General features: G+C 44.4%; 2 protein-coding genes across 6 annotated transcripts; one reads left to right on the top strand and one right to left on the bottom strand.

Annotated features, from left to right (window-relative positions):
• Positions 1-18,702: 18,702 nt before the first annotated feature.
• On the top strand, positions 18,703-103,492 carry tgfbr1b (transforming growth factor, beta receptor 1 b). 4 transcript variants are annotated; one of them, XM_068032218.1, is made up of 10 exons: positions 18,791-18,856; positions 41,486-41,536; positions 63,978-64,223; positions 68,058-68,300; positions 73,314-73,544; positions 78,165-78,332; positions 78,713-78,869; positions 95,160-95,284; positions 95,725-95,855; positions 99,502-103,492. In XM_068032218.1, the coding sequence occupies exons 3-10, from the start codon at positions 64,088-64,090 to the stop codon at positions 99,625-99,627; spliced, it is 1,317 nt and encodes a 438-aa protein (XP_067888319.1). In that variant the 5' UTR covers positions 18,791-18,856; positions 41,486-41,536; positions 63,978-64,087; the 3' UTR covers positions 99,628-103,492. The 4 variants fall into 4 exon arrangements, with proteins under 4 accessions (XP_067888317.1, XP_067888319.1, XP_067888320.1 ...); XM_068032216.1 differs by lacking the exon at positions 41,486-41,536 and having other exon boundaries at positions 18,703-18,856; XM_068032219.1 differs by lacking the exons at positions 18,791-18,856; positions 41,486-41,536 and adding an exon at positions 26,213-26,232.
• A 57,694-nt stretch (positions 103,493-161,186) lies between these two features.
• LOC137370090 (collagen alpha-1(XV) chain-like) lies at positions 161,187-465,572 on the bottom strand. 2 transcript variants are annotated; one of them, XM_068032220.1, is made up of 42 exons: positions 465,237-465,572; positions 465,024-465,103; positions 373,148-373,695; positions 353,776-353,850; positions 353,583-353,681; positions 325,619-325,790; positions 316,576-316,679; positions 308,144-308,170; positions 283,603-283,764; positions 283,125-283,151; positions 279,366-279,428; positions 272,340-272,411; positions 269,543-269,605; positions 267,526-267,675; positions 262,535-262,597; positions 261,113-261,157; positions 259,508-259,642; positions 251,826-251,903; positions 250,536-250,571; positions 242,621-242,683; positions 231,294-231,329; positions 229,347-229,421; positions 212,080-212,115; positions 208,546-208,599; positions 201,945-202,019; positions 201,789-201,824; positions 198,055-198,108; positions 197,910-197,969; positions 197,029-197,106; positions 196,837-196,878; positions 195,238-195,280; positions 189,184-189,273; positions 187,060-187,088; positions 185,804-185,932; positions 180,891-181,026; positions 180,593-180,657; positions 179,268-179,396; positions 179,125-179,184; positions 178,977-179,018; positions 177,819-178,016; positions 166,901-167,013; positions 161,187-163,059 (listed from the first exon to the last, which is right to left on the bottom strand). In XM_068032220.1, the coding sequence occupies exons 1-42, from the start codon at positions 465,245-465,247 to the stop codon at positions 162,843-162,845; spliced, it is 3,870 nt and encodes a 1,289-aa protein (XP_067888321.1). In that variant the 5' UTR covers positions 465,248-465,572; the 3' UTR covers positions 161,187-162,842. The 2 variants fall into 2 exon arrangements, with proteins under 2 accessions (XP_067888321.1, XP_067888322.1); XM_068032221.1 differs by lacking the exon at positions 212,080-212,115.
• Between the last annotated feature and the right edge of the window lie 111,144 nt (positions 465,573-576,716).

Here is a 576,716-nt window from a genome sequence, read left to right on the forward strand (position 1 = left end):
ACGCAATTTTTCTTTTAGAGATACAGCACTGAAACAGGCCCTTCGGCCCACCGAGTCTGTGCCGACCAACAACCACCCATTTATACTAACCCTACAGTAATCCCATATTCCCTATCACCTCCCGACACTAGGGGCAATTTATAATGGCCAATTTACCTATCACCTGCAAGTCTTTTGGATGTGGGAGGGAACCGGAGCACCCGGCGGAAACCCACACAGACACAGGGAGAACTTGCAAACTTACTTGTCACTTATCAGCCCAAGCCTGGATATTGTCCAGGTCTTGCTGCATTTCTACACAGACTGCTTCAGTATTTGAGGAGTCGCGAATGGTGCTGAACATTGTGCAATCATCAGCGAACATCCCCACTTCTGACCTTATGATTGAAGGAAGGTCATTGATGAAGCAGCTGAAGATGGTTGGGCCTAGGACACTACCCTGAGGAACTCCTGCAGTGATGGCCTGGAGCTCAGATGATTGACCTCCAACAACCACAGCCATCTTCCTTTGCACTAGGTCTGACTCCAACCAGCAGAGAGTTTTCCCCCTGATTCCCATTGACCTTAGTTTTGCTAGGGCTCCTTGATGCCATACTCGGTCAAATGCTGCCTTGATGTCAAGGGCAGTCACTCTCACCTCACCTCTTGAGTTCAGCTCTTTTGTCCATGTTTGAACCAAGGCTGTAACGAGGTCAGGAGCTGTGGCCCTGGTGGAACCCAAACTGAGCATCATTGTGCAGGTTATTGCTAAGCAAGTGCTGCTTGATGGCAGTGTTGATAACATCTTCCATCACTTTACTGATGATTGAGAGTAGACTGATGGGGCGGTGATTGGCTGAGTTGGACTTGTCCTGCTTTTTGTGTACAGGACACACCTGGCGAATTTTCCACATTGCCGGGTAGATGTCAGTTTTGTAGCTATACTGGAACAGCTTGGCTAGGGGTGCGGCAAGTTCTGGAGCACAGGTCTTCAGCACTATTGTCGGAATATTGTCAGGACCCATAGCCGTTGCAATATCCAGTGCCTTCTGTCGTTTCTTGATATCATGCGGAATGAATTGAATTGGCTGAAGACTGGCATCTGTAATGCTGGGGACTTCAGGAGGGGGCCGAGATGGATCATCAACTTGGCACTTCTGGCTGAAGATTGTTGCAAATGCTTCAGCCTTATCTTTTGCACTGATGTGCTGGGCTCCCCCATCATTCAGGATGGGGATATTTGTGGAGCCACCTCCTCCAGTTAGTTGTTTAATTGTCCACCACCATTCACGACTGGATGTGGCAGGACTGCAGCGCTTAGATCTGATCCATTGGTTATGCGATCGCTTAGCTCTGTCTATTGCATGCTGCTTATGCAGTTTGGCATGCAAATAGTCCTGGGTTGTAGCTTCACCAGGTTGACACAGCATTTTGAGGTATTCCTGCTGCTGCTCCTGGCATGCCCTCCTGCACTCTTCATTGAACCAGGGTTGGTCTCCTGGCTTGATAGTAATGGTAGAGTGGGGGATATGCCGGGCCATGAGGTTACAGATTGTGGTTGAGTACAATTCTGCTGCTGCTGATGGTCCACAGCACCTCATGGATGCCCAGTTTTGCATTACTAGATCTGTTCGAAATCTATCCCATTTAGCATGGTGATAGTGCCACACAACACGATGGATGGTATCCTCAATGTGAAGGCGGGATTTCGTCTCCGCAAGGACTTTGCGGTGGTCACTCCTACCAATACAGTCATGGACAGAAGCATCTGCGGCAGGCAGATTGGTGAGGAAAAGGTCAAGTATGTTTTTCCCTCTTGTTGGTTCCCCCACCACCTGTCGCAGAGCCAGTCTAGCAGTTATGTCCTTTAGTACTCTTCCAGCTCGGTCAGTTATGGTGCTACCGAGCCACTCTTGTCAATGGACATTGAAGTCCCCCACCCAGAGTACATTCTGTGCCCTTGCCACCCTCAGTGCTTCCTCCAAGTGGTGTTCAACATGGAGGAGTACTGACTCATCAGCTGAGGGAGGGTGGTAGGTGGTAATCAGTAGGAGGTTACCTTGCCCATGTTTGATCTGATGCCATGAGACTTCATGGGGTCCGGAGTCAATGTTGAGGACTCCCAGGGCAACTCCCGCCCTACTGTAGACCACTGTGCTGCCACCTCTGCTGGGTCTGTCCTGCCGGTGGGACAGGACATACCCAGGGATAGTGATTGCAGTGTCTGCGACATTGTCTGTAAGGTATGATTCCGTGAGTATGACTATGTCAGGCTGTTGCTTGACTAGTCTGTGGGACAGCTCTCCCAACTTTGGCACAAGCTCCCAGATGTTATGTAAGGAAGATTTCGCAGGGTGGACAGGGCTGGGTTTGCTGTTGTCATTTCCGGTGCCTAGGTCGATGCTGGGTGGTCCATCCGGTTTCATTCCTTTTTATTGACTTTGTAGTGGTTAGGTACAACTGATGTGGCTTGCTAGGCCATTTCAGAGGACATGTAAGAGTGAACCACATTGTTGTGGGTCTGGAGTCACATGTAGGCCAGACCAGGTAAGGACAGCAGATTTCCTTTCCTAAAGAACATTAGTGAACCAGATGGGTTTTACAACAATCGACAATGGTTTCATGATCATCATTAGACTAGCTTTTAATTCCAGATTTATTAATTAAATTCAAATTCCACCTTCTGCTGTGGTGGGATTCGAACCCATGTTTCCAGATCAATACCCTGGGTCTCTGGGTTACTAGTCCAGTGATAATACCACTACGCCACCGCCTCTCCTGATAGATGCTTGAAAGCCAGCACAGATACGATAGGCCAAAGGGCCTGTTTCTGTGCTGTATAACTCTATGACTCTAGGAGCAGGAGTAGACTGTACTGCTCCTTGAGCCTGCTCCGCCGTTCATTACCATCATGGTTGATCTTCTGCCTCAACTCCACTTCCTCACATGCTCCTGTTTCCCAAAAGATCAAAGGGTTGTGAGTCTTTGGAATTGTCTATCCCAAAGGGTTGTGGATGCTCCATCTTTGAGTATAATAAAGATATATTTGAAGGATTGTATCAAAGAGGTGACTAATGCTCTTTTTCAATGTGCCAATCATTTCATCTACTTACCTGTAGACAAGGACAGCCAGGAAGCCAGATCTGCAGCCTTCGGCACCATTGCTGGGTTCCCTAGAGTGCAAGGGGTGATGGACTGCACTCATCTGGCTATTAGAGCTCCCTGGGACCAGCCTGCTGTCTTTGTCAATTGCAAAGGCTTCCACTCTTTAAACATACAACTGGTTTGCGACCACAGCAGAAGCATAATACAGGTTTGCGCACGTTTCCCAGGGAGCTGTCACTACTCATACATTTTGAGGAACTCACAGCCGGCAAGAAGTTTTGACGAACTAGCCGAAGTAGACAGTTGGATCCTGGGTGACCAGGGTTTACCCCTTTGTACATGGTTGATGACACCAGTGCGGCATCCCCAAAGCTCAGCAGAAGCACACACATCCACCAGAGTCATCACCGAGCACACCACTGGCATGCTGAAAATGCACTTCCCCTGCCTTGACCGGTCTGGAGGGACTCTTCAGTACTTGCCACAGAGGGTTTCACGAATAATCGTTGTCTGTCATGCCTTGCACAACCTGGCAATTAGACGTGGCTTTCTGCAGGCAGAGGAACACCAGTCCTGCTCAGCTAAGGATGACTGTGAAGAGGGTAAGGAGGACAACGATGCCATTATAGATATGAAGTCCATGGAGAGATATGCAAGGGACATCATGGAGAACCTCATATTTTCATGTTTCAGCCAATAATATGCCACTTCATCAAGGAACATTGGTAGGAGGAAAAAAAATCCCTAAATATGTTCACATATTTTCCATCTTATTCATTGCTGTAATCAAAAAGGGCTCTTCGGACAACAGCACACGAACCTGCAGTGGAGATGTGCCTAATGGCCTGTCTGCTATCATCTTCATTAAAAGAGACCTGTGTCTCCATTGGAAAAAATGTCCTGCATCAAGGCATTAACCAGCACAAATAGGAAGCTACGACTTGGCTGCACATTAACGTAACCAGCAGATGAAATCTTCTCTCGGCTACGACGGAAGCGAAAACACATCATTGCAAGGAAAGTAAGGGTGTGACCGCAGAAACACAAATGCAAAGCATGTTGGCAGTGAAAAAAGTGAATAATCATCAAATGACAAACAGCGATCATTGAAGGCTGAAGGCTCAAATAGCAATGATAAAAGAACACTGGAAATTTTCTGAAATGCTTTACAAGCATCAATGCATTCCTGTCATAGGCCTCCAATGAACATTTCCCTTTTCAACTGAAACAAAACAAATGATTTACAAGAGTGCACAAAATATTAAAGTAAATAAAGATGTATTTAAATTTCTGGAATATGTGCACAATATTTACAGCACCCATCCCACCTTCGTGCTCAAAAACATTTCTTTTTACATTTTCTTCCACTACGTCTAGGTGCTATCCTGGCATTAGCAGCTGAGGTGGAGGCAGTCTGCTCAGTGCACTGCCCCGGTGCTGTGGATGACCATGGCAGGCATCCTCTGGAGGAACAGGGCCTTGAGGGTGCCATCCTACTGGGTGTCTGCAGCACTGGTGCGTACCTCCTGTGTGCTTGCCTGCTGGAAGGGGGCCAATGTCAGGTGGGAGAAGGAGATGCAGCTTACCCTGGGGGCGTCCTGAGAGGATGGACCCAGGGCAGTTGGCAAGCGCTCCTTCTGCATCTGTGTGCACGATGGCACCTGCCTGTCTCCATAAGGATGAGGAGCACCTGGAGGGAGGTTCAGGTTCTTCGTTACCCTCTTGCATTAGACCCCACTGCATAGAGTCCATAGCTACAGCGATGGAGTGCAGGTCAGATCGCATTAAGCTTGTGTGGTCAACCAGACTTGCTATAGAGCTCGCCAAACTCTTGACTGAGGAAGCCACACGCTCATATGCCAGGGACATGGCAGACATCATGGCTTGCCTGAACTCTTGCATGGCACACGAAAAACCACGCATGACCTCAGGCATCTCCAACATATTTTCCACATGGCTTTGCTGAAAATCCGGCAGACTTCTCATAGCAACAAAGAGAGATTATCATGAGTGTGAGGCTGAGCAGAAGCCTGGTCCCCAGCAGTCCTCCAATTGCCAGGGAACCCGGTTAGCACATGCTCCCTCAGCTGCTGGGACGTGTCTGTGTCGTGCACACCAGCTTGTGACCCAGATTCTAATCTTAAACCCCCCCCTCCACCTCCCCATAGACCGTGTGGATGTACCTGCGCTGGATGAGGTAGAAGTGGCAGGTGACGGTGCACCCTCTGGGGCACTGACTTCATCTTCCTCCCCAGAGGATTCTTGGGTCTTGCGGCGTTCAGACCGACCAGTGAGGACACCTGCAGTGGAGACACAAACAGCAGCACATTAAGCATGAGCTGAGCATGAGTTTGCACACTTTCCTTTGTTGTGCACATATGACTGCAAGACTGAAGATAACAGTTTATCCATACACCTCGAGGATCCTGCCTTGCCATCTGCGACAGCACTGACTCTCTCCTCTCTCGCAATTTCTGCAGCCTCCTCCTCAGCTAGTGTCAAGACTCTGATGTCTAGGACACCTCCAGCTGGTTGTGGGTGCGTTTATCCTGCAGGAGACAGTGCAGATTTAATGACATAGAAACATAACAAATAGGAGCAAGAATAGGCCATTCGGCTCTTCGAGCCTGCTCCGCCATTCAAAGAACAAAGAACAGTACAGCACAGGAACAGGCCATTCGGCCCTCCAAGCCTGCGCCAATCTGGATGCCTGCCTAAACTAAAACCTTCTGCACTTCCGGGGACCGTATCCCTCTATTCCCATCCTATTCATGTATTTGTCAAGATGCCTCTTAAACGTCGTTATCGTACCTGCTTCCACCACCTCCCCCGGCAGCAAGTTCCAGGCACTCACCACCCTCTGTGTAAAGAACTTGCCTCGCACATCCCCTGTAAACTTTGCCCCTCGCACCTTAAACCTATGTCCCCTAGTAACTGACTCTTCCACCCTGGAAAAAAGCTTCTGACTATCCACTCTGTCCATGCCGCTCATAACTTTGTAAACCTCTATCATGTCGCCCCTCCACCTCCGTCGTTCCAGTGAAAACAATCCGAGTTTATCCAACCTCTCCTCATAGCTAATGCCCTCCAGACCAGGCAACATCCTGGTAACATCCACAGTGACCTGTGGACCTGTACGCCCAGATCTCTCTGCCTGTCAATACTCCTAAGAGTTTTGCCATTTACTGTATACTTTCCACCTGCATTAGACCTTCCAAAATGCATTACCTCACATTTGTCCGGATTAAACTCCATCTGCCATTTCTCCGCCCAAGTCTCCAACCGATCTATATCCTGCTGTATCCTCTGACAATCCTCATCACTATCCGCAACTCCACCAACCTTTGTGTCGTCCGCAAACTTACTAATCAGACCAGCTACATTTTCCTCCAAATCATTTATATATACTACAAACAGCAAAGGTCCCAGCACTGATCCCTGTGGAACATCACTAGTCACAGCCCTCCATTCAGAAAAGCACCCTTCCACTGATACCCTCTGTCTTCTATGACCAAGCCAGTTCTGTATCCATCTTGCCAGCTCACTTCTGATCCCGAAAAGACTTCACCTTTTGTACCAGTCTGCCATGAGGGACCTTGTCAAAGGCTTTGCTGAAGTCCATATAGACAACATTCACTGCCCTTCCTTCATCAATCATCTTCGTCACTTCCTCAAAAAACTCAATCAAGTTAGTGAGACACGACCTCCCCTTCACAAAACCATGCTGCCTCTCGCTAATAAGTGCGTTTGTTTCTAAATGGGAGTAAATCCTGACCCGAAGAATCCTCTCTAATAATTTCCCTACCACTGACGTAAGGCTCACCGGCCTATAATTTCCTGGATTATCCTTGCTCCCCTTCTTAAACAAAGGAACAACATTGGCTATTCTCCAGTTCTCTGGGACCTCACCTGTAGCCAATAAGGACACAAAGATTTCTGGCAAGGCCCCAGCAATTTCTTCCCTTGCCTTCCTCAGTATTCTTGGGTAGATCCCATCAGGCCCTGGGGACTTATCTACCTTAATGCTTTGCAAAACGCCCAACACCTCCTCCTTTTTGATAACGACATGCCTGAGACTATCTACACTCCCTTCCCTAGACTCATCATCCACCAAGTCCTTCTCTTTGGTGAATACTGATGCAAAGTACTCATTTAGTACCTCGCCCATTTCCTCTGGCTCCACACTTAGATTTCCTCCTCTGTCCTTGAGTGGGCCAACCCTTTCCCTGGTTACCCTCTTGCTCTTTATATACGTTTAAAAAGCCTTGGGATTTTCCTTAATCCTGTTTGCCAATGACTTTTCATGACCCCTTTTAGCCCTCCTGACTCCTTGCTCAAGTTCCTTCCTACTGTCTTTATAATCCTCAAGGACTTCGTCTGTTCCCAGCCTTCCAGCCCTTACGAATGCTTCCTTTTTCTTTTTGACATTCATTATGATCATGGCTGATCGTCCAACTCAGTAACCTGTTCCCACTTTTGCCCCATACCCTTTGATCCCTTTAGACCCAAGAGTTGTACCTAACTCCTTGAAAACATACAATGTTTGGCCTCAACTGCTTTCTGTGGTAGCGAATTTCACAGGCTCACCACTCTCTGGGTGAAGAAATTTCTCCTCATGTCAAAAGATGAATCACAACCATTGTAAACATGCATCGACATCACTCATTCAGGCCTGGCTTTCACACGACACATCCAAGCACATCAACAATGTGTTATGACCAGGTGAGAAAGGTGTCTAGGGGTCTCTTTCAACCTTCACCTGGTCTTATTGTAAAAGGATTTAATTTTTTAAACACACTGTGTTTTGAGCTCCCCCTTGGTGAATCCTTGTTCACCGCTTTCCAATTATAAGGCACAGAAATGAGCACTACCAGGCTTTCTTAGGTTTAAAGAAGAAAAGTGAAATTTGTTAAAACTTAAACTCTAATTCGGTTAACGCCTACGGATACAAGCCACGCTCCATGCTAGCATGCATACGTGATACGCACATGAAAATAGAGACAGAAAAGAGAAGAAAAAATAGTGAGGTTTGAGGCAATATCAGAAGTTTCTTGCTACTGTGCTTCGAGCTCATTGTAGTCTTTTTGTAAGTAGTTCTGGCTTGTAGGTAATTCTTGCTTTTCATGGGGGCCCAGTATTCTTCTTGAACCTTGTTCACTGTAGGATAAAGGCCTGCTCGGGTCTGCAATTGAAACCCGACCCGAGCCCGACAGAGCCACATCCGACCTGAGCCCGGCCCGGCCGGAGTCCTTTGATTTTTTCCCGCGCCCGACCACCGGAACGAAGTTCATTATATTAAAGAGGTTGTGCTCTACCTTGGATGGAATCGCTCACTGCCGACTAGTGAGGAGTCCGGATGCACGTTTCCCACCTTAACGTCCTGGCTGTCACTGTGTCAGACCTGGCCCAAGCCAACCCGTACCCGAATGCTGGACCCAGAAGAGCGACCTGACCCGAAACATCATCGGGCCCGGTCGGGTTCGGGTTGGGTAGCCATGCTGTACTGTAGGAGACTTTTCTCTCTTGGGGTTCCTGTGTCTTCAATGGATTCCAAAGCTGGTGAGAAAGAGATGAGCAGACAGGAGAGAAGCAGCAGCAAGCCAGCCATGAGAGGTCTTATCCAGTCCAGGAGCAATCAGCTTTCTGAGTTCAAATTCTCTATGGCAAGTTCAAATTCAAAAAATTCCAACAGCCAGTTAGTCATGTGACTAAACTGGTCTGACCATGTCTGTTTGGGTATTGGTATTTGAGACTGGTTCCTTTGTTCCAACATTGTCTGCTAGTATGCAAAAAATGTCTTTCTGGCAAAGGGTCAGGCATTTCCTTGTGATCGGCCCTCTTTTCTTCCCAGCAACAATTTTAAATTTTAATGTTCATGTGGCAAAATAATGTGTGCCTCATTCTTGGCAGGTGGGGGCCTGCATGACACTGCCACACCCAGGGGAATGAAATGCGATTTGAAAAGAAACGGCGCATTTCATTAAAAGGTTTGAGAGAAATATGATACAGAAAGAAAAACCATGCATTTCTCTCATTCATTCAGCAATCTTAAAGCCTATTAAAATTGTCTTCTGGGTGCAGGTACTGCTTTAATTTCCCCTTTTTGGCATCGCAGTAACCATGTAGTTCTTTGGGGAAGCTTTTCTTCAGTTTGCCCATTGCCATGACTGCCTAGGGTTTTGTTCCTGTTGAGGTCATTGTTTCCAGGAGAGGGAGTAGTGGGTGGGTCTATCCTGAACTACCTAAATCATGCAAAGACTTTTGACTTCAAGGGATGGGTGGTTTCCTTTTTCTCTGACTGTGGGGGAGGATTCTTTGTTAATCCCTCCTTTGTTCTCTGGGACTCCTACCTGCAGGTATTTGTGCAGACTTAACAGCACTCTTCTGTAGCACTTCGACTAGATGAAGCATCACCCTCACGGTTTCTGTGCCCCCTAGAGGTCTTCCTTTATCTCTGCAGTTTCCTGTAAATGCTGTTAACAACTCTGGTGGGGTGCTTCTAGAGTCTGTATTTACATAGGAAGATGTGGGGTCTAGCTTTTTACATTTTTCAGGGTTGGCTGACCGGACAGTAGGGGTTTTTATCCGGGATTCCTCCCGGAATTCCTTTATCCTGCCCTCTCGGTCACTTTTTCCCCTTCTCTTTCTAAACTTTTGCCAGCCATGTGCCTGCCTGCCCCCTTTTGTTCTCGGTGGGGGTCCCTTACAGTTCACCAGCCCTCGGCTGGAGGGTCCTCCACCCTTAGGGGTGCAGGTTTCACGATAAGTTGGGGTTTCCCCTTAACCTGGCACATGTGACAACTCCTGCAGTACTTCACCACATCTTTGTGGAGTTCTGGCCAGTCAAATTGCTGTCTTACGTGGGCTTTGGTCATTCGTATACTGATATGTACAGACACTGTCGTCTCATGGGCCCTTAATATTTCTCCCCGGTGCCTCTGTGGCACCACTAACCGATGAACTGCTGTCCACTCCTTGCCCTCATGTCTGTGAGGAGAACTAAATTTCCTCATCAGTACCTCATTCTTTAAATAGTAGCAATCAGGGACTCCCTCTGCTTCACTTTCAGACTGGACAGCCTGTGCTAACTCTCGCAATACTGGGTCAGCTCGCTGAGCCTCACCTAGGGAAAACCCATTTCATTCATTCCCCTTGGGTCTCCTAACTTTCCAAAGAAAGTCTCGGACAGACAGACCTCAAGGTTATTTGCCTGCAGTGCCAATGCAGTCTCCTCTGGAGGAGTTGCTTTGATCATAGCCTGATCCCCTACACGTACAGGGACACTGCAGGGGACCGTCTCCTACCACTGCCCTGTCTCTCTGATCTTCTGCGGTCTTTCTTTCACTACTTGATGGGCTACCACCTTCAACCCCGCTAGATCATTACCTAGGAGCAGGTCAGCCCCATCTACAGGCAAACCAGGAACAATCCCTATGGTCACCGCTCCTGAAACTAGGTTGCACCCAGTGTACAGGTACAGGGGTACACTGCCCTCCAATACCATTCACCACCAGGTGTTTACTGCACTCTCTGGGGGAAAGGTCAGTCCTTTTCCCAGTAAAAGGGATCTAGTGGCCCCTGTGTCCCTGAGAATCACTATGGGCTTGCTTGCCCCACTCGAGGGATATGGGGTTACTTTCCCTTAAAATACAAAACCCCGATAACCTTCAGGAATCCTATTAAATTTTCCTGCACTGGCCATAGTAAACTTCCTGGGTTGCACTCTTACTGCAGTTAAAGCCACAGCTTGTTCTGTACTTTCCATCAGGCCCTTGTCTTCACTGAGCGGTTGTGCCCTGATTAACCTTACCTGTTTCCCTTTAGTTTCCAGCAGTCAGCTTTTAAATACCCTGCCTTATTACAATGGAAACACACAGGTCTCCAGGTCTCACTCTTGCTCACAGCACCTTCCTAACAAAGTAGGTAATTTCATGTTTCCCACATTTGTCACCTTCTTGCCCACTCACATAATCTGCCTATACCACTTTGCAGCATCTTTCCGTCCTCCTCACAGCTTACTTTTCGACGTAGCCTTTTATCATCAGCAAACTTGGATGTATTTCACTTGGTCCACTCATCTAAATTACTGATATAGAGTCACAGAGAGATAGAGCACCCAAACAGGTCCTTCGGCCCACCGAGTCCAGGCCGACCATCAACCACCCATTTATACTAATCCTACATTAATCCCATTTTCCCTCTCACATCCCCACCTTCCCTCAATTCTCCTACCACCTACTTACACTAGGGGCAATTTTTTTTTTTTACAATGGCCAATTTACCTATTAACCCGCAAGTCTTTGGCATGTGGGAGGAAGCTGGAGCACCCGGAGGAAACCCACACGGTCACAGGGAGAACTTGCAAACTCCACACAGGCAGTACCCAAATAGTTGAGGCCCAAGCACCTGTCTTTATGGCAGCCCACTAGTTACAGCCTGCCAAATCAAAAATTACCCATTTATTCCTGTTCTCTGTTAACCAATCTTCAATCCAACAACCCTAATCTTGTGCAACAACCTCCTGTGTGGCACTGCATCCCCCAACCTTGCTTGTTACTAGTTTAAAGCCTGATCTACCAACCTTTGTTATTTAATTCACCAGGATACTAGTCCCAGCTCAGCTTAATTGGAGGCCGTGCCAATGGAATAGCTCTCTCTTTCCCCATGACTGCAGCCAGAGTCCCAAGAATTGAAACCCTTACCTCCCACACCACTCTTTCAGCCATGCATTTAACCCTGTAATCTGTCTGTTCCTATGCCAATTTATGTGTGGTTTAGATAGTATTCCAGACATTATCATCTTTGAGCTTCTATTTACTAATTTGGACACTAATCCTTAAACTGCCTGAGCTGAACATTATTCCTGGTTCTACCTATGTTGTCAGTTCCTATGGGATCCACAACAACTTGATCCTTCCCCCCTGCTCCATGTTCTTCTCCAGCTGTGAGGACATCACAGCCTTTGGAACTCCCAGTCGCACCTGCAAAGAACAATATCTAGCCCTGGACTATACCATGCCCTTACCACTACTATGTTTGTTTTTGCTCAACCCACCCCACCAGAATGGTCTCCTATACCAGTCTGCCATGGTCAATTTGTTCACTCTCCCTGCAGCCCTTGTTCTCATCCATCCAGATGGCAAGTTTTTTTCCCCCCAAAATATACTTTATTCATAAAAATTTTCAAAAATACATTACAGAACAGTTCCAATTTCACATTTCGGAAAGAACAATAGAGATCAGATTCCTTCGATACAGAACATGAGGTGATTCACAACTCTTGCCCTTCCATTTTACATAAAACATACATTTGCATTAGACAGCAAAAACATTTTTGGTGCATACAGCCAGAGAGGTTTACACAGGTTCCAGCCCCCACTTGGTTCGCTATGGCAGGCGGTCCTTACACAGTGGCCTTTCTCCTTTGCGGCAGCAGCCCCAAACTTTAGTGCATCCCTCAGCACGTAGTCCTAGACCTCGGAATGTGCCAGTCTGTAACACTCGGTCATGGACAACTCTTTGCTCTGGAAGACCAGTAGGTTTCGGGCACACCAAAGAGCATCTTTCACTGAGTTGATGTTCCTCCAGCAACAATTGATGTTTATCTCAGTGTGTGTCCCTGGGAGCAGTCCGTAAGGCACAGACTCCTGTGTTACAGAGCTGCTTGGAATGAACCTCGACAAAAAACACCATCTCTTTCCACACCTGCTTTGCAAAGACACATTTCAGAAGGAGGTGGGCAACAGTCTCTTCCCCACCACAGCCACCTCAAGGGCAGCGTGCGGAGGGGACAAGACTCCGGGCGTGCAGGAAGGATCTGACGGGGAGGGCCCTTCTCACCACCAGCCAAGCTATGTCTTGGTGCTTGTTTGAAAGTTCTGGTGATGAAGCATTCTGACTAATGACTTTGGCAGCCTGCTCAGGGAACCATCTGACAGGATCCACCACCTCCTTATCCTGAAGGGCCTGGAGGACATTCCGTGCTGATCACTGCCTGATGGATTGGTGGTCAAAAGTGTTTTTCCGCAGAAACTTTTCAACGAAGCATAGGTGGTACGGCACGGTCCAACTGGATGGAGCGTTCTGTGGCAATGTGACCAGACCCATCCTTCACAACACCGGGGACAGATAGAACCTCAGCACGTAGTGACACTTGGTGTTTGCGTACTGGGGCTCTATGCACAGCTTGATGCAGCCGCACATGAAGGTGGTCATCAGGATGAGGGCAACGTTGGGTATATTTTTTCTGCCCTTATCCAGATGTTTGAATATCGTGTCCCTCCAGACCCAGTCCATTTTGCATCTCCAGATAAAGCAGAAAATGGCTCGGGTGACAGCCATGGCGCAGGAGTGGGGTATGGGCCAGACCTGCTCCACTTACAGCAACAACGTGAGCGCCTCGCACCTATGACCAGGTTCTTACCCACAATGGAGAGCGAGAAGGCTGCTCCCACAGGCTCAGTTTATGGTGTACCCTGGCTACTCGTTCCTCCCAGGTTTTGGTGCACGCCCCAGCCCTTCCGAACCATATCTCCAGCACCTTCGGGTAGTCTGACCTGACAGTGAAGGGACAAAGAATCGGTTGGCCCAGTTCCCAAAGAACATGGCCTCACTCTTGCCATGGCTAACTTTGGTTCCCGAGGCCAGTGCGAACTGGTCGCAAGTACCTTGAACCTACTGGACAGGGGCAAAGGTTGAGGCTTCTCTACCATTGCATGAGATCCCCTTACCTGCCTATTTTGTAGTCACATCCTCCTGTTCTTGATCATTAACCAAATCTAAACCACTATGTAACCTAAGTGGTGCTACTACCTCTCGAGTCAAAATTTCCAGGTAACTCTCCCCTTCCCCGATACATTGCAATATCTGACCTCAGAATGCAGCTCAACAATTCTGACCTGAGGTTCATTGAGTTGTAGGCACTTACTGCAGAGGTTGTTGCCTGGAATCACATTGGTCTCCACAAACTCCTGCAGATAAGGCACTGCCATCTCCATCTAACTGTGTTTTATTTATTTAATTAATTAAAGCTTTTAAGTAGCTAATTTATTTGGTTTATTTTTAGTTTCATTTAAAAAAACTAATTGGTCTGAATTAAATTATTAATTTAATAACGTATTGGCAAATCAAATTATAGGTTCCGAGCTCAAACCTTAGAGAGCAAAAAAAATGTATTACTCATGAAACAATCATCAACTTGCTATCATGTGACATCAGCAAATCCCAACGTTGTTTACCCTACCCCAATGGATGCTACCGGAAAAAAAAAAATCACAGTTTAAATTATTCTAGTTCTTTACTTTAGATCCTTACCTCAACACTTATCTTAGTTCCCTCGGGTTTTGCTGCTCTTTCCTCATGGTGCTGCTTCTGACGTTACTATGGTGTCACTTTCTGGCTTTTTCCTGCTTCTGATTTGGTCTCTGCTTTGTTGCACTCCATGCCCGCCTGGTTCACATTCTGCTTTCAAATGCTCTGCTCTCCTGATATGCTTTGCTTCACTGTCACCTGGTGCAGTCTCTATTCTCTTATCCAGGTCATTAATGCGGTGAAAGGTTGAGGCCCTGAGAGTAACACTTGTACATCACACCCTTTATCCTCACTCTCTTGTCTCTACCTTCCAACCAATTACCAACCCAACTGGAATGACCACGTCTAATTCTGTGTGCTCTTATTTTTGCTAATCATCTTGTGTGTCTTCTGGAAGTCCATTTCGTTTTAATTCATTCATGGGGATGTGGGAGTCGCTGGCTAGGACAGCATTTATTGCCCATCCCTAATTGCCCTTGAGAAAGTGGTTGTGAGCTGCCTTCTTGAACCACTGCAGTCCATGTGGAGTAGGTACACCCACAGTGCTTGAATGTCAAGGGAGTTCCAGGATTTTGACCCAGTGACAGTGAAGGAACGGCGATATAGTTCCAGGTCAGGATGGGGTATGGCCTGGAGGGTAGCTTGCTGGTGGTGGTGTTCCCATGTGTCCGCTGCCCTTGTCCTTCTAGGTGGTAGAGGTCGCGGGTTTGGAAGGTGCTGTCTAAGGAGCCTTGGTGCGTTGCTGCAGTGCATCTTGAAGATGGTACACACTGCTGCCACTGTGTATCGGTGGTGCAGGAAGGAGTGAATGTTTGTGGATGGGGTGCCAATCAAGCAGGCTGCTTTGTCCTGGATGGTGTTGAGCTTCCGGAGTGTTGTTGGAGCTGCACCCATCCAAGCAAGTGGAGAGTATTCCATCACACTCCTGATGTGCCTTGTAGATAGTGGACAGGCTTTGGGGAGTCAGGAGGTGTGTTACTTGCCACAGGATTCTTAGCCTCTGACCTGCTCTTGTAGTCACGGTATTTATATGACGACTCCAGTTCAGCTTCTGGTCGGTGGTAACCCCCAGGATGTTGATAGTGGGGGATGCAGCGATTGTAATGCCATTGAATGTCAAGGGGAGATGGTTAGATTCTCTCTTGTTGGTGATGGTCACTACCTAGCACTTGTGTGGCAGGAACGTTACTTGCTACTTATCAGCCCAAGCCTGGATATTGTCCAGGTCTTGCTGCATTTCTACACGGACTGCTTCAGTGTCTGAGGAGTCATGAATGGTGCTGAACATTGTGCAATCATCAGCAAACATCCCCACTTCCGACCTTATGATTGAAGGAAGGTCATTGATGAAGCAGCTGAAGATGGTTGGGCCTAGGACACTACCCTGAGGAACTCCTGCAGTGATGTCCTGGAGCTGAGATGTTTGACCTCCAACAACAACAACAACAACCATCTTTCTTTGCGCTAAGTAAGACTCCAACCAAAGGAGAATTTTCCCCCTAAATTCTCATTGACTCCAGTTTTGCTAGGGCTTCTTGATGCCATATAGATAACATCCATAGACACTCACTCATCTACCTTATTGCTATCCTCAAAAAATGAGATTACTCTAATATGACTTGCCCTTAATAAAGCCTGCTAGCTCTCTCCAATGAGCTCTTTTTGTTCCAGTGCTCAGTCATTCTATCCTCAACAACAGATTCTATTAGCTTCCCCACAGCTGATGTTAAACTGACAGGCTATAGTTTCTTGGTTTCTCTCTCCCACTCTTCTTACAAAAATGGAGTGACATTAGCCACCTTCCAATCCTACAGCACAATTCCCAAATCAAGAGGGGATTGAAAAGTTGTGACTAACAATTCTGCAATTCCTTCACCTACTTCTTTCAATACTATCAGGAGCTGATGATTTACCTACATTAAGCCCCATTGTTTTCGCCATTACCATTTTGTTATTCATATTGAATCCAGTAAGTTCCTCCCCTTGATTTATTTTTTGTTTCTCTTCCATCGTGCATATTTAGTCCTCTTCCTCGACTGTGAAAATGGATAAAAAGCACTTGTTTAATAAATCTGCCATTACCTGGATTGTATAATACTTTGTCAATTGGATGTACTGCAGCTGCAGTGCAATGGTGATTCAAAAGGTAGATATAGAAATAATTCGCAGCTCTAAATAAACCAGTGTAAATAACTCATAATATTAAGAGAATTCAGCACTGATCAGGAATCACGTACCACAAAAGGAGGCCATTAAGCCTATGCCAGCTCTTTGAAAAATCTATTCAATTAGTCCTACTTCCCTGCTTCTTCCCCATAGTCCTGCAAATTTCTCTGATCAAGCATATCATAGTCATAGAGAGATAAAGCACTGAAACAGGCCTTCGGCCCACTGAGTCTGTGCCGACCAACAACCACCCATTTATACTAATTCTACATTAATCTCATATTCCCTACCACATTCTCACCACCTACCTACACTAGGAACAATTTACAATGGCCAATTTACCTATCAACCTGCAAGTCTTTGGCTGTGGGAGGAAACCGGAGCACCCGGCAAAAACCCACAGTCACAGGAAGAACTTGCAAACTCCGCACAGGCAGTACCCAGAACCGAACCCGGGTCACTGGAGCTGTGAGGCTGCAGTGCTAACCATTGCGCCACTGTGCCACCCCTAGTATTCAATTTAGGGAAGCAAGGTAATTTGAGGCATCAGGGGTGGTCGTCTCTGCCCCAGGCTCAGGTAAGGGTCCCATGCTAAGGGTTACGAGCCATGGCCAACGATGGTAACAGCAAATTTTCGTTGGTGATGGCAGAAGAGCTGGAACTCAAGGGACAATGGCTGCTTGCAGGTGGAGGATCCTTTGGAAAGGGGACTTGTGTTTCCTTTAAAGCACACGAGGATGACAACGGGAAACCACCTCATGCACTCACCCACCCCCCGCGCCCTGCCCCGCCCCTAAGTCATATTGCTCATTTTTCATGGAAGTTGAAAAATGTGAGGCTCTTATGAACAACTGAAGAGCTAAGCGCAGGACCATGAGGCATGGAGAAATGAGCAGAGGTCCTGTCCTTGGGCAGATCACCACTACTACTATATTCAATTGCCTTTTGATAGTTATTATGGAATCTCATTCCATCACCCTTTCTGGCAATGCATTCCAGATCATAAACACTCATTGTGTTAAAAAAGAATTCTTATCCCCACAGTGGTTCTTATGAAAACTATTTTAAATCTGCGTCCTGTGGTTACTGGGCCACCTACGAGTGAAAACAGTTTCTCCTACTTAGACTATCTAAATCCTTTCTAATCTTGAACACCTTAATTATATTTCCCTTTAATCTTCCCTCCTGCAATGGGAACAATTCAGCTTCTCTAGTCTCAACATATACTTGAAGTCCCTCAACCTGGTACAATTCTAGTAAATCACATCTGTACCGTCTCCGAAGCCTTGTCATCCTTTATAAAATGTGGTGCCCAGAACTAGACATAGTATGGCAGCTGAGGGCTCACCAGTGATTTTGAAAGAGTTAGCATAAGTTGCTTGCTTTTCTACTCCATTTATATACCGTAATTTTTGATGAAAATAACTAGGCTGTGTTTACCTGGGTGGATACAAACACTGGTGTGGTGGGGCCACAGTCTCTCATAATGGAAACAGAAAATGCTAGTAAAACTCAGCATGTCAGGCAGCATCTGTGGAGAGAAAAAAAGTTAAAGTTTCAGGTCATTGACCTTTCATCAGAACTGAGGGTTAAAATTTAGAGATATAACAGGTTTTAAACAAGTCGAAAGGCAGGGAAAAGGGGAGGGGTTGGAAAGAACAAAAGGGGTGATAATGCAAAGCAGAAGGAGATGGTCTTTCATTGGCTCCTTGAAGACGTACATACCACTTCGCAAACACAACAGGGGAATGGCGAGCCAAAAAGGCTGAGCCAATCAAACCGTGCCTATCACAGAAGGCGGCAGACCCGCACTGACAACCTATCAGCACAGAGTGTTGACATGACGATAAAACACAACCAATAAAAAGGCATATTTCTTCGGTTTACCCCCACTTTCAATTATTATCCAATAAAAAATGAGAAACATATAGCGTGCCGTATTGCATACTGTGATCTCCTCCAATGAGAAAGCAAAGAGGTTTGCTGTCGGTCGGAGGGCGAGTGGGAAAGAGCGCATTGTGATTGGACCCAAAGTGACCAATGAGCTGTTATAGCGCCGGCTAGGAGCCAATCAGAGAGTACGTATTATAGTTACGGAGAAGTGGAGGAGGCGTTGCTGAATCAGCCAATAGGATTACTTGTGTTATTTGGATGTAGCGGTGGCTGGGTTTGCTCGGAGTGGAAAGTAGCGGGTGTTGGGGACGGTGTGTATTTGTGGCGATGGTTAGAGCTGGAGCCTCTCACAGTGCGGCGCTCGGCTGCCTGCTGCTCCTGATCAGCGCCTCCCGAGTGCTGGGTGAGTGATGGACGGGGAGGGTGGGTGATATATGGGATGGCGGGGGGCGGCAGGGGGGAAGGTTGCTGCTGCGGCTCGTCTGGCTGCTTCCAAACATGGCGAGGGACCGCGGCAAGGAGAGAGGGGTGGGGGAAGGTATTGTTCAGGAGAGGGCCGGGGAGTGAAGGTGAGCCCGACTTTGATGTTCCCTTTATTGTTGGAGCTAGAATGTGAGTGAGTCCCTGTGTTACCCGCCCTCCCCCCGTAGGAGAGTAAGTAGGTATGGAGGGCCCCATCTCATTGACCCTGAGGTGAGCAGCACCCGGCCCGGCCGGCGGGAGGAGGTCAGTGGGTTTTAACGCCCGGATGTGGTTGCTATGGTAAATCTCAGGGCTCGCAGAGCTGACCACCCGCTCCAACAAAGAGCAGCAAGGCCGGGGGCTTCGCCGCTCCTCGTCCCAACTTTGATCGGACAGGCAGGGGAAAGTTTAATGCTTCCTTTCTCCTCAGAAATAAACATCGATTCCTCCCCCTCGCTCTACAGCTGTTACTCCGCTCGCCGTTGAGCCTGGATGGTCTTGAGTTGGGGTGGGGAAAGAGCTAGTTTAGACTAATTGCGTTTTTTTTATCCTCGCTAATTTGACTCAGAGTTTGGGGGGGGGGGGGGGAAAGACAGCAGAGAAGATAAGTTGGGTATATCTGCATTGTGGGCTAAAAATCCTTTCAGTAGTTACACATGTGCCTGTTACTTTGGGTAAACAACTTGACAACTGTCTGTGGTGTAGGACGTAAGCTGTATGTTGACATCTTTCGAAATGTGCTTGGCTTGAGATGTTTAATTCGATTATGATGAGAATTTTGGCCTGAAGTTACTTTGAAAAGGGCGACTGGTTTTATTTTAAATTGATCACCTTCTTCGACTGTTTACAGAGCAGTTTGTCGTAACTAGATCTGTTTCTGTAGCAAAACTTTTCCTTGGTGTGCAACAAAATAATAGAACAACTTGCATTGATGTGTTACTAATGTTAAGAGATGTCCCATGGTGCTTTATCAATAGATATGATGTCTAAGCAAATTGTAAAGTACTTTTGAAGTGGTTGGACATGATAAACACTATGCAAGTTTTTAAAAAAATATTTCTACTCTGGTTGATTTTGTATTGACCTAAGTCAAGTTCCAGTAGTTTGGTATCAGTGAACCAGTTGCCAGTGTTTACAGTTGTTATATCTGGCTTCTTGGCTGCAGGTAGTTTCTGAAACTCAAGGGGATAAGCTAGATCTACAAATCTGCTGTTAGTCTCCAGAAGCAAGAATTAGTCGTTTGGATGCTGGATTGCAAGAATCTGTTTTTTTTTAAAAGCCGATATAAAAGCTTCTGAGGGCGATTAAGTATCATTAACAGCTAAAAAGACTTGGAATATTTGGATTCCACCCTGGAATTGACATTCCCGGAAGTAAAATTTCATATTTAAAAAAAAAAGCTGGCAATACATGTGATATTAATATTCAGCTTAGTGGAATGTAAGCATTCACTTAGTTATGCAAATAGCAGACTAAGGGTTAAACCCCTCTCCTCCAGTGTAGTCATTCTGTTCCTGTAAAAACTATACAGCCAATATGGAAGTTTGTTTCGAGGTTGATTGCAAATCATCTTCCACCAACCCAGGAATAACACCCGTTAGAGATGCATGGCTAATGCATGCTAAAGTTGAGTTGATGCTAATGAATGTAAACTTGTCATACTTCAAGGAGTTTACTTTACATTTCCACTAGTTTAAACCAGTAGTCCATTGTCCACTGGAGTTTTGGACTTCATTGAGTTTGTGACTTTGGTCGTTGGTGTCAAACTGCTCTGCTAACAGTCTGAGAAGGTGGATCAGTTTAAAAGAAATCCGTCACCCTTTTCAGCTTAACTTCAGTTTTTTGAGTGTCTGTTTTCCTTGAAAGTACAGATTTGTGTGATACTTGTATAGAATGCACTGAGACATGCTGCAGGCAAGTGTTAGATTCACAAAGTGGCTTTATGGCTGTTAAACCAGTTATGTAATGTATTTTATGTGTTGTGTCTGCACTAACGTTGTGATGTTTAGTGTTAAATGATTGGTAAGATCATGCACTATATGAGGTGGATGTTTGGACATTGTGGTGATGCTGGAGTGGATATGTTGTGTCTCGCCCGAGGCACAATCCGTCCAAGCTCAGCTGTTGCACGAACCTTGTGTAGGAAGAAAGACATTGTTTGGAGGTATGGAAAAAAAAAAGTGTGCACTTTGAAAGAAGCTAGCTTGAATTGTAGGTGAAACAGTTTGAGGAGTATAGAGCAGTTAGCTCTCAAAATATAAGAAATCTGAAAGGAAGACTTGTATAAGAGACATCTGAACTAAAAGTAGTAGTCTTGTTGGGAAATGGACATAAAAACTAGCAAGAGGTAGCAGGTGGGGTGTGGTGCAAATGCGGCTTCTGCTAGTTTTTGTGCTTGAACAGACAGTGCTGCTCTTATCCTTCAGTGCCATTAATCATTTGTGGTACACATCTGAAGCAATCTTTTTCCATTCCCAGTAATACTGGGAAGTCCTGTGCAACAATGGGCGTCTTGGCTGTCTGATGAAAATTGTTTGCATATGATAGAAAATAACTGGATGTTTACTGAAATGCTGATAGTCGCATTTCTTGGGTGCTATTGGTGTAATAAACTGTAGACTGTCAAGGGAGTTGGGGGAACCTTGATTTGGTCACAATTTATTTACTGACACAGTGCTAATGCAATAGTTCTGTGTGTTCAGTGTAAACATTGTTAACAATGATATGGAGACACAGCTAGATTAGCCATTCAGTTGTATTGCCGTATAACATCTGGTGCTGATTTTGAATACATCTTAGAATTGTGGAGTGAACGTCTTGCATGAAATATCTTTGGGCAATCTTGATCATTTTCCTTTTAAGGCATGAATCCAGAGCGCAGAACTGTCTACCATTTGGAATAAATCATCGGTTTGATAAGAACATTAGCACAGCTAGTCTGGAAAAATCAGTTTGCACTGCTGAATGGGTGCTTGTAAGAGTCATTTTGTTAGGGCAGAGTGAAAGGGGTTTTACTTGTTGCTTTGTTGATCTGGGAATATTTGGGTGATAAAGGTGAAAAAGTGTTAGATTTCTCACTTATTATGTCTCATCACAAAATGCTCTCTTTATTTCTGTTTCTCTCCCCCACTGCACCCCGCAGCACAAAATATTGAAGGTAAAGCCCGAGCAAGTAGATGTGTTTATGTGAAGTATGATATGGGAGTTTGGCTATTTTATTAGGTGATTTGGTTAATGGGTCTCTCTCCTCAGCCATTATTACACTCCTTCAAATCTACTGTCATCACTCCTCAAAAAAAGAGCCTTTTGAGTCCTCCGTCCATGCAAACTGCCATCTCCTCTCCAACTTCATTCAGTACTGGGTGAGCAGAAATTGCTTCCAACTAAATATTGAGAAGACTGAAGCCATTATCTTTGGTCCTAGCCACAGACTCCATACCTCTCCCTGGCAACTATCTGAGGTTTAACCAGACAGTTCGCAATCTTGGTGTTGTATTTGACTGCAAGATGAGATTCCAACTATATATCTGTCTGTGCCATTACTACGATAGCCTATTTCCACCTCCGCAACATTGAACAAATGCACTGCTGCTTCAACTCCCCTGCTGCTGAAACCCACATTCATGCTTTCATTACCTCTAGACTTGACTATTCCAATGCACAGCTGGCTGGTTTCCCATCCTCCACTCCCCATAAACTTAAACTCATCCAAACTCTGCTGCCTGTACCCTAACTCGTACCGAGACCTCCAATTCTGGCCTCTTACACGTCTCCGATGTTAATCAGTCCACCATTGGCACCTGTGCTTTCCGCTGCCAAGACCCTAATCTCTGGAATTCTGTCTCTGTCTCTCTACCACTTTCCTCCTTTATGACACTCCTTAAAGCGTACCTCTTTCTCCAAGCTTTTGGTTGTCTGCGCCTGCCCTCATTATGTGAATCAGTGTCAGATTTTGTTTAGCAGTCCTGGAACACTTAGTGGTGTGTTTTACTATGGTAAAGACACTATATAAATGCAAGTTGTTTTAAGTCTCAGATACTGTTGTGGATTTGTCTGGGATGCATAAGATGTAACCCATTAGTCATGTCACTGGAGTGATAGTGGTGGTCGGGCTCTAGTCTCAATTCTGCATTAAGGAGATAAGGTTTTGTTTCTGCTTTTAAAAAGGGGGGAATTTGAGCAAGCAATGTCACCCAGACTTTTCTTCCCCTTTTTATTTTGTCTCCTATCAGCAGTATTTTAGTTTCAGTACTTGATTCTGTGCTGTAGAAATATGAAGACAAATCTTGGTCTCTTGTTAATATAAAAATTGCATTTTCAGTGGAAAATGTTCATCCAAGCACTAGTTATTTGAATTGGCTGGACCGAGCAGCATTATAACTTGGTTCTGTACAATATATCAAATTTTTGTATTGAATTAATATTAACATACTATATATTAATTTTCTGCACAGAGATTGTCAAGTTGTTTGGATAAAGGATGTCTCGCTCTACAGAGCAGTGCTGAACTGTAAAAGAATAGCACTTTGAGTTTTATTAAAAACATTTCTTTACATTATGCGTGCAACCTTGCTTTTTTGGATACAGTTTCACAGTCCTTTGCAGACCAGAAATTCCGAAGTCAAAGTGCATGTTTAAGAGAGAGAGATCGAGAGAGAGAATTAGATACTCTTCAGTGGCCTGTGCTCCCATAGACTTGCAAAGGTTATTTTTCCAAACCATTACTGTGACATCAAAAACTGTGTAGCTATGTGTCCTATTATGGTGCTCTAATAATCTGCCCTTATTTAATTGTTGTTTTTCTTCTACGGAGCTTAAAATGAAAGTTTTATATTTGTGATTAGATCACTTTGTCTGGTGGAGTTGAGTTTAATGATAAAAGCCACTTCAAAGAATGAACTTCCATTTATATATTGGCTTTCACACCCGTCAGGACAACCCAAACCACTTCACAGCCAGTTAGTTTTGAATTGCCATGGCTGTTACGTAGGCAGGTGTTGCAGCTAATTTGTGCGTGGCATGGTCTCACAAACAGAATGGTATAAACAACCAACTAATTTTTCTGGTAGTATTGCATGAAGGTGGAATGTTACCTAGGACACTGGGTGAACTCCCTGCTCCCCTTCAAGAAAAAGCACAGAGGCTATTTTACACCTGAATCTGGAGGTGGGGTAGGGGGGGCCTCGGGTCAATGCTCTGTCCAAACAGTGCCTCCAACAATGCTGCACGCACTTAGTAAAGTATAAGCCTAACCTTATATCCTCAAATCATGAAGTGCGGCATGAACCCACAACCTTCTGTACATCAGTGATTTTTTTAAAGATGTTAAAGTATCCTTCTCGTTGGTGAATACTGATGTAAAGTACTCATTTAGTACCTCGCCCATTTCCTCTGGCTCCACACTTAGATTCCCTCCTCTGTCCTTGAGTGGGCCAGCCCTTTCCCTGGTTACCCTCTTGCTCTTTATATACGTATAAAAAGCCTTGGGATTCTCCTTAATCCTGTTTGCCAATGACTTTTCATGACCCCTTTTAGCCCTCCTGACTCCTTGCTTAAGTTCCTTCCTACTTTCTTTATATTCCTCAAGTCTGTTCCCAGCCTTCTAGCCCTTATGAATGCTTCCTTTTTCTTTTTGACTAGGCTCACAATATCCCTCGTTATCCAAGGTTCCCGAAACTTGCCAAACTTATCCTTCTTCCTCACAGGAACATGCCGGTCCTGGATTCTAATCAACTGACGTTTGAAAGACTCCCACATGTCAGATGTTGATTTACCCTCAAACAGCCGCCCCCAATCTAAATTCTTCAGTTCCTGCCTAATATTGTTATAATTAGCCTTCCCCCAACTTAGCATCTTCACCCGAGGACTACTCTTATCCTTATCCACAAGTACCTTAAAACTTACGGAATTATGGTCACTGTTCCCGAAATGCTCCCCTACTGAAACTTCGACCACTTGGCCGGGCTCATTCCCCAATACCAGGTCCAGTACGGCCCCTTCCCTGGTTGCACTATCTACATATTGTTTCAAGAAGCTCTCCTGGATGCTCCTTACAAATTCTGCCCCATCCAAGCCCCTAGTACTAAGTGAGTCCCAGTCGATATAGGGGAAGTTAAAATCACCCACCACTACAACCCTGTTACATTACATCTTTCCAAAGGTTTACCAGGATGTTGCCTGGTCTGGAAGGCATTAGCTATGAGGAGAGGTTGGATAAACTCGGATTGTTTTCACTGGAACGACGGAGGTGGAGGGGTGACATGATAGAGGTTTACAAAGTTATGAGTGGCATGGAGAGAGTGGATAGTCAGAAGCTTTTTCCTAGGGTGGAAGAGTCAGTTACTAGGGGATATAGCTTTAAGGTGCAAGGGGCAAAGTTTAGAGGGGATGTGCGAGGCAAGTTCTTTACACAGAGGGTGGTGAGTGCCTGGAACTTGCTGCCAGGGGAGGTGGTGGAAGCAGGTACCATAGCGACGTTTAAGAGACATCTTGTCAAATACATGAATAGGATGGGAATAGAGGGATATGGTCCCCGGCAGTGCAGAAGGTTTTAGTTTAGACAGGCATCAAGATCGGCGCAGGCTTGGATGGCCGAATGGCCTGTTCCTGTGCTGTACTGTTCTTTGTTCTTTGTACCCATATAAGGGTAGTTTAATAGTGTTATATTTCTATGTTGGAAGTTGACTGAAGCTCTTTCTGAAACCTCCAAACACAAGCTCAGCTGTAATCAGGTGTAACAGTAAACTTTGGTCTGCTACTGCCTAGAGAACTGGGTGAGGCTGCAGGTGTGAGGGACTACAGCTGGAATCTCCTGAGCTTTACTTTTTTTTAAAGCCATTGTTGTCTTTTTTTGTCTGAGCTTAGAGTTAAGTTGAGGTATTCAACTTGCAGCACAGATTTTATTTGTGGCTGAGTAGGGTGATGAATTTCAGTTGAAGAGTATGCTTAATGAGAGAGGAAGATTCATAGGATATTTTATAAATTTGAAATCCGAAGTTGCTGACTTGAGCATTTCAATGAATTTCTGATGAACTCAAGTGAGTAAGACTGAATTTTTGCTCTATGTTTTTCAGCTTCTAGAATCATATGTAAAGAGGACAACAGTGGTTGCGAAATGCAGAAATGACGCACACACTGATTCATTTAAAAGCTGTCATAAATATTGGTTGTAAATATTCACATGCAAGTTCGTAAACAGCTATTGCGTCTTTAAAAAAATTCTTACTCCAGACATCCCTTTAGTTGCGCAAAATCAACTGTGTGGTACTTCTGCGAAATTGAACCTGAAGCAAGTGGTGAAAAGCAGAACTTTTTTTGGTTAGTCTAATTACAGCTTTAAATTTTATTTCAATTATTAATGTTTGGGTAAAGATCCAGAGATGCTTAACCTATCCTCAATCACTGTGGTACAAGAATCTGCATAGCAAGTGGTCAGATCAGTAAACTGGAGGATGTTGTGCTAAATCTGTACACTATTCTGGGTAATCCTTGTCCACAAGATAGAAGGGAGACATGGGAAGGAAGAATGAGAAGGGGCAATATAAACAAAATAGTTTGTAGTTACTTTCAAATGGGAATTGGCTAAAATACTTCAAAATATTGAAGGCTATGGGAAAACAGCATGAGAGTGGGTCTAATTGGATAGCTTTCAAATAACAGGCACAATAGGCTGTATGGCCCCTCTCTGGATGATTTTTGATTTTAAATCCCAAATCTGAGACTCATCCTGCCATTAGAGGGCAAAAGTCTGCAGGGAAAGCAGTTTGATGACAGTAAATAGTGAGCACTACCGTATTTTCCAGCATCCCTTTTCACATCCAGTTCACAAACGTACAAAGGTGATAGTCAAGGAAAGACTATCCAGTTCAACAGGCTTGTCCTGTACAGTCTTGGACCAATTGAGTATCATAATCTACAGTGACCCCCATCAACCAGGTAACCTGGGGAAATCAAAAAAAGGAATCTGGAAAAAAAACTTGACTATTTCAGGAGAAAAACCTAGTAAATTTCTCTTTGTCTCCTTAAAGCATTGAGAGAGTTTCGCAAGACTGCCGTGACCATGAGACACAAATCCATCTCTGTTTTGTACACTGCGATATCAGCCACACTCATCTAGCTCCCTCTTGAACACCTAGTTAATTCACACTCACTACATCAGCCAGCCTCCTGTTCCAAAGGTCTTTAATTCTCTGCGAAAGGAAAGCCCGACCCTAACATCCAACCTAGCTTGATGTTTACATCCTATGGTTTCCCCAAGGCTTCCTAATTCAGATAGTTCAAATGGATACAATCTAGTTGCTCCATCATTGTAAAAAAAAAAATCTCAATCACATATCCCAGCGTTTGTCTGGAGTAAAAAGATACACTTCTAAGCCTATTGTAACTAATCTGGGCAACCTTAGAATATGAATCAAATATATTTTCATTCTGTAGTAAGATGTGCTGGAATTATTCATTTAAGTCTGACTGCTTTGTTGCATCACTTTGATTTACATTGTACTGAGATTTGGTTTCACTCTAGTTTGTCCAAGCAAGTAGAGGGTGGCCGTGTTTATTGCCCGCACAACTTAATTTCAGACATTTTAATGTACAATTCTTTGTTTAGAATCATCTGAATTGGAATGTCGCACTGGATGCTGTTGTTAGTTATTCAGTGGATAATATTTTGCACGTCTGTGCAGCTAAAAGTAAACTTTAAAAAAAAAATACAAATTTCTGAGCTCATCTAGTGCTGAAAATCTTAAAAATAATTATGTACAATCGTCAGTAGTGTTGCCAATGTAATCTTACCAGTCTTTAAAAACTGAAGTAAATATACTGCTAAAACTCAAGCTACTGTAAAATGTTTAAAAGTTTAAAGCAGTGTTTTGGTAAAGAAACAGTGCATTGTCTTCCTGATAATTCTGTTTTGTTTATGTTCTGTTTAATGATGTGATTATTTAAGAATTACACTGAACGAAGTAAAATAAGATCATTCAACATCACAAATCAAAATAATTAAAATTTTAATTTTAATCTGTTTTCCAAATGTCGATACCGCACACTGTATTTTGTGGCCTTCAGACATTTTTAATAGTGTTCATCTTTGCTTCTGAAGCTAGAGTTATTCAATGCTTCATTAATTATTGATACCTCTAAACAGCCACAAGGATCTGTTTCTTTCCCCTGTACCCCAAACATGCTGCCCCATGGTGACACGGATTCAGCTTCCACCTGTACACTGACAGCCATCTCTACCTCTCCACTGCCTCTCTCGCTGTCTCGTCTTGGGTGAACCACGGTTTCCTCCAGCTAAACAGTGGGAGAACTGAAGCAGTCATATTTTGTCTCTGCCATAAACTCTAACTATACCAACAATTCCCTTCTCTCTGCCACTGCTTCAGGTTGCATCACTTTGTAACCACAATGTCTTTGACGTTGCTGAGTTTACAGCCCTATGGCCTCTCTGTCACTTACTTCCACTAGTTTGTCTGCCTTTGCTTCAGCCCATCTACTGCTGAAACTCTCATCCATGCCATTGTGACCTCCAGCCGCAACTATTCCCATGTTACCCTGGCTGGCCTTCCATTCTCAAACTTCAGCTCATCCAAAACTCTGCTGTCTGTATTCTATCTCACACTGTCCTATCCACCATCACCTTGTCCTCAGTGACCTACTCAGGCTCTCAGTTCCCTCAGTGCCTCATTTAAAATTCTCATCCTTGTATTTTAAATTCCTTGTTATCTCTGTAGAATCCTTCAGTGTTATAATTCACCCTCCCCAATTACTCCATTTCTGATTCTGCCCTCTTGTGCATCCCTTCGCTTCGCTATTGATAGCTATGTCTTTGGCTGCCTAGGTCTCATACTCAGGAGTTCCTGCCATAAACCCCTCTACCTTTCCACTTCACTCTCCTCCATGCAACTGGGGGTACTTTTCTATGTTAAAGGTGCATCTGTAAGTGAAATCTGTTGTGCTGTCTCCCTGCTAGAGCAATTCAAATCTAATTCCACTTCCCTGCTCTCTCCATATAGCCCAATATCTTCCTTTGCATCACATGTTTAGTTCAATAAAAGGATGCACCCAGGTCTACCTCCTCACCACTGTCCTTGATTGTCTCTGTTGTTAAACTCCAGAAAGCATCTTATGGAAGGATAATGCTGGAGCCTATGTTTATTCCGTTTCACATTTATTGTACAGAGTAATAGGATTACAAACATGTAGCTCCTCACTCAAACCCTTCACCAGTCTCAGTAAGTGTCTGTTTATAAGTGCTCAAGTAAGACCCCATTTAACACCCTCCACCTGCATATACCCATTATTTAAGAAGGGAGGGAGAGAGAAAACGGGGAACTATAGACCTGTTAGCCTTACATCAGTAGTAGGGAAAATATCAGAATCTATTCTAAAGGATGTGATGAATGAATAAATGGTTAATTGGATATAGTCAATATGGATTTATGAATAGGAAGTCATCTTTGACGAACCTGTTGGAGTTTTCTGAGGATGTTACTAACAGAATTGATAAAGGGGAGTCAGTGGACGTAGTATCCTTGGATTTTCAGAGGCTTTTGATGAAGTCCCCTACAGGAAGTTGGTTAGCAAAATTAAAGCACTTGGGATAGGAGGTAATATACTGGCATGGATTAAGGATAGGTTAACAGGCAGAAAAAAATGATTAGAAATAAATGGGTAATTCTTGCATTGGCAGGCTGTGACTAGTGGGGTACCACAAGGATCAGTACTTGGGCCCCAGCTGTTCACAATATATATCAATGATTTGGATGTGGGGACCAAATGTAATATTTCCAAGTTTGCGGATGACACAAAACTAGCGTGGGTTTGTGTGTTGTGAGGAAGATGCAAAGAGGCTTGTAGGGGATTTGGACAGGCTGAATGAGTGGACAAGAACAATGCAGATGGAATATAATGTGGAAAAATGTGAGGTTATCCACTTTGGTACGAGGAATAGATGTGCAGAGTAATCTTTTATCATTTAAGAAATAGAAAGTATAGATGTACAAAGGGACCTGGGTGTCCTCGTCAATAAGTTACTGAAAGCTAACATGCAGGTGCAGCAAGCAATTAGGAAGGCTAATGGTATGTTAGCCTTTATCACAAGTGGATTTGAGTACAGAAGTAGCAAAGCCTTGTTTCAATTGTATAGAACCTTGGTTAGACCACACATGGAGTGCTATGTGCAGTTCTTGGTCCCCTTACCTTGGGAAGGATATTGTTGCCATAGAGGGAGTGCAAGAAATGTTCATCAGACTTGTTCCGGGACTGTCCTATGAAGAGAGATTGGAGAAACTGGGTCTGTATTCTCTAGACTTTTGAAGACTGTGGTGATCTCATTGAAACCTACAAAAAAAGGGATAGACAGGGTAGATGCAGGTAAGATGTTTCCCCTGGTTGGGGAGTCTAGAACCAGGGGACACAATTTCAAAATAAGGGGGAAGCCACTTAGGACTGAGATGAGGAGAAATTTCTTTACCCAGAGGGTTGTGAATCTTTGGAATTCTCCACCCCAGAGGGCTGAGGAAGCTCAGTCATTGAGTATGTTTAAAGCAGAGATTGACAGATTTCTAAATGCCAATGACATCCTGGGTTATAGGGATAATGTGGGAAAAAGGCATTGAATGGATGATCAGCCATGATTATATTTAAGGCGGAGCAGGCTCGATGGGCTGAATGGCCTACTCCTGTTCCTATGTTCCCATAATCAAACAATTGATTACTATTAACAGATTCTCTCTATTTTATAATACAATGTGGATTACCAAGCTCAAACAACATTTCAAAATAAATTCCATATGTACAAATTAAAATGCTCAAACATTTCAAAATAAATCAAAAATTCCATATTGGGTGCAAAAGTATTACATTGTGAGACGTCTCTCCTCTACCACCCCTAACAATTTCTTTGTACTCTCATTTCTTTTTGTGAAACAATCGGATAGCTGATGACTTGCATCTACCCATTTAAATTTGGAGATTTCCTTTTTCTTCCAGCATTTGTTTCAATCCAGCAAGATCAATACGTAGTCTTCTGTCACTCACAATGTTTGTAGAGTGTACATTGTCCCACAAAGAACGATTATTCACATAACATTCAATGGGTAACCTGTCTTCAGTGTGTCCCTTGTTCAGAATTTCAACCAAAATATTAGAACCCCATATGCACTGCCTCCATAAGACAGTGTTTTGCTTTTCACGACCTGTTTTATTTTCTTAGCCTCCCAAGTTAAAGGACTACATTTCCCATTTTCACCCATCAGAAATATTATGAAATCAGCTGCACTCGAATACCATCAGTATGATTAGCATGTGAAGCCTCACTAAAAGTTATTAGCTTCATGTTCTTTGGGCCACTTAAGGATGAGAACTCCAGTACACATTTCTCCAGATTTAGCTTTTTTTAATGTTTTATTTGCCCTTAAAACATACTCAGCGTTCGGCTGTTTCATCATTGTGCTTAACTCCAGCACATCAAATCTAGCATCAGGCCTAGTTTGAGAGCACAACCAGTTTAATTGACCCACCAGGTTTCGCAATTGCTCAGTCTCTGCTTTAGATATGCCATCATCTTTGTGATGACCTAACACGATTAACCGGGATGGGAGTTATACTCTCTGAATAGGATTGTTGCTTTAAAGTTATTCCAAACTTGGTCTGCTTAATATCTAAACCAATATATTTAAAGGCCCCACAAGCCTGACTCCCAATCTTAAATTCTGCCCTAATCTTATTAATACCCTATATCTTAAAATCCGCAGTACCACCCCATTAGAAATCATCAACGTGTATCATGAAGATGCCTGAAAGTTTCCCTTTAATACCAATAACAGAATCTGCTTTTAGTTGAACACAACCAATTTTCAACAAAACAGATCTCTGAGAAATATCACACTCAGGAAGCTGTAGACCGTAAGGCCATAGACACGTTTGCTTAGTTTCCATAGTTTTCCTTCTGCATCTGCTGCTTCTATGGGTGGTTTCAGGAACGCTTCTCTCTGAAAAGTATCACCTTGCAGTAATGCGGCTTTTATGTCAGTGCTTCTACTCTTCCATGAATGTGGATTTTCAAGATTATTCTTCCAGCTGTGGGAGTGTTCACTCTAACATCGGTATCACCCATTCACTCTTCAAAACCCGTCACAGCTAGTCTCGCTTTAGCCTTAGAAGTTCTATCGGGAAGGACTTTTTCAGTACGAATCCATCTATGTGAGGAGGCTGTCCCCTATCTGATACCTCAATAAACATCAAACTCTCCAATTCCTTATGTTTTACTTCTCTTAATAGTTTATCGTCAAATTTATTGGCAGCCACTAAAACTTCACGGTCATGAGGACTTCTGCGTCTTGTTCTATTCGGAGACTGCTATCTAGCCTTCATTTCATTGTGGAGTCTGCTCAGACAGTGGCCTTGATTAGCACTTTGTCTTTTGGGACTGCTGCTGGAAGACCTCCCTCGCACATTATTGGAGGCTTTTTCTCCAGTACGTGATCGCTTCCTTATGCAAGTCACTTCCAGACCTACTATTAGAACGTGCACTGTGCTTTCTTTCCCTCCATTCTTTCACCCCATTCTGCCAGTCTATAGAGCTTGCTTCTTGGCCATCATCTTGAACATTCAACCAATATTTAAACTTGCCTGTAGATTTTCCTGCACGTCTCACAATTGATCCTTCCATCTATTAGACCCCTTAGGAATATATATCACCCGAGTACCTACTTGGGGCAATTGTCCTGTGGATGCAATAGCTCTTTCTTGAGTGTCGTGATCCCTCACATTACTATGCAATCCTTGATCTAGCTCATTTTGTTCCTCAGGATGTTCGTCACAAAATACTTGAGTATTTGATGTACAAGGTGCACCATTTCCCTCTACCAACTGCTCAGGTTCTGAGATTTTATAATCAACCCTGATCAGTTGTGAGGAATGAAGCTTAACAGTTTGCTTTCCATGCTTGATAACTACTGTCTTACCATCACGACCAATTACCTTACCAGGGCCCTTCCATTCCCTATGATCCTCTCTTTTATAATACACCAAATCTCCTGAATTAAATTCTGCCTCAGATAGCCTTATACAATGCCTCAGAGACTTCAGCCTTGATGACAGCCCATCTGCCTGCATGTAAAGCATTCAAATGTGCAGAAAAAGTTGAACAAATTGTAGTACCTTCTATAGCAGGAGGACTGTTGTACAGTGCAGAATGCAATTTGGGATTCCACCCATAGACCAGTTGATAGGAACTATATCCTCCAAACATCTGAAGCAAATTCTTTGCATGAACCACCCATGCCAGGGCAGTTGTCAACTTGCAGTTTGGCTGGTCAGCTAAGATTTATGCAGCATTTCATCAATCACTATGTGATTCTCTTACAGAGCCCTTTGCTGAAAGGAGTTTCAGCTGCAGTAATCATAACCATAATGTTCATATTTTCACACATGTCTCTGAACTTGTCATTGGCAATTTCCCCTCCATTATCATTCAGAAACTCAGCTGGTGCCCCAAGTTCAGTCCCTATCCATTTCTCTGTAATTTGGTCTATAATCACCCTTTTGTTCTTGCTGTTTGTTATTGTAGAAAGACTAAATCTGGTTGCTAGGTCTATAAAATGTCTAATGAAAATATCCTTGTCTTTGTCCCACACCTTTAAATCAATGGCAACTGCCTTGTTAATGTCACGTGCCAGTGGAAGACTGACAATAGGACGTGATGATGTCCTTTGTTTTTTTTTACAGTTTTCACACTTTTCATTAATCTCTAGAATCCTCATACTCTTCATCAATTACACCTGCATCCTTTAGCAGGGTTTTTGATCTCTGACAAGAAGGGTGAGCAAATTGTCTCTGTACCTTTAAGACAATTTGTTTTTATCTCTCTGATTCTTAACATCTGATGCTATTAATACTGTTCTAACACTCTGACTAGAAACATCAGGTTTTGTTAAGGGTATACAATAATGCCCTGACTGGGTAAACTGCAATTTCACTGAGTTTCCAAAAACAATTGCTGTATCATGCTCCATATCAAGTTTCATTTGTGCCTTTTTCACAACAGTAAAGATATTTCACTGGCTTACTCCTGCAATTTTACATGGAATTACTCTCTTCGGTGACTTCAATGTGTTGTCATCACCAAACCTAAAACTATTATACTCCTTAACCTTGCATTGGTCCTCACTAAGTGAATCCAGGTAACACTGTAACCAGTCAGTTCCACATATTGTTGACGTACAAGCACTATCCAATACAGCATAGTTGAACGAATCCGCAACTAACACATTCATCACAGTACTAAAACTCCTTGTGACTAGTACAATTTGTTCAGATTCATCAGTATTTTCCTCATCTGCCTCAGAATTCTCTGCGTCGTGCGTTATTCCGAGGACTCTGCTTCTCCGCTTAGGGCAGTTCATTGCATAATGATATTTTGAGTCACATCTGAAGCACCTATTAACTGCTCGTTGAGCATTCCTGGGATTCATTCACCTATGATCGCTGTTCCAATACTATCTTCCATTGTAATAGTCAGACCTGCTAAAGGTGCTTTCATCTTCATTCCTCCTGTCTTTAACCCTTCCACCCCTTATGCCTGCTTCCAGTATCTGGACCATTTCAAAATCCGGTAAACATTGAATTCTCCATTCTTTGTGTCACCGCAGAATGCCCTGTTTGTTTTACTGGGGCTGCAGGAAATGACTGTTTCCCCAGGAATTTCTTTGAGGCAGCAGACATTTGATCCAACAGGGAGTCTTTGTCCAAGAACCGAACCCCAGTTAGAGCAGGAGCCTGTCCATATGTGACACCTTAGCACAATCTAGCAATTTAAATCCTAGCACTGAACAAGGGATCTCCAAATTGAATTTCTTCAATCTTCTGTACAGTCTGTTAAATTCCACGATCTATATATATATTGAATAATCATTTGTTTTCCAAAATCTATCGAAGTCTGACCATGCCTCATATGCATTCGATAAGTCATCTTTCTTGTAAATTTCATCCAAGAATTCTAACAGAAGATCCAAATCTTCAGCTGTATCCAACTGATGCAAATCCAGTTCACAAAACACTTTACTTCTGATGTCACTTCCTACCAAAAGTGAAAACACCAAGGCCATATCTTGTTTGCTCTTTGGTAGAGATGTAACCCGTGTCCACATATCCACTTCATTTTTCCACTGGTCATATGGTTCAGACTCAGAATGTCGGAGGGTAATCATACACTGACAATTCACACTTGCTTTCTGCCATATTTTCCACAATAGCCAGTGAGATTTTAGTTTTGTGTTTAAAAAAAAAGAGATCCCAGTTTCCAACCTTCAGCTTTAGGCAACCATCCTGTGCTACCATGATAAACTCCAGAAAGCTTGTTATGGAAGGAAAATGCAAGAGCCTAGGTTTACTCAGTTTCACATTTATTGTACAGAGTAAAAAGGATTACAAACATGTAGCTCCTCACTCAAACCTTTCAGCAGTCTCCATAAGTGTTGTCTTATAAGTGCTCAAGTAAGACCCCATTTAACACCCTCCACATGCATATAATTAAACAATTGATGCACAATTAACATGTTTTGTCAGATTATTTGTCAATATCCAACCTTGAGTGAGTCAAAATTTCTTCTCTCCGTTCTTGAGTTGTGGGTAGTATTGTCAAGGCAGCGTTTATTGCCCATCCAGTGGTCGCTGAGCACATCAAGAACCCACCACAGCATGTGGGCCTGGAGTCACGTGTAGGCCAGATCAGATAGGGGTGGAAGGTACCCTTGCCCGAAGGACACTGCTGAACTTTTTTAACAATCTAAACCATGAGTTACTAGATATGAAAAATTTGCCATGGTGAGATTTGAACTCATGACCCTTGGGTTGCTATTCAGTACGATAACCACTGCACTACCATACCCAGCTTCTTCCAGATCAACAGTGGGGAGACCAAAATGAGCATCTTCAGTTCCTGATGTGAGTTGTGCTTCCTTGTCTCGATTCCTCTCCCCAACCACTACCTGGGTTCAGCCAGACAGTTTGGGGAAAAAACCAACCCTTCTGACCATAAGCTTAATTTCAGACCATACATTCATTCCATTACTTCCACCTTCGTCCCTTTTTCAGCCACTTCATTTCTGAAAACTGTTGTGACTTATTCTTCTTATGTGCCTTTGTCACCTCCAGACTTGAGTAGTCCAACACCATCCTTGCCAACTGACCACCTTCCACACTCGATAAACTCCAACAACTTGACCACAAAAATGCTACATGCCATCCTTCTCTAAACTAAGACTTGTTTACCCATTACCACTAGCTTTGCTGACCACCAGTAAATTTAAAAAGTATTTTTAATGCTTTCTATCTGTACAGTTGCCTCCAGCCCCATTTACCCGCACCCCCTGCCGAACACTCATTCCTCTGATTGTTCTTATGTGCATCTTCCTCTCTTTGCCCCACCATTAGTAGCAAAGTCATTAAGTTGCCTAGATCCTAGTCTCTGGAATTGCTTTTCTTTCTCGTCCATCTTTGACCATGCCTTTGATCAGCCACCTTTGGAATGCTCTTTATGTTAATTGAGCTGGTTAAGTACATGTTATCTCTGTCCTGTAGCAAAGCATTCTATAGTTTAATAACTTGAGCACATTAAGCTACTGCTTCAGTATAATATTGAATCGTCAAAGGTGGCAACTTTGAGATGATGTTAAACTGAGGTCTGCTTGTTCAGGTGGACATAGATTCCATGCCACTTTTTGTAAGGGGGAGAAAAAGCAGGCATTTCTTCAGCCAGCACCATTGTTACAACCGAGGCGGTAGGAATGCACTATTAATTCTCCACAGGTTACAACATATTCTTTAAAGTTTTCCCCACTTGTGGCAACAGTCAAATATACTATTTTCCCCCCAAAATAGAACACACTAACCAGGTTTCTTTACTGAACAACAAAATTAACAGTTTATTATAGAACAAGTATTAACTAATAATGAAGTAAACCAATATCACAGAGATCAAATTTATAAATATCCAACAGTAAATTTTAAAAAGTCCCTTTTACCTTAGTTCCTACACACACACATATATATATTCCGATTAACCAAAAAAAGTAAAAGGATTTTTAGATCAAACTCTATTACAGACAAAAAAAACCACACTCTGGCAGATCACTTGCTTACCCCTAAAAAAAGGTAGCAGATGAGACACACTGCACCAACTGGTGCACAGTTCAACCTCCGAGTGCACGCAAGCAGGATTTTTAGAATCTTTCAGAATTAGCTCTTTTGAGGCTGCTTTGAAGAGTAATTTAGCAGGCCTTCTTGAAATACAGGAAACAAGACAAATTGACACACAACTTCTCAGTCTTTTAGGAAATTGTGAAAAAACAAGCTGGGTTATGATCTTATTTTAACAAAACAGTCACTTTCATAACACCGCCAAAACTGATTAACTGGTCATTTTGCATGGAATTAATAGCACAGAAACAGACCATTCCACATAACTGGTTTATGCCAGTGTTTATGCTCCACATGAGCCTTCTCTCACTGTAAATCATCCAACCCTATCAGCATTTACTTATCTACCTTTCCTTTAAATGTGCCTCTGCTATTTGCCTCAATTACTCTGTGATAAGTTTCATATTCTAACCACTGGGTAAACAGCATGGAGTCTCATTACTGTTTGTAGAACTTTGTATACAAATTGGCTGATATGTGACCTAGAACAATGGCCGCACTTCAGAATAATCTTGGCTGTGAAGTGTTTTGCAGCATCCGAGAATGTGATGTGCTATATAAGTCAAGTATTTTTAATCAGTGTTTATGTACCAGTGTTGCTTAAACTAAATAACCATGAAATCTACAAAAGCTATCAGCCCTCCATTTAGTTATGAGGTGGTAGCATCAGGGTAATAGTGTATTTATTCCTGCAGCTTCAAGAAACATGCTGTTCTACTGTTTCGAATTTACTTTCAGGTATTCTCTTCTCTGCTGCTCTGCTAAGTTATGCTTGGATATGTTTTGGTGGCCATTAGATGGTGTCCTAGCATCTCAAAGTAGTCTTGGCCTTAAACAATGAATATCATCTGTTAGTTTGTCTGGGAAGGAGGAAGGAAGAGAACATCACAGGTGAGCCCACACCTGTTCATCTCCCATACACTTACCAGCCGAATTCACTGTATAACAAGAAATAGAGAAATTTTGTTTCCTTCTGTAGTCCTGGAGTACAGCAGCCAATTGTAGTACACGCTGGCTCAAATCCGATTACAGCAAAATCCGTAATTTCAACTTTGTATCCGTCTGGGGTGCGTAGCTCAGTGAGACACTGAGTAGTGCATTACCTGAGACATTGTGGTCAGTGCACTTCAGTTTTAATTGGGACTGTTGAGTGCCATTAGTTACTGGATCCACTGGATTTTGCTGAAAGTGTGGTTGGTCACTAAATTGCAAACTCAAAGTTCATCAGGCTCATCCATAGCTTCCCACTTGACTGCCTTAAAGGCACCCAAGTTGCAGTTTTACCTGAACTGCATGCAGTCTCTCTGGAGTTCGACAAACCAGTATAGAAAAATAGTGCGCATGTTGCTGATGCAAAGTGCATATTTTAGCAGTTGTTTCTAAACATTGCTTTCTGCTGATCTCCAGCAGTTACCTTCTTCTTTGAAATATTGTTCTTTGAATGAAGAACTGTCATGTAATGCATTTTTTAGTTTTATTTATCTTGAAGATAAGATTTGCTTCACAAGTTATTTCTATTTTAAGCTGTATAGTGACTCTGAACATTGGCCTGCTCTCTGCTAATACCAGCTACTTAATGATAATACTGAAGTCCTAATGTCCTTTAGGGAAGGAAATCTGTAGCCCTTAGCCTGGTCTGGCCTACATGTGACTCCAGACCCACAGCAATGTGATTGACTCTTAACTGCCCTCTGACTCCGTTCAAGGGCAGTTTGGGATGGGCAAAAAATGCTGGCCTTGCCAGCGATGCTCACATCCCACGCACAAATAATAAAAAAAAAAGTCCATCCTGAGGCTGCATCCCTTCCAAGTTTCTATCTTCTCTCTGTTTGCCTTTCTTTCTGAAGCCAGTGTACAAAGTGTAGATGTGCTGCATTTGATTTCCAGTGTTCACATTGTTGGCCAGACGCTCATTACATTTTTACCCATCAACTTCATTATATTTGTCAGCCATGGCATAGTTGGTAGCAATCTCACCTCTGAGTCAGAAGTTTGAGAGTTCAAGTACCACTCCAGAGACTTGAGCACAAAGTCTAGCCAGACACTCTAGAGCAGTACTGAGGGAGCGCTGCACTACTGGAGGTGTGATCTTTCAGATGAGACATTAAATTGAGGTCCCGTCTTTCCCCCTGGGGTGGGTGTAAAAGATCCCAAGGCACTATTTTGAAGAAGAGCAGGGGAGTTCTCCTGGTGTCCTGGCAAATATTTATTCCTCAATCAACATGACTATAAGATTATCCGGCTGTTTTTGGATGGCTGCCTGTGGGACCTAGCTGTTAGAAAATACTCTTTGTTTCCAACATTGCAATAGTGAGTACACGTCAAAAGTACTTCATTGACTAAAGCATTTTGGAACATCCTGGGGTCACGGAAGAGACAATATAAATGCAAGTCTTCTACTAATTGGGAGACTAAGATTACAGTTACTCATTATTATGTGATTTAGAGATTGTATTGTTGAGCCACAGTTGATTGAATATGTCTTATGGACTTAGTGGTTCTTAGAAAGGCAAGCTTATTCCTAGTCATGTATCCTGTACGTATACGTTTTTCAGTTTAACTTTTCAAGTCTTAACTGAAAATACTCACATTTTGGTCTGATACAGATCAATTATTTATGTTTTCTTGTCTGCTCCTTCCATAACTGTGCATTGAAAGAATGTTAATTTTATTTTTTTTAAGTTGATGAGACTGCTGCTCCAGGCCTGAACATCCTTAGATAGAAACTTGGCAGGGATGCAGTCTTGGGATGGACTTTTCTCTGTCAATTGCTTGTTCAACTTCATTCTTCCTGTGCTCTTTGTCCTACCCATTCCATTTTCAACAACATTGAAATGTTTTTAAATTACCATTATTCAAAATGGATTTTTTTTAACCAACCCTTGGTGAAAATAAAAATGTTTTAGGATATCACTTAGTGCAAAATCCTGTGCACTGTTCTTGTGCTATAAATTTATTATCCTGTTAAATTAAGATTGTTGAGATCTGTTACAAAATTCTTGAGTAGACCCCAAACACATTTTTAGTTTTGACTTTTTCATGTGGAATGCTTGATGCTTACTGACACCTAGTTTCATATAGCATTTCTCAGTCTTGGGTGAGTGTTGAGGCATTAGCAACCATCTTGAAATTTTGCTTGTTTGCTCTATTCCGAGGAGTGGAGCACCTGGTTTCTGCTTCTGAGACTTGTCCATCATGGCTTTCTAAAACTATATCTGGATGTGCTTCAATTTTTCTTCCTCCCCCATCATTTTAAGGGGGCTTAGACAAATGAAAATGCATCTTGTTGCACCTCATTTAAACTTAACAGATAATAGATGGATTTCTTTGGGAGATTATGTTTACAGGTAGATTTTTAATTGTCCACTTTACAACACTTAAGGGGATGAATCCATTTTTAGCAAAAACTGCACAGTTTGGAGAGTGGGTTTTTTGAAAATACAATTTTTTTGTTTTGGTTGAATCTTCATTGGTTTGAAAGAGGAATTTAGCCCTCTACATTTGCAAACATAATCCACTATTGTTTGTTTTCAATAAGGATAATCAGTCATTTAGCAAGGAACTTCCAGCATCTGCAGTATTTTGCTTTTATATCAGTCATCCAGCGATTAAGTGATTATTTAAATAAATTTCAAGCCATTCTGATGAATTTTGATTTTATATATAGATTTTACTTAAATTTGAACAATATTTTCAACTGATTCTCGAGTTCTGCCACAGTTGATATAAACACTACAGTAAACTTTTTAATTATTACTAATGTAGCTGAACATTGTTATGTTGCTTGAACACACTGCACCCAAGCATTCTGAAGATTGGTTCAGTTTTAAATGCTGGGAGCTGTGCTCATTATATCGAGGACCTTTTTTGAAATGTGTTGCTATATACTTTAGAATGAGTAGGTTCCACAGGCGGTTTAACATGGGGAAAGTATTTTGGAATAATAGCATGTGGAATAGCTTGTCGAGGGAAGTAGGGAATATGTAATAAATTATTTTCTCCACTGCTCTTGAAGGACAAAAGGGAATTTGAAGTCTGCCCTTTGATTTGGTGGCATTGGCCATTTCTAGTCTAGTACTGTCAAATGTTCATGGGGAATATGGGGGAAGTGATGTGTGTTTGTGTGTTTAGTGATGCATCATGGGTAGCCACCTCCTGAAATTTGCTTGATTCTGTTGGATAATTGGAGGGATTGCTGAAGATATTCTTGAAATTAGCTACGGTTTTATCTGCCCCCCCAATCACCAGCCCCCCATCCCCCCAGACTTCTGTTACTAATGGTTGGGGAAGGCCTGTTGGAGGTTGTACCACCCAATGGAGAGATTGAATGCTGATTGACGTTTCTCACCAGTTTGCTTGATTTGTTTAGGGAGAAAAACTGGCTTACAATTTTGAGCTTCCTTGTATTTCATTAAACCTGGTAAGTAACATGTTTGCCCCATCCCTCCACCTTCCTGCCTCTTGTTTGTGTCTATCTGTCTATATCTATTTAAAAGTATTAACAAATTTTACAAACTAAGTATATAGTAAGAGATTTTGTTTAATTTGCAGTTTTGGAAATGTTCCAAATTTAAAAATGGGTGTGCAGAATGCCATCCAAACATTCAAGTTATTACCAAATACTGTTTTCAAGGCAAGCATTTTTTTTGAATGGTGCAGTATTTAAAATTCTGTTTTTGCATGCTTGGCACTATTTATATTTGCTACAAACACGCATACAAAGAACAGCCCTGAAGGGAATAAGGCTACTGCTGTCTAGTAACTCTTACTATTTTTCTGTTGAAAAAATATTGAAATATATTTGAGACATAGTCATTACGGCACAGAAGGAGGTTATTCGGTGCATCGAGTCCCTGCTGACTCTCTGTAGAGCAAAGCAGTCAGTCCCTTTCCCCCGCTGTGTCTCTGTAGCCCAGCATAAAGGCCTGCTACCCGACCCGAACCCGACGGGACCCGACGACATGTGTCGGGTTGCACTTCCAGGTCCGGCATTCGGGCTCAGGCCAGGTTGGACATGCTCTATCACAGATAAGTGGTTCCATTGTTAATTTAATTTTTGGACCAGAAAGGTAGTTTTGCAACAGTTATTTTTTTTACATTTGTGTAGATCAGCAACAAAGTGAAAAACGGAAGGTAAGTTAACCATTGGTCGGGCGCTGGAAAAGATGGAAGGACTCTGGCCGGGTCAGGCTCGGGTCAGATGTGGTTCTGTCGGGCTCGGGTCGGGTTTTACTTTTGCAGACCCGAGCAGGCCTTTAGCCCAGCAAGTTTATTTTCCTCACGTGCCCATCCAGTTTCCTTTTGAAATCATTGTCTCCACTTCCACCATCCTGTCGGTAGCAAGTTCCACTTGCCACTCACTGCATAAAGACGTTCTTCCTCACATCCCCCCCCTGCATTTGATAAAGTACCACATGAAAGGCAGGGTCAGTGTTCAATTGGGTAAAAAATTGGCTTAAGGACAGAAAACAGAGAGTTGTGGTAAATGGCTGTATTTCAGACTGGAGGATGGTAGACCGTGGTGTTCCCCAAGGGTCAGTGCTAGGACCACATCTTGGTTTTTTTTGCTATATATAAATGACTTGGATCTTTGAATACAGAGCAGGATTTCAAAATTTGTCGATGACACCAATCTTGGCGGTTTGGGAAACAGTGAGGATGATATCAACTGCCTGCAACAGGACATAGATAAGCTAGCAGCATGGGTAGACAGGTGGCAGATGCTGACAAGTGTGAGGTGATGCATTTTGGCAGAAGCAATAGGGAAGAGACCTAATGGCACCATTCTAAAAAGTGTGGAGGAACAGAGGGACCTGGGGGGTGCATGTGCATCGATCTTTGAAGGTGGCAAGATATATTGAGAGAGTAGCTGGAAAAGCATATGGGATTCATAACTAGAGGCATTGAGTACAAAAGCAGGAAAGTTACACTGAACCTTTTTATAAAGCTCTGGTTCTGTCCCCATAATGAGAGTATTGCATCCAGTTCTGGTCACCACACTTCAGCAAGGATGTGAGGGTCTTTGAGATTGCAAAGGAGATTTACCAGAATGGTTCCAGGGGTGGAAGATTTTAGTTATAAGGTTAAGTTGGAAAAACTGGATTTGCTGTTCTTGGAGCAAAGGAGATTGAGGGGAGATTTGATAGAGGTGTACAAGATTATGACGAGCTTAGACAAGGAAAAACTGTTCCCGTTAACTAATGGTGCAAGTACTAGAGGACACAGATTGAAGGTAAGAGATGCAGGGGAATATGAGGAGGAATTGTTTTGACCCAGCAGGTGAAAATTTACTGGAACTCGGGTTCCACAAGGGTGGTGGAAGCAGAGACAATCAATGATTTCAAAAGGAAATTGGATGGCCACTTGAGGGAAATAAACTGGCAGGTTACGGGGATTGAGCGGGGGAGTGACACTGACTGGATAGCTCCATGGAGAGCCGACTTGGACTTGATGGTCCGAATGTCATCCTCCTGTGTTGTAAATGACTCTATGCATCTCTTGCCCATAACCTTAAATCTGTGACCCATCCTTGTACCATCAGTTAATGGGAACAGCTTTTCTTTATCTATCTTATCTAAACGTGTCATAATCTTGTATACCTCTTTTGTTCCAAGGAAAATAATCCCAGTGTTAAGATCCTGTAGTTTTTTTTTTCCCAGGAAGTATGCGGTGTGCCTTTAAGGCTGTAAATGGATCAGTAGTGCTTTAAGAACCAGCAAGCCTCAGAAATTACTAAAGATGCATTCTGGTTGCCATTGGATACCACTATACAGAGTGGAAGAACCAGCCAGCTTCAAATGTACATTCTGGTTGCCCTTGGATACAGTCACTCAGCGACTGAGGTTCGAGATATACGATGCTTCAATTAACTTTTGAATTGGTTTTTTAGTTGAAACAGACTGTTCTAACACACAGACAGCTGTTCTGCCAGCATATACTGAAGGAAAAGAGAGCTCTCCCTCAGTTTATTTAAACCCTATTTGTTATACTCTCAGAATTCTGATTAATTTCTTAAAATAACCAATTACTGTAACTACTGAACTGTAATTGCTGAATTCATCGCTGGAAGAGGAGCTTCACTTCAGCTGGAACTAGACTACTGCCTGCCCTACTGTTGAAGAAACTTTTTTCCCCATCTGTGAGGACTTCAAGTGACCTGGGACTATTCCACATTGGAAGATTCCACTTCGGCAGGAGCGCAATCTGCAAGGACACTACTTTTTCTATTTTTAATGTTGTTTATATCTTGGTATTTTAAGAATTTAGTTTTTCTAATTAAACAGATAATATGTTGATCTAAAGACACCTGGTTTAGTTCGTCTCATTCGGGGGTTAATAGATGGTACAATTTGACTGGGTCTTTCTTTAATTTGGAAAGTTTAAAGTCATACGTTGGGCGATCTGTGGAGTAGCAGGACTGCTTTGACAGTGCATTGCTGCCACCGCAATCAGAATCATATATTTTGATTGAGGGCTTTGACTTGAGCGGTCAGTCATAACACCAGCTTCTCCAACCCAACCTTGTAGTCAATTAGTCAAGCACTATCTGCCTTTTACAAATCTGTGCTGGCTCTCTTTAATTAACTTAAATCTTTCCAAGTACCTGTTTTTTTTCCCCCCCCGATTGTTTCTAAAACCTTATCTGCCACTGATGTTAAATTGACTGGCCTGTTGTTACGAGGAATGTCCTTCCACCCTTGCTTGAACAAGGATGTCGCATTTACCACTCTCTAATCCTCTGGCATCTAGGGAAGATTGGAAGATTATATCATGCCCTTGCACTATCTGCACCCCGACTTCCTTTAGCAACCTGGGATGCAAGTCTTCCGGGCCAAGCGACTTATCCACTTTAAGCGTAGCCAGCCTTTCTAGTTCCTTTTGGCCTCCTTGTCTTGGGAGACCATGAGTAAGCGCCTAGAGGTGGTCAGTGGTTTGTGGAGCAGCGCCTGGAGTGGCTAAAAAGGCCAATTCTAGAGTGACAGACTGTTCCACAGGCGCTGCAGGTAAAGTTGGTTGTCGGGGCTGTTAAACAGTTGGATGCCTCCTTACACTGCTGTCTCTTTTCTTGCCAACAGCTAAGTCTCTTCGACTCACCTCGCTTCAGCCCCGCCTTTGTAGCTGTCCGCCAGCTCTGGCGATCACTGGTAACTGGCTCCCACAACTTGTGCTCAGTGTCGCAAGACTTCATGTCACGTTTGCAGACTTCTTTAAAGCGGAGACATGGACGGCCGGTGGGTCTGATACCAGTGACAAGCTTGCTATACAATACGTCCTTGGGGATCCTGCCATATTTCATGCAGCTCACATGGCCAAGCCATCTCAAGCGCCACTGGCTCAGGAGGGCATACATGCTGGGGATGTTGGCTGCCTCGAGGACTTCTGCGTTCGAGATCTGGTCCTGATGCCAAGGATTCTCCGGAGACAGCGAAGATGGAATGCGTTGAGACGTCACTCTTGGCTAACATACGTTGTCCAGGCCTCGCTGCCGTAGAGCAAGGTATTGAGGGCACAGGCTTGAAACACTCAGACCTTTGTGTTCTGTGTCAGTGTGCCATTTTCCCACACCCTCTTGACCAGTCTGGACATAGCAGCAGACGCCTTTCCCATGCGCTTGTTGATTTCTGCATCGAGAGACAGATTGCTGGTAATGGCTGAGCCCAGGTAGGTGAACTCTTGAACCACTTCCAGAGTGTGGTCACCGATATTGATGGATGGAGCATTTCTGACATCCTTTCCCATGATTGTTTTCTTGAAACTGATGGTTAGGCCATACTAGTTGCAGTCAGCGCAAGCCTGTCGACGAGTCTCTGCGGACACTCTTCCGTGTGGAATGATAAAGCGGCATCGTCAGCAAAGAACAATTCCCTGATGAGGACTTGCCTATCAATTTTCACCCCATCCATTACCTCTACCATCTCTGCTTCTGCTGATATTTTGTCAGCATCTTCTTAGTAAACATCGATACAAAATACTCTAAGTATTCTAGGCTTGCTCTGTGCCTCTAAGCATATATCACCACCTTTGTCCCTAATAGGACCCACTTACTATTTACATGTTGCTATATATTTAAGCTGCAACAGACTATATTACAAAGTAGAGAGAATCTAGCAAAACCCAAAACAAGTTGCTGGTACAAATTTAAAACTGTTCATTATAAACTGCTTTTGTATTTTAAGTTGGATTGTGTGAGCTGACAACCAGTGTTATAAATGTTGCTAAATCTGAAGTCTCTAACTCTGTGGTAGCGTTGTGGGTTCTCTTTTACCTTTTTCTTTTGCCTCCATTTCTCTTCTTTGTATATCTGTTCATTTCTTAACTTGGGGAACCTAACTAACTGGGAGTGGAATTAAGGTGAGGTTAATTTGGTGAAATCAGTTACAGGCTCCAGTTAAATAACACTTGTCTGTAGTTGAACCTCAGCATTAGGACTGATATGGACCCAGAAGTTGCTTATATGGTGTGCTTACATCAGCTGACATGTTAATACAGAGTTGTATATATCAGGCATATCTGCAGTGTCAGAGATGGCAAGAAGCCTAAGAGACAGTGGAAGGTTACAGGTGCCGAATTTTCAGTGTATTCTGTATAATTGAATATAAACAAGTCATAAAATATTAGCCCAGAACTTATTGGAGTGCATTTTGCGGCTTGACCCATTTTAGATTTTTCCCTTGCCGTTCAGCATAAAAAAAACGTGCTGCACATTGCTCAAAGTGTGAGCTTAAAACAGTGAGGCCAGCTATTAAACTCCAGAAAGCTGGTTGTGGAAGAATAATGCTGGAGCCTATCTTTACTCAATTTAATATTTATTGTACAAAGTAAGCGGATTACAAACATGTAGATCCTCACTCAAACCTCCAACAGTCTCGGTAAGTGTCTCCTTATAAGTGCTCAAGTAAGACCCCAGTTAACACCCTCCACCTGCATATAATTAAGCAGTTGACACACGGTTAACACCAGCAAGGCATCTGGGAAAGAATGCTGACCCCATTGATCTCAAACCAATTAGATTTAAGGGTAGAGAAAGAAAAGTGTCAAATTTGGTGTCGGAAAAGAAAGGTTCGAGAGAAAAAGAGATAGAAGAAAGTTAAATACTTCCACACTAAAAACAGCATGCTCGTTAAACTCACTATTATTTTCCCACCAAATTCTGGCCTATTAAAATAATTGCATTAGAAATTTACTTTTTCAGTTCTGGCTTCTTGTATCATCCAAAATAAATTCAGGCTTGGGTTTTGACCAGTGATTATAGATGGAAATTTTAATTTTTTTTTAAGGCAAAGGGTCACTTCTGGTTAATTTGCTGATGCCCTCTGCAAAATGCTGCTGTTACTAAATTCTGCTCGTTTTGATGCATTGATCATACATTGGACCGTGGCAGGACCGTATCTCCAACACAGAAGTCCTCGAGGCGGCCAACATCCCCAGCTTATACACCTTACTGAGTCAGTGGCGCTTGAGATGACTTGGCCATGTGAGCCGCATGGAAGAAGGCAGGATCCCCAAGGACACATTGTACAGCGAGCTCGCCATTGGTATCAGACCCATCGGCCGTCCATGTCTCTGCTTTAAAGACGTCTGTAAACGTGACATGAAGTCCTGTGGCATTGATCACAAGTCATGGGAGTCAGTTGCCAGCGATCGCCAGAGCTGGCGGGCAGCCATAAAGGCGGGCTAAAGTGTGGCGAGTCGAAGAGACTTAGCAGTTGGCAGGAAAAAAGACAGAAGCGCAAGGGGAGAGCCAACTGTGAAACAGCCCTGACAACCAATTTTATCTGCAGCACCTGTGGAAGAGTCTGTCACTCTAGTATTGGCTTTTATAGCCACTCCAGGCACTGCTCCACAAACCACTGACCACCTGCAGGCGCTTACCCATTGTCTGCCGAGACAAGGAGGCCAAAGAAGAAGATGTATGATCCAGGAAATGCTCATCCTCCCTGATGTTCCACAGTGACTCAGCTGGAGATACTTCATACACATCTGGTGCCCAAAGATACATGAAGTGTCCTGAATTTCCTTCATGGCGCAGGAATTGCAAGCGACAGGTCTCAGCCACCCATGCATAATCTAAGACAAAATTTCTATTCCCTCTTTTAGAATCTGGTTAATGACTTGTATAAACTATTAGTTTTAATTAATGCCTCTGGATCTGCTCTGTGCTAATACTCTTAATACTAATTCCCTTACTGTTGTACATACCCTGATTGCAATTTTATTAATTAGTTTAACTAGTTAAGCGATGAATTTAATACTGAATTTTATAGTTTCCCGGTCCTAAACCACTGCCCTAGTTTTCAAGAGAACCTAATACTCACCAACCAATCACCTTCCTACTGTCCTCTGATGTCCGATCTCGCTTTTTGGAAATACACCAATCAGGTCCGCACTGTTCACTCGCTTTCTCTCTTATTCCCCATCGCTGCTCATGTTTTTGATCAGGGCCATGCTATTGCCTGGCACACTCGCGCTCTTTTTTTCATCCTCTGCCGCCGCTGCTGGTAACCACTCCCTTGAAGCACTGCAGTCCATGTGGACTGTCAGATTTTTAAAGCACATGTTTGGCATCATCTAATTGCTACTTCCTAATTTATTTCATGTTCTTTAACTCAACAAACTTGATGCTCTACACGGAAAAATCTGGCTAATCATAGTTTCTCACCTTTTAAAAAATAAGGTAACAGGAATTGAAGGGAAATCTTAAAGTACTGACTTAAAGCAAGATCTGTTATTGCTGTATTGTCTATAATGTCAGCAAGTTTAAAAAAAATTCATTCATGGGATGTGGACATCGCTGGCTAGGACAGCATTTATTGCCCATCCCTAATTGCCCTTGAGAAGGTGTTGAACCACTGCAGTCCATGTGGGGTAAGTACACCCACAGTGCTGATAGGAAGGGAGTTCCAGGATTTTGATCCAGAGACCGTGAAGGATTGGCGATATACTTCCAAGTCAGGATGATGTGTGGCTTGGAGGGGACCTTGCAGGTGGCGGTGTTCCCATTGCAACTGGTGGCCTTGTCCTTCTAGGTGGTAGAGGTCATGGATTTGGAAGGTGCTGTCGAAGAAGCTTTGGTGCGTTGCTGCAGTGCATCTTAAAGATGGTACCCACGGCTGCCATTGTGCGTCGGTGGTGGATGGGGTGACAGTCAAGTGAGCTGCTTTATCCTCTATCGTACCGAGCTTCTGGACCGTTGTTGGAGCTGCACACATCCAGGCAAGTGGCAAATATTACATCACACTCCTGACTTGTGCCTTGTAGTTGGTGGACAGGCTTTGGGGAGTCAGGAAATGAGTTATTCGCCTCAGGATTCCTAGCCTCTGACCTGCTCTTGTAGCCACTGTATTTATGTGGCTGGTCCAGTTCAGTTTCTGGTCAATGGTAACCCCGAGGATGTTGATAGTGGGGGATTCAGCGAATGTAATGCCATTGAATGTCATGGGGAGATGATTAGATTCTCTCTCGTTTGAGATGGTCATTGCCTGGCGGCACCTGGTGTGGTACAAATGTTACTTGCCACTTAGCCCAAGCCTGGATATTGTCCAGATTGTGTTGCATTTCTACACGGACTTCTTCAGTATCTGAGGAGTCGCGAATGGTGCTGAATGTTGTGCAATCAGCGAGCATCCCCACTTCTGACCTTATGATTTGAAGGAAGGCCATTGATGAAGCAGCTAAAGATGGTTGGACCTAGGACACTACCCTGAGGACCTCTTGTAATGTTGTTCTGGAGCTGAGGTGATTGACCTCCAACAACCACAACCATCTTCCTTTGCGCTAGGTTTGACTCCAACCTGCAGTTTTGCTAGGGTTCCTTGATGCCGTTCTCGGTCAAATGTTGTCTTGATGTCAAGGGCAGTCACTCTCACCTCACCTTTTGAGTTCAGCTCTTTTGTCCATGTTTGAACCAAGGCTGTAATGAGGTCAGGAGCTGAGTGGCTGTGGTGGAACCCAAACTGAATGTCACTGAGTAGGTTATTCTTAAGCAAGTGCCGCTTGATAGCACTGTCAATGACACCTTCCATCACTTTGTTGATGATTGAGAGTAGATTGATAGGGTGGTAATTGGCCGGGTTGGATTTGTCCTGCGTTGTGTACAGGATATACTTGGACAATTTTCTGCATTGCCGGGTAGATGCCAGTGTTGTAGCTGTACTGGAACAGCTTGGCTAGAGGTGTGGCAAGTTCTGGAGCACTGGTCTTCAGTACCATTGCCGGAATGTTGTCAGGACCCATAGACTTTGCAGTATCCAGTGCCTTCAGTCATTTCTTAATATCACGCCGAGTGAATTGAATTAGCTGAAGTCAGGAATTTGTGATGCTGGGGACTACAGGAGGAAGCCGAGATGGATCATCCACTCGGCAGTTCTGGCTGAAGATTGTTGCAAATGCTTCAGCTTTATCTTTTGCACTGATGTGCTGGGCTCCCCCATCATTGAGGATGGGGATATTTGTGGAGCCACCTGTTTAATTGTCTACCACCATTCATGACTGGACTGCAGAGCTTAGGTCTGATCCGTTGGTTGTGGGGTCCCTTAGTTCTGTCTATTGCATGCTGCTTATACTGTTTGAGACATAAGTAGTCCTGGGTTGTAGCTTCACCAGGTTGGCACCTCATTTTTAGGTATGCTTGGAGCTGCTCCTGGCATGCCCTCCTGCACTTTTCTTTGAACCAGGGTTGATCCTCTGGCTCGATGGTAATGTTAGAGTGCGGGATATGCTGGGCCACGAGGTTACAGATTGCTGTTGTGTACAATTATGCTGCTGTATGTGTTTTGTATAAGTTAATGTGTTTTGAAATGTTATGTATGGCGCACTTTTGTTTAAAGTAGTCTTGATAGCAAAGAGTGCATTTGAATGGCAAACATTTGATCGCACAAAAGTATCACCCATTTTTACGTGCAGTTGAAACACAGAAAGCAGCGTAGTAAGCATGCTGTCAGCCTCTTATACATCCTTTGCTTCCTTCACGCCATTGCTGGTGGTTATGTCTTCAATTGCCTCGCTGCCCACTCGAATTCCCACTCTAAGCCCCTCTGCCTATCAACATTGCTTTTTGTAAGATCCTCCTTAAAACCCACCTCTTTGATGAAACTTTAGTCAGTACTACTCTCCTCTTTGACTTGATATCCATTTTTTTCCTTCCTGCACAGTGGCGCAGTGGTTAGCACCGCAGCCTCACAGCTCCAGTGACCCGGGTTCGCTTCTGGGTACTGCCTGTGCGGAGTTTGCAAGTTCTCCCTGTGACCGTGTGGGTTTCCGCCGGGTGCTCCGGTTTCCTCCCACAGCCAAAGACTTGCAGGTTGGTAGGTAAATTGGCCGTTGTAAATTGCCCCTAGTGTAGGTAGGTGGTAGGAGAATGGTGGGGATGTGTTAGGGAATATGGGATTAATGTAGGATTAGTATAAATGGATGGTTGTTGGTCAGCAAAAAAAAAGGGGGCGGCGCAGTGGCTAGCACCGCCGCCTCATAGCTCCAGCGATCCGGGTTCGCTTCTGGGTGCTGCCTGTGCGGAGTTTGCAAGTTCTCCCTGTGACCGCGTGGGTTTCCTCCTAGTGCTCCAGTTTCCTCCCACATGCCAAAGACTTGAGGGTTGATAGGTAAATAGGCCATTGCAAAAAATTGCCCCTAGTGTAGGTAGGTGGCAGGAGAATTGAGGGAAGGTGGGGATGTGAGAGGGAAAAATGGGATTAATATAGGATTAGTATAAATAGGTGGTTGATGGTCGGCACGGACCCGGTGGGCGGAAGGGCCTGTTTTGGTGCTGTATCTCTCTATGAATCTATGCCATGGGATGCTTTTCTATCTGATGGTACTGTATAAATGTAAGATGCCTTTTTCTGTGGGAGCAAAATTTCGAAAGCTATTATTTTAAAACTCTGCAGATAAGTACTTCGCATTAGTAGTTCCTAGTAACTTCATTAAATTAAAATATAGTTTAGATATTACTTGCATTAGGAGTCCAAACGTGATTCAGTAACTAGTTCACTTGTAAAGTGCAGGCAAATAAAATTCAAATGGTTGATTACACCATGTCTATAGAATTGACTCCTGAAATTCCAGTTTCTATTTTTCATAAATACAAATGCATGGAATAAGACTAGATTTGTACCCTATCACCTTCCAGGAGTACAAGTTGAGTTTTATTTTGAAAGCAGCCTAACACAGTCAGAAAATATACTCATCTTGATTTTCTATTCCTAAAAAAAATCTTAAGAATTCAACTGTGTGACATGAGGCTTCAGTATACAACAAAGATTTGTACGCTAACCCAACATGTCAAATCAAGAATCAAACTCTTAAAGGTCAAGAAATTTGGCATGTAAATCGAGTTGCTTTTTTTTCCCTAACACAAAGCAACATAGGAAAAGCCCTGAAAAGATGGATACAGAATTCTCAAAACTGATCCCTTTGTAATCTCCTGCCCTCTAGGGGGGAAAAAAATAGTAATATGTAAATCTAGGCAATACTTAATATTTCCTTGTAGAGCATTTTAATTTGTTAACAACTCACTAGATTCAGTGATCCAGTGGAAATTATGCTGAGCTGGAAAAACAGATCAATGGAGCTGGAAAGCCTGCTGAATTTAAAATGCAATTATTTGCACAAATCGCTTCTCCTGTGTGGGTTGTTTCTCAGTCCGATAAAATATTAAGTGGTTGCACCTTACTAGATAACCTTGGAAACATGAACACCATGGAGGCCTTATAGATCCTTTATTAACCTTCCACTGTAAAATATATACCATTCAGAGTGTATAAAATCTGTCTGAAGTTTTACCATGTTTAAAACCCATGCAGATCTGATCACTAAGTATGGTAAAGCAGCACCCACCACAAGTTGCTGGAAGCTATGTCATCCAAGTGACAAGTCTGCCCTTCTCCTTGTGCCTTAACTGAGACTGAACAGGGTGCCAATGCTATATCCTGTGGGCAAGTGTCCTTCGAAAGAGGAAGCTCGGTTTACCATTCTCCCCGATGCAGAAGTTACCTTCAGGTTGCTGTCGGCCACAAACCAATGTGAGCTGTCTGTCCCATGACTTTTAGAGCTGCCATCCCAATAAACTTTGGGAAAAGGCTCTGCCTCTTTTGCAGGCACGTGTTTGTGTTTAGGCAAAATAGAGATTTGCAAGTCCTATTGCATACTTGTATTGGTGTAATCCCTCATGTGAGTGTGCTAGGACCAGGTCTTTATGATAATGTGCAAAGTGTCTGCAGCTTACATCATTTGATAGCTCAGTCGAAGTATTTACATTATTGGGGCAAAGATGTCGTTTTAAGATGATGTATAGTTGTGTATTTCTTTGACAATATCCAATTTTTTTGTATTTCCTGTTTGGGTGTTGTAATTTTGGGGAAAAGAAATACAAAACAACCTAATGTTGGGGTGTGGAGCAGAAGGAAATACAAGAATGCTTTTTACTTCTCTAACTACATGTTTGGTATTCATACAAAACAATTTTATCTTTGGATGAATGCTAATTTTAGAGTAAATAGGGTGTAAAAGCCTGAACTGATTCTGACGTGAACTGAGATATTCTCCAGGGAGAATCTTTGTTCTGAATCAAGATTCAGGCTGCAGTTGCACAATAATTATAGTGTTGGTACTTTTCATTAGCACAGATTCACTAAAGAGATTCTTTAATTTGAAGGTAATATTTGGTAATCACACATGCTACGTTCTTTTTCAGCTAATTCTTCATTTGCCTCCCAAGCATTTTCCATAGGCTACCCCAGCCATAGATTTTTGTATCAGCTCTTCATGTCGAATTTATTGAAAGCTTTCTGGAGGTCTAGGTTATACCATCATGGTGGTTCTCCAATGCCCACTTCCTCAGAAAAGTAAAGCGGGTTGGGCAGGCTCATATTCCCTTTTGAAACCAATTTGGCACTTACTAAGTTATTTTCTTATAGAACCTCTCAGCTTTGTTCCTAATGGTCAGCTCCATTATTTTGTCAGTTACTGATGTAAGACTAACGGGTCTGGAATTAATATTGGTTTCTTTAATTACAATTTATTGACTCCCTTAAAGTAACTGTTTTGTAAACACATTGCAGATTTAATTCCTAATCCAGAATCTTTCCCTGAGGAATGATTGGTCTTGAGCTATTTAAACCTGTTAAGGATGTTAATGATTTTGCTATCATGTACCTTTAAGTTTAGTTCTAGGAAGTCCTATAATCGGTGGCAAGTTCCTAGTTTTTTTCTGAAGTGAATACTTCCATGAAGTAATGATTTAGTATGTTAACTATTTTTAGTTCATCCTCTGCTTCAGCCCCATTTCCATCCTTAAGGGATCTAAATTCTTAAAACTGTTTGCTGTTAAAATACTGAAATTTTTGACATGTTTAGCTTCTGCAGCCATGCTCCTATCTAGTTTCCTCTTTACCTTAGAGGTTCCTGTACGCCGTGATTTATTTAATTTTTATACAGTTTATTTTTCATGGTCTCTTTTTGTACTTTGATTCTATTCAGAGTCGCAGTTCTTTAAACTGTTTTTATTAACCCCATGTGTATTGTTCTCTTGAACACTCAGTGGTATAATCTTTTTCTTCATTTGTTCCCAATTGAAGTTATTTTGATTGCTATCCAGACAACGGCTAGGGTATTCTGGTTCTTCGCTTGTATGTCCACACTTTTCTGCTCATTTACTTTAATGAATAGAATCTGAAAATTCTGGCCAATATCCTAAGCTTGGTTGCCTTAAAGTTGGCTCTTTAAGCTTGTATGCTTGGGTATTGGTTTACACTATTGATTTATCGCCGATAATATACTCCTGTTGGAGAAAGGAATAACTCAGGAAATTAAGTCCATCAGACTCACCTTGGTTGTGGGTAACCTTCTTAGAGTTCATAACATGATGTTAAATTCATGAACACTTACAAGGTAGCAGAGTGATCATTTAGTCATTGCTAAATTTGCAGCACAAGAATGGGGTCTGGCAGGACCAAGAGACTATAGACCAGATAGTCTTGGTCATATCCACAGCTTTTTTAAGGTCCATTATTTAAGGAGAGAGAGAGAGAAACCACAAAATTAGACTTGTTAGACAGTTGCGGGAAATATATTGGAATCTATAAGGACAGAGTGACTGAACGTTTGGAGAAATTTGAGTTGATTAGAGAGAACCAACATAGATATGTAAAGGGTCTAACAAACTGAATTGAATTTTTTGAGGGAGTGACTAAAGTAATAGACAGGTATCTAGTCTATGGATGTAATTTATATGGACTTCCAAAAGGCAGTTGAATAAGGTTCCACATATAACAGACTGTTAGCTGAAATAAAAGCTCATGGAATTGAAGGCAAACTATTAACCTGGTGATGAGATTTCAACGCAGGTAATTGTGAAGTCGTCATTTTGTCTCAAAAGGATAGATCCAAGTTTATATAAATGGAGCCTTGGTGAGACCACACCTGGAGTATTGTGTTCAGTTTTGGTCTCCTTACTTAAGGAAAGATATACTTGCCATAGAGGGAGTGCAACAAATGTTCACCAAACTAATTCCTGGGATTGTCTTATGAGGATAGATTAAATAGACTGGGCCTTTATTCTCTGGATTTTAGAAGAATGAAAGGTGACCTCATTCAAACATACACCATTCTTACAGAGCTTGACAGAGTAGATGCAGGAAGGATGTTTCCCCTGGCTGGGGAGTCTAGAACCAGGGATCACAGTCTCAGAATAAGGGGCAGGCCATTTAGGACTGAGTTGAGGTAGAATTTCTTCACTCGGAGGGTGGTGAATCTTTGGAATTCTCTGTCCCAGACAGCTGTGGAGGCTCAGTCATTGAGTAGGTTCAAGACTGAGATTGATAGATTTCTACATATCAATGGATACAGAGATAGTGCAGGAAAATGGTGTTGAAGTAGCGGGTCAGCCGTGATCGCGTTGAATGGCGAAGTGGGCTCGAAGGGCTGAATGGCCTACTCCTGCTCCTATTTCTTATGGTCTTACGTTCCATGCTGGGACAGTGAAAATTCAAACAGATTTAGGAAATCATATATACAGATCATTAAAATGTAGTGCCCAAGTGCAAAAAAAATCACAATGACAAATAGAATGTTAGACTTTATATCTAGAGAGGTAGAATATAATGGGCAGGAAGTTTTGTTACACAAAGCTGTAGTTGGACCACATCTGGAGAACTGAGCACAGCTGGCACCACACCTTAGAAAGGATGTGTTGGCCCTAGAAGGAGTGTGGTGCAGGTTCCCCAGAATGTTACTAGGGTTCCAAGGGTTAAATTATGAGGAATGATTACATAAACTAGGCTTGTATTCCCTGGAATATAGAAGATTAAAGGGGTAACTTGCTTGAGATTTTTTTTAGAATTTTGAAAAGAATTGATAGGGTGGTTAGAGATAAACTTTTTCTGCTGGTGAAGGATTTTAGGACAAGGGGACATGACCTTAAGATCAAAGCCAGGCCATTCAAGAGAGAATTTTTATTTATTTATTTAGAGATAGCACTGAAACCGGCCCTTTGGCCCACCGAGTCTGTGCCGACCAACAACCACCCATTTATACTAATCCTACATTAATCCCATATTCCCTACCACATCCCCACCTTTCCTCAATTCTCCTACCAACTACCTACACTAGGGGCAATTTACAATGGCCAATTTACTTATCAACCTTCAAGTCTTTGGCTGTGGGGGGGAAACTGGAGCACCTGGTGGAAACCCACGCGGTCATGGAGAACTTGCAAACTCCGCACAGGCAGTACCCAGACCTGAACCCGGGTCGCTGGAGCTGTGAGGCTGCGGTGCTAACGACTGCGCCACTGTGCTGCCCCTAATGAGGAAATTAGGAAACACTTTTTCACACTGGCAGAAGTGTTGAATTCTGACCCACAAAAAGCTGTAGATGTTGGCTCGGTTTTAAATTTGAGATCGATAGATTTTTGCAAGTCAAAAATTTTGAGGGATATGGAGCCAAGGATGGAGGAGCAGGCTCGGGCGGCTGAATGGCCTACTCCTGTTCCTATGTTTGTAACCAAGCTCTGCTGCTTCATGTTTTAAGCAATATTTGCCTGCTCCTGTCTTTTGGAATACCTTGTGGTGAGACACGTTATGGTCTTTTTGAGGAAGCTTGGAAAAATGCCCCAATGCACCAGCTTCAGGCTTACATGGGAATTGAATGTCTGCCACAAATCCTTCCACGGACACTTTTATTGAATCAGACCAGAATAGTGACCCACAACCATCTTGTTTGGAAAACTGCAAGAGCAGGTCAGAGACTGGGTGTTCTGCGGCAAGTAACTCTCACCTCCTGTCTCCCCAATGCCTGTACGCCATCTTCAAGGCACAAGTCAGGAGTGTGATGGAATACACTCTACTTGCCTGGATGGGTGCAGTTCCAACGACACACAAGAAGCTCGACACCATCCAGGACAAAGCAGCCCACTTGAATGGCACCCCATCTACCACCTTCAGCTTTCACATCCTTCACTACCGACACACAGTGGCAACACTGTGCACCATATACAAGATGAACTGCAGTGATTCACCAAGGCTTCTTCAACAGCAGCCTCCAAACCTGCAGTCCCTACAACCTAGAAGCACAGGGCAGTAGATGCATGGGAACACCACCACCTGCATGTTCCCAGTCAAGCCACACACCATCCTGACTTGGAACTATATTGCCGTTCCTTCACTGTCGCTAGGTCAAAATCCTGGAACTCCCTTCCTAACAGCTCTGTTGGTGTACCTACACCCCAAGGATTGCAGCGGTTCAAGAAGGCAGCTCACCATCATCTCCAGGGCAATTAGGGATGGGCAATAAATGCTGTCCTAGCCAGCGACACCCACATCCCCTGAATGAATGAAGAAAAATTATGCTTCTGTGAGAATAAATGAATCCCTGGCGTTCAGATGAAGTACAGTTGACTTTATCACTGAGACTAGGGTTGCCCTTTGATTTTATCTTGAGTTTCTGTGTAGACGAGTTTCTTTGACCTCCTAAGAATACTGTTTGAAGAAACAGAGGTTCATTAAGACAGTTCTGATGAAAGGTCATTGACCGTAAACATTAACTCTTGTTTCTCTCTCTGCAGATGCTGCCTGACCTGCTGAATATTTTTAGTATTTAGATTTCCAGCATCCGCATTATTTTGTTTTTGTATTTAAATTCTGTAGTTTTCTATAAAACCAGTTCCTTGCGCCCTGTGGGTAATAAATATATTTTTGATAATCCAGCTCTAGGGTTTTACAGAGTGGTTATGAAATTACTTGACATTGTGATGATTTTTAGAAAGGAATACTTTTTTCAAGAAATGTTATTGGATATTTGACCCAGGTGCTGCCATGTTTATAGTTGACTTAAAGAAAGTTATTTTAGAACATTAAAAGCTACTGATTTTAATTAATCGTACCTTTTATCAAATGTTACTTTGCCTCTTGAGTGCCCTGGAATCCCATCAAATATATTTTAACTGTAGATTTTGTCTGCCCCATCCCCACTACTCCCAACAATTTACTGGGTATACTAATTTTTGTCCTAGTAATATGTAGAGAATACAGATGAGAGCATGTGTGTACTATGCACCCTGTCACCCTGACCCAGTCTGGAAAGAGAGCAAGATATCTGTGTATTGCAGTTACAGTTAGTACAGGTATTAGCTTTTGCTGGGGAAGTAACTATTTGAGAGATGTGGAGGGGATGATTTATGTGGGCAGCGTCTTGAAATCAGTTAGATGAAAAAATGTCTTAACTTTTGGATTGACTGGTGGTCCAGGGAAGTAGGTTCCTCAGACTGACCTATTTAGAATTGCAGCTTTATTCCCTTTGACACTGAAACAGATGCTACTATTGCAGTAATAACTCTTAGTAGCTTTAATGCTGTGATGACCAAAGGACTGAAGATAAATAGCAATTCTTTGCTTTTGTTTTCTTTTTTTGTTTTTCAAATTTAATTTGTCTGTTATATAATGTAACTTTGTAACTTTATCTTAACCATTTATTTGGTGGGTGGAGGCTGTTCGGCTGTTTCTCCCCCTCCTTCCTATTATACATTTTGACAGTGGGAGCAACTTCCAAACAGAGTTGGAAGTTCAATTTCTGTAATCTACTCCAGTCTCTCAACCTTCCAAGATACTTTTGCTCCTCTAATTCTGGGCTCTTGTGCCTCCTTGATTTTAATTGCTGCACCGTTGGTGGCCACACCTTCAGTTTCCTAGGCCCTAAGCTCTGTAATACTCTCCCTATGCCTCTCTAACTGGCTTTCATCTTTTAAGACACTCCTTAAAACCTACCTCTTTGACCAAGCTTTTGGTCATTTGACTAAATATCTCCTTTTGTGGCTCAGTGTCCTACTTTGTTTTATAACGCTCTTGTAAAGCGCCTTGAGACATTTTATTACATAAAAGGTGTTATATTAATATAAGTTGTTGCTTTTCCATTCCAAATGTTGATCACACTGTGAAGGATTACTCTATGATATCAGTCTTAAATTTACCTTTTCCTAGTTTGAATTTGTGTCCCTTCACCCTCCTCTTCTAATTTAAAGTAATATCTTGTATTTGTCCCCATTCCCTTAGCTATATTGTGTCTCGGGCACCTCCTTTCTAGGTTGAGAAGTCCCAGTTTCTTCAGCTTTTCCTTTTAACTCCGTTCTCTTGACACCAGGGAACAACTTTGCATTTCTTCTTTGCGATGCATCTAGTGTTTGAATGTCTCCTTTGCTGCTTGGGAACCAGCACTCAATGCTGTTCTCCTGACCTATATCGCTTACTGAAAATTGGAGGGTGTTCTATTTTCCCCATGAATGGAGGATCATGCACTATATAGGAAACAATTACTGTGGTGGTAAGATAGTTCTATGTGTAAGCTTTTTTTTTACTTTAATACCATAAAAATATAATTAAATGTCAATTGTAAACTTAAATGTTATACTTAAAACTAATGAAATTGGAAAATTTTAAATTGAATAGGCATTTATAGAACTTTATTGCAAAATACAAATAGCTTATTTAAAAGGATTTGAATGGGAGGCTTAGCAGTTTACTTTATCTTGTTGCATCAGGGGTTGCAATCTGTGAGGCTGTAATCTGCTTACAGTTTTATGGAGCTACAGTTTGCTTGTTCTGCCTGTGGAGCTGATATCTAGTGTGGTTGTGTCAGAGTGAAGTGTGTCTTGTAGTGTTAGGGTGGAGTGTTTTAGTCTCTCAGCTACTTTGTCCCTCTGGCATGCCTGGAGTTATAGTGCCTTTAGTTCAGGGGTACATTACGTACTGTCGTGTGTTCAGTGGTTTATATGACTGGGTATTGTTATGCACAGGTGGAAAGAAGTGAGGGTGGTTCCCACTGTTCACCTTCCAACTGACCGCAATTATATTTTTGTTCAAAATGGTGCGTTAGCCCTGAGTATCTTTAGGGTCAAATAAACAGACAAATGACAGGTTTTCTCATAGATTTAAAAAAAAACTATGTTTACACAATTCCCAAAATGGTCACAACCTCACCCACACATTCACTCCCACACTCACATACACAAAAATAGAGAGAAAAGGGTAGGATGTGGTTTAAAGTCCAAAGTGAGGTAAGTGTTTGTGGTTTACAGTAAACCTGTTGAATCTTCTTGGGAAAGTCTTTTTAAAAGGTGCAGGCCTGGGTGTTTGTAGTCTTGAAGTTGTTGAGGTGTTGTAGAGTTCTCGTGGTTAAAATTCAGCACAAAGATGGTGGTGTGGATTTTGCTACCTTCAAGATGGAGAGTCTTAAAGTCACTTTTGACATCTGCTGTAGTGGCTGTTCAGTTCTTGTTCAACAGCGTGTTCTTGCTTGGCTGGGTCTCTTGCACAGCCTTTGGCTGGACTGGTTTTCTCAGGTGTTGGCTTGATCTGCCCTCTCCCTCCAGAGGGCTACCTTTTTAAGGTAAAAATCCATCACATTGGAGTTTCTGTTAGAGATTCCTGGCCCCCCTCCTGTTGTGACCACACAATGGACCAGGATATGATAACCATGGCAGATTGATGCCTGAATGGGTGCCATTCTCTTAACACAATAATACTTCTCAGCGATTCATTTTGGTTTGGGCTGTGAGTCTCTAGAATCCTTTGTTAAATTCATTCACGTCATTAAGAGTCATTAATATGCAATAGTACTCCTTTAAGCTTCAAAGGGGTTCTCCCAGAGCTATTTCAGATGAGGATAATGAGTTCCATCTTTGCAGACAAGTTTGTTGATTTCCAGTACAGGAGGGGTCACGTGACCACTACTCCACTTTGACTGTGATACAAGTGTCCATGTTCATTTGGTTTTGTTTAACAGTTGACTTTTTAAATTCATAATTCTTCCGTTTCATTGTTTATTTCATCATGGCTCCTTCCGTGCTTAACTGTGTGCAGAATTTATGCTAGTCTCATGTGATTTAGACCAGGTCTGCAATGTATATTAGTGACTGCTGCAGAATCTACAGGATGACGGGTCTTGCTTGGGGGATGAGATGGCAAACTATGGGGCGAGACAGTTTATGTGCATTTCTTTAAAAAAAAAATAGAATGCTACATGCATGATTATAAGGTGGCAGATTGAAAGTGGGTGTGAACTGGGGAGAAAGAGTGAGTGAGGTAAAACTAAAGTCTTCTAAAGGATGGATAAGTCTGAAGAAAAATGTAAATAAACTTGAGACAGAGAAAGTCAAATGTTGATGAGTTATTTAATTTCGAGAGCTGAAAACTTGTAAGAAAATAGCAAAATTTTTGGAAGTAACATTTTGAGTGATTTGTTCATTAGAATTTGCTGATGAATATTCATGGTTAGTTATGGTTCTGTTTTCCTTATATGTAATGTGGATGCTGGAAGTGTGATGCCAGAGGAACAAGAGTTGCACACAGATGTGCAGTATTTGTATTTTATCCAATATAGGTAAGATATATAATATGGTGCTGTCAGGAAATGTTTGACAGATCCAAAAAGTAAGTTGCTTCCAAAGTTAATGTGTATTTTTATCAGATCTTAAACGGTTGAATGTTTTTTTTTACCCATTCATGGGATGTGGGCATCACTGGCTAGGACAGCATTTATTGCCCATCCCTAATTGCCCTCAAGAAGTGAAGGAACAGCGATTTATAGTTCCAAGTCAGGATGGGGTGTGGCTTGGTTGGGAACTTGCAAGTGGTGGTGTTCCCATGCAACTCCTGCCCTTGTTCTTCTAGGTGGTAGAGGCCGCGGGTCTGGAAGGTGCTGTCTAAGGATCCTTGGTGCGTTGCTGCAACGCATCTTGTTGATGGTACACACTACTGCCCCTGTGTGTTGGTGGTGGAGGGAGTGAATGTTTGAAGATGGGGTGCCGATCAAGTGGACAGCTTTGTCCTGGACGGTGTTGAGCTTCTTGAGTGTTGTTGGAGCTGCACCCATCCAGGTAAGTGAAGAGTGTTCCATCACACTCCTGACCTGTGCCTTGTAGATGGTGGACAGGCTTTGGAGAGTCAGGAGGTGAGTTAAACACCGCAGGGTTCCTATCCTCTGACCTGCTCTTGTAGCCATGGGATTTATATGGCTACTCCAGTTCAGTTTCTGGTCAATGGTAACCCCGAGGGTGTTGATGGTGGGGCATTCAGCGATCATAATGCCATTGACTGGCAAGGGGAGATGGTTAGATTCTCTCTTGTTTGAGATGGTCATTCCGTGATTCTTGTGTGGCGTGAATGTTACTTGCCACTTATCAGCCCAGGTCTGGATACTGTCCAGGTTTTTCTGCATTTCTACACGGACTGCTTCAGTATCTGAGGGGTCATAAATGGTGCTGAACATTGTGCAATCATCAGTGACCATCCCCACTTCTGACCTTATGATTGAAGGAAAGTCATTGATGAAGCAGCTGAAGATGGCTGGGGCCTAGGACACTACCCTGAGGAACTCCTGCAGTGATGTCCTGGGACTGAGATGATTGACCCCCAACAACCACAGCCTTTGCTGTAGGTATGACTCCAACCAGTGGAGAGTTCCCCTGATGCCCATTGACTCCAGTTTTGCTGGGGCTCCTTGATGCCATACTCAGTCAAATGCTGCCTTGATTTCAAGGGCAGTCAGTCTCGCCTCACCTCTTGAGTTCAGCTCTTTTGTTCATGTTTGCACCAAGGCTGTTATGAGGTCAGGGGCTGAGTGGCCCTAGCGGAACCCAAACTGAGCGTCACTGAACAGGTTATTGCGAAGCAAGTGCCGCTTGATAGCACTGTCGACAACCCCTTCCATCACTTTACTGATCGAGAGTAGACTGATGGGGCGGTAATTGGCTGGGTTGGATTTGTTGTAAGTGCGCTGGTGTGAAATTCATCTGTGAACTAATTCAGTTACATGAAATTTGGTTTGCTGTCCAAGGTATTGTCAGTTTGCCATGGCAAATTGACATGACACTGACATATAAACAACCTTTTCACTAGATTAGCTTGATTAGCATTGATGATTTAGATAGTTCTAAATGTGTACTTTAATCCATGTTTATCTCTTTGTTGCAGATTCATGTTTGGTATTTGCAGCATAATTCTAAGGATTAGAATTTGTTCATGTATTTTGCTGTTCCAAGTTTGACAAAATTCCTTTGTATTGGTCTGTCTGAAAGTGCTAGATTAATTTCAGCCAATGAAAGCTGATGCTCATCTCCTTCAATTTCAGCTTGTATAAGTCCTTACGTATGCCAGGAAGTAATTTTAACAGTGCCCTTGTGTGTGGATGGCTTGAGGGAACATCTTCCTCTAAACCAGTAATCTGTAATATCCAATATTCTGCAACCCAAATTTGAATGATTTATAGTGTTGAATTGTCCCAGTAGTACATTGTCAAAGTCTCGCTGTCAAATTGTCTCTAACAGTTATTGTGAATAACGAACTACTTTTATGTACTGTAATTGTTTTCTCTCGTAGGTTTGAAGTGTTTCTGCTCCCACTGTGTTCCAAATAACTACACCTGTGAGACAGATGGGCTCTGCGTGACCACTGTCAGTCGCACTGAAGATCGAATAGTGCACAACAAAATGTGCATTTCAAATGCTGACCTGATACCTCCAGATAGGCCGTTTCTTTGTGCTCCATCTGCAAATGATGCTATATCAAGTCGTTGTTGTAATTCAGATTTATGCAACCATTTTGATCTTCCTGTGCCAACCAGAGGTAAGATTCTGGGTGGATGTTTTCATGGGTTCCTGAGGAAACATGGAATTGGAGGCTAGACTGAATTTTTATTTTTAAGGAAAAGTTCAGAGTTACTGATTTTACGTAGGATATACAGGGTTCTGTTGAAAAATTATCGACTTGAAACATTAACTGTTTTTCTCTTCACAGCTGCTGCCTGACCTGAGTATTTACAGCGTTTTCTGTTTTATTTCAGATTTCTGGTATCTGCAGGATGTTACTTTTGTACAGAAACAGGCCATATGACCCAACCAGTCCATGCCGGATTTTATCCTCCATTTGAGCCTCCTCCTCCTGCCTTTCCACATCTAACTATATCAAAATAACCCTATTTCCTTCTCTCTCATTTACTTATCTAGCCTTCCCTTAAATGCATCTATATTATTTGCTTCAACCACTCCCTGTGCTAACTAGTTCCACATTCTCACAATCCTCCTGGGTAAAGAAGTTTCTTCTGAATTCCCTATTTGAATTCTTGGTGACTATCTTATGTTGATGGTCTCTAGTTTTGCTCTTTTCCACAAGTGGAAATATTCTATCTATATCTACTTCAACAGAATCTTTCACAATGTTAAAGCCCTCTATTAGTCACCCCTCAGCCATCTCTTTTTAAGAGAAAAGGTACCCACCCTGTTCATTCTCTCCTGATAGGTATACCCTACATTTCTGGTATCCTCCTTATAAATCTTTTTTGCACCCTCTCCAGTGCCTCTTTTTTTTTAATGATAGGTTGACCAAGTTGTACACACTGCTCTAGATGTGGCCTGACCAAGGCGATACAAGTTTAGCATAACTTTACTTTTCAATAAACCGTAATGCTTAGTTTGCTTTTTTCATGGCCTTATTTATCTTTGTTGCCAATATAATGATTTGTATATTTGCTCAACTACCCCTTTTAGGTTATTATATCTTAAGTAATATCCTTATTATTCTTGCCAAAATGCAATGGCTCAGTTAGCCACTGAAATAAGAGCAAAATATTGCAGATGCTGGAACTCTGAAATGAGAACAGAAAGTGCTGGAAATACTCAGCAGGTCTGGCAGCATCTGTGTAGAGAAAAACAGAGTTAACATTTCAGGTCTGCGACCCTTCATCAGAACTGGCAAAAGTTACAAATGTAACAGTCTTTGAGCAAGTGAAAGGGAGGGGGGGGTGGGTGGGGGGAAGAAGAACAAAAAGGAAGGACTGTGATAGGATGGAAGGGGGAGAGATTTATTGACCGGTGTCATGGAACAGAATGCAAATGGAGTGCTAAATAGTTGTAGTGAAAGACAAAGCACGAGTCCAGAGAGAGTGCCAATGGCAGAATAATGAGCATCTCTGTACAAAAGCAAAATCAAAAAAAAATTTTTTTTAAAAAAAGGGACTCGTGGTCTGAAATTATTGAACTCAATATTGAGTCCAGAGGCTGTAGAGTGCCTAATCAGAAGATCAGGTGCTGTTCCTCGAGCTTGCATTGATGTTCAAGGGAACACTGCAGCAGGCCGCAGACAGAAATGTGGGCATAGCAACAAGGTGAGGAATTAAAATGGTAAGCAACCAGAAGCTCAGGATCGTGCTTGCGGACCGAGCGGAGGTGTTCTGCAAAGCGGTCACCCAACCTGCGTTTGGTCTTCCCAGTGTAGAGGAAACCGCATTGTGAGCAGTGAATACAGTATACTAAATTGAAAGAAGTTCAAGTAAATGGCTGCTTTACCTGGAAGGAGTATTTGGGGCCATGTATGGTGAGGAGAGCGGAGGTAAAAGGGTTGGTATTACACTTCCTGCGCTTGCATTGCAAGGTGCTGTGGGAAAGGGAAGAGCTGTCAGGGGTGATGGGGGAGTGGAGGGAACAGTCCCTTTGGAATGCTGACAAAGGGAGAGGAAGATGTGTTTGGTGGTGGCATTACACTGGAAAAGGCAGAGGATAATCCTTTGGATGTGGAGGCTGGTGGGGTGGAAAGTGAGGACGAGAGGAACCCTATCACTGTTCTGGGAGGGAGGGGAAGGGGTGAGGGCAGAAGTGCGGGAAATGGGTCAGACACGGTCGAGGGCACTGTCAGCCACAGTGCGGGGGAATCCTCGGTTGAGGAAACATATCAGAGGCGCTGTTGTGGAAGGTTGCATCAGAGACGGAGAAACTGGGAGAATGGAATGGAATTCTTACAGGAGGCAGGGTGTAAGGAAGTGCAGTCAAGGTAGCCGTGGGAGTTGGTGGGCTTGTAATAAATACTAGTGGACAGCCTATCCCCAGAGATGGAGTCCATAGAGAAGTCGAGGAAGGGAAGTGTCAGATGGACCATGTGAAGGTGAGAGAAGGGTGGAAATTGGTAGCAAAGTTGAAGTTTTCCAGTTCGGGGCGAGAGCAGGAAGCAGCACTGATACAATCATCAATGTACCGGAAAAAGAGCTGGGGAAGGGAGCCTATGTAGGATTAGAACAAGGAATGTTCGACCTATCCCACATAGAGACAGGCATGACAGGCATAGCTGTAACCCATGTGGGTACGCAGAGCAACACCTTTTATTTTGAGGACGTTGGGTGGAGTTGTGAAGGTGGTGGTAGATGGGGACTGGTTGGGCCTCTGTTCAATGAAGAAGCGGAGAGCCCTCAGACCATCCTGGTGGGGGATGGAGGTGTAGAGAGATTGGATGTCCATAGTGAAGACGAGACAGGGCCAGGAAACTGGAAACTGTCAAAATGATGTAGGGCGTCAGAAGAGTCACAGATGTAGGTGGGAAGAGACTGGACAAGGGGAGAAAAAGTAGAATCAAGATACGAGGAAATAAGTACAGGGTGGCAGGAACAGGCTGAAACGATTGGTCTACTGTGACAGTCCTGTTTGTGGATTTTAGGAAGGAGATAGAAGCGGGCTGTTTGGGGTTGCGGGATTATGAGCTGGGAAGCTATAGTTTCTGGACCCGTGCTTTGTCTTTCGCTACAACTATTTAGCACTCCATTTGCATTCTGTTCCATGGCACCTGTCATTTAATCTCTTCCCCCTTCCATCCTCGCACAGTCCTTCCTCATTTTTCTTCTTTCTCTTTTCCACCCCCCTGCCAACCATCACTTGCTCAAACTGTTGCATTTGTAACTTTTGCCAGTTCTGATGAAGGGTCGCAGACCTGAAACGTTAACTCTGCCTCTCTCTACACAGATGCTGCCAGATCTGCTGAGTATTTCTGGCACTTTCTGTTCTCAGCTCAGTTATCCGTGTTGAAATTCATTTCCCAATTATTTGCCCATTCCACAGGTTTGTTAATATCACCCTGTAATTTGTTGCAGTCCTCCTCAGTATTGACTATCCTACCACCACCTGCCCCCCCACCCCCCACTGCTGCAAAAAGATTTGGTGTCATCTGCAAATTTAGAAATTGTGTTTTTGATCCAGTGGCTTCATGTATGGAAGTGTAGGAAATACAACTTTTTCAGCAGCTGCAGATGTGACTTCTGGAAAAAATAAAGCTAATCAAGGACAAGATTAATCCATTACAATGTATGAAACCCTCTTCTTCCCTGTAAGATACAGTGGTGACCCATTCATTGCTTGTATAAGTTAGTTTGATGTACGTTGTACCATACCTCTGAGAGCTATAGCTAGGGGTCCGCTTTTTTAAAGCAATTTTTCAGAGTTCTCGTTGGCCCCCCCATCATTGAGAAGTTGCAGTCTAGCAAAATGTTATTCACTATGGCACGTAATGCAGAATCATGTTCTGTGTTTAGCCAAAGGAATGTACTTGGGTATAATAAACAAATGATTTCTATAAATTGCAAAAATCTAGCACAGTTCTTGCTGTTTAACTTTGCAATTCTATTTGTGCTTTTGTTCCTAGTGACTCCAGCAGAGCCTCCTTGGTTAAATTTGGGGCCCGTGGAATTAGCAGCAGTCATCGCTGGACCTGTTTGTGTGGTTTGCATTTTACTGATGGTGACCTTCTATTTTTTTCATAATCGCACGGTCATTCATCACCGTGTTCCCCATGAAGAAGATCCCTCCTTAGATCATCCTTTCATTTCTGAGGGTACCACTCTCAAAGATCTAATTTATGACATGACCACCTCAGGATCTGGTTCAGGTAAGGCTGCACTTTTATATTACGAATAAAAGGTGGGGGTGATTGGTACTGCAAAAGCCAGAAATCCAAACTGGATGAAAATGCTGGAAAAACACAGCATTGCATTATCCTTCATTAGAACTGAAAAGTTGACCTGCCATTTGTCTTTCACTGCATTTGTCTTTCACTGGCTAGTTACTGACTGTTCTGTGCATTTCCAGAATTACCTGTTCCCCCCGCCCCGCACCACCCACCCCCGCCAAGTTTGCTATTGTATATTTACATGTGAAATGCGTTGAAGCTGCATTGTTTTTATACTTCAGTCCTGCAATTTTGGCAATCTTTTTACCTCAGTGTTGTTTTTGAAATAGTAAGTCCTGCCATGTATTTGAGGTGAAATATTTAATGCATTAGCTCCTTGTCAGCAGCACAACTAGTGACAATGGGAACAAAATAGTTGGACTGATGGCACAGGGCAGTACCTGGCATTCATGGCTTTATCAGCTTAATTTTCTTTTCTGGCACTCACTCAAAAGTTCACTAAACTGAGTTGGTCCCACAAGCAAGTAATACTGGCTTGGGATCTCAGTGTTAGCAAGGCACAGCAGAAACTGCTTCAAACCTGAACCCGAGAGGATAACGGAGGTCGACAACAATAACCCTATGCATTTATATGCTGCCTCTTGTGTAGAAAGGTTGCTATAGCAGTTTGGCAACAGGCGTCAACGTCCAAAACAACAACACACTGCGTCACTTGGCAGCTTCACGTGCAGCACTTGTGGCAGAACCTGCCTCTCGAGGATTGACCTTCACAACCATCAGAAAGGTTGCAGCAAAAAAAGACACCCCACTTAAATGGATTGTTTGCTGCATGTCCAACATCTTTCGTAGATGGAAGGATGCCAACCAACCAATGTAGAAAAATGCTCAGAGGCATTTACGATGCAAAAGAAGAGATATTAGGAGGGGTGATCAAAAGCTTGAATTCAAAGAGGTGGGTTTGAAGTGGGTCTGAAGAGGTGGAGAGGCAAATGGGATTAGGGAGAGAATTTCATAGAGTAGGACCTTGGCAGCAGATGGCATAACCACTAACATGAAGTGAGTGGCGGAATGCACAAAAGTCTACATTGAAAGAAATAATGAAAGTGGTAGAGCTGGAGGAGGTTGGAAGGGTAGGGGGTTGGTTGGTGGTGAAGCTATGGAAGGATACAAGCTCAGAGATGAGAATTTTAAGGTTAAAGCATCAGAGCCAACTTAGGCTAGCAATGGCATGCGATAGGTGATGGAGAGTTTGTTCTGGAAGGATACAGGCCGCAGACATTTGAATGAGCTGATGTTTACGAAAGGTGGAGCACTGGCCAGAAAAGCGTTGGTGTAGTAGAGTTGGAAAACAACAAATCGTGGATGTGAGTTTCATTAATAGGTGGGCTGAAGTAGGGCAGTGGGAGGTGTTTACAAAGCTGAATATTGGCAGTCTTTGTAATTGTGAGGACGTGGGCATGGAAGCTCACTGCGGGGCTGAACAAGACAGGTTGTAAACAGTCTGGTTCAGGCTGAACCAATGACGAGGAAGGGAAATGGAATCGTTGAATAAGAATCATAGAATGGTTACAGCATGGAAGGAGGCCATTTGGCTCATATAGTTTTTGCTGGCTCTCTAAAGGAGAAATTCACTTAGTGCCACTCCATTGCCTTCTCCCAATAGCCCTGCACAATCTTCCTTTACAGATGATAATCCAACTCGCTGTGGGATGTCTCGATTGAAACTGCCTCCACCATGTTTTCAGGCAGTGCATTTCAGATCGTTGCCACTCGCTGCGTGAAAATGTTTTTCTTCATGTCACCGTTGTTTCTTTTGCCAATTACTTTAATTAAATCTGTGCCCTCTGGTTCTTGATCCTTCCACCAATGGGAGCAGTTTTTCCCTCTCGACGCTGTCCAGACCCTTCATGATTTTGAATACCTCTATCAAATCTCCTCTCAACCTCTTCTCCAAGGAAAACAGTCCCAACTTCTCCAATCTATCTACATAACTGAAGTTTCTCATCCCTGGAACCATTCTTGTGAACCTTTTCTGCACCCTCTCTAATGCCTTCACATCCTTCCTAAAGTGTAGTGCCCAGAACTGGACACAATTTGAGGCTGAATCAGTGTTTAGTTTAACTTCCTTGCTTTTGTACTTATGCTCCTATTGTTAAAGCCTAGGATGCTGTGTGCTTTATTAACCACGCTCACAACTTGTCCTGCCACATTTAATGATTTATGCACATATACACTAGGTCCCTCTGCTCTTGCACCCCCTTTAGAATTGTACCTTTTAGTTTATATTGTCTCTTCGTGTTCTTCCTACCAAAATTAATCATTTCACACTTCTCTGTGTTAAGTTTCATCTGCCACTTGTCCACCCATTCCGGCAACCTGTCTGTCCTTTTTGAAGTTCTACACTATCCTCCTCACAGTTCGCAATACTTCCAAGTTTTATATCATCTGTAAATGTTGAAATTGTGCCCTGTAACACCAAGGTCTAGGTAATTAATATATATCAGGAAAAGCAGGGGACCTAACAGCGACCCCTGGGGAATTTCAAAATAAACCATCCTCCAATCCGAAAAACAACCATTAACCACTACACACTCTTTCCTGTCACTTGGTCAATTTGGTATTCATGTTGCGACTGTCCCTTTTATTCCATGAGCTCCAACTTTGCCGACAAGTCTGTTATGTGGCACTTTATCAAATGCCTTCTGAAAGTCCACATACACCACATCAACAGCATTGCCTTCACCAACCCCCACTATTACCTCATCAAAAAAACTCAAGGAATTTAGTTAAACACGACCTGCCCTCAACAACTCCGTGCTGGCTTTCCTTAATTAACCCGCATTTGTCCAATTGACTATTATTTAATTTTATCCGGAATTATCGTTTCTCGAGGCTTGCCCACCATTGAGGTTAAACTGGCTGCCTCATAATTGCTGAGCTTATCTTTACACCCTTTTTTAAACATGGCTGTTACATTTGCAATTCTCCAGTCCTCTGGTACCACCCTCGAGTCCAAAGAAGATTGGAAAATTAAGGCCAGTGCGTCTACAATTTCCATTGTTGCTTCCCTCCGTATCCTTGGATGCATCTCATCTGGTCTTAGTGCCTTATCTATTTTAAGTACAGACGGCCTATCCAATACCTCCATCTTATCAATTTTAAACCCTTATAATGTCTGAATTAACTCTTCTTTCACCATTGCCTGGGTTGCTGCATCTTGTTAAAGACAGTTGCAAAGCATTCATTTAATACCTCAACCATGTCTATGCCTCCATGCATAAAACCCCTTTTTGGTCTCTAATCGACCCCACTTCTCTCTTTACCACCCTTTTACTATTTATATGCCTATAGAAAACTTTTGGATTCCCTTTTATGTTAGCTGCCAGTCTCTTCTCGTACTCTGTCTTTGCTTCTCTTATTTGTTTTTTCAATTCCTTTCTGAACGCTCTATATTCAGCCTGGTTCTCAGTTGTATTATACACCTGACATCTGTCATAAGCACACTTTTTCTTCTTAATCTCTATTTGTTTCGCCATCCAGGGAGCTCTCGATTTGTTTGTCCTACCTTTCCCCTGCGTGAGAATATACCTTGACTGTGCCTGAACTATCTCTTTGACGGCAGCCCATTGTTCAGTTGCTGTTTTTCCTGCCAACCTTTGATTCCAATTTATCTGGGTCAGATCCATTCTTACCCCATTGAAGGTAGCTTTCCACCAGTTAATTATCCTTACTCTAGTTCGTTCCTTGTCCTTTTTCCAAAGCCAAGAGATAAAGTTTGGAGCAGGTACTGAAGGTGATGGCTTCAGTCTTCCCTTTCTTTAGCTGGAGGAATTGTGGTTCATCCAAGACTGGACACTGGATGAGCAGTCTGACAGCACAGGTATTAATGTGGTAGATACACATGTGTAACATGTACAAGATATGCATGTACAAGTGTACATGTGTAAACTTGATCCCACATATAAAAGTTTAAGTTATGAGTTTAAAACTCATTAGCACATTGTCCATCTCTCAGCTCAGTTTGTTCTGAATTTTTACTTTTCTTTTTTCAATGACTGGAGCTCTGCTTGCATTTGATTTTTTGGGATTCTTCAGCCTATTGTGGTCCTGCAAGATCTGGTGATGGATGGCTAAACCACTTAGAAATGTCCAGGGTGTCGCACCTTAGATTCGAGGAAATGAAAATGGGAACCATGGCTAGAGTTGGGTTGAGAATGATCAGGGAGGCCTTGAAGGTTTTGGTGGGATAAGGGCATCAAAGCTTCTCTTGAAGTAGTGCTTGAGCAAGGTGACAATTGCCGAAGTTATAATGGCGAATGGAAGGGCAAGGCTAAGGAGTTGGGAATTTGAAAGTGAAGTTGTTAGTAGCAACTTGGAGGTTTATTCCCCCATGGTTGGATGCACAAGAAGGGATTTGGAGATTTGATGTTGAAGAATATAACAGTGGTCAGAGATGAATAAGACTAGGGGAGTAAATAGGCCAAGAAGAAGGTGAGATCAAGGGGTGGCCACAATTATAGGAGAGCACCGATACTTTTGTCACCTCAGTGTTGAAGGAATTGGCATCTGTTGTTTGAAGTGAAAATTCCCATTCATTTTAACAGGGCAAGGAACCATCTTTGTGGGAGGTGAACATTTTCAAAAACTAGTACAACTAATAATTCACTAATGTTCTAAATACTGCATGTAACTTGAGCTTTTAAGTATTTTTAAATTAAATATACATCAGCCTTCTGTATCTGTGCATTGTAGTTTGATGAGCTACAGCATTTGTTTAACTTTTTAAGTTAATGCTGAAACTCTTACGTAGTTAACATTGATCCTATTGCATCAAAGTTGGTTGAACTGTAAGGAATAAGAGAGAGATGTGTTAGTAATCCAATGTTCGTTAGTAAGCTAGTTTGAAAAAACAGATTAAATATCAGGATGGAAACATTGTTCAGCCTATTGTGTTGCCTAATTACTAACTGATTATTCCTCTCAATATTTCAGGACTGCCTTTACTTGTGCAAAGAACAATTGCAAGAACAATTGTACTGCAAGAAAGTATAGGTAAAGGCCGGTTTGGAGAAGTCTGGCGAGGGAAGTGGCGAGGTGAAGAAGTTGCAGTAAAGATTTTCTCTTCTCGTGAAGAAAGGTCATGGTTTCGTGAAGCAGAAATTTACCAGACTGTGATGTTGCGCCATGAAAATATTCTTGGGTTTATTGCAGCAGATAACAAAGGTGAAAAACTATTTTCATTTGCTGTGCTGATACTGAGTTACTAAGTATAGTGCCCATAATTGTTTTGTAGTTGTGGTTTGCTCCTCCATGTAAGATTAAAATCAGTAATTTGAGAGTGCGTGTATTTTAACTTGATAAACGTATCGGAGTAAGGGGTAAAGAAAATCCTAGCTATCTCTTGGATAATGCTATGTAACTTACTAAAGAGGGGGCACTGCTGAAACCTGCATTTCCTATGTCTCTACATCTGCTAAATTGAAGTAAGTGAATCCAGTGCTAATTATTTCTACTCTTGCCTTTGCCTTAGTTGAGAGAAAGAGGATGGTCAAGCAGTGCTGTAGAGTAATGAGAGAGCCAGCACATAGTACATAACAGGGGCGTTTTCAGTTCTAAATACAGTGCAAGTAACAGACTAACAGTTTCAGGCAGGAGAGGCTGATGGTCCATCTCGCCCACCTATCCACAGTATTCCCTTGGTGAGTTTCTAATAACCCTGAGTCCTATTTGTTGACTGGAGCCAGTCTAATTCTTTGAAACCCATTAAGGTTTCTTCTTTCACTAACTGACAGTAGTTTGTTCCACATACTCACCATCCTTATAATAAAATAAGTTCCTCCTGCAGTTTCCATTTTCCTTTGTTGTCCAGGAGAGTCAATTATCCTTTATGTATCATTCCCTTAAATTCTGAGATGATTCATGTAGCCCTTCTCTGTACCCCCTCCAATAACCATTTGAAATGAGGAGACCTAAACTAGACACAGTATGCTAGATGTCATCTCAGTAGGGTCAAGTACAGTTTTAAAGCGACCCCTCCGGATTTATGTTGTACCTCTTGCAACACATCCCAACATTCTGTGATGTTCCGTTACAGCAGGAGCTGGCTGAAAATAGGGATTGAATCAAGAGCAATTGAATGGCTGACCAATTTTTCTTTATATCATTGAATGTTACAGCACAGAAGGTGACCATTGGCCCATTGTGTCTGATGGGGCTCTTTGAGTGAGCTGTCCCACTCCCCTGCTCCTTTCTCATGGCCCTGAAAATTTTCCCACTAGAAGTTTTTATTCAGTTCCATTATGTAAGTTAGTTATTATTGAAACTGCTTTCTCCGGGCAATACATTCCAGATCATAACATCATGCAGAAAATGTTTTCCCCTCCAGTTCTTTTGTCTTAAATCTATGTCCACTGGTTACCAACCTTTTTGTAATTGTAAGCAGTTTCTCCTTATTTACTCTAGAAAACCCTTCATGATTTTGAATACTTATCAAATCTCTCATTCTCTGCTCTAAGAAGAACATCCCAATTTCTCTAGTCTCTCCAAGTTGCTGAATTCTTTCACCCTGGTACTACTCTAGTGCAAATCTCCTGTGTCCTCTCTAAGCCCTTGACCTGCTTAAAGTGTGGTGCCCAGAATTAGCCACGATAGTCCAGCTGGGACCTTACCAATGTGCTATTATGGTTTAGCATTGCTGTTGTATTCTATGCCTCTTTGTAAAACCAAGGAACCCGTATGCCTTCTCAACTTATCCTGCCATCTTCAAAGATTTGTGTATGTGCACTGCAAATCTCTCTGCTCCTGCACCCCTTTTAAAAGTGTACCATTTTATTTTATATTGCCTGTCCTCATTGTTCCTACCAAAATGAATATATTAGTTTTATTCAGTTTCTCAGGCTCTGGTCAGGTCTGTACATTGAAATTCATTATACGCAGTAATTTCTCCTGTTAAGGATAACATAACAATTTGACCTAATTTATCATTGGAAATGTAAGATGAGTGTTCAAACTCTTCCCCCTTTCAGTCCAAAAACCTCAAACTGTTAATTTGTGAAGCATTCTGAATCTAGGAATTCTGATGAGGAAATCATGTTTAACCAATTTATTGGACTTCTTTGAAGAAGTAACATATGCTGTGGATAAAGGGGAACCAGTAGATTTCCAGAAAGCATTTGATAAGATGCCACATCAAAAGTTATTGTGGAAAATAAAAGCTCATGGTGTAGGGGGTAACATATATTGGCACGGATAGAAGATTGGCTGGCTGACAGGCAACAGAGAGTAGGCATAAATGGGTAATTTTCTGGTTGGCAAGATGTAACAAGTGGTGTCCACAGTGATCAGTGCTGGGGCCTCAACTTTTTAGAATGTATATAAATGACTTGGATGAAGGGACCAAAGGTATGGTTGCTAAATTTGCTGATGACACAAAGGTAGATAGGAAAGTAAGTTGTGAAGAGGACATGAGGCTGCAAAGGGATATAGATAGGTTAAGTGAGTGGGCAAAGACCTGACAAATGGAGTATAATGTGAGAAAATGTGAAATTGTCCATTTTGGCTGGAAGAATGAAAAAAAGAAGCATATTATCTAAATGGTGAGAGATTGCAGAGCTCTGAGATGCAGAGGGATCTGGGTGTCTTAGTGCATGAATCGCAAAGGTTAGTATGCAGGTTCAGCAAGTAATTAGGAAAGCTAATAGAATGTTATCGTTTATCGCGAGGGGAATTGAATACAAAAGTAGGGAGCTTATGCTTCAGTTATACAGGGCATTGGTGAGACCACATCTGGGGTACTGTGTACAGTACTGGTCTCCTTATTTAAGGAAGGATGTAAAAGTGGTTCAGAGAAGGTTTACTAGACTAATACCCTGAATGGGCAGGTTGTCTTATGAGGAAAGGTTGGACAGGCTGGGCTTGTATCTGCTGGAGTTTAGAAGAGTAAGAGGCGACTTGATTGAAACATATAAGATCCTGAGGAACCTTATGGATGTGGAAATGATGTTTTCCCTTTGTGAGAGAATCTAGAACTAGGGGTCACTAGTTAAAAATAAGGGATCGCCCGTTTAAGACAGATGAGGAGAAATTTTTTTTCTCTGAGGGTCGTGAGTCTTTGGAACTCCCTTCCTCAAAAGGCAGTGGAAGCAGAGTCTTTGAATATTTTTAAGGCAGAGGTAGATAGATTCTTGATGAGCAAGGGGGGGGGGGGGGAGTGGGTGGAAAGATTATCAGGGGTAGGTGGGCATGTGGAGTTGAGGTTACAATCAGATCAGCCATGAACTTATTGAATGGCAGAGCAGGCTCGATGGGCCAAGTGGCCTAGTCCTAATTCATATGTTCATATGTATGAAACGTTACAGTATATATGAGCTTGGACAGGAATATGGGTATCTTAAAGCCTTGTATGTTTGACCTATAGTAGTGAATCCTCGTGTGGATTTAACCACAAAAACAACTTGTACTTATATTGAGCCTTTAACATAATAAAACGTCCAAAAGCAATTCACAGGAGCATTATAAAACAAAATATGACACCGAGCGACATGAGGTATTAAGGTCAGATGACCAAAAGCTTGGTCAAAGAGATATAGGTTTGAAGGATTATCTTAAAGGAGGAAAGCTCATTTGAGAAGTGGAGAGGTATAGGGAGGGAATTCTAGAGCATAGGGCCTAGGCAAATGAAAGCACAGCCACCATTGGTGGAACGATTAAAATCAGGGATGCTCTGGAGGCCAGACTTAAATTAGCCCAGATATCTGAGGGTTGTGGGGCTGGAGGGGATTACAGAGATAGGGAGGAGTGAGGCCTTGGAGGGATTGGAAAACAAGGATGAGAATTTTAAAATCAAGATTGCTCGACCTGGAGTCAGTGTCGGTCAGCGAGCACAGGGGTGATAGATGATTGGAACTTTGTGCGAGTGACATGAGTAGCAGAGTTTGGTTGACCTCAAGTTTACGGAGGGTAGACTGTGGGAGACCAGTCAGGAAGGAGAGCATTGGAATAGTCAAGCCTAGAAGTAACAAAGGTATGAATGAGGGTTTCGGCAGCAAATGAGCTTAGACAGGCAATGTTATGCAGGTGAAAAAGGCAGTCTTAGTGATGGTATCAATATGTGGTCGGAAGCTCATCTTGGGGTCAAGTATGATAACAAGGTTACAAACAGACTGGTTTAATCTCAGTTGCTAGGGAGAAGGATGGAGTTTGGAGCAGGCCTCGTTCTTTCCAATATTGCACAGTGGCGCAGTGGTTAGCACCGCAGCCTCACAGCTCCAGGGACCCGGGTTCGATTCCGGGTACTGCCTGTGTGGAGTTTGCAAGTTCTCCCTGTGTCTGCGTGGGTTTTCTCCGGGTGCTCCGGTTTCCTCCCACAAGCCAAAAGACTTGCAGGTTGATAGGTAAATTGGCCATTATAAATTGTCACTAGTATAGGTAGGTGGTAGGGAAATATAGGGACAGGTGGGGATGTTTGGTAGGAATATGGGATTAATGTAGGATTAGTAAAAATGGGTGGTTGATGGTCGGCACAGACTCGGTGGGCCGAAGGGCCTGTTTCAGTGCTGTATCTCTAATCTAATCTAATCTTAATTGGAGGAAGTTTCTACTCAACCAGTACTGGATATCGCATAAGCAGTCTGACCTTTTCTGGAAGAATAAGCTAAACTTCTTTCTTTACCTGCGCTTGACTTTATGAAATGTTTTTGTCCTAAATAAACCACAATTTAAGTGCTTATTTTGCACATCCAGTCAGGTGCTAAAATTAAATTATGCCTGTTCACACAGGAACGCAATTACCTTGGTGTTGCTTGTTTAGAATTATTAACTAACATTTTCTCCTCCTGTCTTCAGACAATGGGACCTGGACACAGCTGTGGCTGGTATCCGATTATCATGAACATGGCTCCCTGTTTGACTATTTGAACAGGTACACCATTACTGTGGAAGGAATGATTAAACTGGCACTTTCCACAGCCAGTGGACTTGCACACTTGCATATGGAGATTGTTGGTACACAAGGTAAGGATGTGAACTTGCATTTGTTACAAACTTTCCGCTTTACACAATAGGATCAGGATTTCCAAGATCAAATAGTCCCTTCTGTTTTAAAAGAACATGTAGAAAAAATGAGCAGGTGCTTCTTAAAAGGACATCAATAGTTATTTTGTGTATTTGAAATATTACTAGAATTGCCAGTGTTGAATAATAGGCTTAAATCCATAATGCATGGAAAGTTGCTTTTGTAAATATGCATGACTGGTGCAGGAGTCCTCTGGTGGTATAGTAATATTTTGTGAATGTTTAATTAGCGTCTGTGTAGAACCAGTCCAATTCCCAGAAGAAGGTGTTTTTTTCAAACTCTGTTTGCGTTCTAATGTGAAAACCACTCCTTTCCACAGGAAAACCTGCCATTGCTCACAGAGATCTGAAATCAAAAAACATTCTAGTAAAGAAGAATGGAACTTGCTGCATTGCAGATTTAGGATTGGCAGTAAGGCACGATTCAGCCACAGATACGATTGATATTGCTCCAAATCACAGAGTGGGAACAAAAAGGTAAAGCATGTATAAATGCATGCGCCTACATTCTGTAAGCTTGGATTTGTGAAATAACTATAAGCATTACACTGAATGTCCCAGGTTTGTAGTGTATTTGAGGGACAACCTATGAGTGTGTTTTTTCCCCTGAAGAGTGCTATTTTTCTCCCCGTGTTCTGCCTCACCAGTTAAATAACTGTGCAAATATGATTTTAAAAAATTCTAATGTATCTCCTGTGGGATTGCCCGCAGGTAGGTGGGGACTTATGTGTGCGGTCTGTTTACTGCAGTCTTTTATGCTTCACTCACTGCCTTTGCCCCACCATCGGTGGTTACGCCTTCGGCCTTTTAGGCTCCAAGCTCTGGAATTCCTTTACTAAACATCTCCACCTCTCTCTTCCTTTAAGACACTCATTAAAACCTACCTCTTTAACCAAGCTTTTAGTTGCACCTCCCAATATTTCTTCCTTTGGTTCAGTGTCGGTCTTTGTCTGACTACGCTCCTATGAAGCGCCTTGGGTTGTTTTCCTATGTTAAAGGTGCACATTGGGGGGGTGGGGAGAAGAGAGGGAGACAGTGAGTTTAAAAACAGCGCAGGAACTCCGGGAGCAGCAGAGCACATCGGGGGGAGAGGGAGGGAGTTTAAAAACAACGCAGGAACTCGAGGTGTGGCATCACAGGAAAGTCGTATGTTGTTTGGCTAGTGAGTATTTTGATAATTTGCTCACTTATCTTTCAAAACTGAGGTAATTTATCAGTAATTGTAAGGTTTTATTAGTATTAGCGAAGTTTACTAGTGGTAATAAAGCTTATTGGGAGTAGTAGGGTGATAAGGTAAAAAATAAACTAATTTATCACATAATAAAAATGGAAGGACAGGTGATGTGTTGCGACTGTATGATGTGGGAACTCCCTGGATGCCAGTGTGATCCAGGGCAAACACGTCTGCAGTACGTGCCTGCGGCTGCAAGAACTCTGGCTCAGAGTTTGAGCTGGAGGTCGAGCTGCAGACACTGCGACACATCAGGGAGGGGGAAAGTTACCTGGGCACTTTGTACCAGGAGGTGGTCAAGCCCCTTAGGGTAGGGTCTTCTGATTTGGTCCATGATCAGGGACAGGAGGGTGTGACTGCGAGTGAGGCAGTTATGGGGACCCAGAACGTAGAAGTGGAGGGACTTCAGCCTTTGCAATTGTCTAACAGGTTCGAGGTTCTTTCAGCCTGTAAGGATGAAAGTGGGGGCTGCAAGGTGAATGAGTAAACTGACCATGGCACAGAAGCCATTCAAGTGCAAGGGGGTGGGGGGGGTGGTGTTAATAGGAATGTAGTGGTAGTAGGAGATAGCATTGTTGGGGGATAAACACAGTTCTCTGCAGCCGAGAGCGAGAGTCCAGACGGCTGTGTTGCCTGCCCGGTGCCAGGGTTTGGGACATCTGCTCTGGGCTGGAGAAGAACTTTCAGTGGGAGGTTAGGATCCAGTGATCATGGTCCACATAGATGCCAATGACATAGGTAGAACTAGGAAAGAGGTTTTGCTGAGGGAGTATGAGCGGCTAGGGTCTAGATAAAAAGCAGAACCTCAAAGGTAATAATCTCTGGATTATTACCTGAGCCATGAGCAAATTGGCATAGGGTAAATAAGATGAGAGAGTTAAACTCTCAAAGATTGGTGTGCAAGAAATGGGTTTCGATTTGTGGGGCACTGGCACCAGTACTGGAGAAATTGGGAGCTGTACTGTTGGGTCGTTCTTCACCTGAACTGTGCTGGGACCAGTGTTCAGGTGGGTCCTATAACTAGGGCGATAGAGAGGGCTTTAAACTAAATAGTGAGGGCGAGGGATCAGGATTGAGAAGGTGTGATAAAATAGAGAAGGCAAGGCAAGAGAGCTTGGCAGCAATAAGGGAAATGATGATTGGAGTGTGACAGGAAGGGACAGAGTGTACAAAGCTAAGTGCACTAGCAAAGGTTACAAAAACTACTGGATAAAGGCTATGTATCTGAATGCACTTAGCATTCGTAACAAAGCAGATGAATTGACAGCGCAAATAGTAATAAATACGTATGATCTGATAGCCATTACAGAGACATGGCTGCAAGATGACATGGATTGGGACCTGAATATTCAAGCATACATGGCATTTAGAAAGGACTGGAAGCTAGGAAAAGTTGAAAGCTCTGTTAATTAAGGATGACATAGGTACAATAGAGAGAGATGACCTTCGTTCTGGAGGTCAAGATGTAGAATCAGTTTGGGTAGAGATGCGAAATAGTAAAGGTAAGTCAGTTGTGGGAGTGGTTTATAGGCCCCCTAACAGTAACCACACTGTCGGATGGGGTATCTAGGATGAAATAATGGGGGCTTGTGAGAAAGGTATGACGATAATCATGGGTGGTTTTAATCTACATGTAGATTGTACAAATCAGATTGACAAAGGTAGCCTGGATGATGAGTTCATTGAGTATATTCGGGACAGTTTCTTGGAGCAACACGTTCTAGAGCTAACCAGTGAGCAGGCTATACTAGATCTGCTACTGCACAATGAGACATGATTAATTAATTACCTCATAGTAAAGGTGCTCCTAGGTAGCCCCTAGATCGAATTTCATATTCAGTTTGAGGGAGAGAAGGGCGAATCTAAGACTAGTGTTAAACTTAAATAAGAGCAATTATAAGGGCATGAAGGCAGAGCTGACCAAAGTAAACTGAGAAATTAGGTTAAGGGATAGGTCAGTAGAGATGCAGTGGCAGACATGTAAGGAGATATTTCCAAATGTTTAGGAAAAAATACATTCCAGTGAGAAAGAAAGACTCTAAAGGAAGGATGCTTCATCTGTGGCTAACTAAGGAAGTTAAAGATGATATCAAATTGAAAGAAACAGCATATAATTCTGCAAAGATGAGTGGCAGGGCAGAATATAAAGAACAGCAAAGATTGACGAAAGGTTAATGAGGGAGAAATTGGAGTACGAGAGAAAGCTAGCTAGAAATATCAAACCAGATCGTTAAGAGTTTCTACAGGTATTTAAAAAGGAAAAGAGTAAATAAAGTGAGCATTGGTCCTCCAGAGAGAGAGTCAGGGGAGTTCATAAAAATTAAGGAGATGGCGGATGAATTGAACAGATATTTTGCATCTGTCTTCGCTGTAGAGGATACAAATAAAATCCCAGGAATAATTGTGAATCAGACGTTGAAAGGGAGGGGGGAACTTAAAACAATTACCATCACCAGGGAAAGGGTACTGGCCAAATTATTAGAACTAAAAGCTGATAAGTCCCCAGGTCCTAGTGGACTTCATCCTAGAGCCTTAAAAGAAGTGGCTGCTGAAATAGTAGATGCATTGGTTTTAATTTTTCCAAAGTTCCCTAGATTCGGGAAAGGTCCCACCAGATTGGAAAATAGCGAATGTGACTTCTCTGTTCAAGAAAGGTGGGAGACTGAAAGCAGGAAACTACAGGCCAGTTAGCTTAATATCTGTCACAGGGAAAATGCTGGAATCTATTATTAAGCAGGTTATAGTGGGGCATTTAGAAAATCTCAGTGCAATCAGGCAGAGTCAACATGGTTTAAAAAAAGGGAAATCAAGCTTGACTAATTTATTGGAATTCTTTGAGGAAATAACAAATAACATGGAAACCTGTGGATGTACTATACTTAGATTTCCAGAATGCATTTGACAAGGTGCCACATCAAAGGTTACTAAGCAAAGTAAGAGCTCATGGCATTGGGGGTAACATATTAACATGAATAGAGGATTGTTTAGCTAACAGGAAACAGACAGAAGGCATAAATGGATCATTTTTGGGTTGGCAAGATGACTAGTGGAGTGCCACAGGGATCAGTGCTGGGTCCTCAACTATTTATATCAATGACTTGGATGAAGGGATGATGGTTGCTAAATTTGCTGATGACACAAAGATAGGTAAGAAAGTAAGTTGTGAAGAGGACATAAGGAGTCTGCAAAGGGATATAGATGGGTTAAGTGAGTGGGCAGAAATCTGGCAATTGGAGTATGATGTGGGAAAGTGAACTTATCCACTTCGGCAGGAAGAATACTAAAGCAGCATATTATTTAAATGGAGAGAGATTGCAGAACTCTGAAGTACAAAGGGATCTGGGTGTCCTGGTACATGAATCACAAAAGATTGGTATGCAGATACAGCAAGTGATTAGGAAGGCAAATGGAATGTTGTCGTTTATTGCAAAGGGAATAGAATATAAAAGTAGAGATGTTTTGCCATAGTTTTATAGGGTATTGGTGAGACCACATCTGGAGTACTGTGTACAGTTTTGGGTCCCCTTATTTAAGAAAGGGTATACGTGCATTAGAGGCAGTTCACTTGACTGATACCTGGGATGGGGGGGGTGGCATTATCTTCTGAAGAAAGGTTGGACAGGTTGGGTCTCTATCTATTGGAGTTTAGAAGAATGAGAGGTGATATTATTGAAAATATAAGTTCCTGAGAGGACTTGACAGGGTGGATGCTGAAAGAATGTTTCCTCTTGTGAGAGATACTAGAATTAGGGGACACAGTTTAACAATAAGAGGGTCGCCCATTTAAGACCGAGATGAGGAGAAATTTTTCTCAGATGGTTGAGAGTCTTTGGAACTCTGTTCCCCATAGAGTGTTGGAGACAATCTTTGAATAGTTTTAAGGCAAAGGTAGATAAATTCTTGATAAACAAGGGAGTCAAAAGGTATCTGGGGTAGGCAGGAAAGTGGAGTTGAGGCCACAGTCCAATCAGCCATGATCATAAATGGCGGAGCAGGCTCGAAGGGGCCAAATGGCCTACTCCTGCTCCTAATTCGTATGTCCGTATATAAATGTAAGTTGTTAACCCACTTCAGTCTAAAGGTAACGGTAACCGTCACTATAATACATCAGATTTACAGAGGCAAACTAATCTGGGATGAGATGAAATAATTCCATGTGCTAATGATGGATACAGGCTTCCTTTCTGTATTTATCTCTGTTCTGTATCTTCCCCTTTCAACGTTCTTTTTTTTATTAAAACGTCATTTTACTCCGCTCTTCCTGTGGAATCCTATCCTATGATGCACCTCTTTGTTCCTGCTTGGAATGTATTTTATCCACTTCTTAATTGAATATTTCCCACTGCTGATCTGATCTGTTCTGATTTGCTTTTCTGCTAACCTGTTAATCTGGATTCAATCCCTTTTCATTCTTGACAAACAAGGGAGTCGAAAGATATCTGGGGTAAGCGGGAAAGTGGAGTTGAGGTTAGCTATTTTCTCATCCAACTCGCGTATCTTCGATCTTTTTTTTTAATGTGAATTAATTAAGTTATGGTCTCTGTTTCCCAAGTCTTCTCTAGCATTCAGGTCACTTATTTGTCCTGTCCGTTAACCAACATCACATCGAATACTCTTAAGGACAGGATCAATTGTGCATTTGTGTTGGGTGGCACAGTGGCGCAGTGGTTAGCACCGCAGCCTCACAGCTCCAGGGACCTGGGTTCAATTCTGGGTACTGCCTGTGCGGAGTTTGCAAGTTCTCCCAGTGACCGCGTGGGTTTTCGCCGCCGGGTGCTCCGGTTTCCTCCCACAGCCAAAGACTTGCGGGTTGATAGGTAAATTGGCCATTGTAAATTGCCCCTAGTGTAGGTAGGTGGTAGGGAATACGGGATTATTGCAGGGTTAGTATAAATGGGTGGTTGTTGGTCAGCATAGACTCAGTGGGCCGAAGGGCCTCTTTCAGTGCTGTATCTCTAAATAAAAAATAAATAAATTTCTCCCTGTCTGGCCTAGCTCCAGTAGCTGGAAGTAATGAAATTGCTACATTTGAAATCCTGTTTTATGATCAGACTTCCTTTACATCCTGCTCTTTCCTATGTAGTTGGTTCTAACATGAGTCACAAATTCAAATATTGTCCTCCCTTTTTCCAAATCATAACATAAGAAATAGGAACAGGAGTGGGTCATTTGGTCCCTGAGCTTACTCTGCCATTCAGAAAGATCATGGCTGATATAATCGTGGCCTCAGCTCCACTTTTCTGCCTGCCCCCTCCCCCCAACCCTCGACTCCCCTGTAAATCAAAAATCTGTTGAACACGGCCCTGAATGTATTCAATGACCCAGCTTCTACTGCTCTCTGGGGTAGAGAATTCCAAAGATAAACAACCCTCTGAGAGAAGAAATTCCTCCTCATCTCTCTCTTAAATGGGAGACCCCTTATTCTGAAACTGTGCCCCCTAGCTCTAGGTTCCCCCATGAGGGAAAACATCCTCTCAGCAGCTACCTTGACAAGCCCCACACAATTGTTATGGCCACGTGAGGGGAGGGTCACAGTCCTGCCCTTTCACTTATTTGACCCTTACGTAACAGGGTTTATTCCTTTTAAAAATAGGGGTTGTGCTTACCACCTCCATGAGTGTTTTACCTTTTACCTTCACTGTGATCATGAAAGAACCAATCAAACAGGTTTTCTTGAGTTTAAACAAGAGGTTATTATACTTAATGATCTAACCCCGATTTAAAAATAATTTAAAAAGCTACACATTCACACGAGAATCACACAGACGCACAAATAAATTAGAGGGGAGCAATAGATTTGGTGGTTGAATTAGAGTCCAGAATAAATGGAACTTAAATACACAGTCTGTGGAGTGGATCATTTGGTAGTCTTCTGACTGAAGCTGCATTCTTGAAGTCCTTGGCTGGTTAAAGTGCACTTAGTGGTCGGCCCGCTTTGCTCAGGGTTTTCTTGAAGGCAGAATTGTAGTTGGCTCTCTTTTTTTTCCCTGGTATCTGGCTGTAGCAATCTGTAGGCTTGGAAGGTCCACAGTCACAAGACAGTTTTCAACTTGATGTCCTCTAGGGAGGGAGAGAGGGAAGCACGCAGGCTTCTGCTGCTGCACACACCGAGTTACTGCTTGTCTCTTTGTCAAAGGGAAAACAAAAACCAGCTTCCCCCAAGATGGACAGATGGTCACATGGCTGCTTCAGGTTTTCTGGAACCTTCTAATGAAACTCAAGCTTAGGAATTGGCTCCACAGGCCCCAGGATGCCAATTTACACTTGGAGGGGGTTCTCTTTCAAAGTCAGTGTGTTTGGATTGCCTTGACAGCCATGCTAATGAAGCCATTTTAGGTAATTCAATTACTTGGAGCAAGCCATTGCTCTGGGTCTGTGCTGCTCAAGCCTCTGACTCTGGGTAGATCCTTTGAATATGTCAAGGTATTTCAGGTGCAAATTGCGGTGGCCATCTTGGCTACTAGTTTTTTTTTTAAGCTACCTGCAAATTTTTCCATGAAAAGTCTAATATAAGTTTTCAACCGATGAATTTAATATTTCTCATTTGCCACATAGGATTTTCTTGACACAATCTTGCATGTTTCATTCTCCTAAACTCCAATGAGTATAGGCCCAACCTGCTCAATCTTTCCTCGTAAAATAATGCCTTGATCCCAGGAATCTACCGAGTGAACCTTCTCCGAGTTGCCTCCAATCCAAGTATATCCCTCCTTAAATAAGGAGGCCAAAACTGTATGCAGTACTCTAGGTGTGATCTCACCAGTGCCCTGTACATTGTAGCAAGACTTCCCTACTTTTGTGCTCCATCCCCCATGCAATAAAGGCCAACTTTCCATTTGCCTCCCTAATTACTTGCTGTACCTGCATGCTAACCTTTCGTAATTCATGTGCAAGGACACCCAGATGCTTCTGTACCTCAGCATTCTGAAGTCTTTCTCTATTTAAATAATATTTTACTTTTCTATTCCTCCTACCAAAGTGGATAACCTCACATTTTCCCACGTTATAATCCAAATGTTTGCCCACTCATTTAACCTATCTCTATCTCTTTGCAGACTCTGTGTCTTTCTCACAACTTGCTTTCCTACCTATCTTTGTACTGTCAGCAAATTTGCCTACAATACACTCCGAGCCGTCATCCAAGTCATTAATATAGAATGCAAATAGTTGTGAATCGTTGAGGCCCCAGCACTGATCCCTGTGGCACCCCACTAGTTATAGTTTACCAACCTGAAAATAACCCATTTATTCCGACTCTGTTTCCTGTTAGCCAGTCCTCTATCCATGCTAAGGAGGTGGTGGTGTAGTGGTAATGTCGCTAGACTAGTAACCCAGAGCCCTAGGCTATTGCTCTAGGGACATGGGTTCGAATCCCACCATGGCAGATGGTGGAATTTGAATTCAATTAATAACTCTGGAATTAAAAAGCTAGCCTAGTGGTGATCATGAAACCACTGTCAATTGGTTCACTAATGTCATTTAGGGAAGGAAATCTTCCAGCATTACCTGGTCTGGCCTACACGTGACTCCAGACCCACAGCAATGTGGTTGACTTTTAAATGCCCTCTGAAATGGTCCACCAAGGAACTCAGTTGTACCAAACCACTACAAAGTCTAAGAGAAGGAATGAAACCTTGACGGACCACCCAGCATCAATCTAGGCACTGGAAACTACAATGGCAAACCCAGCCCTGTCGACTATGCAAAATCCTCTTTACTAACATCTGGCGGCACTTGCTCAGCAACACCCTGCTCACTGACACTCAGTTTGAGTTCCGCCAGGGCCACTCGGCTTCTGACCTCATTACAGCCTTTCTCCAAACATGGCCAAAAGAAGTGAGAGTGACTGCCCTTGACATCAAGGCAGCATTTGACCGAGAGTGGCATCAAGGAGCCCTAGCAAAACTGGTGTCAGTGGGAATCGGGGAAAACTCTCCACTGGTTGGAGTCTCACCTAGCGCAAAGGAAGATGGTTGTGGTTGTTGGAGGTCAATCATCTCAGTCCCAGAACATCACTGCAGGAGTTCCTCAGGGTAGTGTCCTAGGCCCCAATCATCTTCAGCTGCTTCATTCATGACCGTCCTTCCATCATAAGGTCAGAAGTGAGGATGTTCGTTGATGATTGCACAACACAGATACTGAAGCAGCCCGTGTCCAGATGTAGCAAGACCTGGACAATATCCAGGCTTGGGCTGATAAGTGGCAAGTAACATTCGCGCCACGCAAGTGCCAGGCAGTGACAAACTCAAACAAGAGAGAATCTAACCATCTCCCCTTGACATTCAATGCCATTACCATCCTGAATCCACCACTGTTAAATCCCCCACTATCAATATCCTGGGGTCACCATTGACCAGAAACTGAACTGGACCAGCTACATAAATTCTGTGGGGACAAGAGCAGGTCAGAGACTGGGAATTCTTCGGGTAACTCATCTCCTGTCTCCACAATGCCTGTCCGCCATCTACAATTCAGGAGTGTGATGGAATACCATCCGCTTGCCTGGATGGGTATAGCTCTAGCAACACTCAAGAAGCCCAACACTATCCAGGACAAAGCAGCCTGCTTGATAGGCACCACATTCATCTTCTTCAACATTCATTCCCTTCACCACACACAGTGGCAGCAGTGTGTCCATCTACAAGATGCACTGCAGCAACTCAGCAAGGCTCCTTCGACAGCACCGTTCAAACCTACGACCTCTGCCACCTATAAGGACAAAAGCAGCAGATGCATGGGAACAACACAACCTGCAAGTTCCCCTCCAAGCCACATGAAATCCTGACTTGGAATTATATTGCCATTGCTTCACTGTTGCTGGGTCATGATCCTGGAACTCCCTTCCTAACAGCACTATTGGTATACCTGCACCCCAAGGACTGCAGCAGTTCAAGAAGGCAGCTTACCACCACCTTCTCGAGGACAATTAGGGATGGACAATAAATGCTGGCCTAGCCAGAGACGCCCACATCCCCTGAATGAATAAAAAAAAACCATTATTACCCACGACACCATGAGCTCTTATCTTGTGCAATAACCTTTTATGTAGCACTTATCGAATGCCTTTTGGAAATCCAAATACATTACCTCACTGGTTCCCCTTTATCCACCCTGCCTCAAAGAACTCTAATAAATTTGGCAAGCACGATTTCCCTTTCATAAAACAATATTGACTCTGCTTGATATGATTTTTTTTTATGTCTTGCAGAGATAGTGGGTTATTAATAATAACCCACTATCTCTGCAGCCTCCTCTTTTTAAGACCCTAAGGTGCAGGCCATCAGGTCCAGGGGACTTGTTAGCCTTTAGTCCCATTAGTTTTCCTAGAACCTTTTCTCTAGTACTTGTTCCAAGTTCCTCCCACCCTTTTGCCCCTTGATGTTGTACTATTCTTGGGATGCTTTTAGTGTCTTCTACCATGAAGACAGATGAAAAATGCTTGTTTAAAGTCTTGGCATTTCCTTGCTCCCCATTATTAATTCCCCAGGCTCATGCTCTGGGGGACCAATGTTTACTTTAGCTACTCTCTTCCTTTTTATATACTTGTAGAAGCTCTCACTTTCTGGTTTTGTATTTCTTGCTAGTTTATACTTGCATTCCAATTTCTCCCTCTCTTTTTAAGTATCCTTTGCTGGTTTCTAAACTTTTCCCAATCTTCTGCCTTACCACTAACCTTCACAGCATTTTACACCTTGTCTTTCAATTTGATATAATTCTTAACTTCCTTAGTTAGCCATGGATGGTTCAACCTTCTCATAGAGTCTTTCTTTCTCAATGGAATATATCTTTGTTGAGAGAACTGAAATGTCGTCTTAAATGTCTGCCACTACTTATCTGAGCATCTTTTTAACCTATTTCCCAGTCTGTTTTAACCAACTCTGTCTATGATTCATACTTTTTGTAATTGCCTTATTTAAGTTTAAGATACTAGCTTCAGACCCAATTTTCTTACCCTCAAACTAAATGTAAAATTCATTCTGTTATCACTTTTTCCGAGAGATCATTAATTAATACTGTCTCATTTCAGATTACCAGGTCTGTTCCCTGGTTGGTTCCACAATGTGTTCTAAGAAACTGACCCGAATAGATTCTATTAACTCGTCCTCAAGGCTACTTTTGCCAATTTGATTTGTCTAATCTATATGGAGATTAAAATCGCCTGTGATTATTGCAGTACCTTTCTTACAAGCCCCCATTTATTTCTTGATGTATTCTCTATCCTACAGTGTAGCTTCTGATAGGAGACCTATAAACTACTCCCACCAGTGACTTTGCCTTTGCTATTTCTTATCTAGCCAAACTGATCTCACATCTTCACCTTCTGAGCGACAATTATTTCTCACTGGTGTACTGCTCTCATCCTTTATTAACAGAGTTATCCCACCTCCTTTTCCCTTCTTCCTATTCTTTCAAGATGTCAAACACCCTTGAATAGTCAGTTCTCAGCCTTGGACACCTTGCAGCCACACCTCTGTAATGGCTATTAGATTATACCCATTTATTTCTATTTCTGCCATCAATTCATCTATCTTGTTATGAATGCTGCATGCATTAAGATAAAGAGCCTTTAAATCTATCTTTTTACCTGACCTGACACTATTTGCTGATGCACTGTTAAGTTTATATGCTCTGTCCCTTCATGACACTCTAGTTACCATTACCTATATCACCCCTATGCTATTGCCTTGTCCTTTCTCTTAAATTTTCTAAATTTCCCCTCCACAAGAACCCTCCGCCCCACTATTTGGTTTTAAAGCCCTCTCTAGAGCCCTAGTTATTCAACTCACCAGGACATTGGGCCCTGCGCGGTTTAGGTGCTACATGTCCCAGTGGAACAGCTCCCTCATTCTCAGTACTGGTGCCAGTGCCCCTTGAATTGAAACATATTATTCCCACACTAATCGTTGAGCCACACGTTCAGCTCTCTGGTCTTGTTTACTCTCTGCTAATTTGCTCATGGCTCAGGTAATAATGCAGAGATTATTACCTTTGTGGTTATGCTTTTGGATTTAGCCCCAAATTGCTCATGCTCCCTTAGCTGAACACCTCAGTCCTACGTAGATCGTTGATACCCACGTGAACCATGAAAATTAGATCCTACCCCTTCAACTCTAAGTTCATCTCCTCGGGGCTGAAGATGTCCTGAGCCCTGACACCGGGGCAACACAACCTTTGGGACTCATGATCTCTGCTGCAGAGAACAGTATCTATCCCTCTAACTACACTGACCCCTACTACTACATTTCCTTTTTACTCCCCCCATCTTGAATGTGTCAGTTTGTTCATCCTTCCTGCAGTCCCTGCTCTTGTCCACAGAGGCTGCAAGAACTTCGAATCTATTGGACAAGTGCAAGGACTAAGATTCCTCAAGAATTACCTTCTGGATCCTCATTTATGCCTCATTCGTAGTCACACCCTCCTGTCCCTGACCACAGACCAAATCTGAAGTACTTAACCCAAGGGGTGTGATTGCCTCCTAGAACAAAGTGTCAGGTAACTTTCCCCCTCGCTGATGCATCGCAATGTCCAAATCTCAGACTCTGGCTTATCAACTCTGAGCTGAAGTTCCTCAAGCTGCAGACTCTTAATGCAGATGTAGTTTATCTGGATCATACTGGTGTTGACCAGCTCTTGCATGTTAAGCTGCAACACATAACCTGCCTTGCCATTTCTATTTTATTTTACTAATTAGAGTTTCAAGTTTTAAAATATCACTCGATCAATATTTGTAATGATGTTAAGTAGTATAACTAGTTAAACTACAAATTTAATACAGTACTTGTACCTCCCCAGTCCTAGCTTAAACTACTGCCCTAGTTTAGTCAAAAATAACCCATAAAACTCATCAATCGCTAACTGCTCACCTAATTAATGCATGCAAAGCTCAGCTCTCAGGTCTTGCTGTCTCTTACTACCTCTCTCAGACGGCTGCTATTTTTTTTTAATAAAAGGTCTGAACAGCATCTCCTCCCTCACTTTGCCAGTGACTCAGCTGTATAGGGGGAGGTACAAGGAAGACTGGAACAACAACAGCAATAGGTGATTTGATAGGGGAATAGATAGGCGTTTCTGCAGTCACAGACATGAATCCAGGATGGTGTGTTGCCTCCCTGGTGCCAGGGTATTGATTAAGGAGAGCATTGCAGTGCTGGACAAAGAGAATGTCCCAGAGGGTTCAAGGACAGTATCTATTTGGCTAGAGTTAAGGAACAATAAAGGTGCAGTTATATTGGTGTTGTCTGTGGGCCACCAACTAGTGGGAAGGATGTAGAGAAACAAATTCGCAAGGAAATTAGAGAGATGCGAAAATTATAGGGTAGTTATAATGGGGGACTTTAATTATCCAAATATAGACTGGGAGAGTAGTAATGTAAAGGGCAGTGAGGGGCAAGAGTTCCTAGAGTGTGTTCAAGAAAACTTTCTGAGCAGTATATTCCCAGTCCAATGAGAGGAGGCACTGCTAGACCTGGTTCTTGAGAATGAGATGGGCCAAGTGGATCTGGTGTCAGTAGGAGAACATTTAGGAGACAGTGATCATTGTATCATAATATTTAGGCTGACTATGCAAAAAGACAAAGACCAATCAAGAGTAAGAATAATTAACTGGTGAAAAGTCAACTTCAATGGGGTAAGAATGGATCTGGAACGAATAAATTAGAGAAAAGGTTAGCAGGAAAAATAATAGATGAATAATGGGCTACCTTCAAAGAAGAGGTATTTTGGGCACACTCAAGGTATATTACCTCAAAAGGCAAAGGTAGTGTAAATAAAGCCAGAGCTCTCTGGATGATAAAAGAAATAGAAATTAAGATAAAGAAGAAAAAGTGTGCTTATGACTGATGTTAGGTAGAAAATGCTATTGAGAACCAGGCTGAATATAGAAGTTTCAGAGGGGAAGTAAAAAGCAAATAAGAGAGCAAAGAGAGTAAGAAAAGAGACTGGCAGCCAACATAAAAGGGAATCCCAAAGGCTTCTATATACATATAAATAATAAAAGGGTGGTAAAAGGAGGAGTGGGGCTGATTAGGGACCAAAAGGAGGATTTACGCATGGAGGCAAAGGGCATAGCTGAAGTATGAAATTAATACTTTACATCTGTCTTTACCAAGGAAGAAGGTGCAACCCAGGCAATGGTGAAAGAAGAGGTAATTCAGACACTAGAAGGGTTTAAAATTGATGAGGAGGTGTTGGATAAGCTGTCTGTACTTGAAGTGGATAAGGCACCAGGACCGAATGAGATGCATCCAAGGATACTGAGGGAAGTGAGAGTGCAAATTGCGAAGGCACTGGCCATAATTTTTCAATCTTTCTTTGACTTGGGTGTGATGCCAGAGGACTGGAGAATTGCAAACATTACACCCTTGTCCATAAAAAGGTGTAAAGATAAGCCCAGCAACTACAGGCCAGTAAGTTTAACTTCGGTGGTGGGGAAACTTCTAGAAAGAAGAATTCGGGACAAAATAAATAGTCATATGGACTAATGCGTATTAATTAAGTAAGCCAGCATGAATTTCTTAAGAGAAAATCATGTTTAGCTAATTTTCTGGAGTTTTTTGAAGGGGTTAACAGAGAGGGTGGATGAGGGCAATGCACTTGATGCGGTGTACATGGCTTCCAAAAGGTGTTTGATACAGTGCCACACAACAGACTTGTGAGCACAATTACAGCTCATGGAATAAAAGGGACAGTGGCAACGTGGATACAGAATTGGCTGACTGACAGGAAACAGAGTTGTGGTTAATGGAAGTTTTTTGAGCTGGAGGAAGGTTTGTAATGGAGTTCCCCAGGAGTCAATCTTGGGACCCTTGCTTTTCCTGATATATATTAATGATCTAGACCTTGGTGTACAGGGCACAATTTCACAATTTGGGGATGATACGAAACTTGGAAGCATTGTGAACTGTGAGAAGGATAGTGTAGAACTTCAAAAGGACATCGAGAAGTTGGTGGAATGGGCAGACAGGTAGCAGATGAAGTTCATGCGGAGAAATGTGAAGTGATTCATTTTGGTAGGAAGAACATGGAGAGAAAATATAGAATAAAGGGTACAATTTTAAAGGGGGTGCAGGAGCAGAGGGACCTAGGTGTATAGGTGCATAAGTCATTGAAGGTGGCAGGACAGGTTGAGAAAGCGGTTAATAAAACATACAGTATCCTGGGCTTTATTAATAGCGGCATAGAATACAAGAGCAAGGAGGTTATGTTTAACTTGTATAAGACACTAGTTTGGCCTCAGCTTGAGTAGTGTCCAGTTCTGGGTGCTAGACTTTAGGGACGATGTGAAGGCATTGCTAAGAGTGCAGAAAAGATTCACGAGAATAATTCCAGGGATGAGGGGCTTCAGTTATGAAGATAGATTGGAGAAGTTGGGACTGTTTTCCTTGGAGAAGAGAAGGCTGAGAGGTGATTTGATAGTAGTATTCAAAATCATGAGGGGTTTGGACAGAGCAGATAGGGAGACACTGTTCCCACCCATGAAAGGATTGAGAACGAGAGGGCACAGATTTAAAGTAATGGGTAAGAGAAGCAAATGCAACATGAAAAACTTTTTCATATAGCGAGTGGTTAAAGTCTACAATGCACTGCCTGAGAGTGTGGTGGAGGCAGGTTCAATTGAAGCATTCAAAAGGGAATTAATTGTTAAATGAAAAGGAAGAATGTGCCAGGTTACGGGGAGAAGGCGGGGGAATAGCACTAAGTGAATTGCTCATTCGGAGATCCAGTGCAGACATGATGAGTCGAATGATGTCCTTCTGTGCTGTAACAATTCTGTGACTGTGAATTCCCTCACTCACCAAATTCACAAGATAAATACTCTAGAACCTGTACTCCTACATACTCCGTGTGTTAGCAAAAGCCTCCTGTATTTATACTAGTAAGAGTTCCAAAGGCCTGAGACGCCCCCCTTGCTGACCAGGTAACCAGTTCTAACTAGCCCCCTAATTAACTAACTGCGCAGCTGCCACTAGCAGGCAGCTTGTTTGCCACTGACTACAAGATGAGGTTAAAGTTAAGTTAAATGCTAAATGCCAAACTTGACAAGATTTTAGAAAGAGATCGACCCTTAAAACACTTGGAATTCGTTCACTCACCAAATTCCCCAGGTAAGTACTCTGTAGAAGCTGTCGAGCTGGCCTCCGTGCTACTTACTCCAAATCTTCTCTGCTCATTCTGTTGTCTCCCAGATGTCAGAGCAAGAGAAATAACAGACCATTTGGGCCTCCTGGTCATAGCTGCAAAAAATTATATCTATTCCTTTAATATCATTCCCTGTAACTATCTATTGCTTTTCTCAGCACCATCACCAGCCCCCCACCTTTATCATTATGCTTATCTGCACAAAGATGTGATCCACCCACCCAACAAATTTTGTAGTACATCGTATACAGTAGCCACATTGAATTCCACAAGAATTCCATCAAGAGTGAAGTGAAAATCAACTGCTTGGCTTTGTTTTAAAAGTTGATCTACATTTAAGATAGATTTACATTACTGCTTTACTGTAGCATTCAAGTTTTTTTTCTTTTTTTCTTTAGATACATGGCTCCAGAAGTCCTTGATGATTCCATAAACATGAAGCACTTTGAGTCTTTTAAAAGGGCAGATATCTATGCTATGGGCTTGGTATTCTGGGAAATTGCACGGAGATGTTCAGTGGGTGGTAAGTAAAACATTGCAGATGTTTTCTTGAAAATACTGCTCCAAGTTAGGTTGTGAAATGAGATCTGGGGGAGAGTAGAGAGAGCTTTACTCTGCATCTCACCAAGTCCAGTCGCTGACACTGGGTAACTGAAATAAGATGTTCCATTTCCAGACATTAACATTTCTCACCTTGAGCAAAATGTAGAATCTTGTAATGGAAAACTATATGGGCTTGACATTCTGTTTTTCTGGTGCATGATGAATAATTATGATGTGCCTTTGGCAAGACTGAGAATTGAAAAGTTTAGGCCAGACTCAAGTATGCATGTAATGTCCTAGTTTTCCCTATTAGTCATTTCCTTATATTTTAATAGTTTCTGACTTGTATAATGTGAACATAAAGTACATCTTTTTTGAAATAACATAGTCCAATAAATTGCATTTGAACTGATGGTTTAGGTATTCATGAAGACTATCAGTTGCCTTACTATGACCTAGTACCGTCGGACCCTTCAATTGAGGAAATGAGGAAAGTGGTGTGTGAGCAGAAGCTAAGGCCAAACATTCCTAACCGGTGGCAAAGTTGTGAGGTAATACTTGTGAACTTCAGTGATTATATTTAAACTCTTATTCATGTACTTGCCTGGATCAAACATTCGATTAGTACAAGATCTCCTAATTTGATGCATTTTCCCTCTTTTGTCCAACCTCCATAGGAAAGGGTAGGGAAATTTACCCAAGGGTTAAAGATATTTTCATAGTTCTGTTGTCATTTGCTCAGACTTTTCCCTCCATCACTCACAAAAAAACCTAGTTCTGAACTTCAACCTTGTTCTTTTTCTCCTGTCACTGGCACTAGACTTTTGGTTTAATTTTTTTTTAAACTATGAATCTAGTTTCAGAAAGTTATAGTAGTAATCTTGTCTATGTTTAGTTTACCATCCAAAAGTTTTAATCTTCAGCACTATAATTTGAAAACCCTTAGGAATGCTGCCGTCTATATTTTAAGGAAGCTATTAAATACTGAACTAAAGACTAAATATGTTGGATCCTCATTCACTGGCTTCATCGTCGGGTTGCCTCATTCTGAAATCCAAGCATGTGTTGTTGCTTCAACTTATCTTCTGCCTTGTACCTAAAATGTGTCTCCTTTTCGTCTGCTTCCAGCTTGCGCAATTCAGTCTCCTGTTTGAGCTTCTCCTTCTCATGCCAACTGTGGCTCTTTGTTGTCAGTCTAGCCAATTCTATTTTTCTTTATTTTTTTGTTCTTGTACAAGTTGTATTGATATTTGCTCTAATTAAAAAGACCTGGAGAACCGTCATACCCGAAAGTGCAGTTTAATGGGTCTGGTCTTGCAGTAGCAGAAAGGAAGGAGCATCATCTTTAGCCTCAGTGACTTTTGACCCTCGTATCAAAGCAAATAGCATTAACGGAGAATAAATAGACTTCCTCCTCCTTCTGCCCTCTTCCCCAAGTGTGGCACTGCTTCCCAGAATTTGTTGGTTTCAAGTGGGGGCTGCATTGTGGTTTTCAAATGGCTGGAATGTTGGCTGAGTGAATGGGTAAGAGATATCATTGAGAGATTGTATGCATGCCATTTAAGGAAATGTCCCCTAAAATTCAGAGGAGTGTTTTCTTTGGACAGCAGAGAATGTGCAGCCCTGGCCACTGCTGGCCAATATGATGCTTACAAAGGCAAGAGCAGATGTCATTAGACCAGGAACATGCAGTTTTGTTCCTTCTACTTTGAAATCTCACAATATAGGAAGCTTCCCACTCAACAGATTATCAGGCAAGCTTATGCATGCATCTCGAGGTGTCGCTGTACATAGAGATAAGATCACCCTATTGAAAGTAATCAATGATTAACATCGAATGGGGATTCTGATCATGTTCCATTGACTTCACACCAGCTTCAAATCACTTTACTGGATTCAGTGTTACCTTTCCTCACTTCACTTGTATGTTCCTGATGACTGATATTGTCTGATGCTCTACTAAGCAGTTCTTGAATCTTTTTGGGAGGCTGGGTTTCACTGACAATCTAGAATCTGCAAGTCACAAGCAGCACAAGATTGATTCTCCACACTAGTCTGCTTTCTGAACATAGAGGTCGTGCAAGTAGTAGTAAGGTTTGTGATCATTTAGTCAGAATACTTTCTCCTTTTACCCCATTCAGTCACATCAGGCATAATATTGCATGTGAATCCTAAGACAGAGGTGAAAACCATATTTTTGGTACCAAAGAGAAAACCTTACATTGAAATGGTCATCTAATCATTATCTCCAACGAGAATTTTTTGAAATAATGGTCAGGAGGGATTTGCTATGTTGAAATAGTAGTCTTGAACCAAATCGTATGTGGTCTTATTTACTTTTACTTGTTCCTTTTCTTTCCATCCAGTGACAAATGCTTATCTTGCAGGATAAGATGGGTATTGGAGCTTAGACATTGTAGTGGGTGATGCCGGATAGACATAAACGCAGTTCCTGGCACTTGAACAGATTTGAGCTTCAAAGTTATTCATTGTTCAAACCAGGCCCTGGAGCAATGCAGTGAGGACAGATAATAGAGCTTTCCAGTGATTCGTATTATAACCTTTGATGTGTTAAGCAAAAATAAAATCTAAAGGCTTATGCTAAATTGTAAAGATTTTCTAATAGTGCAAATAATATAATTATCCTATCACAGTGCTCCAGCTTTTCTTTTCTATCCTACTAGAACTGCTGTTTAGTTCATTGAAAGTTCATGTTGCTCTTATTTCTGTTCATCATTGGTGCTTGGAATTCAGCACTGGGGGAATGTCTAATGGTATCCAGATTTATGAAAGCGGCCTAGAAAGTCTAGCCTTTTATTTGACTGTTAACTCTTGCTTGGGATTTGAATCTTATTCTGAACAACTGTGTTAGAGCTGTTTAAACTTGTAGGTATGTGATTTTGCGTTTCTTGCATTTGTGGGAATACTCCAAAACGCTGCTTTTAAATTTGAACCACCCTGTTCCATAACATTTTTTAGAAAATTACACTGACTTCACACTAAAGATTGTCTCCGGCAGATGTCTAAAATGTTTACTTTCATCTGACTATCCTAAAGATATTGCTTATCTTTGTTTTCTCTTTTCTGGTCAAAAAACTGAAGGATACAGTCAAATTTCAATTCATAATATCTTTTGCTTACCTGGGACTTGCGCATTGCAAGATTCCAATTGTAACTCCTTTTCCAAGACACCTCCACTTGATTTCCATAAAGGCCAATTGTGAGTTATTTAAGCACCATCTAGTAGCAAACAGTGCCATAGTCACAAATGGAGAGCTCTTTTGTGGCTCAGTGGGGAGAATGTATCTCCCTCTCAACATATCAGCCTTTGTAATCTCATCTCATTTGTAATCCTCGTATTGGTTTTCCCTTTAGGTTGGTTTGTTCATTTCAATAAATGTTGGGTGGGGAATGTGTTAGTTATGGGCCATATCTCCCCTTCTCTCTTCCCTCTGCTTCTCCCTCTCTTCACCCCACCCCCTCCCCCCGCCATACCTTTACCCATTCAGTTCTTTGTTTTCAGCAATAGACTTAAGATCAGTATTCCATAAGCTAAGACAGCCTTGCTCTGAATCTTGGCCAGAACACTTGGCAAGCTTTCTGCGTTGAAGTTCCCTTTGGCATATCTGGCATAAATATGGGACAGTTTCTTTGCCAATTTGTGCTTCATGTTTACCAGAACTTGTGTAGAAGATGCCTCTTTACTTACAGTCTAATTGCCTTTGGAAAGGAATTATTCCTATGAGTCCTTTGCTAATATCTAGGGAGGACTGAAATCCTTACGCCTGTAAATTTTAATGTCGGACTAGATGTGAGTTAGTTGACCAATAGTGAAAGCCCCATTGAAGGTATCAATGGAGGGGTTGGACAGGAGAGGAGGTTGGAGTTTATCCCCAGAGAGCAGGGTGTGTCTGGAAGAGAGACTGAGGCAGTTGGCACTGTAACTTTGGGACCATCAGCAGTGGATGGCATGATGGAAACTTCCCGGATCTATCCTTTTGGTCCATTAGGGGGACTTCAAGCCTGGTGGTAAAAGAGGAGAATGATAGAGGAACAATGTTGAGTGGGATATTGGCACCTGGGTGAGGGGGGTGTTGGAGGTGGTGTGGTGGTGGTGGTGAGGAGGTATTAAATGCAGTTTGCAGTAGCTAACGGAAGTGTAAATATATGTTCTAATCCTTCAATCTCTTTTTATAGGCTCTACGTGTAATGGCCAAAATCATGCGTGAATGTTGGTATGCCAATGGAGCAGCCAGATTAACTGCTCTGCGGATCAAGAAAACATTATCTCAGCTCAGCCAACAAGAAGGCATAAAAATGTAGAGCCAGGTGCAGTCCGGAGAATGAGTTAACAGGATGATAACTGCACTTGATTGCAGTTTTATGGAAGGGATTCTTGTTCTACCTCATTGAGGAAGCGGAAGATGGATCACACTGCCTGTACCACCATAGAAACTGCACCAAATTTTGTACATTACATAGGAAATTTCCACCATGCCTAGCTCTCTAATGGACATGTTGAGCTCAGGCTGTGAGGTCCACTCTGCACTGAACACCTCCTTCCTAGGACATTGGCGTGATATTACATAGCTTAGTTTTTTTAATTAACATTTAACTTGATAAACAAATAAGTTTTATTATTGGTCTTAACAGTAGAAAATCTGAAACACTTAAGCCTTTACCAACACTGCCCCAGTGTATTGGAGATACAAATAGGGCTGGTCCACAAATGATTGAAATTTCTGTGCAAGATACAGTATTACATACAATTAAAGGGTACTCTTCATCCAAGGTTTGGGTACTAGTTTTAATGCTTAGGAATTCAACTATCAGGTTATAATTTTGCTGCCTTGCAATTTATTTTCACCTTGCGTGCTAAAGTCCTAGCTCTAAGTCAGGAGAACTTCACTTCACATTTGGTTTGAAGAATTGTTCATTCCACCATGTATGAAATGGGTACAAAAGTAACTCAAAACAAAATTGAGGCACAATTGTATTATTGTTGCTTTGTTTTTGTTTGGTGGGGGGAGGAATTGTGTGACCATTTCTGAAGCCAGCACACATATCTCACCCATAAGTACCAGAGCTTTTATAAAACCATAGCCTGAATCATGGACAGTTTCCGCCTAAAGGTGAGGGCCATAAAAATAATAATTTTAGTTAATCGTTACAACTTTAGGTTTCAGTATTAACTAGATAATATTTGCACTCAGCATCTTTGCAGTTTTCTTTTTATACATATAAATGCTGATTTCCAAGTGCATGCCGGGCACAAACCGCTCACCCTCAGGAGCGCATGGCAGAGAATTATGCGACATGTGGTTGCGGTATTCCAATGTGTGCCTCCATGGCTGTAGTTTTGCAACAGGAGCAGGCATTTGGCAAACTTTAAGTAGTGGGGAAAGTGCCTGTGATTCCATGACATTGGCTCCTTGCGTCTAAGGCTCTGCATAGGGAAGTGTTTAGTTATAACATGGGGTAATTATACAGTCTCTCAATTTGGTTTATGCTAATGAATACCGAACTATTTTTGGATTGATAGCTTAAAAACCACTGCAAGTATTTTGTCCATTAATAAGTAATGTAGAAAATGCCTCTTAACAAAATCCAAATTGTGATACATTTTCAAAACTAACACTAAACTAACTGATAGTGGCCAGAAAGGTGATCTTTATTATATGTAGCATGCAGGTAGCAATCTTGGCAAACATTTGTCTCCTTAATCTGTTTGTAGTGAACATTAATGACCCTTATTACACTTATCAGTGCATTACATATTGTTATTTGTTTTTAAGGTGAAAACATTATATGTTGTTTTCAGTTTATAGACACAAGTAACATCGGACTTATTTTTATGAATGTAGAATTGAAACAATAGTTACTAAAATTAGTTTGTATTTGGCTTTCAAAAAGACAAATGTGTTTTGCAGGACAACAGTACCATAAGCAAAAAAAATTGTTTTAGTACAAAATCATAATTGAATGGGATCAAAATTTATCCATATAAATTACAGTATCTTTTTCTAAACCTAATTTCTTGTGACCATTTACCTGCTGCTTTTTTTTTTTTTGGTTCTGCAAAAGTTTCCAACAATTTTTTAGAAATGAGTGAGCTTTTGCTGTTTGTCGGGAGTAGAGTTTGTGGCGAGGAGGAAGATGTTCAGGGAAAATTTGTGCATGTTTCATAGTGGCTGAGTTAAATAATTTTTTTTTCTGACATTTCTATTTATTTGAAATTGTACATTTCTAAAACTTTGTATCTTTGTATGAAATCCCAGTGGCCTTTGCTCAAGGTGTTACACTGCAGTAGATTAGTGGTCTGTTACCATCCACAAAATCCACAGCCCGGGTTTCTGTGCCTCTTTGCACAATAAAATGCCATAATGAGCCTTATGATCTTGCATGGTTAATCTGTGTGCGACTAGTGAGTTCTGTGAAGTACTCAGTTTGCTAACCCCTGTTCCTTGTCTTTGATTGATAAAGGAGAATTTGAGTTGGTTCCAAGTGAAACGACCCTAAAGCAGCAATTCACAGCTTTCTGATGTACTTTATAGAAAACACTGCATCTGTTGAAATTAGCAAGTTTACTTTATAGAATGTTTGAAATCAAATATAAAGATTCGACATCCCAGCTTAAAATAAACTAGGGCAGTATGTTAGTGATGAAGGGACTTTAGCAAATCTCAAGTTTATCACAATTCAGTGTGGTGACATTATTCCTTGAATTCAGCAATGATTTAGTAATGTAAAGCTACATTTAAAAATTGGATCCACTCTTAACATTATGGAGGGTAGCCTAGCTTTTAGTTTTAACTTAGTTTATATATAAAATTGCATATTTAAAAATAAAGCATAGAACACAATCTGGAAAAGTTTTTAAGCCTTTTTTAATATCACTAAAATCTTTAGTGTGAAATTTATTAGCACAGTAACAAACCTGGTAGAAAGTGTGTGGACAAATTGCAATATAAAAAATATTGTATTTAGCTTCTAACCCAAATACAGGTCTTTCACGTGTATTTAATCTGAAAGTGTGTAGTTTTCGGGCTGAAAAACAGTATTATAAATACAAGTGGTGAAGGCACTTGAATGAAGCGGCAAAACTGCTGCTAAACCCGTAGGTAAAATGTGTATGTGCTTTGTTTTTAAGAATTCTCATCAGTCATTCCTGTTGTAAGTAATCACTGAGCATATTGTCATAGGTCTAGTGTGTAGTACAGAAAAACATCTTTAATATATTAAGAGTTCTGTGTGGCAGGCATATGAACACAGTCAAAAGAGCATCTCCCTGTAAAACCATAATAATTTCCCTGTAATCTGTAGCATGCTAAATGTGCATATTGGAAATGCTAGCTTATTACAATGTGGAATTTGCCCAGGACAACTCTCAGAAAATGCAAATGATACTGTTGCATACGTTACGTTAATGTTAAATTTTGAAATGCTGTTGGATGAGTTTTTTTGCTTTGAGTGCCATGACCTGCCTTTACAGGACAGTCCCATTTTCTATTACACTTTGCCATATAGTCCTTCTGTGAATCTGGGATTACATTTATTCTACAATCAAAGCATACAGTTGAACTTTTTATGTAATTTTGTTTTAAATTAAAGATACCTCCGGAATGACCAAGTTATATTTACCTCACTCTGTGTGTGCGTGCATTTGCACGTGTGTGAACTGACAGTTTCAATTACTCAGCAGGTTTGCGAACTCATGTTGATTTATATAAAATATGGATGCTGTATTAATTTAAAAAAGCAAAAATCCTGCATCTGTCCATGGTACTGAAGTGTCTTGTGTATGTATTGAGCCTGGCTTATTGTATACTAGATATATTCCTTTTTACTATTTGTATAAAATTGCTGATCCAGGAAGTATCTATGCTGCTCTTGCAATGTTTTTCCTCCAGGAGCGCAGCTTTGCAGCTAGTGTGTTTGGGAAAAGGGGAGATACTGGAGTGAGTAAACAGAGATTTGTGCTTTCAACAAATATTCCTCCTTCCTAAAGTACCATAATCATAAATGATGTAATACCCCTCCCCTAAGTCTTAAGATCATGTATAGTCTTTTGTACAACATGCACAGTGAAGATGGTGATGCTAGATACTGAATTAAATGGCTTATTGAAAGTATTGGCATTGTACAATGCATCTGACAATATTAGATAAAAATAAAGTATTCATCTTCATCTCGATGAGTGGATAGTGAATGTGTTTTGTCCTTTTCCTTCCAAAAAGAAGTGTTAAATTGATAACATGGCACTTTCAATCTATTTTGATTGGCATACTGTGTGTTATCAGAGTGGGAAAAATTCTATAGGCATTTAGTTAAAAACATGCAGTATAAAATGTTGTGATATAACTAATTTTCAAAAATTCTTTTGCCCCCCCCCCCCCCCACACAGCAATTTAAATTTATATAGAGCCTTTTAACATGGGTTGCTTCACAAATGGGTGCTTTTGAGGGCATTTTTCATCATTGAGTACAGCTGACTACACCTTCTTCTGGCAGGGTAGGGATCCTGAAGAACCAAGACAGCATGGAGTGGGCTTCGCCATCAGAAACTCCTTGCTCAGCATGATAGAGCCTCCCTCAAATGGCTCAGAACGCATACTGTCCATCCGACTGCTCACCGCCTCTGGTCTAGTACACCTACTCAGCATCTATGCTCCAACACTCTGCTCCCCACCTAAAGCTAAAGACCAGTTCTACGAGGAACTCTATAATATCATTAGTAGCATCCCCAACACTGAACACCTGTTCCGGCTGGGGGACTTTCATGCCCGGGTTGGGGCTGACCATGACTCATGGCCCTCCTGCCTTGGGCGCTATGGTGTTGGAAGAATGAATGAGAATGGACAGAGACTGCTTGAGTTGTGTACCTATCATAACCTCTGCATCACCAACTCGTTCTTTCACACTAAACCCTGTCACCAGGTTTCATGGAGGCACCCAAGATCGCGTCATTGGCACCAGCTGGACCTCATCGTCACAAGGCGAGCCTCCTTAAACAGTATTCAAATCACACGCAGCTTCCACAGTGCGGACTGCGACACCGACCACTCCCTGGTGTGCAGCAAGGTTAGACTCAAACCAAAGAAGCTGCATCACTCCAAGCAGAAGGGCCACCCGCGCATCAACACAAGCAGAATTTCTCATCCACAGCTGTTACAAAAATTTCTAAATTCACTTGTAAAAGCCCTTCAAAACACTCCCACAGGGGATGCTGAGACCAAGTGGGCCCACATCAGAGACGCCATCTCTGAGGCAGCCTTGACCACCTATGGCAAACGTGCGAAGAGGAATGCAGACTGGTTTCAATTGCATTTTGAAGAGCTGGAACCTGTCATAGCCACTAAGCGCATTGCACTGTTGAACTACATGAAAGCCCCCAGCGAGTTAACATCTGTAGCACTTAAAGCAGCCAGAAGCACTGCACAAAGAACAGCCAGGCGCTGTGCAAATGACTACTGGCAACACCTATGCAGTCATATGCAGCTGGCCTCAGACACCGGAAACATCAGAGGAATGTATGATGGCATTAAGAGAGCTTTTAGGCCAACCATCAAGAAGATTGCGCCCCCCCCCCCCCCCACCCCCCACTCAAATCTAAATCAGGGGACACAATCACTGACCAACGCAAGCAAATGGACCGCTGGGTTGAGCACTACCTAGAACTGTACTCCAGGGAGAATGTTGTCACTGAGACTGCCCTCAATGCAGCCCAGCCTCTACCAGTCATGGAAGAGCTGGACGTACAGCCAACAAAATCGGAACTCAGTGATGCCATTGATTCTCTAACCAGCGGAAAAGCCCCTGGGAAGGACGACATTACCCCTGAAATAATCAAGAGTGCCAAGCCTGCTATACTCTCAGCACTACATGAACTGCTTTGCCTGTGCTGGGACGAGGGAGCAGTACCTCAGGACATGCGCGATGCCAATATCGTCACCCTCTATAAAAACAAAGGTGACCGCAGTGACTGCAACAACTACCGTGGAATCTCCCTGCTCAGCATAGTGGGGAAAGTCTTTGCTCGAGTTGCTTTAAACAGGCTCCAGAAGCTGGCCGAACTCGTCTACCCTGAGGCACAGTGTGGCTTTCGTGCAGAGAGATCGACCATTGACATGCTGTTCTCCCTTTGTCAGGTACAGGAGCAATGCCGCGAACAACTGATACCCCTCTACATTGCTTTCATTGATCTCACCAAAGCCTTTGACCTCGTCAGCAGACGTGGTCTCTTCAGACTACTGGAAAAGATCGGATGTCCACCAAAGCTACTAAGTATCATCACCTCATTGCATAACAATATGAAAGGCATAATTCAGCATAGCGGCACCTCATCAGACCCCTTTCCTGTCCTGAGTGGCGTGAAACAGGGCTGTGTTCTCGCACCCACACTGTTTGGGATTTTCTTCTCCCTGCTGCTCTCACATGCATTCAAGTCTTCAGAAGAAGGAATTTTCCTCCACACAAGATCGGGGGGCAGGTTGTTCAACCTTGCCCGTCTAAGAGCGAAGACCAAAGTACAGAAAGTCCTCATCAGGGAACTCCTCTTTGCTGACGATGCTGCTTTAACATCTCGCACTGAAGAGTGTCTGCAGAGCCTCATCGACAGGTTTGTGGCTGCCTGCAACGAATTTGGCCTAACCATCAGCCTCAGGAAAACGAACATCATGGGACAGGACATCAGGAATACTCCATCCATCAATATCGGCGACCATGCTCTGGAAGTGGTTCAAGAGTTCACCTACCTAGGCTCAACTATCACCAGTAACCTGTCTCTAGATGCAGAAATCAACAAGCGCATGGGAAAGGCTTCCACTGCTATGTCCAGACTGGCCAAGAGAGTGTGGGACAAAGACGCACTGACATGGAATACAAAATTCCGAGTGTCTCAAGCCTGTGTCCTCAGTACCTTGCTCTACGGCAGCGAGGCCTGGACAACGTATGTCAGCTAAGAGCGACGTCTCAATTCATTCCATCTTCACTGCCTCCGGAGAATCCTTGGCATCAGGTGGCAGGACCGCATCTCCAACACAGTAGTCTTTGAGGCGGCCAACATCCCCAGCTTATACACACTACTGAGTCCGCGGTGCTTGAGATGGCTTGGCCATGTGAGCCGCATGGAAGATGGCAGGATCCCCAAGGACACATTGTACAGCGAGCTCGCCACTGGTATCAGACCTACCGGATGTCCATGTCTCCGCTTTAAAGACGTCTGCAAATGCGATATGAAGTCCTGTAATATTGATCACAAGTCGTGGGAGTCAGTTGCCAGTGATTGCCAGAGCTGGCGGGCAGCCATAAAGGTGGGGCTAAAGTGTGGCGAGTCGGAGACTTAGCAGTTGGCAGGAAAAAAGACAGAAGCGCAAGAGGAGAGCCAACTGTGTAACAGCCCCGACAACCAATTTTTTCTGCAGCACCTGTGGAAGAGTCTGTCACTCTAGTATTGGCCTTTATAGCCACTCCAGGCGCTGCTCCACAAACCACTGACCACCTCCAGGCGCTTGCCCATTGTCTCCTGAGACAAGGAGGCCAAAGAAGAAGAAGCATAACCTCCCTGTTCTTCTACCTCAGTCATTAATGAAAAGTATCCTGTATGCTTTCCTAACCACCTTATTTATTTATCCTGCTACCTTCAGAGGTCTGTGGACATACACTCCAATGTCCCTCTGTTCCTCCACATTTATTGTGTATTCCCTTGCCTTGTTTGTCCTCCCCAAATGATTGCCTCATACTTCTAGATTGAATTCCATTTGCCACTTTTTTGCCTCCTACCCTGTCCATTGATATCTTCCTGCAGTCTGCAGCTTTCTTCCTCACTATCAACCAAGTTGCTTCTTTTCACATCATCTGCAAACTTTTAAAGTCTGAACCTTAATATATACCATGAACAGTATGTGCTGACTTTTCATTTTGTTAATCCGGAAGGAAATGTTCTTTCCTTAACGCTATTGGAAAACATCAAATAATCATGAAGCATAGCATTTTAGTGTACAAAAATAATTTCAGAATGGAAGGATTTGTCAATGTTAAGAACAACTGTGAATTGAACAGTTCAATCAAACAGACGCACACAACTCCAGAAGGCTTGATAGCAATAAGTAGCTTTTCAGTAAGGTGATTTCACCTTACTGATATCAAACGATATTAATTCCCTGAAATGTTTGCAACACCATTCATGTACACATTCATTCTCGAGAGAAGATAGATAGAAGGTGAAGGGTAAGAATTCAAGGTATGGTGGGTGTTCGTGGTTTGCGGTAAACCTGTTGAATCTTCCAAGTAGGACAGTTTTGTTTTGAAGCTGCCAGCCTGGTTGTTTGTAGTTGTTTGGTGGTTAAGACTTCAGCTGGGAGGCGGTGACCACTTTCCATTCTCTGCTGAACCAAGTTGAAGTGTCGAATTCACAGCAAGGCTTCATCTTTGTTTTGGCTGGCCTTTCCACAGCCACTGGCTAGACCGCTTTTCTATGATACGAACATTCAAACTAGGAGCAGGAGTAGGCTATTCAACCCCTCGAGCATGTTGTGCCATTCTATAAGATCATGGCTGATCTGTTTGTGGACTCAACTCCACTTTCCTGACTACCCTGATACCTTTGTTTGTCAAGAATCTGTCTACCTCTGCCTTAAAAACATTCAATGACCATGCCTCCATCGCTTTCTGGGGAAGAGAGTTCCACAGTTCATGACCCTCTGAGAGAAAAATCTTCTCCTCATTTCTGTCTAAATTGGAAGACACCTTATTTTTCAACTGTGCCCCCTAGTTTTAGTCTCTCCCACAAGGGGAAACATCCTTTCAACATCCACCCTGTCAAGTTCCCTCAGGATCTTATATGTTTCAATAAGATCACCTCACATCCTTTTAAACTCCAATGAATACAGACCCAACCTGTCCAACCTTTCCTCATAAGATCACCCTCTCATCCCAGGAATCAGTCAAGTGAACCTTCTCTGAACTGCTTCCAATGCAATTATATCCTTTCTTAAGTAAGAAGACCAAAACTGTACACAATATTCTAGATGTGATCTCTCCAATGCCCTGTACAACAGTAACAAAACATCTCTACTTTTATATTCCATTCCCCTTGCAATAAACGACAACATTGCTTTTGCCTTCTTAATCACTTGGTGTACCTGCATACTAACATTTTGTGTTCCGTGAACTAGGACACCCTGATCCCTCTGCCTCAGAGTTCAATAATCTCTCTCCATTTAAATAATATCTTGCTTTTCTATTTTCCAGTGAAAATGGATAAGTTCACACTTTCCCGCATTATACTCCGTCTGCCAAATCTTTGCCCACTCAAGTAACCTATCTATATCACTTTGAAGACTCCTTCTCTCCTCTTCACAAGTTACTTTCCTACCTATCTTTGTGTCATCAGCAAATTTAGAAACCATACATTCTATCCCTTCACCCAAGTCATTGATATAGATTGTAAATAGTTGAGGCCCCAGCACTGATCCCTGTGGCACTCCACTAGTTACAGCTTGTCAACCTGAAAATGACCCAATTATGCCTACTCTCCATTTCCTGTTAGCTAACCAATCCTCTATTCATGCTAATATGTTACCCCCCACCCCCCATACCATGGGCTCTTATTTTGTTTAGTAACCTTTAATGTGGCACCTTGTCAAATGCCTTCTGGAAATCCAAGTACACCATATCCACAAGTTCCCTTTTATCCATGTTACGTGTTACTTCCTCATAGACCTCTAATTAGTCAAACACAATTTCCTGTTCACAAAACCATGTTGACTCTGCCTGATTGCATTGAGATTTTCTAAATGACCTGCTATAACCTCCTTAATAATAGATTCCAGCATTTTCCCTATGATAGATGTTAAGCTAACTGACTTGTAGTTTCCTGCTTTCTGTCTTCCTCCTTTCTTGAATAAAGGAGTTACATTCACTATTTTCCAATCTGATGGGACCTTTGCAGAATCTAGGGAATTTTGGAAAATTAAAAACCATTGCATCCACTATCTCCATTATTTCTTTTAAAACCCTAGGATGAAGTCCATCAGGATCTGGGGACTTGTTAGCTTTTAGTTCTAATAAATTTCTCAGTACCCTTTCCCTGGTGATGTTAATTGTTTTAAGTTCCTCAATTATTCTCAATTATTTCTGGGATGTTATTTGTATCCTCTACAGTGAAGACAGATGCAAAAAATCTGTTCAATTCCTCTTCCATTTCCTTATTTTCTATTACTAACTCCCAGACTCACTTTTATTAGGACCAAAACTCACTTTAATTACTCTTTTCCTTTTTAAATACCTATAGAAATTCTTATTACCCATGTTTATATTTCTAGCTAGCTTTCTCTCCTCTAATTTCTCTCATTATTCTTTTAGTCATTCTTTGCTGTTTTTTATATTCCTTCCAATCTTCTGATCTGCATCTTCGCTGAATTGTACATTTCTTCTTTCAGTTTGATACAATCTTTACCTTCCTTAGTTAGCCATGGATGGTGTGTCTTTCCCCTAGTCTTTCTTTCTCACTGGAATGTATCTTTGCTGAGTGATATGAAATATCTCCTTAAATGTCTGCCACTGCATCTCTACTGACCTATTCCTTAACCCAATTTCCCAGTTTACTTTGGCCAGCTCTGCCTTCAAACCCTCATAATTACCCTTATTTAAATTTAAAACGCTAGTCTTAGATCCAGTCTTCTCACCCTCAAACTGAATGTGAAATTCAATCATGTTGTGATCACTGCTACCTAGGGGTGCCTTTACTATGAGGTCATTAATTAATTCTGTCTCATTGCACATTACCAGATCTAGAGTAGCCTGCTCTCTGGTTGCTCTAGAAAGTGCAGTACTAAAAAACTGTCTCCAAAACACTCCCTGAACGCATCTTCCAGGCTACCTTTGCCAATCTGATTCATTCAATCTATCTGTAAATTAAAATCACCAATGATTATCGCGGTAACTTTTTCACAAGATCCCATTATTTCATCTTGTATATGCCATCCTACACAGTGTGGCTACTGTTAGGGGGGCTATAAACTACTCCTACAAGCGACTTCCTACCTTTACTATTTCTTATCTCTACTCAAACTGATTCTACATCTTGTAAGGAATCAGAGGGGGGAATCAAAGACATGAACAAAAGACAGGAAGGGAAATAAGAAAAGTGATAGGCAGAGAAATCAAGGGCCAGAATCAAAGAGGGTCACAGTGAAAAATAGTGGGAAGGGGACAAGTAATGTTAAAAAGACAAGCTTTAAGGCTTTGTGCCTTAACACGTGGAGCATTCACAATAAAGTGGATGAATTAATTGCGCAAATAGATGTAAATGGGTATGATATAGACGGGATTACAGAGGCATAGCTGCAGGGTGACCAGGGATAGGAAATGAACATCCAGGGGTATTCAGTATTTAGGAAAGACAGACAAAAAGCAAAAGGCAGTGGAGTTGCATTGCTGGTTAAAGAGGAAATTAATGCAATAGTGAGGAAGGGTATTAGCTCTGACTATGTGGAATCTGTATGGGTCGAGCTGAGAAACACTAAGGGCAAAAATCATTAGTGGGGGTTGTATATAGACACCCAAACTGTAGTGGTGATGTTGGGAATGGCATTAAACAGGAAATTAGACACGCATGCGATAAAGGAACATCTGTAATTATGGGGGACTTTAATCTGCATATCAATTGGGCAAATCAAATTAGTCACAATACCGGAGAGGAGGAATTCTTGGAGTGCATACGGGATGGTTTTCTGGACCAAACATTGAGGAGCCAACTAGAGAACAGGCCATCCTAGACTGGGTATTGTGTAACGAGAGAGGAATAATTGACAATCTAGTGGTGCGAGACCCCTTGGGGATGAGCGACCATAATAGGATAGAATTCTTCATAAAGATGGAGAGTGACGTAGTTGATTCTGAGACTAGGGTCCTGAATCTTAGTAAAGGAAACTACGAAGGTATGAGGCGCGAGTTGGCTATGACGGATTGGGAAATGTTACTTAAAGGGACGACGGTGGATAGGCATAGCAAACATTTAAAGAGCGCATGGATGAACAGCAACAATTGTTTATCCCTGTCTGGCACAAAAGTAAAACGGGAAAGATAGCCAAACCATGGTTTACAAGGGAAATTAGAGATAGCATTAGATCCAAGGAAGAGGCATATAAATTCGCCAGAACAAACAACAGACGTGAGGATTGGGAGGAGTTTAGAATTCAGAAAAAGAGGACCAAGGGATTGATTAAGAAGGGGAAAATAGAGTGCGAGAGCAAGCTTGCGGGAAACATAAAAACTGACTCTAAAAGTTTCTATAGGTATGTGAAAAGAAAAAGATTGGTAAAGACAAATGTAGGTCCCTTACAGTCAGAAACAGGGGAATTTATTATGGGGAACAAAGAAATGGTTGACCAACTAAATGCATACTTTGGTTCTGTCTTCAAAAAGGACACAAATATCATACCAGAAATGTTGGGCAACACAGGGCTTAGTGAGAGAGAGGAACTGCAGGAAATCAGTAATAGTAGAGAAATGGTGTTGGGGAAATTGATGGGATTGAAGGCCGATAAATCCCCAGGGCCTGAAGGTCTGCATCCCAGAATACTTAAAGAAGTGGCCCTAGCAATAGTCGATGCATTGGTGGTCATCTTCCAAGATTCTATAGAATCAGGAACAGTTCCTACAGATTGGAGGGTAGCTAATGTAACCCCACTATTTAAAAAGGGCGGTAGAGAGAAAGCAGGGAATTATGGACCAGTCAGCCTAACGTTGGTAGTGGGGAAAATTCTAGAGTCCGTTATCAAAGTTTTTATAGCAAAACACTTAAAGAACAGTGGTAGAATCGGACAGAGTCAGCATGGATTTACGAAAGGGAAATCATGCTTGACAAATCTTCGAGAATATAACTAGTAGAGTTGATGAGGGGAAGCCAATGGATGTGGTTTATTTGGACTTTCAGAAGGCTTTCGACAAAGTCCCACATAAGAGATTAGCATGTAAAATTAAGGCGCATGGGATTGGGGGCAGTGTATTGCGATGGATAGAAAATTAGTTGGCGGACTAATAGCAAAGGATACAAAGAGTAGGGATAAATGGGTCTTTTTCCAAATGGCAGGCAGTGACTAGTGGGGTACCACAGGGATCAGTGCTAGGACCCCAGCTATTCACAATATATATTAATGATTTAGATGAGGGAACTAAATGTAATATCTCCAATTTTGCAGATGACATAAAACTGGGTGGGAGGGTGAATTGTGAGGAGGATGCAGAGAGGCTTCAGGGTGATTTGGACAAGTTGAGTGAGTGGGCTAATGCATGGCAGATGCAGTACAATGTGGATAAATGTAAGGTTATCCACTTTGGTAGCAAAAACAGGAAGGCAGGTTATTATCTGAACGGCTATAAACTGAGAGAGGGGAATATACAACGAGACCTGGGTATTCTCGTACACCAGTCGCTGAAGGTAAGCATGCAGGTCCAACAGGTATGTTGACCTTCATAGCGAGAGGATTCGAGTACAGGAGCAGGGATGTCTTGCTGCAATTATACAGGGCCTTGGTGAGACCACACCTGGAATATTGTGTGCAGTTTTGGTCTCCTTATCTGAGGAAGGATGTTCTTGCTATAGAGTGAGTGCAGCAAAGGTTTACCAGACTGATTCCTGGGATAACGGGACTGACGTATGAGGAGAGATTGAGTCGGTTAGGATTATATTTGCTGGAGTTCAGAAGAGTGAGGGGGATCTCATAGAAATCTATAAAATTCTAACAGGACTTGACAGAGCAGATGCAGGAAGGATGTTCCCGATGGTGGAGGAGTCCAGAACCAGGGGTCATAGTCTAAGGATACGGGGTAAACCTTTCAGGACTGAGATGAGGAGAAATTTCTTCACCCAAAGAGTGATGAGCCTGTGGAATTCGCTACCACAGAAAGCAGTTGAGGCCAAAACATTGTATGTTTTCAAGAAAGAGTTAGATAGAGCTCTTGGCTCTAAAGGGATCAAAGGGTATGGGGCGAAAGCGGGAACACGTTACTGAGTTGAATGATCAGCCATGATCATAATGAATGGCGGAGCAGGCTTGAAAGGCCAAATGGCCTACTCCTCCTATTTTCTATGTTTCTATTATTTTTAGAACTATTGCCTCTCTCAATTGTACTAATGTCATCATTAATTAACAGAGTTACCCCTCCACTTTTTCCTAGTTTCCTGTCCTTCCGAAATGTCATGTACCCTTGAATATTGAGGCCCCAGTCTTTGCCATCTTGCAGCCATGTCTCTGTAATGGCTATTAGATCATACATATTTATTTCAATTTGAGGTATCAGTTCATTTGTTTTGTGACAAATACTATGCGCATTCAAATACAGAGCCTTTTAGTTTTGTCCTTTTACTATTTATGCCGCCTCTAGATTTAGCTGCTTGCACGCTCTTAATTTTGTACATACTGTCCCTTCCTGCCACGCTCTGATTATTATTTCCCTTTTTGCTACCTTGCTGTCTTGCCTTGTCCTCTCTCTTTAATTTATCATATCTTCTCTCACTTGATCCCTTTCCCCCACTATTTAGTTTAAAGCCCTCTCTACTGCTCTAGTTATACGACTCACCAGAACACTGGTCCCAGCACAATTCAGGTGAAGAATGTCCCAGTGGTACAGCTCCCACTTTCCCCAGTACTGGTGCCAGTGCCCCATGAATCAAAACCCATTTCTCCCACACCAATCTTTGAGCCACGCATTTAACTCTCTAATCTTATTTACCCCATGCTAATTTGCTCGTGGCTCCAGAGATTATTACCTTTGAGGTTCTGCTTTTTAATTTAGCCCCTAGCTGTTCATACTCCCTATGCAGAACTTATTTCCTAGTCCTATCTATGTCATTGGTACCCATGTGGACCACGAAAACTGGATCCTCCCACTCTCACTGCAAATTCCTCTCCAGCCCAAAGCAGATGTCCTGAACCCTGGTATTGGGCAGGCAACACAGCCTTCTGGACTCTCGTTCTTGGCTACAGGGTGGCACAGTGGCGCAGTGGTTAGCACCGCAGCCTCACAGCTCCAGGGACCCGGGTTCAATTCTGGGTACTGCCTGTGTGGAGTTTGCAAGTTCTCCCTGTGACCGCGTGGGTTTTCGCCGGGCGCTCCGGTTTCCTCCCACCGCCAAAGACTTGCAGGTGATAGGTAAATTGGCCATTGTAAATTGCCCCTAGTGTAGGTAGCTGGTAGGGAATATGGGATTACTGTAGGGTTAGTATAAATGGGTGGTTGTTGGTCGGCACAGACTCGGTGGGCCGAAAGGCCTGTTTCAGTGCTGTTTCTCTAAATAAACTGTGTCTATCCCTCTGACTATACGATCACCTACTACCACTACTATTCTGTTCACTCCCCCAGCTTGAATGGTTTCCTGTACCATGGTGCCATGGTCAGTTTGCTCATCTACCCTGCAGCCCTCCATCCCATCCATATAAGCTGACAGAACCTCAAACCTGTTGGACAATTGCAAGGGCTGAGCCTCCTCCACTTCTGCCTCCTCGAACCCTTGCCTTCCTCACTCGCAGTCACACCCTCCTGTCCCTGACCACTGACCAAATCAGCTGATCCTATCCTAAGGGGTGTGACTGCCTTCTGGAACAAAGTGTCCAGGTAACTATCCCCCTCCCTGCTGCATCACAGTGTTTGTAGCTCGGCCTCCAGCTCTCTAACTCTGTGATGAAGCTCCTCGAGCCATGGACGCCAACTGCAAATGTGTTTGCCCTGGATCACACTGGTATCCACCAGCTCCCATATACCTCAGCCACAATGCATCACCTGTCCTGCCATCCTTAATGCATTTTAATTAACTATTAATTTTTTTTTTAAATTAATGCCCCACCTCAGCACTTACTGTACTAATTTAACCTTGGTAATACAATAAACCTTACTGCTTAAACTAAAACACAACAGCAGACTCATCAGCTTTTATGTTTTTCTATATTCCAGCTGTTTACACATCTTTCCTAAAAGTAGTGAATTAATCTATTTGCACACAGACCCTTACAGTAGAAACTCACTGACCAATCAACTTATGACTGTGTTGTGATGTCACTGTTTTTTTTCACTCTTGCTTCAAACCCAGTGCGCGCCAATTCCAAGAAGCTGACTGGTATGCCTCTCCGACTCCCAGGTAAGTGTAGGCCTCAAGCTTCAGCCCCAATTTATATCCTCCTGCTTTGGTCTGCTTCCACACAGGTCCGCCGCCTCTCCGACTCCAAAGTCTTGTGATCTCTCTCTCCAGAAAGCTACCTTTTAAGTAGAAATCTCACATTAGCCTCTGTTAGGAGATGCATGCCCTCTCTGTGGTGAACACACAATGGACCAGGATGTGGCTATTTCACACCCTCTTTGTTTCAGAAGAACCCATTCAATTCAGGCAGTCTCTTGATGGTTTCAGGATCGGTGTAATTGACACCTCCCAGCCTGTAATGTATCATTTTGTCCTTAACAGACAGAGAGGCAGTTTGAATATACAGGCCAAGTCAGCTGACCTTCAGCCATTTTATAGCACATTTTCCACTTTTTAAAGGAAAAGTCTATTTTTTATAACTTCAGTTTGGTTCAGTTTCATTTGCTGCACTTCTCGTGAACGTGACAACAACAACCATCAATTCTCGCATTTATGCCCCATGTTAACTCCTATTGATATGTAGTCTGTCATTCAGCTGGGAAAAGTAAGTAAAAGTTCAAGTGAGTTGGAGAATCTGACATTTTTCCGTCCTTTTGATGGTACACATATACCTCTCAACTCATTGCCACCAGTGTGAGTAATTTTAGGGATTCTAATGAGGTGGTCATTTTTGTAACAGTTCCTGTAAGTGGTCCTTCCATTGACAGAAGCTGCACTCTTAAGGTTTTCGGCTCTTGCAACAATCTCATACATTAGAGCATCTCAATCCTAGAATACAAGTACCTATTGTACTTCATTTCTCACCAAGTCCCTTGAGACAATTGTATTGTGCACACACTATGAGCTGGATTTTATGCACCCACCGCAGGGAACGGCGGTGGGCGAGAAAAATGGCAGCCTGCACGTGCAGGTCACGGGCCACCATGCCACTGTGATGTTATGTGCAGCGGCTAATTTAAATGTACACATCGCACCCACCCCCGCCAATCACATGGAGGGGGGCTTTCTGACACAGGCAACAACATCAGCTGATTTGTGAGCAGGTGTTGGCGCCATCTTTAAAAGGCAGCCAGCCCTGCATGAAAGCTCCTTGAACTTTTTACTTGTGCTGCTGGACCAGAGTGGCCAGAAGTGCCTGCAGCACAGCATCATCTTTGAAGCAGCACCCCCTGGAAGCCCAGTGTGAATGGCAGACATGTGAGGAAGGGTGGCCCCACAGTTTAGCAATGCCTCCCTGCTCACTCTCCTCCAGGCTGCAAGAGAACTGCAGGAGGTCCTTTTCCCCAGCGATGGTAAGAAGAGGTCTTCCCACCTGACCAAGCAAGCCTGGACGGAGAATGCAGAGGAGGTAAGCTGCTGTGAGGGCATAAGATGAGACTGGGTCCAGTGCAGGAAGAGGTTCAACGATCTCATGCGCTTGGCAAAGGTTAGTGCCACGTTGCAGAACAGCTCCATTTGACCTGGGTGTGTGCACACGGAATGGCACATGGGTGTCACTGCCATGTCAAAGGCAGGCAGGTCGGGTGGGGAGGATTGATGCCACATGAGTCGCTGCATATGCGAATCAACTCATTCTCGTTTGCACCTCAGAGCATGTCACATCCATGATAGGCTGAGTCCATATACCCAACTAAGCTCCCCCCACCTGTTGTTGAAGCACCCCTGTTGTGACAAGCATCATGTTGATGTTTGGCAATGTTCAATATCTTCATCCTTGCTCTTCCAGGTGAAGAGGGCCCATAATAGTCGGGAGGCGTCTCACCCAAGCCGAGGAAGCGGCACTGGAGCTAGGTGGCAGCCAGGGAGCAGGTACTGTTTCAGATATGGTGCTTGGACTCCCGGGTGAACAGATTTATTTTTGACAAGCACAATGATTCCTCATAATATTTCATATTTAGAGACTATGCTGTCATCATTGCGACAGTTGCACCATAAAACCTAAATGTCTGCTCTTCACATTGTATCTTGCAGGACGATGCTCTAAATCAACATGGGAGGCCCTGGAGACTTCCACCACCTCTGAGGAAGATACAACCTCAGAGGATTCAGCATCCCATGACAATCCCGCACCTTTCACCAGCGCAGATACACTCACCTCGGTGGGAATCCGTTCAGCTTTAGATTTTGGGTCACAAGCTGGTGAGAGCACCACACACGCGCCCAAACAGCTGGCTAAGGCTGGAGGACTGTGGGTGACCAGGCCCATGCTGAGCCCCAGACTGATGATGATCCTCTGGTGTTGACAGCACAGGGTATGCTGGAGCTGCAGGGAGAGCTAAGGCAACATCTGATAGAGATGCCACAGGACATGCATAGCTTTGAACAGATGATGGGGGAGTCCATCCAGGCCATGACAGCTGCCATGTTCCAGGCATATGAGCGCATGGCTTCATCCATGGAGAGGCTGACGAACCTGATGGAGAGCCACATTCCACAGATGTGCGCAGACCTACAAACCCTCGCTCGGCCATGAGCTGGATGAAGCAGTGGAAAAGCGACAGAGGGACCAGGGGCCTGGAGATCGTTTCTGCTCCTGGTCCTTCTCAGGAAAGTAGTGAGGTTCTTACGCGCCTTGAGAGGGAGGAGGCGAGCCTGTGCTCCACATCTGGGGGTTCTGCCCTCAAGGTGATTCCAATGTGGACACCGGATCTTCAGCCCCTCTGCCAGTGAATCCAGCTCCAGCAGCCACAACATTTAAGGACAGCCCTGCACTAGTACTGGAGGCTGTCAGGCAGCCGGGGCCCTCCCAGCCTCGAGGCCCGAAGTCATCCAAAGCCAAAGGACGTCCTAATCAGCAGCCTGCCTCCAGTCCAGCTGCTAACGTTGCGCAAGTAGAATCCTTTTCTATTGAGGTAGGTTGCTTGTTGCTCCATTGAGCCTTGATAGCCACATGTCTGCAGTCGATGACCCCTTGCACCTGTGGACTCCCATGATGGCCCCAAATCCAATGACCAGAGCCTGACTCTCGGGGTGTGTCCTGAAGTGCACATAGTCACCAGTCCTTCTGTACAAGGCATCGGTGACATCCCTGATATAGCGGTGCACTGCTGATTGTGAAACCAAACACAGGTCGCTGGTGGATCCCTGCAATGATGTGGAGGTGTAGAGGTTTAGAGCCACTGTCACTTTGACGGCCACAGGCATAGGGTGCCCACCAAAGCCCAGTGGCTGCATGTCATCATTCAGCAGTGCACAGAGATGTGTCACCGCCACTCTGGACATCCACAGTCGTCTCTGACATCTGCAGGTATGTCATGTGGGTCCTATCAAGCCGCTGTTTTCTCTGGCTCGAATGCGCCTTGGTGACTGCTGCTGATTTTTGCTTTTTTATTTTTTTAGATTTAGAGATACAGCACTGAAACAGGCCCTTCAGCCCACCGAGTCTGTGCCGACCATTAACCACCCATTTATACTAATCCTACACTAATCCCATATTCCTACCACATCCCCACCTGTCTCTATATTCCCCTACCACCTACCTATACTAGGGGCAATTTATAATGGCCAATTTACCTATCAACCTGCAAGTCTTTTGGCTGTGGGAGGAAACCGGAGCACCCGGAGGAAGCCCACGCAGACACAGGGAGAACTTGCAAACTCCACACAGGCAGTACCCAGAATTGAACCCGGGTCGCTGGAGCTGTGAGGCTGCGGTGCTAACCACTGTGCCACTGCTGCTCGTGTGTTGGAGCTTCCATTAGGGCTGCGCCTGCCTCTTGCTTCCGCCTCCGGCGGATATGGCTCCTCACGACACGAGGATCCAGAAAGAAGGGGTGGACCAGCCTTATCCCTATGCTGGAGGTCAACTTGGTTCCTTCACAAGGTCAATGGCACCTATCTTCGCAGAGAGTGATGTGAATTGTTCCTTCGGCTGCATTCCAACATTATATGTATGGTATCTCATGACATTGCCCGTTTTAGCTTTAAATAAGAGCGGGGCAGCCTGACCACTGTTCAATGAAGAGTGCAGGAGGGCATGCCAGGGGCAGCACCAGGCATACCTCAAAATGAGGTAGCAACCTGGTGATGCGACAACATAGGACTACTTGCGTGCCAAACAGCATAAGCAGCATGCAATAGACAGAACTAAGCAATCCCACAACTAACGGATCAGATCTAAACTCTGCAGTCCTGCCACATCCAGTCATGATGGTGGTGGACAATTAAACAACTAACAGGAGGAGGAGGGTCCACAAATATCCCAATTCTCAATGATAGGGGAGCCCAGCACATCAGTGCAAAAGATAAGGCTGAAGAACAATCTTCAGCCAGAAGTGTGGAGTGGATGATCTATCTCGGCCTCCTCCTCAAGTCCCCAGCATCACAGATTCCTGACTTCAGCTAATTCAATTCACTCCACGTGATATTAAGAAATGACTGAAGGCACTGGATACTGCAACGGCTATGGGCCCTGACAACATTCCAGCAATAGTACTGAAGACCTGTGCTCCAGAACTAGCTGCGTCCCCAGCCAAGCTGTTCTAGTACAGCTACAACATTGGCATCTACTCGGAAATATGTGGAAAATTGCCCTCGTATGTCCTGTATACAAAAAGCAGGACAAATCCAACCTGGCCAATTACCACCCCATCAGTCTACTCTCAATTATTAGCAAAGTGATGGAAGGTGTCATCGACAATGTTATCAAATGACACTTGCTCAGCAATAATCTGCTCAGTGATGCTCAGTTTGGGTTCCACCAGAGCCACTCAGCTCCTGACCTCATTACAGCCTTGGTTCAAACATGGACAAAAGAGCTGAACTCCAGAGGTGAGGTGAGAGTGGCTGCCCTTGACATCAAGGCAGCATTTGACCAAGTATGGCATCAAGGAGCCCTAGCAAAACTGAGGAGGTGGGAATTGGGGAAAACTCTCCGCTGGTTGAAGTCATATCTAGCGCAAAGGAAGATGGTTGTGGTTGTTGGAGGTCAATCATCTTAGCTCCAGGACATCACTTCAAGTGTTCCTCAGGGTAGTATCCTAGTCAATTAACTTTCTTCAATCTTAAGGTCAAAAGTCGGAATGTTCACTGATGATTGCACAATGTTCAGCACCATTTGCGACCCCTCAGATACTGAAGCAGTCCATGTAGAAATGCAGCAAGACCTGGACAATGTCCAGGCTTGGGCTGATAAGTGGCAAGTAACATTTGTGCCACAGAAATGCCACACAATGACTATCTGAAACAAGTAAAATTCAAACCATCTCCCCTTGACGTTCAATGGCATTCCAATTGCTGAATCCCCCACTATCAACATCCTGGGGGTTACCATTCACCAGAAACTGAATTGGACTAGCCATATAAATACCGTGACTACAAGAGCAGGTCAGAGGATAGGAATCATGCGGCGAGTAACTCATCTCCTGACTCTCCAAAGCCTGTCCACCATTTACAAGGCACAAGTCAGAAATGTATTACAACCAGGTGAGAAAGGTGTCTTGGGGTCTCTCTCAGCCTTCAGCTGGTCTTACCATAACAGGGTTTAATTTTAAACACCTGTTTTTAGCTCCCCCTTGGTGAATCGTTGTTCACCACTTTCCAATTATAAGGCAAAGAAACCAGCACAAACAGGTTTTCTTAGGTTTAAAGAAGAAAAGTTGAAATTTATTAAACTTAAACATAAACTCTAATTCGGTTGACACCTATGGACACACAACGCGCCCACGCTAGCATGCATACACGATACACACATGCAAATGGAGACAGAAAAGATCAGAAGAAAAATAAAGTGGAAAAGTTTGAAGCAATATCTGAAGAGTTTTTGTTACGGTTCTTCGAGCTCACTGTAGAGTCCTTGATTGTAGGTAGACCTTGCTTTTAGTTGGTGCCCAGAATTCTTCTTAAACTTTGTTTGCTGTAGGAGACTTTTCTCTCTTGGGGTTCATGTGTCTTCAATGGATTCAGAGGGTTGTGTGAAAGAGATGGGAGCAGGCAGGAGAGATCTTCTCAGTCAAGGAGCAAACAGACTTTCTCAGTTCAAACTGATTGTACAATTCAGAAAAGCCCAGGTTGCCCAGCAAGTTATTCATGTGACTAACTAGTCTGACCCCATCTTGGATTGTATCACCTTAGCAGTCTCTGGAATGCTCCTCTTACACACATTACCTGGTGATCAAGGTCCATTGTGGGTTGAATGTGTCAGGGAATGGTCCTTTGTCCTTCCAATCACCATCTGTTAATATGCAAATGTCTTTTCCAGCCACGGCTGATCTGTTTAACAAGTCCTTTCTTCACTCCAGTAACAGTTTGATATCAACGTTCATGACAAAATTAATGTCCTCATTCTTGGCAGGTGGGGGTCTAGCATGACAAATGTGATGGAATACTCTCCACTTGCTTGGATGGGTGCAGCTTCAACAATCAAGAAGCTGGACAATGTCTAGGACAAAGCAACCAACTTGATTGGCACCCCATTCACTAACATTCAATCCCTCCACCACTGATGCACAGTAGCAGCACTGTGTATCATCTACCAGATGCACTGCAGCAATGCACCAAGGCTCCTTAGACAGCACCTTCCAAACCCACGACCTCTAACACCTAGAAGCACAGGGCAGCAGTTGCATGGGAACACCACCACCTGCAAGTTCCCCTCCAAGCCACACACCAACCTGACTTGGAACTATATCGCTGTTCCTTCACTGTCACAGGGTCAAAATCCTGGAACTCCCTTCCTAACAGCACTATGGGTGTACCTATCCCACATGGACTGCAGCAGTTCAAGAAGGCAGCTCACCACCACCTTCTCAAGGGAAATTTGGGATAGGCAATAAATGCTGTCCTAGCCAGCGATGCCCACATCCCATGAATGGATTAAAAAAAATCAATCCAGTTGCCTGGAATGGGCTACTGGCAACATGAGCTTACACGGTCTAACATTTCTGCCCTCCATCTCACATAAAGGACTCATCGAGTTCCATTGTTTCTCCCCTCCTGTACACATCACTGCTCGACTTTGGGGTTAGCCCCTTTCCCCTCCACCACCCCCCCCCCCCAAATGTTCTTAGGCGCAGAGTGTCCCTCTTTACAGAACAAGGGCATGGGGTACCCCCCTTCATGAATGCAATGCTGAGACCCCCTTCACATCACACACCCCTCACCTTCACGGGCTCCGAGGAGTAATGCCTCAGTGACGCCGGCTTTTCTCTGATGTGAAAGTGAAGGCACATGAGTGCTGCACGTCCATCTCAATATCCTAAACTGATGGCTGAATTGCACTGGGATGAATCTTAATGTGTACAAAAAAATGATTTAAATATTTCAATTTGGGTCCCGTTGCCGAGTGGTGGGGGAGGGGTCCGCCACAGGGCCTCGCAGCCGCCGGGCAGATCGGGCCCCAACCTCCTGGCATCGGGCTCCGTCGCAGGCCACTGCTGGAACGATCTTCCGGCACCCCCGCACCCCCCCCTCCCCCTCCCCCCAACCCTGCCATGGAGCCCGAAATTGGGAGCTTTGTAAAATCCCAGCTTTCATGTGAACTGACTGGGATTCCAAATTAAGTTTACAGAATTTAAATTGGCAGGCCGCATATAGAACAGCACAAGCTTATGCACATTAATGAAAGGCTTGTTTAATCTATTGTTACTTCCCTGAGAGCAGTGAATGCAGCTACAGACTCTTTACCATGGCCCTGAAATTTTGCTTAGTGCACGAGCGCATATCAAGACCCTGTCTGAAAGAATTGGATCTGGATATAAAATTATGGCATGTAAACTTCCAAGAAGCATAGATTTTTTATTTTAGTGGAATTCATACTTTGTTGTAGGGCAGTTTTCATAGAATCATAGAAAGTTTAAGGCACAGAAAGAGGCCACTTGGCCCATCGTGTCTGTGCCAGCCGAAAAACGATCCACCTATTCCAATCCCACCTTCCAGCATTTGGTCTGGAGCCTGCAGCTTATGGCACTTGAGGTGCATATCCAGACTCCTTTTGAATGAGTTGAGGGTTTCTGCCTCGACTACCCTTTCAGGCAGTGAGTTCCAGACCATCACTATCCTCTGGGTGAGAAAAGTTTTTCCTCATCTCCCCTCTAATTTTTCTACCAATCACTTTAAATCACTGAACTCTCTGCTAAGGTGAATAGGCTCTTCACCTCCACTCTATCCAGGCCCCTCAAAATTTTGTCAATTTCAATCCGATCTCCCCTCAGCCTTCTCTGTTCCAAGGAGAACAACCTCAGTCTATCAAATCTTTCCTCATAGCTGCATTTTTCCAGTCCTGGCAACATCCTCGTAAATCTCCTCTGTACCTTCTCTAGTGCAATTACATCCTTTCGGTAATGAGGTGACTAGAACTGCACACAGTACTCAAGTTGTGGCCTAACCAATGAGTTATACAGTTCCAGCATAACCTCCCTGTTATTGTATTCTATACCTCGGCTAATAAAAGAAAGGATTTCATATGCCTTCTTAACCACCTTATCAACCTGTACTGCCACCTTCAGGGATCTGTGGACATTCACTCCAAGGTCCCTTACTTCCTCTACACTTCTCAATATTTTCCTATTAATTGTGTATTCCTTTGCCTTGTTTGACCTCCCCAAAATGCATCACCTCACACTTCTCCAAGTTGGATTCCATTTGCCACTTTTCTGCCCATCTGACCAGACCATCAATATCTTCCTGCAGCCTACAGCTATCCTCCTTACTATCTACCACACAGCCAATCTTTGTGTCGTCCGCAAACTTCTTGATCATGTCCCCTACATTTATATCCAAATCGTTAATATACACCACAAAAAGCAGGGGACCCAGTACTGAGCCCTGCGGAACGCTGCTGAATACAGCCTTCAGGTTGCTAAAACAGCCGTCAACAATTACCCTTTGTTTCCTGCCACTGAGCCAATTTTGTATCCACCTTGCTGCATTTCCCTAGATCTCATGGGATTTTTTTTTAACCCAGTCTTCCATGTGGGACCTTGCTAAAATTCATGTAGACCACATCAACTGCACTACCCTCATCTATCTTCCTTGTTACTTCTTCAAAAAAATTTGATCAAGTTGGTCAAACAAGATCTTCTTTCAACAAATCCATGCTGACTATCCTTGATTAACCTATGCCTTTATAAATGACAGTTTATCCTGTCTCTCAGTATAGATTCCAATAATTTTCCCACTACTGAGGTTAGACTGATTGGCCTAGTTTTGTTTCAGGAGCACCAGTTGAAATAGGTCTCATGTCCAGGGCTGTTCTGTGACCTGCTAGTGTTCCATTATCTTGCATTCTAAAACTTTGGTGCTTGGTAGGTGCTGGACCATCTGCTTAAATGTTTTGAGGGCAGGAAGCAGCCATTTTGTACTAGGTCTCAAGTTATTTGACCTAAAGTGTGGTAACCCTTTACCCTCGAGAGCTGGTGTGCACAATGACTGTCATTGTTCAGGAAGTTTCTGAATTACTGGTTGATCATTGCACTTCAGCTGACATACCTCAGCTAAAGGATAGCAGAGGTAGAATTAACCATTCCAACTCTTTGATATAAATATTTATAGAGTTGCCACCCCTCTTCCCAAAAAAATACTATTGGAATCACTTACCTTTTACTCCTGTTGCTGTTTCCTCAATGATATTCCAAGTCAGGGTACACAATAGATTCTTGCAAAAGCAAGATAAATTCCAGGGCACTTATATTTCCATTGGTAAGTGCTAGTTTATGGGGAAAGGTTGAAAGAATATCTCACAACACTGGCAGTACCTGAAAACTATTCTAGGGATAATTCCTTCTGCTTTCTGTCATCTCTCCCCTATACCAAAACAAAATTGGTTTTGTTCTAAAATAATCAGTCATACCTTTCCCAAATTCTGGTCTGGAAGAGAGATAAATTTGTCCAATTTTTTCATGCCTGTTAACTACTACAAAGGGAAAATCACTTGAGGACAATTTCTGTGACGTTCCATTTCCTGGACAGGGTTTAACTTTCCTTTCTAACTTTAAATAATCTACCGTGAGATTTGCCGTCAGTTTCATTTTCCCCTCTGCTGTACACATTTTATTTTTCCATTATAGAGTTCTCTTTATAAATGGTTCTTTGCTTTCATGATATTTTGAGAATCCTTTCAAATTTTTAATATGTTCTTTATTTAATTTGGTACTTCCTATTTTCTTGGGCTCCCAACATCTAGCATGCTGTTAGATCCCAGAAACAGGTTTGTATAATTGCAGTGGTCCTTAAATCTGATAAAGTCCAGTGTCAACTGCACAGAACCCCTAATTTTTTTTTGCAGTCTTATGGCCTTTAGTACCTTTCAAACTAACTGGGAGGATGTGGTGTGGGTGGCTCATGGCGCAGGGATGATCCTATTTGCAAGAATATTCAAGCACAATTGTTCCAGGCTGCGACCGTTGGGACTAATTTAATGCAGACACTCTTATCTACCTCCTGATTCTGAATGGGAATCAAGTTTAGGAGCTGATCTATTGGAGATCTCTGTCTTTAACGGAAAATAAGGATGAGTTGACATTGGTGTTCTTGGGTACTTTCAACATCACTAATGCAGTCTTTTACTTGTATCATAAGGGAGGTTATTTGTTCAACGAGCCCTTTTGAAGGGATTTTCTTGAGGAAAGTTTTAAGTTTAGCCTTAATTATTGAAAGCCCCTCATTGAATCTGACCAGCATTGTTAAAGTTGCTTTGTTATTTGCTTTGCCAATAACACTACCCTAGAAAGGACAGTACAGAGGTGGCTTCAATCCTCATGGAAATATCTGCCTAGATGAACAATCTTCCATAACATTGTCTGAGCCCTTTGTTTGCTGAAGACTGCGTGTCCCTATCATTTTGTAGATGAGGAAATAGAGCGGGCTGCCAGTCACCATGTCAAGTTTCCATCTCTGGGAATCCGGGCCATCTCTTGCTCTTGGCACTGTGCCAGGGGCACGCATTGCTGAAGTGTGGTGCTGCTACAGCACAGGGGTTGCTTTACTGGCCCATAATTTCAGTCAAAGCTGGTCAAAACATTACAATGTCACTCATTAAACCATTGTTATGTAGTTGTGGCACTATGCTGCCATTCCTTGTTGTGGACTTAACCTTCATTTGGTGTTGAGGGGAGCCTTTTCCATCCAGGGTTCCTGTTGCTGTACTGGTTCTTAGTTTTGGCTCTGTTTTGCAGGTGATTTGCTGTGACTTTTTCTTCAGCTGTGCTTTATCATTGTGGCTGTGGTTTGGTTGTAAACTGCTTGAGCTGCTCCACTTTTATAACACATTGTGTAACTTCATTCCTGGGTCTCTCAACAGATGGTGCTTTAGTATTATTTGCAGGTGTCTCTGGTTTCTTTTAAAGCTCTTTCCACCCTCTGCCATTTCATAATAGGATGTGGTATCCAATCACTGTTGCATTTTTGTTAGGATCCATTTCCTTTTCCCTGTTGGCTAGATTCTGACAACTTGTCTAAGGTGAATTTTTAAAAATATGTTCTTGGATTATGAGCATCACTGACATTTATTGCCCAACCCTTGATACCATGAGAAGGTGATGGTGGGCTGGTTTCTTGAACAACTGGTACCGGTTTCATACAATTGAATTGTCTGCTAGGCCACTTCAGAGGGCAATTAAGAAACAACCACATTTGTGTAGGACTGGATTCACCTATAGGGAAGACTGGGTAAGGATGGCAGGTCTACTTCCCTGAAGGATAATAGTGAACCATTTTTAAAAATGATAATCTGACAGCTTTATGGCCACATTTATTGATATGAATTCAAAGCTAAATTCAATTTCTCAAACTGCCATTGTGGGATTTGAACTCTCATTCTCTAGACTATTAGTTCAGGCCTTTGGATTATTTCTGCAGTGCCATAATCACTACACTACTACACCAATATTTCTCAGGTGTTGCTTCTCTCATACATCACTGACTATGCTTCAGAAGTTGGCTCATTGTAAGGAGAAGTGTCTTAACTCAAATGGTTGGTGGGCTTGCAAACTGGCCAATATCACTTGATGTATTATACCAGTCGAGAAGGGCCAGGTAAGGGTTGGTGCTCTGGCCTTTTGTGCTTTTTTCAAGAGTGTATTTACAATTTTAGCAGTGTTCTCTGGATTCCTTTAATATTTGATTTACCTTGATGATGTGATTTAACTCATACTGTGCAAATTCTTGGAATTCCCTTAAGTTAAATAGTATAATCTCACTTGGAATGTGGTGGTGTGCAACAATGAACTTTAGCTTGGACTTCCTCTTTTTATCACTGTCAATATTAAAGAAAACAGAATATAAAAGATAATCTCTTTATCTGCTGCAAATGTGTCATGTGCTACTTACTTCTAGAGGCTTTCTGGTATTTAGTAGCTGTTGAGGCGTTCCTTTTGCTGTCCAGCCTGAAACTATTTGCATGTATCATGCCTAGACATCAATATATCATAAGAACATAAGAAACAGGAGCAGGAGTAGGCCATTCAGCCCTTCGAGCCCGCTCTATCATTCAATGAGGTCATGGCTGATCTTCTACTTTAACACCATTCCCCTGCACTATCCTCGTATCCCTTGATGTTTTTAACATGTAGAAATCTATCAATCTCAGTCTTGAACATACTCAATGACTGAGCCTCCACAGCCCTCTGGGGCAGAGAATTCCAAATATTCAACACCTTCTGAGTGAAGAAATTCCTCCTCATCTCAGTCCTAAATAGCCTGCCCCTTATTTTGAGACTGTGTCCCCTGGTTCTAGACTCCCCAGCCAGGGGAAATATCCTTCCTGCATCTACCCTGTTGAGCTCTGCTTGATTGAAATCACGTCTCATTCTTCTAAACACCAGAGAATAAAGGCCCAGTCTATTTAATCTTTCCTCATATGACAACCCTCCATCCCAGGAATTAGTTTGGTGAACCTTTGTTGCACTCCCTCTATGGCAAGTATATCTTTCCTTAGGTAAGGAGACCAAAATTGCACACAATACTCCAGGTGCGGTTTCACCAAGGCTCTATATAGTTACAGTAAGACATCTTTACTACTATACTTAAATCCTCTTGTAATAAAGGCCAACATACCAATTGTCTTTATTTATCAGAGATAAGTAAATCACTTCTCGAGCTCTTTGAAAATGATCTTGGATTCCAATTTGGTTCAAGTGAACTCTGCTTCATTTCTTCTTTAACATTCGGAGGTGTAACTACTCAACCTTTCCTTAACCATCAGTTTGCTTAGTTTCTCTCTCATTGAAATACACAATTATCTGGGCGATGTTTCCTCTGTTGTGTCAGGCCATCCTTTGCTTATTATAAATTTCAGCAATACCAAGCCCTCATCTACGCCTGGAGCGTTAGTCATTCCATCTGGTCATTGTTATAGATTTCTATCATTTTTGTTTCTAAGCATCTGACAATAGACATGAATTCCACACTCTCATACTGACATCAGGACTTCTTTTTTAAACTAATTATCAGGATGGCACAGACAAGGCTGAAATTTATTGCCCATCACTATTTGCCTTGAGAATGTCATGGTGTGCCTCTGTATAACAATTTTGATGCACTTGAGTTGCTTGCTAGGCCATTTCAGAGGGTAAATAGTCAACCATGTTGGTCTGGAGTCACATATAGGCCCCATCAGATGAGGACAACAGGTTTCTTTCCCTCAAGAATTTTAGTGAACCAGTTCAGATTTTATGACAATCCTACAGTTTCATGTTCACTTTTTACTGATATCAGATTTACTTTCAAACTGAATTCAAATTCTCAAACTGTCTTCGTGGAATTTGAACTCATTTTTTTGGATTATTGGTCTAGTAACCTACCACCGAAACTATTGTGCTGAGTGCAAACAGATTTCTACCATTTCTTTTAGACAGCATTAAGTTTGTATTTTTGCAGATGTGATATCACTCTTTGGAGCTGTTTGAAGGAAAGAATTTGTGTTTTGCTCCAAAATTACTTCAAGTGGCTTGTAAATCATATACTCAATAATTTTCTTCCCAAAGATGTACCAGTCAAATTCCTCGAATCCAAAAAGGATAATTACTGGGTTTTTTTGACTTGAACATAACTTGTTTCAATTGTTAGAGTTGTTGTGACATAACCCCTGGGCCGATCATCTTGCATGAGGCATGCTACCAGTCCTCTTTCAGGTAAGTCACTTTGCACCCTTGCTAATGTCGAAGTATTTTCGAAAATACTGACAAAACTCAGTCATTTTTGTCCAGACTTCAACATGGCTCTTAAAATTCTGTCACAATATTAAAGTGTTATAAACTAGCCTCACTCATACCACATTCCTGCTTTACTTAATATAATGTTGCAACAAGTTTTGGTCTCTTGATTGTTTGTTTGATGGAGTCAAACCACTTAGTTAAAATGTAAATGCGTGAATTGTTTAGATGTTCTTTGCCTTGGCCTGGATCCCCGATGTGGATTGCAAACCTTCATTCATGAGGCTGGTGTACCTTATCCCCTGAGGTACACTAGCATCTGAAGAAGCACTGGACTTCTGAAAGGCCAAGATTTTGGGGGCTTCTAAAATAGGGAGCCTTCATCCTGGCCCTGTGCCATCTGCGGCAATGTCCTTGTAAGGGATAGGTGGAAGTTCTGCTTCTTATGAGGTCCTACTAGAGCTCCCAGTGCATCCTGGGACCTTGAATATCCATGTCCTGATCCACTTCCCCACTCTTCTGCTGCAGCTTCTGTTTGGTTAGCACTTAAAATAAGATAGGTAAGACATGTCCTATAGTTGGCAAGAAAAAAAAAATAAAATACCGTTCTTAAGGGACGGTAAAGTTTTATGAACTGCTATAAATATATATATTAAGCTTCTGCTATTATTTGATTGTTTATTTATTAATTGCTTAAATAAACACATTTGGCACAACATAAGAACATAAGAAATAGGAGCAGGAGTAGACTATACAGCCCGTCAAGCCTGCTCTGCCATTCAATATGATCATGGCTGATCTTTGGCTTCAACTCCGCTTATCTGCCTGTTCCCCATCCTGTCAAGTCCATACAGAATCTTGTATGTTTCAATGAGATCACCTCTCATTCTTCTAAACTCCAGAGAATATAGCCCAATTTACTCAGCTTCTCATCCCAGGGACCAATCTAGTGAACTTTCACTGTACTGTCTCCAATGTAAGTATGTCTTTCCTTAAATATGGAGACCAAAACTGCACACTGTACTCGAGGTATGGTCTCACCAAAGCTCTATATAAATTGTAACTAGACCTCTTATTCTTGTACTTCAATCCACTTGCAATAAAGGCTAACATGCCATTTGCCTTCCTAATTGCTTGCTGTACCTGCATGCTAACTTTCTGTGTTCCTTGTACAAGCACACCCAAGCCTCTCTGAACATCAAAGTTTACAAGTTTCATGCCTTTAAAAATATTCTGCTTTTCCAATTGTCATGCTCACTCAATACGAACTTATGAATATGAAATTAAGAAGGACACTTCCCTATAAAACAAAATGGAGTTGAGAGGTCAGGTGATCTTTTCTTTCCTGTACATGGAACTGCAATAACCCCGAGCTAATTTTCATGTCTGAACAAGTCTTGGAGAAGTCATTAAAATGCAAATGACCCTTGCTGTGGTAATGGCTGCCTTTCTCCAAATAATTAAAAAAACTGGATTCACAATACTGTTGAAGACTCTGGGATTCCAAATTTGAAATCCAGAGATTGGGTGTGAAAATCTCTATTTTATCAAGATGGTATGTGGATGAGTGATAGCCAGACTCCATTGCCTGACAATGGCCTAACCATTAGAAACTATTTATGAGGACAATGGAGAAGAATGCTCTTGTCACATGGCAGAAATTAGGTTTATGATAAGGGGTTTTAATGAGGCATATTCTGAGCAGGAAAGGCAGAAATATCTACGCCACTGAAGAGTAAAGACCCTGCTTAAGAGACCACTAGCTTTAAGCCACATGTAGGCAGAGACTCGAGTTGGCCCTGAATTCTACACTTGAGAAGCTGCACCAGGACTTCGCCATTGAACCTTGACAGGAGTATAACAAAAGATATCTGCTCCAGCAAACATAAAACAACAGTGAATCCATCCTCCTAAACTTCCAGAGTTCTTTTTACAGTGGAGAAAACAGGATTTCAGGCCTGCATCATTTCAAGTCATCACCCTGGGGAAAAGCAAGTATTCGAGAAAACTCTTGAAATCATAAGACCTAACCACATGCTACTTTTATAATCACAATCTTTTCTTGAGTGTGTGTGTATCTGTATGAGTGTGAGAGTGGGTGTAGTTGCGTATATTCGGATGTTGAATAATAAACATTTATTTTTCTTTTAAAACTTACAAGAAAACCTGTCATTTGCCTGTTCCTGACAATTAAAGCACTCAGAAGCTAAAACACTTTTCTTAAACACATTGTCTTCAGTCAGTCGAGAGGTGAAAAGGGGGAACCATCCCTATCATCTCTCTCCTGTCCATAACACAATATTACTACCAAAGTGAATAGCATCACACTTCCCCACATTTATTCCGTCTGCCATCTTGTTGCTCACTCACTTTATCTGTCTATATCTGTTTGCAGCCTCCTCACAGCTTACATTCCCATCAGCAAACATAGAAACATTACTCTCTGGCTCTTCGTCTAAGTCATTAATATAGATTGTAAATAGCTGAGGCCCCAGCACTGATCCTTGCAGCATTCCACTAGTTATAGCCTGCCAACTTGAAAATGCCCCATATATCCCTACTCTTTGCTTCCTGCCTATTAACCAATCCTCTATCTCTGCTAATATATTACTTCCAAACTCTAACAAACTCTAAGTGTGGGTCTGGTGTGAGTATTACCTTCCAACCTTTGAAGACAAGCTGGTATGGGAACTAATAGCTGAAGAAATATGAAAAATGGTTCTCTGCTCTTTATCTTGAGTTCACTGTAATATTTTATCTAGATATTTGGGCAAGTGGAAGCATTATTCAAAAACATAGGGAGAGAACAGTCTGAGATGCAGAAGCCATAAAACATCTGGAATAAAAACCTAAAAACGTAACAGAGATGTTTCAGAGATTATTTTCTTGCCTCATCCAAATGCTTCTCATAGTGCCAGTCCCAATACTGCAGAGGAGCAATGATTTTTTCCTCTTATTCATTCATGTGATGGGGACATTGCTGGCAAGGTCAGCCTTTGTTGCCCAATCCAATTGCCCTTGAGAAGGTGGTGATGAGCCACCTTCTTGAACCACTGGAGTCCTTGTGCTATAGGTACAGCCACAGTGCTGTTACGAAGGGAGTTCCAGGATTTTGACCCAGTGACTATGACAGAATGGCAATATAGTTCCAAGTCAGGACAGTGTGTGACTTGGAGGAAAGCTTGCAGCTGGTGGTGTTCCCATGTACCTGCTGCCCGCTGTCCTTCTAGGGGTAGAGGTAAAGGGTTTGGAAGGTGCTGTTAAAGGAGCCTTGGTGAGTTCCTGCAATGTTACAACTGAGCACCAGTGGTGGAGGGAGTGAATGTTTAAGGTGGTGGATGTGATGCCAATCAAGCAGACTGCTTTGTCCTGGATGCTTCTGAGCTTCTTGGGTTGTTGCAGCTGCACTCATCCAGGCAAGTGGGTAGTATTCCATCATACTCTTAACTTGTGTCTTGTAGATGGTGGGCAGAGTCTGGAGAATTAGGAGGTGAGTTACTCACCCAAGAATACTCAGTCTCTGACCTGCTTTTGTAACTATGTTATTTATGTGGCTGGTCCAGTTCAGTTTCTGGTCAATTGGGACCCCCTGGATGTTGATGGTGGGAGATTCAGTGAAGGTAATGTCATTGAATGTCAAGGGGAGATGGCTAGATTCTCTCTTGTTGGAGATAGCCATTGCCTGGCACTTGTGTGGCAGGAATGTTACTTGCCACTTAACAGCCCAAATCTGGATATTGCCCAGATCTTGGTGACTGCTTCATTATCTGAGGAGTTATGATGGGACTGAACACTGCAATCATCAGCAAACATTCCCATTTCTGACCTTATGTTGGAGGGAAGATCATTGATGAAGCAGCTGAAGATGGTTGGGCCTAGGACACTGACCTGAGATCTCCTGCAGCAATTCTTGGGGTTGAGATGATTGACCTCCAACAACCAGAACCATCTTCCTTTGTGCTAGGTATAACTCCAACCAGTGGAGAGTTTTCCCATTGATTCCTATTGACTTCAACTTTACTTGAGCTCCTTGATACCACATTTGGACAAAAGCTGCCTTGATGTCAAGGGCAGTCACTCTCACCTCTCCTCTGGAATTCAGCTCTTTTGTCCATGTTTGGTTTGGAGCTGAGTGCCCTGTCGGAATCCAAACTGAGCATTAGTGAGCAGGTTATTGGTGAATAACTGTCACTTGATAGTATGGTCAATGACACCTTCCATCATTTTGCTGATGATTGAGAATAGGCTGATGGGACTGTAATTGGCCGGATTGGATTTATCCTGCTTTTCGTGGACAGGACATACCTGGGCAATTTTCCACTTATATCTGATAATAGAGGTGTTAAAAATTATGAAGTAATGGGACAGTGTTGATAGAGATATGATGTTCTCAGAGATTGAAGCGAACATATGAACAAATGAACATACGAATTAGGAGCAGGAGTAGGCCACCCAGTCCCTCAAGCCTGCTCCGCCAATCAGCAAGATCATGACTGATCAGATTGTAACCTCAACTCCACATTCCCGCCTACCCCCGATAACCTTTCACCCCCTTTCTTATCAAGAATCTATCTATCTCTGCCTTAAAAATATTTAAAGACTCTGCTTCCACTGCCTTTTGAGGCAGAGAGTCCCAAAGAGTCTCTCTGAGAGAAGATAATTCACCTCATCTCTGTCTTAACTGGGCAACCCCTTATTTTTAAACAATATCCCCGAGTTCTAGATTCTCCCACAAGAGGAAACATCCCTTCCACATCCACCCTGTCAAGACCCCTCAGGATCTTATATGTTTCAATCAAGCCGCCTCTTCTGAACTCCAGTGGATACAAGCCTAGCTTGAGAATGAGAGGACGTGAATATTAGATGAAATGTAAGAGATAGAGACCAAGAGAAATGTCTTTTGTACAGAGAGCTGTGAGGCTGTGAATTTTACTACCAGACTTAAAGATTGTAAGCCAATGCAATATTTACCTTAATTGTATTAATCACTCTTAATCATTTAAATCGTGCTTTTATTTCTTTTATATTAATGAATGTAAGCTGGCTGTGGTGGAGTCCTGTGAGCAGAGTTTGTCTCATGGTGGTAAGTAGATGGAGCTATGAAGGGAGAATTCTGACCAAAGTCATTATTGCTGGGACAGTTTTAACTAAGACAGAAAGACATACACTGACATGTCAGGGCATGTCGCTGAGGTGGTGGATTGCCAGACACTTTGTCTACAGAAACTGAACTAGACAATGGCCACTCAAGAATATGTGAATGACCTTTTTCCTGCCCCAAGATACAGTAATCACACCAATTATTGGCATGCAACTGAAGACACCGCTATCCACCCACTACCACCTCCCCACCACCCCCCTCCACTGAGGGTAGGATATGACCACTTGAGGGTGGTCCTGGATGGCCAGGGTGGGATTAATAACCCAATCGGATGATCCAATGTAAGGTATTGCCTGAAATGCCAAGGCCCAGGGTCAGGAAGTGTATAAAGACACAGCCCTCAAGGACATTGTTACTGCAGTCGGTAGAGTGGCCTGGTCAGCCATTCTGAAGTTGCGCCTGGAGATCTGTCGAAGGAATGACGACCTGAGACGGATCCTTGCTCACGGGATTCCTTAGCAAACAGTGTCATTGTGAATATGTACTATTGCTTAGAGATTTAATAAAGGTGTATCACATTTAGTAAAATAGGATCCAAGTTGTTGTGTGCCAATGATTTCAAGAGTAAATACAAGAACCTTTAGACCAGAGAAGGGGTCTTACAAGATTGAAAGAGAGACCACATCCCCAATTCTAACATCCTGGCAACTTGTAAGAATAGTTTTCGTACGTGATTGAAGGAAAGATGGAATAAAGGGATATGAGAGAAGTGTGAGCACATGGGATTAGAAGTAGTATTCATGTAGAGGATAAAAACCAATGTGAATTGCTTGGGTCGAATGGCTATATCCATGTTATAATTTATATAGAATTACATGTAATTCTTTGTAGTTAACTGACTCGGGCAGTTAGTCATTCCAAGAATTCTTTGGATGCCTGGTTTCAATAGAAAAAGGTCTTAACTAGTTTGATTCTGATTTTAGTCCATCTTCATACAGTCCAGCGACCCACAAATTTAACCCCTTATGGTAGAACTTCCAAATATAACTCCATGCTGAATCCCTCTTACGACATCCAGGTTCTTCTTTCAGGATATCTTCTAATATTTTTACCACAGCAGAGATTACACTCAATGGTCTGATTTATCCTGAGCCATCTCATTTCCCTTTTTAAGCACTGGTGTTACATTAGCTAGTTTCCAATAGTTGGGCACTTTTCTTGTATTTAATGATTCCCTAAAGATGATATTTCTACACAGGCTTTAACCCATTTACAATAAATATGTAGAAACAATGCACATAGGAACAAAGCACCAGTACATTAAGTATGTGAATTTCACCAGTTGGAAGGTCTAATCCCACCCAACCACTGGAACACTACCACACCCACCCCGCACTCCCCCAGCTCTCTTATTGCTGAATTTGGTTTAATTGTTGTTCAATTTGATACCTTTCTATTGATAACACAATCAGGACTATTAGTTTTGTATTGTTATCCTTGTCATTTGTAATGTAGTATAAGATGGCTTCAGCCACAAAGATGACTGCTTTCTGATTTTCAAGTGCTTTTTGAAACATCTGAAATTTTACATGAGAACATAAGAACATAAGAAATAGGAGCAGGAGTAGGCCATTCGGCCCCTTGAGCCTGCTCCGTCATTCAATAAGATCATGGCTGATCTGATAGTGGCCTAACTCCACTTTCCTGCCTGCCCCGTTAAGGCTTGATGCCCTTGTCTATTAAAAATCTGTCTAACTCAGCCTTAAATATAATCAATGACCCAGCCTCCACTGCTTGCTGGGGAACAGAATTCCAAAGATTACCAATCCTGTGAAAGAAGAAATTCCTCCCCATCTCCCTCTTAAATGGGAGACCCCTTTTTCTGAAACTGTGCCCCCTAATTCTAGATTCCTCCACGAGGGGAAACATCCTCTCAGCAGCTACCCTGCCAAGCCCCCTCAAAATCTTATACATTTCAATAAGATCACCTCTCATTCTTCTAAATTCCAATTAGTATAGGCACAATCTGCTTAACCTTTCCTCATAAGGCAAACACTTCATCCCAGGAATCAGCCAAGTGAACCTTCTCTCATCTGCTTCCAATGCAAATCCTTAAATAAGTTGACCAAAACTGTAGACGGTACTCTAGGTGCAGTCTCACCAATGCCCTGTACAGTTGTAGTAAGACTTCCCTACTTTTATACTCCATCCCCTTTGCAATAAAGGCCAACATTCTATTTGCCTTCCTAATTATTTGCATGCTGATTTTTTGTGATTCATATACAAGGACCTTCCAGGAGAGGACCGGAGCGGTCCTGTGGGGAGAACGCCGGGAGCGGAGCCTATAAATCGACACCGAGGATCGAGGCCCAGTCTCTTACCTTCCGGGAGCAGAGTGGAGCGGAGCGGAGCGGACCTGTGGGGAGAACGCCGGGCACGGAGCCTATAAATTGACCCCGAGGATCGAGGCCCAGTCTCTTACCTTCTGGGAGTGGAGCGGAGAGGAGCTCTTCCAGCGCGCCGGAGTTTTGCAAAAGAAAGGGCAAACAGAGATGTCAGAGGAGAGCTGCAAGGTGATTGGTTGGTGAGTAGCAGCTGTTAGGATATCTTAAAAAAAGGGGAAAGTTTTTTTTTGTTGGAAAAAAGCCTCTGTGATAAGGTGAGTACTACTAAACTGTTTTTTTTTTAAGGACTTTAGATTGAAGTGGGTAGAACAAGGCCCCTAGTGTAATTAGTATTTTTTAATTAAGGGAGTAACTAATTAATCTAAGGGTAAGTCATGGCAGGAGAGCTCAGCCCTGTGATATGCTCCTCCTGCGCTATGTGGGAAATCAGGGACGCTTCCAGTGTCCCTGGTGACCCATGTGTACAGGAAGTGTATCCATCTGCAGCTACTGGCTACCCGCATTACGGAGCTGGAGCTGCGGGTGGATTCACTGTGGAGCATCCGCGATGCTCAGAACATCGTGAATAGCACGTTTAGTGAGGTGGTCACACCGCAGGTAATGGCTGCAGAGGCAGAAAAGAGATGGGTGACCACCAGACGGAGTAGTAGGCGCAGGCAGGTAGTGCAGGAGTCCCCTGTGGCCATCCCCCTCTCAAACAGATATACTGCTTTGGATACTGTTGGGGGGATGACCTCCTGGGGAAAGCAGCAACAGCTAAGTTCGTGGCACCACGGAGGGCTCTGCTGCACAGGAGGGGAGGAAAAGACTGGGACAGCCATAGTGATAGGGGATTCTATCGTAAGGGGTGCAGATAAGCATTTCTGTGACCACAAACGAGACTCCAGGATGGTATGTTGCCTCCCTGGTGCTAGGGTCAAGGATGTCTCGGAGCGGCTGCAGGACATTCTGAAAGGGGAGAGTGAGCAGCCAAAGGTCGTGGTCCATATTGGTACTAACGACATAGGCAGGAAGAGAGATGAGGTCCCGCAAAGTGAATATAGGGAGTTAGGCAGAAGGTTAAAAAGCAGGACCTCCAGGGTTGTAATCTCAGGATTACTCCCTGTGCCAAATGCTAGTGAGGGTAGGAATAGGAGGATTAGGCAAATGAATGTGTGGCTGAAGAGCTGGTGTAGGCGGGAGGGCTTCAGCTACTTGGCTCATTGGGATCGCTTCTGGTGCAGAGGTGACCTGTACAAGAAGGACGGTTTGCATCTAAACTGGAGGGGGACCAATATCCTTGCGGGGAGGTTTTCTAGTACTACTGAGGAGGGTTTAACCTAGTCTTGCAGGGGGGTGGGACCAAAGTAGTAGTCTCTCAGATGAGATAGTTGAGGCAAATGTAGAGGTTAAAACAAGCAAGTCCAGTAGGCAGGCTGGGCAGGGGCAGAACAGGGAGCATGGAAGGTCTGGTAGGCTAAACTGCATTTACTTTAACGCAAGAAGCCTTACAGGTAAGGCAGATGAACTCAGAGCATGGATCGGTACATGGGATTGTGATATTATAGCTATTACGGAAATGTGGTTGAGGGATGGGCAGGAGTGGCAGCTCAATGTTCCAGGGGTGCAGATAGACATTTCTGTGACCACAAACGAGACTCCAGGATGGTATGTTGCCTCCCTGGTGCTAGGGTCAAGGATGTCTCGGAGCGGCTGCAGGACATTCTGAAAGGGGAGAGTGAGCAGCCAGAGGTCATGGTCCATATTGGTACTAACGAATTAGGCAGGAAGAGAGATGAGGTCCTGCAAAGTGAATATAGGGAGTTAGGCAGAAGGTTAAAAAGCAGGACCTCTGGGCTTGTAATCTCAGGATTACTCCCTGTGCCAAATGCTAGTGAGGGTAGGAATAGGAGGATTAGGCAAATGAATGTGTGGCGATGTTTCCGGCGTGACAGAGGTGGAGGTAAGAAAGGAGGGGGAGTTGCACTATTGATTAGGGAGGACATCACAGCAGTACTTAGAGAGGATATCAGTGGGGGAGCACTTTGGGACCAGTGACCATAACTCTATTAGCTTCAAGATAGTTATGGAAAAGGATAGGACTGGTCCTCAGGTTGAAGTCCTAAATTGGGGGAAGGCTAATTTCAATGGCATCAGACAGGGACTCTCAAAAGTTGAATGGGAGAGGCTGTTTACAGGTAAAGGGACGTCTGGCAAGTGGGAAGCTTGTAAAAGTGAGATAGGAAGAGTTCAGGGACGGCATGTTCCTGTTAGATGGAAGGGCAAGGCTGGCAAGTTTAGGGAACCTTGGTTGACGAAGGATATTGAGGGTCTGGTCAGGACAAAGAAGGAGGTATATGTCAGGTATAGACAGCTGGGATCGAGCGAGTCCCTCGTGGAGTATCGGGGATGTAGGACTACACTTAAGAAGGAAATTAGGAGGGCAAAAAGGGGCCATGAGAGTTCCCTGGCATATAAGATAAAGGAGAATCCTAAAAGATTCTATAAGTATATTAAGAGTAAAAGGGTAGCGAGGGAGAGAGTAGGTCCCCTTAAGGATCAGTGTGGTAATCTATGTGTGGAGCCATGAGAAATGGGTGAGGTCTTAAATGAATATTTCTCGTCTGTGTTTACCGTGGAGGTCATGGAAGCTAGTGAGTTCAAGGGAGGGAACACCGATATCCTGGAGCATATCAACATTACAAAGGAGGAGGTGTTGGAGGTTTTGAAGCACATTAAGGTGGATAAATCCCCAGGGCCTGACTAGGTATATCCTAGGATGCTATGGGAAGCAAGGGAGGAGATTGCTGGGGCCCTGGCAGAGATTTTTGTATCATCGTTAGCCACGGGTGAGGTACCGGAAGACTGGAGGATAACTAATGTTGTGCCTTTATTTAAGAAGGGCAGTAGGGATAAGCCTGTTACAGGCCAGTGAACCTTACATCAGTGGTGGGAATGTTATTGGAAGGGATTCTGAGAGGCAGGATTTATATGCATCTGGAAAGGCATGGTCTGATTAGGGATAGTCAGCATGGCTTTGTGCGTGGGAAATCATGTCTCATGAATTTGATTGAGTTTTTCAAGGAGGTGACCAAGAAGATTGACGAGGGCAGGGCGATGGACGTTGTCTACATGGACTTCAGCAAGGCCTTTGACAAGTCCTGCATGGTAGGCTGGTCCAGAAGGTTCGAACACATGGGTTCCAGGGTGAGCTAGCAAATTGGATACAAAATTGGCTTGGTGATAGGAGGCAGATGGTGGTAGTGGAGGGTTGTTTTTCAGATTGGAGGCCAGTGATCAGTGGTGTGCCACAGGGATCGGTGCTGGGCCCTCTGTTGTTTGTCATATATATTAATGACTTGGATGCGAATGTAAGGGGCATGATTAGTAAGTTTGCAGATGACACCAAAATTGGTGGTATAGTGGACAGTGAAGAAGGTTGTCTAAAGTTACAACAGAATATAGATCAACTGGGAAAGTTGACAAGGGAGTGGCAAATGGAATTTAATGCAGACAAGTGTGAAGTGATGCATTTTGGGAAGTTAAACCAGGGCAGGACATATACAGTGAATGGCAGGGCCCTGGGGAATGTTCTTGAGCAGAGACACCTTGGGGTGCAAGTACATAGTTCCCTGAAAGTGGCAACACAGGTAGACAGGATGGTGAAGAAGGCGTATGGCATGCTTGCCTTCATCGGCCGAGGCATTGAGTACAAGAGTTGGGACGTCATGTTACAGTTGGACATCACGTTGGTTAGGCCGCATTTGGAGTACTGTGTGCAGCTCTGGTCACCGCACTACAGGAAAGATGTGATTAAGTTAGAGACGGTGCAAAAAAGATTCACAAGAATGTTGCCTGGTTTGGAGGGCTTGAGTTATAAAGAGAGATTGGATAGGCTGGGTCTGTTTTCCCTGGAGCAAAGGAGGCTGAGAGAGGTCATGATAGAGGTATATAAAATTATGAGGGGCATAGATAGGGTAGATAGCCAGAGTCTGTTTCCCGTGGTAGGAGTGACTAAACCTAGAGGGCATAGATTTAAGGTGAGAGGGAGGAGGTTTAAAGGGGATCAAAGGGGTAAATTTTTCACACAAAGAATAGTGGGTATCTGGAATGAGCTGCCTGAGGAGGTGGTGGAGGCAGGAACAGTAGCTACATTTAAGAGGTATCTGGACAGGTACTTGAATGAGCAAGGCTTAGAGGGATATGGAATTAATGCAGGCAGGTGGGATTAGTATAGATAGGCATTATGGTCGGCATGGACGCGGTGGGCCGAAGGGCCTGTTTCTATGCTGTACGACTCTATGACTCTATGACACCCAGGTCCCTCTCAACTGCAGCATTCTTCAGTCTCTGTCCATTTAAATAATATTCTGCTGGAGAGACACTGACAGCCACATACAGTGGCTGGGGTTTTACTGAACTCCCGATGTCGGGCTCCATGGCAAGGGTGGGGGGGTGGGTGGGGTTGCCAAAGGATGGGTCCAGCAGCAGCCCGCCATGGAATCCGACACCCGGAGTGTTGGGCCCAATCTTCTCAGCGGCGGCGAGGTTCCGTGGCGGTCCGTTTTCACCTGCTGCTGCTCCCGATGGTGGGAGAAGAAAATCCAGTCCAAGGACTGGAAAGTAGCTACTGTAACACTAATACTTAAGAAAGGCCATTGAGGTGATCCAGTGGAATATCAGCCAGCGAGTCTATAATCTGCTCTGAGTAAAGTATTAGAAAGTACACTGAAAGACAGGTGTGGGTGAAGGTAATGAATCATTTTGGCATGGTACAAGATTGTTGATATAGATTAATGGAAAGGAGATCTTGACTAACAAAGATCAACAATGCTTTTGACACTGTGCTACACAAGTGATTAGTCCACAAATTACTGTAGACAGGCATGCTATAGGAGGCAAGCTTCTGAGGTTGGTTGAAAGATCAGAACATGCAAAGGGTGGTTGTGACTGGACCTGTGTCAACATGGTAACTGTTCACTAATGGCAATGCCACTGGGATCAGTGTTGAAGCCATTGCTATTTACATTAGACATAAATGGTTTGGAGCTGCAGACAGAGACAAAGCAGAGGACAGGGGTGTGTGGGGAGGAGGAAAGAGTTTGGGAATATCAGCTTATGAGTCACATCACGTTTATTGTGGGAAATGGGAGATGATGAGACAAGGGATGGGAAACAAACAGTGAGAATATGAACAAAATTATCCCAGTAATTCAATTTCTGTTTTGTTGACCATAAGCAAAGAAGTGTTACATAGGATTACATAGGATATACAGCACAGACACAGCCATTCGGCCCAACCAGTCTAGGCTGGCATTTATGCTCCACTTGAGCCTCATCCCATCTTTCCTCATATAATCGATCATTCGAATTCTCTATTGCCTTCTCCCTCATATGCTTGTCTAGCTTTATTAAATCCATCTACACAATTCACTTCAACCACTCCCTTTGGTAGCGACTTCCACATTCATACCATTCTTTGGGTAAAGAAGTTCCTTCTGAATTCCCTATTGGATTTCCTGCTGACTGTCTTATATTGATGGCCTCTAGTTATACTCTTCCCCACAAGTGGAAACATACTCTCTGTATCCATCCTATAAAATCCATTCATAATTTTAAAGATCTCTATTAAGTCACCCTTCAGCCTTCCTATAGCAAGAGAAAAGAGACCCAGCCTGTATATCTTTTCCTGAATTGCATATGCATACATTTCTGGTATCATCCTTGTAAATCTTCTCTGCACTATCTCTAGTGCTTCTTAAGAGTCTTGGACCAATGACAAGTCTATAGGACTCATTCTTGCTTGAACACTAACTGTAGCTGATTATAATGACATGGCATTTGGTTTGTTGGCATTTTAATTTTGTACAGATCCAACAACTTCAAGCATGAGATGATTAACTTTATCAACCACCAGTAGATTAATGTAACCACTTTGCAACCCTTATTTGTGGGGTTCAGACACCAGTGTCAGAATACTACACTTCAACCCCTAGCAAGAAAGCGAGCAGGCTACTTTCTTTATGATGTAATTATTTCCATAATAATCAAATGTATTTCTGTCTGATTTAGCTTTCTTCAGAGAGCCTTGAAAGTGGATAAATCACCAGTGCCGGATGTATTGTATCCCAGGCTGTTAAAGGAAGCCAGGGAGAAAATAAGGATGCTCTGAGGATCATTTTCAAATCCTCACTAGATACAGACGAGGTACTAGAGGATTGCAGGTCTGCAAACATTGTACCACTGTTTAAAAAGGGTGTGAGGGAGAGGCCAAATAATTATAGGCCTGTCAGTCTGACCTCAGTGGTGGGCAAATTATTAGAATCAATTCTGAGAGATAGGATAAACTGCCAATTAGAAAGGCACAGATTAATCAGGGATAGTCAGCATGGATTTGTAAAGGGAAGGTCATGTCTTACTAACTTAATTGAATTTTTTGAGGAAGTAACAAGGAGAATAGATGAGGGTAGTGCAGTGGATGTTGTCTACATGGAGTTTAGTAAGGCATTTGACAATGTCCTACATGGCACACTGGTCAGAAAAGTAAAAAGCCCATAGGATACGGGGGAATGTGGCCAGTTGGATCCAAAATTGGTTCAGTGACAGAAAACAAAGGGTAATGGTCGATGGATGTTTTTGCGAATGGAAAGTGGTTTCCAGTGGTGTTCCACAGGGCTCAGTGTTGGGTCCCTTGCTGTTTGTGGTATATATTAATGATTTGGACTTAAATGTAGGAGGCAGGATTGGGAAATTTGCAGATGACACAAAATTGTCTGTGTATTAATAGTAAACAGGATAGCTGTAGACTCCAGAATAACATCAACGGTTCAGTTGAGTGGGCAGAAAAGTGGCAAATGGAATTCAGTCCAGAGAATTGTGACTAATGCATTTGGGGAGGGCAAACAAAGCAAGGGAATACACAATAAACAGGAGGATATTGAGAGGGGTAGAGAAAGTGAGAGACCTTGGAGTGCATGTCCACAGGTCCCTGAAGGTGGTAGAACAGGTAGATAGAGTGGTGAAGAAGGTATATAGAACATAGAACATTACAGCGCAGTACAGGCCCTTCGGCCCTCGATGTTGTGCCGACCTGTGAAACCATCTGACCTAAACTATTCCATTTTCATCCATATGTCTATCCAATGACCACTTAAATGCCCTTAAAGTTGGCGAGTCTACTACTGTTGCAGGCAGGGCGTTCCACGCCCCTACTACTCTCTGAGTAAAGAAACTACCTCTAACATCTGTCCTATATCTATCACCACTCAACTTAAAGCTATGTCCCCTCGTGTTTGCCATCACCATCCGAGGAAAAAGACTCTCACTATCCACCCTATCTAACCCTCTGATTATCTTATATGTCTCTATTAAGTCACCTCTCCTCCTCTTTCTCTCCAACGAAAACAACCTCAAGTCCCTCAGCCTTTCCTCGTAAGACCTTCCCTCCATACCAGGCAACATCCTAGTAAATCTCCTCTGCATCCTTTCCAAAGCTTCCACATCCTTCCTATAATGTGGTGACCAGAACTGCACACAATACTCCAGGTGCGGCCGCACCAGAGTTTTATACAGCTGCAGCATGACCTCGTGGCTCCGAAACTCGATCCCCCTACTAATAAAAGCTAACACACTTCTTAACAGCCCTATTAACCTGGGTGGCAACTTTCAGGGATTTATGTACCTGGAAACCAAGATCTCTCTGCTCATCTACACTACCAAGAATCTTCCCATTAGCCCAGTACTCTGCATTCCTGTTACTCCTTCCAAAGTGAATCACCTCGCACTTTTCCGCATTAAACTCCATTTGCCATCTCTCAGCCCAGCTCTGCAGCTTATCTATGTCCCTCTGTAACTTACAACATCCTTCGGCACTATCCACAACTCCACCGACCTTCGTGTCATCCGCAAATTTACTAACGCACCCTTCTACACCCTCATCCAGGTCATTTATAAAAATGACAAACAGCAGTGGCCCCAAAACAGATCCTTGCGGTACACCACTAGTAACTAAACTCCAGGATGAACTTTTGCCATTTAGTATATGGAATGTTTTATAATATAAAATAAAAACAAGAAATGCTGGAAATACTTAGCAGGTCTCTCTGTGGAGAGAGAAGCAGAGTTAACGTTTCAGGTCAGTGACCCTTCTTCAGAACTGACAAATATTAGAAATGTAAAAGGTTTTAAGCAAGTAAAGCAAGGGTGAGGCAAGAGATAACAAAACAGGTGTTGAAAGGACAAGGTCACAGAATAGCTGACCAGAAAGTCATGGAACAAAGGCAAATGGTATGTTAATGGTGTGGTGAAAGACAAAGCATTAGTACAGAGAGGGTGTTAATTGACTGTAAAATGAACAACCCTGGCCCAAAGCACAAACATTAAAAAAACACAGTGGGTAGGCACAGTAGAAACAAACTAAAATAAAATAAACAAAGAAAAAAGAAAAAAGAAAAAAAAACTAAAAATAAGAAGGGGGGCTCGTCATGCTCTAAAATGATTGAACTCAATGTTTAGTCCAGCAGGCTACTGTGTGCCTAATCAGTAAATGTGATGCTGTTCCTTGATCTTACGTTGATGTTCTCTGGAACACTGCAGCAATCCTAGGACAGAGATGTGAGCATGAGAGCAGTGGGGGGTGTTGAAATGGCCAGCAACTGGAAGCTCGGGGTCATGCTTACGGACTGAGCGGAGGTGTTCCGCAAAGCGGTCACCCAATCTGCGTTTGATCTCCCCAATGTGGAGGGGACCACATTGTGAGCTCGAGGAACAGCCTTTTTATTTTTAGTTATTTTTTCTTTTTTATTTGTTTATTTTATTTTAGTTTCTTTCTACTGTGCTTACCCACTGTTTTTTGAAATGTTTGTGCTTGGAACCAGGGCTGTTCATTTTACAGTCAATTGACACCCTCTCTGTACTAATGCTTTGTCTTTCGCCACACCATTAACATACCGTTCGCCTTTGTTCCATGACCTCCTGGTCAGTTATTCTCTGTGACCTTGTCCTATCAACACCTTCTCTTTTGTTATCTCTTGCCCCACCCCCACTTTACTTGCTAAAAACCTTTTACATTTCTAATATTTGCCAGTTCTGAAGAAGGGTCACTGACCTGAAATGTTAACTCTGCTTCTCTCTCCACAGATGCTGCCAGACCTGCTGAGTATTTCCAGCATTTCTTGTTTTATTTCAGATTTCCAGCATCTGCAGTATTTTGCTTTTATTATATATGGAATGTTTTCTTTTATTGGCCGAGGTATGGAATACAAAAGCAGGGATGTAATGCTGGAATGTAGAAAACACTAGCTGGGCCACAGCTAGAGTATTGCATATAGTTCTGGTCACCATATCACAGGAAAGACATAATTGCTCTGGAGAGAGTACAGAGGAGATTTTTAAGAATGTTGCCAGGGCTTAAAAATTGCATCTATGAAGAAAGATTGGGTAGGCTTGGGTTGTTTTCCTTAGAACAGAGGAGTAACTTAATTGAGGTGTACAAAATTATGAGGGGCCTAGATGGAGTCGACAGGAAGGACCTGTTTCCCCAAACAAAGAAGTCAATTACTGGGGGCACAGATTTAAGGTGACTGGTAGAAGGATTAGAGGGGACATGAGGATAGATTTTTCACTCTGAGGGTGGTGGGTGTCTGGAATTCACTGCCTGGATCGGTGATGGAGGCAGAAACCCTCAACTCATTTAAAAAGTACCTGGGCCTGCACCTGAAGTGCTGTAACCTGCAAGGCTACGGACCAGGTACTGGAAGGTGGGATTAGAATGGGCGGCTAGTTTTTTCAACCAGCGCAGACACAAAGGGCGGAATGGCTGCTTTCTGTGCCATAACTTTTCTGTGGTGCTATGGTTCTAGCAATGGAGTTGCAATTCTGGCTAAGATATCGAGGCTTGATACATAAGATTTTATGATGTAGCTCTCTCCGACACTGAACTGTATTTGGCTGGAAGTGTTGATTGGAAAATCACATGAGAAGTTAGCATGTTGGCTGATTTGGATATGGAATGAGAAGTTTAGTATGTTGACCTGATTTTCTGCCCATTTGCTTTAATGGATTTAAAATTGGCCAGGCTGCAAAATTGGCATGCCAAACGTCTCCTGTGATATTCTAATCAGATCACAGTGTTGTAGAACCTTGGCACTGCATGTGCTGTAACATAAATGGGCTGGCTATTCATGCAGGTCAGTAGTTGGATATTCTGTGGCTAGTGTCACACCTCCTGACTCTCCAAAGCCTATCCATAACCTACAAGGCACAAGTCAGGAGGGTGATAGAATACTCTCCACTTGCCTGGATGAGTGCAGCTGCAACAACACTCAAGAAGCTTGTCACCATCCAGGACAAAGCAGTCTGCTTGATCGAGGGCCCATCCACACCCTCAAACACCACTCCCTCCACCACTGGGGCAACGTGTCTATACTGTCTACTATCTACAGGATGCACTGTGGAAACTCGCCAAGGCTTCTTTGATAGCACCTCTCATCATATGGCATTGAGCAACATAGGGAGATATTAGATTAGATGACCAAAAGCTTTGTCAAAGGGGTAGGTTTTAAGCTGTGTCTTTAAGGAGGAAAGCAAGGTAGAGAGCCGGAGAAATGTAGGGAGAACATTCCAGAGCTTAGAGCCTAGGCAGCTGAAGGCATGGCCACCAGTGATGGAGCAATTAAAAACTGAGATGCTCAAGAGACCAGAATTGGATAAGCATGGATATCTCGGAGGGATTTTGGGCTGAAAGAGATTACAGAGATAGGGAGGGGCGAGACCATGGAGGGATTTGAAAACAAGGATGAGAATTTTAAAATCAAGGCGTTGCTTGACCAGGAGCCAATGTAGGTCAGTGAGTACAGGGGTGATAGGGGAACAGGGCTTGGTGCGAGTATGGACAGGGGCAGCGGAGTTTTGGATGACCTCAAGTTTATCAAGGGTAGAATGGGGAAACCAGTGCATTGGAATAGCCAAGTCCCGAGCTTATTGGCTATCCCTCACAGGTGAGGATGATTGTCTTCCGTGAATCCGAAGATGGCTGATGAGGCCGATTCACGATCTACAGACTTTATGGCATGTAGGGCATTTGTTGTCATGCGGGATGTCAGGTCGTGTATTACTAATTCGTTTCGTGGCTTGTTCTCAATGATGTGAAGCTTTCAGACAATACAATCCTGCTCCCATAGCCATTTGCTGGTCGCTGAAGGGCTTGGAGGAAGTACTCGGAAAAAAAGACACCTGGGCGTGACATCTTTCAGTGTGGAGACACTAGCTTCCACACATATCTTGACAGAACGACACCTTGACCCAATGGCAAGGAAACCAAGACAACTGGGGGGGCTTCATTCTGCTGCAGCCTTCGTCTGCCAGAACAGCCGTTGAGATATTTCAGATGGCACATCTTCTTCCGCCTGCTCTACCATTGAGGACTTGTTTGCCAGAGCCCCGTCTGCTGAGTATTTCTAGGATTCCTAACTGGCCTTCACAGTAACTGAAGTTGTCCAGGACACAAAGAGTCCCACCGTACTTCACCCTGTTTTGATCAACCTTTTCTGACTCATTGCCCAGGTTCTGCGATGAGGACGAGGGGGTGGACTTTAGTCTTGAGGTAACAAAGGCAGAAATGAGAGTTTCAGCAGCAGATGAGCTGCAGCAGGGGCGAAGTTGGGATTTGTTACGGAAGTGGAAATAGGCAGTCTTAATGATGGTGCGGATAGGTGGTTGGAAGCTCATCTCTGGGTCAAGTATAAACACCAAGGTTGCGAACAGTCTGGTTTAGATTCAGACAGTTGCCAGGGAGAGGAATGGAGTTGATAGCTAGGGGACAGAGTTTGGAGCAGGGCCCGAGGACAATGGCTTCAGTCTTCCCAATATTTAATTGGAGGAAATTTCTGCTCATCCAGTACTGGATGTCGGATAAGCAGTCTGATAATTTAGCAACAGTGGACGAGGTGAGAGAGGTGGTGTTGAGGTTGAGTTCAGTGTCGTCAGTGTACACCTGGAAACTAACGCTGTGCTTTCAGATGATGCCGCTGAGGTGCAGCATGTAGAAATAGGAGGAAGACACCAGAGGTAATGGTGCAGGAACAGGAAGAGAAGCCATTGCAAGTGATACTCTGGATACAATTAGATAGATAAGAATGGAACCAGGCAAGAGCAATCCCACTGAGCTGGACGATAGTGGAGTGGTGTTGGAACAGATGGTATGGTCAACCATGTCAAAGACTGCAGACAGGCTGAGAAGGACGAGGAGGGTTAGTTTATCTTTGCCACAGTCACATAGGACTGTGACTTTGTTCAGAGCTGATATGGTACTGTGAGAGGGGTGGAAACGTGATTGAAGTTCTGGGAAAGATGGCATGGATTTGGGAAACGACAACATATTGAAGGACTTTGGAGAGAAAAGGGAGTTTGGAGATGGGGTGGTAGTTTGCAAGGACGGTATGGCCGAGGAGTGGGGCAATGATGACAGATTTAAAGGGGAGAGGGACAATGCCTGAAGAAAAAGAACCATTAACAATATCAGCTAACATGTGGACCAGGAGGGGAAGATGGGCGGTCAGCAGTTTAGTGGGAATAGGGTCGAGGGAGTAGGAGGTGGGTCTCATGGATAAGAGGAGCTCGGTGAGGACAAGAGGGAAGATAGGCGAGAAACTAAAGAAAGATACAAATTCAGGGAAAGGGCATGAGGGAGCTTTAGCAGCAGTTTGGCCCCGTGGGTTAGTGGAAGGGAGGAAAGAGGCAAAGGCAGCTGATTGGATGGTCTCAATCTTAGTGACAAAGAAGTCCATGAGCTCCTCGCACTTATTGTTGGAGGTGAGGGTGGAGGAGGCGGGGGAGAGGGGTTTAAGAAGACAGTTTGCAGTAGAGAAAAGAAGCTGAGTGTTATCGTTGTATTCCAGGATGGTCCTGGAATAGTGAACAGTTTTAGCAGCTGAGACAATGACAGGCAAGATGGTGGTATAGTGGTAATGTCACTGGATTGGTAATCTAGAGGCCCAGGCTAATGTCCTGAGGACACAGGTTCAAACCCCACCTGGCAGCTGGTGGAATTTAAATTTAATTAATGAATAAAAATCTGGAATTGAAAGCTAGTCTCAGTAATGGTGCCATGAAACTATCATTGAAGGTCATAAAAACCTATCTGGTTCACTAATGTCCTTCAGGGAAGGAAATCTGCCGTTCTTATCTGGTCTGGCCCGCATGTGACTCCAGGCCCACAGCAATGTGGTTGACTCTTAACTGCCCTCTGAAATGGCTTAGCAAGCCACTGGGCAATTAGGGATGGATAACAAATGCTGGCCTTGCCAGCGAAGTCTACATTCTATGAAAGAATTTTTTAAAAAAGCAAGACCTAATAGTGCTTTATGTTGTCTGTCATATCCTTTCAACTCTGTGTCCCTTAGACTTAAAGGAATGGATATAGGGGCCATACTGGGTGAACAGCTAGGGTGAGAGAGAATAATTGTTTAATTAATTTAAAGGTATCAAAGGTGGAGGTGAGGGTGCGGTTGAGCAAATCAGTAGCTGCAGAAATGCTGTGGCGAATTTTGAAAGTGCAGTTGTAAGTGAATTGGGTCACAGTAAAAAAACACAATGCAGAATCAGTACAGAGGTGATCGCATAGAGTAGTGTTATAGTATCTGTCAGCCTAACTAAAAAACACATGGACAGTAGGAAGCTGGCTTTCCTGTGATCCGCTGCCCCTTGTTTTTAATCTATGTCTCTTTCTAAAACATGCTGCTGGAATTGATGCCACTTCAGAGGCAATTGCAATGTTTGTTACTATGAATTAATCAGCAATAAGCAAAAATACTTCATAGCTCTTTAGTTTGTGGCCATCTTTAACTCCACACTATAGCTATCAAATGCACAATGATTTGAAGGAGAAGGAACAGACATCTTCTCAATTCAATGTCAATACAAATTTCAACTAAATATCAGTTGGACTCGTAAGGCATCTCAGTAGAATCTACGGCTACATTGTACCTCATTCTGATTGATGGTTCATCCTGCATTCCATCGTCAAACTCACTGTGACAGAAACAATCTGGTTTATTTTTAATTTAGTGACTATTCCCTTAAATCCAGCCAGTCCACAAGCTGTTCAAAACGACTGCATTTCAGATTCCCTGCGCTCAGTCTATCCAGATAGAATGTTGCATAGTTTTGCTTGATACAAGCTGGCAAGAGCAATAATTAAACATTAAAAAATTGTATTTGATTTAATTTGTATTATTGACAGTTTATAAATGCAATAATCAGAAAGTTCTGGTTACTTTTTTACAGGATATAAAGAAGACTGATCAATTTGAAACTCTTGAAAGAGAGAAGAATCTGTTTGAATTTCAAAGGAAGATTAGATTAAATTAGGTTCCCACAGTAGTAAAAAGATCTAGGAAGAGAACTGTTATTTACAAAGAATTTGCTTAGTTTCTATCTTTTTTTATATTTTATCAACTTGAGGAGTTAGATAGAAGTCAACAGTAATTACATAATTGTCATTTGTTACTTATGTGGATGTTCATCTGTGTAAAATAAATTTTACACTTCGAGTTCTGAACTGATGCAGTACTGCTTTCAAAGGCTAAATTAAGATCTTATGGAAGTATGGGATAAATCCAGTTGCAAAAACGAATTACCAGTCATAGCTTCCTGCCTGCTTCCTGAGCACATTACCAAAAACCTACCGAGATCTCCAGGCAGGGTTGGATGCTCCCAAAATACCAGAGCCAAAATAATCCAGGGCAAGATGGTTAGAAAAGATTTATTCAATGATATAAAAGCAAAATACTGCAGATGCTGGAAATCTGAAATAAAAACCAGAAATGCTGGGGATACTCAGCAGGTCTGGCAGCATCTGTGGAGAGAGAAGCAGAGTTAACATTTCAAGTCAGTGACTGATGAAGGGTGACTGACCTGAAACGTTAATTCTGCTTCCCTCTCCACAGATGCCACCAGACCTGCTGAGAATTTCCAGCATTTCTTGTTTTTATTTCATTCACTGATATCTCTGAAATGTGTATATCTGGGCTTGCACTTGCTTCAAGTGACACAGCTAATGGAGTGCTGAGGCAAGCTTGAGGGCTCTGCTGTGCTTCTGGACTTCTGCCTACAATTTTAAAATTGGTAAAATTTTAAAGGGAATACAGGAACAGAGAGGTCTGGGGACTTCACATAAATAAATCTCTGAAGGTGGCAGGACAAATTGATAAGGCTGTTTAAAAAAAGCTTGTGGGATACTTGCCTTTATAATTTCCATTATGGCCATGTGAGAAAGGGGTCTAAGGGTTCCATCTTGGCCTTTTCTTGGTTTGGCCATAACAGGGTTTAACTTTTAAAACACCGCGTTTCAGCTTCCCTCTCAGTGAGTCCTCGCTCACTGCTCTCTAATTGTAATGGCAAAGAAATCAACCAGACAGGTTTTCTCAGATTTAAACAAGAAAGGTGTAAATTTATTAACCTTAAAATTCTAACTCAGTTAAAACTACCAAGAATGTGTAATGCGACCACACGAGCATACATATGCGATAAACACATGAAAATAGAGACAGAGGAGGACAAAGAAGAGAAAAGGTTTGAGGTAATAGCTGGAGTTCAGTTACTGGCTTTGGGTTTGATGTAAAGTCTTTGATTGAATTTAAGACTTGCAGTTCTCGTTGGGGCCCAGTGCACACTTTCAAACTTGTTTCGCTGGTCTTCAGTCTTGAGGCTTAAGTTACTTCCGTTCGTCCCTGGAACTTAGCATGAGAGAGAGAGAGAGAGAGATAGGGAGAGACCTTCCTTCTCTGGCAGCATCTTTGGAGAGAGAAGCAGAGTTAACATTCAGGTCAATGACCTTTCATCTGATGAAAGGTCACAGACCTGAAACGTTAATCCTGCTTCTTTCTCCACAGATGCTGCCAGTCCTGCTGAGTATTTCCAGCACTTTTTGTTTTTATTTCAGATTTCCAGCATCTGCAGTATTTTGCTTTTATTATATGACCTTCCTTCTCGGTTGTCTTCAAATTTCAGTTACTTCCTTTCTGTGTGGTACAATTCGGAAACCCCCTAGGTTGCCAGCAGGTTATTCATGTGACTAGCTCCTTATTTAGAACAACCTCTCCAGCAAGGTTTGTGGATTTCCCCCAAGCTTACTAGATACTCTCATTGGGGGGTAGGGGGGGTGGGGTGGAATGCTGGCTTTTACACATTCAATGTCTCTTGATCAAAATTCATCTGGCTAATTGAATCAGGGAGGCACTCCCATTGTCTTCCTCAGGCAACTGTCTTTTGGAATGCAAATGTGCAGCCATGTTTTCAGCCACTGTTGTGGTCTTTTTAAACAAGTTATTTCAAGTCCAAAAACAGTTCAAAAATAATGTTCCATATGATGAAATTAATTTTTGGCAGGTGTGGTTTTCATCACACCTCCATATCTAGTGGAATGAAATGTGATATTAGGAGAGCATTCCATTATAAAAATATAGAGAGTAAGTACAGGAAAATATACATGCATTTCTCTCATTCATTCGGAAATCCTAAAAATTGTTACAGCCTGTCTTCCCTTTGTAGCAGTGCTGCTTTAAACTGCCCCTTTTCCCCTGGTGGGTCTGAGATAGTTATGTGTTGCCCAAAGGAGTTTAAAGTTTCTTCACAATCAGCCTGAAATATGTTGGGAATGGACATCCCAATAAACGTGTGATTTTTGAGGAGGTTTGCAGTTTGCACATTTCCGTGACTGCCTAGGGCACCTTTGTTCCTGTTGAGGTCTGCAGGGGGAAACTTAGATTTAGTTAGCCCTGGTTTGGAGGTCGGCTCATGAGAGTCAGCAGTGGATGGATCCACTCTGATCTCTCTTTCAGTACTTTAATGAGTCATGCAAGGGCTTTTCACCTTAGGGGATGGTTGGTTCCCTTTCCTCCTGACTGTGGGGTGGATTCTTTGATCATCTTCACTTTGTCCTCTGGGACACTTCTGCTTGCAGGCATTTGTCCAGATTCCACTACACTCCCCTGTGGCACTTCGACTAAACGAGACATCGCCCTCACAGTTTCCCTGCCCTCTTGAAAACCTTCTTTGTGCTTGCATGTTTCTGTAAATGCTGTTAGCAACTCTGGTGGGGTGCTTCTAGTGTCTACATTTACATAGGAGGATGTGGGGTCTAATTTTTCCAACATTTCGGGGTTGGCTGACCGGACAGTAGGGGTTTCCATTTGGGAATCCTCTCGTTTCTCCTTTAACCTGTCCTCTTTGTCCCTTTTTCCCCTTTCCTCTCTAACATTTTGCCAGCCCTGTGCCTGTATGTTCCCTTTTGTTCTCGGCAGGGGTCCCTTACAATTCACCAACCCTCTGTTGGAGGGTCCTCCAAATGCCGGTACAGGACTTATGGGTGCAGATTTCACTGTAGGTTGGGGTTTCCCCTCAACCTGGCACATATGGTAACTCCTACAGTACTCCCACCACATCTTTATGGAGTTTTGGCCAATCATACTGCTGTCTTATCTAGGCTTTGGTTTTTCATATATCGACATGTACAGCCATTGTAATCTCATGGGCCATTCTTAATATTTCTCTCTGGTACCTCTGCGGCACCACTAACTGGTGAACCACTATCCACTCTTTGCTTTCAGGTCTGTGAGGAGAACTCCATTTCCTCGTGTCATGCAGGCCCCCACCTGCCAAGAATGAGGCACATTAATTTTGTCATAGGAACATTGACTTTAAACTGTTGCCTGAGTGAAGAAAGGATTTGTTAAAAAATCACCAGACACTTGGCTGGAAGGATATTTGCATACCAACAGACAGTGCTTGTGGAGACAAAGGGCTATTCCCTGGTCCACTTAACCCACAATGGATTTTGATCACCAGACATTGAAGGTGTAAGGAAGAACATTCCAGAGACTGCTGTGATACAAAAGCCAGGTCTGGTTAAACCAGCTGGTCACATGACTAACTGGCTGATCCAGGGTTTTTTGAATTAGCCACACAGAGTTTGAACTCAAAAAGACTGTTTGCTCCTGGACTGAGAAGATCTCTCCTGTCTGCTCCCATCTCTTTCTCACCAGTCTCTGAACCCACTGAAGAGATGTGAACCTCAAAGAGAGAAAAGTCTCCTACACTGAACAAGGTTTAGAAGAATACCGGGCCCCAACGAAAAGGAAGACCTACCTACAATCAAAGACTCTACAGCGAGCTCGAACAGTAACCAAAACCATCTTCAGATACTGCCTCAAATTTTTCAACTTTATTTCTTCTGCTCTTTTCTGTCTCTATCTGCATATGTGTATCGCATATACATGCTAGCATGGGCGTGTCATGTTTCCGTAGGCGTTAACCGAATTAGAGTTCAAGTTTAGTAAAGTTCAACCTTTCTTCTTTAAACCTAAGAAAACCTGTTTGGCTGGTTTATTTGCCTTATAATTGGAAAGCAGTGAACAAACATTCACTAAGGGGGAGCTAAAAACAGTGTTTTAAAAATTAAACCCTGTTACAGTAAGATCAGGTGAAGGCTGAGAGGGACCCCTAGACACCTTTCTCACCTGGTCGTAACACTCATCAGTACCTCATTCTTTAAATAATAGCAATCAGGGACTCCCTCTGCTTCACTTTCAGACTGGGCAGCCTGTGCTAACTCTCTCAGTACTGGGTCGACTCGCTGAGCCTCAACTAGGGAAGATTCATTTAATTCATTCCCTGGGTCCTCTAACTTTCCAAAGAAAGTTTCAGACAGACAGACCTCATGGTCATCTGCCTGCAGTGCCAATTCAGTCTCCTCTGCGGGAGCTGGTTTTGTCATGGCCTGATTCACTACACATTCAGGGGAACTTCAGGGGTCCGTCACCTGCCACTGCCGTGTCTCAGACCTCCTGCGGTCTCTCCTTCACTACTGGGGAAGCTACCACCTTCACCCTGCCAGATCATTACCTAGGTGCAGGTCAACCTCGACCACAGGCAAACTAGGGACAATCCCTACAGTCACCGGTCCCGAAACGAGGTCGCACTCCAACTGCACCCTGTGTAAAAGTACAGGCATTTTCTGCCCTCCAATACCATTCACCACCATTCTTGCATTTACTGCACTCTCTGGGGGAAAGGTCAGTCCTTTTCCCAGTAAAAGGGATCTAGTGGCCCCTGTCCCTGAGAATCACTATGGGCTTCCTTGCTGCACTCGAGGGGTATGGGGTTACTCTCCCTTCAGACACAAAATACGATAACCTTCAGGAATCCAATTTAATTTTCCTTCACTCACAGCAGTATGTTTTCTGGGCCTTACTACTGCTGCAACTAAAGCCACAGCTTGTTCAGCTGTGCTCTCTATCAGGGTCCCTTCTCCTTCACTGGGCGTGTGTGCCCTGATTAGCCTGACACAATTTCCCAGCAGTTTCCAGCACAGGACTCCGGGTCTCACTCCTACTTATAGCATCTTCCTTTCTGGCTGGAAGAGGGCCCCCTGTGTCTCCTGCTTTTCTCTCCTCAAAGTGGATAAGAGGTTTAATTTGCTGTTTGTCCCACTAGTCCTGCCAGAATGGCATCTGTCTGCCGGAAAGTAATTTTACAGAGGTGAAATTTTATAGAGAATTATAAACTGTGCAAAAGAGGAAAGACAACACCTTTCATGACCTCAGGATGTCCCTGAGAGCTTCACTGCCAATACTTTTGAATTGTAGTCCCTGTTGTAGCATAGGAAATAGAGCAGCCAATTTACACACAGCAAGGTCCCTCAAACAACAATGTGAGAATGAGCAGATCATTTTTTTTTATTATTGACGGCACAGTGGCGCAGTGGTTAGCACCGCAGCCTCACAGCTCCAGGGACCCGGGTTCGATTCTGGGTACTGCCTGTGTGGAGTTTGCAAGTTCTCCCTGTATCTGCGTGGGTTTTCTCCGGGTGCTCCGGTTTCCTCCCACAAGCCAAAAGACTTGCAGGTTGATAGGTAAATTGGCCATTATAAATTGTCACTAGTATAGGTAGGTGGTAGGGAAATATAGGGACAGGTGGGGATGTTTGGTAGGAATATGGGATTAGTATAGGATTAGTATAAATGGGTGGTTGATGTTCGGCACAGACTCGGTGGGCCGAAGGGCCTGTTTCAGTGCTGTATCTCTAATCTAATCTAATCATAATCTTGACATTGATTGATGGATAAATATTGGCCTGGACCCCAGGGAGAATTCCCCTGCTCTTCTTCTTCTTCTTCAAATAGTGGGATCTTTTGCCTTTACCCGAGAGGGCAAACTTGACTCGGTTTAACATCTCATCTGAAAGACGGCTCCAACAGTGCAGAATTCCGTCAGAGCCGTACTGAAGGGTCAGCCTAGATTTTGTGCTCAAGCTTCTGGAGTGGGACTTGAACCCGAAACCTTCTGACTCAGAGGCAGGAGTCACTGAGCCATGACTTCTTGGCTGCTGCTCTACAGTGAATAGACTGTTGGTTTATAAATTTGGCCATACACTGCTGCATACTAAACCCCCAAAACGGTGAATAGGAAGCACACACTCATTTTGAGCTGAAGATGCATAGCCTGCCGTATTAGTACAGGAAAGAAAATAGTTGTTGGGGCCCATGCCTGAAACAGGCATTCGGTCTTTAGCAAATACAAATAAGGGCTGAATGCCTGTTTGAGACACCCATTTGCAAGATTGGTTTGCCCTGAGGCAGCTAGTGCCAATAGCAGCTACACCCCTAATAAAACCAAAACTTGGAACCGCCTGCTACCAAAAAGGCAAGTTTTTGAAACTTGTTTACCTGAAAGAGGAGCCAAGGAGCAGGAATGTTCCTTTAGACTTCACATTTAAAGAATGTGGATTGCTGCTCCTCTGATTATTGGAGAGGATTCTGAGAGACAGGATTTATGATTATTTGGAAAAGCATGGTTTGATTAGAGACAGTCAACATGGCTTTGTGAGGGGCAGGTCATGCCTCACAAGCCTTATTGAATTCTTTGAAGATGTGACAAAACATATTGATGAAGGAAGAGCAGTGGATGTGGTGTATATGGATTTTAGCAAGGCATTTGATAAGGTTCCCCATGGTAGGCTCATTCAGAAAGTAAGGAGGCATGGGATACAGGGAAAGTTGGCTGTCTGGATACAAAATTGGCTGGCCCATAGAAGTCAGAGGGTGGTAGTAGATGGAAAGTATTCAGCATGGAGCTCGGTGACCAGTGGTGTTCCACAAGGATCTGTTCTGGGACCTCTGCTCTTTGTGATTTTTATAAATGACTTGGATGAGGAAGTGGAAGGCTGGGTTAGCAAGTTTGCCGATGACACGAAGGTTGCTGGAGTTGTGGATAGTGTGGAAGGCTGTTATAGGTTGCAACGGGACATTGACAGGATGCAGAGCTGGGCTGAGAAGTGGCAGATGGAGTTCAACCTGGAAAAGTGTGAAGTGATTCATTTTGGAAGGTTGAATTTGAATGCGGAATACAGGCTTAAAGACAGGATTCTTGGTAGTGTGGAGGAACAGAGGGATCTTGGGGTCCATGTCCATAGATCGCTCAAAGTTGCCACCCAAGTTGATAGGGTTGTTAAGAAGGCATATGGTGTGTTGGCTTTCATTAACAGGGGGATTTAGTTTAAGAGCCGCGAGGTTATGCTGCAGCTCTATAAGGCCCTGGTTCGACCACACTTGGAATATTGTGTTCAGTTCTGGTCGCCTCATTATAGGAAGGATGTGGAAGCTTTAGAGAGGGTGCAGAGGAGATTTACCAGGATGCTGCCTGGACTGGAGGGCATGTCCTACGAAGAAAGATTGAGGGAGCTTGGGCTTTTCTCATTGGAGCGAAGAAGGATGAGAGGTGACTTGATAGAGGGGTACAAGATGATGAGAGACATAGATAGAATGGATAGTCAGAGACTTTTTCCCAGGGTGGAAAGGGCTATCACCAGGGGGCATAATTTTAAGGTGATTGGAGGAAGGTTTCGGGGAGATGTCAGAGGTAGGTTCTTTACACAGAGAGTGGTGGGTGCGTGGAATGCGCTGCCAGCGGTGGTAGTAGAAGCAGATACATTAGGGGCATTTAAGCGACTCTTGGATAGGTACACGGATGACAGTAGAATGAAGGGTAGGTAGTTAGTTTGATCTTAGAGTAGGTTAAAGGTTCGGCACAACATCGTGGGCCGAAGGGCCTGTACTGTGCTGTACTGTTCTATGTTCTATGTTCTATGATCCCTGGATTAGTTTGCCTAAGGGACACTGTGGCACCAGAGGCCTAACTTTGTCTTCCTCTAGGCACTACGCCAGCTCTATTGAAAAGAAGCCTGAGGCCCAATATCAGGGGTGCCTGGTACCTCACCAGTCAGGTGCAGGGAATGTATCCTACACCCCTCCCTCCCACCTGCCCAAAGGTGGGCAAGGCTGAATTTCTAGCATGTTGAACATTGAGTTAATAGCCAGATGTCTCAACTTCACTGTGCACACATTCCATGTGATGCCCATGATGTTTTTCCCGGATGCAGCACTTTCCATTTGTCTTGTATTAAATTTAATCCATAACAGTTATGCCTACTTACATATTTCCTCTTCCAATTCCCAGGTTGCCTCCTCACAATCAAGAGATCTCATATTGGATGGATCATTCATGCTCAGTCATTCTATATGGAACTCACCATCTGAGATCATAAGGAGCATTGCCTCCATTGTTAAAGCTGATTTCAAGTACCATGGTTTTGTCTTTCATGCCAAACACGACTTTCCCCCTTTACAAGTTTTAATTCTGTATAATATCCAGGTCCAGGTACAAGACTATTGCTCCCTTATTTAAGTAGGCTCTTCTAGAACAATGTTGTCCATTAGAAATTGCTAACTAATCACAGGCTTGGCTACAGTGACAGCATTTTAGCCAAATGCATTAATTTTAGTAGAAAATGCCTTACATACGCTCACAATACAGGTATTTCACGTGAGCATATTTGCTAAAAAAACATCTACTATCATTCAGTAACCGAGGAACTAAAACACTCACAAAGATCAGGAAACACTCGCGCAAACTGCATATCATCTTACCAAAAACCCACAAAAAGGTTAACATTCACATGCATATGCTGTGTAAATATGAGTATTGAGAGTTACTAATCAGAAATCGAATTAGTCACATTTAGAATCCCAATTAGACAAATGTGACTCGTGACTACTATATTGGACAACACTGTTCTAGCACCTCATTTCTACCCAGGCTGTAACAGGAATATAAGAATACGAGGAGGCCATTTAGTCCCTCGAACCTGTTCTGTCATTCAGTCTGCATCCCAACTCCATTACTCTTCTTAGTTCCTTGATTCCCTTACCTAACAAAAATCTATCTAGCTCAGTCTTGAGCATTTCAATTCACTTACCGTCAACAGCCTTTTGGGGGAGAAAATTTCAGATTTTGGCTATTATTACCGAGATCATATGCCTAACAATGGAGTGTTACTCATTTTTATTTACTAATCAGACATCAGCCTAAATAAAATGCACACCCAGATTCCCAATTAGCCACATCTGGCTAACATATTGGATAACACTGGCCGAGGGCCATCTTCATAGTCCCTGAGTGGACAATCAGCACTTGGTTTTCAGGTCTGCTCTTCCCCTCTCAGTGAGATCGCCATTTACCACCATGGAAAGTTCTAAACTACTCTCTCAGTTTGGCACTGACACCCTCCAGCCAACAGCAGCTGAGCTGGAGAGACCAAGTGCCAGGGTCAGTAGCTTGTTTAGTTTGTTACAAAACTAAAGTAAATAGAATCATCTCTGCAAAGATCTTACAGTATGATATTCTGTGCTAATACAGGCTGTTGCAACTGGACTAAAACAGAAATGTGGCAATTCATCGAAGATATTAATACTGAAGTGTTTAGTTTAGAAAATACCAGTTTGGTATAAACCAATTACACGTCAGCACAGAAAACTCCTTCTCTACTCTCCAGTGTTCTATCACATATCGACTTGATTTCATAAATGAGACAGGAAAGAAATTTACAAAAAAAATGTATTAAGTTTATTCAGCGTGTGAAACATCCTTCATTTCAATACAATCTGATTTCGACGTTCGGTTAATATATTAAAAAGTGACTGATTTATGCAAACATTATTTCACTGTTGGCAGGAAAAAAGACAGAGGCGCAAGGGGAGAGCCAACTGTGCAACAGCCCCAACAAACAAATTTCTCTGCAGCACCTGTGGAAGAGCCTGTCACTCCAGAATTGGCCTTTATAGCCACTCCAGGCGCTGCTTCACAAACCACTGACCACCTCCAGGCGCGTATCCATTGTCTCTCGAGATAAGGAGGCCCAAAAGAAAAGAAAGAATTTCACTGATGTGGAGGCTGAATTTCATTGAATGGAGTAAATCTGCAGTCTAAATGGACTAAATCTGTGGTGTACATGGACTAACTGTAAAGTGTAAATTAACTAATTCTGCATTGTAAATGAATTAAACTTGGACTGCAAATGGACTAAATCTGTACTTTAAGTGGATTAAATCTGTACTGTCTTTGGACAAAATGTACACTGCTAATTGACTAAATTCACAGTGTAAATTGACTAAATCTGCACTTTAATCCTGTACTGTAAATAGACTAAAACTGCAGTGTAAATGGACTAAAGCTTCCTGTATATGGACTAAATCTGCACGGTAAATGGACTAAATCTTCAGTGTAAATTGATTAAATCTGCAGTAGAAGTGATTATGCTGAAAAGCTGCCAATTCTGAAGTGGGAACTGTTTAAACATGAATTTGCTGTGAATTTGTTACAATTATCCTATCACCAATGTTTTACAAAAATAGGGAGAATGTTTAAATCTACTGAACTGCAGAACTGCATTGTATAAAAAATACGATTAAACAAATGGAAGGGCCAGCTTTTGCAAGGGTGGGCTACGAGCTGGAAAGCCCCTCCTGCCAGCCACAGGATATCCGGAAACCCAGGGTAGGAAAATTGCCGGTAACTTCTTAACACCCGCAGTTGGCGGGTGAAGCTCTCGACTGCTTGCTCGCACCTTGGCAAAACTGGCTCTCTACAGTATTAACTGGCAGAAGCAATAAATACAAGGTTGTGACTGTTGAATAATACTGCAGTCAAAAACATTCCAGAAAGATGTTAAAAATGTCCCAGTCTAGGCAGAAATAGCACTGTTAAATGCACATTAAGATACTTTAATACATTATCATTATGCAGGGTTTAGTAGTAAGAATGCATGGATTTACACTGTACATTATATTTAAAAAACTTTGTGCACTGCATTGTTTAAACATAGTGATGATAGATTTCACAAAAAAAACCTTCCATTTTCCGCAGTGTTTGAAAACAGGATCATTCATTACAGAGTCTGGATTCAAAGACGAGCATTCCCAGTGAAATGTCATTGCAGTGCATTCCCAATGGGAAGAAAATCATGATTACCTAACAGACACCTCTCGCAGACAAGGCTTGGCAGCGAGAGGGTGCAATTGGACCATTGACCCCATCATCTCAACTTGGCATTTCTCTTTTTGTAACACGCACAAGTTGAATCAATAGAGCTTATAAATACAGTTGTCCTAACAGCAGTCTCGTTTCAATTTATTTTTCACTAGCACCAACATATCAACAAGCATGATTGAGGAACTGCATGAGAGCAGTTCTTTAGAATACAGTTTGCTTTTTTTTTTAAAGAAACAGCGCATGCAGATTTTTGAGGTATGTCATCTTTGGCTTCCATTTCTGCTAACTTTCTGCAAATTAACAATCCTAATAGAAAGCGATATTTACATTGTCCCCACATTAACATATTTATAGAATGTAACAGTGTGCCACCCTTTACTGGTTTTGTGATGAGATTGTAGACACGATATAATTCCAAACCTTTCATGTGCAGTCACAAGCTTTTATTTCCTCCTGTGGTCATGGAAGTAGCTGTTCTCAATGCAAAGAACAATAAAGTTATTTGCGCAGTTATACGAGCGCTGATCCAGGAGTTTTCCGCTCGTAAGTGGCGATGCGTTGCCAGTGATGGTCATGTCTGTTGTCCGCCATGCCCGACAGTAGTTTGTCATCACTCGGCCTCCCCTTTCACTGGACCCATGCCATATTATTTTGTGCGGCCTTGAAAATAAAAATAGAATTGCAGCAGAATTTTACTTCCCGGAGGGGTGTGAGGGGGGGGGGGGGGGGGGGTGGGGGGTGGGTGGAGTGATGCATGACTTGAACATGCCAATTTCGGATGAAATGTTAAACTGAGGCCTCATCTGCACTCTCAGGTAGACATAAATGAGCCCATGGCAGTAGTTCAAAGAAGAGCAGGGGGATTGTCCCCAGTGCCCTGTCCAATAAGGACATTTATAGCATTGCTGTCCCTGGGATAATGCTGAACACAAATTGGTTGCTGCATTTTCTACAGGGTACAGCAGTCTTCCCACTTCAAGAAAGATAGTGATCATAATTAAGTTAAATATAGTATGGTTATGGAAAAGGACAAAGATAGAGCAAGAGTAAAGTTTTAAGCTGGGGAAAGACCAATTTTACTAAGCTGAGATGTAGGGTTGAATGTTTGCTTTGGGGGCAGGAAACAGGAGCCGGGACAGCTTGGCGGGGCTGGGGAGGTGGGGGAAACAGTCTTTGACCTATAATTTGACTGGGCTTACTCCCTTAATTGGCATGGAATCAGGTTCCCTGTCCAATTAAGGGTGGTCGGTGGGATCTGAAAGCTGGGGGGGTGGGGGTTGGCACTCAGAAACCTTCCAGCTTCAGAGAAGCACCCAGCTGCAGTAAAAGGTAAGTAACTGAGAGGGCGCTTCAACAAGAAGGCACCATCTCAGCCACCTTTTTAAAAATTTAAAGTAAAAAAAACAGAAAGCAGCCAGGCCACCACTGGGGTGGGGTAGGGGAATTCCCTCTAGGCCTGCCAGGAGTACTGGCACCTGGCTGGCTTCTGGGTGCCTGCCTCCAGGCAGTTAAACAGCCCCCATTGTGTCGGAAAACTGGAGGCCAAATGGGATTTTCCAATTGGCCTCCATTACTTACCCTTAACAATGTTCTTAATGAGCCTAATTGCCTGCCCACCATGTGAGGATGGGTGGCCTTGCTGGGCCCCAAACACGCATCAGCCAAAATGCCCGATGTCAGGAACTGGTTTGGGAAATGGCATGCCAGCAAGTCTCATAATTTTCAGGCTCCGTCCGCCTATATTCCCGCAAATTCAGCACATGATTTGACAACAGTGGACGGGAAAGAGTCAGTCTAAGTTAAATCAGTGTCAGAGCAGTGGGCAGCATTCAAGGAGGAGATTGAGAGGGTTCAGAACAAATATGTTTCCAGAAAAAAAAGGGTGGGACTCCAAAATGTACCCCCCCCCCCACACCCCCACCCACAGATGTCAAAGAGCATAGAGAGTAGGGTAAGGTAGAAAAGGAAGCTTATGTCAGGTACTGAGAATTCAATACTGAAGAAAGCCTGCAGGAGTATAGAAAGTGCAGGGGTGGATTTAAAAAGGAAATTAGGAAAGCAAAGAAAGGACATGAAAAATATTGGGAAATAAGATCAGGGAAAACCCAAAGATGTTTTATAAACACATAAAAAGTATGACAATAACTAAGGAAAGAGTAGGGCTGATTAGAGACCAAAAACGTACCTTCTGTGTGGAAGTGGAAAATGTGGGCCTGGTTCATAATGAATAGTTTGTACCTGTCTTCACAAAAGAGGGGGACAATGCAGACATTGTAGTTAAGGAGGATGACTGTAAAATATTGGATGTGGTAAACATGGTGGGAAAGGAAATATTAAGGGCTTTAGCATCTTTGAAAGTGGATAAATCACCATGATTAGATGAAATGTATCCCAGGTTGCTAAAAGAAGCAAGGGAGGAAATTGGGGAGGCTCTGACCATCATTTCCCAGTTCTCGCTGGCTACAGGTATGGTTCTGAAAGACTGGAGGACTGCTAACATTGTACCATTGTCTAAAAAGGGAGCCAGGGACAGACTGAGTAATTAGAGGACAATTAGCCGAACCTTGGTGGTGAACAAATTATTGGAAAAAGTTCTGAGGGGCAGTGTTAACTGTCATTTAGAATGGCACAAATTAATCAAGGACAGTCAGCATAGATTTGTTAAGGGAAGGTCACGTTTGACTAATGATGAAATTTGTTGAGGAGGTAACAAGGAGGATCAATGAGGGCAGCACGTTTGATGTAGTCGACATGGATTTTAACAAGGATTATAGCAAGCTGGGGCTCAGTTGGTATCACTCATGCTTTTGAGTCACAAGCTAAGTCCTACTTAAGGACTTGAGCAAAAAAATAGGCTGACACTCCAGAACAGTACTGAGGGAGTGCTACACTGTTGTATGTGCTGTCTTTTGGATGAGACATTAAACTAAGGTCCCATCTGCCTGCTCAGCTGGTGCAAAAGATCCCATGGCACTATTTCGAAGAAGAGCAGGGGTGTTTTTCCCAGTGTCTTGGCCAATATTTACCCCTCAATCAACATCACAGAAACAGATTATCCGGTCATTATCACATTGCTGTTTGTGGAAGCTTTCTGTGTGCAAATTGTCTGCCACATTTCCTACATTACAACAGTGACTACAATTCAAAAGTATCTCATTGGCTGTAAAGAGCTTTGAGATGTCTGGTAATTGTGAAAAGCGCTATATAAATGCAGGTCTTTCTTTTTCTTTGACAAGGTCCCACATGGCAGACTGGTCAGAAAAGTAAAAGCTCATGGGATCCAAGGGCAAACTGAATCCAAAATTGGCTCAGTGGCAGGAAGCAAAGGGTAATGATTGATGGGTGTTTTTGTGACTGGAAGGCTGTTTCCAGTGGGGTTTTGCAAGGCTCAGTACTGGGTCCCTTGCTTTACGTGGCATATATCAATGATTTGAACTTAAATGTAGGAGGCATCATTAAGAAGTTTGCAGGTGATATAAAAATTGGTTGTGTGGTTGATAGTGAGGAAGAAAGCTGTAGGTTACAGGAAGAGAACAATGGACTGGTCAGGTGGGCAGAAAAGTGGCAAATGGAATTCAATCCAGAGAAGTGTGAAGTAATGCATTTGGGGAGGACATCAAGGTAAGGGAATACACAATAGTAGGATTCTGAGAAGTGTAAAGAAACAGAAAGATCTTGGAGTGTATGTCTAGAGATCCCTGAAGGTAGTAGGACAGGTAGATAGGGTGGTGAATAAGACATATGGGAGACTTCGCCTTTATTAGCCGAGGCATGAAATAAAAGAGTGGGGAGATTATACTAGAACTGTGTAAAACACAGCTAGATTTCTACGCACAGTTCTGGTTACTGCATTACAGGAAAGATGTGATCACACTAGAGAGGGTACAAAGAAGATTTACGAGGACGTTACCAGAAATGGAGAACTTTAGCTATGTGTAAAGATTGGATAGGCTGGGGTTCTTTTCTTTGGAACAGAGGAGGCTAAAGGGCAATTTAATTGAGGCATGTAAAATTATGAGGCTCCTAAATAGAGTGGATAGGAAGGACCTATTTCCTATGGCAGAGAGGTCAATAACCAGGGGGCATAAATTTAAAGTAACTGACAGAAGGATTAGAGGGAAATTGAGGAGAATTGAGGGTGGTGAGGGTCTGGAACTCACTGCCTGAAAGGGTAATAGAGGCAGAAATCCTCATTGTATTTAAAAAGTACTTGGATAGGCACTTGAAGAGCCTTAACCTACAGGGCAACAGATCAAGAGCTGGAAAATGGAATTAGGCTGAATGGCTTTTTCAGCCAGCACAGACATGATGGGCCCTATGGCCTCCTTCTGTGCTGTAAACTTTCTATATTTCTATGTTTTAAAGGTACCTGGTTTGCTGGAATGCACTTTGATATGTCCTGAGGTTGTAAAAGGCGTTATATAAATGCAAGTCCTTTCTTACTTTTCCGAGGTGAGAATCCTGCAGAATTTTCTTGGGAGAGTTATGAGCAGAGACTTACCAGGAAGAATCTTTCATGACGTTTCTACCATCAAACGAATAAATAGGAATGTCTGTGTTGAAATTAGCGTGGCTTTTAAAGATGGACTCCCAACTGTCAAAAAGCACTTCCCCCTGTCAGAAAAAAACAGGATATTTTTTTGAAATGAATCTCCATCCACAGTAACAAGCAGAGCTGGTGTTTCAATCAGAGACATCCCCACTAACAGGCTGGGCTGGGGTTTCATTTACTGTCTCGGGGTGTATATTGGCTGGAACAACTAGAGTATCTGGAGTGAACACTGAAACTTGCAACTACAATTATTGAGCAATGAAAGAAGCAAGCAGTGACCGCCTGAGCGGTACATGAGAGATAGAAGCAGCAGTAGGCCATCCGACCCTTTGAGTCTGCTCTGCCGCTCAATAAGAGCATGGTTGATCATTCAGGAATATGTGGCCAAACAGACAACTGTCACAAAATACCATCATATTTAACTAGTCCCTGGAACGCTTGGAATGTATTCTGTACCTGGTGCTAACATGCTCCTAGATCTTTAAGTGTAACTGAAGTAAGAATAGTCTGAAGGGTAAATTGTGCACTCCTAGCTTCTATTTCTGCTCCATCTTCACTTTGAGTGCCGCTCCATGTTGGATGTGCAGGCTTTATCCTATTTGTTTTATGCAATACTGCAATGTCCACTTACAATAAACCTGGATATAAAGTATCTTCATTTATCTCAATTTATTCTGATCCCCTAATTCACTCACCATGCAACAAAAAGGGAAATATATATCTAGTTTAATTAAATAACCATCCATTTATCTGAACACTAATCTCTTGTTTATACACAGAGAGTAGTTGAATGCTTCTCAAATATGAATGGAAATCCTCACCTCTGCCAAAAAGCACATTGTCTTTGTCTGTGTGCTGACTGAAACTCAGTTTAGCTTTGTCTAATTGGTAGTTTGAATTGGGAGTACTGCATTTCAAGCTGCCTAATAATAGCTTTGTCTTTGTTCTGTAAACATTGATAAGAACATGGAGAGATTAAGCGAGAGGGTTATTAATCTCACCTAGTCCACTTCTTCTTCTCAGACATGGTCCAGTGGCAGCATCCTCACCTCAGAGTCAGAAAGTGTGGGTTCAAGCCCCACTCCATGGCTAATCTCGGCTGACACTCCAGTGCACTGACAGAGAACCATGCTGTCATTAATGCCATGGGATTATCTATAAAATGGCATCATTTTGAAGAAGAACAAGGAAGTTCTCCCTGGTGTCCAGTTTAGCATTTATCTTTCAGCCAACATCATTAAAACAGATGACCTGGTCCTTTCTCTTATTGCTGTTTGCAAACTTCTGCTGTGTTTCCCTACATTACAACAGTGGCTGCATTTCAAAAGTACTTCATTGGCTATAAAGCACTTTGGGACGTCCCAAGGCCGTGAAAGATACTATGTAAATATAAGGCTTTCTTTCTCGAAGGATTTCGAGCCAATCCATCTACTAACCATATCTCCAACTCTAATATCAGGATTTGCATGCAATGCAGTCAGTTGGCTCCTAGTCTGGGAAACTTTTATTCTTATGATTTTATGATTAATATGGTTCATGTACTTATACCCGTTGTCTCTCTCATCCTCCTTTCATAGATTTGAGTTCCATCAAATTACGACTCCTATCTGCGCCCCTTGAAAAGTTTCAATGCACTTAAACTGGATGTAGGACACCCAGTGATATCATTGAGCTGTTTTGGATGCCCATGTAGCTTTTCCTGATATATACCCACCCTATGGATTTACTTGTAAACTTGAATAACAGGGCAACAATCTGGGAATGTGAGTGTCGTTATCAATTGAATAAATGCTATGACAGTTAAACACTATCCTGTTTTCTTATTATCTAACTTTTCACCAATTCATAATTTAATTGCCAAATTTATTTCATGTCAATTACCAACTTCATGAAAAATATTGAATTGCCTTAACCCGTCTGACTGATCGTGTCCTCAATGAATTCTAATAAACACCATTGACCTTCCAATCATACTTCTAATCAACTTGTGTTGAAGTTTTGTGTTGCTTATTCAATTTGTAACGTGTTCTGAGTGACTTGAGCAGCTGAATTTCTTTCATTCATGTGTATCTGAGAGAGAACACAAGAACAGCAGAGAAATGGCTACTTTAAAGGGATGAAATCCTGGGAGGACTGTACCATCATTTTAGAAGGGAGTTCTAGAGTTTAGACATGGTTTATAAACAGGAACTCTTTTGTAACAAGTACAATTGCAGGAATATTTAGTGAATAAAGAAGGACTGAAACCCATTTTCTTAAGTTTTGTGCATATAAAAATTAGATCATGGCTGAGCAGCAGCCTGATTATCGAATCTTAAAGCACCGAAGCAGGTTATTCTGCACATCATGCCAGCTCTGTGAAATAACATCAAATTAGTCCCACTCCTCTGCTCATTCCCCATTTCCCTGTAAATGTTTCCTTTTCAAGCGTATATCCATTTCCCTTTTCAGTAACCCTGTTGGAGGAAATCATCCGCATCGCTATCTCCAACAGACTCACTGACCAGTCATCTATCTCTTCAATATAAAAGCCTCAGGACCGCTAAATTCAGCTAGAAGCCAGCCAAATCACCAAACTTCACAGACTTTTTTTTACAAAGTGATTCCTGACAATGCAGCCGGCCACTGACTTCATCAGGCTGCACCAAGGTGTGCACTTGCGCAGACGGGCTCCTGCTCTCTGCTGCGTTCCGACTTGCCAGGACCAGTTAGCACATGCGCCGATGACGTCATCGCGTGACGTCTGCATCTTCAGGCAATGCGCCTCTGTGCATGCTCTTTACGCGTACAGCAACGCAATGCTAACGTATACACCCATGCATCAAGCTCCGCTCCCCCCCGGCTGCTCTCACTGGCCATTCCGCTCCCGCCCTCGCTGCTCTCTCCGGCCGCTCCGCTCTTTCGGCCGCTCCGCTCCCCCCCTCGCTGCTCTTTCGGCCGCTCCGCTCCCCCCCACGCTGCTCTTTCGGTCGCTCCACTCCCCCCCTTGCTGCTCTTTCGGCCGCTCCGCTCCCCCCCTTGCTGCTCTTTCGGCCGCTCCGCTCCCCCCCTCGCTGCTCTCTCCGGCCGCTCCGCTCTTTCGGCCGCTCCGCTCCCCCACCCCCCCGACCCTGGCCCGGTCTGCTCCTCCCCCGTCCCCGGGCCCGGCCCGCTCCGCTCCCCCACCCCCCACCCCTGGCCCGCTTCGCTCCGCTCCCCCACCCCCCACCCCTGGTCCGCTCCGCTCTCCCGCTCCACTCCCCCACCCCTGGCCCGCTCCACTCTCCCGCTCCGCTCCCCCCCTCCCCCGTCCCTGGCCCGCTCCGCTCCCCCCCGCCACCCCGGCCCCGGCCCACTCGCTCGCTTTCTCCCTCCCGCCATTGTGTGCTGCCATGTGTTTAGGTCAGGTTGCCTTCGTGTGATTATTTGAGCAGCGCCATCTTTAGTCATGGCAGCTGCCTGAAGTTGCAGACTGTGACGTTATAGTGGCACATGCTGCATTTGCGCATGTGCCAATGCAGCGCCACCTAGTGGTAGTATTGTCAGTGAATGCAGCCTTTTTTTTAATGGACTCTAACTCAACCAATCTACCTTTCCCCACTCTGTAACCTCTAGTGTGTGTGAGAGTGAAAGTTGGTGCATTTTTTAATTATTTTATTAGTTCAGTTTAGGTACAATAAAGTTAACTTTGAAAACCTGTTTGATTGGTTCTTGTTATGATCATAGCAAGTAAGTAATCAAACACCTACTGAATTGGCCAGTACATCCACTTTAAGAAAGAATTAAACCTGTTGTGGTCAAACAAGGAGAAGGAAAAGAGGGAAGCCCTTCGATCCCTCCTCACTTGTCCAAAACAGTAGATATTCAGACGAACCAATCAAATTTGCTGTGCAAAGTCTGACCTAATGTTAACTTCTTCACTCCATTCCCTGTGACACTGGAATTGTTGCTTTTCCTCTAACCAGATGCTCTTGAATTGTCTCACTTTCTAATAGCCTTTGATACTAACAAAGTAAAATTCCCAGGTTAATTCTCTGGAGCTACTTGACAGAACAGACCAGACGCTGCCTTTCAATCATCCTCTAGTGACAGCTATGTTGAACTGAGCTACTCTGCTTCTCTTTCCACAAATGCTGCCAGACCTGCTGAGTGATTCCAGCATTTCTTGTTTTTGTTTCAGATTTCCAGCATCCGCAGTATTTTGCTTTTATGTTGAACTGAGCTTAGTGATACCATGCCCCTGACACAGAAAGTGCAGGGTTCAAACGCCACTTCAGACAGTCCCTACGAATGGATACCTGAACTCCAGCTAAATCCTGTGTTGACATCCAGTGCGATACTTGTGTCTGGTGGGTGTGGGTAACTCTTTTTCATTGCATGGATTATTGGAGCCCATAAAACCTTCCCATTGTATAGGATTCACTGTTCCATTGGCTGGTATAAAGTTGATTATGGCCATGAAAGAAGTATTCACATTGCGGCCTGTTAGACTGTTAATTGACTCCTTCCACTATTTCATACTGTTCTCCAAGGGAAGATAAGAAAACAACTATAATGCCCAATCCACTTTGCAAAATTTCAATTACAACACCCCGCAGGAGTAGGCCATATAGTCTCTCGAGCCTGCTCCACTCAATTAGACCTTGGTTGATCTGTACCTCAACTCCATTTACCTGCCTTTACTCCGCATCCTTTGATACTTTAACCTAGCAAAAATCCATCCATCTCAGTCTTGAAAGCTCAATTTGTCCAGCATTCACAGCCTTTTGAGTAAAAGAATTCCAAATTTTTACTACCCTTTGTGTGAAAAAGTGCTTCCTGATTTCCTTCCTGAATAGAAAAGCTCAAATTTTAAGATTATGCCCCTTGATTCTCCCACCAGAGGAAATAGTTTCTCTGTATCTACCCTATCAAATCCTATCTACCCTATCAAATCCTTTATTTCTAAGGGATGATTTGATTGTATACAGAGAAATCCTGCAATTTTCAGTGTCTGGGAGAAAGCCCACATCATAAGACCAGCCCCTTCTTCTCATTTCTATTGTTATCCAGCAAGGCTTGGAATCTGTGCAAATCTTCACATGTTCTCGTTTGTTAATGGTCAATACGTTCTCCATAGAGCCAGTTGTATGGAGCTAATTTTAACTTCGGACAATGGTGTAAAATGGGTGATGTTGAATTTTATACACCATGCCCGAATTTCATGTCCACTGTAAGTCAAAGGAAGGGAAATCAAACAGAGTGTATAATCAGTGGCTAGTTCATTATTGTCCATGTTACACTAATACCCTAAGTTAAAATTTCCCTTATCAATTTAATTGCCTGCTTGAGTATACTATAGTGGGTATAGTGCCAAGTGGTTCTGATACTAGATTAGCAACCAGTAGTTATGAGTTCAAGTCTCATTTAGGCAAGTTGTGGTACTAAATTCAATTATTCTGCTAATTTTGGGACTGGCATCGGAAAACGATCATGAAGGTTGTTGGATTGTTGTAAAAATCCAACTGCTTCATTAATGCTGTTCAGGGAAGTGTAGCTGCCACCTCACAGCTGGTCTGACCAGTCCAGCACTATGGCCGGAATTTTACCGTTATCTGTGGCTCCGGGGCGGATGCATCTGAAGCGGATGAGGGCTCCGATCCCGTTCTGTGTCTCCTGGCCACCGGCATCACGAGCGGGGCAGCCAATTAGCGGCCCCGCGGTGTATCTGTGAAATGAAAGAGCGTGCGCGGGTGGGATGATAATCAGCATTGGGGGTGGGGCCACTTCCGGGAAAGGCTGATGTCAGCCCTTGAAAAAGGTTTACTGCAATGAAATTAAACAGTTAGTTCTTACCTGGCTTGACATTAAGACATCAGTGGCATTAGGTCTGGAGTATTAAAAAGCTCTACACCAGCACGGAGAGAAGGACTGGCAGAGTACAGGAGAAGTACAAGAAGTGATGGAGGGGAGAAGTATTCGCTCAGCTTCCCGATTTTTGGATGATTCACTGCAGATCCTCCTTCAGGCGGTTGAGGAGAGGCGGGAGATCCAGATGGTAGAAGTCGACCCTCCCAAGAGACCAAGAGGGCCTGGCTGGAGTTTGCGGAGGAGGTCAGCAGCCATGGCGTTGTAAGGCGGACATAGATCCAGTGCCGCAAGTGCCTCAATGACCTGCTTTGCTCTGCCCGGGTAAGGGGCATTCCTCATTCATCTAATCGTTAATGTGTCCAGGGAGGGTATATGTGTCCTCATGATGCAATGTGGAAGCCCCGTATGATCATTGCTTGGCTGCTGCCTTGCATTGGGAAGCAAGATGGGCAAGTCTGAGTTGAACGGTGATGCGGAGGTGTTCAAGTCGTGCTAAGCACAAGCACAGCAGTGAAACAACATCAACCCCTTTGAGTGACTGCATGATATGCCAACAAATATGTTTAAACTATGTGTTTTTGTTTAATTAGGAAAAGAGGGCACACAATGCCCAAGAGAGGTCCCGTACAGGTGGTGGCATGGCCAGTTAGGCATACCTGAGTACAATGGAGGAAGATGCTTTGACGATAGCAGGGGAGGAAGGAGGATGTGCCATTGCAGATGGCGAGGCAGGTGGATCTGGCCATGACAGTGAGTGATCCAGAATGTGGTGTACGAGTGTATGTGGAGGGGGGGGGGGAGGCGGTGGTGGGCCAATGGTGTGGTGATTGTCTAATGCATTGAAGTGTGCCCTCAAATGTTAAATCACACCGATGTGACCTTAATGGATTCAAAAACATGTGCTTAAGTCTGGATTGCTGATCAAACTGATCAATATGATTTTCCCAACAGGTGAAACACAGCATGGGCCAAGAAGTGACTCCGTTGCCCGACCATCCACCTCTGAGGTGGAGGAGGGTGCCTCAGAGGGTGCACCGTCACATCCTCGCAACGCACCAAGTATCAGCGCAGATACTTACAGCACGGTAGGGATTAGTGTGTCCGGGGAGTCGAATTCACAGACAGGTGTGAGCACAGCACAGTTGCCGGGCCAGACACCAGATGCAGAATCGGCCGATGTCTCACACACTCGGAGGAGTGTGGGAGGCCAGGCCAGCGCAGAGCCGCAAGCTGATGACCTTCCCCTGAGAACATCCATTTGTCGGGAGATGTTGCAGGTGCAGCAAGCGGTGCATGGAAATCTGGTGGAGGTGCCTGAAACGCTGTGCGCTATGACTCATACTCTGGAGACATCCATCCAGAATGAGTTCAGCAAACTCTCAGGCAGTTGAATATCTGGCTACCTCCGTTGAAAGGCTGGCAGCTGCAGTAGATGCAATTCGTGACCTCAGACCGAGTGTGGCCTCCCTGGACCAGAGCACCAGAGAGTAGAATCTGATGCGCTGGCGACAGGTCGAGGCCGCTCATCCCTCTGATGTCACCATTGAGGACCAGCCGAGCATCACGAGGGCACAGAGGCAGCAGATCGCATATGGCAGCTCCTCTCAGGGCGCCTCTGATGCATCCTCCAGCTCCTTGCTCCCTCTGCCAGGGACATGTGAACTACGATATTCCAGGGTGTTAGAGGGTGCTCATGATATTTATCAAGAGAACTCTGAGATGCCGGGGCCCTCACGGCCACGAGCTGGCAGAGGACGTCCGCCAAAGTCATCACAAGCAGGGCGGCAAACAGTTCAGCCACTTGCCTCTGGTGAGTCTGGTGGCGAGGGATCATCCACCCGACTGAGCACTCGCATACAAAATAAGAAATCACTTTAACATCACTACTGGTTCACTGGGTTAATTGTAAGATATCTATTTGATTTGTATTAAAAAAAATTGTAATGAATTTTGTGTCTGGACTGTTTGACATGTCATTCCTGAAGTCACATCCAATATCGTTGTTCAACACAAGTAGTTTTAAATGTGAGGTCACACACTTGGGTTGCATTCCTCATGATGTGAAGGATTGCATCGTCACATTATCTCTCCCCCTGAAGGTGAGTGAATTTGCCCTCTCAGATCCTCACAATGACTCATCTCATATGGCAATATCAATATAGTGAAATTTTATAACTTCTCAATGGAAATGCCTGCCTACTAGAGACTCCCTGGTCTCTCTAGCACTTAGAGCCAAATTACATTCAGCTTCCTCTCCCTGATCATCATGTGACTGATGCCCAGCTTCCTCATCAGAAACGTCATCATCATCTGATGACACATCACGCTGATATTGATCATCCTCCAGGGCCTCTCTATTTTCAATCGCCAGGTTATGCAAGGCACAGCAGACAACAATGATTCTGGAAACCCTTGACGGTGCGTACTGCAGTGGTCAAGACACCCTAAATCTCATTTTTAGTAGGCCTATAGTTTGCTCGATTGTCACTCTGGTGGTCGCATGGCTCTCATTGTATTGTTCCTCCACATTACCCCTTGGGTTCCTCATGAGCCATGTCTTCAGAGGATAGCCCCTGTCGCCAAGTATCCATCCCTCCATTCTGTCAGCAGGACTGAAAAGTGTAGGCACCTGGGAATTTTGGAGAATAAAAGCATCATGATAACTCCCAGGGTAACGTGCACATGCCTGCATGATTCTCTTCGGATGATCATAGATGAGCTGAACGTTCATTGAATGGAATCCTTTGCAGTTCATGAATGCCCCCGACTGACCTGTTGGTGCTCTAAGGGCTACATGAGTACAGTCCATCATGCCCTGTACCATTGGGAACCCAGATATTGTGCTGAAGCCTCTGGCTCTCTCAGCCTAACTAGTGTTGTCCGTCTTGAATGTGATGAAATGATTAGCACGTCGGAACAATGCATCAGTGACAACCTTTATGCAGTGGTGCGCTGCTGCTTGTGAGACACTGCACAAGTCTGCCGCTGAGGCCCGGAAGGAGCCACACACATAGAAGTTAAGAGCGACTGGCATTGGATGGCCACCAAGACAGTTTGAGGCAACATCCACTGCCAGCATCTCACAAAGAGATGAGACAGTCTCCCGTGACAGCCGTAGTCTTCTTCTCCACTGGCGTTCTAACAGCTGCAGGTAGCTCAGACATGATCAGTATGCCCTTCCTGCTGGATAGGCACGTCTCCTGACATGTGTTCGCTCCAGGGTGACTCTGCCACCTGCTCTCCCTCCAACATTACGAGGATGCACTGGGGCAGCTGGTTGCATGTTCCCCTGCCCATTTGTCCTTCTGTCCCTCATTGGGGCACAGTCCTCCTCATCCAGAGTGGACAATTCCCATTGTTGTACAGCAGGCCAGATGCAATGACCACAGGTATTAGCTTCCAGCTGTTAGGACTGGCTCACGAAAGCCTTTCACCCAATAACTCGGAACAGATGGGGCCTGAGCATCAGTGAATAACATTCAGATGAACCCTTCTGCACAAGCTGCAAGTAACACCCCTTGCTGGGACATACAGATAACATCAGAATTAATAAAGAGCAAAAATAAAATTTGTACCTCCAACTCCCTCATGAATCAATGCCTGCCGCCCTTTTAAACCTGCCGGGTTCCCGAGACGCCCCACAACCCGATTTACAGCCGTAAAATCAGATGGCACACGTAAAATTGCTGTCAATTGCTTTTTCAAGTACCTTAGTCATCTTTCAATTGCTTGTAGTCGGGCGGCAAGCGCAGACTCGATCTCGCCCGACTTCATACGCCTGGTTAAATGGCGTCTGCGAGTAATAACGCCAGGGACCCAGCCCAACGTCATCACGCTCCATTTTACCTTCCGGACGCCTCCGATGGGACACGATTCCTGAAGGTAAAATTCCGGCCTATATGGTTGACTCTGAACTAGGGATTGGCAGTAAGTACTGCTTTATCAAGAGTGCTCACATCCCAAGAACAAATTTAAAGAAAAACTTTCAGCACAGTGTTGAGTGAAAATGTGAACAAACTGGATGGAAGCTGCCACCAAACCTTCATTCCTCAAGGCATTATTTATTCTTTGTACTCTGCTTGCTGCAAATATATATAAACAAATCTTCTGTGGTCCATTGCAATTTGCTTTTCTAATTTTCCCATTTCAGCCCTTGTTCAACATTATTGTGCATGGTTACAACAGTCTTACCAGTCTTGAGTGCAATTTGGAATATAGAGCTACACAGTTGTAGGCCTTTCAAAATCACTCCCATCATTTGCTGCCCTGTCAATAGATCATCAAACATACCATCTGTTGGCTAATATTTCTTTTTCCCAATTAGTTTATCTACATTCCTAAGCCCATCTCTTACTAGTTCGCTCACTTATTTCTTATTTAGAGTAGTTATTGTGGTTATGCTGTTAGACTAGTAATTAAGAGTGCTGGACTAATAATCGAGAGAATGGGAGTTCAAATCCCATCATAACAGTTTGAAAATTTGAAATCAGTTTTAAAAATCTGGAAATAAAAGTGACCGAGTAGTTAAGAACCCAAATGATTCATTACTGTCTTTTAGGGAAGGAAGCTGGCCATCCTTATCTGGTCTGACCTATAGGTTATTCGAGCATAGTGGCAAGTTACTTCCAACCAACCCCCTGCAGCCATATTAAATGGGCCCGATTTTAACTCTGTGCAAGTGAATGGGTTTTAAATGAGTTAAAATTGGGTCCTATAATCTATAAATCTATATATAATCTACAAATAAGGCAACAGAACAGAAAACCCAGGCCACTAAGGGAGAAAATACACTGGAAAATTCCTCTCTGACTCCCTCAGGCAGTAACATAGAAAAGGACCTGAAGGTTCCTTGAAATACTGAGTTATTCTTGGGATCACCACCTCTAATTACTTGTCTATGAGTTCAAATAAATTCTAAACAAAATAATTTTCAGAAATTTATACATCACTTTTTCTCCATAATTCCTGCAATTTTACTTTTGAATACAGTGAGTCAAATATTCATTCAAAAGCCATGACCAATATATGTGTTTTTTACCTTTAGGTTGACAATTGGCATGTTTAATCTGTCAGCTTTCCTCACTACTGTGTATAAATCTTGTAGCTGAGAGGATAGGAAAGCTCGGTAAGTTGCAATCGAGCCCATCGCTCGAGCTTGCTGGAAGCAATGCAAGTCAGCCCCACGGATACCTCGCATGTTGCCAGACAGGGGCATGTTTAAAGCGACCAAGTGTAACTTAAGGGAAACAGAAAGAAAGGTTTTGGTTAAAATACACAATAGTAAATTCCTAACCCAAAGAAGTGACCAACAACTCCCCAAAAAATAAACACCAGACTTTTCACTTCACCTTAGTTTAAGTTTTCAAGCTGATGCTTCCTGCAAAACACAAGGGCATGAATATTTCCCAGGGGTTTCTCCATTGCTTTACTGTGAGGCCAGTTGATCACCCATAGAAATGATGCAAGCTACCATCTACACACATATACCAGGGGGTTTGGCTGCCCTCCTACCAAAGTTGTGACAGATTATCAGAAGGACCCCGCCCTCTGCGTTTCAATCACAAGAGTACCTAAAACTTGGCAGCTAACACCTTACTCCACACAGTGAAGTTGCTGTGCCAAAGTGGGTCATTCTCCTAAAGACATATTTCTGGTGGAAAGGCCACAGGCTGCCAACCAAGCATAGCAGGAAACAACAGCCTGATGCCATGATTTTCTGAAATAAAAACTAGAAATGCTGGAAATACTCAGCAGGTCTGGCGGCATCTGTGGAGAGAGAAGCAGAGTTAACATTTCGGGTCAGTGACCCTTCTTCGGAACTCATAGACCCTCCAATCCTCAATATGTTCGGCTCTGGAAATAAAAAAATAAGTTAATTGTACCTAAAGGGTCACATCTAGTTGTAAGTCATGATTGGCTGATCAGTTAGAGGATGTAAGATGGATTCTCTCTTTACAAATTAGACAACCTAAAACATAAATAACAACTATGCATTGTAGGTAGTTATTGATGTATCTGCAGATTGACTTGTTGTAAGTACAATAGCAATCACAATGAGTAGATGTTGATCTCTTCTCCATTTTCTGTGCTGTGCCACTTTGAATCAAACATTGATCAATTTTCAGACTTAGAACTGACTCCTCGTGGTTAATGTTTAGCACTCTGAACTGCAACATTAAAAAATAAGCAAACTTACCGCTGGCTTCTGATCATTTATCTTTGGGAATGAGTTTGTTGCCTAATGCACACAAGAAGAAACATACACAAGAAAAAGTCATAAACCTGATTGGAAGAGTCCCCATTTTAACTTTAAACTTAATAGCAAGTTAGAAGTTCTTACTTACGGAGATAGAGTTAACTGAATTAAATGGATCATCCGCGGGCGCAGGAATAAGATCACCAAGCTGGCAATAGAATCACAAAAAAACATTTAAAACTCTGATCCAGGAGTAAGCTCTAGAATTAGAGTTCAGAATTAAAAACTTACCTGGAGTTTTCTCCAGCCATTGTAAACTCGAATGTAAAGGTCACCGCTATCTGTAACATAGCCCAAGGAACCTTCAGAGACTGAATAGGTTGATTTATGCATAAGCTCCATGTTGTTGAACACTGTTACCTATTCATCACATGAAATAAATAAGGTTACACATGGTCATAACATTAGTAAATCGGAAATATTTTGCAAGATGGAACTAAATGAAATAAGCTTTATGGGATGAAAGATCATTTCATTCAAGATTCTTGGTTAACAATACTGAACAGAATTACACAGGAAATCTCCCTGAGGAAGCCGCAAAAAAAAAAATCCAAGCTGAAGAAACCGACAGAATCACCTAGTGGACTGCAGTGGTTCAAGAAGGTGGCTCACCACCACCTTCTAAAGGGCAATTAGGGATGGGCAATAAATGCTGGCTTAGCTAGCATTGGTCACATCCCATGAAAGAAAAAATAGGAAATTGGATAAATTGCTGAAGGGGAACAATTGCAAGTCTATTGGGAGAGAAAATGAAGTGGGAGTAAATGGAGAGTCCTTTCAAGGAGCTGCCACAGGCACAATGGGCAAATAACTTCCTTCTGTATCATTGTCTGATCTTATGATAAGAACAGAAGAATAGGTGCAGGAATAGACCTGGAACCTACTCTGCCATTCAATAAGGTCACAGCCAAACTTCTACATCATCTCCACTTTCCTGCCCTATCCCCATATCCCTTGATTCCCTTAGTGCCCAAAATTTATTGGTCAACCTTGCATATTATCAACAATTGAGCATCCACAGTCCTCTGGGGTAGAGAATTCCAAAGATTCACAATCTTCTGAGTGAAGATATTTCTCTTCACCTCAGTCCCAAATAGCCGATCCCTTATCCTGAGGCCATGCCTTCTAGTTCTAGACTCTCCAGCCAGGAGAAACAGGTTCTTAGCATCTACCCTCTTAAGAACTTTATATGTTTCAATGAGACCACCTCTCATTAATATAAAGTCCAGAGAGTATAGGCCCATTCTATTCAATCTCTCAACATTGTCCAGACCTCTCATCTCTTAGCCAAATAATCTCGTGTAAAGTGGGACAACCAGAGTCATGGAACTGAAATGACCATGCAACTTTCCAGGAGTTTGACTCCGAAAGCATTAGAGCTGACTTTCCAGTTGTGTGCTCCTGGCACAGTATCTTGTTCGCACAAATTGGGAAGTCATGGCTGTGCTCACCAAGGGAAAAAAAGAAACAATTACTCTTATGTACACAGACTCCACACACTATTAGTTATTGCACTCATTAGTCCACCATCATCTGCTGTTTCTCCTTTAACTTACTGGGCTTCCACTGCCTCCTTGTCCTGGTGGTCCTGATGGTCCTGGAGGTCCAGGAAGTGCAACAGCTAAAAAGTAGAACACATTAATAAAGTGAAAATTGGTTTCCTGCTAGGAAATGTGTGGTGTTGCAGCAAGAAGTTCAATTGACGTTTTAAAACTGCTCAGATTTAACTTTGGTCATAAACAGGCACTCATACTTCCAAGGACTTTTATGGGTATTGGCAGATCTCATGTTCTTTACTCTGTACTGAAATTTTCAATCCCAACAATGACAATGGACATTTCCATGTGGGCTCACCTGATCCGAAGACTCCTGGTATTCCTGGAGGTCCTGGGGGTCCAGGACGGCCCCGTAGACCCACAATCCCATAACCTGGAGGTCCTGGTATTCCTGGTGGCCCCATTGGCCCTACAACAGATTCACCCTTGGGTCCCTGAAGGAGGAAAATGGAACACATTTTTAACAAAATAAAATCTTTCCAGATTATTGTTTTCATATTTTCACACTCATCCCTCAGAGAATGGTGTGAAGTAGCGGAAGGATTCTCAGGCAGTGGGAGGTTTAATGGGTTTACATGCTACATTATATATCATAGTTACAGTGCAGTTAGCATATCTAACTTGTGAGGACACAAGAACTAGGAGCAGAAGTAGACCATATGGTCCATCGAGCCTGCTCCACTATTTAATATGATTATGGCTGATCCTGGACTTCAATTCCACTTTCCTGCCCACTCCCCGTATCCCTTGATTACCTGCGAGACCAAAAATCTATCTATCCCATCCTTAAATGTATTCAATGATGGAGCATCCACAACCCTCTGGGGTAGAGAATTCCAAAGATTCACAACCCTTTGAGTGAAGTAATTTCTCCTCATCTCAGTCCTGAATGATTGGCCCCTTATCCTGAGACTGTGTCCCCGTGTTCTAGATTCACTGACCAGTGGGAACAATCTCTCAGCTTCTATCCTATCAAGCCCTTTCAGAATCTTGTACATCTCAATTAGATCACCTCTCATTCGTCTAAACTCCAGAGAATATAGGCCCAATTTACTCAGCCTCTCATCATAGGACAACCCTCTCATCCCAGGGACCAATTTAGTAAATCTTCGCTGCACTGCCTCCAGTGCAAGTATATCCTTTCTTAAATGTGGAGACCAAAACTACACACAGTATTCCAAGTGCGGTCTGACCAAAGCCCTGTACAATTTTAGTAAGACTTCTTTATTCCTGTACTCCAATCCCCTTGCAATAATAAAGGCCAACATGCCATTTGCCTTCCTAATAGCCTGCTGCACCTGCATGTTAACTTTATGCATTGTTATGACCTTGTGGGGTTTTTTCCAGAAAGAATGTGGTGTGCCTTTAAGGCTGGAAAGGGAGCAGTACTGCTTTAAGGCAGCAAGCTCCAAAGACTGAGTCAAAGAATGCATTCTCGTTGCCCGGGATACAGCCATTCGGAGACTGTGAGTCAAAAAGTGCATTCTCTTTGCCTGGAATACAACCATTCAGGACCAGAGATCGAGAGATACACTGTTACAATTAATTTTGAACTGGCTTATAGTGGAAACAGACTGTTCTAACTCAGAGAAACAGCTGTGTGTTAGCACCTGAAAGGAGGGCTCTCAGATCATTTAAACTGAAGGAAGAGAATTTAGTCTATTTGTTTATTATTTTCTCTCATAATTCTAAAAAGTCAAGCCAAAACAGAGATCACTAGAATTTAAACTGAAGGAAGAGAAGTTAGACTGTGACAATCTTTTATCTCTCAAAAAAATTCTAAAGCCAAATTGATTCATTAAAAAGTGTTTGCAAGTTGTTAATTGTTGAAATTAATCGCTGGAGAAGAAGCAACAATTTCGACTTCTGAATTAGACTATGGACTGTTCTACTGTTGAAGAACCTTTTTCTCCCCATTGGATGGCTGTGAGGACTTCAAGCAACCGTGGACTGTTCCACATCTGGCAGGAGTGTAAATCTGCAAGGACTCTAATTTTTTTTATTTTAAATGTTGTTTATATGTTAGTAGTGTTTAAGAATTTAGTTTTTCTAATTAAACAGTTAATTTGTTGATTTGAAGGCACCTGGTTTAGTTAGCCTCATTTGGGGATTAATAGATAGTACAATTTGGCTGGGTCTTTCTTTAATTTGGAAAGTTTAAAATGATATGTTAGGCGATCTGTGGAGGGACGGGATTGAATTAACAGTGCGTTTCTCCCACCAAAATCAGAATCGTATATTTTGATTGGGGGCTTTGACTGGAACGGTTGGTCATAACAGCGTTCCTTGTATGGGTACCCCCAAGTCTCTCTGAACATCAACACTTACCAGTTTCAAACCTTTTAAAAAATATTCTGCTTTTCTATTTTTACGACCAAAGTGAACAACTTCACACTTCCCTACAATATACTCCATTTGCCATCTTGTTGCCCACTCACTTAACCTGTCTATATCTCTTTGTAGCCTCTCTACATCCTCCCGCAGATTACCTTTCCACCGAGCTTTGTAGCATCAGCAAACTTAGATACATTACTCTCTGTCTCGTCATCCAAGTCATTAATAGACTGTAAATAGCTGAGGCCCCAGCACTGATCCTTGTGGCACCCCATTATTCCCTGCCTGCCAACTTGAAAATGCCCATTTACGCCCACTTTCTGCTTCCTGTCTTGTTAACCAATCCTCTATCCACGCTAATATATGACCCCAACACCATGAGCTCTCACTTGCCTATTAATCTTTTATGTGGCACCTTTTGAAAATCCAGGTACACTACATCTACTGGTTCCCCTTTATCTACCCTACTAGTTACATCCTCAAAAAACTCTAATAAATTTGTCAAACAGGATCTCCCTTCAGTAAAACCATGCTGACTTGTTCTAATCATTTTATGCTTTTCCAAATGCAATGTTCAGACTTCTTTAATAATAGTTTCCAGCATCTTCCCAATGACTGATGTTAGTCTAACTGGCCTGTAGTTCCTTGTTTTCTCTCTACCTCCTTTCTTGAAAAGTGCTGTAACATTTGCCAACTTCCAATCTGACGGGACCGTTCCTGAATCTAAGGAATTCTGGAAAATCATAGCCAGCACGTTCACTATCTCTGCAGCTTTCTCTTTTAGAACCCTAGCGTGTAGGCCATCTGGTCCCAGGGACTTGTCAGATTTTAGTCCCTCAAGTTTATCCAATACTTTTTCTCGACTGATATCTATATCCTTAATTTCCTCACTCTTTTTAGCCCCTAGGTTACTGCCTATTTCTGGTTTGGAACTTGTGTCTTCTATTGTGAAGACAGACACAAAATATTTGTTCAATGACAAAATATTTGTTCCAACTCTGCTGGAGATGCAATAGTATAGGAAGGCATAGATAACAGAGAGGGCAGGCAGGTGGCAGTTGCAATTCGATGTCGAGAAATATGAAATAATGCATTTTGGAAGCAGGAATCAGGAAGAGAATATCCCTTAAATGGTAAGAGTTTAACTGGAGCAGGGGGATACTGGGATGTACAGATAGATAGGTAATTAAAAATGGCAGCACAAGTGGACAAAGCCCTAAAAAGGCAAGCACAATCTTTGTTTTCTTTTATCTGGAGGCCAACTATACAAAAGGAGATGATGTCGAGAATAAAAAAACAAGAACTGAAAGCACTTAGTAGGTTGAGTAGAATCTATAAGAAACCATGAAACAGCAGACAAATCAAACATTTAATATTGTCTCAGGACAGTGGGGAAAGGGCTTAAGGCCTGAAGTGTCAACTGATTTCTGCTATTCTGTAGAAGTTGCTCGACCTGCTGAGTGTTTCAGGCTTTTACTATTTTTACTTTCAGATTTGATAATATTTAAACCTGAATGAGACTGTAACCAGGCTACAGTTGGACTATTGCATGCAGTCGTTATTATTATAGGAAGAAGAGAAAAGCAATGGAAAAGGTGCAGAGATGATTCACTAGAATGTTACCAGGAATGAGAGTATTACAGTTATGAAGGGAGACTTGAGAAGTTAGGCCTTGGCACTGAGAAAACAAAGGGGTGACCTGATTATGGTCTTCAAGATGCCAAAGGATTATGAAAAGGTAAGAAGTGAGATATTATTTGGTCTGTTGGTGGTTACTAGAGGACACAAACATAAGAAAATCAAAGAAGAGGTAAAGAGAAGGTTGGAAAATATGTTTTTACACAGACAATGGCTCGAACTGTTGTCAATGCAGAGTCCACAAATTCTTTCTATAAGATGCTCATGTGGAGAAAGTGTCATAACAGACTTGATAGGCCAAATGTCTATTTCTATGCTGCAACAATGTGCGGAATTTTCAGGCCCCACCGAGGTTGGGAATGGAGGTGGACAGGACCCGAAAATACCAGCGCCTGCCAGCGTGCTGGTTTCTCAACTCCATTCCTAGCACTGGCCATTTTAGGGGAGATGGGTTCAGGGCCTGGCAGGGCTATCTGCCCCCACGTGGCGATAGCCAATTAGGCTCATTGAAATAAAAACAAAAAGTGCTGGAAATACTGAGCAGGCCTGGCAGCAACTGTGGAGAGAGAAACAGAGTTAATGTTTCAGGGCTGTGGCCTTTAATCATTAACAGCCTTGTCAAGGGCAGTTAAAGGAAGCCGACTGGGATTTTCCAGTCGGCCTCCAGTTTCCCAATGTGACGGGGTGCTGTTTAACTGTCTGGAGGTGTGCGCCGAGTGGCAGGTCAGGATGCCAGCACTCCAGGCAGGCCTACATGCCCTCCCCACCTGCCTGAGTGCAGGTGCAGCCAATGGCCACCCTATAGAGAGATGCCCCCCCTCCCCCCAACAGTGGTGGCCTGGCTGTTCCCTCTAGTTTTTATTTGAAATTATAAAAAGGTTGTTGAGAGGGCACCTCCATGTTGAAGCGCCTTCTCAGTTACTTACCCTTTACCGCAGCCTGCTGCTCCTCTCAAGCTGAAAGGCCTCTGCTTGGCCCTCCAGCCTTAATTCGACATGGAATATGTCCCCATGCCAATTAAGGGGGCACCCTGATCAAAAGCCTAGGTCAGTGACCTTCTCCCCCCGGGAGCAGGATCGGGACCCAGAAACCGTCCTGACTCCTGTTACCTGTCCCTGACATAAAAATTTAGCCCAATGTATGTTGCATGATACAGGGCATTTATCATATTTAATACTGTTAGATTTTGTCATAATGTACATTCTGCTGAGCAACATTAAGAATTCCTGAACTCCTTACTACTGGTCCAGGTCTCCCATGAGGTCCAGTGGGGCCTGGGGGCCCTGGTGAATTTGACAGGAACAACCCTCCTCCTGATTCTCCTTTCTCTCCTTTTTGACCCGATGCACCAGTGTCTCCTTTTTCACCCTTTAAAAGTCAAATGACAAAAATGTTTTAAGATGAATGGGGCTTATTAAGTAATGATCAAAAAAGCAGAAATAACCTGTACTCAATCTGCCAGGTAACATAAAAAAGATGTGAAACTATTTCTATGTAGGCCAAATCATTTAGTTGATGGCAGGACAAGCTCACACAGAAAGCAAGAGGCATATTTCAAAACAACACTGTTAAGATTGGTAAACTCGTCCCCATGGGATCAGCACAATGAGTACATATAGCCTTTGCATAAATGGAAGGTCCCTAGATATACCAGCCTTGATTTATGTAAAGGTCCAACCGGCAGGAGGTCTTCCTCCAACAGGCTGCAGAAGTGCACGATCACCAGCCTTGACAATCTGAGTCTCCTGGAGCACTGTTCCTCACACAGGTTAGAGAAGCTAATCCTCGGTCTGTATACCCTGTAAGGTGGGTCAGCCTTCTGTGTGCATGGACCTTCTGTTGCTGACTTGTGTGTGGCCTACATGCCATCTCTTCCTCAGGATGTCCTTGTTCATGCTGGTCCTAACTCTGCCTCCTCTTCACTCTCTATGAGAGTGGTTCTCTAGCAGCACAATAATTAACTTCTCATTTTCTTTTCACCAAAGAGTATCAAAAACACAACCTAAAGTAAACAGTGATCACAGAATCACAGCCTAGAATGAACAGAAAGAGTGTGAGTGATGCCCCTTTATTCAGATTGTGATCCTTTGAATTTCAGCACACTGATCAGTTACCACCTTGGTAAACTTGCCCACCCATGCTGCACCACTTAAAATAACACTGGGGTTCTAATTGGATCATAGGACCCTGATTTACATATATTCATGAGCCTCCCGCCTACACAATTGGAGACTCATCTCCACTGATACTCATTGCCGTTAACATCATGATAGCCAGGAATGTGGTAGGTTGGGGCTGGATTGCCATTTCCGGGATTTCAGCCCCTCACCCAACCCTTTTCTGCCTGTCGGTGGAGGATTGTTTTTACATAAATAGAAGGCCCTAGCAGTTCAAAGGAGAATGAATGTATCATGCACTGCAAACATTCATGTCGGGGATACAAATCAAAACAGTGTTGTGGTTAACTTTTCATTGGAAAACAAAGAGCTACTTACTTTCAGCCCAAGGTATGGTGAATAAGGACCTAAAAAATATTGAGAATTGAAGTGAAATTTGATGCTAGATTTTGAAAAGAACAAATCAATGAGAACTTAATTAGATACAATTACACAGTTTGATTAGTTTGAAGTCTGTCCCAGAATTGTAACATTATAATTACATTAAAACTTCCTTATAACACAGTTGTTGGGAGTTGCAAGAAAGGGGTCGGGTGTTATTGTGATTATCACATCACAGATTGTATTATACTGCGACCTCTTATGTGCTATATCAAATTTATAGAGATACTGTGAAACCTAGAACTGTCTGTTAGGTTAACCTGTAGTATTACAAATGACATAAATCCCCTCGTCACTTGTGGGAGGTGTTGATTGACAGGGTCGTGCAAATCAAGAAATAATAATTGTCATCAGATATGCTCACAGACATAGATAACATCGTAAATCAGCAGGATCAAATTCTTCAACCATTTCCTTCAGTTCTATATTGAAAACAAAGGGCAGGTTTTCCTCATTTGCATTGGTCATTAAACAATTGCCTGGCACAGCACATAGAGGAAGACTGGATAGTGATCATCACACATTCGCAATGAAGCTCGTCCATGGAAATTAGTAAATGGAATTAGTGAGGGCTGTGTTACAGGCCTGCGATCCTCCACACTTGATTCTCTCCCTACGTGTGCTGCCCAGACAGCTATTGAATTCCCAGGCATTAATAGAGGAAATTAGCCCCTTTTATATTTGTTCTATTTAGTGATTGCCTGTTGCTGAGGTGATATTTCCCCAGTTCCTCATTCCCTGGCCTGCACATTAGAAAATCACAGACACAGCTATTACAATTTGGGTGCCAGCTGTGGCTCAATGGTAGCCCTCTCAGCTCTGAGTCAGAAGGTTGTGGGTTTAAGTCCTACTCAAGAGTCTTAATCACGCAATCTAGACTGGCACATCCATGCAGTGTTGATGATATTAAGTGACTAGAATTTAAAAAGTAACATGCATTGAGACATCTTGAGGTTGTGAAAGACGCTACATAAAGGCAAGTTCTTCCTTTCTCTCAGTGCAGCTGGTAAGTGAGGCTTCTTATTGATGGGGTTTGCACTGGTACTGGTGCATGGTGCCCTGGCACAAAGGGTTTGGACATGTGGCATGCTGTGAATTTATGTACCACCTGTGTCCACAAGCAGGAAGCTCCTGCCATAATGACCATTTAAAAAAATACACCTGTTTCCTTTCAAATTTCATGAGGAATACAGTATAATATTTCTTAACTTATTGAAGTTTATGTTGCTATAGTGAAAAGAAAAAGAAAGACATATTTCTATATTGCCTTTCACAACCTCATGATGTCCCTAAGCTCTTGACTGCCAATGAATTAATTTTGAAGTGTACTCCCTGTTGTAATATAGGAAATGTGATAGCAGCAAGGTCACACAAATAGCCCTGTAATAATGACCAGATTATCCATTTTTATGTCCTGATTGAGGGATAAATGCTGACCAGGCATCAGGGAGAATTCTCCTGCTCTTCTTCAAAATAGTGCCATGGGATCTTTTACATCCACCTGAGAGATTAGACAGGATCTCAGTTTGTCATCTCATCCTAAAGGGGTACGGGTATACACTGAGTCTGGATTTTGTGCTCAAGTCTCTGAAATGGAACTTGAACCCACAATCTTCTGACTGCAAGACTGCTACCACTGAGCCATGGCTGACACAGTACTGAACATGCACATATGTTTGCATTAATACAGTGAGACTTCTGAACATGGGTATATATTTCTTCAAATATCAAGGCTAATTCCAACCTTGGCCACCGGTTGAAGTCCATGCCGAGAGGCCTGATCCATTTTTAAGGCCGGGCCTCGTTTCAACACTGCCAGTGAGACCTGAATGATGCTCTAGTGCTCACGGACAGCTCGTCAGTTGTGGAGGGTGGGAATTCGGTGGCTCTGACGTGGGGGCAAGCTGAATATTTTAAGTTGAATTGAGGTTGTACGATATTTGTTACAGCAAAATCACTCTCACACAGTGGTCATTACAACTTCTCCCCATAAAATACTGTTTATAATCCTTTATGCAGAAAAGGAAAAATCAATCGTAATGTAACAAAAAAGGACAATACCTGGCAATCCTGGGGCACCCAGCTCCCCCTTTTCACCTTTACTACCAATGGGTCCAAGTAATCCAAAAGAACCTTTTTCCCCCTTCAGCCCTTTGAGAAATGAACAGTTGTCTATTATATGTTTCAGAAAGTCTTTACACAATATCACCATTAAATGCTCAAAGACTGTTTTACCCCTACTCTGGTTTAGAAACCAGATGGTACCGTATTATTCAAATATGTTGTTTCCACCACATAACACAAGTAATGATCTGAAAGGGGCAAGGCCTATGAATACATGTTTAAGGGACACACATCTCTAAAGAAAGGTTGCTGAAGTGGGATAGTTTTGTGAAAACTGGGGAATAGCATTCCAGAAATATACATAATGTTCCATTTGACTTTTAAATCCATGGGATTATAATATATTGTGCATGCCACACAATGCCATCATGACTACTCTTCCTACAGTTTGGAAATCAGTCATCTCATTGAGTTGTGCAGCTGTGTTCCTTCTGATGCTTGTATGTAGACATGTCACAGCAAGCAGCTGGCCTACATGAGAGGTTAAGGGCTGAGGAAACTCCTGCTGCTGCTTAATGACATTCCTGAGGTATAAGGTTATTGTATTACAGCAGACGATGACTCAGTGGGATAGTTGCTCCAACACGTTTTACAGATACAATCTGCTCAGACTTTGATTATCTCAGCTCCTCTATTCAGTTGTTTTGGATGTTGCAGCACTGATGACATTGACATCAATGGCTTTGAATATATAAGTTCTTAGAAATATGGGACTAAAAATTTGGTTGTGTAGTGCTGCACTATGGAGGTTTACTGCCATATTCAATTTGATCATGGCTGATCATCTACCTCAACGCCACTTTCTCGCACTATTCCCATATTATTGATGTCATTAGTATCTCGATATCTATTTTTTTTTTCACCTCTAAGTGAAGAAATTCCTCCTCATCCTCAGTCTTAAATGGTCTACCCCTTATTCTGAGACTGTGTCCCCTGGTTCTAGACTCACCAGGGGAACCATCCTATCTACATCTACCCTGTCACGCCCTGTAAGAATTTTGTAAGTCTCAATGAGATCACCTCTCATTCTTCAAAACTCTACAGAATACAGGCCCAGTTTCCTCAATCTCTCCTTTTAAGACAATCTTGCCATCCCAGAGATTAGTCTGGTGAATCACTGTTGCCCTTCCTCTATGGCAAGTTTATCCTTCCTTAGGTAAGGAGACCAAAACTGTGCACAATACTCCAGGTGCGGTTTCACCAAGGCTCTATACAATAGCAGCAAGACATCTTTACTCCCGTACTCAAGGTCCCTTGCGATGAAGGCCAACATATAATTTGCCTTCCTAATTGCTTGCTGCTTCTGCATGCTAGCTTTTAGTGACTCATGAACAAAGACACTCAGGTCCCTTTGGATATCAACACTTCCCAAACTCTCACCATTTAAGAAATACTCTTTCTGTTTCTTCAACCAAAATGGATAACTTCACATTTATTCACATTATATTCCATCTGCCATGCATTGCCCATTCACTTAGCCTGTCCAAGTCCACTTGAAGACTCCTTGCATCCTCCTCACAACTTACATTCCCACCTAGTTTTGTGTCATCAGCAAATTTGGAAATATTACATTTGGTCTCCATATCCAAGTCATTTATATAGATTGTGAACAGCTGTGGCCCCCAGCACTGATCCTTGTTATACCCCACTAGTAACAGCCGGCCATCCTGAGAATGACCTGTTTATTCCTACTCTCTGCTTTCTGTCTATTAACCAATTCACAATCCATAATGACTCAAAACATGCTGATCCCAACTCCAAGGTATGTGCAGTGCCACTTCTGAGCTGGTGGCTGCGAGTGTCAGATCAAATGATGGTGCCCCTTCATTAGTCCTATGCAGTTGCTCTCTTTCCTCCTTCTGTGGCTGCAGTGGTGGGACAGGTGCAAGTTCTTGGGTGTCTGAAAGCAGGAACTCAGAAGGGGAAGGTTGGTGAGAGGGTAGGAGGTTGGAGTGGGAAGCAAGAAGTCTGTGGTTTCGCCATCTGCAGGTTGCTCAAGATGCCAGATAGCAGGGTGAGGGTGGGCTGGGATTTGAGAAGCAGTATAAGGCAGCAACAAACCATCATCCTCAATGTTCTCAGCAATGTTGGATGCCACGGACTCTGTCACAGCTGACCTCATGATGTGGAGCACCTGTTCCTCCGTAATGCTCAGGACATGCAGGCATCCTTGACCCCCATCAGTTCTGCTCTGCTCCCTTCTATTGTGTGACACCTTGCCCTGCAAGAGTGAGGGCTGGATGTAAGTGGCTGTGTGGCATTGTGTTTTTGGGTTATGTGCCTGCCACAGCTGAATAGCTGGAGGTATGTGGAAGCCATGAGAGGTGGGTGTGAGGCTGGCAGGTATATGAGGGTGAGATGGAGTATCAGACTGGTAGGTGTGAGTCCTGAGTGCCAGGAAATGCTACTGGGTAAGTGAAGGGGGTGTGGTGCATTGAGCAGCATGTGAGGCTGGTGGAGTGGTGAACAGGATGTGCCATGGGAACATGCATTGTCTGATGTTGAATACCCGCATAAGGTTCTTGTGGCACTGCTGCCAGGTCCTTGTATTCAGAAGTTGACCTTCCTGGCCATCTGCCCCCACTTCCTTCTGGGGTGATTCTTGAGGGTCTCCTGGCTCCATTGAAACCATGGCATTTCTCCGCCTGCCTACCTTCACTGTTAATGCCTCCAGCGCCGCATCCGTCAATGTGGAACCCTCTCTGTGCCTTGGTGTTCAGTTTGCCATAATTTAAATAGTAGTAATATTGTTCAGTGCAGCTTCCCTTTAAGAGAGACAGCTTGCCTTTAAGAGCAGGCTGGCTGCACCATATGGATTCCAAACAGTACTGCTGGTCCCCCCTGCTGAGCGCAGACGCTGCTGGCAGCATTAAGGAGAAGAGGGCAGTGTGGCACCTGCTCGGCCAGACGCTAAAATTATTCAGAGGAGGTGGGTACTCCAAATTTGTGCTTTGACCACTCTGTCTGAAAGGGCACAGGCAAGTCATGAATTGTGATCCCTGCACCCAAAAAATGGGGCTATCAAATTTCTAGCCCATGGCCACCTTTTCAAATCAGTAGACTAAACAATTTGTTCAAACTGAAACTAACCACCACCACATTTTTAACATAGCACTACTTTAATTAGATTTACTATTCATGATAAAGTTTATGCTGCGTAAGTTACTTTTGTGCAGTATTTTTTGTATTACTTTAATCAAATTGCTGCTACTGAAAACATTTAACATGCCCTGTGTAGCCTTCCTTATTCTCTAGATGTTATTTAGCCTTCACAATCAAATACAATGGAGAGTAGGAAAAATCCTAGGAGCACTGTCACTTTAAGATCTTTGTGCCATGTATAACTGCAGAAGTCAGGTTCTCATCCTTATTGTTATGAGAATAATCACAAGACCCAATGCCCCTGCACGTGAGAAAGAGAACAGATAGGAAGGTTTGTCCAGGTTCTGCATTCAAAATATGAATAGACCATAAATACATCAGGGAATTTAACTATTCCTTTTCACTCTTTCATCCCCCACACACCAGTGATGTATCAAAATGCTACAAGTATTGTAGGAGAGAACCCGCTAATCTGAATGATAAAGGCAGCTTGAAACACAGCTGCACAGAACTTGCCATCTTGGATAACTGAATCACAGCATTCGTAGCTGGTAAATGTATGTTAACTTACTTCAATCTGTTTCCCTGCAGATAGTGGCAACAACAAACTGCAGTTTATCTCAGATCTCTCAGAGTCAAGGAAAACCTCCAGCATTCCAGCCCAATAATGAGAGGTGCATTCTGCAGCTTAGGTTGCTTATCTGTCCTTTAGTAATGGGTTTAATCCAGCCATTTGTTCCCATTAAGAGTAAAGAATTGCCTAGACTGGCAAATGTTTTGTTTTCGCCATGTAGAGCAGAAGCACTTGCAACTCATTATAAGATTACAAGAACAGTCAAGGATGAGGAAAAAAGCCAATCAGACCATTCTTCTAGAACCCTAACTCTGCCATCAATGCTCTTATCTCTGGTACCCTAACACTCACATCAGAACTCATCCCATTAGTACCCTGACCCTCTAAATGAAGCTCATACAGCTCGTACTCTGATTCTCCCATCAAAGCTCTTACCTCTGGTACCCTAACTCTCAGATCAAAGCCCATCCCTCCAGAACCCTAACTATCCCATTGAAGCCCATTACTTTAGAACCCTAATCCTTCCATCCAAGTTCGTTCCTCTAGTACCCTAGCTCTCCCATCAAAGCTCACCCTCTAGTATTCTGATTTTCTGATCAAAGCTCAGGCCTCTAGTACCCCAGTTCTCCCAATGAAGCCCATCCCTTTAGAACCCTAACACCCCTACCAAAGCTCTTACCTCTAGTACCCTAACTATCAGATTGAAGCCCATCCCTCTAATTATTCTCCGATCAAGGTCTTACATCCAGTACCCGAACTCTCCTATCAAAGTCCATCCCTCCAGTATACTAACTCTCCCATCAAACCTCGTCCTACTAGTAACCTAACTCTCCCATTAAATCTTGTCGCTCTAACGTGCTAACTCTCCCATTGCAATTAGTCATAGTCTTGGCACTACTGATCAAACCTCTTTTATTTGCATTATAGAATTCAAAAATGGAATCTTTCTCAGCTGCTGAGGACCTTCACCACTCAAGATACGAAACTCTGCTTGGTCAAGTTAGTTCTCCCAAGAACCTGATCATAAAATGGAGACTTCGATGGTTGATGCAGGAACATAAGAATGCTGAAGGGGTTTTATCCTTTTTGCTACTCGCAGGAAATTGAGTGGCTGGTGGGAGGACAGAGAGGGATAGGGGTCATGGGGAGCATAAGTTGTCAAAACTAATCCATCAAGTCCACTTCATCCAGAGTCAGAGTTTAAAACCACAATAGTACAGGACAGGCTTAATGCACTAACTGTTTTTTCCCTGTCCCTCATTTTCATGTGTTTGTATGAGTGAAAAAGAACCACTCAACCTATTGAACCCACCCAATCTCAAGACCATCATCTCCTTTACATTCAAAGCCCACTGAGCCTCCTATATCCTGAGTCTGTCACGCCTTCTCCACCCAGAGCCCAGACCAATCCATTCAGAGCCCATCAAGCCCATTTCATCCAGAGGCTATTAAACTCACTCCATCTGGACTCTATTAAGGTCCCATCTAGAGTTTAATAATTCTTCATCCAGAGTCTGTTAAACTCACTCCATCCAGAGTGTATTGCAATCGGTCTATCCAGAATCTATTAAGCTCACTCCATCCAGAATCCATTCCGTCAAAAGCCTATTGAGCCCACTCCACCCAATGCCCAACAAGCTTGTTAGATTTAGATTTTATGTATGATTATCCTATTATAATCACCTGCCCCGACTACCATAATCTATTGGTCGAATACTTCAACATGACTTAAGCTCCTCTCAGATCTCCTCTAAAACAAAAGCACTGCAGTTGCATCCTTGTCACCATTCTGAACATGCATTGATCCAGCTCCCTATCAAAGATGTTAATTGACCCCAAAATAACTACCTTCCCTGGGAATCTGTTCTATATCTCAACCATCCTAACCCACATCCAGACCAATTATTATAACAATCTTGATCCTTGTATGGGATCTGTATTTATGATGATTGGTTTGCCGATCTTAGTGAATGTCCCTAGGCATGAATGGAAGTGGAACAAAGGGGTAGATGAGGCAAATGAAAAACTGAGACTGTATAAGATGAAGCAGGATGGAGTTGAGTATTGTCAATGATAGGTGAACAAGACCTAATGGATACTGCAGGCTGAAAACCTGTGTACTACTATATGTGTGAACAAAGCACCCCATCAGGATGGACAAGATTCTTGAAGGGACCGCTCCATGCTCATTTTCGTGTCAAGACTGAATGAATGAGTGAGCAACAAGTGTGTTCTTTATCACATAAATGAAACCACATCCATTTCATTGGAGTCAATTTAATACAATAATTGCAAAGCTGAGCACAATAGCTTACCCAAGAAGCTACAGTCCACTTGCTGTTCCAACTGCCTATTCACCTAATAGGAAAGAGGAGGAAGAGAGCAAATGCCAATGAAGACAAACTGTATGACACCACAAGACCAGTTTACAAACACACTTGGAAAATCAGTGTTTCCATTTTTTAATGCTAGTGCAAAAACGTCACTAATAAGGTTTAATTACACCTTCTTTTGCTCTCAAGAATTTAAACCCTGTATTAACAAAATAACCTGGATCCAATTCAGAACTGATTTACTTCTAATAGTTTATAAATAGCATAAACACAAGGAGAGATTCCTTTTGTATGCAAGTTTAGGGTCATATAGTTGAATCTTCATAAACACTTCATAATCGTTTAATGAGAAACACTTAATTAAGAATTTCTGTGCAGTCGGAGACACTGGGGAATTCTTAGACCAAGTATGTGTTTATCAAAACTCTACTGTATGACACATTTCTATGTACCAGAAAGTGCACAATATACAGCTCCTGTCATCATTCAACAAAGGTGAGAACTCTTTAGTCATTACATCACACAAAGCAATAAACCATCATATCTGTACCATGCATCATGCCAGAAACATTTTTTTAAAATTTCATGCTTTTTTCAAGGTCCATTGACAAGAGTTTTCACATTTCTGATAAAGCAGAGCCTCTAAAAATTGTTCTCGTTCTGTCTCTCACGCTGAACTACGTCAGCAGAAAGATTGCAGTGAATACATTGTGAATACTTTGTGATAGTGAGTCTGTTGGTTACAACATCACTGGGTTGATGGGTGAGCTCAAAAGACCCTTTGTTTGACTCTACTGGGAAAAGAAAAAATTGCAGGGTTAAGGACAAAGAGCGGGAGGAGTGGGACTAATTGGATAGCTCTTTCAAAGAGCCAGCACAGACACGATGAACTGAATGGTCTCCTTCTGTGCTGTAAAAATCCATGAATGGCTGAAACAGACACAAATCACTTTCAAAAAGGAGCAAGCATCAGCAGTGAGCTCGTCTTGCTAAGATCACAATGCTGCCAACCCAGTCACTGGACCTACAAATGTTTGTAAGCTAAACGTGTACATCAAACTCTGTTACTCAGTAGCTTTTTTTGGTTTGTATATCAGGAAACAAGGATGTTAGATAACAAATTAATATATATGCAATATAAATGCCAATGCAAAACATGCAGAAACCACTAATCTGTACTGGGAAATGTAAAACACACCAGTTAGATCGCCATCTCCCGAGGGTCTGTTTTATGAGACTGTACTACCAGCCTCACAAGATGGGTATTCAACTCTTCATTATTGTATTAAGGCACAAGACACCAAGTGTGCAGTCAGTCCACTGCAATTACTCATTTAAGGCTTGATATAATTTTTGATAGGAAAAAAATCCTTACTTCTGAAGTGTTAAAGTTTAAGCCATAGCATTCAAGACAGGCACAGGCAAAAAGAAAGAGGCTTCAAGGCAGTGATATTAAACAGAAAAGAAAGCACAAGATCATGGATGAATTATCAACCTGTTGAATTTCTATTTGTCAAATAGGATCTTAAATACCAGTTTTAAATTACAGTATGTGATCAGGTCATTCTTCATTTAACTTACGGGCATTTTGCAGTGAGGTCTGGGAGGAACTGGAAAAACTGTCTATTCAAAGTTGGAGGAAAATGAATTGGTAAATAAAAACAAGTACACAATAAAACACATAAAGATGATAAAAAAGTAAAAGACTGTTAAGTCAAAGAAAGAGAAGTTAAAAGAAAGATGAACTATCTATAATACATAAAAATTACTTACCCCTTTTATATTCAGGATTCGACCAGGAGGTCCCGGAGGTCCAGGAAGTCCTGAAGGTCCTGGCAATCCAGCAGGACCCTAAAAATGGACATAGATCATTAATTTTTCAGTTGTCCTTTCTGTTTTTTTTTTAGCTTTCTAAGCAGTGTGGCTTGGTCCTTGTTTCATGCTGTAGTCTACAAAGTCAAAGGGGACGTTGCATGAAATCCAATTATCGATAAAAGCAACAAACATAATTAGCTACAGGACATTAATTGCAGATTCCTAATTGCCCTTGAGAAGGTGGCGGGCCTTCTGCTTGAATTGTTGCAGTCCGTGGGATGAAGGTACTCCTACAGTGCTAGTAGGTAGAGTTCCAAGATGTTGACACAGCAACAATGAAGGAACGGGCAACATATGTCTTAGTCAGGAAGCAATGTGACTTGGAGATTGTGGTGCTCCCATGCACCTGCTGCTTTTGTCCTTCTGGGTGGTGAAGGTAGTGGGCTTGGAATATGCTGCTGAAGAAGCCTTGACAAGTTGCTTCAGTGCACCTTGGAGACAGCTTTAGAGGAAATGTTGGAGTTGCAAGCAAGATCAGAACAGATATCGAGACTAAGGATGTCCATGGGTAAAGGACAAAGAGTAAGAGAAAACAGAATTGACTGGCAGCAGTTATGGTTGAGAAGCAATTCCTTTATTAAACTGGGCAAACAAGGATGGTAGATAAAGTGAAAGAAAGGGCACAAGCTGTTGATCTTCAGCTCCCTCAGAACAGTGCATTAAATTAAATACCCACTCGGGGACTGCATGCAGAATACTTAAGAGGCATTTGGAAAAACAGCAGAAATCCAACTGAAAATAATTGCTACAATACTTAGATTTCACCAAAGTGCACGTACCACAAGTGTTACTGCAGGTTCACCTTTCTGACCCTTTCTGGCATTTATTCCTGGACGACCCTACAAGGAACATCAAATAATCATTTATTCATATTTTATAACTATTTAATTCTGGTCTCCTGTTTTACAGTATGTATAAACTTACATGTCTACCAGGAAGGCCAAATTCTCCTTTAGGTCCAGGATGTCCCATTGGTCCCTAAAAAGAAACTTGTAGTTATGAAATTTTTGAATGATATTGAACCACACTTTTCAAATTACAGCACAAAAACAATTTCCTATTTTTTAGAATTAGAATTAGAATTAGAATATTACAGCGCAGTACAGGCCCTTCGGCCCTCGATGTTACGCCGATCATCTGACCTACACTATTCCATTTACATCCATATGTCTATCCAATGACCACTTAAATGCCCTTAAAGTTGGCGAGTCTACTACTGTTGCAGGCAGGGCGTTCCATGCCCCTACTACTCTCTGCGTAAAGAAACTACCTCTGACATCTGTCCTATATCTTTCACCCCTCAACTTAAAGCTATGTCCCCTCGTGTTTGCCATCCTCATCCGAGGAAAAAGACTCTCACTATCCACCCTATCTAACCCTCTGATTATCTTGTATGTCTCTATTAAGTCACCTCTCCTCCTCCTTCTCTCTAACGAAAACAACCCCAAGTCCCTCAGCCTTTCCTCGTAAGACCTTCCTTCCATACCAGGCAACATCCTAGTAAATCTCCTCTGCACCCTTTCCAAAGCTTCGACATCCTTCCTATAATGCGGTGACCAGAACTGCACGCAATACTCCAGGTGCGGCCTCACCAGAGTTTTGTACAGCTGCATCATGACCCCGTGGCTCTGAAACTCGATCCCCCTACTAATAAAGGCTAACACACCATATGCCTTCTTAACAGCCCTATTAACCTGGGTAGCAACTTTCAGGGATTTATGTACCTGGATACCAAGATCTCTCTGCTCATCTACACTACCAAGAATCTTCCCATTAGCCCAGTACTCTGCATTGCTGTTACTCCTTCCAAAGTGAATCACCTCACACTTCTCCGCATTAAACTCCATTTGCCATCTCTCAGCCCAGCTCTGCAGCCTATCTATGTCCCTCTGTACCCTACAACACCCTTCGACACTATCCACAACTCCACCGACCTTCGTGTCATCCGCAAATTTACTAACCCACCCTTCTACACCCTCATCCAGGTCGTTTATAAAAATGACAAACAGCAGTGGCCCCAAAACAGAACCTTGCGGTACACCACTAGTAACTAAACTCCAGGATGAACATTTGCCATCAACCACCACCCTCTGTCTTCTTTCAGCTAGCCAATTTCTGATCCAAAGCTCTAAATCACCTTCAACCCCATACTTGCGTATTTTCTGCAATAGCCTACCGTGGGGAACCTTATCAAACGCCTTACTGAAATCCATATACACCACATCCACGGCTTTACCCTCATCCACCTGTTTGGTCACCTTCTCGAAAAACTCAATAAGGTTTGTGAGGCACGACCTACCTTTCACAAAACCGTGCTGACTATCGCAAATGAACTTATTCTTTTCAAGATGATTATAAATCCTGTCTCTTATAACCTTTTCCAACATTTTACCCACAACCGAAGTAAGGCTCACAGGTCTATAATTACCAGGGCTGTCTCTACTCCCCTTCTTGAACAAGGGGACAACATTTGCTATCCTCCAGTCCTCCGGCACTATTCCTGTCGACAATGACGACATAAAGATCAAGGACAAAGGCTTTGCAATCTCCTCCCTGGCTTCCCAGAGAATCCTAGGATAAATCCCATCTGGCCCAGGGGACTTATCTATTTTCACTCTTTCCAAAATTGCTAACACCTCCTCCTTGTGAATCTCAATCCCATCTAGCCTAGTAGGCTGTATCTCAGTAATCTCCTCGGCAACATTTTCTTTCTCTACTGTAAATACTGACGAAAAATATTCATTTAACGCTTCCCCTATCTCCTCTGATTCCGCACACAACTTCCCACTACTATCCTTGATTGGCCCTGTTCTAACTCTTATCATTCGTTTATTCCTGATATACCTATAGAAAGCCTTAGGGTTTTCTTTGATCCTATCCGCCAATGACTTCTCGTGTCCTCTCCTTGCTCTTCTTAGCCCTCCCTTTAGATCCTTCCTGGCTAGCTTGTAACTCTCAAGCGCCCTAACTGAGCCTTCACGTCTCATCCTAACATAAGCCGCCCTCTTCCTCTTGACAAGCGCTTCAACTTCTTATTGTCTCAGTGGCAACAGAAACAGTGTTTTATTTTAAAAAGCTATGTATGCCAGTACTGCTCTGAAACACCCATGCCTTTTCCCTTACTCGAGCCTCCTGCTTGGGAGATATCCAGAATAATTCCCTATTCTTGATTCAAAGTCTCCCATGAGATCTTTTATTTCTACTTGAACAAGCAGATGTATGAACCTTTCTTTGTAGCAGCTTGCCAGGCCACTTCAGCAGTAAGCTAATAGTCAACCACATTGGTGTGGGACCGGAGTTACATATAGACCAGGCAAGAACCTTCCCTAAAGGATATTAGTGAATCAGTCAGGTTCACTAGCCACAGCTTCATGGTCACTTTTCCTGATTACCTATTTCAAGAGTTTGAAAACAGAAAACAAAATTCTCTCACTCACATTCTCTGGATTAATGGTCCAATAATATAACTATTACACAATCATACCTTTATTTGCTATACATGGAGTTTCCAGCTGTCCACTTTTACACAGGATGATGTGGAGTTTGAGTGGACAGTTCAACTATTGAAAAGGTGCATTTTAAAGTAATCTATTTTCGCTTACTTCTCAGTTTTAGAACATGAGGATGCTGGTTATGAGAATGTTTAATTCATTTTGTTTAGCAATGGAGCAGCTTTCAGAACTAAACTGTGATCATATCCAATCTCGTGTTTGGTACTGGGATATACCAGCGCTACCCGTTTAGGTGACCATGTGGTGACACTGTGGGTAGAATTAACTTCTAGCAGCTCCGACATGGCTTTCCACTGGAAGTTGGCAGAACTAATCTAACTGAGGCCTGTGAAGCGTTTACTGAATTGCCAAATCTTTCCTGTTAAACATCTGGAATGGGGAGTTGTTCCTTTTAATCAAATATTTAGCATCAGTCATTAGTTATTGTAACAAGACAAATCAGTTGTGAAATATCATGTTTCTGCCCCGAAAACAAATACAAAGCCATGCCAAAATGCAACAGGAAACAGATTTTGGTTATAGCTGTAAGATTATGAGGTAATGGAAAGCAAAGAAAAAAGTCACAGGAACATATAAACAGCACAGAAGGAGGCCATTTGATCCATTGTCCCAATGCTGGCTCTTGAAGAGCTAACCAATTAATGCCATTCACCTGTGCTTTCCCCATGGTCCTACAAATTTTTCTTTTCAATTATATATCCAGTTCCCTTTTGAAAGTTATTATTGAATCTGCTTCCACCATCCTTTCAGGCAATGGATTCCAAATCATAACAACCCGCTGCATAAAAACATTGCTCCCCATCTCCCCTCTGGTTCTTTCGCAAATATCTTAAATCTGTGTCTACTGGTTACTAGCCCTTCTGCTGGTGGAAACATTTTTCCTTATTTAATCTATCAAATCTCCATATAATTTTGAACACCTCTCCGCTTAACCTTCTATGTTCGAAGGAGAGCAATCCCAGTTTCTCTAATCTCTACACATAATGAAGTCCCTCATCCACAGTACCATTCAGGTAAATCTCCTCTGCACCCTCTCCAACTCTCATAATTGATCTTAAGTGCCAGTAGGAGAAGTAGTTCCAAATTGCAGTGAAATAGTTTGATGCATGCAGCAAAACAAGGCCTAGAGCACAAAACACTTCCTACCAGAGGTCCGGAGGGCCCCAGTGGGCCTGGCTCACCCTGTAAAAAAAAGGTTATAGTTACTTGTTCAACAGTTGAGCTTTAAAGTAACATGAAATCTTGGATTTACATTTACTAATTGAACAATTAAAATTTTCTTTCTCCTACTCCTCTATCTACCTTTTGGCCTTTTGATCTTAAGGCCATCAAAGATCCATCTGCAGCAACAATAGCTCCAGGTTCGCCTTTTTCACCCTGTAGATAGAACAAAAAAATGTGCCCAGTTTATCAACTGAATGCAACAGTGGTGCCTGTGTCTAATATGTGGAGCCCAGCTTCCCATCCACAATGCTGACAGGAGGAAGCAGCAAGAACAGGAGATAAAGTAAAGGTTTCCACAAAAGGAACTCACAGAACAAAGGGAAAAGAAATAAAAGAGTATCTTACAGTGAAACAACTAGTTTTAAAGAAATGTCCCTGTGGCCTTGATTTTTTTCAAAAAAACACTAACTCACCTTTATAACTTTATTGTTTAGATAGTTATTTAAAAGTTTTGCTTGACAGTAGCCAGCCTCCAGATTAGTGCTTTTTTTGGGTGCTCATGCAAGAAATCTTGGTGAGACCTTGTTTCCTCTCAGCTAACAGCCTGGGTGCAAAAACTGAAGCTCCACATTTATGATGATGCACTTAAAGATGTTGCCACAAGTGAGCTTTTGAGAAAATCATATGATGAAAACTCCTCACATCCTTACAATTCAAAACAATTTAATCCAATTGTATATATTTAAATCCAATGTGTACATTCAGATTCACGATGATTCAGATTCAAGATCAATGGTATCAATTCAAATTTATGTATGTAATTGGATCCATAGTAATTAGTCAGATCTAATTTACAAATTTAGATCCATGGTATTATTCAATCCATTACATATATTTCGATCGACATGTATATTTGGATGAAAAGTATGCAGTCAGATCCATGCCATATATTCACTCACATTGCACACTCAACCAATATATTTTTATTTGGATTCACTGTATTTATTCAGATGCATAGAATAGAGTTATGATCACAGCATATACTTACATTCATGTATATATTCAGATCCACAGTATATATATTTTTCTGGCCTTGATTTTGTGCAAAAAAACTAACACATATTTAATTTATTTAATTGTTTAGATAGTTATTTAAAAATTATACTTGACAGTAGCTGGCCTACAGGTTAGATAGAGCTGCTGTTTGCGTGCTTATACACAGAAATCTAGGTGAGACTTTGCTTCCTTTCAGCTAGCAGCCTCTGTCAGCCCAGGTGCACAAACTGAAGCTCCAGATTTATGATGTTGCACTTAAAGATCCACAGCATATCTTCAGATCCGTGGTATCTACAGGGTATATTCAGACCAATGATGTACACTCAGATCCATGTTATTTATTCAGATGCATGGTATACATTCACATCCATGATGTATATTCAGATGTATGGTGTATATTCAAATCAACAGTGTATATTCAGATTGATAGTATATAATCAGATCCATGGTATATAATCAGATCCATAATTATATATTTAGGGGTATGGTGTATATTCAGATCCATGATACATATTCAGATCCATTACATATATTCATATCTATGATATATATTCAGATCCACAGTGTATATTCAGATCCACAGTGTACATTCAGATCCACAATGAAAATCAGATCCATGGTGTATATTCAGATCCTTGGTGTATACTCAGAACAATGATATATATTCAGATCCAAATAGTATATCCAGATACATGGTGTATATATTCAGATCCATGGCAGATACATTTAGATACATGGTTTATCTGATGCTTTTTTCTTTAATTATTCACCTTTTTGAAATCTTTAAATGGATCTATTTCGTTCATATTGACCCAGTTCACTTGGGACTTTGAGGAGTATCACATGATGTGGTTTACCTGCTGTTATATATGGAGTACTAACTATCTTGTCTCTAAGTGGAATCTGCTGTAGGTGTACTGCAATTCATGAATCTTGACAGTCGCTAATTCTGAGTGAATGTATAACGATTAAGGCCCCATATGGCAACTGTCCAGACACCTGGACTGCAGCATTTTGCTCAGCGGGATTATGGATTGGAGAGTGGGGTGTGGAGATTGTTCAGCGTTAGTTTAGTTTAGAGATACAGCACTGAAACAGGCCCTTCGGCCCACCGAGTCTGTGCCGACCATCAACCACCCATTTATACTAATCCTACACTAATTCCATATTCCTACCACATCCCCACCTGTCCCTATATTTCCCTACCACCTACCTATACTAGGGGCTATTTATAATGGCCAATTAACCTATCAACCTGCAAGTCTTTGGCATGTGGGAGGAAACCGGAGCACCCGGAGAAAACCCACGCAGACACAGGGAGAACTTGCAAACTCCACACAGGCAGTACCCAGAATTGAACCCGGGTTGCTGGAGCTGTGAGACTGCGGTGCTAACCACTGCGCCACTGTGCCGCAATGATCAGATTATCAGGATTGGTGTGTTGCAGCTCACGTACCCATTTCCAACTCTCTGGTTAAGCAAGGCTGTGCACCACGGGCAGAGGTGCTGATAAATTATCATGTGACAATTTGATAGTTTTGGATTTTGTTGCAACTCAAATTAATCTAGTGGCACTTGAATAGATTTTTAAAATTTGAAGATTGAAAGAACTGACATTTTTATGTATTCATTCTTGGGATGTGAGTGTCACTGGCAAGGCCAGCATTTATTGCCCATCCTAAGTTTCCCTTGAGAAGGTGGTGGTGAGTTGCCTTCTTGAACTGCTGCAGTCCATGGGGTGAAGGTGCTCCCACAGTGCTTAGAACGACATATATACAATGGTAATGTTTTAAAGCCTAGGAATTGCAGTTAACAATGTAAGTGAATGCTTAGTGTTTTCACATGCCATTTTTCTGTCTGCTGTTTACAATAGATAGGTTAATTAGAAAGAGGAATGTTGAAGGAGGTGTTAAATGTTCACCCACTGATACCACAAACTGGAATTTCTAGGTTTGATCTTTATAACAAAACAATACTGACAATTTAAACAAATCAAATATGAACGTCAAGCCCCTGAATAACTTGGTGCAACCGTCATAATTTGGGGTGCGGAGGTGAGGTGGAACTAGGGGTGTGATCACACCCTTTCCTCCCCATCAATCAATCAAAAGTTATGACGCTCTGAACTTGCCGCACTCCATACTCTCAAACCTGCAGACAAGAGTGGTGCTGTTGTTGTATGGCGTACCAACCTCTACCTTGTAAAGGCTCAGCGCCAACTCTCGGACACTTCTTCCTACTTTTCCCTGGGCCATGACCCCACCACTGAATATCAAGCGACTGTCCACGGGACTGTCACTGACCTCATCTCCTCTGGAGATCTTCCCTCTACAGCTTCCAACCTCATAGTCCCGCAACCCCGGACAGCCCGCTTCTACCTCCTTCCCAAAATCCACAAACAGGACTGTCCTGGCAGACCCATTGTTTCAGCCTGTTCCTGCCACACTGAACTTATTTCTTCCTATCTTGACTCTATCTTTTCTCCGCTGGTCCAGTCTCTTCCCACCTACATCCATGACTCTTCTGACACCCTATGTCATTTTGACAATTTCCAGTTTCCTGGCCCCAACTGCCTCCTCTTCACTATGGACGTCCAATCTCTCTGCACCTTCTTCCCCCACCAGGACGGTTTGAGGGCTCTCCGATTCTTCCTTGAGCAGAGGCCCAACCAGTCCCCGGCGGAAACCCACGCGGTCACAGGGAGAACTTGCAAACTTCGCACAGGCTTCTCCTTCAACTCCACTCACTTCCTTCAAGTAAAAGATGTTGTTATGGGTACCTGCATGGGCCCTAGTTATGCATGTCCTTTTGTAGGATATATCGAACATTCCTTGTTCCAATCCTATTCAGGCCCCCTCCCTCAACTCTTTTTCCGGTACATTGATGACTGTATCGGTGCTGTTTCCTGCTCCTGCCCCGAACAGGAAAACTTTATCAACTTTGCTTCTAATTTCCACCCTTCTCCCACCTTTACATGGTCCATCTCTGACACTTCCCTCCGCTTCCTCGACTTCTCTGTAGGTAGGGGGTAGGCTGTCTACGAATATTCATTATAAGCCCACCTACTACCACAGCGACCTCGACTGCACTTCTTTACACCCTGTCTCCTATAAGGACTCCATTTCATTCTCCCAATTTCTCTATCTCCGATGCCTCTGCTCTGACGATGCAACCTTCCACGACAGCGCTTCTGATATGTCTTCCTTTTTCCTCAACCGAGGATTCCCCCCCACTGTGGTTGAAAGGGCCCTCAACAGAGTCCGGCCCATTTCCCACACCCCTACCCTCACCCCTTCCCCTCCCTCCCAGAACCGTGACAGGTTTCCCCTTGTCTTCACTTTCCACCCCACCAGCCTCAACATCCAAAGGATCATCCTCCACCATTTCTGCCACCTCCAAGTGATGCCACTGCCAAATGCATCTTCCCCTCCCCTCCCCTGTCAGCATTCCGAAGGGATCATTTCCTCCATGACACCCTGGTCCACTCCTCCATTACCCCCAACACCTCGTTCCCTTTCCACGGCACCTTACCATGCAATCGCAGGAGGTGTAATATCTGCACTTTTACCTCCTCTCTCCTCACTATCAAAGGCCCCAAACATTCCTTTCAGCTGAAGCAGCCATTTACTTGTACTTCTTTCAATTTAGTATACTGTATTCACTGCTCACATTGTGGTCTCCTCTATATTGGGGAGACCAAACGCAGATTGGGTTACAACACCTCCGCTCAGACCGAAAGCATGACCCCGAGCTTCCGGTTACTTACCATTTCAACACACACCCCTGCTCTCATGCTCATATCTCTTTCCTGAGATTGCTGCAGTGTTCCAGTGAACATCAACGCAAGCTCGAGGAACAGCATCTCATTTACCGATCAGGCACGCTACAGCTTGCCGGACTGAACATTGAGTGCAATCATTTCAGAGCATGACGGGTCCCCGGACTTTTTATTTTCAGTTCTTTTTTCTTTTTATTTTATTTTAGTTTGTTTCATCATTCATTTTTCTTACCATGTGCCTGCCCACCATTTTTTTTCATGTTTGTGCTTTGGGCCAGGGCTGTTCATTTTTCTGTCCATTAACACCCTCATTGCACTAATGCTTTGTCTTTCAACATACCATTAACATATTGTTTGCCTTTTCTCCATGAACTTCTGGTCAGTTATTCTCTGTGACCCTGCCCTATCAACACCTTGCCTTTTGTTATCTCTTGCCCCATCCCTGCTTTATTTGCTTAAAACCTATTACATTTCTGACCTTTGCCAGTTCTGATGAAGGGTCACTGACCTGAAACGTTAACTCTGCTTCTCTCTCCACAGACACTGCCGGTCCTACTGAGTATTTCCAGCATTTCTTGTTTTTGTTTCAGATTTCCAGCATCTGCAGTATTTAGCTTTTATTTTTATGTATAAAACACTAGCTCGGCCATAGCTAGATTACTGTGTACAGTTCTGGTCACCACATTACTGGAAGGGAATGATTGCAGTGGAGAAGGTACTGAGGAGTTTTATGAGGATGTTGCCAGGAATGGAGAATTTTAGCTATGAGGAAAGATTGGATAGCTTGGTGTTGTTTTCTTTGGAGCAGAAGAGGTGTAATTGAGGTGTATAAAATTATGAGGAGCTTAGATAGAGTGGATAGGAAGGACCTATTTTCATTAGCAGTGAGATCAATAACCAAGGAGCATAGATATAAAGTAGAAGGTTTCGAGGGGAGTTGACGAGAAATTCTTTCGCCCAGAGCTTGGTTGGGTTCTGGAACTCACTGCCTGACTGGGTGGTAGAGGCAGAATCCTTCACTGCATTGGAAAAACACTTCAATATGCATTCGAATTGTCGTAACCTACAGGGCTACGGACCAAGAGCTGGAAAGTAGAATTAGACTGGATAGCTCTTTTTTGGCCGGCACAGACATGCTGGGTTGAATGGCCTCCTACTATGCTGTAAATTTTCAATGTTTCTATGAAAGCCATCTGACTTAAAAATGGGAGATGTTTGGGCCCATTGGAATGAAGCATTTCAGGCAGGCATCCTGGACAACTATAGAGTGTACGAAAATTATGACATGTGGCGTGCTTCCAAAGTGGACTGGGTACATGCACACCACACTCTATTTTGGACCATTCAGTGTCAAATTTCTAGACCTCTCTTTTCACTTCCTTAGAACGAACTGTCTGATCAGGTCAATCTCAGATACTAAAGCGGTGAAGTGGTAAGAGATAAGAGAGAGCTGGTATTCCTACGCAATGTGCCAGCTCAAGTTTCTATCACTGATTTCCCTCCCTACCCTACACCCTGTTTCCTGTCAATCAAGCGTGGTAAAAGATGAAAATCAGGCACTTTACCTACTGGAAGGGAGGGGACACGTGAGCACAAACTACCCTGAGCTCCAACTGCACTCCTAGTGGGATGTTCACAGACGTAGAAACAGCCTATGTTTTTAAAAATATATAATTTTCAAACAATCTTCCTGAGCCATTCAATATTTCACATCCGTGGAATAGTTCCAAAACCCTTAGCAATATAAATAGCCATGGTTATGTAATCAATCAAATACAAAGGCTGAGAAAGATTGATATCATTAAATCACTAAATACATTTAGGCAGATGGTCCTTAATATATCACAAGCCTCAACATTTATTATGACAGATAATTTTTCAAAAATAGTGCTGGATTTGACATACCTTTATTCCTGGAAAACCAGGCATACCAAGGTCACCTTTGGGTCCTCTAGGTCCCTGAAGAAGTAGGATAAAATCACATTGTTAAAAAAACTCACACACAATGAGAGTCTAATCTGTGAAAGATACCTATTTTTAAATCAATAAACATTTTAAAAATGGGCAAGTTCTTGTTTCAAATGGTGAATCTGCGCTATCAAATACGTACCATATAATTTAGTGTGAACCTTGGTTCAATGGAAGCCCTACTACTGCTGAGTCAGATGTTTGTGCGTTCAAGTCCCTCAGAGAATTGAGCACATAATATAGTGCGGTACTGAGAGAGAGATAGCTCCTCTGTCAGAGGTGCTGTCTTTCAGGTAAGACTTTGAACCGAGGCCTGATCTCTCTGCTCAGTGCACATAAAAGATTCCATGACAAAATTCAAAGAACAGCAGAGGAATTCTCCCTGGTATTCTGGCTGATACTTATCCCTCAGCCAATATCACAAACAGATTATCTGCTCCTTATCTCATTATTGTGTGCAAATTGGTTGCTGTGCTGCCAACATGGCAATAATGGCTACACATCAAAAGCACTTCCTCGGCTGTAAAGCAGCTTGGGAAATCCTGAGGTTGTGAAAGGCTCTATAATAAATACAAGTTCCTTCTTTAATTATTCTTGGTGTATTTGAAAATATAACAATAGGTCACACTTATTCAACACTTTTTATGTACAGCCCAAGGGCACTCATGTAACAGAAACTTGTAGCACCTTTTGTGTAGAAATCATCTCAAAGCTTTTTGCAGAACAGGGAAAGAGAAAAATCAATGAAAGGGATAAGGAAATGGACAACGAGCCATTGTGTGCGAGTTAGGAAAACTAGTGACCAGAAGCTTGGTCAAAAAGATGATTTTTATAGGATGGGGGGGAAGTGGAGGGTTTAAAGTGGGGGGGAGGGGTGGGTGTGGAGGGAGGCGGAGGGTTTTAAGTGGGGGGGTGGGTGTGGAGGGAGGCAAAGCTAGAGGTTGCAGTGACTTTATGGACTGGATTTGGATGAGGATGACGATTTTGATTCAACGCATTGGGACACAGTGACTCAATATGGGTCCGAGATGATGGAAGTGATAGATTTTAGCACAGGGCAGGATACTAGCAGCTCGGTTTTGAACAGGTCAGAGTTTATGGAGGATAAGAGGCCGGCAAAAAGGATATTGCAGGAATCAAGTCTGTAGGTATTAAACGTGTGGGTAGGGTTTTGGCAGCAGTGATTGTTAGGTGAATGATGTTGGAGTTGGAAGCGATAGGATGTGGGGTTTGAAGCACACTACTAGGTTGAACAAAATGTCAAAGTTTTCCACGGTATGCTCCAACTTGAGCAAGTGGCCAGTAGGGGGGTGGAATCAGTAGTAGGGAGCCAAATCGATGGCTTCACTCTTCCAAACATTCTGTAGAAGAAGAATTAGATGGAGGTGACTGAAGGCATAGTTGAAGAGGTAGGTTTTGTAGAGGTTTTTGAAGGAGAGAGGTAGCAAGGGGTTGGGATTTAGGAAGAGTTTTACAATGTGTGGCCTGAAGGCAAGGTGAATAGAATGGAGCATGAAGTCCGTAGAACGTATCCTGGCACGGGCTGTGTGTTAGAAAAACAGAAGTGCTGGAAATAGCAGGTCAGGCAGCATCTGTGGAGAGAGAAGCAGAGTTAATGTGTCAGGTCTGTGACTTTCATCAGAACGGTTCTGATGAAAGGTCGCAGTCCTGAAACGTTAACTCTGCTTCTCTCTCCACAGATGCTGCCTGACCTGCGATTTCCAGCACTTCTGTTTTTATTTCAGCTTTCCAGCATCTGCCGTATTTTGCTTTTACAGGGTGTGTGTTATTTGACTAGTTCATTCCCTCTGCCTCTTGTGCAACCTGTCTACCTTTTACTCCTCCATTGATGATCATATATTCAGCTGCCTCGGGCACAGCTGTGGAATTTCCTCCCTGGGCCCCCTTCACCTTTCCACCTCACCCTCCTCTATTATGACCTTCTTTACAACTCAGCTCTTGACCAAGATTTTGGACACGCCTTCCTAACACCACTAACTTTTGGTTAAGTGTCCCATATTCTTCTGTGAAGCACCTTGGGCTGTTTTTCTACATGAAAAGTGCTGTATAAACAGACGTTGCCATTGTTGACATCATACTTTGCCAATACTGTCGTGAATTGTTTATTATTGTCTGTATGTAAGGCTGCAAAACAAACCAGGCTCACTACAATACAGTCCTTCAGCCAAAAATATCAAAGTGAATTACCACCACCAGGATGGATAGTCAGCACTTGATTTTAATTGTGAATTTGGATCTAGTCTCCAGTCAATGCTCTCACAGCAGGAACTGAAATTGCAGGAATGTTTGTGTCAGCCTTTTCAGTGGTAGCACTCTCACCTTTGAGTCAGAAGGTTATGGGTTCAAGTCCCACTCTAGAACCTTGAGTACATAACCTGGACTGATAATCCAATGTAGCATTGAGGGAGTGCTGCACTGTCAGCGGTGCCTACTTTTGATGAAACATTAAACCGAGGCCGCATCTGCCCTCTCAGGTCAATGTAAAAGACCCCACAGCACTATTCGAAGAAAAGCAAGCGGGTTCTCCCCAATTTCTTGACCAACATTTATCCCTCAACCAAAACCTAAAACAGAAGATTTGGGACTGAATTTTAGTTCCAGGGTCCCAATCCTGATGCCAGGTTGAATTCCAGGTTGGAACCTGGAAGTGGCTGTGGCAGAACCCTGGAGGATATTTTCCAGAAGGTAGCCAATTAAGAACTCTGGGAGCCCTATCCAATTAAGGACGGCAGGCAGGCTCCGCAGCCAGGAGGGACAATGGGAGCGCCTGGAGAGGTGGGCTGTAGGTGGGGGAACCACAAGGGTGCCTCAAGATGGAGGCACTTTCTGAAGACTTGTACGTGGAACAAAATATACTGTGGCCATAGCTGCCAGGCTGTCCATGCTGGGCTGCTATGCAGGATATGTCTCTGGCCTCTCCAGACTGCTGCCAGGAGGCCGCTACGATTCCATCTATTGGCTCCAGTTTCATTGGGGTGGGGTGCCCATCCACCATCTGGAAAATCCAAACAGCGTGTGAAGACTGCCCTCAGTTGGCACTTTAATTGGCTTAATTGGCTACCCGCCACTGGTGGGCAGGTGGCCGTCACGCCCCAGAAGCTGCCTCCAAACCCGCTTCCGTCTCGGAATGAAAATCCTGGCCCTGGCCATTTACTTCATTGCTGTTTGTGAGGTCCTTGCTGTTTGCAAATTGGCTGCTGAATTTCCTACATTACAACAGTGGTTACACTTCACAAAGCAGTTAATTGGCTGTTTGGGACATCCTGAGATCATGAAAGGTGCTTTATAAATGCAAGTCTTTTTTTCATATCAGCTGTGAAAATCCAAAGTGTTATTTGACATTCCAAACTCAGTTGCCATGTCAAAAACAAAATAAAGAAGCAATGAATCAACTCAGTCATTTACTCAGTACCAAGACAGTTAAGATTCAAATAAAATTGCAGGTCTTACAGGAAATCCAGCTTGACCAGGCACACCTTCTGGTCCCTGATGCAAACACAAAAAAAACATGCAGAACAGTTGAAGAACCAGCAGCAACTTCATGCACTTCATTTCAAGAACTAAAAGGGCTGGGCTTGTGTGTTCAAGTAATAGCATTAACATGCATGCCACCCATGTTTTGGTTCATACATGCCATGGTTAGTATCTTTGTAAGGCCTCTATGTACCTCTGGCTTCTAACAGCTCTTGGTTGAATTGCCATCTCATTTTCCGATGACTTTACAGGAACCTTGCAACACATTTTGTGATGACTCTCATGTGGGGGCAACAGTTCACCTCTGTTATCTGGTAATCTGGGAGAGGTGAGTGGAGTAACTAATCTGCGACATTTGAAGTAGGAGATTACTATTGGCATTATACTGATGATACTGGGCTGTTTGCTGCCAACCTACTTGGGGACTAAGCAGTCTAGCAAAATCCAAGCCTCTTTACTTGGTATACTATCCTGTACCTGAAATAATGAACACAAATGTTTGGGTAAGTGGGTGTGTTTTTTCCATGCAAGGCTTAGAGTACGTGGGCATGTGCAGACTATTTATAACTCTGCAAGATTTGTTTTTGTGTCTGAAAACGGAGACTTGTTTAATATTCAGCACCTTTGAGCCCATTAATCCTTCTTACTGTGTTTTCCAAGCTACTGCAGGCGATTATTTACATATTATAATTTGCACTAAATACTTTGGGTGCAAATTTCAGCTTGATAGTACCCTTAGTTTTGGTACCAGAATGGTCTCCATGCCGTGCATGCACACTACCAGTGCAGCTCACGCCGGATGCTATTTTGGTGAGAACGTTAGCGTGAGCGTTAGGAGCATGTGCCGGAAGTAGGCAGATTGTGGCATCAGTCAATGCGTAATGCTACCATTTTTGGCTTCGCCTCTCAGATGTTCAGCAGCAGGGAGGCCCCCTCCCCATCAGCGCTATTTATAGGAATCATGAATTACTTTCAGCTTAGTTGATGACTGATTTCTACTAGGTCTGCCTGAGTGTCTAGAAGTGCTATGAGTTTTCTGGTGCTTTTTAAAATTGGTGAAGTTGACAGAGAGTGTTGTTGCATGTGATGAAGGCCTTGGTTTCAACTTCAAGGGTTCTGGTCAGAGCACTTACTCCCAGTCATGATGCTGTAGTTACCATCCCCCTTGGTCTGCAGCATGACAAGCAGATTAAGTAGAGACAACTTGGAGGAGGTCCAGCTGCTCGCAGAGGGAGGAGGGGCTAGGGAGTGGATGTGAGGGCTCTCAGCAGGATGCCCTATCCACTCGGAGTTTACATAGAGCATTTATCTTACCTCAACCTAAGCCAGGAATAGTGTGTGTGACGTCTCCATTTCACGAAGGAGGTGCTCATTGAAATCTACCACCTCTTGCAGCCTCAAAGCAGGGCAAGGCCAGCAGTGCCAATGATTGTGAAGGTGATTGTGGCCATGAATTTCTTTGTACAGATCATTCCAGGCTGGAGCACGCACCCATCTATACATTTCCCAGTTCACCATCCACTGCTACATAAGGGAGATGACTGATGTCCTTTATGCCATGAGTGGTGAGTACATTGTGTTCTCTCTGACCAGACAGAAGCAGGCGCAGTGTGCACATGGCTTTGCCTGGGTAGCGGGCCTCCCCATGGTGCAAGGTGTCATCCAGTGCGCATACATGTCTTTGTGGGTGCTGCATCTAAATGTACCTCAACCACAAAGGGTTCCACTCCCTGAATGTGCAGTTGGTGTGCAACCACACTCTATGTATCATATAGATATCCTAGAAGCAGTCATGATGCCTTTATTCAGCGCTAGTCCGCTGTTTCATCAGGGTTTGAGCCACCAGAGTGTGGATGCTGGCCAACAAGGGTTATCAGCTGGCCACCTGGCTCATGACTCCGGTGTGCAACCCAACCATACGTGGACAGTATTCATATAATGAGAGCCATGTTGCCAAGGATACATCATCAAGCTCATCATTGGGGTACTGAAGCAATGCCTCCGCTGCCTGAACTGCTCTGGAGGAGCCCCTGCAGTACTCACCGGAGCATGTGTCATGATTTGTTGTGGTCTGCTGCATCCTGCAGAACCTCGCCATCATGAGGTCATAGCCCTTGCCACCAGGTGTTCAGTAAGCAGCTGAGAAGGAGGAGGAAGAAACCAACACATCTCCTTTCCGTGAGTTGTCCGTGAATGCCTCATCCAACTACAGTACCAGTGAACACAACCCCAATTCACTATTCTACAACAGTCCCACGTATTACCTTCCCCCTGTCACTGACCATCACAGCATTCTCTTGGCCACAATGCTGAAATAAAAGCCACCACAAAACAACCATTCCAAACCATCTTTATCAAACAAATCATCCAATAATCCATACAAATGTCAATTAATCATCCTTGTGTATTCCCTTAATGCCTGTATTGCGGGTGTCTTTTGTTAATTGTATTTAGTTGTTTGCAGGTGGTGGGCATTAATTGCCATTTCACTTGAGGCCATATAAGGAGTCACAGATTAAAACTATGGTTGTTGGATTAGGTGGTATATGTTTGTAATGTGTAACTCTGTAAATAAATATGTGTGTAAAGATTGGCTCCAGTTCTATTCTTCACCATGCCTGGTCTCATGCTGCTATGTAGCACAACTCCAGTGGCTGCAGCATGGCTGGTGCAAGTCTGTTGACTTTCTCTGGGAGAGATTTCAGATAGCTTTGTAGGATGCACTCAAGCAGCTCTGGTCTTTGAAGACCTAGCTTTGAACCATGGCGGGAGCAGTAGCAGTCCGGGCTGGCTGATTGACACGCAACTGCAAGGGCACTGGAGGATTGGTAGTGGTGGGAGCACAAATGCTGTCACCCTGAGAGTGGACAGCAGGTTCATGCTCCACCGAGCCACTGCCACTCCCAAGGGGTGGTGCCTCAGAAATCCTAGTAATCTGCTGTAGCACAGATTGCTCAAAGTCTTTTTGAGCACTGGTACCTGTAGCCATGATGGCAGCAGTCTGAGCTAGTATGGTAACAAACTGAGATTACATGGCTTCAGTTTGAGCTTCCACTGCAGCACTTAGAAGTTGGGAAGCTCCTGCTTGTGCTGCAGTGGAAGTTGAAACATCAGCCATCACAAACTGCATCATGGTTGGATCTGCAGGTGCTCTCATGGAGTTGGCCACCACTTCCACACAGGAAAGAACAGACTTCAAATTCTGTGCAAAGCCCTGTGTCAAGTTAGTGCTGGACTCCTCCAAGCTCTTTGATACTGACCACAGGCTTTCTGGCAGGCCTGCTAATGCTTCAAGCATTTTGTTGTGTGTATATATCCATCAGCCTCTTTCTGTATTCTGCTCCTTTGAAGTCTCATCTGAGTCCTCTGCAGCAGCACTTGTATATGACCTCATCTTCTGAGGAGTGGGCACCTGTGTGACCCTTTCCCCCTGCCCTGCCTGCAGGCCGCTTATGCCCAGTGACTCACTACATGCAGATCCTGCCTCTATGCTACCCTCTGATGTCCGAGCAGTTTCAGTATCTGAGCTGGTGTCTGTCAATGCAAGATTAAATGATGTCTTTCATCATCATCAGTCTCTTGTTCTCTTGGACCTCACTCTCCTGTACCACTGCCTGGCCAGGTGGCAGTTCTTGTATATTTGAAAGGAGAATGGCACAAGGGTAGATGAAGGAAGGAGGGGAAAACAAGATGAGCACCATCAGCTGGTTATAAATCAGGAGACTGTGGGATATGTGGGATGTGAGAATGTGGATTAAGTAGGAATGTACTGCTATCTTCAATGGTTACATCTGCCATCTTCAATGGCTCTGCTGCTGGCCACAGCCTCAGTTGTGGCCACTCCAATGATGGCGAGTACTGTCTCCTCCATCGGACTGAGGACATGCAGCTGAGCCTATCCCCCACCCGTTAGCTGCTGCTGTCTGTGATCATGCACCACCTTGTCTTCCAAGAGAGGGGGAAGTGTGTCAGTGAGTGTGGTGCAATGTGTTTGGGTAGTGTGCCTGTCATAGTTGAATAGCTGGCAGCGTGTCCAAGCTATGAGTTGTGGGTGTGAGGCTTGCAGCAGAGTTAAGTATGTGAGGGTAAGGAGAGGCTATGAATTTGATGTTAGTTATGGTTGATAGAGAATGTTGATTGGTAAGGGAAGGGGAGGTGGGGCAGATGGTGAATTGAGCAATGTATGAGGTTGGTGGTGGAACATGGGATTTAATGATGCATTCAGTGACTTTGACCACTCATGTGAGGTCATTGAACTTCTTGCGGCACTGCATCCAGGTCTTCAGAGCTACACTGTTGGGGTTGACTGTGACAGCTATCTGCTCCCACTGCCTTCTCAGATTCTGTCTAGAGTGCCTCCTGGCCCCCTGTGGATAGAGGACCTCTCTCCTCCTGTCCACTTCTTGCACCAAAGCCTCCAGTGCCATGTTGGAGAAATTTGGAACATACTCTTTGCCCTGTTGTGCCATCTTTATTCTTCTTGCAGGTCAGGTGCTCTTCCCCCACCACTTCAAGCACCTGCTACAGCCAGAATGTACCTCCCCTTTAAGAGGTGCAGGCTGGGTTTAAGTAGTGCAGGCTAGCTTTACATGGTGCTAGCCTTGCACAAGCTTGGGCCTCCTGTTGAGGCATGCAGCCACTCAGCAGCTGCCTGCTAATATTATTTAAATTAGCAGACAGTATGAAGTTCACGTTTGACCGTTCAGCTGCTGTAGGTGCAGTAGTCAATGTCTGAATTCACTGGCCCAGCAGAAATGCTAATGCTAAAAGCTAGCATGCAGCTGCAGCAAGAAATTAGGAAGGCAAATGGTATGTTGGCCTTTATTGCAACAGATTTTGAGTACAGGAGTAAAGATGTCTTGCTGCAATTGTATAGAGCCTTGGTGAGACCACACCTGGAGTATTGTGTACAGTTTTGGTCTCCTTGTCTAAAAAAGCATATACTTACCATTGAGGGAGTGCAATGGAGGTTCACCAGACTAATCCCTGGGATGGTGGGATTGTCTTATGAGGAGAGATTGAGGAAACTGGGCCTGTATTCTGTAGAGTTTCAAAGAGTGAGAGGTGATCTCATTGAAACGTACAAAATTCTTACGGGGTGTGACAGGGTGGATGTAGATAGGATGTTTCCTCTGGCTGGTGAGTCGAGAACCAGGGGAATATAATCTAAGAATAAGGGGTAGGTCATTTAAGACTGAGATGAGGAGGAATTTCTTCACTTAGACGGTGGTGAATCTTTGGAATTCTCTACCCCAGAGGGCAGTGGAAGCTCAATCATTGAGTATGGTCAAGACAGAAATCAATCAGAGACAAATGACATTAAGGGATATGGGGATAGCGGAGGAAAGTGGAGTTGAGATAGATGATCCGCCATGATCTAACTGAATGGTGGAGCAGGCTCGACGTTCTGAATGGCCTATTCCTATTCCTATGTTCCCAAATACAGTTTAGAGACTGCACATTATGAGCAGAATTTTATGAGCCCCCAGGAGACAGGGTGGGAGGCGGGGGTGGGGGTGGGGGCACATAAAATAGCGACGTAAGGTGGGTGGCAGAGTGCCCATTGCCTTCCTGTCACCCTGCAATTAAGTCAGAGGCAGGAAAGGTAGGAGACAGTCTTCCCACCCAGATGTCAATTGAGGAAGTTTTTTAGTTTTAGAGATACAGCACTGAAACAGGCCCTTCGGCCCACCGAGTCTGTGCCGACCATCAACCACCCACTTATACTAATCCTACACTAATCCCATATCCCTACCACATCCCCACCTGTCCCTATATTCCCCTACCACCTACCTATACTAGGGGCAATTTATAATGGCCAATTAACCTATCAACCTGCAAGTCTTTGGCATGTGGGAGGAAACCGGAGCACCCGGAGGAAACCCACGCAGACACAGGGAGAACTTGCAAACTCCACACAGGCAGTACCCAGAATTGAACCCGGGTCACTGGAGCTGTGTGGCCACCTAATAGCCATTTAAGGGCCTCTTCCTGCTGGAATTACACCAGTTGTTCCCCTCCAAGTAACACACCATCCTGACTTGGAAATATATCGCCATTCCTTCACTGTCACTGGATCAAAATCCTGGAACTCCCTCTATTACAGCACTGTGGGTATACCCGCACCAGATGGACTGCAGTGGTTCAAGAAGTTAGCTCACCACCACCTTCTCAAGGGCAATTAGGGATGGGCAAGAAACGCTGGCATAGCCAGCGATGCCCACATCTCATGAAAGTTGGGGCAGGGGGGCCTCTGCCACGTGGGGAGGTAGCCCAGTAAAACAAGGCAGCCTCACCATGGATTTGGTGGGGGGCCTCCTCCATGGACAATCTGAAACCCATGGATGGCCCCCTGAGACAAAGGCTGCCCCTCCGCTAACATCTCCTCCCACCCTCAATGACCATCCTCCCCCCCACCTCTTTTGGGCCTGCTGGACTGGCTTCAGTGACCCTGCTACACTTACCTGGGGTCTGGGGTTCCAGTGATGGGCCTGGTCCCAGGCTTGGTATAGTACTGGTAGTGGCCACCATTCCTGGTGGCGCTGCTGATTCTACTGAGCTGCCTATGATTGGCTGGCAGCTCCTGGGGGTGGGATCCCCGTCCTTAAAGGGATGGGGACCCTGGTGCTGGGCAACTAATTGTCCGAGCACCATCAAATTGCGCCGGGGGCTCCAAAGGCCTTTTTGGCTGGCATTGGGACACCTGCCCACTCCACAAAATTCAGCCCTACGTCACCCATCGATTTGACAGGAGACTCCATCATCACATCATTTAACAATTGAGGCTAACAATGAAGGATTCTCCTGCAAGCTTGAGCCTTTGGTTCTTAAAATGATATCTGCATATTTTACCCATATAGACAGAACTAAAGACATTGAGCTTACATCACATTAGAATTGCTGGATGAGAAAAGACTACGGTCCAAAAGAATACAAGATGCAGGAGAAAGCCACACAGCCCCGGGTGTCTCTCTGCCATTTAAGAAGATCATGGTTGAACTTCTATGTCAATTTGATTTTCCTGCCATATCCCTTTAAAGCCTCAGTGCACAAGAATCTATCAATTTCAGTCTTGAATATACTCAATAACTGAACAGGAGGTTTAGAGGGGATTTGAGGAAAACTTTTTTCACCCAGAGGGTGGTTGGAATCTAGAACGTACTACCTGAAGGAGTGGTAGAGGCAGGAACCCTCACAACATTTGAGCAGTATTTAGATGTGCAGTTGAAACACCATAGCATACAAGGCTATGGGCCAAGTGCTGGAAAATGGGATTAGAATAGATAGGTGCTTGATGGTCGGCACAGACACGATGGGCCAAAGGGCCTGTTTGTGTGCAGTATAACTCTATGACTCTATCCACAGCTTCCTGTGATAGAGAATTCAAAGGTTCACATTCTGCCATCCTGGTAATCACATGATGCAATGACAATCAGGTTGAGTAATCACAGCAATCAATCTCTATCAATTAGTCTACAACAGACCCAGACATAACACAAGGAAACCCCCAGTGGTGGAGAGCTTTGGGAACCATGCACCCAAAGTCACCTGTTCCTCCCAAACATTTACACTTACCACACATCATGTCTCAAAATACTTATATAGCGTATCCTAAGTTGATATTTTCTGAAAGAAGTCAATATACAGCTTTAATAAATAATACAGAGGCCAATTATTGAAAGGTTTATAACGTTCTCTTACTAATGACAGTTCTGTCGTTCAAACCCCTCATCTACTCTAGCATTAGCTCACTGTTCCACGGTAAAGAGGACTCCTTTCAGCCTGCATTAAAGACTGATATAGTGCTCTGACAATTCTCTCGTGAATGATACATTAGTCATCCATTATTCCTGCCCACGGTTGTCCACCAATAATTTCAATAAATTGAACAAAATTGAGACCGGCATCTTGACGACAGAGTGGCAGGTCAGGCTTTGGAGTGGGCCCAAAGCAAGGGGAGGATTGACAGGAGGTAGATCAGCCTCAACAGCAAGTCGGGGGCAATAGGGATGTCGACAGGTTGGTCTGAAGCTTGAAGGAAACAGGCTTGAGGCAGGAAGACAGCCAGAAGGTGAGGAAAAACCTCTTTTCTTTTATGTTTTGCTGGCTGCAGCGACAGAAAGAAAAGTTGGCAAGGAACTGTCATAGTAACCGTATCCTAGAGAATATATTTTTTTTGTAAGGTGTGATTGGTCAACATTCAACCAAGGACTATACAGATAAAAACATTATGCATAGACCGAAGATAAATTAGAGAGTGAGCAATTGATATGTACGTATTGGGACTGTGACTCTGTGATAAACATTGGTAATTCTGCTCAGTGCCATTGTAGCCATGCTTTGTTAAAACCTCCTGGGGATCACATGACGCAGCTGTTCTGTGTTGTTCAAAATCACAATCAGCTCTGATCGTTACCATAGTGCAGCATCCAACTGGATCAAATGACCCACCTCACAGCACCAGTGCAGTCATATACACTGAGTACAATTCAGATTACTTCATTGAAGATAACAGATGCTGTGAGGGGTGAGAGGGCAAGTGTTGAAGGTTATAATTCTGCTCCAGAAATTCTCCTTTGTGGTTCAGGATCATGAATGAAAACCAGAGACTGAACTAAAGCTGTACATTCATCATCCTTCCATGTTACATGAACAACCCAACATTATCCTTCGATCCACTCACCAACATAATCTAGGCTTTGTGACAATCTGTTAAAAAAGTTCAGGGGGAGACATAAGAGATTCACGCCTCGATTTTCTACCAAATTGTCACTACTGAAGTTAAAAAAAAACCTCTATCAGAAAGCTGAGGTTTGAGTTACTAGATTTAGTGGTAAATTCAAAGATTCCAGCTCGAAAGGACTGCTGCTCATACCATCAGCACTACATGTTGTAGCTGTATTTCTGCTTCACACACTCTGCTGGGAATGGGGAAATTGGAGTGCGCTACTGTAATTTTAAAAAGCTCTCCTCAGAAATCGGTGAAGCAGCCCTCATGTGCCTTCAGATTCCTGACTATTAAAAGCTGGCAGCACTGAGGCGAGGCTACGGTGCCGCAATGGGTAGGCAGCCATGTCCAGCATTGCAGAGGGCAAGAAGGGGAAGTGGAGGCCATTGTCAGCCTGCAGTGCTGTGCACTCTGCAAGGGGGTTAGGGTCTCGGGTGCTCTGCAAAATGGGGGTGGGGGTCTCGGGTGCTCTGCAAAATAGGGGTCAGGGTCTTGGGTGTTCTGCAGGAGGGGTTGGGGTCTTGGATGCTCTGCAAAGTGGGGGGCTTAGGTTTGGGTGGCTCTAATGAGTGACCAAACTGTTGGGTGAGATGCTTGGTTGCACATACTGCTGGATAAGAGGGTCAGCTATCAGCAAGGGTGGGCACTGAGAGCCATCAGGGGGTTTGCTGGAAGGAGTAGCAAAGGTTCAGTTGCCAAAGCAGGATCGTCTCGGCATCAACAGCAGTCTGTAGGCCCTCTGGTTACCTAGCATGGGTCTCATACACCTTGTCTTTTTGGACCCCCGTGCCATGATGTAGCACATCTGATGGAGGGAGGGCCAAGAGGCAGCTGACCTTCCCGTGAAGCTTCAGGACGAGAGCAACAGCAGCCAGCCATGCCAAGAAGGGCCCACCAGTGCCACAGAGTGTACCTGGCTCAAATCACCTACCTCCAAATGCCTGAGGGGCATTGTCAGTGAAGACTATAGCTCTCCAGGGAGGCTGTCACTGACTTATGCGCCCTGCTGCAGGATGAGTTGCGACCTATGGGATTTGGGGATCACGCTATGTCACTAGCCTTGAAGATCACAGTGGCACTAAACTTTTACGTATCTGGGTGCTTCCAAGGATCCATTCGGGACATGTGTGGGGGCTCCTAGGCAGTATCCCACCGCTGCATTAAGGAGGTGACCAATGCCCTGTTCGAGAGGGCCAGTGACTATGTGCGATATTGGACTGACCCTGACAGTCAGGCCAAGAGGGCCAACGGATTCGGGACCATCACTGGATTTCCCCAGGTGCAAGGTGTAATAGATTGCAAACATGTTGCCATCAAAGCACCAACAGACCAGCCAGTCACCTTCATCAACAGGAAGGGATTTCATTCAATCAAAGTTCGACTGGATTGTGACCACTGAAACGTTTCTTGCAGGTGTGTGCCCGCTTCCCAGGAAGCAGCCACGATGCCTACATACTTCAACAGTCCCAAGTATCATTCCTTTTCAGACCTTCAGGGATGGATTCTCGGGAACAAGGGCTACCCACTGAAGACTTGGCTACTGACACCTGCGAGGAACCCTCACAATGCAGCGGAGGAGAGATACAACACTTGCCATGGCTCCACCTGGGTAACCCTCGATCAGGCCATTGGGCTGCTGAAGATGAGATTCCGCTGCCTAGATCTTCCCTACAGTATGCCCCAATGAGGGTCTCGCGTATCGTGGTGGTCTGCTGTGCTCTGCACAATCTAGCACTGCAGAGGGGGGAGGCCTTGCATGATGATGGCATGAGTGAGTAACATTCCTCCACCAATGAGGAGGACATGGAGGAGGGAGCGGAGCAAGCAGCACTGGATGTTGAAGCCGTTGTACCAGAGGCCAGGCATATTGAGCAACAGGCCAAGGAGGCAAGAGACAATCTCGTGCTTACCTGCTTCCAGCCACCCTGATGGCCACTCAGAGAAAAAACAATCAAAACTTACCTCAATGCATGCAGTCTGTCGCCTCCTTTCTATTTGTGTTCTGTTTCTAGCACCCAGCTGAACCACGTGCTAGGGCCCATGGGAGATCATAGTCAAATGAGGTCTGTGCCTATATTAGCATCTCTGAGCAGGAAGGATGAAGTTGGCAGCTCACAATTAATGCATGATAGAATAATCACTTTTATACAATAAAGGTTAATGGCTTGAATGAAAGAACTTTATATGATGCAGCACATATCAAATTTCAAACACCTGTAAACCCCCAGGTGTCTCAAGGTGGTTTTCATTATACATTTACAAGTGCTCCTCCTGGTGTAAACCCATTGCTAGTAGCTGAGCTGGAGTCAGGCTGACCCTTGGTCTGTGATGACTTCGTCGGCCGTCCTCTGGCTGCCTGAGGCCTGGAGGGCCCCAGTTGCCTGAGGTTTTCCTGCACTGGTGCAGGACTCTCCTCAGGTGTCGCAGCTGCTGGAGCTGGGCTCACTGGTGGAGGGGCTTAGGAGCTGGTGTCCACACTCGGAGCGTCCTGAGGGGAGCTCCCAGCTGTGAAGGTCAGCTTCTCCTCCTCCCTCTCAAGGCTCACATGAACCTCCCTGCTCTCCAGGGAAGGGTAAGGAATGGGAGAGGTCTCCAGGCTCCTGTTCCTTCTCTCGCCTTGCCACTGCTGTGTTGAGCTCATGGCCAAGGTGATGGTGTGCAGGTCTGCATGCATCTGTGGGACCTGGCTCTCCATGAGGATCGCCAACCTCTCGATGGAGGAAGCCATGGGCTCACATACCTGAGATGTGGCAGCACTCATGGCACGGACAGTTCCTCCATCGTTTACTCATGGCTGTGCATTGCCTCTGGGATCTCCGCCATATGTTTCCTTACTTCTCTCTGCATCTCCTGCATGCCCTGTGCTGTTGACACCAGAGGCTCATCATCAGCCTGGGGCTCAGCATGGGCCTGGCCACCCACAGCCCTTCTACTCAGAGGCCTCGGCTGTCTCAGCCTCAGCCAGCTGCTCAGGCGTGTGCGTGATGCTCTCACCAACTTGTGATCCCTGATTCTACAGCTGAGCGGAAAACCACCGAGGTGAAAGTATCTGTGCTGGTGGAAGGTGAAGGTGAAGAGTTATGGGGTGGTGCATCCTCTGAGTACTCCTCCTCAGAGGTGGATGTCTGTCCCACTTCTGGTTGAGTCTCTTGTGGGCGCCGACCTGCATGAGAGAGCACAAGCGTGTATGGGTTAGGCTGTGCAGATCTCATCATGCCAACCATACGTGATGTGGGTCTCTAGAAGTGAATTGTATGTCGATGGAAGACAATCCTCAGTCTCTTGCGAGGAGACTCCAGTCTCTCCATCTGATATGGAGCAGCCACCCTATGTCCTTGCCAATTCTAGTGCTGCCTCTTCTGCTGCGAAGAGAGGCCTGATGTCTGGGATGCCTCTGCCAATCCAGGCTGTCTCCCTACTGTTATGAGCCCTCTTGTTCTGCGAGTGGGAAAAGGGCGACAGTCATACTTCGCAGAGTGATCAACGTGACAGTACTTTAAGTGACGGCCCCTCGTCCCCTATTCGGGTATCCGATATAGCTCATCCTCCTATCAGCTCTCAGGGGATGAGCTGTGAAAGAAGGTGGCCTGTGGCTGAGATGCAGTATGAGGTGATGCCTAACCTCCTTTGCCAGCGCCTTTGTGGTACCACACTTTCTATGTCCCACTTCCTCCTGCATAGTCACATGCAAACTCTAAAAAGGAGAGAGGTAAGGAAGTGTCACCTAGGTGGAATGAAGGAGGTCATTGACTCTCTTCCTGCACTGTACCCATGTTCAAGGGGTGACCCCCATGGCTGCTGACCCTCTGCGATCTCCATCCAAGCTGGCTTGGTCAGGGGGGAATACCTCTTCTAGCCATCGCTGGGGAAGAAGACCTCCCGCCTTTCCCATGCAGCCTGGAGGTGAATCAGCCGGGAAGGAGTTGCCCTGGGAGTCCTCAACGTTGACTCCGGACCCCAAGAAATCTCATAGCACAAGGTCAAACATGGGCAAGGAAACCTCCTGCTGATTACCACCTACTGCCCCGCCTCAGCTGATGAATCAGTACTCCTCCATGTTGAACACTACTTGGAGGAAGCACTGAGGGTGGCAAGGGCACAGAATGTACTCTGGGTGGGGGACTTCAATGTCCATCACCAAGAGAGGCTTGGTAGCACCATTGCTGGTCGAGTCCTAAAGAACCTAGCTGCTAGACTGGGTCTGCGGCAGGTGGTGAGAGACCCAACACGAGGGAAAAACATACTTGACCTCGTCCTCGTCAATCTGCTTTTCACAGATACATCTGTCCATGACAGTATTGGTAGCAGTGACCACTACAGAGTCCTTGTGGGGACCAAGTCCCGTCTTCACATTGAGGATACTTTCCATCGTGTAGTGTGGCACTACCACAATGCTAAATAAGATAGATTTCGAACAGGCCTAGCAATGCAAAACTGGGCATCCAAGAGGTGCTGTGGGCTATCAGCAGCTGCAGAATTGTACTCAATCACAATCTGTAACTTCATGGCCCGGGGATCAACCCTGGTTCAATGAAGAGTGCAGGAGGGTATGCCAGGGGCAGCACCAGGCATACCTCATAATGAGGTGTCAACCTGGTGAAGCTACAACCCAGGACTACTGGTGTGCCAAACACCATAAGCAGCATGCAATAGACAGAGCTAAGCGACCCTACAACTAATAGATCAGATCTAAGCTCTGCAGTCCTGCCACAGCCAGACATGATTGGTGGGGACAATTAAGCAACTAACTGGAGGAGGTGACTCCACAAAAATCCCCATCCTCAATGATAGAAGAGCCCAGCACATCAGTGCAAATGATAAGGCTGAAGCATTTGCAACAATTTTCAGCCAGAAGTGTCAAGTGGATGATCCATCACGGCCTCCTCCTGAAGTCCCCAGCATCACAGATACCAGTCTTCGGACAATTTCATTCATTCTTCAAGTGATATCAAGAAACGACTGAAAGCACTGGATACTGCAAAGGCTATGGGCCCTGACCAAATTCTGGCAATAGTACTGAAGACCTGTGCTCCAGAACTTGCCGCACCCCTAGCCAAGCTGTTCCAGTACAGCTACAACACTGGCATCTACCCAACAATGTGGAAATTTGCTCAGGCATGTTCTGTACACATAAAGCAGGACAAATCCAAACTGACCAATTACCGCCCCATCAGTTTACTCTCAATCATCAGTAAAGTGATGGAAGGTGTTGTCAACAGTGCTATAAAGCAGCACTTGCTTAGCAATAACCTGCTCAGTGACACTCAGTTTAGGTTCCGCCAGGGCCATTCAGCTCCTGACCTCATTACAGTCTTGGTTCAAACATGGACAAAAGAGCTGAACTCAAGAGGTGAGGTGAGAGTGACTACGCTTGACATCAAGGCAGCATTTGACTGAGTATGGCATCAAGGAGCCCTGATAAAACTGGAGTCAATGGGAATCAGGGGGAAAACTCTACGCTGGTTGGAGTCATACCTAGCACAAAGGAAGATGGTTGTGGTTGTTGGAGGTCAATCGTCTCAGCTCCAGGACATCACTGCAGGAGTTCGTCAGGGTAGTGTCCTAGGCCCAACCATCTTCAGCTGCTTCATCAATGACCTTCCTTCACTCTTAAGGTCAGAAGTGGGGATGTTCACTGATGATTGCACAATGTTCAGCACCATTCGCAACTCCTCAGATACTGAAGCAGTCCATGTAGAAATGCAGCAAGACCTAGATAATATCCAGGTTTGGGCTGATGAGTGGCAAGTAACATTTGCGCCACCCAAATGCCAGGCAATGACTATCTCAAACAAGAGACAATCTAACCATCTCCCCTTGACATTCAATGGCATTACCATTGCTGAATCCCTACTATCAACATCCTGGGGGTTACCATTGACCAGAATCTGAACTGGAGTAGCCATATAAATACCGTGACTACATGAGCATGTCAGAGCCTAGGAATACTGCGGCGAGTAACTCTCCTCCTCCTGGCTCCCCAAAGCTTGTGCACCATCTACAAGGCACTAGTCAGGAGTGTGATGGAATACTCTCCACTTGCCTGGATGGGTGCAGCTCCAACAACACTCAAGAAGCTCGACACCATCCAGGACAAAGCAGCCCAGTTGATTGGCACACCATCCACAAACATTCACTCCCTCCACCACCAATGCACAGTGGCAGCAGTGTGTACCATCTACAAGATGCACTTGCGCAACGCTCTAAGGCTCCTTAGACAGCACCTTCCAAACCCACGACCTCTACCACCTAGGACAAGGGCAGCAGATACATGGGAACACCACCATCTGAAAGTTCCCCTCCAAGCCACACACCATCCTGACTTGAAACTATATCACTGTTTCTTCACTGTCACTGGGCCAAAATCCTGGAACTCTCTTCCTAATAGCACTGTGCGTGTACCTACCCAACATGGACTGCAGTGGTTCAAGAAGGCAGCTCACCTTCACCTTCTCAAGGGCAATTAGGGATGGGCAATAAATGCTGGCCTAGCCAGCGATACCCACATCCCATGAATGAATAAAAAATAAATAAATATAATTAGCTCCACATTCATTTTCAAAGCTGGATGTGAAGCAGCCCTTGTCTTTATTTTGTATAAAAGTAGATCAAACTTTTCTTTGGATTTGTGAAAGGCACATTTGTGGTTCGGAGCAGTGTCCAGGAGAGATAATGAACACAACCAGGAGCAAAGTACAAAGAAGTCAGACATTAAGTTCAATAAGGTTTAATACAGTAATTTAACTCACTAAGTTACCATGTTACATTCACGATAAGACAAATCAATTTCTCTCCTTCTGCTTTACGAAAGGTGGAATTGTGAGTTAATTATATCATTCTTCATTTTTAATTTCGGTCAATTGTTACCAAGCTTAAATTACTTGCTTTATTTCCATAAAAATTGAATTTCCCCAGTGTACTTTTTAAAAACAATTTTTTTAACCAGTTTTAAGTTAATGTCCAACTGGTGACAAATGCAGTCCGGTGAGGTTAGGGGAGACAGCATGATAAGTGGAGTCAAAGTGGCTTCAAGATGGATGATGGAAGATTGGAACTACTTCAACCCTGTGTGACAGACTCAGCAATTTGATATTTGAATTAGGTAAGTCTGCAGTACATCATGGTAGTACTGTTGATTGGTCGACTTGCCAAGCTCTTTATTGGGAACCAGAGGGATAGAATTATTACTGGGTACTTTATTTTAATGGGTAGGCACAAACAGTGGGAAGTTTAGCAATGTTTTGTGCGAGTAGGCTTAACACTCTTGACTGGTTCAGTAATCTGGTATCCCTAACCTGCACCTATACTCTCTGGATTTAGTTATGTGGATTTAGGACAGCATGTAATCTTCTTATTGGGCAAACAGAAACTATACCTGGATGGATTTCATAACAGTTTGGGTTGGAGACTCTAAATTGTGGTCACAGAATTTAGTGAGTGTCGAGACACCCAATGTCCTCTGCCCCTAACCCATCTCCACCAAAAAATCTTATCTTCCATTTTGAAGACGTCTGTAGTGGATTTGCCTTAGTTTGTCTTGGGAGTGTTTATTTCTGAGGTACAGTGAAGAGGAAACAGCACTGTCCTGGTTCTTAAATTGGGGTGGGGGCAGATCTAGATCAGGTTCAGGCCCAGCATTAGCAAGATGATGAGGCAGGAAGGGGCATTCCCAGTCCTCTGACCTCAATTACCTTCTTCTGCCCATGGGACATCCAAACAGAGGGCTGCCCTAAAATTATGACGGTGGAGCTTGTGCCGGAATTCTCCATAGTCTAAATCTGTGGGGGTCCTGGGTGCATCCTGGAGATCATTCTGGCTGCTCTCAGGGCAGGATATTTGGATGCAATCCTCCCACAACAGGGCCATGGCACATTCAGGATTCTGCAACTGTCAGACATCCAGTAGGAGGTGGGGAAGGGACTGAGAGGAAATTCAGCCCTCATCTGTTTCATGAAAAGATAAAATTATTTGAGTTCCCCTTCCCCGAAACCAAAAGTTTGTTGACTTTTATTTTTTATCGGAGGACACTCTCACAAAGAGTATTGACCCATTATAAACTTTGCTGTTGGATATAGGTTTACATCTAGTGAAGATTTTTGGATTTGACGTTTTTTTCACTTTAGTTTACTAACTGTGTGGCAATACTCACCATTTCTAAAATGGTGTGGTAATGCAGTGCAAGATGATGCTAAATTCAAAAGCTAATGACTACTGTTAATCCCTCAGGTAAGCATTCTTAGTACAAAGTTAGAATAATTCTAGTTAAAGCTAAAGTTTACACTGCAAACTCAAATTTAAAAAATGTAAAAAGCCAAAATACACCATTAGCTTAAGGAATAAATACTCACGGGCTGCCCGGGAAGTAGTTGAATTCCATTCAAGTTTAAGCGTCCTTCAGTATCATTCATCAGTAACTAGAACATGGAATCTCAGCGAAAAGGATGAATGGGAAATGGAGCCATCCAAAAGTAGAAAACCACCCTCAAAGGCTTTCCCAGGAGTTTGAACCACTCACCTCATGTAGCAGCACAACAGGTCCTGGAGGGCCTGGAGGTCCTTGTTTACCAACACCATCTTGACCACGCTCACCCTGTGCCATTAAATAAAGAAGTCCTACTTTGTGAAATAATGCATGATGTAACTGTTGACTAGCAATTCATTTTCAAAGGTCTTAGCACTTCATGCAAATGTGTGGAATATTTTAGTGCTTGTGTGGAATAAAGTTGATGAAGTATCCATGTTACATTTGATTAAAACCCAACAGATAATTCCTTCACCTGCAGTTCAATTTACTTCTCTTCCTTCATTGGGTTGTCTCCCTACAGTGCAGTATTCCCTGGTTGAAAGGAGCACTCTTGTAACTGCTGGTAAAGGCAGCACAGAGGCTCTTGCCCAAGAATGAATAGGTGCAGTCTGTACCTTAATGCTTCTTCCTGATGGCAGGACTGAGTAGGAATGTGTAGATTTTGGTTTGCGCCTGTTTTTAGACCCAGACTTGAGCCTAGTGCGCAGCCACACCAAGAGTCCCAGAGACCGATGGAAGTTGGTCCTTGGGCCTCAACAGCATACTCAGTGCAAAGTGCTGGCATTGCTCACTGCTCCACAAGCAAGAGAAGTGAAGACTTCAATTTTGGGCTGCCTGCTCAGGCAAGTCCCAGGGGGTTGGACCTGGCTATAGGGTTGGTGGGGTTGTGGTGGGGGGTGGGGGGCGAGTGGGGGGAAGGGCAATCATGACTCCAGTGGACTCCAGGCTCAGGTGGAGGTTTTAGATAATGAATGAGGAAGAATGTCATGCTCGTGAACTAGCCACTTGGGATATTGAAGTAGCAGCATGCGTCCTTGGAAAGTTAGATTTTTATAGTTCAATGGCCTAGTCTCAAGTATGACAGCAGCCAGCAATATCTCTGTGCCCTTAAACACATTTTGCAACGCAAGTAGAATATCCAGTCAGATTGTTGAACTGTATTTATAGAACTGGCAGCACAGGTTCCAGGTCAGCGGACAATCAGAAAATGATGGAAACACAACTGGTCAGGCAGCATCTGTTAATCTGATAAAACGTCCTCAACCTGAATGTTAACTCTGTTTCTCACTCCACAGACCCCTCCTGACCTGGTGAACATTTCCAGCATTTTCTGTTTGTATTTCAGATTTCCAGTATCTGCAGTATTTTGATTTTGTATTAGCGAAGGCATGCCCTCTGTTGCAAGGACACCTATAGCTAACATGTACCAAAGGTCTGGCATTGCCAGTGGCAGTCGTGATCAGGTGCTCCCTTGCATTCTCTGCCTCCAACCTCCTTCCCGGTCTGCTGTCCTATGGGGAGAGTGCCATGGAGCAGCAATCAGGACCATCCAGCTCATGTAGTGCCACCTCCACTTTGCCAGCATTCTGCCAAGCAGGTGAAGTGTTCCTTGCCCACCACCAGGCCAGGCACAGTTTCCTGCCAACGTATTGGGCAGCCATTGGGTTTTGACACACAAAACAGTCAGCCTTGGCTGAGAGGTATTACTCTCACCTATGAGTCAAAATGTCTTGGGTTAAAATCCCATCCCAGAAGCTTGAGCAAAGAATCCAGGTTCTCCCCACTCCACATAAAAATAAAAGCAGATGTTACTACCTACTTTTGGTTGGTGGCTGTCAAGTCTGCTGAAGTTTCCTGAGCTGGGCAGATATAGCTTATAACCAGTTTAGTGGTGACTAAGTTCTGGGGTTGGGGTCCTTCAATAGGAATTAGGCCTCTAATTTTCATATTTACAGTGCCTAACCCCTTAAAAAAAGGAACCACAAATTTAGAAACAGGAACAACGCCTGTGCAGAACGGACAAACATCATTTCAATTCTAAATTGGGGGAAGTGAGAGAACATCCTTAGTTCATGAATCGTGTCACATAAATGAAAGTCCTTCCTTCTTGTTCTTAATAATCGTCCCGTAACTTTGACATAAATCACAAAGTCTTACCTTAAGTCCTTGTTCACCTTTCTCGCCTGTTGGTCCCTGTGGAAGAGAGATCACGAGTTATGACAGATTATCACAGTCCCGTATTCAAAACTGAAAGTGGGGAGGCGATTCTAGTTGTCCAGCACATCAGCTACAGAGATTATGGCCACGTGATTCCAGACGGATGTAAGTGAGCCCCACACGTTGGATGCAGTGGTGGTGGGTACAGGAAAAGCAGGTGGTCTGAAAGTGGTATTCTTAAAAATATATCAGGGTTTATGGCTTTGATCTGCGGGGGGTGGGGCATGAGCAGCCCATTCCCCAATGATTTGTCAGCTACATGGGCCAGGAGATGCATCTGCAATGGTACTTGCACTCACCTGCCTCATGCCAATGAGGTGGCTTCCTACTTATCTCAAAATCTCTGGTGTGGTCAGTGGAGGCTATTGGTGGGAATGATCCTGATGATTTTCATGGTGTGGGAGCCCGGGTTTTCAGGACCATCACGGATGATTGTATCTTCTCTGACCGGGCTATTTTGTTGAACATCTTAATTCAGCCAGGTTACCAGGAGGATTACCTGATGCTACATCCAGAATTAATCACCAAACAGCATAGCAACAATATGGAACCAGTAAAATAAGAGGGGATTTTGTGTTAATTGGCATCCCAAGTGATACCCTTATGTGGCATAGTACTTGCACATGCGCAAATGCAGCCTCTTCCAGTGGAACATCACCGTCTGCGACGTTTTTGGCATCTGCCAGTAGCAAAGATGGCGCTGCTCAATTTATCACAAAAACGAAAACAAATGAAACCAAAATGGCCACTTCTGGTCCCCGCTCCTCCTCCCCGCAACGGGTTGTTTAATGAATTTTATTCACAATTATTTCAGGACACAAACCCGAATTTTAAACTAGTGAGCATTTTAAAAAGAACTTCAGGGTAGCTGCACGAGTGGGATTGTGTGTGCAATTCAACAGAATCCGTGGCCTCGCCCTTTCTTCCCCCCCCAGCTGCTCGCTCCCCCACTCCCTCCAGCTCGCAGTCTCCCTCCCCTCCCCTGCCTATCTTGTCACTCTGTCTCTTCCACGCTTCCCCACTGTGGGGAAAAAAGGCTCCGATCGCAGGAGAGAGCGGGGTCCAGGAGCAGGAGGGAACAGGGACCACGCACGGGAGGGAGCGGGGACCAGGAGCGGGAGGGAGCGGAGACCAGGCGCGGGAGGGAGCGGGGACCAGGCGCGGGAGGGAGCGGGGACCAGGCGCGGGAGGGAGCGGGGGCCAGGAGTAGGAGGGAACGGGGACCAGGCGGGGGAGGGAGCGTGAACCAGGAGCAGGGGGGAACAGGGACCAGGAGCGTGGACCAGGAGCGGGAGCAGCGGGGACCAGTAGCGGGAGGGAGTGGGAGGAGCAGGGACCAGAAGCAGGAGGAAGCCGAGTGCGGAGATGTGGCGAGGCCGGGAGTGACGAGCGATGAATATCGTAGACTGTGCATGCACAGCACCATACTGGTAGCCAGAGTCTGTTCTGTGCATGTGCGAGTCTGGGAGTGCTCTGATGACGTCGGCAGGAGGGCTGCATTGTCAGGAGTCACTTTGTTATTTTATATGTTAGCCACTAGCCACATGTGGTCGACTGGGAATCAAGATGTTGCTAATTTGGAATCCAGATGTGGATAATTGGGAATTCAGATGTGGCCAATTGCATTTCTGATTAGTAAATTAAAAACTGAGTAATAGACACCGTTGTTGTGCATGTGTTCTCCATACTCCCATAGGGTGCGCATGTCAACTTTCATCTTATCAGCTTGTTGGTAAAGTGGTGAGACAAAATGCAGAGTGTGTGAGTATTGTTTGATCAAGTTAAGGCTTTACTTCCTTGGTTACTGAATAGTGGTAGATGTTTGCTAAATAGTAGTTAGTTAACACATGCAAAGTATGTTTGCTCTATGTAGAGCGTTTTCTACTAAAATGAGCCCATGTGGATAAAATGGTGCCAAATCTCTGCTGGTCATTAATTTATGTAGGACAACACTGGTCTATTGCGCACACAGTAACTGTCTGTGAACAAAGAACAAAGAGAACAAAGAAAATTATAGCACAGGAACAGGCCCTTCGGCCCTCCAAGCCTACGCCAATCCAGATCCTCTATCTAAACCTGTCGCCTATTTTCTAAGGGTCTGTATCTCTTTATTTTCTGCCCATTCATGTATCTGTCTAGATACATCTTAAAAGACGCTATCGTGCCCGCGTCTACCACCTCCGCTGGCAACGCGTTCCAAGCACCCACCACCCTCTGCGTAAAGAACTTTCCACGCATATCCCCCCTAAACTTTTCCCCTTTCACTTTGAACCCGTGTCCCCTAGTAATTGAATCCCCCACTCTGGGAAAAAGCTTCTTGCTATCCACCCTGTCTATACCTCTCAATTTCTATTGGGTGGCGGGATGGTAGGGGGTGGTAGTTTCTCCTGATCTCTTGCTGTAATTTCAGCTAAAATTGTTCAGAAGACCAGGAGAAATAGGTGAAATTTGAGCAAGGTATCTCCACCGTCAAGATAAAACTGGATGCTAAGATAATCACAGGCCTGGTGGAAGTTCTGGATAATAAACGGGAAAGATAGATCAGGCATTTGTCAACCAACGTGAAAGGCCCTGGCCTACATTTGTTGGGTGGGGGGTGCGGGCCAGGGCAGTATCAATGGCTATCAAGATTAAGCTCGGGAGCACTCACATGGGATATGGAAGTGTCAGCATGTGTCCTTGGAAGGTTATCTTTTAATAGTTCAAATGGCACATTACCAAGTAGGGAACAACCAATGATATCCCTGTGACACCAAACACATTTTGCAATGTAAGAAGAAAATCCAGTCAGATTGTTAAACTGTATTTGTCAAGGAACAACAATTTGTTTGCTTTAAATGTCTATATCATGAAAAAAGTTATTTCCAAATGATTTTTTGGAAGTCAATTGCACTTTTGTGCAGCAATCCTTTCCACTGGTTCCCCAATTCCTGCATCTGTAAAATAACATGCTAGACATCATAGGCTGGACCTACTGATTGGTTACTGCTGATAAATTGGCATGATAGCATGTGAAAATTGGCAGACACATGTTGTGCCAGATTTGCATGCCATCCAATTTTCTAATTGGGTTTTGTACCCACATCAGTTTGCAGTTGATTATATTGTAATTATCCTCCAGTGACGTTACTTAGATATCCACATAATTTCCTGGTGTCTACACCAGCATGGCACTCAATATTCTACCAAAGCTTATAAAATGGACATCAAGGGTACATTGATTACAGATACCTAAATCATAGAATCATGCAATCTAGAGTAAAAATACTTAATTGGAGGAGGGCCAATTTCAGTGCGGTGAGAACGAATCTGTCCCAGGTAAATTGGAATCAAAGATTGGCAGGCAAAATGACAACAGAACAATGGGTTGTCTTTAAGGAGGAGATGTTTCAGTACAGTCAAGGTATATTCCCAAAGGAAAAGGTAGGGCCAGCAAGGCCAGAGCTCCCTAGATGACAAAATAGATAGAGAGTAAAATGAAGCAGAACAAACAGATATCAGGTTGATAATACAAGTGAGAATCAGACTAAATATAGAAAGCTCTGAGAGGAAGTGAAAAAGGAAATAAGAGAAGTAAAGAGAGAGTATGACAAGACACTGGCAGCTAACAGGAAAAGGAATCTAAAAGTCTTCTATAGGCACATAAAAAGGAGTAAGAGGAGGGATGGGGCCAATTAGGGATCAAAAAAGAGACCTACACGTGGAGACAGAGGGCATGGCTAAGGTGCTTAATGAATACTTGGCATCTGTCTCTATCAAGGAAGAAGATGCTGCTAAAATCATAGTGAAAGAGAAGGTAGTTGAGATACTGGATGGGCTAAAAATTGATAAAGAGAAAATCTTAGAAAGGTTGGCTCTACTTAAAGTTGATACGTCACCAGGACAGGCTGGGATGCATCCGAAGATGCTGAGGAAAGTAAGGGTGGAAATTGACGAGGCACTGGCCATAATCTTCCAATCCTCCCTAGACATGGGGAGGGATGGGGGGGGGGGAGGGGGGGGGGGGGGTGTGGTGCCACAGGACAGGAGAATTGTAAATGTCACACTCTTGTTCAAAAAAGAGTGTAAGGATAAACCCAGCAACTACAGGCCAGTCAGTTTAACCTCAGTGGTGGGAAAGATTTCAGAAACAGTAATCTGGGATGAAATTAACAGTCACTTTGACAAGTGGGGATTAATTATAGAAAGCCAGCACAGATCGTTAAGGGTAAATCGTGTTTAACTAATTTGATTGAATGTTTTGATGAGGTAACAGAGTGTTGTTAAGCATAATGTGGTTGATGTAGTGTACATGGACTTCCAAAAGGCATTTGATAAAGTGCCACATAATAGGCTTTTCAGCAAAGTTGAAGCCCATGGAATAAAAGGGACAGGTGGCAACATGGATACGAAGTTGGCTGAGTGACAGGAAACAGAGTAGTGGTGAACGATTTTTTTTTGGACTGGAGGAAAGTATACAGTGGAGTTTCCCAGGGATCGGTACTAGGACCACTGCTTTTCTTGATACATATTAATGACCCAGACTTGGCTATACAGGGCACAATTTCAAAATTTGCAGATGACACAAAATTTGAAAGTATTGTGAACAGTGAGGAGGATAGTGATATACTTCAAGAGGACATAGATGACCAACAGACAGACTGGTGGAATGGACAGACACGTGGCACATTTTGGTAGGAAGAATGGGGAGAGGCAATATAAACTAAAGGGTACAATTTGAAAGGAGGTTCAGAAACAGAGAGACCTGGCCTTTATGTGCATAATCGTTGAAGGTGGCAGGGTAGCTTGAGAAAGTGGTTAAAAAGACATACAGGATCCTGGGCTTTATAAAAAAAGGCATAGAGTACAAAAGCAAGGCAGTTATGATGAACCTTTATAAAACACCGGTAAGGCCTCAAATAGATTATTCTGTCCGTTTCAGGGCACCGCACTTTTGGAAGGATGTGAAGGTTTTAGAGAGGGTGCAGAAAAGATTTACAAGAATGGTTCCAGAGATGAAGGACTTCAGTTACTTGGATAGACTGGACAAGCTAAGTTGTTCTCCTTAGAGAAGTGAAGGTTGAGAGATTTGATAGAGGTGTTCAAAATCATGAGGGGTCTAGACAGAGTAGATAGAGAGAAACTGTTCCCACTGACAAGGGGGCCAAGAACCAGAGGAGAGATTTAAAGTGAATAACAAAAGAACCAACAGTGACATGAGGAAAAACCTTTTTACACTGTGAGTGGTCAGGATCTGGAATGCACTGTCTGAGAGCATGGTGGAAGCAGATTCGATCATGATTTTTAAAAGGGATTTGGATAGGCACCTGAAGAGAAAATCTTTGCAAAGCTACAGGGAAAGGGCAGTGAGTGGGACTAACTAAATTGCTCTTGCGTCAGCCAGCACTGAAACGAAGAGCTGAACGGCCTCCTTCTGTACTGTAACCATTCTATGATACAGCATAGGAGGAGGCCACTTGATCCTTCATGTCTAAGCTGGCTTGTTGAAGGAGCTATTCAATTAGTCCCACTCCTTGCAACTTTTTTCTTTTCAAGTATTTAGCCAGTTCTTTTCTGAAAGTTATCATTGAATCTCCTTCCCCCATCCCTTCAGGTAGTACATTTCAGATCATCACAACCACTGCATAGAAACATTTCTTTGCATCTCCCCTCTGATTCTTTTCTTAATCATCTTAGATCAGTGTCCTCTGGTTACTGAACATCCTGCCAGTGGAAACAGTTTCTCCCTATCTACTCTATCAAAACCCTTAATACACTTTAGTAAGATACGCAGCAGCATTTTGAGGTTTTTTTTCTAAACCTTAGCTTCTCTTTTATTTCTTTCCTTGTTTCCACTTACTTGGTCAGAAAACTTTGTGTCAAGTATCTTGGGACAGCCATTTTGTTATGTTCATAGTATTGGGACAGTGGGCATCCCTTTCACTTTGTTTCCACTGGAACGACAGAGGTGGAGGGGCGACATGATAGAGGTTTACAAAGTTATAAGCGGCATGGACAGAGTGGATAGTCAGAAGCTTTTTCCCAGGGTGGAAGAGTCAGTTACTAAGGGACATAGGTTTAAGGTGCGCAGGGCAAAGTTTAAAGGGGATGTGTGAGGCAAGTTTTTTACACAGAGGGTGGTGAGTGCCTGGAACTTGCTGCCAGGGGAGGTGGTGGAAGCAGATACGATAGCGACGTTTAAGAAACATCTTGACAAATATATGAATAGGATGGGAATAGAGGGATATGGTCCCCAGAAGTGCAGAAGGTGTTAGTTTAGGCAGGCATCAAGATCGGCGCAGGCTTGGAGGGCCGAATGGCCTGTTCCTGTGTTGTACTGTTCTTTGTTCTTTGTTCACATATGTTGTTTTCAATTAATAAGAGCAGGAGCAATAGGAAGATGCCAGGCCAAACCAGAGGTAGTTGCACCCACCTGAGGGTACCCATAATTAGTGACACCTTCCTGCCCAGCTTCATCTAACCCTATCAGCATACCATTCTCACTCATGTATTATCTAGCTTCCCCTTAAATGCATTTATGGTATTCGCTTCATGTGGTAGGGAGTCCCACATTCTAACCAATCTCTGGGTAAAGAAATTTCTCCTGTATTCCTCCTTAGATTTATTAGTGACTATCTTACATTTACGACTCCTAGTTCTGAACTCCCCCATAAGTGATAACATCTTCTCTACGTCTACCTATCAAACTCCTTAATACCTTTAAAAGACCTCTAAGACATCTCAGCCTTCTGCTTTCTAGAGAAAAGAGCTCCAGCCTATTCAGTCTTTCCTGATAATTATAACCTCTCAGTTCTAGTAGCATCCGTGCAAATCTTTTCTGAACTTTCTCCAGTGTCTCTACATCCTTTTTGTAACATGGAGACCAGAACTGCGCACAGTAAAGGCTGAATTTTATTCTCCTACCGCCAGGAGCAGCAGCGGGCAGAAAAAATGCGGGCCACGCGCCACCATGCCACAGCGATCTAGCGCACGGCGGCTCATTTCCGTACATAGGACAGTCCATCCGCCCCCAGTCACGTGGTGGGGATGGGCTCTGCAACACTGGCAATGGCGTCAGCTGCCGCTGCCGAGGCGCCATTTTTAAAGGGCTGCTAGACCTGAACAGAGAGTACAAAGTTCAACCCCGGAACCCCCACCCCACTACACTGTATATAAATATGTGACCCATCTCCCCACCCCTGCCCGCCCCCTCCCCCAATACATAGAAATTAAATAGTAGCCCCATTTCCCCCTCTGCCTCACAAAACACTTAAACTGAATTGTTGACCTCTCTCCCCCCAACAACTGCACAAAGTGCAGAGGTCTCCCCTACTCCCCGCCCCCCCTCCCCACACACACACTATAAATGCAGGGTTGACCCTGTCCCCTCTCCACTACACTAAAAACCCTAAGCCGAGCAGTTGGGGGGTGGGGGGGCTGTCATGGAGCCTCGTCGGCACTGGTAAGATTGGGCCTGGCAATCCCGGCGTTGGGCTCCGTGGCAAACCGCTGCCGCTGCGATCTTCCACACCCCCGCCCTCCCCAATCCCGTCATGGAGCCTGACATCGGGAGCTCAACAAAATTCAGCCCTAAGTGTGGTCTAACCAGGGTTTTATATAAGTTTAACATAACTTCTCTGTTTTTCAATTCTATTCCTCTGGAAATGAACCCCTATGCTTTCTTAGCATTTTTATGACCTTGCTAAGTAAATGACCAAATAATCTCTTTTAGTGATGTTGGCTGCAGGATATATATTGGCCAGGAATCCAGGAGAACTTCCCTGCTCTTCTTCGAATAGTGCCATGAGATTTTTTACATCTACCTGAGAGGGCAGATCAGGCATGTCTCATCTGAAAGATGGCACTTCAGATGGTGCAGCACTCCTTCAGTACTGCACTGCAGTGTCACTCTAAATTGAGGGCTCAAGTCTCTGGAGTGGGGCTTATCCCTATGATATTCTGACTTAGAGGTAAGACTGAGCCAAAGCTGATACTGTATTAAGACTGGCATTAAATTACTAATGGAAAATATAAGTTGTTATTTTCTGATCTACCACTGCAGCTGGAAAGCCTCGGCCACTGAGAGCACATACCAAAAATTTGAGCATGTCTGCGCAAGGTTTTCCTCTCAAATTTCCAGTAAATGCACTCAATGGGTGAGATTTTCTGCTGGGAGTGTGGAATCAGAAAATTTCATTTAATAAAACTAAATTCTAGCATTAAGCTGAATACTTGATCAAACTGTTTTTGTCAGGGACTCTGAGACAGAGACAGACACACAAACAGGATAACTAACTCAAAACATCTTTAAAGAACTAACCCTTTTTGATAGGTCACAAACAAATCTGTTCTATGCAACATTATCATGAGGGATTTGTTTTCTTTTTCAGCCAAAATAGGTCTATGTTATTCCATCACAGCTTTACTAGAATTGTGGGAAGCACATTTCAAGTATTGTTTAACCTCTTGATGGTGTTTGACGTACAGACTAGTCAGACTGCATCTCCATGGCATTTAGATGGTGCAAAAAACACTCCTGCAAATACAAATCCAGCAGAGCAAATGTTGCCCAACTGATGAGATATCAAAGGGCATTGCTGAAGCAGTTACACAAATGACTTAAATTACACCAAGACAGGCACTGATTTATATAGTTGCCCTCTAAACAATATCATGGAATTATTCCAACTATCCTCTTGTCAAGACACTTGTCAATACAAGATTTTCTTCTTGGCCTCAAACACAGTGCAAATTTTTTTATTTCTTCATGGGAAGTGGGCATCGCTGGCAAAGACAGAGTCTGAGCTTCTCTCATCCTCCTGACAACCTAGTTAAAAGCCTCCCCAACAGCACTAGAAAATCTCCCTGCGAGGACATTAGTCCCGGTCATGCTAAGGTGCAAACCATCTATCTTGTGCAGGTTCCACCTACCCCAGAACCGGTCCCACTGCCTCAGAAATCTGATGCTCTCCCTCTTATTCCAATTCTCCAGCCATGTGTTCAATCACTCAATCTTTCTATTCCTATGCTCAATTGCACGTGGTACTGGAAGTAATCCTGAGATTACTGCTTTTGAGGTCCTGCTTTTTAATCTCTTTCCTGGATCCCTAAAATCTGCTTCTAGGTTCTCATCCCTCTTCCTATCTATGTCGTTGGTACGAATGTGGACCAAGACTTCTGGCTATTCACCCACCCCTCCCAGAAGAATGTCCTGCGGCCGCTCTGTGACATCCTTGACCCTGGCATCAGGGAGGCAACACACTATCCTGGAGTCATGTCAAGAGCCGCAGAAACACCTGTCTGTTCCTCTGACTAACGAATCCCCTATCACTACTGCTCTTCCACTCTTCTTCCTCCCCTCCTGTGCAGTTGAACCACCCGTGCTGCCATGGACTTGGCTCTGGCTGCACTCCTCTGACAAAACATTGCCCTCACCAGTATTCAAAATAGAATACCAGTTAGCAAATGAGATCGTCTCAGGGGACTCCTACGCTACCTGCCTGGTTGTCTTAGACTGCCTGGTGGTCATCCATTCCCTCTCTGCCTGCATGCTCCTAACCTGTGTCATGACTACCTCCTTAAACATACTGTCCGCGTAGTTTTCTGCCTCGCGGATGCTTTATAGTAACTCCAGCCGCCGCTTGAGTTCCAAATTCTGGAGCTCAAGCTTTTGCAGCTGGTAACATTTCCTGCAGATATGTCTGTCTAGGACACATGGTGCATCAATGACTTCCCATATGCCACAGGATGCACATTCCACTCGGCTGAGCTGCCCTGCCATACCTTAACTTTACAAACGATTTATTATAAGTAGAATACTTACCAGTTACTCACCAATTAGCTTCTTTCCCTCTCCCAAAGTAAGAACCAAATACTGGAGGGTGAAAAAGGTCGAAAAAGAAAGAATCACTTCCTTCCCCCAATTCCCTCACTCACCAAATGCCCAGCTTTTCACTCAGTCCAAGCTGCACTCCATGCAGCTGCATTCAGACCCCAGTATTTATACTACCTGAGACTCAGAGAAGTACCAGCTCTGCTGCAGCTACAGAAACCAGATTAAACTAGCTACCTAATAAACTAATTACAGCTGCTTTCCAGTAGACAGCCTGCCTAAGGCTGAAAGGAACTTAAAACTTTACTGAAACGATAAATTTCAGTGAAATGCTAAATGCATTTTTAGAAAGAGATTGACCCTTACGATTCCCTCACTCTCCAAACTCCCAGCTTCTCCTTTTGGCAGGTAATTGGCATGATTATCCACCCGTGTTGGGGCAGCCTGCTTTGGGGGAAGGGGAGTGACTGAAACTGCCACACTGGGCAATGACCTCTCACTCCAGGCTAGCAGGACTGGCTATGTCTGGGGCCAGCAGAGTTCAGTCCCCACCATTTACACTGTCTGAGTCTATTGTGGGCAGCCACCTTTATCGGGCAAATGATGCTAATTATTTGCCGTTACTTGTGAATTCAATGACAAATGCACTGCTCACAACACATTGAGGACAGCAACTATTTCGGGCGATATGGGAAAGTGGAAGCTTGTATTCCCTTACTTTTCGCAAAATGTCACCAGCTCCTTTTTAATCTGTGGCTCAGTGGTAGCACTCTCACATCTGAGTCAGAGGATTGTGGGTTCAAAGGCCACTCTGGAGACTAGAGCACATATTCTAGGTTGACGCTCCAGTGCAGTACTGAGGGACTGCTTCAGTACTCCCAGTTAAACTGAGACTTCTATCTCCTCAGGTACATGTAAAATATCCCATGGCACTATTTCAAAGAAGGGCAGGGGAAGTCTCCCCATCGTCCTGATCAATACGTTACCCTCAACCAACATCACAAAAACAGATTATTTGGTCATTATCTGTTTGTGGGAGTTTGCTGTGTGCAAATTGGCTGCTGCATTTCCTACATTATAACAGTGACTACACTTTAAAAGTACTTCATCGGTGTAAAGGTCTTTGGGATGTCTTGAGGTTATGAAAGGCACTGTACAAATGCAAGTCTTTCTTTTAATGCTTTTGAATTGATCATCTCTGTAACAAAGACATGCAATGCTTACTGAATTGCTTTGCTATGTCCTAATGGCAAATTGAGTCCGCAAGGGACCATGGAGCAATTGGGAGACTGACAAGCACCAAGAGATGGAGACAATCCACAAATTTTCCTTTTCTACACAGCGTGCAGCAGTTGTACTGTCTACCCTTTGTAGTGGGCTGTAAGTGATGGAGACAGTGTTGAATCCAAAATAGCAGAAATACAATAAATAAATCAATAAAAACTTAACCACTAACCATATGTCCTGGTAATCCAGCTTGTCCGATTTGCCCGGGTGGACCTGGTATACCAGAAGGTCCCTTAAAAACAAATAAGATGCAGTTGTCAGAGAACAATGAGTTTTATCTTCCATTTATTATTTTAGGTTCACTTTTAAAGAAGGAGTGCAGATTATTTGATTGGTTAAGTCATAAAATAGGAGAGCGGGCTGTGCTTGCACTTTCTTTGCACATTGACTGGGTATGAGCCAGCCAGAAGAACATCCAGCTGTCCTTTTCTCAATGCCGATCACATGCAGGAGATTATTTCCTAATCAAGTGCTCATTGGGAGCAACTGTCTAGGGAGTGCAGGACCCCAGCCCTGATTTAATGCTTATTCCAGGGATACAGTAGAATGTTACTTCTCACTGGGAGCCCTGCTTTTTCCATATTCGGAATGGAAAATGGAAATATAGTTTTAATCCTTTTTTAAAAATTTCATTCTGAAGATGTGGGCATTGTTGGCAATGTCGGCAATTATTGCCTTTCCTAATTGCCCTTGAGTAGGTGGTGATGGTGGGTCTTCTTCTTGAACTGCGTGATGAAGGTGCTCTCACTGTGTTGTTTCGTAGGGAGTTCCAGGATTTTGACCCAGCAACGATGAAGGAATGGCAGTATATGTCCAAATTGAGATGGTGTGTAACTTGTAGGGGAACCTGGAGGTGATGATGTTGCCATGCAACTGCTACTCTAGTCCTTCTAAGTGGTGGTGGTCACGTGTTTGGGTGGTGCTGTTGAAGTAACCTTGGCAACTTACTTCAGTGCATCCTGTAGATAGTAGTCACAGCACAAAAGGTACATCAGTGATGGAAATGGTGGATGGCTAAGCTGGTGGATAGGACGCCGATCAAGCAGACTTCTTTATCATGGATAATGCTGAGCTTCCTGAGTGTTGTTACAGCTGTGCCCATCAAGGCAAGAGGAGAGTATTCCATTAGACTTCTGACTTTCGCCTTGTAGGTAAGGGAGAGGTTTTGGGAGTCAGCAGGTGAGACACTCATCATAAACATTGGAGGGTAGGATTTTGTTAACTCAGGCTGTCCGAGATAGAGTCCCTAACAGAGACAAAGCACTTGCCAGGCCTTTGTCTCTGCTTCCCAGGACCGATTGCCAGTTTCATATGAAGAGGCAATAACTGTGGCAGAAAGGAGGGAAAACGTTCAGGGACACAGGCCCTGACCCTCACTCTGCATCTGCATGGACAGAGGCAGTTGGAGTGCATATGAAGGAGGTATACCTCACCATCTGAATTTTCCAACTGTCTCCACTGTAATCCCACCCAATTTTAGGAGGGATTGCAGAGGAGAATTTCCAACTTCCTTTTCTACAGCTCTTCTCATGTGCAGAAAAGTATCTCAAAGTGCTTTAAAAGGAAAAATCCATGATGGTCAAACAGGAGGGTAAATCTTGGTGAAGAAGAAAGGAGGCTGAAGGCATACTCAAAGTGGAAGGTTTTGAGAAGGTTTCTGAAAGCAGGGGCAAGATGGAGGTGACATGAGCAGGAGCGCAGTGGCTGAACAAGCAGCTAAAATAACAGAGAGGAAACTAAGGAGATGCCTGGTACTAGTAAAACAAAGAAAGTATGGAGTTACCGAGGACTAGAGAAGACCATTAAGATGAGATGGCATGAGGCCATGGAAACAAGAATTGTGCAGTCAGTTCAGCGGTACACATGGAAGCAGAGACTGGAGAGGATGGCAGTGAATGGGAGTGCAGAGTTGAGAATGATGTGTGCTGTGGGGTTTTGAATGACTCATACAGGGCTCAAGGCAGCTAGAGTAGCATTGGAGAAACAAAGTGATTCCTGACAATGCAGCCTGCCACTGGCGTCATCAGGCTGCGCTGCAGTGTGCACATGTGCAGACGGTCTCCTGCTCTCTGCGCATGCGCTGCAATCCGGCTTGCCAGGACTGATTAGCACACGCGCCGCTGACGTCATTGTGTGACGTGTGCTTCTTCGGGCAACGTGCGTCTGGTCGGCCTCTGCGCATGCGCTTTATGCAACGCCAACGGGTATTCACGCATGCGTCAACCTTCTGATATTTACGCATGCGTCAAAGCTTCGGCGCGAGTTTCTGAAAGTGGAAGAAGGAGAGGTTTCGTTGGGCATTTTGTCGCAATTATTTGGTCGTTTTGGAGATTTCAGTCTGCTTCATTTTTATTAGAAAGAGGAGATTGCTCCAAGGTAAGTTGCTCTGAAAACATTTCCATTGTCTGGGGCACTGCACCTGCTCCAGTCCCTGTTGTAAGTTGCTCTGAAAATATTTCCATTGTCTGGGGCTGTGTGCAGGCAGTACATGTGTTCCAGTCCCTGTTGTAAGTTGCTCTGTTCCTCCACCCATCAGAGCCGTGCACATGGACACACAGCCACATGTTTCCCCATCCGCCCTTGAAACAACCATGCAGAGCCTTGTGAGACTCCGCAATTGCCAGCTGCTGCCTGTCAAGCAGAGAGGGCATCCAAAGCGGTCAAGCACTTGGGGAACATTCAGCAAGAAGAGACTGAGCACTAAAGGAAACAAGCATGCCGTGTCCAATGGTAGCACAAATGTGAATGCTCTTGCTGTGTACACAACTGGTGCGATGGGAGTGCAGCCACACTGTTCTCCATCCTCAGTGTTGCTTGAAGGCAAAGGTAGATAAGAGCAAAAGAAATGGAAGGTGATGCTGATAGTAGTAGGCAGGATTAAATGGGAGCCGATGGGAAGGCGCACGAGTAGCATAACCACTAGCAGGCAACAGCTGAGCTAAATGGCCTGCTTTATGTTCATAGTCCAAAAGAAATGTGCTTCTTTTTCCAGCACCCTCACATCATTCATGTTTTCACTGAGAGCAGCATTGAACCATCACGAGATAGGGGCAGTAACATCATCCTGATTCCTACAGCTGAGGTGGGTACTAAGTGATTCATTGGCGGTGTTATCAGTACATGCCTTTACTGCAGAACATAAAGCATGCTCAATGGTAATTGCATTGGAGGGGGGGAAGCTCTGACACTGATGTTCTTTCTTTATTTCTTTTCATGTAAAACATGCTGTCGAGAAAACAATCCTTGAGACTTAAGGTCAGCATTCAAGCAACGAAGGCAACTGGATCATGCTGCGGAGCTTGTCACGATGTGGAAAGGAACCTTGCATTTATGGATGAAGTGGGAACGCACATTGGCATACGTTTGGGGAACATTCACCAAGAATAGACTGAGCTCAGATTCTTGTGACTTTGCCTTCTTCACATGGACAATACAGTAGTGGAATAGAGAGCCACGCGTTCATTCACCACAAGGCTCTCCAGGAACAATCTCTTTAGTTCTGCATAGCAGAGACTCGGCCTGTCTGTCTCACGGGAATGCTGGCGACACAACGCTCATGTATCCATCCACAGCAGTGCCTCGAATGTTTAATGCACTTAATAAAATTTCTCAATAATTAAACCTGGAATTGTTGAGGTTTTTGATGTTATTTTCCAGACTTTGCAACTGCACTTCAGATATTCAACTGTGGTGTGGTCCTTGGGGGCGGGGGGGAGAGGGGAAGAGTGGGGAGGTGGGGGAAGAGTGGGGAGGTGGGGGGAGGTAGAGAGGGGGTGTGGGGGGGAGTAGTGGGAGGGAATTAAATTCAGAAGCTCCTGAAGAGAGGGATGCAAAAGGCAGGGACCAGAGAGCTGCAATGTCTGAAGTATAGTTGAGAAGTAGGGGAGAAAGTGGCTGGATGGGGGATCTGCAGCTGGTGAGAACGGCTGGATGGAGAGGGCCGGAGGCAAGAGGCAGCAGAGAGCCACGGGGAGCCAACGGCCGAAGACCTTGGTGTCGCCGGGTGCGGGTAAGTTTGGTAAGTCTTTTGCCGTTGCAAATTTATGGCGCATGCGTAGAAAAACGCACCCCCCCTTCATGCTGCTGTCTCCGGCCGCTCCACTTCACTCCATCACTGGGCCGTTCACTCGCCCACTCGCTGGCCGCTCCGCTCCCCCCAGGCCCGCTCCGCTCACCTCCGTCACCGGGCCGTTCGCTCGCCGACCGCTCCGCTCCCCCCCTCCCCGGAATCAAGGGCAATGGCACATAGGTACTGCTGACAGCCAAAGACAAGGCATTTGGTTTGGCAATATTTGCTGGGGCTATTGCCAATAGTCAGCTGATGTACTTTCTTTTTAAACATGCAAGATGGAAACAGAGGGCTGGATTTTGTGGCAAGGCTGCAGGACCCGGTGGTGGCACTGGAAGTGGGTGCTGCTGTGGCTTGGGCATTCAGCGACCAGCTGCACGTGATGTCACAGTGGCCAGCCAATTAACATCAGGGAGACTTGGGGGCTGTCTAATTTAACAGCTGTGGTGGGAAACGAGACAGCAATGGCAGCGACAGCTGATGTAATGGCACATACTGGCACCATATTTAAAGGGCTGCATTCACTGCTGCCTTCTGCCAAGAGTCTTCTGCCTGACTGCTGCAGTCTGCCAAGGATCTGATCGGAAGCCTTCAGGCAGAATGGCAGAAAGACCCTGGATGGCCCCCACATGGTTCAGCGATGCCTCCCTCCACACTCTCCTCCAGGCTGCAAGGGCAATGAGGGAGGTGCTTTTCCCCACGGTCGGAAAGAGGAGACTGGCCCACCTATCCGAACAAGCCGGGACAGAGATTGCAGAGGAGGTCAGCAGTTGCGGGTCACCCCCAGAATCTGGATCCAGTGCTGCAAGTGCGTCAATGACCTCCTTTGGTCCACCAAGGTGAGTACTCCATACCTCTTTTCACTTTGGGGCTTGCATGAGGCAATGTGAGAGGGTGTGTTCAGTGGAGAGGGAGTGACCAGCTAGCTGGTGGCAACTGGGTCAGGAAGCAGCATATGCTGCCAAAGGCATGGCTGCATCTCAGTGAGAGACACCCGTCTCTCGTTACCGATCCCACAAGGTCCTTCGAAAGTGGCTGCATGCAGGAAGCATTTGTGTGCCCCCATCATGGGGCCTGCCACTCGCATAGATGATATGCTTGTCTCCATGGGGAAACTAACAGTGTTCTTTCTTGTGCTTGTAGAAGAAGATGGCACACAACAACAAAGAGGGGGCCAAGATCGGCGGAGGGGTGTCATACCTGCACACCCTGACCCCCCCATGGAGGAGGTGACCCTGGAACTGGCAGGGCACCAGGACGGCCACGCTATTACTGATGGTGAGGCAGGAGTGCCAATTTAAGAGGATGAGTGAATAAGTGCAGGGGCACAAGGGTGCATCTGGCCAACACGAAGCATAGTGCTCACATGTCCACCACTGGACACACGGATCTCGACAGCAGGGATAGTTGGCGGTGATGGAATCGGAAGCCCTTAACCCTTCAATCTATTGGTTCTCTCATGCAGGTCAGGGTTAGGCTGAAAAACAGACCGCTGGAGAGACTGCAGGACCTCTGAGGAGGAGGGGGATCCTCAGAGGGTGCAGCGTCACATCATTCCCTCGCACCCTCCACCAGCGTAGATACTCTCAGGTCAGTGCAGTTAGACTCAGGGTCACAAGCTGGTGAGCACGCCACAGATGTGCCCAAGCAGCTGATGGAGGCTGTGATAGCCGAGGCGACTGACAGTCAGAGGTCTGTGGGAGGCCAGACCCAGGCTGAGCCCCAGACTGATGAGGCACCTCTGCAGTCATCGGCAACAGGGCACCTGCTTGAGGTACAGTGAGAAGTAAGGCAACATCTGGTGGAGCTTCCAGAGGCTATGCAAACTAATGTGCGGATGATGGAGGGGTCTATTCAGTCCATGAGTGCTGCCATGTGTCTGGCATGTGTGCATGGAATCCTCCATCGAGAGATTGGTGACCATCATGGAGAGCCAGATCCAGCAGAGCACTCAGTGGCTGCTGGAGATGCACACAGACCTACATCCATTGCATTGTCCATGAGTTCAATGCAGCAGTGGCAAGGCGAGAGGGGGATGAGGCATCTGCAGTCTCCACCAGGTCTTCACACTTCTCTGGTCAGCAGGGAGGTACAAGTGTGCCTTGCAAGGGAGCAGGAGTGGCTGCCTTCTGTATCTGGGGGCTCCTCTCAGGGTGCGTCTGGTGTGGACAGCTGTTCATCAGCCCCTCTGCCAGGGACACCAGCGCCTTGAGTAACTGTGATGCCATCCTCATTGTCGGAAGAGGCATCGTGATCCATGATATCCTCATCGTTCAACGCCTCCCCATCTGCAGCGCCAGGTTGTGCAGAGCACAGCAGACCCCCACAATATGAGACTCTCGCAACTACATATTGAAGGGCTCCACCAGATTAATCAAGGCACCTGAATCACATATTCAGAAGCCCAATGGACTGCTCGATGGTCACTTGGGTTGCCCTGTGGCAGGTGTTGTACCACTCCTCTGCATCTGTGCGTGAGATCCTCACAGACATCAGTAGCCATGTCTTTAGTGGGTAGCCCTTATCTCCCAGGTGCGCGGGGGGCCAGAAAAGCTGTGGCACCTGAGACTGCCAAAGTATGTAATCGTTGTGGCTGCTTCCTGGGAACCATGCACACACCTGACAGTGGTCCATGGTGGTCGTAGACCAGTTGTACATTGATCGAATGGAAGCTCTTTTTGTTGATGAAGGCCACTGGTTGGTTTGTGGGATCCTTGATGGCCACATGCCTGCATTCGATCACACCCTGCACCTGGAAGAATCCAGAAATGGGCCCGAACCCAATGGATCTCTCCACTTGACTGTCCTCAGACAGTAGACTCAATCCTGGGGATAGCCCCTGTGCCCTTCTCAGCAGTGCCCACCCCAAGGCTAACCCTCTTATTGGTCCTGAGGTTCTTGAAGTGCCCTCGCTGGTGCCTGGACCTCCCTCCTTGTGCTGCTTTTCCTCCTCAGACTTGTGTAAGAAGCCCATGGCAAGTGGCCTCTCTCCTCGTCCTAGGCCTTCTATACAGACAGCACCGCCTCTCCTTCCCTGAATCATTCCTTTTCAACAAGTGCCACTAGCCCTATGTCACTCTGGCAGCACACCCCTGCACTGCTTTTCCTTTTCCCCCCTTCTGCCATCAATTGGCAATGCCCTCTGTGCACCACCCTCTCTGGCACAGCATGCTGGGTCTCTCGATTGCTAGTTGAGAGGGCCAGCACTGAGCTCCTGTATCCTTGCTGGCTTCTTTAACCAGCCTAAGCTATAAAACCCTGTGATTTCCATGCGCCATCAGGAAAATCAGAAATGTGCCGTAAAATTCCAGTTAATCAGCTTTTTAAATATCTTAAATTGCTGTCCTGCCGCATTGATGTGCCAAGTCCACCCTCCATGTCAGCCGCTGTCAGTAAAATCCAGAAGTGACGTTAAGATGTCGGACTTCTGGCCAAACATGTCCCATTCGCATTTTATGGCACCTCCACCCCCACGTTCTGAACACCTTCTAAGCATCCTGGTAAAATTTCGACGAGAGACTTCAGTAACCACTCCACAGAGCCACATACTAGCCAGAGACTACAGCTACATTGTGATAGTTGTCATAGGAATATTGATTGGGAAATGTTGATAGAAAAACAAAACCTAAAATTGTGACAACAGGAAGTAGAGTTTGTGGGCAGCAAGTTCATGTCATTATATGTATATCGGGAATTCATTTGCACTGGAGGCAGCAAAACGTTAAATCTCAGTATTCTTCTCTATTCTCACTCCGAAAGCCCAAGGTATGAATGTACAGCACAAGAAAAAACCATTTCGGCCCCTTGTGCTGGTGAATCGGTGTTCTTGACTGATTACATCAGCAATAGTTAAAAGCCAAAAATGAAGCTTGGACAAATAAGTCAACTTTCACATCACCACCGCCACGCCCTCTGCAGCACGTCCATGGAATGAGATCGACCTTCTCTATCTTCTCATAGGCTGCAATGAGGAGAAAATGGGGTTAAAAGAATCTCTCTATTGGGTTGAACTTACTTTTTCACCTGGAGAACCTGGTTTGCCCTTTGCACCCTACAAATAAAGAAAGAGCCAGTCAACTGTTGAACAAATATTTGAGGACTGCTGCCATAGGAAACTCCGTAACCTGCAAATCTTGTCTCTGAGACACAGCAGCAGTGTCAGTGTGTTTGAAAGCACAATCCCATTCAATGTCTTGCTCAAGGGCCTTGCATATGACTGTGAAGAGTGAGCCTGTGCTTGCAAACCCTCACACAGGGTGCTACTAGGTTTATTCATTCTTTCCAGGGCAATAGACTAGTGGAGGTTAGTCACATCCCCAGAGGAAGGATACCATAGGATCAGAAGTTTTGTATCTGCCTCATGGCTATGGTACTGGACTAGCAACCTGTGGTCATAAATTCATAATACTACCATGTGCAATTGAATGTAATAAAGCTGGTAATTTGTGGGGTGGTACCAGAATAATGACCATGACATTTGCTGGATTATTGGAAAAACCATCAAGGAAAGGGAACTTTCTACTCACAGACACATTGTGCCATTGATTTAAATGGGCAATTCGCGAAGCCAGTGTTGTCCATATTCCAAACACCAAAAAAACCTCTGCCTCCTGATAGCATCTGCTTGACTTCATTGCTGGACAATCTGGCAGCTTTCATGGTTATTTTTTCTTGTGCCAGCCCACAGATTACCAGATTTATTACATTCTTGCTATGGTAGTATTCAAACTCAAGACCTCTGGAGTTTCTTAACATTAAGATTCCAATATTTGGAATTCCACCAAAAGCTCATTTTATTGAATTATACTCAGTCAGGTTACGTACAAGGCATGCCAAAGAAAGAATAAGATAACTCGAAACCTATTGGGTGTTCATAAGAATTTAACATCTTAACATCTGTTAAATATATATATGTAATTGTGAAATATTAGCCCAATTTTAACTCTGTGTAGGTGAATGGATTTTGAGTGAGTCCAAATCAAGCTATTGACTCCCTCTGCTTTTGGGTCTGAACTTAATTAAGAGTAATTGATCAACTGAATTATTAACTTATGAATATTAATTTGCATAAATGGCCACTGCAGACAACTTCAAGATTTCCTCTGCACTTCAGAGGATGTTACGGCAGCACAGTGACAAAAAGCTTAAGGAAATCCAAGGCCCATTTATCTTTCTCACTGAAGTAAGTGTAGGTCACCAGGAAAGTATCTCTTCAAATCCACCTGTACCTGTGTTTGTAAAAAATATGGTGATAATGGGAACAGTTTTCTAGATTATAAGTCACTTGTATATTTAAAATTCTTACTGGGGACCCTTGAGGTCCTGGGGGTCCAGGTTTTCCAGGTATGCCGGGTAGTCCAAATGCACCAGAGCTTTCCATATCCTGTTGGGATGGAGAGAAAAAAAATCAAATTAAAATATGGCCTGTTAAAAAGAAATAATCAAATTACAATGCAAGCTGTGTAACTTTAAAATACCAAGCACAATTTTTTCTGTGTACCCGAGAAATGAAAAACCAAACCTGTTCCGACTTTGGATGCAGTAGGGCAGGGGCATTGTGGAGTTTCTGTTTAATGATCCCATTCCCACTGTCTTGGAAACATAGGAACATGAGGATGCCATTCAGCCCCTCAAGCTTTTTCCACCATTCAATTAGATCTTGGCTGATGTGTACCTCAACTCCATATACCTGCCTTTTCTCCATATCCCTTGACACCCTGGCCTAACCAATATAGGAAGAAAACTTCCTTTTGGGGAAAAGACGCTGGGATCTTAACTGATCTTTGTGTAAATATTATCCTTTAATCCACTTACCAGTATAAACTAGGCCCATTAAAGACCAATGTTACGACCAGGTGAAAAAGGGGTCTAGGGGTTCTCTCTCAGCCTTTTTCTGGTTTGACTGTAACAGGATTTAATTTTTAAAACACTGTTTTTAGCTTCCCCTCAGTGAATCCGTGTTCACTGCTCTCCAATTGAAATGCCAAATAAATCAACCAGACAGGTTTTCTTAGATTTAAACTAGAAAGGTGTAAGTTTATTAACCTTAAAACTCTAATTCGGTTAAAACTACTGAAAATATGCGATGCGACCATGCTAGCATGCGTACACGATAAACACACATGCAGATAGAGACAGAAAAGGCGAAAGAATCAAGGGGAAAGGTTTGAAGCAATATCTGGAGTTCATTTACTATCTTTTGAGTTTGATGTAAAGTCTTTGATTGCAGTTCGATCTTGCTGTCTTGTTGGGGCCCAGTACACACTTTCAAACTTGTTTTGATGGTTTTCTGTTTTCTTGAAATCCAGTTGCAGTCTCATCTTTTCGTGAGAGAGAGAGACAGCGAGACAGGGAGATGCTGTCCTCCTTCAAGTCCAGTTGCAGTCTAACTTCAAACTGTTCTGCGAACACAATCCAAACCAAACCTGGGCCAGCAGGCCAGTCATAGGACGAGCTGTTTTTCTCAGGACAACCTGCCCAGTGAGGTTTTGCGGATTCTTTCAATCTTGGTAGACATCCTCAGTAGGGGGCTGGAATGCTGACCTTCACACACTTAATGTCTTTTGATCAAAATACATTTGGTCAATTGAATCAGGGAGCAGTTCCATTGTCTTCTCCAGGCAACTGTCTCTTAGAATGCAAATGTTTCCAGCTACTGTCCTTTTAGAATGCAGGTACAGCCATGCTTTCAGTCCAGTAGGGGTTTAAAAATTAATGTTCCATATGACAAAATTAATATGCCTCATTCTTGGCAAGTATGGTTTCATCACAACCAGTAATAACCAGGGGGTGGCCCTCGGTGAAGGGCCTCCCTATGATGGAATCTTCTGCTTCCTGTTTCAGTTGGGACCTGACACAGGCCTGGTGGGTGCTATGCTGAGTGGGATGAGGGGTGTACTGGCCTCCTTATGAGTAGAAGTGGACCCCACCAGGATTGGCATTTGGTACCTAAGACTGGATGGGGCCTTCATTTAATATCTTACCTGAAATACAGCACTGCCACTAAAACAGTGCTCAACTGGCAGCTTGGATGATGTGCTCACGTCTCTGGTGTAAGCCCTGAATTCATAATCTCCTGACTCAGAAATAAGAGTGCAACCACTGAACTAAGGCTGATATTTTTCATCAGTGCAGACTCGATGGGCCGAAGGGCCTCTTCTGCACTGTATTATTCTGTGATTCTGTGATTTCCCTGATTGAGACTGCAAATGTGATGGCCCTGCCAGCTTTCTGAAAACAATCAATCTAACTCTGCTCACTGTCCAAATCCTTCTCCATATTTCGCTATACTTTTCTGTACACATATTCATGTGAGAATTCACCAAGAAAACTAAAGAACAGATAAATTTGAGGATTATTTTAATGGGGATGGTCTGTGCATAGACAGAAACACCAAGCAAACAAGAATATATAGAAATAAGGGTTTCAACATCATCATCATTGCCAGCCGACTAGAGTGGGACTCCTGTGACTGTCCACCACTCATCTTTATTCATCATACATGATGGTAACTCATTTATGGGAATTACTGTAGCCCGCACTAGTTGTGTGTCGTACTTAATGCCTGGCCGTTCAGCCTTCTTGCTTCCACATTCCGAAACTGGTTCCTGTTTTGCTCTGCAGCCTGCTATGCTTTATAAATGTGATGCTGTCAAAGTTTTCATCCTCACTGGGGATGTGGTCCTTCCAGTTGACATCTAAGGCCTTTCTTAGCCAGACTATAAAGGTGCTATCTAATTTTCATTCCTATTTCTTACTAATAGTCCAAGCGTCACTACCATGTATCCACACAGACTTCACCATGCTGCGAATATGTTGGCGTTATCTTTCCTGCTCAGCTCTTTGAACTTCCAGACTCTATTCACTAGATTGGAAACTCACCTATTTTAGAATTGATTTCCTTTACTGTTGTTCTAATCTACATTTACTAGTATTTAAAGCTGTTAACCTCCACTAATACTTCATTTTTCATAATTCCCAATTCTTTTGTTTCATCGCTAATGATTAAATTTCTACATTTGGAACATTTAGAAAACGAAATGTATGTAATAAGGGCTTAGAGTACAAAATGCATGTTGATGCAACAGTTAAATGTTACTCTGCTTCATAATTTGTTTCTTTGTCCCTTTTCCTTTGTCACTGGGTATCACTATTTGCTCCAATCTCTGTTTAATTTCTTCATGTAACATTCCGTGTTAAATTAATATACTTTTATATATAAGGGAAATAAATACAACAAAAAAAAACTTGTAATGAATTTAACATTGGTGGTCATCTTCCAAGATTCTATAGACTCTGGAACAGTTCCTACAGATTGGAGGGTAGCTAATGTAACCCCACTATTTAAAAAGGGAGGTAGAAGAAGGCAGGGAATTATAGACCAGTCAGCCTGACGTTGATGGTGGGGAAAATTCTAGAGTCCATTATCAAAGATTTTATAGCAGAGCACTTGGAGAACAGTGGTAGAATTGAACAGAGTCAGCATGGATTTACGAAAGGGAAATCATGCTTGACAAATCTACTAGAATTCTTCGAGGATGTAACTAGGAGAGTTGATGAGGGGGAACCAGTGGATGTGGTTTATTTGGACTTTCAGAAGGCTTTCGACAAAGTTCCACATAAGAGATTAGCGTGTAAAATTAAAGTGCATGGGATTGGTGGTAGTGTATTGCGACGGATAGAAAATTGGTTGGCAGACAGGAAACAAAGAGTAGGAATAAATGGGTCTTTTTCCGAATGGCAGACAGTGACTAGTGGGGTACTGCAGGGATCGGTGCTAGGACCCCAGCTATTCACAATACATATTAATGATTTAGATGAGGGAACCAAATGTAATATCCCCAAATTTGCAGATGACACAAAACTGGGTGGGAGGGTGAGTTGTGAGGAGGATGCAGAGAGGCTTCAGGGTGATTTGGACAAGTTGAGTGAGTGGGCTAATGCATGGCAGATGCAGTATAATGTGAATAAATGTGAGGTTATCCACCTTGGTAGCAAAAACAGGAAGGCAGATTATTATCTGAATGGCTATAAACTGAGAGCCGGGAATATGCAACGAGACCTGGGTGTTCTTGTACACCAGTCACTGAAGGTAAGCATGCAGGTCCAACAGGCGGTAAAAAATGGCAAATGGTATGTTGACCTTCATAGCAAGAGGATTCGAGTACAGGAGCAGGGGTGTCTTGCTGCAATTATACAGGGCCTTGGTGAGGCCACACCTGGAATATTGTGTGCAGTTTTGGTCTCTTTATCTGAGGAAGGATGTTCTTGCTATAGAGGGAGTGCAGCAAAGGTTTACCAGACTGATTCCTGGGATGGTGGGACTGACGGTTAGGATTATATTCGCTGGCGTTCAGAAGAGTGAGGGGGATCTCATAGAAACCTATAAAATCCTAACAGGACTTGACAGGGTAGATGCAGGAAGGATGTTCCTGATGGTGAGGGAATCCAGAACCAGGGGTCATAGTCTAAGGATATGGGGTAAAGCTTTCAGGACTGAGATGAGGAGAAATTTCTTCACCCAGAGAGTGGTGAACCTGTGGAATTCGCTACCACAGTTGAGGCCAAAACTTTGTATGTTTTCAAGAAGGAGTTAGATATAGCTCTTGGGTTTAAAGGGATCAAAGGGTATGGGGAGAAAGCGGAAACAGGTTACTGAGTTGGATGATCAGCCATGATCATAATGAATAGTGGAGTGGGCTCGAAGGGCCGAATGGCCTACTCCTGTTTCTATTTTCTATGTTTCTATGTTTAATTTGGTGCAGAGAATAAATACACACTTGCACATGCTCTGTCCAGCTAGTGAATTATCTTTGAGTATTTGTAAAAAGCATGTGTTAATATACAGCAGCTCATATATCATTTACCCAGCTCGACACTCACCAGCTCAATACTCACCCAGCTCAACACTCACCCAGCTCAACACTCAGCAGCCCAACACTCACCCAGCTCAACACTCACCAGCTCAATACTCACCCAGCTCAACACTCACCAACCTCAACATTCACCCAGCTTTAAAGCATGCGCTTCAATGGGCTTGGTAAAAAAAACTAAATAGCTGAATGAACATTCTCATGGCTTTCAAGCATTGGAGTAAATTGATACAGATGATAGGAGATATAAGTGAAAAGTGGTATTGATCAGGTAATATCTATACAATACAATATTTAGAATAAAAACTTACTTTCATTATACCAAAGGGATGACAGAATAACACAAGTGGTAAGACTTTCTTTGAGAATTCTCTCCGTCAGCCTTCAGGACTTTCCTTGAATGTCTCCCTTGTGTTGGTAACCATATCAGGACACAGTACACAAGGTGCAGTCTTGCCAGAGCACTGTACAGTTTGGCCATCAGCTCTTCTGACTTGTACTCTACTGGCTTGACTATGGAGTTCAATATCCCATTGGTTTTGTTGATTTCTGCTCTGCTTTGGTTGGAATGTTGAGTGTTATTTATTTATTTTATTTATTTAGAGATACAGCACTGAAACAGGCCCTTCGGCCCACCGAGTCTGTGCCGACCATTAACCACCCATTTATATTAATCCTACACTAATCCCATATTCCTACCACATCCTCATCTGTCCCTATATTTCCCTACCACTTACCTACACTAGGGGCAATTTATAATGGCCAATTTACCTATCAACCTGCAAGTCTTTTGGCTGTGGGAGGAAACCGGAGCACCCGGAGGAAACCCACGCAGACACAGGGAGAACTTGCAAACTCCACACAGGCAGTACCCAGAATTGAACCCGGGTCGCTGGAGCTGTGAGGCTGCGGTGCTAACCACTGCGCCACTGTGCCGCCATGTTGGGTCTACTTAGACTCCTAGATCTCTTTCAGCTTCATCCCTGGCCATTTCAACACTACTTATGGAGAAAATGCTGTGATTGTTCTCTATTCCTATATGCAGTATTTTATATTTGTCCATATTAAATTTTCTCTGCCATTTTTCTGCCCCCAAACATGTTCTAGCCAACCCATTCTGTAATTTATGAGCTGCCTCCCCTGAATCCACAGCTCCCCACCCCACTCCCATGTGGCATCATCTGGAGATCTGACCACTTTGCATCCAATTTCTCAATCCAAGTCTTTTCTGTAAATCAGAAACAGCAATGGTGGTAACATGAAGCCCAGTAGTACCCCTTTTGGTACTTCTACCCACCTCACCCAACATAACTTCTCCAATAAGTATTATTACAACCAGGTGAGAAAGAGGTCTAGGGCTCCCTTTCAGCCTTCACCTGGTCTTACCGTAACAGGGTTTTATTTTAAACACACTGTGTTTTTAGCTCCCTTTTGGTGAATCCTTGTTCACTGTTTTCCAATTATAAGGAAAAGAAACCAGCACAAACAGGCTTTCTTAGGTTTAAAGAAGAAAAGTTGAAATTTATTAAACTTGAACTTAAGATCTAATTCAGTTAATGCCTACGGATACACGCCGTGCCCCATGCTAGCATGCATATGCGATACATACATGCAAATAAGAGACAGAAAAGAGAAGAAAAATGAAGTGGAAAAGTTTGAGGCAATATCTGAAGAGTTGTAACAAAAACAAGAAATGCTGGAATCACTCAGCAGGTCTGGCAGCATCTGTGGGAAGAGAAGCAGAGTTAACGTTTCGGGTCAGTGACCCTTCTTCGGAACTGACAAATATTAGAAAAGTCACAGATTATAAGCAAGTGAGGCAGGGGTGGGGCAAGAGATAACAAAGGAGAAGGTGCAGATTGGACCAGGCCACATAGCTGACCAAAAGGTCACGGAGCAAAGGCAAACAATATGTTAATGGTGTGTTGAAAGACAAAGCATTCGTACAGATTAGGTGTAAATACACTGAATATTGAACAGCAGCAAGTGCAAACCTGAAAAAAAACCTGCTGTTCAATATTCAGTGTATTTACACCTAATCTGTACTAATGCTTTGTCTTTCAACACACCATTAACATATTGTTTGCCTTTGCTCCGTGACCTTTTGGTCAGCTATGTGGCCTGGTCCAATCTGCACCTTCTCCTTTGTTATCTCTTGCCCCACCCCCACCTCACTTGCTTATAATCTGTGACTTTTCTAATATTTGTCAGTTCCGAAGAAGGGTCACTGACCCGAAACGTTAACTCTGCTTCTCTTCCCACAGATGCTGCCAGACCTGCTGAGTGATTCCAGCATTTCTTGTTTTTGTTTCAGATTTCCAGCATCCGCAGTATTTTGCTTTTATCTGAAGAGTTGTTACGGTTCTTCGAGCTCACTGTAGAATCCTTGATTGTAAGTAGATCTTGCTTTTCGTTGGGGCCCAGTATTCTTCTTAAACCGTTTCTCACTTGGGGTTCATGTGTCTTCAGTGGATTCAGAGGCTTGTGAGAAAGAGATGGGAGCTGACAGGAGAGAGATCTTCTCAGTCCAGGAGCAAACAGACTTTCTGCCCGAACTGTTTGTACAAATTCAAAAAACTCAGGTTGCCCAGCAGGTTAGTCATGTGACTAGCTGGTTTGACCATGTCCGTTTGTGTATTCAGCCATCTTAGCAGTCAACCTGGAATGCGAGCTCCCCCCACCTTCAACATCTGGTGATCAAAAGTCCATTGTGGGTTGAATGTGTCAGGGAATGGCTGCTTTGTCCTTCTAAACACTGTCTGTTAATATGCAAATATCTTTTCCAGCCATGGCTGATCTGTTTAACAAGTCCTTTCTTCACTCCAGTAAGAGTTTAAAATCAATGTTCATGACAAAATTAATGTGCCTCATTCTTGGCAGGTGGGGGCCTGGCATGACAGTATTCATTCCTTTCTAACCTTCAGCCATTTTCTTATCCATTGCCAGAGTTATCCATGAATCGCTAAAGCTTGGAGTGTAACTATAAACCTCTTATGTAGAACTTTGTTAAATGCCTTTTTGATATATGCATTCAATTCTAATCCAAAAGTTTTTTAATGAGATAGTCACCAGCCCATCAACCTCAGAAAATCATCATTAGCATTGACTGAATTACCTCAAATCCAAAGTTAACACCACCACCAGGTGGCCCAGGAGGTCCTGGAAGTCCAGGTGGACCCTGTTGACCTGAGCTTCCAGGCTGACCTGGAGGTCCTGGAGGTCCAAGTAAGCCATTATCACCAACTTCTCCCTGCAAAGGAACAACATTACAAAATTTATGCACAGTTGTGCTTTTCATACATACGAATTTGCCTCGACTGACAATTCACTTCTTCAGTATAATTCATATATCCTTTCACTATACAGACAGGATGAATTGAGTAGCTCATGGACTGATGGTCTGTATTTTATTTCCCATTTTCCGGAGAACCAAACCCTCCTGCTCATGAACCAATACAATGAGAATTTCAACTTGAAGGAGTTCACTTCTACAGGTTTCCTTGGATACTGCAATTGTTCTGCTGAAGGACGCTTTGAAAGAAGACCAGAGGTGACATCTAATCATCTTTATCCACATTTGTCTTGGAGACTAATGTAGTCACACTTTTTTGTGTCATTTTATGTTCTATAAGCCTGGTGAGCATAGTCCACACATTGAGATGGATGGTGGCCAACTGGTTTACAGAACAGTGAAATACAATAAAATACATTAAAACTAAGATAATTAAAGCAGCAAATTCCATTTATAAAGCACTTTCACAGCCTCATGACATCCCAAAGCACTTTACAGCCAATGAAACACTTTAGAAGTGTGGTCACTGTTGTAGGATAAAGAAACACAACAGCCAGCCAATTTGCACACAATAAGATCCTACAAACAGCAATAAGATAATCACAAGATAAATTGGTTCAGTGATGTTGGTGGAGGGATAAATACTACCCAGGATACTTCCTTTGCTCATCTTCAAAGAGCATCATCGCATGAATTACATCTATCGGAGAGGGTAGGGGGTTATCGGTTTAAAATCACATCTGAAAGACTTGCATCTGCAACAGTGCAGCACTCCCTCAGTACTGTACTGACGTGGTAGCCTAGATGTTGTACTCAAATCTGTGGGGTTTGGACTTCTGATTCAGAGGTGACTGTACTACTACTAAGCTAAGGATACCTTATAAGATGACCACGCACAGCCAAAGACTGTACCACCCAATACCAAATTATAGGGTTTTACCTAGAGCGTACAACTGTGTGACTGCACCAAATTCCAAAATGGATTCACACATTTGGGCCAGTATGGACAGCAATTTCCACATGATTGGTTTCAGTGGTTTAGTTGAACTTCAGTACAGTTTCATACAAAACCATTTTATATTTTTGTCAATGGCTACAGTAGTGTAGTGGATTTGCTACTGGACCAGCAACCCAGAGAACATGAATTTGAATTCCACCATGGCAACCCGTGACACTAAATTTAATAAATCTGGTAATTTGTGGGCTGGCACCAGAAAAAAGTGATTGTGGAAGGCTGTAGGATTGCTGTAAAAATCCAAATGGTCCATTATTGTCCCTCACCCCTAGATGTGACTCAATTCCACGCTATATGGTTGACCCTTAATACCCTCTCAACTGGCATAGCAAGCCACCCAGTTGTACCAACAATCGCTCTCAGGGCATCCAAAGATGGGCAATCAATGTGGCGTTTAAACATTTAAAATATACCTTTGCTCCCTGTAGACCAGGCAGACCAAGTGGACCTTGATCACCCTGCAAACAAATACATTATATTGATTTGTCTTGCGTAAAACAGAAAGTTACTATTGAATCCAAGATCACAGAAGAGACATAAAATCATTAGCAAAGGGCCACACATTCTTATGAGGCAGCACAGGCTGCCTTCTACATAACAGTTTAAATTTTCCAAGCACATGATGGCAATGAGGAACGAGTCCACTGGCAGCACAGATCGATAAATCACAGGCACCTATCCTCTAGTCCACAATGATGACCATCAATTTTACAGTCAGCTTCCTTGACTCTGATTCACAGCTTCCTGCAAGATTCTTAATTTTACATAGTCGCACAACATGTTTGTACGTTGTTGGATGCATTCACCCCCTGAAAATCTTTCCTCGTTTTTATCAACTACAAGCCTACTTAAAGCTTTGGCCAACTGACACAAAGCAAGCAATCATTCTTTTTGTACAGAATTTTCTGGGACAGTATATGTGTTAATGCCTTACATACAAATTACTGGTACTGCATTGATAATAAGGCTCATTACCAACCACATACGAATAATAATCATTAAGGCTAATGCAGCTAAAATATTTAGCAAAAGCTGGGAGAATTATATGTTCACCCATAGACGAAGGTTTTGTTCTTCTGAGCTTGGCAGATCGCTGTAAACAAACACTACTGGGGCCAACCTCCTTTATTAACACACCAATTGCATTCTCACAGTTGGGAAGACATGAACTGCTGTGCGGTACAGACAAAAAGATAGTAGTAATGCAAACGAACAGACAATCAAGGGAAGAGTGTTTGTTCCATTTTAAAAAATGGTTATTCATCCCAGTGCTGGCAATTAAACTTCTGCTGGTCGTCAGTAATAATATGTAAAAAAATACACATCACAAAGGAAGTGAATAGAATCAAAGTCAGATGAGTTGCTGATGTGCTTACTTGGTTAGTGAAAATTAGAAAACTTTTAAACACAGAATATCAACGACATGGTTATACCACAGAGAAATGAGAGTGAGGTAACCAGTCTCCAAAATGGATAAGCAGAGAAGTTAAACTAAAATAAGAAAGAAAATTAATCGATGCAGAAAGGAAGGCAGAACTTTGGGACGCATTTAGGAAAATTTTAAAACAGGCTAAAAGTATATGGGTGCAAAGAGAGGAACATAGCAAAGGATTTAACGCAATAAAAAAGTATCTTTTTCAGTATCACACTTGCAAGAGTGATTAGGGATGAAGTTGAAAGTGTAAATGCATAAATGTGGTGAAGTAACTGAAGTTGAAGGGAAATGGCAGAATTATTTACTGGGTATTTTCTAATGGGAGTTCATTGCGGCAGCCAGTGAATTGGATACCTTGGATCTGCACACTGAATCACTTCACAATATTTGCAATACTTACTTTTTGTCCTTTTGCCCCTGGTTCACCAAGGGTCCCATCCACTCCTGGCGGTCCCCTTGGACCCTATAAATGATGAACAACCAATTAATGGAGTACAGGAGAACTTACCATAAGCACATGCTGTTACACGAAACCAAAAGCCTTTGCGATGCGCCCTGCCACATATGCCAGATGTTCAATGACATGGAAAAGATACTGACAATAACATCTGCCCAGATGTTGCTGCTTCCTTTCAAGCTTTAGTTCACAGAGGAGCATTTACAACTATGTGTCACCAGCAATTAACTTAATCTAATTTGCATTATTTTGCCTTTCAGGACCACTTCCAACTCTATAGGATTTGTATAAACACCGGTGATATCAAAGGCCCATCACTGGGTTTGTGCCAAATGTAGATGAACCCCAATGGACTACATGGTTTGTGCAGGTAGTGTTTGTGGGTGTGGTTGGATCACAAAGTCATTGTATCAAGCATTAACGGACCTTTGTAATGTATCTGGGGATTCGTGAGAGCCACAGATCAATCTAGCTGACCATCAAAAGCTTGATTAAATGGTTGACAAATCTGGTCAAATGATAAACCAATTCTAGGCTATGATAAAAGGGCAGGAAAAGACCAACTGGTCCATCAAACCTGTTCCATCTTGACAAGATGGAATCTACATGGACCATCAAAGTAAGGGAAGAACTAGGTTATATGTTAGGAGGTTTTTCTCTTCCCAGAGAATAATGGACCTGTGAAACAGGTTACCAGCTCATACAGTGAATGCTGATTCACTGAATTCAATAAAGTGAGAGTTGGACCTGTTTCTGGCTGAGATGGAGAGCACCTCGTCCAAGAGGTAGGTAAGTTGCAATGGTAATGAAGGCCATAGTGGTCTCCTGGAATTGTTTTGATCGACTATGGAAGGGTCAGAGAGGACCTTTCCATGCTAATTAGCTTGGGTTTTTATCTGGCTTTCTGCCTTACCCGGGAGATTACATGGCTCTGGATGGCTGGGGAATGTCTGTAGCATGATGCATAAGGCATCACAACTGTGTGGGACAGGCAGGTGGAGCAGTAAGTCTTTGACTGTCCATCATTTTTTGTAGATCACCAGCAAAAAAAACTCCATGGGCCAACTGAGCAGGAAAAGCACTGGGAAATTCCTTTCTAACCTTCAGAGGAAATTAAGCAAGCTCCAGAATACCATGGTTACTATATCACAGGTTCTAGTTACCCACCCAGCTTCTGCAGCTCAAGATGTCCATGCACAGGTTGGCCTTGAAAAGTTCTTTTAAAAAGTAAAATGTATTTAAGTTGCTTTTTGGATGTAAAATCTGATAAGCATGTAAATTTCACACCTCATGCAATGGAAGGGAATGAAGGTGAATTGTACAGAAATGATTCTTAAAAGATATTGATTGTCAGCGATATCCCTTTGAACAAGTGGGACATGTGGCAGTAATAACCGAGAGCAGTTAGTATTTGCAGTTAACTGTTGCATTTTTTTTTAAAAGGCAGATTTCTGCACGGACCATGTTTCACTGATCAAGCTGTTTTATGTCTTCGTGCAAGCCAAAGGTAAATTATGCCATACTCTTGCATAATCCACCTGTAGTTCAAGTCAATCTTTACTCCTGTTAATAATTGCACACAAGGTGCTTCACTTTGCGTACAGTGCCAGTGTGCATCTTCTCACTGTAGAAGTAGAACATCTGCTTTAAAGCCACAATAAAAGAGAAGTAAAGCTAAATCTGGAATGTGTAAAATACTTTTAATTGATTTTCGCATTGAAGAGGGAAAGAAAATGCACAAGAACCGAATGCTCCTAAAACTAAATCCTAGGATATTGTTGGACTCGGGCTGTGAGCGACCTCATACAAATCTTCTCAGAAGTACAATGATAAAGCCGTTATTCACAGAGCAGTCAAAATATGCTGGGATTAGAATTGAGGCAGTTTTTGTGGGATGTGTATAGAGGTTATATTTATTTATATTTGATGTCAGTCTGTGGAGTAATGAAAATTTTCACATTAGCTGGAACACTGACAGTTTTCTGCTCCCAGGCCTTGTTGCAGTGGCAAAGAGTGGAAAGTGGGAGAAATCTCCACCCTACTGGAATACCACCCATTTTGCACTTTGGTGTGATTTCCAATAGCCATTTCTTAAACATTGGTCCTTTGCTTGTTGTATAAATGCTTTGTTTTTGCCCCTCAGAACCATTATTGATATCACTGGGCTTACCTATGGGAATTCTCCTATCTCACAAGTTTGGAAGAAGAGGATCCATGGAGGATACCAAGCAAGTTAAGCTATTCAAAAGATTTTTTAAATTTAGAGATACAGCACTGAAACAGGTCTTTTGGCCCACCGAGTCATGTGCTGACCAACAACCACCCATTTATACTAACCCTACAGTAATCCCATATTCCCTACCACCTACCTACACTAGGGGCAATTTACAATGGCCAATTTACCTATCAACCTGCAAGTCTTTGGCTGTGGGAGGAAACTGGAACACCCGGTGGAAACCCACGCAGACACAGGGAGAACTTGCAAACTCCGCACAGGCAGTACCCAGAATTGAACCCAGGTCCCTGGAACTGTGAGGCTGCAGTGCTAACCACATAGCCACATAACAGTACCTGCGCATTTACAATTGTGGCCAGACTACACTTTGGTTCACACAAACTCTTTGTTTCCCCAAAGGAAGCTGCCAATTTCATTATTCGGATATGTGAAGGACTGACTAATCGGAATGTTGGATGCTGCATCAGAAGCACTCAATCACATGCTTTCAGTGTCCTTAAAGAGGGCCTGATTCACTGCACCTTGCAACAAAGCACTTGGCATTTCTTCAGACTCTGACACACTGACCTGGCAATGACTATAAGGGACTGCCTTCACTGGGTCCAGGTCAGCAGTGAGTCAGATATAGAGCCAGCCTCTATACCAGCTCAAAAAGGCACACCTCCCCTCCAGAAACCATCAAGTGGAGAGTCAGTTACTGGGCTACTCCACCACTCTCCTGTAGACTCATGCCTGCATCTTGGTTTCTTATTGTGCCTGTATCTGCTTAGTCCCCTGTCCTTTCAACCTCAGCAAAGACTTCTAATAGGTTTTTAAGGCTTTCCAAAAGCTTTCAGTGTTTTTGGCACTCTATTATGACACTCCCCTTTAATTGTCCCCATCTCTGTGAATTTCATTTGCATGCAGTTTTCTGCCCCAACCACTAGAATACTCATTACCCCCATCCAAATCTATACCTTTAGTGATGTTAAAAAAAAAATGAGGAGGAAAATTTGGATTTGAGCCTTGGAAAAATGGAAAGAAATTACATCTTCACTGGTCCATCAAACGGGCTGCAAGGATGGAAATGCAGGATTCTGCACTGGACTGTAAGATGAATGGAGGGGTACGATTTGAAGGAAGTTTGTGAATGCCGTAAAACATTTCCGGGGTTTTTATCACAGCCACAGGTCAAAACCTCACTGGGTTCAAGGATTAGGCCAGATGTCCAAGATGATGAAGAACTTTGAAGTTAACCAGAAACTTAAATATCTTTGAAATAGCAGTATAATGGCAATAGGGGAATTGAAAGGATAAGAGGGATCCCATTTTTAAGGGACAGAGTGGCACAGTGGCGCAGTGGATAGCACCGCAGCCTCACAGCTCCAGCGACCCGGGTTCAGTTCTGGGTACTGCCTGTGTGGAGTTTGCAAGTTCTCCCTGTGTCTGCGTGGGTTTCCACCGGGTGTTCCAGTTTCCTCCCACCTCCAAAGACTTGCAAGTTGATAGGTAAATTGGCCATTGTAAATTGCCCCTGGTGCAGGTAGGTGGTAGGAGAATGGTGGGGATGAGGTAGAGAATATGGGGTTAATGTAGGATTAGTATAAATGGGTGGTTGATGGTCGGCACAGACTCGGTGGGCCGAAGGGCCTGTTTCAGTGCTGTATCTCTAAATAAATAAATAAATTTGCAAGGAGAAGAAAAAGTGGATCTGGAGTGAAACTTCCAAGATACACTAGATGTCAGTGATTGTGACTGAACAAATGCAGACAAGTTAAAGGAAAGAAAAGCATTGACTGGGTTGGGGAGGCAAGTGAGGTAATAGAGGAGAAAGAGAAATACTTTCTATTCAAAAAACTTTTCCTTAGACCCTCTCCTAAAATTAATTTGTCAGAGGCTCTGAAAAAGGGTCCCAGATGAAACAATTTCCTTTTTCAAGAATAAAAGCAAAATACTGTGCATGCTGGAAATCTCAAATAAAAACAGAAAGTTCTGGAAATACTCAGCAGGTCTGGCAGCATCTGCGGAGAAGCTGTTCTGATGAAAGGTCATCGACCTGAAATGGTTACTCTGTTTCTCTCTCCGCAGATACTGCGAGACCTGCTGAGTATTTCCAGCACTTTATGTTTTTATTCCTCTTTCAAAAACTCTGACCTAAACGCCCAACTAGACAATACTGAAAGGTTAATATTCATCATTGCTCAAGATGTGTATGTGAGTATACTTAGGCATGTTTAATCACATTACCTGTTCGAACCCATACAGTGTGGTTTTATATTTATAAGTACAAAGAAATATTACGTCCCACAAGTTTGTCCCCTATATGTGATGCACTTTCTTACCCATGGCACATTGAGCACTTTGTCAGATTAATGCAGAATGCATGCATGATACAGAAGAATACAACAACAATGCAGGTCAGTATGAAGAGCCAGAAACATGGTGAACTTAACAGGCTGATTTTATTTTTAATTAAAAAAAAAACTGCCTTTTCAGCCTGTTTCTATAGGATCAGTGCATTTGGGAGTGCAATGGATATGAACAAACAAGCTGAATACCTCACCAGAACCGCTAAATTCCTCATCAAACACCTGTAAAATTTTAAAGTCAGAGCACTTCAATAGGACAGGAGATTGATATCAGCTTCTAATCAGAAATAAAAGCAGTAATGGGAAAGCCAATTAACAGATAAGAAAGATGTGAAGTGATATTTACTTACAGGCTCACCCGATCTACCATCTTGTCCAGGGTGACCAGGCGGACCATGTGGTCCTGGGGAGCCGACAATGCTTGCATTCATCACTTCGGATTGAGCTGGGATACCTGGCGGTCCTGGCAATCCTGGAGGGCCTGGTGGCCCAGGGAGACCCTAGAATACAGACAGGCACACCATTAAACTTGTGGTATGGTAGAGCAATGGTTATGTTACTTGACTAATAATTCAGAGAATGCAAGTTCATAATCCCAAAATGGCAGTCTGAGAATTTGAATTCAGTTTTAAAAAATCTGAAAATAAAAAAAACTGGTATCACAAAGCTGTTGAATTAAAATCCTAACTGGTTCATTAACCTGTCAGGAAACCTGCTGTCCTTACCCAGTCTGGCCCATATGCGACTCGAGGCCCACACCAACGTGGCTGTCTCATAACTGCCCTTTGAATTGGCCTAGCAAGCCACTCAATTGTATGAAACCACAACCAGCCGTTGAACAAAGAAGCTCATCACTACTTTCTCAGGGCAACTAGGATGGGCAATAAATGCTGGCCTTGCCAGTGACACCAACATCCAGAGAATGAAAACAAAATAAGGTTATTTACCCCAGCTGCTAACTTCAGGGATGAGAAGCGATTGCGCATTTAATGAATGAGCGAACATATAATAAAGCTACAGAAAGGGAGAGCAGATTAAGGAATACAGAAGTTTTTCATGTTATAATGTTTAATGGCTTTTAAAAAATACTTTACAAATTATATATTTTCCAATAACATGATCAAATTTACTCATTGAATTACCTATTATGTTTTTTGATGTCATCATTAAAGTTTTTACTTCAAATCCTTGGCCTGTCTCAGAGGTATAGGCTTTAAAAGGAAGATTTTAATTAAACAGTTTGTAAGACTTCAATCACCTCAGTGCACTCGAAACACCTAATTTAAAGAATTTCTTAGCATGCACTAACAAGAGTTAAAGGGTTGAATTGTATTCTGTTGGAGATTGAATTCTCAAAGCAAGTGCTGGCATTTATTTAATATACTCACATTTTTGCTTTTCTGTTATGAACTCCTCACTTAGAACCCCCGCTGTCATGGGTTCTTTGTTGATGGTTAGAAAATAAATCAAAGAGATTGTTTATTGAGAATAGATTTTTTAGCCAATCACCTATTTTTTTGGCTGTATATATTCAATTAAAAAATTCTCCTCCACACCTTATTTGAGGCTTCAGGAATTTTTAAAATACTAAGAACTTGGAAACTCTGTAAACAATGAATATTTTGGGTATTTAATAAAGTAATATAATTAGCTTCTGAAAGGCTATATAAGTCAGCAGGAAAATAAAATTTATCCTTTAATGCTTTCAGGCAGGAATGTAAAGACAGGAACTGGCTGATAATGTGAAAAAATGATTTGCAGATGAAAAGCTGCAGGTGGGAATGCAATGGGGGTTTGGGGCCTACTTGTTCAAACTGGGCTCAAGGCTATTTGTGTTCCATTCTTTTGGCTTTCCACCAGCAACCACCACCCCACCCCCCAGAACAAACTCTGCAAGGTTGCTGGACCCCGCTGCCATCTATTACTCCCAAATGCCAGCAACCCCCATTAATGCCACACTTTGGTCCCAAATATTCAAAAACCCCTCCTAAACATGCCTCCTGAATCCCAGGAATGTGCTCTGCAGCCTTCCTTCTCATGACCCCAACTATTCCCATAAATTTCAGGCAGTAATCCTAAAGCTCCCAGATCCATGGACCTAACTCCTTAATGGCCCCAGATCACAACCCTTTTCCCAGTGTTCTATATAACTTCCTATTCAGTGTTCCTGGAGATCCTGGCTCTCCCCACCCTTCCAAATACTGATTTAATAAGAGAAACTGTGAGCACTGAGCCTCGCTAGATGCTAGAATAGGTCAGAAATGGTACAATAGCACACTAACTCTGATTCTCAACTTGCACTCGCCACTACTGCGGCTGTGGAACATGGCAAATATCCTCTGTATATTGTCAGAGTGAGACACTCACTCGAATTATCTCCATGTCATTGTCACTATCATCGAAACCAGAACCTTCTGCATCGAGGATATTCTGCAAGATGAGAAAAGAGAAAAATAATACAATCAAAGGAAAAAGCTGACATCTGGATATGGCCAATACTTTTACAATCTACAGTTTTTAACTGGCATTTGACATGATTTGCTTCATTGTTCTATCCAGTTTAACTTGTTGATATTTATATGGTTTTCATCAGGAAGCATTTCACAGTGTCGTCTGTGACTCATGCTAATGCAGGTTGAAAATTCCATTTGCTTAACAGGTGGTGACATCTTGTTCCTTTCTGAAGCTTCTCCACCTGGCTCTACCTTCCACCAGCTGCTCCCTCCCCAATCCCCAATGTGGCTCTGATCAAACTCACCTTGGTATCACTCCCTACTCCTTCTTTGAGCACCTCACCATGTTCCACTCTTCTCTTCTCCCCTTTAAAATCCTCTTTTTCTACTGCACCCCCTAAACCCAAGCCTGAGTTTCTCACCGAGATATCCTCACTGCTTTCCTTTCTCATCCACTGCAATGAGTGGCTCTTGACCTTCAGTGAAACTCACACCTTGCCCTCTCTCCTCTGATTTCACTGTCCTCCTGTCTTTCCTTAAAATCTCCCTCCATATAAACTCTTCTACGCACGTTCATGGTCACATCCTTTACATTGCCATCTCCCGTGACCTTTTTATTCCCATCATCTCAATCACAGACAAGGCCATCCCTCACCACGCACATCCTTCCAATCCCAACTCCTTCTGCATCTGTCCCTGGAATAGACTCTCCCCAAGTCATTTACAACTGTACTTTCAAACTTTAAACTGGCTAGACTATATCACCCTCCATTTCCCTTCATGCTTCTGCAGTTGTTAATCTGCTCAACTATTCACTTACCTTCATTTTTGATACCCTTGTTCTTAGTAAAGCCTTTATTCTCTCCTACCATGGTCATTTCATCCAGTAATGTCCCTAACTGCATGTCTCCAAGTCCAGGGGCAATGACTTGAGCATATTGGGTTCGTAACTGTTTTGGCTATCCATTGCCAGATCTAGCTGGACCACATCAAACACTATCAGATCCTGCTATCCTGTGTCAAAACTATTCATGACTCCAGGATCATCTTAGAGTGCAAAAATAACCTCTTGGCTTCTTTATTTTACTACTAATTGTCTCCTTAAACCCCTCTTCCCTGTCGTCTCCACCCTCACCTCCAACAAAAGGTGCAAGGAGCTCATAGACTTCTTTGTCACCAAGATCATTCTGTTCCCTCTATCGCTTCCCTATCTTCCTCTTGCCCACCAAGACAAACCTCCCCAAGGCTCCCCCTGCCCTAGACCTGAACCCAACACTTTATCTAATTTCTCTCCATATTTCCCTCAAGGAATTCTCTGATCGAACGTTGCCCATGAAAATCCATCTTCTTGCTCTCTTGACCCTATTCCCATTACACTAGTGACCACTCAACCCCCCTCCCTACAAATCACAAATGGTTCTGTCTCCTTCAGGTACTGTCCCAATCTCTTTCAAAACTGCTGTCATCAGTCCCTCCTCAAAAAACGTTCTCAATCTCACAGTTCTTATAAGTCATTGCCCATCTCCAATCTCTCTTTCCTTCAAAGTACTTGCACATATTGTTGCTTCCATCTTTCCCGCAACTTCCTGTTTGAATCTCTCCAACTATTTTTCTGCCCTTATAACAGCATTGAAACAAGCCTAATAAAAGTCACAAATTAATTCCTCTGTAACTTTGTTTGTGGTGCATAATCTTTCCTCACATACTTGCGACCTTTGACATGTTGACCACACTATCTTTCGACAATGTCTTTTCTCTGTTGGCCAGCTCAGCAGAATTGCTTGTTTGGTTCCATTCATTCCGATCCAATTATATCCAAAACATCTCCAGCAATGGCTTCTCTTCCCACCCTTGCTCTCCCACTTTCCATGTGATCAAATGGAACCCTTTTCATCTAAAATAAAAACAAAATACTGCGGATGCTGGAAATCTGAAATAAAAACAGAGAGTGCTGGAAATACTCAGCATGTTTGGCAGCATCTGTGGAGAGAGTAACAGAGTTAACGTTTCAGGTCAGTGACATTTCATCAGATTCCGAAGGTCATCCATCTGAAACGTTAACTCTGTTTCTCTCTCCACAGATGCTGTCAGACCTGCTGAGTATTTCCAGCACTTTGTTTTTTTATCTCAAATACACACATTTGAGCTCTCAACCACATCAATGCAATTAAACAAAGAATGAACTCACATTTATATACCATTGTATTACGTCCTCAGGGCATCCAAAATGTATTTATAATTAGTGGACTATCACTTAAAGCACAAGGTACAGCAAACAAATGGTGTTGGTTGAGGGAGGAATGTTGGCTGGGTCTCCAGGAAAACTCCTTGCTCTTCTTCCAAGAATACCCTGGGATCTTTTACAACCCTTTGAATCCTTGGTTTAACATCTCGCCTGAAAGATAGCATTTCCGACAGTGCAGTACTCAATTCCTCAGGACTGCATGGGACTGCCAACCTAGCTCAAGTCTGTAACTAGGGCTTGAAACCATGAAGTGAGAGTGTCACCAACTGAGCCCAATTGACACCGAAAAGTACCAATAATTTAATTTTCTTTTGGACAGAGGAGTCTTTTACTGTAGCTTCCATATGTGCACCATTAATATTTATTAGTAAATTCACAAAAGCAAACACTATGCAGTAGGAGGAAAAAATTGGCCACAAAATCAAGGCCCAAATCGTTCATTAAATGAGTATTGATCTTTACTTACAAGCCTGTGTTGTTGGCCAGGTGGACCAGGTGGACCAGGAGGACCTGGCGAACCGCGAAGCCCAGGATCACCCTAAGGGGAGAGCAAGATAGTAATCTATCACAACACAAAATACAGTAGTAGCTCAGAAATCAAGGTTACACAACTCTACAAGACGGATAGCTGCCCAACAGTTCACTACTAGTACAGTACCTTTCCACCTGGAATCCTTACTGCATTTAATTTCTCATGCACGTAAAACATTTCTCTGAACTACTGTGTGGTAAGGAAACCTGCTGCTCAGACTGTAACTGCATTTAATTAGGATTAAAGTATGTTTTTGCCTCTTTGGTGAAATAGCATTCATTGCAAATTTAAGTCCGTTTGCTCTGCACAGTATTATTTGTTTGAGTAACCTTTTAACTGAAGCAGAATATTTAATATGATGGTTGATGGAGGTGGCATTTGAGGACAAACAGATTCCTCAGAAGAGAGGTGAGATACCTTTCCCCACAGGAGGTGAAAAATCACATTGTAAGTGTGGAGCATTGTAAGGAAAGGATTAGTCAGACTATCCTGGAGTTTGCTGATGTTACATTGCTATTGATTTCTTTTTACATTGTAGTAGAATTTGTCTTTAATCTTTGCTTATTTAAAGCACCATTGGGCTATTGAACCAAAGCTGACCTTAAAGCAATGGGCAGTTTAGTCACTTACATAGAATGTAAAGCATAGAAACAGGCCATTTGGCCCAACAAGTTAATGCTGGTGTTTATGCTTCACACAAGCCTCTTCCCACCCACTTCACTCTAACCCTATTGGCACAACATTCTATTCCTTTCTCTCTCATGTGTTTATCTAGCTTCCCCTTAAATACATCTGTGCTATTTGCCTCAACTTCAGTAAACCTAATTAAAGGACATGCCAGTGAAGACCGATTCATATACTTCACTTTATTAAGTGCAGGAAAAACAAGTAGACCTGCAAAAGGAAAACATCTGAGTGCATGTCATTCTTTTTAATTGTGTTTCTGTAGAAGCAGGAGATTAGAATGGAATGACGCTGAATCAAAGACAGACTTAAAACTAAAGATTTAACTTAGTGGGATAGCAATTCCATGCAACAAGAATGTTCCGATGAAGGGTCACTGACCCGAAACGTTAACTCTGCTTCTCTTTCCACAGATGCTGCCAGACCTGCTGAGTGGTTCCAGCATTTCTTGTTTTTATTTCAGATTTCCAGCATCCGCAGTATTTTGCTTTTATGAAACTATCAATATGATAAAGTACTGGTCTATGGAAAAAAAGAACTGGTTAAAACTAAAGCTATTGATAAGAGATGAGTCAATTACATTATCCTTATGTGGAGCTGTATTTTAATAGTTACAGAATTAGGAATGCAGAAACGTGGATTGTCACGTGCAAGGAGTAAGAGACATGAATTAAAAACAGGAGTTCATAATAAGTAATAAGAACAGAAAATGCTGGAAATACTCAGCAGGTCTGGCAGCATCTGTCATGAGAGAAACAGAGTTTACGGGCGGAGTCTTCTCACCTTAGTCACTGCTGGAACGGCAGGACCATTTTCGGGTCGGGACCCTGACTCACTGATTTGTGCGACTTACCGTTGCTCTTTCCCAGAGCAAACTACTCCCGCTTCCAGGTTTTTTGACCAATCAAGGAGGGCGGGTGGGATAATGCACCTAAAGCAACAATGAACGATCTCGGCAGGACTCCCAGTGACAGCAGCGATTGCAGGAAACAATCCAGTGTGAAGGAGCAAAGACCTGTAGCACGGATTGAAGATATGGAAAGGCTGCAGCCCCGGATCACGGACTCATCCCTGGAGGTAATGATTCAGGCAGTGAGGGCACGGAGAGAAGTCCCCTTCCCTGAGGATGGCAGGAGGAGGCCAGCCAGCCTCACCAAGCAGGCATGGCTGCAAGTTGCTGAGGATGTCAGTAGCCGAAATCTAGTTCCCAGGATCTGGATTCAGTGCCGGAAAAGGTTTAATGACCTCATGAGGTCCAGTAAGGTGAGATTCCTGCAACTGTCAGCTGACAGCCATCAGCCTCTGACCTCCCTAGCATTTTCCCGCACAGCACTCCTCTGACTGACATACCTTGGCACCACACACATTCCTTTCTCTCCAGTCTCCTCCTCAAATTTCCATCTCAACAGGCATCACTCACACTTACCCTCAACCTATTGCTCTTTTGGTCCCATTCCTCAAAGGAACCCTCCTCAAATGTCTACCCTCCATCCTCAGCAATTCGTTAACTCCTCACTCTCGGCCTTTTCTCATTGCAGGAGAAGAGAGCCCACAAATCCAGGGAGAGGCACAGAACCGGGGGTGGAACTGCAGCCATAGCTACCCTGACTGTGATGGAGGAGGAAGCCTGAAGATCAGCAGGTTAGCACCAATACAGGCTGTTGCTGATGGAGAGATGGGAGTGGCCTAGAGATCTGGTGACTGCTACTTGGCACTTAACTGTTACTCATGTTGAATCGATGTCGTCAATATATTAAATCTCATGATCTGCACTATGCTAAATTGGAACCCTATTTCACCTACTTTCAGCACTAACTCATGTCTTTCATTTCGCAGGTCCTGGTGGAAGAGGTGAGGGATGAACCTGAGGAATCCTCAGAGGAGGACCAGCACTCTGAAGATACACCATCACATGGCTCCTACTCACGTTCCACCAGCACCTCGATTGGTCCAGCTTCTCAGAAAGATAGGGCGGCAGATGGTGAGGAGCATATCGCATGTGAACAGGAGCTGGTGTTGGAGACAGGGACAACAGTGGAGAGTCCCCATCAGAGGGTGCAGGATACTTCACGCACTGCTCAGCTGGGCACTGATGATGAACATCGAGAGTCATCCACTAAATGGTTACTTGTGGAGAAGCATCTGTCAGAATTTCCAGAGGCAGTGCGCACCATGGCACAGAAAATGGAGGAGTCCATCTTTAACATGAGTTCCATGAAGTCCTGGGGATTTTCTGGAGTTCTTGCAGTGCGGAGTTATGGGCTGAGAATGGAGGAGTCCGTTTAGGTCATGTGCACTGCCACGGCTCAGGGTTTTGAACGTATGAGCTCCTCCATTGACAGAGTGGCCAACCTCATGGAGAGTCATATGCAGCAGCGCCCTGAGTGGATGCAGGAACAGCGCACTGACATGCACAGAATGCATGCTACATTCTGTAGCATTGACCTGTCAGTAGTGCTGATGGTGCAAAGATGCATGGAGTGGACGCCAGTTGTACCCCGTCTGGTGGTTCCCATCTAGCAATTTAGATTTTTTTAGATTTAGAGATACAGCACTGAAACAGGCCCTTCAGCCCACCGAGTCTGTGCCGACCATTAAACACCCTTTAATACTAATCCTACACTAATCCCATATTCTTACCACATCCTCACTTGTCCCTATATTCCCCTACCACCTACCTATACTAGTGGCAATTTATAATGGCCAATTTACCTATCAACCTGCAAGTCTTTTGGCTGTGGGAGGAAACCGGAGCACCCGGAGGAAACCCACGCAGACACAGGGAGAACTTGCAAACTCCACACAGACAGTACCCAGAATTGAACCCGGGTCGCTGGAGCTGTGAGGCTGCGGTGCAACCTAGAGCACCATCAAAGGACTGAGTCACTGATGAGGGTGAGGGTGTCAATCCTCATGGGGCACCTTCATTATCATTGGCCTCCTTCGCCCCTCTGACTGAGGGACCATCTATGCAGCAGGACCCTGTGACGGAGGCTGCCCCTGCATTGATGCCAGTGCAGCAGCCTCTGGAGTTGCCCCCACTGGCACTTCCACAACGAGGATGGCGCCATGGGCATCTCAGCCACAAACAGACACACGCGAGCAGGCTGCCTCACCTCATCCGAGACCACAAAGGCAGCACTGCATAGAAGTGGCCGAGACCAAAGGCCACCATGTTGTTCATTGCACTGAGTAGCTCACTTGATTCACTTTCATTTGTGCTTGTGTATATTGTTAATTTTTAAATACATTGGAGATGTTATGCCATGATCCCATGTGAGACATGTGAGCTTCCATTCTTTGATAGAAAAACTGCAAAAGAGGGAAGAAGTGGTGAAGGGAAGCAATGGTCTTTGAACAGGGACACTGAGACTGCAGGAGAGATGTGTGCAATGCATTTTCAATAAGAATGGAACTATTCAAAATTGTGTGTTTTATGGATGTGTTCTCACAATCAGAGTAAAGTGAGTACCAGAGCGTGCAGGGATCTGCCTGGATCAGATGTGTCCTGGCATTCATTCCATCCTGAACCACCTGCAACAGGACATAAATAGGCTAGCAGATATTCTCAATTGCTGTAAATGTAAAACTGTAATTGACATGACAATTGTGGAAAGGAAGGGTTGGGAAGGAACTCATGACAGTATTGAAGGAAACTGATCTCCCTTGCAATGTTTGTATTTTTTGGTGCTGTTTGGAAACTGTCTGGCAATGTAATTTTTACAGATGTTTATGAATAAAGTATATTTTGGAAAAAAATAAATAAATAAATAGGCTAGCAGAATGGGCAGACAAGTGACAAATGGACTTTAATACAGACAAGTGCATTTTGGCAGAAGGAATAGGCAAAGGCAATAGACACTTAATGGCACAGTTCTAAAGAGTGTGCAGGAACAGAGGGACCTCAGGGTGCATGTGCATCTTTGAAGGTGGCAGGGCATATTGAGAGAGTGGTTAGCAAAACATATGGGAACCTGGGCTTTAGAAATAGAGGCATAAAGCAGGGAAGTTATGCTGACTCTTTATAAAGCTCTGGTTAGGCCCCAAGTGGAGTATTTCATCCAGTTCTGGTCACCACACTTTAGGAAGGATGTGAGGGGCCTTGAGAGGGTGCAGAGGAGATTTACCAGAATGATTCCAGAGATGAGGGATTTTAGTTATAAGGTTAGGTTGGAGAAGTTGCGATTATCTTCCTTAGAGCAAAGGAGATTTGATAGTGGTGTACAAGATTATGACAGGCATAGATAAGTTAGACAATGGTACAAGGGCTAGGGTATACAGAGTGAAGGTTTTGGGCATGAAATGCAGGGGGGAATGTGAGGAAGAGCTTTTTTATGCAGCGGGACCAGTGATAGAGGCGAATCACACTACCCTTTCTACCTGCGAGTCGCCATGTGTTTTAAATTGTATGTCCTGCCCTGCTTTCACAAATAGGCCATCAGTGACCTGCGAGATGCAGTGGTGTGCTGCCGCTCGAGAGATTGAACGAGCCAGAGGCAAAGAAGTTCAAGGCCACAGTGACTTTCATGGCTACTGGCAAGGCATGGTGACCAGTGCTGCGAGGTCTTAGGTCTTCCTCAACGAGGGCACAAATCCCAGATACCATATGTCTACATAGGTACAGTCTCCCATGGCACTGATTCTCTGACATGTCCAGGTAGCTTCTTCTTTGGCAGTGCACTCGATGCTGAGGGTATGGTCTTCATTGCCTTCCTGCCCCTTGTTCCTCTCCTCTGCCCTCCTTATGCCCAGGGCTCTGCATCTACCCCTGAGGATGTTGATCCTCATCGCTACTCATCCCTATCTCTGAGTACCTTAATCCCATGACCAGCTGTTGCCTTGCTTGCAGTCAGCTACACTCACAATGTTTACTGTAACCCCACCCCCATGGCCCCACGATCCCCGGAGGGGCACAACTCCCTCAACTAACTGAGTGTGCACAGACCACTCGCTCCACTAATTCTGCTCACACGATGGCAACTGTGTACCAATGGTTGAACATCCCTCTTTGTCGTGCACCCTTTTATGAGCCCATCTCATTGAATGGCACGGCTATGACTGCCTCCCTGCCGTGTTCCCACCACCTTCTACTTAACCTGTTCCAGATCCAGCGTGGATCCTGTGACTTCCTTCAAAATTTGCAGACTAGCCCTTAATGAGCTGACAACAAGCTCATTAACAGGCTTAACTGGTCATTGCTTAGAATCGGGCGGGTTGCCAGGTTCCTCCTTCCACCCTTGTCACAAAAATGGCTGACCGTCGGAACAGTGTTGGGAAGCCAGCACGATATCCGGTATCAGGAAATTATCCACCCGCTTGCCTCAGTTCCTGCCCCATTTGGCCACCAAAATCTTGCCCCATGTCAGTAAATTAGGTTTCTGGGACTGAGTCAGTTGAGTAGAACTGGCCTTTGGGATCAGTTTACCAACCCACAAGGTCAATAGGAAGTGACAGGGCTACAACAGTAAGGCCTGAACCTCTGATCTGTGTTTGCTTTTCGTGAAGCTCTGTGTCAGGCTTTGTTGAATTTAACCTAAATTTACAAAAATAATTAAAATATTGACTAAGTTATAAAATGGTTACAAAAACAAAGTTAAATTAATAATAAAAGGATGGAGACAAAGAAAACTGTTGAAATGAATGCCTCAAATTATATTTATAACAGGTTTAATGTTACAATAGCAAACTCCTCCAATCATTACAAGAGCTTTATTATTGTCAGGTCCTAGCTTGTGAGCAGAAAATTTTAATAATTGTTCAGAACAGGCACACCAGTTCCCTAATATGTGTGTAACAACAGAAGGCCAGTGAGGAGGTTTGCCCACTGGATGGTTTGATCAAAGCACTTCATAGTCATTGTTACTCCGATTTTAAAAATTTTTTTCTTCCTTCCAAGATTAAAATACACCATCTTACACACACTTCCTCTACTCTGCATCCTCACAGTTGTATTATTGTCATGTTATTGGAGAAATAATCCAGGCAACAGAATTCAAATCCCACTCTAGCAGCTTCAAAATTTGAATTCACTTTCAATTTGCTGGTATCAGGAGCAGCCATGACCCTATTGTGAAAACCCACTGGTTCCTTAAGGGCAGGAATGCTGCTGCACTTACCCAGTCTGGCCTATGTGACTCCAGTCTCACATCAATGTTGTTGACTCTTAAATGACCTCTGAAGTGGCTGAGCCAGCCACTCACTTGTGGTCAAATTACAGTACCTATGAACCTTGGTCCGTCACTGAATCTGCTCAATGAAAAGAACCTCTGGACATACCTTCTCTCCCCTGAGGCCTTGGTCGCCTTGCGTTCCTTTAAATCCCTGAGATCCTTGTTTACCCTGAATTTAAATTTTAAAAACATGTATTTAAAAAAACATAAACATTTATTTACTTTATATTCATAAACAAAATGACTGAAGAGGAACTTAAAAAGGCTATCAATTACTGACAACAAAAATTGAAAATGCTCATTATAATGAAGTATATACACATTACCCCACAGTACTGGGAGAATTACAGACATCAGTCTTTTAGGTGTCAAATTTCAATAAATCCACAAAGACAGTCACCATATCTGCTATAATCCTCACTCTTACAATGAGTAAGTCAGGGAATGCGGTGATTTTTCTGCCTGTGGGCCTAAGCCTATGGTTCTTCATGTGATAGATGTTGCACTTTGGTTGTGTGATCAAGGGAGAGCAAGGGAGTTTGGCTTCAACCTGAATAGAGGGTGATATATTGAACCCTGATATGTTTGCTATTGCTACAAACACTTAAACTAATGGATACAGGCTCAAACTTAGACAAAGGAAAGTAGACAGTTTAGATTTACCAACTTTACACAAGACGGTAGTGAATGTGAGGGATGGGACTGCCTGAGGAGGTAGACAATGTGAAACAATTAAGAGAGAGTTGGTTAGATGTTTGAGGGAGTGAGTGATTGAGGGGGATTAATTTTGAGGAGTGGCCAGATAGACTGAAGCGTGTTTTCTTGGCCTGTATTTTTTAAAGATATATGTTCCTATGGATGTCAGTGCTGGAAATGGAACAATTTTCTACGTTCATCATCCAGGGTCAGTGTCAGACATTTCCAGGTCAGGTGTAGCAGGAATCTCATTGATCAACATTTGTACCTTCCACAAACTCCATCTCACAGGACATTATTTTCTCCAGCTTTCTCCTTTAAGTCTCTGAATGAGATTACCAACTTCGTGCCAATTCATGATGAATTATGTGCTGCGGTGGGACTGGGGATAATACTTGCTAAAATTATTGCATAATCGCAGTCATCAAAGAGAATTACAACCCATCAGTCTCTGCTGGAATTGCAGTCAGCTCCCAGAGTTGAAAGGGCCTTGGGTTAACCCAATGCTTAAACCAATTCTCTCACCTTTTTTTAAGACACTTCAATTTTCCACCATTGTTTCCAAATCTGATTGGCTTTGATTCCGTAATATATACTTCTCCAAATCGAGAGGCAAAAATTAGCATTTCAAAACCAGAAGGAATTGTACACAGAGCTGAATTTACCATGTCTGATGAGTACAGAGATTCTGTCACAAGCAGCACAGATCCACAGCCGGTAAACATCACGATGTGTGAGTCAATAATGCAGACTTCCATAAAAGTGAAAGAGTTGACAACAATGGCACCTGACCTTGCTTTAAGAGCGGAAAGACCAAACATTTAATTTCAGTGCACAAGTGGGAAGCAGGTGACAGTTGTCAGGGCAATTTCATTTCTAGTTTGACCTGCTTTTCTGCAAAATCATAGAATTAGGACAAGTGGAGGCCATTGAGCCTAATGAGAGTGTCAGCTCTCTGAAAGAGAAATTCATTTTGTCCCAGTCCCCTGCGCTTTTAAGATTTTTCTTTTACAAATATAAATCTACTTCCTTTTAAAAATCTATTATGGACTCTGCTTTCGTAACTCTTTCTGGCAAGGTATTATGGGGTAAATTTTAACTTTCACCGCAGTGCAGTAAAATGGTGGTCGTGGATTGGTCGTCCATTATAAACCCCATTCATTTTGCTTTCCATTGACTTCAATGGAAATAAAAAAGCAAACGTTCTCCTAGATTCCCCCTTTGTTGTTTAGTAATGATATAAAGGTAAATGGTTCAAACAGTTAGCGTACACATTGTCGATGTTATCTCCTGGACTGATTTTGATTGCCTAAGTGGGTTGGATAGGAATTTTCCACATTTTTTATTCCCTTATTGGCCCTGGGTTTCTCTGCCTCTCCCAGGATATTAGATGGTTGCAGAGTGGGAGTGAGGTACGAAATGTTCACTCATGATGCTTCAAGTACCATGAGTATGGGGCAGGATTAATGGGCCAGATAATCTTTGCCTCCCTGTATGTTCGTCACTTTAGTTACTGATCACTGACCAGTTACTTTATTACAAACCCTCACAATTTAGAATCCTCTTTATCAGATCTCCTTTCAACCTTCTTTGTTCTAGTGATGAAACCAACAGTTTCTCTCATCTCTCCTTATAACTAAAGCCTCCCATCCTTGGTATCATCTTCGTGAATCTCTTCTGTCCTCTTTCTAAGAACATCCTTCCTAAAACAGCGTAAGCATTCCCAGCTTCCTTGCTCACAAATGGTGCCTAAGCACCAGTATTAGTTTAATTCCTTTCTCTGTGATCTCTCCATTGCCCCTGGCATTTCGCTGTCTTTATTATAGATTTACATAGGATATACAGTACAGAAAGAAACCATTCAGCACAATCAGTCCATGCCACTGTTTATGCTCCATTTGAGCCTCTCCCCGTCCTTCCTCATCTAACCCTATCAGTATAACCCTCTATTCCCTTCTCCTTCATATCCTTATCTAGCTTTCCCTTAAATACATCAATACAACTTGCCTCATATACTTCCTGCGGTAGCGTGTTGGACATTCTTACCACTCGCTGGATAAAGAAGTTTCTTCTGTTCTTGCCGGTATCTTATATTGATGGACTGTAGTTTTGCTGTTGCTCTCAAGTGGAAACACCCTCTCTGTCTCCACACTTATCAAAATCTTCTCACCACTTAGCCTTCTCTCTTCAAGAGAGGAGACCCCCAGCCTGTTCATCCTTTCCTGAGACGTATAACCTCACAGTTCTGGTATCACCTTTATAAACCTTTTTTGCACCCTCTCCAGTGCCTCTATATCCTTTTTATAATATGACGACTAAAACTGTAGATTATCCGTTAAGTGTGGTCTAATGAAGGTCAAGTTTAGCATTAACTTTTCCATTTTTCAATTCTATCCCTTTAAAAATAAACCCTAGTGCTTGATTTGCATTTTTAATACGTTATTAATCTGTGCACTACGTTTAGTGTTTTGTACTCCCAGATCCCTTTGTTCCTCTACCCCATTTAGCTGCTTAGTTTCCAAATATGTGTCCTCCTTATTTTTCTTATCAAAATGTAATATCTCACAATCATCTTTATTGAAATTCATTTACCAGTTATATGCCTATCTTGCAAGTTTATTATCAATCCAACCTAAGGTCGTTTTTACCTTCCTTACCACTGTCACACATTGCGTTGGTCATTTCGATAATGTATTCACCAGTATCCCAGATGCCCCTCCTGTGTTGTATCCTTCTGTTATTCCCTTACCAAGTTTAATCACCATGCAGTTTCCCCATCAAACAACATCTGCCACTTGTCAGCCCAACCCCCTAATCTATACAGATCACCTGGTTTGGTTCACTTGGCTCATGTGATTTTCAGCTTCCTCTTTCCAATCATTAGAATATATAGACCATTTCAACATCTGCCTCGACCACCAAAACATTATGTAACGAATAATGAGTCTACGCTAATCCCCTCTCTCAATTCTCAAGCAGCTCCATCCACACTGACCTTTTAGGAACATAGGAAATAGGAGCAGGAGTAGGCCATTCGGCCCTGAGTCACATGAAGCTCTGTTGGGGAGCAGCAAAATCAAAATATTTACCCTTTAATCTTATGTACTATTTGTATTTTGTTCCAGCTAATCACCCTCTGGACAATGACTGACATAAATGAAACACTCACAGGCAATCCATCTTTTCCAGGTACACCCTGTAATGAGAAGTTACAGTTAGAAAAGGGTGTTAGATTATCAATACTATTAAAAGTACACAAATGTTTCTGTTAGGCCAGTGGCATAGTGGTTAAACATTTTGCCTCACAGGTTTTGATCAAAGTTTGAATTTCAGCAGAGATTACAGTGAACATGGTGCTCTGTAAATGCTTGGGTAGCAGATTGCCGGGAGTTTTGCTCTGGCTCACTAATGTTTGAGTTGACCACTCAAGAGTGCAACCCTTATCAGTTGGCTCGCATTCTTGTTGGCAGGCCACAAGCCCCATGGTGTACACTGCTCTAAAGTAGCATTTGAAACATGGCTGTAACATTGGTTTGGCAGACATTAGGGGATACTTCGAACCTGGAAATCTTTTTTCTTGTCCAAGGTTGGTTAAACAAAGGAGCAAGCAACACAGCTGCATTAAAATCCACCCTTAATTTACTCACTGGTTTACCATCTTTTCCTGGAGGACCTGGTGGGCCCATTGGCCCTGGTGGGCCAGGCTCTACAGGATTAACTTCTTTCACTGTGGGCAGGCCAGGAGGTCCAGGGATGCCTGGTTCACCTTTGTCGCCCTTGAATCCAGGTGATCCCAGTTCATCTTCACCCTACAGATAAATCAATAAAAGCCACAGAAATAGTCTTTAAATGGAATGATATTGTAAATGGTTTAAGGGTTAAGGATCCACTGAGCAGAAACAGCAGCAAATATATTTAAAGTTTGATGGATTAGTAGATTTACCATATTGTATTGTGTTGTATTGTTCAGTACGTTAGAATCATAGAACCATAGAGTGTAACACTACAGAAACTGGCCTTTCATCCTAGGGAACATGCACCAATGTTTTTCTCCACTCAGTCTAATCCCACACTCCTGCTTCCTCCTCATAAACTCTACTCTTTTCTTCTAATTCTCTTTTATAAGAATTTTTGGACTCAACAAAAGTTTGTGGTAGAGAATTCCACATTCCAACCAACCACTGTGTAAGAACTTTTTTAAAAAATCCCTACAATTCATTTGTGATTACCTTATATGTGTACCCTCTTATTACCAGTTCGTTGAGCAACAGAAACAATCTATCTTTATTTATCACATCATTACACTTTGGGACATATGCTAAATTTATGACTTTTTATTGTTGGATAGAGCGAGTATTAATGGAGTTAACACTAAAAGTCGTAAGCTCAAAAACAACCTGCATTTATATAAAAGCAAAATACTGCAGATGCTGGAAATCTGAAGCAATAACAGAAAATGCTGGAAATACTCAGCAGGTCTGGCAGCATCTGTGGAGAGAGAAAGAGAGTTATCGACCTGAAATGTTAACTCTGCTTTTCTCTTCACAGATGCTGCCTGACCTGCTGAGTATTTCCAGCATTTTCTGTTTTTGTTTCTGCATTTATAGAATGCCTCTGAAATAGAGAAGAAAAACATTCCAAGTGGCTTCACAGAGGCCAAAGGAGAAAATAAACTTCGAGCCTAGGAAGGAGATATTTGGAGGGATTGTCAAAGAGGTGGGTTTTATGGTTGGTCTTAAGGGAAGAGAGGGAGTTGGAGAACTGAAGAGATTTAGAGAGGAAATTCCAGAATCTGGGACAGTGGCACAGTGGTTAGCACTGCAGCCTCACAGCTCCAGGGACCCGGGTTCAATTCTAGGTACTGCCTGTGTGGAATTTGCAAGTTCTCCCTGTGATTGCGTGGGTTTCTGCCCGGTGCTCCGGTTTCCTCCCACAGCCAAAGACTTGCAGGTGATAGGTAAATTGGCCATTGTAAATTGCCCCTAGTGTAGGTAGGTGGTAGGGAATATGGGATTAATGTAGGGTTAGTATAAATGTTCTTGGTCGGCACAGACTCGGTGGGCCGAAGGGCCTGTTTCAGTGCTGTACCTCTAAATAAATAAATAAAAAGACAGTTGAAAGTCTGGCTGTGAATGGCAGAATGAAGGGAGGTGGGATGCACAAGAGAAATGGATATTTTTGGGGGCGGTTATAGGGTTAGAGGAGATTACAGAGATGGGGAAGGGTGAGGCCATGAGGAATTTAAACACCAAGATGAGATTTTTAAACTTGAGCAGTCAGTGGAACGGAAGCCAATGTAGGTGAGTGAGCAGAAGGGTGAATGGGACTTGATGCGAATATAGGCAGCAAAATTTTGGATGAGCTCAGTGAGGTGAAAATTAGGAGGCCAGACAGGACAGCATTGGAATAGGCAAGTCTGGAGTTAACACAAGCATGGAGATGAGTTTTAGACAGGGGCAGAAGCAGGCGATGTTACAGTGATGGAAGTAAGCTATCTGTGTGATGGAGAGCAGATGGGGTCAGAAGCTTAGCTCAGGATCGAATAGGATGCTGGGATTGTGAACATTATGGTTCAGCCGATGACAGCAGCTGGTGAGGATAATGGAATTGGTGGCAAAGATACAGAGTTTGTGGTTTCAGTCTTCCCGAAATTTAGCTGGAGGGAATCACGTTTCATTCAAGACTGGATATCTGAGACACAGTCTGACAGCACAGAGGCCATGGAGGGATTGAGAGGGGTACTGGCAAGGTAGAGCTGTGTGTGATCAGTGCACATGTGGAAGCTGACCCCATATCTTCAGCTTATATCACCAAGGGACAGCATGTAGACAAGGAAGCAGAAAGAAAAAATCCTTGAGGGACTCCAGAGGTAATAGCGTGGGGGTGGGAAAAGAAGCCATTGCTGGAGATAATGAATGTTCTTTACATGTAATTAGACTGCCAGTTTCAGTATGTTTCAAACAACACATTTAATTCCATTAGATTTCCTTAAAGGTGATCCTACACTCCCAGTGGGAAGCTGCACTCACAGGGTCAGAGAATCAGTGCACTGAATACGCAGTACACAGATTTTTCAGGACTCTTAATCATAAAATAACACGCTGTAGACTCTGTAGCAATAGATATCCTTGTCTTAATTACATAATAGTGGAAATGTGTCCTCCACTCCTGTATGACGCCTACACATAATATCCTGCACCATTCAGCCTCTGTACTTCTGATTGTTTGTTGGGCGGCTATGCTGTTGATACCTGTGCAAGCACTCCACCACATTCTAAAGCCTCCAATGGAAGCTGCACCTACCTGTAGAATCCATTTGCTCAATATGGAGCACATTATTTCTCTTTAGGGACGCACCCTAATTACCTATCTAAACAGTCTAAGGCAGATCATGGCCAAGCCTTAGGAACACCTAAGGGCTCAGCCAGCTAAAATCACAGAGCCCGCCAGCATAACAGACTGTAAGCTTCCCACTGATTGTCCATTCAGGGCTACTCTACCTCTTAGGCTATTGGTTTAGCAGGAGCTGAATGGGAAAAATCCTAGTTTTCATTAACTGGATATTGCTCCAGGTTCTGTCAGCAGGCCAAGTGACTGATTGATTATCAACAGTACAACACAAAAGCAAAATGCTGGAAATCTGAAATAAAAACAGAAAGTGCTGGAAATACTCAATAGGTCAGGCAGCTTCTGTGGAGAGAGAGAAGCAAAGTTAACGTTTCAGGTCTGTGACCTTTCATCAGAACTATCAGCCAGGAAGGGCACGGGTGGCCAATAGTGAATGAGAGAGGGAAGGAGGTACAGAGCAGGCTGGCCTCAACCGTGTGCTCGGCTTCAATGGTGCACTGCGGTTAGAAGTCCAGGCTAAAGTGGCGTCACTGTTGTGGGGAGGAAACAGTCTGGATCCAGCAAGTGGAGCCTTTGCAAATGGCGCAGTGATGGTGACGGTTCCTTCTTTACCTTATCCATCCCAAACCCTATTGCAGACACCAAGTTGAGAACACTTGCTTGAGAATATTCCATCAAAGAATAACAAAAGCAATACAAGAGGGACTGTGGGGTACAATTGCTACCATATGCTTACTTCCATCAAGGGGCCACCTAATGTTCAATAAGCAAGTATCAGACATAACCAGTAATGCTAACTGCAGCAGCAAGCTGAAGGACTGAGGTTTGGGATGAGACTTGGATCTCTGTTATCACACTGTTAACGTAGGATGCTCTTGGCTTTTAAAACCCTTCCATTACAATCAAACTAAACATCCAATAGCCAAGAGGCCATGGCTGTGTGCTAGTCACATTTCTCAGGTAATTTAGTCCAGAAAGATCTTATCAATAAAGAAAAACAGACAGTGATGCCTTTTACAGTGGACACCAACAGTGTGGACCATAATTTATCATATTTCAGTAATCCATGGGGTCTGACACCTAGTGTCATCCCAACTGAGCACATCCAGTAAAGTGCTGCTGTGAGCAGCACAGAGTCAGTCAGATGTGAACTAAAGGGGGTAGATTTTAACTTTGGACCGACCAGGAATGGAGTTTACCTTGTGGGTTCCAGTCAAAGTTTCTGGTTGGGGGCCCCTATGCTTTACTAGACAAAGATACTCAGTAGTAGTTGGAGTTTCCTCTATATTTGTGCCCAAAGACACGCATAATTTGTGTGCAAACCAAACAGATGCTTAAGAAGTGGCAAAATGTTGGGCATAGGTAAGTTACAAATGCAACTACAAAACACCCAAGTCTCCTCGATCTTTTACGTCCATCCGTCAACACCTCTGTCCAAATGAATCTCCACCCACAATACTGTCCTCCAATTGCACTTGTCAGGGGGTCTCTCTATGTTGCAACTAGATTTTCAGGTGCAGCGGGAAATAAAGTCAGTTTCTGCTGAACTATTGCAACGTTCTGAGTATTATTTAAAACTTAACTTCACTGAGACCCGCTCTGTATATCCTGTTTGCTTGAATGGATTTTTATGGCAAACGTATGCCACATTAAATATTGAAAACCTTCCCCAATTGCGAGTTCTTAAACATCCTGTGCCTGATGTGCAAGAATAATGTTCAATGTGCTGAAACTTAAAATTTTACAGATCAAAGATGAAATACACTGCTGTGGGTTTGGCATTTCCTTGGGCCCCAATTGTTTATGCTAATTAATGCCCATTTTGAGTTCAGGCATATTCAATTGAGTTTAGGAGGACAGCTGCATGTTTTCAACAACAGCAAAATGAGTGTAACATCTGAGTTGCACCCACAAAGGACATTCCAGACCTTTGATCTGCTAGATACTGGATTCCTGACTGGTCCAGGGGCCCCTACACATCTGCATGGTTCTGACACCATCTCCGGGGCAGGTTCTGGGCAGTTGGGAGGAATAGCACTTGCATCAGCTGCCCATAGTCCACGCCAAGAGGTTTGAGCTATTCTGAGGCCTCGTTTCAATACTAACGGCAAAAACACAAGCACAGTTCTGATGCTAACAGGCACACTGCGGAAGGGGGAATGGAGGGTTCACTGGCTCCAACATTGAGTCGAGCTTAAAGTCTATGCTGGTTGGGGTGGGGTGGGGGTGTAGATGGGAGGATGCTATCATGGGAAGTGGCAGTGTGGACGGGCTAGCAGTTGGCCCCTTCTGGGCCCACAAATATCTAACCCCAGCTCCCAACCCCAAATGTAACTTTTCCTAAGCAGTCCTATAAGGACACTGGTTAGGCAGCTCAGTGCCTAGTATGAACGGCAGACAGTGCACATTGCATGATTCACACATGCTCACACATCACACACTACCTCAAATTGCGTTGTGGTTCTATGTATGACATAGAGCTCCCAAGTAGCATGCTACAAATATACTTCCACCTGAAACAGGCGGTCATCTGGACACACAGCTGCACAATCACACCAATAAACCCTTATTATGTACGTCAGTGTCAGTAATGAGGGAAACAACATTAGCAGCTCAAATCCGGGAACAGGGGCTAAATTAATACAAACACATGGTCACTTGGCTCTGCGTGTCATCTTTTTCTAACCATCTGGAAAGGATAGCGATCTTGGAATTGGACCTTCGCCGTGTTTATTGAAATCTTGCGGGAAATCACTCTGTTGCTCACTCAGTGCATGAAGCGAACAATTCACTTGCGCCCTTTGTCAAACCCAAGCAATAAAAACCATTGCTTTCAGACTAAAATTTAGCACAGAGATTTTTGGCAGAAAACTTGAGTTCCCCCAAAAACATCTGTTTGCAATTGTGTCCCTGTTTTTCACATCTGCTCTACAGAATGGTTTAGATTCTGAAGTTTGCTAGCGATACAAAGTTACGCAGGGAAGTAAGTAGTAAGGAGGACATGAAAGCTGCAAAAGGATTTAGACAGGTGAAGGAGTGTGCAAGAAGATGACAGATGGAGTATAATGTGGGGAAATGTTAGTTATCCACTTTGGAAGGAAAAATTTAAAAAGCTGATTTTCAATGTTGGTGTTCAGAGGGACCTGGACGTCCTCATACACAAGTCACAGAAAGTTAGCATACAGGTACAGAAATCAATTAGGAAAGCAAATAGTATGTTAGCCTTTACTACAAAAGGACAGGAAGCAACGAGTGGGCATAAGTGGGGCATTTTCAAGTTGACAGGCAGTGAATAGTGGAGTGCTGAAAGGATCAGTGCAATTGTTCACTTTGGTCGTAAGAATAGAAAAGCAGAATATTTTTTAAAAGGTGTGAAACTTGTGTCGATGTTCAAAGAGACTTGGGTGTGCTTGTACAAGGAATGCAGAAAGTTAGCATGCAGGTACAGCAAGCAATTAGGAACGCAAACGGCATGTTGGCCTTTATTGCAAGGGGATTGTAGTACAGGAATAAGGAAGCATTGCTACAATTGTACAGGGTTTTAGTGAGACCACATCTGGAATAGTGTGTGCAGTTCTGGTCTCCACATTTAAGAAAGGATATACCTGCACTGGAGGCGGTACAGTGAAGGTTCACTAAACTGGTCTCTGGGATGAGGGGGTTGTCCTATGATTAGAGGCTGAGTAAATTGGGCCTATACTCTCCGGAGTGTAGAAGAATGAGAAGTGATCTGATTGAGACATACATAATTCTGAAGGGGCTAGATAGGGTACACACTGAGAGATTGTTTCCATTGGTCGGGGAATCTAAAAAACGGGGGCACAGTCTCAGGATAAGGGGTTGATGATTTAGGACTGAGATGAGGAGAAATTACTTCACCCAAAGGGTTGTGAATCTTTGGAATTTTCTAGAGGTTTGTGGATGCTCCATCAATGAATATATTTAAGGTTGGGATAGACAAATTTTTGATCTCTCAGAGAATCAAGAGATATGGTGAGTGGGCAGAAAAATAGAGTTGAAGCCTAAGATCAACCAAGATCGTTTTGAATGGCGGAGCAGGTTCGATGGATCATATGGTCTTCTCCTGCTCCTATTTCTTGTGCTGTTGTGTTCTTATATAAGAGTGAAGAAATCTTCCTGCAATTATATAGGGCCTTGGTGAGACCACACCTGGAGTAGAGTCATAGAGTCATTTGGGGCATAGAAGGAGGCCATTCAGCCCGTCAAGTCTATGCCGGCTCTCCGCAGAGCAATCCAGTCCGTCCCACTCCCCCACTTGATCCCTGTAACCCTGCAAGTTTGTTTCCTTCAAGTGCCCATCCAATTCCCTTTTGAAATCATTGATTGTCTCCGCTTCCACCACCCCGTGGGCAGCGAGTTCCAGGTCATCACCACTCGCTACATAAAAAAGTTCTTCCGCATATTCCCCCTGCATCTCTTGCCCAAAACCTTCAATCTGTGTCCCCTAGTCCTTGTACCATCAGTTAATGGGAACAGTTTTTCCGTATCTAACTTATCTAATGATTTACACCTTGTACACCACTATTAAATTCCCCCCTCAATCTCCTTTGCTCCAAGGAGAACAAACTCAGCTTCTCCACCCTAACCTTATAACTAAAATCCCTCATCCCTGGACTCATTCTGGTAAATCTCCTCTGCACCCTCTCAAGGCCCCTCACATCCTTCCTAAAGTGTGGTGACCAGAACTAGATGCGATACTCCAGTTGGTGCCTAACCAGAGCTTTATAAAGGGTTAGCATAACTTCCCTACTTTTGTACTCCATGCATCTATTGATGAAGTGCAAGATTCCATATGCTTTGCTAAACTCTCTCTTGATATGTCCTGCCATTTTCAAAGATCGATGCACATGCACCCCCAAGTCCCTCGATTCTACACTCTTTAGAATTATGCCATTAAGTCTATATTACTTCATCCCTATCCTTCTGCCAAAATACATCACCTCATACTTGTCTGTATTAATTTCCATCTACCACATGTCTGCCTATTCTGCTAGCCTATCTATGTCCTGTTGCAGCGTTCATATCATCCTCACTGTTTGCCACTCCTCCAAGTTTGGCACCATCACCAAATTTTGAAATTCAACTCTATATTCCAAGATCCAAGTCATTTACATATAGCAAAAAAAAAACTTGCTTTAGAGTCAGTGCAGAAATAGATTCACTGATTCTTGGAATTGCATGGATTATCCTATGAGTATTGATTGAGTGGACTAGACCTATATTCCCTACAATTTAGGAAAATGACAGGTGATCTCATTGAAGCATATAAAATTCTTAAGGGGCCTGACAGGGATAGATGCTGGGAGGATGTTTTCCCTGGTTAGGAAATCTAGAGCAAGGGGTCACAGTCATAGAATAAAGGGTTGGTCATTTAGGACTGCGATGAGGAGAAATGTCTTCACTCAAAGGGGGAGGGGAATTCTCTACTGCAGAGAGCTCTGAATGCTCAGTCATTGAGTATATTCAAGTCAGAGATTGACAGATTTTCAGATATTAAGGGAATCAAGGGACATGGGATAGTACAGGAAAATGTAGCTGAAGTAGAAGATCAGCCATGATCTTATTAAATGGCAGTGCAGCCTCGAGGGGCTGAATGGCCTACTCATGCTCCTGTTCTTATTCTTATGTTTCCTGCTCAAAGCTCACACAATGCTGATAACTTTATTGCTTCCGACAGTGCATCTTACCAAGGAGCCCTGATCCGTCCACTTTGAGGTTAGCTGCAATTCTCCCAGGGGCAACCTAAAATTCACCGCAAACTAAAAGCTTAGCTAATTTCCGATCAATACTCAGTTTGGAGACAGGATCACAGGTAAAGTACTGAAAAGTTCTTTAACTTAGCAAAGGCCCAGGAATTAGTCAGCTCTCAGCAAGGGGATTTTAAATGCTGCTGTTTATATCTGATAGCCAGGGTTGGCAGTTGGTGCCAGCCAACAGTGGTAGTATTCCTACCTCAGAGTCAGACGGTCATGGGTTCAAGCCCTATGCTAGAGACTTGAGCACATATTCTAGGTTGACACTTCAGTGCAGTACTGAGGGAGTGCTGCATTGTTGGAGGTGCCATTTCTTGGATGAGATGTTAAACCAAGGCCTGTTTTTGCACTCAGGTGGACATATAAGGTCCCATGGCATTATTTGAAGAAGTCAGACCAATATCAGTTAAAATATTTGTTGTTCATTATCTCATGTTTGGTATATGTCATTGCTGTCCGTGTGACCTCGTTTGTGCAAACCAGCTACTGCATTTCCTACATTGCAAGTTACTACACTTCAAAAAGTACTTCATTATCTGTAAAGAGCTTTGGGTCTTGAGGTTGTGAAAACAGAGAAATATAAGTTTATTCTTTCTAAGGCCTCAAGATTGCCCCTTTTTCTGTAGCCAGTTATCCTCCTTCAATAAAACTCACTGTTGCCTGATTTTTTTCTCTCTCACCAATTTGCTCTATCAAGTCTTTCCGCTTGGCCCAGTCCCTGAAATTGTTGCAGGGATACTGTTGCACAACTGCAAAACAACAGCTGCCAAGTCACTGTTACTCATGGGTAAGCCTCAATGATGAGCATTTGCAGCTTATTCAGCTATGGGGGAACATCATGGCCGAGCCCAGTCATAGAAACATAGAAAATAGGAGCAGGAGTAGGCCATTTGGCCCTTCGAGCCTGCTCCGCCATTCATTATGATCATGGCTGATCATCCAACTCAGTAGCCTGTTCTGGCTTTTGCCCCATACCCTTTGATCCCTTTAGACCCAAGAGCTATATCTAACTCCTTTTTGAAAACATTCAATGTTTTGGCCTCAACTGCTTTCTGTGGAAGCGAATTCCACAGGCTCACAGAAATTTCTCCTCATCTCAATCCTGAAAGGTTTACCCCATATCCTCAGACTATGACCCCTGGTTCTAGACTCCCCCACCAACAGGAACATCCTTCCTGCATCTACCATGTCAAGTTCTGTTAGAATTTTATAGGTTTCTATGAGATCCCCCCTCACTCTTCTGAACTCCAGCGAATATAATCCTAACCGACTCAATCTCTCCTCGTATGTCCGTCCCGCCGTCCAAGGAATCAGTCTGGTAAACCTTCACTGCACTCCCTCTATAGCAAGAACATCCTTCCCCAGATAAGGAGACCAAAACTGCACACAATATTCCAGGTGTGGCCTCAGCAAGGCCCTGTATAACTGCAGCAAGAAATCCCTGCTCCTGTACTCGAATCCTCTCGCTGTGAAGGCCAACATACCATTTGACTTTTTTACCGCCTGTTGGACCTGCATGCTTACTTTCAGTGACTGGTGTACGAGAACACCCAGGTCTCGCTGCATATTCCCCTCTCTCAGTTTATAGCCATTCAGATAATAATCTGCCTTTCTGTTTTTGCTACCAAAGTGGATAACCTCACATTTATCCACATTATATGAGGTATCAGCTGGGAAGATAAGTTTCAGCTTAAAGTAAATTACCTTTTGTTTCGGCGGACCAGGGGACTGCTGGGTAAGTAAACCTATATATTTGGGCAGTGGCTAAACCCGAAACACTACAAGTGTAGTGTCTCCCACGCATACTTCTCCTCTAACCAAAAAAAAAGGACTCTTGTGTGGGGGGTTTGGTAAGATAAGGTTTTCCTTTTTTTTAAATCTCTGTTGTCCATTTAGTGCGGAGGGGATGGAAGCTAGGGCAGTTACATGCTCCTCTTGCAGGATGTGGGAGGTGAGGGTCACCACTTGTGTCCCTGCTGACTTCACCTGTGAGAAGTGCACCCAACTCCAGCTCCTCACAGACCGCGTTAGGGAACTGGAGCTGGAGCTGGATGAACTTCGGATCATGCGGGAGGCCGAGGGGGTGATAGAGAGCAGTTATAGGGAAGTAGTGACACCTAAGTCACAGGATAAAGGTAGCTGGGTGACCGTCAGGGGAGGGAAAGGGAACAGGCGCACAGTGCAGGGATCCCCTGTGGCCGTTCCCCTCAATAAACGTATACCGTTTTGTATATGGTTGTGGGGGACGACCTACCAGAGGAAAGCCACAGTGGCCATGTCTCGGCACTGAGCCTGGCTCAGTGGCTCAGAAGGGAAGGGGGGAGAATAGGAGAGCGATAGTGACAGGAGATTCAATAGTTAGAGGAACAGACAGGAGATTCTGTGGTCGCTAACGAGACTCCCGGATGGTATGTTGCCTCCCGGGTGCCAGGGTCAGGGATGTCTCGGATCAAGTCCACAGGATTCTTAAGGGGGAGGGGGAGCAGCCAGAGGTCGTGGTACATATCAGTATCAATGACATAGCTAGGAAAAGGGATGAGGACCTGAAAAGCGAATATAGGGAGTTAGGTTGGAAGCTGAAAGGCAGGACCGAGCAGAGTAGTAATCTCAGGATTGTTACCGGTGCCATGTGCTAGTGAGGCTAGAAACAGGGAGCAAGTGCAGCTGAACACGTAGCTACAGAACTGGTGTAGGAGGGAGGGATTCAGATATGTGGATCATTGGGATACCTTCTGGGGAAGGTGGGACCTGTACAAGAAGGACGGGTTGCATCTGAACTGGAGGGGCACCAATATTCTGGGCGGGAGGTTTGCTAGAGCTCTTCGGGAGGGTTTAAACTAGTTTGGCAGGGGGATGGGAACCACAGCCACGGATCAGTGGATGGGGTAGCTGTTGAACAGGCAGATACAGAGTGCAGAGAGTCTGTGAAGAAGGTTAGACAGTTGACAGGGCAAAGTTTCAGCCAGTATGATGGGTTGAAGTGTGTCTATTTTAACGCAAGAATTGTCAGGAATAAGGGTGATGAACTTAGAGCATGGATCAGTACTTGGAGCTACGATGTTGTGGCCATTACGGAGATGTGGATATCACAAGGGCAGGAATGGATGTTGGATGTTCCAGGGTTTAGATGTTTCAAAAGGAATAGGGAGGGAGGTAAAAGAGGTGGGGGAGTGGCATTGTTAAACAGGGATAGTATCACAGCTACAGAAAGGGAGGTCGTCGAGGAGGGTTTGTCTACTGAGTCATTATGGGTGGAAGTCAGAAACAGGAAAGGAGCAGTCACTTTGTTGGGAGTTTTCTATAGACCCCCCAATAGCAGCAGAGACATGGAGCAACAGATTGGGAGGCAGATTTTGGAAAGGTGCAGAAGTAACAGGGTTGTTGTCATGGGTGACTTCAACTTCCCTACTATTGATTGGAACCTCCTTAGTGCAAATAGTTTGGATGGAGCAGTTTTTGTCAGGTGTGTCCAGGAAGGTTTTCTGACTCAATATGTAGATAGGCCGACTAGAGGGGAGACTATGTTGGACTTGGTGCTTGGCAACGAACCAGGCCAGGTGGCAGATCTCTCGGTGGGAGAGCATTTCGGTGATAGTGATCACAACTCCCTGACCTTTACTATAGTCATGGAGAGGGACAGGAGCAGACGGGATGGGAAAATATTTAATTGGGGGAGGAACTGGGGAGCATAAATTGGGAACAGATGTTCTCAGGGAAATGCACGACAGAAATGTGGAGGTTGTTTAGGGAGCACTTGCTGCGACTGCTGGATAGGTTTGTCCCGATGAGGCAGGGAAGGGATGGTAGGGTGAAGGAACCTTGGATGACAAGAGATGTGGAACAGCTAGTCAAGAGGAAGAAGGAAGCTTACTTAAGGTTGAGGAAGCAAGGATCAGACAGGGCTCTAGAGGGTTACAAGGTAGCCAGGAAGGAACTGAAGGAGAGCTGGAAGGAGACATGAAAAAGTCTTGGCGGGTAGGATTAAGGAAAGTTCAAGGCGTTCTACACTTACGTGAGGAACAAGAGGATGGCCAGAGTGAGGGTAGGGCCGATCAGAGATAGTGGAGGGAACTTGTGCCTGGAGTCGGAGGAGGTAGGGGAGGTCCTAAATGAATACTTTGCTTCAGTATTCACTAGTGAGAGGAACCTGGTCGTTTGTGAGGACAGCGTGGAACAGGCTGATATGCTTGAACAGGTTGAGGTTAAGAGGGAGGATGTGCTGGAAATTTTGAATGATATGAGGACAGATAAGTCCCCGGGGCCAGACGGGATATACCCAAGGATATTACGGGAAGCGAAGGAAGAGATTGCCGCACCTTTGGCGATGATCTTTGCGTCTTCACTGTCCACTGGAGTAGTACCAGATGATTGGAGGGTGGCAAATGTTGTTCCCTTGTTCAAGAAAGGGAATAGGGATAACCCTGGGAATTATAGACCAGTCAGTCTTACGTCGGTAGTGGGCAAATTATTGGAGAGGATTCTGAGAGACAGGATTTATGATTACTTGGAAAAGCATGGTTTGATTAGAGACAGTCAGCATGGCTTTGTGAGGGGCAGGTCATGCCTCACAAGCCTTATTGAATTCTTTGAAGATGTGACAAAACACATTGATGAAGGAAGAGCAGTGGATGTGGTGTATCTGGATTTTAGCAAGGCATTTGATAAGGTTCCCCATGGTAGGCTCATTCAGAAAGTAAGGAGGCATGGGATACAGGGAAAGTTGGCTGTCTGGATACAAAATTGGCTGGCCCATAGAAGTCAGAGGGTGGTAGTAGATGGAAAGTATTCAGCATGGAGCTCGGTGACCAGTGGTGTTCCACAAGGATCTGTTCTGGGACCTCTGCTCTTTGTGATTTTTATAAATGACTTGGATGAGGAAGTGGAAGGCTGGGTTAGCAAGTTTGCCGATGACACGAAGGTTGCTGGAGTTGTGGATAGTGTGGAAGGCTGTTGTAGGTTGCAACGGGACATTGACAGGATGCAGAGCTGGGCTGAGAAGTGGCAGATGGAGTTCAACCTGGAAAAGTGTGAAGTGATTCATTTTGGAAGGTTGAATTTGAATGCGGAATACAGGCTTAAAGACAGGATTCTTGGTAGTGTGGAGGAACAGAGGGATCTTGGGGTCCATGTCCATAGATCGCTCAAAGTTGCCACCCAAGTTGATAGGGTTGTTAAGAAGGCGTATGGTGTATTGGCTTTCATTAACAGGGGGATTGAGTTTAAGAGCCGCGAGGTTATGCTGCAGCTCTATAAAGCCCTGGTTCGACCACACTTGGAATATTGTGTTCAGTTCTGGTCGCCTCATTATAGGAAGGATGTGGAAGCTTTAGAGAGGGTGCAGAGGAGATTTACCAGGATGCTGCCTGGACTGGAGGGCATGTCCTATGAAGAAAGATTGAGGGAGCTTGGGCTTTTCTCATTGGAGCGAAGAAGGATGAGAGGTGACTTGATAGAGGGGTACAAGATGATGAGAGGCATAGATAGAGTGGATAGTCGGAGACTTTTTCCCAGGGTGGAAAGGGCTATCACCAGGGGGCATAATTTTAGGGTGATTGGAGGAAGGTTTCGGGGAGATGTCAGAGGTACGTTCTTTACACAGAGAGTGGTGGGTGCGTGGAATGCGCTGCCAGCGGTGGTAGTAGAAGCAGATACATTAGGGGCATTTAAGCGACTCTTGGATAGGTACATGGATGATAGTAGAATGAAGGGTAGGTAGTTAGTTTGACCTTAGAGTAGGTTAAAGGTTCGGCACAACATCGTGGGCCGAAGGGCTTGTACTGTGCTGTACTGTTCTATGTTCTATACTGCATCTGCCATGCATTAGCCCATCCACTCAACTTGTCCAAATCACCCTGAAGCCTCTCTGCATCCTCCTCACAACTCACCCTCCCACCCAGTTTTGTGTCATCTGCAAATTTGGAGATATTAAATTTAGTTCCCTCATCTGAATCATTAATGTATATTGTGAATAGCTGGGGTCCTAGCGGTACCCCACTAGTCACTGCCCGCCATTCGGAAAAAGACCCATTTATCCCTACTCTTTGTTTCCTGTCCGCCAACCAATTTTCTATCCATCGCAATACACTATCCCCAATCCCATGCACTTTAATTTTACATGCTAATCTCTTATGTGGGACTTTGTCGAAAGTCTTCTGAAAGTCCAAATAAACCACAACCACTGGATCTCCTTCATCAACTCTACTAGTTACATCCTCGAAGAATTCTGGTAGATTTGTCAAGCACGATTTCCCTTTCGTAAATCCATGCTGACTCTGTCGAATTCTACCACTGTTCTCCAAGTGCTCTGCTATAAAATCTTTGATAATGGACTCTGGAATTTTCCCCACTACCGACATCAGGCTGACTGGTCTATAATTCCCTGCTTTCTCTCTACCTCCCTTTTTAAATAGTGGGGTTACATTAGCTACCCTCCAATCTGTAGGAACTGTTCCAGAGTCTATAGAATCTTGGAAGATGACCACCAATGCATCCACTATTTCTAGGGCCACTTCCTGGTTAAGTACCAGTCCAGTCCTCAGCTGATGCCTATACACACACACTTGCACCAGGGGCCATTGGTATGGCTGGAGACCAGCACATACCATTCATATCCAGCCAGGCAGTTTTATTCTACAGAGGTTATTAGGGCAGGGTTGCTTGAGCTCAAGCCTGCATATGCCCACTTCCATTGTTCTGCTGCAGCACCTGGCAGCGGAGGTTGAAGAAAAACTAATAAAGAATGAACTCCTCATCAAATTCATACTGGGTGTAATTAAAGCAGAGAATTCCACCGTACCTGACTGTAGATTATTGTTAATGCTGCCAGGCAGATTTTTTGAGTACTTGCCCCATGAACATAGATTCAGAAATCTACTCTGATACCAACACTACTTTCTATTCATCAAATAGTGTTATTTATAACAAGGGAGCTTGATCAGTTTCTGTGAGGGGCTGTGGGGGATTGGGAGGAGTGCGAAAAGAGCAAGTCAGTGCACCCGCTGCATTTCAATGAACTGCGAGACTCACCTGTTGTATTGACAGGCTGAGCTGAGCCTCAAGCTCTGCTGTTTGCACGCCTTCCATTGTCCCCAGACTACCAATGAAACTGATCAAACTGCCTCGCTTTAACTAGCACTGTGTGATACCCATGAAGGTATATCGACCAAGTGGAATCAAACCTCTTTCTTGGGATTGTTTATCAAACTTTTCCACCTTATTTGACCTTCTTTGAATGTAAGAAGGAGTATCGATGACAATGAGTAAAGGAATTGTTACCCAATGGTTTGAGTCAACAGACATGAAGACATGGAGCTGGATAAAGTGTAAGAAAGAAAGAACTTGCATTTATATAGCACCATTAACATCCTCAAGATGTTCCAAAGTGCCTCACAGCGCATTCACTTTTGTAAAATAGGAAAGCGCTGCAGCCAGTTTAAACACAAGCTCCCGCAAACAGCAATTTTTTTTAGTGATGTTGGTTGAGGGATAAATATTGGTCAGGACACCAGAGAACCCCCCACCCACCCACCTGCCCCGCTCTTCTCTGAATAGTGCCATGGGACTTTTACTTCCACCTGAGAGGGCAGACAGAGCCTAGGTTTAATGATTCATCCAAAACACGGCACCTCCGACAGTGCTGCACTCTCTGAGTATTGCACTGGAGTGTCAGCCTACAGCCTAGATTTTGTGCTCAAGTCTCAGGTGGCTCTTGAACCCACAACCGTCTGCCTCAGAGGCAAGAGTGCTATCTATCACTGAGTTAAAGGCACCAAAGGCAAAGACACGATGTGGTGGATAGAGACACAGACACCAGTTGCGTTGGAGAAGGCGAGATCTTGCACATGGGGATTGACTCCCAACATCTGCTTGCAAAATTTTGAAATTTTGAATTTTGAAAAAATGTCAGTGATTCTTGCTGATTTGTTTGCTCATCTGGAAGGCGTAGTACACAATGAGAAAAATGCAGGAGTATCTGTAATTTTGTTATTGAATTATCTCTTACTGTACATGATAATAAATTTCTGAAATACAGCATTTGTTGCCACTAGAGGGAGCTCTGTCCAGATAGTTACAGTGAGATCCTAACTAGAGACCGAGAGCCTCTAACAGGAGAGTGCTGGTATTACAACACAATATTCAATATAGATTGTGGCACCTGACTCTTATTTTTAAAATACCACGATTATATTCCTAAGGAAAAGAATTCTAACAGCATGACAACAGGTTAGCATCAGTAGTGCCGATTTTATGAATGCTGAGGCAGTAAAAAGCCCTGAGCATTGCTTGCACTGCTCTTTGTCCTATCATTGGGGCCATGAGTGAATAGTGCGAGAGCCTGTCAGGGATGTTTAGGGATGCTCATTTCTGATCGTTATTGTGATTATCTAGTGAGCAGTTCTACATACAGGAAGTAAAAATGGGTGAGTGCAAAGCATTAAGGTAGATAAGTCCCCAGGGACTGATGGGATCTACCCTAGAATACTGAGGAAGGCAAGGGAAGAAAGTGCTGGGGCCTTGACAGAAATCTTTGCATCCACATAGGCTATAGGTGAGGTCCCAGAGGACTGGAGAATAGCCAGTGCTGTTCCCTTGTTTAAGAAGGGTGGCAAGGATAATCCAGGAAATTATAGGCCGGTGAGCCTTACGTCAGTGGTAGGGAAATTATTAGAGAGGATTATTCGGGACAGGATTTACTCCCATTTGGAAACAAACAAACTTATTAGCGAGAGGCAGCATGGTTTTGTGAAGGGGAGGTCATGTCTTACTAATTTGATTGAGTTTTTTGAGGAAGTGACAAAGATGATTGATGAAGGAAGGGCAGTGGATGTTATCTATATGGACTTCAGTAAAGCCTTTGACAAGGTCCCGCATGGCAGACTGGTACAAAAGGTGAAGTCACACGGGATCAGAGGTGAGCTGGCAAGATGGATACAGAACTGACTCGGTCATAGAAGACAGAGGGTATCAGTGGATGGGTGTTTTTCTGAATGGAGGGATGTGACTAGTGGTGTTCCGCAGGGATCAGTGCTGGGACCTTTGCTCTTTGTAGTATATATAAATGATTTGGAGGAAAATGTAGCTGGTCTGATTAGTAAGTTTGCGGACGACACAAAGGTTGGTGGAGTTGCGGATAATGATGAGGATTGTCAGAGGATACAGCAGGATATAGATCGGTTGGAGACTTGGGCGGAGAAATGGCAGATGGAGTTTAATCCGGACAAATGTGAGGTAATGCATTTTGGAAGGTCTAATGCAGGTGGGAGGTATACAGTAAATGGCAGAACCCTTAGCAGTATTGACAGGCAGAGAGATCTGGGCGTACAGGTCCACAGGTCACTGAAAGTGGCAACGCAGGTGGATAAGGTAGTCAAGAAGGCATATGGCATGCTTGCCTTCATCGGTCGGGGCATAGAGTATAAAAATTGGCAAGTCATGTTGCAGCTGTACAGAACCTTAGTTAGGCCACACTTAGAACATTGCCTGCAATTCTGGTCGCCACACTACCAGAAGGACGTGGAGGCTTTGGAGAGGGTACAGAGGAGGTTTACCAGGATGTTGCCTGGTCTGGAGGGCATTAGCTATGAGGAGAGGTTGGAAAAACTAGAATTGTTTTCACTGGAACGACGGAGGTAGAGGGGCGACATGATAAAGGTTTACAAAGTTATGAGCGGCATGGACAGAGTGGATAGTCAGAAGCTTTTTCCCAGGGTGGAAGAGTCAGTTACTAGGGGACATAGGTTTAAGGTGCGAGGGGCAAAGTTTAGAGGGGATGTGCGAGGCAAGTTTTTTACACAGAGGGTGGTGAGTGCCTGGAACTTGCTGCCAGGGGAGATGGTGGAAGCAGATACGATAGCGACGTTTAAGAGACATCTTGACAAATACATGAGTAGGAAGGGAATAGAGGGATATGGGCCCCGGAAGTGCAGAAGGTGTTAGTTTAGGCACTCCCCACCAGTTAGAGGAAAGGGAAAGAACGTATGATCATACAGTGCCTTTCACGATATCCCAAAGCACTTCACAATCAATGAAGCACTTTTGAAGTGTAGTCACTGTTGCAAAATAGGGACAAGCAGTAACCAATTTGCACACAGCAATCTCCCACAAACAGTAGCTGAACAGCTAATTTGTTTTAGTGGTGTTGATTGACAGATAAATATTGGCCAGGACACCAGGAGAGCTTCCCTGCTCTATTGCAACAATGCCGTGGGATCTTTGACCTCCACCTGAGAGGGCAGGTGAGGCCTCGGTTTAGACCAATTGTAGCTGTTTTTCCTGAAGTTTCTCCTTCTCTGCATTCATTTTCTGTGCTCTGCCTTCAGCCTGATAATATACTCTGTTGCTTTGCTCAAGATGACCACTTTTGAGGTGTTGTCATCCTTGGAAAGTTCCAGCACCTCATCTCAAAGAACCAACAGACGATGCTTCAACTCATTCCTCCTCTGCCTCCTCAGGATATTGTGTGTCCATCGCCTCTCCTCATCCCACCGCTACCACCATATAATGATTTTTTATGTTGTCTGATACAACATAAATGAGAGGCTTGGGTCCAGTTGGTTGAAGATCTCAAACAGATTTATTACAGTGCAGAGCTAACTACTTACAGAACTTTACTCTGGGTGTTACAGTTGCAGAGTGAGGCTGGCTTGTAGTCACATGACTGCATCCTGGTACTTAGCTCATTAGCATGCTAAGATCTTAAAGGGACATCACTCTTAAAGGTAATCAAACAACACTGATCATCCTTTCAAACAAAATCTACTTGATTTATAGGTGAGCAACTTAGCCTGACATAAATACGGGAAGATTTGGAAGGATGGAAACATCTCTGCAAAGTCTCTCCAGGGAGATTGGAAACAAAGGAAATGAATAGTTCACCCTGGGTTAGTTTCATGTGTTTTCCATGCTGCAAGCCCACAGTCATGTGATTTAATTCCAAAAATTGGGAGATGGTTTTTCTATTTTTCCAACAAGAAGCCTGGATAAGGATAATCTTGATGCAGTCATAGAAAAATAGAAGGTATAGGCCCACCTGGGGCACTGAGACATGATTCAGCACTTCTTGTTGGATCATCAGTTTTCTATCTCTTTTACAAACAGGGCAGTTTAATATTGAAAGGAAAGGGAGACATCATTATTGTCAGGATTAACTATCAGACCCCCTGAACATTAAACCTATATCCAGAGCTACTAGACTAGGGTTGCTAACACTGGTTGGGCGTATTCTTGGAGGTTTCATTACATGACATCCTAACCCCAACCACTCTGCCCAGCCATACAGCCTTTTTTCCCCATCTCCAATATCTTTAGAATTAATAAAGAAAGTGTTCATAGAAAATGAAAAGAAAACATACACTTTTTTCATTACCCCATAGTTTCCTCCTGGATTGCTTGCAGCAGTGTCAGGACAATCGTGGAGGATTGACAACCCTATTAGTGATTTCGATAAACAAGTAGACAACAGGAAAGGCTCATTAGGCCTAACAGGCTTGTGGAACAGGTTGCAGGCAGCTGTGCTGAACATTGATTCACTGAACTCCTAAAAACATGAGCTGGACCCGTTTCTTGCTGGGGCGCAGTTACCTCGTACAAAAGGTTGGTAACTTGTAACATTAATCAGGAGGGGAGACGGTGGTGCAGTGCTGTTGTCACTGGACTAGTAATCCAGAGACCCAGGGTATTGCTCTGAGGACATGGGTTTAAATCCCACCACGGCAGAAGGTGGAATTTGAATTCAATTAATTCAATTCAACTGAATTCAATTAATAAATCTGGAATTTAAAGCTAGTCTAATGATGGCCATGAAACCATTGTCGATTGTTGTAAAAACCCATCTGGTTCACTAATGTCCTTTCGGGAAGGAAATCTGCTGTCCATACCTGGTCTGGCCTACATGTGACTCCAGACCCACAGCAATGTGATTGACTCTTAAATGCCCTCTGAAATGGCCTAGCAAGCCACTCAGTTGTATCAAACAGCTATGAAGTCAATAAGGAATGAAACCAGATGGACCACCCAGCATCGACCTAGGCACCAGAAACGACAATGGTAAACCCAGCCCTGTCAACCCTGCAAAGTCCTCCTTACTAACATCTGGGGGCTAGTGCCAAAGTTGGGAGAGCTGTCCCACAGGCTAGTCAAGCAACAGCCTGACAGAGTCATACTCACGGAATCATATCGTACAGACTATGTCCCAGACACCGTCATCAACATCCCTGGTTATGTTCTGTCCCACCGGCAGGACGGACCCAGCAGAGGTGGCGGCACAGTGGTATACAGTCAGGACGGAGATGCTCTGGGAGTCCTCAACATCGACTCTGGACCCCATGAAGTCTCATGGCATCAGGTCAAACATGGGCAAGGAAACCTCCTGCAGATTACCTCTACCGCCCTCCCTCAGCTGATGAATCAGTACTCCTCCATGTTGATCACCACTTGGAGGAAGCACAGAGGGTGGCAAGGGCACAGAATGTACGCTGGGTAGGGGACTTCAATGTCCATCACCAAGAGTTGCTCGGTAGCACCGTTACTGACCGAGCTGGCCGAGTCCTAACAGACATAGCTGATTGACTGGGTCTGCGGCAGGTGGTGAGGGAACCAACAAGCGGGAAAAACGTACTGACCTCGTTCTCACTAATCTGCTTGCCGCAGATGCATCTGTCCATGACAGTATTGGTAGGAGTGATCACCACACAGTCCTTGTGGAGACGACGTCCCGTCTTCACATTGAGAATACCCTCCATCGTGTTGTGTGGCACTATCACCATCCTAAATGGAATAGATTTCGAACAGATCTAGCAATGCAAAACTGGGCATCCATGAGGTGCATCTGTAACCTCATGGCCCAGCATAGCCCCCACTCTACCATTACCATCAAGCCAGGGGATCAACCCTGGTTCAATGAAGAGTGCAGGAGGGCATATCAGGAGCAGCACCAGGCATACCTCAAAATGAGGTGTCAGCCTGGTAGACTACAACCCAGGACTACTTGCATGCCAAACCGTGGAAGAGCAGGCGATAGACAGAGCTAAGCGATCCCATGACCAACAGATCAGATCGAAGCTCTGCAGTCCTGTCACATCCAGTTGTGAATGATGGTGGACAATTAAACAACTAACTGGAGGAGGTGGCTCCACAAATATCCCCATCCTCAATGATGGAGGACACCAGCAAATCCATGCAAAATATAAGGCTGAAACATTTGCAACAATCTTCAGCCAGAAATGACGAGTGGACGATTCATCTCGGCCTCCTCCTGAAGTCCCCAGCAATCTTCCGCCAATTCGATTTGCTCCGGGTGATATCAAGAAACGACTGAAGACACTGGATACTGCAAAGGCTATAGGCCCTGACAACATTCCAGCAATAGTACTGAAGACCTGTGCTCCAGAATAGCCACATCCCTAGCCAAGCTGCTCCAGTACAGCTATAACACTGGCATCTACCCAGCAGTGTGGAAAATTGCCCAGGTACGTCCTGTAAACAAAAAGCAGGACAAGTCCAAGCTGGCCAATTACCGCCCCATCAGCCTACTCTCAGTCATCAATAAAATGATGGAAGGTGTCCTCGACAGTGCCATCAAGCGGCACTTGCTTAGCAATAACCTGTTCAGTGATGCTCAGTTTGGGTTCCGTCATGGCCACTCAGCTCTAGACCTCATTACACCCTTGGTTCAAACATGGACAAAAGAGCTGAACTACAGAGGTGAGCTGAGAGCGACTGCCCTTGACATCAAGGCAGCATTTTACTGAGTATGGCATCGAGGAGCCTTAGCAAAACTGGAGTCAATGGGAATCAGGGAGAAAACTTTCCGCTGGTTGGAGTCATACCTAGCGCAAAGGAAAATCGTTGTGGTTGTTGGAGGCCAATCATCTCAGCTCCAGGACATCACTGCAGGAGTTCCTCAGGGTAGTGTCCTAGGCCCAATCATCTTCAGCTGATTCATCAATGGCCTTCCTTCAATCATAAGGTCAGAAGTGGGGATGTTCGCTGATGATTGCACAATGTTCAGCACCTCAGATACTGAAGCAGTCCGTGTAGAAATTCAGCAAGACCTGGACAATAATTAGGCTTGGGCTGATAAGTGGCAGGTAACATTTACGCCACAAATGTGCCAGGCAATGGCCATCTCCAACAAGAGAGAATCTAATCATCTCCCCATGACATTGAATGGCATTACCATCACTGAATCCCCCACTATCAACATCCTGAGGGTTATCATTGACCAGAAGCTGAACTGGAGTAGCCATATAAATACCATGGCTACAAGAGCAGGTCAGAGGCTAGGAATCCTGCAGCGAGTAACTCACGTCCCAACTCCCCAAAGCCTATCCACCATCTACAAGGCAAAAGTCAGGAGTGTGATGGAATACTCTCCACTTGCCTGGATGGGTGCAGTTCCAACAAGACTCAAGAAGCTTGACACCATCCAAGACAAAGCAGTTCGCTTGATTGGCACCCCATCCACAAACATTCACTCCCTCCATCACTGACGCACAGTGGCATCTACAAGACGCACATCAGCAATGTACCAAGACTCCTTAGACAGCACCTTCCAAACTCGCGACCTCTACCAACTAGAAGGACAAAGGCAGCAGTTGCATGGGAACACCACCACCTGCAATTTCCCCTCTAAGCCACACACCATCCTGACTTGGAACTATATTGCCGTTCCTTCACTGTCGCTAGGTCAAAATCCAGGAACTCCCTTCCTAACAGCACTGTGGGTGTACCTACCCCACATGGACTACGGCGGTTCAAGAAGGCAGCTCATCACCACCTTCTCAAGGGTAATTAGGGATGGGCAATAAATGCTGGCCTTGCCAGCGAATACCATATCCCACGAATGGATTAAAAAAAAGGATCAGGGTGATCTCCTGCATTAGCTTTGATCGCTTAAAGAGGTTGGGGAGGAATTTCACAGTTCCCCTCTCCCCTTAAATGAGCTGGGTTTTTGTCTAGCTTTGCACTCTCCCAAGAGATTACACGGCTCTGGGTGGATGAGAAGCATATGTACTCTGATGCAGCAGCTATCACAACTGTATGGGACAGGCTGGATAAACCAGTAAGCTTTTACCTATCAGTCATTCTCCATTTGTTTCTAAACTTGTCCTTTTTGAAAGGATCAACCCAGCTGCGCACCATCTTACCTTACTACTCATCATATTCAATCAGTTGTCTCTTTAACAAAAGCAAAATAATCTCTGTCCTCTGCCTCCTACATTGCTCCAATGAAGCACTACACAAGGGCAAGGAACTGCACCTCATCTTTCTACTAGACATTTATAGTTATCTGGCCTTAACATTGTTTTCAACAACTTTAGATCTTAACCTCCCTATTTCTCTTGGACAGCATGTGCTGGTAATGGAGGATGACTGCATTTGAGCCACTGGGAATGGACAAGCTGTGGCCTGGTGCTTGGGGTGGGAATCCTCTATCAGTACACAGCCGGCGGGGTGACCTGCACATTCCCGCCTTTCTTCTGCCACCTTCTCAGGCCATGGCAGCCTCATCTTCTGCCAGTTTTCTATGCCTTCACTCACCATTTGCTGTTCGACAGTAACTATGTACACCTCCTCTGGTCCCATGTTTTGTTTCTTTACTTCTGCCATTACCTCCCCCTTTCGCCTTGCACCATCATCACTTTTGTCACTTAATCATTCTGCCTTCCTCCCTATCACAGACCTTCCCCTTTGTTCTTCCCTCGCACACCCCAACCCCAACCCTGGCTCCACATGTGCTTAAAAGCTGCTTATTTCTTAACACCTTCAATTCTGATGAACAGTCACAAATCTGAAATATTAACTATTTCTCTCTCCACAGATGCTGCCAGACCTGCTGAGTATTTCCATCGTTTTTATCTCAGTTGTCTCTTCAAGTTGTTTATGTTTCACACCCTCACTGTGTGTTTCACAATGCAACATACAACAAGAGCATCATCGACATTATTGGGCAGATTTTACAAATCACACTCTGACAGCAGAGCCTCTCTTGCCAGCAGCATGTATCACAGGTCTGACAATTTCATATCTATTTCATTTTAAAGTATGACATTATACATCTACGTACCTTACTTCCTGGATCACCCTTTTCACCCTAAACAAGAAAAAAACAATTCTTGTCAGCTGTAAAATCCCATCTCATACTCAACAACATGACCTACATGATCTATAACTATGGTCAGTGGAAGGGTCCCAACTGCAAAAAAAGTGGCCTAAAAGTAGGGAAAGAGACCCTTGCACAACAAGACGCTCACACAATGAGGCCTTCATGCACAGGGAGACTCTCGTATACAGGGACCCTGGTACAGGTGACCCTCTTACAATGAAGCCTTAATATACAGAGAGACCCTCATACAGGGAAACCTGCACAGAGCGATCCTCATACAGTGAGACCCTCGGATAAAGAAACCCTCGTACAGAGACCCTTGTACAGAGAGATCCTCATACAGCAAGACCCTCATGCAGGGAGATACTTGTGCAATGCACTGATTATCTGAAAACTTTTACTCCATTCATTTTAATGGGATGAACATTGCATGCTATGCTCCCAATATCTGTGGTAGGTGGATGAGGACACCTCCTCTACTGTACCTTCAGGAAATCATTCCTCCATTATCTATAAAACACCATTTAATTTACTATTTCATGAACTCAGATGCATCCTTCAATCTACAAATGACTGCCATGTGGTTACTTTTTGTCATTAAATACTTTCCATTTATGTCTTCAACTCCCTATTTAATGATTTAGAGTCTCGATGTTTGAGTTAATGTTCTACCATATACTTCAGTTACGTCCTCGCAACAGTGTTCCAGTTTGGTTTTACCGTCACCTGAAATCTATCATCTATTTTGTTGTCTCTAGCCCCTTGCTGTACTTGAGCTAATAACATTATGATCAACTCCTACACGATGCATGAATATTCCATCAGCTGAATCACTCCCTAACAAGAAGTGGAATATGTCCACTTCACTAAATCCTGTTAACATATTGGCTTACCTCCCACTCCCCCTCTTTTGATCTACCCTATACTCTATGCTCTCAATTATATTTCAGTGTCTTCAAGATAATTTCACAAGTGCAAGTAGGGATGGTTAATAAATGTTAGCCTTGCCACTGATGCCCACATTCTGAAAAATGTTAAAAGAAATGTTTGGAGTCTCTTTGAAGAGAATTAATTGACATATTACATTTATTAAATTGGTGACTCTTCATGCCCTCAAGACAACTGAGACTGGGAAATAAATGCTGGCATGCCAGTGACGCCCACATACTGACAATGAGTAATTTTTAAAAATGATTAACAGCATTATGACTGTTTTTTTCCCAAGAATTTAACATTCCAAGTATTCATTCCATTTCTTTAGCCAACAATACATGGGTCGGCTCACTGGTTCTTAATTTATACACAAAAGATGAACAAATCAGTAAGCAGAACACATCTGTACATGCTGTTTCATCGACAAAAACACATTAGTGCGGAAAATGGTATTCATCCCTGTACATGTCAATGCACAGCTTGTTTTTATTAAAGATTTTTTCAAATTGTGTAAAAATCAATTCCGTTTCATTCTGGAGTTCAGAAAGATACATGAACTTCATCCAAACATGGGTTCATATGAAATTTAGCAGAAACAGACTCTTGAAGATATCTTGTTTACACAAAAACAGATATGCAACACTTAAGCAAAATGACAGTTCTTTGAGGGAGTAACACGTGTTGTGGATAAAGCAGAACCGGCGGATGTATTGTACTTAGATTTCCAGAAGGCATTTGATAAGGTGCCACATCAAAGGTTATTGCAGAAAATAAAAGCTCATGGGGTAGGGGGTAACATATTGGCATGGATAGAAGATTGGCTAGCTAACAGGAAACGGAGAGTAGGCATAAGGGGGTCATTGTCTGGTTGGCAAGATGTAACAAGTGGTGTGCCGCAGGGATCAGTGCTGGGACCTCAACTTTTTACAATTTATATAAATGACTTAGATGAAGGGACCGAAGGTATGGTTGTTAAATTTGCTGATGACACAAAGATAGGAAAGTAACTTGTGAAGAGGACATAAGGGGGCTACAAAGGGATAGGTTAAGTAAGTAGGCAAAGACCTGGCAAATGGAGTATAATGTGGGAAAGTGGGAAATTGTCCACTTTGGCTGGAAGAATAAAAAGAAGCATATTATCTAAATGGTGAGAGATTGTGGAGCTCTGAGATGCAGGGGGCTGGTAGTGCATGAATCGCAACAGGTTAGTATGCAGGTACAGCAAGTAATTAGGAAAGCTAATAGAATATTATCGTTTATCACGAGGGGAATGAAATACAAAAGTAGGGAGGTTATGTTTCAGCTATACAGAGTATTGGTGAGACCACATCAGGAGTACTGTATACAGTACTGGTCTCCTTATTTAAGGAAGGATGTAAATGTGTTGGAGGCAGTACAGAGAAGGTTTACTAGACTAATACCTGGAATGGGTGGGCTGTCTTACGAGGATAGATTGGACAGGCTAGGCTTGTATCCACTGGAGTTTAGAAGAGTAAGAGGCGACTTGATTGAAACATATTAGATCCTGACGGGTCTTGACAGGATGGATGTGGAAAGGATGTTTCCCCTTGTGGGAGAATATAGAACTAGGGGTCACTGTCTAAAAATAAGGGGCTGCCCATTTAAGACAGAGAAATGTTTTCTCTCAGAGGGTTGTGTGTCTTTGGAATTCTCTTCCTCAAAAGGCAGTGGAAGCAGAGTCTTTGAATATTTTTAAGGCAGAGGTAGATAGATTCTTGATAAGCAAGGCTGTGGAAAGTTATAGGGGGTAGGTGGAAATGTGGAGTAATCAGTTCAGGCATGAACCTATTGAATGGCGAAGCAGGCTCGAAGGGCCGAGTGGCCTACTCCTGCTCCTAATTTGTATGTTCGTATGTTCGCATGACATTCTGCTAAGCCAAGAAAAGCAAATTTGATTATTTTAAATCTTCAGTGTGGTTGGTGAGTGAAATGGAAAACTTACTTTCACATGTGGAGAGAGGACTGAAAGGTTAGACAAATGTGGCCAGGAGAGGTGAGGAAAACATGTTTAGGGAAAGGGGAAGGGTGTGGCAAATACTTTTTGAGTCTAAAGGGAATGGAAGCAGCAGCGACATTGGGAGAGGAAACTCTTTGAAGGATATACAGAGCCAGTTTGAAAGAAGAAAGAACTTTCTTTTAACCTCAGTGCTTTACGAACAATGAAATACTTTTGAAATGTAGTCACATTTGACAGCCAATTTGCCCACACAAATGTCCCTGAAATACCAATGAAATTATGACCAGATAATCTGTTTTAACGATGTGACTGAGGGATAAATATTGGCCAAGCCACCAGGATGAACTTCTGTCTCTTCTTCCAATAATTTTATTCGTTCAGGGGATGTGGGCATCGCTGGCTATGCCAGCATTTATTGCCCATCTCTAATTGCCCTTGAGAAGGTGGTGGGGAGCTGCCTTGAACCACTGCCATCCTTGGGGTGTGTGTACACCAACAGTGTTGTTCGGAAAGGAGTTCCAGGATTTTGACCCAGCAACAGTAAAGGAACGGTGATATAGTTCCGCATCAGGATGGTGTGTGGCTTGGAGGGGAACTTGCAGGTGGTGGTGTTCCCATGCATTTGCTGCCCTTGTCCTTCTAGGTGGTAGAGGTCACAGTTTTGAAAGGTGCCTTGGTGAGTTGCTGCAGTGCAACTTGCAGAAGATACACACTGCTGCCACTGTGCACTGGTGGTGTAGGGGGTGGATGTTGAAGGTGGTGGATGGCGTGCCAATCAAGCAGCTGCTTTGTCCTGGATGTTTTGTTTTATTCATTCAGGGGATGTGGGAATCGTTGGCTAGGCCAGCATTAATTGCCCATCCCTGATTGCGTTTGAGAAGCTGGTGCTGAGCTGCCTTCTTGAACTGCTGCAGTGGTTTGATACAACTGAGTGGCTTGCTAGGCCATTTCAGAGGGCATTTAAGAGTCAATTGCATTGCTGTGGATCTGGAGTCACATGTAGGCCAGACCAGGTAAGGACGGCAGATTTCCTTCCCTGAAGGACATTCGTGAACCAGATGGGTTTTTACAACAATCGGCAATGGTTTCATGGTCACGATTAGACTAGATTTTTAATTCTAGATTTATTAATTGAATTCAAATTCCACCTTTTGCTGTGGTGGGATTTGAACTCATGTCCCCAGAGCAGTAGTCTGGGACACTGGGTTACTAGTTTAGTGACTTTGCCACTATGCCACTGCCTCCCCTTAAGGTGTCGAGCTTCTTGAGTGCTGTGTTGGAGCTTCACCCATCCAGGCAGGTGGAGAGTATTCCATCTCACTCCTGACTTGTGCCTTGTATATGGAAGACAGGCATTGGGAGACAGGAGTTGAGTTCCTCACCGCAGGATTCCCAGCCTCTGACCTGCTCTTGTAGCCACAGCATTTATGTAGCTGGTCCAGTTCAGTTCCTGGTCAATGGTAACCGCCAGGATGTTGATAGTGGGGGGAATTCAGCGATGGTAATTTTTTTATTTGCTTGAGAGATGTGGGCGTCACTGGTTAGGCCAGCATTTATTGCCCATGTCTAATTGCCCTTGAGTAGGTGATGGTGAGCTGCCTCTTGAACTGCTGCAGACCTGGGGGTATAGGTGCACCAACAGTACTGTTAGGAAGGCAGTTCTAGTTTTTTGTCCCAGCAACAGTGAAGGAACGGCGATATAGTTCCAAGTCAGGATGGTGTGTCGCTTAGAGGAGAACTTGCAGGTTGTGGTGTTCCCATGCATCAGCTGCCCTTGTCCTTCTAGGTAGTGGTCGTGGTTTTGGAAGGTGCTGTCGAAGGAGGCTTGGTGAGGTGCTACTTAACATCAAGGGGAGATGGTTAGATTCTCTCTTGGATGAGATGGTCATTGCCTGGCACTTATGTGGCGCAGATGTTGCTTGCCACTTATCGGCCCAAACTTGGATGTTGTCCAGGTCTTGCTGCATACGGACACGGGCTGCTTCAATATCTGGGGAGTCGCGAATGGTGCTGGACATTGTGCAATCATCAGAAATAATCTCTACTTCTGACCTTATGATTGAGGGAAGGTCATTGAGGAAGCAGCTGAAGATGGTTGGGCCTAGGACACTACCCTAAGGAACTCCTGCAGTAATGTCCTGGGACTGAGATGATTTACCTCCAACAACCACAACCATCTTCCTTTGTCCTCGTTATGACTCCAACTGGTGAAGAGTTTTGCCCCTGATTCCCATCGACTCCAGGTTTGCTAGGGCTCCTTGATGCCATACTCAGTCAAATGCTGCCTTGATGTCAAAGGCAGTCACTCTCACCTCACCTCGATTTCAGCTCTTTTGTCCATGTTTGGACCAGGGCTGTAATGAAGTCAGGAGCTGAGTGGCTCTGACGGAGCCTGAGCTGAGTATCAGTGAGCAGGTTATGGCTAAGCAAGTGCTATTTGATGGCACTGTTGACGACTCCTTCCATCAAGTTACTGATGATCAGGAGCAGACTGGTGGGGCGGGAATTGGCCGGGTTGCATTTGTCCTGCTTTTTGTGTACAGGACATACCTGGGCAATTTTCCACATTGCTGGGTAGATGCCAGTGTTGTAGCTGTCCAGGAACAGCTTGGTTAGGGGTGTGGCTAGCTCAGGAGCACAAGTCTTCAGTACTATTGCTGGAATGTTGTCAGAGCCCATAGCCTTTGCAGTATCCAGTGCCTTCAGCTGTTTCTTGATACCACGTGGAGTGAATGCTGGGGACCTCAGGAGGAGGCCGAGATGGATCATCCACTCAGCACTTCTGACTGAAGATGGATGCAAATGCTTCAGCCTTGTCTTCTGCACTGATATGGTGGACTCTCCCTTCATTGAGGATGGGGATATTTGTGGAGCCACCTCCTCCTGTCAGTTGTTTAATTGTCCACCACCATTCAGGACTGGATGTGGCAGGACTGCAGAGCTTAGATCTGATCGGTTGGTTGTGGGATCACTTAGCTCTGTCTATTGCATGCTGCTTCCGCTGTTTCGCATGCAAGTAGCCCTGTATTGTAGCTTCACCAGGCCGATACCTCACTTTGAGGTATGCCTGGTGCTGCTCCTGGCATGCCGTCCTGCACTCTTCATTGAACTAGGGTTGGTCCCCCGGTTTGATGGTAATGGTAGAGTGGGGGATATGTCGGGCCATGAGGTTACAGATTGTGGTTGAATACAATTCCTCTGCTGCTGATGGCCCACAGCACCTCATGGATGCCCAGTTTTGAGATCCTAAATCTGTTCGAAATCTATCCCATTTAGCACGGTGGTAGTGCCACACAACACGATGGTGGGTACCTTCAGTGTGAAGACAGCACTTCGTCTCCACAAGGACAGTGTGGTGGTCACTCCTATCAATACTGTAATGGACAGATGCATCTGCAGCAGGCAGATTGGTGGGGATGAGTTCAAGTATGTTTTGCCCTCTTGTTGGTTCCCTTACCACCTGCCACAGACCCAGTTTAGCAGCTATGTCCTTTTGCACCCAGCCAGCTTGGTCAGTAGTGGTGCTACCGAGCCACTCTTGGTGATGGACATTGAAGTCCCCCACCCAGAGTACATTTTGTGCCCTTGCTATCTATCCTCAGTGCTTCTTCCAATTGGTGTTCAACATGGAGGAGCACTGATTCATCAGCCGAGTTGCAGGGGTGGGGGGAGAGAGAGTGGTGGTTGGTAATCAGCAGGATTGCCCATGTTTGACCTGATGCCATGAGACTTCATGGGGTCTGGAGTCAATGTTGAGAACTCCAGGGCAACTCTCTCCTGACTGTATACCACTGTGCTGTCCACTCTGGTGGGTCTGTCCTGCCAGTACAGCCAATCATATACTCTATTTTTTTTAAATCCCAGAACAAAATACACCAACCAGGTTTCTTTAATAATCAAAGAAAGTATCAGTTTATTATAAAACAAGAATTAACCAGTAACAAAGTAAAGCATTAACACACCAATTAAAATATGAAAGTTCCCATTTTAAAAATTCCCCAACTGCACTCACTGGAAAAAATACAGAAATTCACTCTGCAGAGGTCTGTTACAAAAGAAAAGACCAAAAAAAACCTACTTTGGCCAAATACTTGCTAATACTTGACGAGAAAAGAAAGTAGGTATGGAAGGAAGTCAGTTGTCCCTTTTTTGGTCTGGCATCTGGGTATATGGAGATGGGTCACTAGGATTGTTTCAGAAGCAGTCCATTCTGGAGATGTCGAGAATTATTCCAGTAGCCTTTCTAGGAGACATGTGGCATCAAGGTTTATCTGCCAGCACACACTGGAATAGCAGATTTTTTTCAGCTTCTCAGGAGCTATACGGCACCAGGGATGTTTTTATCCACACTGGATCTTGGCAGGATTTCTTCAAAAAGGTAGAGACGGAGGTGAGCTGGGTGGTTTCTTTTCTCCTTGGCAGGAAAACACCAACTGTCTTCAAACAGTTCACACCCCAACTAAAACTGAAAACAATGTTCAAACCCCGCATAGCGAGTGAACCTCCATAAACCTTGACATGTGGCTTCTCTGTAATCATTTTTCCCCAAGTCACCAAGAATTCTGCTGTTTTCTGAGCCCAAATCACAGATGGCCTCCATCCTAGGTGGCTTTCAAACAACATCTTGTCCTGACGGTGAACTTGGTAAAAAAAAATCCATGGAATCTTTACAGTTTTAACACAAGTCCTTAAAAAATAAAATATTAAAAATAATGGAAGCACATTCGTACCAGTAGCAAGTGGGAAGCCAGGACCGTAATTGAAATCAGGGTCAATGTGGTCTCATGGATTTGTTTTGATCGCCTCAAAAGGAATTTTTCTGATTTTTGTCCCCGAATTGTCTTGGGTTTTTAGTCTGTTTTCCTCACCTCTCCCAGAAGATTGCATAGCTTTGGTTGGTGGGGTGGTTGGGTAGTGTGCATGTTGTCATGCACAAGGTAGCACAACTTTATGGGACAGATTGGACAACTGATCGTTTGCTGTTTAGCAATTTAGTATGTTCCTGGCACTGAGGACTCCTGTCTGTCACCAGAGGGAGCCAACCCTACAGCATGGCTACTTTCCAATTGCCAAGCACAACAAAGCATTGTTCTCCCATCTTTGTAAGTAGATTCAGAACAATGCACTTTTTTATGAATTGGATTTATTTCATAAGGTCTCCCACACCCAATGAGTCATGACAAGTTTCTGGTAAACACACACTAACAATATTGCCCCATTATTATAAATGTGATTACCCAATCAGCTGATAACCTTTGTTAAAAGCATGCTGTGCACCAAGTGGAATCCAGACAGCTTTCCCGATAATCTACGGTTTAGAAGAAGGCACTGTGGCTGCAACTCATTTCAAGAATTCTCAGTTCCCAAACAGATGTTAAAAGCAATCTGCTTTCATAAAAATCAGGGCTATGGAGCCCCTCCTGCCCACAAGTTATGAGCCCTAAGCAATATTGTTTTACCAATCCTCAGGTTAACAATTTACCTTTGTGCCTTTCTCGCTGTAAAGAACTTCGTTTCCAGATCCAATTTCTCCTTTGGCTCCTGGTAGGCCCTGGTCATCCTTTGCACCTCCATGTCCAGGAGACCCTAGACACAAGTATAATTCAGTAAATTAACATTAAAACTTGGTTAAGGCTGTGTAAAGGTTAAAACATTCCTTCTGATGCCAGTTTTTTTTTTTGTAAATTAAATTTAATTCAAAATAATGAGCAAAGTAATTCCCTAGTGCAACCAGTTCCACTAATGCTTTTTACTGATAACACAGCAGCACCATTCAGGAGAGAATTTGAACAGGCTGCGGGAAGAAATTATCCAGACGGCATGTTTAAATTTCAAAGCTTCCCCTCCTTTGCTTCATAGATGGGCTTGATGCCAGACTGTGGAGAGAGCACTCCCTACAGCACTGGTGTTAGTCTGTCTATTCCCCTGGCCTGGGATCCCTGAAGCTTCTCAATTGAGGTTTCCAATGTAATGCCAAATTAAAGCAGCTTCTGTGCTATGAGTCAACAACCAACAGGATGTGGAGTTAGACTGCCCAAACTCATTTCACCTTGGAGCCTTACAGGATGAAGAGAAAGAAAGAGACAGAGAGAAAAAAAAATCATTACTCAAGGTGTGGCCTGACCAGGGTACTGTACTGTTTGACCATCACTTCTTCTGACTTGTACTCTACTGGTTTGGTTATGTCATTCAACATCCTATTGGCTTTGTTGATTGCTATTCTCCATTGGTTGGAAATGTTGGGATAGAAATTGGGTCATGTAGTGCATTACTGAGGCTTGTGCCAATTATTGGATGTGGGCTGCACTGCCGCCAGCTTCCTGTGCAGCCCGCATGGCGTAAGACCAGACGAAGGGCACAGCTACGTGCGCCAGAACAGCCTGAACGGGTTGATGAGTTGCCAGGATTCAAAACTTTGTTAGCCAAAGTCCAGCCCACAAATTTGTGCGTCACTCACCAAAGAACAGGCATGCAGCTGCAATATGGGACTTGAACTTGTACTAATTAAAGGACCGCTCCACAAGTTGAAGGCGAGATGGTTTTCAGTGACTTCTCTTCATGTACAGCTGATGGGAACTCTGTGCTGAGTTCCTGGAAGTTTTTCTGCCAGCCTAGGAATACAACCAAGAAGGAGAGACGACGACCTGGCCCTGGTGTGGGGGCAGTTCTTTCATTGCTCCTGGTCTGCAGCATGATCAGGAAATGGAATGGAGAAGGCGGAGAAGGCAGAGAGGCCAAGCTCTGAAGGAGGAGGAAGAGGACAAGGAGGAAAAGGAGGATGCAGGGAGAAATCATCCTGGACTCTGTGTAACTGGGGGAATGTCAGAAAGTGGATGGTGGGGCTCAGCTTCCACTTCCATCCCAATGTGGACCCGCCAATCACTATCCTCACATTCATTTCACACTCCACTGCACAGCATCCCCTTGGCCAACATTCAGCAATAAAAGCTGACAAGAACCTTCACAAACCATTTTTATATAGCAACACATCGAATTATACAAACAAAAATAAACTATTCAGCCTTGTATAATGTCTGTCTTCCAAGCGCCTTTTCCTGATCTAGTGCTGTTATGCAGTGCTACCCAGTGGCGGCAGCATGGTTGGTAGAAGGCTGTTGACTTTCACTGGTGGAGGCTGCAGATGGCATTGCAGGTCTCCCTTGAGCAGCTCTGGACTTTGAGGGCTTGGCTTCATACTGCACCACCTCGGCATGGGTGATAGTAGTCTAGGCTGGTTGGCTGGAGGGCAACATCAAGGGCACTGATGGAGTGGCAGTGGTGGGAGAATGAAGGTTGTCCTCCTGAGAGAGGGCAGCAGGTTCCTACTCCACAGAGCAACTGCCACATCCCCAGGGGTGGCACCTCTGTAATCCCAGTAACCTGCTGAAGCTCAGGTTGCTGGACTGTTATGGCAGCCTGCAAGCCAGGGCACCCCTGGTATGCACAGAGGCCACAGGCAGCACGGAGAGCAAAGCAGCAACACGGCTGGATCTGTAATGAGTTCTTTTATGTTGTCTGATGCAACATAAATAAGATGCGTGGAGTCCAGTTGGTTGAAGATCACTCACAGGTTTATTAACAGCTAACAAGCATATATAGTACAGAGCTCACTATTTACAGAACCTTAGTCTGGGTGTTACAGTTGTAGAGTGACTTTGGCTCCAAGTCACATGACTGTGTCCTGGCACTTGGCTCATTAGCAATACTAAGATCTTAAAGGGACATCACTCTTAAAGGCAATCATACAACAGGATCCACTCGGCCCTACATTGCTATTGGTCAAATGAGGTGAATAGACGAAAATTGTGTTCTGATCACTTTGATTTCAACGGGCACAGGCAGGTTGTGAATTGCAACCCACACGCCCAAAAACCAGGGCAGATCAAATTCTAGCCCCTGGCATGTTCAATCTACTTAGGCTCCCAGGTTTCTTTCAGTTTTCTCCTTAGCTATTTCAACACCACTCATAAAATAAATGTGTTGCTGATTTTTCCTTCTGATGTGCAGTATTTTGTTTGTTTGTACATTTGTGTTGGCTCTGGTTTCAGTGGGTAGCACTCTCATTTCTGAGTTAGTTGGTTGTGGGTTTAAATCCCACTCCAGAGACTTGAGCAGGAAAATATAGGCTGATACTCCAGTTAAGTACCGAGGGAGTGCTGCACGGTCGGAGGTGCCGTCTTTCAGATGAGATGTTAAACTGAGGTTCTGTCTGCCCTCTCAGGTAGAGGTAAAAGATCCCATGACGTTATTTCAAAGAAGAGCAGGGGAGTTATCCTCAGTGTCCTGGACAATATTTATCCTTCAATTAACATCACCAAAAACAGATTATCTAATCATTATGACATTACTGTTTGTGGGAGCTTAACTGTGGACAAACTGGCTGATACGTTTCCGACATTACAACAGTGATTACACTTTATTGGCTATCAAGTGCTTTGGGACATCCTGAGGTCACGACAGGTGCTTTGTAAATGCAGGTTTCTATTTGGGATATTTTGGGATACAGTGTATGACTAATTTGAGACATGATATATGGTAAATATCAAATGCTTGGAGGAACAGATGACTTTGGAGCCATGGTTCCCGAAGCTCTCCACCACTGGGAGTTTTCTTTGCCTTATGTCTGTGTCTGTTGTACAACTTTATTGCTGTGAATAGTCAACAATATCCATATTGGTGTCATGTGATTGCTAGGATAGTCAAAGGTGAACTAGATGGACCTTGGCCTTTTCTCATTTAGCAATTCCTATGTTCCTATGTACTTGTCTGCATTACATTTCATCAACCATTGATCTGCTCATCAGAATTCTTTGTCCAACTCACTCTGAGCTGTTTCCTCCAATTCCATTGCCCCTCACAGCCTGGGATCATTTGCACATTTGACCATTTACGTCTCTGGGCCTAATTTTCCTTCTGGGTTTGGGAAACCAACGGTGGGACAGTTTCTGGGTCCTGACCTCACCCCCGATTTTCACAGAGGCAGCCTGTTAATTGGCTGGAGAGCATGTTAGGCAACCAATTAGCAGTCTCAGTGGTGGGAATGGAGACAGGCCAGAGCAAGTGCCGGTCCCATTTAAACACAGCATGGCAGCTATTACAGTGGCTGCTGTTTGATGAAGGAATTGATGCACCAGTGATGGAAGAAGAAAGGCAGAGGGCTGGCATCCCGGGCAGAGCTGGCACCCCAAGCAGGGGCTGCTCCTCGGCTCTCTGTCGCCACCCTGCAAGTCCTCTTTCAGGCACTGAGGGAGAGGAGGGAGATCCTCGTTCTGGAGGGAGGCAGGAGGAGGCCACCCTCCTAATCCAAGCTGGCATGGATTGAGGATACTGAGACCATCAGCAGCCAGAATGTGGTCAGGAGGAACTGGGTCCAGTGCTGGAAAAGGTTCAAAGACCTTATTTGCTCTGTCAAGGTGAGTGCAATACCAGAGCCTGATGACAGGCCTCTGGGTATTCAACCTGCAGCACACTCCAGCTGAGGAGCCGGAAGGTGCATACTACTCCTGAATGTGTGCCCAGGATACTTACTGACTTCTCAGTAATGCCCAAAGCCATGGTGCTGTTGAGGACCTGCCAGCACTGATACATGCAGCTTCCTATGTCAATGAACCACTGGCATAGGCCATAGAGGCCAACAGTGCCTTATCGCTCTCTTGTCCTTGCAGGAGAAAAGGGCTCACAATGTCAGAGAAAGGGCACTGTCAGGAGGAGGAGTGCCCTGTCTCCACATCGTGACTGCCATGGAGGAGGGAGCCATGGAGATCGCCAGGGTGGCCCCCCCCAGGAGCAAGTCGGGGAAGGAGGGATGGGCATTCCTGGTGCAGAGGGTGAAAAGATATCGTAATCTGTAGATGAAGTGGATGGAGTGCACTCCTCCCCGTCCAATAACATACCAAAGACTCAGCTAAATGGGAATCCTCAGCACTGAAGAGACCTTTGCTACCACAGGCTAGTTCTCATGATCTCTTCATGTGCCTTCCGCAGGTTCTTACATGTAGGGGGAATGACAGAGTCCTGTGATGATGGGGCAAGCACTGGAAACAGAGACATCAGAGCTAACAGCTGGCGATGGCAGCGCAACGCTCAGATTTTGGGTTTAGTAGTGATGAGGAGCAACACTTTCATTGTGTTGAAGAAGAGAAAAAGTGCACATTTACAGGTGAGGAAAACCCCAGTGACCCACTCAGTGCTTTGTCTGACGCCGGGACCTCTGCTCTCAGCCACTTCTCCCCTTGTGGCCTCGGACGAGGTGGAAGTAGTCTGTAGCGGTAATCCTCATTGTGGAGAAAAGGGCTCACAATGTCAGAGAAAGGGCGCTGACAGGAGGAGGAGTGCCCTGTCTCCACATCGCAGACACACTCACATCGGTGGATCCTCGTGTGCGATTAGATACTGGTTGAAGAGCACGGCACTAGTGGGCAGGAGAAGGAGAGAAAGGCAGAGGAAGCTGTGGGCAGTCCCCCTCGGAGGATGGAGGACAGACACAGCTCTGCTCAGCTGGGTGCAGATTCAGGGCCTCAGGAGTCACAAAAGAGATTCTACTTAGACCGGCAACAAGAGATGTGCTCCCACATGTGACAGTTCCCTCAGGCAGTGCAGGGTCATGGGCTGAGAATGGAGGAATCCATTTAGGTCAGATGCACTGCCATGGCTCAGGGCTTTGAATGCATGAGCTCCTCCAGTGAGAGAGTGGTCAACCTCATGGAGAGCCATATGTGGCAGTACCCTGAGTGGATGCAGGAACAGCACATTGACATATACAGAATACATGCAATGCTCTGTAGCATTGTCCAGTCAGTGGCACTGGTGGAGCAGAGGTGTTTGCAGTGGATGCGGGTTGCGCTCCAGGTGGTGCTCCCCTCCAGCCATCCAGACTATCATCCAAGTTCTGAGGCAGTCACTGAGGATGATGAGGGTGTCACTTCTCACAGGGCATTATCACCATCATCCTCCTGGCCCCTCTGACTGAGGGACTATCTATGCAGCAGGGCCCAATGAGGGAGGCTGTCCCTGCATTGACACCATGCAGGAGCCTCTGGAGGAGCCCCAACTGAGAGCTAGCCTGTGGTAGCAAAGGCCTCTGCAGTGCTGAGGATTCCCATTTAGCTGAGTCTTTGGTATGTTATTGGACGGGGAGGAGTGCACGCCATCCACTTCATCTACAGATTGCGATATCTTTTCACCCTCTGCACCAGGAATGCCCATCCCTCCTTCCCCGACTTGCTCCTGGGGGGGGGGCCACCCTGGCGATCTCCATGGCTCCCTCCTCCATGGCAGTCACGATGTGGAGACAGGGCACTCCTCCTCCTGTCAGCGCCCTTTCTCTGACATTGTGAGCCCTTTTCTCCACAATGAGGATTACCGCCACAGACTACCTCCACCTCGTCCGAGGCCACAAGGGGAGAAGTGGCTGAGAGCAGAGGTCCCGGCGTCAGACAAAGCACTGAGTGGGTCACTGGGGTTTTCCTCACCTGTAAATGTGCACTTTTTCTCTTCTTCAACACAATGAAAGTGTTGCTCCTCATCACTACTAAACCCAAAATCTGAGTGTTGCGCTGCCATCGCCAGCTGTTGCCTTCCCTGTGCTCCGCTGGACTCTAAATAATATGTGGAAGCTTTACCCCATCCTCTTCTGCCCCTGGGATGCCAGGAATATGACGACCCCCTGCACTGCCCGAGGGCATACAGAACAATCTCCCCACAGCCTGCGTATACTTGATGGCACCTGTGTGCCAATGATTGAGTCCCCCTCACAGCCGTGCTCTCTTTTATGGGCCCACCTAAGTTGATGATGTGACCATGACTGGCTTCCTGCTGTGTTGCCCCCTCCATACTCCTGGTCTCCCCCTGACCCAGCATACGCCCCCACCAATCTCCCAAACTGGCACTCAACGAGTTCTCAATGAGTTTGTTAACTATTTTAGTTGGCTTTATGACCGAATCGGGCGGATTTCCAGGGCCCACCTTCCTGCTGTCCTGATGAAACTTGTGAAGGCAGGAATGGCGACAGGAAAACCAGCATGCCAGCTGGCACCACTAATTCTAGTGCCCGCCTGCCTCTGTTCCTGCCCCTGACGGGACCTAGAAATCGTGCCCTCTGAGTCCAAGTCCTGTTTGTAAATGAGAAATAGTAATGGTCTCAACACCAAGCACAGGGACAATGTGCTCGATACTCCTCGCCACCCTCTACACTACACTAACCAATACTTTTCAGACAGTTTCTTCTCCTTTCCCAGGGTGTCAGCTAAGTCAGCATAACTTTGAATTTAACTAATAACCTCTCAAGAGCGATTTGTGGCTGTGAATTTCCACGCCTGCTCCTGCTCAGCTGCTGTAAATTCACTGAAGCGTGGCAGAAATCCCGTCAACATATTTTTGGGGTTCGACAGTTACAATGCACAGTGCGGGCTGAATTTTGTGTGTGTGGTACGGATCTCGGTGGCAGTCCCAGAAGCGGGTGCCATTTCCGCACGAGAGAAATGCAGCCGACCGACTGCGATGATGTGGCGGCAAGTCAATTAATGGCCTTTTGGCACAGGGCCCATCCAATGCTCGAGCAGTGGGGAGGCACGGGGGGCCAATCTCAGCATCACCTGATGCAGAGGCAGGTGCTGGCACCATTTTTAAAGGCCTGCTAGCCCTGCAGTCAGTCCTGCCTTGTAGATTGCGTGCCAATGCCCCTCTGGGTTGGTTGAAGATCACTCACCACCTTAAGCAACTCTCACATTTAAAGGCCTCCCTGAAGAGCTGTAGTCTTCTCTGACAATGCTGCTGAGTCGGGCCAGGTGCACTGTCTGGCACAGTTGGGCCCTTCTTGGCATGGCCTGCTGCTGCTGCTCTCGTCTTGGAGTTTCAGGGCAGGTGCAGCTACCTCCTGGCCCTGCCTCTGTCAGAGGCACTGCATCATGCCATGGGGGTCCAAAAAGATAGGGTGTATGAGACCCATGCCTGGTGATCAATGAGCCTCCCGTGTGCTTCCCTTGCAGAGATGAACCTGTCTTGGCAACTTTCCCTTGGCTACATCTCTTGGCAGACTCCCTAATGGCCCTCAGTGCCCACCCTTGCTGATGGATGATTATTTCACCCAACAGTTTGGGCACCTGATACTGCCATCCAACAGTAGGGGCACCCATTAATGCCACCCAAAACCAAACAACCCTTGCAGACAACCCAGAGACCTAGCCCACCCATGCAGAGTGTACAGCACTAATGTCCAACAATGGTCTCCGTTCCCCACATTCCCCTGTGCAATGCTGGTCATGACTGCCTTTCTGTTGAGGCAATGAGGTCTAGCCTCCATTCTGCCAGCTTTCAATGGCCAGGGTTCTGAAGACACGTGGGGCCGCTGGTTGTCTGCTTAATTCCAAGCCCTCCATTAAATCGCTTTCAATTACATGCAAATACATTAAAACGAATTATTCTATAATTTAAATTACACTCCCTTCTGGTCGGGGCAGCAACGCCCCCTTGTGGCTTTCCCACTGCTGACTAAATCCAGAACCGATGTAATGACATCGTATTTCAGGGCGGACTCATCCAGCACTATTCTCCGGCAACGCCCCACCCCTCCCCTCCAACACCTCCAATCCCGCTCCAAATGGCTCACTAAATCCAACCACATGCGCAGGAGGTTTAGGAATTAAGCTGTTAAAATATTTTTTAAGGGCACAATCCACCACCAGAGAGAGAGCATCATAGAGCACAGTTTCCACTTTGACCTCAGCCAGTGAACTGGGCACACCAGAAATGATTTTCTCAAGTTACTGCTCAACTTATTTGCATATCGTCAAGCGCAAAATCTGCCATGAACCAGCACAAACGGGGAGCACTTTTTACAAAAATCTTTTCAAAATATTCCTTGATATATTTAAGAGTTGTAACAGGGTGCAGTTTGATTAATACAGCTGAAAATGGATTTATCACAAAAAAAAACATTTTTAATCACAGTGCCAATCCACCACCAGTGAGTAAACTGATTTTAAATGATTGAATTTCACTTTTAAAAACAATTTCCTGATTATATTGAAATAAAGACGACTATTACTTAGTAAATTAAAAAGAAAATACCATTTAATTTTTTTATAAAAAGTTCCCAATAGTCTCCTTGCAGCTGAAAGAACCAGTTTAATTCTTAGAAAGCCCGTAAATAGCACATCCTGCGGGCACGGGGCCAGCTTTGTGGGCTGGGCTGACATCTAGTGGATCTTTTATTAAACTAGTGCAAAAGATCACGGAAGGTTGAGTTGAGCGCCGAGCATAATTTGCACTTAAAATTCCACATTCTTTTACGTAGGTTAAGCCAAATTTGGCTGAATTACAGCAAAAATAAGAATCAGCTCAACCACGTGGAAACTCGCGACCATAAAATTTGCAATGCTGTACTTTCAGCTCGACGTTCACAAATTCACAGGCGATTTGAGCCAGTGTTTTACCACAGTGATAGGGAGTGTTCGAACTATGGTAAAAATAACTTAAAATAAAATATCACTTTTAAAATCAGGACAATAAAATGAATAATATAGTACCTCTTTCTCCCTTTACTCCAATGTCTGTTTGTTCTTCATAGGGTGGGCTCTCTCCGGAAGTGCCCGATATAGTCACCTCCTGAAGTACAGCTTCCGGTTGTCCTGAGGAATCCTCAATCTCTATGACAGGAGCTTCAATAGGGGCCTGTGGGTCTGGCACACCGACAAGTCCCTAAAAAGAACAAAAATACATCACAGTCAATGGACAACGATCAACATTGATAGATATGCCTCGCAAATGGGAACAGAATGACCTTCCCTTCAGCATGAAGTCATAAGTGGGGCTGTTTGCTGATGATTGCACAATGGTCAGCACCATTCGTGACTCCTCAGATACTGGAGCATTCTGTGTAGAAATGCAGCAAGACCTGGATAACATTCAGGCATGGGCTGATAAGTGACAAGTAACATTCGCGCCACACAAGTGCCAGGCAATGACCATCTCAAACAAAGGAGAATCTACCATGCCCCCTTGACATTCAATGGCATTATCATCACTGAATCCCCCACTATCAACATCCTGGGGGTTACCATTGACCAGAAACTGAACTGGACTAGCCACAAAAGTACTATGGTAACAACAGCAGGTCAGAGGCTGGGAATTGTGCAGCGAGTAACTCACCTCCTGTCTCCCCAAAGCCTGTCCACCATCTATAAGGCACAAGTCAGGAGTGTGATGGAATACTCTCCACTTGCCTGGATGGGTGCAGCTCCAACAACACTCAAGAAGCCCGGCACCATCCAAGAATAGGCAGCCCACTTGATTGGCACCCCATCCACAAACATTCACTCCTTCTAGCACCGACGCACAGTGGCAGCAATGTGTACCATCTACAAGATGCACTGCAGCAACGCACCAAGGCTCTTTCGACAACACCTTCCAAACCCGCGACCTCTACCACCTAGAAGGACAAGGGCAGAAGATGCATGGGAACGCCATCACCTGCAAGTTCCCCTCCAAGCCGCACACCATCCTGATTTGGAACTTTATCACCGTTCCTTCACTGTTGCTGGATCAAAATCCTGGAACTCCCTTTCTAACAGCACTGTGGGTGTACCTACCCCACATGGACTGCACTACAAAGGACAAAGGACAAAGAACAAAGAACAGTACAGCACAGGAACAGGCCATTCGGCCCTCCAAGCCTGCGCCGATCTTGATGCCTGCCTAAACTAAAACCTTCTGCACTTCCAGGATCCGTATCCCTCTATTCCCTTCCTATTCATGTATTTGTCAAGATGTCTCTTAAACGTCGCTTTTTATCTGCTTCCACCACCTCCTCTTGCAGCACTCAACACCCTCTGTGTAAAGAACTTGCCTCGCACATCCCCTCTAAACTTTGCCCCTCGCACCTTAAACCTATGTCCCCTAGTAACTGACTCTTCCACCCTGGGAAAAAGCTTCTGACTATCCACTCTGTCCATGCTGCTCATAACTTTGTCAACCTCTATCATGTCGCCCCTCCACCTCCGTCGTTCCAGTGAAAACAATCCAAGTTTTTCCAACCTCTCCTCATAGCTAATGCCCTCCAGACCAGGCAACATCCTGGTAAACCTCCTCTGTACCCTCTCCAAAGCCTCCACGTCCTTCTGGTAGTGTGGCGACCAGAATTGCACGCAATATTCTAAGTGTGGCCTAACTAAGGTTCTGTACAGCTGCAACATGACTTGCCAATTTTTATACTCTATGCCCCGACCGATGAAGGCAAGCATGCCGTATGCCTTCTTGACTACCTTATCCACCTGCGTTGCCACTTTCAGTGACCTGTGGACCTGTACACCCAGATCTCTCTGCCTGCCAATACTCCTAAGGGTTCTGCCATTTACTGTATACCTCCCACCTGCATTAGACCTTCCAAAATGCATTACCTCACATTTGTCGGATTAAACTCCATCTGCCATTCCTCCGCCCAAGTCTCCAACCGATCTATATCCTGCTGTATCCTCTGACAATCCTCATCATGATCCGCAACTCCACCAACCTTTGTGGCGTCCTCAAACTTACTAATCAGACCAGCTATATTTTCCTCCAAATCATTTATATATACTACAAAGAGCAAAGGTCCCAGCACTGATCCCTGCAGAACACCACTAGTCACATCCCTCCATTCAGAAAAACGCCCATCCACTGATACCCTCTGTCTTCTATGACAGAGCCAGTTCTGTATCCATCTTGCCAGCTCACCACTGATCCCGTGTGACTAGTTCAAGAAGGCAGCTCATCACCACCTTCTCAAGGGCAATTAGGGATGGGCAATAGCTGCTGGCCCGGCCAGCGATACCCACATCCTATGAAAGAACGAATAAAGAAAAAGACAAATGAATCCGAAGGTGAGGTGGTGGGGGTGGGGGAGGGGGACACTGGGGTGGTGGGTATGGAGATATTAAGTGGGGTGACCAAAGGAACAAATGGAAAGAAAGATCTGGAGAAAGCTTTTAAAGGACACAGAAGTGGTAAGTGAGAGGTGGAGGCAGGATATTTTAGAGAGTGGGGCTGATTTTGCTGAAGGCTCCTCCACCATGGAGAAGGAAGTGGAGGACACATTAAAGGGCAGACACAGTGCATGGGGAACATCGGCTGAAAGAGATTGAGGAGATCAGGTGGGGATTTGATATCTAGGACAAAGAATTTAAACTTAACACATCAGACAACGGGGGAAATGAAAGAGTGGAATCATTCTCTAATATTCCTGATCTTTAAATTTAAATTAAGCAAAGTTTGCTTTATGTTGTACTTTTAACTTTCATCGTAAAACCATTTCCATCATGTGAAGCAGAGCTCAAACTACCCAGGAGAAAATCATTTGGTTTTCAATATTGAGTTTGCTTTAAAGTAACCTTGTAGGGATTCAGACAGCAAGAAGTTTTATTCTAATATTTATTTTCCCCTAATAAATGTCAGAAATATATTTTGTGAAGACAACACCGCATTTACAGAACAGCCTAAGATCTGTGCTCTAATGCGAACAGGCATTAAGGTTTCTATCCCAAATTTACCAGACATTGGGAACGTAACTGCAGATTAAGCAGGCATTGGGAATGCCATTCCAGATTGGCCAGGCATTGAGGTCCCATTCAGATTGACCAAATATCAGAATCTCTATTTGAGATTGACCAGGCATTAGGATCTCTGCGATAAATGTTCACTTGTTTCTGATGGCGTTTATTGTAAGAATGTTGGCCACTCCCACAAGCAGGAGAGGGCTGGCGGTGATGGGTGTTAAAATTTCAAAACTCTGAAACCTGATGCCAACCTAGCTCGAACACACCCACTTCTAGTTTTAACGGAGGTGGGTCGTGGGGCTGGGTGACCAACCTGCTCCAGAGAGGCGGCTCAGCTATTTAAATATGTTAATGAGGCTGCGAGCTTCTCAATCTGGCTCACTGCCAACCAGGAAATGGAGAAAAAAGTTCAAACGTTGTCCTGCTGTTAAAGTCAGTAGGACCTCCACAGTACCTGGATTTCCTGGATGCTCCAAACCTGTCTTCCCATAAATTTTGGGTGTTTTTTTTTTATTCTTTCATGGGATGTGGGTATCACTGGCAAGACTAGTATTTGTTGCCCATCCCTAATTGCCCTTGACAACTGAATGGTTTGCTGGGCCTTTCAGAGGGCAGTTAAGAATCAACAACATTGCTGTGGGCCTGGAGTCACATGGAGGCCAGACTGGGTAAGGACAACAGATTCTTTCCCTAAAGAACACCGGAGAACCAGATGGGTTTTTATGACAATCAATGATAATTTCATAGCACCATTACTGAGACTAGCTTTCAATTCCAGATTTTTTTTTAAAAATTAATATAACTTCTTCATTAATTGAATTCAAATTCCACCAGCTGCTATGGTGGGATTTGAACCCATGTTCCCAAGACTTTAGCCTAGAGTTATGAGGTAATAACTCAGTGACAGTACCACTACACCACCATCTCCCCTCTATACATAGAGAGGCACGATGGTAAGTTCACTGGTTTTGTCGAGGCTAAAACCAAGCAATTTGTGGAGAATTGGAACGCATGGCATATCTCTTCTTTGCCACAAATTGCTGTTTTGTATTATGCACTAACAAAAGAAGACGGCGTAAACTTGCTATTATTTCTACAGCAATTTCTGGGCTAATGTTTCTTCCAAAAAATGGTACCTCCAACAGTGCAGCACTTACTCAGTACTGTGCTGCTTAAATTATGTATTCATGACTCTAGAGCAGCGAGGATGCAACCATTGAACAGTGGCTGATACATAAATTAATCTATCTTTGGCTGTATATTGCTTCATGGCATACAGGAAGGGGTTAATGCTAAAGCAACATCTCACAGATGATCAGGAGAGCACGTTATTGGATTGTGGAATGTTGCACAGAATTGTAAATTGGGATTACTGGGAACAGAGTTGAAACAGGCAATTCAATATCTCAGATAGAAGACACTGGCTTACGTGCTTGAGAGGGGTTTCCCATTTCTGTGGTTGTTAGTCTGTAACTTGTTGTCCATTCATTTTAAATGGCAAACAAATCAAAGAGTGGCGAGTGTGGAAGTAGAAAATCCAGGCCTTCGTTAAAGATGGCTTGCAAATCCAGCTCATTAGCATTTGGCCTAAATGTCCCTACTTAGAGGTTTAAATACTAGAGTATAATGTGCATGGTGGAATACTAATTATAGCTTGGTTCACCACACACATGGAAATGATTCTTGTGGTGCTACTTTGCTTCTTAAAGGGGAGGCTTGATGCAGATTTAAGGGAGAAGGGAAAAGAGGGAGATGGACAGGATGGGAAGTGGTAACTAGAGTGGAAGGAGGCTTAGATCAGTTGGACTGAATGGGCAGTTTCTGTGCTGTAGATCGTATGTACTAGATACAATATTAATCCGAATGGCAGACCATTATCCGCAAAGTCTGAACCATTTCTGTTACTCCATGGAGCCATCTCTTGATGGTATCCAACAGATACTCATGGTGTATCCAGTACATTTTAGGGATCCAGTCCACGATGATACGTCAAATTCATTACTTTGACCAATCCAGAAGATTTTCTTATGATGGTTGTGTGATGATCTCTCATGGCTACCATATTCTAACCAGCACTTAGCTAAGTGTACCCTTACCATAGTGAGAAGATATTCCTGATTACAGTGGAAATTAAATTGGGTAGTTTCTGTTATAGGCGACCGATCCACAATGCCAGTTTTATTTTTTATTTAGAGATACAGCACTGAAACAGGCCCTTCGGCCCACCGAGTCTGTGCCGACCAACAACCACCCATTTATACTAATCCTACATTAATCCCATATTCCCTACCACATCCCCACAATTCTCCTACCACCTACCTACACTAGGGGTAATTTATAATGGCCAATTTACCTATCAACCTGTGGGAGGAAACCGGAGCACCTGGCGAAAACCCACATGGTTCACAGGGAGAACTTGCAAACTCCACACAGGCAGTACCCAGAACTGAACCCGGGTCGCTGGAGCGGTGAGGCTGTGGTGATAACCACTAAGCCACTGTGCCACCCCAAACTGAGAAAATGCCTGGGCTGCAAGTTGAAAATCTACCCCATTGAGTCCAGGGCCCCGATGTTAACCTGGAGACGAGAATGCAGTGTGTGAGGACATTAGCAAGCACCAAAGCTGCAACATGGTGCGGCGTGTAAGCCTGGCTGATTTTAACAGCCAGCGTCATGTAAATAAAGCTTCGGGTTCCTCAATGGAATCACGTATTGCATGTAGCACACCTGCATGATGCAATGACTGGTATTTAAAGGCTCAGTCCAACTCTGCAAGGGAGGCTGAGGGAAAGGATTGAGGAAAGTATAAAGAAAAGCTGCCACTTGGAAAGATGTCTGTCAAGAGAGGGTGGTCTCAGGTTCGCTGTTGCTTCCCTGGACTGAATCCTGGGTGCAGTGAGGGCCAGAATGGAAGTGTTATTCCCCACAAGTGGTTAGAAAATACCTCCTGCTACAATCAAGAGGGCCTGGATTGAGGTGGCTGAGGAAGTGAGCAGCAGGATTGTGATGACAAAGAAAGAAAGACTTGCATTGATATAGTGCCTTGTGTGACCTCACAGACAATGCAATACTTTTGAAAAGCAGTCACTGTTGCAGTATAGGAAATGTGGCAACTAATTTGCACATACCAAACTTCTAGAAACTGCAACATGATAATGACCTTGTCTGAATCTGTCTTTTAGTGATGCTGGTTGAGGGATAATTACTGTCCAGGATACCAGGGATAACTTCCCTGTTTGTCTTCAAATAGTGCCATGGGATCTTTTACATCCACTTGAGACAGCACATGGGGCCTCAGTTTAACATCTTATTGAAAAAAAGGCACCATTCCTTCAGTACTGCAGTGGTATGTCCGTCTAGATTATGTGGGTAAATCTCTGGAATGGGACTTGAACCCACAACCTTCTGCTTCAGAGGTACTACCACTGAGCCAAGGACCTGGATTTGATGCAGGAACATATTGATGGCCTGGCTAAGTCAGAACATGTCCTTCTTTACCCATCTCCTGCAATGCACCTCCTTCTATTCCCTCTTGTTCACCCTACACCATACGTTAGGAAGAAGATATATCGAATTCATCCACCAGCTTAGTGCATTTGTGGGTGGTCAACTGAGATACCCTCAACACATCCCCTGTGGCAGACTGCAAAGATCCAGAGGTGTAAAAGTTGAGGGCAATGGTCACTTTCACTGCCATGGAATGGCTGCCTAGTCCAGGAGGCAGGAAGTCTTGCTCCAGGAGGCAGCAAGTCTTCCCCCAGGAGGCAGCAGAGGTTGGCAACCACCTGCCGAGACAATCGAAGCCTCCTGAAACACTGCTCCTCAGACAGGTCAAGGAATCTGAGCCTCTGTCTGTACACCTGTCTGTGAGGCAGATGATGCCTTCTGCGTGCATGGGGCCGCCTTTGTTGCTGCTCTCCCTGCTGCCCACCTGTAGCTTCTTCTTCAGCAGGCCCTTACTGCTGCTGTTCCTCTTCCTCCCCCTCTTCTTCAAACCAATAGAGTGCAGCTACAGTAGCACCCAGAATCAGCTGACTGAATAAATTTACCAAAGACAATCAAATACACAACCCAAAGCCAACAGTGATCATAGATTCACTGCCCACAATGAATTAAAAGAGCACCTGTGAGTGTAGCAGATTTATTCAGATCATAGTCCTTTAACTTTCAGCATACTAATCACTTCCCTGGTGAACTTGCCAACATGCATGAAATCTGTGCTGCACCAGTTAAAACCACATTGGGGTCCTGGGTCGTTGTTCATTCCAGGACACATCATCCCCACATTCCAGCTTCCAAGCCGAAAGCTTACCTTTTTTAGTTTGCTCCATAGCCTAGGCATGGTTTTAGGAGGCGCAGACTTGCCTAGCATCTGTACACCTCTCTCGACCTCGTGTGCTGGTGTCCAGAGGAAAGATGAAAGCCTAAACGCCTGGAGCCAACTCGGTTGCAGGAGCTGCCGGAAGGTGCTAACTTGAGGGAAACACCAACTGTCTAATGGGACTGCACGCCAGATTTTGTCAGATTTACTCCCTTAGCCATTAGCTCTTGAATTTGTTGTTAATGTTGAAGGCACCAACCAGCAGGGCCCAAGATCAGCACATGAGTAGATGTGATCTTGTCCTCCAGGTGTGCAAAGGGAGCAGCTAAAGGCCACTGCTTCTCACCTCCAGGTTGCCACCTCCATCCCCTGAACCCTCCAGCTACTATGCCCTCAGGTGGTCAGTCTGAGCTGACTGTAGGTCACTTAGGAATGAACAGTGCAAGCGGGTGATTTTCTGGTCAATCACAAGTTCAACAGGAGATTGAAGTCTCTCAATCACAGCAGTAGTGGGGGAAGGGCAGTAAACTGATCAAAGTTACTTTAAATATCACAACAGAGCAGGAATTCAGAGACAAAGTTGGGTCTTACGTTATAATCAGTGTAGTCCAGAGCAAAAGTGTCTTCTTGAAATTTGAAGCTAAGTTTCAAAGGAGATCTAGATCTAGATTTTTCAAGATCTTTTCCACAGTTCACAGATCAGAAAAACAAAAAAAATGGCAGCAGATTATAGACGAAGCAGAATCTTACAGGGGGCTGGATTCTATAGAGCCTCAACGTTGGGATCTGTGGTGGGGGTGGGGGGGGGCAGCACGTGAAGATGGTCCCAATGAGGCCTGCCATGGACCTCAAAGCCGTCAGGGCCTGTCCCAATATTGCCAGCGGCAGCGAGGCCTCGTGGTGGTGCCTGCTGCCCGCTTGGCGACAGGACCGCAATTTAAATATTTAAATAAATTAAAGTACCAGAATTAATTATTCTCCTGTCGCCTCCTGAAGTGCCGCCGCGATCTTTACCCCGGTGACCGGCACTGCTGCGCCTTCGGATCCCCGTCCGGGGAAACAAGGTGCAACATTGGTGGGGAGGGGGGAGGAGGTAAGTTTCTCATTCCGGGGCAGGGGGCAAATTAATGTCATGGGTGTAGGGGATGGTGGGAAGGGTTGTAGTTTAAACTTTGTGCAGTTTGGGGAGAGGAGGAAGGTCAGATGGTAAAGGTAAGTGTTTTTGGTGGGGGAAGGGCTAATAACTAATGTAATTGTTATTGAGGGTGGGAGAGGGGCAAAAGAGATGTATTTATTTAATTTCAATAAATATTTCATTAACTATTTAAATTTGCCGGTAGGGCCAACAGCTCTTTAAAAATGTCGTCAGCGCCTGCGCAGAGGCAGCTGTCAGCATTGCCAGGGACATACAGCCTGCCCCCTCCATATAGTTGGCGGGGGGGTGGGGTGCGACTTGCCCCAGCTGTTTAAATGAGCCACCGCTCTTGGAATTGCACGGGTGGGCTGCCATCAGCGGCGGGCTTATAGAATTCAGCCCATTTTTTCTAATGTAGTCCAGTGCAGAAACATGATCTTGATGTCCAGCGAAGCCAGGAATTTGAAGCCAGATTTGAGAGAAAAACCACATCCAGGTCTTATCCAGATCTTTACCAGAGCTCATAAGGTAAGGTCAGGGGATGGGGTTTGTACCATCAAACAGAGAGTGTTTAAATTAAAAGTTAACTTGACGTTTGGGCTAAAAATGCACCCACTGTTAGAATCAGGGGAATTTAAACAGCAGAAGAGAGGATTTAGTAGGGAGAAAGAGCAACGGATGGCAGCAGATGACCACGGATTGACATGAGCAGTCAGGAGCTCCCTATGGAGCCGGCTGCCTAGGATCCTAATTGATTTATAAAAAGAAGGTGAATTTTTCAAGTGAGAACTAGGCCAAATACAATAAGTTGAGAGGGGAAGTGAAGAGGAAAATAAGACTGGCAAAGAGAGAATATGAGAATAGAATGGCAGCCAACATGAAAAGGAACCCAAAAATCTTCAATGGCCGATAAATAGTAAGTGGGTAGTCAGAGGTGGTGTGGGGCTTATTGAGGACAAAGAGAGTGATATTTTCTTCGAGGCGCAAGGCAAGGCTAGAAGACTTAATGAGTGCATTGTATTGGTGTTTAATAAGCAAGGAAGAGGATGCTGACAAAATATCAATAAAGGCAGAGATGAGAGAGGTAATGAATGGGGTGAAATTGATAGGCTGGAAAGGCTGGTTTATCTTAGAGTGGATAAGTCACCTGGTTCGAATGGTTTACATCCCAGGTTGCTAAAGGAAGTGGGGGTGGAAATAGCTGAAGAGCTTGCCATAATCTTCCAATCTTACCTAAATACAGGGGGAGGTGCCAGAGGATTGGAGGGTGGCAAATGTGATAAGAGTGTAAGGACATTCCTAGCAACTACAGACCAGTCAGTTTAACATCAGTGGTGGGTAAGGTTTTAGAAACAATAATCAGGGAAAAAGATCAACAGGCATTTGGAGAGGTTTGAGTTTGTGGACAGCCAGCACGGATTTGTATAAGGCAGATCATGCTTGGCTAATCTAACTGAATTTTTAATGAAATAACAGAGGAGGTTGATGAAGGGAATGCAGTGGATGTTATTTATATGGATTTTAAGAAAATGTTTGACAAAGTGCCACATAAAAGGCTCATGGAATAGGAGGGCTAGTTTCAGCTTGGATAAAAAATTGGCTGAAGGACAGAAAACAGCGAGTCGTGGTAAATGGCTGCTTTTAAGACTGGAGAATGGTAGACAGTGATGTTCCCCAAAGTTCAGTACTTGGATGACTGTTTTTTTGATATTTTCAATGACTTGGATATTGAAATACAGAGTAAAATTTCAAAATTAGCCGAGGATACCAAACTTCGAGGTGTGGCGTACAGTGAGGATGATAGAAATCAACTGCAAAAGGACATAGATAGGCTAGTTTAAAGTCCTCTCTACAGCCCTAGTTATATGATTCATCAGGACACTGGTCCCAGCACAGTTTGGGTGAAGGCCATCCCAATGGTACAGCTCCTTCTTTCCCCAGTAATGATGCCAGTGCCCCATGAATTGAAACCCATTTCTTCCACACCAATCTTTGAGCCACATATTCAACTCTCTGATCTTATTTACTCTGTACCAATTTGCTTATGGCTCAGGTAGTAATCCTGAGATTATTACATTTGCGGTTCTGCTTTTTAATTTAGCCCCTAGTTGCTCATACTCCCTCAGCAGAGCCTCTTACTTGGTCCTACTCATGTGGACCATGACGACTGGATCCTTCCCCTCCTGCTCCAAGTTCCTCTACAGCCCCAAGGAGATGTCTTTAACACTGGCAAATGGAATGTTGGTATTTATTGTAATGGGGATGGAGTATAAAAGTAGGGAAATCTTGCTACAATTGTACCTTGAGTACTGCAACAGTTTGGGTCTCCTTACTTAAGGAGGGATATACTTGCATTGGAAACAGTTCAGAGAAGGTTCATTAGACTGATTCCTGGGATGAAGGGCTTGTCTAATGAGAAAAGGTTGAGCAGGTTGGACTTTAGAAGAATGAGAGGTGATCTTATAGAAACATACAATTCTGAGGGGGCTTGATGGGATAGATGCTGAGATTCCCCCTTGTGGGGGAACCTAGAACTAGGGGGGCACAGTTTCAGAATAAGGGTTCTCCCTTTTAAGACAGGGTTGAGGAGGAATTTCTTCTCTCAGAGGGTCGCCAAGTCTTTGGAATTCTCCTCCTCAGAGAGCAGTGGAGGCTGGGTCATTGATTATATTCAAATCTGAATTAGACAGATTTTTGATCTACAAGCGAGACAAGGGTTATGGGGCAGGCAGGAAAGTGGAGTTAAGGCCACAATCAGATCAGCCATGATCCTATTAAATGGCGAAGCAGTCTAGAGGGACCGTGTAGCCTACTCCTGCATTCCTGCTCCTATTTCTGTTGTTCTTATGTTCTTACTGCCCATATTTTAACAGCCCCGAATTCCACCGCCCGCACCTGCTGCCCCAACCTGGTTTCTGCCAGGTAGCTATAAATAGAGCTTTATTGAAAGTCTGGGACCAATGGTTTCTGTGCATGGTTTCTACATTTAAAATACACTTTAGTAACAATGTCTCTTATTTAAGAAAAATATAGGGTATAACATCGGGCAGCAGTTGACTGAGAACAGGGCATTTTCAATATGTGAGAATGATTATTGTATCAGGTGTCCCCTGTTAATGGGATTGGTTTTTTTACAGCTTCACACCTAACTCTTAGGACTAGCCGTCAGCCATTCAGTCCCTTGAGCCTATTCTACATTCATGGCTTTGACTCCATTTAACCTGCCTTTGCTCCATACCCTTTGATATACTTATCCAGTGAGAACCTACGGGTGAGTTCACAAGCCCGCACACTGTGCAGAGAAGTGGCACTCGGGTAAATTGTGACTACTTTGTGACTTTGCCTGCAACTCGTGTGTACAGCTTTCCCGGAGTGTGGGATTATCACCCTTTTAAAAAAAAAGTGGTGCATTTAAAATCTTTAATCCACTTTGCAACTTGCTTCATGGCTGAAAAATGATCGGAATATATTTAATTCTGTAACTTTTTTAGGGAATTTGTAGAAAAATTTACACATCAACCAATGATAGCTGCTCACTAAAAAGAATCTTGAACTGAACAATGATGAAAATTTGACATCATTCGCTTGCTTGCAAGCTCCATGTTTCAAATTGAGAAGCTCCATTGTTTAGAATCGAGGTTCTGTGGGAAAAGGAACTGAAGGTATTTTGAGGGCAGATACTGACAATCGCTCACTTAAAATGGCAATAATTAAAAGTCAGAAGCTTACAAGTTGCTGAGCAGAATGCAAAATATAGACTGATCTTGGCATTTGTGGATCTCCTTGTACTTTGTAACAGCAAGTCACTAATCTCAATGACTGCCTTTCACAGCTATAATCAACATCTTTTTTCCTGCTACATTAATACATATTCATCAGCTTTTCTGCCAAATTAAATAATGTAAATGACCTCCTTTGTAATCATTATCTTTTCTCTCTTTCTCTCTATATATATTATAAATGTACATCGACTATGTTTAAGCTTCCACCAACACTGCAAATCTTTTGTCAGCACAAGAAATCTAAATGCAAGAAAAACTGGGGCAGTGTAGCTTTAACTATTTTCTAAATTAGCTACCAATTAGAAGCTTTCCAGGCATATGAACATTTGGCTAGCCAAGTCATATAGCGTGATGATGGGGTGATTTGCTAATCACAAAGAGCCTTACTGTAGCTGCGCCCCATGCTTTATACACAGCCAGCTTTGTTTCTAATTACAAATATTCTCTATAAAGGCAAGTCAATTAAGTTTCAGTTAACGAATGCAACTGGTTGGGATGGTGAACCCTCCGTGAAGGGAATCTTCAAAGGGTTATTTGTTAGAAATACCTCGCTGAACAATGGTTTCTTCCATTTCTAGGGGCCTAATCCCACAACATGGCATGAGAGGAATGTATCTGCCTGTATCTTTGCATTTTCAGGTTGCAAGGCAGTGAACTCAAATCATGACTTGTCAAAAGAAATGAAAGCAAAATACAGCAAATGCTGAAAATCTGAAGTAAAAACTAAAAATGCTGGAAATATTCCGCATCTGTGGAGACAGAAATAGTTTTAGTCAGTGACCTTTCATCAGAACTGAAAGGTGTTAGACAAGAACAGCTTTTATACAAGTACCCAAGCAGGGAGAAGGGGGCAGAAAAAGAACAAAAGGAATAGGGATGCTGTCAGAGTAGAGGACAGGAGTGATTAAATGACAAATCGGATAATGGTGCAAGGCAAAAGGATGTGTTTCTATATTTGTCCCATTACCATCTCGTTTTGACTTTCAACTCCTTTTACCTTGCACTATCATCCGTTTTGTTACTTAATCCCTCCTGCCCTCCACCCATAGAGTCAGAAAGTTATTACAGCACAGAAAGAGGCCATTCGGCCCAGCAAGTCCATGCTGGTTTTCTAAAGAGCAATCCAGTCGGTCCAATTCCTCACTCTATTCCTGTAGCCCTGCAAATTCATTTCCCTCAAATGACCATCCAATTTCCTTCACAAATCATTAATTCTCTTCAGGTCGCTGAGTAAAAAAGTTATTCCTCACATTCCCCCTGCATCTCTTGCCCAAACGCTTAAATCTGTGTCCCCTAGTCCTTGTACCATCAGCTAATGGGAACACCTTTTCTTTGTCTACCTTATCTAAAGCTGTCATAATCTTGTACACCTCCATCAGATCTCCCTGCAATCTCCTTTGCTCCAAGGAGAACAATGCCAGCTGCTCCAACCTAACATTGTAGCTAAAATCCCTCATTCCTGGAACCATTTTCAAAATCTGCACTCTCTCAAGGACCCTCGCATCCTTCCTGAAGTGTGGTCACCAGAACTGGACACACAATACTCTGGTTGTGGCCTAATCAGAGCTTTAGAAACATTCAGTATATCTTCCTTGCTTTTGTATTCAACCTGACCACAGATCTCCACCTTTTGTTTTTTACTTGCCCCGTTCATCCCGACTCTGTAACTGCTTAAAAGTTGTTCATCTCTAACACCTTCCAGTTCTGATGGAAGATCATTGACCTGAAACATTGGTCTGAATTTAGTGTTCCCTTTGCAGGTCCTGGTGGCAGACCCAGAAGCGGGTGCTGTCACCGACTGCGATTATGCAGCAGGAGGCCACTTACCATAGTGAAGGCGCGGGACCCGTCCAATTATGCAACGGGGGAGGGCTCTGAGGCACTAATTAGTGTCAGATGATGATGTATTTAAAGCCCTGCCAGCCCTACTTGCATTGCAGCCTTTGAGAGATTTACTGATTCTGGATTGCTGCTGGACCCAGTGTTGTAACTCCTCGACCGCACCCTCGCCCTGCCCCGCCCCACCCAGGATGAAGAATGGTGCATTATGGCAGAGGCAACACACCAGGTGGCCCCACGGTTCAGTGATGCCTCCCTGGAGAATCTCCCAGGTTGCAAGCGAAAGGCAGGAGGTCCTCTTCCCTAGGAATGGCAAGAAGTGGTCTTCCCACTTGACCAAGCGGGCATAGATGGAGATTGCAGAGCAGGTCAGCAGATGTAGGGTTACCCCCCGAACATGGGTGCACCGCAGAAAAAGAGTCAATGACTTCCTTTATTCTGCCAAGGTGAGTGCTCCACACCTCTCTCCTCTTTCGGGTTTGCTTGTGGCTAGATGGGAGGCAGTGTGACATAGGGAGGGAATCACCACAAAGGCAAGGACAAAGGGGGTTAGGCATCACCACATCCTGACAGATGCATGGCTGCATCTCAGCCACAGGCCACCTTCTTTCACAGCTCACCCCCATTAACTCCCCTGAGAGCGGATGTGGGGAAAAGCCACGTAGGAAACCTCAGGAGGGGTCGAGGGGCTGCCACTAGCAAAACTGTTCTCTCGCTCTTCCTGCGAGCTCTTACTATCGCCCTCTTTCCATTTGCAGGACAAACGGGCCCATAACAACAGGGAAACCGCAAGGACTGGAGGCGGAATTCCGGATATATGGCCTTTGTTGCCACCTGAGGAGAAGGCATTGGAGCTAGTGGAGATACAGGGCAGCTGCTCAGTGGTGGATATTGAGACTACAGTCTCCGCACAAGAGAGTGAGGATTGTGTTTATTTGACATCCACCACACTTCTAGAGATCCACATCACGCATAGTTGGCATGACAAGATTTGCACAGCCTAACCCACACGTTTGTGTTCTTTCATGCAGCTCATTGTCCGCAGGAGGCTCCAGCTGAAGGGGGCCAGCCGTTAATCTCTGGGGAGGAACAGTCTGAGGATGCACCATCCCATGACTCTCCTGCACCTTCCACCAGCACAGATACTGTCACCTCAGTAGGTTTCTGCTCGGCTTTAGAATCAGGGTCTCAAGCTGGTGGGAGCAATGCATACATGCCCGAGCAGCTGGCTGAGACTGAGACAGCTGAGGTCTCTGACTGTCGGAGGACTGAGGGTGGTAGGCCCATGCTGAGCCACAGGGTCATGATGAGCCTCTGGTGTCGACAGCTCAGGGCATGCTGGAGTTGTAGAGAGAGGTAAGGGAACATCTAGCAGAGATGCCAGAGGCCATGTGCAACCTTGAGCAGATTTTTTTTTTATTCATTCATGGGATGTGGGTGTCGCTGGCCAGGCCAGCATTTATTACCCATCCTTAATTGCCCTTGAGAAGGTGGTGGTGAGCTGCCTTCTTGAACCGCTGCAGTCCATGTGGGGTAGGTACACCCATAGTGCTGTTAGGAAGGGAGTTCCAGGATTTTGACTCAGCAACAGTGAAGGAACGGTGATATAGTTCCAAGTCAGGATGGTGTATGACTTGAGGGGAACTTGCAGGTGATGGTGTTCCCATGCATTTGCTGCCCTTGTCCTTCTAGTTGGCCGAGGAGTCCATCTGTGCCATGACTGCTGCCATGTCTCAGGCATGTGAGTGCATGGCTTCCTCCATCGAGAGGTTGGTGACCATTATGGAGTGCCAGATCCTACAGATTCACGCAGACCTGCACACCATTGCCTTGGCCATGAGCTCAACTCAGCAGTGGGAAGGTGAGAGAAGGACAAGGCGCCTGCAGTCTTCTCCAGGTCCTTGTTCTTCTATGGTCAGCAGGGAGGTTCAAGTGAGCCTTGAAAGGGAGGAGGAGAGGTTGACCTCCACAGCTGGGGTCTCCCCTCTGTCTGCTCTGAGTGTGGACACTGGCTCCTCAGCTCCTCTGCCAGTAAGCCCAGCTCCAGCAGCCGCAATGCCTGAGGAGAGTCCTGCACCAGTGCAGGAAACCCACAGGCAGCTGGGGACTTCCAGGCCTCAGGCAGCCAGAGGACGGCCACAAAGTTATCACAGGCCAAAAGGCAGCCTGATCAGCAGCCTGTCTCCAGCACCGCTGCTGATGCAGGGGTCACATCTTGTAGAAGCACTAGCAAACGTATTAAGAAAAGCACCTAGAGACACTTGAGGTTTCATGGGTTGTGAAGGAATATAGGTATAATATGCATGATTAAGTAAAATTTGGAAATAGTGTATTATGTCTTTAGAGTTAAAGATTGAAAAAATGGTTAGTTTTCAGAGCTCACTGAAGTTCCCCTTTAAGATGGTAGAGTTAATTATTTCAAGGTCTCTGTTAGAATAGAATTGCTGTTACCAGGGGCTTGGGAGATAAACACATACATTGAAATATCCTGTGTGACCTCAATAAGAGGTAGCAATAAAACTTAATTAGTTTATGGGGTTGTTGTTCAGACAGGTCGGCTCCGGAGGTTGCTTTGGGTACCATGGAAAGGGTAATTAACAATAAATGGAATGTACTCACAGGAACAAGATAGGTCAGATAAACACAATTATGAACATTTTGACCGATAAAAGCTCACAAACTTCAAATTCCAGTAAAACATTAAATTAAAGATATAGATTTTAAAGGGGAACACAGGAAGGTCATATCTAATGCAAAAGTCATATGACACCTTAGAAATAGTATTTAAATACAAAGTTCTGAAGCAAACACTTAAGAGTGTTAAATCCTCAAACAACACTTCGCATCCCATGTCTTATTCAGGGATTTAAGGTACAAGTTTACTTTAAATTTTGGTGGATAGTCTGGATATTCTAAGATAATTTTGCTGTAACATTAGCAAGGTTAAACTTTTGGATTCTATGTTAGAAATAAGGATATGTGTTATATCTCTCAGTAATATTTGATATTGTGATATCCTTATCCACTTAAGAAGTTTATTGCATGTTAAATTCTTTAATAAATATAAAGAAGTTAATAAATCACCTCATGTAGTATTCTGTATACAACTACAAGAACCCCCTCTCTGTGTCTCTTTAAGTGGAGAGATATGTATTGAAGAGAATTACCCAGACCCTTATAATATCTGGGATATTTATGACTTAGCCATACAAATATTAGAAGTTGGCTATCCGAAAGATGGTAAAATTCTCTGTTGGTTTTCTTTCTTTGAGGGAAAGCTCGTGCAATTCTTTGGACCCAAATAAGTGTCTGAGAATTTGTCTTGTTTGAACTTGATTAAAGGAGATTTGTGGGGATCTGCTCCTGATTTGGTTTAGTCCCTACAAGGGGTTAAAGGCATAAATCACTTCAAGGTGTTTGACATTTCTCACTTGTTTTGTGTTATAAAATTCTATCATTATGAGAGTTCACATTCCTTGTTGAAAATGCTTATTCATTCACTCCTTAATTGTGTGAAGTTGCCTTCACCCTTTCTCCCTCATTGGGCCGCCCAGTGTAAACACAGCCCTCCTTTGGTAAGCGTCTCTATGTGCGAGAGCGTGTGGTCAAGCTGGGCGCTAGACACAGAATCCAGATAGAAAGGAGGCTACAGATGGAATCCATTGAGGTGAATCTTCATTGAGTTCACTTTGAGGGACCATCATGGTGGCTGACAGTGGGTAAGTTTGACTGTCTCTTACCTCCTAGGACTATCACTCAATGTGCCGGGCCTCCTGTGCAAGGGGTTCAAGATCCAATGCTGCCTGCTCATCATGCTCCTCCACGTCGGTTGGGGGCTGGCACTCAATCATGTTCTCCTCATGCAAGGCCTCCCCCCTCTGCAGTGCTAGATTGTGCAGAGCAGAGCAGACCACCACCATACGTGAGACCCTCGCTGGGACATACTGCAGAGCTCCACCAGATCGATCCAGGCACTGGAATCCCATCTTCAGCAGCCCAATGGCCTGCTTGATGGTTGCTGGGATGAAGCCGTGGCAAGTGTTGTACCTGTCCTATTGTGATATGTAAGGGTTCCTCACAGACATGAGTAGCCAGGTCTCCAATGGGTACCTCTTGTCCCCAAGAATCCATCCCTGAAGGTGAGCAGGGGAGGGGGGGCAGAAATTCTGTGACGCCTGGGACTGTTGAAGTATGTAGGCATTGTGGCTGCTTCCCAGGAAAGGCTTTCAGTGGTGATGGAATGGAAGCCCTTCCTGTTGATGAAGGTGACTGGCTGGTCCGTGGGAGTCTTGATGGCAACATGTACGCAATCTATCGCACCTAGCACCTGGGAAAATCTAGTGATGGCCCCAAAGCCGATGGCCCTCTCTGCCTGACTGTCAGTGTTGGTCTGGTAATGCACATAGTCGCCAGCCATCTTGAACAGGACATTGGTCACCTCCTTGATGCAGTGGTGGGCTCTTGCCTTGTGTTATGAATGCTGGACTTTGTAGTATGATAGAGACATGTGAACTCGCACCAACTCTGCCTAGGGACAGGACAGGGATCTTGATTACCATGAGCACAAGGAACCCAGATCAAATACACTTTGAAAGCAGAGTGCAAGGTTGTAACACCTGGATGGGTTTCAGTTGTAACACCTGAATGGGTTATGTTCTCTCAGACTGTAAATAGGGAGCCAGGGGCTCTGAAGATGCAAATTCGAGTTGTAATTTTTAATACCTGGAAACAAAGGAAGGCCCAAGTGTTTCTGCTGTGGCCAGACTTGTGGACTCTATAGATTGCAAAAGGTAAATGACTACTGACTTTTGATTCTGGATAAATTCAACAAGCTTTCATAAATCTGGCAAGCTGTAAGGAAGAGAGGAAGACACAATGACCAGCAGTGGCAGCCTCAGATGAGAGAGAAAACAACTGCTCTCAGAACACAAATACAGTGAAAGGCTGCAAACACTTGAACCGATCTGAAAGCTAAGTTTTGCAGAGGAAAAAAGACCAATGGGATCACCAGAGATCACCTTATTCTTGGAAGTCTGGGTCGAAAGTGCTCAGGTGAAGTGAATGAAGAGGACATTTACTTTGAGAGGGACTGGGAGATTCAACCCATTGGGAGTTTTGGACTTTTAACTGCAAGGATATCACTTCCATGAGGACACTGTAACATATAAATATGATGTGGGGTTTTCACGTGTTTTAATAAGTTAATGGGAAATACCTTTCTCTGTAATTTTGTTGTATTAGCTACTTACAAATTACTGTTTAGCAATGTTATTTTTAGTTTAGTTATTATAGTAAAAGTCTTAAAATAAGAAATCTTGTTGTGTTATTCTTTAAATTGGTCTGGGGAGTTCATATCTCTGGGTTTTAAGTTAACGATCTCAACGGAGGCTGGAACACTGGGAGACCCCACACATGTCCCCGGTGGATCCCTGGAAAGATCCAGACGTGTAAAAGTTGAGTGCTACATTGATCTTCAGGGCCACTGGCATAGGCTAACCACCAAATTCAATTGGTCACAACCCGTCCTGCAGCATGGTGCAAGAGTCAGTGATGGCCTCCCTGGAGAGCCGCAGTCTTCGCTGATAATGCCACTTGAAAATTTGCAGGTAGCTGAGCCGAGTCTGGTGCATTCTGTGGTGCAGGTGGGCCCTTCTTGCCATGGCCAGCTGTTGTGGCTATCGTCACGGAGCTTCGTGGGCAGGCGCAGCTGCCTACTGGCCCTCCCGACATCAGAGGTGCTGCGTCAGGCCACAAGACAGGGTGCATGAGACAGATGCCAGCTGATCAGTAGGCCTCCAGAGCTCTCTCCTTGGAGAGACAAAGTTGCCTTGGCATTTTTGCCTCTGCTACTCCCCTGAGCTTACACGTTAAAGTCCCTCAGGGCTCACCCTTGTTGAGAGCCAGCCCAGCACCCAGTACTATGCCCACCCAACCTTCACAGCCGAGACCAAGCTCACCCGAACCTCACACCCGAGACCAACCCCACCTGGCACTGCCACTGAAGACTAAGCCCCCCGATGCAGAATGCACAGCACTGCAGACTGACAATGGCCTTTGCTCCCCCCTCTTCCTCTACCCAGTGCTCGTGACGGCTGTCTTTCCTGTAGTGGCAACTGAGGCCTCACCTCGGTGCTGCCACCTTTCAATGGCTGGGGATCTGAACGCATGAGGCTCCAAACAACCTCACAAAATTCAGCCAGCTAATTCTGTTTATCGCCCCACAGTTGCTGCCTGACCTGTTAAGTACTTGCAGCATTTTCTGTTTTAATTTCCCCACAAGAAATCTTTGTTTTTATTGTCTGTCATCGTCAGTCCTTCGACATTGAAGAAGTCAGCTAGAATAGCATTCCTTATTTTGCAGTGAGTTCTTTGATAACTGATGTGTCCTATTTTTCTTTGGAATAAGTGACGGCAGATTGATTGGTGGATCCTGGATATAGTAGGTTCAGAATCTTAATGACTCAAGTGAGACTTCCTCAGCTGGAGTTTACATTCAGCACAGGCACCACAATGTGGCTCATAGCAGGAGGTGTTTTCAGGGATTTTTTTCCCATGCTTTCTTATCTTGAGCAGGTTGTTCTTACCTTACAGATGTCTATTTTGCACTGTTTCAGAGTGGTTTTTAATCAATCTTTATATCTCTTTTGCTGTCCATCACAAAATGGCTTTTCAGTTGTCAAAGTGCCATAAAAGGCCTTTCTTGGGATTTGTTCAGATTCACACACATGACCCGACCATTATGCCTTCACGATCAGAACCTTTATAATTGGCTTATCAGCTTTTTGAAGAATTAAGAATCTTCATTAGTTGCCTCAGGCAGCTTAGGTAAAAAAAGTGGTTCCATTTCTTAATGTCAAATTTCACAGGCATAAAGCAGGGTCATCGGCATGGCAACCCTGCATACATTGTTGTATTTTTTCTTCACTTGTCCCATTACGATAACTTTCGCCTTGTGCCATCATCCCTTTTGTCATTTAATTACTCCTGCCTTCCACCCTATTATAGACCTTCTGTTTTGTTCTTTACCCCACTCCCTGCCTCTGTACCTGTTTAAAACCTGTTACGTCTGTAATATTTTCCAGTTCTGACAGAGGTACATTGACTCGAAATATTGGATGGAATTTTACACCGCCAAATGAGTGGACTGGGGGTGGCGGAGGGGTGTCGTAAAATTGAATGGGAGATGGGAGGGAGTGGAACCATTACTGACGCCTTCCCGCCCCCACTGCAATTTTACATGGGGCGGTGGTGGCGAGAAAAGGCCCTCCCACCCCAGGCCAATCAAGGCCCTTAAGTGGTCAATTAATTGCCGCTTAAGGGCCTCCTCCCACTGGCGCGGGTATTTTACCCACAATGGGTGGATGGCAAAGCTCCCAAGAACACCACCATGTAAAAGCTGGTGGCCTTCTTGTAGGCTGAGGGGGGTGGGGGACGTACCTCCTGATCGGGCACCCTGTGCCCCACAGACGGCCACCCCCGAAGCCCCAACCACCCAATACTCCCCCACCCCACCCCCAACCGATCCCCCTTGGCTCACCAGGCCTGGCCGATTGTCCCCAGTGAGGCCCCAAAAACTTACTTTTGTTCCAGGGCCATCTTTCACCTTGCATCCGATGGCTGAAAGTAGTCACAGCAGTGGCCACTGCTCCTGGTGGTGCTGCAGGGGCTAAGAGTTGCTGGCCCGCTGATTGGCTGGCAGCTCCATTATGTGGGACCTCCTGCCTCAAGGAGGTGGAAGACCTGCCCAAGGCCAATTAAGGGCCTGGGGAGCGAAAAATTCTAGCATGGCTCCCCAGGCCTGGCGGAGGTGGGCTTGCCACCGACTTTTCGGCCAGTGGGTGGGGCTTCCTGGCCAATATAAAATTCCAGCCATTAACCCCATTTGACTCTCCATCGATGCGGCCAGAATTATCTATTTGTTTCAGATTTACAGCATGTGCAGTATCTTGCCATTTTATAGTTTTAGTTTGGTCTGCAGACGTTTTTTCATTCATGGGATGTGGGCGTTGCTGGTAAGACCAGCATTATTTTCCATCTTTAATTGCCCTTGAGAAGGTGATGCCTTCTTGAACTGCTGCAGTCCATGTGACATAGATACACCCACATGGGAGGGAGTTCCAAGATTTTGACCCAATGTATGTGAAGGAACAATGAGATGGTTCTAAGTCAGAATGGTGTTGTTCCCATGAACCTGCTGCCTTCTCTTGTCCTAGAGGCACTCACTCAGGTTGCTGAAAGCAAAGCAGGCTATAGAAATTCTGCAGAATCCTTCTGCAAAACTTCTCTAGGTAGGGTGCTACCTGGTCAAGTTAATTTGACCACAGCCTGAAGAGTCATAAACAGATACAGCACTGAAACAGGCCCCTCAGCCCACCAAGTCTGTGCTGACCAACAACCACCTATTTATATTAATCCCATATTCCCTGCCACATCCCCACCATTCTCCTAAAAACTACCTACACTAGGGGCAATTTACAATGGCCAATTTACCTATCAACCTGCAAATCTTTGGCTGTGGGAGGAAACCAGAGCATCTGGCAGAAACCCATGCGGTCACAGGGAGAACTTGCAAACTTTGCACAGGCAGTACCCAGAACTGAACCTGGGTTGCTAGAGCTGTGAGGCTGCAGTGCTAACCACTGCGCCACTGTGCCACCTGATAGTGTGTGATGCCCGATAGTGATGGTTGGTGGTGTGTAATCCTTGCCTGGAGAGTACCATGGTCCTTTTAAGGCTGACACCCAAACTTGGAGAGGATTTTCCAGAAACCTTCTTTACTGATAGTGTTGAATGATTTTGTCAGGTCAACAAAAAGACAGTAGAGGTCTGCATTTTTCTGTCTACATTTAATTGGAGCTGTTAGCTGTGAAGATGATATCAGTTGTGCCTCTTCTCTTTCTGAACCTCATTGACTGGTAAATGTTTTTCAGTGATGTGTTGAATAATATCACTCTTGCAAGAATCTTTCCGACAATAACAAGTAAAGAGATTCCCTGATGATTAACACAGATAAAGTGGTTTCCCTTTCCCGTGTAGAGGTGGAGAATTGAAACATCTTTGAACTTCTAAGTACCACATACTTTGAAATAGTTTGTTGAGGCTTTTGACTAAATAGTCACCATTGAATCTGTATACCTCAGCTGGGGTAGCTTTAGAAACTTGTTCCTTCCTGTTTAAGAGTAATTTGAAATAAAGCTTTCACTTTGGGTGTTAATGCATTGTGGCACTTTGGAAAAATGTTGTCTAGACGAGTAAGGAGAGAAATCGGCTAGAGCTCTTGTTCATGATTGTTATTCAGTGACTCCTACTAGGACAGTAATGCTTCTGAATGTTAGTTAAGGACAGGGTGAAGCATGGCTACCTGGAAGGAATACTAAAGAGTATCTTGCACCCTCAAACTCTACCTCAGTAACAGCTGAGGATTTCAGAAGAGGAGCGAATAAAATTCTGAAAATATGGTCGAAAATTGAATTTTTCCACATGAAAGAAGGAACAAAGAGTTCTCAGCAACAATAAGAGTGAGGGGAAAATAGACAGATATGGATACTCTGGCCTCAATGCATTTAAATGTCAAAGGTGTAAAACAGCATTAAGAGGAATTTGTTGCACAAGGATTTGCTTTTCTTCTGTGAAATTCATCAGCAAGTTCTAACATGGAATGTCTATCAATCTCTGGTGTAATTAATTTTGAAGCATTTTGCCCCACTGGTTTGTGTGGGCACTAAGGAGCCTACTAATCACCTAGGAAACCATTCCTGTTGTTATGTTATGTTTTAATTAGATTTGAGGAGGTGCTTAATTCGTTTGCCTTTCAGTTTCTCACAAATATAGGGATAGGCAGAGTATGATTCAGGCTGATGTACCTGTTGGTTAGAACACTGGGAAAGTTCTGAGATCACTATCCTATTGTTTCAGAGACATCACACCATTTTCAAGAGGCTCCTGAAGACTTTAAAACACTGAAATGGGGCAGTAATATCAGGCAGATTTCAATGATATGCATTAAGGGTGCTTTCACACAGCAGCTACCCATCTCTGTCAGTAGCTGCAGTTAGGGTTCCAGCCAGACAGTACTTGAACTTCATTGCTTGATTTCCCTTCATCTGGGACTCAAATTCCTGCCCAAGGGACAGGAATGCACAGGCCTAGATACACCATGCCCTGAGCTCTCTACTAGAATATTTAAATAGTCAGTGGGAGAACTCCCACTTGCTAAATATTTAAATTAAGGTTGGGTAGGTTCGCAAAGGGTCTACTGGAACCTATGGGCTCTTTATAATCTAAGTTTGAAGCTACACTGGATTTAGTTTCATTTGTACAGCACTTCTCACAATCTCAGCTTCACAACTCACGGTGCACTTTTGAAGTGTAGTCACTGTTGTAATGTGGAAATCCAACAGCCAATTTGTGTCTAGCAATGTCCCACAAACAGCAGTATGATAATGAATAGATGATCTTTTTTTCAATGAACTTGTTGAAGGATAAATATTGTCCAGAACATCAGGGAGAACTCCCCTGCTGTTCTTTGAACATCACCATGGAATCTTTTACTCAAGAGGGTTGGGGGGTGGGGGGCGGTCTCAGCTTAACATCTCATCCAAAAGGCAGCACCTCCAACAGAGCAGCTCTCCTTCAGTACTGCACTGGACAGCCTAGATTATGGGCTCAGATCTCTGCAGTTGGACTCAAACCTCCAAACCTTCCAACTTAGATCATTTCCTGCATTACAACAGTGACTACACTTCAAAAATGCACCATGAGTTTGAGATGGCCTGAGATTGTGAAAAGAGCTATACAAATAAAGCTAAATCCAGTGACCTTTCAAACTTTGATTATAAAGAGCTCATAGGTTCTGGTAGACCCTTTGCAAACCTACCCGACCTTAACTTAAATGTTCAGTAACTGCACTGTCAGCCTAGATTATGTGCTCAAGTCTCTGGAATTGGGCTCGAACCTCCGAACCTTCTAACTTAGAGATGAGAGTCCTACCAACCGAGCCAAGGTTTCCACTTACAACAAAACATGGGGCTTGATTTTCAATGCGGGGTTGGGATGTCTGGATAATTTCCCAGTGCCCACCCCGCGCCACATCTGCATTGCCCATGCAACACAATATTCAAATGTAGATGCCCTAATTGGCCACTGGTGAGTTTGTCAAAGGCAGACGGCAGCCATGATGGGGCCTGCTGCTGCCCTGCAGAAGAGAGGAGGCAGGATATCGGAGAGCCAGCAGCCTCACTGTGCAGAGAAGCAGCCAAACGACCAATTGAAAGGTACTGCACCTGATCTCACACCAACACCTCTGGAGGCAAAAATTATTCCTCATTAAAAAAGATTACTTAATTGTTCCCTGCATTGAATCCAACAGCTGTACACTCACATGCACCAGACAGTATGGCATGCTTGCCTTCATCGGCTGAGGCATTGAGTACAAGAGTTGGGACGTCATATTACAGTTGTACGCAACGTTGGTTAGGCCGCATTTGGAGTACTGTGTGCAGTTCCGGTTGCCGCACTACAGGAAAGATGTAGCTAAGCTAGAGAGGGTGCAGAAAAGATTCATAAGGATGTTGCCTGGTTTGGAGGGCTTGAGTTATAAAGAGTGGTTGTATAGGCTGGTCTGTTTTCCCTCGAGCGAAGGAGGCTGAGAGGGGACATGATAGAGGTATATAAAATTATGAGAGGCATAGATAGGGTAGATAGCCAGAGTCTGTTTCCCATGGTAGGGGTGACTAAAACTAGAGGACATAGATTTAAGGTGAGAGGGACGAGGATTAAAGGGGATCAAAGGGGTAAATTTTTCACACAAAGAATAGTGGGTATCTGGAATGAGCTGCTAGAGGAGGTGGTGGAGGCAGGAACAGTAGCGACACTTAAGAGGCATCTGGACAGGTATTTGAATGAGCAAGGCTTAGAGGGATATGGAATTAATGCAGGCAGGTGGGATTAGTATAGATAGGCATTATGGTTGGCATGGACGCGGTGGGCCGAAGGGCCTGTTTCTTTTAGTTTAGTTTAGAGATACAGCACTGAAACAGGCCCTTCGGCCCACCGAGTCTGTGCCGACCATCAACCACCCATTTATACTAATCCTACACTAATTCCATATTCCTACCACATCCCCACCTGTCCCTATATTTCCCTACCACCTACCTATACTGGGGGCAATTGCTAATGGCCAATTTACCTATCAACCTGCAAGTCTTTGGCTTGTGGGAGGAAACCGGAGCACCCAGCGGAAACCCACGCAGACACAGGGAGAACTTGCAAACTCCACACAGGCAGTACCCAGAATTGAACCCGGGTCACTGGAGCTGTGTTTCTATGCTGTACAACTCTATGACTGCTCAGATTTTGCAATTTGTGAATTGAAAATCACCTTCCGGTACTCCTTGGTCCATTAACAAGCTCAAGGAGCTTAGCAGGCCGTTAATTAGAGGCGAGTGGGTCCCCAGCTTTGCCCCACCCTCGCTTTGAAAATACTAGTGTGTCTCAGAGGCATCGGGACACAGAATTTCATTTCCTCCCTTCTGGCTCTGGGAATCTGCTTCACCCTGAAGACAAGCTGATTCCAAATTAACACTGCTTCTAACCTGCCCCAAATTTTGTGCAGTTTTGTGCTATTTACCAGCATCTAGTAGGAGTTGTGTTGCCAATCTAGTCACATTCTATCCCATCTATCAGCCAGTTCCCAGAACCGAAAACACAGTGGGATAGATTTTGATCTTAGCCTGTTTTTGGGCCTGGAGTTGACATGGTGCAACCAGCACGTGCCCAAACCAAGAGACCTGAGAATTGATAAACCTGAAGAACATGCTCAGCATGAGCTGTTGGTTTTCGTCACACTTCTACAGGCAACTCGCCTGAATTAAACCCATCAATGTGTTGGGCCACCGGCCTCATCTGCAGTGGCCCTTAGGTAAGTCCGGAGGTGGGGTATGGAACAGGCTATGGAGGGGGCTAAACAGGATCCGTATGGAGTTGGGAGAGCACACACGCTCCTCTGGATTCACAGGAACATTTTAAAAAGACTTTCACCTACCTTTCATGGGGGCTGCTTCAGAATCCTGAACAGGGCAGGCCCCACACCTGCCTCACTCATCACCCACAAAATTGTTGATGGGGTCCTCCAACAGGATTTACATAGTAGGGAATTTAGCATCTATTTTAGGCAACTACCTGGGATGCCTACAAATGCTGTCCCCTATAAATTTCCCAACACCTGCACAGGTTGGGTGCACTGCTACTTTGCGTCAGAATGGGCACAGCATATACCAATGTCTATCCCATTATTTTAACCAATCACACCATCCAGGGCTCCCAAAATTCACAAATCCTAACCAAACTCGAAATAACCCTATGATAACACTTGGAACTGAACATAATAAAAAAGCAAATGCAAAGATATTAGGAAGAACTTTACTGAAGGAACAATAAGCGTTCCAGAATAACCTACCAGGCAGAATAATAGACAAAATGACACTGGGGCACAGGAAACATAGAGGGTTGATCTTGATGGGGCAAAAGGCCATTTTTCACCCTGACCATTTACATTAGAGGTCTAATCATCTAACAGACTAATCAAATCCTACAATGGCCATTCAAAAGTTTGAAAAAACTGGCATCAGTAAAAGTGACCACAGAACTGTCAGAATTGTGTAAAAACCTAAATGGTTCACTAACATCCTTTCCAGAAGGAAATTTGATGTCCTTACTAATCCAGGAACAGAACCACCACACTACTTTATCCTAATTCTCTAGATATGTGAGCAAGCGGAGGCTCAACCATAAGAATAGTTTGAACCACAAGAGCCAAAGACATCAAGAGGAAAGAAAGAGATAAGAAACTCTAAAACAGAGCAGTAATCTTATATTGTCACTCACAAGGCTTGGAATAACGTGCTGAATTTGGGTCACACTAACTCCGTGCTCCTGAAGAATATATTGACCACTACCATCACCGCTAGAATCTCCAGACGATCCCTGTGGCAAAGCAATCAATATCAGCAAATGAAAATCCATTGGTAAAAAGAAAATCTGATATCAGTGAGAGTGGTACACTGAAATGTTTACTCACGTCTGGCTCGGCCTCATAGCATTGTTCCTCACTAGCACGTGGGTCTGATTTAATCGTCAGTTCTTGGATGGACCCCTGAAAAACATGAGATAGATTAAAGATTTCAAAAACTTTGAACTGGAAATCTGAAGAGTGCCCACAAGAATATTCCCTGTACTTGTTGTTTTCATATCTTCACTCTCCTCCCAGGTGAATGTGAACATCCTTCCAGGGTCATAACCACCTTTACACCAGCCGCTAGGGTATTTAGTCCAATACAGTAGAAGGGTTTTATGGGCTCTCACAACCCATACATTGAGGGGGGGGGTCCACCTACACCCACCAGACATGAGTATCAGAATAAACATCAATCCAGTATTCACAGGCGGAGCTCCAGTCTCCACTCAACAGGACTATCTAGAGCAGCATTTGAATGCTGTTCTTTCTGACTCAGAGGCTGGAATGCTGCCACTAAGCCAAATGCTCCCTCCCTGATCATGGTGTTGATGCAAAGACAACATGTAAAAGAAAGAGATTGCATCTCTATAGCACCTTTCATTACCTCAGGATGTCCTAATGTGCTTTATAGTCAATTAAGTGCTTTGAAGTGTTATCATTGTTGTAACGTAGGAAATGCAGCTGCCAAAATAGTACACAGCAAGCTCCCACAATTAAATAAATGACTAGATCATCTGTTGAAGGTGTTGGGTGAGGAATAAATGTTGGATAGGATACCAGGGAGAACTAATACAAGAGCAAAATACGATGGATGCTGGAAATCTGAAATAAAAACAAAAATGCTGGCAATGCTCAGAAGGTCTAACAGCATCTGTGCAGAGTGAAACGGAGTTTATGGGCTAACGTTTTAGTCCTTGATGTGGGTGTGCACAGAGGCGGGCAGCTGCGGAATTTTGTACCACCAACCAGCGTGCCAGCTCCCCAGCTCTATTCCATCCCAGGGACATTTTCCCGGAGATGGGGGAGGTTGGGGAGGGGGGAGGCGGGCAGGTGGCAGGGCAACCCACCCACAAGTGGTGGGTAGCTAATTCATATAGTTAATGGCCACTTAAGACCTATTGTCAGAGGCCAACTGGGATTTTCCAGTCAGTCTCCAAGTCTTTGCAGGCGGTACGGAACAGGGCATCTACCCGGAGGCGCCTTTCCGGTGGTAAAGCAGGGGGCCAGAACTCCAGGCAGGCCCCCCCACCCCACCCCCTGCTGCATACCTGGCTTCAGCTGCAGCCACAGGCCTTTTTTTATTTAAGATTTTAAAAAGTTGGCGGGAGGGTGCTACTATCTTGGGGTGCCCTCTCCCTCACTTAATTACCACGGCATCCTGCTACTGCTTCCATGCTGGAAGGCTTCCTATTGGCTCTCCAGCTTCAACAGCCCACCCGCCATTCTTAATTTATTTAGAGATACAGCACTGAAACAGGCCCTTCGGCCCACCGAGTCTATGCCAACCATCCATTTATACTAATCCTACACTAACCCCATATTCCTACTATATCCCCACCTTCCCTATATTCCCCTACCACCTACCTATACTAGGGGCAATTTATAATGGCCAATTTACCTATCAACCTGCAAGTCTTTGGCTGTGGGAGGAAACCGGAGCACCCGGCGAAAACCCACGCGTTCACAGGGAAAACTTGCAAACTCCGCACAGGCAGTACCCAGAACCAAACCCGGGTCGCTGGAGCTTTGAGGCTGTGGTGCTAACCACTGCGCCACCCTTATTGGATGGCAAGCCCACCTTCTGGCCATTAATTGGCCAATTTAAGACAGAGATGAGAAGAAATCATTTCTCTCGGAGGGTCGTGAGTCATTGGAATTCTCTTCCTCAAAAGACGGTGGAAGTAGAGTCTTTGAATATTTTTAAGGCAGAGGTAGATAGATTCTTGATAAGCAAGGTAAAGGCCTGCTCGGATATATAATTTACACCCGATCTGGGCCCGACCCGACCACATCTAACCCGAACCCGACCGAAGCCCGAGTCCGTTGGTTCTTTCCTGCACCTGACCCGACCCGACTCGACTCAACTACTGGAAATTAATGACGCTTACTCTTACTCTTACTCTTACTTCCCTTTCTCTCCCTGACCAAAAGGCAGCACTGCCACTGTGTCCGACCCAGCCCGACCCGATCCGAGCCCGAATGCCGGACCTGGAAGAGCGACCCGACCCGACACATGTTGTCGAGTCCTGTTGGGATTGGGTTGGCTAGCCGTGCTCTAAAGCAAGGGGGGGAAAGATTATCAGGGGTAGGCGGGAATGTGGAGTCGAGGTTATAATCCAATCAGCCATGATCTTGTTGAATGGCGGAACAGGCTTGAGGGGCCGAGTGACCTACTCCTGCTCCTAATTCGTAATTCACGGAAAATCATAGGTTAATGACTGTTCCACATAGAGTGCGGCATTCTGACCGCTATTTGAGCCAAACAGTGAGCTCCTGAAGCCCGCAGGGAAAATCCTGTCCGACCTTACAGGTTGATAACTTTTTATCAGAACCAGGTTTGAAAAGTTAACTTTGTTTCTTTCTCTCCACAGACGCCGCCGGACCTGCTGAGTATTTCCAGCATTATCTGTTTTTATATCATGGAGAAGTCCCTTACTTTCCTTCAAGTAGTGCCATGGAATCTTTGATGTCCACCTGAGCGGAAAGACATTGGGGTGAACTTTGCCATCTATCAGCAAGTCCTGCTGCTGGGGCAAAAAGCAGGAGGCGACGGTGATTTAGTGGGCGGCGGGACCTGGGGCGGCATATTACCAGCGGTGGCCAATTAAAGGGCCACCACAGGGGCTGCTGTCCAATTAAAGATGGTGACCCCTCCCCCAGAGCTGCCAGCCCAATCAGAGGGCCACAGCAGCATCACCGTTAGAGTTGGCCATTGCTGAGGCTGCAGTTCCATGGAGAGGGTGTCTCAATGGCAGGGCACCCTTGAAGAGAGGAGGTTTGTTGGGGGAAGCCCAGGCCTGGCAGTCATGGAGGACCAACAGCGCTGTTACCACAAGGGCTGCCTTTGCCGCTGGGGGGGGGGGCCCTCCATGGACCATGGAGTGCCCAGAAAGTAGGACCCCACCCTCACTAAAGCCCACTAGGAGGCCTCCTGGTTTTACTGGGCTGTTTCCCCACACTGCGGTGGACCTTCCCAACATAGGCAAAATGCACGCGGACACGGGAAGTGGCCCTTAATTGGCCACTTAAGTGGCTCAATTGGCTTCCTGATGGGCAGCCGAGCTGCCAACATTCCCGCCGCTGGCAATATGCCAGCCCTCCCGCCTCCCAGCCCATTGCCAATGGGCCAGGAGAATTCAACCACTGTCTTGGTTTACATCTCATCTGAAAGCCAGCATCTCCAACATTACAACACTCTCTCAATCACTGCGGTGAAGTGCCAGCCTACATTATGTGCTCAAGTCTCTGGAGTTGGCCTTGAACCCACAACCCTGATTCACAGCTGAGTGAGCCAAGGCTGACACCCTAGAAAATGAGGCACACGATGGGTTGGATCTTGTGAAGGCAGCGGGGCTCCTGGTGCTGGGCTGAAAAGGATGGGGGCAGCGCCGCCTCGGCTTTCTCGCACCCCCCCAGCCCACATGATCCTGTGTTGTTCTGGAGACAAAGGGCTGAATTTTACACCTCTCAAACAGCAGGATGGTGGCGGGGGGGAATGGCGTAAAATGGAGTGGGAGGCTCTGAGGGCCCTTCCTGACCTGCTCCCGCCTCCACCACCACTTTACGCAGGGTGGCAGCAGTGAAAATCGGCACCCCACCCCAGGCCAATCAAGGCCCTTAAGTGGCCATTTAACAGCCACTTAAGGGCCTTCACCCGCCTCCAAGCAGGCGGCTTTTTGACGGCCTGGGGGGGCCCGCATGATCGGGCACCCTGCGCCTGACAGACGGCCCCTCCCAAAACCCCAACTGCCCCTGATGCCCCAAGCACACCAAACACCCAACACGCCTCCTGTCCCCCCTCTCGACCACCCATGCCTCACTGGGGCCCGACCGATCATCCCAGCAAGGCAACAAAAACATACCTGCATTCCGGGGTTCCCCAGCATCTTCTTCACGATGCTGGGTGCAGTCCCAGCAGTGGCCCGCTGATTGGCCAGCAGCTGTATTAGGCGGGACTTCCTACCTCAAGCGGGTGGAAGTCCCGCCTCACACCAATATATGGGTCAGATCCTCAAGTGAGGCGGAAGCAGGTTCGCCACCGACGTTTCTGTCGGTGGCCGGCTCCCGTCCGTCAAGGATTAAATCCTGGCCAAAGTTTCCGGCGCCGGGATCCCACCTGCAAGAGATGCCAGCCAATCACAGGCAGAGGTTTCAAACCCAGGCCCAGTGGTGGAACCCTGGACCTCAATCAAGTGAGGCAGGGTCGCCGGGGCCTGTCCGGAAGGCCTCGGTGAGGGGGTTTGGGGGGGTGCTCATAAAGGCCAGGGTGAGGCGGGTACTGGGAGGTGTATTGTTTCCCTCCATGGGCCACAGATTGCACACGGAGGATGAACCTCCCCTCATGCCCACATGGAGGGCACCTCGTTTTATATGCTGCCCTCCCTGCATGGTGGAGCACCCCCCCCCCCAGCCCTCGGCTGCTGGCTGGATCCGAGTGGCAGGGGGAAAGAGGCCCTTAAGTGGTCGTTAATACGCCACTTATGGGCTTCAATTGGCCTCTGGACGGGAAGGCCATCGTCAGCCTATCCTGCCCCTGGGAAAATCGCTTGGCGACAGGGCAGCAACGGGCCCTCTGCCCCCTCCCTCCCCAACCCCTGCACTGCACCCCCCCCCCCGCACTGCACCCCGTCGCACTGCACCCCCCCCACACTGCACCCACTGCCACCTGTTGCGATTTTATGCGCCTCCCCACCTCCTAACTCACCTCAGGGGGGCCAATAAAATACAGCCCAATATATTAAGTGAATATTAAAACATACTCCCAACTTTCTGGCCACAATTGTATATATGCCACTGAAGTTAAGTTTAGCTCTATGAGTAATAACTGTGTTCTGGTGTTAAACAAGAGACTGGTTTGGGGAGTGTGATCTGTTGTTACGTATCTCGCTTGTCAATGATAGGCTGGCTGGTTCACTATGTCAGTGCAAATTCCAACGTGTTGTGGATGTTCCCAAAAAATGGTAAATATTTCATTTATTGATGGCGTGGGATGAGAGACACCTGAGGATGAGTGTACATAAATCTTTAAAGGTGACAGGACAAGCTGATCCAGCTGTTAAAAAGCATATGGGATCTTGGGCTTTTTAAACTGAGGCATAGAATAGACCAGCTATAGAAGTTATACTAAACCTTATAAATCATTGGCTAGGTCTCAGCTGAGTACTGTGTCCAATTCTGGTCACCATACTTTAGGAAGGATGTCAAAATCTTGGAAAGATGCAGAGGAGATTTACTAGAAAGATACCAGGAATGAGAAGCTTCAGTGATTTGGAGAGATGAGAGAAGATGAAGAGAAGGGTTAAGGGGAATTTTAATAGATGTATTCAAAGTTATGAGTGGTCTTGATAGAATAAATAAGGAGAAACTAATTCCACCTGTAGAAAGGTAAGTAACCAGAGGACACAGATTTAAGATACTAGGCAAAAGAACCAGAGGGGAGATGAGGAGAATTAATTTTGCACAGTGAATTGTTATGATCCGGATTGTACAGCCTGACAGGGTAGTGGAAGGAGATTCAATAGTAACCTTCAAAAGGGAATTGGATATATACTGGAAAAGGGAAAAGGAAAATTTAGCAGCAGTGTGGGGAAAGAGTAGGGGAAGTAAGACAAATTAGATAGCTCTTTCAAAAACGTCAGGCATGGTAGGCCGATTGGCTTCCTTCTGCACTGTAAGATTCTATGATTTGATTGAGAATATTGAAACTCATAAGTTAAGTGTAAAACTGGACCAGCATTCACCAATCTTCCTCTCCTCAAACACTGATCGTACCAGTTGCACAAAGGTCTTCCTCATAATTTTAACTGTTTTATTGGGTTCTATTTCCACAATGAATGAGCTTGGTTGTTACAGATCTTTCTATGCTCCCAGCAACCACCCAGTTAATATTAGTGAAACATCTGCTGTGGTACAGCTGGCACGTCCTATTTTAAGGCACCACAAAAAGGGATCAATGAAGCTGTGAGTTTGAGGAAGTCTGAGCTTGCCCTACTTATACAAGTCTCCCCAAAAACTCCACTGACGTTTACTCAACAGAAGCAGCAGCCATGACAAAACTCAGAGTCACTTGTCTGTGCAGCGCACGTGGACAAACCAGACCCAGTGTTGAGCTGAACTTGGGTCAAGTCAGATGTTGGGACAAGTCCTCCAAACAAACACCCAAGCCAATAATACAAGAATGGGCACAACATAGTGGTCGTACTGTAGCATAAAAACATATTGAAATGGTACTTTCTGTGAAAGAGCTTCGTGTTTTTTAAACTTTTCTTTCCAGCAAACTAATTTTTACAAATAATTGTTTAGACAGAAGAAATTGTATTTATAAAGTGTCTGATTGTGTTCTCAGGATTCCAAAATGCATTGGATTATGATGCGAGGTGCCATCACTCTTGCTTTTGGAGACAATGGGCGGAATCTTACCGACATTGTTTTTAAACGCGGGCCAGAGGCATTTCCAGACCCGACCCTGATGGTGTAAATGGTCCACACGCCTGCACGATCTTCCTGGAGGCAGTCAATTAACAGGTTACCTCCGTGTTCACCATATAATTAAGGACAGCGGGCCGGCTATGCAGACCGGAGGGCCAATCGGAGGATATGAGGCTGTAGGTGGCTGGCAGCCACACCGGTAGAGGTGGGCGCTGCCTTTGTAGGTGGGGGACTGCGAGGGCACCTCAAGGTGGAGGCGGCCTCTGAAGACTTTTGAATTTTTAAAATAAATTGTGGCCATGGCTGCCAGGTCATCACTGTGGAGGGCGATGCCCTCCACAGGATAGCGTACGGCCACGGCCCACTGATATCTGTGGCTCTGGGATTGGGGGATTTAAAGAAGGCATCAATGGCCCCCTGGCCTACCACTGGGAGGCCATTTTCAGGCACCAGCTGGGCTGCAACCTCACTGGGGAGCCTGTCTGCCATCAGGAAGATCCCAGCAAAGTCAGAAATTTGCCCCAAAGTGAGCATTTAACTGATACAAATTGGCTACCCACCATTGCCAGGTAGGTAGCTGGTATTGGTTTGATCCTGCCTCCGGCAAGAGCGCTCAGAGGCGGAAATGTGTCTGGTCGTCGCACATGCAACAACTAATCTGCAAGATCCCTCAAAAAGTAAGTGAATGACCAGTTAATGTGTTTTTGGTAGTGGGATTGCTGGTCGGAGGAGGAATGTTGGCCAGGACTTGGGGAGAAGTCCACACTCTTCTTCAAATGGTGCCATGGGATATTTTACTTCCTTCTGATTAGGAGCTGGCCTCAGTTTAACACCTGAGCTGAAAGAGGCAGGCTAGAATTTCAGCAGGGATATCTCAGTGGCAAATTATCAGAAACCCAGGAGAAATGGTGCAAACCTAAAGGAGAATGTTCACAGTAATATTCCTTTCCTTTAAGCCCAAAGGATCACTTTGCCTTGACATGCTGTGGCTAAGCTCAGTCTCCATCATTTCACTAAATTGATCTGCTGACTCTACATTTTTCTAACCTTGATAATTGACAAGAACTGCTTTGGTGTCCGTGTTCCTCTTTTCCTTTCCTTTGGATAAAGCTTGTGGTAATAACAAGTCCTTTGCTATCCTCAAAGCTTCTCAATCAACCTACTCATCCCCTCAATTGGTTTGGTCATTTAATTTAATCTCCTGGACCTTGAACTCAACTCTAACATTTTGCTGTTGTTTTCCTCTCATCGATAAGATCTTCTGATCACTGTTCCCTATCTCTCTCTTGCTTAATACCCTAAAACAGATTCCATGGTTCTGCAGGAGACTCTCTCCACTGGCCCATTGGAATTTCAGTGGAAGAGTTGTGGGAAAATTGAAAAGTTATGATGGACATGCGGGAGAATTCCCAGGACTTACATTCTATATCATAAATGTTGCTGACTACACCACTAGTCAGAATACTTTCTTCTTCAGCATTAAAATCACTTAGAAAGAGTACTAAGTGTGGTGTCACATGTCTGAGGCAAGGCCCGAGAACCTGAGTGGGTGGCATCACTCTGTGACTGTTAGCAACAATAAAAATGTATGAAATTGGAAGCAAACTATTGCCAAAGGTAGGGAATTGGTTGGAAGGTAGGAGACAGAGAGTAGGGGTAATGGGTACGGGCTCCAATTGGCAGGATATGACCAGTGGTGTCCCTCGGCATCTACACTGATGCCTCAGCTTTTCACTATATTTATCAATGACTTCAACGAAAGAATACAGAGCTGGATATTCAAAATTACTGACAACACTAAGTAGGATGGAGCAGAAAGTTGCAAAGGAATATTGCAAAATTAAATGACTGACAGATCGAGTTCAATCTGGGCAAGTGTGAGGTCATCCACTTTGTATCTGATAAAGATAGACCAGTACTTTCTAAATAGTAGGAGACTAAGAACTGTGAAGGTACAGAGACATTTAGGGGCGCATGTGCAGAAATCACTAAAAGCCAGTGGACAGGTACAGAAAATAATTAAAAGGCTGATGGAATATTAGTCATTATCTCAAAAGGCTGGAATACAAAGTGGTGGAAGTTATACTACAGAGCCTTGGCATCTGGAGTGCTGTGTTCAGATCTGACCTCTGCATCGCAGGAAGGATATTTTGGCCTCAAAGTGGGTGCAGCAAAAATTCACTAGATTAGATTAGAGATACAGCACTGAAACAGGCCCTTCGGCCCACCGAGTCTGTGCCGAACATCAACCACCCATTTATACTAATCCTACACTAATCCCATATTCCTACCAAACATCCCCACCTGTTCCTATATTTCCCTACCACCTACCTATACTAGTGACAATTTATAATGGCCAATTTACCTATCAACCTGCAAGTCTTTTGGCTTGTGGGAGGAAACCGGAGCACCCGGAGAAAACCCACGCAGACACAGGGAGAACTTGCAAACTCCACACAGGCAGTACCTGGAATCGAACCCGGGTCCCTGGAGCTGTGAGGCTGCGGTGCTAACCACTGCGCCACTGTGCCGCCCTAGAATGATACAAGGGCAAAATTGTTAAATTATGAGGACAGGTTGCATAAACATAGTTTGTACTCCCTTGAGTTTAGAAACGTAAGGAGTGAACTGGTGTAGGTACTTAAAATGTTAAAAGGATTTGATAGGGTAGATATGAAGAAACTATTTTCTCTGGTCGGGGAAATGAGGAATAAAGGGACATAATATTAAAATTAGGGCTGATGCTATTCAGGAGAAAGATCAAGAAGAACTTTTTCAGCACATTCCCAATAATTCAAACCTGACAAACTGAGTGCCAGGAATGGCTGCCTGCCAGAGCCATGATTATGCATGGCACTGAAGCAACTACCCAATTTTGCAAGTTCAGCTCATTTGAAAAACTGGCATAAGATGCCAGTATAACTTTGGCTATTGGGTCAAGTTCACTTAAAGGTCGGTGCCTGCATATGGAGGCAAATATTGTTTCAGGAAAAAATAAGTTTCTGATTTTAAATATTTATCATCCTTTGTCAAGGCTGTGGGAGGGGCAGCGTCTTGCATAAATTAAGCAAATCTCAATATAGAGGGATGTATGAAACTGCATTGCTGCGTTAAAATCGTGTTGAATTCCAAGTCACGTCATCGGACCGTGAGATTTAAATACTGACGAGACCTATTTCAGTGGAGCAGCTTCACCATGAATCGGCTGGGCTAAAATGGTGTCAGAAACGCAGCGCCTAGCACCCAACTGATATTCCTGCCAGACAGGCAGCGTTAAATCGATAAACTCGATCAATTATGTTCAATAATACATATCAAAGTAGTCAGTGTGATTTTACCCTCATGTTAAATTCCATGAGATCATCTTCATGACATGTGTATTAATATCACAAGAATCTATACTACTCATCTTTTGACCACAACTGGCTGACTGCATCAGATATTCAAATAAACAAAAGGTGATATGGACACAAAGAACTTTGAAGGCTCACCAGCTCTGACGGTCTCGACGGGGACAATCAGCTGGGCCCCAGAGAGGCACGGCGGGCTGGGGAGGGGGTTGGTTCGGAGGCAGGAGGACGGGGAGTGTTGTGTAGTGGGGGCGGGCCATGGAGGGAGGAGCCCTCCATGGGGCACAGGGTGCCCTATCAGGAAGGCCCCCACAGCCTGCAAGGAGGCTGCCAGGTTTTACTGGGTGGCCTCCAGGGGCACCTCAGGCACCAGCCAGCCACTGGTAAAATACCAGCAGCGGCGGGAGGAGGCCCTTAGCAGGCAGTTAATTGGTCACTTAAGGGCCTTGATTGGCATGCAGCAGGTGGGCCGTTTCTCGCCGCCGCCACCCTTCATTAATTTGCAGTGGGGGCGGGAAGGTGTCGGGAATGGCATCCCCCGGCCTCCCACTCAATTTTACCTCCCTCCCCCCCCACCCCACCTCCAGCCCTCCCCTGCAAGGATGGCATAGAATTCTGGCCTGTCTGAGGCAAAGTTTATTTCTACCAACGGATAGCAGAAATTTCATCCTGAGGCACTTTTTTATTTTATTTAGAGATACAGCACTGAAACAGGCCCTTTGGCCCTCCGAGTCTGTGCTGACCAACAACCACCCATTTATACTAATCCTACATTAATTCCATATTCCATACCACATCCTCACCATTCTCCTACCACCTACCGACACTGGGGGAAATTTACAATGGCCAATTTACCTATCAATCTGCAAGTCTTTGGCTGTGGGAGGAAACCGGAGCACCCGGCGGAAACCCACGCAGACACAGGGAGAACTTGCAAACTCCGCACAGGCAGTACCCAGAACTAAACCCGGGTCGCTGGAGCTGTGAGGCCGTGGTGCTAACCACCGCGCCACTGTGCCGCCCCTTTTGATGAATGACAACTTCCATCTATATAGCACTTTTAACATAGAAAAATGTTCCAAGGTGCTTTCAAGAAAAAATATTCAGAAAAAAATTGACATTGAGCCAAAGAAGCAGACATTAGGAGAGGTGACCAAAAGCTATGTCGAAGAGATAGGTTAAAAGGAGGGTCTTAAAGGAGGAGAGAGAAGTGGAAATTCCAGGGCTTAGGGCCTGGATGGCTGAAGGCATGGCCACCACTGGTGGGGTGAAGGGAACGGCGAATGTGTGAAAGACTGTAGTAAACAGACACTACACTCGAGTGGAAGGACAGCAGAGTTTGGATCAGCTTAAGTTTATGGAGGGTGGAAAATGAAAGATGTAAAGCTGTTGAGGAACTGCAAAGATGAGTTGACCTGCATATTAGTAGTATTTATCCATTTCCTTGGTAATAAATTATTCCTTAGAAAATAATTGGACTATTGAATTTAACCTGCAGGGTTCAGTCAGAAGTATATAGTGTATCAGCAAACAAGGCCATTATTAGCCCTGGGTCAGGCTCTCATTTCCTGCTTCTTGCAAAGGAAGGCTCACTTGAAGGGGCCACTGGTAAAAGATTGAAAGAGAAATGGCTTAAAACCTCTGACCCGCAACAACTATATTTGGATCCTCAATCACTTTATGACGACACTGATAGATTGGGAAGTTGACATTAATTCAAAGGTGATCATGAGCCCCAGTCACAACAGTTAGTAACAGGAAGAAAAACATGTCTACAGCTGCTAAAGTCACGGCTTGAAAGTATCGTAAACTGAAAACTGATTGTTTTGTCAAACTTTTAACAGGGAAATTTTTAATTAGAGCTTATCTGAAATGGGTAAATCAAAAAGACTGATTAAATCTAGCAAGGTATGTTCAATTACTGAAATCATCTGTACTTAATTCCCCAACTCTTGCAGAGCTAAGGGATTCAAATGAACAATTAATTTCCATTGGGTGACTGCGTGTAAAGCTATTAATTTGAATATATTTGTATATTTCATTTTTGTAATGTAGGTAAAAGTTCACTTCTAGCAATTAAAATTGTTTTCATTGAAAGGTTTTGAAAGGTTAAAGAATTAAAGATTGTTTCCACTGGCTGGAAAATCAGTAACAAGGGTCATAGACTGAGGATTATCACTGGGAGAACAGGAAGGATGTGAGAAGCCATGTTTCCCCATGGAGGGTTTTTGGACAATAACATCATTTGAAAGCGAATTGCATAAGTATTTGAAAAGGAAATGGGATTTTGCTGGACTGTTCCAGTTGAAGATCCTGCACCAGTATGGTGAACCTCTTTCTGTGTAAATTTTATCACCTCCAGGGTATATGGGGCTCCCATTATAAAAAACCATAATGTACATGCCTTTGTTTTTAACACTGACCCTCTAGTAAGTTTTCATATTCACACAACATGGTTTTCTTGATTCACTGAGGGTCCAAAATGGGTCGGTTTGAGTTGCGTGCAAAGCTAAAATTTAAAATATCTGAAACAGGAACTGTATCTGCCTCAAACATGTTCACTTCAGTTTTTTGATGGAGGCTGGACGGGTGGGATATCGAGACGACGTTTCTGCTGTCAGGAGGCACGTTAGTTGTTGAAACCTTTTAAGGAAACGGCGTGCCTTCATTTTAACAGGATTTTATTTTTAACTCATGTCATAAGAACAAAAGAACATAAGAAATAGGAGCAGGAGCACACCATAGGGCCCCTCGAGCCCGCTCCACTATTCAATACGGTCATGGCTGATCTTTTGCCTTAACTATACTTTCCTGCTCACTCCCCATATCTCTTAATTCCGTAAGAGACAAAATATCTGTCTATTTCAGCCTTGAATATATTCAATGATGGAGCATCCACAACCCTCTGAGATAGACATTGCCAAAGGTTCACAACCCTCTAGGCGAAGAAAATTCTCCTTATCTCAGTCATAAATGATTGACCCCTTATGCTACGACTGTGCCCCCATGTTCTAGATTCCCCAGGCAAGATAAACAGTGTCTACCCTATCCAGCCCCTTCAGAATCTTGAATGCTTTAATAAGATCACCTCTCATTCTCCTAAACTCCAGAGAGTAAAGGCCCAATTTATTTAGTCTCTCATCATAGGACAACCCTCTCACCCCAGTAACCAATCTAGTGAACCTTTGCGGTACTTTCTCAAGGCAAATATATCCACCCTTAAATATGGAGATCAAAACTGTTCACAATATTCCAGGCGCGGTCGCACCAAAGACTGATACAATTTTTTAATATTTATTCTTGGGATGTGAGTATCACTGGCAAGGCCAGCATAAATTGCCCATCGCTAATTGCCCTCGAGAAGTGAGCCACTTTCTTGAACCACTGCAGTCCATGTGGTGTATGTACATTCGCAGTGCTTTAGGGAGTGATTTCCAGGATTTTGATCCAGCGACAGTGAAGGAACGATGATAAAGTTCCAAGTAAGGATAGTGTGTGACTTGGAGGGAAACGTGCAGGTGGTGGTGTTCCCATGCGTCTGCTGCCCTTGTTCTGGTAGGTGGTAGCGGTCGTGGGTCTGGAAATTGCTCTTGAAGGAGCCTTGGTGAGTTGCTGCAGTGCATCTTGTAGATGGTACACACTGCTGCCACAATGCACCGGTGGTGCAGGGAGTGAATGTTTAAAGTGGTGGATAGGGTGCCAATCAAGCGGGCTGCTTTGTCCTGGATGATGTTGAGCTTCTTGAGTGTTGTTGCAGCTGCACTCATCCAGGCAAGTGGAGAGTATTCCATCAAACTCCTGACTTGTGCCTTGTAGATGGTGGACAGGTTTGGGAGTCAGGAAATGAGTTACTTGCCACAGAATTCACAGCCTCTTGTAGCCACAGTACTTATATGGCTGGTCCAGTTTGGTTTCTGGTCAATGGTAACCCCCAGGATGTTGATAGTAGGGGATTCAGCAACGGTAATGCTGTTGAACATCAAGTGGAGATGGTTAGATTCTCTCTTGTTTGAGATGGTCATTGCCTGGCACTTGTGTGGCGCAAATGTTACTTGCCGTTTTATCAGCCTAAGCCTGAATGTTGTCCAGGTCTTTCTTCATGTGGACACAAACTGCTTCAGTATCTGGGGAGTTGTGAATGGTACTAAGCACGGTGCAATCATCAGCGAACATCCCCACGTCTGACCATATGTTCGAGGGAAGGTCATTGAAGAAGAAGCTGAAGATGGTTGGGCCTAAGACACTACCCTGAGGAACTCCTGCAGCCATGTCCTGGGCTCAAGAAGTTTGACCTCCAACAGCCAAAACGATCTTCCTTTGTGCTAGGTTTGACTCCAATCAGTGGAGAGATTTCCCCCTGATTCCCATTGACTTCAATTTTGCTAGTGGGAGTAGTTTCTAGGCCCCCTAACAGTCGTTATACTGTTGGACAGAGCTTTATGCAAGAAATAATTGTAGCTTGTAATAAAGACAATGTAGTATTTGTGGGGGACTTGAACCTTCACATAAACTGGATAAATCAAATTGGCAAAGATAGTCTTGAAGATGGGTTTGTAGAGTGCTTTTGCGATAGTTTCCTGGAACAATACTTTGTGGAACCATATACGGATAAAGCTTGTCTTGTGCAATGAGGCAGGATTAATTAGTAATCTCATAGTAAAAGATCCACTCGGAAAAAGTAATCCTAATACAATTGAATTCCATGCTAAATTGAGAGCGACATACTCCAATCCCAACCAAAAATCTTGAACTTGAACAAAGCCAATTACATGGGTATGAGGGGAGAGTTGGCTAAGGTTCGATAAATAGACTAAAAGGTATGGTAATAAATAAACAATAAACATTTAAAGAAATAATTCAAAATGTTCAATAGAAATACATTCCAATAAAAACAAAAATTCAACGGGAAGGATTCGTTCATGGCTTACTAGGGAAGTTAAGGATTGTATTAGATTAAAAGAATAGGCTTATAATGTTGCAAAGAAAAGTAGTAATCTTGAGGATTGGGAAAGTTTTAGAAACCGGTAAAGGGCAACCAAAAAGTTTATTAAAAAAAAAAGAATATGAGAGTAAACTAGCCAGGAATATTAAAACAGATGTTGAGAGCTTTTATAAGTACATAAAAAGGAGCGCTTAAAGTAAATGTTGGTCCATTAGAGGCAGAGACAGAAGACATTATCATAGGGATTGAGGAAGTGGAAGAGATGTTGAACAAATATTTTGCATCCGGCTTCACAGTAGAAGACACAAATTGCATACCAGAAATAGAGGGTAACCAAGCGGGTAGTAAAGGGTGAGGAACTTAAGGTAACTAATATCAGCAGAGAAAAAGCATTAGAGAAACTTAAAGAACTAAAAACCAACAAATTCCTATGATCTGATGGCCTACATCCTCAGGTGCTAAAAGGGCAGCTGCAGAGATAGTGGATGCACTGGTTATGATTTTCCAAAATTCCCTAGATTCGAGAACGGTCCCATTGGATTGGAAGTTAGTAGATGTAAAACCTCAAAGGAGGGACAGAAAAAACAGGGAACTACAGGCCACTTATCCTGACATCAGTCATTGGGAAAATGCTCGTATCTTTTATTAAGGAACTCTTAATAATGCACTTATAAAATCATAGTATGATCAGACAGAGTCAACATCGTTTTACAAAAAGGAAATCACATTTGACAAATTTATTAAAGTTTTTTGAGGATGTAACTAGTAGGGAGGAAAGGGAAGCCAGTCGATGTAGTAACTTAGATTTCCAAGAGGCATTCAATAAGGTGCCACACAAAAGGCTAATATGCAAGATAAGGGCTGATGGTGTGGGGCAGTCACTCTCACCTCACCTCTGGAATTCCGAGAGTAATGTTTCTAAGTTTGCTGACGATACAAAGCTGGGTGGGAATATAGCTTTGAGGAGGACATAAAGAGGCTGCAAAGAAATATAGACAAGTTAAATGAGTGAGCGACAAGGTGGCAGATGAAGTACAATGTGGAGAAGTGTGAGATTATTCCCTTTGGTAGTAAGAATAGAAAAGCAGAATATTTTATAAAAGGGGTGAAACGTCTCAATATTGATGTTAAGAGAGCATTAGGTGTACTCAGAAAGTTAGTGTGCAGGCACAGCAAGCAAACAGGAAGTAAAATAACATGTTGGCCTTTATTTCAAGGGGATTGCCATACAAGAATAAGGAAGTCTTACTCCATTAGGAATGGGGATGGTAGCATAGTGGTAATGTGACTGAACTAGTGATCCAGCGGCCTGGACTAATGCTCCAGGGACTTGAGTTCAAATCTCACCATGGCAGCTGGAGGAATTTAAACTCACTTAATTACAAGATCAGTCCAAGCTCAGTAATAATGATCCTGAAACAACTGGATTATCATAAAGGCTGCGTTTGCTGACAACACCACCACTAGGGGGCGCTGCAATGGCACATGCGCAAATGCAGCCCGTGCCGCTAAAACGTCACAGTCTGTGACGTCAGGCAGCTGCCAGGATTAAAGATGGTGCAGCTCAAATAATCACACGATGGCAACCTAAACACATGGCAGCACACAATGGCCGGAGGGGAGGGAGCGGGCCGGGGAGGGGAGGGAGCGGGCGGGTGAGCCAGCGGTCGTGGGGGGGCGGGGGGCGCTGAGCGAGCGGGTCGGGGGATATGAGCGAGCGAGCAGGTGGGCGGCAGGGGTCAGGAGCGGGCAGCAGGGGGAAGGAGGAGGGTGCACCCGCCACCAGCAAGGTCTGCGGCCGTGCTCTCCCCGCACCCCCTCTCCCCCCACCCCTGTTCTCTCCCCGCTCCCCATATCCCCTCTCCCCCACGCCTGTTCTCTCCCCGATCCCCTCTCCCCCCACCCCTGCTCGCTCCGGCCTGGATCCTCCCACCATCTGCCCGCGTTACGCAATGACGTCATCTGCGCATGCGCCAACCCCATCTGGCCGCGTTACGTGATGACGTCATCTGCGCATGCACCAACCAGTCCTGGCACTGCGGAATGCAGCGCATGCGCAGAGGGTAGGAACCAATCTGCGCATTGGCACAGTCAGATGACGTAAGTTGCCAGCTGTGTTGTCAGTAATCACTTTGTATCGTAAAACCCTATTGGTCTGGCTTACATCAATGTGGTTGACTGTTAACTGCCCTCTGAAATAGCCTAACTTAATTGTATCATACTGCTACAAAAAAGTTGAATAAGAATAAAACTGGACACACCACCCAGCATCAACCTAGGCACCAGAAATGACAAAGGCACACCTTGCACAGTCAACCTGTAAAGTCCTTCTTACTAACATCTGGGGGCTTGTGCCAAAATTGGGAGAGCTGTCCCACAGACTATTCAAGGAACATAAAAACAAGAAATGCTGGAAATACTCAGCAGGTCTGGTAGCATCTGTGGAGAGAGAAGCAGAGTTAATGTTTCGCGTCAGTGACCCTTCTTTGTATTTTGCTTTTATTCAAGGAACAGCCTGACATAGTCATACTCACCGAATCATATCTTACAGCCAATGTCCCAGACACTACCATCACCATTCCTGGGTCTGAGCTGGTGGCACAGTGGTTTATATTTGGGAGGGAGTGGCCCTCGGAGTCCTCAACATCAACTCCGAATCCCATGAAGTCTCATGCCATCAGGTCGAACATGGGCAAGGAAACCTCCTCCATGTTGAACACCACTTGAAAGAAGCACTGAGGGTGGCAAGGGCACAGAAAGTACTCTGGGTGGGGGATTTCAATGTCCATCACCAAGAGTGGTGTAGTAGCACCACTACTGACCGAGCTGGCCCAGTTCTTCAGGACTTATCTGCCAGTCTGGGCCTGTGGCATGTAGTGAGAGGAGCAAAAGGGAAAAACTTGCTTGACTGCATCCTCACCAATACATCTGTCCATGACAACGTTGGTAGGAGTGACCACCGCACAGTCCCCGTGGAGATGAAGTTCTGTCTTCAAACTAAGGACATGCTCCATCATGTTGTGTGGCACTACCACAGTGCTAAATGGGATAGATTCAAAACAGATCGAGCAGCTCAAAACTGGGCATGCATGAGACATTGTGGCCCATCAGCAGCAGCAGAATTGTATTCAACCACAGAATTCCCAGCCTCTGACCTGCTCTTGTAGCCACAGCATTTCTATGGCTGGTCCAGTTAAGTTTCTGGTCAATGGTAACCCCCAGCACTTGCCTGGCTGAGCACAGCTCCAACAACACTCAAGAAGCTCAACACTATCCAGGACAAAGCAGCCCACATGATTGGCACCCCATCCACCACCTTAAATATTCACTCTCTCCACCACCAACACACAGTGGCAGCAGTGTGTACCATCTACAAGATGCACTGCAGCAACTTATCAAGGCTCCTTAGACAGCACCTTCCAAACCTGTGACCTCTTCCACCAAGAAGGACAGGGGCAGCAGACACATGGGAACACCACCACCTGCAAGTTCCTTCCAAGTCACACACCACCCCGATTTGGAACTTTATCACTGTTCCTTCACTGTCGCTGGGTCAAGATCCTGGAACTCCCTTCCTAACAGCACTGTTGGTGTACCTACACCACATGGACTGCAGCAGTTCAAGAAGATGTCTCACCACCAACTTCGCAATGGCAATAAGGGATGGGGAATAAATGCTAGCCTTCATCCCATGAAGGCATAAAAAAAAGCACGGAGCCATTGGGTAAGTGCCCTTATAACACTGCTTTTGGGCTAGGAGGAGCACCAGTGTTTCCCTCCCAGCTCAACAAGCTAACCTGTAAACGCAACCCCACCTCCATGATCTCCATCCCACAGCCCCTCCCCATCACCAGACTCCCCATCAGTCACCCCCAATCTCCCCCATGATCATTGGTCCCAACGCTATCACAGACCCCCATCCGATCTTTCCATGACACTTTCACCTCTACCCCAATTTCCTATCCAACACCGATCTTTCTCTGAACCCACCTGGCACTTTGGCAACCTGTGAGCACCCTGCCCCCCCACGCCACCCCCCCCCCCTCCACCCAACCCTTCCAACCATGTTGTACCACCCCCTATCCCGGCGATCTCTACCCCCAACTATCACAAAACCCAGCTGTTCCTGGGCTTCAACCTTTTCTGGAGCATTCCCTGCCTGCCAGTCAGCCAAACCTATCAATCAGGCTTGCTCATGTGCAGGGAAGCTGGTCAAAAAACTCACATACACCCTGGACTTCGGGGTTTCCTAACCCCGCACTCTGAAACCCAACCCAGGTAAATATTGGGGCCATTAAAATCTTTTCGGAAATATTCTGATCCGAATTATCATTACTGAGACTGGTAAAATAAGACATTAAACATTTGGCCCTCCAGCAGTTTTTAGAAGCATAGCGACAATCTTTCTGCTAATATAACACCAATGTCAGTAGTTAAAACATCAAGCATTTACATTTTAAGCTTTCAATGCAAAAGAAAACTCTATGACACTTACTATAAACTTGTTCAACCCTGTCCCTCCAGCATTTCCAATGAAAATTCCTGAACTTGGCTCAAAAAATAATGCCTGGTGTGACCGTGTGAAGTGACTCTGCTGATATTCGTCGCAGTCAAAGTATAAGGTGACAACCTCATCCTCAATAGATAAAGCAAACCGAGTCCATTTGTTAGTCATGGGTGGCACTTCAAATGAGGCAACCTCATGGGAGGTTTGAGAACCTGATTCTGTGTAAAAGAGCACGATCCGTTGGTTGTTGTTCCAAACCTCAGTTAGCTTCACTCCCAAGTGAATAATATTCTGGTAAGAATTTGTAATCGCAAACAGCACCCCACCATCGTCACTAGCTGGCTTGATGGTCACAAGGATAGCAAAGTTTCTGTAGAAAGACTGAGGTATCATAGTCTTAGTCAGTCGACCAATGTTTGCACCTGGTCCAAAACTGTATGCTGGAAAGCCTTCATATCCTGTGATGAATGCAACCGAAGGTGGTAAGGGGACTCCAATCAGCCCCGTTAGGTCAATATGATCTTTGGGTCCTCTCTCTGCAATACAAGAAAAAAACAGGTAAATCTTTTCCCTGTCACTGTTAATCAATGTGGATGGACTACCATTGCCTTTCTTTAAATATGTGTTGCCAGGTATTTCCAGATCAGGCTTCTGTAACTTCGGCAGAAAATCCCACCAGATGCATAATGTTTCCACTCACGTTTTGTTGAGGTTACAGTGACCCGATCAGGAGAAATTCCGGGCATCAATCACCTGGAATTTAATTGGTTTCATTTTTAAAGTCAGAGTGCAGGTGCAAAGCAGTTTAAACCATCTCAGATCTGATGGGTTAATTTCCAATGATGATGTCACTCATAGAAGAAGATACTGTAAGGGAGTTGGGATAACTGTCAACTTCACTGCCTGGGCAGTGACCTGGTGGATCACATACCCACTGAAGAACCCACGTATTTTTTAATCCCGTTGGATTCTACACTGGGGAGGGAGGTTGGAGGGGAAGGCAGTGATCTGTTCTGCTATACCACAAGGATCAAGGACAGCTTGAGTTTTACCAGGCAGTTCACTTGCACAAGGTGCAGTGCATTTGGTGACCATAAACACAAAGCCATTCAGGCGCCTGCTGATAATGATGGTCCCTATATGGACAGGGAGGGCTTCTATTCCCTCCAAGTCCAGACAATGAGCAACTATCATTGGAAAGTTAGATATGTTGACACCATGACTTGATCTGAAGATGATGCTAGTGTCATACTGGGATCTGCTTCGCAAATGTTCACAGAGATTCTTAACTTCTATGTGGTGGCAGCTGTTTATTGGAATTGAAATGATAAATGCTTGCAGCAGATTCCTTGCCTCTTTGCAGCTGGTCAGAATGCAGTTCAATTGTAATGAGAAAAATAGAAAACAAAGATGTATGAGAATTATGGGTGATATTCTTTATTTGTGAAGTAAAGGCCCCTTCACACTGAATAAAATTTCATCACCGTTTTTATTTCCTGAAGGGGAGTCAGTTTGAAATTAATCTGTGGAAATAATATTTCAGTGAGCAAGTGGTCAATCCATGGAACAGACTCCCGAGGGATTTGGGGAAGCAGATAATAATGATTCATTCAAATGCAAATTAGATACATTTCCTTCAGAAAATAATATTTTGGGATACAGTATGTAAGTAATTGGAGACATGGCATGGTAAGTGTAGCAGTCTTTGGAGGAACATGTGACCTTTGGAACTATGGTTTTCAAAGCTCTCTACCACTTGGATTTTCCTCGAGTCACATCCGTATCTATTCTAGACTGACTGATGGTGATTGAGTGCCATGATGTCAACAACTCAATTATCATTTTATCATGTGACTACCAGAATTTTATTTTATTCATTTGTGGGATGTGGGCGTCGCTGGCTAGGCCAGCATTTATTGCCCATCAACCTGGAGTCACATGTAGGCCAGACCGGGTAAGGATGGCAGATTTCCTTCCCTAAAGGACATTAGTGAACCAGATGGGTTTTTCCAACAATCAACAATAGTTTCATCGTCATCATTAGACTAGCTTTTTAATGGTAAAAGGCAAACGAGATGGACCTTAATCTTCCTTCATCTAGTAATTTCTATGTTCCAATGTTTAAGACTGCTTGCCTCCATTGATCTTGTTCAGCGCTGGACCAGGGCAGTCATTAAAAGATCAAAGAATGCACTTCAGCTGCAGTCCAATATCAGCTCTGGTCAACATGGATTTGAAGCTCAGCAACAGGAATTGTGATTCTTGTGGTGTAAGGTGTTTTTCCTCCCCAGAGGACATGTCCTCCATCCCTATAGATTCTGCCCTCTCCAGTTCTACTCCTCGGCAGAAAAAAACCATCATGGTTGATGTGAGTTTCATGTCTGGACCTGGGATTCAAATCAGGTGTCTGTGAATCTGAGGACTTACCCAGTATTACGGCACACAAGCCAATCAGAAGGGGTGATATACAAACTTGGTCTGGAGCTCGGAAAGTACTAGGCAGTGTGCGGTCAGGTCTTAGAGGCCGACACAATGCTAGTCTTCCATACCCACCTCCCCCCGTCCCATAAGCATAAAAACAATGCTCCAAGAGGGAGAGGAGAAATACATTAACAGGAGCACATGACTTAAAACCAAGGAACGGGCAATGATTGAACACTACACCACCATCATTCCGTGTTGACAACATCCTCTCTGTCCATGAATACCATGGAACCAGAGGCTACATCCAAAGAGTTTGGCCCAGTCACTCAGTGTCAGTGAATTTTCTTAGTATACCATGTAATGAAACATTATAATGGCCTCACAGTTATATATAAACAAGCCTCACACATAGCGCATCACACCTCAGAATCAGTCATAACATCACAAAATGGACATAAAATGCACAAAACTCATGACTAACCAGAATAACCAGTGTCTGCTCACTTAACAAAACATGTTACGTTGCATTTAATCACTTGGATATTTCAGCCACCCAGAAGCCACTTCCATCCAGTCAAATGATTTGATTCAATTTCAAATCCAGAAGCATCAACATCTGCAAAAATGACTCAATCAAATTGTTCCACGAATTTCTTCAGTGTTTTTTAGCTGCCATTTTTTTTCTGGACTCAGATCAGAGAATTTAACAAAAAATAACGGGCCATAACTTTGCTGTAGCAGGGCACTTAACAGCAACTGCCGTTAGTTAGACTTGCCCATGCACGGTTTCATTTTTAAACTTTTTGCTTGGCAAGTCGCTGACAGTTTGAGCTGATAACATTGCAGCGAGGGAAACAGGGCATCTAGCACCTTCAAATATTTGCGAATATGCACCCAAGTCCCTCTGCTCTTGAACCCCACTCAAAATATTTACCATTACTGTCTCTCGATGTTGTTTCTCCAAAGTGCATCAGTTTGCACTTAACTTGAATGATCTTACTTTAAATTATACCTGATATGTCGCTTCCCATTTTACCAATCTGTCTATGTCCTCCAGAAGTATGCTACTACCGTCCTCGCTATTTACTGTAGTGTTTGATTGAACAGGCTTTGATTGTATGAAATAAGCTCGGTATTGTATTAAATATGGCTCGGTAGCACCACTACTGACCGAGCTGGCCGAGTCCTAAAGGACATAGCTGTTAGACTGGATATGCAGCAGGTGGTGAGGGAACCAACAAGAGGGAAAAACATACTTGATCTCGTCCACAACAATCTGCCTGCCGCAGATGCATCTGTCCATGACAGTATTGGTAAGTGTGACCACCGCACAGTCCTTGTGGAGACGAAGTCCTGCCTTCACATTGAGGATACCATCCATCGTGTTGTGTGGCACTACCACCGTGCTAAATGGGATAGATTTTGAACAGATCTAGCAATGCAAAACTGGGCATCCATGAGGCGCTGTGGGCCATCAGCAGCAGCAGAATTGTACTCAACCACAATCAGTAACCTCATGGCCTGGCATATCTCCCGCTCTACCATTACCATCAAGCCAGGAGACCAACACTAGTTCAATGAAGAGTGCAGGAGGGCATGCCAGGAGCACCAGGCATACCTCAAAATGAGGTGACAATCTGGTGAAGCTACAACACAGGACTACTTGTGTGCCAAACTGCATAAGCAGCATGCAATAGACAGAGCTAAGCAATCCCATAACCAATGGATCAGATCTAAGCTCTGCAGTCCTGCCACATCCAGCCATGAATGGTGGTGGACAATCAAACAACTAACTGGAGGAGGTGACTCCACAAATATCCCCATCCTCAATGATGGGGGAGCCCAGCACATCAGTGCGAAAGATCGGGCTGAAGCATTTGCAACAATCTTCAGCCAGAAGTAACGAGTTGATGATCCATCTCGGCCTTGTCCTGAAGTTCCCAGCATCACAGATGCCAGACTCGCATGATATCAAGAAATGACTGAATGCACTGGATACTGCAAAAGCTATGGGCCCTGACAATATTCTGGCAATAGTATTGAAGACCTGTGCTCCATAACTTGCCACACCCCTAGCCAAGCTGTTCCAGTACAGCTACAACACTGGCACCTACCCGACAATGTGGAAAATTGCCCAAGTATGTCCTGTACACAAAAAGCAGGACAAGTTCAACCTAGCAATTACCGCCCCATCAGTCTACTCTCAATCATCAGTAAAGTGATGGAAGGGGTAATCGACAGTGCCATGAAGCAGCGCTTGCTTAGCAATAACCTGCTTGGTGACGCTCAGTTTGGGTCCCGCCAGGGCCACGCATTACAGCCTTGGTTCAAATATGGACAAAAGAGCTGAACTCAAGTGGTGAGGTGAGAGTGACTGCCCTTGACATCAAGGCAGCATTTGACTGAGTATGGCATCAAGGGGCCCTAGCAAAACTGGAGTCAATGGGAATCAGGGGGAAAACTCTACGCTGGTTGGAGTCATACCAAGCGCAAAGGAAGATGGTTGTGGTTGTTGGAGGTCAATCATCTCAGGTCCAGGACATCATTGCAGGAGTTTCTCAGGGTAGTGTCCTAGGCCCAACCATCTTCAGCTGCTTCATCAATGACCTTCCTTCAATCAGAAGGTCAGAAGTGGGGATGTTCGCTGATGATTGCACAATGGTCAGCACCATTCGTGACTCCTCAGACACTGAAGCAGTTCCTGTAGAAATGCAGCAAGACCTGGACAATATGCAGGCTTGGGCTGATAAGTGGCAAGTAACATTCGCACCACACAAGTGCCAGGCAATGACCATCTCCAACAAGAGAGAATCTAACCATCTCCCCTTGGCATTCAATGGCATTACCATCTCTGAATCCCCCACTATCAACATCCTAGGGGCTACCATTGACCAGAAACTGAACTGGAATAGCCACATAAATACCATGGCTACAAGAGCAGGTCAGAGGCTGGGAACTGTGCAGCAAGTAACTCACCTCCTGATCCCCCAATGCCTGTCCACCATCTACAAGGCACAAGTCAGGAGTGTGATGGAATACTCTCCACTTGCCTAAGAAACTCAAGACCATCCAGGACAAAGCAGCCCGCTTGATTGGCACCCCATCCACAAACATTCACTCCCTCCACCACCGATACACTGTGGCAGCAGTGTGTACCATCTACAAGATGCACTGCAGCATCTCACCAAGGCTCCTTAGACAGCACCTTCCAAACCCGCGACCTCTACCAACTAGAAGGACAAGGGCAGCAAATGCATGGGAACACCACCACCTGCAAGTTCCCCTCCAAGTCACACACCATCCTGACTTGGAACTATATCACCGTTCCTTCACTGTCGCTGGGTCAAAATCCTGGAACCGCCTTCCCAACAGCATTGCGGGTGTACCGACCTCACATGGACTGCAGCTGTTCAAGAAGGCAGCTCACCACCACCTTCTTAAGGTAAATTAGGGATGGGCAATAAATGCTGGCCTAGACATCGACGCCCACATCCCATGAATGAATAAAAAATAAAATTAGTCTGTCCACTGATCAGTGTTCACTGTGTTCGATTTCTTAAGCCTAGAGTTTTGAAACTGAAGCTCAAAGAGAAAAGCTGGAATGTTCTAGAGAAATAGAGACTGTTCTGAGAAAGACATTGTACTGAGGTTTTGTAAGTGCTCAGATGTTTTAAAGTACTGTAAATAAACCAGTTGGTGATTTAAGTCAAGTGTCATACTTGCATTGCTCTGAGATAAATCTGAGATATATAAAATATCCAGCAAACCAGCATAAACACATTTACTATGTTTCCAAGTTTTGTATAATGAACTAACCCTATACCCAAGTCCAGGACTTTTATCTATATCAAGAAAAGCAATGGTTCTAATATCAACCCCCGAGGGACCCCACTGCACATATATCTCCAGTCAGAAAAATATCCATTTACCATTACTTTCTGCCTCCTGTCGAAGGTTGCCAATGCTCTAGGAATGCCCTGGCGTATCTAAGAATTTAAATTTAATGGCCAGGACACTGCTGGGAGCAATTCAGGAGAAAGATCATCAGGGCTTTTATAAAAAAAACTTTCAGCATTTTTCTTTATTAATTATTAAAATGTTAATGATGGGAAAGAAATGGTTGTCTGATTGACAGTTAACAATCATCCAATCCGGTAATGAGGAGTTTGTTTGCTTTCCAATTGACATGGGAAGATGGGGCATTGCAAGGAAGAATCTGTTGGATGATCAATGGGGGCAGCGTGGGGTCAGAGCTGTTAGAGGGAGGAGGTGATTTGATGAACCCTCCAGGATTACATACAGCCAGAACTGGCAACCCTACTCATATTCCTTAGCCAATAATGTACCCAAGTCTCTTTAATCCTGTGTGCTTCTATTTTTTGAAGAAGCCTGCTATATGCAATTTTGTCAAATGCCTTTTGAAAGTTATTTTTATTCCTTCTTGGCATATGAGCATCGCTGGCAAGGTCAGCATTTCTTGTCCTTAAACTGAGTGGCTTGCTAGGCCATTTCAGAGGGCAGTTAAGAGTCTGGATCTGGGTCTGGAGTCACATGTAGGCCAGAACAGGTCATGAAGGACATTAGTGAACCAGATGGATTTTTAGAACAATCCAGTAGTTTCATGATTATTGTTCATGAGACTAGCATTTTAATCCAGATTTATTAATTAGTTGAAATTAAATTCCCTCAGCTGTCATGGTGGGAGTTGAACTCGTGCCACCAGAGCATTAGTCCAGGCCTCTGGCGTACTCATCCAGTAGCATTACCACTATGCTACAGTTCATATATACATCTACAGCACTCCCTTAATCAACCCTTTCTGTTACTTCAGTGGGATCAAGAATAGGCCATTCCGCTCCTCGAACCTGCTCCACCCTTCAATTAGATCACAGCAGGTCCCGTTTTTGTGATTGAAAGTCTGTGACTAGTGGTGTACCGCAGGGATCGATGCTGGGACGCTTGCTGTTTGTAGTGTACATTAATGATTTAGACATGAATATAGGAGGTATGCTCAGTAAGTTTGCAAATGGCACGAAAATTGGTGGTGTCGTAGATAGTCAGGAGGAAAGCCTTAGATTACAGGACAATATAGATGGGCTGGTAAGATGGGCACAGCAGTGGCAAATGGAATTGAATCCTGAGAAGTGTGAGGTGATGCATTTTGGGAGGACTAACAAGGCAAAGGAATATACAATGGATGGTAGGACCATAGGAAGTACAGAGGGTCAGAAGGACCTTGGTATACTTGTCCATAGATCACTGAAGGCAGCAGCACAGGTAAATAAGGTGGTTAGGAAGGCATATGGGATACATGCCATTATTAGCCGAGGCATAGATTATAAGAGCAGGGAGATTATGATGGAGCTATATAAAACGCTAGTTAGGCCATAGCTGGAGTACTACGTCCAGTTCTGGTCGCCACACTATAGGAAGGATGTGATTGCACTGGAGAGGGTGCAGAGGAGATTCACCAGGTTGTTGCCTAGGCTGGAGCATTTCAGCTATGAAGAGAGACTAAATAGGCTAGGGTTGTTTTCCTTAAAGCAGAGAAGGCTGAGGGGGGACCTGATTGAGGTATACAAAATTATGAGGAGCATAGATAGGAAGAAACTTTTTTCCCTTAGCAGAGATGTTAGTAACCGGGGGTATAGATTTAAGGTAAGGGGCAGGAGGTTTAAAGGGGATTTGAGGAAAAAAATTTTCACCCAGAGGGTGTTTGGAATCTGGAACACACTGCCTGAAGGGGTGGTAGAGGCAGGAACCCTCACAACATTTAAGACGTATTTAGATGAGCACTTGAAACGCCATAGCATACAAGACTACGGGCCAAGTCAGGAAAATGGGATTAAAATAGATAGGTGCTTGATGGCCGGCATAGACATGATGGGCTGAAGGGCCTGTTTCTGTGCTGTATAACTCTATGACTCTATGACTCAACTCCATTTACCTGCTTTTACTCCATATCCCTTGATAACCTTGCCTAATAAAAATTTATCGATCTCCGTTTTGTAAGCTCCGTTTGACCCAGCATCCACAACCTTTTGGGGGGAGAGAGTTCCAGATTTTCACTACTCTTTGTGTGGAAAAAGTGCTTCTTGATTTCACTTTTGGATGTTTTAACTCTAAATTTAAAGTTATGCCCCATGATCTTAATTGCCCCATCAGGGGAAATAGATTCTCTCTATCTGCCCTGTTGATGTTATCCTTTTATCCTTTTAAAATCCTCAATCCAATCACCCACCCCTCATCTACTAAACTCAAGGTAATAGAAACCATGTTTATGCAACTTGTCCTCATAAATTAACCCTCTAAACCCTGGCATCAGACCTCCTGGTAAGCTTACCGGTCGATCAGCTGGTGCTTTCCATTCTGTGGGAAAACTCATCCTGTACCATTTGGAACTTATCCTTCAAAAGTGGCAGGGAATGATCCCATGAAAACCTCACACATGATAGAAATTCTCATCCAAAAGCTTCATTTTCAGAGAGCAGTCTCTTCCCATTAGGGAATAGAAATTACTTCAGGGAATCATCAATTTGTTTCTTTAATCTATTTGTGGGTGTGAATACAGGATTGACTTGCCATCCAAAGGAGCATCAGATGGGTTTAGAAGCTATTTGCAAGAGCATTCATCTCCAATCAACATCAAATCATTCATAGCTCATTAGCAGCAATATCACCCTTGAGTTTGAAGGCTGTCGGTTCAAATCCCATTCCAGAGATTTTTGAGCACACAATCCAGGCTGACATTTCTGTGCATTGCTGAGGGAGTGCTGCTCTGTTGGAGGTGCTGCCTTTCAGATGAGAAGTTACACTGAGTACCTGCCTGCCCTCTCAGGTGGATGTAAAATATCCCATGGCATTATTTGAAAAAGAGCAGGGGAGTTCTTCCCAACGTCCCGGCCAAAGTTTAGCCCTCAACTAACATCACTAAAACAGATTATCTGGTCATTTATTTCATTGCAGTTAGTGGAACCTTGCTGTATGCAAATTGTCTGCCGTGTTTCCTACGTTACGACAGTAATTACACTTCAAAAGTACTTCATTGGCTGTACAGAGCTTTGGGATAGACAGAGGTTGTGAAAAATGCTAGCTAAATGCACGTTCTTTCTTCCTTGTTTAAATTTGGTCATGTTTAATGTTGCCTCAGTAAATCAGATCCCATGCAAACATCGCCCAAGAAGGCTGATCACATGATCTGGGATTCCCGACAATTGCAGGGAACATGGGCAGGGAAGTCAAGGGTTTGCAACCCTTGTGAACACCAAACCCTGCCAAAGGAGACGAAAACTGAACAAGGAGAAAACCGCAATTACTGGAAATCTGAAATTTTAAAAAAGCAGAAAATGCTAGATCTACACAGCAGACTAGTTGCAACTAAAGTCTTCGGCCATTATGTTAAAGTGCTTATTCTCTGTACAGTGCAAATGGGCCTGCTAGGCGTTTCTGGCAGCATCTGCTTTAATCCACATCAAGTCTAAATGGAATATTTCACAATTAGAACTGATACTTTTAAAATGCAAATAAAACGCTCAGAATTTCAGACACTTGGCACATGGAATGCTGCTACTGAGACTTTGTTATTTCTGCATGGCGCCAAACATGAGTTCCTGCGACCTGTGCAGATCGAATGCGATCCTGCTAAAAACAGCCCAAGTGTCAGCTCATCACCCACCGACAGATTTAACAATGTATTACCTGTCTGAGTCCTTTGCTGGAGCGAGCCAACGCTCTTGGATTTGGTCAGTCCCTCTGCCGAGATGTTCCTCACAGCTGCGGACACTTGAACCGAGTGCTGCAGACGAGGACTCAGAGATCGGTTGGCACTGGCCCATTTGGCCATTGGTGTAGATTGGGCTCCCAGCCCCACCATGGTTCCTGGCAGGGGGCTGCTGCTGGGTGGTCGCGTGCTCGCAGACGTTGTCGTGGTGGGCACTGTTGTAGTTTGGCCCATGCCCCACAGCCTGGACCACCACCCCCACTCTCCGTGTGCCCCACTGCACAGCAGCAAACAGACGGAGACAGTGACAATCCCCACAGACATCACTTCAATTTGTAAAACAATGAAAATAAAAAAACAGCCCTTTACAGTGGTACGAAGCTCCCAGATATCATTGGCTTTGTAATTTACCTTCCAGCTGTTCTGCTCTGTTCTTATCTGTCTAGAGCTGCCTTGGGTCTAACTTGAGCGCTCGAGCAGAGTTGCATAGTAATTCCAAGCAGTTCATCACAGTGCCAATGTGTTGTTGCACTTGGCCTAGCTCCATAGGTGCCCGACAAAATAATTCCATCTGCTAAGAGGCTACACAGCCTGTTGGCTGCCTTGATCTTAAGTGCAAGGCAAAGAGAATCAGCAGTTTCTTTCTCTCCAGACTGCAAGTACCAATCACATTGAAGTGACTCCTCACTAAGGAGTAAGATGGAAATAATCTTCATACAGGATTCTCCATTAGTCTCCGTCACATCTTAAAAGCATCTTAATTAATATTGAGACGTCTGTGCCAAGACAGAGCTCTGCAATTTTCCAGAAATGTAACAATGGGCTAAATTTTCCAGACATAGAATATTTTCGGCCATCCGGACCATTTATGTGTCAGTAACCTCACTGTCAGAGCAGCACATTTTCTGGCTCAATTATCCAGAAGGTGCCCAATTGGCAGGCCACCTCTGGGTTCACCGTCCCTACGGGTTGAGGAGGAGGGAGGGCCAATCAATGCGCCGGCAGCCTTCACAGTGGAGGGCCCAGCAAATGACTGCAAGAAAAAGCTAAGGGAACCTGCGGCCATCTCTGCACATCAAACACAGTCTGTGAGAGCAGTGTCCAGGAGCTGTTCTTGCAATGGCAAACCTCTGCCTGCTCAGGCTTGCCGTTTGCACCATTAAATGGTCAGACTGCATTTTATTTTCATGCTGATCTGACTTCCCACTGTGCAACCGCCTCCTCGGAGTAGGCGAGATTCTGACACAGCGTGAGGCCCGTGTGACACTATCAAAATTGCACTGCCCTTGGAACTTTGCTGCCGATTGCCTATTTATCAAGCTGAATTGGCTTCCCGATGCTGGCGGGTGGGTTGCCATCACCACATAGAAGCCGCCTCCGGGAAAAGCGGGAGGAGGCGGGAACATGTTGGGGAACTGGTAGGACACATTTTTTTCTGATTTTGGCTCACTTCCCCATATCCAAATCCATCTCCAAGGGCCGGGTAAAATTCCCACAATGTTTCAGCTGTGAGGTGGAAAGTAAGAATGAACTTGCATTTCTGTAGTGTCTTTCACAACCTCAGGACACCCCAATGCCCTTTACAACCAATGAAATACTATTGAGGTGGAGTCATTGTTGTAATGAAGGGAAATGCATCAGTCATATTGTGTCATTTTCATTAACTATCATTTTCCCAAAAACAGCAATGGGATAAATGACCAGATAATCTATATCGGTGATGTTTATTGAGGGATGTAAATTAACGAGGACACTGGGGAGAGCTTCCCTCGCTTTTCTTCAAATACTGGCATGCAATCTCCTGCATCCCCCTGAAAGGGGGGACAGGGCCTCTCAGTGTATTACTGTTAACCAAAAGTGACTGAATGTGCAGATTCTGCTACTTTGAAAATCTAGTTTTGTTACAATGAAGCCTTTGTACTTGTTTACGCAGTCTTTAGGCCTTTAGAATGTCTCCAACACATTCACACTTCCCACAACAGCCTTGAGACTTTTCTTTACATCGTTGTGTAAAGTAAAAATGTCCGTGTCGGAATTTAAAAGGAAAAAAGTTTGGCTTTTTAATTTTGCCCTGAGAGTTTCAGGAACGCTCCTCAATGTTGTCAGTGGAATGTGCATGGTTGGTTGGTCCTCTTCTTTCCCGGTTTAGGGTTCTGATTCCCAACAAATCTTCCTTTGAAAAGTGCAGAAAAAGATTAACAAGAAATAAATCTTTGTAACACTGTGGTCTCTGTGTCGCCCACAGGAAGTACTGACCAGAGAATTAAAACACAAGAGGCCAAATAAGACGCGTTTCTTTTCATAAATAACAAACGAATATAATGCTTGAGTGACACAATGAACTACAGTAACCCCAGTAACTACAGGACTGCTCAGGAGTATTTGGAACACAGACTTACTCCCCTGCTTGTTCCCCACATATTTAGTCCAATTATATCCTACTGTGTGACCATCGGGCTATGGATTTTACAAGCTTGTAAATGGCAGAGGCAGGGATCAGCTGCCTGTCATGCCATGGAATAATTGACTTCACTTGCAGGCAATGATGTTAATCTCACTTAAAGTTATTAGTTTTTTTGGTGTAAAAGGCATGTTGGTCTCTCAAGCGAAAAGACAAAGCACTGGAAACACTCAGCAGGTCAGACAGTGGGCTGCATTAGACATTCTCGTCGCCAATCGAAAACAATCGGGCTGCACGTTGCAGAGCCACCGTAATGCTAAGGGCGGCAGCTCATTTAAATAGCCGGGGCGAACCGTCCCCACCCCCCCCCCCGATGACGTGGAGGGGGTGGGCAGTGTGTCCCCGGCAATGGTGTCAGCTGCCTGCGCGCAGACGCTGACACCATTTTTAAAGGGTTTCAAGCCCTATCATTCAATTTAAATATTTAAAGAAACAGTTAATGAAAAAAATTAAATACATTTATTTTTCCCCTCTCCCACACCCCTCAATAACCCTTGCCCTCTTCCCCCCAAAACACTTACCTTGACCACCTGACCTTCCCCCCCTCAAAGTGCATAAACTTTAACCTAAAACCCTTCCCACCATCCCCGACACCAATGATGTTTCTTTGACCCCGTTCCCCGCACCTCCCCCCCCGCCCCCGCCTGCACTGGGAAACCTACCTCTTCCCCCTTCCCCCCAAGTGTACGGCCTCGGTTCCCAGGACGAGGATCCAAAGGCACGGGAGTGCCAGCCAGCGGCACCAAGATTTCACTGGGACAGACGACGGGAACGTAAGTATAATTAATTCATTGATTTTAATTTATTTAAAGATTTAAATGGCGGTCTCATGGCTGGGTGGCCGGTGGGGGGGGTTCCACAAGGCCTCGACGCCACCAGCAATATAGGGCCGGGCCCTCCTGGCGTTGAGGTGCATGGCAGGCGTCGAGGTGCATGGTGTCCCTCTCCCAGAGGCAATTTCTGCCTCCCCCCACCACCACGATACCTGAGGTTGGGAGGTCTGTAAAATTCAGCCGAGTATCTATGGGAGAGGAAGCCGGGGCTAAGTCTCACTTTCATCAGCATCCAGGAAGGGTGAAATTTAATCCGGAATCCTGGTGGAATGGGTCAGAGCCTGAGAGAGATGTTGAGAAGAGATGTGGGTGCGAAAACCAGTTTTATCCAACAACTGATCAAGCACAAGGATGGAAATGGAGCAATGAAGATGAGCAGGGTAAAGAGGCAGTCATAAACCAGCAAGACAGGAGTAGAATTTCTTCAGGGTTGGGTGCTCGTGGATGAAAACAGAAAATGCTGGGAGCATTCAGTAGGTCAGACAGTTCCTGCAGAGAAAGGAAGTAAGGTTGACATTTCAGACTGACGACCCTTCTTCAGAACACTGTATGTATTTATCTCTCAAAAATTTTCTGCGTTGCCACTCAGGACAGGTCGTCAGCAGAGCACATGGCAGAAACCTGTATGACTGGATCAATATCCACTTTCTTGGGGCATAGATTTAAAGTGATTGGTAGAAAAATTAGAGGGGAGATGAGGAAAACCTTTTTCACCCAGAGGGTGGTGATGGTCTGGAACTCATTGCCTGAAAGGGTAGTTGAGGCAGAGACCCTCAACTCATTCAAAAGGAGTCTGGATATGCACCTCAAGTGCCATAATCTGCAGGGCTACTGACCAAATGCTGGAAAGTGGGATTAGAATAGGTGGATCGTTTTTCAGACGGCACAGACACGATGGACCAATTGACTCCTTAAGTTCCTTAAACTTTCTATGATTCTATGATTCTTAGTCTACATGTTTACCAGTGCCATATCCTCTGGGTGTCAGATATAAGTGACTAAATGAAACAATGATGATCGTGTGACATCATAATGCCTTAGGTGATACGGAGTGCAATAGAAAACTTAAACAGGCACGAAAATGGATAGACGAACAATTGCATTATTATCGAATCTCTGTCAATAGGGGATCACCTTGAAGGATGCCTGGCCCTTTATACTACTGCAGGCATTACAATTGTAGATCAACAGCCAACCGCCAACATCCACCACCCCTCTCCCCACCCCCACCCCCCCACAACTCCCCCACCAGCAGTGGTGAGTTCTCAAGTTCAAGTAGTAATACCATCAGAAGCTGCTCCTCCCACAATACGTGAATGAAACTGACCCTGGGAAATAAACTGTGTTCCACCCCAGATACTTTGGGTGATGGGGATGAGGAGTGGGAGAGTCCCGCTCCACTACATTTATGTTACAGTGGTGTTAATCCCACAAGCAGTTCCTATGTCACTTACATGCTAGACCTGATCACGTCATCCATTATATGATAATGCAACCCCAAAGAGGATTTAAGCATGTGTCCCCATTGACACACAAACTGGAGATAATGTCTTTTACACAATGCCTTTACATGTGCTTCTTCGGTCTTACTGAAAGTGGACTGAAAAATGACTGTCAAGATAAGACAAGACAAATTGCTAATCTGCTTTATTTCACAGCAAATGTACATACAGGGCAACAGTTGTGGTTGTATATATTTAATTCAATCAGTGCAACTTGCCTTTGTGTAATTATACAAAATAATGAGCATGTTATGCTTTCCCACATCAGTGGGTCATCTTAATTGAAAATTCCAATTGACCCAGAATCCACAGCCTTTTGATGGAGAGAGATCCACTTTTCCATTACCTTCTGTATGAAAAAAATCTCCCTGATTTACTTTTAAGATTACACAGTGACTCCTGACAATGCAGAGCATGCTCAGAGCGATTGCGGACGTCAACAATGCGTGTGAACATTTGCTAGCTTGCCAGTATGAATGTGCACATGCGCTGACATCACCACACACTGACATCTTCACCCCTCAATAGCTGCAATCACCACCTCCTTTCCCCCGAACAGTACCCGCTCCCTCCTGCCATCCCTGCTTTAATCGCCGTGTTCAATTTCCCGCTGCCTTCCCTCAGCAACTCGCTCTCGCCCTCACTGCTTCCCCCATCGGCCACTTGCTCTCGCATTCGCTGCTTCTCCTCTCGGCCTCTTGCTTCTCCCTTCAGACACTCGCTTCCACAATTGCCGCTTCCCCACCCACCCCCCACTCCGTCCGATCGTTCCCCGCTATGTTGCCCGAAGGAGGAGCGGGGGCAGGGCACGAGCGACCGAGAGGTGATGGGGCAATGTGGGAGAGAGTGGCCGAGAGGGGAAAGGGCGAGGCCTGGAGCAAGCAGCCAGGTGAGGGGGGGGAGGGGGAGGGAGCGGCCGAAGCGGCAAGGCAGGAAGCGGCGAGAGCGGGAGCAAGTGGCTGAGGGAAGACAGCGACGAGGCGGGGAGCGAGCAGTGAGCACATGAGGGAGCGGCAAAGGGAAGTGTGATGGCAGGAGTGAGCGGGGTGCCGTTTAGGGTGGGATGGAGGCGGCAATCGCAGCTATTGAGGGGCTTTGGGTTTAATTTGTTTTTTGTGATAAATTGAGAAGCGCCATCTTTATTACTGACAGCTGCCGGAGATGTCACAGACAGTGACATTACAGTGGATGCGGCTACATTTGCACGTGTCAGTACTGCGCCAGCTAGTGGTTGCATTGTCAGCAAATGCAGCCTTAAGATTATGCTCCTGTGTTTTGGATTCTCTCACCAGAGGAAATAGTTTCTCTGTATCTACCTGATCATATCCCTTTCTCATTTTAATGATCTCAATTAGATCAGCCTTCAACCTTCTAAATTCAGTGGAATGAACTCACTAGGATAGCCTCCACCAGGAGAACTCTACTGTTCTTTTTCAAACAGTATCATGGAATCTTTTACAACCCACCTGACTGGGCAGATAGGGCAGCAGTTCAGAAACTGGAGTGTGTTATCCAAGATTATGTGCTCAAGCCTCTGAAGCCTCCTGACTCAGAAGTAAGGGTGCTACCACTGACTTATAGCAAGAACCTTCAAGAAATCAAAGAAACAAAAGACGTGACAATCACAGGGAGAGTCAATAGCTGGGGCGGGTGGGGGTTGAGGGAATGGAGCGAGGGGGCGTGGGGTATGGGGTGTGTTGGCAGATGGAAAGGGAAGTACTAAAAACTGGCAAAGCAGAGCTCCTGCAGGTTAGGAACATGGGAGAAGGAAAAAGCAAGTCAACACCAACGGTGCAGACTACCTCATCAGCAGGCTGTTCCAACTTAGGTTCTCCAGTTCAAGTACCAACCTGTTCCTTTCCTTGAACCGTCAACCCACCCAACCTTGCATTACTAGCACTGCTTGCCAGAGAGAAAATAGGAGCTCTAGGCAAAGTCTGCAGTTCTTAAAGTAAATTTAAGGAGTCATGTTTCAACCACAGACGAGGTATTGGTTAGTAATACCAACAGTAAATGGTAACAAATTATGCTGAAATACCTTAGTGACAATGTGCTTTTTAAAAACTCATTGTAACTGGATTACCATAGCTCTCCGTATATTAGTATCCAAACAGCAATTTTGAGACAGTTGTAATTAAGTTTACTACTTCATTCATTCTCCGGACACCAAGAGTATAATCCAGTGAGCTGCATCCCATCAGTTGAAAACTCATATGATCTGCACTTTTTTGGATCTGTACAAGGGACAGTCCAGGTTACATGAGGCCTTATTCTGAAGTATTGAGATAAATGTATTTTTTAACACCTCCTTGCTTCTTCTGAGATCATGTCATGGAAACATGACACCTTGGCAGTCAGCCTTAGCTCCCAGTACCTCTTGCCCTCCTCTAAAAGCAACGAGTGGGGAAGAGTGGCGGGGCAGGCAGCAATGAGTCAAGGAAAGTCGAGAATTCTCCTCCTGTTTCTGTGACCTACTCTCATAATCAATGGAGTTGATTGGAAGCTCATTATTTGCTTGGTGGATTTTAAAAGAGAAAAATATCAGGGGAAATGGAAGACTTTTTTTAGACAGTGAGTTGTTATGATCTGGAATGAGTTGCTTAAATGGGTGGTGGTCCAGTAGCTGAATGGTCTCTGGCTGTAGGATTCTATGATCACTTTGAAAAAAAGAAATCAGTAGTAATTGTTTACAAGTACTCAGGAATAAAAGCCCTATAAATCCTTACCCCAGGGCCTTTTACAGCCCATTTCTGGCAAGTTTGATATTCTCCCCAATTCTCTATATTTACAAATCAAAACAGAAAATGCCAGAAACACTCAGCAGATCAGATTCAGCGACCTGAAATGTTATCTCTTTTTTGCTTTTCACAGTTGTTGCATGACCTGTTGAATGTTTCCAGCATTTTCTCCTTTTTATTTCAGATTTCCAGCATCCACAGTATTGTGTTTTGGTTCTTCATAATAACAGTTGTTTCTGGTCTGTTTTTTTGGGCCCAAACTTTAGTTGAGTTTTTCCACAGCTTCTCTCTACTGTTTTTTTTTCCACTCTACATGCTGGAGTCCAAATTAAAAATACCCATAAACTGTTGGAAAGCTTCCCCAGTCGGCGGTGGACACAAAGGATGTTTTTGATGCCTAGCAACAGATTGCGATGCAGCTTCCTGAGAGCTCTTTGAAAGTTGGCTGGGAGGTCGAGCAAATCAGAAGAGGTCATCAAGAAAGGCATTGGGAGAGGCGGGGGCTCTCGGCCAGCCTCAGCAGCAGAGCTGTAAAGATTACACCACACCTTTCCCTCCTCCTGCTGCCCTCTATCCTGGCCAATCTTTATCACTTAACCAACATTGCTGAAAAATAACCATGATCTGTTCATTGTCACATTGCTCTTTGTGGTGCCTTGTTGACCACATTTCCTAAATGTTGTCTGCAGGGGTGTTGCTTGCCCTGTGTAAAGGTACGGTTTGGTGAACTGGCTCCAAGCAGGACCCTTTGTTATTTGTATTTAATTGGGTTTAATTGTATGCAGGTAGTGGGCATTAACTGGGCATTCACTTGAGCCCCCTTTAAATTGACACAGACCAAAACTGTGGTTGCTGGGTTAGGAGATGTATGCTTGTAATATGTAACTCTGTAAAGAAATATAAAAGTGTGTAAAGTTTGGAAAAGAAGCGCAATAATTTCCATCTTTGCATCTGCGGCCCAATATGGGTATACCCTGGCAGGACAAAATCGCAAATGCAGCAGTCCTCTCAAAGGCAGAGCTCCCAGGTGTGTTGGCATGAATCAAACAGAGGTGGCTTCGGTGGATTGGACATGTCCACAGGATGGAAGACAGTCACATGCCCAAGGACCTTTTGTATGGTGAGGTAGCTGGGACCAGACAGCCAGTGGGGCGTTCAAAGCTCTGCTTCAAGATTCTTGCAAGCATGATATGAAGGCCCTAAATGTCGACTATCGCACCTAGGAGTCACTAGCTGGCGAAAGGAGGAAATGACGATACATTCTGTGGACTAGTGTGCACTACCACGATGAGCAGTTGCTATAGCAGCTTGGCAAGAGGTGCCAACATCAAAAACAATAGCTCACAGCATCACGTGGCAGCTTCATGTGCAGCACTTGTGGCAGAACCTGCATCTCAAGGATTGGCCTTCACAGCCATAAGTAAAGGTGCACCAAGTGAAGGCGCCCCACCCAAATGGATTGTTTGCTGCGTGTCCATCATCTTCCATAGATGGAAAGATGCAAAGCAAAAACTGGCTCCAGTTCTATCCTTCATCAACTGTCTTTCTGGAACAGAATATGGTAGCAGAAAATGGGGAGATAGTGGTAATGGCACAGGACTAGTAATCCAAAGGCCCAGGATATTGCCGTGGGGACATGAGTTCAAATCCCACCATGGCAGCTGGGGGAATTTAAATTTGATAAATTAATAAATTTAATTAATAAAAAATTTGGAATCGAAAGCTAGGGCTGAATTTTACGCCACCCCAGTGGGTCGGATGGTGGCGTGGGGGCAGTGTAAAATTGAGCGGAAGGCTCCGGGAGGCCTACCTGCCCCACTCACACTTCCCGTGAACATTACGGTGGTCGGGCAGGGGGGGAAAACGGCCCGCCCGCTTGAGGCCAATCAAGGCCCTTAAGTGGTCATTTAATGGCCACTTTAGAGCCCTCGCCCGCCTCTAAGGGTGCCCGATTGAGGGCCACCCCACCTCCCAACCCACCCCCCAGGACCCAAGACGCCCCCCCTTCTCCCCAAACGACCACTCCAGCTTCACCCGGGAAGGACCGATCCCCCTGGTGAGGCAAGCCCAACTAACCTCATCTCCAGGCTCCATGGGTCGGCTGGGCTGCAGTCTCAGCAGTGGCCACTGCTCCTGGTGGCGCTGCTGGGACCAAGAGCTGCCGGCCCGCTGATTGGCCGGCAACTCACTGAGGCGGGACCTCCTCCCTCAAGTGGGTGGAGGTCCCGCCTCGGGACAATTAAAGCCCAGGGACCGGTAAAATACGGGACGGATCCCTGGGCTAGGCGAAAGCGGGTTCGCCACCAACTTTTACGTCGGTGGCGAATTCCCGGCTGCTGAAGGTAAAATCCAGCCCCTTGTCTCAGTAATGGTGCTATGAAACTATAATTGATTGATAAAAACCCATCTAGTTCACTAATGCCCTTTAGGGAAGGAAATCTGCCGCCCTTACCTGGTCTGGCCTCCATGTGATTCCAGACGCACAGCAATGTGGTTGACTCTTAACTGCCCTGCGAAATAGCCTAGCAAGCCATTCAGTTGTCAAGGGCAACTAGGGGTAGGCAACAAATGCTGGCCTTGCCAGTGACGCCCACATCCCATGAAAGAATAAAAAAAAGTGAAAGTTGGAAGACTAAGGAAAAAAATTAGACAGAAAACTACAATCCTAGTAACCATTATGAAAAATGCTGGCAACCAAGTGTAAATTGTCAGGGTTTGATTACCCTCCGATGTTCTTGGAGTCTAAATCATGTGACCAGTGGAAGAATTAAGTGGATATATGGACATGGGTTACATCTCTAACAAAGAGAAAACAAGGTATGGCTTTGGCGTTGTTGCTTTCTTTACAAAAAGTTAAATACTTTGTGAGATTGATGCCTGTCAGTTGGATAGTAATGAAGATTTGAATCTTCTATTAGAGTTTTGGATTAAATTTACAAAACAATGATCTGTTAAATGCCAATGAGGTATGGTCAGAATTGGATAGATTTTGGAAAACAGATGGCCATTCCACAGAAGAAAGTATCATGGACTTTAACAGATTGTATAAAAAATTGAAGAAATTTAATTTGGGGATCCCTTGATCAGTACTTGGTTAACTTGATGTTTCTCACCAGAGCATTAGACAAGTATTAATGGCATCAGGCGATAAGAATCAGAGAAAAAAAATTGTCTTAAAGTTACATAGACAATTTGCTCACCCTACTTGTCAAAGGTTAAAAATCCTGCTAAAAGATGCAGGTGTGGTTGGTGAAGAATATATAAAGCTAATAGAAGGGTTAAGTGTGAAATCTGTAAAAAGTATCGAAGGATGCCACCATGTACTATTGTAAACCTTCCATTGGCACGTTATGTTAATGAGGTAGTTGCCATGGATCTAAAGGTATGGGTCAAAGACAAAAATGTTTTCAATCTATATTTTGTAGACCACATTTAATCTTTCGACAATAATACAAGGTAAGACCAAAGAGTTATAAGAGACATGGAGAAATGGATAGGGACTGAACTTGGAGCACCAGCAAAGTTTCTGACTGCTAATGGCGGGGAATTTGACAACGATAAGTTCAGAGACGTGTGTGAAAACATGAACATTATGGTCATGACTTCCGCAGTTGAAAGTCCTTTCAGCAATGGACTCTGAAAGAAATCATGGGATGATCAATGAAATGCTGCATAAAAATTTAGCTGAGGGTACAGGCTCTATCATTTAGTTTATGGGCGCAATCCTGAATTGTCTTCTGTGCTATGCTATAGTTCTACTACTACTCGTTCCCTTTTTGTCTGCACATTTGAATGCGTTACATGGAGGGATATGGGCTTTTATCAAGGCTGAGGTATCGTAGAAAATATGGAGAGCTCTGAGACATCGTATAAGACTATTCGAGACAGAATTTAATTCAGGAGATTTGATGTATTATAAAAGAGAAGGTCCCGGGGATTGGAAAGTCCCTGGTAAGGTGATAGGTCGTGATGATAAAACAATACTTATCAAACACGGGGGTAGGCAACGTGTCTATGCACAGACACCAGTGTCCGTGGTAAAAGTTCTGAGGTCCATAGTAATTTTAAAGGTCTTGCTCCAAGACTTTAAACTTTTGTTTTCACAGGTTTAAAGGCTTGGAGCAAGACATTTATAATTATCAGGAGCGAAAGTAATTACAAAGGATCGGGGCATCAGGCTAGTTCATTCAGACCACCAAAGTTTTGTATCCGGCCCACCAATCACAAGTGCGAATGGTTTGCCTGCGCGTGGACCTCCATCAAATCGGAACGCGGGGAGGCAGGACTCGCTGGGAAGGTGAAGCCTTCAATCAGCTGCTCCCTGGCCATGTCTGACCTGCGGATTCAGCCCTGGAGAGTGTTGGCGTGAGTACAACAGATAGGATCGCGCACAGGAAAGCAATGATAGAACTGGAAAGGCAAGCCTTCTTTGAGTCAGAGCAAGCTTCTTTTTAGGCAGACAGTCCACTTTCTCAGCTCTCCAAATGCCCTGATTTCACTCAGAGTGCAGGGCTGGGGCTGAATGTCAATGTGTTTCCTTTCCTGGTGCATGGGGGGGGCGGGTGCTGCTGTTGGTGGGGAGAGGAGAGAGGGAGAAGAGTGGAAGGGTGAGAGTTGGGGGGAGGAGAGAGTGGTGGGAGAGAGTAGGGGGAAAAGAGAGTGGGGGGAGAGGGATAGACTGGGGGGAGTTGGAGGGGAGAGGAAGAGAATGGGGGGGAGAGGGAGAGAGAGAGGAGGGGGAGAGAGTGGGAGAGAGAGGGAGAGAGTTGGGGTGGGAGAGTTGGGGGGAAGGGGGGACAGAGTGGGGGAGGAAGAGGGAGAATGGGGGGGGGAGAGAGGGAGAGGGGGAAGGAGGGGAGAGAGAGAGTGGGGTGGGGGGAAAAGGGGAGAGATGGGGAAGAGAGAAGCGAGAGGGGGAGAAAAGGGGAGGAGGAGAGGGGGAGAGGGAGGGGGAGAGGGGTAAAGAGGTGGCAGAGGGAGGGGGAGGGGGCAGAGTGGGGGGGCACAAAGAGAAACGAGGAGACAGAGAGAGGGGGACACAGAGGGGGGACAGAGAGGTGGACATAGAGAGGAGAGGAATGGACACAGAGAGGAGAGAGGGAGGTGTTAGAGGGATGGAGAGTGGAAAAGAGATCAAGATTTAAGAAAGGTTGTAGAGATAAGCCAGGGAACTACAGACCAGTGAATCTCACATCAGTGGTAGGGAAACTATTGGAGAAAATTCTGAAGGAGAGAATCTATCTCCACTTGGAGAGGCAAAATTTGATTAGGAATAGTCAACATGGCTTTGTCAGAGGGAGGTCATGCCTAACAAATTTGATTGAATTTTTTGAGCATGTGACCAGGTGTGTAGATGAGGGTAGTGCAGTTGATGTAGTTTACATAGATTTCAGCAAAGCCTTTGACAAGGTCCCACATGGGAGACTTATCAAGAAAGCAAATGCACATGGGATACAGGGTAACTTGATAAGGTGGATTCAAAATTGGCTTAGCTGTAGGAGACCGAGTGATGACAGACGGCTGTTTTAGTGACTGGAAGCCAGTGTCCAGTGGCGTACCACAGGGATCTGTGCTGGGTCCCCTATTGTTTGTCATTTATATAAACGCCATAGATGACTATGTGGGGGGTAGGATCAGTAAGTTCGCGGATGACACAAAGATTGGCCGAGTGGTTAACAGTGAGGTGGAGTGTCTTGGGTTACAGGAAGATATAGACAGGATGGTCAAATGGGCAGAAAAGTGGCAGATGGAATTTAACCCTGAAAAGTGTGAAGTGATACACTTTGGAAGGAGTAATGTGACATGGAAGTATTCAATGAATGGCCTGACACTGGGAAGTTCCGAGGAACAAAGGGACCTTGGCGTGTTTGTCCATAGATCTCTGAAGGCAGAAGGGCAGATTAATAGGGTGGTGAAAAAGGCATATGGGACACTTGCCTTTATCAATCGAGGCATAGATTACAAAAGCAGGGAGGTCATGTTGGAGTTGTATAGAACTTTGGTAAGGCCACAGCTGGAGTACTGTGTGCAATTCTGGTCGCCACATTATAGGGAGGATGTGATTGCACTGGAGGGGGTGCAGAGGCGATTCACCAGGATGTTGCCTGGGATGGAATATTTAAGCTATGAAGAGAGGTTGGATAGACTTGCGTTGTTTTCGCTGGAGCAGAGAAGACTGAGGGGTGACCTGATCGAGGTGTACAAGATTACGAGGGACATGGACAGGGTGGATAGGGAACAGCTGTTCCCCTTAGTTGAAGGGTCAGTTACGAGGGGACACATGTTTAAGGTGAGGGGCGGGAGGTTTAAGGGGGATTTGAGGAAGAAATTTTTTACCCAGAGGGTGGTGACGGTCTGGAATGCACTGCCTGGGAGGGTGGTAGATGCAGGTTGCCTCACATCCTTTAAAAAGTACCTGGATGAGCACTTGGCACATCATAACATTCAAGGCTATGGGCCAAGTGCTGGCAAATGGGATTAGGTAGACAGGTCAGGTGTCTTTAATGCGTCGGTGCAGACTCGATGGGCCGAAGGGCCTCTTCTGCACTGTATTATTCTGTGATTCTGTGAAGATCACTCCTGACAAATGGACATCTATCCAAATTCTCGGCATCACTCATCAAGGGTGCGGGTAGACATTGACTACTTGTGCAAGCAAAAACAGTGCCAGATATCTCACTAAACAGAGAGAAATCTGTTTTAAATCAGACTGTATTTTGATGGCATTAGGTTGGCTATACGCTTTATATACAGATTAATTGCATCCATGTCTGTGGCTGAATCAATAAGGTTGTCAAATGTCCGTGGTGCAACATGTTGGTGCCTATCCCTGATCAAACATGACAATCAAACAAATAAATAAAAACAAAATACTGCAGATGCTGGAAATCTGAAATAAAAACAAGAAATGCTGGAACCACTCAGCAGGTCTGGCAGCATCTGTGGAAAGAGAAGCAGAGTTAACGTTTCGGGTCAGTGACCCTTCATCGATGAATGGTGAGTGGTTCCAGCATTTCTTGTTTTTATTTATGACAATCAAACAGTTATGGTTCATTCCTCACAATTTGGAATTAATTGCAATATCTCAGACTCTGATCAGCTGATAGAATTAAACGAGGCACCTTGTACTTCAAATGCTCATGTGTCTTCTGTTGAAGGTCCTGAGGAACAGAATATGACAGATAAAGGACTAAGTAGTGGTAATGTGAATGGTCAAGACACACGGGGCAGAACTATCACATCCAAAGGCCAAGCGTCCAGAGTGGGTATTCGGTGACATATCTTCCAGAGATGTCTAGTGAATGGAGATATATGACAATTGTGGATCATGCAGAAAAAGCTACTGGAAAGTGTAAATATTGGTTAAATGTTCAGGATGATGACCAAGAAGCGAGGTCCATGGACTGGCAGAATGGGGTGAAAAAGTGGTGAGTAAGAGCAGTACAAGTAATGATAGTGTCTGGAACTGACTCTTGCTTCTGAAAATAATCGTACTGTAGAAAGACCCTCCAATAGTGCAAGAGGGCAATCTCGCAGTAGTAGTCCCGACAGACAGAAAAGTGGAAGTAGAGGCCGTAGCTTGAATGGATTAGATGACGAAATGAAGACCACAGAACTGTCACATAAGAGAACTAGAAGCAGAAGTTCTCATGATTGTGAAGTTTTGGTGGCTTCCAATAAACTTGAGGAGAAACTAGTAAGACAGAGACAATGAAGGGAATGAGATCGTTGGAGAGAGTTTGAAGTTTATTCTGCGGTACCAGATAAGGGAAACCAGCTCTGTCACATAAGTGGATTTGTACTGAAAACAGCCTGTTTCTGTGTTGTAAATTCTATGTAACTCTATGTGCAGTGATTCACAAAGGATTCTCCGCAAGACAGTCTACTATGGAGTGCACAGCGACTCCAGGAGTATCTGTGGCAGAGCCCTTAGTCCTAACCACAGAGGGAGCGTCTCTCTTGATTGATCAGACTGCTGCTGCAGGCCTGGAACTCCAATCTATCAGAAGCATACAGACATGGGGGGTCTTGGGGAATCAGATGGAGAGTGTCATGTGTAATATTCCCTCTAAGCTGCGAAGCAACCTGGAAGTTCCCTTAGAGACTGCGCAAAAGTCAGCCCATTTAAGTTATCATGTGTGCGCAGCCATGCAAAAAAAACCTATAGGGCCTGCGCACTTAAACAAAGTGGCCGTGCACTACAAAAAAAATTAGAAGGTACTTTGATCAAGAGGCAAGACTTCACAGACCTCAGATTTCCTCCCTCACAGGTCAATGGTGACATTATGCCTCAAGCTTATGGCTGGAGTAGTAACAGATAAGGTCACTGTCGCTCAGGGAGAGCCAGTTCACCTGTACAGCTGACACTAAGTTCAGCAGAAAGCAGCTGCTATGGTTGAATCAACTGAATAGAAATCAATAGAGCCATCTGAATCTCAGCCACTTCCCACTGAAACTCAGCAGTCAGTCAGCATAAGCAGTCCTTATAATCACTTAGAGGAGGTTACCTCTTCTATGTTAGCACTGGAATCTCAAGGATCTATCCTTGGCCACCTCCTATCTCTCATCTACATGTTGCCCCTCAGCAACATTACCTGAAAACATACCAGATTACACATGTACGCTGGCAACACCAATCTCTACCTCACCACCACCTGCAGAGCCTCCACTGCATCTGATTTGTCAAACTGCTGGTCTGACATCCAGTATTGGATGGAAAGAAATCCCCTCCAAATAAATATTGGGACAATGGAAGCCTCTGCCACAAACTCCGTTTCCAGGCCACCAACTCCATCTCTCTCCATGCTTACTCTCTGAGGCTGATCCAAACTATTCGATGCCTCAATGTCCGATTCGACCTGAACTGAGATTTCAACCCCATATCCTCTCCATCTCCAAGCTCGCCTACTTCGTTCTCTGTAATATCACCCGTCTCCATCCCGCCTCAGCATATCTGTTGCTGAAACTCGCATCCATATTTTTAGTTGCCTCCAGACTTGACTATTCCAACGCTGTCCTGGCTGGCCTTTCACCTTCCACCTTCCATAAACTTGAGCTCATCCAAAACTCTGCTGCCTGTTTCCTCAGCACCTCTGTGTTCGCTGACCTACACTGGCTTCAAATCCAGCAAGGCCTCAATTTTAAAATTCTCTTCTTTCTGTTCAAATCCCTTCAAGGTTTTGCCCCTCCCTTTCTCAGTAACCTCCTCTGAGAACTCTGCATTCCTGACCTCTTGTGCTTGCCCGCTTTCCTTTGCCCCTTCATTGATGCTCGTGTCTTCAATTGTCTAGACCCCAACTATTGAAAACCTCTCCTTGAACCTGTCTGCATCTCTACCTTTCTCTCCTCATTTAAGCCACTCCTTAAAACCTACTTCTTTGACCAAACTTATGGTCACCTGTCCCAATATCTCCTTGAGGACCACAGTGAAAATGTTTTGCTGGTAACTCTCCTGTGAAGTGCCTTGGAATGTTTTATAATGTTAAACTATATAAATGCAAATTGTTGTTGTTGTTGTTGTCACAGGTTAGTGGGTTAGATGCCAGACACAATGAACCAGCACTACAGGGAAGTGCTGTGTGAAAATCTGGAAACATAGCACACAAGGTAGAAGAATAAATTAGTGGCTCTGTATTTGAACTGTCCCCACAGAGTTTTATTCTTGGCAGGAAGTGCACACGTTCAGGAACTTCCCTCGATATATAAATTTCCACCAGCATAACCATATAGATCAATTGGAATTACCAGGCTAAAATACTAAAATGACACTTCTGTCAGCCTAGAGTAAGTGCCTGCACAGATACCATTCTGATCCAGGCGTGTGGCTCAGTTAATTTTGTTTGTATTAAAGCTGGGACAAAATTAAACTGCTACAGTTTTATCTGTGAGCACAGGAATACTTTAGCCTCAATCTTGGCCTCACATAAACTCTTGGTCGCTCCACCTTCAACTTCAGACAGTCTGGGAATGACGGAGCTGTTGAGTCATTGTAGCTTCGTGATCTGAACTCCCTTGAGGTAGGTTAGGCCAGACTCATTATGTGGTCTAGTGCTTGCTTTCTGCCAGCACCATATCAGAATTACACCTCACCCAAAGTATTGAAATACTTCACTCACAGCATTTTCTTACATATATCGTAAATAACTCTGAGAACTTGATGGGTAATGGAATCAAAAGGGCTCAGTGCCTCCTTATTTTGGAAAGAAGGAATACCACAATTACGTTTAAAAAAAATTTATGGAGAAGGAAAAGTGTGTGTTAGATACAATGCTGGTCAGAGGAAAATATTTCCTGGAATAAGAACACGCTTGCTGCAGTGCATATTGGGAAAATGCATGAGTTAGTCACATGATTTCCCTATATGGGGTTGTACAAAGCCCCACTCCAGAGACTTGAGGACAGAATCTAGGCTGACACTTCAGTGCAGCACTGAGAGTACTGTATTGTCAGAGGTGCCGTCTTTTGAATGCGACATTGAAATGATGCCTCATTTGTCTTCTCAGGTAAGATATCTCACAACTCTATACGAAGAGGATCTGGGAGATTTCCCTTGTTGTCCTGCCCAACATTTATCCAACACCTAGAACAGATGATACGGCCATTTATATCATTGTTGTTTGTGAGACCTTGCTGTGCGCAAATTGGCTGCCAAGTTTCTGACATTACAACAGTGACTATACTTCAAAGTACTTCATTGGTTATAAAGCACTTTGGGATGTACTAATGTTCTGAACCGTGCCATATAAATGCTAGTTCATTATTTTTCTTTCTTTCATAATTGGACCATTCTCACTTATTACTCCACACCAATGTCAAAGCCCAGTTTAAGTGCAAATCACTCTCCATCCTCTCCCCATGATCTATCAATAATCGTAGATGATTTTTACTTTCCAAACTCAGCATCTGAGTCACAATTGCCAATGTGTTCTGAGTACCCGAGAAACTGGGTTAAGACTACTCAAACTTCACAGCTGTGTGAGAGGAGAGAGCTTCATTCCCTTTCATTCTGAAGAAGGGTCACTGACCTGAAATGTTAACTTTGCTTCTCTCTCCACAGATTAGAGGCCTGCTTTATGTCGGGAAAAAGAGCCTGAGCCGAACCCAACCGAACCACAGCAGACCCGAGCCCAACCCGGCACGAGTCCCTCTGAATTTGCCCCGAGCCCGTACCGACCCGAACCTGCCACTACTTGACCCAAGCCCGACCCGATCATCACTTTATTTACGTACCCACTGGGAAGCTCCACCGAGCAGCAGCGCATGCGCCATGACGTCATAGTGACATCATCGCGCACTGCGCAGACTCAGTTGCGTCCCGGACTCCCAGCTCAGGTAAGTTTCTTTCATTTCGATACTTACTAGCAGAGCACTTACCGTGTGTGTCCGGCCCGACCCAACCCGACTCGACCTGGACTCGGCCCGACCCGACCCAAGCCCGAAAGCCGGCTCCAGAAGCTGGGCCCGGCCCGAACCCGGCACATGTGGTCGGGTCCCATCGGGTTTGGGTCGGGTAGCAGGCCTCTACCACAGATGCTGCCAGACCTGCTGAGTATTTCCAGAGTTTCTTGTTTTTATTTCAGATTTCCAGCATCCGCAGTATTTTGCTATTATTTTGCTTTCATTCCCTTAGGCTGGCTGGTCTCAATCTTCACTAAACTGAACTGAATTCCCCATCGATAGTGCAAAAAACTATGATCGGTTGCTACCAACATATAGAAAGCAATGCTTTAAATCAGTCTCCTGTATGTTCAAAAACAGCTCTTTCTCCAATATGCACTACTTCTAAGAATTTCGAGTAATGGTGAATTTGAGAGTTTCCATTTTAGAAATCCAGAAATAAGGGTCGATTTTACAGATAAACTTGGCGGGGTCTTGTCATTGGGAAGGTCGATTGAAAAATCTTGGGAAACCAGATGCTAGTTCAATGTTCAGGTAGCAATTGGACAGCAGCAACAACTTACATTTATATCCCACCTTTAACATAGTAAAATGTTCCATAGTGCCGGCCTGCAGGTGCGAGCAGTGCACAGGGAACAACCCCTGCAGGAAAGCAGGTAGGCCTGAGGCTAAATCAAAACTGGGCTTCAAGCCTTGTTCACATTAGACCGTTGACTTACGGGCGCCTGCCATGTGTCTCTAAGCAGATCGCTGGTGAAGTAAGCATCAATTTTGGGCCACTGTGATTCAGGCATTTTTTAAGAAATTTACCTTTTTGGAGGTGGCCTCCAGCAACCCCTTTAAAGATCGTTGGTTAGGCCTGTAAAGCTGGCTATCCTGAACACAGCCTGGGTTATCCCAATTTCAGGAAGGGGTCATAAACAGGCATTAGCCATCTCACCAGCTCATTTTAGGTATCCACCCCTTAAAAAAGGGCGCACAGAAATTTAACAGTGAGACTGACACCTGCACGGTTTGGGCACAGGCCATCCCAATGCTAAATTGAAATGCTTTGCACATATTTTACACCCGCAAAATGGATGTAGCACATCATAATCTCTATCCCGTTGTCTCCTGCGCCAGAACTGCTTTAAGCAGCTCCCTTGCTGAAATCAGACTGTCCTCTACTAATTTTCTTCTTAGCTGCATGTGTTCTGATAGTTGCAGAGATTCTTGCCCTATACAAGTCAGATGACTACTGCACTAAGCAAACATTGGTGTAATCCTGCTGTTCCTAGATGCTGTGTGAACCTGACTGAGGGCAGAATCACAGAATCTTACAGGACAGAAGGAAGCCATTCGGCCTATCATGTCTCTGAAAAAGCTATCCAATTTGTCCCGCTCCCTCCCCTTGCCCCATGCATAATAAAGACTTGCATTTATATAGCACCTTTCACAACCTCAGGACATCCCAAATGGCCTACAGCCAGTTAAATACTTTTTGAAGTGCAGTCACTGCTGTAATACAGAGAAGAGCAACAGTTATTTTGTGCTCAACATGATCCCATAAACAGTAATGTGATAATGACCAGATAATCTGTTCTAGTGGTGTTGAAGGATAAATATTGGCCAGGACACTGGAGAGAATGTCCTTGCTCTTTTTCGAATAAAGCCATGGGATCTTTTACGTCAAGAATGTCAGCCTGGATTTGGTGCCCAAGTCTCTAACCATCAAATGTGTTTGACATTCAAATTGTTCAGACTGCATTAAAGCCAGCTGCCTGTGTTAATAAAAAGGACACGGTTTTAAGCAGAAAAATTCAGTGTTCCTTCTCGTCTACTGCCCTCTGCTGCTGAAGTAGTTCAAGCATCCTAAACTAAAACTGAACACATCCATGATACCATCAGCAACTGGTTGTGGACTCAAATATGGCATCAGTCTTTGTTTTTCAGTGATTACTGTGCTTGAAGAAACAAAAATATGTCATTTGGAAACGCATTACAGATGCGAGGCTTAGATTCAGCTGGTGCTACAAGGGACAAAATAAGTGAAAATAGCTTCCATGCAAAACATTCCACTTATCCCCAAATGAAGAGGCAACAGCCCCGATTTTACCTAACCCATTCCGGGGAGAACGAGTCCAGTTTGGGTCAGGCACCTGAATTAGACCTCCTCAATTCTACTCTACGTTGACTTCAATGAAAGCAAAATTCAGATGTGGTGTAAATCAGACATCCATTAAGCTTGCAGCTTTGTAACCAGGCAGGTCAGTAAAATAAAAACAGAAAATGCTGGAACCAGCAGGTCAGGCACTTGTGGAGAGGGAAACTGAGTTAAAAGAGGGGAATTTTCCCAGCCCCTTGGAGGCAGATTTGGAGGTGGGGAGTCCTGCAAAATGGCAAATAAAAGCACCTCGGGCTGGCTCCCCGATGTGTCCCTGCCTCCTCATACTTTTACCGCAGGCTGCTTCACAGCAGTGACAGCAACATGCTCGTCAGCGGCGGGAATCTAATAAAAGTAATTATGGAGGCAACTAGCAAGCATATTTAGAATGCTATGGAATTTTGCCCGCTGTGTGTGCAGCTCATCTGCTCACAGGAGACGAGAGCTATGCGGGAGGTCGGAGTGCCATGAGATTCACATGAAGAGGTTACTTTAAAGGACAAAATTGACAATCCTCAGGACATCTACAGGCAAATTCATGCAATTGTTTGCTTGCTACCTGCAGACGAATCCACCACGTGCTGGGTGTGAGGAAGTGGCTGCTGGTCCCATCTGCAGTATGGTGTCTCCATCTTGTGCCACCTTCTCCTTCTCCATTCACCTCAGCACACATGGCATTCATACTGGGTCTGCCAGCTGCCCTTCAATTTGGGCGCTTTGATAGGCCTCCTGCGTCTTCACACCATCCCTAATCAGACATGCTCTCTAAGGCAGCTTCTTAATTGGCCTCCTCCAGGAAGATTGTGCCTGACGTCCCGCCACACGCATGTCTGGGTTTGCAACCTGGAAGTCAGTCCAACGTTGGGCTCACGAATCGAATGGGAGAATTCAGCCCAGCGTTGCAAGTTGATGGTCTTTCATCAGAACTGGAAAAAGTTAGAGAAATAACAGGAAAGGGAGGAGGCTGGGAAAGAACAAAAGGAAAGGTCTATGATAGGGTGGAAGGCAGGAGAAATTAAATGACAAAAGAAATTATGGTGCAAGGCAAAAGGAGGTGGTAATTGGACAAGTAAAGAAACAAAGGATGGGTCTAGAAATTGCTGAATGGGCATAAAATGCCTAATTGAAAGATGAGGGGCTTTCCTCGAGCTTACATTGAGCTTCATTGGAATACTGCAGTAGGTCAAGGAAGGTCAGAGTGGGAGTGGGGCAGAGAATTAAAATGACAGGTGAGTGGAAGCATGGGGTCACACTTGTGGATTGAACAGAGGTGTAGAGAAGACCACATCATGAGCAGTGACTAGAGTAAATTAAATTGAAAGAATTGACTTAATGGGCGGAATGGCCTCCTCCTGTGCTGTAATTACTCAATGGGCTAGATATTTAAATCTGTTCAGCGTCCGGATTGGAGGCGGGCAGGCATGCAGTGTGACATCACTGGCTTCTGTGCTGGTTCCCCACCACAACCCCGACTCTGAGCCATTTTGAATGAGGGTGGCCCGGCAGTAGAGGCCTGCTACCCGACCCGAACCCAATGGGACCCCACGATATGTGTCGGGTTCGGTTCGGGTCGGGCCCATCTTCCGGGGCCGGCTTTCGGGCTCGGGTCAGGTTGGGCCGAGTCCAGATCGAGTCGGGTCGGGTCGGGCCGGACACACACGGTAAGTGCTCTGCTGGTAAGTATTAAAAATAAAAAAAACTTACCTGAGCTGGGAGTTCGGGACGAAACTGAGTCTGCGCAGAGTGAGTGATGTCACTATGACGTCTCGCGCAAGCGCTGCAGCTTCTTACAGGTTCGATGTCAGGAACGTAAGTAAAGGGATGGTCGGGTCGGGCTCGGATTGGACCGATTAGTGGCGGGTGCGGGTCAGGTCGGGCTCGGGGCAAAATCAGAGAGATTCGGGCCCGCTGTGGTTCATTCGGGTTCAGGTCGGGTTCTTTTTCCCAACCTAAAGCAGGTCTCTACCTGGCGGCTGCCAATTGAGGCCAATTAGGCCCGTTCCCTGCCGATTGTAATTTCCAAGCGGCAATGCGGGCAGCCCAGGTGGTGGGCTCAGGGTGGGAGGTGGGGAGGGGCTGATGGATCATTCGAGGGTTCCCCTCCCCCCGCCAAACCTATAATGGCCATTGGGCTGCAGAGACCTTGAGCAACTAGCCTAGGCTGACATTCCAGTGCAGTACTGAGAATGTGCTGTGCTGTCTGACATTAAACAAATGTCCATTCTGCTCTCTCAGGTGGCCATAAAAGATCCCATCACACTGGCCAATATTTTTCCCTCAACCCGTAACTGCTGCCTTCCGTGTTGTTTCAGTCGCTGTGAGGCAACTATGGAGTGACCTCTCCATGGTGCATGCCTGGGCGAATTTATGGAGGTTGAGAGTTGCCCAGTTGTCAAAACCCCCTTTTGGCCTTTCTGGTGGGGTCCAAAGGAGTGCAGAGCACGACATCTGGCACCGGTATGGCTGCCGGAACTGCCGGAAACATGTCAAAGGTGACACATGACCGCCTACGGGGTTCCGCTGCGTATTTTCTGTTAGGGTTTACTCCCTTAGCCTTGGTCTCTCCCGAGATGCCCACAAGGCCCTCAACCAACACCATCAAAATGATCATTTGTCTGACTGACGTTTGTGAGACTCTGCTGTGCACAAATTGACTGCCGTGTTTACCTTCTTATTTACCACCTATTTTTGTATTTTTTCTCTCATATTTATGACACAGTCATATGGTCCAGCCAAAGTTACTCACTCACTGCCTACACACCTATTCATGTTGAGGCTCCTGGGATCCACTCTGCTGGCCAAGTTCCCCTGTGCTAGCCCCAGGTCAGAGACTCTGTTCCAACTCCAGGCAGCAGGCTCATTTACATGTTTAGGGTCAATCTCTGGGGTGCATCAGTGGTGCTGAAGTTAATTGAAAATTTCAAAACTGAGATCAAAAGATTTTTGTTGAGTAAGGGCATAAAATTTGCTGAATTGAATTGCTTGGTAATAAAGACACGTAAATTTTAGAACACAGCTCTGTCAAAGTGTGCTGTTCTGAAGTCACAGCTTGGATTATGTATTCAAATTCTTCACGTGGGGCTTGAATCCACAACTGTCTGTTTCAGAGAGTGTTCTATCACTGAACCAAGATACCAGTCGACAAATAAAACTCTGCTATTTGATTCTCAGTATGGATCTCATTTACCATATAGTATTTTTCCCCCACACTGTGTACTCCTAGAGACAGAATCACTGTTTAGAATATAACCTTCGTCACAAGACTTTATTCTGCACCCCAGAGTCAAGAAAAATTTGACAGGATTTTGTTTTGCCCTTGGTGGTGAGAACAGAGGCCGGACAGAGTGGGGGGAGGGCAAACAAAATGACAGGGAGCATTGTTCCCGATGTCGCCCGGGCCCCCTGCCATTTTGTCCGGAGCGGGAAAGGCCGAGGATGGCCTTCCCGTCCCAGGCCAATTGAGGCCCTTAAAGGCCACTTAAGGGCCTCTTCCCGCCTCCACCTCAATTTTGTTGAAGGCAGAAAGGTTTGCAGCTGTTGGGAAACGCTGCAAGGTAAAGCCTGGCTGCCTCCTAATGGGGTTAGGGAGGGTCCCTCCTTTGGGGGCATGACCCTCAGAGGCCACCCCCCCAGCAGCAATGACCACCCCCCCCCAGGAAGACCCCCTCCCACCCTCACTAACAGCCCCCCACCCATTGCCCGGGTCTGCCTGAATGGCCCCTGTGATCCCCAACCCAATTTACCTCTCCTGGGGTCTTCTTTTGTCTTCATACCGGCAGCAGCCACAACTCCCTGTGTTGCTGACGGGTACTGCAGAGCTGTCGGTCTTCCGATTGGCCAGCAGCTCCAAAGGCGGGAGCTCGTCTCTTAAAGGGACGACGTCTCCAACAATGGGCAGTTCATTGCCTGCCCGCCGTGAAATAGTAAGGTGGTCCAACAGAGGGCCGAGTTGGGGTCTCTCCCTGCCTTCTGACCCATGGCCGGGACCCCAATTACCGGAATAAAATCCAGCCCATTACCTGACTTGTTCAGAGAAAGTCATGATAATGCATTCTCTGCGTGAAGGTGTGTTCTCATTAAGATTATTAACAACTGCCCAAAGTAGATCTCAGCCAGGGTGAAGGGTGCAGTTACGGCTAGTTCAATGACCCCAGGATAGTGGTGGGGGGGGGAATCTATAGACTTTGCCCATTCCCCACAGGAACCACTCATGTGTGATGCCATGCATGGATCAGCCTCAGCTGTGTCACACCCCCCTTCACAAACAGTTTGACAACACTCATTGCCTGGGTCTAAGTACAAAGAATGGACACTTGGCTGAGATAGAAAAAAAACCCTCTGTGTCCTCACCTCTCCCTATTTCTGTAATCTCTTCCACCCTACAATGCTCTGAGAATGCTGCAACTCTCCAACTCTGTCATCTTATCCATCCTTAATCTCCTTCACCCTACAAATTGGCTCCTGTGTCTTCAACTGTCTCCCTCCTAAGCTCTGGAATTCCCTCACTAAGCTTTTTGTCTCTCCACCTCTTTCTCTTCCTGTAAGACCCTCCTTAAAACCTACCTCGATGACCAAAATTTTGGGCTCGGGTCGGAACCAGTCCTAATATCTCCTTCTTTAGCTCAATGTAAATTTTTGTCTGATTTACACTCCTGTGAAGTACCTTTCCTACTTTAAAAGCACTATACAGTGATAAGACACGTGGGCCTTGATTTTATGGGACCCCCTGAAATGGGGTTGGAGGAGGGTGAGGCCCATAGAATCATAACGGGTGGCGGGGGTGGAGGGCCCATCACCGCCCCATCACCAAGCAATTATGCAGGCTATGCGATAGGCTGATTAAGGCCTTCCCACCCAAAGGCCAACTGAGGCCAAAAGTGGCCTGTGAATGGCCACTTAAGGGCCTCATCCTACGATTGCTGGGATCCTCTGCGTGCCTCTGCCACGTGGGGAGAGCGCCTTTTAAAGCAAGGAGCCTTCCCTGTAGGCTGGGGGCCGGGGGGTTCCTCCTCCGTGCCAGGAGGACCCCTGCTGGCAAAACCTCCACCTCCCTGGACACCCCCTCCCCTGGACCTCACGCCCACCTCCACCTCGCCAGGGCCTTCCGGACTGGCCCCAGCAACCCCACTTCACTTACCTGAGGTCTGGAGTTCCAGTGCTAGGCCTGGGTCCAAGGCCTCTGCAATACTGACAGTGGCCACCACTCCTGGTGGCGCTGCTGCTACTGCTGAGCTGCTGGCCCTGTGGTTGGCTGGCAGCTCTTGGAGGCAGGATTCCCCATCTTTAAAGGGATGGAGATGCCGGCACCAGAAACTTCGTCTCTGGAACGATGGAGAATCATGCCGGTGTGGAGTGGGGGCGGCGCAAATAGGTCAAGGCAGGATTCCCCCAGCCTTTTTGCCCCAGTGCCGGGAGTCCTGCTGCCTCCACAAAATCCAGTGGTGTGTGAGCCCCTATAATAGCTCACTGCCCTCTGGGATGGTTGCCTTAGACTTTATAAAAGGAGGTAAACCAGATCCGAGTAACTATAGGCCCATTAGTCTGACATCAGTAATAAGAAGACGTTTGATGGAATCATTAGGGATGCAATTTATGACTACTTAGACAGAGAAGGATGTCAAGAAAACACGATATGCCAAATGAGGGATTATTAATTAATCGATGGAAACTTACATTAAACTTTTAATGGAAAAAATCCTGCAGTTAACTGTTGCAACGCTAGCAGCCAAGATGGCCACCGCAATTTGCAACTGAAACAACTCTTCACATTCCAAAGAACCACCTGGAGACAGAAGTCTGAGCAGTATGGACCCAGAACAATGGCATACTCTAAGTGATTGCATTATCTAAGATTGCTTCATTAGTATGGCATTTAAGGCAATCCTAACACCTTGACTTTGAAAGAGCAAAACCCCTCCAAGTGTAAATATTAGCATCCTGGGGATGGAGGAGCCAATTCCGAACCTTGAATATCATTAGAAGGTTCCAGTGACTACATGGAGGTTGTCATGTGACTGTCTGTCCAATTCTGTGAAAGCCAAAAGCTTCCTTGAACAAAAGACAGGGGCAGTAACTCAGATTGTGCAGTAGCAGGAAGATTGTGTGCCTTTCTGTCTTTCTCTCTTTCTCTCTCTCTCTCTCCAGATAACACAAGTTTGAACCCCGTCTGCAACTGTGGACCCTCCAAACCTACAGATTGTTACAGACAGAGACCAGGGGAAGAGAGCCACCTACAAGTCTGCCTCCAAGAAAGCCCTGAGCCAAGCAGGTCAGCCACAAAGTGCACTTTGACCAGCCAAGGACTTCAACAATACAACTTCATCCAGAAGACCACTGAATCATCCATCTTCATCGACTGCTTATTTAATTTCCATTTATTCTGGACTCTAATCCAACCACAAAATCTACTTTTCCCTCTGCAATCTATTTGTGTGTGTGTGAGTCTCGTGTGAATGTGTGCGTGAATGTGTAGCGTAAATTTATTATTTTTCTAGATTGACTTTAGATTGTTAAGTACAATAAACTCACCTCTTTCTTGTTTAAACTCAAGAAAACCTGTTTGATTTGTTCTGTCACAATCACATTAAAGGTAAAAAGGTGAAGCACTCACTGAGGTGGTAAGCACAGGCACTGAAAAAAACAAGGAATAAACCCTGTTGTGGTCAAATAAGAGGAAGGACTAGAGGAGAGCCTGGGATCCCCTCCTCACCTGGCCGTCACAAGGACATATGAGGAACATCCAACATGGCTTCAAAAAAAGGTCATGTCTTACAAATTTGATTGTATATTTTGAAGAAGTCATCCCCAGGTAGTGGGCTGAGTTTTACCATGGGCTTCAGGACCTTGATGTCAGGCCAAAAAGCAGCTCCCGAGCCCACACTTGCCGGCAACCGAACCGGCTTGCTGGCTTTACCACAGGCGGCCTCCTAATTGGCTGCCTGTGGGCCTGCCATTTAATTAAGGACAGCGGACAGGCTCCTGATGCCGCTGGCTCAATCAGAGGGCTGGCAGCTCTGATGCCTCAGCAGCACCATTGGGACAGGTGGGCACTGTTGAGGCAGGTCAGAGACTTCATGGGCACCTCAAGATGGAGGTAAGTAGAGGTAACTACAAATTAGAATTTGGTCGAGATGCAAAGCCCCCCCAATCGCAGGCAAACTAGTCCAGGGGAATTGTTGGGGTGACAGGCGTTGCCTTTCCTGCCACAGCCCCCTCTTTGGGGGTTGGCGCCTCAGGCTCCAGTTGTCCCTGGACTGCCGTAGGGAGACCACTTCCATGAAGCTGGCAGGGGGCTGCTCGCCATTGGCAAAATGCCAGTGGCTCCATAAAATAGTCCTTAATAGGACCTTTAATTATGCAAATTGCCTGCTCGACTCCTTAGAGCAGCAGCCCGATCTGCCTCACAGCCAGCTGCTGGAAAACTTCATCAGCAGTGGGATACGTTGGGAAGCCGCCCCAAAGTGGCTCCCTGCGATTTTATCAGCTCCCCCCACTCCTGCCACCCGGCTGGTAAAACCCTACCCGGTAGATGTGGGAAACCCCAATAGACATTGTTTACTTAGACTTCCAAAAAAGCTTGTGGCAAGGTACTATAAAAGAGGCCGTTCTACAAGATTCAAGCTTCCAGTGTTAGTGTTCATATATTGAGCTGGACGCAGAAGTGGCTGGAAGGCAATTGGCAGGAAGCAGTTATAGATGGATTTGGATCTGCTTGGAGGCCAGTAACCAATGGTTTCCTGCAGGAATCGGTGTTGGGGCCATTGCTTTTTACTATTTTCAATTAATGACCCAGATGTAGGTGTTGAGGGAAAGAGCTGCAAGTTTGCAGTTGATACTAAGCTCTGTGTGAGTGTTAACTCTGTAGATGATGTTTGATCCCTTCAGACGGATCATAATGTGTTGGAGAATTGGGCTCGTGCCTGACAAATGATGTTTAACTCCAATAAGTGCAGTGTTATGCACGTGGACTGGGAGAATGCTGAACGTAATTACATCCTTCAGGGAGAAGTACTAAAGCCAGTGAAGAAAGAAAGAGAAGCAATATAAAAGCAAAATACTGCAGATGCTGGAAATCTGAAATAAAAACACAAAGTGCTGGAATTACCCAACAGGTCAGGCAGCATCTGTGGGGAGAGAAACAGAGTTACCATTTCAGGTCTGTGACCTTTCATCAGAACTCACACTTACCCAATAACTTCAGAGCATGACTGGCCTTTTTTATATTCTATTTTATTTTTTAACCAAGTGCCTGTTTTTCATGTAGTTAGAGCTGCTCATTATTCTGCTATTAAGACTCTCTCTGGATTAATGCTTTGTCTTTCACCACAAGCATTAGCTCATTCTTTGCCTTTGTCCTAGGACAGCTTTGTTATTTAATCTCTCCTGCCCTCTGCCCTATCACACACCTTCCCCTTTATTCTCTTCCCCACACCACCCCCCCCCCTCCTTCACTTGCTTAAAACCTAACTCTTTTCTAACCATTGCCAGTTCTGATGAAAGGACACAGACCTGAAACGTTAACTCTGTTTCTTTCTCCACAGATGCTGCCTGACCTGCTGAGTATTTCCAGCACTTTCTGTTTTTATTTAAGAAAGAAAGAGATCTGGGTGTTTTAGTGTATAGATATTTAAACATTCATGACCTTTAATCATGAAGCGATAGCTAGAGTGAATAGGCTATATTTATAGGACAATTAACAACAAAGCATACTATTATGTCCTTTAATAAGACCTTGGTTAGGCCTCAGTTAGAATACTGTGTCCAGTTTTGGTCTCCTCACATGGTGGGTGATATTGAAGCTTTGGAAAGGATGCAGGGGAGGGCCAGAAGAATAATTCATAATTTGAAGCAACATAGTTATCAAGATAGGCTAAAAGAGCTGGGTCGCTACACTTTTGAGAAGCGTAGATTTAGGGGTGATTTGATTGAGGATTATAAAATGATGAAGGAAATAGATTGTGTTCGAGCAGACAGCTTGTTTCAACTAAATAGATCAGTGAGGAACAGGGGTTACAATCTCAATTTGTACAAGTCTAGAACTAGGTTAGATGCCAGGAGATGGTTCTTTTCCCAGTGAATTGTGGACCTCTGGAACAGGCTGCTAGCTCATACAAGATACCGATTCACTGAATTCTTCCAAGTGAGAGCTGGACCTATTTTGGCTGAGGCAGAGATCACCTTGTACTTAAGATAGAAACTGCATGACATTACTACTACATTAATCTCCTGGACTAGTTTTGATTACTTAAGGGGGTTGGAAAGGACATTCCTTGATTTTTTTTCCCCCAAAGTGACTTGGGTTTTTAATTTAATTTTTTGCTTCTCCAAAGAGATCACATGGCTTTCGGGTGTGGTGCAGAGGGTATATATTGTGAGGCATAAGGAACAAGCTGGATGGACCAGAGCGTCATTATCTGTTTGCCATTGTCCGTATTACTGCAAGTTGTTGTTGAACTGACCCGACCTGCCTGATGATGACATTGGAAGGCCTGAACCATTTTGTTGGTTGGGCCACATTTACTGGCCAGTGGCCAGTGTGAATTCCGCTGTCCACAGCCAGATATCAGCCCTTCAGAGGGCAGGCAATCTGGTAGCCTTGACTCCTCTTAAAGGGATGGTGACTTTTTGTGGTGGTTTGAATTTTTATAAACTGAAGCAAGAATGTCAACGGCCAGGGAATCCTGTTTTTGCGATGCAGCGATGGAGATGCTGATGGAGCAAGTGCGGGCCAGAAAGGAGGTTCTTTTTCCTTCTGATGGGTCACCAGATAACTCAGCCAAGAGGCATGGAGAAAGGTGGCTCAGTATATTAATGCCTGAAGCACCATACTAGTGGAGGAGAAAATTTCAATGGTTTCACCAGGAATGCCAAGGTAAGAATTCTGCCCTCATATATCTTTGGCTCTAAATACAGACCTGCAATTTCACACTTTTCCCCAGCACCATCAATCCTTCCTACCCCATTGCATACAGTTCTCTTCTAATCACAATGCAACATTGCACTGCATGCCACATATGCACACTTATTGCATCACAATTTCTTTCACACTTCACACTGCTTTCATTTTCTTTCTTACAAGCATCTCCCTTCCTTGCATACTGTTACTGCTTCTCCCTCTCAGAATTCATGCTGTCTTAAGATGCAACACAAACATTCCCAGCCCTTTCTCAGGCTACACACTAATCCACTCCTCTCATAGGATAAACTGGTGAGTAATCGAAGGAAGACTACAAGAACCAGCACGAGATACAGCCATGCTGTAAACACTCACTCCAAAGGAGGATACTGTCCTTGACATCATTGGCATAGAGAGGAGACAATGTATTGGAGATGGTGACTCCAAAGATTGCACTGCAGCAACTCACCAAGACTTCTTCCTCCCAAACCCATGATCTCTACCATTCAGAAGGACAAGGACAGCAGATGCATGTGAGTACCATCACCTCCAATTCCTCTTAAAGGCACACCCCACCCCAAATTGAATATGTATCACCATTCCTTCATTGTCACTGGGCCAAAATCCTGGAACTCCCTATCTAACAACACTGTAGGAGTGCCACACACCACCATCATCCCAGCGGCAACTAGGAATCGGCAATTAATGCCAGCAATGCTAATGATGCCTATATCAAGAATGATTTTTTTTTAAAGTTGCTTAACTATTTTTCTTTTCTTGTTTGTCAAACAATCCCATATATATCATACATACATTGAGTTGCTACTCATCTGCTACCACTTACCATTCCAATTACGCACAGATCTTTGTTCCACTGCCCTTTATCTGGAGTCTTTTGACTCTTGGCCTTTCCAGCCACACAGACGGAGATGGGGAGGTGCGGGAGGAAGTGGGGTGGCTGCTGGGGGGGTTGGTTGCTGAGGGGGAGAATAACCCTGCCGAAGATGCACTGTCAATTGTTCAGACCTTCCCAAGCACCAGCACAGAGATCAGCACTCCCTGTGGTCTAAATAGTGGTTAAAGGGGTCAGCAAAAGGTGATTCTGTCAGCACTAGTGAGCAGAAGCAGGTACAAATGGGAAGGACATCCCAGGAAAATGCTGTCCAGCGGGGAAGTTCCTGTCCTAGCTCTACTGAAGAGATGCTGACTTCAAGGGCCCACAAACAGCAATGAAATAAATGACTAGATCATCAGTTCTAGGTGTTGGTTCTGTGTTTAATGTTGGCTAGGACACCAGGAAGAACTTCCTTGTTTCCCTTACTATACAAAATATAATGTAGATATGTGCCCTTTTAAGAATGGACGATGAAATTGCTCGGTATTTTTAAAATGAAGAGAGGGTTGACTTACAGGTCTGATTGTAAATGGTTTGTTGATATGTGAATTCAGAACTGATAGACATGACAGATTTGGAGAGGTGGATGTTCAAATATTTCTTTGCATCAATAAGAAAGCGAGCCAAGTATTGGAATAAGAAAGTGTAAATTATCCAATTACTGTGAATTATTGTTCAAGATTATTTGCATTTGGACCTAACTTTGAACTGTTCCACTGTTTTTAGTGGTCTGTAGTCAGAACAGCTGCTTTGAAAATGGAAATCAGGGCTGACATTCAATCAGATGGGACAAATGAGCCAATTAGGTCCAGTAGAATAAACTTGCCTAGATTACAATATATTTGCTTATGATTAAGAATAAGAATGGTACATAAAACTGATATGGGAAAAGTATGAGGATGTGCTGTATACCCGACTTATACATGACAGATAGATAGATATTGTGTATTAAATTATTGACATTTAAATATTCTTTTCAAGTGCTATGCAGTTCGACAATAATCCAAAGTGCAATAGCATAAGATCAAATGAAATAGAAGTAGGAGTAGGCCATATGGCCCCTCGAGCCAATGAGGGGCCATATGGCCTACTCCTGCTCCTCAATTCAATAAGATCATCGATGAACCTCTACATCAACTCCATTTTTCCACCAATCTCCATTGCCCTCAATTTTCTTAGTGCCTAAAAAGTCTATCTCAACCTTGAATATACCTATCAACTGAGCCTCCACAGTCCTTTGGAGTAGAGAATTCCAAAGATTCACAACCCTCTGAGGAAAATAATTTCTCCTCATCTCAGTCCTAAATGGCCTGACCACCAGCTTTCACTCACTTAGCCAGAGTATTAAAAAAACTCATAAAACCAGTCAATCGTGAAGAATTGCCTCTTGAACGGCTGTATAAACACACCCTAGTTTAAAAACAGACATGCTAGAGTGCTGGAAGCTAGATAAACAAACAAGCTGCTCCTGTCAGTCAAACCCACCAGTCTAAAGAAGAGAATGTCTTTTTACCTGGAAGCAGTACAGAGTCACAGAATCAGGTTCTTAAAGCAAGGTTAAAGCAAAAGAACAGCAGGAAGATGGATACCAATTTTCCCAGCATGAACTGGAAAGCCTTGGATATTCTATCCGAATTCAAACTGTTCCAACAGAGAATGCAATTGTGCATTACAGACCAAGTAATTGTAGAACCAGAAAAACAGGGTGTAAAAATAATGCTAGCAATTGGAAATGAGGGATTGGACAGAATCAATACTTCTGGATTATCGGACGAGGACCAGAAAGATCCTGCAAAGGTATGGAAAATCCTAGAAAATCAGCTCAGACTAAGAGTGAATGTTCGAATTCACCACCTGGAATTGATGTCCTACAGGCAACAGCCACAGAAATCAACAGACCAGTTCATTAGTAGATGCCATAGTAAGGGCAATGAATGCGACTTCTCAGAAGCTGAGCTGTCAGTCTGAATTGGTGATTATATCAACGCCCATTGAAGCATTCCAGAAAGACCTCTTGGGGAAAAAGAAAGGTCACAACATTGATGCACTACTGGAAGATGGCAGGAAATATGAAGCCATTGTAGCTGGACAACAGCACCTACAAGTATTAGGTGCAGTCAACAGTGTCGGCACAATAACCAGATCGATAACAGCAGGGAAGTTGGGTGGTAAGTGCAGTCTGTACCACTCATGGTGAAGCTGCCCTGCATTTCGAGACCTGTTCAAGGCGTGCGGTGTAAAAGTACACTGGGCCCTTCTATGCAGGAATTCTGGCTCAAAAGGCGCAGCCAGAAGCCACGGTAGGATACGAGCCAACAGAAGACAGATGCAGCAACATAGCAACAGCAGTAAGGAAAGCGCCAGAGACCTGCATAAACGCAAGCTGATACACAAAGTCGTTGGCAAAACAGACTTGAGCCAAGACTCAGAGACGAGTAAGTCTCAGTCAGAAGACGTGCACGCATTCCACATTGTAAACCTGACATATCGGCCTGGATTCTATAGGCCCACTGCCGAAATAGGTGGCGGGCAAGAAAAATGGCAGCCCGCACACACAGGGCACACGTCGCGGAACTGCCGTCATTCAAACGTGGAGGCTGATTAGCATGGCTGGGACGTCCGCACCCCCCAGTGACGTGGAGGGGGCGGGCGAGCCGTTCCTGGCAAAGGCGTCTGGTGCCACTGCCAGCGCTGGCTCCATTTTTAAAGGGCTTAGAGCCCTAAATGACAATTGAGATTTTTAAAGAGACCGGTAATTTAAAGTAAATAAAAATGAATTAAAAAAATCTTTCCAGGACATCTCCCACCCCCATCCCCCATATCAATACATGTCAGCCCTGCCCTTCCCCCCACCCCCGAAATACTTACCTTGATTAGATTACCTTCCCCCCCAACCCACCACAAAGATCAGAAACTTTGTCTTTTATCTCTTCCCATCACTCCCTTGACCAATCAGGTAAGTTTGACCCTACTCTCCCCCTCCTGCAGTGAGAAAGTTACTTCCTCCCCCCTCCCCACAGTTATCGCACCTTGTTTCCCCGAATGGGGATTCAAAGGCACTGCAGTGCCGGCCACTAGGATGAAGATCATTGGAGCAAATCAGGAGGTGACAGGACCTTCATTAATTCAGGTAGGTTAATTTATTTACCCTATGGAAATCGTGGTCCTGTCGCCAAGCAGCGGAGGGGCCGTCATGTGGCCTCTGCACCTCCATTGAGAACGGGACGGGCTCTGCCAACGTCGGTGGCGGGCCTCATCCAGAGCAATCTTCATACCCCACCCCCCCCACCCCCCGCCACCATTCCCAACATCGAGGGCTCCATAAAATTCATGTTAATGAAGTCCAACAACTGGAAGCTTTCACCACCATCAACATCACATGCCCAAAGAAAACTGGCAAACATACACTCGAGGTCAAGATTGACACCGGCGCTAGTGCAAATTTCCTATCAGTCTGAATCCTCAAAGATATGTATCGGAGTCGTTGGAGATCAATGATACAACTGACAGCTGCCAAGTTATCTGCATACAACGGGTCACCCATCTCTTGCAGTGGGACATTAACAATGAAATGCAAATACGGCAATTCGGCATGGAAACCACAAACACTCTATCTAGTAGACATGGATGAACCAGCAGTGGCAGGATTACCAGTGTGTAAGGACCTCAACATCATAACGATCCACGAGAGCATTGCCAAGGGGAAATCTCCAAGAACCGGAACCCCCTCGCAGACTCTAGCCAGCATCAAATGTTGCAGTCTGGAAACCCAGCAACAGCACAATTATGCTGCGCATTCACTTCTGCTGTCCAGAGAACAGCCAGCACCACAACGAGCCAGAATGGACAGGTACCTCCACAAGACCAAGTACTATTCCCCCAACAAGTCCTCACCCTTGAGCCCCAATCCTTCAGATGCAGAGAATGAAGGGAAGCGAAGGACATGCAATGCCCTGAAGAGGCAGAGGAAGAATGAGTTGAAGCATTGTCTATTGGCTCTTCGAGATGAGATGCTGGAACTTTCCAATAATGACAAGCCCTCAAAAGCGGTCATCTTGAGAAAAGCAACAGAGTATGTTAGCAGGCTGAAGGCAGAACAACAGAAACTGAATGCAAAGAGGGAGAAACTTCAGAAAAAAACAGCAACGGATGAGACACAAACTCCCCTAGCGAGAGTTGTCAAACCGCTGAGGTGATATATGGACTTTTGAGCCTCTATACTTATAAAGTACATAATCTCTATACCTATGTAAATAATTTCAATGTTATCTAATTTTGTGTGTTTCTTTTAGCATATGAGACTTATTTTTGGAAAGAAGGGGGATGTTGTATGATTGCCTTTAAGAGTGATCTCCCTTTAAGATTTTAGTATGCTAATAAGCTAAGTGCTAGGATGTAGTCATGTGACTACAAGCCAGTCTCACTTTGTAACTGTAATACCAAGAGGCAAGTCCTGTAAATAAATAACTCTGTACTGTATATACTTGTTAGCTGTTAATAAACCTGTTTGAGATCTTCAATCAACTGAACTTCACGCATCTCATTTACGTTGCATCAAACAACATAAAAATCTTCTCATTACAGTTCTGGACTCTCCAGCCAAGGGAAACAGCCTCTTAGCATCTCCCTGTCAAACCTGCTAAGTATCTTATACTTTTTAATGAGATACCTGTCATTATTTTAAACTCCAGAGTATAGGCTCATTCTACTCAATCTCTACTCATAGGACAACCCTCTCATCCCAGGAATCAACCTTATGAACCTTCCTTGCACCCCCTCTAAGGTTCCTTAGGTAAGAAGACCACAACTATGCACAGACCTCCTTACTCTTATACTCCAACCTCCTTGCAATAAATGCTAAAATACAATTTGCCTTCCTAATCATTGCTGTACTTGCATGTTAGCTTTCTGTTATGCATGTGCAAGGACATCCAAATCCCTCAGCATACCAGCATTAACTATTCTCTCACCTTTTAAAAAATAGCCTGCTTTTCCATTCTTTCTACCAAAGTGGATAATTTCACACTTCCCCATATTATTCTCCTTCTTGTCCAATCACATAACCATTCTATATCTCTTTGCAGCCTCTTTATGTCATTCACAGCTCACTTTCCCACCTGACGTTGTATTGCCTGCAAACTTGGATATATTACACTCAGTCCCCTCATCTAAGTCATTGATATAGATTGTAAATAGCTGAGGCCCAAGCACTGATCCTTGCGGAACCTCGATAGCTATGCCCTGCCAGATGGAAAATGACCGGTTTATTCCTACTCTCAGTTTCTGTCAGTTAACTAATCCTCAATCCATGCCAATATACTATCCCTAATCCCATGAGCCCTAATCTGTGTCACAACCACTTGTGTACCACCTTGTCAAATGCCTTCTGAAAATCCAAGTACACTACATCCACTGGTTCCACTTACCTACTGTGCTAGTTATACCCTCAAAGATCTTCAATATATTTGTCAAACATGATTTCCCTTTCACAAATCTGTATTGACTCTGCCTAATCATATTGCAATTTTCCAAGTGCTCTGCAAGACAGACACAAAATATTGTTAAATGCCTCTGCCATTTCCTTATTGGCCATTATAATTTCTCCTCTACCTGTCTCTAAGGGACCAATGTTTACTTTGGCTACTCTCTTCCTTTTTACATATGCGTAAAAGCTCTTATAACCTGTTTTTATATTTTTTGCTAGTTACTTTCATATTTTATATTTTCCTTCTTTATCAATTTCCTGGTCATCCTTTGCTGATTTTTAAAACCCTCCCAATCCTCAGGCTTACAACCCTTTTTGGCAACATTGTCAGCCATGCTTGTACCACTTTGCCAATGGAGCTTTTATTCCTCAAGGGAATGTATATTCACTGAGAATCAGGAATTACTCTTACAGATGTTTGACATATCACAGAATTATTGCAATGCAAGAGGAGGCCATTCGGGCCATCTTATCTGCACCGGCTCTCCAAATGAGCAATTCACCTAATGCCATTCCCCTGCCTTCTCCCCACAACCCTGTACATTTTTGTTTATCTACTGTCATATGGCTTGTCACATGACTACATCCAGGCACTTAGCTCATTAGCATACTAAGATCTTAATGGGACATCACTCTTAAAGGCAATCATACAACATCCCCCTTCTTTCCAAAAGCAAAACACTGCATTTTAATCTAATTTCCCCAATTTACCTCAGCAACTGAAAAGGGCGGCACAGTGGCGCAGTGGTTAGCACCGCAGCCTCACAGCTCCAGGGACCCGGGTTCGATTCCGGGTACTGCCTGTGTGGAGTTTGCAAGTTCTCCCTGTGTCTGCGTGGGTTTTCTCCGGGTGCTCCGGTTTCCTCCCACAAGCCAAAAGACTTGCAGGTTGATAGGTAAATTGGCCATTATAAATTGTCACTCGTATAGGTAGGTGGTAGGGAAATATAGGGACAGGTGGGGATGTTTGGTAGGAATATGGGATTAGTGTAGGATTAGTATAAATGGGTAGTTGATGTTCGGCACAGACTCGGTGGGCCGAAGGGCCTGTTTCAGTGCTGTATCTCTAATCTAAACTCACCTTCATATCTTCATAATTGACTTTGTTTTAATGTGAAACCCTAGTATTAGCTTAAGGGAATCTCTTAAACTGAATATGAAATTCTATCATATTATGATCACTCTACCCCAGAGTATCCTTTACGAAAAGATTTTGAATTGCACCTGTCTCATTACACAATATCAGATCTAATAGCCTGTTCCCTAGTTGGTCTCTTGACATATTGGGCTGGATTTTAAGAGCCCGCCACCGATCTTGGCAGCGAACTCAAAAAATGGCAGCCTGCACCTATGGGCCGCACATCAAAGAGCCGTCACAATCTCCCACTTGGCAGCTCATTTAAATAGCTTTCTCGGCCCGCCTCCCCCACCACCCCACACCCCCCCCCCCCCCCCCCCCGCCAATCACGTGGAGGTGGCGGGCTGTACGTCCGCAGCAATGGCGTCAGCTGCCTGCACATTTACATTTTTAAAGCTACACCGCCCCAAAGTTATCAAATAAATTTCTAATGCCCCTTTCCCACCCCCAATAACAATTAACTATTTGCCCTTTCCCCCCTAAAAACACTTACTTTTTAAATCTGACCTTCCGTCCCCCAGACTGCACAAAGTTTAAAGTTCAGCACTTCCCACTATCCCCTACACACATTACTTTTATTTGGCCCCACTCCCCCACTGCACTGAAAATCTTAACTCCTCCCCCCCTCTCCACCAGTGTCACGCTGGCTTTCCCCGGTCGGGGAATGGTAGGCGCAGGAGTGCCGGCCACTAGGCCGAAGATCGTGGCGGCCCAGAAGATTTAAGGTAAGTTGATTTAAATTTATACATGTCAGTAATTTAAATATTTAAATACAGGTCCCGTTGCCCAGCGGTGGTGGGGCCGCCACGGAGCCTCGCTGCTGCTGGGAGGATCGGGCTGGCCCTCCCGCGTCGGCCTCCATGGCGGACCGCTGCCGGAACCATCTTCCAGTCCCACCCACCATGGAGCCCGACATCACGGGCTTGTAAAATCTAGCCCATTGTTTTAGAAAACTGTTTCAAATGCATTCCATGAACTCATCCTCCAAGCTACTTTTGCCAATTTGCTTTGCCCTGGCTATATAAAAATTAAAGTTTCCCACGATTATTTCGTTACCCTTGTTACATGCTTCTCTAATTTCATGACTTATACACTGTCTGATACAATGATGACTGTTATTCGACGTAGAAACTACTGCTTCCGATGTTTTCAGCCTTTGCTATTTCTTAGCTCCACGCACGGACTCAGAGTGCCGACGGGCCTGTTTCGGTGCTGTATCTCTCTATGACTCTATGACATACTGATTTTACATCCTGATTTTCTGGTCTCCTTTCTCACTACTGCCTTTATCAGGGCTACCCCACCTCCTTTTGCACTTTTTCTATCTTTTCTGATTGTTAAGAACACTGGAATATTTAGTCCCCAACCCTCGACACCCTAGAACCACATGTCAGTAATGGCTACTAAATCAATTTATCTCATTAATGTATACTTGTGTCATTAATTCATCTAATTCATTACAAATGCTTCATGCATTCGGATATATCTGCTTTAACTTTAATTTTAACTCTTTTTACTATTTTTCCCTAATGTGGCCTTAGTAGCTAAAGCCCTATTATCATTATTAAATTCATTGTCCCTTGCTGATTATTCTGCTTGATTTTACCCTAATCGCTACTCTGCTCAAAAGCCTTGAATTTTCTCTTCAGACTTAAAAATTTACCCTTATCTGCATCCTCCCTGTCAAATCTAATCCAATCAGCATAAACTGATGTTACAGAAATATAGGTAAATGTGGAGTTGCAGTTCTAGGGGATTATTTATATTCCTTTGAACAAGAAATGATTATTTATCTTAAAAGCATATGCTTTGAATGAATTTATAGGAAGGTAAGTCTGAAAATGGCCTTTATTGTGACATCTAAGCCTAATACATATATGCCAAGGAGAATTTAAATCCAAGCATCAAAAATATTTCCACTGGTGCCTTAGTGGTGTTAGAGCAATAGTTTCCAAACTCTAAAACATAACTGTACAATTCTATAATGGAAATGGATCTCAAAGAAGGACTTGTCAGATTCAGAATCGTCGGCAGTAGCAACAGTTACTGTCTGAGAACTATGGCACGTCATGGGTAAAATAGGGTTTTAATATCCATTAAAAACTCTTGCAGAACGTCCATATTTCCTAACACTTTTATTCCTGTATATGCATATATAAAATATATCTCCCAATTAAAATTGTGGTGAGTTTTTAGTAAGTACATTATTTAAGTAGATACGATAGGGAGTAATTTTAACCCAAAACACTGGTGGGTTTGAGTCGGGTGGCCTCCCAAGCTTACCTGACGACCATTGGACACCTCTCCCCACCCCAGTAAACAAAATCTTCCACCCCCCACCGATGAGATTCCCTGGATCAGACCCATTCCTCAGCACAGCAGTCACACCCTCAACCCCCTGGAATTGGGACTTTGCTCCACAGATCAGCAACTACCAGCCCCCCATCCCCCAACCCCACAACTTGGATTGGCAACCATCCCCTCCCCCAAGATCCAGATGCCCACCCCCAATCCAGCTGCAGGCTTCTTGCCTGCTCCTGAGCCTGGCCTCCTCCAGAGGGTTTTTCACCCAACAGGGATCCAAGACTATCATTCGGGCTGGCTTCTGGGCAGGGCACCTGTTTGAACAAAAAAAGGACGCATGCTGTGAAACTCCATATCAGGTGGCCAAGCTAAAACCCTCTCCACACACTGTAAAGCCCAGTAAAGACATAGCATATTCCTACTTTTAAAAAACAAACTTAGTTCAATGTGGAATCTTTGAAATTGATTTTTCCTTTAAAAAAGTGGACAATGTGCTGCAAAAGATAGCCACCTAGTCTGTGTATTCAAACACTGCTTCATTATCTTGAAAGGATACATTCCAGATTAAGAGGTGTCGATTACACCCATCATGAAACCATCAAGAGACATTCCTGAATTGAATCGTTTTCTTCTGAGACAAAGAAGTTGTGAAGTAGCCACATCTTAACAGAATGATACTCATAAAAACATCAATTGATAGCCATGGATTTCACATCCTGGTCCATTGTGTGGACTGGTCACACTAGGGGAGAAGGCCATGTGTAAACTAACATTCTAATTTGATGGATTTTGAACTTAAAGGGTTCTTTGGGCCTCCTTATCTCGAGAGACAATGGATACGCGCCTGGAGGTGGTCAGTGGTTTGTGAAGCAGCGCCTGGAGTGGCTATAAAGGCCAATTCTGGAGTAACAGGCTCTTCCACAGAGGGTAAAGGGTAATCCTCTGGAAAGAGAGAGGGAGATATCATAGCAACATCACAGATGGTGATCCAGCTAGGCGCTGTGGAAGGATCCAGTCTAAACAAGAAGAAGCTCTGCTGCTAATTCTACACTTCAACTTGGTGCAGCAGAGAAAACTGAAAGTGACTGCCACCTCCAGTCTTAAATCTTAACCCAGAAATCTACAACACCTCAACAAGTTCAAGACTACAAACACCCAGGCCTACATGTTTAAAAGAGACTGTCCTGCTTAGATGATTCAACAGATTGCCGTAAACCACAAACTACCACACCTTGAACTCTTACCCTTTACCTTCTATCTATCTTCTCTTGAGAGTGCATGTGAGAGTGAATGAATGCATGAGTGCAAACATTTCAGGAATGAATATTGTTCAATAAATAGTTAATCTTCTGTTTTAAACCTACAAGAAAACCTGTCAGTTGTCTATTATTTGACCCCAAAAACACTCAGGGGCTAACTCATCATTTTAAACAAAACACGATTGTGGTCAGTTAGGAGGTGAACATTGGGAACCACCTACACCCCTCACCACCTGTCCATAACAGCATTCAGAAGGCCATCCCCAGTAAATATCAGGGGCAATTAGTCTTCATCAGAAAATGAGTGCAATTGAGACTCAAGTATAATTTGCATTATCACACCTGTTAGTGCAGCTTTCAAAGTAGTTTACACGTTAGTGCACCCTCCAATGTAGTTTATACTGTCACAAGCAATGTTCCCACTGAGCTGCCCAGGTGTGCAGCTGCACAGTAGCCTGAAAGTTATCACGCAGGCCTTGTTCTGTGAGAAATAATGCATATGCGCAGCTGCACAAATAAATTTAAAGGGACCGCACACTGTAAAAATAATGGGCCGCGCACAACAACAAAATTTAAAGGGGACATTGGTCACAAGGTGTCAATGCACCCTCTGGTGTAGTTTACAGTGTCATGCATTTCAATGTTGAATTAGAAGGGATTGGTATTGGCCTAAGGCCTGAGGGTGTGCGGTTGTGCTGTGGGCACAGGACCTGGGCATGGATGAGTGCAGGTTGGAATTCCAGGTGTGTGCCTGAGTCACTGTGCAGCACAATTAATGGCAGGAGAAAATTGGGACAAAGAGAACTTGCGCTGCTGGCTGATATCAGCCTCATTGTGAAGGAAGCATTATGGTTGCGAGGTCTCTCACTGCAAATCTCTGCCGCCAGTACTGCCTGCCCCAAATAAAGTGAAGAAATTAGTATATGAGTCACCCAGCCGGCTGTGGTTGATTTCTTTAAATTCCCTCTCCATTCTGAAAGTGCTTTGGAATATTGTGTTTGTTTTAGTGGAAGCAGAGACATTTAGTTATATTTTACACCATGTTTTAGGCTGTGTTGTTATGTGAGCTGCCATTTTTGCATGTTTCAACAGCCACAATTAACAACCTGCATTTACATAGCCCCCTTAATGTAGAAAAATGACCCACAATGCTTCACAGAGGCATAACCACAGCAAATAAAAAATGAGATCTTGTGAGGGGTCATCAAAATTTTAGCCAAGGAGGTGTATTTTAAGGAGGGTCATAAAGGACAAAAGTAGGTGGAGCTGCAAGGAATTCCAAAGTGTGGAGCCTAGGCAGCTGAAAGCAAGGCTCCCACTGGTGGGGCCCCTTTATCTTTCCTATAATTGGTCACTGGGCCTACCTCCCACAGGTACCAGGAGTCTATTGCAATTTTCGTTGGACTCGTCATACAGCATAGCGTTCACTTTGTACTCTGGCCCATCTCCTACATTTCCTGTACTACAGTTGTTGTTGCTGACTGTGCCAGGACAAATATACACATGGCCCAAAATTAAATATTGCTTATAAATGGGAACAACCCTGCAGCTAGAATGGTTGATCTTGGCTTTTGCTTTTAAAAGTAACTAAGCATTCAATCCAAAACACATCCTGTGGCCATACAAGTCAATTGTGGAATGTAACATTGGAAGTAAGATTTGCTGTAAAGTTAAGCACCCTAATATCAAGGGGAGACTTGTCATAAACACTTTCACTCATATCCCCCTTTGCAATATTGGAACCTTTACTCACTCTGAGCAATGCCAGTGCAGGTCTGCTAGTGCTCACTGTTGATATTGACCCTTAGATAATCCATTAACTAGATTAACGTAAACTTCTATTTAGCATCTTATGAACCACACCACTGCAAAAGTGCTTAGTATTATTACAACTTAGCCTGAAATGGGCGATAGTGCCACATAACAGCAAATGAATCTGTGCTTCCATAGAATAAAAAGAACAAAAGACTTGCATTTATATAGTACTGTCATAACCTCAGGACACCTAAAGTGTTTTACAACCAATGAAGTACTTTTAAAGTGTTGTCATTGTTGTAATAGCTGAACAGATTTAAAAGTAAAAGTAATACAAACTGCTAAGCTACAGCTGCCAAACATGTTGCATTCCATTAAACTACTTAACAAAGAACTATCGCAATATAAATTAGCCCAGTTCAGAAAGGTCTGATTAATACTCGAATAATGAGCTACCATACAATACAAGGGCAACAAATTAGCAGGAAATTCATTAATTGACAACACTAATGTGCATATACACAGTACCATTCATGTAGTAAAATGTCCCAAAGTGCTTCAAAGAGGAAAACATAAAAAAATGGACACTAAGCCAAAGAAGGAGATTAGGAGGGGTGGCAAACAATTTGCTCAGAGATGGATTTTCAGGTGGAAAGATAGGTGAGGGATTTAGGGAGGCGATTCCACAGTGTGGCACACAGTCACAGTTTATTGAACCAATCCAGTTACAAAGTATAGTGAATGCTAAGTCGCAAGCTAGACTGAGACCAGAGCTGTCAACTGATTATAAATGTTTATGTTGGTCTATACTGTGTATTCGGGATACTGAAGTCTATTATGGTGCAAAAGCATGAGTGGAGCCAAGGCAACTAATGAGCTACTCAACAGCACTTCTTGGCACATGTGGAAATGTTGTGGTTATCTTAAGTTATCTTTTACAAACAGGTAAACTGTAATAAGAGGCTTTTAATGAAACAGATCATGCTGCTGTTCTGACATAAGGCAGTATCAGTTCTGCTGCTGTATTTGTATAGTTTGACCCAGAACGGAAATTTTCACATCAGAAAAAAAATCATCTGGAAAACTGAAGTCAACTTGTTTCCTGGCAACTGTGAATTGCCACTTTGACTACAACTCCCAGCTGTAGACTTACAGTGACGTTGTTTAATGCAACATAGAAACATTCTTAGCTAGGTTTCAGGCAGTGCTTTAATATGCAGTGTGTACTCTTTAATATGTCAAATTTTCCATTAATCACCAGATATCTGCCCCCACTCTGTCGAGCCCAACACAAAAATGCATGTCTACATTTTCCTATCACACGAGGTTTGAATTTTGGCTCTTCTGGCCAGTTTTCTTCTGGCAGTCATCTGCATACTGGCTTCACTCATCTAATGGCTCTTCAGGTCTGTAAAGCATCATTGTTTGAGGAAACAAGAGGTTTTTAGTGACTGCCATTTCTAAAAAATATGCCCTTTCGCCTCCCACCTTTTTATGTCTTTATAACGTCAACGAGTCTGACATTTTTGGATGGAAACGAGGGAATTTTAATTCCTTTCTAAAATGCTCAGAACCCACATATTACAGTCAGATTACAATCCCATTAGCAGCTTTTTAAAGGCAGAAAGCAACCCTTGTGCTGATGTAGTGATCTCTCAGCCTAGTTTCTCAGTTGGGTTACTTCAGCTCAAATGGGAAAAAAAAACTCAGCTAAAAGCAGTTAACGCCCATCCCTGTTATTTACACAGTCCATTTCTCACTTCAAAAATGAACAAGTTCCAAATAAAGCACCAAATTCATGCAATGGGACTTGTTTTCTTTGCATTAACTGATTAGCCCCTTCAGTTTTTGGGTTTAAAATTTTATCCAGGAATCTCCCTTCTCACAGTTCAATGGAGTTAGTGTCAAGACTTTGAGTTTAAGCATGCATTTATATTTACCTCCCTCTTTACATGATTCAAACTCTGCTTATAAAATGAAATATTAGACACGCAAATAGGCTTTGTCTGCTCTCCAGGGGACCATACAAGGTAGCAAGCAGTTACTGAGAGAAAACTGGAGAAGAAAGCTCGAAGTAACTGATCTTATGAGGCAGGGTTTATCACATATGTTGTATATTTGGTTAGTCTGCCACTGTTGTATATATGATTAGTCTAGCTGGGAGAGATTACTGAGTCCTCAGTATTTTTAACATTAACTTATTTATTACATTTTAACTATATACAGCTTTACACAAGTCTGTATGACTTCTCTGAAGCCATGCTGCTTCTCCTTGCATTTGATCTCTTACATCATCATGGTGGAAGATACTCCTCACACTGTCTAAAATATTAACCTTTTCAAACCCTTATACATATAGTGTGAAATTTGCAGGACTTTTGAAAAAATAACTACACAGAAATTATTCTGGGCCTTTCTTTTTTGCAACTTGTAACTCATACTGAGAAATTAGCCTTGGTGCCTTTTGGAAAATGATGCTATGGAGAAGTCAGACGAAGTAAACAGTGGCTTATACTCAAATAACTGCCCAATGGGTTAACACTTTGAATGGGGAAACAGAGTGCATGCTGGTTATAGAGAAGGAAGTGCCAATGCACAGGAGAAAATGGGGAGTAAGATTACCCCAATTTTATGTCCATCCTGATTAAAAATTTGAAAAGGGACTCAACAACTTCATGAATAGGTTTTTGTTCATTTGGGGTCAGATATTACAGTCATCATAAGGTTGCAAGATAATTACAGATGAGGAAGGCCATTTGGCCATTCCATCCAGAGAGCTCCTGACATTCCCCCACCCCACCATTGCAACTCCTAGTTGATAAATGATTCCAGGGCAAAACGCCTCCCTTACCGAAAGACATGGGATTTTCAGTATACCTTATGTCAACATGTGTGTAACAACAAAAGAAGAAGTGTTTTCCCAGCACTTTTTCATGAAGTTCCCCTTTGAAATGATAATATTTTCATCAAAAGCCAAAATGTAACTAAGATTTCAAATAAGATTAATAACCTAGCCTAAGAAAAATCAATCTCAGCTCTCAAGGTTTCCATTGACTGAGCCTCAACAGTTCCAGATTTCCACTACCCTTTTGTGAAGGAGTGCTTCCTGACATCACTGCTGAATGGCCTAGCTCTAATTTAGAACTCTAAACAGAGTCTAACCAGAGCTTTGCACAACTATAACATAATTTCCACTCCTATGTACTGTGGCCCCCTTGAGATAAAGGCTAACATGCCAATAGCCTTGTTAATTATTTTTGTATCTGTCCACTAACTTTTAACAATTTCTGTACTTGGATCCCTAAATCTCGCTGCTTTTCCACAGTTCTAGCTTCTCACCGTTTAGGAAATACTTCTAGTGGATGACCTCACATTTCCTCACATTGAACTCCATCTGCTGCAGTTTTGCTCACTCATTTAGTCTGTCAATGGCCCTTTATAACTTTTTGCTCCCATCTACACTATTTACTGTGTCACCTAACTTGGTGACATTGGTGAACTTGGATATACAGCTCTATATTCCTTCATCTAAGTCACTTATAAAAGAGGGAAAAGCTGAAGCCTCAGAACAAATAGTGAACACTACTAGCCACATCTTGCCAATTTGAGTCTGTAGTATTATCCTTACTCTCTGATTCTTCCCTCCTATCCAATTACCTACCCATGTCAATTGGTTGCTTCCAATTCCATGCACTTTCATTTCTGTTAACAGTTTCTTGTGTGGAACCTTATCGACTGCCTTCTGGAAGTCCAGATAAATATCATGCATAGACACTGCTTTATCTACCATGTTAGTTACCTCCTCAAAAAATTAAATTAGGTTAGTTAATCTTGACTTAATCTTTACAAATTCATGCTGATTCTCTCTGATCAGTTCATATTTATCCGAGTGCTCAGTCACGCTGTCCCTAATAACAAATTCTAAGGAGGGATCTTGTTGAATTGGAGGCTGTTCAGAGAAATTTCACTAGGTTGATCCCTGGCTTGAAGGGGGTTTGTCTTATGAGGAAAGATTACGCAGGTTGGGCCTATATCCACTGGAGTTTAGAAGAATGAGAGGTGAACTTATTGAAACATATTAAATTCTGAGGGGATGTTTCCCCTCATGGAGGAATCTAGAAGTAGGGGGCACGTTTTCAGAATAAGAGGTTGCCTGTTTAAGACAGAGATGAGGAGGAATTTCTTCTCTCAGAGGGTTGTGAATTTTTTGGAAGTCTCTTCCCCAGAGAGCAATGGAGGCTGGGTCATTGAATATATTCAAGCTGAGATGGAGAGAGTTTTGGACTATAGGGGAGTCAAGGGTTATGGGGATCAGGCAGGAAAGTGGAATTTAGGCCATGATCAGATCAGCCATGATCTTATTGAATGGCAGAGCAGGCTCGGGGAGCCGTATGGCCTACTCCTGCTCCTATTTCTTTTGTTCTTATTGGTGATGCAATGTTTTGCGACATCTTGAGGACGTGATCTTTCTTTCTCTACTAAATTTCAAAAAATTGCTGTGCAAGGTTTAAATTATTTCTCATCAATGCAACTGAAAGTATTTGCAGCTTTTGATGAATATATACATATATATATATATATAAACCCTCACATGCTACAAGATCTCATAACTACTCCAGGACATTGGCCAAAGCACACAGGTAGAACACAACGAGGCCCTTATTGATCTAAATTGACACATGAAGTGCTTTCATTTTGCTGGCTTAGGGGAGTCAGACTGCATTAAACTGCAATGCGAGCGTAACTCCCACAAGATGTTACTAGAAAGGGTATTGACAGATAATCAGAATCACATGCAAAACCCAATTGCAAGGCCCTGGTTCCCTTGCTTCCGTAGCAACAAAAGAGGTCGCTATAAACTATGGAGAGTTAAATACTTGCTGCTGCCTCTGTGAAGCACTTTGGGATGTTTTTCTACTTAAAAGGTGCTATAGAATTGCAAGTTGTTGTTAATTATTCAGTATCTCTCAGGAGTGTCTCAAGGCCCTTCACACCCAATGAACTGTCTTGAAGTGCAGCCACCATTGTTATGTAGGCAAATGTGGTTTCTCTCAGACCAAGATCCCCCAAACAACAATGAGAAAAATAACCATCTGATTAATTTTCTCTGATGCTGGTCAAGCACTTATTTTTAAACTTCCAATATAGTATAGGAAAAGGCACCATATGGTTTCCTGCAGATGGTGGGGGGAGAGAGGGATTGTGGACCTAATCACAAAACGGGCGAGAAATTGCTGGTGTGGGCCTTGGGAGGCCCATCACAGTTTAGGGCTCAGGCTGCTTTTGAATGGCTCTTCCCCTTCTACTCAAATGTAGGTCCCAGGTTGTGGGAGAGCCCAAGATCAGTTGGATCTCACGTTGAGCCATCTGGCAGGTGTGGGAAGGGGGGAGATATGTTCCTGGAAGAGGTCGAGCATGGGATGACAGTGATCCATTATAATTGTGTAGAGCCAGGAGGAGCTGGAGTGCTACTCCTAGCCACTCAATAATTTTGCAAAGTGTTGCTGGCCTTTTCCTGAAAGGCCTCCTACAGTCCCTTTGAGGACTGTTAGTTAGGCCACTCAATGCCTGCTACAAATGGGTGGAGAATGCATGACACCATGCTCAGCCATTCATTGGGAAAACTGAAGCCATTGTCTTTGTCCCCTGTCATAAACTCTACTCTATTCCCCTCTCTGGCCACTGTCAGAACAAGACTGTTCCTTGGTTGTTAGTTTGACATATAAAGAACTAAAATAAGTTTATTATAAAGGAAACAATTCAAGTACAGTTAATGACAGTTAGAGCAACAGTAACAAAGAGTGAACAAAATTCCTCTCTGCGATGGAGTTTTACTCGATCAAAATGCAGATCAAAGAATCCGGTATAGTGATCAGCTCATCGACCTGTGGTTTTCCAGCCATTGATTTTAATGGCTTGAAAATCAAGAACTCCATGAATCACTGCCTGAACGTGTATATGTATCTATGTATACACATGCACGTACATATATACACAAATGCACACACATATACATACATACACATACAAACATGTGAAACATACCAACACTCAGGTTTGCTGGAAGGATATTTAAGATTTTAAAAATGGCAATTTGTACAAGAAGGCTGTGCCCAGGGTTTTGCGAGCCTGTGCCCTCATTTTACTTGGTACCATTGGTAATATGTGTGGTCTCAGGAATGTCTGCTGATTCTTGGCTGCTTAAGAAAGGTCATTAAAGCTGAAATAAAACAAATACAGCTGTACTTTCTAAATACCTCGAGAGGCAATACAAACATTGCATGTGAAACATAAGGAAGGAGCTTCCTCAGCACAGATACATCTTACACTGAAATCCTAATTCCACCCAGCAACAAGACAACCAGTATTCCTTTTCTTCCAATATAGAAATCATTCTTTTGTGTTGAAGTTAACAACCCACATATTTTTGTATAAGGCCCCCACCTGCCAAGAATAAGGCACATTAATTTTGTCATGAGCATTGACTTTAAAATGTTACTGGAGTGAAGAAAGGACTTGTTAAACAGATCAGCCATGGCTGGAAAAGACATTTGCATATTAACAGACAGTGTATGGACCATTCCCGGACACATTCAACCCACAATGGACCTTGATCGCCAGGTATTGTGTGTAAGAGGAGCATTCCAGAGACTGCTAAGGTGATACAATCCAAGACGTGGTCAGACCAGTTAGTCACATGACTAACCTACTTGGCAACCCAAGTTTTTCTGAATTGTACGAACAGTTTGAACTCAGAAAGTCTGTTTGCTCCTGGACTGAGAGGATCTCTCCTGTCTACTCTCATCTCTTTCTCACAACCCTCTGAATCCACTGAAGACACATGAACCCCAAGAGAGAAAAGTCTCCTACAGCGAACAAGGTTTAAGAAGAATACTGGGCCCCAACGTAAAGCAAGATCTATCTACAATCAAGGACTAGTGAGCTCCAAGAACCATAACAAAAACTCTTCAGATATTGTCTCAGACTTTTCCACTTTATTTTTCTTCTGCTCTTTTCTGTCCCTATTTACATGTGTGTATCGTGTATGCATGCTAGTGTGGGTGTGTCGTGCATCCCTCAGCGTCAACCGAATTAGAGTTTAAGTTCAAATCTACTAAATTGCAACTTTTCTTCTTTAAACCTAAGAAAACCTGTTTGTGCTGGTTTTTTTGCCTTATAATTGGAAAGCGGTGAACAAGGATTCACCAAAGGGGAGCTAAAAACACAGTGTGTTTAAAATTAAACCCTGTTATGGTAAGACCAGGTGAAGGCTGAGAGGGAACCCTAGACCCCTTTCTCACCTGGTTGTAACCAGTGAGATTCCCTAATTTATTAGGAGCACTGGAGAAGCAGCAGCCCAACATCTACTGCTGTGATTTCTGCTCCTCATTTAGCTCACAAGCCTCCATATCTGTATAACTGTTGGAAAGCTATATTCAGCTAACTGTGGAGAGTAGAAGAGGATTAGAGGGTAGCTCAGTGCCAGTGGAGAAAACAAAATCAACCTGCTGAGTAGGCCGCGAAAGTCCTGGATAACTACAAGGTTGTTTCTGCTGTGGAAGGGAAGCCCTCTGGAGACCCAGAGGAAGAGGCAAGCATTGAAGTACGTTGGCTCAGATGATGAGCTCAAGGCGAGGGAAGCGAAAAATGAGTCATGCAGGTTAAGAGAGCAGAAAAGTAAAGAGTGAATGACCCTCTACAACACTGTCATCCAATAGAAATCTTAATCTAAATCCAAAACTAGAGGGCATAAAAACAAGATTGTCACTAATAAATCCAATGAAAAATTCAGGAGAAACCTCTTTATCTAGAGAGTGGTTAGAATGTGGAACATGGTACCACAAAGAACAGGTGAGGTGAAGAGCATAGATGCATTTAAGGGAAAGCTAGATAAATACGAGGGAGAAAGGACTAGAAGGTTATGCTGATAGGATTAGATAAAGGATGGGAGGAGGCTCATGCGGAGCATAAATACCAGCATAAAATCAGTGGGCTAAATGGCCTGTTTCTGTGCTATAAATTGTGTTATTTTGTGCAGTAATTATGTAAATTACTGATCAGCTACAGTACAGCTATGTTGACACTGTTTTCATAGAATCATAGAAAGTTTACAGCACAGAAAGAGGTCACTTGGCCCATCGTGTCTGCGCCAGCTGAAAAACAAGCCACCCAGCCTAATCCCACCTTCCAGCATTTGGTCTGTAGCCCTGCAGGTTACAGCACTTGAGGTGCAAATCCAGATACCTTTTAAATGGGGTGAGGGTTTCTGCCTCTACTATCCTCTCAGGCAATGAGTTCCAGACCTCCACCACCCTCAGGGTGAAAAAAAAATTCCTCATCTCCCCTCTAATCTTTCTTCGAATTACTTTAAATCTATGCCCCCTAATCATTGACTTCTCTGCTAAGGTAAACAGGCCCTTTCACCTCCACTCTATCCAGGCCCCTCACAATTTTGTACATTTCAATCAAATTTCCCATCAGCCTCCTCTGTTCCAAGGAGAACAACCCCAGCCTATCCAATCTTTCCTCATAGCTGCATTTTTCCAGTCCTGGCATTATCCTTGTAAATCTCCTCTGCCCCTCTCTAGTGCAATTACATCCTTTCTGTTATGAGGTGACCAGAACTGCACACAGTACTCAAGTTATGGCCTAACTAATGATTTATACAGTTCCAGCATAACCTCCCTGCTCTTATACTCTATACCTCAGCTAATAAAGGAAAGGATTCCATATGCCTTCTTAACCACCTTATCGACCTGTCCTGCTACCTTCAGGGATCTGTGGACATTCATTCCAAGGTCCCTCACTTCCTCTACACTTCTCAGTATTCTGCCATTAATGGTGTATTCACCACATGCACTGATTTTAGTAGAAAACGTTTTGCATAATTCACTCAGAACAGGTAAATATACTTTACATGTGCATACTTAATTAACAATAATCTACCATCATTCAGTAACCAAGGAAGTAAAGCACTCACAACGATCAAAAAACACTCATGCACTCTGCTTTTTGCCTTACCATTTTACCAACAAACACACAAAAAGGTTAAAGTTCACATGCCGACATTATGTGACTATAAGAATTGAGATCACATGCCCAACAATGGTGTCTATTACTCATTTTTTATTTACTAATCAAATTTGCAATTCTCCACATGAGGCTGGTGGCTAATGGGCAACTCAGCAGCACCCAGTGGAAAGTTGTAGCTGTAAATGATACGTTTCAAAGATACAGCAAGAACAAAATATTGCCTTATACATGCCATGAGAGGGAAAGTGCAAAGCAGGAAACAGTTTTCATGGGTCATATCAACTTGTCCCAAGCTCTTGTTTAAAGGCAAAACTCCCACACAGTGGGAGAACAGACCCTCTGTCTGAGCAAGTTAAGGCTGATCTGTTCGGAAGGGAGAGTTTAGAAAACATGAGGGAGGGGTGTGTGGAATGAAGTTCAGCAAAGAACTTGTGATATTATTCAGATATTCGACACTTCATATAAAAGCCACATGAATGTGTCCACAATGGAACTGTGCCCACGTGAGAAAAGGTACTTGTGATGACTGATGACTCCGTGTGTATTAGTATGTTTATCTAATTATAATATGCCATCTGCTCTCCAAAAGTAAAGGAAAACTGAGCCATCCATCAAAACTCCAACCAAGGAGTACTCTGTGTACAGTAAGTGAATTACTGTAATGTTTAGGTGTACTTTGTACCCTCAGTGAATTACTGTGATGTTTAGCTGTACTTTATCTGTGTACAGTAAGTGGAATACTGTGATGTTTAAGTATATTTTATCTATGCACAATTAAAAAGAGGAACAGAGTAAGAAAGGCAAAAATGAGAAAAATAAGTAATCACACAACCAGGAGGAGCCAAAACACATGCAGGCTGATTCTGCAATCACAGTGGGGGTGATCTGACAGGAGGTACCTTACAGGAAATTTCAGGGCCCACAGCCCCTGACCTTAGAAGGTGGGGCTCCCTACTTGGTTTGCAAGATCAGGTCTAAAAGGGGGACGGCCGTTGGCCTGGCGATTCATAGCCTCAGCCTATCCAAGCTGGAATTCTGGTGGGAGAAGAAGCAAACACAACCAACACATCCATCAAAGTTAAACCTGTACAAACACACAACACAGGCTATCAGCATGGCTGGGACACAGACAAAGGAAAACATATAGAATGCCTCAAGCCAGTGACAAGAATACACAGATCCCTCCAAAAAAATCCTTTTCATCCTTGCATACAAATCTCAATCTGATCAATTTACCATTCAGGAGAATTGCACCTCTGTATCCTGGTTTTAATTTAAGCTAAATTACAAACATGTGTCATGAATAGGTGCTTTATTGTGTGAAACCATTACTTTTTAAAATTTCAACTTCTGTGAAATGACTACAGTCAATTAACTTGTTTCTCCCCTTAACACAGGTTTAACTAACTATCTGTTCTGTCATGGAATCTTACATCACTGAGGTAGGCCATTTGGCCCATCATGCCTCTACTGGCTCTTCAATAAAACTTTTCCCTTAGTCCTACTAATTTCCCCTTTTCAAATATTTATCCAATTCCCTTTTGAAAGTTACTATGGAATCTGTTTCCACCGCCCTTTCAAGCACTGCATTCAAGATCATAACAATTTGCAGTGCAAAAAATTCTCATCCGCCCTCTGGTTCTTGTTCCAAGTATCTTAAATCTATGTCGTCTGTTAATTGACTCAGCTACCAGTAAACACAGTTTCTCCCCATCAACGCCATCAAAACCCCTCAGAATTGTGACCACCTCCATTAAATCGTCTCAGCTTGAAGGAGAACAAGGCCAGCTTCCTTAATTGTAATAATTGAAGTTGTATAATGAGGCATTTTAAATTTGTCTGGGTTGCTGGCTTGCATAATCTGTGTCTTCTACAATGGACATCCAGATGAGTGAGAACCCACCTGATTGTAGCAGAAAGTTGGCGCGGAAAGGCCTGTGTTTTTCACTGGGCCTTCGCACCACTACTTGTCTAACTCAGACTCCTAAAAGCAATACATCAGCAGCAGTGCAACCAGGTGATAGCACGTACGTGTACCCTCTCACCATGATGTTGTGCTTTAATGTGCTTTAGTACAAGAAGAACTTGCATTTACATAGTGACAACCGCAGGATGTCGTAAAGCGCTTTACAGCCAATTAAGTTTTTTTTGAAGTGAAGTCACTGTTACAATGTAGGGCAATGGGGCAGTCAATTTGAACACAGCAAGGTTCCACAAACAACAATGAAATAAATAACCAGAAAACCTGTTTTTAGGTATTGGCTGAGGGATTAAATATTGGCCAGCACACCGGCAAGAACTCCCATTTTCTTTTTCAAAATAGTGACAGAGGATCTTTTACATCCACCGAAGAGGACAGACAGAGCCTCGCTTTAACGTCTCATTGGAAAGATGGCACCTCTGTCAGTGCTGCATTCCCTCAATCTGGAGTCTCTGGATAGCCAGAGACCTCTAGCACATAGGAACTGCCAACCTTCCAGGATTGTCCTGAAGGGAGCCCAGAGGGAAAAAAAAATTATATTGCGAGCTTTTTTAAAATGTCTCTGAACACTTTTCATTTATTAGCTATAAAAATATTGGCAATGGGGCTGAGGAAAGGCTGGTGGCTGGGTGGCACAGTTGGAGGCCAGAGGTTATATGGTGAAACCTCCAGGAAAATGTCCAGCCAGCGTTGGTAACCATATCAGCACATTGCAATACAACCTGTCAATGATGTCATGCCACTGTGAATGAGCAGCGGTCAACCTGTTGTGGCAGCACCGTGCGCAGACATTTCTTTGCCACAGATCTCACCAGCAATTCAGAGATGGATCAGCAGCATGGCCGCAATGTAAACTCCACAGTCACTTCCCAATGGCTCGCCCGACAATATGAAAATTAATTGTTAATTCATCCATCTGATTTGTTCACCTACCTAGGCTCAACTATCACCAGTAACCTGTCTCTAGATGCAGAAATCAACAAGCGCATGGGTAAGGCTTCCACTGCTATGTCCAGACTGGCCAAGAGAGTGTGGGAAAATGGCGCACTGACACGGAACACAAAAGTCCGAGTGTATCAGGCCTGTGTCCTCAGTACCTTGCTCTACGGCAGCGAGGCCTGGACAACGTATGCCAGCCAAGAGCGACGTCTCAATTCATTCCATCTTCGCTGCCTTCGGCGAATACTTGGCATCAGGTGGCAGGACTATATCTCCAACACAGAAGTCCTTGAAGCGGCCAACACCCCCAGCTTATACACACTACTGAGTCAGCGGCGCTTGAGATGGCTTGGCCATGTGAGCCGCATGGAAGATGGCAGGATCCCCAAAGACACATTGTACAGCGAGCTCGCCACTGGTATCAGACCCACCGGCCGTCCATGTCTCCGTTATAAAGACGTCTGCAAACGCGACATGAAATCGTGTGACATTGATCACAAGTCGTGGGAGTCAGTTGCCAGCATTCGCCAGAGCTGGCGGGCAGCCATAAAGACAGGGCTAAATTGTGGCGAGTCGAAGAGACTTAGTAGTTGGCAGGAAAAAAGACAGAGGCGCAAGGGGAGAGCCAACTGTGCAACAGCCCCAACAAACAAATTTCTCTGCAGCACCTGTGGAAGAGCCTGTCACTCCAGAATTGGCCTTTATAGCCACTCCAGGCGCTGCTTCACAAACCACTGACCACCTCCAGGCGCGTATCCATTGTCTCTCGAGATAAGGAGGCCCAAAAGAAAAAGAATATGATTTGTTCTAACACTTATCTGGCCTGGCCAACATTTATCCCTCAACCAACACTTAAAACAGATGATCTGGTCACTTATCTCACAGCTAATTGTGGGATCTTGCTGTGCACAGTGGTTACCACGCTTCCTCCATTACAACAGTGACTACACTTCAAAGTGGTTAATTGGCTGTAATGTGCTTTGGGACATCCCGGGGTTGTGAACGGCACCACATGAATGCAAGTCTTTCTTTCTTTAACACAACTGCTGTTTGGTTTGTGATTACTGAGCCACTTACACACCAGTCTTCAGTCTGAATGGTGGGGGAAAGTACAATAAACCCATAGCAAGCATACACAATGGAACTAAGCTGAACCACTCATCAGTCTCTCAGCAGACACTAGATCCTTCTTGGCCAATTCAGCACATGCAGTCATGCTCAATAAATTTTGGAATGTCACTGCAATTACTCTTTGCTTAATGAGTTTGAAAGGACAGTATTCCCCAATGGTTGCTGCAGAGACAAGAACAAAAACCCTGACATCAAAATACCATCCTCTGCAATTAGGTTGCAACATGTCAGGTTATCTCCATGGGGATCTTAATAATTGTTTGTAATCAACAACAGTCCACAAATGAAAGAGCCTGATAAGTAAGGTCACCACTTTTACAGGATGTTAGTGGATTGCTTGTGGTGTTGCCCAAAGTCAGCTCATGAATGCAAATTTTCCCTCTGTATAAGAAGGTGACAGAGTTGGGAGAAAGACTTCAGGAATGTGTTTTGCAGTCCCTTAGTGGCCAGAGCCTGCAACTACAGTGTGACAGTTGACATAGTAAATCCGAAGGAGAAATACTGACACAGCAAGTTATATTGATAAATGTTGACAGAAAAGAGGGGATGGAAAGTTTGTGCCCAACACAAGAGGCGGTGGCGTAGTGGTATTGTCACTGGACTAGTAACCCACAGACCCAGGGTACTGCTCTGGGGACATGGTTTCAAATCCCACCACAGCAGAAGGTGGAATTTGAATTCAATTAATAAAAAAAAAAATCTGGAATTTAAAAAAAAAAGCTGCTCTAATGATGACCATGAAACCATTGTCAATTGTTGTAAAAACACATCTGGTTCACTAATGTCCTTTAGGGAAGGAAATCTGCTGTCCTTACCTGGTCTGACCTACATGTGACTCCAGACCCACAGCAATATGGTTGACTCTTCGGCGGCGCAGTGGTTAGCACCGCAGCCTCACAGCTCCAGCGACCCAGGTTCAATTCTAGGTACGTTCTCTCTGTGACCGCGTGGGTTTTCGCTGGGTGCTCCGGTATCCTCCCACTGCCAAAGACTTGCAAGTTGATAGGTAAATTGGCCATTATAAATTGCCCCTAGTATAGGTAGGGGAATTGAGGGAAGGTGGGGATGGGGTGAGAATATGGGATTAATGTAGGATTAGTATAAATGGGTGGTTGTTGGTCAGCACTGACTCAGTGGGCCGAAGGGCCTGTTTCAGTGCTGTATCTCTAAATAAATAAATAATTTGTGGACATGAAACACTGTGGGATTTCTTTGTTTGAAAGTTAGCTCTTTACTTTTACCAGTTGTGGCTCAGTTGGTAGCTTACTTGCGTCTAAGTCACAAGGTTGTGGGTTCAAGTCCCACTCAAGGATCTGTGAACAAAAATTAAAGCTGACACTACAGTGTAGGATTTAAGGAGTGCTGCTTTTGGATAAGATGTTAAACCAAAGCCCTGTCTACCCTCTCAGGTGGATGTAAAAGAACATAATAAATAGGTCCCATGGCAGTATTTTGAAGAAGAGCAGGGGAGTTATCCCCACTGTCCTGTCCCATATATTTATCCCTCAATGAACATCATTGCTGTTTGTGGGCGATTGCTGCGTGCAAACTGGCTGCTTTGTTTCCATTATAACAGTGACTACATTTCAAAAGTACTTCAGTGGCTGTAAAGCGCTTTGGAACATCCTGTGGACGTGAAAGGCGCTATATTAATGCAAGTCCTTCTTCTACATGTGATACACAATTCAATTCATGACAGAGCCAATCAAATAAATCCATCTACTCAATGCTGCACAAGGAAACAAGCAATCATGATTTAAAATAGTTTCCACTACCACATTTTCATACTGATATCAGAATTGCAACCAAGTGCTGACGAAATCATGGGGCCTCTAATGGGGCTTGAGGTTTAAAAAGATACCTCCTTCTGTCATGGAAACAAATACAGCTGGACGTGGTTATAAACTGGCTCTAATCCCACAGCCAACAGTGCAATGTTCTCCCCTTTGGATTTTTATGAATCACACCATAGCAGCAAATCTATATTGTACTAAAGGGGGCAGTCTTGATGGTTCGAGGCTATGGTTGGTATTTACAGTTACACTATCAGTCCCAGTCGAAATCAATGAACACTCTATCACATCAACACCCCACCACAACCTTATATTACTGCTAATGGAAGGGTGTTCAACATACACCAGGAAGGTTGAGTCCATTAGCATCTTGGATGAATCATGGCAATAAACCTGTCACACCAGTTAAACCTTCATCTCAAGCATTTTACTGACTCAGTTGGGTTCCCAATAGCATTATATGCAGATGGCATCGGTGGCTCAGTGGTAGTACTACAGAAGGTACAGGTTCAAATGTTACTCCAGAGAACTAAGCAAATAATCTCAGTTGATACCTTAATGCAGTACTGAGGGAGTGCTGAACTGTCAGAAGTGCCATCTTTTGGATAAGATGTTAAACCGGGTAGATGTAAAAGATGCCATGGCACAATTTTGGAGAATTGTCCTGGGCAATATTTATGTCTCAACCAACATTTGTAAAACAAATTATCTGTCCATTATGTCATTGCCGTTTGGGAGATCTTCTATCCACAAATTATGTATCTTATGCACTTACACTGCAATGGAAAGTGGGTTTTTACCAAAGTTGTGGAGTGTAAATTGGGCATTGAGACCTGAAGTGGCTCCGGATGGAAATGAAGTAAGATTTTCTCTTCCAGAGAGACTCACTCCATTCTTTGTTGCTGTGATGCAGGATTCAAGCCAGTAGGGTCCTTTAAATATGCGGATTAGGTTGCGATGATGCCATCTTTATCTGGATATCTTTATCTGGATATCACCCCATGGTGATCCAGTACCAGAGGGTCGGAGCTTCGAGTGCGAAGCATGCTGCTGGTGTCAGCATTAAAGAGGCTGGAGCCATTTGGAAGCCTGGGCCTCATTTGAATAAAACTGTGGGTACTAAACGGGCGTTCCCAAGCAGCTCCCCAAATGGGACTGGTGCAATATTTGGTGGCCCAGAGACTGCAGCCAGCACAACAGTAAGTCCATGGGGAAGGCAGGGTTTTGGCATATCGGTGGCGGGGGTGGGGGGTTGGGGAGCCTGGTGCGGCAGCTCTCCTGCCCCCACATATATCATTTGAAAGTTATTCTTTCTGGGGCCTCTCTGGCTGTATTGCCCATAAAACTTTCAGCCTGCACAGCAATTACCCAATAGATGTCAGAGGACCCTGATATGCATATTAAACAGATACAGCTATTTTAATGCTCGCTCCTGCCTTGTTTATGTTGGCTGTGCCAGGTTAAAATCTACCCCATTGTGTTGGGGCACAGGGAGCCAATGGACTCCAGGACAGATGGGGTGATGAGTATGTAGCACTCAGCGTCAGCTGCAGAGTTAAGGAAGGCAGAAGCAGCAGCCTAGCAAGCAAGTTGGGCATCATTGTCATACATATGGAAGCTGCCAGGCTACCTGTAGCCACCGGCTAGTGAACAGGAGCAGAAACTTAAGGCGATTTGATTTCTTCCACCAGATGAAGGGCATCAGAGACGCTTCCCTGTTGGTGATTAGCTACTACAACACAGATTGAGGAACCACGCCACTGTGGGACGGTGGGTAATCAGCTGGGCTGGACACTGAGCCAGCATGGCAGGTTGTGCCAGGCTGGGGAAAGGGGGATGATCCCTGAGGTAGGGGTTGGTGGGTGAGCGGGGGGGGGTGCCATCGGGGGGTCAAGTACAGACAGGCAGCTGAGCCGTGGTATATTTGTGGAGTTACCCTTGGCCCCGCAAAAATAATAAGGTTAAAAAAGGTTTGATTGTCCTTTTCTGGAGAAGCCTCTGGAGGTCCTTTTAATGGCCTGTGGTTAGGTCGATCACCACTTAATATGAATGGGCAGCGCATGGGCGGGGGAACACTCTGTCGATTTGTACGATAGCAGCATAGGACCCCGATTTGCATATTTAAACAGCCTCCGGCCTGTCGGAGGCAGGCCCTCTCTTTATCAATTTACAGGCCCATCCGAAAACTGCATCAGGCCAGCTTTGGGTGTCCAAGGTGCAGCTAAGGTCCCCTCCGATCTTCAACACCTGCCATCCATTGCAAGTCCAGGGATGAGGAACTTCATTTACGAAGATGGATTGGAGAAGTTGGGACTGTTTTCCTTGGAGAAGTGAAAGCTGAGAGGAAATTTGATAGAGATATTCAAAATCATCAGGGGTCTGGATAGTGGATAGAAACTGTTCCCACTCGTGCGTAGGGATATTCTGCATCTCACTAATTTGTCACAAGATTGTGGTCTCACTGCAGAGTTTGAAAAGTTTAACATGGCATATAAAAGGCATCAGGACTTTTCAGCCTCTTTAACAGACCTAACCACATTTCATTACATTATTTTTCTTGGTGCAGGTTTGTACTTCAAATGTGCTGCCCTTGGCAGCAGAGTGGTGAATTCTCTATCCAGAGAGCTGTAAGTGGGAATCCTGCACTCAAAGGTGGGAAAGTGCAACTTAGCAGGGACGCATAGATGGGTCACAATGGATCAGCAGCGAGTTTTAAAGGGCACAGTCCAGGCATGCCAAAGGCAAGTGTGGAGTGCTCCTCAGAAATAATTCAGGCCACTGCCACCCTGGGATCCCTACCCTACGCAATCAGGACACCTACTTGCCCACACACCCCCTCCACTCTCCCACTCCTCCCCCCTCAAGTTACTTTGATGGCAGCCATCCCAGCCCAATGGACTTGAGTTATAAAGAGAGATTGGATAGGCTGGTCTGTTTTCCCTGGAGCGAAGGAGGCTGAGAGGGGACATGATAGAGGTATATAAAATTGAGGGGCATAGATAGGGTAGATAGCCAGAGTCTGTTTCCCATGGTAGGGGTGACTAAAACTAGAGGGCATAGATTTAAGGTGAGACGGAGGAAGTTTAAAGGGGATTAAAGGGGTAAATTTTTCACACAAAGAATAGTGGGTATCTGGAATGAGCTGCCTGAGGAGGTAGTGGAGGCAGGAACAGTAGCGACATTTAAGAGGCATCTGGACAGGTATTTGAATGAGCAAGGCATATAGGGATATGGAATTAATGGAGGCAGGTGGGATTAGTATAGATAGGCATTATGGTCGCATGGATGCGGTGGGCCAAAGGGCCTGTTTCTCTGCTGTACGACTCTATGACTCTATGAGGCGATCGGGCAGGGTGTATAGCAGGCAGCCGATCCGTCCCAACACCGCAGTTCAGCTCTGCCCCAGTAAATGTTCAGACTAACCCGCTCCCGCTTTCTCACAGTCCACTGGATGAAGGCATTGACATAGACATGAGCAGCAGACTCCATCTTAGGAAGAGGCACAACTGGGTCCAAAATGGGTACAGGCCACAGTCAGTCAAATCTAGAGTGACATGGACCATAGTTGCGGGCAGGACTGGGGTACGGGGCAGACTCGGGCAGGACTAGGGTATGGGGCAGTCTCAGGCAGGTCTGGGGTACCAGGCAGTCTCGGGAAGGTCTGGGTATGGGGCAGTCTCAGGAAGCTCTGTGTACCAGGCACTCGGACAGCTTTCAGGTACGGGGCAGTCTTGGGCAGGTCAGGGAATAAGGGAGTCCCGGAAGGCCTGGTGTACGGGACAGCCTTGGGAAGGCCTTGGGTACGGGGCAGCCTCGGGAAGGCCTGGGGTACGGAACACTTACTTGCAGGTCTTAGCTGAAGGACATAAGACTGTGAGAGACAGGATTCAAACATGTAAACAGATGCTACACAAGAGTAGAGGCCCCCGACCAGGAAAAGAGAAGGTGAGCTGATTGGATCAGCAACTCTAAGGGAGAGAGTTGGATCAGTAACTGGGAAGCGATCTGATGGAGGGGTATGAGAAGTCTCATGGGATATGGTGGCCCATAATTTACTATCAAAACATCATTGAGGCTGATGGCGCTTGCTGCTAGTTATGTGCAAATACTCCAGCAACTTCAGGCAAGGGGAAGAAACATGGTTAAATGCAGAAATCCAAACGTTTCTGTCCAAGAGGTGCTGCACTGTGAAAATGGCATCACACTGTCTGTCTTTCCATTAACATAAAAGAAAGAAAGATCTGCATTTATATAGTGTCTTTCACAATCACTGGGCATCTCAAAGCTCTTTACAGCCAATGAAGTACTTTTTGAATTGCAGTCACTGTTGTAATGCAGGAAAAGTGGCTGCCAATATGCACACAACAAACTCCCACAAACAGCAATGTGATAGTGACCAGATAATCTGTTTTTGTGATGTTGAGGGATAAATATGATTGCATTGAAGTTGCATTATTTACGGGGTAGATAGGAACTAAACTTGCCACAGAACCAGTCTGATGTCAGGCAGTGAGCCTACTTTGGCACCATTTCATGTTTTTACATATTTACATAAGCCTGGATTAGCTGTCAGAATGAAGTACTAATTGTTAATTACCATCAATGAATTCTCTGACACAGAAAATGAACTATTACAAACATGGAGTCTCATTCCTTCAGGTTTTAATTGTTGTTGGAGACTTTAAAATTTGAAATGTAAAATTTTAAAAAATTGTTCCTTTCTGTCTCTTACTCCCCTTTCTCTTAATCTAATCTTTCTTTCCTTCTCTATTTCTTTTTCTGTACTTGATTTAGTATTGAATTCACTCACTCTAATTTACTTCCTTCTCAGTCCTTGCTGTTAATTTCAGAATCCTTCAGGCTGATTGGTGCTCACTTAGGTCTCAGATGCCTGTTTCCTCGATGCAATATTATCAGCTCAAACTTTTAGCAACTTGAGGCACAAAATATTATTAAGGCTAAATGTGCAAGAGCAAGTCTAACAGGACATGCTGTTAGATTCGCTCCTACAAAAAAAAATCACAGAATTGTTACAGCGCAGGAGGCGGCTATTCAGCCTATCGTGTCTGTACCGGCTCTCCGAAAGAGCAATTGACTTGATGCCATTCCCCTGCATTCTCTCTGTAACCCTGCACATTCTTCCTTTTCAGATACCAGTCTAATTCCTTTTTGAATGCTTTAATTGAACCTGCCTCCACCACACTCTCAGACAGCGCATTCCAGACCTTAACCACTCGCTGCGTGAAAGTTTTTTTCCTCATGTCACTTTTGCTTCTTTTACCAATTACTTTAAATCTGTGCCCTCTCATTCTCAATCCTTTCACCAGTGGGAACAGTTTTTTCCTATCCACGCTGTCCAGACCCCTCATGATTTTGAATACCTCTACCAAATCTCCTCCCAGCCTTCATTTCTCCGAGGAAAACTGTCCCAACATCTCCAATCTATCGTCATAATGGAGGTTCCTCATCCCTGGAACCATTCTCATGAATCTTTTCTGCACTCTCTCCATTGTCTTCACATCTTTCCTAAAGTGCAATGCCCAGAAGTGGACGCAATACTCCAGCTGAGGCCGAACTAGTGTGATGGCCTGACACTTCCGGCACGGGAACAGGCAGTGAACTTCCTCAATTGTACACATTCCCAGCTTCTTGTGGAATAAGCATTCTAATGAATGGAAAACAGCTTGGAATACATAATTTTGATATATACGCTCCTAATACGTACCAAGGAGCAGCGCAGTGAAATATTAACTTCAAAAGAGATTAAAGTCCTTTAAGAATGTGCTAAAATACATTAAGTCTAAAATTGTGTTAAAAATGAAAATAAAATCTACACAATTTCCTTAAAGCTCAAAGCCTTTTCAGGAGACCGAACAGATCTTAATATATCATACTGGTTCCTAAATAATAAGCAATATGAGTGTAAACTATGTGTTATCTTGGCAAGGTGCAGGGAATCGATGTTCACTGGCAACACTTCGTATTAATAGGGTGGCAACAGCCTTAAAAATCAGCTTGTTAACACCAGTGATGCGGCCGGCTCCATTTTTGAAAGGGATCTACTGCCAGGTGTCCAAAGCACCCATGTGTTCAGACAATGAGCCCCTTGTAATACAGAAACTGGGCTCCTGCGATGTAAATAAGACCCTGATTGCCACTTGATGTCAAAATCGGTTGGAGCCTGCTCTGTGCACAACACAACCAGTTCCACGGGAGATGGAACTGAAGAGACCTGCCAAAGCTATGTGTCAATTTATTTTTGTGGGGCTGGGAGGAGTAGCTGTGACCTCAAAATTAATGTGGGCTGCTGCCATCCCGTGACCCTTGCTCTCCACGATCGTGAACCCAACCACCCACCCCACCACCCGCCCAACCACCTTCCATAACATACCTTGCTGGTGACTGCTCCAGCTCGATCCTGAGGCCTCAATCTGGTGAGCTGTACCTGGACGCCTGTTTAGCAGGTCACCTGCCATATTTAAATGAGGCCAGGGCTTCAATGTTGCTGGAGGTCTCTTGGCTGCCAGAACAGGCAGCTGACCAGTGCACTCCATTGATTTGCCCAAGTGTAAAAATTGACCTCTAGGGGTTCACTTAGACCATGTGATAACTTATTTTTGTCAAAGTGAGAGAGAAAAGTAGCAGTGAGAGGACTGATTGCTACGATTATAATGCACCACTGAGACTTTCACTGTTAGTTCAAACAGTTACTGAGACCCTCTGTAATCTTCCCTTCAGTCATGTAACAAACAGTTACTGATCTGCAGTGAACACTACGTTAAAGTTACAGCCATACTTCACTGTGGTGAAGTGGAAGAATGAAACATCAGTGTCTTAACAGCTGGCTAACAGGCACTCCACTTGAAACTCCAAATGAAACAGCCACAACAATGCTGAAACGTGATTAAATCTCCACAGTGTGTTTCTTTCTGTATTCTTGTTTTTTGCAGAATTGTAAGAAACGTCATCTAAATATAAGGAGTCCCTCTCCCAGCAATGAATGGTCCCCAATTCCAATTCACAGCTAGTCCAAATCAACAATCACCAGCTAAAGGCATAATGTTACTCCGTCTGTGACACAGGTAGAATTAAACTCCCATTGAGACTGTCTGTGGCCATCAGCTGTGGAATGGGACATGATGTATGTGTGTTCAGTGGGTGGGGGGAGTAGCCACCAATGGGGAAGTGGGGGTAGAATTCCTCTTTTGATTATTGGAAAGACTTCAATCTTATTTTTAAGATGTTATCTGCAATAAACAAATTCCTAAATATGACTGAAGCAATGTGCAAACCCAAACTATGTGAACTTGACAGAAGTAAGCACTTTCAAACTCAACTGCAGTCTTTTCCATTCCTTTAATAAAGTAAAAAGCTTCTTGGAACAATTGTATGACTGAAGCAATGTGCAAACCCAAACTATGTGAACTTGACAGAAGTAAGCACTTTCAAACTCAACTGCAGTCTTTTCCATTCCTTTAATAAAGTAAAAAGCTTCTTGGAACAATTGGTAGTATTTTCAACAAATGTCACTTGGTAATAAAATGGATCATCACCTTTTTAAAACTGTGACTTTTAACAGCAAATCCACAGTTTTAAACATTCAGTGCTGTAAATTAAAGCTAATCCCTCCACTGTGTCAGTACAAGCCACAAGCCCGAGGTCTTCAGCATTAGATTCAAGAGTCTGTTCCAAGAGGCAACAGCAAACATCAGCAGCTCATGCGCCAGGATTAGGTCAGCAATCCAAAACCAAGGTTTGGTGTTCCTGCTCTCCCCCCAGGCCTCCATTCACTGATGTCTTTACAATGTTCAGTAAAACTAAAATAAGCCTGAGCTAGAAAATCACCATGAATAGAGTAACAGCATGAGGAACTACCTTGTACTTCACCAATCCATCCGAGATGTTGCAACTTTCCATTCCTCCCCCACATCAAACCTGTATCTGTCAAACCTTAAAATACCCACTCACGTGTACCTAGAAGTTTTCAAATCAAAACCATTCAATCTGTCTGTAAAGATTCCAATTCTATTGCTCACAGACACCAGCAAAGTGAAGAGAGAAAGCAACATCAAGATTTATTGCTGTCCCACCTCCCACCTTCTTCTTGCGGGCGTGTACCTTCTCCACTGACCCTAATGTCAATCAAACTGACAAAAGGACAGCGCTAAACACCAGCGCCTCAAATAACAACTTACATTTAAATGGAATTATGGCCCCGATATTTACGGCAAGGCAGGGAGGAAACCTTGAAATCCAAGGGATGCAGAGGTCCTGTCAAATTTGACAGCAGAACCTCATTATTATTTTTTATTCCATTTCCCGCCTGGCAGGTTGACAGTCTGACTGACTGCTTGGTGGGAAAGGCAGTGGTAGAGGGCCGCAGTCCAGGACCCTTGTAGACCCTGTCTCCTAGACGAGACGCAGACATACCACACAACCTGCCACCATAAAAATGGCAGCAGGCTGGTACACGGAGGGCTGGGGTCTCAATTTTTAATTCCTCCAACCCCCTCCCACCCTTTGTGGAGGTGCAGGGGTGTAGTGTTAACATCAACCCGATAGAATCATACAACACTGAAGGACGTCATTTGGTCCATTGTGCATGTGTTAGCACAGTGGTTTAAATTAGGATAAGACACCAATCTAACCAGGCATTGGCCAAGATTTCCCAGTATGCACCGGTGGTAAGCGAAGCACATCATTATCCGTGCAGACCCCAGTAAATTCAGCCCACAGTTCAGAGAATTCTCCTTGCTGTTAAATTGGGACACTCTGCCTTTGACTAGAACTATCAGTTCAGTCTTCTAACTGGTTTTTTTGGTAAACAAAGGAATTGTAATTCCCTCCACTCCACTCCACCACCCCCCCCCACCCCCCCCCCCCCCCCCCCCCACCCCCAACCACCAAAATTACAGATAAACTGGCAGGATTTCCAAAGCTAGCAATTGAACAGGTATGCAAAGTAGGCAGAATGAGCCAAAGGTTTCTTGGGTTTATTCCAGTTTGCTCTGTTTGCACTGTGCTGAAATAGTTTGTGCTTCCTTTTAAGTATATAGCTTCCTCCTTTGTTATTTAAATGTGGGGCCCCAAATTTCCACAAATCAAGAGAATACAGCTGAAGACTGTTACTGACTCAAACATGGAGGCAACTTTCAACAGCACAGGAAGAGTCTTTGGATCGTCTGAAGCCCAAAATATCACGTTTTATTCTGGCACCATTTTCTGGGCCTGTTTTCTGAGATCAGAGACAGAGCCAAGAGTCTGATCACCAACACGAGCCAAAAACCCAACTCCTTCATGTAGAAGGAGAAATGGCAAGTCACCAGCACCTTACTACTCTGAATTGTAAGCTGTGTACTTTATAAGCAATGTGTATTTCTAAAACTGCTGCCAAATAACAATCCCCAGCTAACGGTTAAAATTAAATTTTATGTATACACATATACATTCTCTCAATGTGGGCATCGCTGACAAGCCCAACATTTATTCCCCAACTTGAGTATCCCTTAGAAGGTGGTGATGGGTCTTCTTGTTGCACCGTTGCATAGAAGGTGCTTCTACAATGCTTTAGAGGTTTTCATATCTGCCTGCAGAAGGTGGTGAGAGAAACTACAAGAGGGAAAAACCTACTTGCCCACGTCCTCACCAATCCATCTGGTGCAGATGCATCTGTCCATGGCAGTATTGGTAGGAGTGACTATTGCACAGTCCTAGTGGAGATGAAGTCCCATCTTCACACTGAGGATACCCTCCATCATGCTGTGTGGCACTACCACTGTACTAAATGGATTAATTCAGAACAATCTAGCATATCAAAACTGGACATCCAGGAGGCACTGTGGGCTATTAGCAGCAGCATAATTGTATTTAACTGCAATCTATAACTTCATGGCCCGGGGTAGCCCTCACTCTACCATTACCATTAAGCCAGGGATCAACCCTGGTTCAATAAGGAGTGTAGGAATGCACACCAGGAGCTGCAAAAGGCATACCTAAAAATGAGGTGTCTACCTAGTGAAGCTGCAACACAGGACTCCATGCATGTTAAACAGCAGAAGCAGCATGTTATAAAAAGAACTATGCGATCCCACAACCAACAGATCAAAACGCTACAGTCCTGCTACATCCAATTGTGAATGTTGTGGACAATTAAACAACTAACAGAAGGAAGAGGCTCCACAAACATCCCCATCCTCAATGATGACAGTGCTGAGCATGAGTGCAAAAGACAAAGCTGAAGTGCTTGCAAGCAACCTCAGCCAGAAATGATCCATCTCAGCATTCTCCTGATGTCCCCAGCATCACAGATGCCAGTCTTCAGCCTATTCAATTCACTCTACGTGATATCAAGAAATGGCTGAGCTGCCTGGATACAGCAAAGGCTATTGGCCCCGACAACACTTTGGCAATAGTGTTGAGGACTTTTGCTCCAGAACTGGCCGCGCACCTAACCAAGCTATTCCAGTACAGCTACAACACTGGCAGTTACCTGATAATGTGAAAAATTGCCCAGGTATGTACTGTCCATCATAAGCAGGACAAATCCAATCCAGCCAATTAATGTCCCATTAGTCTACCCTCAATCATCAGCAAAGTGATGGAAAGTGTCGCCGACAGTTCTATCCAGTGGAACTTACGCAGTTCACCGATGCTCAGTTTTGGTTCCGCCAGGACCACATGCCTCCAGACCTCATGACAGCCTAGGTCCAAACATGATTGGCAGAGCTGAATTCCAGAGGTGAGAATGACTGCCCTTGACATCAAGACAACATTTGACAGAGTGGAGTCAATGGGAATTGGGGAAAACTCTCCACTGGTTGGAGTCATACCTAGCACAAAGGAAGATGGTCATGGATGTTGGAGGCCAATCATCTTATCCACAGGACATTACTGCAGGAGTTTCTCAGGGCCAACCATCTTTAGTTGCTTCATCAATGACCATAAGAGAAGAAAGACTAGCATTTATAGCGTGCCTTTCCTGACCACTGGATATCCCAAAATGCTTTACAGGCAATGCAGTACTTTTTCAAATATAGTCACAGTAGTAATGTAGGAAACGTGGCAGCCATTTGCACACAGCAATCTCTCACAAAAAGCAATGTGACAATGACCAGATAATCTGCTCTTTTGTGATGCTGATTGAGGGATAAATATTGGTTAGGACACTGATGATAACACCCCGACTCTTCTTCAAAATAGCACCATGGGATCTTTTACATCCACCTGAGAAGCAAAACAGGCCTCAGTTTGACATCTCATCTGAAAGACACTACCTTCTAAGGTGCAGCACTCCCACAGTTCTGCAGTGGAGTGTCAGCCATGAATTATATGCTCAAGTCCTAGAGAGGGATTTGAACCATTCTGACTTAAAGGCAAGAGAATTACCAACTGAGCCATGGATGACACATACAAGATCAAAAGTGGGGATACTCAATGATGATTGCAGTGTTCGGTTCCAGTTAGAGCATGGCTACCCGACCCGAACCCGATGGGACCCGACGACATGTGTCAGGTTCGGGTCAGGTTGGATCTCTCTTCTGGGTCCAAAATTTGGGCTACGGTCAGGTCAGGGTGGACGTGGACAGAGATCAGGACAAACAGAAATCAGAGGTGAGAAGGGTGGGGGGGAAAGGAGGGGAAAGAAACAGCTACAAGTTCTGACATAAAGCACCTGAGTGAAATTAACCCAACCCCTTACACTCTGAAATCTATCAAGTCCAAGAGAAACTGACAAGCCCGGGGAAGATACCAGTAACTGCAGTAAGTACAGAAACATCAACTGAGCTGTTGCTTTAATCTATACTTGGCCCAAGGATGTAAAATTATCTGGAAATAGGGAGATTAAACTCCCAATCTGAGTTCTCCATGGAGATTTTTTTTTGTTAATGACATTGGAACTTGATACAGTTCAGAAGCTTGTTTGTTACATTGCATGATTTCCTGAAATGGATACTTTTTTTCCCACGAGTGCTCAGGGTCGCGGCGCCTTCGCCTGTTTGAAATCAGTGTTTGTTGTTTTTTTTAAACTTTATGATGTTAATTGAACACGGGTACATCAACAACTGGCACCTGTACTCAATCACTGGTCTAAAGCCTGGTTACTGGACCAAACCTGAATACAGGTGTCGGGTTCGGGTCGGGTCGGGTCAGGTCGGGCATTTAAAAAATATTAAAGGACTCGGGTTCGGGTTGGCTGTTGTCGGGTCGGGCATGGGCCGGTTTTAATTTTATACCCGAGCCAGGCTTTAGTTCCAGTCACAACTCCTCAGATAATAAAGCAGTCTGTGTCTGCATGTCTCAAGACCTGGACAACATTCAGTCTTGGGCTTTTTTTTCTTCATTTGTGGGAAGTGAGCATTGCTGGCAAGGCCAGCATATGTTGCCAATCCCGAATTGCCCTTGAGAAGGTAGTGTTTAGCCACCTTCTTGAACCATTGTAGTCCGTGTGGTGTAGGTGAGGCCATTTATCAACACAAACCTGAATGTTGGACTGTTTCAGTATCTGAGGAGTTGCAAATGGTACTGGACACTGTGCTATCATCAGCAAACATCCCCACTTCTGACCTTATATTGGAGGGAAGTTCATTGATGAAGGAGCTGAAGATGGTTGGGCCTCGGACACTACCCTGAGGAACTCCTGTCGTGTTGTCCTGGGGCTGAGAAGATTGGCCTCCAATAATCACAACCACCTTCCTTTGAGTTAGGTACGACTCCAATCCAGTGGCTGATAAGTGGTAATTAAGACTCGCTACGCACCAAGTGGCAGGCAATGCCAACCTCCAACAAGACACAATTTAACCATCTCCCATTGATATGCAACAGCATTACCATCGTTGAATCTCCCACCACAACATCCTAGGGGTTACCATTGGCCAGAAACTTAAGTGGACCAGCCACATAAACACTGTGACTACAAGAGCAGATCAGAGGGCGGGGATTTTGTGGCAAGTAACTCACCACCTGATTCTCCAAAGCCTTTCCACTGTTTACAAGGCACAAGTCAGGAGTGTGATGAAATACTACCACTTGCCTGGATGAGTGCAGCTCCAACAACACTCAAGAAGCTCAATTCCATTCAGGACAAAGCAGCCCACTTGATTAGCACCCCATCCATCACCTTAAACATTCACGCCCTCCACCACCAATGTACCATGGTAGCAGCGTGTACCATATACAAGAGGCACTGCAGCAACTCACCAAGCTTCCTTCGACAGCACCTTCCAAACCCATGGCATATACCACCTCGAGGAACAAGGGCAGCAGGTGCACCACCTGTAAGTTCCTCTCCAAGTCACACGCAATCCTGACTTGGAACTATATCACCATTCCTTTATTTTCACTGGGTCACAATCCTGGAACTCCCTTCCGAGCAGCACTGTGGGTGTACCTACACCACAAGGATTGCAGCGGTTCAAGAAGCTAGCTCACCATCACTTACTCAAGGGTAATAAATGCTGGCCTTGTCAGCAACACCCACATCATATGAATGAATTTAAAAAAGAGTTCCTCGCCAGGCCACTTGGTGTGAGACTGGAGACATGTAGGCAAGATCAGGTAAGGACAGCAGGTTTCCCTTCTAAAGAACATTACTGAACTAGTTGAGTTTTTAACCACAATCCAACATTTTCTTGGTTACTTTTACTGATACCTGCTTTTTAAAACTGAATTCAAATTCCCAAACTGCCATGGTGGAATTTAAACTCACATGCTCTGGAGTATTAATCCAGTCCTCTGGATTACTAGTCCAGTAACATAACCACTACACTGCAATACTCCCTGTAAACAGTAAGGTTGAATGTCATTTCAAATGCTCCAGAGGAAAAGGTCAATTGATAGGATAACTAGATCATTATACAGTGACCTGAAGGTACCTGAAGCGAAGTAAATGTTACTGAAGTATGAATTCATCTTGCAACACTGAACAAACGTTCCCTTGCGTCAGTATTGAAAGGTCAACTATCTAGTTACATCAGTGTTCCTCAATGTGGAATTTGTTCCCAGGATTTGGAACAAATATTTTCTCAATTTGAAGTAAAAGGGATCACTAATGGATCAACATCAACTGGAAACAGAATAGTTCAATGTTATGGCCAACAGGTATCACCAGGGGAAAAAAACCACAAGTCCCCCACTATGAGAAGGCACAATTAACATAATAACTCAGACATAAAATCTTATTTAAATAAAAAGAAATGTTATAAATTTAAATGTTATTATCGGTGTTTATGAGACACTATGCTGCCCACTGGTCAGGGAAGACCCCAAGCATACTGGTAGACACTACATGCACCCTCTCCAGAGCCACCAGGGCAAGACCAGGGGAGAGAGGCAGGTTAGCCAGAGCAACCTCTCCCCCTGAGCCATGCTCATTCTGGACCTGTCATGTGATGGACACAAGATATGTCATTTTGCGATGTTCTATGCCAGCAAGATGATGCGGGTCAATAGACATGAACATTGATCAGAGATAGGGCTGCAACACAGTAGTGCCAATTTGCTGACCCACATCGACATTCCAAGTGGGAACTCCAGGAAGCTTCTCATGTCCTGGACAATCACATGTGCAGGAAGCAGCTCGAACTCTGGGTTTCGGAGCTGGAGCAGCAGCTGGTATCACTGCGGAGCATCTGCAAAGTTGAGAGTTTTATGGATATAACGTTTATAGATGTGGTCACCTCACAGCTTAAGGTTATGCAGGCAGAGAGGGAATGGGTGATTGCCAGACAACCAAGGAAGACCAGGCAGGATGTGCAGGAGTTCCCTAAATGCATCTCACTTGCCAACCAGCATTCAGTTTTAAATACTGGTGAGAGTGATGGTTCCTCTGGAGAGTGCAACCCGAGCCAAGCCCATGGCACCACGGCTGGCTCAGCTGTATAGGTGCGGCAGGAGGCAGATTGGGAAATCAATTGTGATAGGGATTCGATTGTTAGGGGAACAGACAGGCATTTCTGTGGCCACAGACCTGAATCTAGGATGGCATGTTGCCTCCCTGGAGCCAGGGTCAACGATGTCACTGAGCGGCTGCAGAGCATTCTGAGGGGATAATGTAAACAGCCAGTGGCTGTGGTCCATATCGGTACCAATGACATAGGTAGAAAGAGGGATAAGGTCCTGCAGGCAGGGTTTAGGGAACTAGGAAAGAAACTCAAAGGTAGTAATCTCCAGATTACTCCCAGTAACACGCACTAGTGAATATAGAAATAGGAGGATGGAGCAAATGTACATGTGGCTGGAGAGATGGTGCAAGAGGGAGGGATTTAGATTCCAGGGACACTGGAATCGGTTCTGGGGGAGATGGGACTTGTACAGCCCAATGGGTTGCACCTGAACAAAGCTGGGACAAATGCCCTTGCGGGACGATTTGCTCGTGCTGAACTAATTTAGCAGGGGTATGGGAGCCAGCAGGTAATATTAGAGAGGAAAAGCAAGGTCCACAGAGAACTGAGAGAAACAGATAGCACTAGAGTAGCAAATAGTAAGGTATTAGGCGGGGTCAGAGTAAGAGGGAATGAAATAAGGTCTAAATTATGTTTACTGTGCGTGTATGTACAGGTGCAGATGGCCATGTGGAAATATGATGCTGTGGCGATAACAGAGACCTAGCTCAAAAAGGGCAGGGCTGGGTACTAAATATTTTTGGATCCAAGGTGTTCAGGAAATATACAGCAGGAAAGAAAGGAGGAGGGGTAGTTGTATTGATTAAGGGGAACATTACAATGCTGGAGATAGAGGCTGCCTGAGAGGGGTCAAGGACAGAATCAATTTGGAAAGAACTAAGAAACAATAGAGGTAGCATTACACTACTGGGTGTATTCTATAGGCCATCGTCTAGTGGGAAAGACATAGAGGCACAAATTTACAAGAAAATTACAGAAAGGTGCAAGAACTATAAAGTAGTTATAATAGGGGACTTAAATTATCCTAATAGAGACTGGGATAGTAATAGTGTAAAGGGCAGAGTGGGGATGTTTCTGGCCAAACAAGGAAAGAGGCATTGCTGGATCTGGTTCTGGGGAATGAGGTAGGGTCAAATGAATCAAGTGTCAGTAGGGGAACATTTAGGGGACAGTGATTATAGCATCATAAGGTTTAGGTTAAATATGGAAAAGGACAAGGAGCAATCTAGAGTAAAAAATAATTAATTGGGGAGGCCAACTTCAATGGGGTGAGAACAGATCTGGCCCAGGTAAATTGTAATCAAAGATTGGCAGGCAGAACTGTAACAGAACAATTGGTTGCATTTAAAGGGGAGGTAGTTCTGGTACAGTTGAGATATATTCCCAGGAGGGGGAAAGGTAGGACAAAAAAATCCAGAGCTCCCTGGATGACGACAGTGATAGAGAGTAAGATAAAGCAGAAAAAGGGTGTATATGACAGATGTTAGGTGGACAATACAACTGAGAACCCAGCTGAACATAGAAAGTTCAAAGGAGAAGTGAAAAAAAGAAATAAGAGAAGCAAAGAGAGTATGAGAAGAGACTGGCGGCCAACATAAAAGGGAATGTAAAAGTCTTCTATAGCTGTATAAATAGTAAAAGGAGGATTGGAGCCAACTAGGGACCAAAAAGGGGATTTATGCATGGAGGCAGAAGGCATAGCTGAGATATTAAATGAATACTTTGCATTCGTCCTTACCAAGGAAGATCCTGTTGCCCAAGTCATAGTAAAAAAGGAGGTAGTTGAGACACTGGATGGGTTAAAAATTGATAAAGAGGAGGTATTAGATAAGCTGACTATTTAAATTTGCTAAGATACCAGATGCATCAAAGGATACTAAGGGAATGAAGGGTGGAAATCCTCCTTCGATACAGGGGTGGTGCCAGAGGACTGGAGAATTGCAAATGTTACCTTTGTTCAAAAAGGGTGTAAGGATAAACCCAGCAACTACAGGCCAGTCTTTTTAACCTCGGTCATGGGAAAGCTTTTAGAAATGATAATTTGGGAAAATATTAACAGTTAATTGGACAAATTTGGATTAATTAAGGAAAGACAACATGGATTTGTAAAATAAATCATGTTTAAATAACTTGCTTGAGTTTTTTGATGAGATAACAGAGAGGGTCGATGAGGGTCATGTGGTTGATGTGGTGTACATGTAGCATTTGATAAGGTGCCACATAACAGGCTTTTCAGAAAAGTTAAAGCCCATGGAAAAGGGACAGCGGCAGCATGGATACAAAGTTGGTTGAGTGACATGAAACAAAGAGTAGTGCTGAACGGTTGTTTTTCTGACTGGAGGAATATATATAGTGAGGTTTCCCAGGCGTTGATTTTAGGACCACTGCTTATCTTGATCTATATTAATGACCTAGATCTTGGTGTACAGGGCACAATTTCAAAATTTGCAGATGACACAAAACTAGGAAATATTGTGAACTGTGAGGAGGATAGTGATAAACTTGAAGAGGACTTAAACAAGCTGGTGGAATGGGCGGATAAGTGGTAGATGAAATTTAATGCAGAGAAATGTAAAGTGATTCGCTTTGGTAGGATGAATGAGGAGAGGCAATATAAAATAAAGGGCACAATTCTAAAAGGGCTGCAGGAGCAGAGGGACTGGAACTATATATGTACAACTCATTGAAGGTTGCAGGACACGTTGAGAAAGCAGTTAATAAAGCATACGGGATCCTGGGCTTTATAAATAGGGGCATAGAGTACAAAAACAAGGTAATTATGATAAACCGGTATAAAGCACTGGTGCAGACAAGATTCAAGAGAATGGTTCCAAGTATGTAGAACTTCAGTTATGTGGATCGATTGGAGAAGAGAATATTAAGAGGAGATTTGATCGAGGTTTTCAAAATCATGAGGGGTCTGGACAGGGTAGATAGGGAGAAACTGTTCCCATTGGCCGAAGGATTGAGAACTACAAGACACCGATTTAAGTTGATTGGCAAAAGAAGCAACAGCGACATGAACAAAAAAAAAATTATGCAGTGAGTGAGTGGTTAGGATCTGGAATGCTCTGGCTGAGAGTGTGGTGGAGGCAGATTCAATTGAGGCCTTCAAAAGAGAATTCAGTAATTATCTGAAGTGAAAAAAATTGCAGGGCCATGGGGAAAAGAGAGGGAGTAGGAGTAGTTGAGTTGTTCTTGCAGGGAGCCAGCATGGACACGACGGGCCGCATGGCCTCCTTCTGTGCTGTAACCGTTCTATGATTCTATGACTGACAGGAAACTCCACATTGGCAGTGCAGCCATGGAACTTTTCTCCGGAGAAGAGGACGTGAGCCCATTTTTAAAAGAAATTTAATGAGCTTTTGTAGTTGAAGATAGCACTAAGTTTGGCAATGATAAAAAAGACTGCTGGCACTTAACAGCTGGCTCACACCTGGAGAATGGCAATGTGGGCAGTGATGTCCTGTAGAACTATATCCTGGGCTGAATTCAGTCTTTTCAGAATGGGTAGTGGGGTAAGGAGAGGGCTTGGAAATGTTATTAGTTTATGTATCAAATATACGTTACAAAATTCTGTGGAAATCAAACAACAACTGCATTTATATAGCACCTTCAACACTGGAAAATGCCCAAAGGCATTTCACCGGAATGTAATCAGGCAAAAACTGACACAGAACCAAATAATGAGACATTGGGACTGGGTCTTAAAGGAGGAGAGATGGAACGGCTTAGGGAGGAAATTCCAGACCTTAGGACCTAGACAGCTGAAGGCATGGCCACCAATGGTGAGATGAAAGAAGTGGGTGATGCACAAGAGGCCAGTGTTCAAGAAACACAAATTTATCAGGGGGTTGTAGGGACAGAGGAGGTTACAGAGATTGGAATATGAGGATTTTAATTTCCAGGCATTGGTGGATGGAGAGCCGTAAGAGTCAGTGGGGTGAAGGGTGAACCTGATGTGGTGCAGGTTCCAGAGCAGCAGAGCACCAGAGTCTTGGATGAGCTCAGTTTTATGGAGGGTAGTAGATGGAAGTCCAGCCTGGACAGAATTATAATAGTTGAACTGGAAGTAACAAAAGCATGGATGATAGAGTATAGAGTATAGAACTGGTGGAGAGGAAATGAAGTTTGTGCCAAGGGATCCAAAGACAATGGCTTTGGTCTTCCCAATGTTTAGTTGGTGGAAAATGGGACACAGATAAAGAGTTGATGTAAACCTATAATTACTAAGAAAGAACAATTCAATTCAGAGCAGGAAGCAGCACTGAGTAACCCACAGTCTATCACAACTGATGGTGTAAAGCATCGTACATACCAATTTTATTTTGGAACCTACTGTTTGATTGATGGCAGTGAGGGAAATGAGGTCAATAAAAACCAACATAATTGTCATAAAAATATAAATTGGGATCTTGCTGCAGGGGAGGGTTTTCTCTCTTTCTGGTGGGGTTGAGTCTCAACAACTGTTCCAGCTGAAATATTTAGCCCAAGTGCCAACATCCCCACTGCTTGTTCATTTTATTAAATAATGAGATACATTTCCTAGTAACCAGGTAATCTAGGTAATCATTTCCACATGGAGACTTTGTATTGTTAGAATAGAGACCAATGCCTTCAATGTGAACGAGTGAATTTAACAGGCAAGCCAATCAAATTACTGAGAAAAGGGCAAGAAGACCTCGATTAAACAAAAGGAGAAAATATGCATCGAATAAAATGTCCTCAAGAAGTCAATGTAGCAAATAAAAATAGAATACTGTGAATTTTTAACTGTGATCTTTCCGATTTTCTCACATTCATGGTTTCACTTTTCAGAAAGCTCTGAAGAATTTACATTTATACAGTGCCTTGCATGACCTCAGAATGTCCTAAAGTGCTCCCCGGTCAACCAAGTTCTTTTGAAGTGTAGTCACTACTGTAATGTAGGAAATACAGCAGCCAATTGTGCAGAGCAAGCTCCCACAAACATAATGATGAGATCATCTTTATTATTAGGTGTAAATTGAGGGAGAAATATTGGTGAGAATACCAAGGAGAACTCACCTGCTCTTTATTGAAACAGTACCATGGGATCTTTAACCTTTTCCTCGGAGGGCAAATAGACCTTGGTTTAATATCTCATCCAAAAGTCAGCACCTCTGGTTGTACTGAAGCATCAGCCTAGATTAGTTGGTCAAGGATCTGGAGTAAGACTTGAACTCACTATCTTCTAACTCAACAGCAAGAATACCACCATTGAGCCATGCTAGCTCACATTACTTCATTATACTTCATATGTACATTCATACTAAATGAAGTGAAATATTCAGCCCAAGTGTCAACATTCCCACTGTTTGATTTTTAAAAATTAATTTAAACTAAATTATGGGATATATCCCCTAGTAACCAGGATTAAAAATGCACTTCATTGGCTGTAAAACACTTTGGGACAGCCTGTGGTCATGTAAGGTGCTACATAAATACAAGTCTTACTTTTTTCACACCATTAATGGTTAAGTTACCGGAGTAGGTAGGGGTACAAGGATGCCCTTTCCTCTCTCAGTTTTCCCCTTCGCAGATGCCCCCTGTCTGAACAGTTGAACTTGTCCTTTACAGAATTATATTAATTTAGGGCTTCATTTACAGATTTAGTGTGGGTGTGGAGTTATTTTGGTTTTGTACCAATGCTAAACGTATTTGATGTAAAATGGGTGTTAAGGGTGAACTGACTCCAAAGTGAAGTGGAGACAGAGTTGTTCCTCTAATGAGTCTCACTCCAGTGTCAGTTCAGGCTCCAATTCTAGATTCAGGCTCTATTTGTATTGTGCTGCTGATGTGAAGTGAAACCGCTTTGCAATCATACTGCGGTTGTCATGTCAATGCAGCCTTAATCAAAGTTGAGATTCAAGCCAAGGCTTGGAGCCCATCAACCTTAAGTTTATATATATATATATACATATATATATATATATGTATATACATATATACACAAAACATATATAGGGTCATTCCTCCTTGATTCACTCCAGGATCTTTAGAAAATGGTGAAAGTTAGATGACAAAAAAATTGCATGCTGTGTTTCTGTCCAGCTAGTCAATCTTTGTACATAAATGTTCAATGTGAATTTCTCAACCAGCCCTGCAAATTCAGTAGACTAGATAGAGGATAATGTTTGCAAGCAAACTATTTGCATTTACCATTCAGTAACTCTTTAAACCCTTCTCTCCATCAAAGGTCAACTCACAAAGTTCAACAAACTGGAGTGAACAGTCTTCCAAACACAGTGAATGGGAATCTTCACAAGTGGAAAACAAATTGATTTCAATGCCATAAACCCCACCATGTTCTATTTTATTTAATAGTGAACCTTTTATTTAGCTCAAAACTACTGTTGAAAGCAAGATATAAGCTAATGCTCCACTGAGGCCTGCATGCAAAATGCAGTGAAATTCTCTGAAATTTCTTGTTGCTGTTTTGGGGTGCAATGGGGGGAGCAAAGAAGGAGGAAATCATTGGCCATTGAGTAGGGAGTTGTAGACAGGTTAGGAGAGGTGACTGAAGGTGGGAAGAAAGGTAGCAAGGTAGAGAAAGAAAACTTTAGACTTCAAGGACATTTGTGGTACCAATGGTAGTGTCGGAGGAGGAGGCTGCAATAAACAATTTTGAAGGAGTGAGAGTCCATGTGGGGTGTAGGAATGGAGGAGATTGAAGAGTTATGGTGTAGTGAAGACATGGATCTATCAATTTGAAGACAACAACAAGATCTTTGAAACAGAGTGGGTCAGAGATGGCAGGAATGATGGAAGTGTGGGACAAGATACAGGCCCAGAGTTGTGAACGAGTTTGGAGTTTTTTTTTAATGGAACTGAAAAGAGCATTAGAGAACTTGAGTTTTGAGCTGATTTAAACAGTGGATGGAGGATTTCAGCAGAGATAAATAGGGAGGTGGGTGTGCAGGCAGGGAATGAACCAGAGATGAAAGCAAGTGGTCTTGGCAGTGGAGCAAATATGGGGTTCTGTTAACTCAGTTCAGGGTTAGGCAGGATACTGAAGGAGTAAAAACTTAGGTTCAGTCACCAGGGAACAGGATGTAATCAGGGACCTGAGCTGTGACATTCCTGGCAGAAGCCAAACAGGATGGGTAGTCTCTAAATGTATCGTTCATTTCCTGGGGACAAAAGTAGACAATGTGACCATAAACTATTTAATTGCTGGCACAGTCTCTCACAGTGTAGCACTAATCAGCTTCTAAAACTGATGAATAACCAATTGGGGTTCGCCTGCTCATGTGGGTAGCAATCATTAAATTATAGCATAAATAACATTCAGCCACATCGTATCATTAGAACATTTCACATTTCCAGGTTAAAACATAAATTCAGAGTGCATATACTGATCTAATTTACAATACAGACTAAATCCTAATGTTTCATAAATATAAATGTAAATTCTCATTCAGACTCTGTGATTCGAGACTAGGAAATTAACGCTTTCCCTTTAGAAGATGAATCAGGAAGATGTGTGAGAAATCATTTATTTGTAAACCTATTTCAGTAAAACCCCATATTGCCAACTCTGTTTTAACACAAACATCTCTGTAACAATTGTATGGTCGCAGACCCTCTCCACTGCACTTCTCAGTAACCATGTGGTAAGCGTTGGGATCTTGCGATTACTTTCTAGCCATCGCTATCAGAGATCTGCCAAAGACTTGAGCTAAATAGTTAAAGCAAACCATTTACAAACATGAGCTGCCACCATACACAAATCATAAAATCCTTTGAATGGGGAATTCCTTTCCATGTCCTCATTCATGTCCTCACCCAACCACTGTCCCTAAAGTACAAACGCTCCTTTTACCAAACTAAGAAAGTTTGTGATTGGAAAGTTGGGAAAATAAAAACTAAGGAAGTGATGAGGTACAAGAGAAAACTGAATGTAAATACAGGCTCACTTTTACAATTATTCTCCAAATTGAAAAGTAAATGCAAGAGCGCATTAACTGATCTTATTCACATTACAGACTCCATGCTAATATTTCCCAAGTAGAGAATAAAGTCTTCTTCATAACTTCTGTAGAAAAACTAACCAAAAACTAACCGCTGTTGCAGTTTTAGCCTCATTCCCTAACCCTCTCCCTCCTACTGGTCCTTACCTTCCAGAACCTGGGCGGCGTTGGTCATTCTGGAGCACCAGAATAAAAGGAGCATCTGGGCCAGGGTGTTCTTGCAGAACCTGCCACACACACACACACACGAAGAGAGGAGGAACCAGGCAGCAAGTTAGCAAAAGGCAGGCAGTAAATGGAAAACAGAAGGCTAGAGAGAGAGAGGGAGGTGTGGGAGCGGGGTGGGGGTACAGATCCTACCTGTACTCCATGTCTGATGTTAAATCAATGATTCAGTTCTGGCTACATCGATGGGAGTTAGAAGCCCGCCTCAGCCGCCCGCGAGCAGAGCGAGTGACAAAGGCTGCGACTGAGATTCCACTTTCTAACTCACACACTGTAATCTGAGCCCTTCTCTCTAAGGAGAGATACAGACAGCAGTCTGACAGCCGCAGGCTGGACCCCACTCCTGCTGGACCTCCCTCTTTCCCCACCTCCCCATATGGAAAATCCCTCCTCCCGACCTGACCCTTCTCACTCAGTCAGAGTAACTAGTCCATAGAGCAAGCAGTTTTCATTAACGGGAGAGATATAACGGCCCCAGCATCAACACTTCACCACTCGAAACCGACATCGAAACTAACCAGCTGGCACCAAACCCAGGCTACAAACACTAAACACAGCTAAGCCAGAAACACACGTATTAAGTAACTAGCAACCAGCAGCAAAACTTAACCAGTTGACACCAAACCCAGGCTGCAAACACTAAACACAGCTAACTTCAAAACTAAGCAAAATTACACATACTAATTCAATAGCAACCTGCATCAAAACTAACCAGCTTACAAGAGAACCAAGCAGTAAATGCTATACACAGCTAGCAGCAAAACAACCTTACACACTCACACAGGCACCTCACACTAAATAACTAAATAAACTCATCCATCCCATTGTTACCTCTGGACTTGACTATTCTCATGCACTCCCGACTGGCCTTTCACCTTCTACCCTCCATAAACCTGAGGTCACCTAAAACTCTGCCGCCCATGTCCTTACTCGCACTAAGTCCTGTGCGCCCCTTACTCCTGTGCTCACTGACCGACATTGGCTCCCAGTTAAGCAATACCTCAATTTTCAAATTCTCATCCCTGTTTTCAAATCCCTCCATGGCTTCACCCCATTCTGTGTCTGTAATCTCTTCCTGCCCTACAACCCTCCAAGATATCTGCACTCCTCTAAATCTGGCCTCTTGAGCATTCCCAATTTTAATTGCTCCATCATTGGTGCCTGTGCCTTCAGCTGCACAGATCCTATGCTCTGGAATTCCCTCCCGAAATCGCTCTCCTCTTTACCTCACTTTCATCCTTTAAGACACTCCCTCAAACCTAGCACTTTGTCCAAGGTTTTGGTCATCTGTCCTAATAGCTCTTATGCAGCTCAGTGTCAAATTTTGCTTTATAGCGCTCCTGTGAAGTGTCTTGGGACATTTTATTATGTTACAGGTGCTATATAAATAAAAGTTGTTGTAGCAACCAGCACCAAAACTAACACTTAACACAGCTAGCAACAAAACAACTGAAAACAGACATACATTAAATAACCAACAACCACCACCAGCTAATCAGCTAACACCAAAACGAACCAGCAAACACGATTCACAACTATTACCAAAGACAGATGCACTAAATAACCTGCAGTCAGCACCAAAACTAAACCAGCAAAAATGATTTTAAAAAAAGAACGGCAAAAGCCAGAAATCTGAAATTAGACACAAAATGCTGAGAATGCAAGGCAGACATTGCCCAGCTTCTGTAAAAATCACAAAGGTTAATGTTTCGTATGTGGGCTCTTGCTCAGAGCCAAATGAATAGCAACAAGCCATCAGCAAAGATGCACCAAGGGAAGAAACCCGACCTAAATGGATTGTTTGCTGTGTGTCCATCATCTTTCATAGATGGAAGGATCCCAATCAACAAGGAAGCGTCTACAATTGGTGGAGAGCATACGGCACTGACTGTCTTATTAATTCAGATTTTAGGAATGCCATTTGAATCACTTGCTTCTGGTTTTAGTGTCTCATTTCTTCACAGTATTTTTATTTTTTTTCCATCTTTGAGATACAATGTTAAGTCAAGACCTTGTCTGAAGGGGACTTCTGCCAGCGTCCTGGTCAACATTCATCCCCTGGCCAACACTGCCAAAACATATTAACTGGTCAGTCATCGCATTGCAATTTGTGGGCCTTGCTGTGTTTTCCTTGCATAACAACAGAGACTGAACTCCAAAAGTATCTCATTGGCTGTGAAGTACTTTGGGACATTCAGAGGATGTGAAAGATGGAATATGGAGAATGATTCTTCATCAGATATGTTAAAGCGTAACTGGCCTACAGCCTAGTGGTAGCCTTTATTAGAGTCATCCTGTAAAGAGGGCACTCATAGATACTTTGGGCTTTTACTTCTCCCAATCCCACCAACCACAAAATGGTAGAAATAAAACTGGAACTAAAACCGGAGTCATACCTGGCACAAGGAAAGATGATTGGCCTCCAACAATCACAATCATCTCAGCCCCAGGGCACCACTGAAGAAGTCGATCAGGGCAGCATGCGAGACCCAGCCATTTTTAGTTGTTTTATCAATGATCTTCCCTCCATCACAAGGCCAGAAGTAGGCCTGTTTGCTGATAATTGTTCAGTTTTCAGCTCCATTTGCAATTCCACAGTTGTCAAAGAAGTCCAAGCCCGCATGCAGCAAGACCTGGACAACATCCAAGCTTGGGCTCATAAATGGCAAGCAACATTAGCATCTCACAAGTGTCAGGCAATAACCATCTCCAACAAGAGAGAGCATAACCATCTCCCCATGACATTCAAAGGCATTATGATTGCTGAGGCCCCCACCACAAACAGCGGGGAGTGGGGAGTGGGGGGTGGTGCAGTCCCCATTGATCAGATATTTAACTGGACGATGAATACTGTGGATACAAGAGCAGGTCAGAGGCTGCGTATTCTGCAGAGTGCCTTGCCTCCTGATTTCCCCAAAGTCCCTCCACCATCTACAAAGCACAAGTCAGGAGTGTGATGGAAAGTTCTCCACTTGCCTGGATGAGTGCAGCTCCAACAACACTCATGTTTGACACCATCCAGGATAAAGCAGCCCGCTGGATCAGTACTCTATCCATTAGCTTAAACATTCACTCCCTCCACCACCAGCATATTGTGGCTGCAGTGTGCACTGTCTACAAGAAACACCACAGCAACTTGCTAAAGCTTCTTCAGCAGCACCTCCCAAACCCGTGATCTCAATCACCAAGAAGAACAAGGACTGCAGGTGCATGAGGACACCATTACCTCAAAGTCACTCACCATTCCAACTTGGAAATACATTACAGCTCCTTTATCTTCCCTGGGTCAAAATCCGGGAGCACCATTACCACACAAACTACAGCAGTTCAGGAAGAAGGCCCACCACCACTTTCTCAAGGGGTACTAGGGATGGACAACAAATGCTGACCTTGCCAGCAACACCGACATTCCAAAGAATGATTTTTAAAAACCAGTCAGCATCGAGAACAAAGCAGTTAGTAACAGTGAGCACCAAAACCATCAGTGCCAAGCACTAAACAGGAGGCAATGCCAAAATAATTAGCTGAACTCTTAAGAGACCAGGCAGCGGTTTCATCAGGCTTCCAACAACCCTGGAAACTGTAAAGGATGTAGTGAACAGAACATTAACTTTAATGTAAGAAATGGAAATGACGATCGTGTTATATCAAATACACTGAGGGAATGTCACACTCTGAAGTGTTGTCTTTTGAATAATATGTTAAGCCAAAGCTGCCCTCTCAGATGGATGTGAGGATTTCATGGCACAATTCCAAGAAGGGCAAGGGAATTCGTCCTGTGATCCTGACAAATATTTATCCCTCAATTAATATCACTAAAGCAGATTATCCAGTTATTTTCACATTGCTGCCTGTAGGACCTTGATATGTGCAAACTGGCTGCTGTGTTTCCTGCATTATAACAGTGACTACACTTCTAAAGTACTCCATTGGCTGTAAAGTGCTTTGGGACAGCCTGAGGTCATGAAAGTTGTGATATACATGCAGCTCTTCCTTGCTTTCTTTCTGTAACAGTCAGCAGGTCCAATTCTGTGATTAGGCAGGTCCAGTGAGGAAATGTAAAGAGTGCAGGTCCTTCATTTAAGGACAGAGATTATGGGCCAACTGCCACTTCTTGCTGGTGCCATCCTTCACTAGGATAGTCTGATTCTGGAATCAGACCCAGTACTCTGTCATTACCTCTTAGTTCAATGAAAACGCATTATGGTTTGAACTAAAAGATCAACACAAATTTTCCAACACACAAGGGGTATATTTTGTGTGACATTCTATTCCCAACAGGGAGTCTTGAGTACAAGGAGCATGGTGAAGCACGTAGGTGTGTGGGTCAGCACCCCCAACAGTAGCCAGATACTCCATGGGGAGGGGGTGCAGCACAATCTGGTTCCACCAACCTCATTCCCCCATCTATGGCTATGAGCTGGGAAGGAAGCTTCCCAGCATCCACCTGTATGTGCCCGACAATCAGTTACAACCAGTTACACAATGAGACACAGTTCTACAAATAATGAAATAAAAAACTTGCATTTATATAGTGTCTGCCCCAACCTAAGGTCATATAATTCTCGTCCTTGTGTTCAAATTCCTCCATGGTCTCACCTTTCCCTTTCTCTGTAATCTCCTCCAGTCCTACAAGCTCCTAGGTCTCTGAGCTCCTCTAATTCTGACCTCTTATCCATCCACCATTTCCTTTGCCCCACCATTGTCAGCTATGCCTTTAGCTGATTAAACTCTGGAATTATTTCCCTAAACCTCCTCACCTCTCTTCCCTCCTTTAGGACCCTCTTTAAAACAGACCACATCGATCAAGCTTTTGTCACCTGTTCCAATGTCTCCTCCTTTGTCTTGGTGTTAATTTTTTGTCTGATTATGCTCCTGTGAAGCACTTTGGGATGTTTGACTACATTAATGGTGCTACTGTTCTAAAGCACCTCACTACCAATAAAGTACTTGTGAACTGTAATCACTGTTGTATTGTTGACAATTAGGAACAGGACAGTTTTACCATGAACCATCTATTTAATACTTGAATTGAACAGTCATATTTAGAGTTGCTTCCATCTATCCTATGTAATATTATGTTTAACTTAATGTCACTTGCTGGTCAAAAGTCTACCACAATCAAAAGGAGGTCAGTACATTTACTTGAACAAATTCCACTGTGTCTTTGTTTACAGACACTCCAGTTACTGTTTATAAAAAAACACAGCAAACAGAATTCTTATGTCAATGGAGGAAATGTGAGGAACACACTTTGGTACAACAGTTTTATAAATTTTAAATGGTGAATTTGATTATAAGAAATAGTACTGGTTAAAATAGTAACTGAAATGGAGAAAAAGAACTTAATGTTTTCAGATGGGCAGTTAACCTTCTCCATTTTGTTTCTGTGTGTGTCATGAGGGGGTGATTATTCTAAACAAAGCTCCCAGTGTGGAGACTTGCTCACTGTGAGAACAAATTGGAGAATCAGGGACGAAGGTGTATGCATCCATTTCCCGCTGCTCCTGATTTTCTGGTAGAGGTGGAAGGGTCAGGGGGTCATAGATAAAATTATAGTTTGAGTATATGAGCAAACCCACCAAGTAGAAGTCCAAGAAAACATTCCATGGAAACATAGCATGCATGTGCTGTGCATTGAATCAAAGGGAGTAATTTTAACCCTCCAAAAAACTAGTGGGTTTGGTTTGTTTGGGAGATTAAAAAGCTAAAAATCTGAAACAGGAACCCCCTGCCTTGAATGGCGGATGAAGAGCTGGTGACCAAGCTGCTCTCAGGAGGCGTTTGGTCATTTAAATATTTTAATGAGGCTGCATGCCTTCAGTTTAATTTTAATCACAGTTGGCCAGATTTCCCTGACCTCAGAAAACCAGTAGGTGAAAGGCGGTGGAAGGGCTGACTCCATGAGGTAAGTACTTTTAAGCCCTGCTTGTGGGCCATGAGGAGCAGGAGTGTTTCCCCAGCCCACTAGTAAATCCCTCCACCTCCATGATGTGTCTGCCTCCCCCACCATAATCAAACCCCACTCATCCATAATTGGGCAGCCTGACCCCCATCTACAAGAGTTAGATGAGGGAGAATGGGAGGAGGCTTGAATGGAGCATGATTCCAGCATGGAATGTTTCTAAGCTGTATATTTGCTGTAATTCTATGAAATTAGGAGACTTTTTACACAGTGAGTTGTTAGGATCTGGAATGCACTGCCTGGAAAGGTGGTGGAAGCAGATTCAATCATAATTTTCAAATGAAATTGGATAAATACTTGAAAAGGAAACATTTGCAGGGCTACGGGGAAAGAGCAGGGCAGTGGAAAAAATTGGATAACCCTTTCAAAGAGTTACACATAGGTGTGATGGGCTGAATGGCTGCCTTCTATGCTGTATGATTCTAAGGCCCAGATCTTATCTTGCAGGCACATTCGATACAGGAGGGGAGAATAGTTGTTGCTCTTTCCCAGTTTGGACACCAGCACACTCATCACCATGTTAAAATGACATTTCCACAACTAACCCTATACTGTGCTGCCTGGTTATGAGGGGCTCTAACACAAAATCCTGTACCATGGATACCCAGTTCTCCTCAAGCTAATTACTTACATGCATAACCCCCTTCCTCAACTTGAACTGCCTCATACCCTGACATCCCTTATTTCATTTCTCCCAAGCCCCTTGGCATATGCTTCCCAATTGTGAGCCATAAACTCTTTCAATCTATCTTCTTGTAGGACAAATTGCCGGACAATGTCCGCCACAGACAGGCCACTAGAAAGGACTCCTGCCATGGGACGTGGCAAAGTTGGCATCATCTTGCCAACACTAAGTTACTGACTGAGCGCTTGCATTGTTGCCCTGGCATCACACAGACACATCTTTCCATCCCACTTTTCTGCCTCCTTTCCTCACTGGAAAATGACGTTCCTATGCTGGGTCAAAGCATTTTAAAATTAATGGATAATTCCTCAGGACGTCCCAAAGTGCTTTTCAGCCATTAAAATTCTTTCAAAGTGTGGTCACTGTTGTAATGTAAGAGACACCGCAGCCAATTTGTCCACAGAAAGGTCCCACGAACAGCAAAGAGTTAATGATCGGATAATCTGTTTTTAGATGTTGGTTGGTGGGCAGGACACCAGGAAGAACTCCCCTGCTCTTCTCCAAATTAATACCACAAGATATTTTAAGTCTACCTGGCAGGGCAGGCAGGGCCTCAATTTAACGTCTCATCCAAAAGATGGCACCTCTGGAAGTGCTGCATTGTCTCCGTACTGAACTTGAGTGTCAGCCTAATTTATTGGCTCAAATCCCTGGAGAGGGACTGGAATCCACAATCTTCTGACTCAGAGGTGCAAGATCTGAAAACTGACCCCTGAGTGAGTTTTGTCCTTAAATGGGTTAAATATATTGAGTGGCTTTTTCTTATTCCGCATGTTTGCAGCCAACATTTAGGAGAATAGAGCAAATGAGAGAGAAAGGATGTTTAAAGTATTCTAATTTTATGTGATCAAAATACAATTGTATCAAAATTATGTTCTTTTGAATGAAATGCCATCAGATTATGAATCAGTTATACTGTGTCAATGGATTACTTGCAATCTGCCTGGAAAAAGGAAAATTTGATACTTATGAACAAATCTAGGTTGCAAAGCAATTTACGTGTTTGTATTATCTTTCAGTTTAAATGCGTCTATTCTTTGAGATTGCCTTTCAGAACCTACTGTGCTCATGCGCTGGCTGCAGATTTGTTTGACTTTCAAAAGAAAGTTTTGATGCCCTGTGTCTGTTCACTTTTCTGAGAGTACTCATTAAATGCTTAATTACTGATTATGTTCATGTCGAGGCTTTAAAGTGAGGATGAGTTTTTCTTCCTTTTCTTTACATGAAAATAACTTGAAAATTAATTCTCCTGCTCACAGGCAGATGCCAGTTTATAGAGCTTGGCTCATATTACATTCATTATATTTTTTGGACAGTACTACCAGTCATCTTTCAGATTCATTTAACTGCTTATGAGACTAGGGTGTAGCAATTCATCTGGGTGCATTTACAGCACTGTGTAGGCCTGATTTCAATAGTTTGGGTGAGTCAGGCTGCTTGCCTCAGCAGCAGCACTCTGCTGATATTTTCCAGAAGGGTGATTGGGATACTGTGGAATTGGGGGATAAACACCTGCTCCTAATGACTCTGCAGAAATGTCTTCAGAAAATATCTATACATATATTTAAAAATATTCCTTTTGTTGGCAGCTGTAACAGGCGATGAAGAATCTGGAGTGGAGCAAGCCTGGCTCATGTTCCACTCTACAATATCCAACTTCAGCAAGGATGTGGGGGCAGCAAAGCAGGCATTATGCAAATGAAGAGCCTATGTGCGGGGTCTATCACCTGATTTGGACTGCGAGGACACCTGACAAATGGTCCAACCCAAATTTTGGGTTGAATGTTTCTCAGAGGTGCAGGACACTGCTCCCTGAAATTGGTCTGAGTTGTGCCTGGTTTATGTCTGTAAAACAGGCTCCAAGTCCAATTTTAACCCCTAGAAGCCATAGCTAGTGCAGACAAGCTAGATTCTTGGAGGGGTTGGATGGGGCGGGGGAAGGGGGAGAGGATTTTCAATGTCTACCTAAATTGGGCGCAAAATTTGTGGAATGGTTGTGCCACCCTCTTGAAGGCCTGAAACATTTCTAAAAAATTTTGACCTAACTTCAACACATTCAATGAGATGTGGACACCAAACAAAAACACTCCTGCAGCTTGCCTGTTGAGGGAGGGCAGTAAATTGGCTGGATTGATCAAAGGGAGGGTGGGGTGGGTGGGGGGTGCAGGGGAAGTCAATCCCAGTGTCAATCAGTGGGCATCATAAGCCAGAGTAATTACGTGAATCCACGAGGTCCCTTTAAGAACCTATGGTCAGGCTGCTCACCGCAGGGTACAGATAGACAAAGCTTGCACAGCACACACTCCACCCATTTTGTGCCTGAAAATTTCAAATGTAGTCCCAGAACCTGTGTAGGGGCCTGATTTGCATATTTAAGCCCAGAATAGATGGCATGCTGCTCACCAATTTACAGGCCTTGCTGAGAATTACATCAAATGGACCTTGGGGATCAATCGGGTGAGAGGTGCTCCCACCCCAATTTTCACTTCCAAACGTCTGTTTTTCAAGCAAGAAACAGGTGGGGGCCTGTTCCCGCTCCCACTCCCGCTTCTGCAGTCAAAAGATTCTATTTATTATTTACACCAAAGTAGTGTTTATTTTCCCCTTGCAACAGCTTAGGCCAATGGAATATCATCGTATTGGACTTTTACAGCTAAATTTATTTAATAAATTACTCTTTCACTCAGTCTGCAGATACTTCCTTCTCAGATAAAGAACTTTTACCAGCCTTAAGGCACCTTGGCAGAAATTCCTGAGGCCCAATGGCAATCCTCTGGTACAAGGCAGTCACAAGAGGGCCAATGTAGGTAGGATTTCTGCCAAGACACAAGGACATCAAGTCTCCACTCAATATCCAGTCTGATCAACGTTTGAGCAGGGGCTTGAATTGGCCACAAATTACATCCATCCCAAAGCGGTAAAGGCCGGCTTGGATCTGCAAATGAAACCCAACCTGGGCCTGACAGAACCACATCTGACCTGAGCCTGACCCAACCCAAGTCCTTTCATTTTTTTCCATGCCCGACCCGACCCGACCACTGAAATAAAGTTGATATATTAAAGAGATTGTGCTCTACCTTGGATGGAATCACTCACTGCAGACTAGTGCGGAGTGTTCCCCGCCTTGACGACTTGGCTGTCATTGTGTCCGACCCGGCCTGACCCGACCCGAGCCCAAATGCCGGACCCGGAAGAGCGACCCGACTCGACATGAACCCGACACATATCGTCGGGTCCCGTCGGGTTCGGGTCGGGTAGCCATGTTCTACAAAGCAGACCCTACGTCTGAGGAAATGGGACAAAGAGGAGACAATTCCCTGGCCTCATCTGCTCCAGCCTCCCTCCTGCCTACCCCTAGGATGAACCCAGCCAGCTCAGGTCCATAAGTAGCCTAAGTGGGGACTCTACCAAAGTGTGGTGCACAAATCTTTTTGGCCAATTGTGCTGATATTGGCCTTTGGTGATATTAATGGCTTGCCAGTGCTATTTTTCACATGCCCCTCTTCTGGTGGGGAGGGTGCTAAAGATACTCAATATATGGTAATTTCATTACCCTGCCTTGACCCTGGATATTCTTGTGTGGGTTAAAAGCCGAGGTCAGCAGCATCCACTGTGCCACCTAGAATTACAATATGAAACAAAGTCGTCTGGTTCAACAAGTCTGTACTGGTGTTCCTCCTCCACATGAAGATTCGTAACCTTAACCTCTTGCACCAGTCTTTCGCAAAAGCCCTGTACCCACTCCTTCATTCATCTATCTGACCGATTCTTAAATATTGACATAGTCCCTGCTTCATTCACTAACTCCAGTCGTGTATTCCACAGCCTCACAACTCACCGTAAAAAGTCCCAAATCTGTTACCTTTAATCTTTTATCTATGTCCCCTTCTTGTATTCCCCTCAATCATTGGAAACAGTCTATCTACTCCATTCCATCCTTTCATTGCTTTAACTATCTCCATCGTATCACTTCGTAATCTCCTCTGTTCTAACGAAACAGCCATACCTTTTCAAATCCTTCTTCATGCTTGAAATTCCTCATACCAGGCAGTATCTCAGAATCACAGAATTATTACAGTGCAGAAGGAGGTCATTTAGCCCATCGTGTCCACACTGACTCTCCGAAAGAGCAATTCACTCAGTGCCATTCCCCCACCTTCTCCCCATAACCCTGCACATTCTTCCTTTTCATATAACTGTCTAATTCCCTTTTGAATGCTTCAAGTGAACCTGCCTGCACCACACTCTCAGGCAGTGCATTCCAGACCTTAACCACTCTCTGTGTGAACAAGCTTTTCCTCATGTCACTTATGCTTCTTTTACCAAATACTTTAAATCTGTGCCCTCTCCTTCTCGATCCTTTTACAAATGGGAACAGTTTTTCTCTATCTACTCTGTCCAGACCCATCATGATTTTGAATACTTCTATCAAATCTTCTGTCAGCCTTCTCTTCTCTAAGGAAAACAGTCTAAATTTCTCCAATCTGTCTTCATAACTGAAATTGCTCATCCCTTTTTTGTACTCTCTCCAAGCCCTCACGTCTTTCTAAAGTGCGATGCCCAGAACTGGAAGCAATCCTCCCGCTGAGGTCAAACTATTATCTTATACAAGTTTAACATAACTTCCTTCTAACATAATTTCCTTCCTTCAGATTCTGAGTGAATCTGTGCTGCATTCTCTCCAGTGCTTGGTTGTCCATAACCATTCTTAACTGGATCTTGTAGCTCTCCCAGGCTTTGCTCTAATCCATTGGTTTGGGATCCATTTAGCTCTGTCTATAACCAGCTGCTTTTGATGTTTAGCATTTGGGGAGACCTGCGTAAAAGTTTCACTCGGATAGTACCTAATTCGAAAGGTTTGCTCGTTGTTGCTCAAGGTGAAGGCTTTTACATTGCACATTGAACCAGAGTTGTTTTCCTGGCTTGATCTAGATGTTGATGGAGGGGCGATGGATGTGTGAAAGCATACAGTTATAGATTGGGATACTGTAAATTTGGCTGCTGCTGAAGGCTCAGAATGTCTAATGGACACCCAATTCTCCCTTAACTGATGAATCAGTATTCCCACATGTTGAACACCACTTGGAAGAAGCACTGAGAGTAGCAAGGGTACAAAATTCACTCTGGGTGGGGAACTTCAATGTCCATCACCAAGGGTGGAGCAGTATCACCACTACTGACCGAGCTGGTCGAGTCCTGAAGGACATATCTGCCAGACTGGGCCTGCAGCAGATGTTGAGAGAACAAAGACGGAAAAATCTGCTTGACCTCATCCTCACCCACCTATCTGTTGCAGATGCATTTGTCCACGACAGTATTGTAGGAGTGACCACATCACAGTCCTTGTGGAAACAAAGTCCTGTCTTCACACTGAGGACAACCTCCATTGTGTTGTATGGCACCATACTAAATGGGATAGATTCAGAACAGATGTAGCAGCTCAAAACTGGGCATCCATGAGGCGCTGTGGACCTTCATCAGCAGCAGAATTGTATTCAACTACAATCTGTAACCTCATGCTCGACATATCCCTCATTCTACCATTATCATCAAGCCAGGGGACCAACTGTGGTTCAATGAGGCATGTACGACACCATGCCAAGTGCAGCACCAGGCATACCTAAAAATGAGATGCCAAACTGATGTAGCTACAATACAGGACTAAAAGCATGTTAAACAGTGGAAACAGCATGCTATAGACAGAGATAAATGATCCCACAACCAATGTATCAGATCAAAGCTCTACAGTCCCACCAATCCAGTCGTGAATGGTGGTAGACAATTAAACAACTAACAGGAAGCAGTAGCTCCACAAATATCACCATCCTCAATGATGGGGGAGCCCCACACATCAATGCAAAAGACAAGGCTGAAGCATTTGTAACCATCTTCAGCCAGAAGTGCCGAGTGCATAATCCAGCTTAGCCTCCTCCTGAGGTCCCCAATTCAGTCCACGTGATATCAAGAAATGACTGAAGGCACTGGATACAGGAAAGGCCTTAAAACATCCTGGCAATAGTACTGAAGACTTGTGCTCCAGAACTTGCCGCGCCACTAGCCAGGTTGTTCCAGTACAGCTACAACACTGGCATCTACCCAACAATGTGGAAAATTGCGCGGGTATGTCCTGTACACAAAAAGCAGGATAAATCTAATCCAGCCAATTACCTCCCCATCAGTCTACTGTCGATCATCAGCAAAGTGATGGAAGGGGACATTGACAATGCGATCATGTGGCACTCAGCAATAACCTACTCACTGATGCTCAGTTTGGGTTCTGTCAGGGCCATTCAGCTCCTGACCACATTACAGCCTTGATCCAAACGTGGACAAAACAGCTGAACTCAAGACGTGAAGTGAGGTGAGAGGTATTTCCCTGGATATCAAGGCAGCATTTGACCGAGTATGGCATCAAGGAGCCCTAGCCAAACTGAAGTCAACGGGAATCAAGGGGAAAACTCTCCACTGGTTGGAGTCATACCTAGCACAAAGGAAGATGGTTGTGCTGGTTGGAGGTCGATCATCTCAGTCCCAAGATATCACTGCAGGAGTTCCTCAGGGTAGTGTCCGAGGTCTAACCACCTTTAGCTGCTTCATCAATGACCTTCCCTCAATCATAAGGTCAGAAGTGGGGATGTTCACTGATGATTGCACAATGTTCAGCACCATTTGCAACTCCTCAGATACTGAAGCAGTCCGTGTCCATATGCAACAAGACCTGGATAACATTCAAGTTGGGCTGATAAGTGGCAAGTTACATTCACACCACACAAGGGCCAGACAATGACAATCTCCAATAAGAGAGAATCTAACCAATTCCCCATGCCATTCAACAGCATTAGCTTCACTGAATCCCCCACCATCAACATCCTGGGGGTTACCATCGATGAGAAACTGAACTGGAGCAGCCACATAAACGCTGTCGTTACAAGAGCAGGTCAGAGGCTGGGAATTCTGCAGTGAGTAACTCACCTCCTGTCTCCCCAAAGCCTGTGCACAATCTACAAGGCACAAGTCAGGAGTGTGATGGAATACTCTCCACTTGCCTGGATGGGTGCAGCTTCAACAATACTCAGGAAGCTCAACACCATCCAGGACAAAGTAGCCTGTTTGATCGTCACCCCATTCACCTCCTTCAACATTCACTCCCTCCACCACCAGCGCACAGTGGCAGCAGAGTGTACCATCTACAAAATGAACTGCAGCAATTCACCAAGGCTCCTTCGACAGCACTTTCCAAACCCACGTCCTCTTCCATCTCGAAGAACAAGGAGAGAAGGTGCGTGGGAACATGACCACCTGCAATTTCCCCTCCAAGGCACACATCATCCTGAGCTGGAAATATCTTGCATTCCTTCACTGTTGTTGGATTTTTGGACTGCAGTATTCAAGAAGGCAGCTCACCACCACATTCTCAAGGGCAATTAGGGATGGGCAGCAAATGTTGACCTTGCCAGGAATGCCTACATCCCATGAAAGAATTTTATAAAAAACAAGACTTGGGCTGATAAGTGGCAAATGACATCCATGCCACACAAGTGCCAGGCAATGACCATCTTTAGCCAGAGAGAATCTAACCATCTCCATTTGATGTTCAACGGCATTACTATCATTGAATCTCCCACCAACATCCCAGGGGTTACCATGTACCAGAAATTTAACTGGACCATCCATATGAATACAGTGGCCACACTAACAGGTCAGAGGCTGGGAATTCTGCAATGAGTCACTCACCTCCTGACTCCCCAGAGTCTATCCACTATCTACAAGACTCCTCGAATACTGAAGCAGTCCATGTAGAAATGCACAGCAAGACCTGGACAATATCCAGGCTTGGGCTGATAAATGGCAAGTAACATTTGTGCCACACAAGTGCCAGGCAATGACCATCTCTAACAAGAGAGAATCTAACCATCTCCCCTTGCCGTTCAATGGCATTACCATCGCTGAATCCCCCACTATCAACATCCTAGGGGCTACCGTTGACCAGAAACTGAACTGGAGTATCCATATAAATACTGTGGCTACAAGAGCATGTCAGAGGCTGGGAATCCTGTGGCGAGTAACTCACCTCCTGACTCCCCAAAGCCTGTCCACTATCTACAAGGCACAAGTCAGGAGTGTGATGGAATACTCTCCACTTACCTGGATGGGTGCAGCTCCAACAACACTCAAGAAGCTCAACATCATCCAGGACAAAGCAGCCCACTTTATTGGCAACCTATCCACCACCTTAAACATTCACTTCCTCCACCACCAGTGCACAGTGGCAGCAATGTGTACCATCTACAAGTTGCTCTGCAGCAACTGGCCAAGGCTCCTTAGACAGCACCTTCCAAACCCACAACCTCTACCGCCTAGAAGGACAAGGGCAGCAGATGCATGGGTACACCACCAACTGTAAATACCCCTCCAAGTCACACACCATCCTGATTTGAAACTATATTGCCGTTCCTTCATTGTCACTGGGTCAAAATCCTGGAACACCCTGCCTAACAGCACTGTGGGTGTACCTGCACTAGATGGTCTGTAGCGGTTCAAGAAGGCAGCTCACCACTACCTTCCCAAGAGGCTTATGGTTGAGCAATAAATTTTGGTCTTGCCAGCCATACCCAGATCCCATGAATGAATAAAAAGTAAAAAAATGATGGACATGTCTGCAATAGGTAAGTTGGCAAGAATGAGGTCAAGTTGGTTACTTCCTCGTGTTGGTTCCCTCAGCACTTGATACAAGTTCCCACTGCCCACTATGTTCTTCAGGACTCTGCCAGCTCTGTCCCTGCTGGTACCAATGAGCCACGTTTTGGTGGTGGACAATGAAGTACATTCAGTGTCTTTACTTCTCTCAGAGCCTCTGGCAATCAGTGTTTGACATTTTAGATTTTTGCTTGGCCAGGGCATTGAAGGTCACAGAATCAAGACGGGTAGATGACATTAAGATACAGATCAGCCATGATTTATTGAATAGCAGAACAGGCTTGAGGAGCTGAATGGCCTACTCTGTTCCTATGCTCCTATTGATGCTTCAGTTGACATGTGTGCGTGGGGACCGGGGAGTGTGCAGGTTTCAGTAGGAGGTTTCCTTGACCATCTTTGACCTGAAACAATGAGACCTCATGTGGTTCGAAGTCAATATTCAGGACTCTAAGGACCGCTCCCAGTTGACTGTAAACTATAGTGTCCTACCTCTGCTGGTTTGATCTTCGTGATGGGGCAGGACAGATAAATGGATGGTGATGAAAGAGTCTAAGATGTTGGTTGATAGATATGATTCTGAGTACAACTTCATCAGGCTCTTCCTAGTCTAGTCAGTGGGACAGCTTTCCCAAATTGAGCAGCAATCCCCCCAGGGGATGACTTTGCACAATTGATTGGGCTAAAAGTTCTTAAATTTTGTCTGGGTTGTTACCAGATAATTTATCCTCCTCCAGATTAACATCAATTGGAAGAAGTTCCGAGAGAAGCAAGGGCACAGAATGTACTTCAGCGTTCACCACCAAAAAGTGCTTCAGTGGTTACCAACACCAACAGAGCTAGCAGAGTCCCAAAGGAACTTTTTATCAATGTTATCAACAGTTGAAATAAAGTCAACAATCAAGAGTCAAAATCTTTTCTTTATTGTCCATCTTTGAAGATAAATAAACAATGACCCACACAGAAATCAAGCTGTACCCTCACCACAACCAAGCACTGCTTCTCTTATTTGCACATCTTTTGCCTGTCAACATGCTGTTCTTAATCATTATTTGGCCTAACCCTGAACTCTCACATTAACACCACTGCGTTTTACATTGCAAATCTGTGACCAAAATCATACCTGACGCAAGAATCATCCAAATATAATTAAGCTGAGCCTGCTACATGAAAGACTGAGAAACTGTTTCAAATAAAGCCAGTTTTAGTTTTATCTGGAAAGCATCTTTCTTTGGAATCCTTTTTTAATTTAGTTTTTAACATATTTGTGGTCCAGACAGAGGCAGAGGTTGGTTGTTAATTTATGTCTCCTTAATAATGCAGCATATTTCTTTCTGCAGGATAAGATTACAAAAGCTGTGTTTATAAAACATTACAGTGTGACTGTTCTATTCATAAATTCCCCACGGATGGACTTTTAATAGTGCAACTTCACAAGATTAAGGATGAGTAGGGAATCTTTTTTGATGGACACCCTCAGTTTTCAGTCATTCAAAAATAGAGCATTCCAAACATGATGGGCCGAAGGGCCTGTTTCTGTGCTGTATAACTCTATGACCCTAAACAATATTCATTTCAGTTCTTAAACAGTTGATCACAAGACATTATTAACTTGCTTAAGACTCTTATATAACATAAATCACATGCAGAATTCTGCAAACATTTATTGTCGGACTATTAGTCCAAATGCATTTGCCATATGATGGATTCTAATTTAAGTATTTTTCCAATGTCTGGTAAATCACATAAATTGTCCCAGGAAAATTGCAAACTGCCACTGTCTGAAAGCTGCAACACATGAGAATGAAACACTGTTGGCATTCATAACTTAGTTGTAGAAATTATATATTTATTAAAAATCAGAGAAACAAAGATGCAAGAAAATCTAAAGCCTCTTGTAGTGCAGTCATCCTCCACATGTTAGTGCCAAGAACTTGTCCAGCTCCCTTTTGAAGGCTGTAGTGAATCTACGCTTGTCACATATACTGACAACCTGCTCCAGTGTTTGATGACTCTCCTCAGAAAAGGACTACTTCCCAGCAGTTGACCAAAGCCAATGCTTTCATAATAAAAGCAAAAAACTACAGATGCTGGAAATCTGAAATAAAAACAGAAAATACTGGAAATACTCAGCATGACTGGCAGCATCTGTGGAGAGAGAAACAAGAGTTAACGTTTCAGGTCAGTGACCTTTCATCAGAACTGGGAAAACTCCCAGTTCTAATGAAAGGTCATCGACCTGAAACATTAACTCTGTTTGTCCCTCCATAGATAGCTGCCTGACTTGCTGAATATTTCCAGCATTTTCTGTTTTTATCTATGGTTCCATAACTTGTTCTGAAGACCCCAAGTTCTCCTCTGCCTTTATGGCTCATGTAATCTTTTCCACAGTTAAAAAGTTCCATTTCCCTCAGCCTATCCTCATAACTAAGTGTTCTTAAACAATTATCCCAATTAGGTGAGCCTCCTCTCGACCTATTCCAGAACCTGTGGATGCTATGAAAGTCACCATGGAACTCAAGTTAAGGACAGCGGAACTGTAGCCAGTAAGATACCAGGCTTTCATCTCTCAGATGTTGGTCCAAATCAAGCTAAGATGGATGCGATGAAAAGTCTTCTCTGTCTACTGGCCAGAAGAATCCCCTGTGAGAAATAATTTAAATATATTTCCCAGTGGGTATGGGTTCTCTCACACAAAGTGGGTTGGGAATTACCTGGTGGGTACGATGCCGCTACGGGGTCGCGTCGGAGCTGGAGCCGCAGTGCCCGGACTGGGGCGACCATGAGTACATGCCAAAGGCCCAGCAAGGTCGTGGCCCCCCCGCTGGACTCGCATGGAAAATCCTTGATCGGATCCCGGGAGCAGAAGCTCCACATCGCGGCCGGCCATAGCACTGACCCCCCCCACCCCCTCCCCCCTGCACTACCTTCCCCCCACCCCCTCCCCTTCCCCCCTCACACCCCCTTCCCCCTCACACACCCCCTTGCACCCCCTTCCCCCTTCCTCCTGCACCCCCTTCCCCCTTACACCCCCTTGCCCCCTGCACCCCCTTCCCCCTATACCCCCTCCCCCTTGCACCCACTTCCCTCCTCACTCCACCTTCCCCCTTGCACCACCTTCCCCCATCCCCTCCCCCCTCGCACCCACTTCCCCCTCGCACCTTCTTCCCCCTTGCATCCCTTCCCCTCACACCCCCTTCTCCCCTCACACCCCCTTCCTCCCTCGAACCCACTTCCCCCCACCCCCTCCCCCCTTCACCCTCCATGAAATTGCACAGTTTATTTGTTAGGGCCCCTCTCAGGGATAGGAGCTAACAACCTCACTGCCTTGTGGGCATCTCGGGAGAGACCAAGGCTAAGGGAGTAAACACTAACAGAAAATCCGGAGCAGAACCCCTTAGGCGTTCATGTGTCACCTTTGGCATGTTTCCGGTAGTTCCTGAAGCCATACTGGTGCCAAACGTTGTGCTCTGCCCTCCTTTGGACCCCACCAGGAAGGCCGAGAGGGGGGTTTTGATGCTTGGGCAACTCACAACCTCCATACATCCGCCCAGACATGCGCCATTGAGAGGTCACTCGATAGTCGCCTCACAGTGACCAAATCAACACGGAAGGCAGCAGTTACGGGTTATAAGTCCAGCTCAGTTGGCGTAGAGATTGGGCGCCACGGGTTGCCTTTGTCGGTGGGAGAGGTTATCGCATCTCACTGGACAGCTACCGCCCGCCTCAAACCGGGCAGCCCCCAGTCAGAAAGGTTCTGTCCCGCCACAGTCCACCTGCTTTAATGGGTGCTTTGAGCTCAGGGTCATTGCCCGACAAGTGGACTGCAACACCACACCAAACAGCACGACAAAAAAAGGAAAGAAAGTACCAGCCCTTCGTTTCGCAAGCTGAAACGTCAGAACTATGTGTCCTGGCCTGTTGGAAGACCTTACACAAATCAACGATTCTCGGAAGACTGCTATCATTAACAACAAGCTCAGTAGACTCAATGTGGACATTGCAGTACTTCAGGAGACACGCCTCCCCGCGAGTGGATCTCTAAGAGAGCAAGACTACACCTTCTACTGGCAGGGCAGGGATCCTGAAGAACCAAGACAGCACGGAGTGGGCTTCGCCATCAGAAACTCTTTGCTCAGCATGATAGAGCCTCCTTCAAATGGATCAGAACGCATATTGTCCATCCGACTGCTCACTGCCTCTGGTCCAGTACACCTACTCAACATCTATGCTCCAATACTCTGCTCCCCACCTGAAGTTAAAGACCAGTTCTATGAGGAACTTCATAATATCATTAGTAGCATTCCTAATACCGAACATTTGTTCCTACTTGGGGACTTTAACACCAGGGTTGGGGCTGACCATGACTCATGGCCCTTCTGCCTTGGGCGCTATGGCAATGGAAGGATCAATGAGAATGGACAGAGACTGCTGGAGTTGTGTCCCTATCACAACCTCTGCATCACCAACTCGTTCTTTCACACTAAACCCTGTCACCAGGTTTCATGGAGACACCCAAGATCACGTCGTTGGCACCAGCTGGACCTCATCGTCACAAGGCGAGCCTCTATAAACAGTGTCCAAATCACATGCAGCTTCCACAGTGTGGACTGCGACACCGACCACTTCCTGGTGTGCAGCAAAGTTAGACTCAAACCAAAGAAACTACATCACTCCAAGCAGAAGGGCTGCCCGTGCATCAACATAAACAGAATTTCTTATCCACAGCTGTTACATAAGTTTCGAAATTCACTTGAAAAAGCCCTTCAAAACACTCCTGCAGGGGATGCAGACACGAAGTGGGCCCACATCAGAGATGCCATCTGTGACTCAGCAATGACTACCTATGGCAAACGTGTGAAGCAGAATGCAGACTGGCTTCAATCTCACTTTGAAGAGCTGGAACCTGTCATAGCCAGTAAGTGCACTGCACTGTTGAACTACAAGAAAGCCCCCAGTGAGTTAACATCCGTAGTACTTAAAGCAGCCAGAAGCACTGCACAAAGAACAGCCAGGCGTTGTGCAAATGACTACTGGCAACACCTATGCAGTCATATCCAGCTGGCCTCCGACACCAGAAACATCAGAGGAATGTATGATGGCGTTAAGAGAGCTTTTGGGCCAACCATCAAGAAGATCGCCTCCCCTCAAGTCTAAATCTGGGGAAACGATCACTGACCAACGCAAGCAAATGGACCGCTGGGTGGAGCACTACCTTGAACTGTACTCCAGGGAAAATGTTGTCACTGATACCGCCCTCAATGCAGCCCAGTCTCTGCCAGTCATGGATGAGTTGGACGAACAGCCAACAAAATCGGAACTCACTGAATCCATTGATTCTCTAGCCAGTGGAAAAGCCCCTGGGAAGGACGGCATTACTCCTGAAATAATCAAGAATGCCAAGCCTGCTATACACTCAGCACTCCATGAACTGCTTTGCCTGTGCTGGGATGAGGGAGCAGTACCACAGGACATGCGCGATGCCGATATCATCACCCTCTGTAAGAACAAGGGTGACCGCGGTGACTGCAACAACTACCATGGAATCTCCCTGCTCAGCATAGTGGGGAAAGTCTTTGCTCGAGTTGTTTTAAACAGACTCCAGAAGCTGGCTGAGCGTGTCTACCCTGAGGCACAGTGCAGCTTTCGAGCAGAGAGATCCACCATTGACATGCTGTTTTCCCTTCGCCAGTTACAGGAGAACAACAGATTCCCCTCTGTGTTGCTTTCATAGATCTCACCAAAACCTTTGACCTCGTCAGCAGACGTGGTCTCTTCAGACTACTAGCAAAGATCGGATGTCCATCAAAGCTACGAAGTATCATTGCCTCATTCTATGACAATATGAAAGGCACAATTCAGCATAGCGATGCCTCATCAGACTCCTTTCCTATCCTGAGTGGCGTGAAACAGGGCTGTGTTCTCGCACCTACACTGTTTGAGATCTTCTTCTCACTGCTGCTCTCACATGCGTTCAAGTCTTCACAAGAAAGAATTTTCCTCCACACAAGATCAGATGGCAGGTTGTTCAACCTTGCCTGTCTTAGAGCGAAGACCAAAGTACGGAAAGTCCTCATCAGGGAACTCCTCTTTGCTGACGATGCTGCATTAACATCTCACACAGACGAGTGTCTGCAGAGACTCGTAGACAGGATTGCGGCTGCCTGCAACGAATTTGGCCTAACCATCAGCCTCAAGAATATGAACATCATGGGACAGTACGTCAGAAATGCTCCATCCATCAATATCGGCGACCACGCTCTGGAAGTGGTTCAAGAGTTCACCTACCTAGGCTCAACTATCACCAGTAACCTGTCTCTCGATGCAGAAATCAACAAGCCCGTGGGAAAGGCGTCCGCTGCTATGTCCAAACTGGCCAAGAGAGTGTGGGAAAATGGCGCACTGACACAGAACACAAAAGTCCGAGTGTTTCAAGCCTATGTCGTCAGTACCTTGCTCTACGGCAGCGAGGCCTGGACAACATATGTCAGCCAAGAGCGACGTCTCAACTCATTCCATCTTCGCTGCCTCCAGAGAATCCTTGGCATCAGGTGGCAGGACCGTATCTCCAATGCAGAAGTCCTCAAGGTGGCCAACATCCCCAGCATATACACCCTACTGAGTCAGCGGCGCTTGAGATGGTTTGGCCATGTGAGCCGCATGGAAGATGGCAGGATCCCCAAGGACGCATTGTACAGCGAGCTCGTCACTGGTATCAGACTCACCGGCCGTCCATGCCTCCACTTTAAAGACGTCTGCAAACGCAACATGAAGTCCTGTGACATTGACCACAAGTCGTGGGAGTCATTTGCCAGTGATCGCCAGAGCTGGCGGACAGCCATAAAGGCGGGGCTAAAGAGTGGCGAGCCAAAGAGACTTAGCAGTTGGCAGGAAAAAAGACAGAATTGTAAGGAGAGAGCCAACTGTGTAACAGCCCCGACAGCCAATTTTATCTGCAGTGCCTGTAGAAGAGTCTGTCACTCTAAAATTGACCTTTATAGCCACTCCAGGCGCTGCATCACAAACCACTGACCACCTCCAGGAAAGAAGAATCTTTTCTGCAGTTAAAAAGTCCCATTTCCCTCAGTCTATCCTAATATCTAAGTGTTCTTAAACAATTATCATTTAAGTGAGCCTCCTCTCGACCTATTCCAGAACCTCGATATGTCCCACCATGTGAACAAAGCAAAACCGCACACAATGTTCTAGAAGAGGCCAAACCAATGTCTTGTGCTAAACTTTTATGACTGAACTGAGTGAAAAGCAAAGTGGAATGAGACTACTCCATCTAGAGAGTCTCACGGAACTGTTTTTTCCCCCAAAAAATATACTTTATTCATAAAAATCTGTAAAAAATGCATGACAAAACAGTTCAAAAAGGCACCAAGTTGACATTCCAAAAAGTGCAAAAGAAATCAGTTTTCTTCAATACAGGAGTGAGTTGTCTCACAACCCTTCCATTTCATTTTACATGCCTTGTACATTTTACAGCAAACCCATATTTGGTTATTGCAGCCCAAGGGGTTTCCCATGGGTCCAGCACCCCCCCAGTTCACTTTGGTTGGAGGACCTTACACTGTGGTCTTTCCCCATTGAGCCTTTGCAGCGGTTGCCCCAAGCTTTAGTGCGTCCCTCAGCACATAGTCCTGGACCTTGGAATGTGCCAGTCTGCAACACTCGGTCGTGGACAACTCTTTTCGCTGGAAGATCAGCAAGTTTTGAGCAGACCAAACAGCTTCTTTCACCGAATTGATAGTCCTCCAGCAGCAGTTGATGTTTATCTCGGTGTATGTCCCTGGGAACAGCCCGTAGAGCAGAGACTCCCGTGTAACAGAGCTGCTTGGGATGAAGGTCAACAAAAACCACTGCATCTCTTTCCACACCTGCATTCCAAAGACACATTCCAGAAGGAGGTGGGCAAATGTTTCTTCCCCACTGCAACCACCTCGAGGGCAGCGTGTGGAGGGAGCAAGACTCCGGGCGTGCAGGAAGGATCTGACAGGGAGGGCCCTTCTCACCATCAACCAAGCTACGTCTTGGTGCTTGTTTGAAAGTTCTGCTGATGAGAATTTCTGCCAAATTACTTTGGCAGTCTGCTCGGTGAACCATCCGACAGGATCCACCATCTCCTTTTCCCGTAGGGCCTTGATGACATTCCGTGCAGACCACTCTGATGGATTGGTGGCTAAAGGTGTTTTCCTGCAGAAACTTTCCCACGAAGGATAGGTGGTACGGCACAGTCCAATTGGATGGAGCATTCCGCGGCAATGTAACCAGACCCATCCTTCACAACACCCGGGACATATAGAACCTCAGCACATAGTGACATTTGGTGTTTGCGTACTGGAGCTCTACGCACAGCTTGATGCAACCGCACACGAAAGTGGTCATCAGGATGAGGGCGTCATTGGGTACATTTTTCCCGCCATTATTCAAGGTTTGAACATCGTATCCTTCTGGACCCAGTCCATTTTGGATCTCCAGATAAAGTGGAAAATGGCTCCGGTGACCGCCAAAACGCAGGAGTGGGGTATGGGCCAGACCTGCGCCACATACAGCAACAACGTGAGTGCCTCGCACCTGATGACCAGGTTCTTACCCACAATGGAGAGCGATCACTGCTCCCACAGGCTCAGTTTATGGTGTACCCTGGCGACTCGCACCTTCCAGGTTTTGGCGCACGCCCCCGGTCCTTCCAAACCATATCCCCAGCACCTTCAAGTAGTCTTACTTGACGGTGAAGGGGACCAAGGATCGGTCGGCCCAGTTCCCAAAGAACATGACCTCACTCTTGCCATGGTTGACTTTGGTTCCCGAAGTCAGTTCGAACTGGTCGCAGATGCTCATCAGTCTGCGAACGGACAGCAGATCCGAGCAGAACACATGTTCATCCATGTTCAGGGAGGCTTTTACCTGAGTGCCTCCGCTGCCTGGGATTGTCACCACTCTTATGCTCGCATCCTTCCTAATGGACACAGCAAAGGGTTCAATACAGCAAACAAACAAGACAAGGGAAAGAGGACAGCCCTGTCTGACTCAAGATTGGATCAGGAACCTTTCTGATTCCCACATGTTGATTGAGATTGCGCTACTGATGTTTGTGTAGAGCAGTTTGATCCAATTGCAGTTCCCTCCCCAAATCCCATTTTGGAGAGCATGTCCATCATGTAGGTGTGTGATATCCTGTCAAAAGCCTTCTCCTGGTCCAGGCTGATGAGGCAGGTGTCCACCCTCCTGTCCCATACATAGGCAATCGTATCCCTGAGTAGCGCAAGGCTATCAGAGATCTTCCTGCCGTGTACAGTGCAGGTCTGAACAGGGTGAATCACCAACTCCAGAGCAGACTTGACCCGACTGGCAATGACCTTGGACGGACTCTTGTAGTCAACATTAAGCAGTCAGATGAGCCGCCAGTTTCTGATTTCTGCCCTCTCCCCCTTCCGCTTGTAGATGAGGGTGATGATGCCTTTCCTCATGGATTCTGACATGCTGCCGGCCAGAAGCATACTCTCGTATACTTGCTGTAGGTCTGGGCCGATCCAATCTCACAGAGCCGAATGCAACTCAACCGGTAAACCGTCACTTCCGGGAGTTTTACTCGTTTCGGAGGACCTGATGGCGTTTGTCAGCTCATCCGGAGTTAGTGGTTTGTCCAGTCTCTCCCTCATGCTGTCATCTAAAACCTCTCTGATAGATGACAGGAAGGACTGGGAAGCCATGCTGTCCATGGGCTTCACGTCGTACATCCCTGCATGAAAGGATTTTCTGATCCTTAGTATGTCGGACTGCGAAGACGTTACCAAGCCATCCTCTTCCTTCAGGCTACTGATAACAGAGCTCTCTCCCTGTACCTTTTGGAAGAAGTAACGCCAGCACATCTCATCCTGCTCAACGGAGCAGACTCTGGACTGGAAGATGATCTTGGCGGCCTCTGTGGCAAACAGCGAGGCCTGCTGGCTCTTCGCCTCTTGGAGATCCTCCTTGACCTTGACCCCCATCGATTGCAGCTGGAGCAGATTTTGCATTCTTTTCTGGAGTCGGGACATTTCTCTCTGTCTCTCTCTCGCCCTCTGAAAACCTTTGAAGATAAAGAATGTCTTGATGTTCTCCTTGATCGCTTCCCACCAGTGAACTGGAGACTCAAAGAGGGGCTTCATGGTTCTCCAAACTTTGTAATCTCTTTTGAGTTCCTCAATGTTCTTTGGGGTTAGCAGTGTACCATTGAGCTTCCATGTTCCCCTACCAACCCTCTGGTTGTCCTGTAAGTGACAGTCGGCCAGTAAGAGGTAGTGGTTAGAGAAAAACACCGGCTTGACTTCGGTGGATCTGACCGTGACAGCACGGGACACAAACAGGAAGTCAATCCTGGAACGGGCAGACCCGTCCGGTCTTGACCTGGTGTATCTACGTTGCGCTCCGTCTGTAGGTTTGCTGAAGACGTCGTACAGGTTGGCATCTTTTACTGTTTCCATTAGGAATCTGGACGTAGCGCCCAGTTTGCTGTCATCACTGCCGGATCGTCCAACTGCGTTAATGCTGCAGTTGAAGTCACCGCCTAGGATGACCGGCCTGGACATCGCCAGCAGCAGTGGGAGCTGCTGGAAGACGGTCAGCCGCTCACTGCATTGAACCGGGGCATACACGTTGATCAACCGGAGTGGAGCATCGTTGTACATTACATCTGCTACGCGGAAGCGACCGCCCACTACCTCCTTAACTTGGAGATGGTGAAGTTACCTCCCCGCAGCAGAATACCCAGGCCAGAGGAATGGGAATCATTACCCCCTGACCAGATCGATGGCCTGTGGGACCACCATCGCAACCATTGCCTGTAGGTGCTGAGGTGCGGAATTCCACAATCCTGCAGGAACAGCAGGTCCGCTTTGACCTTGGTGAGGTAGTCCAAGGTTGAAACACATCGCGTAGTGGATTTAATGTTACGCACGTTAATTGAAGCAATCTTTATACCCATTTTTAAGTTAGTTGTTGCTTCCCACACCAGTTGTCCTTGCTAGTCCCAGTCCTTCGGTATGGTCCTGCATACCCATAGTGTACACAAATGTTTCACAGTTGTTGGTCTCAGACACCCCTCCTGGTTACTCATGGGGGGTTTGTTCCACTGGGGTGACATCGGGGGGCTCTTGTAGGCAGAAAGGCTGTCCTCTGCTGTTGGTGTCTTTCCCCTCTGTTCCTCCGCGAAGACATCACTGCTCGGCTTCCCGGAGCTGGAGTGCACCAGACGCTTCATTACTCTCGGTGTCACGGAGCTGGGGTGCGCTGTGCATGTTGCTAGGTTCTCCGCTTTGGGTTTGGGGCGCGCTGGGCCCATCACAGCTGCCAGTGCCCCGGAGCTGGGGGGCTTTATCTTCCAACTCCTTTGAGTTCTGCCACTTCTTTTGCAGGTGCCATCATTCCGGCCCTTCCTCATCCAGTGAGGAGGAGCTCCCGTACTCTGTCTCAGATGGTAGCCTCCTCTTGCCACTGGTTTGGGTGGTGACCTGTTCCACTTTTGGAGGTTTTTTCTTTGTGGTTTTCCTTTGTACCACTTGCCACTGACCAGTTTGTCTATCTGCTGCCTCATCCTCCATTGAGTCAGTCTGTAGAGGAGTTGTTTCCGGGCACGAAGTAGGTGTTGGGTCGCTGGTTGCAGCTGCCTCCCCTGTCTTCTCCTTCTCAAGTAGACTTTCCTCACTGCGGAGAGGGTTGCTTGTCTCCTTCCCAGCACCAGATGCATTCACCGTTCCTTCTCCCGGCCTTTCCTTGGACCTTGCTGCCTGTGCATAACTGAGGCAGTGTTTGGGGCAGGTTTTGTAGAGGTGGCCTGCCCCACCATACAGTTTGCAGCACTTACTCTGCTTACAGTCCTTGGTCTGATGGCCTTCCTTCTTGCAGTTCTTGCAGACGACTGTGCTGCAGTTGGCTGTCACGTGACCAGATTTGCCATAGGTGCGACAAACTCTGGGCTGCCCCGCTTAGACCAAGAAGCCTCGACTTCCCCCAATAACGAAGCTGGAGGGAGGATGGATGATGGCTCCGTTGGCGTCGACCTTCAAGGTCACCTTGACCTGCCGTTTGTTAGTCCAAGTTCCAAATGGGTCCTTGACATCAGTGCTGCTGCCGGCCACCTCAACATACCTGGCGAGGAAGGTGAGTACATCCACGACAGGAACATGGGGGTTATAGAAGTGAATTGTCACCACCCGGTCATGTTGTGACGGCAGCGTGAAGAGTGGCTCCACTGTGAAGATTGACAGCAGTGCCTGGTTTCCCTTCTTCTTGAAGACCTTCAGGAACTTGATGCATCTTGCCACGTTTTTGAACGTCACGTCGAAATATCCACTGCTGGGGAAGTCCTGCAGGCAGAAGGTGTCTGCAGCTTGGAATCCACAGCAATCAATAAGGATTTTCTTAATGAAGAAGGTACGGTCAACCAGTGCACCTCCTTCCTTATCCTTCACTGCCACCTGAATGGTGCTACGCACTCCCTGGCCTGAAGCTCTAGAATTGATTACAGCCATTTTACTCAAAACCTACCTGGAACAGGATCAAAGGCCACTGATCATGGTTTTTCCCCTGCCAGGTCCCATTAAACTCTGTTCTGGTATCAGGTCATCCCTGAGTCCAGCTTCAGGTCTCATTCATGTTATCACCCACAGCATCAGAATGAAGTGAAGCCATTTTGCAGTGATGTCAGTTATAATGTGAATACACCCTAAATCTGATAGTGAACAGATTGACAGTCTAGGCTTGTGTGCTCTGTGATTTTGCCTTAAATCTGACCCACTTTCCCAGTTTCTGGTTCATTCCATGTGGTACATCATGCTCCCAGCAGGATTCCTGCCATCAAGTAGGAGTTCACCAGTGTGAATGGAGGAAATCACAGCCACTGTAGCACCTGAAAAAGTGGCAATAGCCCTAATAGGGGTGTAAAGGTTCCATCGATGAAGTTATGAAGTGATGTACGACTTTAACCCCTTATAGGGACAAAACCAAATCAGGAATACATCCCTATAAATCTCCTTTAATCAAGTTCAAACCAGACAAATTCTCAGACACTTATTTGGGTCCAAAGAATTGTGCTAGCTTTCCCTCAAAGAAAGAAACAAACCAATTAAGTTTGTTGCTACCTCTTACTGAGGTCACACAGGATATTTCAATGTATGTGTTTCTCCTCCAATTCCCTGGCAACAGAAATTCTATTCTAACAGGGACCTTGAAATATTTAACACTACCTTTCTAAAGGAGAACCTCAGTGGGCTCTGAAAGCCGACCACCCATTCAATCTTTATTTCTAAAAGGCATAATACACTAACTATATCTAAATTCTACCTAATTAAACCTGTTATACCTGTATTCCATCACAATTAAGGCTCTCACTCAAGGTCTCAGCCAAGAGTAAGACCTTCAGCAGGTAAGTGATGAGCCCAGCTTGGAAGCTGTTATGTGCAATTTCTCTTCTTTGGGGCAAGTCAGAACCTTTACTACTTGCTTCCCAGGGCCTTCTACACCCGCGCTACCATTCACCTGTGACGGGCAAGGATGGAGCATCAACATTCCCAACTATGTTTGATGGAGGGAGGTGGTGCAAGAAATCTCCTGCTTTGTAACGTGAGTCAGCAGCAGGCTTCATGGCCTAAAGCTTCCCTCATTTTTCCCTGTGCTCCAGTCCTGTCTGAATGCGCAGGAACAAGATGTACGTGGGAGGGAGTAAAAACCCTCATCATAGATCTCTTAATTTTCCATTTTGATGGATCAGCAAGGAAAATGTTGATATTTCTTTCAGTTTAGTATCACTGACTGTTCCAGTTTTGCATTCCCTATGACCTGGTGCGTGCCGTTACCAGTTCAATAGCTAGATAATAGCTAGAGCAAGAACCGGGATCAAAAAGAGAGCCATTGGCATTGTGCTCCAGTGATATATCGCATGCCACCACGTAATCTCCCCAATATTAATAGGTAGATGACTAGCCACTTTGTCCGATGGTGACATAAGCATTTTTACTGAACTTCAACCAAATCAATATGGATGCGATAATTAAAGTAATGACAAACTCTCATTATTCTCCCTAAAGTGTCAATAATTTACATTTTCTGCTCCACACAAAATTAATTCACAAACCATGCTTGCTTATTTGCTATGTGGCCACTTATTACCATTAGCCTCTTTCGCTAGTCTCCTAATCGCAGACACCTTCAGGCTAATTGGGGACCATCTTAACTTGAGGTGCACAGCCTTGATCAGTCTCGTTTGTGCATGGACTGCGAGCTGCAGGCGCTAAATCAGTGCTCAGCACCGCTCGCTGGTCAAGGAGGTTGTGAAACAGGTTGGCTCCTACACATAGCAGGCTAACAGAGGAGGGTTGTGGGGGGGGAGAAAATAGGCGATCTGCTGGTTGTGAGGAAGGAGAGTCTCGCATGGGTTGGTGGTTGTCCAGCGTTTTTTATGGGTCTAGATGTAGCACTGTCAAAAGGAGCTCAACCTGCTCCTCCTGACCCCACAAAATAAAGTTCAAAAGGAACTTGGGCTATTTTCTGAGGCACCTCCAGTGGTCCCTTTGATTAACTCACTTAATGCTGGGGGAACCGGGTGGAGCTTCAGGCGGGCACTCTAGCCACCCAACTCAAGGTCCTACCTAAGATGGCAGCTACCAGAGTAGCAGCGTAAATAGGATGTTAAATAACCAGATGTCACCATCAGGCCATTACCACCCAATTTACGTCAGACAGAAGCACTTAAAATTAGCCCCACCAAGGGAGACGAGCACAGATGGCCTAATACAGACCTACTGCCTGTAACTTTCAGCTGCATAACTGCTTATATGGAGGCTTAATAAGGGATCACAGCCCTGGACTTGTATCCCCCTTCTGCCAATTGCACTCAAAGGGCTGAATTTTCAAGGCTGCACCCTCCCAGAAGTCAGGAACAGAGGTGAGGGGCCCCCAAAATACCAGCACCAGGCAGTGTCAGTTTCAAGATGCTGCTCCTGGCATTGGCAATAATCACCAGAATCCTGCTCGCCTCCCAAATGAGGCCAATTAAAGCTGTTTGAAAGCTCGATGAGAACAAAGAACAAAGAACAGTACAGCACAGGAACAGGCCATTCGGCCCTCCAAGCCTGCGCCGATCTTGATGCCTGTCTAAACTAACACCTTCTTCACTTCCGGGGCCCATATCCCTCTATTCCCTTCCTATTCATATATTTGTCAAGATGTCTCTTAAGCGTCGCTATCGTATCTGTTTCCACCACCTCCCCTGGCAGCAAGTTCCAGGCACTCACCACCCTCTGTGTAAAAAACTTGCCTCGCACATCCCCTCTAAACTTTGCCCCTCGCACCTTAAACCTATGTCCCCTAGTAACTGACTCTTCCACCTTGGGAAAAAGCTTCTGACTATCCACTCTGTCCATGCCGCTCATAACTTTGTAAACCTCTATCATGTCGCCCCTCCACCTCCGTCGTTCCAGTGAAAACAATCCAAGTTTTTCCAACCTCTCCTCATAGCCAATGCCCTCCAGACCAGGCAACATCCTGGTAAACCTCTTCTGTACCCTCTCCAAAGCCTCCACGTCCTTCTGGTAGTGTGGCGACCAGAATTGCACGCAATATTCTAAGTGTGGCCTAACTAAGGTTCTGTACAGCTGCAACATGACTTGCCAATTTTTATACTCTATGCCCCGACCAATGAAGGCAAGCATGCCGTATGCCTTCTTGACTACCTTATCCACCTGCGTTGCCACTTTCAGTGACCTGTGGACCTGTACGCCCAGATCTCTCTGCCTGTCAATACTCCTAAGGGTTCTGCCATTTACTGTATACCTCCCACCTGCATTAGACCTTCCAAAATGCATTACCTCACATTTGTCGGATTAAACTCCATCTGCCATTCCTCCGCCCAAGTCTCCAACCGATCTATATCCTGCTGTATCCTCTGATAATCCTCATCATTATCCGCAACTCCACCAACCTTTGTGTCGTCCACAAACTTACTAATCAGACCAGCTACATTTTCCTCCAAATCATTTATATATACTACAAACAGCAAAGGTCCCAGCACTGATCCTTGCGGAACACCACTAGTCACATCCCTCCATTCAGAAAAACACCCATCCACTGATACTCTCTGTCTTCTATGACAGAGCCAGTTCTGTATCCATGTTGCCAGCTCACCTCTGATCCCATGTGACTTCACCTTTGGTACCAGTCTGCCATGCAGGACCTTGTGAAAGGTTTTACTAAAGTCCATATAGATAACATCCACCGCCCTTCCTTCATCAATCATCTTCGTCACTTCCTCAAAAAACTCAATCAAATTAGTAAGACACGACCTCCCCTTCACAAAACCATGCTGTCTCTTGCTAATAAGTTTGTTTGTTTCCAAATGGGAGTAAATCCTGTCCCGAAGAATCCTCTCTAATAGCTTCCCTACCACTGACGTAAGGCTCACCGGCCTATAATTTCCTGGATTATCCTTGCCACCCTTCTTAAACAAAGGCACAACATTGGCTATTTTCCAGTCCTCTGGGACCTCACCTGTAGCCAATGAGGATGCAAAGATTTCTGTCAAGGCCCCAGCAATTTCTTCCCTTGCCTCCCTCAGTATTCTAGGGTAGATCCCATCAGGCCCTGGGGACTTATCTACCTTAATGCTTTGCAAAACACCCAACACCTCCTCCTTTTTGATAATGAGATGACTGAGACTATCTGCACTCCCTTCCCTGGACTCATCATCCACCAAGTCCTTCTCCTTGGTGAATACTGATGCAAAGTACTCATTTAGTACCTCGCCCAAGTCCTCTGGCTCCACACATAGATTCCCATCTCTGTCCTTGAGTGGGCCAACCCTTTCCCTGGTTACCCTCTTGCTCTTTATATATGTATAAAAAGCCTTGGGATTTTCCTTAATCCTGTTTGCCAATGACTTTTCATGACCCCTTTTAGCCTTCCTGACTCCTTGCTTAAGTTCCTTCCTACTGTCTTGTTAACAAGAGCTTGTTAAGGTTTGGAATTTAAATTTATAAAGGGGGCGCAGGGGTTACCTGTGCCTTCAGAAACAGGTCAGCAGAAGGGAGTCGGGTACAGAGTGGGGAGCCACAGGGCATCACCCCTTCACTATAAAAGGGTCAGTGGGGCAAAAGGGGACTCATCACTTGGTAAAGGGGTGCCCTTGGCATTGAACAGGTGGCAGGGAGAGTGGGCACTCAGCTCCCAGGCTTTGAACCCCCTGGCATCATAGGAGCAGAAAAGCATAGGGCATGGCTGCCAAGGATAATCGGGCAGCTACATACCCAGAAGGAAAGCTCCAGCTGGCAATGGGGGCATGACTGTCAGAGGTTTGGTCCAGCAGCAATGAGGGGCAACGCCCTCTGCAGGAAGGGCAGAATCCCAGGCATTAGGAGGGCATGGGAGAGGAAAAAGGGGCAGGAAGGCAATGGAGGCCATATCCTCAACACAGAATCTACCACTGAAGACAGAGCTACCTGGAGTTGACTGAGACCCAATGTTGCAGGAGGGCGACTCTCCAGGCAGATGGTCACAGACATCTGTGCCCTCAGCACCGAAGTTCTCACACCTCGCAGCACTGGTCGCCATGCCCTACCAGTGGCCATCAATGTTACTATGGTCTTGAACCTCTTCACTTCTGGCTCCTTCCAAGGATTAGCTGTGGACTTTAGTGCCATCTCAAAAATGGTTGCACACCACTGCATCTCGCTGGTCACTGGTACCTTCCTTGCCAGTATTGGACAGCACATCTTTTGAAAGACAGACACAGCCTTGCAGGAACAGAGGGCATTGGGTTTTTCCTCCATCGCTGGATTCCGCGTCCCCCCCCCCCCACCCCGTCCCTCCCACCGGTGCAGGGCATCATCGATTGCACCCATGTGGCCATTAAGGCAACCAGAAACTGGCCAGTGAGGTCCAGCAACAGAAGGGCTTCCACTCCCTCATAGTCGAACTGATCTGTAACCACAACAAGAGCTTCCTCCATAATAAAAACAAGAAATGCTGGAACCATTCAGCAGGTCTGGCAGCATCTGTGGAAAGAGAAGCAGAGTTAACGTTTCGGGTAAGTGACTAGTTCCGAAGAAGGGTCACTGACCCGAAACGTTAACTCTGCTTCTCTTTCCACAGATGCTGCCAGACCTACTGAGTGGTTCCAGCATTTCTTGTTCTTATTTCAGATTTCCAGCATCCGCAGTATTTTGCTTTTATTTAAGAGCTTCCTCCATGTGTGCACTCACTTTCCTGGCAGCTGCCATGACTCCTTCATCCTCCACCAGTCCAGGCTGCCTCAGATCTTCATTACAACCCCCAAAGTGCATAGATGGATCCTACGGAACAAGGAATATCCCTTGAAGTCATGGTTACTGATCCTTCTACAGGAGCTCCAGATAGAGGCACAGAGGTGATACAACCAATACCACCTGCTCAGTAGGACAACCATTGACTAGGCAATCAGGCTTCTAAAAATGCGATTCTGGTGCCAGTAAGGATCTCGGTCATTATGGTAGTCTGCTGCACTCTCCGTAACATGGCCCTCCAGAGAGGTGTGAGCTTTGAGGACTGTGAGGCCCTGGAAGGAGACAGCTCATCGGGGGAAGAACAGGAGGAGGAAGAGGAGGCGGAGGGAGATAATGCTGAACAGAGAGGTGGCCCAACTGCCCTACTCTTGCCACTCTCCAGGAAAATGATATCCCTCCTCTCCCTTATGGCCTCCAACATTAGATCCAGGTCGGCGTCGATGAAAGGAGGGGCAGCCCTGCCCTGGTGCCAGGCCTCCAGCTCCCTTGTGACATGTCACTTCCCTCTGCTGCAGTGGAAGGCTTTGGCACAAACTGCAGATCTCTCCATCAGGACAACCAGCAGCCTCAGTCATGGCTGCCGTGGGAGTCTAAATGAGTCCCATACTTCATCCACCTCTGCTCCTACCCTGTCTGGCTCTAATTGGACACGAAACCAATCACCATACCAATTAAGGGTTTCCCCACGCAAAAGTCTTAACTTTAATTAGTTTCCCGCTGGAGTCAAGTTTCTGACCCGAAAACAAATCTCCATGGGGAAAATTCAGCCCAAAGTCTTCAACACAGATATTACTATCAAATCAAACCTATTACTCCAGATGTCATTTACATAGGAATTGAGTGGAATTAAATGAGTAATCTATTTTTTCCCCAGGAATATGCGGTGTACCTTTAAGGCTTTCAAAGGATCAGTACTGCTTTAAGAACCAGCAGGCCTCCGGAGTTACCGAGAAGGTGCATTTTCATTGCCTTGGATGCAACCATTCAGAGACTGCGACTCAAAGAGTGCATTCTTGTGATCATGGATACAGCCACTTGGATCGAGCATCATGCGATACATTTGTTACAATTCAATTTTGAACTGACTTTTAGTTGAAGACAGTCTGTTCTAACAGAGAACACAGATAAACAGCTGGTATTAGCACCTGAAAAAAGAGCTCTCAGCCACTGAAACTGAAGGAAGAGAATTTTGTCTGTTTAATTATTATTATCTCTCAAAATTCAAAAAGAAAGTCAAGCCAAAACAGAGATCTCTGGTAATTTAAACTGAAGGAAGGGAAGTTAGACTGTGACAATCTTTTATCCCTCAAAAACTCTAAAGTCAGATTGATTCTATTGGAAGTGTTTGCAAGTTGTTAATTGTTGAAATTCGCTGAAGAAGGAAAGCATCACCTACTGCTGGAATTAGACTACAGACTATTCTCCTGTGGAAGAACCTTTTCTTGTAAATGGTACACATTGCTGCCATTGTGCATCGGTGGTGGAGGGAGTGAATATTTGTGGATGGGGTACCAATCAAGTGGCTGCTTTGTCCTGGATGGTGTTGAGCTTCTTGAGTATTGTTGGAGCTGCACCCATCCAGGCAAGTGGAGAGTATTCCATCACACTCCTGACTTGTGCTTTGTAGATCGTGGACAGGCTTTGGGGAGTCAGGAAGGCATATGGTGTGTTAGCTTTTATTAGTAGGGGGATCGAGTTTCGGAGCCACGAGGCCATGCTGCAGCTGTACAAAACTCTGGTGAGACTGCACCTGGAGTATTGCGTGCAGTTCTGGTCACCGCATTATAGGAAGGATGTGGAAGCTATGGAAAGGGTGCAGAGGAGATTTACTAGGATGTTGCCTGGTATGGAGGGAAGGTCTTACGAGGAAAGGCTGAGGGACTTGAGGTTGTTTTCGTTGGAGAGAAGGAGGAGGAGAGGTGACTTAATAGAGACATTTAAGATAATCAGAGGGTTAGATAGGGTGGATAGTGAGAGTCTTTTTCCTCGGATGGTGATGGCAAACACGAGGGGACATAGCTTTAAGTTGAGGGGTGATAGATATAGGACAGATGTCAGAGGTTGTTTCTTTACTCAGAGAGTAGTAGGGGCGTGGAACGCCCTGCCTGCAACAGTAGGAGACTCGCCAACTTTAAGGGCATTTAAGTGGTCATTGGATAGACATATGGATGAAAATGGAATAGTGTAGGTCAGATGGTTTCACAGGTCGGTGCAACATCGAGGGCCGAAGGGCCTGTACTGCGCTGTAATGTTCTAATTCTAAAAAAAAAAGATGAGTTACTCGCCACAGGATTCCTAGGCTCTGACATGCTCTTGTAGCCATGGTATTTATATGGCTACTCCAGTTCAGTTTCTGGTCAATGGTAGCTCCGAGGATGTTAATAGTGGAGGATTCAGTGTTCGTAATGCCATTGAATGTCAAGGGGAGATGGTTAGATTCTCTCTTGTTGGAGATGGTCATTGCCTGGCACTTGTGTGGTGCGAATGTTACTTGCCACTTATCAGTCCAAGCCTGGATATTGTCCAGGTCTTGCTGCATTTCTACACAGACTGCTTCAGTATCTGAGGGGTCGCAAATGGTGCTGAAAATTGTGCATTCATCAGCGAACATCCCCACTTCTGACCTTCTGATTGAAGGAAGGTCATTGATGAAGCAGCTGAAGATGGTTGGGCCTAGGACACTACCCTGAGGAACTCCTGCAGTGATGCCCTGGAGCTCAGATGATTGACCTCCAACAACTACAACCATCTTCCTTTGCATTAGGTATGACTCCAACCAGCAGAGAGTTTTCCCCCTGATTCCCATTGACTCCAGTTTTGCTCGGGCTCCTTGATGACATACTCAGTCAAATGCTGCCTTGGTGTCAGGTGCAGTCACTCTCACCTCACCTCTTGAGTTCCGCTGTTTTGTCCATGTTTGCACCAAGGCTGTAATGAGGTCAAGAGCTGAGTGGCTCTGGCGGAACCTAAACTGAATGTCACTAAGCAGTTATTGCTAAGCAGGTGCCATTGATGGCACTGTTGATGACACCTTCCATCACTTTACTGATGATCGAGAGTAGACTGATGGGATGGTATTTGGCTGGGTTGGACTTGTCCTGCTTTTTGTATACAGGACATACTTGGGCAATCTTCCACATTGCCGGGTAGATGCTAGTGTTGTAGCTGTACTGGAACAGCTTGGCTAGGGGCGGTGCAAGTTCTGGAGGACAGGTCTTCAGTACTATTTTCGAAATATTGTCAGGGCCTGTAGCCTTTGCAATATCCAGTGCCTTCAGTCGTTGCTTGATATCATGTGGAGTGAATTGAATTGGCTGAAGTCTGGCATCTGTGATGCTGGGGACTTCAGGAGGTGGCCGAGATGGATCATCAACTCAGCAGTTCTGGCTGAAGATTGTTACAAATGCTTCTGCCCTATCTTTCGCACTACCGTGCTGGGCTCTCCCATCATTGAGAATGGGGATATTTGTGGAGCCATCTCCTCCTGTTAGTTGTTTAATTGTCCACCACCATTCATGGCTGGATGTGGCAGGACTGCAGAGCTTAGATCTAATCCGTTGATTATGGGATCGCATAGCTCTGTTTATCGCATGCTGCTTACGCAGTTTAGCATGCAAGTAGTCCTCTGTTGTAGCTTCACCAGGTTGACACCTCATTTTGAGGTATGCCTGGTGCTGCTCCTGGCATGCCCTCCTGCACTCTTCATTGAACCAGGGTTGGTCTCCTGGCTTGATGGTAATGGTAAAGTGGGGGATATGCCGGGCCATTAGTTTATAGATTGTGGTTGGTGCATTTACCTGTGTTGCGTGAGTGTGTGTAAACCATTTTCTGCTAAAATTAATTCATGTAGCTAAAACAGTGTCACTGCAGCAAACCTGTGTGTTACGACCAGGTGAGAAAGATGTCTAGGGGTCTATTACTGTCTTCACCTGGTCTTATTGTAACTGTATTATTTTTAAACACACTGTGTTTTGAGCTCCCCCTTTGTGAATCCTTGTTCACAGCTTTCCAATTATAAGGCAGCGAAGTGAGCATAAACAGGCTTTCTCAGGTTTAAAGAAAAAACGTGAAATTGATTAAACCTTGAACTTAAACTGTAATACGGTTAATGCCTATGAATATACGACGTGCCCACGCTAGCATGCACATGCGATACACACATGCAGATCGGGACAGAAAAGAGGGGAGGAAAATATAAGGTGAAAGGTTTGAGGCAGTCTCTAAAGGGGGGTTCTTGTTACTGTTTCTGTGGTTCCAGCTCACTGTAGTCTTTGACTGTAGGCAGCTCTTACTTTTTGTTGGGGCCAGTATTCTTCTTAAACCTTGTTCAACGTAGGAGACTTTTCTCTCTTTGAGGTTCACGTGTCTTCAATGGTTTCCAAAGCTGATAAGAGTGAGATGAGAGCAGACAGGAGAGAGATGTTCTCAAACCAGGAGCCAGGAGCTTTCTGATTTCAAACACTATTTTCTCCAATTTAAAACTGTCAGTTCAAACCTCTGAGACTGCCAGTTAGTCTTGTGACTAAAACTGATCTGACCACTTCTTCTGTGAATTGGGGAAGCAATGACTGGGTCCCCATTGTCCCAACTCTGTCTGTTACTAAGCAGATGTCTTTCCAGTCAGGGGCTTGCGATTTCAAATTTTAAAGATCATGTGGCAAAATAATGTGTGCCTCAGTCTTGGCAGGTGGGGGGTTTGCCTGACACTGTAGCTAACCAACGATTTTTAGTGGACAACACTGGCGCATCACAATTGGATACGTTTTGTGCTGATAAGTTTGTGTTCTGGTGAGAAATCGAAATAACATAGCACTTCCTCAGGATCATGACATTACCAATGATTCTGCTAACAGCGCTGTGTAGGAGAACTGCTGAATACCCCCACATAGAGCTTCTTCAAGCCTCTGTTGAGTATCAGCCAGTTCAGTAAAAAGAGTCCCCTTGTAAAGCTTAATGGCATGAAGAAAAATTCAAATGCCTCAGAGACTTATTAAGGCCTTTCCTGAATGGTTTATTTTCTTTGGATGGGATTCTGGAATTTGAAAAGAGCTCATTGACGTCCGTTTCCAAGAAAGAACACAGCAGAGCTAACTTGGAAAAGCATGGTGTATTTTTTAGACATTCCTAAGTTCAGTTCTAATAAGGGGTTTAAGTTTTTGGATGTGGGAATGCACACTGCTGTGTACTCCTTTACCACCTGGGCATCCAACACCACCCGTGCAGGTCATAAAAAGGAGCAGGACTGCACCACCCTCTACAGAACCCACTGGGTATTTAGAACATAGAACATAGAACATAGAACATTACAGCGCAGTACAGGCCCTTCAGCCCGCGATGTTGCACCGACCTGTGAAACCATCTGACCTAAACTATTCCATTTTCATCCATATGTCTATCCAATGACCACTTAAATGCCCTTAAAGTTGACGAGTCTACTACTGTTGCAGGCAGGACGTTCCACGCCCCTACTACTCTCCGAGTAAAGAAACTACCTCTGACATCTGTCCTATATCTATCACCCCTCAACTTAAAGCTATGTCCCCTCGTGTTTGCCATCACCATCCGAGGAAAAAGACTCTCACTATCCACCCTATCTAACCCTCTGATTATCTTATATGTCTCTATTAAGTCACCTCTCCTCCTTCTCTCTAACGAAAACAACCTCAAGTCCCTCAGCCTTTCCTCGTAAGACCTTCCCTCCATACCAGGCAACATCCTAGTAAATCTCCTCTGCACCCTTTCCAAAGCCTCCACATCCCTCCTATAATGCGGTGACCAGAACTGCACGCAATACTCCAGGTGCGGCCGCACCAGAGTTTTGTACAGCTGCAGCATGACCTCGTGGCTCCGAAACTCGATCCCCCTACTAATAAAAGCTAACACACCATATGCCTTCTTAACAGCCCTATTAACCTGGGTGGCAGCTTTCAGGGATTTATGTACCTGGACACCAAGATCTCTCTGCTCATCTACACTACCAAGAATCTTTCCATTAGCCCAGTACTCTGCATTCCTGTTACTCCTTCCAAAGTGAATCACCTCGCACTTTTCCGCATTAAATTCCATTTGCCATCTCTCAGCCCAGCTCTGCAGCCTATCTATGTCCCTCTGTAACCTACAACATCCTTCGGCACTATCCACAACTCCACCGACCTTCGTGTCATCCGCAAATTTACTAACCCACCCTTCTACACCCTCATCCAGGTCATTTATAAAAATGACAAACAGCAGTGGCCCCAAAACAGATCCTTGCGGTACACCACTAGTAACTAAACTCCAGGATGAACATTTGCCATCAACCACCACCCTCTGTCTTCTTTCAGCTAGCCAATTTCTGATCCAAAGCACTAAATCACCTTCAATCCCATACTTCCGTATTTTCTGCAATAACCTACCGTGGGGAACCTTAACAAACGCCTTACTGAAATCCATATACACCACATCCACGGCTTTACCCTCATCCACCTGTTTGGTCACCTTCTCAAAAAACTCAATAAGGTTTGTGAGGCACGACCTACCCTTCACAAAACCGTGCTGACTATCGCTAATGAACTTATTCTTTTCAAGATGATTATAAATCCTATCTCTTATAACCTTTTCCAACATTTTACCCACAACCGAAGTAAGGCTCACAGGTCTATAATTACCAGGGCTGTCTCTACTCCCCTTCTTGAACAAGGGGACAACATTTGCTATCCTCCAGTCTTCCAGCACTATTCCTGTCGACAATGACGACATAAAGATCAAGGACAAAGGCTTTGCAATCTCCTCCCTGGCTTCCCAGAGAATCCTAGGATAAATCCCATCTGGCCCAGGGGACTTATCTATTTTCACACTTTCCAAAATTGCTAACACCTCCTCCTTGTGAACCTCAATCCCATCTAGCCTAGTAGTCTGTATCTCAGTATTCTCCTCGACAACATTTTCTTTCTCTACTGTAAATACTGACGAAAAATATTCATTTAATGCTTCCCCTATCTCCTCTGATTCCACACACAACTTCCCACTACTATCCTTGATTGGCCCTAATCTAACTCTAGTCATTCTTTTATTCCTGATATACCTATAGAAAGCCTTAGGGTTTTCCTTGATCCTATCCGCCAATCTGGTTCATTCCTATCTGGTTCATTGAAAGTAATGGGAAGGAAATTCCAGCGAGTTCTGTAAAAGGAGTCCATCCCCTTCACCAGATTTCTCATTCTCCGCTCCACCTAGATGTTGCTTAATGCTCAGCTGGTAATGGTCAAAATCGCTGACAAGATGCCCACAAGTGAACTGTTTATGTAGCACACTTTCTATGCTCTGCCACTGTTTTTCACTGTGTGCACAACAATGATTCGTCTTATTTTTCACTCATTCATGGGATATGACCGTAGCTATCAAGACCAGCACTTATTGCCCATCCCTAATTGTCCTTGAGAAGGTGGTGGTGAGCCACCTTTTTGAACCACTGCAGTCAATGTGGTTAGGTATACCCACAGTGCTGTTCGGAAGGGAATTCTAGGATTTTGACCCAGTGATAGTGAAGGAACGGTGATATAGTTCCAATTCAGGATTATGTGTGGCTTGAATGGGAACTTGCAAGTGGTGGTGTTCCCATGCATCTGCTGCCCTTGTCCATCTAAGTGGTAGAGGTCACAGATTTGGAAGGTGCTATCAAAGGCGGCATGGCGAGTTGCTGCAGTGTATCTTGTCATTGGTACACACTGCTGCCACTGTGCGTCAGTGGTGCAGGGAGTGAATGTTTAGGTAGTGGATTGGATGTCGTTCAATGGGATGCTTTGTCCTGGATGGTGTCGAGCTTCTTGAGTGTTGTTGGAGTTGCACTCATCCAGGCAAGTGGAGAGCATTGCATCCCATTCCTGACTTGTACCTTGTAGATGGTGGACAGACTTTGGGGAGTCAGGAGGTGAGTTACTCACTGCAGAATTCCTGGTCTCTGACCTGCTCTTGTAGCCACCATATTTAAATGGCTGGTCCAGTTGAGTTTCTAGTCAAACATAAACCCCAGGTTGTTGGTGGTGGGGGAATCAACGATGGTAATGCTGTTGAATATCAAGGTGTGATGCTTAGATTCTCTCTCATTGGAGATGGTTAGTGCCTGGCACTTGTGTGGTGTGAGTGTTACTTGCCACTTATCAGCCCAAGCCTGGATATTGTCCAGGTCTTGCTGCATACAGGCACAAATTGCTTCAGGATCTGAGGAATTGCAAATGGTACTGAACACTATGCAATTATCAGTGAACATCCCCACTTCTGATGTTATGATGGAAGGAAGGTCATTGATGAAGTAGCTGAAGATGGTTGGGCCTAGGACTTTACCCTGCAGAACTCCTGCAGGGATGTTATGGGGCTGATGATTGGCCTCCAACAACCACAACCATCTAAGTATGACTCCAACCAGTGAGGAGTTTTCCTCTGATTCCCATTGACTTCAATTTTGCTAGGGCTCCTTGATGCCACATTCAGTCAAATGCCGCCTCGATGTCAAGAGCAATCACTCTCACCTCATCTCTGGAATTCAACTCTTTTGTTCATGTTTGGACCAAGGCTGTAATGAGGTCTGGAACCGAGTGGCCCTGGCAGGACCCAAACAGATCATCAGTGAGCAGGAGGCGATGGCGTAGTGGTAATGCACTAGTAACCCAGAGACCCAGGCTGCTGCTCTGTGGACATGGGTTCGAATACCACCACGGCAGATGGTGAAATTTGAATTCAATTAATCTGGGAATTAAAAAGCTATTCTAATGGTGACCTTGAAACCATTGTCAATTGTCATAAAAACCCGTCTCCTTTAGGGAAGGAAATCTGCCATCCTTACCTGGTCTGGCCTACATGTGACTCCACATCCACAGCAATATGGTTGACTCTTAAAATGCCCTCTGTTCACTCAGTTCAAGGGCAATTAGGGATGGGCAATAAATGCTGGCCTAGCCATCAACACCCACATCCCACAAATGAAGGGGAAAAAAGCAGGTTATTGCTATGTAAGTGCCACCTGATAGGACTGTTGAAGATACCTTCATTGCTGATGCTCGAGAGTAGACTGATGGAGTGATAATTGGCCAGATTGGATTTGTCCTGTTGTCTGCAGCCAGGACATACCTGGGCAATTTTCCACATTGTCGGATAGGTGATGGTATTTCAGCTGTACTGGAACAGCTTGGCTCGGGGCCTGACTAGTTCTGGAGCACAGGTCTTCAGTACTACAACCGTGATGTTGTCAGGGCCCATAGCCTTTGCAGTATCCAATGCCTTCAGCCGTTTCTTGATATCATGTGGATTGAATCGGATTGGCTGAAGACTGGCACCTGTGATACTGAGGACCTCAGGAGGAGGCCAGGATGGGGATCATCCACTTGGCACTTCTGGCTGAAGATGGATGCAAATTCTTCAGCCTTATCTTTTGCACTGACGTGCTGAGATTCCCCATAATTGAAGATGGGGATATTTGTGGCGCCTCCCCCTCCTGTTAGTTGTTTAATTATCCAGCACTATTCACAACTGGATGTGGAGGACTGCAGAGCTTTGATCTGATCCATTGGTTGTGGGATCGCTTAGCCCTGTTTAGCTTCCGCTGTTTAACATTCATGCAGCCCTGTATTGTACCTTTGTCAGGTGTATCTCATTTTTGGGTATGCCTGGTGCTTCTTCTGGCATGCTCTCCTACACTCCCCATTGAAACAGGGTTGGTCCCCTGCCTGGTGGTAATGGTAGAGTGGGGGTTATACCAGTTCATGAGGTTACAGATTGTGGTTGAATACAATTCTGCTGCTGTTGATGGCCCACAGCATCTCATGGATGTCCAGTTTTGATCAAAAAACAAGAAATGCTGGAAACACTCAGCAGCTCTGGCAGCATCTGTGGAGAGAGAAGCAGAGTTAACGTTTCAGGTCAGTGACCCTTCTTCAGAACTGGCAAATATTAGCAATGTAAAAGGTTATAAGCAAGTAAAGTGGGGGTGGGGCAAGAGATAACAAAGGAGTTGTAGATAGGACAAGTTCACAGAATAGCTGACCAGAAGGTCATGGAGCAAAGATATGTTAATGGTGTGTTGAAAGACAAAGCAATAGTACAGAAAGGGTGTTAACGGACTGAAAATTGAACAGCCGCAAGTACAAACATGAAAAAAGTGGGTAAGCAAACTGAACAAACTAAGATGAAATAAAATAAAACAAACACAAAAAACATTTTTTTAAAGGATAAAGAAAAAAATAACTAAAAATAAAAGTAAAATGGGGGGCCCCGTCATGCTCTGAAATTATTGAACTCAATGTTCAGTCCGGCAGGCTGCAGTGTGCCTAATCGGTAAATGAGATGCTGTTCCTCGAGCTTGCATTGATGTTCACTGGAACACTGCAGCAATCCCAGGACAGAGATGTGAGCATGAGAGCAGGGGGGAGTGTTGAAATGGCAAGCAACCGGAAGCTCGGGGTCCTGCTTGCGGTCTGAGCGGAAGTGTTCTGCAAAGCAGTCACCCAGTCTGAGTTTGGTCTCCCCAATGTAGAGGAGACCACATTGTGAGCAGTGAATACAGTATACCGCATTGAAAGAAGTACAAGTAAATCACTGCTTCACCTGAAAGGAGTGTTTGGGGCCTGGGATAGTGAGGAGAGAGGAGGTAAATGGGCAGGTATTACAGCTCCTGTGATTGCAGGGGAAGGTGCCGTGGGAAGGTGATGAGGTGGTGGGGGTAATGGAGGAGCGGACCAGGGTGTCACGGAGAGAATGATCCCTTCGGAATGCTGACAGGGGAAGGGAGGGGAAGATGCATTTAGTAGTGGCATCACGCTGGAGGTGGCGGAAATGGCGGAGGATGAGCCTTTGGATAGGGAGGCTGATGGGGTGGAAAGTGAGGACAAGGAGAACCCTGCCACGGTTCCGAGAGGGAGGGGAAGGGGTGGAGGTAGAAGTGCGGGAAATGGGCCGGACACGGTTGAGAGCCCTGTCAACCACAGTGGGGGGGAATCCTCAGTTGAGGAAAAAGGAAGGTATATCAGAAGCGCTGTCATGGAAGGTAGCATCATCAGAGCAGATGTGTCAGAGACGGAAAAACTGGGAGGATGGAATGGAGTCCTTACAGGAGGCAGGGTGTGAAGAGGTGTAGTCGAGGTAGCTGTGGGAGTCGGTGGGTTTATAATAGATATTAGTTGACAGCCTATCCCCAGAGATGGAGACAGAGAAGTCGAGGAAGGGAAGGGAAGTGTCGGAAATGGACCATGTAAAGGTGAGAGAAGGGTGGAAATTGGAAGCAAAGTTGATAAAGTTTTTCAGTTCGGGGCGGGAGCAGGAAACGGCACCGATACAGTCATCAATGTACCGGAAAAAGAGTTGGGGGAGGGGACCTGAGTAGGACTGGAACAAGGAATGTTTGACATATTCCACAAAAAGACAGGCATAACTAGGACCCATGCCGGTACCCATAGCAACACCTTTTACTTGAAGGAAGTGCATGGAGTTGAAGGAGAAGTTGTTCAATGTGAGAACAGGTTCAGCCAGGCGGAGGAGGGTGGTGGTGGATGGGGACTGGTTGGGCCTCTGTTCAAGGAAGAAGCGGAGAGCCCTCAAACCATCCTGGTGGGGGATGGAGGTGTAGAGCGATTGGACGTCCATAGTGAAGAGGAGGCGGTTGGGGCCAGGAAACTGGAAATTGTCAAAATGACGTAGGGCGTCAGAAGAGTCATGGATGTAGGTGGGAAGAGACTGGACCAGCGGAGAAAAGATAGAGTCAAGATAGGACGAAATTAGTTCAGTGGGGCAGGAGCAGGCTGACACAATGGGGCTGCCAGGACAGTCCTGTTTGTGGATTTTGGGAAGCAGGTAGAAGCGGGCTGTCCGGGATTGCGGGACTATGAGGTTGGAAGCTGTAGAGGGAAGATCTCCAGAGGCGATGAGGTCAGTGACAGTCCTGTGCACAGTAGCTTGATGTTCGGTGGTGGGGTCATGGCCCAGGGGGAGGTAGGAAGAAGTGTCTGAGAGTTGGCGCTGAGCCTCTGCAAGGTAGTTTTGATCTGCTAGATCTGTTCTGAATCTATCCATTTAGTATGGTGGTAGTGTCACACAATACAGTGGAGGGTGTCCTTAGTGTGAAGACAAGTCTTCATCTCCACAAGAGCTTTGTGGTGGTCACTCCTACCAATACTGTCATGGACAGATGCTTATGTAACAGGTAGATTGGTGAGGACGAGATCAAGTGGGTTTTTCCGTCTTTTTGATTCTCTCACTACCAGTCTGGCAAATATCTTTTTCAGGACTCAGCCAGCTCCGTCAGTAGTGGTGCTACATTCTGTGCCCTTGCTACTCTCATTGCTTCTTCCAAGTGATGTTCAACATGGAGGAGTACTGATTCAATAGCTGAGGGAGGGTGGTAGGTGGTAATCAGCAGGAGGTTTCCTTGCCTAATTTTGACCTGATGCCATGAGACTGTGTGGGCTCCAGACCTCCTTATTGTTATACTAATGTTCTGCCGCTTCTGGTGTGCCTGTCCAGCTGGTGGGACAGGACATACCCAGGGATGATGATGGACGAGTTTGGTACATTGGCTGTAAGGTATGAATTGGTGAGTATGACTATATCAGGTTATCAGCAAACTACTAAAAGCCCAAATAACGGATGATTGAGATTTTGCTGCACATGCGATGCTTATGCGGTCTGATTTTGTGCAGTTTGTATATGGAGCAACAATTACTTCCATTGGAACAGCACCACTCATGTAATTAAGCATCCTGAGGCACTTCACATAGCAAGGAGACAGACCAAGTGGAAAAGAATTTAGGACAGAAAGGCAGAAATGACAGACCAAGTGGTAGAGGATTAGGGAGACAGACAGACAGACAAACTGAGTGGTAGAGGATTTGAGAGAGAGACAGACAGACAGACAAACTGAGCAGTAGAAGATTTGGGAGAGAGACAGACAGACAAACTGAGTGGTAGAGGATTTGAGAGAGAGACAGACAGACAGACAGACAAACTGAGTGGTAGAGGATTTGAGAGAGAGAGAGACAGACAGACAAACTGAGTGGTAGAGGATTTGAGAGAGAGACAGACAGACAGACAAACTGAGTGGTAGAAGATTTGGGAGAGAGACAGACAGACAAACTGAGTGGTAGAGGATTTGAGAGAGAGACAGACAGACAGACAAACTGAGTGGTAGAAGATTTGGGAGAGAGACAGACAGACAAACTGAGTGGTAGAAGATTTGGGAGAGAGACAGACAGACAGACAAACTGAGTGGTAGAAGATTTGGGAGAGAGACAGACAGACAAACTGAGTGGTAGAGGATTTGAGAGAGAGACAGACAGACAGACAAACTGAGCAGTAGAAGATTTGGGAGAGAGACAGACCGTTGGTAGAGGATTTGCAAGAAAGAGATATAGAGAGGGACTGACTGGTACAAGTTTGGGGAGAGAAATCAAGCATCAGATAATATGACTGCCTGACAGACCAAATGGTCGAGACTTTGGGAGGCCAAGGGGAAGAGGATTTGAGAATTTGACTAGAGGTACAACTGAAAAGGCTGGTTTTGAAAGGCAGGCAAATGAAGGTATTTATGGAGGCAGCTACAGAGGGTGGGCCCAAGACTGCAGGAAATTCTGCCACCAAGTAAGAAAGGGAGGGGCACTGGATTGAGGATCTTTTGGGAAGAATGGAATGCCACTGGTTAATATCAAGAAAGCAATGATAGTTTATTCTAATTGCAACTGGTCTAGAAATGTAACTTTAATAATGGAAACACCAAAACACACCTATTGGTTTGCCTGCACAACTGCTTCACCTTTGGCAGCCGTGCCTTCAACTGCCCAGGCCCGAAGTTCTGGAATTTCATTCCTAAACCTTTCCATCTTTAAGATGCTTCTTAAAACCTACCTCATTGGCCAAGCTTTTGTTCACCTGTCTGAATATCTCCTTAGGTGGCTCTGTGTCAAACATTATTTGATAATGCTCCTGTGAAGTGAATTGAGACATCTTAAAGCTGCTATATAAATGCAAGATGCTGTTAATGGCTAACCCCAGGTACAGGCAAAGGCTAAGATGTGGCGCTACAATGGAACTGTAGAGCGATACCTCAGATTCAAGCAACACTGCTGATAAGGGTAAATGGCAGAGACTCCCACTGAAATTCCTCTTTGCCAAATGCTCCTGCATGTTAGGGTTACAGTGCAGTCTATCTCAGACTGACAGTCATCTTCTGGCATTGCAGCAGTGCTTGGGGCAAAATATGGCCCTGCTCTGTTGACAACACAAACTAACTGTAGACATAACTCCAGCTGGTGAACTCCAGCTGGCTTTTAAATGTTAACAACGAAACCCCAGATGGCCCAGTGCAATATCTTTCCGTGTTACTTTTAATGATCAAAAGACCTCAATCTCCTGACAATTCACATTCAATCCATTAGCTATTTTAGCAGCAGTCAAAGGCTGTTAAAAGATTCAGGCAAAGCTGAAAGGACAGGTGTGAGGAGGTTAGCCTTCCCTACAAAAGTATGAAAGGATAGGGCAGGGTAGATAGAAGAAAACTGTTTCTTGCCATTGTGGGGTCAAGGACAAGGGGCTATGTGTACAAGATTAAAAGAGATTTCAAACAGAGGGCAGGAGAATCTTCTCCACACAGATAGTTGTGAGGCTGTAGAATTCACTTCCAGGGTTAATGGTTGAGGCAGAAAGTAAGTCAACATTCAAGATTGAATTGGATGTGTGGATGAATGAAAAGGAGTTGAAGGGATATGGAACAGGATGGTTAAATGTGATTAAGACTATTTGTTTCCGTGGAGAGTAAACACTGACATGGACTAGTTGAGCCGAAGTGCTATTTGTTTTTTTCCCCCCCCAAAATATACTTTATTCATAAAAATCTGTAAAAAGTACATAACAAAACAGTTCAAAACAGCAGCAAAATAAAAGCAAAATACTGCGGATGCCGGAAATCTGAAATAAAAACAAGAAATGCTGGAACCACTCAGCAGGTCTGGCAGCATCTGTGGAAAGAGAAGCAGAGTTAACGTTTCGGGTCATTGACCCTACTTCGGAACTGACGGGTCAGATCCGAAGAAGGGTCACTGACCTGAAACGTTAACTCTGCTTCTCTTTCCACAGATGCTGCCAGACCTGCTGAGTGGTTCCAGCATTTCTTGTTTTTATTTCAAAACAGCACCAAGTTGACATTCCAAAAAGTGCAAAGGAAATCAGTTTTCTTCAATACAGGTGTGAGTTGCCTCAACCCTTCCATTCCATTTTACATGACATGACCATTTTACAGCAAGCCCATATTTGGTGTATACAGCCCAAGGGGTTTCCCATGTGTCCAACCCATTGATTGACAATGGTGGGAGGACCTTACACAGTGGTCTTTCCCCATTGAGTCTTTGCAGTGGCTTCCCCAAGTTTTAGTGCGTCCCTCAGCATGTAGTCCTGGACCTTGGAATGTACCAGTCTGCAACACTCGGTCGTGGACAACTCTTTGCACTGGAAGACCAGCAAGTTTTGGGCAGGCCAAACAGCATCTTTCACCAAATTGATGGTCCTCCAGCATCAGTGGATGTTTATCTCGGTGTGCGTCCCTGGGAACAGCCCATAGAGCACAGACTCCTGTGTTACAGAGCTGCTTGGGATGAACCTCGACAAAACCCACTGCATCTCTTTCCACACCTGCTTTGCAAAGGCACATTCCAGAAGGAGGTGGGCAACAGTCTCTTCCCCACAACAGCCACCTCGAGGGCAGCGTGTGGAGGGGGCGAGACTCCGGGCGTGCAGGAAGGATCTGACGGGGAGGCCCCTTCTCACCACCAGCCAAGCTATGTCTTGGTGCTTGTTTGAAAGTTCTGGTGATGAGGCATTCTGCCAAATGCCTTTGGCAGTCTGCTCGGGGAAACATCCGAAAGGATCCACCATCTCCTTTTCCCGTAGGGCCTAGAGGACATTCCGTGCAGACCACTGCCTGATGGATTGGTGGTCAAAGGTGTTTTCCCACAGACATTTTCCCACGAAGGAAGGTGGTACGGCACAGTCCAACTGGATGGAGTGTTCCGCGGCAATGTGACCAGACCCCATCCTTCGCAACACCGGGGACAGATAGAACCTCAGCATGTAGTGACACTTGGTGTTTGTGTACTGGGGTTCTAAGCACAGCTTGATGCAGCCGCACACGATGGTAGTCATCAGGATGAGGGCGACATTGGGTACATTTTTCCCGCCCTTATCCAGAGGTTTGAACATCATGTCCCTCCGGACCCAGTGCATTTTGCATCTCCAGATAAAGCGGAAAATGGCTCAGGTGACTGTCACAGCACAGAAGTGCGGTATGGGCCAGACCTGCGCCATGTACAACAACACCATGAGCGCCTCACACCTGATGACCAGCTTCTTACCCACAATGGAGAGAAAGCGCTGCTCCCACAGGCTCAGTTTATGGTGTGCCCTGGCTACTTGCTCCTTCCAGGTTTTGTCGCATGCCCCGACCCTTCCGAACCATATCCCCAGCACCTTCAAGTAGTCTTACCTGATGATGAAGGGGACAAAGGATCGGTCGGCCCAGTTTCCAAAGAACATGGCCTCACTCTTGTCGTTGCTAACTTTGGCTCCCGAGGCCAGTTCGAACTGGTTGCAGATGCTCATCAGTCTGCGAACGGACAGCGGATCCGAGCAAAGGACGGCCACGTCGTCCATGTACAGGGAGGCTTTAACCTGACTGCCTCCGCTGCCTGGGATTGTCACCCCTCTTATCACCTCTTGGAGATCCTCCTTGACCTCGACCCCCATCGACTGCAGCTGGAGCAGATTTTGCATTCTTTTCTGGAGTCGGGACATTTCCCTCGGTCTCTCTCTTGCCCTCTGAACATCTTTGAAGATAAAGAATCTCTTGATGTTCACCTTGATCGCTTCCCACCAGTGAACTGGAGACTCAAAGAGGGGTTTCATGGTTCTCCAACCTTTGCAATCCCTTTTGAGTTCCTCAATGTTCTCTGGGGTTAGCAGTGTACCATTGAGCTTCCGTGTCCCCCTGCCAACCCTCTGGTCGTCCTGTAAGTGACAGTCGGCCAGTAAGAGGTAGTGGTTAGAGAAGAACACCAGCTTGACGTCAGTGGATCTGACCGTGAAAGCACGGGACACAAACAGGAAGTCAATCCTGTAATGGGTAGACCCGTCCGGTCTTGACCTGGTGTCTCTACGCTGTGCTCTGTCTGCAGGTTTGCTGAAGACGTCGTAGAGCTTGGCATCTTTTACTGTTTCCATTAGGAATCTGGACGTAGCGCCCAGTTTGCTGTCATCACTGCGGAATCGTCCAACTGCGTTAATGATGCAGTTGACGTCACCACCAAGAATGACCGGCCTGGACATCGCCAGCATCAGTGGGAGCTGCTGGAAGACGGTCAGCCGCACGCTGGATTGAACCGGGACGTACACCTTGATCAACCACAGCGGAGCATTGTTGTACATTACATCTGCTATGAGGAGGCAACCGCCCACCACCTCCTTAACTTCGAAGATGGTGAAGTTACTTCCCCTCAGCAGAATACCCAGGCCGGAGGAACGGGAATCATTACCCCTTGACCAGATCGATGGCCCGTGGGACCAACAACGCGACTATTGCCTGTCGGTGCTGAGGTGCGGAATTCCACGCTCCTGCAGAAACAGCAGGTCAGCTTTGACCTTGGCGAGGTAGTCCAAGGTTGAAAACCATCGCGTAGTGGAGTTGACGCTACTCACATTAATCGAAGCAATCTTTATACCCATTTTAAAGTTAGGTGTTGCTTCGCACACCAGTTGTCCTTGCTAGTCCCAGTCCTTGGGTATGTTCCTGCATACCCATAGTGTACACAAGTGTTTCACATTCGTTGGGCTCAGAAACCTCCTGAGTCAGTCTGTAGAGGAGGAGTTTCCGGGCACAGGGTAGGTGTTGGGTCGCTGGGTGCAGCTGCCTCCCCTGTCTTCTCCTTCTCAGGTAGACTTTCCTCACTGTGGAGAGGGTTGCTTGTCTCCTCCCCAGCACCAGATACGTTCACAGTTCCTTCTCCCGGCCTTTCCTTGGACCTTGCCGCCTGTGCATAACTGAGGCAGTGTTTGGGGCAGGTTTTGTAGAGGTGGCCTGCCCCACCATACAGTTTGCAGCACTTACTCTGCTTACAGTCCTTGGTCTGATGGCCTTCCTTCTTGCAGTTCTTGCAGACGACTGTGCTGCAGTTGGCTGTCACGTGACCAGATTTGGCACAGGTGCGACAAACTCTGGGCTGCCCCGCATAGACCAAGAAGCCTCGACTTCCCCCGAAGGCGAAGCTGGAGGGAGGATGGATGATGGCTCCATTGGCATCGACCTTCAAGGTCACCTTGTCCTGCCGCTTGGTAGTCCAAGTTCCAAATGGGTCCTTAACATCAGTACAACTGCCGGCAACCTCAACATACCTGGCGAGGAAGGTGAGTACATCCATGACAGGAACATGGGGGTTTTAGAGGTGAATTGTCACCACCCGGTCATGTTGTGACTGCAGCGTGAAGAGTGGCTCCACTGTGAAGATTGACAGCGGTGCCTGGTTTCCCCTCTCCTTGAAGACCTTCAGGAACTTGATGCATCCCGCAACATTTTTGAACGTCACGTCAAAGTATCCACTGCTGGGGAAGCCCTGCAGGCAGAAGGTGTCTGCAGCTTGGAATCCACAGCAATCAATAAGGATTTTCTTAATGAAGAAGGTACGGTCAACCAGTGCACCTCCTTCCTTATCCTTCACTGCCACACGAACGGTGTTAGGCACTCCCTGGCCTGAAGCTCTAGAATTGGTTACAGCCATTTTCCTGAGGGAACACAAGAAGGAAAATCTTACGATTGCGAGCTGCAGGTGCAGGATTTCATGTGAGCGGAGTGCAGACTGTGAATTCATGTCCACATGAAGTTCAGATGATTTTCTAATATCCACTCCCCACCCTGTGTTAATCTGTTAATTGCGTGTCAATTGTTTGATGATGTGCAGGTGGAGAGTGTTAATTGGGGTCTTACTTGAGCACTTCTAAGCAGACACTTACTGAGATTGATGGAGAGTTTTGAGTGAGGAGCTACATGTCTGTAATCCTTTTACTTTGTACAATAAATGTGAAACTGAGTAAAGATAGGTTCCAGCGTTATCCTTCCATAACAAGCTTTCTGGAGTTCAACATGGTAGCACAGGATGGTTGCCTAAAGCTGAAGTTTGGAAACTAGGGTTTTTCTTTTAAATAGAAAACTAAAATCTCACTGGCTATTGTGGAAAATATGGCAGAAAACATGTGTAAATTGTCAGGGTATGATTACTTTCTGATGTTCTGAGTCTGAACCATATGACCAGTGGAAGAATGAAGTGGATATGTGGACACGGGTTACATCTCTACCAAAGAGCAAACAAGATATGGCCTTGGCATTGTCACATCCTACCAAAAGTGAAATCAGAAGTAAAGTGTTTTGTGAAGTGGAATCACATCAGTTGGATACGGTTGAAGGTTTGGATCTTCTGTTAGAATTCTTGGATAAACTTTACAAAAAAGATGACTTATTAAATGCCTAAGGGGGAAGGTCAGGCTTCAATAGATTTCAGAAAAAAGATGGTTATTCAATGAAGGAATGTATCATGGACTTTAACAGACTGTATCGGAGATTGAGGAAATTCAATTTGGAGATCCCTAGCATTTAAATTGCCAGATTGTGCTCGGGTGTCGCATATGGACAGACTCCTGGTTCTAACTGGGGTTTGGTTCTTGGACAAAGACCTTCCGTTCGATCAAGTGTCTGCTACCTTAAAGAAATTCCTGGGGAAACATTCATTTCCTGCAGCCCTGGTAGAAAAACAGGGCATGCAGCGGTGACACAAAGAATGGAGGATTCAATGTTTACTAGATTTTGAAATGGTCCAGATAATGGAAGCAGACATAAGTACAATGGAAGAGTTAAAAGACAGGAGGAATGAGGATGAAAGCACCTTTAGCCGGTCTAAATATTACAGTGGAAGACAGAATTGGAACAGCAATCATAGGCGAATGAATGCAGGAACGTCCAAGGAACAGTTAATAGGAGCTTCAGATGTGATTCAAAGTACCATCATGCAATGAACTGCCCAAAGCAGAGGGGCAAGGAGTTTTAGTCCTGTGATGAATGTGTTAGTTGTGGATTCATTCAACTGTTAAGCCAAAAAGACATCCTGCCTATCACATAAATTTCAATGCCAGTGTGACGCGAGGTATATAGGCCATACATCCCAAAGACTGGCGGATCATAAAAAACAATATATCCCTTCCGCTGTTCGCAATGGGCAAGGTACAGGATGTACTGAACCAGCCCGTGCTTGCAAAACTCAAAACACAGTGTCCAACATTGGATGTGATTCCGCGATTGGACAACATTTGCTAAATAATCTTCAGTGTGCTAAGAATTACGCTGACAACCAATTTAAGATTGTCAGTAGGGCATGTAGTGTGGCACATTTGCGCATACTGGAAACTACATATATTAATACACAGGGCCTTGTTCTTTGCAGACAGAAGGAACATGTACAAACATTGCACCTGTTACAGCTAAACAAAATAAGTGACAGCCATTCGCAGGTTCATTCTTCAGGGCAAGGCCTTGACCAGAGTCTAGGCACCTGGTTTAAATTTCAAACAAAACTTGGCACTTAACTGTCAGTCACCATAAACTAGTGCATTCTCCATGGCAACGCCTCTACTAATCAGAGTTCACTTGCCAACAAATCAGCACTCTCTTCTCATACAGTATAAAGTTGTTGTTTTCCCCTACATTGGTGTTCTTGCGGATTGTCCTGATGAGTGCAAGATGAAAAGCTTCGACAACATGTTTCCATTTTCAGCAATACTCAGCTGTGCTGTATTGATTAGCACTTGTACATCGACAGTATGTGGAACTGACTGGTTACAATGTTATCTGGATTGTTACGACCAGGTGAGAAAGGTGTCTAGGGGTCCTTCTCAGCCTTCACCTGGTCTTACCGTAACAGGGTTTAATTTTTAAAACAATTTTTTTTAGCTCCCCCTTGGTGTATCCTGGTTCACCGCTTTCCAATTATAAGCCCTTGCTCGCATGCATATGCGACACACACATGTAAATAGAGACAGAAAAGAGCAGAAGAAAAATAAAGTGGAAAAGTTTGAGGCAATATCTGAAGAGTTTGTTACCGTTCTTCAGGCTCACTGTAGAGTGCTTGATTGTATGTAGATCTTGCTTTTCGTTGGTGCCCGGTATTATTCTAAAACCTTGTTCGTTGTAGGAGACTTTTTCTCTTGGGGTTCATGTGTCTTCAGTGGATACAGAGGCTTGTGAGAAAGAGATGGGAGCAGGCAGGAGAGATCTTCTCAGACCAGGAGCAAACAGTCTTTCTGCCCAAATTCTCTGTGGCTAGTTCAAAAAACTCTAGAACAGCCAGTTAGTCATGTGACTAGCTGGTTCAAGCAGTCCTGGCCCCTCTGGATTGCATCACCCCAGCAGGCTCTGGAATGCACTTCCCCACCCTCACTATCAACATCCATTGTGGGTTGAATGTGTCAGGGAATGGTCCTTTGTCTACACAAGCACCATCTGTTAGTATGCAAATGTTTGTTCCAGCCACGGCTGATCTGTTCAGCAAGACATTTCCTCACTCCAGTAGCAGTTCAAAATCAATGTTCATATGACAAAACCAATGTGCCTTATTCTTGGCAGGTGAGGACCTGCATGATACCTCCACACCCAGCGGAATGAAATGCGATTTGAGAAAAGCGCATTTCATTAAAAGGGTTCAGAGAAACTATAAGATCCAGAAAGAAAACCACGCTTTTCTCTCATTCATTCCCATTCGTTGATAAATCCTAAAACTTAATACAGTCTGTCTTTTCTTAGTGCTAGTGCTGCTTTAATCCCAATAAGCATATGGTCCTTTGGGGAAGTTTACCCATTTCCATGGCTGCCTAGGGTCTTTGAGATGGTTAGGTTTAATTAGTCCTGAGTTGGAATTCTTTTTTTCAGGAGAGTCAATTGCGGGCGGGTCTATCCTCAACTCTCCATCAGTGCTTTGCTGAGTCATGCAAACACTTTTGACTTTAGGGGGATGGATTTTTCTGACTGCAGGGGGATGATTCTTTGCGAATCTCCCTTTTGTCCTCTGGGACACTCCTGCCTGCAGGTATTTCTGCAGATTCTACTGCAATCCTCTCTGGTACTTTGACCAGCTGAGGCATCACCCTCATGGTTTCTGTGCCCCCGAGAGGTCTTTCTTTGTTTCTGCAGGTTCCTGTAAATGCTGTTAGCAACTCTGGTGGGGTGCCTCTAGTGTCTTCAGTTACATAGGAGGATGTGGGGTCTAACTTTTCAAATTTCTCTGGTTTGGCTGACCGGATAGTAGGGGTTTTCACCCAGGATTCCTCCCGAACTTCCTTTATCCTGCTCTCTTGGTCACTTTTTCCCCTACCCTTTCTAACTTTTTGCCAGCCCAGTGCCTGCCTGTACCCTTTTGTTCTTGGTAGGGGTCCCTTACAGTTCACCAGCCCTCTGCTGGAGGGTCCTCCTAACACTGGTACAGGACTTAGGGGTGCAGGTTTCACTGTAGGTTGGGGTTTCACCTCAACCTGGCACATGTGGCAATTCCTGCAGTACTCCACCACATCTTTGTGGAGCTTTGGCCAGTCAAACTGCTGTCTTATGTTGGCTTTGGTCTTTCGTATACCGGCATGTACAGCCACTGTAGACTCTTGGGCCCTTCTTAATATTTCTCTCCAATACCTTTGTGACACCACTAACTGGTGAACTACTGCCCACTCCTTGCTCTCAGGTCTGTGAAGAGAACTGCATTTCCTCATCAGTACCTCATTCTTCAAATAGTAGCAAATCAGGGACTCCGTCTGTTTCACTTTTGGTCTGGGAAGCCTGTGCTAACTCTCGTAATACTGGGTCGGCACGATGAGCCTCAACGAGGGAAAATTCATTTAATTCATTCCTTGGATCTCCTAACTTTCCAAAGAAAGTGTCAGACAGACAGACCTGGTCATTTGCCTGCAGTGCCAATTCAGTCTCCTCTGGGGGAGCTGGTTTGATCATGGCCTGATCCACTACACATTCAGGGAAACTGCAGGGGTCTGTCTTCTGTCACTGCTCTGCCTCTCTGACCTCCTGTGGTCTCTCTTTCATTACTGGGTGAGGCTACCACCTTCACTCCAGCCAGATCATTACCTAGGAGCAGGTCAACCCCGTCCACCGGCAAACTAGGGACAATCCCTACAGTCACCGGCTCCGAAACTAGTTCGCACTCCAGGTGCACCCGGTGTATAGGCACAAGCATGCGCTGCCCTCCAATACCATTCACCACCATTCTTGTGTTCACTGCACTCTCCGGGGAAAGGCCAGGACTTTTCCCAATAAAAGCGATCTAGTGGCCCCTGGGTCCCTGAGAATTACGATGGGTTTGCATGCCTCACTCGAGGGGTATGGGGTTACCAGCACAAACAGGTTTTCTTAGGTTTAAAGAAGAAAGGTTGAAATTTATTAAACTTGAACTTAAACTCTAATTCGGTTGACGCCTACGGATACACGACGCGTCCACGCTAGCACGCATACGCGATACATATATGTGAATAGAGAGAGAAAAGAGAAGAAAAATAATGTGGAAAAGTTTGAGGCAATATCTGAAGAGTTTTTGTTACAGTTCTTCAAGCTCACTGTAGAGTCCTTGATGGTGGGTAGATCTTGTTTTTTGTTAGGGCCCGGTATTCTTCTTAAACCTTGTTTGCTGTAGGACACTTTTCTCTCTTGGGGTTCATGTGTCTTCAGTGGCAGAGGCTTGTGAGAAAGAGATGGGAGCAGACCGGACAGATCTTCTCAGTCCAGGAGCAAACAGTCTTTCTGCCCAAGCTCTCTGTGGCTAGTTCAAAAATCCCTGGAACACCCTTGCATCACGCCAGCAGGCCCTGGAATGCACTTCCCCATCCTCACTGTCTGGCGATCAACATGCATTGTGGGTTGAATGTGTCAGGGAATGATCCTTTGTCTGCACAAGCACTGTCTGTTAGTATGCAAATATTTTTTCCAGCCACGGCCAATCTTTTCAACAAGTTATTGCCTCACTCCAGTAACAGTTAAAAATCAATGTTCATGTGACAAAACCAATGTGCCTCATTCTTGGCAGGTGGGGGCCTGCATGACAGGATATATACTTAGTGAGGATTGACACAAGGTTAAGGAGTATAAAAGTACTACCAGCTTTAGGTTTGGTGATGACAACACATTGAAGTCATTGAAGAGAGTTGTAATTCCACATAGAAAGCTGGAGTAACCCACTTTATCAGTACTGATGTAGTCTCGAGTGAGATCCTTTACTCTTGAGTAAGCCTTCAATGCAAAAGGCACAAATGAAACTTGAGATGGAGCATAAGGCAATTGTTTTTGGAAAGTCAGTGAATTTGCAGTTTACTCAGTCAGGGCATTATTGTACACCCTGAACAAAACCTGATGTTTCTCATCAGAGTGTTAGAGCAGTATTAATGGCATCAGGTGTTAAGAATCAGAGATAAAAAGCAAATTGTCTTAAAGTTATACAGACAATTTTCTCACCCTTCTTGTCAGATATTAAAAACCCTGCTAAAGGATGAAGGTATGATTGATGAAGAGTATAGGAGGATAATAGAAGAGATTACTGAAAAGTGAGATTTGTAAAAAGTATCAGAGGACACCATGACGTCCTGTTGTCAGCTTTCCACTGGCACATGACTTAAACGAGGTAGTTGCCATGGATTTAAAGGTGTGGGACTTATTTTCATTCTACATTTTATAGACCAAGCAACTAGATTTAGTCTTTCTACAATACTAAATAGCAAGGACAGAAGGGTGATTATAGACAAAATTAGGCAGAAATGGATAGGGACTGGACTTGGGTCACCAGCTAAGTTTCTGACTGATAATGGAGGTGAATTTGCCAATGACAAGTTCAGGGATATGTGTGAAAACATGAAGATTATGGTTATGAAAACTACAGCTGAAAGTCCTTTCAGCAAAGGGCTCTGTTAAAAGAATCACACAGTGGTTGATGAAATGCTGCATAAGATCTTAGCTGACCTGCCAAACTGCAAGTTGATAACTGCCCTGGCATGGACGTTTCATGCGAAGAATTCGCTTCGGATGCTTGGAGGATATAGACCCTATCAATTGGTCTATGGTCAGAATGCAAATTGCCTTCTGTACTGTGCGAAAGTCCTCCTGCTCTAGAAGGTACCACAATTAGTTCAATTTTTTCTGCGCGTTTAAATGCTTTACATGGAGAGATGGGCTTTCATCAAGGCTGAGGTCCCTGAGAAAATTTGGAGAGCTCTGAGGTATCATGTAAGGCCATGTGAGGCAGAATTTAAATCAGGAGATTTGGTGTATTATAAAAGAGCGAGTCATAGGGAATGGAAGGGCCCTGATAAGATAATCAGTCATGATGGTAAGACAGTAGTTATCAAGCATGGAAATCAAACTGTTAAGATTCATTCCTTGCAATTGATCGGGTTGATTACAAAATCTCAGAATCTAATAGTTGATTAAGGGGAATAATGCACCTTGTACCTCAAATACTCATGTGTTTTGTGATGAAGATCCTGAGGAACAGAATAAGGTAGACTAAGAGTTGGACCGTAATGTGAGGGATCATCACACTCAAGGAAAAGGACAATTGCCCCAAATAAGTACTTGGATGACATATATTCCAGATGGGTCTAATAGATGGAGGGATGCAACAATTGTGGGATGTGGAGGAGAATCTACAGGCAAGTTTAAATATTGGTTAAATGTTCAAGATGATGGCCAAGAAGCAAGGTCTATGGACTGACAGAATGGGGTGTGTTACGACCAGGTGAGAAAGGTGTCTAGGGGTCTTTTACTCTCTTCACCTGATCTTATTGTAACAGGGTTTAATTTTAAACACACTGTATTTTGAGCTCCCCCTTGGTGAATCCTTGTTCACTGCCTTCCAACTATAAGGCAAAGAAATGAGCACAAACAGGTTTCCTTAGGTTTAAAGAAGAAAAGTGAAGTTTAATAACACTTAAATTTAAACTCTAATTCGGTTAACACCTACGGATACACGTCGCGTCCCACGCTGGCATGTAAACGTGATACGCACATGCAAACGGAGACAGAAAAGAGCAGAAGAAAAATAAAATTGAGAGGTTTGAGGCAATATCACGAGAGTTTCTTGTTACTGGGCTTCAGGCTCACTGTAGTCCTTTTGTAAGTAGTCTTGCTTTTCGTTGGGGCCCAGTATTCTTCTTAAAACTTGTTCACTGCAGGAGACCTTTCTCTCCTTTTAAAAATTTTATTCATTCATGGGATGTGGGCATTGCTGGCTATGCCAGCATTTATTTCCCATCCCCAATTGCCCTTGAGAAGGTGGTGGTGAGCTGCCTTCTTGAACCGCTGCAGTCCATGTTGGGTAGGTACACCAACAGTGCTGTTAGGAAGTGAGTTCCAGGATTTTGATCAATAAAAGTGAAGGAACAGCGATATAGTTCCAAGTCAGGATGGTATGTGACTTGGAGGGGAACTTGCAGGTGGTGGTGTTCCCATGCATCTGCTGCCCTTGTTCTTTAAGGTGGTAGAGATTGTGGGTTTGGAAGGTGCTGTCTAAGGATCCTTGGTGAATTGCTGCAGTTCATCTTGTAGATGGTACACACTGCTGCCACTGTGCAGCAGTAGTGGAGGGAGTGAATGTTTAAGGTGGTAGATGGGGTGCCAATCAAGCGGGCTGCTTTGTCCTGGATGGTGTCGAACTTCTTGAGTGTTGTTGGAGCTGCACCCATCCAGGCAAGTGGAGAGTATTCCATCACACTCCTGACTTGTGCCTTGTAGATAGTGGACAGGCTTTGGGGAGTCAGGAGAAGAGTTACTCACCACAGGATTCCTAGCCTATGACCTGCTCTTGTAGCCATGGTATTTATATGATTACTCTAGTTCAGTTTCTGGTCAATGGTAGCCCCTAGGATGTTGTTAGTGGGGGATTCAGTGATAGTAATGCCATTGAATGTCAAGGGGAGATGGTTAGATTCTCTCTTGTTGGAGATGGTCATTGCCTGGCACTTGCGTGGCGCAAATGTTACTTGCCACTTATCAGCCCAAGCCTGGATATTGTCCAGGTCTTGCTGCATTTTTACACGGACTGCTTCAGTATCTGAGGGGTCACGAATGATGCTGAACATTGTGCATTCATCAGCGAACAACCCCACTTCTGACCTTCTGATTGAAGGAAGGTCATTGATGAAGCAGCTGAAGATGGTTGGGCCTAGGACACTACCCTGAGGAACTCCTGCAGTGATGTCCTGGAGCTCAGATGATTGATCTCCAACAACCACAACCATCTTCCTTTGCGCTAGGTATGACTCCAGCCAGCGGAGAGTTTTCCCTCTGATTCCCATTGATTCCATTTTTGCTCGAGCTCCTTGATGCCATACTTGGTCAAATGCTGCCTTGATGTCAAGGGCAGTTACTCTCACCTCTCCTCTTGAGTTCAACTCTTTTCTCCATGTTTGAACCAAGGCTGTGATCTTGTCAGGAGCTGAGTGGCCCTGGCGGAACCCAAACTGAGCGTCACCGAGTCAGTTATTACGAAGCAAGTGCCGCTTGATGGCACTGTTGATGACACCTTCCATCACTTTACTGATGATTGAGAGTAGACTGATGGGGCGGTAATTGGCCGGGTTGGACTTGTCCTGCTTTTTGTGTACAGGACATACCTGGGCAATTTTCCACATTGCCAGGTTGATGCCAGTGTTGTAGCTTTACTGGAACAGCTAGGGGTGCGACAAGTTCTGGAGCACAGGTCTTCAGTACTATTGCCGGAATATTGTCAGGGCCTGTAACCTTTGCAGTATCCAATGCCTTCAGTCATTTCTTGATATCATGCGGAGTGAATCGAATTGGCTGAAGTCTGGCATCTGTGATGCTGGGGACTTCAGGAGGTTCGAGATGGATCATCAACTCGGCACTTCTGGCTGAAGATTGTTGTAAATGCTTCAGCCTTATCTTTCGCGCCAATGTGCTGGGCTTCCCCATCATTGAGGATGGGGATATTTGTGGAGCCACCTCCTCCAGCTAGTTGTTTAATTGTCCACCACCATTCACGGCTGGATGTGGCAGGACTGCAGATCTTAGCTCTGTCTATTGCATGCTGCTTACACAGTTTGGCATGCAAGTAGTCTTGGGTTGTAGCTTCACCAGGTTGACACCTCATTTTGAAGTACACCTGGTGCTGCTCCTGGCATGCCCTCCTGCACTCTTCATTGAACCAGGGTTGGTCTCCTGGCTTGATGGTAATGGTAGAGTGGGGGATATGCCAGGCCATGAGGTTACAGATTGTGGTTGAGTACAATTCAGCTGCTGCTGATGGCCTACAGCGCCTCATGCATGCCCAGTTTTGAGTTGCTAGATCTGTGCAAAATCCATTTAGCACGGTCATAGTGCCACACAGCACGATAGAGGGTATCCTCAATGTGAAGGCAGGACTTCGTCTCCACAAGGACTGTGCAGTGGTCACTCCTACCAATACTGCCATGGACAGGTGCATCTGCGGCAGGCAGATTGGTGAGAATGAGGTCAAGTATGTTTTTCCCTCTTGCTGGTTCCCTCGCCACCTGCCACAGACCCGTCAAGCAGCTATGTCCATTAGGACTCAGCCAGCTCGGTTAGTAGTGGTGCTACCGAGCCACTCTTGGTGATGGACATTGAAGTCCCCCACCCAGAGTACATTCTGCTCCCTTGCCACCCTCACTGCTTCTTCCAAGTGGTGTTCAACATGGAGGAGTACTGCCTCGTCAACTGAGGAGGGCGGTAGGTGGTAATCAGCCGGTTTCCTTGCCCATGTTTGACCTGATGCTATGAGACTTCATGGGATCAGGAGTCGATGTTGAGGACTCTCAGGGCAACTCCCTCCCTACTGTATGCCACTGTCCCTCCACCTCTGCTGGGTCTGTCCTGCTGGTGGGACAGGACATACCCGGGGACAGTCATGGTAGTGGCTGGGACATTGTCTGTAAGATATGATTCTGTGAGTATGACTATGTCAGGCTGTTGCTTGACTAGTCTGTGGGACAGCTCTCCCAACTTTGGCATAAGTCCCCAGATGTTATTAAGGAGGACTTTGCAGGGTTGGCAGAGCTGGGTTTGCCATTGTCATTTCTGGTGCCTAGGTCGATGCCAGGTGGTCCGTCCGGTTTCATTCCTTTTTATTAACTTCGTAGTGGTGAGATACAACTGAATGGCTTGCTCGGCCATTTCAGAGGGCATGTAAGAGTGAACCACATTGCTGTGGATCTGGAGTCACATGTAGGCCAGACCAGGTAAGGACAGCAGATTTCCTTCCCTAAAGGACATTAGTGAACCAGATGGGTTTTTACAACAATTGGTTTTGTGACCATCATTAGACTAGCATTTCATTCCAGATTTATTATTTGAATTCAAATACCACCTTCTGCTATGATTGGATTTGAACCCATGTCCCCAGATCAATACACTGGGTCTTTGGATTACTAGTCCAGTGATAATACCACTACGCCATCGCCTCCCCTCTTGGGGTTCATGTGTCTTCAATAGGTCTTCAGACAGGGGAGAGATGTTCTCAGTCCAGGAGCAAACAGCTTTCTGAGTTCAAATTCTCTGTGGCAAGTTCAAATTCAAAAAAACTCCAACAGCCAGTTAGACATGTGACTAAACTGGTCTGACCACGTCTCTTTGTGTATTCGGCCATCTTAGCAGTTAACCTGGAATGCTAGCCTCTCCACCTTCAATGTCCGGTAATCAAAAGTCCACTGTGGATTAAATTGGAGCAGGGAGTGGCCCCTTTGTCCTTTCTAAGCATTGTCTGTTACTATGCAAATGTCTTTCCAGTCAGGGGTTTCGCAACCCTTTGTAATAGGCCTTCTTTTCTTCCCAGCAACAATTTTAAAATTTAATGTCCATGTGGCGAAATATCTGTGCCCCATTCTTGGCATGTGGGGCCTGCATGACAGGTGAAAGAGTGGAGAGTCAGAAAGCACAGTGCAAGTTCTAATAGTGGGTCTGGAGGTGACTCTTCCGTAAGGAAGCGATCACGTACTGGAGAAAAAGCATCCAATAATGTGTGCGAGGGAGATCTTCTAGTATTAGTCCTGAAAGATATCAAAGTGCTAATAGAGGCCATAGTTTGAGCAGATTCCATAATGAAATGAAGGCTAGAGAACAGTCTCAGAATAGAAATAGAAGCAGAAGTCCTCGTGACCATGAAGTTTTAGCGGCCACCAATAAACCTGGGGATAAACTAATATGAGAAGCAAATCAAAAGGAATTAGAGAGTTTGGAGAGAGTTTGGTGTTTATTCTGAGGTACCAGATAGGGGACAGTCAGTCTCATCACATAGTTGCATTTGTACTGAAAAAGTCCTTCCTGATGAAACTTAGCTGCAAGGGAGGTTTTGAAGAGCGACTGGGTGATACCGATGATAGAGTGGACTCTCTCACAGCTGGAAAAGTAATCTTGAAAATCTTTTTAGCTCTTTTGTCCACATATTCATGGAAGTGTAGATCAATCAGCATAAAAGCTGCATTTCTGCAGGGTGATAGTTTTCAGAGACAAGTGTTTCTGAAACCACCCAAAGAGGCAGAAGATGCAGAAGGAAAACTATGGAAACTGAACACATGCGTCTATGACCTCAATGATGCTTCCATGGTGTGGTATTTCTCAGAAATCTGTTTTGTTGAAAATTGGTTGTGTTCAACTAAAAGCAGATCCTGTAATGCTTTATTGGTATCATAAAGGGAAACTTTCAGGCATCTTCACGTTGATGATTTCTTATGGGGTGGTACTGCGGATTTTGAGAAATACCTGATTAATAAAATTAGGGCAGAATTTAAGATTGGGAGTCAGGCTTGTGAGGCCTTTAAATATATTGGTTTAGATATTGAGCAGACTAAGTCTGGAATAACTTTAAATCAACAATCCTATTCAGAGAGTGTAATTCCCATCCCGGTTAATCGTGTTAGGTCATCACAGAAAGATGGTGATAGATCTAAAGCAGAGACTGATCAATTGCGAAGCCTGCTGGGTCAATTAAACTAGTTGTGCTCTCAGACTAAACCTGGTGTTAGTTTTGATGTGCTGGAGTTGAGCACGATGATGAAACATCCAAAAGTTGAGAATGCTTTACGGGCAAATAAAACATTAAAAAAAACTAAATCTGGAGAAATGTTTGCTGGAGTTCCCATCCTTAGGTGACCCAAAGAACATGAGGCTAATAATGTGTAATGAGGCTTCACATGCTAATCTTGCTGATGGGTATTTGAGTGCAATTGGTTTCATAATATTTCTGATGGGTGAAGATGGGAAATGTTGTTTGTCATTAAAAGCACTTGAGCTGCGGAAACACTGAGTCTTGTGGAGGCAGTGGATATGAGGTTCTATTTGTCAAATATTTTGGTGAAATTCTGAACAAGGGACACATTAAAGATAGGATCCCCATTGAATGTTATGTAGATAATCGTTCTTCGTGGGACAATGTACACTCTACAAAAAGTGTGAATGAGAAAAGACTATGTATTGACCTTGCTGGATTGAAACAAATGCTGGAGAGAAAGGAATCTCCAAATTTAAATGGGTAGATGCAAATCATCAGTTATCAGATTGTTTCACAAAAAGAAATGCTAGTACAAAGAAATTGTTAGGGGTGCGAGGGGAGGGACATCTCACTATGTAATACTTTGTACCCAATATGGAATTTATTTTGAAATGTTGTTTGAGCTTATTAATCCATGTTGTATTATAAAAGAAAGAAGAGAATCTGTTAATCTGTTAATGGTATATCAATTGTTTGCTTATATGCTGGTGGAGAGTGTTAATTGGGGTCTTACTTGAGCCCTTATAAATAGACACTTACTGAGACTGGTGAAGGGTTTGAGTGAGGAGCTACATATTTGTAATCCTTTTACTCTGTACAATAAATATGAAACTGAGTAAAGATAGGCTCCAGCATTATCCTTTCATAACAAGCTTTCTGGAGTTTAACACTGGACCATGATCACGCAAATACAAAATGTAACGTTTAGTGACTAAACTAAAATGGAACTAAAGGAGATGCTGAGTGACTTCCCACTGCCTGTGGATTTGTTATAGAATAGTCTTGCCATGCAATTGTCTGCCACAAATAGACTAAATGAAAGGGAAATCATTTACAGTCATATTGAAAATAGCAGAGGTCTACCAGTCCATCCTCCCGCACACTCCTGGGCCATGGTTCTGATGGAAAGTCACAGACCTGAAATGTTAATTCTGTTTATCCCTCCACAGATGCTGTCAGACCTGCTGAGTGTTTTCAACATTTTCTGGGTTTTTTTTCTATGGAACCCTTTCCCCTTTACCAGATTTTGCATGATCCCTCCCCTCTTAAACATTCACACCTCCTTTGGACCCATCTTTTGTTTCTATCCTTGTCCCTTTATCATCTGATTTTTGTCTTTGCATCATCACTTTTGTTATTTAATCACTCCTGCCATCCGTCTTACTTTTGTTCTTTCCCTGCTCCTTTTCCCTTGGTGCTTTACTTCTTCAAAAGCTTTTAAATCATCCAGTTCTGAAGAAAAGTCATCCATTTGAAACATCAACTCTGTTCCTCTCTCTAAAGATGCTCTCAGACTTGCTGAATGTTTTCAGTATTTTCTGTTTTTATTTCAGATTTTCAGCATATGCCATATTATGCTTTTGCATTTATATAGTGCCTTTTCAGTTCCTCACGACATCCCCAAGTGCCTTTTAACTGAGCTATTAGTGTTAAAGTGCAATCACTGATGTTAAAGATGGGAACATAATCCAGGCTGACGCTTCACTGCACCACTGAGGGAACGCTGCAGTATCGGAGGTGACACCTTTTAGTTGAGAAATTAAACCGAGGCCCCATTTGCCTGTTTAGTTAAGATATGAAAGTTTCTCTGGCACTTTTCTGAAGAAGAGGAGTTCTTTCATGTTCATTGCTCAGGTAAGTTATATGCTGGTTATTGGTCTCATTTGTTTTTGTGGGACCTTGTGTAGAAATTGTATTTGTCTACCAAACAGTGATTAGACATTAAAAGTATTTCATTGGCAGGTGAAGCATATTGGGATATCCTAAGGTTATGAGAAGCACTGTAAGCATTGCAGCAGGCAAACACAACCACCAATTTGCATCCAACAAAGTGCAACAGACAGGAAATTAATGAATGAGAATTAATTACTAGTTTATCTGTTTCGGGGTTGACAGAAATCTTGGCCAGGGCACAAGGAGAACTGCCAACTCTTCTTCAAGGATGTCCACTTGAGCAGACACCCAGGACCTCAGTTTAGTGTCTTATTGGATAACCGTCACCTCCAACAATACAGCATTCCCTCAATAAAGTACGGAACATGTCAGCCTAGACTATAGGCTCAAGTCTTGAAATGAGGCTGGAATCCACTGCCGGTTGACTCATAGGCAGCAGTGCTCCTGTTGAGCCCTGTTATTATTTATGGTGTTCATTTGGCTGCTACCCAGGCAAGTGTTGTTACCATCATCCCTAGTTCATATTGAAGGCACTACTCCAACATCCATGTGTTCCTTAAAAGATGTAGGACAGGAATAGTATAAGTAACAAGTCAACCTTATACATGGGAATCTCCATACCAATACAATTCTGCATTCTACACTTTATAGTCACCACCAAATTGTTGATTTGCATTAGTCACCCTCATGTCTTTGTCTGGAACAAACTTAAGTAAAGATGGGGTAGATCTTGACTTTGTGCGATAGTGTAAAACAGATAATAGTGAATCAGCAGCTAATTTACAGCTCCCCCCATTTTTATTTCCTGGGAGAAATCTAGAAAGAGCTGCTTACTCAATACCCTATCGCGCAAAAGCTAGATGTACATCAATGACCCGAAACTTCAACTGGGGACTTTGCTGACTTGGTACAGATTTGTTTTTAACATTTTGTCAATTTGTAGCACTTTGACATCCTGATGAGATTCTTACCTTTGATATAACAGTTGACGATTTCAGCTAATGCATATCACCAGTAATGATATGTTGATCGTAAGTATGGGTAGTTGTTAAAGAGACATTCCTTTTACTTAAACTTGTTTGAAAACCTCTTTGTTTTATTTAAGGAAGAAGAGCCAGGTTGTATTTTCATGATGAGGAGATGGGCAAATGTCAACATGGTGCAGGTCACATGGTGGGCTGAATTTAGGGAGGCTGTTTGGAGGGGGTATGGAGGCCTGTGGGGACCAGAGAATAGCGTCAGACACGTCAGTCCAGAAATCCGACGACGTGACGTCAGTTCTGGACTTAGCAGCGGGAAAGCACCAAGGTGACGATGCCGTCTCAACTCGACAGGACTGCAATTTAAATTGTAGAACAGTTAGTTTTAATACAGTAACATGTAATTGATTGCGATTCAATGGGGGGCTTGGATTAAGTGGACGACAGGCAGCCCTCACGTCCCTTTGGATCCCCAGCCTTTGAAAGTTGGTGGCAGTGAGGCAAGGTCTCAGTGCTGCAATGAGTAGGCAGCCATGACCAGCATTGGATAGGGGAAAAGGGGGAGCGGAGGCCATTGTCGGCCTACAGTGCTGTGCACTCCCCAAGGATAGGCTTGGTCTCTGGTGGGCCTTGGTCTTGGGTGTGAGGGTTGGGTGGCCATACTGCTGGTTGAGAGGGTCACGTGGCCATAGCACTGGTTGAGAGGGTCAGGTGGCCATAGAACTGGGTGAGAGGGTCAGGTGGCCATACTACTGGATGAGAGGCTTGGCTATCAGCAAGGGTGGGAACTGAGGGCCATTAATGAGACAGCAGAGAGGAGTAGCAAAGGCAAAGCTGCAAAGGCAACTTTATCTCTGCAAGAACAGCGCCCTGGAAGCCGACTGATCATCTGGCATAGGTCCCATACATATTAAACACCAAGAAAGCTTGTTGTGGAAGGATAACGCTGGAGCCTATCTTTACATAGTTTCACATTTATTGTACAAAGTAAAAGGATTACAAACATGTAGCTCCTCACTCAAAACCTCCACCAGTCTCAGTAAGTGTCTGCTTATAAGTGCTCAAGTAAGACCCCAATTAACACCTTCCACCAGCATATAAACAAACAATTGATACACAATTAACAGATTAACAATACCCCCTGTCTTTTGGACCTCCATGATGTGATGCAGCCCCTCCGACAGAGGGATGGCCAGGAGGCAGCTGCACCTGCCCGTGAAGCTCCACGATGAGAACCACAGCAGCAAGCCATGCCAAGAAGGGCCCACCTGCACCAGAGAGTGTCCTGGATTCGACCCAACTACCTCCAAATGTCTAAGTAGAATTGTCAGTGAAGACTGCAGCTCTTCAGTAACTGACTTATGCACCATGCTGCAGGACGAGTTACGACCTATGGGATTTGGTGGTCACCCTATGTCAGTGGCCCAGAAGATCACTGTGGCAGGCACTAAACATTTATGCATCTAGATCATTCCAAGGATCCACTGAGACATGTGTGGCGTCTCCCAGGCAGCAGCCCACCGCTGCATCAACGCACCAAGGCTTCTTAGACAGCACCTTCTAAACCCGCGACCTCTACCACCTAGAAGAACAAGGGCAGCAGATACATGGGAACACCACCACCTGCAAGTTTCCCTCCAAGCCACACACCATCCTGACTTGGAACTATATCACCTTTCCTTCACTGTCGCTGGGTCAAACTCCTGGAACACCCTCCCTAACAGCAATCTGAGTGTACCTACCACACATGGACTGCAGCGGTTCAAGAAGTCAACTCACCACCACCTTCTCGAGGGCAATTGGGGATGGGCAATAAATGCTGGCCGAGCCAGCGACGCCCACATCCCATGAACGGATAAAAAAAAACACTTCGACAGTTCCAGGTGCCACAGCTTTTCAGGCCTCCTGCTTACCTTCATGGTTGCATTCTCAGGGACAAGGGCTACCCATTGAAGACATGGCTACTGAACGCCTGTGAGGAATCCTTACATTGCAATGAAGGAGAGATACAACACTTGCCATGGCTCTACCCAAGTGACCATCAAGCAGTCCATTGTGTTGCTGAAGATGAGAGTCCATTGCCTTGATTGATCTGGTGGAGCCCTGCAGTATGTCCCAGTGAGGGTCTTGCATATCATGGTGGTCTGCTCTCCTCTGCGCAATCTAGCACTGCAGTGGCTGGATGGCCTTGTATGACGGGGACATGATAGAATGCCAGTCCTCCACTGATAAGGAGTACACAGATTCGGTAGATGACCAAGCAGCACTGGATGGTGAACCTCTTGCACTGGATGCCAGGCACATTGAGTGATGGGCCGAGGAGGCAATGACAGCCTCATACTTGTCAGCCACCCTGATGGCCTCTCAGAGTAAAATCAATAAAGACTCACCTCAAAGCATTCAGTCTGTCGCCTCCTTTCTGCTTATCTTCCGTGCCTAGCGCCTGGTGGAACCACACTCTGTAGCCCATGGGAAACGCTAATCAAATGAGGGCTGTGCCTACGTTGGCAGCCACTAAGGGGGAAGGGTGACATCAGCAGCTTACAATTAAGGCATGATAGAATAAGCATTTTCTGCAATGAAAGTTCACTTCAAAAACAAAAATACTTCAGAAGACAAAACAAATGTCAGATGTCAACCTGTGAAACCCCAACTGTGACTAGATGGTTTTCTTTATACGTTTGAGTGCTTTGACAAGGTGCAACACCTGCAACAGCAGCTGGGCTGGAGACAGGCTGCTGATCCGGCTGCCCCTTGGCCTGGGATGATTTGGTGGCCGTTCTCTGGCTGCCTGAGGCCAGGTGGGCCCCTGCTGCCTGAGGGTTTCCTGCACAGGTGCAGGACTCTCATCAGGCATCATGGCTTGTGGAGCTGGGCTCACTGGTGGAGGAGCTGAGGAGCCACTGTCCCCACTCAGAGCACCAAGAGGGGAGACCCCAGATGTGGAGGTCAACCTCTCCTCTTCCCTTTCAAGGTACACTTGAACGTCTTTGCTGACTAAAGAGGATGAGGAGCTGGAGAAGGCCCCAGACGCCTTGTAGTCCTCTCACCTTGCCACTGCTGCATTGAGCTCATGTACAAGCCGATGATGTGTAGGTGTGCGTGCATCTGCGGGATCTGACTTTCAATGAGGGTCGCCAATCTCTCAATGGAGGAAGCCATGTGCTCACACAGCCTGAGACATGGCAGCACCCATGACATAGATGCACTCCTCCATCGTCCGGTCATGACTGCACATGGCCTCTGGAATCTCCGTCACATGTTGCTTTACCTCTCTCTGCAACTCCATCATATTCTCTGCTATCGACACCAGAGGCTTGTCATCAGCCTGGGGCTCAGCCTACTACTGTCAGAGGCCTCGGCTGTCTCAGCCTCAGCCAGCTGCTCAGGCATGTGTGCAGTGCTGTCACCAGCTTGTGACCCTGATTCTAAAACCGAGCGGAAACTGACCGAGGTGAAGGCATCTGTGCTGGTGGAAGCTGCAGGAGAGTCATGGGACGGTCCTTCCTCTGAGTTCTCCTTTTCCTCGAAAGTGGAATGATCTCTCCTTTCTGCTGCAGTCTCCTACAGACGACGACCTGCATGAGAGAATGCAAACATGTGTGGGTTAGGCTGTTGTTACCACCAGGTGAGAAGGTCTAGGGGTTCCCGTTCAGCCTTTGCCTGGTTTAACCGTTACCGGATTTAATTTTTAAAACACCGTGTTTTTAGCTCCCCCTTAGTGAATCCTTGTTCACTGCTCCAATTGTAAGGCAAAGAAATCAAACAGGTTTCCTTAGATTTAAACAAGAAAGGTAGAAGTTTATTAATCTTAAACTCTAATCCGGTTAACGACTACGAATATGCGACGCGGCCACGCGAGCATGCGGACGCGATAAACACACATGCAGATAGAGACAGAAAAAGCAGAAGGAATAAAGGGGAAGTATTTGAGGTAATATCTGGTAGTTACAGTCCTTGAAGTTCAATGTGGAGTCTTTGGTTGCCACTAAGTCTTGCAATTCGTTGGGGTCCAGTTCATGCTTCAACTTGTTCCGATGTAGGAGTCTTTTCTCTGAAAGCTTTACGTGTCTTCCATGGGTCAGGTGGCTTGGGGAGAAAGCGAGAGAGAGAGAGACAGCCAGGAGATAGACTTCCTTGTTCCAGCTTCAGTTGCAAACTGCCTTCTGCTCCTTTTTCTGTGGCACAATTCAGAAAATCCCAGGTTGCCCAGCAGGTTAGTCATGTGACTAGCTCCTTATTTGGGAACATTCTCCCTGGTGAGGTTTGTGGATTTCAAAGCTCTCGGTGGGGTGGGTGTAGCGCTGAATCTTACCAACAAGATGTGGAACCATTGTCAGACCAATCTCTGTTAATTGAATCAGTGATCAATTCCTTTGTCTCTCCAAGCCCTGTCTCTTAGTATGCAAATATTCTTCCAGCCAAGCGTCTGGTGATCTTCAAACCAGTCATTTCTTCATTCCCGCCACAGTTTAAAATCAATGTTCATATAACAGGTGGGAGTCTGCATGACACTGTGCAGCTCTCGTCATCTCAGCTCCAGGACATCACTGCAGGAGTTCCTCAGGGTAGTGTCCTAGGCCCAACCTCTTCAGCTGCTTCATTAATTACCTTCCTTCAATCATAAGGTCAGAAGTGGGGATGTTCGCTGATGATTGCACAATGTTCAGCACCATTCTTGACTCCTCAGATACTGAAGCAGTCCGTATAGAAATGCAGCAAGACCTGGACAATATCCAGGCTTGGGCTGATAAGTGGCAATTAACATTTGCACCACACATGTTCCAGAGAATGACCATTTCCAACAAGAGACAATCTAACCATCTCCCCTTGACATTTAATGACATTATGATTGCTGAATCCCCCCCTGTCAACATCCTGGGGGTTACCATTGACCAGAAACTGCACTGGAGTAGCCATATAAATACCGTGGCTACAACAGCAGGTCACAGGCTGGGAATTCTGCAGCGATTAACTCACCTCCTGAGCCCCCAAAGCCTGTCCACCATCTACAAGGCACAAGTCAGGAGTGTGATGGAATACTCTCCACTTGCCTGGATGGGCGCAGATCCAACAACACTCAAGAAGCTCAACACCATCCAGAACAAAGCAGCCCGCTTGAATGGCACCCCATCAACAACCTTCAACATTCACTCCCTCCATCACCGATGCCCTGTGGCAGCAGTGTGTACCATCTACAAGCAACTCACCAAGTCTCCTTGGACAGCACTTTCCAAACCCACAACCTCTACCACCTAGAAGGACAAGGACAGCAAATGCATGGGAACACCAGCACCTGCAAGTTCCCCTCCATCCACACATCATCCTGACTTGGAACTATATCACCGTTCCTTCACTATTGCTGGGTCAAAATCCTGGAACTCCCTTCCTAACAGCACTGTGGGTATACCTACCACACATGGACAGCAGCGGTTCAAGAAGGCAGCTCACCACCACCTTCTCAAGGGCAATTGAGGATGGGCAATAAATGCTGTCCTAGCCAACGACGCCCACATCCCATGAATGGATAAAACAAAAATTATAACCTCCTGCCAGTGTAGCTGCTACAAGTTTAGCATCAACAGTTTTCATTATAAATTAGGACAAATGAATTTATAATGAAAGAAGTTGACAGGAAGTGTGAACTGAGGTAAGATTTTTAATATATTACCAGCATTATGTACTTCTTTGACTTAAGACTTCTGACAGTAAAACTTCAAAGTGCAGACTGGATTTATCCTTGTTGGAAGGGAAGCCACAGTGACATGTCTGGCTAAAGGAGGTTTCAAATGTCTCAGTCACCTGCTGTGAGACTTGAATGGCCCCAACAGTGAAAACAAAGTCTCTAAAAGATTAGACTTAGAACAGGCATGCATCATCAAATGATACCAGTGACCTGTCTAGGCTTACTCAAACCAGGAAATTGCCATGCCTTACGGATAGTGTTGTCAACTCTGGAGGTTGCATCACTTGACCTCACATGACCGTGAGACTCCAACCACCCCTTCTCATCAAACAGCCTTTTTCCCATCTCCAATATTTTTATAACTAATAAAGAAAGATGATCAAGGAACTTGATAAAAATATACTTTATTTGCTCATTTCTCAGCTTTGCTCACTTACCTTGGGATTTTTGTTGTTGCTGCTGTTGTTGTTTTGTGGAGCTGCTGAGTGTAATGATCACCAGCACATTTTTCATATTATTGACTGGTTTGGGTTTTCCTATGCGGATTCTGTTTTATGCTATTTTAATGGAGAAGAAGAAGAAAAGAAGAAATAGAGAGTGAGTCAGAATAAAAGAAGAACAAGACCAACTCATTATTACTCTTGCTATGATTAAACGGGCCGTGCAGATTTTATGAGGGACTGAGTAAGGTGCTTAGTTTCTGGAAATTTTACGTCACCTTGGTTGCCCTGGTTGAACTATGCCACCTTCTGCATGAGAATCTTCAGCCCCATTCAACTAACATAACTCTATTGTCCATTAGTGTAAAAGTCAACTTTTATGCGACAGGCTCCTTCCAAGCTACAACCTGGAATTTTTGCAGCATCAACCAAAAATCCATCTGAGACTGCATATGCTAAGTCACTGATGCCATCTTCATAAGGGATCATTCATTTTGGGATGACTCCTATGCAGCAGCAAGACAAGGCAAGAGAACATTATTCCATTCTAACATGGATTTGCTGGATTTGAGGAAGCAATAGCTGGCAGCCACTTTGCACTGTGGGCTCCTACTGTCTATCATTGAATTGCTTGAAGAGAAAGGGATTCCACTCTCTCAATGTTCAGTTACGATGTCAATGCCAAAGTTACAGGGAGCTGCCATTGTCACTGCTACTGGGGGTGCTAGCACTTACTCTCTTTATTGTGTCTCTTTCCTATTTTCCCCATGCCTAACAAAGCCACATTCTGGAATGGTCAGAATTTTTTTATGTGGAAAAATTCTTTTAAAGTTGTTCTCTGATAATTAGGCTTTTCTGGCTTCCAGTCCTTCCCAACAAACACTGCTCAAAATCAGAAAGAATCACAGGAAAGGAGCTGACATCTAGGAATCAAGTTCACAGCAGTAGACTGCAATGTCCTAAGATCTTCAAGTATCCAAAGACAAAGTTTTTTGTTGGTTTAAGGTCTGAAACAGAAAGCCGCCTGTCAATTAAACTTTGAACCAATGGGGAGAACTGAGGAATGCATTCTTCAGAATATACTCCTATTGTTACGACCAGGTGAGAAAGGGGTCTGGGATTCCCTCTCAGCCTTCACCTGGTCTTACTGTAACAGGGTTTAATTTTAAACACACCGTTTGTTATTAGCTCCCCCTTAGTGAATTCTTGTTCATTAACTTCCAATTATAAGACAAAGAAACAAGCCAAACAGGTTTTCTTAGGTTTAAAGAAAAAAGGTTGAACGTTATTAAACTTAAACTCTAATTCGGTTAACGCCTACGGATATGCAACACACCCACGCTAGCATGCATACGCGATACACACATGCAGATAGCGACAGAAAAGAGCAGAAGAAATAAAGTGGAAAAGTTTGAGGCAATATCTGAAGATGGTTTTGGTTACAGTTCTTTGGGCTTGCTGTAAAGTCCTTGATTGTAGGTAGTTCTTGCTTTTCGTTAAGGCCTAGTATTCTCCTTAAACCTTGTTCCATGTAGAAGACTTTTCTCTCTTGAAGTTCATGTGTCTTCAGTGGGTCCAGAGGCTTGTGAGAAAGAGATGGGAGCAGACAGGAGAGGTGTTCTGACTCCAGGAGCAAACAGTCTTTCTGAGTTCAAAAACTCTGTGGCTAGTTCAAAAAACCCTGGGCACACCAGTTAGTCATGTGACCAGCTGGTTTAACCAGTCCTTGCTTTTGCGGATTGTATCACATTAGCAGTCTCTGGAATGCTGTTCCTTACACCTTCAATGTCTGGTGATCAAAATCCATTGTGGGTTGAATGTGTCAGGGAATGGTCCTTTTGTCTCCACAAGCACTGTCTGTTAGTATGCAAATGTTTTTTAAGATAAGTGTCTGGCAGCCCTTGTAACAGGCCTTCTCTTCTTCCCAGCAAGTTTAAAATCAATTTTCATATGACAAAATTAATATGCCTCATTCTGGGCAGGTGGGGGCCTGCATAACACCCATGAGTATCATGCAGTTGAATATCTTTGCTGGAGGGCTGCCCAAAATGTTCAAGAAATCTCAGGTTCATTGATAGGACAGCATACTGGTCAACAAAGTCAACGCTTCTTTGTTAAGACCTTGGACGGGATTTCAATTAAGCGTGTAGTGTGACACACACTTTATTAAAGCTGGCGACATTGAAGCTAGCAACTCCAGGAGTTCAGTGGTCAGATCATCGGATTTGTGTGTCGTGCTATGCTCCCATTTTATCCCACTGGGAGTCTTTAGCAAATGTTATTAGTTTTGGCTACTTATACATGTTAACAAACTGAAGCACATTTGGCAGTTTGTATGGTTGCTGTTCTAGTGTTGCTATAAGGGGAGTGACTCAGCAGATATGTTTTGGAAAAAACTTGTTTAATGTCAGGCCCATGATATATTTGTTTCATTTCTTCTGTCTCTTCTATGTTAACGGGGACATTACTATTTTGAGGCAGAAAAGAGCCCAGACGAAGCATGTGTCATAGCTGGGAGATTAACTTCATAATTAGGCAACATAATAAAGTTGTTTTAAGAAGATAAAAGTGCCTCAATAATCTAGAGGGCAAATCTGGAGTGAGGGCCGGCAATCTCCATAAGTATCCTGGGTCAGGATAGATGTCAGCTCGTTTTAATACCTTCAGCAGACATTTAGCCCTGATCCATCGAGCAGCAGTGTGCTCTGTGTACATCTGATAAGAGAAATTTTATGGTGTTGTTATAAAGTTTTTATTTTGTCACAATGGGAAACATGGTCTTCAGTGGAGTGTGATCTGCTGATAGAGTCTGGGCTGCTAAGAGTGCGACATTCTTTGTAACTTGCTCTGAGTCACTATTTTCTGTTTTATGCTGCTAGAATTCTCCGTGTCAGTGGTAAGTTGAAACTCAGTGGACTGTAATAATTTTTTGTCTAAGTGGAACCTGAATGGGAGGTTGTCTACCTGTATAGGATATTACCTCAGCACTGCGGAAAATTCCATTATGTCTGTGAATAAAAAAATAGCTTTAATAATAAGGATTAACTGTGGTTATGTAAAGAGCAAAGGTGAATAGAACCATAGAAAAAGTACAGCACAGAAGAAGGCCATTCAGCCCATTGTGTCTGCACCGGCCAAATAAACTATCCGCACAAACTAATCCCACCTTCCAGCACCTGGTCCATAGCCTTGCCGGTTACAGCACTTCAGGTGCATGTCCAGGTACCTTTTAAAAGAATTGAGGGTTTCTGCCTCCACCACCATTCCTGGCAGTGAATTCCAGACACCCACCACCCTCTGGGTGAAAACGTTTCCCCTCATGTCCCCGCTAATCCTTCTACCAATCACCTTAAATCTGTGTCCCCTGTTAACTGACTTCCCCACCAGGAAAAACAGGTCCTTCCTGTCTACTCTATCTAGGCCCCTCATAATTTTGTACACCTCAATCAAGTCATCCCTTAGCCTCCTCAGTTCCAGGGAAAACAACCTTAGCCAATCCAATCTTTCCTCATAGCTGCAACTTTCAAGCCCTGGCAACATTCTTGTAAACCTCCTCTCTACTCTCTCCAGACCAATTATGTCCTTTCTGTAACGTGGTGACCAGAACTGTACGCAATACTCCAGCTGTGGCCTAACCAACACTCTATACAGTTCCAGCATCACATCCTTGCTTTTGTATGCTATACCTCGGCCAGTTAAGGAAAGCATTCCCATATGCCTTCTTCACCACTCTATCCACCTGTCCTGCCACCTTCAGGGACCTGTGGATATGCACTCCAAGGTCTCCCACTTCTACTATCCCTCTCAATATCCTCCTGTTTATTGTGTATTCCCTCACTTTATTTGCCCTCCCCAAATGCAATACCTCACACTTCTCTGGATTGAATTCCATTTGCCACTTTTCCGCCCCCACTCAACCAAAACATTGATATCATTCTGGAATCCATGGCTTTCCTCCTCATTATGAACTACACAATTTTTGTGTCATCAGCAAATTTCCCAATCATGCCTCTCACATTTAAGTCCAAATCATTAATATATACCACAAACAGCAATGAACCCAACACTGAGCCCTGTGGCACACCACTGGAAACCACTTTCCATTCACGAAATCATCCGTCGACTACTACTCTTTGTTTCCTGTCACTGAGCCAATTCTGGATCCAACCTGTCACATTCCCCTGTATCCCATGGGCTTTCATTTTACTAACCAGTCTGTCATTTGGGACCTTGTCAAATGCCTTACTAAAATCCATGTAAAGCACATCCACTGCACTACCCTCATTAATCCTCCTTGCCACTTCCTCAAAAAACTCAATCAAGTTAATAAGATATGACCTTCCCCTAACAAATCCATGCTGACTATCCCTGATTAATCCATGCCTTTCTAGGTGGCAGTTTATCCTGTCCTTCAGAATAGATTCTAACAATTTACCCACCACCAAGGTCAGACTGACTGACCCATAGTTACCTGGCTTATCCCTCGCACCCTTTTCAAACAATGGTACAACATTCGCAGACCTCCAAGCATCTGGTACCTTGCCTGTATCTAGTGAGGATTTGAAGATGATCCTCAGCGCATCCATTATTTCCTCCCTGGCTTCCTTTAACAACCTGGGATACAATCCATCCAGTCTTGGCAATTTATTCACTTTCAGGGATGTCAGACTCTCAAGCACTTCCTCTCTCATTATGCTTATCATATCTAATATTTCACACCCTCCTCTTTAACTACAATGTCTGCATCATCCTCTCCTTTGTGAAGACAGAGACAAAAAACTCATTAAGAACGCTGCCCACATCTTCTGCATCCACGAATAAGTTCCCCTGTACATCTCTGATAGGCCCTACCCTTTCCTTAGTTATCCTCTTGCCCTTATTGTACTGATAAAACATCTTCGGGTTTTCCTTGATTTTACCCGCCAATAATTTTTCATGTCCACTCTTTGCTTTTCTAATTTCCTTTTTTACTTCACTCCTGCACTTTCTATACTCCTCTAGGCTTTCTAAAGTATTAAGATATTTGTCATCATTAAAGCTTTCTTTTTTCCTTTAACTTACCCTGTAAGCTTTTAGATAGCCAAGGGGCTCTAGATTTGGCAGTACCACCCTTAATCTTTGTAGGGACATGCCTACACTGTGCCTGTAGTATCTCTCGCTTGAATGTCTCCCACTGGTTTGTCACTGATTTTCCTTCAAGTAGCTGTATTCAGTCCACTTTCGCCAGATGACCTTAAGTAAGGACACCAAAACTCTGTGCAGTACTCTAGGTGCGAATTGGTGAAGCTAACTTGGGTCTCAAAATCTGAGTGGAAGTGGAACCAATGAGAAACAGATCGATGTAGGACAGCTAATTAAAAACAGAATTCATAAAGAGATTCCAGCAATAACTTGGGACAACATGAACATCCTGAACTTCCATACAAATTCATCAAACCAGCAAAATGTCTGGCTAAATTCCCCAATCCAACACTCCCAGTAGGGGCCACCTTTGAAGCAAGTGTGGGTTAGAGAATCAGCATTGCTGAGTTACAATTATACTCCTTTTGAGAGTGGGCCTCTCACTGGAAGTGTGGGATAACAGAATTTACCACAGAATGGTAACTTCCTCAAGCATTCCTTTATTCTTATGCATGGTTAGAGGAGCATAAACCAGTTCCACTTTAAAGTATCAGATTGAGAAGCTCCAATTTTAAAATGATGGCAAAACGTGGGCTATTCTTTTGTGTATCAGAGATCTACACAGAACAGCTGGGTCCTTGCTAAAGGCATTTCTGCTGTAGAAAAAAGAGCTATCACTTGTCTGTTAACTTTTCTCTGTAATCAACCATTAAAAGTTAATAATGTAACATTTCATGTAAAATTTCAAAAAAATAATCAATCTTTTTGAGTGCCTGCTGATTCTGTATAGATCCTGGGAAAGAGTCCCTGTCAGGGCAAAGGGTGCAGTCAGAGTCCCAGAGTCAGCACAGTCGCAGATTCAAAACACTGGAATGCCTTATTTCAACAAAGACTCCAATAGTTGCAACTCAAACGAACCCTTATAGTTCTGTCTACAAGTTTCTCAAATCTCAACACAGTAAATGACATTAATCACTGAATCATTCACAACAAAGTCAAATGTATTTGAATCATAGTAAAAACACATTTCTAATAATGTCCTGGTCTGTACGAGTTATCACCAAGCCCTAATTTTACTTTGCACGTAAATAGTAATGAGCTCTGTTAAATATATATCTGATTCTATCCAGCATATCCATCCAATCTAACCCACTATATGTAACAGTGTGCCACTGTGCCTCTTTCAGAATTACCTCATTGATGAAGATAATGAGAGGAAGAATTATGCGTTTTAACTTTGAAGTTGAGAGTTTTGCATCACTCTTTGATCTCCTTTCCCCTTGCAGTCCCTCCCTCCCCCCAGAGTCTCTAGCTTGCCAGCCTTGTGAAAACACACACAACTGAATGAACAAGCCTAACTGTGAAGAGGAAAAAACAACTATGGGGGTGAATTTCCTGTCTGCTTTCAGCATGTTAACTGTGTACAAACAGTGCAGGGCATTTTGTTCAGGAAGCAAAGTTGGACAGGAGCCATTTCTACCCATTTTCTACCAATAAAACCCTTTCCCCATGTTTCCTCTCCTGTTTTAAGCCTCTGACCTCATTTGTGTATGTCAATGTGATGGCCGTAGCAGCTGTGAGTTTCCTGATTTCCCAATGCTATTGCACTCTGTGCAATTTGAATAGAATTATAGTGTGTCAGCTGGAGCTCAGTTGGTAGCACACTTATCTCTCAGTCAGAAGGTTATGAGTTTAAGCCCCACTCCAGAGACTTGAGCACATCATGTAGGCTAACACTTCAGTGTAATACTGGGGGACTGCTGCACAGTTAAATTTGCTATCTTTTGGATGAGCTGTTAAATCAAAGTCCCCAACATAGTAAAATAGATTATCTGGTCATTTATCTCACTGCTGTTTGTCAGACCTTTATTGTGTACGAGTTGATTGCTGCAGATCCCTACATTGCAACAATGAGATTCTGTGTTAGTTCTTTTGTCACATAAAATGTGAGTGACTGTATTTCAATAAGCATGTTTCTCTTGAGAGATAGCACAGGAAAACCATCTTTCTTGTCATTTTGAATGGTTAGTTGCTATATGTGACTTAAATTTCCACAGGATCACCTGAACCTCCACAGAAAAGGTTTTAATGCATTGTTTACAGGTGGCAGGGAAGGGGTTTATCAGCCTGCTACTGAATTTGCAGCAGGAGATCAGGAGAACTCAGGTCACTACTGTTTGCACTGAGTGCTTTCATTTACCTGCTCAATTTCAAATAAATTTGTCTGCTAGTTTTTAACCTGAGCCTCAGTCTGATAGAGTGTCTGTCTATTCACCTACCTACCAAAACCGAGGGGGTCACATGGCAGCACATGATATAGTGCACTAAGCCAGAACACAGTGTGAAGGGCTCTCTTGCTACAGTTACCTAGATATTATGCACTTATTATATTATGGAAGTTAGTGTTACGACCAGGTGCGAAAAGTGCCTAGGATTTGTAACTATCTTCACCTGGTCTTGTTGTAACAGGGTTTAATTTTAAACACAACTGTGTTTTGAGCTCCCCTTTTTGTGATTCCTTGATCACAGTTTTTCCAATTATAAGACAAAGAAACCACTTCACACAGGCTTTCTCAGGTTTAAAGAAGAAAGATGAAATTTTAATAAAACTTAAACTCGAACATGGTTCACACCTATGGATATACGACATGCCCACGCTGGCATGCACACGCAATATACACATGCAGATAGGAACATAAAAGAGGAGAAAAGATAATGTAGAACAGTTTGAGGCAATATCTTGTTACGGTGCTTCGAGCTCACCATAGTCCTTTGGTAAGTAGTCTTGCTTTTTGTTGGGGCCCAATAGTCTTCTTCTTAGTCTTGTTCATGTAGGAAACTTTTCTCTCTTTGAGTTTCACGTGTTTTCACAAGATTCAGTTCTGTGGGAAGGAGATGGAAGCAGGTAGACAGGAGAGGCTGTAATTCTTGCTTCAATTCCGGGAGAGATCTTTACTTCATGAGCACACGGCTTTGTCTGTCTTCAAAATCCATTTGTTGGAAGTTCAAATTCTCTGCAACAGCCAGTTAGTCATGTGACTAAAACTGGTCTGTGTATTGGGGAAGCAACTACTGGGTTCCCATTGTTTCAACATTGTCTGGTACTATGCAAATGTCCTCCCAGAAGGGCTTGCAATTTTAGATTTTTGTTCATGTGGTGAAATAATGTGTGCCTCAGTCTTGGCAGGTGGGGGGGTTTTCCTGACACTAGATAAACACATGAGGGAGAAAAGAATAGAAAGGCATGTTGATGGGGTTAGATGAAGACAAGTGGGGTTAGATGAAGACAAACTTTACATGCTAACCCTTCCCACCGTCCCCTGCACCAATGATATTATTTTGAGCACGCTCTCCCCCTTCCCATGCAAAGAAATCTATCTGCTCCCCCCTCCCCACCAGTGTTCTCCCTCGGATTCCCATCTGGGGATCCGAAGGCACGGGATGCCGGCCACCGGCACCAATATCACACCTGAGACAGACAGCAGGAGCAAGAAGGTAATTTATTCCTTTGTTTAAATTAATTTACTTATTTAATTTTGGCTCCTGTCGCCGAGCGGCGGGGGTCCACCACAAGGCCTCGCTGCCGCCAGCAATATCGGGCCAGGCCTTCCCGGCATTGAGGCACATGGCAGGCCTCTGCTGGAGGCATTTTCTGGCCCCCCCCCCACACCCCACGCCATGACCCCCGCTGTCGGGGGTGGGGGGGGATGGAGTCTGTAAAATTCAGCCCAAAGTGTCTGCAAAGAGATATAGATAGGTTAAGTGAGTGGGCAAAAATTTGCCTGATGGAATATAATGTGGGAAAATGTGAGGCTTTCTACTTTGGCAGGAAAAATAGAAAAGCAGAATATTATCTAAATGCTATGGTACAAAGGAATCTGGGTGTCCTTGTACATGAATCACAAAAAGTTAGCATGCAGGTACAGTAAGTAATTTGGAAGGCGAAATGGAATATTGGCATTTATTGCAAGGTGAATGGAGTATTAATGTAGGGAAGTCTTGCAACTGTACAGGGCATTAGTGAGACCGCACCTAGAGTACTGCATACAGTTTTGGTCTCCTTACTTAAGGAGGGATATAGTTGCATTGGAAGCAGTTAAGAGAAGGTTCACTGGGCTGATTTCTGGGATGAAGGGTTTGTCTTATGAGGAAAGGTTGAACAGGTTGGACTGATACTCATTGGAGTTTAGAAGAATGAGAGGTTATCTTAGTGAAACATATAAGATTCTGAGGGGGCTTACAGGGTAGATGCTGAGAGGATGTTTCCCCTCGTGGGGGAATCTAGAACTGGGAAAATAAGGGGTCTCCCATTTAAGAGGGAGATGAGGAGGAATTTCTTTTCTCAGAGGGTCGTTAATCTTTGGAATTCTCTTCCCAGAGAGCAGTAGAGGCTGGGTCATTGAATATTTTCAAGCCTGAGTTAGACAGATTCTTGACCTACATGGGAGTCGAGGGTTATGGGGGTCAGGAAGGAAAGTGGAGTTAAGGCCACAATCAGATCAGCCATGACCTAATTGAGTGGCAGAGCAGGCTCAAGGAGCCAAATGGCCTAATTATGTTCCTATTTCTTATACTCTTATGATCTTATACTTTTAAAAGCATGCTCAGCCTCATAGGGGACATAAGGTCCACTTATAGGAGTAGCCAATGATACTGAACCCAACGAGAATATCTACCATAAAACCTCCAAAACATAACAGTTGGTACATTATGAGTCTTGTCATGAATAGTTAAGCACACCTAACCTTCCCAACAATGTGAAGTCAATCCATTTGCCATAATTTGTGGATGTTTGTGGCATGTAGTGCATGATATGCTATGAACATGCCAAGGTTTCAGGAGTGGCAATCCATTGCCAGAGCTTTTAAAAAGCTTAAAGCTGAACTTTTTATTGAACAACTGAAAAAGGCTGGGGTCAGTATGGCACTACTCAGCAATCAGGTATTGGGGATCCTGTTGCAGGAGACCCTATGTTGATGGTTGACCCTATTTGGAGGAGAGGGCCACTGGGCAGTAAAGAATACCATCATAACATCATGGAACCTATGAGCAATGCCACCTATTGCCCAAACTTGGCAGGAGATGTGGAAGACATTTTTTGGCCTGCACAAGGATGCCAAGATAAGTGAGTATAAATGTGGAAAGATCTTAATAGGCTTTCTTGCAAATGTTACGACGAGGTGAGAAAGGTGTCTTTGGGTCCCTTTCAGCTTTCACCTGGTCTTACCGTAACAGGGTTTAATTTTAAACACACCGTGTTTTTAGCTCCCCCTTGGTGAATCTTTGTTCACCGCTTTCCAATTATAAGGCAAAGAAACCAGCACAAACAGACTTTCTTAGGTTTAAAGAAGGTTGAAATTTATTAAACTTAAGCTCTAATTCGGTTGACGCCTATGCATACAGGACGGCCCACGTTAGCATGCATACGCAATACATGCAAATAGAGACAGAAAAATGCAGAAGTAAAATAAAGTGGAAAAGTTTGAGGCAATATCTGAAGAGTTTTTGTTACAGTTCTTTGAGCTCACTGTAGAGTCCTTGATTATAGGTAGGTCTGCCTTTTCGTTGGGGCCAATATTTTTCTTAAACCTGGTTTGCTGTAGGAGACTTTTCTCTTTTGGGGTTCATGTGTCTTCAGTGGATTCAGAGGCTTGTGAGAAAGAGATAGGAGCAGGCAGGAGAGATCTTCTCACTTCAGGAGCAAACAGACTTTTCTCTCAGTTCAAACTATCTGTAAAATTCAGAAAAACACAGGTTGCCAAACAGGTTAGTCATGTGACTAACTGGTCTGACCACGTCTTGGATTGTATCACCTTATTAGTCTCTGGAATGCTCCTCTAACACACAATACCTGGTTATCAAGGTCCATTGTGGGTTGAATGTGTCAGGGAATGGTCCTTTGTCCTTCCAATCACCATCTGTTAATATGCAAATGTCTTTCCCAGCCACGGCAAATCTGCTTAACAAGTCCTTTCTTCACTCCAGTAACAGTTTAAAATGCCAAAAAAACATGCCAAAATTAATGTCCTCATTCTTGGCAGGTGGAGGCCTAGCATGACACAAAGCTTGGGAATGATCTCAGTGTACAGCATCATAAAGTGAGAATGCTAATTGCTGCTCCTTACAAACGTTGATGCATGCACATTTGCCTCTTTTTCAATGGGCCTTGTTGCTATAGTAAAATGCTGTTTATCTTGGACCAAATAGCAAGCACAAAGGGTTAAATGATGAGGACAAACTGCATAAACTTGGCTTTTATTCCTTTGAGTTTAGAAAGTTGTGGGGTGATCTAATTAAAATGACAAAAAGATTAGATACAGCATATACAGAGAAACTCTTTCCTCTGGTAAGGGAATCCAGAACAAAAGGGCAGAGACTTAAAATTAGAGCTAGATCATTCACAAAAAGGGTAGTGGAAATGTAAAACTATCTCTCCCAAAAGACAGTGAATGCTGGAACATTTGAAATTTGCAAGACTGACGTTGTTAGGTAAGGGATATTGATCAAAGGTGGGTAAATTGAGTTGAGGTACGCATCAGCCATGATCTGATTGAATGTCAGAAGATGTTTGAGGGGCTGAATAGCCAACTCTTGATTGTATGTTCCGAAGTGCTATAGTAGCAGGGCATTCTTTACAGCCATATGTCCAAGCGCTTATGTTAATTGGCTGTCATCCTTGGCACTTTGGTACAAACCATTTCATAAGTCTTTTTTCATATGTGCTCCTTTTATACCTGCTTGTAGGAGAAGGTTGCACATAACCAAGTTCACACTTGAAAACAGGATGGAACTCACCAAAACGAAGACGGTAAACTTCATACGAAGAGAGAATGATTGAGGTTATGGCCAGAGATTTTCCTTTTCAGGGTGGAATCCCAGCAGGGCAGGACTGCCATCCACCTCTCCATATCCCCAACACATTCTGCTGGGTTGGAGCTCATTAAATATGCACTCCAGGCTCTAGCTGGGATTCCTGTTGTCAAGAGGAGCCCCTGTTGAGATGAAGCCTGGTGCTGCTGCAGAACCTGCAGATCCAGCAAGGAACTTTAGAGGAGCAGAAACACCTCATTTATTGGAAACAAAGACACACTGAAAGCCCTGTTAGACACTGGGCCTTCCACAGGGAAGTCACTGGGGACAGAATGAAGGGATGGGAGCTTGCTGCAGGATCTTCTCCATCTGTGGCACCACTTCAGGACAATTGCTACCCAGCACCAGGTTCTGCATTTGCATGTTGGAGGGTAGGGAGTGGGGAAGGCGTGGACATTGACCATCTCAATGTGGGGTGGAAATAGGGAGATCCCAGCTGGGGGCAGGATGGTGGCAGTAGGCCTCACCATTCCATTCCCCCGCCCCCCCAGTTTTCACCGCAATTTCATCCGTTTCCAGGCAGGATCCTCCTCCATGTTTAAGGAATCAATAGAGGTAGTGGAAGGAGTCGAATATGGAGGCCTGCCCCCAAGATTTGGTGAGTATTATTTCCTTTTAATTTACATCTCCTTAGTGACTCATTTATTCCCTCTTACACAGGACCACTTGTTAGCATTTCAGTATAACTCATGGTATCTGTTGTCATATATTTTTTTTAATTCGTTCATGGGACGTAGGCATCACTGGCTAGGACATCATTTATTGCCCATCCATAATTGCCCTTGAGAAGGTGGCGGTGAGCTGCCTTCTTGAGCCGTTGCAATCCATGTAGTGTTGGAAAACCCACAGTGCTGTTAGGAAGGGAGTTCCAGGATTTTGACTCAGACAGTGAAGGCAGGTTGATATAGTTCCAAGTCAGGATGGTGTGTGACTTGGAGGGGAACTTGCAGGTGGTGGTGTTCCCATCCAACTGCTCCCCTTGTCCTTTTAGGTGGTAGAGATTGCAGTTTGAAAGATGCTGTTGAAGGAGCTTTGGTGAGTTGCTGCAGTGCATCTTGCAGATGGTGCACACTGCTGCCACTGTGCATCGGTGGTGAAGGGAGTGAATATTGAAGGTGGTGGATGGGGTGACAATCCAGCGGGCTGTTTTGTCCTGGATGGTGTCGAGCTTCTTGAGTGTTGTTGGAGATGCACCCATCCAGGCAAGTGGAGAGTATTCCATCACACTGCTGACTTGTGTCTTGTAGATGGTGGACAGGCATCGGAGAGGAAGGAAATGAATTACTCACCACAGATTTTCCAAGTCTCAGACCTGCTCTTGTAGCCACGGCATTTATGTGGCTGGTCCGTTAGGTTTCTGGTTAATGGTAACCTCCAGGATGTTGATGGTGGATGTTTCAACTATGGTAATGCCATTGAACGTCAAGGGGAGATGGTTAAATTCTCTCTTGTTGGAAATGGTAATTGACTGGCACTTGTGTGGCATGAATGTTACTTGTCACTTATCATCCCAAGTCTGAATGGTGTTGAGGTCTTGCTGTATGTGGACACAGGCTGCTTCAGTAGCTGAGGACTCATGACATGAACTGAACACTATGCAATCATAAGTGAAAATCCCCATTTCTGACCGTGTGATAGAGGGAAGGTCATTGATGAAGCAACTGAAGATGGTAAAGGGAGAAAGGAAGAATCAAATATGAATGTAAGTTAGCAAAAAACATAAAAAATGACTGTAAAAGCTTCTATAGATATGTAAAAAGGAAACATTTGGCTAAGCCAAATGTTGGTCCATTACAGGCAGTGTCAGGAGAATTTATAATGGGGAATAGAGAAATGATAGAGAAGCTAAATGATTACTTTGTGTCTGTCTTCACTGAAGAAGATACAAGAAATCTCCCAGAATTAGAGATCCAAGGGATTGGGGAGAATGAAGAATTGAAGGAAATTAGTATTAGCAAGAAGGTTGTATTGGAGGAATTGATGGGGCTGAATGTTGATATGTCCCCAGGACCTGATATTTTACATCCCAGAGTGTTGAAAGAGGTAGCTATGGAGATAGTGGATGCATTGCTGATCATCTTCCAAAATTCTATAGATTATATAACAGTTCCTGCAGATTGGAAGGTAGCAAATGTCACCCCACTATTTAAGAAGGGATGGAGCGAGAAAGCAGGGAATTACAGACCTGTTAACCTTACTTCAGTCATTGGGAAAATGCTAGAATCTAGTCTAAAGGATGTGATAAATGGACACTTGGATAATCATGATCTGATTGGGCATAGTCAACATGGATTTATGAATGGGAAATCATGTTCAATGAACCTGTTTGAGTTTTTTGAGGATGTTATTAACAGAATTGATAAAGGGAGTCGGTGGACATGATATACTTGGATTTTCAGAAGGCTTTTGATAAAGTCCCCCACAGGAAGTTGGTTCGCAAAATTAAAGCACATGGGATAGGAGTTAATATACTGGCATGGATTAAGGATTGGTTAACTGGCAGAAAGCAGTGGGCAGGAATAAACGGGTCATTCTCACGTTGGCAGGCTGTGACTAGTGGGGTACCGCAGGGATCAGTGCTTGGGCCCCAGCTGTTCACAATATATATCAATGATTTGGATGTGGGGACCAAATGTAATATTTCCAAGTTCGCGGATGACACAAAACTAGGTGCGAATGTGTGTTGTGAGGAAGATGCAAAGCGGCTTCAAGGGGATTTGGACAGACTTGGTGAGTGGGCAAGAACGTGGCAGATGGAATATAATGTGGAAAAGTGTGAGGCTATCCACTTAGGTGGGAGGAATAGATGTGCAGAGTATTTCTTTAATGGTAAGAGATTAGAAAGTGTAGATGTACAAAGGGACCTGGGTGTCCTTGTCAATAAGTCACTGAAAGTCAGCATGCAGGTGCAGCAAGCAATTAAGACGGCAAATGGTAAGTTGGCCTTCTTTGCAAGAGGATTTGAGTACAGGAGTAATGAAATCTTGCTTCAATTGTATAACACCTTGGTTGGACTGCACCTGGTTAGTTCCCTTACCTTAGGAAGGATATTATTGCCATAGAACGCAGGTTCACCAGACTTGTTCCCGGGATGGCGGGACTGTCCTATGAAGAGAGATCAGGGAAACTGGGCCTGTATTCTCATGAGACATGATCTCATTGAAAGCTACAAAATACTTAAAGGGATTGACAGGGTAGATGCAGCGAGGATGTTTCCCCTGGTTGGGGAGTCTAGAACCAGGGGACACAATTTAAAAATAAGGGGAAGCCACTTAGGACAGAGATGAGGAGAAATTTCTTTATTCAGAGGGTTGTGAATCTTTGGAATTCTCCACCCCAGTGGGCTGAGGAAGCTCAGTCATTGAGTATGTTTAAAGCGGAGATTGACAGATTTCTAAATACCAATGATATAAAGGGATATGAGGATAGTGTGGGGAAAAAGGCATTGAAGTGGATGATCAGCCATGATCGTATTGAATGGCGGGGCAGGCTCGATGAACTGAATGGCCTACTCCTGCTCCTCTGTTCCTATGTTGGGCCTAAGTCACTGCCATGAGGAACTCTTGCAGTTATGTCCTAGGGCTGGGATGATTTATAGAATCATAGAATAGTTACAGCACAGAAGGAGGCCATTCAGCCCATCAAGAACTTGCTGGTTTTCTACAAGAGCAATTTAGCTAGTTCCACTTCCCAGCCCTCTCCCTGATTCCCTGCAAATTTTTCCCTCCAGATGCTTATCCAATTTGCCTCCAACAACCACAACCATCTTTCTTTGTGCTAGGTTTTCCCCCCGATTCCTATTGACTTCAATTTAACCAGGGCTCCTTGATGCCACACTCAGTCAAATGCTGCCTTGATGTCCAGAGCAGTCACTCTCACCTCATCTCTGGAATTCAGCTCTTTTGCCCATGTTTTGGACCAAGGCTGTAATGAGGTCTAGAGCCGAGTGGTTCTGGTGGAACCAGGTACCCTATATAGAGTCGAAAAAGAACATTTGTAGGGGTATAAGAAAAGCCTGCGAACAATTGGATAGCTGTTACAAAGAACACAGGCATGATGGGTCAAAAGGTCTGCTGTGCTGTAAGATTCTATGATTTCTGAAGTATTTTCTACTACTGGTCCAGGCAACCTGGATGAGCCAGCCTACCCATCTGTACTGCTTCAACCTAGTACCTCAGCACCCAGCCATTATTATGTAAGAACATGAAATTCATGAGGCTATAGAAGGATCCCGGGGATGAATGATTAATTTTTTGATGTGACAATATTTTCATGTATTCCATGCATTCCCTGTAAGTCCCCAATATACTTGGGAATATGTAACCTAGTGGCTGGTATATTTTCTGTTACATAAACCTTTAAGTAAGATGTCTTATTTATTTCGGAAGATTCCATGTCATCCTGTGGGCCTTGTAACCTCTTGATCCTAGTGGAGGCCATGTTATGTTTTGAAGCATTTTCTCCAAACAGTTGATCTTTCCAACATCCTCTCGGTCTCTTCTATTTAGAGACTGTGTTTATTACATTGAATATCTTGTTCTTTGTTTGTGTAACATTCACAAGATGTGGAAATTCCAATTTGGTGCCAAAAATAGTCACATGCTGCTCTGCGAATCACTGCTTTAGAAAATCTATTGCAAACTCTGTGAAGCAGAATTTCCTGATCTCCTGTTTTGTTTCACTTACCAACAGTTGGATCAGGGTTAAATTTGGAGCAGAAGTGAAGAATTCTATATTTGGAACACTAAGGAGGAGGAATCAGTCACCATCGCATCAGAACTCTGGGGGAAGGTCGGAGCTGGGTGACCAATTTCTGGGCATGATCTCTCCACAGAATCTTTCATCCCAGGAGTGTCCAGGATACCTGCCACAAACAGGCATTAGACCCCATGAATAGACTAATCAGGGCCTAAAACTTGTTATAGGACCCTAATGCCATACTCGGCAAAGATCGGGTGCAGCATGTGCCGTGGTCAGACTTTGTTTTTTCATTATCATAATGTGGAGCCAGGATAAGCAGAGCCCTCCTGCTGACTGCAAAACAATACTGTGGTCAGCTGTGGCCCATGATCATTCCCCATCCCGTTTGCACCACCATCTGAAGACATATGCATGGCCTGGCTAGGAGTCCTACTGGACCATTGTGAGAAGGCCCTGAAGGCCAAGCTGCACCAGGATGGCCAATTGGCAACTGCAATTATATGTAGTGCAAGTTACTGGAGTCTCAGGACACAGATACAACACAGTGCAGGTTACTGGAGTCTCAGGACACAGATTCAACACAGTGCAGGTTACTGGAGTCTCAGGACACAGGTTCAACACAGTGCAGGTTACTGGAGTCTCAGGACACAGATAAAACACAGTGCCCATTACTGGAGTCTCAGGACACAGATACAACACAGTGCAGGTTACTGGAGTCTCAGGACACAGATACAACACAGTGCCCATTGCTGGAGTCTCAGCACACAGATACAACACAGTGCCCATTACTGGAGTCTCAGGACACAGATACAACACAGTGCAGGTTACTGGAGTCTCAGGACACAGATACAACACAGTGCAGGTCATTGGAGTCATAGGAGTCAGATGCAGCACAGTACAAATAACTGGAGTCTCAACACACAGACACTGCACAGTGCCAGTTATCTGAATCCCCACGCTCGGAACACGAGCTTATGATGAATCCCAGAATCCCAAGAAAGATGGCTCAGTTGGGTTTGATTTAATTGTGATGCTGTTGAGTACTTTGACCAGACCTCCCATTACCTCCACTGAATATTTGCCTACATCAACCATAAATAATTATCATTCTGCAAGAGACGCTGAACAATAAAATCTAAGTAAAATCAGGGCCTGTGTGATCTCCTGCACTAGTTTCATTCAATTAAGGGATCTTTTTGTCTGTAATTGGCCTGGGTTTTTAATAGGATTTTTTTGCCTCTCCGAGGCGATTATCTGGCTCTGGGTAGCAGGATAATGGCTGTACTGTGGAGGGTACAGGATTAGAATTGTGTGTGACAGGCTGGATGTTCTTTTTTATATGTCCCTATGTATGTACTGGTCTCAAAGAAATGCAAGGCATCCACAAGGAAACACATCCTCTTTCATTACTGCAGAGCGTCAGCTCTACTATAACAGATTGTCAACAGGCTCTCATATTCTGTAAATAAGATTATGAAGTAGTTCAATGGACAAAATAAAAACTCTGCTATTTACATAACAATAAACAAAAAGCACTCCTTGCAATTAGTTCTGCACTGAAGTCCCCAGTTAAGTAGCTGATTTCTGAGTACACTTGATTAAACTGCATCATTTAAAGTGAGATGTGACCAGATGGCTAGAATTATTGCTGATGATTCCACACTGACTTAAGTTTTAGAAATAGGCTCGGGTACTTGGATGTCAATTGTACCCATTTTATAGAGTTTGCTTTCACAATCCTTTGGCAGCATGCTATATTTTATGAGCCTCTTACTGCAGTCATCCAGCAACAATCATCTGCATCTAATTTCCACGATGCCAACAGTTCTCCAGTCATTAACTGAGTAGAGTATTAAGGCCTCAAAATAGTTGTGTCCTGCCAAAACATAGCTAAATCAGCTGTGTTTTAAGACTGAAATATTTTATTATCCAAATAAAAGTTGTCACTGTATATTAGAACCTATTTGGTAGTATTTGGAGAAATGTAGCTATGTGCCAACGAACCTGTTGCCAAAAGTTGCCAGGTCAACAGTTGTTTCAGTTAACATTGAATTTGTTAAGTGGGTAGTTATTAGAGAGATCGGGGCAGAGCAGTCGCATTTCCACTTTCTTTCATCCTTTGCCCTATCTATACAATACAACAAAAAAAAGACAGAACACACACATATATATATATGTATATAAATATACCCCTTTTCATGAGTGCAGGACAACCTAAAGCACTTTACAGCCAATTTAGTACTTTTTGGAGCGCAGTCACTGTTGTAAAGTAAGCAAGCGCAGCCAATTTGTACACTGCAAGATTCCACTAACAGCAATGAGATAATGACCAGATCATGTGTTTTTCATGATGTGGGTTGAGAGATAAATGTTGGCCATGAAACAACTCCCTATTCTCTTCTGTAAATTGTGCTATGGGATCTTTTACATCTAGTTAAGCAGGCAGACTTTGTTTCATGCCTCATCTGAAAGACAGGACCTTTTAGCTCTTTCGGTACTATACTGAAGTGTCAACATAGGTTACACACTTTAAAGTCTCGGGAGTGGGATTTGAACCTACAACCTTCAAGGTGTCAGCTTTGGTTCAGTAGTCATACTCTTGCCTCTGAGTCCAAGTTGTGGGTTCAAGACCTGCTCCAGAGACTTGAGCAGATAATCTAGGCTGCCATGTTGTCTTTTAGATGGGATGTTAAATCAAGTCCTCTCTAACCTGGTTGTAAAGTATCATATGTCACTATTCAAAGAGGAGCAGGTTAGTTCTCCATGTTTAGATAGGGGATGTTAGAGGAGCACATCTGTGGAGCTAACAGCCTCTGCATATGAGAAGTTTCACTGGTTCTTTCTTACCTTACCTTGACATCTCACTTATTCTCAAACCACTGAGAATCTGTTAAATGAGAACTAAATGTAACTCAATTTTTAAAAACAACACTTTGGAAAGTTTGGATTGGCAAAAAGCAATTCAGCCCATTGGTCTTTCTCCATCTAGAGTGGAAAATGTGGCAGAATTATATCTCCCTCTTTGACCCTACCCTGACCCTCCAGATTAAATATTAGACATGGACACCTGTGCAATCGATGTCACTGAGCACCAATCTGCCCACCTGCCAGGATTTCAGAGTGGCTGCTTGTTGGTGCAAAAGAATTGAAAGAGGCCCTTGGGGCCAAAGCTCTTGGTGCCATCCTCTTCATTTGGAAGTTGCTTCCTCGATGACAGACCCTTGTTGGAGCAGCAATGGAAGGGTTTGATTACAATTGGAAATCTCCGCCAAGACTCACAAGAGGCCCAGAATGACACTTATACCTGTGTTCTGTAGACATGGCCTTACAATACATATCTGGTAGGATTGCTGGGAGAATCCAGCCCTTCCACCACTCTTGCACTGTGGTTGCAGTATGCACTATCTACAGAATGCACTACAGTGTGCTGTGGTGTGGTTGTTGGAGTCCAATCATCTCAGCCCTAGGATATCACTGCAGGAGTTCCTCAGGGTAGTGTCATCGGCCCAACCATCTTCAGCTGCTTCATTCATGACCTTCCCTCCATCATATGATCAGAAGTGGGGATGTTTGCTGATGATTGCACAGTGTTCAGTATTATTAGCGACTCCTCAGATACTGAGGCAGTCCATACACACATGCTGCAAGACCTGGACAGCATTTAGGCTTGGGCTGATAAGTGGCAAGTAACATTCACGCCACGCAAGTGCCAGGCAATGACGATCTCCAACAAGAGAGAATCTAACCATCTCCCCATTACATTCAATGGCATTACCACCTTAGAATCCCCCACTATCAACATTCTGGGGGTTACCATTGACCAGAAACTGAACTGGACCAGCCATTACATAATGTGACTACAGAACAGGTCAATGACTGGGAATTCTACAGCAAGTAACCGACCTCCTGACTCCCCAAAGCCTGTCCATCATCTACAAGACACAAGTCAGGAGTGTGATGGAATACTCTCCACTTGCCTGGATGAGTGCAGCTCCAATAATACTCAAGAAGCTCAACATCATCCAGGACAAAGCAGTTTGCCTGATTGGCACCCCATCCACCACCTTAAACATTCACTCCCTCCACCACTGATGCACAGTGGCAGCAGTGTGTACAATCTACAAGATGCACTGCAGCAATTCACCGAAGCTCCTTAGACAGCACCTTCCAAACCCACAACCTCTACCACCTAAAAGAACAAGGGCAGCAGATGCATGGGAACACCAGCACCTGCAAGTTCCCCTCCAAGCCACACTCCATCCTGACTTGGAACTATATCGCCATGCCTTCACTGTTGTGGGTCAAAGTCCTGGAACTCCCTTCCTAATAGCACTGTGGGTGTACCTACAAGGACATCAGCAGTTCAAGAAGGCGGCTCACTACCAGCTTATGGAGGACAATTAGGGATGGGTGATAAATGCTAGTCTTGGCAGTGACACTCACATCCCTAGAACAAGTAAAAAGAATAGCTCACTAAATTTACTTTAACAGCAACTCCCTCTCAAAGCCTGCAGGTAGCTTGCTGGAGGTGAGGTGTCACACTGCAGTGAGGTAAATAGAGAAGAGGGTTGGTGCGATGACACAGCCTTGCTTGACCCTGGCCTTGACTGAGATAATGTCTGTGGTGGTTTCATTGATGAGGATCCCAGCTTGCATGTCATCGTGGAGTAGACGGTGATAAACTTCTGAGGGAAGCCAAATTTGAGCAGGATTATCCACAAGCTTTAGCAGTTGACAGAGTCAAAGTCTTTTGTGAGGCCGAAAAAGGCCATGTACAGCAGTTGGCGTTCCTACATTCATCTTGGATTTGTCGTGCAGTGAAGATGGCTTCTCCACCAGGAAGCACCGTGACTGGTTTGACAAGAATAACAAAGAAATGCGGAACCTAATTGAGTGTAAGCACAAAGCCTTCACTATACATCCAAGGTAAAGCAGCAATCCTACAGGCTCCTGAAGGCAGTGGTGTAGCATAAAATGCAGGACAAAAAAAAAAATGGTGGGTAGAACGAGGCCAAGAGATCCAGCAACTTGCAGCCACCAATGACATGCACAGTTTCTTCAGCGCAATCAAGGCAATCCTATACATGTCTACAGCATGGCGTGGAAGGCTTCTGACTTTCACAGGGGTGGGGGTGGGGGACTGCAGATGGCTTTGCAGGATGCCCTCGGGAAGATCTGGGCCTTGAGGGCCCGGTTTCAGACTGTACCGCCTCACCATGGGCAGCAGCACTTTGGGCTGGCTGGCTGAAAGGCACCAGCAAGGGCAGAGTGGCAATAGTGGGAGTACAAATGTTGTCATCCTGAGAGAGGTCAGCAGGTTCATACTCCATGGAACCACTGTCACTCTCCCGGACGGTGCCTCAGCAATCATCACAATCCGTTGGAGCACTGATTGCTGGACTGCTGTGAGAGCCTACAAGCCCCTTTGAACACTGGTATCCACCGCCATCAAGGCAGCAGTATGAGCCTGCGTGGTACCAAGTTGGGCTTGCATGGCAATAAGCATGGATCTTACGACCTCAGTTTGAGTTTCCACTGGCAAAACTCAGATGCTGGGTGACTCCTGCGTGAGCTGCAATGAAAGCTAAGACATCTGCAACCAGATGCTGCAATGTGGCTGGATCCACAGTGCTGTCATGGAATTGGCCACCACTTCTATACTGGAAAGGATGGACTCCAAGGTCTGCGCAAAACTGTGCAGCAATTTGGAGCTGGACTCCTTAATGCTCCTTGACAGTGAGAAAAGTCTTCAAGGCAAGCCTACCGAATTGGCAACGTCATCCTTGGCAGTGGGGAGAGTCCACAGAACCTGCACCATCACATCATACCTCGGCACCTTCCACCAGCACAGACACAATCACCTCAGTTGGGCCACAGATTAGCGTAGAAAAGCAAACACTAGGTGAACCTCACATTATGTGTGAGCAGCAGGAGGAGGGTGAGGCAGAGTCAGCTGTCCCCCTCGGAGGATGGAGGACAGACACAGTGATGCTCCACTGGGTGAAGATGCTGGGCCTCGGGTGTCACAAAAAAGGAGGGCCTTCCTCGAGAACCAGAGGGAGATAAGTTCCTATTTGTCAAAGTTCCCTGAGACTTTGAGGAGCCATGGGCAGGCAATGGAGGCATCCATGCAGTACATGTGCTCTGTCATGACCCAGGGATTTGATCACATGAGCTCCTCCATTGAGAGATTGGACAACCTCTTGGAGAGCCAAATGCAGCACCACTGAATGGGTGCAGGAGCAGCGCACGGAATGAATAAAATTTCCTGCAGCATAGACTGCTCCGTGTCACTGATGGTGCAGAGGTGGTTGAAGTGGATGCCAGCTGCATACCAGTCAGTGCCCGCATCCAGTATTCAAGGGCTCCTGGAAAGGGCTGAGATGGTCCTAGCAGCAGACGAAGGGGCCACCCCACAGAGGGCATCGGCATCAAGCTTCGACCCCTTGTCCCTTCTGCCCCAGGAGCCATCCATTGCCCTGTGTCAGAGACAACATCTGCAATGATGTAGGCGCGACAGCCTGTGGAAGAGCCCCCATGGGCACCTCCAAGTTTAGATTAGATTAGATTAGATTAGAGATACAGTTGAAGATGGAAGCCACGGGCATCTCAGCTGGAGGCAGAGACTAGGGAGCAATCTGCCTCCACTTCAGTCTCTGCCCGAGAGGGCGCACCCTGCAGAAGTGTGAAGGAGAGGAAGGTACCAGGCCTTTAATTTCAGCTATTGGGTCACCTGTCTGCTCTTGTCTACATCTGTCTGTTATTTTGTTTGAATCACAATATCACTCTTTATGACATCACTCTGACAGATATGTTGTTGATGTCTTATCTCAGAAGGAGGGAATCGGTGTGGGGTGTGTGGTGGGGACGTAGGGCCCTGGGAATGTTATGTTCCCATGCTTTATGATGTTGGACAATGTTGGTGGAGGAAGCCTCAATCTGCATTGAGCTGGCAATGGGACCTCACAGTTATGGGTCATAGCGGTGAAATAGCTCTGTATACTGGACGGTGAGTTGTCGGGTCATTATCTACAAGGTCAGTGGGCAATCAGGTGAAACACTGCTGAATCAGTGTGACCCTTGCTGCCATGCCAGCCTGCAGTTCACCCTGAGGTCTGGGACAGCATTGACAGGCACTCTCCCTGCCTGAGCGCCGGCCACCTCTTGATTGATCCTGTCCTCCTCCTCTTCCTCGTCCCAGTCCTCCTCTGAGGTGGAGTGGCCTTCCAGCTCCTCCTCTTTATTCATCTCCAGGCCTCTTTCCAGTGTCTTGTTGTGCAGGTGCAGCAGATGACCACAATACAGGATACTCTGGCTGACTTGTACTGGAGGACATCACCTGACCGGTCAAGGCAACGAAAGCGCGTCAGGTGGCCATTGGTCTGTTCAATGTAGGCCCGTGTTAAGAGATGGTTCTGGTTGTAACATCTCTCTCCATCGTGTCTCGGTGCCAGACAGACATCTGGAACCATCTCCTCAGGGAATAACCCTTATTCAGCCACCCATGAAGTCGTGTGTGGGCCCAAAGAGGTGTGGCATCTAGGACTCTCGCAGGATAAGAGTCATGACAGCTGCCCGGGAACTGGGCTAGAGTCCTGCTATCCGACCCGAACCCGACGGGACCCAACGACATGTGTCGGGTTCAGGTCGGGTCGGGTTGAACTTCCGGGTCCGGCATTCGGGCTCAGGTCGGGTTGGGCCAGATCGGACACACTCTATCACCACGTCAGGTAAGTGACTCGAATGTTAATTTACTTTTTGGACTTTAAAGGTGGTTTTGTTACAGTTATTTTAAGCTTGTGCAGGTAAGAAACAAAGTGAAAAACGGAAGGTAGGTTAACTGATGGTCGGATTGAGTCAGGCGTGGTAAGAAATGGAAGGTCTCGGGCCGGGTCGGGCTCGGGGTCAGATGTGGTTCTGTTGGGCTCGGATTGGGTCTCATTTGCAGACCCAAGCAGGTCTTTAAACCAGGCGCGGTCCTGGAAGATTCGCTTCCTGTGGTCACAGACCAGTTGGACATTCAATGAGTGGTAGCCTTTTCTGTTCAGGAATCTGGCTGGCTGGTCTGTCGCTGCCTTGATGGCTACATGGGTGCAATCGATGACCCCCTGGACCTGAGGGAATCCATTGATGGTGACAAAACCCAAAGCCCTCTGTGCCTGCACTGACCCATTTGTTGCAAAGTGGATGTAGTTCCCCCACCCTCCGGAATATGGCATCTGTGATCTGTATCATGCACGTGGGAAGTGCAGCAATGAAAATATTGAAGAGTTATAAAAAATTGGAACAATTTTAAAGAGACTGGTACATGTACTGTCAACAAAATGGAGGACAAGACACATGACTGTCAGCATCTCTTCTGCTCAAATCCATATCTGTGTCTATTAAGACTGAAAGCCAATTAAGACCCGTCTGCATGGAAATATGACAGATAATCACACCTGGATGTAAGCTATGCTTGAACACAAAAAAACAAGACCTTTTTCAGACTTCTTGTCTCTGAACCACCTCCATTACAATGGAGTGTGAACCACCCTCATCTCCTCAGAATGGGGCCATCACCAAGGCCATTATACAGCCCTACTAGGACTGAAACCTGAAGTCACATGGGTGAAGCCAACCCTTGCAAAATTCAACTTAAAAGATATATCATTTTGAGGAACAAAGTGGGGGAGTCTTCTCAGGACAGGACTAGAGACAACATCGCCAGTCTGGTCTGTCCTCAGCCACACAGTGCAACAACCAAAAAAACATTTTGAATTCCAGCAAGGCTGAGACAGGGATCATTTCCAGCCAATACAGTTGAACCCTGCTGAGACAAGTTGGAAACTAGCTACAGCAGAGACAAGACAGTGCCTTTGTAAAAATAACTTTTCTAGTGATGAGAATTGACCTGATACATCAGCAGCATCTTCATTCTGAAGTGAACCGCCAGGAGATGGCACCAGCCCAACGGTTACCAGACAACCAGCAAACAGGGTCTGCAACTTTAAAATTCACCTCCTGCGGGGATCCCACAGGTTATTCCTGAAACAACAGACTTTTACAACCTGAACTTTGAACACCTCTTACCATATACTGTTCTATTTATCTTCTCCTGAGAGCTCATGTGTGAGTGGTGTAGCGATCATTTCGGGATTTGTTTAAAATAAATAGTTATCTTTTCTTACCTACAGGAAAACCTGTCATTTGTCTGTTTATTTGGCAAATATAACACAAGGGGTTAAAACGCTAGTAACAAAAGCACTTGCTGTGGTCAGTTAGGAGGTGAACAGTGGGAAGAAGCCAGACCATCACTCACATGACCATAACAAAATGGGGGTTTGAAGCCAGGATTTTTGAACAATGAGACTAAATGAGAGATTTGGAAAAGGGAGGAAAATCGATCTCTAAAATGGTGGAAAAGTGAACAGTGGCAAGGCTGAAGTATTTACCTCATACGGCATAGTCCCTCGCTTCCAGCCCCTTGAGGGAACTGTGCTGGTAAATGAAACCCCAAAGGGCAGCAAGAATTGGAAGGAGATGTAGCAACAATACATTAACACTTTATTGTGCGGCACAACAAATGAAAGGTTTAACATCTACATAATCTATTCACCTGTGAACCCCAAGTGTATCTAGGTGCCCTTTTAAATTTGTTTATGTGTGCTCCTATATGGTTCTCCGCCTCCGCCTGCAGCTGAGGTGGAGGCAGGCTGCTGACCTTGCTGTCCCGTGGGATGGGGTGACCTTGGTAGCTGTCCTCTGCCTGCCTGAGGCCTGGAGGGCCCTGACACTCTGAGGGCCTCCTGCACAGGTGTAGGGAGCCCCTCTGTCATCATGGCTACTTGAGGGGCTGAGGAGGCGTTGTCTATACCAGAAGTGCCCTTTGAGAAGCCCCCAGATGCAGGGCTACGCTTCTCCTCCCTTACAAGGCACACTTGTACCTCCCTGCTCTCCTGAGAAGTACGAGGACATGGTAGAGACTCCAGACACCTCGTCCCCTTCTCACCTTGCCACTGCTGCATTGAGCTCATGGACAAGGTGATGGTATGCAGGTCTGCGTGCATCTTCAGTATCCACTGAGTGGTCTGGTGGAATTAGCTCCCCATGAAGATTGTCAACCTCTCAATGGAATAAGTCATGCATGTACACGTCAGAGACATCACAACACTGATGGCCTGGATGGGCATGGCTGTGTATAGCCTCTGGCAGCTCCTCTAGATGTTCTCTTACCTCACACTACAGCTGCCGCTTTTGCCATGTTGCGGCCAACTCCAGAAGCATGTCATCAGCCTGGGTTCAACCTGGGCGTGGCCTCCCTCAGTCCTCCAACTGTCAGCGGCCTTGGCTATTACAGCCTCCGTCAGCTGCTCGGGGGCGTCTGTGCCATGCTTACCAGGTTGTGTGCCCAAATCTACACGCGAACAGAATGAGGGGAGGTGGTGGCATAGTGGTAATGTCACGAGACTAGTAACCCAGAGGCCCATGCTAATGTTCTGGGAACATGGGTTCGAATCCAACCATAGCAGATGGTAGAATTTGAATTCAATTAATAAACCCGGATTTAAAAAGCTAATATAGTGGTGATCATGAAACCATTGTCGATTGTTGTAAAAACCCATCTGGTTCACTAATGTCCTTTAGGGAAATCTGCCATCCTAACCTGGTCTGGCCTGCATGTGACACCAGACCCACAGCAATGTGGTTGACTCTTAAATACCCTCTGAAATGACCTACTCAGTTCTATCAATCCACTACAAAGTCTAAAAAAAGGAATGAAACCAGATGGTCCATCCAGCGTCGACCTACGCACCGGAAATGACAACGGCAAACCCAGCCCTGTCGACCCTGCAAAGTCCTCCTTACTAGCATCTGGGGGCTTGTGCCAAAATTGGGAGAGCTGTCCCACAGACTAGTCAAGCAACAGCCAATAGTCATACTCACAGAATCATACCTTACAGACAATGTCCCTGACACAACCATTACCATTCCTTGGCCGTCACACACACGATGGGCTGAATGGCCTCCTTCTATGCTGTAATTTTCTATGGTTCCATGGTCCTGTCCCACTGGTAGGACAGATCCACCAGAGGTGGCGGCACAGTGGTATATAGTTGGGAGGGAGATGCCCTGGGAGACCTCAACATTGACTCCGGACCCCATGACGCCTCATGGCATCAGGTCAAACATGGGCAAGGAAGCCTCCTGCTGATTACCACCTACCGTGCCCCCCTCGGCTGATGAATCAGTGCTTCTCCATGTTGAACAGCACTTGGAGGAAGCACTGAGGGTAGAAAGGGCACAAAATGTACTCTGAGTGCGGGACGTCAATGTCCATCACCAAGAGTGGCTCGGTAGCACGACTACTGACTGAGCTCGCTGAGTCCTAAAGGACATAGCTGCTAGACTGGGTCTGCGGCAGCTGGTGAAAGAACCAACAAGAGGGAAAAACCTACTTGACCTCGTCCTCACCAATCTACCTGTCACAGATGTATCTGTCAATGACAGTATTGGTAGGACTGACCACCGCACAGGCCTTGTGGAGACGAAGACCCATCTTCACACTGAGCATACCCTCCATTGTGTTGTGTGGCACTACCACCGTGCTAAATGGGATAGATTTCAAACAGATCTAGCAGCTCAAAACTGGGCAAACATGAGATGCTGTGGGCCATCAACAGCAGCAGAATTGTTTTCAACCACAATCTGTAACCTCATGACCCAGCATATCCCCCACTCTACCATTACCATCAAGCTGGGGGATCAACCCTGGTTCAATGAAAAGTGCAGGAGGGTATGCCAGGTGCAGCACCAGGCATACCTCAAAATGAGGTGTCAGCCTGGTGAAGCTACAACCCAGGACTACTTGCATGCCAAACAGCAGACAGGGCTAAGCAATCCCACAACCAATGGATCAGATCTAAGCTCTGTAGTCCTGCCACATCCAGTCATGAATGGTGGTGGACAATTCAACAACTAACAGGAGAAGATGGCTCCACAAACATACCCATCCTCAACAATGGGAGAGCCCAGCACATCAGTGCAAAAGACAAGGCTGAAGCAATGGCATCCAGCTTCAGTCAGAAGTGCCGAATTGATGATCCATCTCAGCCTCCTCCTGAAGTCCCCAGCATCACAGATGCCAGTCTTCAGCTAATCTGATTCACTCCACGTGATATCAAGGAACAGCTGGAGGCACTGAATACTACAAAGGCTGTGGGCCCTGACAACATGCCAGCAATAGTACTGAAGACCTGTCTTCCAGAACTAGCCACGCCCATAGCCAAGCTGTTCCAGTACAGTTAAACACTGGCATCTACCCGACAATGTGAAAAATTGCCCAGGTATGTCCTGTACACAAAAAGCAGGACAAATCTGACCTGGCCAATTACCACCCTATCAGTCGACTCTTGATCATCAGCAAAGTAATGGAAGGGCTCGTCGACAATGCTATTAAGCGGCACTTGCTCAGCAATAACCTGCTCAATAACACTGGGTTTGGATTCTGCCGGGACCACTCAGCTCCTGACCTCATTACAGCCTTGGTCCAAGCATGCGCAAAAGAGCTGAACTCCAGAGGTGAAGTGAGAGTGGCTGCCCTTGACATCAAGGCAGCATTTGACTGAGTATGGCATCAAGGAGCCTTAGCAAAACTGGAGTCAATGGGAATCAGGGGGAAAACTCACCATTGGCTGGAGTCATGTTACTTGCCACTTACCAGTGTCCAGGTCTTGCTGCATAAGGACACAGGCTGCTTCAGTATCTGAGGAGTCGCGAATGGTGCTGAACATTGTGCAATCATCAGCGAACATCCCCACTTCTGACCTGATGAAGCAGCTGAAGATGGTTTGGCCTAGGACACTAGCACAAAGGAAGATGGTTGTGGTTGTTGGAGGTCAACGATCTCAGTCCCAAGATATCACTGCAGGAGTTCTTCAGGCTAGTGTCCTAGGCCCCTTTGTCCTTTCATAGGAACATAGGAAGATAGGAACAGGAGTAGGCCATTCAGCCCTGTGCCCACCATTCAATGAGATCATGGCTCCACTGTTCTTCAGTCTTTCGACCCATTAACATATCTACCCAGTTTACCGTGGACAGTCTCTGTCTCATCCCGGTAAAGTCAGCCTTACCAAAGTCTAAAATTCTAGTAGCTGATTCGTGCTTTTTACTTTCAAATGCTGCCTTGAATTCGATCATGTTGTGATCACTATTTGATAAATGTTCACGCAAAGTTAGGCTACTAATTAAATTTGGCTCATTACTCATAACTAAATCTAGTATTGCCTGTCCCCTTGTTACATCTAGGACATATTGTTGTAGGAAACTGTCCTGGACACATTCCAGAAATTCACTACCTTTCTGACAGGTGCTAGTCTGCCTCTCCCAATCTATGTGTAAGTTAAAAGCCCCATTAATACTACTCTGCCTTTGTTACACACTTGCCTAATTTGTGCATTTATACAATCTGACACCTCAGAACTGCTACCAGAGGGTCTATACACAACACCTGTTACAGTTTTAGATCCTTTTCTGTTCCTCAATTCCACCCATAAGGTCTCCACTGGATGCTTTCCTCTCATTATATCCTCCCTCACCAATGAGGTGATATTATTTCTAATCAGTAAGGCTACTCCACCCCCTCTGCCTTTTTCCCTGTCCCTCCTGTAAACTTTATAACCAGGTGTATTTAGTTCCCAGTCCCAACCATCCTGCAGCCACGTCTCCACAATGGCCACCACATCATAATCTTCCATTTGAATTTGCGCCTGCAGCTCATCTAGTTTATTCCTTAGACTCTGTGAATTTGTATATAGAAATCTTATTTGGGCTATACCCCCTAACCTGTCCCTCAGCACTGATGCTTTATTTGCCTGTTTATTATTACTCTCTTCTGGTTTAACCAGTATACTTCTTGCAGTTTCTCACCATTGGAGTTTCTCAGTTCTGACGAAACGTCACTGACCTGAAACGTTAACTCTGCTTCTCTCTCCATAGATGCTGCCAGACCTGCTGACTATTTCCAGAATTTCTTGTTTTTATTTTAGATTTCCAGCATCCGCAGTATTTTGCTTTTATTTTCATATTTCAATCTGTGTTAATGCATTGTATTTTTACTAATTATGTCTTGTTTTATAATAAATTGATAATTTTGTTCTTTATTAAAGAAACCTGGTTGGTGGATTTTATTCTGAAATAAAATGGAGAATATAATTGGCCATGTTGGTAACTGGGTACACATTTAAATATATGTTATGACCAGTGGAGGAGTGCAACTAGAGAAAGACTCTATTACTCTTCTGCCTCGGTCATAACAACATCCTTCCAACTACCTCTAATGTAGAGCTCCATGTGTCCAGTACATCACCTTCAGCATTGGAGAGGTTGCCGTGCTGCCCTGCCAGTTGCAAGTTCTCCTCCTGCTCCACGGGACCAGGATGGACAAATACTGCACCCCCCCACCTGTATTGGCCCTTTCTTTCATGTTATGGATTCTCTTTTCCTGCAAGAACAAGTAAAAATATTGTTAGCTTCCCCACGGAGACAAGCACAATGCCTATGTTGATGGGAGCCCCGTGGTCCATAATGGGGCACACGACTGCTTCCTGCTTGTGGCCACTCTCAAGGGACCTTGTGGGGATCAGCAATGACAGACGGGTACCTCTCACAAAGATGCAGCCATGCCTCTGGCAGCATATGCTGCTTCCTGACTCCATTGCCACTGACTGGGTGGTCACTCCCTCTCCACCAAACGCACCTTCTCCCGTTCCCACATGCAAGCCTCAAAGGGAATAGAGGTATGGAGTATTCAGCTTGGTGGACAGAATGAGTTCATAGACGCATTTACGGCACAGTATCCAGGTTCTTCAGGCTGCTGACCTCCTCTGAGATCTCTGTCCAAGCTTGCTTGGTCTGGTGGCCTGGTCTCCTCTTCCCGTCCCTGGGGAAGAGGACCTCCCACCTTGCCCTTTCATCCTGGAGGAGAACCTGCAGGGAGGCATCACTGAACCGTGGGGCCACCTGATCCGTTCCTTCTGCCATTGCTGCTGCAGCTTTCTTTTCAGTTTTCTGCTTTTCAGGCAGGGAGTCGATAGTCACTGGAAGGCCCTCAGTAATCACTGGAAGGAAGTCAGCAGTGGATGCAGGACTGGCAGCCCTTTAAATATGGCATCAGCACTTGCCACAGTGTCAGGTGACACTGCCTTTGCCACCTTGCTTCTCGCCTGCGATCTGTGAATGATGGCTACCATGCCTCTCCTCTGTTAATTGGCTGGCTACTGGAGATTGCACATGGCCGGCCACTCAACATCCGAAGGAAGCGGCACCCACTTCTAGTCTTGGTATTGGGACCTGCGGCCTAACCACAAAATTCAGCCCTAAAACTTGCTCCCATGCTTTATATCAGCACATAATGACACTGCGGGTAATTTAAAGGACAGGCTAGAGATGGGCTCTGCTTGTGTTGAGACACCGAGTCAAGGCAGGGAGCAAGGGAAGTACAGGTACCAGCTTGCCAGAGGGCGAGGTCACACACGAGTTCTGCTGCAGAACACTCAGATGAGCACCTTCTCCTTTGTTATCTCTTGCCCCACCCCCGGCTCACTTGCTTATAACCTTTGACATTTCTAACATTTGCTAGTTCTGAAGAAGGGTCACTGACCCGAAACGTTAACTCTGCTTCTCTTTCCACAGATGCTGCCAGACCTGCTGAGTGGTTCCAGCATTTCTTGTTTTTATTTCAGATTTCCAGCATCCGCAGTATTTTGCTTTTACCTATATTTCATTGCTGTCTGTGAGAGTTTGCTGTGCACAAATTATCTGCCACATTTCCGACAATACAACAGTGACTACACTTTAAAAAGAATATTTTATTGGCTGCAAATCTCTTTCTAATAGTTAAAGGAGTGAAGGAAAATCCCACACATAATTCAACACTCGTTGATAAAAATGCAATCAATCCAAACTCTGTGCAGCTTACAGGAACCACATCAATGACTCACTTCAAACATCTGGTCGACTGAATGATTTTACTTCCTAAATATAGGTTGCTCAGGTTAGCAACCTTGCCTCATCTTGACTAGAAATGGATTGATCATTGCCAAGTACAAATATAAATCTACCAGACCTGTCGCACATATGGTACAGCTCCATGGTTTTTTAGGGGAAAATGTGATCTCTTCCCCAATCAGCAAGGGAAGGAGCAGGGAAGCTGTGAGACCATTTCTCCACTCTATCCCCTTTGACTCTCTGTTTTAACTTTGATGAGGCCTCATTGATAAATATAAAGTGATGTACAGGGGCCCCAAGTGGCATTTTAACCTCTTCCTGAGCTGGATGCCCGCTGCAGCCAGCTTGCCAGGTACAGCTGACAGCAAACCAGCGAGGCCACTGAAAGTGAAAATAATATTCCTCAATGGAGTCAGAAGGAGCAGGAGTGCTCCTCCGGATCCTACAAGGAAAATCCAGGTTTCTGTTGCATCTAGTTTCCCACCCCTGCTCCCTGGTTGCAAGACCCTCAAAACATCCCTTCCCCACTCCATGATTCACTTTGCTGCCAGCAGCCTGCTCTTGCTACCAATTAGAGGCCTCTGTACTGCCCGATATTTGGCCAAAACTTACAAGCAGGATTTAAACCTCATGCCTGGGCCTCTGACCGAAAGCCCTGGTCGGGTATACTGTCCACTCCCTACTGCCTTCCTGCCACAAGTTAAATTGCCCCATTTAAATGTCAGTTCCTGTTGAGCACCATTCTGCCTGGGAGAAGTCACAGACTGAGCTTTGTAATATAAAGAAATTAATGATATGGGATGTCCATCTATCCTTCAGACAGAGTGTGGGATCAAGGAGAACAGTACATTATTAATCATCAAGACATAAAGCGATCACGTATTATGAGAGTTTATGATTTCATAGTTCTGCTGCTTCCTAAGTTACAATTCTTTATTGGTGACAAGGCTATGGTTTGTTCTGTTTATCAGCTAGGCTTGACAGCACTTTATTGTGGAATTGAAGTACGATAAAACATGCTGCAGCCAGTGGCCATAGTGACAGTGAGAGACACCTTGTGTATTTGATGCTGAGGGTTACTGGGAATGGAAAGAAGGCTTGGAGAAAGGACACTAATTAGCCAATTATCCCCCAAAACTCTGCTTCTGAAAACGTCAGTTATTGCTGCATTTCAACCTGTGCATTGCTTTCACATCTCCTCGTGAATTGGTTTTCAAATGCTTGACTGCCTATAAATACTTCTCTGGGAGAAAGCCTTTGGCTCAGTGGCAGCAAATTTGCAGCAAAATTACAGAGGTGCAAGAATTATGGAGAAGTGATAATGGAGGATGTAGATTATCATAATATAGTATTGTAATAGTGTAAAGGGCAGGGAGTTTCTGACATGTGTTCAGGAGAATTTTCTTGATCAGTACATTGCCAACCCTGTGAGGAAGGAGGCATTGCTGGATCTGGTTCTGGGGAACAAAGTAGGTCAAGTGGATCAAGTGTCAGCAGGGGAACATTTAGGGAACAGCGATCATAGTATCAGAAGGTTTAGATTAGCTATGGAAAAGGACAAGGTGTATTCTAGAGTAAAAATACCTAATTGGAGTAGGGACAGTTTCAGTGGCTTGAAAACAGACCTTCCTGAGTAAATTGGAATCAAAGATTGGCAGGCAAAACTGTAATCAAACAATGGGTTGCCTTTAAAGACGATATAGTTCGGGTACAGTCGAGTTACATTCCCAACAGCAGGAAAGATAGGCAACCAAAGCCAGAGCTCCTGGATGACAAAAGAGATAGAGAGTAAGATGAAACAGCAAAACGGGGCTTATGAGAAATGTCAGGCTGAACATCTAAGTGAGAAACAGAAAGTTCAGAGGGACACTGAAAAAGGAAATGAAAGGCAAAGAGAGGGTATGACAGAGACTGGTAGCTAAAGTGAAAGGAAATCCAAAAGTCTACTCTAGGCATATAATTAGTAAAAGGGTTGCAAGAGGAGGGGTGGAGCCAATTAGGGACCAAAATCGAGACTTACACATGGAGACAGAGGGCATATCTGAGGTACTAAATGAATACTTTGCATCTGCCTTTATCAAGGAAGAAGATGCTTCCAAAGTTATAATGAAAGCGGAGGTAGTTGAGACACTGGATGGGCTAACAATTGATGAAGAGGAGGTACTGGAAAGGCTGGCTGTACTTAAAGTTGATAAGACACCAAGAGCAGATGGGATATATCTGAGGATGTTGAGCGAACTAAGGATGAAACTGACCACAATATTTTAATTGTTCCTTGAAATGGGCATTGTGCCAGAGGACTAGAGCATTGCAAATGTTACACCTTTTTTCAGCAACTACGGAACAGTCAGTTTAACCTCAGTGGTGGGAAAGCTTTTAGAAATGATAATCCGGGACAAAATTAACAGTTACTTGGACAAGTGTGGAGTAATTAAGGAAAGCCAGCATTGGTTTTGTAAAAGCAAATCGTGCTTAACAAATTCAATTGAGTTTTTTGATGAGTTAACAGAGAGGGTTGATGAGGGCAATCACTATGGGAAAAAGTACTGAGCAAACTATTGGGGTTGAAGGAAGACAAGTCCCCAGGGCCTGGTGGCCTACATCCTCAGGTCTTAAAGGAAGTGGCAGTGGAGATAGTGGATACATTGGTTATAATATAAAAAAGGGAGGGAGGCAGAAAGTAGGGAACTATAGACCAGTTAGTTTAACATCTGTTGTTGGGAAATTGTTAGAATCCATTATTGAGGAAGTAATAACAGGACATTTAGAAAGTCAAAACGCAATCCATCAGAGTCAGCGCGGTTTTGTGAAGGGTAAATCGTGTTTGACTAATTTGCTAGAGTTCTTCGAAGCTGTAACAAGCAAAGTGGATAATGCGGATCCTGTAGATGTAGTTTATCTGGACTTCCAGAAGGCATTTGATAAGGTGCCGCACAAAAGGTTAATACACAAGGTAAGTTCACAAGGGGTTAGGGGCAATTTATTAGCTTGGATAGAGGATTGGCTAACCAACAGAAAACAGAGAGTCGGGATAAATGGGTCTTTTTCTGGTTGACAAGATGTAACTAGTGGGGTGCCACAGGGGTCAGTCCTCACGCCCCAACTATTTACAATCTATATAATGACTTGGATGCAGGGATAGAAGGTACTATAGCCAAATTTGCAGATGACACTAAAATAAGTGGGACAGTAAGTTGCAAGAAATAAGAAATCTGCAAATGGATATGGATATATTAGATAATTGGGCCAAAATTTGGCAATTTTAACGTGGTTAAGTGTGAGGTTATCCATTTTGATCTGAAGAATAGAAAGGCAAATTATTATCTAAATGGAGAGAAACTTCAGAGAGCTTTGGTGCAGAGGGATCTGGGTGTCCTCGTGCATGAATCACAGAAAACTAGTTTTCAGGTACAGCAGGTGATAAGAAAGGCAAATGGAATTTTGGCATTTATTGCTAAAGGAATAGAGTATAAAAGTAGGGAAGTGTTGCTGCAACTGTACAAGGCATTAGTGAGACCGCACCTGGAGTATTGCGTACAGTTTTGGTCCCCTTACTTGAGAAAGCATTGAAGGCAGTTCAGAGGAGGTTCACTAGATTGATTCCAGAGATGGGGGGCTTGTCTTATGAAGAGAGATTGGGCAGTTTAGGCCTTTACTCTCTGCAGTTTAGAAGAATGAGAGGAGATCTAATTGAGGTATATAAGATGATTAAGGGGATTGACAAAGTAGACATAGAGAGGATGTTTCCTCTTGTGGGGCAATCTAGAATGAGAGGTCATAGTTTTAGGATAAGGAGTAGCAGATTTAAAGCAGCGATGAGGAGAAATTGCTTCTCTCAATCTGAATCTGTGGAATTCATTACCCCAGAGTGCGGTGGATGCCGGGACATTGGGTAAATTTAAGGAGGAGATAGACAGACTTTTAATTAGAAATGGGTTGAAGGGTTATGGAGAATGGGCAGGAAAGTGGAGTTGAGGCCAAAATGAGATCAGCCATGATCGTATTGAATGGCAGAGCAGGCTCGAGGGGCTGAATTGCCTACTCCTGCTCCTAGTTCTTATGTTCTTATCTAATGCACTTGATATGGTGTATATGAGTTTCCAAAACACATTTGATAAAATGCCACTTTATATGCATGCCAGCAAAGTTGAAACCCATGGAACAATAGGAATCGGGGGGAAACTCTTCGTTGGTTGGAGTCATACCTAGCGCAAAGGAAGATGGTTGTGGTTGTTGGAGGTCAATCATCTGAGCTCCAGGACATCACTGCAGGAGTTCCTCACGGTAGTGTCCTATCCCCAACCATCTTCAGCTGCTTCATCAATGACCTTCCTTCAATTATAAGGTCAGAAGTGGGGATGTTCGCTGATGACTGCACAATGTTCAGCACCATTCACGATTCCTCAGGTACTGAAGCAGTCTGTGTAGAAATGTAGCAAGACCTGGACAATATCCAGGCTTGGGCTAATAAGTGGCAAGTAACAGTCACACCACATAAGTGCCACGCAATGACCATCTCAAACAACAGAGAATCTAACCATCTCCCTTTGACATTCAATGGCATTACCATCGCTGAATCCCCCACTATCAACATCCTAGGGGCTACCATTGACCAGAAACTGAGCTGGAGTAGCCATATAAATACTGTGGCTACATGAGCATGTCAGAGGTTAGGAATCCTGCGACGAGTAACTCACCTCCTGACTCAAAGCCTGTACACGCCACATGGACTGCAGCTTTCAAGAAGGCAGCTCACCACCATCTACTCAAGGGCAATTAGCGATGGGCAATAAATGCTGGCCAAGCCAGCAACGCACACATCGCCTGAATGAATGATAAAAAATATAAGGGACAGTGGCAGCATGCATACGATGTTGGCTGAGTGACAGGAACCAGAGAGCAGTGGTGGGGCAGTTTGGTGGAGAAGAGAAGAATAGGGAAGGTGTGTGATAGGGCAGAGGGCAGAAGAGATTAAATAACTAAACTGTCATGGGACAAAGACAAAGAGCGTGTTAATGCTTGTGGTGAATGACAAAGCATTAGTCCAGAGAGAGTGTTAATGGCAGAATGATAAGCAGCTCTGTCCAGATGAAAAACAGGCCCATGGTTAAAAAATAAATTAAAATAATACAAAAAAGAAAAATATAAAAACAAGGTCGGTCATGCTCGGAAATTGTTGAAC

The sequence above is a fragment of the Heterodontus francisci genome, chromosome 5 (genome assembly GCF_036365525.1).
Source record: "Heterodontus francisci isolate sHetFra1 chromosome 5, sHetFra1.hap1, whole genome shotgun sequence".
NCBI lineage: Eukaryota > Metazoa > Chordata > Chondrichthyes > Heterodontiformes > Heterodontidae > Heterodontus > Heterodontus francisci.

What these genes read in the sequence shown, in the direction of transcription:
- tgfbr1b (XM_068032216.1), top strand. Translation starts at nt 18,781, where the DNA reads ATGGTTAGAGCTGGAGCCTCTCACAGTGCGGCGCTCGGCTGCCTGCTG. An exon ending in ACGGAGATGTTCAGTGGGTG is followed by an intron (nt 95,285 to 95,724) that starts GTAAGTAAAACA and finishes CTGATGGTTTAG; the next exon opens with GTATTCATGAAGACTATCAG. An exon ending in ACCGGTGGCAAAGTTGTGAG is followed by an intron (nt 95,856 to 99,501) that starts GTAATACTTGTG and finishes CTCTTTTTATAG; the next exon opens with GCTCTACGTGTAATGGCCAA.
- LOC137370090 (XM_068032220.1), bottom strand. An exon ending in TGGAGTAAAGGGAGAAAGAG is followed by an intron (nt 316,680 to 325,618) that starts GTACTATATTAT and finishes ACTTGTGTCTAG; the next exon opens with GGTCTCCTGGACATGGAGGT. An exon ending in CTGGTCAAGCTGGATTTCCT is followed by an intron (nt 208,600 to 212,079) that starts GTAAGACCTGCA and finishes CTACTTCTTCAG; the next exon opens with GGACCTAGAGGACCCAAAGG.